General features: G+C 47.4%; 3 protein-coding genes across 6 annotated transcripts; 1 reads left to right on the top strand and 2 right to left on the bottom strand.

Moving 5' to 3' along the window:
- Window positions 1-19,537: 19,537 nt before the first annotated feature.
- ASXL2 (ASXL transcriptional regulator 2) lies at window positions 19,538-247,169 on the bottom strand. 4 transcript variants are annotated; one of them, XM_065401231.1, is made up of 13 exons: window positions 247,095-247,169; window positions 189,567-189,649; window positions 185,221-185,223; window positions 161,283-161,391; window positions 147,285-147,444; window positions 68,885-69,000; window positions 53,992-54,118; window positions 48,385-48,525; window positions 45,863-46,026; window positions 30,710-30,806; window positions 27,170-27,275; window positions 23,101-23,830; window positions 19,538-21,988 (listed from the first exon to the last, which is right to left on the bottom strand). In XM_065401231.1, exons 1-13 carry the CDS (start codon window positions 247,149-247,151, stop codon window positions 19,538-19,540), a joined length of 4,344 nt encoding a protein of 1,447 aa, XP_065257303.1. In that variant the 5' UTR covers window positions 247,152-247,169. The 4 variants fall into 4 exon arrangements, 2 of the variants coding, with proteins under 2 accessions (XP_065257303.1, XP_065257301.1); XM_065401229.1 differs by lacking the exon at window positions 185,221-185,223; XR_010561302.1 differs by lacking the exons at window positions 19,538-21,988; window positions 23,101-23,830; window positions 27,170-27,275; ... (7 more) ...; window positions 185,221-185,223; window positions 189,567-189,649 and adding exons at window positions 235,438-236,076; window positions 236,243-236,276; window positions 236,414-236,479; window positions 242,184-242,299 and having other exon boundaries at window positions 247,095-247,164.
- A 31,517-nt stretch (window positions 247,170-278,686) lies between these two features.
- Window positions 278,687-338,467, bottom strand: KIF3C (kinesin family member 3C). The gene is made up of 8 exons (XM_065401097.1): window positions 337,058-338,467; window positions 292,231-292,332; window positions 290,967-291,089; window positions 289,669-289,787; window positions 285,591-285,707; window positions 282,601-282,709; window positions 280,183-280,358; window positions 278,687-278,780 (listed from the first exon to the last, which is right to left on the bottom strand). Exons 1-8 carry the CDS (start codon window positions 338,465-338,467, stop codon window positions 278,687-278,689), a joined length of 2,250 nt encoding a protein of 749 aa, XP_065257169.1.
- Window positions 338,468-388,682: 50,215 nt separating this feature from the next.
- Window positions 388,683-444,151, top strand: RAB10 (RAB10, member RAS oncogene family). The gene is made up of 6 exons (XM_065401536.1): window positions 388,683-388,839; window positions 419,969-420,029; window positions 431,961-432,099; window positions 439,600-439,689; window positions 440,344-440,445; window positions 441,814-444,151. Exons 1-6 carry the CDS (start codon window positions 388,713-388,715, stop codon window positions 441,895-441,897), a joined length of 603 nt encoding a protein of 200 aa, XP_065257608.1. The 5' UTR covers window positions 388,683-388,712; the 3' UTR covers window positions 441,898-444,151.
- The last annotated feature ends 21,548 nt before the right edge of the window (window positions 444,152-465,699 follow it).

A 465,699-nucleotide genomic window follows, 5' to 3' on the forward strand; every position in this document is an offset into this window, starting at 1 on the left:
CCACCACCTCCCTAGGTAACCCATTCCAGTGCTTCACCGCCCTCCTAGTGAAAAAGTTTTTCCTAATATCCAACCTAAACCTCCCCCACTGCAACCTGAGACCATTGCTCCTTGTTCTGTCATCTGCTACCACTGCGAACAGACTAGATCCATCCTCTTTGGAACCCCCCTTCAGGTAGTTGAAAGCAGCTATCAAATCCCCCCTCATTCTTCTCTTCGGCAGACTAAATAACCCCAGTTCCCTCAGCCTCTCCTCATAAGTCATGTGCTCCAGCCCCTTAATCATTTTTGTTGCCCTCGGCTGGACTCTTTCTAATTTTTCCACATCCTTCCTGTAGTGTGGGGCCCAAAACTGGACACAGTACTCCAGATGAGCCCTCACTGATGTCAAATAGAGGGGAACGATCACATCCCTTGATCTGCTGGCAATGCCCCTACTTATACAGCCCCAAATGCCGTTAGCATTCTTGGCACACTGTTGACTCATATCCAGCTTCTCGTCCACTGTAATCCCCAGGTCCTTTTCTGCAGAACTGCTGCTTAGCCAGTCGGTCCCCAGCCTGTAGAGATGCCTGGAATCTTCCGTCCTAAGTGCAGGTCCTCTGCACTTGTCCTTGTTGAACCTCATCAGATTTCTTTTGGCCCAAACATCTAATTTGTCTAGGTCACTCTGTATCCTATTCCTACCCGCCAGCGTATCTACCACTCCTCCCAGTTTAGTGCCATCTACAAACTTGCTGAGGGTGCATTCCATGCCATCCTCCAGATCATTAATGAAGATATTGAACAAAACTGGCCCCAGGACCGACCCTTGGGGCACTCTGCTTGATACCGGCTGCCAACTAGACATGGAGCTATTGATCACTACCCATTGAGCCCGACGATCTAGCCAGCTTTCTATCCACCTTATAGTCCAGTCATCCAGCCCATACTTCTTTAGCTTGCTGGCAAGAATACTGTGGGAGACCATATCAAAAGCTTTGCTAAAGTCAGGATATATCACATCCACTGCTTTCCCCATATCCACAGAGCCAGTTATCTCATCATAGAAGGCAATCAGGTTGGTTGGGCATGACTTGCCCATGGTGAATCCATGCTGACTGTTCCTGATCACCTTCCTCTCCTCCAAGCACTTCAAAATGGATTCCTTGAGGACCTGCTCCATGATTTTGCCAGGGACTGAAGTGAGGCTGACTGGTCTGTAGTTCCCCGGATCTTCCTTCTTCCCTTTTTAAAAGATGGGCACTACATTAGCCTTTTTCCAGTCATCCGGGACCCCCCCGATCGCCATGAGTTTTCAAAGATAATGGCCAATGGCTCTGCAATCACATCCGCCAACTCCTTTAGCACCCTCGGATGCAGCGCATCCGGCCCCATGGACTTGTGCTCGTCCCGCTTTTCTAAATAGTCCCGAACCACTTCTTTCTCCACAGAGGGCAGGTCACCTCCTTCCCATACTGTGCTGCCCAGTGCAGCAGTCTGGAAGCTGACCTTGTTCGTGAAGACAGAGGCAAAAAAAGCATTGAGTACATTAGTTTTTTCCACATCCTCTGTCACTAGGTTGCCTCCCTCATTCAGTAAGGGGCCCACACTTTCCTTGACCACCTTCTTGTTGTTAACATACCTGAAAAAACCCTTCTTGTTACTCTTAATATCTCTTGCTAGCTGCAACTCCAAGTGCGATTTAGCCTTCCTGATTTCACTCCTGCAATATTTTTATACTCCTCCCTGGTCATTTGTCCAATCTTCCACTTCTTGTAAGCTTCTTTTTTGTGTTTAAGATCAGCAAGGATTTCACTGTTTAGCCAAGCTGGTCGCCTGCCATATTTACTGTTCTTTCTACACATCGGGATGGTTTGTTCCTGCAACCTCAATAAGGATTCTTTAAAATACAGCCAGCTCTCCTGAACTCCTTTCCCCCTCATATTAGCCTCCCAGGGGATCCTGCCCATCTGTTCCCTGAGGGAGTCAAAGTCTGCTTTTCTGAAGTCCAGGGTCCGTATTCTGCTGCTCTCCTTTCTTCCTTGTGTCCTTTATACTGATAAAATATAAGAATAAAATGGATTAATTTCAGAAAAAGAAACATATTAATTGATACTGCTGGCTGGATTAGTAGGATATAATAGCTAGCAAAATAATCCTAGGGGCTACATCTACCTGGAGACCTTGGTCCTATGGCTTAGACCAGGGGTCGGCAACCTTTCAGAAGTGGTGTCCCGAGTCTTCATTTATTCACTCTTTCAGGTTTCGCGTGCCAGTCATACATTTTAACGTTTTAAGAAGGTCTCTTTCTATAAGTCTATAATATATAACTATTGTTGTATGTAAAGTAAATAAGGTTTTTAAAATGTTTAAGAAGCTTCATTTAAAATTAAATTAAAATGCAGAGCCCCCCGGACCAGTGGCCAGGACCCAGCCAGTGTGAGTGCCACTGAAAATCAGCTCGCGTGCCGCCTTTGGCATGCGTGCCATAGGTTGCCTACCCTTGGCTTAGACCTTCCCTGTTAAAATTTAAGCAGACCTGAGATGAAAGGATCAGGCCCAAGGCTTCTCTTTTATAGCTCTTCTAGGAGGCTGAAAAGCCTCCTCACAGAAACTGTCACAGCAGGACTTTCCTCCACGGAAGAATAGGCCATGCAGATAGTTTATGGACCATTGCTTTGAAGTTAATCTCCTATTTCCTATGCATACACATGTAAACTAGTTATACTTACAGTAGAACCTCAGAGTTACAAACACCTTGAAATGTAATTTTATAAAAATGATTAAACTTGTATTTAAACAATAAAGCAAAAATAGCCTTGAAACATTAGGGAAAGTTACTGTTTGGTATTTGTGAGACGGTAAAATGCAAAGAAAATGTTTTCCTTAAGATTTAGTAGTTGACATTTAACACAGTACTGTACTGTATTTGCTTTTTTTTTTTTTGGTCTCTGCTGCTGCCTGATTGTGTACTTCCGGTTCCAAATGAGGTGTGTGGTTGACTGATCAATTTGTAACTCTGTTGTTCATAACTCTGAGGTTCTTCTGTATTTACATAAGGCAATTAACCAGTCCTCCATTATAACCAAGATAGTTAAACTGAAGACAGTATAGATAATACTATTAAGAAGAACAGGAGTACTTGTGGCACCTTAGAGACTAACAAATTTATTTGAGCATAAGCTTTCGTGGGCTACAGCTCACTTCATCAGATGCATAGACTGGAACATATAGTAAGAAGCTATATATACATACATAGAACATGAAAAAGTGGAAGTAGCCATACCAACTGTAAGAGGCTAATTAATTAAGATGAGCTATTATCATCAGGAGAAAAAAAAACTTTTGTAGAGATAATCAAGATAGCCCATTTTAGACAGTTGACAAGAAGGTGTGAGGATACTTAACAGGGGAAATAGATTCAATATGTGTAATGACCCAGCCACTCCCAGTCTCTATTCAAACCCAAGTTAATGGTATCTAGTTTGCATATTAATTCAAGCTCAGCAGTTTCTTGTTGGAGTCTGTTTTTGAAGCTTTTCTGTTGCAAAATTGTCACCTTTAAGTCTGTTACTGAGTGACCAGAGAGGTTGAAGTGTTCTCCTACTGGTTTTTGAATGTTATGATTCCTGATGTCAGATTTGTGTCCATTTATTCTTTTGCGTGGAGACTGACCGGTTTGGCCAATGTACATGGCAGAGGGGCATTGCTGGCACATTAGTTTCTACTATTAGTTTCTACTATTAGTTAATACTGTTAGTTTCCTGCAGTATCTTACATCTTTGATCTTAAGGTTAACTGAACATAGATGCATACATAACATAAGGCAGTTAAGACATGAAAGGCAATTAGCATCTACAAGCTAATCTGATTACATTGTTAAACTTCTAACAAGATATAGGTGAACACAGACAAATACACTTAGCATCTACCCTTGATTTCTGTCACTAAAAATTAACGGGTTAATGACTGCTAGTCTAATACATCTCTTTGAAATTCACATACAAGTAAATTGTCTTGATTACAATTGTATTAGCTCCTGTTAAGTTGTTATGGGTCATACACAGAGTGGCTGGTCTGCCAGTGTCACAAATGTTATGACCTGAACCTTTGCCCTGGCCTAGTCCCTTTCAAACCCTGATCTCCACCTGGAAGGCCCACCTTACCTTGGGATGGAAAAGGTAAGGGAGTGCGCAAACACCGAGATGGTATGGGTTCTGCATCCCAATAGATATTCGTATTGTTTTTGTAAACATTCTGTTAATGATTTTTAAAAATCAGTTCATCCCATTTCCCCCATCTTTCCTCAGTTATTTATCTAATACAGGCAACAAGTCACTCCATTTTGCTTCATTCGTTTCTTTTGGTTCTGTTCAGGTTACAGTAGAACCTCAGAGTTACAGACAGCTCGGGAATGAGGCTGTCCGTAACTCTGAAATGTTCGCAACTCTGAACAAAGCGCAGTTCGGGCTCCAGATCCAGCAGCTGACACTGCAGGCTAGGATTGCTCCCTACTCAGCCCCGGGGTGAGTTTGCAAGCTTGTCCCCCTCTGTAATACACCTCTACCCCAATATAACACTGTCCGCGGGAGCCAAAAATCTTACCGTGTTATAGGTGAAACTGCGTTCTATCGAACGTGCTTTCATCTGCCGGAGTGCGCAGCCCCCCCCCCCCCCCGGAGCACTGTTTTACCGCATTATATCCAAATTCGTGTTCTATCGGGGTAGGGGTGTAACTCCATTTAATAATTAATGGGAAAAACACGTCATAGATCTACAACTATTACAATTAAAAGCCATGCAAGCAAGACAGTTTTGTTAAAATAGGTGCAGAGAAGATATTGCAATCCCCAGTATAACAACATTTCACTAGTTTAGAAAGCATGCATGGATACGTACACACATGGCCCATGAACAAGGGCAATCAGCACAAGTGCCTACAAACAGAAGCACAGAATGTTAAACATACACATGCAGAGGAACGCAAAAAGGCACTTTTAGACACCCATATATACAGTTTACACATTCATATGTAGTTTAATAATAATTTCAGAGAAACCCATCTACAAGCCATGATAGTCCATTACTGTAAACATACATATAAAGCCTATATACAATTCTGTATGCACACAGTACATGCACAGACACACCCCAAAGGACATACTTGTTTTTCAGTATTATTTTATAGGGGAAAAAACAAAAACAAAAAACCCTTTATCCCCTACACACACATCCCATCTTAAAAGAAATCTGTCTGAGAAATATATAGAACTGCACTTTTACTTATTTTCTGCTAATTTACTATCAAAGCTACAAATTATCCAACTTTCAAGGAAAGTTATAAATTTGAGTAAATTATTAGACAAAATTCTAGCCCTAAACTATTTAAACTATTATTTGTAAAGAGATTATACCATTTTTGATTGTTCTTATCACAAATTTTCCCAATTTTGCTATGTTAAACCTTTATTGTGGTTTCAAATAGTGGAATGTAATTTTATAAAAATGATTAAACTTGTATTTAAACAATAAAACAAAAATGTCCTTGAAACATTAGGGAAAGTTACTGTTTGGTATTTGAGACGGTAAAATGCAAAGAAAATGTTTTCCTTAAGATTTAACATATCTTAAATATGTTAACAGGAAATATTTGAAGACATCTAACTTGTCTAAGTAAATTTTAACTTGTTCTTTCCCTATTATAGCCTCTGATCCTACCTCATTTTCACTGGCATTCACTATGTTAGACGTCTAATTGCTACTAACCTTTTTGGTGAAAATTGAAACAAAAAAGTCATTTAGCACTTCTGCCATTTCCACATTGTTTTTTTTCCCTCTCCTCATTGAGTAACGGGCCTACCCTGTTGTTAGTCTTCTTGTTGCTTCTAATTTATTTGTAGAATGTTTTGTTGTTATCCTTTATGTCTCTAACTAGTTTAATCTCATTTTGTACCTTGGCCTTTCTAATTTTGTCCCTACATACTTGCATTTGTTGATATTCATCCTTTGTAATTTGACCTAGTTTCCACTTTTTGTAGGACTCTTTTTTTGAGTTTCAGATCATTGAAGATCTCCTGGTTAAGCCATGGTGGTCTCTTCCCATACTTCCTATCTTTCCTATGCAGTGGGATAATTTACTTGTTTTTTCCCTTAGACTTGCTTCCCATGGGATCTTACCTATCAACTCCGAGTTTGCCAAAGTCTGCCTTCTTGAAATCCATTATCTTTATTGTGCTGTTTCCCCCCCTACCATTCCTGAGAGCATCAGTTCTCATAAGAACGGCCATACTGGGTCAGACCAAAGGTCCATCCAGCCCAGTATCCTGTCTACCGACAGTGGCCAATGCCAGGTGCCCCAGAGGGAGTGAACCTAATAGGTAATGATTAAGTGATCTCTCTCCTGCCATCCATCTCCACCCTCTGACAAACAGAGGCCAGGGACACCATTCCTTACCCATCCTGGCTAATAGTCATTAATGGACTTAAATTCATGGAGGTTATCTAGTTCTCTTTTAAACCCTGTTATAGTCCTAGCCTTCACAACCTCCTCAGGCAAGGAGTTCCACAGATTGACTGTGCGCTGTGTGAAGAACTTCCTTTTATTTGTTTTAAACCTTCAGGATGGTGCTCAGGCCCTATAATAGGACAAACCACCACATGGTGAGCTACTCTTCTTTAGCTTAGTGAGCGCTTTCCATCCTTTGACCCTTCAGTTCTATTGTTATTTATCATCAGTCTTGGGCATTGAGGAACCTGGACCATCAGACTCATTTGGCATACCAGAGACAGGGCTGGTCCTTTGTCTGTGACCACCAGGTCCTCAAGGAAGGGCATAAGTATGCAGATTTAAGAGCTTATTCATAAAATTCTACCACAGATAGCCCCATATCAGAGGGGAGCCGTGTTAGTCTGGATCTGTAAAAGCAGCAAAGAGTCCTGTGGCACCTTATAGACTAACAGACTGTTTCTCCTCCCTTGGTGTTCACACCTCAACTGCTAAATGAGGGCCTCATCCCCTCTGATTGAACTTACCTCGTTATCTGTAGCCTGACTCATTCTTGCTTGCATATTTATACCTGCCTCTGGAAATTTCCACTACATCATCCGAAGAAGTGGGTATTCACCCTCGAAAGCTCATGCTCCAATACATCTGTTAGTTTATAAGGTGCCACAGGACTCTTTGCTGCTTTTACAGATAGCCCCACTACTTTTCATGTGGCTTGGAGCTTTTCTGGCTTTGTTCATTACTTTAATAAAGATTAAGGCTTTGGCCTCAGTGTGAGTGTCCTTGCCAGACACCCTAAGGCTCCCTACAAGATATTGAACTCATTGGTTTTAATTCTGGGTAGCTTGATTCTGGGACAAAAACCTTATTACCTGCTGATCAATTGGCAATCAATACAAATATTATTAACCTTCAGAAAGAATCAGGCAACAGTGGTGAGCCAGCCAGGAGACTCGAGTAGCGTGTGGCAAGGTTATTCAGGTGTTTCAGGTGTCAGACACGCAGGAGACTTACCTGGAGTAAACCAGCATTAGAGAGCACAAGCTGTCCCTGACTCAGTTCAATAGGGTTCATTGTGCCCTATGTTTTCTCTCGGGCATGTCAGCACCTTTTTGGCTGTTTCTTGGCAACACATTATTGCTCCTGGTGTGGTTTTTGTGGTGTTTCTGCTTTTATTGCATCTTTCTCATCCCTCAGCGGTAGTGCTTGATTTTTTTTTATCTTGACTAGTCACATGTTGTGGGTTTTGTTGAATCGTGCAAGATGGGGTGTGTGTGTGTTTAAAGTTTATAGACATGTTAAGAGGGCTTTGTTGAATTTGCAATATTGAGGTGCCTGAAGTTGAAATTGCAGTCACATCGGAGCCCAATGACGCACACTGCGAGGTGGCAGGAGAGTTGATTTATGTTTTAGTTGTGCTTCCAGGAAGGCCACAGAAATTCAGAACCTGTGTAGGTCTGCGCTACTTTATGTTAGTCCCCCTGCTCTCCCGGGCTACCCACTGATCCGTCTACTGAGGACAGACTGTGCCAGCTTGCCACTGCACCCTGTGGGGCCCGACAGGGTAAACACCTCTTGATTGGTAACATGCTAACCATTAAGGGAAGAGAGGGAGTAAACCCCAAATCCTATGCTTTTTTCTGTGTGACTTGTTCAAGTTAATTGTTAAAGCCACTTCATAAGCAGTCATGGGATAAGAGGGAAGGTCCTCTCATGGATTGGTAACTGGTTAAAAGATAGGAAATAAAGGGTAGGAATAAATGGTCAGTTTTCAGACCCCCAGGGGTCTGTACTGGGACCAGTCCTATTCAACATATTCATAAAAGATCTGGAAAGGGGGTAAACAGTGAGGTGGCAAAATTTGCAGATGATACAAAACTACTCAAGATGGTTAAGTCCCAGGCAGACTGCAAAGAGTTACAAAAGGATCTCTCAAAACTGGGTGACTGGGCAACAAAATGGCAGATGAAATTCAATTTGGATAAATGCAAAGTAATGAAGATTGGAAAACAGAATCCCAACTATACATATAAAATGATGGGGTCTAAATTAGCTGTTACCACTCAAGAGAGAGATCTTGGAGTCACTGTGGATAGTTCTCTGAAATCATCCACTCAGTGTGCCACGGCAGTCAAAAAAGCGAACAGGATGTTGGGAATCATTAAGAAAAGGATAGATAATAAGACAGAAAATATCATAGTGCCTCAATATAAATCCCTGGTACACTCACATCTTGGAATACTGTGTGCAGATGTGGTCGCCCCATCCCCCAAAAGATATATTGGATTTGGAAAAGGTTCAGAAAAGGGCAACAAAAATGATTATGGGTATGGAACGGCTTCCATATGAAGAGCAATTAATAGGACTGGGACTTTTCACAGCTTAGAAAAGAGACAGCTAAAGGGGGATATGATAGAGGTCTATAAAATCATGACTGGTGTGGAGAAAGTAAATAAGGAAGTGTTATTTACTCCTTCTCATAACACAAGAACTAGGGAGTCACCAAATGAAATTAATAGGCAGCAGGTTTAAAACAAACAAAAGGAAGTATTCTTTCACACAATGCACAGTCAACCTGTGGATGTTGTGAAAGCCAAGACTATAACAGGGTTCAAAAAAGAACTAGATATGTTCATGGAGGATAGGTCCATCATCAATGGCTGTTAGCCACGATGGGCAGGAATGGTGTCCCTAGCCTCTGTTTGCCAGAAGCTGGGAATGAGTGACGGGATGGATCACTTGATGATTACCTGTTCTATTCATTCCCTTGGGGCACCTGGCATTGGTCACTGTCGGCAGACAGGATACTGGGCTAGATGGACCTTTGGTCTGATCCACTATGGCCATTCTTATGGGTTACCATTTAGGAGGGATGCCTCCACATTATAGTATTAAATGTTTATTGTGTCGTGTTAGAAATTATATATTAGGCTAGCCAGTAGAATGTAAGTGACTTTTAATTTAGGGTTAGAGTGAGTGAATGGAGTTAGCAGGGAGTTCTGGGGTTGCCCGGAGCATGGCTTTGGAAATCTTTGTAAGGAAATATATTAAGGAACATGGAGGAGGTGTGGTGCAGTTGAAGGACACTCAGTTCATCTCTGAGCATTCTAATCCATAGGACTTTGTGAGTCATGTGTTCGATATGGAAGTAGGGCACAAGAAAGGAAAGGCTAAGGAGGTGAACGGGATAGTGGAATTCAGAACATAAACGTTCAGCTGCGTGTTGCCTCAGCGGAGCGGTTAGCTCTTTCTCATAAGAGGCAGGAGTTAGAGAGAAAATTAGAACAGAGTCAGTATCAGGCACAGGAGGCTTGGGAAGAATCACATTGTTGGCAGACCAGGGCTGCTGCCAGCCTGAAATCGCGGAATGGCTCCATAACTCTACACTCTGTTATTATGCCAGCAGAACTGTGCACACTTTTGCTTCAGCTGGAAAAATCCTACTTGTCAATGGGGATGCACTTTAACAGACTGGACTGCAGGAGAAGACGGGAGAAAGCTGATGATTCTGTAGAGGAGAGAACACACTCTGACAGGTTGGAAGTTTGTATTGTGGTTAGAGCACAAGACTGGGAGACAGGACACCTGAATTCTATTCCTGACTGTTGACTCAATAAGTGACCTTGGGAAAGCCAATGTGTCCATGCCACAGTTTCCTCATATGCGAATGAGGATAATATTTACTCATATCTTACAGTGCACTAATGTAATTCTAAAGCAATTGGAGATATCCTCAGATGAAACACAAGAGAAACGCAAAATGATTAACAACAACTTGGTGTTCACAACAAATCTTCCCCCATGAAATCTAGGGAGATGATTTAGGAAAAAACATACTTGGCATTCCTGCAGTACCGGACCTGAAATTAAGTCATTCAGCATTGTGTAGCTTGCTGCTTCATGTTCTTGAAGGAGAAGAGAGCAGCATTTAAAAAGACATTAACAACAATGGTAACCATAAAATCATATGCTTTTATTTAACATAAAATGAAACATTAAGATAAAATACATATTTATCCATGTGCTGAAGAACTATTGTATTTTACATTCATTTATGAAGCAGGTAGTTTTACATGACAAAAATAAGGAGTGAGGGGAAGAGGAACTTAATCTGCAATAAGACATAAGCCACAAGGCAGGCTTTCGCTTTTCAAAGTGCTACCTCCTATGGACACACATATCTCAAAGTGACAAGATACAAATGCTGTTTTTAGCACTCCTCCGATCCTTCTTAATGCTGGTGAGAAGCTAAGGTGGAATCTTATACAGCAGACCCCGAAGCAGACTTTTAAAATTATTTTTATTTTTCATTTGGGGAGAGAATCAGTTTAGTAGAATGAACTGTGCCAATCTGCAAAATTATGGGCCACACATCTCTCTGCTGTGATTGCTGGTTTAATGGAATTGACCCATTAAGGTTTTTTAAATGCCTGGAAATTGGGTCATTTCCTTATTAAGGAGGAGAGTGAATTACAATAATCTTATTGTTCAGTACCAACTTATCACTGGATAACAACAGAAAATGACTATTTCTTATTTAAGTTGGATCGCTTGACTCTGCTAGTTTGCAAAGGGACTATTTTAGAATCCAATTGCCAACTGGCTGCATCAACTATCAGCTCACTTTCCCCAGTGTTGGGACTGGGATTCAGCTGTGACATCTTATTATAAAAGACCGAACCCAGGAATATTAAACTCTTGGCACAGCTCTTTGAACAGAAACACGATGCAGCCTCTGAGAAGTGCCACTGAAAGAAAACCGAGAGGGGAAAAGCTGGTTTCTAAGTTCTAAATGGGGCAGGAAGGGATGGGAGCTGCAGCAGTACCAGCGGGACTAGGAATGTTTAGACAAAGTGCAGCAGATCAAAACAACACATACTGTATATTTTTTCTAACCCATATATTTTAAATATTAAAACAAATGTAAAAGCTGTAACTCTACATCAGGCTTGTGGTAACTCAAACTTTGTTCTCAAAATTAATGTCACCAGAATCCTGAGATGGACTTACAGCCTTTTTAGGTACATTTATGTAAAATATAGTTGTATATATACACACACATATACACTCTAGTTATATATACATATACACACCCAAACAGTGTAACCTTCTTATAGTGCAACTGTTCAGAGTGAAAACCCCTTTGAATGTGCAGATTGCAATTCATAGAAAGATAAAATGACTTTACTAAAAAACGATCTCCCGATGTGTATGTAAATAGAGGCCTGGCATATTTTGGGGTGTTTGGAAAATAATCATAACAACAACAAAACTGTCTTTGAGTTTTCTTTAAAGTCAAACCCTTAACACAAATCAAATAGGTTTTTTTGCATTCAGTTTCCCTTCCCACGAAGCCCGATCACAGAGAGTTATTGTAAACACAATTCTTGTTTCTCGGAGATTCCAGCAGTTCCTGCAGGGCGGTTTGGGCTATGGTAAACACAGTGGCTCCAATTTGGGGACACACCTGAGCTGAGCACAGCACCACCCAAAAGGTGAAGGGGCAAATGTGTCTGTGTTTCACCTTTATGCATCCGATTCTTGAGCCTTCTGTCAGCCCAGAATAGCCAGAGTGCAGTAAGCTAGCCAGGCCTCCTCCCTTACTCAGTATTACCCCACACCAGGGACTGACAGAGTCAATTCTGTCTCTCTTATGCCACCAAGGGGAGACCTTTCCTGCTGGGGAGATTTGCTAGCTTTACAGCCCCTGTATGTGTGTAGAGTTGGAGTCCGGGGGACAGAGGAAGGCCCAGAATTGGAGCCACTGATCAAAAGGGCAGCAACTTAAATGTATTGTGTTCCTGAATGATTGGGTTAATATAACCCTGAACATTGTCATGAGAGCTTTACTGTTTATGTAATAAACCAGACAGATCTGTGATGGTAATTACTGGGTGTGGGGGAATGGATGTGCTATTACAGTACAAATCAGCTGTGACACATACACTATGGACTTTAGCCTAATCCTGTAAGGTGCACTGCAACCTCAGCTGCTACTAATTTCAGTGTTACTTGAAGATGCTGAGCACGTCACAGGTTTGGGCCCATTATTAGGTAAACTGCACTGGATGTGCTGTATATAATGCACATGAATCATAGCTGACTGTTACTGTAGTCTGCAGCCACCTATCATTTCCCTTCTAACTAGAATTTTGTCCTTTTTATATTCATATAATTTGTGATCTTGTACCTCTGGGAATCCTTGTATCCAAGTTACAGCATCTTGTAAACAGAATTCCTATGAGGAATGTTGCCAGCAGTCTCAGCAGATTTACTAGTGCTTCCCCGTAGGGAGTTTTCTAGGGGTCCTGCCCAAGTATAGGAGCAGAGAACCTATTCCATCTTCCAGTAGTGACTCAGGGCACACTTCACCCTCTACAGTGATATTGGACCCGAGAGCCTACAAAAGAAAACTCATTAGAGAGTGTTGCCTTGAAATCCCAAATATACTGAGGCTCTTGGCATGTTGTATTCATTCCCCATCTGCACTATCAGAGGATCACACAAGAATTAAACTATTAGCTACATTTATTAAAATTCTAATGGTTGCTTTTGATTTTAGTTGAGTAGCTTTGTACCAGTATGTCTCTTTGGCAGTGCTTGTATAAAGCTCCACCTCAACTCCTTGTCTTCTCACCATTGATTGTTCTGGGTGTTTATGAGGCAAAATAGGATAGAGCATAAACGGACACACAAACAGGACACAGGACTGAAAAAAATGTCTGGACTGTATTTCTAAACCAGCTAAACTATTCCAATTCATTCTTTGCTGAGCTCCAAGCTTTTTTGCTACCCTACAATCTGCTGCAGCAGCAACTGCTGCAACGGTAAGAGGCAGTGCTCGTCTCTCTCGTTTTTACATTAATACATAGGTAGGAACTCCAACCAGCTCAAATATTTTTAATACAATTAAATGTAAAATAAAAGAATATATGAAGTACATACAGTATATTTATATACATATTTTTTTCAAATACTTAAAATTCTTATGTAAAATATGATTCTTCTATATTATTTGTGAAAAAATATGACTTTTAAAATGGTGTCACCTTGATTTTTCTATACATACCCTCTATTCCAATTTAAGTCCCTTTTAAAAAGGCAAAAGACAGACAAAAGTTTATCATCTTCTAAATCAAGTTTACAAGCCTTGTGGCCAAACAAAATGAAAGAGCATCTGGTAAACACTATTGGATTTTTGTTTTAAGAATCCCGACTTTTATTGCATTAATGGAAAACCCAAGTGCTTTCAGTTCCCCTGCCAGGGAAATCGTCTCGGCCCTGCTGAGAAACTGCACACACACAATACCCTGTATATCTAGTTCACAAATCTTCCTTTGTCATTTTTTACACAAATATTAAAATATATATTACTTAAAATATATTACTGTAAGCTCTTAAAATTGATCTTCTTTTGTATCAAACGTATAGCATTAAAAAAAAGTAACAAAGAAAACTCATGGTCATCCTAGCAAATGTTTAAGCCATTCTCCCCCTGGTGGCAACAGGACTTGAAGTTTCTAAGAGACTCTCTCTCACCCATGCTGGTTTCATGCACTCTGGATTAATTGAGGATAGTTTCCAGAGCTGAGAGATATCATAGGCAGTAACTTCCTAACAATGGGCTCCTCCCCTCCGGTGATAAAAGCCATGCTAGCTGCAACAGGTGGCAACACCCAAACAGGAGGATGCCACCCCTTGTCCTCCCACCTCCACTGTAACAGTCACATTTTCAGAAGTGATCTTTAATTTTGAGTGCTCCACCTAACATCCTTAGGCCTGATTTTCAGAGGTGCTGAAAGCTGGAATTGTAGACACTCAGCAGAATCCAGTCCCCAGGATTGAGGCATCCTAAAACTGGTGGCTATTTCTGAAAAATTACTCTAAATGAAATGCGGAAAGCCTTCCTCATTGGACTAAAGCAAACACAGCCCAGTTCCAATTAGTGTGTCCAGCACTGCAGCCTTTGCTCACACATATATTCTTGTATTCCACGGGACCACTCGTGAGTGAGAAAGAATCGGGCCCATAATCATCTTAACAGCCTCTAGAACAATTTAAATTGACATAATTTAAGCAGTAATGACCAGCTGTGAGGACATCTGGAAGTTACTCATCTGTCCAATAATTAACTTCCAGGAAATGGCTTCCTTAACATTTTTACTGTTGCAAACTTAAGTACAACTCTGCCGATAAGGTCCATCGTTTACATAGTATCAATCTTTTCCTCACATTTAAAGAGACATTGTCAACCTAAAAACAAGTTTCCTTCCCTGTTACTAATGCTATCTCAGAAACTTGAAAATCATTTCTAAAATTCCATTTACTTCTCCATTCATGGAATGTGTATATAAAAGTATTTATTCTTTGCACTGAACTGTGAAACTAGACTGATCAGTTTCACTTTCTGGTTCTCATGCTGCAGGGTCTAGATTGCAATCCAATCAGGGGAAGATTTAAATCTAAATAACCTTTTCTTGTTGTAATGTTTTATGTCACAAACATTGCTTTGACATTAGGTGTTGTAAAATATTTTGAGTATTCTATTTTTACATTGGCATTTATTATAAAGTGCTATCACTGTAATATCTGGATGCCAAAGCCAAAAATGTTATGTCTAAACTACTCCACAATGTCCCTTGATTAACAGTAGCCAATAGGAAAGGTTTATTATTTTGCTGGAGGAAATATTTTAGGACAGACGATTAGAAAGAACTGGGGCTGAAGGGAAAAGTCTCAGCACTAAGACTGCTGACTAACAAAGGGAATACTCCTACTCTGGTTCAGGTTTTCCTATCTGAAACAACTGTTATTCAATACCCAGCACTGTGAAATGTGCAAAGCTTTCATGGTTTTGGGCAGGCCTATTCTTGTTGAAACGTTCAGTAATCCAAACCCCATCCTTTCTAATGGTTACCTAGCCGTGTAACACCCGCTGGTGAACCTAGGGATACTGTTCTGTCAAGTTCCAGATAAAGAGCTTGTTTAATTGTGGTAAGAGCAAAACCTTCCAGCCAAGAGGATTCATTGTATTGGGAAGGGGTATCAACTGTAAAACTATTGACCCAACCACATATAGCTAAGGCACTAAACTGAGCTGTAAACCTCTAGATCACCATCTAATAAGGTTATAGTGACCACTAAAAAGGACTGTGGAGTCCTACTGACATCTTACTGGTCATTACAAATCCAAATTGGACACTTACTAGATCTAGTTCCCTTCTTGCTGGGATAATGACTCTGTAAAGTAATTCAGTTCCTGCAGTAGTATTTCATGCAACAGCAGCTACTTATGACTCACAAGCAGCATCACACAGAGAAACAGGTGTACAGAACATGGGAAGCCAGACATGCAAACTCCAACTGAAGTGACACCACAATTTGTAAGGGACTTGAGGGCTAGAATCAAAATTAGAGGCTCTACTTCTATTTTAAAATATACTGCTGAAAATAAAACTTCAGCTCTTTTAAAGTGAAAGTTGCAACAGGCATAAAATCCCAACCAACACAAACGGGCCCACAGGCCACTTTGTGCTGTTCCCTCAACGTCTTCTACTCCCTTCTTATGAGGCTTGTCAACGTAGGAAAATTACACCTGTATAAACTAAGGTGTGGATTTAAAAACTGATATAATTATACCAATATAACTCCCCCTGGACATCACTATTATTCTGGTGTAAGGGCTTGTCTACATGACCCCCAGTTTGGAATGGGGGGTGAATTGCAGTGGGCACTAGCATGACAAGCTGTATCTCCCCTGCATAGGCCATGTGGGGGCGAGAACGAAAAGGTATCTAGTTTGTGTTTTAAACAGGGCTAAGTCAACAAGAACTAGGTACTCTTTAGTTCATGCCTGCAGCATCCACACAGGGGAGTTACAGCACATCATGCTAATGCTGCAATTCAGGTCCCATAATCTAAACTGTGGGACTGCATAGACCCAGCAAAGGAGTGCCTGTTTTGGTTTAGTTTATGTCAGTTGGGAAGGAGGAGTTATGTGTACCTATGACCAATGGGGAGACCAAAAACTCGGTACACAGACTGGATATCAACTGACCTTAGACCAATTGGCAGGACAGCCTGGCGTACAATCATGAAGCCTTTGGAAGAAGGCTATAAAAGTTGTTGACCCTGATTAGGGAAGTGGCAAGAAAGAAGAAGATAAATCATTATACTGGTATAACTGGTAAAACTTTCCTGTGTAGACAAGCCCTGAAATAGCAAGGAAACAGAAATGGATATGTAAAAGCAGCAAAGAGTCCTGTGGCACCTTATAGATGTCATGCATCCGAAGAAGTGGGCATTCACCCACGAAAGCTCATGCTCCGATACGTCTGTTAGTCTATAAGGTGCCACAGGACTCTCTGCTGCTTTTACAGATCCAGACTAACACGGCTACCCCTCTGATACTTGAGAAATGGATCTCTCTCTCTCTCAGTGCTTCAGAGAACAGGAGTCTTGTTCATTTTAGTTGCCAGTTAGCTGTGTGCAGATGGATACCATAATATCCATCTGACACTGTATCCCATAATTCAAAGGATGCTGCAGAACTGCTTCTTGCACTGGGGAAGAGGAAAATTGGAAGTATTGCATTACTACCCTAATGGGCACTTGCTCTAGAATGCATTAGGCCCGTAAAACAAAAGTACACTTCTATTACAGAATAAGTGTTTTTGCACGGCAGAAGCCAAAATGGTTCTTTTGCTTGGTTTGCTTTTTTGTATGCACACCAGCATCACTAGCTATAGCATCTGGTATGTGCCAAATCTGGGGATATTGTTTGCTTACTGGTGAAATGTTGCTGACAGTGCATATTTGGCTTGTCATAAAAAACAAGGTGCTACTTTTGTTGGTGTTAATTTTTCTGCCATGGAGCGATGGATTTAAAAATATTTACCTAGGTACAATTAGGGGACATACTCCCCCAACAAATTTAGGCTGAGCAAGACTGAAGATAGGAATATAATACAGTTTATGATATTTCACTGTTGTTGATCTCGGTTTGGAAGGTGGCACCCACAGACAGGCAGGGAGGGAGATATTTTTCAGTATCGAGGGGTTAGGCACTCAACTTTCTTATCAACAAATGAATTGCCAAATAAAATGCATTATGTACAGTCATCTACATTGCCTATATTTAACAACAGCACCCCAGATACTCTTTTCATGTGAGGGGAAGGAGGAGGAGTACATTCAAACTGGAAAAAAAGCCCAAAGCTCTGAGAGGACTAGCTAATGGGATATCTACTGATAACTTATCACACCTACTTTTTTAATATTGCTTCATTTTAAAAATGACTTTGGATTAAAAGTGATTTCTATGCCCTTTCATCAAAAAGATACATGAATTTCTATCTAATCAACGTATTTGTTTCTCAAACAGAGACAACATGGAACTGGATGGGATTCTTGAGCCGGAGGTTCTTTGCTGGGAAGAGGACTTTACCTATAGATAACCTAGTGCTTGGATACTGTGAAATGTGAGTTGGAGTTTGCTTAACTCTCACACTGTGGGAAGGGATGGGCATTTAAGTACTTTACTGGTCGGCCTGTTATACATTCTTGTTGCTGAGATGATGGTGCTGTAATACCTGTTCAATTCTGATTGATTAATTTGGGCGACACTGTGAAAATTAATGCTTTTGAGAGTGAAGGATTGATATCACTAGCTGCAACCTGGCATTAGATAGGCCAGCACTGGGTCATCTCCTCACACACAGCTTTGCCAGTAATCTCATTCATGACAGTAGCCCCCACTATGCCAGTCCTATGATCCCCCATACTTCTGCCAGTGCTCCCCATTCTTGACGTGTGACTTCTATTGCTAGAATCCTGGGTCTCTGAGTAAAAACTGGAGATCAGGCCAAAGGATTTGATGTTTTGAAACTTGAAGAACATCCTCAGGGGACAATGATGCAGCCAACCCAACCCTTGTGTTCCATGCCTTGCACTTAGCTAGATGTATGATCTTCTACATAAATTAGCTTATTGTGGAGGTCCTCATTAGCCATGGCAAGCTTCCTGGCAAACAATATGTCAGCAGGTGTCATTTAGTGCGTTTAACTTGTGTAATGTATTGTCATGTTTGATGGTTGGAAATTGGGGGGGGGGGGGGGGGGGGAAGACATCTCAGTACTAACACTGTAATGCCTAATAAAGCAAGTTTCTGACATGTAGTTCAATTCATATTAGAGATCTCTGCTTTAAATGGTCTCCTAGAATTGCTGATAGTCACTAGTTGCTTTTTATTACTTGAGTTCTTGAAGATGATGACTACTAGAGTTGCCTTTTCAATCTCCCAGAAAAAGTGGAGAACGAAGGTGTTGCCTTCCCATGGACAATGTTGTTATAACTGATGAGTTGGAAAGGGAATGATATGCAACCAAAAAACCCCAGCCACTATTGCACAACCCACTTTGGCTTCCAGAAACCTAGAGTCAGGGGGAAACTGATAGGCAACCATTTGAAAGGCTGTTATAACACTAATGCCTCCCACTTCCCAAACATCTGAATTAACAAAAGACTGAGCCAACCCTGAACTGATGCTCCAAACCTCAAAATTCTGTGCCAGATAGTATAAAGGCTTAAATCTTTTCGAGCTCCCAGTTCTTTTAAGTTTTCCTGTTCTTCTCTTTTGCCATGGAAAGACCAAGGGGCTAAAGTTTGGCTGGAAGTTCTCTCATTAATATAGAGCAGAGCTTAGGCTAACCTGGGATAGAGACTGAGAGGAGGTGTGGTTAATGAATCTGCAGTACAAGTCAAACATTGTCTCCTAAAAGATTGAAAAAATAATTTTTAAACAAAATAATGTGACATATTTACATGATTCCTTAAGTGCAAACTCTTGTCACAATTCACATAGTTGAGCTCGCTTAGACTCACTATACAACAAGGTGCTCTTTCTTCAATGAAAGAAGAACGCTACTCTGTATTCCTGATTCAGTAATGTGTCTCTTGTGCAAGGCAGTAAAACTCCTCTTTCTTCCTGCGAAGAATTTCAAAAGGAGGCACAAAACCAAGCCATCCTTCTCCTCATCTCATATGTCTCAGTTACCGTACTACAAGGCAGGAGACACAGAGCTTAGAGGGGCCGATGCAGTCATCATGGCAGAAGGCACCACAACCCTTGCACATGATCATGGCTTTCAACCTGCAGTAGCATTTAGAAGGCGAATCCTCCATGTTGTTGTCATCACCAAAGGCTTGAACTGGGATGGTCTGATTGTGGTTGCCAGGGTTCATAGCCTGGCTGGCGGGAATGGTGGTTACAGTCACAGAGAAAGACATGACGTTCCCCATGCTACTGGCCAACTGATTGCACTCGGATAGCCCAGTCATGAGAGACCCTTGGTTCACGTCGGGAGAGGTGGAGACATTTATAGTGCCACTATAACTAGGACCAATGAGCTGTGCTGCAGTGTTTCCATATAGCTTTGGAGGGTGCGAATGGGAAAGCAGTGGAGGTTGCTGCAACACAGAGTCTGCAGATGGTGCAGAAGCGCTGTAAGCCTCAGCTTTGCTGTGCATCATTTTTCCCCTCATAGCATGTGCCATTTGCTCCTGGGCTGCCTGAATTAAATCTCTTGCTAATGCAGTTCCATCAAACACCTGGCCTCCTGGGAACTGGTGAACACTCTCCTGGCTGGCTGCTGCTTGCTGAGATAAGACGGCCTCCTTCTTTACATTCTGTCTAACAGGCAAATTGCAATCTGAAGAAGCGTTTACACTGTGTGATCTCTGTTCTCTTTCATGCTGGCCAGAGACCTGGGAAACCAGGGATTCCTCTTTTACAATGATATGTTCATGTTCATCACCAGTACTCTCATCATCTGCATCTCCTTCATCACTGCTGCTACCACTGCCAGCTATTTCTTCACATTCCCCAAATTCTATTTTTGGATCATCAGAAGGATCATTCAGACACAAGCGGTTCTCAGGATTCATGGACAGACCTCTCCTGAAACTCTCCGACCCGCGACCATAGGTGGAAATATTCAGCAGGTAATGGCCAGACATGGCAGGCTTGGATGTCCTCCTGCCCATGAAACCCAGCATGAATCTCTGACTGGTGGAGCTGTTGTCTAACTGGAAACCTGAGTGAACGAGGTTGAGCTGTGAAGGCTGCAAGACTGAGAATAGATTCTGCCTCTGGACCCGCTTGATAAGAGTCTGAAGGATCTGCTCTTGAGTGGCTTTGTCGAGTGCCTCTTGGCACTGGTATTGGTCGATACTAGTGCTCCTCAGGTCCTTTCCGGAAAAGAGGGGAAAGGTCCTTGGAACATGGGGCAACTGCCTGCTTGGGAAAAATATCTTTCCAAGTTGCTGCATGGCTAAATTTGATTGTCTCTCACCACTTTCCCCTCCAGAGCCATTCCCAGCTGTGCTTGTGGCACTGGAAAATGCCGACCCTTTTGATTCATTTGGAGCTAGTGGGACAGTTTTCATTTCTACTTTGGTGAGAGGCTTAGGCATGATTAGTTCCATTGGGACATCTTTACCTTGGAGCAGCTGGGTGACCAAGGGATTGTTAGCAGGAATACTGGAGCTTGTCTTCAGGAGGGGCCCACTTGTGCTCAAGGGAGCTATATGTACTTTAAGGCTAGGGGCTACTGACAAAGTGCTATAGGATGGAGTAGAGATAGTAGATGCTACCATAACAGCAGCCTGAGTTTCTGAGGTTACCACTGCCTGCGAAGACATCCGAGGGGAAAGAGGTTTGCTCTTAGGAATACTTAAGCTGATCTCTTCGGTGGCAGTAAGTGCTGACTTAGTCACATTTTTGTCAGCACCTGCTCTGGATACATTGACATAGACTGCTTCATCCCTGACAGGTGGTGCCCCTGAGATCTGGCTTAGAGCTGCTGGAGCTGAAGGTGCTTTCTCTTGTCTGTCATTACTGAGAGTATATATGTGGCTTGAGACCACGGATGGTCTGGAAACCTGACTTACAGTCACATTTGGAGGGCTCACTTTTATTCTGTTCATTTTCTCTAATGCTGGTGGAGCTGGTGATGATGAATCTTTGCCTTTGTTGCTGGTTGCAGTTCTGGATTGCACTGTGGGCGTTTGCTGTAGTTGTGCTCTAGAGACACTGAGAGGTGATGTCCGCTCTGTGGCCTGGGTCTCCGCTTGGGAATGGGTCCCTGGACAATGGGGAAAAGGCCTTCTCGTACTTCCCCCGCTTCCAGTTCCTGCCAGTTCCAGTGCTCTGCCTTTACTTCCAGTTTCATTGGTTCCATTTGTTGCCGTACTACTCTTCTCCTCTCTTCCTCCCCCTCCTGGACCAGGCCCTGGGATGGCTCCCCCATTGGAGGCAGCAGCGGCGGCTGCTGCTGCTGCAGCAGCTGCCCTCTGGGCCTTGGCCAGCTGGGCTTTTGCTTTGATGTCTGCCAAAGTCCTGGCCCCTGTTCTTCCCGGACTGGTGACGGAGGTTGGAAAGTAAGCCCTGGGAGAGACCTGGCTAGCAAGAAATGGCATCGGGGAGATTCTGGAGACAGGAATCTGGAAAAAAGTAGAAAAGAGACAAATTTTAAATCTGTCGCATTCAGAAATGCTAAACTGTGGGTGCAAGTAACTGTGGGAACAATTTTACATCAATAATTATTTGTACCCATGCTTTTGCATCCACAAAAGTGGGGCCTATTTTTGAAAATATTACCATATGAGGTAGACATTTGAAGTTCTATCATTGTGTATAACACACTGCCAGTGAAGGAGCTGCAGCTATCTGTATACACACAGCCCTGTTGGCAGAGACAGTGTCACATGACCTTAAAAAGTATGTCCATTATTTGCCAATTGGATGGTTTCCAAATGGTCAGTAGTAGTAAAGATATTTGATAAATATATCACATTTAGGAACCTTCCCTTCACAGCCTCTCTTTTATTTTTCCCTTACACCAGTGGCTGATATATTGCTCCCTTTCCTACATCTAGATTGCAGCAGGAATCTAAGCTCTTGCTAAGCCTCAGCAGGTGGTGGGCTTTTAGAGCTGAGAGGCCACCCCAAAAAGTCTTTCCCATTTTCTGCTCGGATTGAGAGACAGCACATTGCATCCAGTCAGTCACACCAAGCCCCAAAGGAGTGATACATCGTCTTGAGGTCCTGGCGCTCTGTTGAGCCGAGGTGGATAGCTGTTTTTTGTTTGACATAATGTGGGAAGCTGCCAATATCCCTCAATCCTCATCCACTATTCAAGTCTTTGGGGATGTTCACACATCTATAGTGCACTGCACACTCCTCCCTGCTATTTTAGTCTTGGGGACTCCTCCACAGCTTTCCCAATGCTACTCCATATTGATCTATAGTGTCCCCTATTATTCCAGTTCTGGGCTTTTACAACTGTGCCACTCTATTGACCTGAAATACCCTTTGACAAGTGTGCATGTGTTAGAGAGCCTTATTTAACCTGATCAGCAGGCCAGAAGACTCCCGTGGCCAAATAGCAGGGCTTTGGGATTCCTGTATCAAATACTTTCATTACTATAACATGCACGTAGCGGGATTTACATGGACAGTTGAAATCAAAACAGCGGCAAAACATTTTTGTAAGAGTTACCAGTGGAAGTGGCCTGTATAACCCCATGATGGACTTGTCTCCAGTTTCCTTTACCTTGAGTGGGGGAACCTTTCGCCCCTGTGCCCCCTCCCCAGCCGCAGGAAAGGACTGTGGTTGGGTCCGAAATGACTGCTGGTGCTGGCAGCTGTCCATGATTCGTGGCTTTTTTTCAGGACTGATTGGTGCTTCTTCCTGACTCTCTGACTTCCTCTTGAGGCCCTCAGCACTGACATCCATTTGTTCAGTTGCAGGGGGTTCCTTTTTAGGTGTCTCCTGTGGAGTCACTTGACTCGCCATGCTTGCCACCGCTTCGCCTGCTTTGGGGCTCTTTGGTTTGTTTGGGGCCAAGGCTGAGGTGCTTGTGTCCTCCTTTACTGACAGATCCTTGGATGGAGTGTGCTGTCTTTCTTGTTCTGGCTTCTGACCAGAGGCAGCTTGTGGCTTCTCTTGCATGGATTCCTCAGTACCCTTCAGAGGCCTAGAGAGAGTTTGGTCATTAAGTTTCAGTGCATTGTTATCTGAGGAATTTACTGATGCTGCAGGTTTGCCTGATTGGGGATGCACATCTTCTCTTTTTTCCTCTCCTCCTTTTTTCACTGCTGGTGGTGGTACCTGCACTGCTTGTGCTTTAGACTCTGACAGAGGAGTTCTCTCTTCTTTACTGGGTGGTGCCTTGGAGACTGGCATGCATTTCATCTGTTCAGCTGGTGGATTCCTGGCCTGTGTTTCAGGAGTGCTGGTGTATGTTGTCAGTCTCTTGGATTCTTCAGGACTCATTCCAGAACTAACAAGAAAAAAGAAAAATTATGTTTTGTAAAACGTAAGTCTGAAAAAAGCATTCTTTTGCCATGAAAATGGGGGGCAGAGGGTTCTGTATCCATACTAGAACCTAAAGGAACACTTTGCACATACCATTTCCCCTGATTTCAAGCCCACCATTTTTTACGCTCTTCATTGTAGCTACCACTCTTCCAACCCACACAGAACTTAATGGTCCTGCAGCAGCGCTCTTTAAAAATCAACCAAAAGTAGGGTTACCATACGTCCGGATTTCCCCGGACATGTCCGGCTTTTTGGTGCTCAAATCCCCGTCCGGGGGGAATTTCCGAAGAGCCGGACATGTCCGGGGAAATAGGGAGGCATAAGCCAGGGTCTGCCCGGCCCCAGCACGATCCGCTGGGTCCGCAGCGCAGCCCAGCCGCCCCAGCTACAATGCTCAGGCGGGGAACGGGGGGGCTCGGGCTTCCCTCGCGGGCGGGGGCCCCCCAGCCACTGGGGGACCCTTCCTGTGGCCCCGTTGCCCTGCGCAGCTTGGAACCCGGCGCTGCGGGAGCTGTTTCCGGCGGGGACAGACAGGCCGGGGAACGCGCTCGGCGGCAGGAAGGAAGCTGCAGCCGGGGCTGCAGGGACCCGCGCTGCCGAGCGTCTGAAGCCCCCAGCAGGCAGAGGCTGCCGGGTGAGCGGGGGAGCAGGGCAGGCGGGGGCATAGAGGCTGCAGGGACAGGGGGGTGCAGGGGCTGCAGGGCGAGTCGGGAGCAGGGGTCACAGAGGCTGCAGGAGCGGGGGGGTGCAGGGGCTGCAGGGCAAGTGAGGAGCAGGGGTCACAGAGGCTGCAGGGGCGGGGGGGTGCAGGGCGAGTGAGGAGCAGGGGTCACAGAGGCTGCAGGGGCAGGGCAGGCGGGGGGCGCAGAGGCTGCAGGGGCAGGGGGGTGGAGGGGCTGCAGGGCGAGTGGGGAGCACGGGTCACAGAGGCTGCAGGGGCAGGGGGGTGCAGGGGCTGCAGGGCGAGTGGGGAGCAGGGGTCACAGAGGCTGCAGGGGCCGGGGGGTGCAGGGGCAGGGCAGGCGGGGGGTGCAGGGGCTGCAGGGTGAGTGGGGAGCAGGGGTCACAGAGGCTGCAGGGGCGGAGGGGCTGCAGGGTGAGTGGGAAGCACTTAGCAACCCCCAACCAAGATCAGAGCGGGAGGGAGGAGGGGGAATGCAGGGTGCTCAGAGGAGGGGGCAGAGTTGGGGCAGGGGCTTTGGGGAAGGGGCGGGGCTGGGGAAATGGTGGGGTTGGGGCGGGGCCAGGCCCCCGTGGAGTGTCCTCTTTTTTCAGTGTTGAAATATGGTAACCCTAACCAAAAGGGGCCCGGTTACATGGCCAATGGCTTTCCTTCTACACAGATGCTAATTATCCCAGGTCACAAACTGAAAAGGATTTGACCAATGGTTAAACTGTTCAACATACAAGAAGCTACTATGGCTGGTTATAAAAGTTCCCTTTAAGCAGCCATCCCTGGATATAGCAGTAGGATCTGGAAATGGATACAACCCCCCAAGAGAGTGCACCATTTTTTAAAGCATTTTGTGTAGTACTGAAGCACCCTCAGTCTAAAAAAGTTAAGGAATAAACTTCCTCCAGGAGAGCATTTCTGTTTGCAGATGAACAAAGATCTCCACACCTAATATCTTTCTCAACTCTGCACCCTCAGGAAGCTGGGAGCATCTCACTAGACTGCCCCTAATCCCCCACCAGCCTGGGTAACAAATGAACAAGCTGGAAATCTGAACTTGAATTCCCAGAAAAACAGCTGATGTAGCATTCGCCCCCAGTAGCTACTGATACAAACTTGGTCTGTGGCATGAATAAAAAGCCAGATGTCTACTGAAGCCAGAGAGCACCATGGGATTGATTCCTACCAGCCCAATGATAACGAACATGATTTTAAACCCTTTCTCACATGTTAGTTTCATAACCATTGTCTTTTTCAAGAAGATACTCTTGGCAGACAGAGATGTCATGTGGTACAACAGTATCCATTTCTGAGAAGTGCAGAAACCAGATCTGCAGCTCCCTACAATCCTGCCCTTGTACAGTACAAGGAATCTCCATTAGTGTGTTGTCCCTAGTGCAGAGGCATCATTTACTACAGGCCAAGAGGGGCAGTTGCCCTCCCCAGACCTTGGTCTGCTCCCCTCCCCCTGACTTTTCATAGGTCTATATGCTCCATGATGTCTTCCACTTTTGGTTCACCTCATACTTTTCAGGATATACTATAATCACATATAATGTTCTTTATGCTGACAGCTTCCCCTCCCACCCGCCATTCTTCCCCACACAAGCATTTTTCTGAAATAATGCCCCTGCTGCAAGAACCTGGAGACACTGCAGGAAAGGACACTTGACTTTTTAGTGACGTCTACTGTTGTCAAGTGTATTTTAAACAAGGGCTTCACCTTTGGGGCAGTTTACCAAACTAAGACCTCATCTCTATCGGCCAGTGCCCACATTCGTCTGTGTCACTAACCCACCAGAGCTTGGATACTCTCATGATCATGAGAATAAGGTTTGGAGCAGCCCAAGCTCCATGTGGGTTAAAGCAGCACAGATGAATGGGCAGAAGGCGAGGTGATGTCCCAGAGCTGAGCACAGCTCCTCATCACTGAAGTTCTGTAGAGAGACGAAAACTTTATTAATTATTTTTACAATATCAATCCTACCTCTGTTCTTTTCACTTTCTTATAGCATACAGCTACTGATCGAGGAACCTGAAATGTCCTGCAAACCCTCATCCCACAGTGGGGAGGCAGGGCTGCTTGTAGCTAGGAATAAGGCAGACAGAACAATCTGTGAAATCCACACCATACTTATTCTGAGAGTTCAGCTCAACAGCGTGTGAATCAAGACACACAGGGAATTCACAAGGTTCTGCATAGCTGCGGAACATGTGAAGGTCAAAAATCACAATCAAAGACAAAGTAAATGTCGAATAACTTAGTTGGCTGGAATATGCCAAGAGAAACTTAAGATATGGACCTTCCAAAACTGTGAGGATGGGGGTGGGGAAGAGAGGTGTGAAGCCTAGACTACATCCACCACTACAGCAGGCAAGGAACACTAAAGCTAGACTGGATAAAGCACTGGAAACCATGCTTTAGGGAGTAATCTAGCACAGACCAGGAATTAACTAGATGACCTAATAGGTCTTTTCTGTGATTCCATTACAGCCAGATGGAGTTAATCCTCGATCAACTTAGAAGCCCAGTGAAAAAGAGGGTCCCATGAAAGAAAATGAGCTCTGAATTCTGGGAACTGGTGCCTCAGGACATGCCATGAGAGAAAAGACAATCCAGTTTCTTACCTTTGACCATAGTAACTCTCAAAGAATCGTTCCTTCCATAGCTCCACCTTCTTCTCCTTTTCAATCTCCTGACGTATTCTCAGTTGCATTTCTGGGGTGAATTCACCTGCAATACACAAAGAGGGATATCAGCAAGAAGGCCAATCAACAAGAAGAATTAGGCCAATTGCAATCATTAGAGACAGCCAGACTTCAGATCCCTGTCATTTTTTAGATAAACCAGTGCATTGGGAACTAGTTCAGCAAGGTTTCTTTTACAGACTATGTATTATTACAGATGTAACACAATGGCCTTGACTTGCAACTATTAGTTTACTCGTACTGTCTTTCAAGAGGGGATGTAAAACCAAGGTCTTGTGGTCATTTAAGAATCCTATGGCAGTATTTGCAGTTAATAGGGATTAAGCCTCAATGTCCTAACAAATTCCAGCTTGGGTACTTGCATTCTGCCTCTTTAAATTCCCCTTTCAATTTCAGCTATAAATAAAATTATTTTTTATTTCTTGTTCTAAACTATTGGGCAGTGTTGCTGGGTGCCATTACACCACTTTTGTAGTCCAGAAATGCCCAGTGAAATGGTCAATAACGTTATTTCATTTTCCAACTGTGCCTGTCATAAAAGTTAAAAACAAGCTATCAAAACACGTCAAGTAAACCTAAAAACCTTCCCACACCAGAATATACCCCTCCCTGTTACTCCCCCTCTGCCAGTCAAATCTTCCTCCCCACCCCAAAAAAAGGCTGGGAAAACAGCTGAGATTTGCAGTATTGTATGAAGCCAGACTCTGGCAGATCATGGGAAGGGAAGGAAATTTCTAAGCCAAGAACTCATAGATGCCAGACCACTTCCATTTAAGCCACAAAACTGTTAACTAAGGCTCCACAGAGGATCCTAGCTGCCATACTATTGCACTGTGAGAGCCACAGTTCTCTCAAATAGCCAAGACCCAATTCATTTAAGACTGTATAAATCAAAACCAATACTTTAACCTTCTTCTAGAAATCAATTGGCAGCCAGTGCAGATCACAGAGTAATGCTGTAATGTGCTCTCTGTGTGGAAAATAAACAGTTGGTTACCCTACAGTAACTGTGGTTCTTTGATACGCTGTAGTCTGTGTGGATCCCACTGTAGGTGCACATGTGCCTCATGTGTGAGATAGGAAACTTTTCAAAGCCGCATGTGCACCTTGGGCCTCCTCATGCTCCTGTACTTGAGCATTAAAGGCAGAGCAACTGCCAGCCTTCCTCAGGCCCCTGGCAACTCAAAGCCTGGGATTTCTGAGTACTCCAAAAAGCAGGGAAGAAGGGTGGGTCATGGGATCCACCCCGACTACAGCATCTCCAAGTATCACAGTTACTGTCGAGCCACGGTTCTCAAACTGTGGGTCAGGACCCCAAAGTGGGTTGCGACCCCATTTTAATGGGGTTGCCAGGGGTGGCTTAGACTTGCTGAAGCTCGAGCCCCACCGCCTGGGGCCAAAGCCGAAGTCTGAGGGCTTCAGCCCTAGGCAGCAAGGCTTAGGTTACAGGCCCCCTGCCTGGGGCTGAAGCCCTTGGGCTTTGTGTTTGGCCTCCTCGCCCAGGGCAGTGGGGCTCGGGCTTTGGCTGCCCCACCTAGCACGGTGGGGCTTGGGCACGCTCAGGCTTTGGTCCCCGTTCCTGGGGTCGTGTAGTAATTTTTGTTGTCAGAAGGGGGTCGCGGTGCAATGAAGTTTGAGAGCCCCTGCTATAGAGTGAGTAAGGGTTCGTTTTTCTTCAAGTGTGTGTCAGCATGGATCCCACTGTAGGTGACTGGCAAGTAGTATTCTCTCGGGATGGTGGGAATGAGAAGTATTAGCTGCATCAGTCAAACAGATTGGAATATTGCTCTGCCAAACTTGGCATCTGACCTAGCAGCTAAATCCTCAGATTGGCTGTTCTCTAAACCAATCAGATGAAGCTATATGATGGTGGTACACAAAGCATGTTTCTGCCACACTGTCATCCAGACAATGATGCACTGACATTCATAATTTTAGTACATCTTTGAAATGAAGCAATTGAGATAGAATGGTGCCTCACTTGCTTTGATAAACAACATCTCTGTATGCATTTAGAAGCAGTGGTCAGCATGCAGCCCAGGGGACAAATGAAGCTCACATGGTTCTGCAACGTGGCACATGGCTGCCCTTTTCTTCTGTATAAAAGTGTGGCTCACAGAAACTGCCAGTTCCAACTACAGTGTGGCTTGGATGAAGATGGAATGTTTCACTCTGCTTACCTATAGCCTCTGCAGGTTTGCACCTGTGTATAAATGAGTGAGCCACGTTTGGTCACCCCAGTTTAGTCCCTCTTTTCTAATGAGAACAGTGCATCTCCACTACCATCCCAGCACTTTACTTTTCAAGTATCTCTGCCTCATCTCACTCATCACCTCATCTCACTCATTATGTGCTGCACGTCACATTTTTTCAAAGGACAAGTCTCCAATAAAACCTCCTCTCTGCTCTGCAGTCTGGATAACCACTAGCTGGCACTTTGTCCTCACTGACCATTTTGAGTGCAGCTGTTTTCACCTGTTAAATCACTATAGGACTGGAATTTCTCCCTGAAATCTCCATTATGCATTCACTAAACACCTTTTATTTAACGTTTATAGAGAGTCTTTGATGATATTAATTAAAGAAACAGAAGAAAATATTAAGATGACTGGAAAATGGGTGAATAACATTCACTGTGTAGATGACAAAGTGCCGTTGGCTGATTCAGAAGAATGTCTGATGAAGTTGGTGGAGATTATGTATGAATATGGCAGAGTATGGTCTAGAACTGAATGTGGATAAGACATGGTGATATGCAAGAATCCTGGGAAAACATGCAAGATTCCAATGAATGACACAACTGTACAGCAAGTGAGATTATTGCTTTAGGATGCATCATTATAGAAGATGGAAGATTAGAAACTGAAATCAGCACCAAAACAGCAAGGGTGAGAGACATTCTGGAAGAATAAACATCTGATGAGAAGAGACATAAATCTGAAGATTAAAGTCCAGCTCCAAAAAACGTACATTTGGCCTGTGTTAAATTACTGCTGTGAAACACGGACATGCAAACAATTGATAATAAAGAAATTACAGTTCTTTGAATTATGGTGTTATAGAAGAATTCTAAAAATATCATGGATAAGCTGTGTAACCAACAAAAAGATATTGGAGATGATTGGAACTCAGCAAACACTAGTCAGAGATCTTATGAAAAGAAAGATTTGATTTGCAGAGCACATTTTAAGGGGTTCAGCGGGCAATGCACGTTTATGGGCACTGGAAAGGAAAGATGATGGCAGAAGAACACAAGCAGAAAAAGAAGACCTTGGGGGCAGACCGTGTGGTATCCTGGGAGGATCAAGAGGATTATTTACCCACAAAAAGATTAGAAGAGGATCATAACAAATGGGCTATCATGGCTGCAAACCTCCAGTAATGGAGATGCCACATAAGAAGAAACTCCTCAGAAGTTCACAGTTTACAGCTCCTTGCTTCCCAGGGCAAGAGACTCACCTTCTGACAACCTCTCCTTCCAGCCTTGGGCAGCTGAAGTGAAGAACTCATTGTTGAGTGCTGAGCCACTCATCTTCATCAAACCGTCTGCCCCAACCTGAGAGAAACAATAAAGCAAGCAAATGTTAACTCATTGAATACAGATTTAAGTGCCACGTACTGCCACCCGGGGATCAGAGGAGCAGATTCTGGTCCAAAGCTCACTGCTTGGACTGACAATGCCTCATGGCACTCCAAAGCTGCTCTTCTGATTGATCCAGGAGTAAAATTATTGTCCCCAGAAGGCCCTCCTTCACCTAAGTCTGGGTCCCGTAGAATCCTGGTGGATTTCTCTTGCCCTTCCACCTTCACCCCAATCCTCTACCCTCCCACTGCCACGCACACATACACAATAAAAACCCTGGACAAATGAGAATCACAGGACCCTACAGGAGACAGGGAGAAGCACAAGCTGATGCTTTACAAGTTGCACTACTCATAACATAAAAGAAGCATTACAACTACCTCTCAAAAGGCTTCTGCAGGTACACGCTGCCCTCCCTTCTAAATGATCACAGAGTAAACTCTGACTGCTGTCAAAAGCAGCAATGCTGGCAATTTCCAGGGGAAAACAAAAAGGCACACAAAGAGGAAGTCAGGGACATCAAAAGAAGCATTTTAAAAGTCAGTCGCATTGTTTACTTGTACTTTCCCGTCTGTCAGTCTCCATATATTGTTTCTGGTCTTAGACTGTGAGCTCCCTGCAGCAAGGACCATCTTTATGCTGTGTTTCTAAAGCGCCTACCACAATGGGGGCCTGGGCCACTAGGGCTCCTAGGTGCTATGAAAATACATATAATAAATAATAATAAAAGTGTCAAATGCGCAGAATCACAGCCATGGATATTTCAGACAGACCTGTGCCCAATGTGGGATGGGACAGTAAAGCCTATGAAATAACCAAGTAGAACAGCTATGCTTCAGTGCGGTGTGCAAAAAGAGAAAGTGTACTCTTGGCCAGTAGCTGTACACTTGCCACTGAGGGGAATGATAACGGGGTAACAGGAGAAGGTCTGGGGTTCTTTCGGCTCAATGTATCATAGAATTACAAGTCTCAGATATCAGAAACAAGCAAAAACCACACAGTTCCATAAATCAGAGCAGCTCACCAGGGGTCAATGGATGGTGGCGTTTGTTTCTTATACAAGATATAAACCTTGCTACTAGGTTCCTGGCACTCTAAATCTGCCAAGGCTCAAACAAAAGAGAGATTTAGGGCAAAGGGAAGAAGAATTATGCAGCAAGCTTTCAACAATGCAAGATTTGTTTCTTTAAGAGAAGCATTGTTTTCACTTAATGTCAGCATTTGTGATGTAGATAATTTAGTTTAAAACAATGGCAGTGACTAACAGTGGGTTTGCGTGGGACAGACTTACACTGAGTTCTACAATGAGGGGTAGCTGAGCAGCTGTGTTGTAACGATTTGCGAAAGCAGAGATCTTTCTTCTGCTGCAAGTACACGCTGCTCAACTGTATGGAGCAGAATCCCTCACCCTGGCCATGGCTTAGTATAAGTGCACTGTTGGTGTGGCTGGGTGTGGGGACATGCTTCTCTCAGCATCAGGTACCGGCAATTGCTGGAGGCCAGTTGGAGGGCTGGGTAGACCTTGGGTCATGTCTGGTAAAGCACACTTTTGGTATGTGCCTTTCTGCTGTCTACGAGCCCATTAGATAGTATTTTGATTTTCTGCACCAACACCCACACCATCCACTGGATCTCAGCCAAACACATGGAAGACAAGTGTGTGACCATGCAGATTTGGCACATCTATGGCTTTACCTCTTCCCTTCTCCAGTTTTCTAGTTTAAGCAACTTTCCTTCTCCAGTTTATAGAGCCTGCAAATTCTCTGAGGAGCAAAATAGCACTGAGAGTGGTGGGTAGTTCTAAGAAAATTACCACAGTATTATCTGAAATCTAAAATCCACCACTGGGGTCAGACAACATTTATTCAACTACTCAGAACTCTTTCCCAATCAAAGTCTGATTCAGCCCAGTGACTTGGCACGTAGAGTGAACTAGGTTGCACAAGCTAGAGCGTTGGTAAAACAAGATCACATTGCAGGAAGAAAAGGAATGCGGGGGAAGGAATCTGTGACTTTCTAGTGGGGTTGCCAACAGGAAAATGTGCATTGTTTGCTAGGGCACAAATTCTCAAGAGCCTAAGTGGGCCCAGGTTTTTAATCTACAAAAAATCATCCCAGCAGCCTCCCTGCCTAATATTCTTTGCACACTGAACACTTCAAAGGTAGAATTTTTAGGTTAGTCTACAGTTTACAGTGCAGGGCCCCTATGACTTTCTATGCAAAGAGGTCTAAAGGGTATTCCCCAATGTAGTCCCAGTGTTGTGCTTTTGGAGCTGGAGAAAGAGGAAGAAAAGACCTGCTAATATGTTACTCTAGAAGTCAGAGGGATATTGATTGTAAGTACTGCTGGAGGAAGTTACAAAATAGCATTTCAGCAGAGGCACTTTCTGAGGTTATAGTGAAACTAGACAATCTTTCCAAGCTGTAACCAAAAGGGCTCACAGTTCCCATTTGAAGGAAGATAAAGCAAGTTTACTAACAAACGAAGTTGGGGCACTGTACCCTGGGCATTTTATTATACTAAACTAGTAGTCAAGATAGTCTTGACTGGAGTCTCGTGAGGCTTGGGATAGAACGTGGGAAGATGGATTGGTTGGTTCATATGAAAGGGTGATGTTACTTTCAGTAGAAATTTTGGGTGCGGACATAGTGTGACCTTGTCTTCGGAGAATATTTTGTAGGGAGGATCGGCCATGAGAGCCCCATCTCACTTGTCTGGCAGAAGTAATAGTGACCAGAAAGGCCACTTTCATGAATGAATATAGGAGGGAACAGGTGGCTAGGGGTTCAAATGGTGGTCTGGCAAGGCATTTCAATAGCAGATTGAGGTCCCAGGCCTGAGTAGGTTGGCGAACCTCTGGGTACATGTTGTGGAGACCCACAAGGAAGCGTTTAGTAATGGAGTGCGTGAAGATCGAGGTCCTGTCAATCTCAGGATGGAATGCTGTGATGGCTGCGAGATGGACTTTGATCGAGCTCGTTGGTAAACCCGAACGTTTCAGTTCCAGTGGGTATTCCAACACTAATGGTATCGGTGTTGTGGAGGCCGTCAATTTTTTTTCTTGACACCAGGAGGAAATCTCTTCCATTTTGGAAGGTAAGTATTACCTGTGGTCACTTTCCTGCTGTTTAGTAATACGTGCTGAACTTGTTCCAAGCAGGCTAGTTCTCCATGATGGAACCATACAGGAGCCACGCTTGAATGTGGGGTTTCTCCAGATTTGGGTGCAGAGTGCGACCGTTGTTCTGAGACGACAAATTCGGGTGGTGAGAGAGATCAAGTAAGGGTACTATGCTTGCCTGGGCCAAGTCAGGACTATGAGGATGACTTTCGCCTTGTCTAGTCGTATCTTGTGTATCATGTGTGATATCAGGGGAATTGGTGGGAACATGTACATGAGTTTACATCCCATGTGATGAGGAAGGCGTTCCCCAGTGATCCTGCTCCCATTCGTGCTCTCAAGCAGAACATTGCGCATTTGTGGTTCATTGGGGAAATGAACAAGTCAATGAGGGGAGTGCCCCACCGGCAGAATATGGATAGCAGGACTCCTTCGTTCATTTCCCACTCGTGGTCTCGAGAGAAGTACCTGTTTAGCGTGTCTGCTGTCGCGTTCTGACAGCCAGGAAAATAGGAGGCCGAAATGGTTATGTTGTGGTGTATGCACCAGTTCCACAGTTTCATGGCTTTAGTGCAGAGTGAGTGAGACTGAGCGCCCCCTTGGTGACTGATGTAAAACATACAGGCGATGTTGTCAGTCATTATGCGAATTGATTTGTTCTTTATGTGAGGTAGGCAGTGTCTGCAAGCATTGCGGTCCGCGCATAGCTCTAGTAGGTTGATGTGTAACGGAGTCTCCACAAGAGACCATTTGCCTTGGACCGTGTGCTGACACATGTGGGCACCCCAACCTATCAGTTGTGATTACTATTGGTGGGGGTTCCTGTTGGAATGGGATACCCATGCATACATTTTCTGGTCTTGTCCACCAGTGTAGAGTCCAGGGCATGGGGTGGTACTGCAAGTCATTTGTGAGGCTGTACTTGCTGGTTATATATGCCAAGCTCAACCAGCCCTGTAGGCAGCGCATATGTAGTCTTGTGTGTCGTACCATGAACGCTGTGGCTGCCATGTGTCCTAGCAGTTGCAGGACAGTCTGAGCTGGTATTTGGGGGCTGACTCTTACCTCTGAGGTAAGGTCTGTCAGAGTTGCGAATCTGTTCAAGGGCAGGGATGCCTTGGCTTCTATGGCATCAAGATGTGCCTGGATGAAGTCCAGATGTTGGATAGTGATTAGAGTGGATTTTCATTTGTTTATCTGTAGCCCTAGATCCCTGAATAGCGTGATTGTTGTCTGGACTGTGCCCGGTGCTTCTTGTTGAGTTGGGCAATTGTCCAGGTAAGGGAAGTTCATTAGTCCCTGTTTGCGTAGATGTGCGCTACTACCGCTAGAGTTTGGGAGAAAACTCTTGGTGCAGTGGATAGGCTGAATGGCAGTACACTGTACTGGAAGTGTGTGTGTCCTACTGTGAAATGCAGGAATTTCCGGTGAGTAGGGTGTATGGTAATATGAAAATAAGCATCTTCGTGGTCGAGGGCTGAAAACCAGTCCTCCTTTTGCAGTATCATACTCAGTGTGACCATCTTGAACTTTTGAGAGCGTGTGGATGTACTCACATGCAGTCCTGACATAGACAGTAAGTGTGAGGAGAAGTGACAGAAAAGTGTCACTACATTTAAACAAAAAACAAGGGTTGGGTCAGTGTTCTAATGGCAGCAGTGCAATATAGGATATATTTGTGTCTTGAGGTTCCCAGGCTAACAAACATCTCAGGTTTCTCCCCAAAGACTCCATTTAGCAGAAGCAAGATCCTGACAGAGCTGTGGCCAGCTCTCCCCATCTGAAAAGATGAGTTGGTCCGACACATAGCTTTGAAGGGCGGGAGAGATTAAACGGAAAACTAGGGTGAAGGATGTTCTCTCACAATCTGAAAGTAGCACCTGGTAAACACTATAGCAAGTAAAAGCTCCCTCACATTGCAGAATCCAGAAATTCCAGTCCAGTCTCAGTTAAAAGCATTTTATTTGCTGTGTCATATCATCAGTCCATAGAGGGCTAGTACTGCACAGCAAGAGTTACTCTGGTTTCATTACAAGAGGCAGATAATGGTTCCCAGCTATTGTGACATATCACTAGTACTGGTACTTTAGTTTTCTGTGACTGGTACTCTCTAGGCTCCACTCCCTGCCTTATTGATGAGCCTCTGTGTTGGACTGTTCTCTTCCCCCATGGAGCTTGAGCTCTTCCAAAGCCTACCTCTCACTCACAAGTCAACGTGGCAGGTTAGATCATGCACAACTGAGTGGGACACAGCAAGCACATATTAGTCAGGCTGTGGAAACATGGTACCATGTCCTTACTCAGCCCCTGTGACGTTCCCCTGGTGTTATCTGGACCGGTGATCTGCTAGGTCACTCCAAACCTTGACTCTAGGAGCCAGACTTACCCTGCTCTGCTGTGAGAACCCCCACTCCTGGGCTGTTCACGCACAGCCTCTGGCATGTAAGTTGCTCCTTGGATTGTGCAACCGAATGACAAGCCAATACCTCCGGTCCCAGACACAATCCTAGGAACCTCCATCTTGCAGTATCCAGTTATGCCCACTGGACGCTGCAAACTTATATGAGCTCATCAATTTAACAAAGAAATTGATATGCACCAGGCTTCTTATCCCAAGGGGAGTCTCTGACATGCTTCAAACCAAACGCATTGCTTCAGGGAGAATAAACAAACAGATTTCTCAACTATAAAGATAGATATTAAGTCAGAGTGGTTACCAAAATAAAATAAAATATAAGCACACAGTCTAAACTCTCAACCCTATTAGACTGGGCAACATCTAGATTAAGCAGTTTTTCTCACCCGACTGGATATTGCAGTGCTTAATATACAGGTTTGTTTCTTAAACCTGGGCCAATCTCCCCTGTTGGAGGCTTGTCTTCTTCTCAGTGTCTTAGTTGCTAGCAGCGAAGGTGGGAGCAGGAGAAGGAGGGCACTGTATGTGTCCATTCTGTCTCTTTTATACCCTCAGTCCATGTGCTTGGGGAGCACAAGTCCAGGCATGTCTGGGGGGCATTGCTGAGTTTCTCCAAGCAAGGCTGAGCAATTCCCCTGGGGTGGCCTCATGCAGGTGAATCATTGCATTCTAGCTCCCTTGCTGGACAATGATTGCTGATGGGTTGTTTGACATCCCACCCGGGCGTTGGTTACTTGCCTTGCTGTTGCCTTTGAGGAGCTAATATCTGGCTGATTCCCCAACTTACAGCATGTTTTAGTGACAACCATACAACACAATTCTCATAACTTCATATGCATTAATGAGACATATATATGGATAGAGAAATGGCTTTCAGCATGATACCTTACAATGCATGCTTTATATGTAAGATCACGATTATATGAAAATGAGGAATATGGGGTTACAGTATGCTCCCCCCAGGTATAGAATGTCACAGCCCCTTCCTTGGAATGTGGCTGAATGCTGTTCTGGGCCAGCAGGGAATGTCAAATTCAACATGGCAAAACCTGAACTCCTCCTTTTTCCTTCGCTATCACTATTAACCACAGCAAATCTAGTGTCACCTTTCAGCCCCCTGCTTCCTCTAGCGGCCAGACTTGAACTAGAACTGTGTGAATAGCTGATTTTTTTGTTTGCTGACAATTCTGAAAAATCTTAAAAAAAAAAAAAAGTGGTTTGGGGTCAAATGAAACATTTTGTTTCAATTTTGAGCATTATTACTAATTTAAAACAAAATTAAATTGAAGAAAAATACAATAATTGAAACATTTCATTTTGAAAATGTGAAAAGAAAATGTTTCAGGTTAAAAAAGCAAAACAAAACAAAAAAACAGTAACTGACCTTCTGTAACTACTGTTTTTCGAGATGTGTTGCTCATTCCACGCTAGGTGTGCACATACTGCATGCATCGTTGCTGGAGATTTTGCCCTCAGTGGTATCCGTCAGGTCGGCTTTAGCGTCCTTTGATGTCATGTGCTTACACGCCAGTATAAAGGGGCCACCGGCCTCACACCCTCTCATTTCCTTCTTGCCAGCTTTCTCCGACAGAGGGGTAGGTAGGTGGATCGTGGAATGGACATGAGCAACACATCTCGAAGAACAACAGTTATGGATTGTCAGTAACTGTTTTTCCCTCTTCGAGTGCTTGCTGATGTCCATTCCACATTAGGTGACTCACAAGCAGTACCCAAGGAGGTGGGCTCACAATTCATGGACATGCGGACTGCAACACTGGTTCTCCTGAATCTGGTGTTGTCTTAAGCCTGTTGGGTGATGGTGAAGTGGAGAAGGTATGCACTGATGACCAGGATGTGGCCCTGCAGATGACTTGGATCAGAACTTGTGCCAGAAATGCTGCTGAAGAGGCCTGAGCTCTCATGGTCAAGATGGCCAGAAGTGGGATGTTTGCCTGCTTATAGCATGCCCAAGTACAGGAGTTTATCCAGGATGAGATTCTCTGGGCTGAAACCAATAGGCCTTTCATCCTCTCCGCTATTGCCACAAAGAGTTGCATGGATCTGCGGAATGGTTTAGTCCTCTTGATGTAGAAGGTGAAGGCACACCTAACATCCAATGAGTGAAGTTGCCGCTCTTCTGAATTCTTGTGAGGCTTTGGGAAGAAGACTTACATGAAAATGGCCTGGTTGCTATCGAACTGCAAAACCACCTTTGGCGGGAAGGCCGGATGGGGATGCAGTTGGACCTTGTCCTTAAAGAACACCATGTACGGGGGTTCTGCCGTAAGGGCCCTGATTTCAGAGACTCTTCTGGCTGAAGTAATCGCTACCAGAAAGGTGATCTTCCAGGAGAGAAGCAGCAGAAGGCACGATGCTAGCGGCTCAAAGGGAAGGCCTGAGTTTTGATAGGACCAGGTTTAAGTCCTATTGGGGGACTGGATCGTGAACTTGAGGGTAAAGTGTCTCCAATCCCTTAAGAAAGCAAAGTGTCATCTCGTAAGAGAAAACTGATCTACTGCCCACTGGCAGGTGGAAGGCCGAAACTGCTACTAGATGCACCTTGATAGATGTGAGGGCCAGACCTTGTTGTTTCAGATGGAGCAAATAGTCCAGAATAGACTGAATGGAAGATCGAGTCAGAGAAAAGCCTGGTTGGGATGACCATATTGAGAAACACTTCCACTTAGCAAGATAGGTAGCCCTAGTGGACGCCTTCCTACTACCCAACAAGACCTGTCCAACTTGTGCTGAACAGGCTTGCACCTCTGGGTTCAGCCATGTAACTTCCATGAAGTCAGGTGAAGGGACCCAAGCTTTGGATGGAGTAAATGGCCATGGTCTTGCAAAATCAGGTCTGGGCAGAGTGGGAGTGGGACTGGTAGCGGTAGCAGGGTGCTACTGATAAGTCTAGCAGCGTGCCAATCCAGTGTTGGCACGGCCATGCTGGGGCTATATGAATAACTCTCACCTCGTCCCGCTTGATTTTCAGAAGGACCTTGTGAACCAGAGGAACTGGACGAAATGTATAGAATAGGAGCTCTGTCCATGGAAGCAGGAAGGTGTCAGAAAGGGAGCCAGGGCTGTGCCCACACAGTGAGCAAAATGGAAGGCATTTCCAGTTCTGGTTGGTCGTAAACAGTCTACATGGGGAGATCCCCTTCTTTAGAAGATGACCCTGGTGATCTCTGGGTAAAGGTACCACTCGTGGTGAGAGGAGAAAGATCTGCTGAGGTGATCTGCCAGGGTGTTCCGGGCTCCTGGAAGATGTGAAGCCGAGGAGGTGGACAAAGTGCTTCACACAGAAGTCCCTCCTGACACAGGGCGGAGGAGCGTGCTCCTCCCTGCTTGTTGATGTAGAACGTGGCTGTGGTGTTGTCCGCCAGCACTTGTATTACCTTGCCTGTGATCTGGGGAAGGAACAGTTGGCAACCCAAGTGGACCATTCTGAGCTCCCTGATGTTTATGTGCAGGGAGAGCTCTTTCTGGGATCACAAGGCCTGAGTCCTGAGGTGATCGAGGTGGGCTCTCCAACCTAGGTCTGAAGTGTCTGACACTAGTGACACTGATGGCTGGGGGATAACAAAGGGAATGCCCACCATTACTGACCGGGGGGGTCCTTCCACCAGTCAAGGGAGGCAAGGACTGGGGCCAGAACAGTAAGCACCAATTCCAAGTGATGTCTGTTCGGAAAGTACACTGAAGCTAACCATGTCTGCAGGGGCCTGAGGTGCTGCCTTGTGTGATGGACCACGTAAGTGCATGCAGCCACGTGTCCCAGTAATTTGAGGCAAACATGGGCTGTTGTGATTGGGTGAGCCATGACCTTGGCTATGAAGTCCAACGTAGCCTGGAATAACGCCTCTGGAAGGAAGGCTCTGGCCTGGGTTGAGTCGAGTACTGTCCTGATAAACTCTGTTCTCTGAACTAGAATGAGAGTCGACTTTTGTTCGTTTACCAACTGGCCCAGTGCTTGGAAGGTGACTTGGACCAGGCTGAAGCTGTTCTTTACTTGAGCCTCGGAACAACTCTTGATCAACTAGTCATTGAGGTACAGGTAGACTTGAACGCCTCACCTTCTGAGGAAGGCAGCTACCACGGCTATGCATTTTGTAAAAAACTGTGGGGCTGTAGACAGGCCAAAAGGGAGATCTGCGAATTGATAATGAGTCTGGTTTACAATAAACCTGAGAAATCTTCAGTGGCAGCAGGTTTAAAAGAAACAAAAGGAAGTATTTCTTCACACAACGCACAGTCAACCTGTGGAACTCTTTGCCAGAGGATGTTGTGAAGGCCAAGACTATAACAGGGTTCAAAAAAGAACTAGATAAATTCATGGAGGATAGGTCCATCAATGACTGTTAGCCAGGATGGGCAGGGATGGTGTCCCTAGCCTTTGTTTGCCAGAAACTGGGCATAGGCAACAGGGGATGGATCACTTGATGATTACCTGTTCTGTTCATTCCCTCTGGGGCACCTGGCATTGGCCACTGTCGGAAGACAGGATACTGGACTAGATGGACCTTTGGTCTGACCCAGTATGGCTGTTCTTATGTTCTTAAGACAGAAATGTGAAAGTAAGTGCCCTTCACGTCGACAGCAGCATATCAGTCCCCTGGATCCCAGGAGTGGATGATGGAGACCATGCAGAACTTCAGTTTCTTGAGATAAACTGTCAAGCCAACGCAGGTCCAGGATGGGGCAGGATCCCTTGGCCTTTGGGATTAGGAAACATCAGGAGTAAAAAAAAGCCTTCCCTCTCAAACTTTGAGGTACCTGTTCCACAGCCTCCACCCAAAGGAGGGTATGCACCTCCTGGGCTAGCAGTTGCTCGTGAGAAGGGTCCCTGAAGAGGGACAGGGATGGGGAGTGGGAGGCAGGGATGGAGAAAAACTGAAGGGTATAACTGTCCACCACTGTATTTAGCACCCAGCAGTCCAATGTGATGTGGGACCATGCTGAGTTGAAGTGGGAAAGTCGGTCCAAAAATAAAGGAGGTGCAGAATCCGAGATGGGAACTGCTACAGTGCACTCAGGCACACCTTCAAAATGCCTGCAGGGGCCATTGGAGTACCTATGTAACCCCGGCAGCAAGGTTGAGGTGGATGGGAGCAGTTGATGCTTGTAACCTCTGCCCTTTCACTTAAACAGGTCCCTGTGTCGGTGGTGGAGCCGAGAAGCAGGCCAGCCGTTGAGGCCTGAAGTGCTTCCTTGAAGTGGACGGCGCACAGAGGCCCAGGGACCTGAGAGTAGCTCTTGCGTCCTTCACGCTGTGGAGTCTTGTGTCTGCTTGCTACAAAAACAACGAGGAGCCTTTGAAAGGGAGGTCCTGGATTGACTTTGGATCTCCTGAGGTAGCCTGGAGGACTGTAGCCAAGAGCATTGCCTCATGGACACTGCTGAGGCCATTGTCCTGGCCACCGCATCAGCTGCATCCAGTGCTGCCTGGAGAGAGGCTCTGGCAACATATTTTTCCCTCCTTTAAGAAGGCAGAGAATTCCTGCCTTGAGTCCTGAGGCATGCAGTCTTTAAATTTGGACAAGGAGTCCCACAAGTTGTAATCATATCTCCCCAGCAGGGCTTGTTAGTTTGCGATACGTAGCTGAAGACCAGTTGTTGAATAAACTTTCCTCCCAAACAGATTACGGTTTTTTTGCATCTTTCTGTGTGGGGGTAGCACATGGTTGGCCTTGTCTATCCCTCTCATTGGCTGCTGATACAACTAGGGACCCAGGAGGGAGGTCAGAGTATAGGTACTCATACCTGTTGGCTGGCACATAATATTTCTTCTCTGCCCTCTTCGAAGTGGGGAGCCGAGAAGATGGGGTCTGCCAGAGGGCTTTGACTGGACCCATTACCGCTTTGTTAATAGGTAGGACCACCTTAGATGGTGCTGTTGCAGCCCTAGGTTAGTTGCTATCCACTTCAGACGCTCCTGATGGGCTCTCAAATCATCTTGCAGCAGTGAGCAGCTCGTTTCCAAGACAGCCTCATCTGGGGAAAAGGAAGAAAAGGCCTGCACTGGAGGGAGGCCTTTTTCCTCTTCTTCAGCCTCTATTACCTCCATGGGGCCCACATCCTGTATATCGGTATCGAGTTTGGTATCGGAGTTGGGGTCTGGTACCAAGCAGAGCAGAGCCCTTTTCTCAGAAGCAACTGAGTATGATGGGTGAGAAGATGGACCCGGTACCACGGGAAACCCCCATGGGTTCCAGAATGGCCAATGCATAGGTCACTGCCCACCTGGCCACATACCAGCAGAGGGAACCAAACTGAGGTCTGGCAGCATGTAGGATGGGTACCGGTGGTGGCTCTTGAGCTGGGTGTAGGGCTCCACGTCTGACTCAGATGATGAGTCCTCCCGAGGTGACCACGGACAGTGGTACCCCTCACTTCTGCTGTTGGTGCTGAAGGTTCAGGGACCAGTGGTGGACTGGGGATGACCACATAAAGGAAAGCAGGATCGGCTTGCCCTAGAAGGTATTGAAAGTCCCGGTGCTGGGAAGGAGCTCAGAGCACCATGCTCTCTCCTGCTCATGCTCGTCAGAGCCGGCGGTTGTTACATTGGAGTTGGTGGTACCGGGAGCGATAACAAGTACCTGGCCATTGCAAAGGCCTCCAGGATTGAAGGCACCGCAATCCCACTGGCACAGCGATCACTTCCCAGCTTTGCTGTGGGGATCCCACACCGGACTCAACGTTCTGGGTGGAGTCGATGGTGCCACCACGGGACAGGAGATGAGTAGTGGTCCAACACGCTTCACACTCCACTTCCTTCACCTTGCTTGCCTTTCTTAGGCACCGATGAGCACCCTCTATTGGTGCGCTGCTTTTTATGCTTCCTTGATACTGGAGATGGAGAACAGTGTGAGGATGCATGCTGTGCCAGAGGAGCGCTTCGCACCAGGGCCACAGTGCTTGGTGCCGAATCCGAACGGCTTGTATTAGGATAGCCTTCAGTCTGATCTCGCTGTCCTTTTTTGTATGAGGCTGACACTCTCGACAAATTTGACAGAGCTCTTTCATGTGACTTTCTTCCAGACACTTCAGAGAACTGGAGTGTGGGTCGCTCATGGGCATAGGCTTGCCAGAGGAGGCACAAGGTTTGAAGCCCGGGGACCAGAGCATGCGTGGCCCCAGTGGCGAAGGGAGCCCCTCAACAGTAAGGGAAGGGGTTATAACTATCTACAATAGTGCTATTTACAATATTTACACTACAGCTATACTAAGACTAATCAACTAAGATACAGAGAAGAAAACCACTGAAAACACCTTGCCGAAGTAAGAGGAATTGTTCCAGCAACCATCACGGGCAATCAGAAGGAAATGAGAGGGTGCAGGGTCGACGGTGCCTCTTGTACCGGTGCATAAGCGAACAGCACCCGAGGGTCCTAGAGCTGACCTGACGGATACCACTGAGGGAAAACTCTCCAGAAACTGTGCACTTGGCACGTGCACACCTAATGTGGAATGGATGTAAGCAAGCACTCAACCCCCACCCGCCCCATGTGAACAATTCAATGAAACAAACAAATTTGCAAAGGGTCATGGTGAAGTCTCCATCACTTACAATTTTTAAATCACAATTTGATGTTTTTCAAAAAGATCTGCTCTAGGAATTACCTGGTCTGTGCTAGACTAGATGATCACAATGGTCCTTTGTGGCCTTGAAATCTATGAAACATTTCAGTGTCACATCATCTGTAATTTTCACTGAAAAAAGTTTTGGCTGAAAAATTTCACCCTACCTGTAACCATATCATGGGTTCTCTCAATCTAGGGCTGTCAGGGTATTGAAACCACCCTGCCCTTCTCATATGGCTAGATAGAAGGAAGGATCCTGGAATGGGAATGGGGGCCTCAGTATGAAAAATGTTGAGAACTCATGCTCTACAGCTCTGAAATCCCTTCTTTCCTCTCCATTCTGCCACAAAACCTTTATCCATTCCTGGGTCAAAGCTCAGCTCACTTATTCCAACTTCTTCCTCTGTGGACTCTTCTTCTTATCTGAGCCCCCTTCAATCTTTACAGAACTCTGCTGCTAATGATCATGTTTTTGCTTCTCAGACCATGTCACTCCACTGTGCATCAGTTCAAGCTTTTTGTTATTTGTTTATAACATACCTAGAAAGATGGGGTTCAGGCCTCTACATGCTGCCATCATAAAAATATTAAATAATAGTATTCATCTTCACCATCAAGGTTCTGTGGAACTTTGCCCGTGTTTATATCGCTGCCTTCATTTCCACCTACTCCTCCAACTGCCTATGGACCTGCTAAACCACCTTCCATTATGCCTTCTTTGTATCCTTCTCCCACTTATCTTCATAATTTCTTAACCTGCTACTCCATATATATGGGCCTACCTCCCTCTTCTTATGCATTGAATTATCCTCTTCACTTTTTCAGATCCTTTCTTAAAACACAGAATTCTTTCATTGGTAATCCACAAAATGTACGAAATCTGCACCACATGTTCTGTAGCTCTAAATTGTGTGTTCTGTGTTCCAATTTAGAACAAAGACTGTGTAGTAGGGACAGCATCTTCCTCTGTGTTGACAAATAATTCATTAACACCTTCTCCCTTCTATGTAAAGCATTATGCATCTATTCAAGGCTAGAGCCCTATCCAGCCTCATGTCTCATTTCACCAAACCCAGCATATAACAGTGCTAACATGACAGCTATTGAGACATCCAGAAACCATAAGGGGACTGGGCTAAAGTATATCAATTGTTTTAGAGACCATCTAGTAAGGCATCTCTCCTAAACGGCTATGGGGATAAGACCGCATTGTAAAGATTTTGAAAAAAAGCTGGCATTCAACACTCCCTGCCCCTAGCATGTCCACTCCACTACAGCAGAATCCACTGATCTCACTACTATTAGGAATGTAGGATTCACTATATTGGATAAAACTATAGGCCCATCACCTCTGGAATCCATCAATACCTAATGCAGGGGTAGGCAACCTATGGCACAGGTGCCGAAAGTGGCACGCGAGCTGATTTTCAGTGGCACTCACACTTCCCGGGCCTGGCCACCGGTCCGGGGGGCTCTGCATTGTAATTTTAAATGAAGCTTCTTAAACATTTTAAAAACCTTATTTACTTTACATACAACAATAGTTTAGTTATATATTATAGACTTATAGAAAGAGACCTTCTGAAAAGGTTAAAATGTATTACTGGCACACGGAACCTTAAATTAGAGTGAATAAATGAAGACTCGGCACACCACTTCTGAAAGGTTGCCAACCCCTGACCTAATGCTTCCTTGAAAGCAACACTCCATGTATTTTTCCAAATAGTGTTGTATGTGGATGAAAAAATGCCATCCCAGTTTCCAGCAAGCATCATGTTCTGAAACTTGAGTTTTGACTGCCCTTATCTCAGTGAATTGGCAATTGCTGTGTATGAAGCAAACAATCCCTAGTTTCTGCATGTTGTTACCTGGAAACATAGCTCCTCTCTACAACAGAATATGTGGCGTACCTGCCTGTCCACCTCTGGGAGCAGCAGTAGCAGCCGTTGCTGACAGTCTGTGGGTAGGACAGAGAATGTGTGCTTGTTGATCAGCGCCCGCAGATTTGTGTTCACTAAGATGGAGTCAGGTGTTTCCACATCAATTTCAGCACATTTCGTCCTCTTCAGCTGCCCTGTAAAGAACCACAGAGGTCTGTGTAACCTGAGGCAAGAATAAGGGCTCCCCTACCTCTGAGCTGCTCTTCACTTAGCTCATGGTTACATGAAGTTATTAATAATGCTGTTTTGATGGCTCATTTTCAAACCCTGGAAGGGAGGGAGCTGTAAGCTCCCTGGCTAAGTCAGGAGCAGAGCAGATGAACATCCACCCTTCTGCCATAAGGATTAGCATTACGTGGAATCGTGGGAGTTAGAGTGTGATGGGATGATTAAAAACATAATGTGGGGATTCTTGGGGCTATGAAGGTCTCTCATCTCCCAAGGAAAATATTAACCCCTAATATTCTGCTTTGTCTGGGTTTGCCTAACTCTGCAAGGATTCCAGGCTGCCCATGGTAACGAGATAGCAGAACCTCCCCTGTGCTGGGGTAGGAGTCTCTCTCAGGAGGATTTTTTTAGCAAGTGTACTTTAATCTTCTATTTTAATCCTGTGGCCAGGGGCAGCTTCTTCCTTTGGATTTCTTGCTGGTTCGTTTGTATTTTGAACTCAGCAAAAGCAGAAGTGATTTAGAAAAATATCAGTATCACGTACACAGTTTTCAGCAGACAGCTCTGCTTGTGTTGAGACCACAATGCTAAACAAAGCAGTAAGAATGAAAAAATATTCTCTCTTCTTCCCTTTTCCCACATGGTAAAGGTCCTAACCACTAGTCCTGCAGTTCTAGCACCAATCCCCATGCTACAGAAAGTCTCACATGAGCACTGTAATTTCAGAAACAGCCTGACCGGAGAGAGCATCTGTACAGTGTATGCTCTTTCCTTTGGGCTTGTCTGTTACACATTGTTGGCAATATGCCATTATGTTCTGTGAACTTCAATTAAAAATGTATCATTAATAACAAGTCTAATGAAGACAGTCATACCATGTTCTGCCAGAGCGTGGGGATGATGATTTTAAGGTAATTGCTCCCCACAGCACAACTCCCATGGAAGCTTGTTTCATTTGAGAAAGGTGACACACACACTCAGAGGCCAATTAGAAAACTCCAGTGTCGATTTTGCAATCTGTTTGGTTTGCGCTATTTCCCTGACCTGCAGATGGAGTTGGGTCTGGAATACAGAGCAGCTCTCTCCAGCTAGCTGTGCTGCACACCTCTCACTGGCAAAGTGCTGGCAAGGAGCTTGGCCACAAACAATAAATGAACACTGCTCTGCCTTATTCTTTTTTCCTCAAATTTTAAATTAAGTGAATGTTTAGTGCTGGGATGGTGCAGTAGCTCTGGGTATCCTGGGTACTTATGCCCAGAACAGGTACAGCAAAAGCAAACTTCCCTCACATGGGCCCACCAACATATCTCAGCCCTGACCTGGAGTGCTTCAGTCTCCATGGCGTCCATGTCCGTCGTGGGCATCCAGGCTGAGGCAAAGAAAGGGGTCAGCTAGGGCCAACTGTGATGGTGATTTGTGTGATTGTGCACCTGTGTATTGGGAGCAGGGCTGCACCCTCCTGTGTGAGGGGGGTAATGTTCGAGTGACTGACAAAGCAGCAATGATGGGTAGAGCCTTGGCGAATACAAAATTTGTAGCCGCATATATGGTCCGTGGATATAAAGCAGATATCCAGAGATTTGCAGGGCTCTACTGATGGGCTCTTGACATTACTAAGTGTGGGTTGCCACAATGCAAGATCTTAAGGGGCCATGGAGAAATTGCAGAGGATCCCGAATGGGATATGGATGGAACCTTTCACCTCAAGGCCACTAATTCAGATCAATTCCAATAAAAACTGTTACCAATGGATGGACTTTTTGGCCCATGTGAAGTGAGGGGTGATGGGGCTGAACACATGGTTTCCCCCTACTCCCCTGGCCTACAGAGACAATAGTGAGATTTCATTTAAACTCCAAGCATCTGTAAAACAAACCACAAGCAACAAAGGGGAATTGAGAAACATGTAACTTAAAAAACCTGGCAAGAAACCAAGGAACACTCTTGGGCTTGAAGGATGGGGTTTATTTTTGTTTCTTTTTTAAGGTAACGGAAACACCTTAAGTGCTAGAAGGAAAAGGCTGCTAAATAATGCAAGTCCTTTTCTGCCTCTGTTGCACAGAGGATTGTGAACACAAGAGCCAGCAAAGCTTCCTGATGAGAAGAGCTGGGCATGGACATGTTTGTGTGTATAGCGTTTCTGAGTTGGGTGGTGGTTTTATTTTCCCTAATTCATGCTGAAGAGCAGGAGTGGCTTTCAGGATTGGCCAGAAACTGCTCCAACCCTGGAACTAGCTGCAGCTTTTACTTCATTTTCTGCTCTGCTTTTTACTCTGTCATCAGAGCAACAAAACCCTATTTGTGCAGAAAAATAAATCTCTTACTTGCATGGAGTCTGTCCGATCTCTGGAATGGTTTCTTCCCCAAGCCTGGCAGGGAGTTATCAGCCTTCACAGAGGGAGAGGAGCTGGAGGTGGAGTTCTGAGGGCTGCTTGATTGTCCATCTGACTGCCTTCCTTCCCAAGCTGTACAGGAAACAAACATTTTAACATTGGGGATCTACAAGTGTTACACAAAACATCGGTTTGCATGGATTTAATAGAGCGTTCTTTAATATGGGTACCCTAATTCACAGCAGTGCCAGGAGGAGAAGTTCTATAGGATGAACACTGAGCCCTGGTCTACACTACACATTTAAGTTGGTATAACTATGTCACTCAGGGATGTGGAAAATCCACACCCCTGAGCAACACAGGACCAACCTAAGTCCTGGTGTAGACAGTGTTATGTCAACGGGACAGATACCTACCCTGATGGGAGAAGCTTTGCCATCTGCATAGGTACCGTCTTCACTAAGCACTACACTTGCGCTGCTGCAGTGCTGTGTAAGAATAGACAAGCCCTTACATTTTTCTCCTCTCCTTGCACTGATTTTCCAGCCTTCTATAAGCAGCAGGGCCTTCTTATCTTATCTTATCTTATCAGGAGCTATCAAATCATCACAGAAGATAGAGATGGAAAACAGTCTCTCGGATCATCTAAATCTATTCCCCATCAATGCAGACAGTTTATTCTTCATGCATTTTCCAGTCCAGTGATGGGACTACGAGAACTTCCTTTCAGAGGCTGCTCTACTATCTGATGGAGCTCACTGCTAGGCAATATTTCACAATACTCAGCCTATATTGTCCCTTTCTTCATTTCAACCCATTACTCCTCATGGCGCTCCCTTAGGCCACCCCCAATAATTCTTTTCCCTCCTTAGTGGTTATGCCCTTCATGTACTTCAGATTATTATCATGTCCTTCCCCCTAAAGTCATTGCTTAGCCAAGTTAGTCAGATTTCACTCTTTTAAAATCTCCTCATAAATCAATCCCTCCCACTACCCGATCATTTGTGCTACTCTCAGTTTTTCAACATTCCTCTTTCTACAGCAGTAACATTTCTTTCTGCTCACAGAAAAAGATTCCCATCCCGTCAAAGTGCATTTTCTTTTCCCCTTCTCTTTCTCAATAAGCTGAATTAAGAACATTAGCAGTTGTTTTCCCACTGCCTTAGATGAATATGCAGTAACAGGCCTGCACTCCACATAGCCAAAGGTGCTCCCGTCCCTCGGCAATAGAAGAGGAACTCAGGAGTACACACGGATAAGTCACAGTAACACCCAAATGCTCCCAGCAGGATCATACTCCATTGTACTGGAGGTTTTATAAAACATCCAAGGCTCTGACCCAGAAATACTGAGAGTCTAGTAAGACCAAAGGGCGAGGGAGAGAGCTACTTCTAGGTCTCAAGTGAATTAGTTTGATGGCCTCAGTCACAACTTTTCTGGATTTTTTTGCCTCTTTTTCTCACTCACACCCTGCACAGGGCTGGTGAGTCAGAGGTAAGGAGCTGGTTTCAGGGGACCTCCCGATCATAATGTAGCAGCCAAAATGAAGGGAATTCAGAGACAAATAACAAAAATGATAAAGGGAGCTGCAGGGAAATGGCTCAGTATATCTGACTGGCTAAGAAATGACCAAAGGGGACATGGTAATTGTCTGCAATTATGAGGAGGGTGTAAACCGAAAGCACGGAGAGGAATTCTGTAGGCTATGCAATGCTTTGAAGATTGAAAGTGTTACGTAATATGGGTGTGGACCACTTCGCATATTAGACCAAAATTATGCTACAACACCGCAGAATTATGTGGCAAGGCCAGGCCCTCCCATCTCCCAGCCTGCTGCCAGAAACTGGTGTAAGAGTCGCTCCATCCCTGAGGACATGAAACGGGCCAGGATGGGGCCTTAAGACCAGGGCAGAGGGGAGCTCTGAGAAGAAAGCTCAAGCCGAAGAGCCAGAGAGCCATTCAGATTTAAACTGGTTAGCAAGGAAAACGTTGTGAAAAGTTTGAAATGGCACTGGGCTCCCACCAGCTTGCGTGGAAGGGTTTATGCACCTGCCACACCCTTTCCGACACTTAAACATAAAATACACAAGATTTTCCATGCCAACTATTTGTAGCTCCCTTCTCAGGCCTTCCCTCATCTATCTAGGAGTGGCTAGAGGCGCCCCCTTCCCCTGGCATTTCCTCCTGCAAGCCTCCCCTGTAGCTCCCATGTATGCACGGAGCAGTACATGCAAGAAGTGCTTTGGAAACAACCAAGAAGTGGTTGACTTCCCTTCCCTTATTCCTCTCAACAGGGTCTTAACGTCAAAGCTGGCTTGGGACCCCTTGAATGCCAACCCTGTCAACTACTTCATTATTAAGCACCACACAAAGTACATCTGGCAGATATGCTTGTTCCTTGCAGCTGGATATATGCAGCCTAGCCTCAACCTTGCAGTCATCTGAACAGATGTTACATAGGCCATTCCAGCAGCAATTAAACAGCTAGCCAAGACAGCCTCAGCTGGTTTTGGTTTTGATTCTCTTGGGGTCAATTGAAAAGAGGGAATAAACAAACAAGCACAGTTAAGTAGAAACAAGTCAAAAAGAGAGCCAAACATCAAAATTCTCCTTAATTCTACATGGCCAAGCCGAACTCCAACGTTCAGCATGGAACTCCCATGGAGTCCGATAACAGGCAGATCTGAGAGCAGAAAGTTATTCAGATTCCGTAAGTGCCCACTCTGATCTTCTTTCTGTAGTGAATGGTTCACCCTGTTACACTGGCTAGCAGGCTGCACCAGATCAGTCCCTTTTGCAAGGACTGAATTTAGCTTTTGATTTGGGAGCAAAAGCATCTGACGTTGCATTGACCTATTTTTTCTCTCTCCCCTTTTTGTGTATGTGAAGCTACTAGACAGACATTGTAATGACAGCTCCAGGTTTGGTGCTAACACAATGGAGTTGCTGCAATGTAACATGTCCTGGTATTTGTATGTGTGTGTATCAGGAGATGCACTGTACTCACAGGAATGGTCATAACCATGTATCTAGCCTGGTACCTGCCTACCGGTGTTCTTGAATGTGACATGTATTGATAACTTGTGATGGGTCACAAGATAAAGTTATAGTTAAGCTGGTCTCACAAACGTAACTTTGTCAAAATTAAAATATATTTTTTATTTTTGCTCTTAGCTAAAACAAACAAGAAAGGAGATTAATCCCTAAAGGGGCATGTTAAGCCCTTGCGCCTTTATGAAGGACCATTTTCCATTGTTGGTAGGATTATTTATTCACCCAAGGCTGATAAAAAATGTTACACCCTCTGTATGACATTAATAAATAATGATAGTAAATAATGAATAATAATGCTTAGCACTTTGACTTCAAAGCACTGTACAAACATTAATTAATCATTAAGCATTAATAAATAATATAGTCATTAATTAATGTTATGCTTGGAAATCAAGCATTTGGAACCCCGTTCAAAGGTGTGCAATACTGGGCTTCCCCCCACCATCTACATAGCTTTGTATCATGTGTGCTCCTTCCTTGCAAACTGCATAACCGCGGCCACTGGGAGCTGCGGGGGGCCGTGCCTGTGGGCGATCATTGTAAACTAACTGTCTGGCGGCCCACCAGCGGATTACCATCACAGGCCGTGTGCGGCCCGTGGGCTGCAGGTTGCCCACCACTGTTATAAATGGTTTACCAGCATAGCTACACCAGAATAGCGATGGCAGCAGAGTCCTCTAATGGAGACACAGCATAAGTCAACTGAAAGCGTTCTGCTGGCATAGGTACATCAACTCCTTGAATGGTGACAGCTATGCCAACAGACGCACTTTCTGTCGGCTTCGTTACATTTACACCAAGGTTTCTGCCCGCGTAGCTATGTTGGCTCGGGGGGGTGATTTGCTCACACTCGCAGCTGACATAGCTATCCCAGAAAAACTTTGTCATGTAGCTTAAGCCTCTCTCAACACAAAGCTTAGAGGAGTAGAAGTAAACATCTCAGTGGAAGGTCAGGGAAACACTAAAGAGAGATCGGAGGGACAGTAACAGCCCTATTCCTGGAGGAGGGGGGTAATAATTGCAGGTACTACGTTACACCTGCAAACATTACCCGCAGTGATTGTATGTCTTTTCCCAGATAATTGCTAAAGATATCACACAGCTTTGGGCTATGAACAGATCTCCATGGATCTGTTCCCCCACTAGAAATATGTTTTAATTAGCATGATGTTAAGCACAAGTTTACCTTTCTCTGCGCTAAGGGCACAATTGTGTTTAACATTGTGCTAATTAAAACATGTTAGTTAACATATTTTCCTTGGTTTATACATCAATTCTCCCTTCTCAAAGTGATTTCAGAGGGCCTGAATCAGGGAATCCATGTCAGGAACATCTTGTGGGGGATGGTGCATTTTGGAACCAAATTGGTTTTTTTAAATAAAAAAGGTAGGAGGGGTGGAGACAGCTTTGGTGTGAGAAGGACACAGCTTCTGTGGGTCACACAATCCTCAGAAGCCCCATTCCAGCAACCCCTTCAACAGCATCAAAGGAAGGTGTAACCAGATAATGTGACCCAACAATTGGTGGAGTGGTAAATAAAAAGAGTGATCTGGATCACTTGGTAAGCTGAATTTGTTTGAACAATGTGTATTTTCATACAGCCAAATGCAAGGACACACATCTCAGAACAAAATATATAGGCCCTAGTTACAGGTTGGAAAGCCAGTACACTGGAAAGCGGTAACTCTGAAAGGACTTAGGGGTCACAGTGGATAACTAAATGCACATGAACTCCCAGTGTGATGCTGTGGCTAAGACAGCTAATGTGATCCTTGCTGAATAAGGGGAGATATTGAGAAGCAGTAAGGATTAGTGAGATATCACTGAATACTGTGTCCAGTTCTAGTGTCCACACTTCAGAAAGTGTAGTGAAATTGTGAAGGGTTCAGCAAACAGCTAAATGATTGATTCAAGTTCTGGAAAACATGCTTTATAGTGAGAGACTTAAGAAGCTACATCTGTTTAGCCGATCCATCAGAAGATTACAAGGTGACTTGATCACAGTCTATACATGCCGACATGGGGAGAAGTTTTCTGATAGTAGAGGGCTCTTTAGTCTACAAGACAACAGCATAGTAAGATTGAATGGATGAAAGCTGAATCTAGACAAATTCAGTTTAGAAATAAGGTGCACATTTTTAACAGTGTGGGTGATTAACCATTGGAACACTTTACCAAGGGTTGTCGGATATTCTTCATTACTTGAAGTCTTTAAAGCAAAACTGGATTGTTTTCTACTCTAGCTCAACCAGAATGTACTGGCTTGATACAGGAATTATTAGGTGATGGCTGTACTGTGCAGGGCATAAGACAAATGATCATATGGTTCCCTCTGGCCTTAAAATCTATTATTTTTCCCTAACACAATGCATTTTCCTAGTATAGACAAAGCCAAGAAGACAGAAGCTGGAACAGTTTAGAAATACAAAGAATGCTCTGGAAAACAGGGGCTTCCTCTCCCTCCCTCTTCCCCTAAAGCCTAGGAAAGGCAAGTTAGAGAGACATGACAGTAAAAGAAAGCCTGGGAATCTCGCAGCCTCGTACCAGGTTTAGCAGGTGTGGAGTCACTGGCTGACTTCACAGTCTTCAGTAGAAGATGCTGGTTAGAAGACACAGGCATGCCTGCTCTGCATTGCTGCTGCTGCTGCTTCTGTTGCTGCTGCTTCAGGGCCTAGTGAGAGCGGAGAGAAGGACATGACTGATTAACAATTCAAACCAAGCTTGTAATAACCACCATACAGAAGAGTTTCCTTTACAAGAAGTCGTACTTTGGCCCTGAGAGCACTTTCAGCCAAGAATTTTAAAGAGCTTCAGAAATACAACCCCTGCTTCCAGTGCACTGTCCATTTTAAGGAGACACATTTTCTACCATTTGTCTGTATATGAACTGTTCAAATAACACAACAGGAAAAGATTTAAGTGGACCAGTTTCTCAGGATCTTAAATGACCATTTCTTGGAACAGCGAGTTCTAGAGAACATGAGAAATAACCACAGCAATAATTATATATAACTATAATAGAGCCACTCAATAATAGTGACTACCAGGGCTTAAATTCTCCCCGAGTATTTCCTGGGGCTTGGGGCTCCAGCCCTGCGGGGCAAACCGGGGCTCAGGGCTTCAGCCCTGCGGGGAATGCTGAGGCTGCTGCAGGTCTGAAAATATTTACTACAGCTCCTCTCTGGTCGGCTCTCGCTGAATTTAAGCTCTAGGGACTACAGTACAATTAATCTCAGCTTCCTCGGGAGGAATCTTACAAAAAACGTGTACAGTGGAATTTTTAAAAATGAGGAAGGTAGTCAAAGATTCTAAAATCGAAAGTGAAGAAAATTAAAATCCTTTGTGTCAGCATGGAGGCTATTAAAACAACTATAACCAAGTCCTAGAAGGCATGCATACCCTTAACCAGAAGAGGAAGCAGGAGCGCAAGACATGAAAGTTGTGTTAAATGCTAAAGTTCATAAGGTCATTCAAGCCAAAAAGTTAGCCTAAAAATGGAAATCTAGCCCTAATGAAGCCAACAGAGAGTAGCATGAACTATGGCAGGTACAATGTAGGATGGAAATTAGGCATGGGATAGAAAGAAACTCTGTCTCAAAAAGCGTATTTCAGATATAATAGGGGTTCAGAGACAGGCAACAAAAAAATTAGAGGCCTGGAGAGATTTCTGTATGAGGAACAATTGAAAAGATCGGGAATGTTTAGTTCAGAGGAGACACAAATAAGTGGGGATATGACAGAGGTATACAAAATAATGATTAGACTAGAGGAGGAGATTGGGTACTTCTATTCACCACTCATGATATAAGACAAGGGGAATGTTTTGTTCAAGAAACCGCAGTGCAACAAATTTAAAACTAGTAAATAAAGTATTTTCTACGATGCATAAATAATCTGTGGAATTTACTGCCACAATATATAATTGATGCCAAAAAATGAATGGGATTTAAAAAAAATATGACATTTATATTCATAGAATATCTGGGTTGGAAGGGGCCTCAGGAGATCATCTAATCCAACCCCCTGCTCAAAGCAGGACCAATCCCCAGACAGATTTTTGCCCAGATCCTTAAGTGGCCCCCTCAAGGATTGAACTCACAACCCTGGTTTAGCAGGCCAATGCTCAAACCACTGAGCTATCTCCCCCACATTGATAATGCAGACATCCATAGTTACATTGGATAGGACAAAACATCTTTTTAGGATGGCTATAAATCTTCCTGCTTCAGGGCACAAGCAAACCACTGATTGACAGGGGTCTGTAAGAAACTTCCTCTGTGAGCAAATTATACCATAATTGTCAACAGCAGGTTTTTCTGCATCTTCTTCTGCAGCATCTGGTACCAGCTACTGTCAAGAAGATCCTGGACCAGAGGGAGCACCAGTTTGTTCTTGTACATTGCTGGCGTGTATGTATCCGGTAGTCCTATGTTATTCATAGATTATTAAAAGTGAAAGGGTTCTTAAAAAATCCAGTTCAATTCTTGGCTTGATGCCATTTATTTGGTGATTTTTCTCAGCCAGGACAACGTAAACCAATGAATTCAATTTTGGTTTTGTTCTCAGTGCTAAAATGTTTGGGCTGCAAACACTTGCTGGGGGTGAGGATGCAGGGAAAGGAGGAATGTTTATTCATTTAGAAAGAGGTTTTTTTAAAATGCCATGTCAACACTGAGATTGGTGTTTGCTCTTGTAAAAGCTTGGTTTTTACACCATCTACATGTTGGGCCCAGTCAGAATTGACAGTGTCCCTTTAAAGCTACTTTCAAAAAATATACCACTCCGTTTAAAAAACAATTACCAAGGGAGTGAAAATGAGTTTTTCCCTAATACTGCTGCTGATCCAGGCAGCAGCAAACAGGTGTTTCAATGCAACAGTGGAAACACTCTGTAAATACCTCTAAAAATATCCAGGTGCATTTCCTCAAGGAGTTAAAAAAATTCCACCCTGGAGCTGACTGGTGCGTCTAGCATGTTGACTGTATTCCAAACAGCGGGTTGAAAACAGCTTGCCCCAGTTTTAAACTGTTTCCTAGAAGGATTATTTTCTTTTTATTTCCTTTTGTTTTGCCCTCTCTCTCTCTCTTTCCCTCTCCTGGTGAGCTTATCCTTAAATGTTACCAGTCTGGCTGCCTGGCAGTATGCTCCTGAGCGGCATGCACACCAGAGAGCAGATCTGAGAACACCACTGCTTTAAGTGGCTGCATACTATCACTTTCCTTTAGGGGGTGAGGAAGCGCTGTTGTGCTTCTCCCTCCAACTCCCCACAATTTCAGCATTTAATATCTCATCTTCTCCAAGCTGCTCTCCAAGGACCTGGAGGGGGAGAGTCCCATATTCCTAGCACTCAGTCAACATGTGAGTGCATGTGGCTTTTATTTATTATCTAAAACATTTTATTGTTCTCTTTATTTATACAGTTAAAAACAGACAATACTAGATAAGATTGTGCAAAGAAAAAGGTACATCAAGCATGCAGTTAGTACAGAGTGTGAATACTGATGTCAGCATCAGGGCTTGTGTAAATTGCACCTGAAGATAATGGCCCCTAGGGGCTAGTCTGGCAGACTGGCATCAGCTAGGAATTGCACCTTCCTCACCATACCCGCCCTTTCGCTGGCCACACGGCCCATCTGAAGGAGGAGTGGGAGAAGGTGGTGATATTCATTACATTGGCCTTTCACCACCTGAGGATTCCATGTCAGTGTAACCCTTAGGTAGCCAGTTAAGCTGCCTTTCTGGTGAACTGGTGGAAAGTGGCTGCATCAGGGCCAAGATCTAGCCCAAAGTGTCCTTGCTTTTCCTTTTTGGACCTGAGGGCAGTCTCTGAGACCAGTGATCATGGGGTGTTGGGGACACCCCCAAAGACATAAATTTGCACTTGCATAGCTCCATTCGTCACACAGGGAGAACCAAGAGGGCAGCATTAAGTGATTATACATCTGATTTGGGGTTCTTGTGTGGTATAGCACAGCAATCCATTCTCGCATCTCTCTTGTTCAGTGTACACACGAGGCTGAGAGAGGACAGAGTGAGCGGTTCAAGCTGAAGGGCCAACAACACGAGATTAGTGTTCTGCTTTTATCAGACCTGCATGGTACAATTTCTGAGCTTCCAAGAGTCATGGTGAGATCTGGACTATGATAAGAGTAGGGTAGCATCTGGTCTCTTTGTTCCTTCCAAATGTCCACATAGCCACTCTGGTCAAGGGGACTTGATTTTCTCCATCTATGTTTGGCAAGGAAGTTGTGATTTTTCCAGTAAGGTGCAGAACCTCATCCTGGTTAGTCATGCCTGCATATTGGATTGCTGTAATTCTCTACCTGAAGGTCAATTGGAAACTTCAGGTGGTACAACATGCAGCCATCTGCTTACTTAGCAGTACCATGTGTTGGTAGCATATTACACTGGTATTCCAGAAACTCTGCGGGATGCCAGTTTATTTGAGGGTGTAGGTCACAGAGTTAACTTTGATCTGTAATGGTCTTTATGGCTTTGGTTCTGCACATCTCAGATCAACTCTCTCTATTTCATGTGGCATCCCCACACTCGTGGTCAGCTGAGACACTCAAGCTTATGGTCTCTAGAATTATATATCAATAGGCTGGGACGGAGTGTCTTCAACTCTTGAATTTGCTTTCCCTCCCCTCCAGTACAGCGTCCTAATCTGTTGAGCACCATGCTGAAGAGTGGTGTCCAGTCAGTTATGTGCAATACATTTTCCAGACCATGCTAGGAGAACTGAAATCAAATCACAATACTGCTTTAAAAATAGGGAAGGGCCACTAGTGACACTAAGCCAAGAAGTGAAGTGATGGCTATGTTTCCTTGCATCATTGCACTCATAGCACTGGTCATATCTTTCCAAGCAGGAGCTAGGTGTGAAAAACTGAGCCCTTTGCTCCCCTAGTACCTCTAGACCATGCCTTTGGCCAACCTGCCAACTTGTTCTTGATTTAGTCCTAAGTGGAGCCCAGGATCTGGTCCTAGAGGTGAATATAGCTGAATCACTGGGTAAAAGCGACCATAATATCATTCAATTTAACATCCTTGTGGGGGAAAAAACAACAAAGAAGACCACTACAATAGCATTTAACTTCAAAAATGAGGAAGCTAGTTAAATGGAAATGAAAGAGGTACAATCACAAAAGTGAAATGACTGCAAGCTGCGTGGATAAAAACACAATAATAATGGCACAAATTAAATGTATACCCCACATTAAAAAACAAAAAAGCTCCACCGTGACTAAACAAAGTAAAAGAAGTGAGTAGATGTCCAATAGTTATTAAACTTTTTGGTGAAAACTGAAACAAAGAAGTCTGCCATTTCCACATTTCTGTTATTGTTTCCCTCCTGCCTCCCTCATTGAGGCCTAGCCGGTCCTTGGTCTTCCTCTTGCTTCTAATGTATTTGTACAATGTTTTCTTGTTACCCTTTATGTCTCTAGCTAGTTTAATCTCATTTTGTGCCTTGGCCTTTCTAATTGTATCTCTACATGCTTGTGCTGTTTGTTTATATTCATCCTTTGTAATTTGACCCAGTTCCCACTTTTTGTGGCTCTTTTTTGAGTTTCAGATAATTGAAGATCTCCTGGTTAAGTCTGGGTGGGTCTCTTGCCACACTTGCTATCTTTCTTACACAGTTGGATAAGGGCTCTTGTGCCCTTAATAACATCTGGAATGGGTTACCTAGGGAGGTGGTGGAATCTCCATCCTTAAAGGTTTTTAAGGCCCGGCTTGACAAAGCCCTGGCTGGGATGATTTAGTTGGGGATTGGTCCTGCTTTGAGCAGGGGGTTGGACTAGATGACCTCCTGAGGTCTCTTCCAACCCTAATCTTCTATGATTCTATGATCTTGTTGAAAAAACTGTCAACTCTCTTGAACTGTTTTCCCCCTTAGACTTGCTTCCTATGGGATCTTACCTACCAACTCCCTGAGTTTGCTAAAGTCTGCCTTCTTGAAATCCATTATCTTTACTGGGCTGGTTTCCCTCCTACCACTCCTTAGAATCATGAACTCCACCATTTCATGATCTATTTCACCTCAAGCTGCCTTCCGCTTTCAAATTCTCAACCAGTTCTTCCCTATTTGTCAAAATCAAATCTAGAACAACCTCTCCCCTAGTAGCTTTCTCCACCTTCTGAAATAAAAAATTGTCTCCAATACATTCCAAGAACTTGTTGGATAATCTGTGCCCAGCTGTGTTATTTTCCCAACAGATGTCTGGGTAGCTGATGTCCCCCATTACCACCACGTCCTGTGCTTTGGATGATTTTTTTAGTTGATTAAAAAATGCCTAATCCACCTCTTCTTCCTGGTTAGGTGGTCTGTATAGACCCCTACCATGACATCACCCCCCTTTTTTTTACCCCTTGAAGACTTACCCAGAGACTTTCAACAAGTCTGTCTCCTATTTCCATCTCAACCTCAGTCCAAGTGTATATATCTTTGACATATAAGGCAACACCTCCTCCCATTTTTCCCCTCCCTGTCCTTCCTGAGCAAGCTGTACCTTTCTATACCAATATTCCAGTCATGTGTATTATCCCACCAACTCTCTGCGATGCCAACTATGTCATCTCTGCTCAGCAGTCCTTCTTCCCAGAACACCATCCCATGGTCAAGGAAGCTGAAGCTCTCCTGGAGACACCATCCTTGCAGCCAGGCATTCACCTCCAGGATGCGTCTGTCTCTGCCTGGGCCCCTACCCTTGACCGGAAGGATTGAAGAGAACACCACCTGCGCTCCCAACTCCTTCCCCCTTACTCCCAGAGCCCTGTAGTCATGTCTGATCTGCTCAGGGTCAGACCTCGCAGTATCATTAGTGCCCACATGGATGAGCAGCATGGGGTAATAGTCAGAGGGCCGGATGATCCTCAACAATCCCTCTGTAACGTCTCGGACATGGGCCCCTGGCAGGCAGCATACCTCCTGGGATGCCATGGCAGGCCGGCAGATGGTTGCTTCCGTTCCTCCTTAGAAGAGACTCACCAACCACCACTACCCTACGTTTCCTCCTGGGAGCGGTGGCTGCAGCCCAGCTAGGGTAAGAGCTGTGCGGGCAGCTGTGGGGAGCCGTGAGGAACCTCCACCTGCCTTGAGCGGGGAGTCTGGGGGGCAGAGACACGGGCCGGGGGCTGCTTGGGCCACCCCGCACTGCAGGCAGGTGGAGGTGCTGCGCGGCTCCCCACAGCTGCCCGCACAGCTCTTATCATGGCCGGGCTGCAGCTCTGAGGCCCCGTCCCTTGGCCAGAGCCAGCTCGGGGTAAGAGCTGTGTGGAGTCGGCACGGACCCTCCACCTCCATCTGCCCTGGGTGAGGAGCCCGAGAGGCGGGGACATAGGGGGGGAAGAGGGGGAGGGCATAGGTGGGAAGAGGGACAGGTCTGCCATGGTGAAAAGTGGACAAGTTAAGAACATAAGAATGGCTGTACTGGGTCAGACCAAAGGTCCATCTAGCCCAGTATCCTGTCTACCGACAGTGGCCAATGCCAGGTGCCCCAGAGGGAGTGGACCTAACAGGCAATGATCAAGTGATCTCTCTCCTGCCGTCCATCTCCACCCTCTGACAAACGGAGGCTAGGGACACCATTCCTTACCCATCCTGGCTAATAGCCATTAATGGACTTAACCTCCATGAATTTATCCAGTTCTCTTTTAAACGCTGTTATAGTCCTAGCCTTCACAACCTCCTCAGGTAAGGAGTTCCACAAGTTGACTGTGCGCTGTGTGAAGGAGAACTTCCTTTTATTTGTTTTAAACCTGCTGCCTATTAATTTCATTTGGTGACCCCTAGTTCTTGTATTATGGGAATAAGTAAATAACTTTTCCTTATCTACTTTCTCCAGATCACTCATGATTTTATATACCTCTATCATATCCCCCTTAGTCTCCTCTTTTCCAAGCTGAAGAGTCCTAGCCTCTTTAATCTCTCCTCATATGGGACCCCGTTCCAAACCCCTAATCATTTTAGTTGCCCTTATCTGAACCTTTTCTAGTGCCAGTATATGTTGGAGGGAAAGCAGGTACCTATGGGGAGGGAGCATGGAGGGAGAGATTGTGTGTGGGGGGGGGGGGTGGAAGCAGAGACCTGGACAGTGGGGGAAGCAGCAAGGAGCCAAAGGGACGGGGCAGTTGTGGCGGGAAATTGGTGGTAGACAAATTCAGACTGAAAATAAGGCATAGATTTTTAACAGTGAAAGTAATTAACCATTAGAACAATTTACCAAGGGTCGTGGTGGATTCTCCAGCACTGGCCATTTTTAGAATCAAGACTGCTCTAGGAGTTATTGTGGGGCAGCTCTATGGCCTGTGCTATATAGGTCAGACTAGATGATCACAATGGTCCCTTCTGGCCTAGAAATCTATGATTTTTGGGGGGCTGGGGAGGCAGGGATTGCTTATAATGAAGCCTGGGTTTATCAACTCAACTTCAGCAGATATTTACTCTGGAAGGAAGGAAGGAAAAGTGTGTGTGTGTGTGTGTGTGTGTGTGTGTGCAGGGAAAGGGGGGTGTCTGTCACCCCCATCATCCCAATCTCTGTCCTCCCATTCTTCTCCCCACTCTCTACACATCCCCCCTCCCCACCACACTGCTGCAGACAGAAAAATCTCTCTGGCACCTGCTGCTGCTGCTTACAGATATCACAGGCAGCATCTTAACACAGCTCTCTCTCATGTGATGTACAGTTGGGCCTAAGAAGCAACAAGTGCACGACATGCATTCCACTTACAGGGGCAGTGCTGTACCTTATGACCGTAGCCCCTCCCTAGCTACCTTGACCCTCCTTCAGTTCCTTTGTACCAAACCCCCAGAAACGAGACTCCTATGCTGACGGGATGGAGGGTCGGTCATGGAATACACATCAGCATCACATCTCAAAGAACCACAGTTCCAGTAAGTAACTGTTGAGTAAATGCAGATGTGTATTCCACTTAGGTGACTCACAAGCAGTACTCTCCCCAGGAGGTGGGGCTTGGAGTCTACCTAAACAAGGACTGCAGGACCGCTCTACCAAAGCCAGCATCCACTCTGGAAGATGCGGTTATGGCATAATGGTTTGTGAACACATGTATCGACGGCCACATAGCAGCTTTACAAATGTCCAATATGGAAATGTCATTGAGGAACGCTATGGACGTTTCTTGCGCCCTCATAGAATAAGCTTGTACCCACAGAAGGTGTGTAGCCAAAGCTATTTCATATGCAGTTTTGATGCAAGATGATATCCATTTGGATACTGTCTGTGAAGAGACCGCTTGAACCTTCATGCGATCTGCATATGACAAATAAGGCGAAGCTCAAAATGGTTCAGTCCTGTCCAGATAAGATGCTAGACATCACCTGACATCTAAGGTACGGAGACACTGCTCCTCTGGAGAGGAATGTGGCTTAAGAAAGAACGCTGGCAAATATACTGCCTGGTTCAAATGAAACTGACAACCCACTTTAGACAAAAATTTTGGATGCGGTCATAAGATCACTTTGTCTTTGGAGAATTGTGTATAAGGAGGCTCTGCCGTAAGAGCCTGCAACTCACACACTCTCCTTGTGGATGTTATCGCTACCAGGAATGCAGTTTTCTGACACAAAAGCGGAAAGGGACAAGATGCAAGGGGCTCAACTGTAGGTCCCATTAAGGCCACTAGGACTGAGTTAAGGTCCCACAGAGGAACCGACCAGAGGATGTAGACTTGAATCTTGCTACTATGATATTGGAGAAGACTGATTTTCCCTGAACGGGGGAGGGAGGAGGTGAAATGCTGATATCACTGCCAGATGCAGTTTCAGTGAACTAAATGCAAGCCCCAATGAGTGAAGGTGCAGCAGGTAGTCCAAAATGTCCTGAATAGAAGCCAGCATTGATTGGATTCCACAGCTAATGATCACGCCAAAAATGGCTTCCATTTCACTCAATAGGCCATCCTGGTGGAGGGCTTTCTACTGTTAAGGAGGACTTATTGGACAAACACTGCTCTTCCTCATTCAGCCATGCAGCAGGAAAAGACACAGAGGAGAGCTGACTGCCAGCTGAGGTGGAAAGCCCTGGACAGGGAGCCTGGACTGACGCCGCCTTGAGAGCCATACAGACAAAATTTTCTGTTGTCCCTTGAAGAAAACAGGTTGATCATCGGGATGCCCCAAGCTATGAAGATGACCTGGGGGACACTTTGTCTTTAGAGACCACTTGCAACTCAGGAAAATACCGGCTGAGATGGTCTGCAAGAAGATTCTGAACCCTGAGTAAGCGAATGGCTACTGGAGTAATGTTCTCCTTGATGCAGAACTGCCACAGCTTGATCTCCTCTAGGCAGAGCAACCTGGAGCCTGTTCCCCCTTGTTTGTACACATACTACATCATGGTGATATTGTCAGTAGGTACGTGAACTACTGAGACTCTGATACTGTCCCAAAAAGCGTGACATGCATTAGAAATGGCCTGAAGTTCCAGCACATTTATATGGAGTGAGGCCTCCTGCTCTGATCACAGTCTCTGCGCTTTCAGTGACCCCAGGTGTGCCCTCCAAAACATCAAGGAGGCGTTGGTAACAATCAACTTGGTTGGTGAGGTCTGGACAAAGGGAACGCCTTGTCAAATGTTCTCTGGACGCATCCACCACTGCCAGGAGTCCAGAACCAGTGGAGGAAAAGGAACAAGTCTCTCTAGAGAGTGAAGAGTAGGATGGTAAACCATCCTGAGCCACATTTGAAGGGAGTAAGGCAAAATGTTGCAAACTGGACCACCTGCATGCAAGCAGACATGTGGCCAAAGAGCCTCAAACATGTCCAAACTGTCATGGGAGGCTGACACACTAGATAAAGGCAAAAGTGGCGAATTGTCTGGAAATGGCTGGTCAGCAGAAATACTTTGGACGTCATGGAATCTAACAGGGCCCCCAATGAACTTGATTTTTTGAGCGAGAGCCAAGGTTGACTTCCCGGTGTTTAGAATGAGACCCAGACAGTTGAGCAAGCGCACTGTGGTGCCGATGTGAGCAAGAACTTCCTCTCTGGATCTGCCCTTCAGTAACCAGTCATCCAGATATGGGAAGCTGTGAATTGCCTTCTTTGTGAGATATGCCATAACAATGACCACACATTTGTTAAAAACTGGGAGGGGGGGGGGAAACGGGGGCAGAAAAGAGGCCGAATGGAAGCACTGTGCACTGCAAGTGGCGTTCTGCCATGATGAACTGAAGGAACTTTCTGTGGCTTGGCAGAATCGCCATATGAAAGTAGGCATCCTGAAGGTCCAGAGCAGCAAACCAGTCATTCTGAGACAACGCAGGGAGAATAGTTGACAGTCACCATTTGGAACTTCATATACATGATATATTTGTTGAGGCCAAGAAGGTCAAGGATGGGTCATATGCCTTTCTTGGATTTGGGTACCAGAAAGTATCAGGAGTAGAAGCTGAGACCCTGCTGTTCCAGCAGAAACTCTTCCACCCCTCCCAAAGCCAGCAGAGAGCAGACCTGCTCAAGGAGCAGTATCTCGTGAGAGAGGTTCCTGAAGAGGGATGGGGAGGGAGGATGGGGAGGAGGTGGGGAGAGGAATTGGATGACATAATCCAATCTGATGATGTTTAGGACCCAGCTGTCAGTGGTGATCAATCCCCAAGCATTGTGAAAGCAGGCCAGCCTGTCCCCAAAGTGGGAGATGAGGACAGAGGAGCAACGACTGGAACAGTGCTCTGGACCGAGTGAAAATGGTTGCTTGGAGGACTCTGGGGGAGGGTGGCTGGACTGGCTGACCCCCAAGCCCGATTGTTTTCTTTGTGAGGGCTATCCCTTTTTCTAGGGTAGTTCTGTTGCCTCAGAGGAGAGAGAGGCGGGCCAAACATGCACTGCGGACGATACTGCTGCTGCTGAAGACTGCAGTGGCGCTTCTGCACCGTTGGTATGCACACCCCCAAGGACTGTAGGGTAGCACTGGAGTAATCGGGTTTGTTTGCTCCTCTACAGAGCCAAAATGCACAACTTATCACTTTAACTGGAGTTAACAATCACTTTGCTTCAAACAGCACAGTTTGGTTTAGATTAAAAGTAAAACAAGTTTATTAACAAAAGGAGATAGGATTGTAATAAACAAGTAGGAATAAAGTTAGAAGGGGTTACAAACAAACAAAAGTAAAAATATGTTTTCTAGTGACTAAGACTGAACAAAACTACAGTCTTGGTTCAAAGTAAGATTCTTACTACTTTCTTCCAGCAAGATGGCTGACCACCCCTTAGTCATGATCTCCCACAAAGTCCAAAGTACTTGGTTCCTTTGTTTTCTTAGGTGAAAGATAACTTGGGGGTCCTTGTCCTGTCTTTTATAGTCCAGTGAACCTTTGAAATGGATTCTTCTGAAGGTTATCCCGTGATGGGCTCCACTCACCACATGAGTGCCTCTTCCTGGCCAGGTGTTGCATTGCAGCTTCCTTCCCATATGGCGCACCCTGCCAATGGTCACTCCATCGCTACAGTGGTCTCTCTTCCTGTAATTCACAGCGCTCTCTCTTTGCAACTCACTCCTCCAGCTAGATCATTATATAGTCCTCCCTTCCAGGGTATCATTTGGACCACCTCTCCGGACAGCACCTCCAACAGTCCTTTGCTATTTGCCAGTGCTGCTACGGGAATCCAGGCCCTCTCTCTACACAGGGTTCCAACCCAGGGATCAGTAACCAGCCGCCAAGGTGTACTTATTGCTGTTTTCCTGGGATTCTTCCTATCCTGCCTTCACAGGGTTTCTTTCCCCAGAACTCCTCTGGGATTGACAATTCTTCCAGGGCGAGGACCCCAAGGCTCATTCTCCCCCAAGGTTTTCCCCTTCCTACCTCTGTGCCCAAAGAGTGGCTGTAGACAATCTCTCTGTAGCCCTCTGCTATTAAAAAGGTCCTCTCTTCATCTGCAACTAGTGTGTATAAATCCCTTGGCCTCCCTTCAGATGCAACTATAAAGGTTAATTGGCCCCTTCAGGGCTGGTGTGGGATGAACACACCTCGCAAAGTAAAGTTCATTCAAGCTGTGAGGAAGAAGACATGGAGTCTGGTGGTGAAGTTAAGTTCCATGCTGGTTGCTTCCCTTCTGGTGTTTGCTATAATGCAAATTTACTGTTCCTGCACCCTCCAATACAAATGAATGGACATGTGACATACGATTGCCAATCGACTCTGATGACACCTGGCTGGAGGCATCGGCTTGTCGTTTGTCTGGAAGAAACCTGCAACACCTTACGGGGCACAAGTGATAGACACTCTACATCAGCAATACTCAAACTTCATTGCACCACGACCCCCTTCTGATAACAAAAATTACGACATGACCCCAGGAGGGGGGAACCGAAGCCTGAGCCCGCCCGAGCCCCGCTGCCCCAGGTGGGAGTCCAAAGACAAAGCCCGAGCCCTGCCAAACCAGGCAGGAGGGCCAAAGCCCAGTGGAGCTCAGGCTTCGGCCCTGGACAGTGGGGCTTGGGCTTTGACTTCAGCCTTGGGTGGTGGGGCTCAGGCTTCGGCCCTGGGCCCCTGCAGGTCTAAAGCCAGCCCTGGAAACCCCATTAAAACGGGGTCCTCACCCACAGTTTAGGAACCGCTGCTCTACACGCACGACAGAGTCATTCCCAAGTAGTGGAAGTAACCTGTCCCCTCTCACACATAATGCCATAGCCAGGGCTGGCCTTAGGGAAAATGGTGCCCAGGCGAACTTTCTTTGGCACCCTTTAAGTACTGCTCCCCAAGCAGCTGCACAGTAGGCAGCGTGGCAGCTGGTGGAGCGACGGTGGCGCTGCAGGTATCGCTGCCAGCGGGAGGGCAGATAGGGGATGCGTGTGAGCAGCTAGCTCCCGCCCCGCCGCCCCCTTTATCGCCTCCTCGGAGGGCACAGTCCTTCTGCAGCCTCTTGACCACGATGCCCTGGGCAGTCGCCTATGTTGCCCACCCATAAGGTCAGCCCTGGCCACAGCAGGAGCCCAATGCCAACATATTGTGTCACACACACACACACACACAGAGAGGAACTATAACACAAGAACCGCCATACTGGGTCAGATCAAAGGTCCATCTAGCCCAGTATCTTGTCTTCTGACAGTGGCCAGTGCCAGGTGCCCCAGCGGGAATGAACAGAACAGGGAATCATCAAGTGATCCATCCCCTGTCGCCCATTCCCAGCTTCTGGCAAACAGAGGCTAGGCATACCATTCCCGCCCATCCTGGCTAATAGCCATGGATGGGCCTATCCTCCATGAACTTATCTAGTTCTTTTTTGAACCCTGTTATGGTCTTGGCCTTCACAACATCCTCTCGCAAGGAGTTCCATAGGTTGACTGTGCGTTGTGTGAAGAAATACTTCCTTTTGCTTGTTTTAAACCTGCTGACTATTAATTTCATTTGGTGACTCCTAGTTCTTGTGTTATAAGTAGTAAACAACACTTCCTTATCTACTTTCTCTACACCAGTCATGATTTTATAGACCTCGATCATATCTCCCCTTAGCTGTCTCTTTTCCAAGCTGAAAAGTCCCAGTCTTATTAATCTCTCCTCATATGGAAGCCGTTCCATACCCCTAATAATTTTTGTTGCCCTTTTCTGAACCTTTTCCAAGTCCAATATATCTTTTTTGAGATGGGGCGACCACATCTGCACATAGTATTCAAGATGTGGGCGTACCATGGATTTATATAGAGGCAACATGATATTTTCTGTTCTATTATTATCTATCCCTTTCTTAATTATTCCCAGCATTCTGTTTGCTTTTTTGACTGCCGCTGCACATTGAGTGGATGTTTTCAGAGAACTATCCACAATGACTCCAAGATCTCTTTCTTGAGTGGTAACAGCTAATTTAGACCCAATCATTTTATATGTATAGTTGGGATTATGCTTTCCAATGTGCATTACTTTGCATTTATCAACATTAAATTTCATCTGCCATTTTGTTGCGCAGTCACCCAGTTTTGAGAGATCCTTTTGTAGCTCTTCGCAGTCTGCCTATGGAACTATGGAATTCATTGTAGGTGAAAATAGGCACAGAATAAGCGGGGGGGGGGGGGAATTTGTGCATGCAACACAATTAGGATGTGAAGAATATCAAAATGAAACAAACCCCCAGAGCTGCCATTTATACAGAGCTTCTCTAAAAGGGATGTGGAGCAGACTGTGGAAAGCTGAGGGCAATCATGAAAACAGATTAAGTGTAAAGTAAATATGTCTCTGCCTCCCACAAATGAAAAATAATTTCAGCCAGCTATTTTGTAGTATGATAAAGACTGACAAAGGCACAGGATTTTGAAGAACCTCCAGCAGGAGCCACCCCCAGTGAAACTGCTCACTGTGAAATAGAAGGAAAGGTCCTGAATTGTGTCCCTGCAGACTGGAGTTTCACTTAGAAAGTTAGTAAAGTGACGTCACTATTAGACTCTCAGAACTAGATCACACCGACTATCCCACTTACCTGTTTGAGTGCCTTCTTGCTGTGCTTCTGGGATGGCGAGATGACTTTACCCCCTGGGATGGAAGGAGACGGGCAGCCTGACGGCGGGGAGCATGTCTGTGACAGTCTAGAGGGCACTAGGGAAATAAAAAGAGAAAAACAATTCAGAAATAATTATATAGCCTGTGGGGAAAACAATCCACCCCTTACATGCCCCCAGGGCAGCAGTCACTCTTTCCCATGCTCAGAGACCAACCCCAGCATCGTCCCCCCTGGGTCTGTGAGCCCTGCACAGCTAGGAGATGTTACCTTTCATCTGGGGGATTGTTTCCCGTTTATTTCTCCAGGAAAGTGCAGGGCAGCAATTGTCAAACTGGCAGTTGATTATCACTGAAGAGGTTTCTGTTTTACTCCATCTCCCCAGCCGGGGAAGCAAAGGCACTTGGAGGGTGAGTGACTAGGGTACCTACCAAGTCAGTGTCTGGCCGCAGCCTCCCTTCCTCCCAGAGTCTTGGCTCTGAACACTGGACTACACAGCCTCAGTTAATTGCCTCTTTTCACTCTTGACATTGTGGTTCCCACCCTAGTGCTACACATATCAGTCCTCACCCCTCAGGGTTTTGTGACTGATACTTCTGACTTCCCCTCACTACCTGCTGGCCCAGTTCTACTCTCGTTCTTTTTGCTGATATACACTAACACAGCTACCACTAAAGAAACTAAGTAGTCATGGATGAGAGGCAAAGTATTGTCATGGATCAAAAACTGGCTAGGAGACAGAAAGCAACAAGTAGGACGAAATGGTCCATCTTCATGATGGCAAAAGATTACAGTGGGGATTCTTCAAGGTTCCATACTAGGTCTGGTGTTGTTACTATATTTATTAATGATTTGGAAAGGAGGCGAGTAATGAGGTAGCAAAAGCTGTAGATGACACAAAGTTAGTCAGGACTAGAGAGGACTGTGAGGAACTTCAGACAGACCTAGCCAAGACAGGAGAATAGGCAACATGATGGCAAACGAAATTAAATCTTGTTAAATGCACAGTAATGCACTTGGGGGGGAGGGGGGAGAGAAGGGGATGCCGACATGGAGTTTATGGACGCTGTACTGCCATCTTGATATGAAAAGCCTGGTCACACTGGATGAGGGACCCAAAGTGTCCACAGACTTCACCTATTAAAGATGAGGACAGCTGTAAATTTGGTACATTCCTCAGTCTGCCAGCAAGTTGAAAGTATAGCCCTTGGTTAGGTAACCTCTGGGCCCCAGACCTGGTATAAAAGACTGGATTCTTGCTTACAACTCTTGTACATAAACACAGGTTCACACATAGACTCAGAAACAGAGTTGGCTGCTATTCGCTTTGAGACATTTGAATAGCAGGAACATAAACCACATCCTCTCTGAAACCAATCAAGACAGAAACTACTAGTTTTGTGTGCAGCAGAATAGCTAAAACCACTAGAGGCAACTGCTTTGCCTCACTTTAATTTCTCACAGTCCTATGAAGTACATTGTGAATTACTAACTACATGTCAAACTCTTTGTTCCTTTAAACTAGCAAAAGCCATACATGCCGGGAAGTGGATTTTCATCTCAGAGTCGAGTGACTACCTTTTGCATTGTTTTAATGCTGACATTCTCTGTGCAATGGGGACTGCTGTGCCTATACTAACAGCTGTAACCACAATGAATTCTGCAGAGTAAACAGAAGAGTTAAAAAAAAGTTGGCATGGTCACAGTTGTTTAATTTAGCTACTGGCTCCCCAAGTGATGGGTATCTAATTGTGAGGATAAATGGCTCTCTGAACACACAATTCAGACATGCATGGGAATAAGTCTTTAAACCACGATTTGAGGACTTCAGTGGCTCAGATATAGGTGAGGGGTTTGTTACAGGAGTGGGTGGGTGAGATTCTGTGGCCTGCGTTGTGCAGGAGGTCGGACTAGACGATCATAATGGTCCCTTCTGACCTTAAAGTCTATGATTCTATAATAAAAAGATACACGCACGCATACAGAAGTTTAAACCGACAAATGAGTTTAGAGGGCACGCATCTGCTGTGGGAGTTCTCATTCCTGTAAGTACAAGGTTTTAGAAGCTGAGCTTGTTTCCTTTAGATTTCCGTAGCTCAGCTAAAACTTGAGTGTATCTAAAGAGAATATAAACGCAGTGTGGTTTGTCTTCTTAAAAATGCTCTACTTTCACTGTGTAACTTGCAAGAGTTAGTTAGCATTAGTGTTACATTTTATACATTTTAAACATGATCCTATGTGGAGCAGGGAAATTGTGCTTCCTGATGCTACTAGATTCCTGGAGCACTTGGAGTTAGTGTTACAAAAACAATCACAAGCTCTGGAATTGTATTATAAAAGTGATGGATGTAACTGGAAAGTCCTCAGGTGGAGTTGCCATCTGATTTTAAAACGTTAATGACTTGGTTTGCACTACAGTAAAACCTCAGAGTTACGAACACCCGAGTTCTTCTTCGAGTGATTGCTCATGTGCATTCCAATAGGCGTGTGCGCGTGCCGTGTGCACGATCGTCGGAAGGTTTTCCCCTAGCGGTACCCGTCGGGTTGGCTGTGGAGACCCCTGGAGTGGCGCCTTCATGGTGGTGTATATAGGTCCTCACCGACCCCCCCGCCTGCTCAGTTCCTTCTTACCACCAGTGATGGTCATTGGAGCAGCTCAGTCTCTTGCATTCGCAAGTGCCTACCTAGTGGTTCCCTTTTCTTAGTTGTAAATAGTTATTAGTTTGTTATATAGTTTGTAGTTAGTTGGGCTGACTTTGGGGGGCTTCCCCCCGCCCTAGTTTCCCCAGGCACCGGGGCATGCCTCGGTCGCAGGGGTTTAAGGCGTGCGAGAGGTGTGCGAAACCTTTGCTCACAGGTAATCCACACGCTGCTTGTCTCAAGTGCTTAGGAGAAGGCCAGACAGACAAGTAACCAATTTACAGGAGCTTTAGACCCAGGACTAAGAGAGAGCGGGACTCCTCCTGATGGAGTCGGCCCTCCGCCCCCAGCACCAGAAATGGCACCAGCATCATCAGTGTGCAGCGCCCCGGCCTCGGGGTGGGATGTCCCGGCACCGAGAAAGGACTCCTCAAAGGAGCACCGGTGCCGCTCCCCGTCTCATAAGGCTAGTGTTACCAGGTGGCATCACTCCCAGTCCCCAGTGCCACATAAGAAGTCATGGGATGCTAAGAAGCTGGACCTTTTTGGCTGAAAGGTCTACTCAACCGTAGGGCTCCAGCTTCAAGTGGCCAACCAGCCAGCAGTACTCAGCTGCTATGCTTTCAATTCTTGGAGCTCGTTGGCAAAATTCCAGGAGTTGCTCCCGGCTGACTCGTGCAAGGAGTTTAGCGCACTCCTTGAGGAGGGCAGGGTGGTCTCGAGAACCTCTCTCCAGGCCGCGTTAGACGCGGCGGACTCGGACCATGGCCACCGCCATTACAATGAGGTGCAGTGCGTGGCTGCAGGTGTCGGGGATACCACCTGAGGTCCAGAACACGATTCAAGACCTCCCTTTTGACTGTGCAGGCCTGTTTGCCCAAAATATGGACTCTTGCCTGCACAGCCTTAAGGACTCACAGGCGACTTTGAAGTCTTTGGGGATCCACACCCCTGCACCCGAAAGAAAGCCTTTCAAGCTTCAGCCCCATCCCGTTTCTACTCTGGGCCTCCCAGGCGAGACTCGTCCAGGAGACGGGGCAGAAATAATAGGAGGCGCCCGCCACAGTCCTCCTCAGGCCAAGGCCGGGGTTCGGCCAAAGAGCCCCCGGGCCTGAAGCCAAACTTTTGAAGATGTGCCCGAGGACGGAGCATCAGTATCGAACTTGGATCCTTACCCCCGCTTTGTGAATCGACTCTCCTGCTTCTACCGTGCTTGGTCCCAGATCACGTCAGATCGCTGGGTCCTGAGCCCGGCAGGGATGGGATATTCTATCCAATTCTGTTCCCTACTGCCCTCCCACCCCCCTTCCCCCTTCAGGGACCCTTCTCACGAACAACTCCTTTTGCAGGAGGTGCAATCGCTCCTCATTCTAGGGGCAACAGAGGAGGTTCCTCACGAGTTCAGGGGCAAGGGGTTCTACACCTGCTATTTCCTCATCTCCATAAGAACGGCCATACTGGGTCAGACCAAATGTTCATCCAGCCCAGTATCCTGTCTACCGACAGTGGCCAATGCCAGGTGCCCCAGAGGGAGTGAACCTAACAGGTAATGATCAAGTGATCTCTCTCTGGCCAACCACCTCCACCTTCTGACAAACAGAGGCTAGGGACCCCATTCCAACAGAGGCTAGGGACACCATTCCAAGGGTGGGCTCCGGCCTATCCTGGATCTGCGAGACCTCAACACATTCATAAGGAAAGTGAAGTTTCGCATGATCTCTCTGGCCTTCATCATTCCTTCCCTGGATCCGGGGGACTGGTACGCTGCCCTCGACTTGAAAGATACGTACTTCCATATATCCATTATCCCAGCCCACAGACGTTTTCTTCGCTTTGTGGTCAGCAGCCAGCACTACCAGTTCAGGGTGCTCCCGTTTGGCCTCTCAGCGGCCCCACAGGTATTCACTAAGTGTACAGCGGTCGTGGCAGCCTTCCTCCGCAAACGTCAGGTGCAAGTGTTCCCGTAACCTGGACGACTGGCTCATCAAGGCTGAGTCGCAAGCACAGGCTGCAGAGCATGTGTCTGGCCCGGGCCACATTCCACAGGCTGGGCCTCATATTGAATGTGCCCAAATCCACACCGGCCCCAACGCAGAGAATAGACTTCATAGGAGCTCTCTTGGACTCCACACAGGCCAGGGCATTCCTGCTGGAGCTGCGCTTCCAAGCACTCAGGGACATTATTGAAAACCTTCGCCAATTCCCCACAACCACGGCCAGAAATTGCATGAAACTCTTGGGGCATATGGCGGCCTGCACATACGTGGTCCAGCACGCCAGGTTACGCCTTCGGCCCCTCCAGGGGCGTGGTTGGTGCGGGTGCACAGGCCAGGTAGGGACCCACTGGGCACGAGTTACCCTCGCATTCTCGCAGCCACAAGTGGTCTGTGCGGGAGTACCCTTTGCCAAACCCCAACCTACACTATCCCTAGTCACGGACACCTTGGTAATATCAGAATCCAAGGCCTATGGTCCCACACAGAACTATCACTGCACATCAATGTAAGGGAGCTGAGGGCGGTTCGTCTGGCATGCCGAGCGGTCCAGGCCCGCCTTCAGGGCGCATGTGTGTCGGTGCTGACGGACAACGCTGCAGCGATGTTCTATATAAACAAACAGGGTGGTGCTCACTCCTCTCCCCTGTGCGAGGAAGCCTTCGAGCTGTGGGACTTTTGCATCACCCACTTGATACACCTAGAGGCGTCGCACCTTCTGGGAGCGCAAAACGAGCTAGCCCACCACCTCGACTCGATTTTCCAGAGGTGGGGCTCTCCCCACATAGACCTGTTCGTGACACAGAGCAACAGGAAGTGCCAGCAGTTCTGCTCTTCCCTGAACCACAGTCCAGGCTCCATTGCAGACGCCTTTCACCTTTCATGGACGAGTCACATGCTTTACGCGTTCCCGCCATTCCCTCTTATACACAGAGTCCTCCTTAAGGTTCGCCGGGATGGGGCTTCCTTGAGCCTTATAGCGCCAGCGTGGCCTTGCCAGCACTGGTTCATCATGCTGTTGAACCTCTCAGTGGACAGACCAGTAGCCCTTCCTGTGTGCCCGACCCTAATCACACAGGACCACGGCCGTCTACAACACCCCAACCTGGAGACCCTCCACTTCATGGCATGGAAACTCCATGGCTGAACCCTCTTGAGCTTCAGTGTTCGGACCCAGTGAGGGAGGTCCTGCTGGGAAGTAGGAAACCCTCCACTCATGCCACATACTTGGCAAAGTGGAAGTGCTTCTCCATCTGGTCTCTGCAGAGGGGCACCAAACTGCAGCTAGCACCAATTCCCCTTGTTTTGGACTACCTGTTATACCTCCAGCAGCAGGGATTGGCAATCTCATCTCTCAGGGTACACCTGGCTGCCACTTCGGCCTTCCACCCGGGTGCAGCGGATAGGTCAGTCTTTGGCAATCCCATAGTGGGACAGTTTCTCAAGGGCTTGGACAGACTTTTTCCCCAGATGAGACAGCCCGTTTCCCAGTGGGACCTCAACCTGGTCCTGTCCATGCTCATGGGGCCCCCTTTTGAGCCCATGGAGACCTGCCCTCTGTCCTACATTTCCTGGAAGGTGGCCTTTCTGGTGGCCATAACCTCGGCCAGAAGGGTATCCAAGCTCAGAGCGCTGACTTCCGAGCCCCCCATACAATCATTTATAAAGACAAGGTGCAGCTATGCCCTCACCCCACGTTTCTACCAAAGGTAGTCTCCCAGTTTCATGTGAACCAGGACATATTTTTACCTGTGTTCTTCCCTAAGCCACATGCCAGTTACAGAGAGCGGATGTTCCATTCCCTGGATGTCAGGCGTGCCCTAGCATTCTACATTGAGCGCACAAAGCCATTTCGTAAGTCACCACAACTCTTTACTGCAATCGCAGAAAGGATAAAGGGGCTTCTGATCTCGTTCCAGTGCATTTCATCATGGATCACGTCCTGTATCAGGACGTGCTATGACCTGGCTAAAATTCCAGCCCCTCCGCTTACAGTGCACTCCACGAGAGCGCAGACGTCGTCCACAGCATTCCTGGCGCAAGTCCCTATCCAGGAAATATGCAAGGCAGCAACGTGGTCCTCTATCCACAGCTTCATGTCACACTACGCCATTACCCAGCAGGCGAGGGACGATGCACTCTTTGGCAGGGCAGTCCCGCACTCAGCAACCAGGTGAACTCTGGCCCCTCCCCCAGGGAAACTGCTTGGAAGTCACCTATTGGAATGCACAGGAGCAATCACTCGAAAAAGAAAAAATGGTTACCTACCTCTCGTAACTGTTGTTCTTTGAGATGTGTTGCTCATGTCCATTCCAAATCCCGCCTGCCTTCCCTCTGTTGGAGTATTCTGGCAAGAAGGAACTGAGCTGGCAGCAGGTTGGCAGGGACCTATATACACCACCATGAAGGCGTCACTCCAGGAGTCTCCACAGCTGACCCAACGGGTACCCGCTAGAGGAAAAACCTTCCGACAATCATGCATGCGGTGCGCGTACACACCTATTGGAATGGACATGAGTAACACATCTCGAAGAACAACAGTTACAAGAGGTAGGTAACTATTTTTTATGAAATGACCAGTTAAGCACACACCTCATTTGGAACTGGAAGTACACAATCAAGCAGCAGCAGGGGTGAGGAAGCAAATATGGCACAGTACTGTTTTAAACATAAACTACTAAAAAAAGGGAAAGTTTAAAACAAAAGATTTGACATGGTAACTGTTTCTGTGCTTGTTTCATTTAAATTAAGATGGTTAAAAGCAGCATTTTTCTTCTGCACAGTAAAGTTTTCCCTGACCTCCTGTTCAGCGTCTGGGCCTCTGTGGGGACCGTAGCCGAGGTGACAGTAACCTGGCCTTGCAATGCGTCGTGCCTCGGCAGTGACCTGGGCTGGCTGTGAGGCTTGCACCAAAGTTGCCTCGGAACCACGGGGCGTAGGCCGATCCTTGGCTGTCTGGGGTGGTCGGTGCTCCGAGCCCACCGAATGGGAGCCCTCTGTCGCTTGTCGGATATATGCCTGCTGAGACGGGAATAATACGAGTCACCGTCCGAGTCTGAAGACGCGGATCGCAATGAGACGACCACGGTGGTGCCGCGTGGTACTGCGCCGGGGACCTTTGCCGAGTTGATGATGCAGGGACAAGCGTTAAGTCTCTGGCGGCTTCAAAAGCGTCCGGGATGGAGGGTAACTCCAACTCCTCCACCTGGCACTGCCCATCCCGGGAGTCGCTGTGCGCCGGACTCGATGGTCCCCCCGTGGGAACCAAAGTTGATGGCGCCGACTCTTGCTGCCTGGAAGCCGAGGGTTCCTCCACGGGACGCCCCGGTACCGCGCCTGCAGGTCCTGTTGTTTTCTGCATCAGGGAGCGCCCCATCGGCTTTTCTATGCTGCTTGTATGGCACCGGTGAATGCGAGTGGTGCTGGGTTGTCTGTGCATCCTGTGGTGCTGGAGAGCACCGGTGCCGAGGGTGTCTTAGACTAGAGTCCTTCCTTGGCACCATGTTGCATACCAATGCCAGGGCACTCCGTACGGACGCGCTCGGTGTGGGGTCCTGGCAGGCCGCAGCCAGACGGGACGAAGGGCGGATTCCATGAGCAACTGCTTCAGCTGGAAATCTCACTCCTTTTTAGTTCGGGGGCGCAAAGCCCTGCAGATCTTGCACCTGTCTGGTGCACCTCCCCCAGACACGAGTCGTGGGTGTTGCTTGTTAGCATAGGCTTTCTGCAGGTTCCACAAGGTTTAAAGCCTTGGGCTCGCGGCATGTCCCAGAGCCCAGGAGGCGAGGGGGTTGTGCAGGGCCGGTGCTTCCACTAGGCGACCCTAGGCGGTCGCCTAGGGCGGCAGGATTTGGGGGGCGGCATTTTGCCGTCCTCGGCGGAAATTCGGTGGCGGGGGGTCCTTCCGCTCCGGGTCTTCGGCGGAAATTCGGCGGCAGGTCCTTCACTCGCTCCGGGACCCACCGCCGAAGTGCCCTGAAGACGCGGAGCGGAAGGACCTCCGCCGCCGAATGCTCAGAGGAGGAGCGCTGCCGCCTAGGGCAGCAAAAACCCTGGCGCCGCTCCTGGGGTTGTGACTGGGGAAACCCCACTCCCAAACCTCACTATATACAATATACACACTAACAACTAAGACTAACTACAACTAAACTAGGCTAAGCTAACTATATGAAAGAACGCTAAGGGAAGCACTTGCTAAGCAAGCGACCGCAGTTCCAACCACCGTTACTGGCGGTAAGGAGAAACTGAGGGTGGGGCTGGGTCAGCAGGGTCATATATTAAGCGCCGTGAAGGTGCTACGCCAGGGGGCTCTACAGCTGACCCGATGGGAGCTGCTAAGGGAAATCTTTCCGACGACCGTGCACGCGGCGCACACACCTGACTGGAACCGACATGAACAAGCACTCGAAGAAGAATTATTCTTTAGTACAGTTTTTCAACTAGTTCTGCACCTACCTTATAATAACTTAATCTTGACCCACATTACACTAGTTTGCCTAGGAGAATGTCATGTGGGACTGTGTCAAAAACCTTAATAAAATTGAGATATATCATGTCTACAATTTCCCCCCATCCATTAGACAAATAACCTTGTCAAAGAGGGAAATTAGGTCAGTTTGGCATGATTTGTTGTTGACAAATCCATGTTGGTGGTTACTTATTACCCTGTTATCCTCTGGGAGCTTACAAACTGATTGTTTAATAATTTAAGTATCTTTCCAGGTATTGAAATCAGGCTGACTGGCTATAATTCCACAAATCCTCTTTGTTCCCCTTTTTAAAAATAGGTACTATATTTGCCCTTCTCCAGTCATCTGGGACCTCACCCGTCCTCCATGAGTTTTCAAAGATATTTGCTAATGGTTCAGCCATTTCTTCATCTAGTTCCTTAAGTACCTAAGGTGAATTTCACCAGCTCCTGCTGACTTGAATATATCTAACTTACCTAAATATTCTTTAACCTGTTCTTAACTTATTTCAGCTTGTGTTCCTCCTTTCCCCTTGTCGTTAATATTAATCGTCTTAAGCATCTGGCCACCATTATCCTTTTTTAGTGAATACTGAAGCAAAATAGGCATTTAACATCTCAGCCTTCTTGGTGTTGTGCATTATTAGCTCTCCTTCACTACTAAGTAGAGGACCTACACTTTCCTTTGCCATTATCTTGCTCCTAATCTATTTATGAACCTCTTCTTATGCCTTTTACATCCCTGTCTAGGTGTAACTCATTTTGTGCCTTAGCCTTTCTGATTTTGTCCCTACATGCTTGTGCTATTCTTTGATATTCATCCTTAGCAATTTGTCCATGTTTCCACTTTTTGTAGGATTCCTTCTTGATTTTCAGGTCATTAAAAAGTTCCTGATGGAGCCATATCGGCCTCTTACTATTCTGTTTCCTTCACATCAACATAGTTAGAACATAAGAATGGCCACACTGGATCAGACCAAAGGTCCATCAAGCCCAGTATCCTGTCCTCTGACAGTGGCCAATGCCAGGTGCCCCAAAGGGAATGAACAGACAGGTTATCATCAAGTGATTCATGCCCTGTCACCCATTCCCAACTTCTGGCAAAGGGAGGCTAGGGACACCATTCCTGCCCATCCTGGCTAATAACCATTGATGGACCTATCTTCCATGAATCTATCTAGCTCCCTTTTGAATCCCGTTATAGTATTGGCCTTCACAACACCCTCTGGCAAGCAGTTCAGGAGGTTGACAGCGCGTAAATCATTTGCCATTGATAGTTTGCTGTTGTGCTTTTAATACTGTCTCTGAGAAAATGCCAGCTCTCCGGAACTCCGTTTTCTCTTTTGCTTTTCTTCCCATGGGATCTTTCCTACCAGATTTCTGAGTTGTTAAAGTCTGGGTTTTTTCGAAGTCTACTCATCCTTTTTCTGCTGCTCTCACTCGTTTCTCTCCTTAGAATCATGAAATCTGTCATTTCATGACCACTTTCACCCAAATTGCCTTCAACCTCCAGACTTGCAACCAATTCCTCCATGTTAGTCGGAATCAAGTCTAAAATCGCTGTCCCCCTGGTTACTCCCTCTACTTTCTGAAACAAAAAGCTGTCCCCAACACATTCCAAGAGCTTACTGGAAATTTTCTGTGTTGCTGTATTACTTTCTCAACAAATGTCTGAGTAGCTATAGTCCCACATTACCACCAGGTCTTGTTTTGGATATTTCTGTTATTTGTTCCAGAAATGCCTCATCCACCTCCTCCTCCTGATTTGCTGGCCTATAGTAGACCCATACCATGATGTCATCCCTATTGTTTTTCCCTTTTATCTTTACCCGAAAATGTCTGATCTGCCTCTCACCTCCTTCTGGACCTCAGGACAAGTGTATATGTTCTTAATGTATAATGCAATACCTCCTCCCCCTTTTCCCTGCCTGTGCTTCCTGAATAAGCTATACCAAGCTAGACCCTCTATACCAATATGTAAGTCCTGAGATTTATTCCATCAAATCTCTGTGATGCAAGTTAAATCATAATTTAGCTTATATACTAGTACTTCCAGCTCTTCCTGTTTAGTCCCCATACTCCTTGCAGAAGTTGTTATTATTACTACAAGTAGTATTATGATAGCATCTAGGAGCCCCAGTCATGGACCAGAATACTACTGTGCCAGGTGCTGCACAAACACAGAACAAAAAGAAAGCCCATAGCCCCATAGAGCTGACAATCTCAGTATAAGACAAGAGACAATGGAAGGACAACAGAATTCGGGAGTGAATGGGATAACAAACATTTTTCCAAGTAAGCAGAAAGATTCTAGTTTTGGGATGGACTGTTTATAGACAAGCAGGGCCTCACTAGGGCAGTGGGTCAGTCCATTAGCCTTTCATCTTTGAAAACCAGGCACTACTCTCAGTTTCATTATAGGGAACATGGCCGCGGTGAACTTCTCATCTTGCTCAATGGAGATTTGTTTATAGCAGAAATCTATCACACAATTTGACAACTGACAGACTGCTCAAGAGACTGAATAGCAGGTGGTGTAGTGGGTCAGGAAGGAGGAACTTGGGCAGGGAAGTGGGCCAGAAGTGAAATCCTGAACTGGAACAATAAGGTGCTGTTGCCAAGCAAACATGAAGTTTGGTGGTACAGCAAGAAAAGAGGGTCCAGGACTGGGAAGCAAGTGGTGCTACAAGTGAGGTACTGACAGAGCTAGAAAGGTGGGCAAGAGGGAGAAAGAAGGGAAAAGCTTTGAGTCATGAAGAACGTAAGGATTCCAGCCAACCCAGGAGAGGACCTGGAGGCGAACTCTCCCAGTACAGCCAGGAGCAATCCAGTGGGCAGGTGTAGAGGAGCCAAGGGAGAGCCCACAGCAAATCAGGGGGGCAGATAGAGGAGCTAATCTTTTGGCACCATGAGTAGGTATTTTTTGGATTATGAGCAGCGCTTTGGAAATACACCATTTTTCCTCCCCAAACCTGAGCCATGGCATGGTCAGGCTCCTGCTTGTACACTACCTGGCTCCTGTCAGCAGGAGCAGCCCGAGCCATTTTGCTGGCCAGGGCTGAAAACATCCGCCAGAATGACTGAGCCAAAAAAAGGCCGAACCGTCTTGACTAATAAGGCCATTACTGTGGCTGTAGGAGAGGCCCTGGACATCGCTGGAGAAGAAAGCACAAAAATGCTCTTGCATTTGTACAGCAGCTTTCTCTAAATGGATCCCAATGAGCGTCAGAAACTTGATGATCACATTGTATAAACCACACACGTCGGAATCCCTTTGCCAACCACTGGAGTGAAGCCATTTCTCGGGAAGACCATAGCAGCTGTTTAATAGTGCACAGCAAAACTACACAACCATCTGGGTCAGGAAGCAAAGTATCATCCCTAACTGCAGCGTTTAGGGAGGCAGAATATTCACAAACTGGAATAGGAAGAGGATTCATAGATTCTAGGACTGGAAGGGACCTCGAGAGGTCATCGAGTCCAGTCCCCTAGTGGTTTAGTCCCACTAAATCCTTGTGAAATTAAATTTATCTGGGGTTGTCCATGACATGGGGGGGGGGGGAGGGGGGACACACATCTAGCAACACAGTCTCCCCCTAGCTTGATGGTCCCGTGAATACAGCGCACAGAGGGACACAACACAACTTCATAGAGCACCCTGGGTTTTTCTTGGAGATCTCTGACCCAAGTACTGATTCAGCTCAACTCCCACATCCTTTTCACAAGATCAGACAAGATCACAGTTTGAAGTGTTAGAGGTAACAGGAGAAATAGTAACCTTAACCTGTAAGCAACTAGAAACACAATATTTTGAGCAATTAAATTATGTTTCTGATCAATTTAAAATATTACATTTTTATAATGCCACGGGGAATTACAAAGATTGTCTTTAGCTGGATAACTGCTTCAGTGAGCTCCAAAGACAGGGGGGAAATTAATTTGGTTACTGGTGCCCCATGACCACAGACATTACTGCCACCGAGGGAGTGGATAATACAGCACAGACAGTTCATTCTGTCCTCAGGAGTGCTCAAATAATCTCTGCTCCAGCTGCCATGGTAAATCTGATTTACTCTCTTCTTTGGTATGAAATTAATATTCGTTTTCACAACGTTCAGACATGATGGCACACGTTCGTTTGGTTTGTAAAATGTAACTGAGTACCCAAATGCAGCACAATCTAAATATAGTACAGCGTGCCCCAGAAACTGCTGATGAAACCAGCCCTTCACCTATCCAAGCATCCCTGCAATAGAAGCCAACATAAGCCATGTGGCCACACAGACCAGGGACTTACCTCTTCTTGTAGGAACTCTACTGGGATTTTGTCTCGGACTTTATTTTGCTTTGGGATATATGCAATATAAAAACAAATTAAAACAGTAGATCCAGAGTTCCTGTTCAAGGAGTTGCATGAATTGCCATGAGGTTCTCTGCCTTGAAAAGTACACATTCAGAAAGCAAAGGCAGCACTTTACTCATTTGGAAAGAAAGTACAGTGAAGCTGAACTAAAAATACAATACCCCCCCTTCAAGTATGTGCAGTCATAAGCTTAAAATAACCCAATTTTAACCAGCTAATGGGATCCAGATGTATGACAAAAAACCTACATTAAAGTCATCACAATATATTTTGAGAAGCACATAAATGTGTGTCTCAATAGCCCCAATGCTTAGCTTATTTTACAGGTATATGATTTATCATAACTAGAACTCCACAGTGAATTTATATTAAAACAAGATGAAGCTTACAATTGCCATCCACCATTTTAAAACAGATTTCTTCCACACAGCTGCTCTTCACTGAAATGAAGGAAGAACTAATGCCCCAAAATACTGTCCCAATTACAGCTTTCCAGAACTCCCACTCCTGCACTTTGCCCTGGGTGAAGTTGCAACTTTCACTGCTGTAACTAAGATTATACATTCCTAGTATCAGATTAGGTTTTTATGATACAGAAAGGGCCAACTGTTCGCTGCACGCACAGACACACACACAGACACACACAAAGAGAAACTCAAATATATTTGGCACGGGCAGCTCTGAGGAACTCAACTCTAGCACTAAACAAGTCCAAGGCATGTCTGCACACATTTCATGTGTCTCCACACTCCAATAATCTCATTTCAGGGCTCTACACTCTTTCCTCTCTCCATCTGGAAGCCCCCTGAAAATCCCCGTGTTCACACTCTCTCTTGCTCATAACACTGCTCTACAGCCAAAATGCTTCTGAAATAAATGTAGTCAAACTTTACTAATTCTGGGTCACTGAGAACGAAAATGATGCTTAAAATTGTTGATTGGCTCTAGTTTTCAAGATATGCTATTGGGTCACAGTATATACGACCCTTGACTTGGGAATGGCGGAGGATAAGTGAGTTATAAAGGGAAGGGATCTCAATTTAAACCAGAAATGACTAAAATACATCTTTGACTGGATCTATGAATAAATCTATGACTGGGTTTGGACAGTACTTGCTTTTTAGGCAAAACAATGAATGATGCAATCTGAAGCTGGCATTGCGTCATACATGATATGAATTGCATCATGTTATTCCTAGAAGTCATGGATGATGCAATCATAACGAAGCTTACATCACTCTGCTGAACAAATTGCCCTATATCAGCTCTAGAAATCATACAGTGTCGTGCTCTCTTATTTGTCAGTGTTTGATTTTGCAAAGGGACACATTTCTGTTTAGCCAAAGTGAGCAGAGATGCCTTGTACTTGTGTGAACAGTGCAGATAACTTCTGCTATGTTTGTGGCGAAGTGACTTTTGCATCACAAAAGCGCAGTATAACCACTATGGTTAAGAAAGCCTATCACCTTTATTTTGGCTGCAAAATTGGAGATCAGGACAAGAGGTGGGCCCCACACATATGCTGCAACACTTGTGCAACAAATCTTTGCCAGTGGTTGAACAGGAAAAGGAAATCTATGCCTTTTGCAGTGCCAATGATTTGGAGAGAGCCAACAGATCATACCAGCAATTGTTACTTCTGCATGGTGCCTCCAGTTGGGAAAGGTGTGTCAAAGAAGAAAAAGTGGACTGTGCATTATCCAAGCATTCCATCAGCTATATGCCCAGTACCCCACGGAGAAGGACTGCCGGTTCCTGATGCATCAGAATCATTCTCACTTGAGTCAGACGAGGAAGAGGAAGAGGATGAAACTTCTGGTCCTGAACCATCAATGTCACAGGACCCACATTTTCTCCCATCCTCTTCCTCTGAACCACACCTCATAACACAAGGTGAACTGAATGACCTTGTCAGGGATTTGGAACTACCCAAGAGTAAGGCAGAGCTGTTGGGCTCCAGACTACAGCAGTGGAATCTCCTGGCAGGTGATGTTAGGGTTTCCATGTTCCGTGACTGTCAAAAGGATCTTGTCCCATTCTTCTTCATGGAAGGTGATCTTGTAGCCTGCAACAACATCGATGGTGTGATGGCAGCCCTCAACATCGTTCGCGATCCAGATGAGTGGAGACTGTTCATTGATTCATCGAAGACGAGTCTTAAAGCTGTTTTACTGCATAATGGCAATGTTTGGCCTTCAATTCCAGTTGGTCATGCAGTCCATATGAAGGAAACCTATGACAACATGAAACAACTTTTGAGGTGCATAAACTATGACCAACATCAGTGGCAGCTTTGTGGCGATTTGAAGGTTGTTGCTCTCTTGCTTGGTCTGCAGACTGGATACACAAAGTACTGCTGTTTTCTCTGCGAATGGGATAGTCGTGCAAGAGATTCCCACTATATCAAGAAAGATTGGCCACTCCGACAGTCATTGGAGCCTGGGAGGAAAAGTGTTCAGCATCCACCACTTGTTGAATCAAGGAAGATTTTGTTACCACCCTTACACATCAAGCTGGGTCTGATGAAGAACTTTGTCAAGGCCATTGATAAAACACAAGCAGCTTTCAAGTACCTCCGTGGAAAATTTCCAAGGTTAAGTGAAGCTAAGATAAAGGAAGGTGTCTTTGTTGGTCCTCAGATTCGTGAACTTCTTCGAGATGATGCATTTGACCATGCACTGCGTGGCAAGGAAAAGACGGCATGGAAAGCCTTCCAGTTAGTGGCAATAAATTTTCTTGGAAACAACAAGGCAGACAACTACAGGTTGTTGGTGGAAAACCTCCTCAAGGCATACAAAAGCCTTGGTTGCAACATGTCACTAAAGATACATTTTTTGCACTCTCATCTAGATTTTTTTCCACCGAACTGCGGAGCAGTGAGCGACGAGCACGGTGAGCGATTTCACCAGGACATTGCAACAATGGAGAAACGCTATCAGGGCAAATGGAGCCCATCAATGCTTGCAGACTATTGCTGGACAGTGACGAGAGATGCTCCATTTAATGAATACAAGAGACAAGCCAAGAAGCGCCGAGTAGACACTGAATAGGACTAAACTATGTACAGAATAGTTTTTTGCCTTTTGTTTCATAATAAATTTTATTTATATAACCCTTTTGCTGATTTTTAAAGTGTTACATAAACAGGACAGGTGAAATATTATCATGTAAAGCAACCATAAACACATGAAAAGACCTAGGTTTACAATTTATGATTAAAACTCTACTATCTACACAATATACATAGACATAAAATGTAAAAACTTAAATATCTTAGAAACAGTAGCCAATCAGTTGTTTTAATTGTCATATTTGAATTCAGCACATCAAAATACATAATAAATAGCACATTTTATCTCTGAAGCAGACGACTTCTCAAAAATTGTAGACCAGTGTAATGGATGGCTCTTCTCCCCTCCAGTCAAGGGTAGAGAAACTTACCACTGACAGGCACCATGGAAAAGGGAGGAGCACAGAGAAGGGGGGAAGTGTGTTTAAACTGATCTTTGTCCTGGGTGAAGAAATACAGAATAAAGGCAGCTCCTAATGGGCCTCACTAGAGAGCTGGGAGCTAAGGAGAGGTATAGTGTTGGAACACTTTCAGAGAAATCAGACTGCCCAAGTATGTGTGCATCCTACTTCATATGTAGGAGTGCCTCCATCCCAAAAACATACCCCTTCAAATGTGCTCACCTAGTCTGTTAATCAGGGGACAAGGCCAATGTGGAAATCTTCAGGTTAACAAGCAAACCACAGCCCTGCAGACTGACAACTCTATTCTCAAACTGATACCATAGCCTCCAAAATCCAACATCATGACAAATGTTGATACCCAGGTAAACAATTCCTCTGACTATGGGATTCTCCAAGATGGCGCCACCCCAGGACTCATCCAAATAGGCGCACAATAGTTCTCATTTCAGCCTAAGTGTAGACATGGGGAGGGGTTGTGGGGGCAGTGATTACACTTGTATCCTGGTCAAACTGTCAACTATTCCAGGCTGAGAGCAGTACTTGAGCACACACTGAAGAGTAAGGCCAACCATGTCAATCCATCCCTGTAGGCTCATGGAGCCAGTAGTCTTTGAATACGCTAACGGAGAATGCCATCGTACCACGGGATCAGACAACCTGTGTCCTACATTCATATACCACAGCCAGGAGGGAGGACAGGAGATTCTCCTCCGCTTCTGAAGGGGCAAAATCATGATCACCAGAACTGTTCTTGACAGTGAGCCAATTTCTCAATCCAGATAGCATTTTGAGTCACTGTATACGGTGAGGAGAGAGAAACAATCAGAGATACACAGATATACATACACAAACACACCCCTCCTTTGGAAGTTTTAAAATTTTAACTAAAAGTACTAATTATTCCCAGATGTACCTCAAACTAGCCAGCATTAATTAGGTGATTTCATACAGCTGTCACTGTAGATGTGGGTCTTAGGGAGAAAGTTAAAGGATAGGTAGTGGCCTGGCTGATTAAGACAGGGAGAGCATTCTATGCAGCAGGAATAGCACAGGTCATTGGTAGAAGCACCTAGTCTTTCTGCTGACAAATAGTCAATCCAGCCTTAGAGTAGCTGGTCTGGAAGACACTTGACACAAACAACCTTGCCAGCTAATCTCTTATGAGGCAAGATAACTAAGAAGCAGGCGAAAAGCAATCTCCAGCAACATCTGATCTTGGCCAGTATCTTAGCATACGTCTAAACTGCAATTAGACACCCGTGGCTGGCCCATGCCAGCTGACTCGGGGTAAGGGGCTGTTTAATCACACTGTAGATGTTCAGGCTCTGACTGGAGCCCTGGCTGTAGGACCCCGCATGGTGGGAGGATGCAGCCTGACCAGAATGTCTACACCTCAATTAAACAGCCTCTTAGCCCAAGCCCCACAAACCCAATTCAGCTGGCGCTGGCCAAATGTAGGTTTTTAATTACAGTGTAGACAATACCCTTCGACCCCACTTGGACAAACTTCAAACCAGACTATGGCACAGTGACTGCAATGGTCACAAAGGTGGTCCGTTGCCTCTTAGCCAGGAACAAAAGACAAGCTTCCATGCCAATGCCATTAATACACTGCTCTTCTAGAACACCTTTCATCCAAGGATCTCAAAGCACTTCTGGGAACATCAGTTACGGCAGCCTGTAGCCTAATCATCCTTCCTCTTTCCTGGGCAATAAGGCAGGCACTGTGATGGTTTGCAATCCTGGGGAGCGTTGGCCAGTGGTCAGGCCCTTTGAACTGCAGGGAGGGGGGGTTGGTAGGTGAGCCCAAGCCCTCCCACTTCACTGGGATCTGGCCCAGGGCCCTGTGAGGGCTATCAAAGGTCTGACACCCAGAAGAGCCTTAAGGTGCCCTCCCTGGGCCACTTCCTACCACCCCACTGTTGTCCAAAGTTCACAGTCCATAGCAAGAAGGTGAGAAAGGGGTCAAGCTCTAGTGTGCACAGTTTCTATTTTCCCAGTGCCAAATGTGGTTTTGGGAAGAAGGCAGGTAGGTTGATTGGTTCAGATGAAATTCTGAGACCAATGTGGGGGTGTATTTTGCATGAAGTCTTAGCACCACCGTGTCCCTATGGAATGTTGCACAGGGAAGCTCAGCCATAAGTGTCTGAATCTCACTCATTCTTCTGGCCAAAGTGATAGTGACTAGCAAGATCTTTTTCTGAGCGAGTTCATGTGATGAACGTTCTGTGAGAGCCTCAAATGGAGGCTCTGTGAGTCTCAGGAGGACTATACTGAGGACCCAGGCAGGGGTGGGCTCTCTGGTGGGTAAATATGTAGCAGCCCTTTGAGGCAGTGGGGTGAGGGAAGACTGAGCACAACTGCACAGTTGGGTGACAAGCTGAAATCACCGCAATGTGGACTTAAATAAAGCCGAGTGAAAGACCGGCCTGACTGAGATTCATAAAATAGTCAAACATTTTTGGTATTGAGGCTTGGACCCAGTCCTGGTCTTTTTGGACACATAGAGAAATCACTTCTAATTGGAAGAATATGTTAGTCTGGTAGATATTTGCTTTATATCAGGATTTGCTGGACCTGTGAGGAGCAGTCTCTGTCCGTGGTGCTCAGCAACCCAACACCACACTGTCAGTTGCTGCAATGGAGTATTTAGTCATCTGTTGTGAGATTAGACCCAGGCAGTCTGGGAGCTGGACCAGAGGCTGAAAGGACATCTGTCATCAGAACTGCCTTGGCTAGTACGGAGCCATCAGAACGATCATGGCTTTGTGTCTTTTGATCTCGGAAATCACCCTGTGAATCAGGGGAACGGGTGGAAAGGCATACAGCAAGCCTTTGTCCCACTGTAGGAGGAAGACATCTGCTAACACCCCCTGGACTCAACCGTCCTCTGGATCGAAAGTTGACATTTTGCATTATCCCTAGTGGCAAATAAGTCAATCATCTCTTCTGATGGATTATCCCCTTCCACGATGGATATGTGTAAGGACCATTCATGGCTCATCACTGATTGCCTGCTCAGGAACTGCACACTGTTTGCACACTGCACACTTACACTTACCAGGTATATGATTTCCCCTCAGAACAGAACAGGCATTGGCTATGCCTGTCCATGAGGGGGATAAGTTCATCGCCAATCAGGTGGGGTTTAAACACTGATTGATAGTGCTAGGCACAAGGAAACTAGTCCCTCTGTAAAGAGGAGCATACTGGGGGAATCTTTTTTTCCTCTCCAGGGCCGGCTCTAGGCACCAGCCTAGCAAGCCTGTGCCTGGGGCGGCAAATAGGAAAGGGCGGCTTCCCGGGCGGTCTTAGGGTGGCACTGCGGTGGCTTTCGGCGGCATGCCGGCAGCAGCTCCTCCTCCGGTTCCCTCTTCAGCGACATGCTGGTGGCAGCTCCTCTGGCAGTTCCCTCGTCGGCGGTATGACGGTGGCAGCTCCTCCCCCGGTTCCCTCATCGGCAGTATGACGGTGGCAGCTCCTCCCCCGGTTCCCTCGTCGGCGGTATGACGGTGGCAGCTCCTCCTCCGGTTCCCTCTTCAGCGACATGCTAGTGGCAGCTCCTCTGGCGGTTCCCTCGTCGGCGGTATGACGGTGGCAGCTCCTCCCCCGGTTCCCTCGTAGGCGGTATGACGGTGGCAGCTCCTCCCCCGGTTCCCTCAGCAGCGGCATGACGACGGCAGCTTTTTTTTGCCTTCGCTGCTTGGGGCGGCGAAAAAGGTAGAGCCGGCCCTGTTCCTCTCATTTGTTTTTTGAAACAGCCAATTAAAAAAAAAACACCTAAGAATGACGAGGCTTATGGAGGTTTCTTCACCAAAATGTTAGAGGGAAAAATGAGTTTGAAGCTGTGTAAGAGCAGGTTGGACACTTGCTGTGTTCCATCTCGCTGCCATGGGCAGTAAGAGGGAACCTCAGCAGGGTTATAGCTGCTCTGCCCTTTACGCTGTCACATGGAAGCACAAGGGGGTACAGGGTGCATGCCTGGTCCCGACAGAACTGGCTATTCAAAATAATCCAATCTCGCATGCATGAGGCACATGAACAGTCACATGGGATCTAGGCTGACACATACTCCAAGAAGAACAGATAGATCCATTAGCAGAACACCAGGCCTGAGTTGGCAGCAGAGCCTTGGGAAACCAACAGCTAGAAGGAGGGGGTTATTGAGCAAAGCTGGCAGCATTAACTCAGCGCCTTCCCTCTCTCACAATCCCTTCCCTGAGGAACGTGCAACTAAGGAAACCTCCAACCACAGGTTCACTGTGGGGACGTACTGGGATATTAATGTTTTTTTCTAGCTGTAAAGTATTTGAGAAACAGGATCACACTCTGCTGTTTCATGTTATGAGCTAAACACCACCAATAACAAATCTAACCTCATGAGACTAGAGTCAAACCTTTATACCCCTTTCGTTATAATCCAACCTATACCACAGCACTTGCATCTAATAAACTTGACACAGGATTCCTAGGCTTTGGGCATATACGATGGAAAACATTAGCAGCAGCGAGAGGTGCCAAGTTAGTACTTGGTCAGTTAGTACTGTCTCCCCAAAGAGCCTGCTAGAATCCAAAGTTGTCTTGTTTCACAAGGTAGCCATAGGAAAGAACAATTTCAAAGCACTAGGAAAATTCAAATGGCTGGTGCCAATGGTTTTCCTCTGAAAAGGAGCATTGAATTAGAAAAATATAACAATAAATGATCCCTTAGTATTATACAGGGACTACCATCCCCAACAATCCCAAACACACACACCCCCTCCCCGTTGTATCCACCAACGAAATTGCAGCCACTTGCCTCTGGGGTGAAATCCAGCAGCTTCTAACTGCATTCAAGAACATACAGAACAGTTAGCACAGGCGGTAAAGCATCCTGCAGCATCATGTTTCTTTCCCTTGGAGGTCTCCTATCCAAGTACTAACCAGGCTCAACCCTTTGTGAGATGACAAGAGCATAGACAGAAGAAGTAAGGCTAATAGCATATGCCTTTTCCTTTAAAAATAATGCAGAGAATCCCAATCCCAAATGTAATTACAAACCAATGAGCTAATAAATGACTGCATGTTGTCAGGAGCACCCCTACGGTGCAGAACTTTTCTCTCATTCTCAGTATTGGTGCCAGAACTAGTAAACTCAAAATCACTCTCAGGGTGAATCATTCCTATCACAAGAACGATTCTCAGTCTGTAGTTTTTAGCCTCACCTCAATTCCCTCTTGCAAATGCAATGTGTTATAAAATGCACACATTTTTGAAGGAGAACGCTGTGCATGGCTAAGTGATTCTCTGTTCCCTACTAGGAATGGGCAACATTTTCATACATCAGCCCACCCGGCAGCATGGAACGATCCTAATCTTTTAGTTTGCAGTGATTTGCTACATTCTTCTTATATATTGGGGAAGTGAGGTGGAAAATGAATACTCCTCCTCTACTATGCTGGAATAGTCCACCAAGAGAAATTAAGTTCACTAGACAATTATTCTGTGAACAGAATGATTTTTCTTTTTAAAATTGGAGTTACTGGGCCAAATTCTATGACCTGCTAAGGCAGTAGAGAGTGGTCGTAAGCAGCAGGAGGTGGTTAGTGGAGAATTTCTCCTGTGACTCTTTGCCAGCAGACATACCTCCTGTGATTGCTCTCCTGCCGCCACTAGAATGGTGTGGGGGAGTGATGGAGCAGAGCTCCACTAGGCCCAATTCTCCGCAGGGACCACAGCTCAGTGGTATAAGTTACTGCTGCCTCCTGCAGCTTTAGTTTATACCAAGGCTAGTGGCAGAGGATCAGAGAGCTGCAACTGGCTCCCTGCAACCTCCCCCCACCACCTTCCAGCTCTGCTAGGGCAGGATGGAGACTCTTCCCTGCTGTACGTGACACCATCATTCCATAATGGTTCTGCAGGAAAGGAAGAGTGCTCTGGAACGTCAGCGAATTTGGAGTGAAGCGTGGCTTGCAAGAACTCCCACTTAAGGAAAAACAAAGGGGCAAATTCAGCTTTGGTGTTAGCGGCGGCTGCTGCCGCCATTTTATTGTGGTCACTTATTACTGATGCAGGCTGAAATGCATCATCCATTACATCTTCAATACAGCAGCTATTTGTGTTGCTTTGTTTAGAGATGTGGATGCTGCTTTACAGGCAAATACAAAGGTGAAGTCCCTGCCCCAAGATCCTCACACTTACAAATTCAACCAAGGGCTACAGACATGGTGAGTGCAAGGAGGATAAAAATAAACAAAAGGAGAAAATACAATCTGGGAGGTGGAGGCGGAATACAGTTTTCCAAAGGGAGCAACATGTAAAAGCTGGTGGGCATTGTAGATTTCTTGTCAGTTACTGTATTTTCCTTTTCTGTTGTGCTATTTATACAGTGTTTGTTGTGAGTGAAGTAAATTAGAAAAGTACAGCGTAACACCTTACTTTAGAAAGAGAGAGCAAGCCAAAGGACTAACCACAAGTGACTGGCTCCTCTCAAGGTATGTCTAGGTTGCAATCATTGCTCAGACAGACATATTTGAGTTAGCTTTAATCTAGTTAGTTCAGTTCCTGCATTAGTTCTGCCCTGGAAGCACGTGTTCCAGAGTGGGCTTTTCACTGCTGCAGCTTCGCTACTTTGACACTCCAGCTAGCTAGCTTAAACACCAGTGACCGCAGTCTAGACATACCCTCAGAGATCAAGTGCTCCTCTTCTGTCTTCCCTGTTTTAGGATACAACAGTCCCCTGAACAGCTCTGTCCATTCAAGTCAATCCCTGACCCCAACAAAGTTATGACAATGCACCTTCATTCTTGTTTTAAGAGTGACTACCAATCATATCATATAGTTGTAGATCTATAACGTGAATTATCTCCAAAGGTGGGCACTAATAGTCCCAAAAGACCATTACTCTTCACACTGCAGTCTCTGCATGTATACATTCATGACCTAAAGCTGTCTCTTGACTTGAGTAATCAAGGATAGATCCACTTTCTATGTGGCAAGAACCACCTTTTAGATTAAGAGTCCAAAATTATCTGAGAAGGATTTGTTATAAGTGAGTGAAATACATTTGAAGAGAAGAGCCAGTTTAGCCCCTTTTTTCGTTATCAGGTCTGTAAGGTGCCGCTAGACAGAGAACACCACCGAGGAACCACTCTTTCAAAATATCAAGAAGAGCTGAACCCTGAACTAACACTAACTGTGATAAGATAATCTCATGCCTTGGAACCACATCACTCCTCACAATGCTTTTTATTTTCCTCTCAATAGTGAAAATCTATTATTAAAGCAAGGTCTCAGCTTGTAGATCCTTGCCTGCATGACCTGCTGCACTGAAACAAGAACCAGGGCACAAACTCTATTTGGCACCTGCCTGAATGGATCTCACAGCTACAAGGAACCTTGGCAGTATGACAACGAAGAGCAGAAGAATAAATAAGTATAGAAAATAAACGGTACAGTGTTTGTTCCTGGTCAAGAGATCCATGCAGGGACAGTGGGGGTGGGAAGCTACTGCCCTCAACATCATGGAGAGAATTTCTCTTAAGATACTATTTTTACAGCTCCAACTGATTTATATTGCCCAGGATGAGTGCCTCATTTGAAGAGTCTAATCCCGACACTCCTGCAGTCGGCAGGAGATGAGCTACAGCGCCTGTGGTTTGTTACAGTTAAAACGTCTTTAAACTCTGGAAAACAACAATGGGTGCAACTAAAAAGCAACAAACACAAAGGCAAAGGAAATCAGCAGGGCTCAGCACCTAGGAAACTTTCTGCTCCTCGGTTCATGTGTCTTAGTTTTTCAGTCCAAACTATGCAGTCCCTATATCAAAGCTACTCTCGCTATTTCTAAGCAGCTTACTAGGGTGGTATCTAGGTGCAACCTAGCTTAGGTGAAATCCTGCCCCACTGAAGTCAATGGGGATAGGATTTCACCCTCTAGCTTTGTGCCAGGCATTTATATAGCTCTTCACCCTAATGTTTAAATGCTGACTAATGCCATGCCGGATTGAAAAGAAACAGGTTCCTGTCCAAGGGCAGCTAGCTGAGCTCCAGGATAACTATCTGCTCTGCCTTTGCTGACCTGGAACCAGGTGTGTAGAGTCCAGCAGATTTGCTGTCTATCACCATTATGCCTCCCAAGCAGCAAGAATTTCAGGAAAGGCCAACAGAATACCCTTTTCCCTGTTGAGAATGTGTTTCATAGACACTGCGTACCAAATGCTTCACAATGTTAAATAACGACAGAGGAAGAGACAAAATAAGAGGCAAATATAAGGGGAACTGGATGGCTCAAGTGCATTGCAGTCGGACACTAACTTATCTCAAGATTGCTGGTTCAAACCCAGAGCAGATCAGTAGACACCACACCTGAAATGAATAAGAAGCCACCGTAGGTGTTTGAGGAGGGAATGATTGCATTTCTTTGAACTTCTGTACCACACACATCACCATGGTCTGAGTGCATGAGAAAGGTGGCAAGTAGCATTCTGGAGCTCTTTATTATACCCAAAAGAGAGTAAGTTTGTAAGGCCTTCAGTCCCTCCTGTCATTTTTACTCCCTCTATTTCTTCCAGGATTTTTTTTTTTAATAAAGAAAATTAAAAGAAATAAGAGCACATGGACTCGAGAGCCCTGTATTTCACTGAGGAGAGTCCTAGCCCCAGCAGTAAGTTTTCTTAGCGGGGTAGGAGTGCTGTCATCTATAGCAGTTTGCTATGCAAGTACTCCAACCACCACTTTGTCTGTTCCTGGAACATGTATTGCTCACTAATCCACTTTATAGCAAGAGAGATCAGTTTGTTGCCATGATACACACACCTCAAAACAAGTCAACAAGGACAATGCAGGTGCCTGGGAGAGGATTATTTGATTACCTGGCTTTTCATGTGCACAGAAGAATGATAAGCACTACTGATTGTCTTATTGTGGTAGTGACACTAATGCTGTTATGGTTGACGAGGCACTGTCCTAATCCCCTATTATCAGATTAATAACTTCCTAGAAAAAAAGTGAGTGTTTCTAGAGAAGCAGGGTGAGAAGCAGATATACCTAACAAACATACTCTAAACTTAGGCCAATAACCCCACCCAAAAAAACAAAATAAAAAAAAACCAACCCTGCAAAAGTAAAAAGAATGCAGGGAGAAGTCCAGCAGCAGAGTGGGGATTATCCAGTTTATTGCACTGAAAGTAGCATGTGCGGTTATCTGATTGTGAGCAGCTGGCATTTGTGTGCATTCAGTGCAAGCAACTCATGACCCTCAGAAACCAAACACAGGGTCTTGAGACCACAGTGGCTGAACTGGATGAGCTAAGGCAGACAGAGAGAACATAGACGAGAATTTCATGGACACAGTAGAGTGCTCCAACCCCCGTCTGACAGCCTCTGTGCTGTTGAGGAGGTCGAAAATCTCAGGAAAGGATAACATCAAGCTGGAGTGGAGGGAAAGATCCCAGAGATGGGACCCTTCTTCCAGATGATGTTTCACTGAGAATACCCCTCCAAAGGAGGGAACCTCAGTTACTAGGAAGAGACAGGTAATAGTAATGGGGGGATTCAATTGTTAGAAATATAGATAGTTGGGTTTGTGATGACTGGGATATTGCATGCTGAATTGCTTGCCGTGTGTGACAGTGGTGCACCTTTCAAGACATCTAGATAGAAACTTACGTGTAGTGCTGGGGAGGAGCCAGTGGTAGTAGTACTTGTAGTCACTCTTGACATAGGGAAAGGTAGGACTGCGATCCAGGAGGCCAAATTTAGGCTGCTAGGTAAGAGATTAAAGTCCAGGGCCTCTCTGGTAGCATTCTCTGAAATGCTTCCAATTCCACACGCTGGGCCATCACAGTACATTTAACTTCAAAAAGGGCACTACACAAAAATGGAAATTAAAAAGAGCAGTCACAAGGGAGAAATGCCTGCAAGGTGCATGGAACTTATTTAAAGACACATTGGGGAGGCTCAAACTAAATGTATATAGCACATAAAAACAAACAGTAACAGGGCCAAATAAATGCCACCATGGCTAAACAACAGAGTAAAAGAGCAGTTAGAGACAAAAGAACATCCTTAAATTGGACATCAAATTCTGCTGAGGAAAACAGAAAGGCGCATAAACTCTGGCAAGTCAAGTGTAAAAATATATTTAGGCAAGCCAAAAGAAGAATTTGAAGAGAAACTAGCAAAAGAGACAAAAAACTAACATCAAAATATTTTGAAGTACATCAGAAGCAAGAAGCGTCCAAACACTTAGTGGGACCACTCAATGATCCAGGTGCTAAAAGAGCACTCAAGGAAGGCAAGGCCATTGCAAAGATGCTAAATGAATCCGTTGCATGAGCCTTCACTGCTGAGGATGTGAGGGAGAGTCCCATGCCTGAGTCATTCTTTTGGGAAACAGATTTGAAAACTGTCCCAGATTGAGGTGTCAACAGAGGCAGTTTTGGAACAAATTGACATATTACTGAGTAATAAGTCACCAGGCCAGATGGTATTCACCAAAGAGTTTGGAAAGAATTTGTGGTGGGGCGTTAAAGAGGGGTTAAAGCAGCCCCGGGGAGACTGTGCAGGAGACAGCAATTAGCAAAGGGCTTGTAGAGACAGCCAATCGGGAGAAGGTTTAGAGAGTCAGCCAATCAGGGCCAGGCTGGGCCATATAAGAAGGGCTGCTGAACAGAGCAGCTTCAGTCACTCCCTGGAGTTTGAGGAGGGAGGACTGGCTGCCCTGAAGGGGGAAGAAGAGACAGCACCATGGTCAGAGCAGTGCTGGACGGGTCAGGGGAGCATGAGTGAGCTCCCGGCTGACTGCTGCTAGACTGAGGCCATAATACAACAGTAGAGAAGGTGCTATAGAGGTTCTTATACTGCACTCAAACATAAAATCTGAGCACCTTCAAGCAGTGCATTGAGCAATGTGACTACACACAGGTCATGTGTTGTTTCTTCTATCACCCTCTGCCCAGAGGGAGAAGCATGTGCAATGGAGTGTCTTGTTTTGGTAGAGGGTGTGTGTGTGTGTGTGTGTGTGTGGGTGGGTGTTAAATCAATGTACCTGCCGCTATGTGTTTATGAAGAAGTCAAGGTCAAAGAAAACTGCCTTGCGCTTGGAGTGGAAAGCGGTGAGATCTGTGATGGTCCTGAGTTCTTGGGCAAGTTCATTCCAGAGTCTTGGACTGGCCCCAGAGAAATGTCTGTGTCCCATACAGATGAGCTTTACTGTTACTGTTGAGAATTCCATTTTGCCTGAGCAATGTAGTTGTTGAACATGGTCTTTGTCCTAGAGCTTTAGACAGTTTTTTTGGATACTCTGAATCCACGGCATGGAGCACCTTGATAATACAGACTGAGAACTTGATTCAAAATTCTGTGGGAAGCCAGTGTAGTGACCAAAGGACAGGTGTGATGTGCTCACAGTAACCTGTGTTGCTGAGGAGAAGCACTGCATCGCAGTGTACTACCTGGAGTTTTTTAAGTGCTGAAGGCTTCATGCCCAGGTATATGGAATTGGCGTTGTCCAACCAAGAGATAACAATGACATGAATAATTGAGTGCAGGTCTTTGTCCACTAGAATGAAACAAAGTCTCAAACTGGAGATGGTAGAAAGTGTTAGTCTTGAATCTCACTGTGTGAAAGCTCAGCATCAATAAGGAATGCAAGAGAACTCCTAAACTATGGACTGAATCGACCAAGTGTGGATATGTACCTTCAACTAAAGAAGACTGCATTGTGGCTTCAAACTCTCCAAAATACTTTCCTCTGATCACAAGCATCACCCTCTATCTTGCTCAGGTTTAGCTTAAGCCAGCTGTTCTTCATCCCTGAGCTGATCTCATCTAAGCTCTGGGTCATCTTGGTGGTAGTGGTGTGGTCGTATGTGGTGAAGGATAGGTAGAGCTGTCTATCACCTGCACATTGCTAGAACTTGAGTCCCTGTCATCTGACCAGTTCACCTAGTGGCTGAATGTAGATGTTGAAAAAAACTGGAGAGGGAACTGATTTTTGTGTAACTTGACAAGTCAGAGGCTAATAGTGGAGGTGCTCCAGGCTGCTCCAGCCAATCCTTGTCCCGGTCTCCCTGTGGCTTCCCTCAGTTCCACACCCCAGTCCTAGTCCCATTCTCCACCCCATCACCCCTTGGCTTCATGTCCCAGTCCCAGTCTTGCCAGTTCTTTGTCCCTGTCTTGGAACATGCCTAGTACAGATAAAATAACTTCATATTTGTCAAACTCTAACATTTGTCTACTGAGCATGTGCAAACTGAAATTTTCACAGGTTCATAACTTAGCCAAATTTGGGCAGTTTCTCATGGGAACAGCAGAACGTACATCCCTGATGCCAGAACTATCCCCTTCCTATATATCAAGTCCTTGTTCAAAGCATGAAGGTGGTAGAGCTTCCAAATGAAGCAGTTGTAAGAATTTTTTTTACCTGGACAAAACATATTTTTTCCCTAAACTCAGTCTGAAAAGTGGCTGAAAAGTTTTTCCAAAAAATTCAGCTGGAGACAGACACCCAGCAAAGAAAATCTGAGCCCCAAAGGATAAAGTTTGACAAAGTTATAAGCAACTGGAACCAGGGTTTTATAATAGAAAATGTTGAGCAACTTTAACTATTGGCATCGCGACCTTTGCCGCCTATAATAAAATGGCGCATTTTGCAGCTGCCCTCTCTTACCACTAAGTACTGCAACCTGCTTGAGCCAAACAATTAGGCAAAATTATATATTGGGATCTGAAGTCTGCAGGCTGCATCTACATAGGGAAAGCAGCCACATACTGAAATTAAAAACTCTGAAGACTTTGGATGGCCTTGATTTAATTACACAGTTGAACGGGATTATGTTAGAGGAACAATGGTCCAGTGATTAAGGTGCTAGTTTATGAACCAGGAGACACAGGTTCAAAGCCTGCTCTATTACAGTGAACTTGGGCAAGTGACCTAAGTGACTTTGGGCAAACCATGGCAGCAAGTCTCAGAGCCCAGGTCAACTGTCTCGGGCTTGCTCTAGGGGCTAAAACTAGCAGTGTGAAGATGTGCCTACTGGAGTTTGAGCTCTGAGACTCTCCCCCCTCACTGGATTTCAGAGCCTGAGCAGGAACACTTGCACTGCTAGTTTTAGCCCTGTAGTGCAAGCCTGAGTCAGTTGACCTGGGCTCTGAGATTCGCTGCTGCTGGGGTTTTTTATTTTGGGGTTGGGTGTTCCCTTCCCCCCCCCCCCCCAGTGTAGACATACCCTCTGTGACTCATTTTCCATCTGTATAAGGGGATAATAGCACTTCCCTACCTTGCACAGGTGTAGTAAGGCTAAATACACTAAATATCATGAGATACTCCGATTTAAAAAATTTATTAAAGCTAATGTTAAAATTATATAATACACAGGTTAGGGAAAGAGTGTCTGTACATCTGGGTATAGTGCTTAGATTATCCACAAATACAACATTTAGTTTAAAAGTCATAAAATACATATAGTACATAATGTGCAATAACCCAACTTTAGGTGAATAAATTGAACTATACAGTTTAGATATTACCATCCAAGTATTCGGGTACATCACTCATGAAAAGTTAAACAGAGTTATATCGATACAGAAAATATATCAATAAGTGAAGATTATCCCTCAGTAACTGAGATTTTAGGTTTCAGAGTAGCAGCCGTGTTAGTCTGTATCCGTAAAAAGAACAGGAGTACTTATGGCACCTTAGAGACTAACAAATTTATTAGAGCATAATTTGTTAGTCTCTAAGGTGCCACAAGTACTCCTGTTCTTTTTGAGATTTTAGGATAGGTTACCCGTTAGAAAATACAGTCCATCAGGGAAGTATTAATGGGATGGACATATAAGTACCTAAGATGGATAGAATCCATGCCTCTTACTTGTGTCAACTGGCCACCTTAAAGCTAGCTAACAGCTTGCTGTCTTTACATGATTAGCACAGCTATAATGTTAGAAAGGAACAAAATCCTGATCTCCCACAGCTAATAATTGAAACAAGAGCCATGTTTCAAGCATTTGGCTGAAGAAGCTCTGGTTCCAGGGGCAATGTTCTAGGCTTTCATCAGCACTGCTCATTCCCAGGGGAGAGGTCGAAGGGACCTGGGCAGGTCTGGCAGGAGTCAAAATGAGATGGAAAAAGCACACAACTTTCTGCTCCACGAAGTAACTGTTGAAGCTGTTTACTTTTAGTTAGTAAAATACTAAAATCCAACGAGGATTCCAGGTTTTAGGTGAAACTGCTTGAGTTCCCACTGTCCCAAGTGCCTTTCACGTGGCTAGGTTTGGAATAATTGTTTAACTGCTCACACAGCGGATATCTGCACCCAGTACTTCTGTCATGCTTGAGCTATTCTTTCAACGTTGAACAAAACAAGCAACAGTTGAGAACATATGTGGTGGTTAAAAGCAACAAGCTTTAGGCTGCACTTTTAAAAATTTTCTCCTTCATGCAAGTTATTAGATCAGCGGTGTGCAACACTGCCAGCATAACAGGTAGATATTGCATAATCACAACATAATATTCTCATGACATGATGTCAGGATAATGTCTTGGTTTCAAAAATATTTTGAGACACTTTGAATGTCCTGCAAACTGTGGGACAGCCTCATCAAAACTAGAACTGTACCAAGACAAATAGAAACAGTGTCATCAAGCATATATATCTTATTAATAATACTTTGGCACTCAGCTATAGGACCACTTGAGAGTGCTAAATGTGCTTTAAAACAACGCAGGCCAGCTCAGAACATTTCTGTGAGAAGTGCTTGTCTGTAAATTAATCCAATTTTAAGATGAGTAAACTGAGGCATTAAGAAACTAAAGCTAAAGTTTTCTAAAAGTAATCACTGATTTTTGGTCCACCATCTGAGACACATTTGGGGTGGTTTTCAGAAAAGCTGAAAACCCTCAGCTCCACTGACTTCAAATGGAGTTGTGTGAGCTCAGCACCTCTTCACATCATCCCCAAAAAGGTGAGACACCCAAAATCTGCAAACAAATGTGAAAATTTGGGCTTACGTGACTTACTCAAGGTCACAGGGCAAGTCAGTAGCAGAGCCAAGACTAGAATGCAAGAGCACCTGAGTTCTAGTCCCCTGTTCCAACTACTAATGCAATGCTACCCTACTGGTTTCACCGAATGGATTGTAAACATCTAAAGAAAGGGCCCATATATAGCCCTAGTACAGTGGTGACACAAGTTATCTTCAGCCACTCAATGGAGAAATGCTGCATGATATCTTGGGACCTGGGAAGATTACTCATGTCCTTATGTCTTAGCAGCTAATTGACACAGTGCCTGAAACGTGGAACCAAACTCATTAAGCGGGCTGACTTTGTAGCTGCCCTCTATAAATAGTTGCCAAAACAGGGAATTAATCTAAATTCATTGCAAATTCAACATGTACATGTCATAACATGGTAATGACCCATCAGACATGTTCTTCTTATGTTCTAAGGACATCACATACCATTTGTGTGGAGATATCAGTGCTATTAAAGCATAATAAAATAGTGACAGTTTGCTTTCCACTTAAGATAAATATAGTGTAACCCAGGGGTCCCCAATGCGGTGCCCGTGGGTGCCATGGCACCCGCCGGGGCGTCTAAGTGCGCCCGCGTACTGGCCGGCGGACGAGCATCCGCCAAAATGCCGCTGAGAAGCAGCGTCACTGCTGAAATGTCGCCGATTTTCGGCGGCATTTCGGTGGCGACGCCTCTGGATGACGTTGCTTCTCGGCGGCATTTCGGCGGCGACGCCTATTGACGTTGCTGCTTGTCGGCGGCATTTCGGCGGATGCTCGTCTGCCGCCATGGAAAAACAAATGCACCTGATTGTCCAAGACACAGGAGGTCTACACCATAATCAGAAATCTCTCCAGCTTGTACTGGGAAGGTTGGCAAGTACGTGGCTCTCAAAGAGTTAAACAGATGTTAACCCTAAAAACACAGGTTATAAACTTTCTATCCATTAGAGCTTTTTCTCTGTTTGACTTTCACACAAACACAAGTTCTATTGCATGAGAGTAAACAGTGCTGTGAAAGTGTGAACTGAACAGAATACTACCTTATCCTATTCCCCTGCCCACAAACATGTGGTTTAGTCTAGTTGGTCTCCAGCCCCACCGAATTATATGGCCCACACATCTCCATAATGTATTTTGTTTGGAATCATTTATCTTTTTCGTTTGAGCACATGGTCATTGCCTTTTTGTGCTAGTGACTGAAGGAAGCAGAGTCTGATAAAGTCAAGGTCAGTCTGAGTTCACTGGTGAGATGCCATCAATGGCTTGGTACTGCATGCCTTGACCTCTTCTCAAACGGAATGCTGCTCAGAGTCAGGTATTGTGCATGTACAATTCCAGTTCATCCAGCGGCAAAGAGGATCCCATGGTGGGATTCAAGTTTTGCAAGTACCACATGATATTGGGGCAACAAGGGGTCCTTTTATTCCACCTGCCCTGAACGCCACACACCCTTTTCTTCAAGCCCAGTGCAGCTGACAATATCCTTCCAAATGAGACCTGGATGGGATGCCCTTCAAAACCCATCAATATTCGTCTTGTATCAGCTGGAGAGGTGATTTCTGAGAGACACAGATAAACCCCTCCCCCCACATCTCTTTGCTCAAATAGCAGTGCAGTGCATGACCACCAGGCTGGGCAGGAAAATAATTTTGTATCACAAGAGATGGAATTAGGGTGTATTAGTGAAAAAGAACAACATACAAGCAACTGCTCAGTCCTGCTGGTAAGATAATGCACACGCAATGGGCATGCCTTAAATCTGCAGTGCAAAGGAACCCTGCAAAATGTGCGGCAGGAAGTTAGAATAAACAGGGGTCACCCAATGAAATTAATAGGCAGCAGGTTTAAAACAAACAAGAAATACTTCTTCACACAGCATACAGTGGAACTCATTGCTCGGGCCAAAAGCACAACTGGACATGTTATTAGATAAGTTCATGGAGGGTAGATCCATCAATGGCTACTAGCCAAGATAGTCAGGGACACAAAACCCCATGCTCCAGTTCTTCCTACGCCTCTGACTGCCAGAAGCTGGGACTGGACGACAGGATATGGATCACTCAGTAATTGCCCTGTCCCTCAAAAACATCTGCCATTGGCCACTGTCAGAAGACAGGACACTGGGCCAGATGGGCTGTTGGTCTGACCCAGTCTGGCCGTTCTTATGAGAATGATACTATAGAAAGGGTGATACAAAGCTATTCTTGCTGCTCCTCAGATTAGCCTAAACAGCTGCAATCATACACTGGAGGTTTCAATTCCTCTTTGGTTTCAAACGTCAGCTCTTTGGCTTGAGTTTCCTCAGTTTATTATGTCAGCAGTGCAGGTGGATAGTCCAGAACAGGAAGGCACAGGGCACAAAGCAGCAAACAGTTTCTCTAAGTACTAAGTGCTGCTCCTAGCCAGCTGCATGCAATTAGCAGAGTCCTCTGGGGAGACTGGGTAGGGAGCCCCATCACCACATGGCTTTTGGTATCTTCTGAAATGATGGTTTCTTTAGGTACATTACCAACGGTGTCTTCCTGGAGGTTTCATGGGGTCTGGGGAAAAGATTCTTTTTGAAAAATGTTCACTATGCTGGAGTTTGACAGTTCTGAGATCCCTTATGCGGCTTCCTGTCAGTTGGTTTAGGGGCATATCCCTTATGGTCTCCTTCCATTTGGTGGAAATGTTTATGAGGGGATCACAAATTGCCTTGGAATCCCTTGCTCACAGAAAGTTTTAGGGTCACCTAAGATAGCACTTCCCAACCCTAGGACACAGACACATCAGGAGTGATGCTTGAGGTTTTTGTTACTGATACTCTAGAATTCCCCACCTTCCTCAGTATGTTGCCTGTACTTGCCTCCCAGGCAAATGTATGAGATATAAGCAGCGATAGATCTTGGCTGCCTGTAAGGAGAGAAAAATGGGGTTTTGAGGTGTCCCAAGTACCATGGTTTTTGATATACAAGGGTTTTGATATGGAGCAGTTTTTATTTACTTGTCTTTCTACGCATGGCGTTTGAAATGACCGGAATGTTGAAGCCAGATACTTTAAAGAAAAAAGAGAGAGAGAAAAGAAACCAGGTACATTAAGATTTGCAAATCACACTTCCCGGAAATGGGCTTTTAATCAGCTACTCAGGGATCTGTAACAGATTAATGTGACATTAAACAGACCCCACAGATGGTTTAAATCATCCTGTCAATATTATGCATATTCAGAAATCCTTTAACTGCTACACAGCCAGTTAAGTCTCCTGAGCATATCTGACAAAAACCTCTTTATGCACTTACCTGCTGTCCCCATTGAGTGTTTCCAATCCAATGGACACAAGTTCCTTTAAAAACAAAATACCTTCCTAAACAGGGCCAGCTGGCCAGGCAATCCTGTGATAGATTCATAGATTCCAAGGCCAGAAGGGAACACTGATAATCTAATCGGACTGCCTATATAACACAGGTCACAAAGCTTTCCCAAAAGAATTCCTTTTGAACTACAGAATATCTTTAATTTTAAAAAAAGAAAAAAGAAAAAAAGAAGCATCCAATCTTGATTTAAAAATTGACAGTGATGGAGAATCCACCACAACCCTTGGTAAATCGTTCCAATGGTTAATTACCCACTCTTCAAATCTATGCCTTATTTCTAGTCTGAATTTATCTAGTTTCAACTTCCAGACACTGGATCTTGTTACCTTTCTCTGCTGAAGAGCCCATTATCAAACATTTGTTCCTCATGTAGGTACTTATAAACTACTCAAGTTACCCCTCAACCATCTCTTTGTTAAACTAAATAGATTGAGCTTCTTGAGTCTCTCATTATAAGGCATGTTTTCTAATCCTCTAATAATTCTGATAACTCTTCTTGGAACCCTGTCCAATTTATCAACATCCTTCTTGAATTGTGCTCACCAGAACTGGAGTCAGGATTCCAGCAGCAGTCACACCAATGCCAAATTGGTCCTGCTTTGAGCAGGGGGTTGGACTAGATACCTCCTGAGGTCCCTTCCAATCCTGATATTCTATGATTCTATGAAATACTGCATCCCAGGATCACATTAGCACTTCTGGTCACAGTGGCACACTGGGAGTTCATGTTCAGTTGATAATCCATCACGATCCCCAAATCTTTTTCAGTCACTGCCTCCCAGGATAGAGTCCCCATCTTGTAAGTATAGCCTTTATTTTTTATTCCTAGATGTATAAGTTTACATCTGGCTGTATTAAAATGCACATTGTTTGCTTGCACCCAGTTAATCAAGCGATCCAAATCACTCTGTATCAGTGACCTGTCCTCTTCATTATTTCCCACTCCCCCAACTTTTGTGTTGTCTGCAAACTTTATCAGTGATGATTTTATGTTTTCTTCCAGGTCACTCATAACTATTTTCAATAGCATCGGACCAAGAATCAATCTCTGCGGAATCACACCAGAAACATCACCTCCAATTACACTGACATTTTGAGACTTATCCAGTCTGCCTGTTTGTAATCCATTTCGTGTGTGACATTTTAACAAATACTGCCTGTGGACCGGAAGCCAAGTGGACAGATGATGGCTGTCATGATCCAGGGGCGTTGAACCCAGATCCACAGGGTTTACAGGATCAGCCACGTTTCAACCCTCCACTTCACAGCCTACTGACAACCACTGACTCAAGACCCAGTTTGAGCCTCCACCCCGACGTCCCACTCGCAGAGTCCCAGAGCAGCCGATTGGCCTGCTGGCCCTACTTAAGCAAGCAACAGGAACAGGAAGCTGTCTGAACAACTGGGATCCACCCTCCCCTAGACTGTGCTGCTGCGACTTCTCTCTCCCCCCGCCCCCGCTTGACTTATAGGGGTTCTGACCTGACTTGGCTCCCAACCTCTGACTTGTGATCACCAGTTTGTCTTCTGCTTCTGATCTTCTGGTATACTGACCCAGCCGACTCTCGACTCCTGACTGTGGATTCTGGCTCTGACAACTAGATCTGGCTGCCCATGACCTGGCCTTGACAGCTTGTTTGGACCACAATAACTCTAAAGGACTGAGCCCGATGTGAGAAGGATGGGCCCAGCTGCACTGCCACCTACACCGAAAGCACAGGGCTTTGCCCAACTGGGCCCTCTGCCTCTAGGTGGATAATCAAGCCCTGCCGGCCCAAGTTGCGCAGCTGACCGGGGAAAACCAGCAGCTACAAGAGCAAGTGAGGCAGCTGAGTGCCAAGAACACCATGCTACGAGCACCGCCTCCTGCGATACCCGTGAGGTTTGATGGGAACTACCGGTGGTTCCAGGGCTTTGTGAACCAATGCTGGTTTCTGTTCCTGATGCGCCCCAGAATCTATGCCTCTAACCAGTCCAAGGTGGCCTTGGTAATCAGCCTGCAGACAGGAGGTGGGTTAGACTGGACTTCCCCCTGCTGGAAGGTCACAGTCCAGTGCTGTCGAGCTGGGATGCCTTTCTCCAGTCTATAGCAGCCATCTTCAATGTCCCTCACTGAGCTCGAAAAGGCGAGATTGCCCTGAGGAGAATCCGGCAGGGGCCAGGCACAGTTGCCTCGTATGCGGCATGCTTCCGGTACCTCACAGCAGATACTGAGTGGAATGAAGCAGCGCAATTGTACCAGTTCTGGGTGGTGCTTGCAGGAAGAGGTCAAAGATGGAGTTGCCCACCCAGAGATGCTAATGGGCCTAACTGCCCTTGTCATCTGCATAGACCATCAGTTGCAAGAACAAAGAGGAGAAAAGAGGTCCCCTGCATTCCCTCTACCCACGTAGTGTGACCTCACCTTCTGTATTACCTACCGAACCCACCCAAGCCAATCTGACTCATCAGCGGCACATCCCTGAAGAAAAAGAACCTGTGCGTCTACTACGGTGAACCTGGCTATGCCATCTCGACCTGTCCAGTATGAACGCTGAGGAGCATGGGGAAACAAGCCAGTTCAATGATGGGGGGAACTGGCCTAGTTCTTGAGAGTCCCTGTACCCTAGTCCTCACTGAGATGCAGCTTGAGCCCCATCCAGGGGCTTCCCACTGGCAGGTGTCTATCCAGCTGTGCATCCTCTCTAACACGCCCTCCATCGATTTGGAAGCAGCAGATTTTATGGATACAGCTACAACTCAGGCCCTATAGACTCCCCTGTGACACAAGATCATACCAGACATGATTGAAACTATTGATGGCTTCCCACTATCTTCAAGTCTGGTTGTGGAGGAGACTGTCTCCGTGGAGACTGTTATTCAGGGACACAGTGAGAATTCCATTTTGTGCAATCCATCCCCCACATTTCCCCCTAATCCTTGGCATCTGTTGGCTAATCCTTCATGACCCCCTCATTCAGTGGCGAGAATGGAAAGTCACTTTCCTGTCAGAATTCTGTTGACAGCATGGCCAGAAATCAGTGAGTTTTGGACCCATGCCCCAAAAGGTCCAAGTAGGTTTAGTCGCCTGCATCGAAACCCCTACCGAGGGAACTATGGAACTCTCCCCCCACCCAAGTACTGCGATTTAAAAAAGAAGAATGCAGAAAGCCTCCCTCCCCCCACATCGGGACTATGAACTCCATAGAACTCCAGCCAGGGTGAAGATACATTTTGGGTGGATCTACACAATGTCAGCCTGAACTGGCAGCATTGCGAGAATATTTCCAAGAGAACTTGTTCATCCACAGGTCAACCTCACCAGATGGTGCCCCGGTCCTTTCTGTAAAAAAGAAAGATGGCAGCCTCTGTCTCTGCATCGATTACCAAGCCCTAAACTAGGTAACAACCCAATCCCTGAGTTGCTGGGGCCGCCTGCATATTCACAAAACTGGATGTCCGGGGAGTTTACAATCTCATCCATATCCAAGAGGGGGATGAGTGGAAGACTGCCTTTCAAACCCACTATGACCACTCTGAATATTTTGTCATACCATTTGGATTGACTAATGCCTCAGGAACATTCCAGCATTTCATTAACGATGTGCTACGAGAGCTACTGGACCAGTCTGTAGAGGTATACTTAAATGATATACTGATCTTCTCAGACAATCTGGACCAACACACCACTCACGTCTTCACAGTCCTGGAGAGACTACAGCAACACGGTCTCTATGCTAAATTCAAAAGCTGTGCTTTCAATCAGACCTCAACTGAGTTCCTGGGTTTTATCCTGTCCCTGGAAGGAATCAATATGGACCTACACAAGGTCCAGGCTGTCCGTGACTGGGCAGCCTCCCACAAAGTGCACAACCTCCAACGTTTTCTAGGCTTTGCAAATTTTTCCCGAAGGTTCATCTCAAATTCTTCAAAACAAACGGAGTCCTTCACTTGCCCATGTTGGATTCAGCAACAAATCAAACCAGTCACCTTTGAGCTCCAGCTCTCTCAATCCCTTAGAGTCCACCCTATATTCTATGTCTCACTCCTAAAACCCTACACTGAGAACACATATCCGAACAGAGCCCAATCACTGCCCCCACCAGTACAAGTCCTCAATTCCAAGATCAAGCACGGTAAACTGCGGTACCTGATTGACTGGGAAGGCTATGGCCCAGAGGAATGCACTTGGAAGCCAGTGGAGAATGTTCACGCCCCCATGTTGGTTCAGACCTTCCATAGGAGCTACCCCGAAAAACCTGGAACCATGTAACCCAAAGGGCGCCCGTAGGGGCAAGGATGATGTCATGACCCACACACCTCAAACCTGGTTCCACAGGAGCAGCCATGCTTCAACCCTCCACTCAGCAGCCAAATGGCCCCCTGGTCCTACTTCTGCCAGCAATAGGAACAGGAAGCTGTCCAAACAACTGGGATCCACCCTCCTCTGCGTACCTTGTTCTTCTGCCTCCTGCTCCCCCGGCTTGACTCCCTGGCATCCTGACCTCGCTTGGCTCCTGACCTCTGACACATGGTTCTGCTCTCTGGTTTGTCTCCTGCCTCTGACCCCCTGGCACCCTGATCCAGCTGACTCTTGACTCCTGACTGTGGACACTGGCTCTGACCACTAGGTCTGGCTGCCCATAATCCAGCCTTGACAGTGGCAGCCCTTCTTCCTTGAGGGAAGGAAATCACCCTCTCTCTGTTGGGCCTCTTTTACATGGAGACACAATAATGGGAAGTGGCTCCCATTGTTCTTCTGAGATCAAATTACATTTTGCTGCAAGTGCAACACCACAATTATATGCAGAGATTCAAGGGCCATTGGACAAGGAATTTGGGGCCCATAATTTACAAATCTTTAGATCTGAATTTCCCCTTGTTTTATACAGATAAGAGTATATGCCCTGTTCTTTTTATATTGTGGACCTATATTAAAAGCAGTGTTTAACTGCTGAGAACTGAGGAAATCTGTTTTAAAACTATGACACTCTGATGTCATCAGGAGGAAAACTTACGGAATCACTCTTGACCTAATTTTCAATTATTTTTTTTAAAACACTAATCCAAATCTTGCCCAATGTAATGCCCCATTGGTATCTTGACAGACTCAGAGGATTGCACTTAATTTGCAAGCAACAGACTTCTGTGCCACGATTTTTTAAAAGTGAGGCTCCTAAACCTTTATTTAGCCACCTAAATATCTAGCTGAATTTTCAAAAGTAAAAATCTTGGCCTAGCAATCTTTCATCTTTAATACAAAGGTGTGGTCCATAGAAACGACAGGTCCCAGTATGCAATGCTTCATATTGATCTAAATAGCATGCTGGGACATGTAGTCTTTACGGTCTGCGGGGGGAGGATTTGAAACCCCTGCTTTAAATTGTTACAGACATGGGAAAATACAGTCAGTGTCCTATACAAGAAGAATTCACACACTGCCACATAACTCAGAGGGAGAGAAACACAAAGGCCATGTGTAACAGGGTGCTGGCCAGGAGGTCCTGAGCCAGGCCCCTGTTAGCCTAGCTCCAATTAAGAAGTATTAATTGGGGCTGGCTGGGTATGCCACGCCTAATTGGTGGAACAGAAGCACCCACGGGCCTTATTAGCCAGGGGCTATATAAAGCTGGCAGGAAAGAAGTGGGGGGGAGCAAGGAAAGGGAGGAGCCACAGGCGGTGCATCCCTGCTGGCTGGAGAAGCTAGCTGTCCCCCAGGTTGCAGGTTTACAACTGTCTGTAAATAGAAGGTGGTGGGAGCTGACACTGTTAATAAAAAAGCACTGGTGATTGCAGTTAAAGGTGGTCTCTGGCTGATTTGTGCGAGGGTGAGCGAAGGGCCTTGTTACACCATGGTAGCATGATAAACTGCTATGAACTGTGAAGTTTTAGCCACAGCTATTTCCCCCCCAGCTAGGTACCAAGAGCTGCCAAAGAGAGAGAGACTCCATCCTTTCCCTTAGTAGTTTGTTCCAATAGTTAAATCAACCTTCATTGTTAAAAATTTGTGCCTTATTTCTAATCTGAATTTGTCTGGTTTTAACTTCCAGCCACTGGTTCTTGTTATGCCTTTCTCCACTAGATTATTTCTCCCCGTTATTTTCTCCCCGTGAAGGTATCATAATGAAGTCTCCTCTTGATGTTCTTTTTGATACACTAAACAAATTGAGCAACTTAAGTCTTTCACTGTAAGGCACTTTTCAAGCCGTCAAATTATTTTTGTGGTTCTTTTCTGCATCTTCTCCAATTTTTCAACATCCTCTTTCAAATGTGGACACCAGAAACTGATGTATTATTCCAGTACTGGTCTCACCAGTGCTGTATACAGAGGTAAAACCTCTCACTCCTACCCACTACTTCCTTACTCATACACGGATTGCATTAGCCCTTTTTGCCACAGCATCACCTTGGCAACTCATGTTCAGCTGCTTGTCTACTGTGACCCCTAAATCCTTTTCAGAATCATTACTTTTCAGGATACAGTCCCCCATTCTGTGCGCATGACCTGCATGCTTCGTTCCTAGGTGCATAACTTTGAATTTGGCTGTATTAAATGCATTTTGTTTGAATGGGCCCAGCTTACCAAGTGATCCAGATCACTCTGTATGACTGCCCTGTCCTGTTACTACTCCACAACTTTCTGTAATCTACAAATTTTTTTAACCATGATTTTATATTTATCCCAAATCATTAATAAAAATACTGAATAGCATTGGATCCCGTACTGATCCCTACAGAACCCCACTAGAAATAGTAAGTCAGATGCCTTACAAAAGTCTAAGTATATTATATCTGCAGTTATCTCTATCAACTAAATTTATAATCTCATCAAAATATGAAATCAGGCTTCCTAGGCAGGACCTACTTTCCATAAACCCATGTTGACTGACATTAATTATATTCCCACCCTTTTTTTTTTTTCTGTTGATTCTATTAATTTGCTTGGGACTGATGTCAGGTTACATGGGTCACCCCGTTTGCAAATACTGGCACAACACTCACTCTTCCAGTCTCCTGGAATCTTCTCAGGATTCAATTTTTATTAAAAATTAACGTCAGTGAGACAGAGATCTCCTCACCCACCAGTTTTTGAACCCTGGGTGCAAGTTATCTGGGCTTATCCCTAGTAGTGCTGACATTCTTCTGAGCTGTGAGTGGACTGAGAAGTATTTCATCATCCTCATGTGACAGGAATATCATATCCTGTGTCTTTCAAATACAGAACAGAAATATTTACTGAAAATCTCACCTCTGCCTTTTCTAGGTGAACAATTTGACCATCCCCATCTACTAACGAGCCTATACCAATTAGACTTTTGTTCCTAACATATATGAAAAACTCCTACTTGTGCTCCATGAACTCTTTTTAGACAACATTCAATTACTGTTTATATTTTTCCTCCTCATCAATTTCAATCATAATTTTCCTCAGCTTTGGGAAATATGCCAATATATTACTGGTTGTGATTCTCCTCTGTCCCTATGTAACCACCAATTTCCTGTCCAGTGATCAATTCATCTTTATCTAGCATGGAATATCTTTTGTGTTAGAAAAATATACTTTGTTAGACAAGCCAGCGATGTTTTACCAGTGGTTGAATGTGATCTCCAGTATACATCTCCCAGAGTATGCAATTCTTCTTGCCACACAATATGTGCTTAAGGAATATAATTTCCCCGCCTTCTTTCTGACCCCAAGTTCTTTACCAATATTCAATCAGTTGAACTTACTCTTCAGTTTGCTACACAGAGCTCGAAGGCCATCTGATCACGAGGAACTTCTTAAAGAAGTGCCAGTTTAGACAAAATGATAAGGACTCTCCCTATCTGCACACTGCTGATTAGGCAGGGTCAGCTAAGGACACCAGAAATCTCAGACAAACTACAAAATCAAACCACCTCCCATTGCACCAGCTGGTAAGAGACATTGTGAAATGTTGGTAGTCTCATACTGGAATCAATTATCCTTTATTTCCTTAACTCAGTTTGCAACAGTCATTTTTTTTCTTTCTATACTTTATGGGCTTGATTCTGATCCTATCAAGGCCAACTGAGTTTTGCCATTGACCTATATGGAAACAGAACTTGGTTCTGTGTGTTTTTCTTTTCAGGCAAGTTCAACGCAGCCTGTTTAAAAAAAAAAAAAAAAATGAAGTAAACAAGCCTATGCCAGTAATCCAGTGCTCACAAGTGACCCTGGAATGACAAACCAGGATGCAGACACAGCCTAGAAATACTGAGCAATCATGCACACTGCTCACAAGTAACCCTACAACAACAAAGCCGTATGTGAAATGGTGGAAAAGGCATTTGGCACTGAAACATTTCAATTTCAAGCTTCCAGGACAACGTGAAATAATATGTATAATCCGAAGTGATCTGGCAACGCCCTTTTACAAACACTGGGTTGTGTCCAGAAAAGCTGTATTTTTATTGTTAAACCAAAAAAGGAAAAAGTTTGGCAGTTGTTCCATTTCACGGCCAAAGAGAGAGGCATCTAGCTGGTCTTACCTCTTACCACAATAGCAGAAACTACAAGCAAGCCCTCCAAAAAAACAACCACCTAGCTCCTTACAAAGGAAAGTTTGTTAGCAGCTGCCTAATCAAGTAACTTCATCTTACCTTGGAGAGGAATTTCGTAAGGCTGCTCTCTCAACATTGTTTCTCGTTGTGAAGATTTGCAATCAATGTTCCAGGCTTCCGCCCACCCTCAGCTAAGATGCATGGATTCTAATTGCAATGTACAAGGTTTGTTTTTAAATTTTTTCCCCTATGCTCCTGATTGGCTCAGGGTAATGCCCATGTGGGTCTACAAATGCTGGGTTTCTATCCATTTTAAAATCAAAGTGTCAGTTTTGCTGCTGTCAGAGCTCTTTATTTTTGTACATATAAGGAAGTGGCTGTTGATGTTATCTGAATGTGTTTCCTGTTTTATATGTATATGAGCAAAAATGATGTCACATTAAACTACACTGCAAAGTTCCACAGAGCTCAACTCAAAGCCTCTAAGCAAGGGGAGGGGGAGAGAACACAGCTCATCTGTTCACCCTCTAACCCAGTTTGCAGTCACTTCACTGATCCCTGTTAGAGTTCTGTGTTCTCCCCTTGCAGCTTAGTTTTTGCATGCTGCACCAACATTGCTTGCTATCGCAATTCACAGCCCAGTTCAAATTACACAGGACTCCGTTTGTGTTCACATGAATAGAATATAAACCTCAAAGGTCTCTTCAATGAGATACAGATGTAAAAATGATCAGTGACTACCTGGATATTTTACAATTGTAGGTCCCTTCTCAGCTGTAGACTGCATTTTGACTACATCTGAATTACAATTGGAATTTTAAGAGGGAAAGTAGACCAAGTTACAGGCTCAATACAGGAAGTCAGACTATGATCATAATGGTCCATTTTGGCCTCGTAATCTATAGCAGGATGTGAGACTTAATTCATTTGTTTTTAAAGCACTGAGAGACCCTTAGAGAAAAGGTACTTAACGGACCAAATATGAATATTGTTATCTTGTGAGAGAAAAACAACCCGTTCTCTCGCGGAAGTCTAAAAGGAAAACAGTGCCATACTGTCCTGCTCACACGTAGACATGTGGCTTCTGGGGTGGCCTACAGATCTGACCAGAGAGAGATTTTTTTTGCTCTCCACTGCAGCCTGGGGCCATATAAAACTCAGGTCCCTCTCTCTCTCCTCTTGTTTTTTGGATGCCTACCTTTGCACTGAACGCCTTTTGCAAACCCTCTGCATAGGGTTGAATTCAGACTAAATAAATTTGCCCTTCATTGTGACTATTTCTCACATTGCTGTTTCAGTGATAAGCTGTAGGAAGTCAACAACCACACCAGGGGTTTTCCCTAGCTAGTTTTCGCTTTGCTAGTGATTTCTTTAGTTTTTGGTTTATAGTCTTGCACGTTTCCTCCCTTTATTATTCTCCCTTTATTGCTTCTCACATTGTTACCATCCACCCCTTATGGTGGCAACAGTAAAAGAACCACCATGTGGATGGAAAGAATAAAAGAATCACCACTGAACTTGGCTTGTCACTCTTCACCAGAAATGTCTCTATCTATACCAGCTCGTTGGGGACTCCACAGACACTGAAGGGGTCGCTCACATATAGATGGCACCTTTAGTTAAAAAAACAAAACAGCCCTGAAAGATTCCCTGCAATACTTCTCACCCTAGAATGCATTCTTTGGAGTCCAGTCAAATAACAGCTGTCTTCAGTGTAGTTAGGTGGTTTAGACTTGCTACATTGTGGGTGCCTGTTCAGATGGGTTACTCTCAAGCATGTCTGCTTACGGTTGCTTACATGTTTTCAGTAGCAGAGGGGCTCCAGGACACACCTGCAGTCTCTGAGAGGAGGGAACCGTCTCCTCTTTTTGTTACACTGACTTTGCATAGAAATCTAAAATCAAAGAGCTAAAGCCATTGTGATCTTGTGAAAGAACTGGGCATGTTCAGTGTATTTGATCAGATGAACTATGTCAATCTGCTGATGTTCATGCTGAATAGACAGTGTCATAGCAACTGGTATTTTGTGTTATAAGATTTCACAACAATTCTATGGCTATTCATTACGTCTGATTGGTGCTTTTAGAAATGCATGAGGAAGTTCATACATGTAAGTTACTGCTGGGCAAGGAAATTGTATATAGAAAAGGAAAAGATGTACTGGGCTCACCTCCCACAAACGACAAGTTTTGGTGGAATTTCAAATGCTAGAGACAGGATAAGACTAAGGAAATAGTACTAGGGAACAGAGGTATGCCATTCTGTCTCATGTGGCTAGCAAGGATAAATGGTCCAGGTTAGTGTGCATTGATGCAGAAGAACAGTTTAGTATCTCCCAAGGTTGCCACAGAAAACTAAGGAATTCAAAGTATGGTGGTTAAAGGTGTCATTTTTAAATAGTCACCTAGCTGTTTTCCTCCCCAAGAAATGTGTTTGATATTTGATGCAGCTATGAGCTATCTAGTGAACACAACAGAGGTTTGAGAGCTAGGACACCTGGCTTCTCTTCCTAGCTTGGTCTCTGGGTTGCTGTGAGACATTGGGTATGTCATTTAACCTTTTCTGCAGTGCCCTATTTTTATTCCTGGCAAAATTAAGATACTTTCCTCATCGAGCAGTTGGGAGGCTAAATTAACATTATTAAAGGGCTCAAAAATCTTTGGATGAAAAGTCTCCAATTCCTAGTGTAAGCAGGGTCTGAATGAGCTCTCCCCTGACATCTAGTGAGGAGCTGGGGAAGAGGACTTCAGGAGCCAACCTTGTTTGCGTGGACACACCCATTCTACCTAGGTGTGCAGCATGATGGAGCTGCTTTGCCCAAATGATCGCTTTTGGTGGGTGTTGGATTACAAGTCACTTTGATAATAACGGGTTGTTATCCTTGTTGTGCGAATCAGGGCAGTAGAACTGCGCTTGCTGAGCAGGGGGTAGGGGTGCCAAAGCCTAGTAGAGATAAGAGAGGGTGGGGACAGATGCTTATGCCTGGTCATGTGGACTCTCCCTAAGGATCCTAGAAATCATTTGACCCTTTCCCTCCCCACTGTGTAATAACAGAGCTGATTAAGTTTCCATTGAGACTCTTTTGTTGCAGACCAATAGTGCTGAAATCACCAATAACCAGGTCTAAGCATTAGAGCTGCTTTGGGACAATGTCTCCAATGAAAGAATCTGTCCAGCCTGCACTAGCCGTGAGGCTCCCCCACTAACAGCTGAAATCACTGAGAGCTGTGTTAAGTGGTGGGACCTCAAGACATCTCAGAGGGTGCGGAGTGGTGAGCGGCTGGCAGAGCAGCTGATGCCAGAGTGAGTGCCTGGACAGCCGAGCGAACAAGGTGCCTTCCTCTTACCCCAGGGTGGGAGGTGAACGTGCACAGATGCACATGAACTCTAGGTCTGCAACTATGAGTGGGGTGCACTGGAGGAAGACGGGAGAGGCATATTAAAGAAACTCTTGGTTGTTGGATTTAAGAACCTGAGGCAAAAGACACTGCCCAACGTACTCTGGGGTGGGTGTTTTACTCATGGTTTGATGCTTATGAATCCTGCTTGTGGAGTTTTCCCAAGTTAATGCCAGGATACTTTCCTCCTTTTTATTAAAAGTTTCTTTTCTACACTCAGACTCTGTCCTTGCGAGAGGGGAAGTATTGCCTCTTAGAGGCACCCAGAAGGTGTGTGTAATTTTCCCAGGTTACTGGGTAAGGACTCAAACCAGTTCTGAGTTGTATTTTTGAAAAAGAATACCTACATATTAAAGCCAGCCCTTGTCGTGGACGACTCCAGCTGGCAGAAGGATTACACTGGTATTTGGGAGCGATCTATGCAGGGTCACCTTCTCTAGTCTATCCTCCTTTTTATCACAGAAGCATCAATTTATTTAGTTTGAAACCATTCTTGTCTCATTTGTTAAACACTAGCAATGTGCTCTGCACAGTGTAGACAGATGCTGCCCCAAAAAGTTTGCAATCTAAGAAAGCCCACAGGGAGAAGGTTTTTCAGTAATTTTAATAGTTAGTTCACTTCTTGCCTGCATCCTTAAGGAGAGACATGGGGGCAGAGAGTGACAGCACTGGAAACTGGGATGACAACGAGCACTTCATGTGCAAGTGGAGCTGGGGGTAAAGGAACAGAGGGGGGAAATGGAAAAACGAGACAAATGGGGTCTTGAAATTGGTATCACTGGCAGAGCTACATAACAAAAAGCCAAGAGTGGAGATGCAGACCAAGTTCAAGTTGTGCAAAGCCTTGAAGGCAAGGGCAAAAAGTTTAAAACTAAGTGCAATGAAAAACAGGGACCCATGTGATCATATCAATGGCCAAGCTGATACGGCTGTCAAGTTTAGCCTTGAAGCACAACTTCCCTTGTTCTATCTTATCTTTCCTATTGCACTCTCCATTGGTCTCATGCCACTAACAGATGAAAATAAAAATGACATTTAATATCCAGGAAACTGGTGTGAAAAATATAATCCAGGTTGAAAGTGCAAGCAGCGTTTTTTCCCCTGACCAAATAGACCTTACTTCCTATTGAGCACTATAATGTCAACAGTCTGAAATTGGGAAAGCTGAAGGAAGGGAGTGAGTGGGGGGGAGGGATAGCTCAGTGGTTTGAGCATTGGCCTGCTAAACCCAGGGTTGTGAGTTCAATCCTTGAGGGGGCCACTTAGGGATCTGGGGCAAAATCAGTACTTGGTCCTGCTAGTGAAGGCAGGGGGCTGGACTTGATGACCTTTCGGGGTCCCTTCCAGTTCTAGGAGATAATAATAATATATGGAGATATCCTATCACCCATAATACCTCTCGCCAATAGAAATTATGGCATCTTTAGATCAGAAAATGTGGCAATCACCCTGCCAATGCCCTGTAGAGGTGGCATGAGAGAAACTCACTACAGATTACTGCTGTGCTCTGCTACAGCAACATAGAAAAGCACATTTTATTTTTAGCTTCGATGTTTGTTTGCTCTGCTTAAAAATAACTAGAAAAACATTAAACTGTAATAAATTCCTTCAGCATTTTAGCTACATGATATTAGCTCTGGAATTAATGACTCCTATAGACTCTGGCTTACGTACTCTAGTATTTAGTACAAAATTGTAAGTTGAAATAGAGCAGATCTTTAGGAAGAAACATCCAATCTTGATCAGTGCTCAAGATGGTCAAACGAAATTTCCAGATTTCAGAGTTTCTGATACAGCAATTCCAGCTCTGCCTAATAACTATGCGAGGCACACTGTCAGGAGTGCTCTAGCTTGAGGTGGCCAAAGTGTACAGATCACAGAGCACTACCGTGTAGATTATGGGCCCCTTCATCTTTACAAATGAGTTAATCTACAGCGATGAAAGGGCTCAGCATACATTATTCCAGCTTAGTCTGACTAACTACCTATTTGCTCAGTATTAGGCAAATGTAGGTACAGCTCTATATTTATAGACTCCAAGGCCAGAAGGGAGCATTGTGATCATCTAGTCTGATGTCCTGTATAACACAGGCCAGAGAATTTACTCCAAATAATTTTTAGAGGAGATCTTTTAGAAAAGCATCCAATCTTGATTTAGAAATGGTCAGTGATGGAGAATCCACCACAACCTTTGGTAAGTTGTTCCAATGGTTAATTACCCTCACTGTCAAAAATTCAACTTCCAGCCATTGGATAGTGTTAGACCTTTCTCTCCTAGACCAAAGAGCCAATTATCAAATATTTGTTCCCCATGTCCAGACTTTTAAACTGCGATCAAGTCACGCCTTTACTAGCTCTTTGATAATCTAAACAGACAGAGCTCCTTGAGTCTATCACTGGAAGGAAGGTTTTCTAAACCTTTAATCAGGCTCATGGCTCTTCTCTGACCCCTCTCCAATTTATCAACATCCTTCTGGAATTGTGGCCACCAGAACTGGACACAGGATTCCAGCAGCAGTCACACCAGTACTAAATATGGAGGTAAAATAATCTCTTTACTCCTACTCAAGATTTCCCTGTTTATGCATCCCAGGATCACATTAGTTCTTTTGGCCACAGAGTCATACAGGGAGTCATATTCAGCTGATTATCCATCACAACCCCCAAATCTTTTTCAGAGTCACTGCTTTCCAGGATAGAGGATGGGGGACTCTAAGTCTGGCCTACATTCTTTGTTTCTAGATGTACATATTTACCGCTTGCAACCAGTTTACCAAGTGATCCAGATCATTCTGTATCAGTGACCTGTCCTCTTAATCCAATTTTTGTATCATTTACAAACTTTATCAGTGATGATTTTATGTTTTCTTAACAAAATGTAAAATACTGTAGGGCCAAGAACTGACCCCTGTGGAACCCCACTGGAAACATACCTGCTTGACGACTGTAGTAAGATGAGGCCCTGAAACATAAACCCTTATATCAGAGGCACGGTATGAGGCCTAAGGCCTGAACTAAAGTAATGGTCAAGACTTTGATAACATAAAGCAAAGTTAAGCTGTGAGCCAGAGGCAGGCCCTGCTCACAGAAGCTGGCAAGGAAAGGGTTGATGCTGCAAAAAGATACAGACCTAAAAAAGGTACTGGACACTAGATATCAGAACACTCCAATACTTGCACATTCCACACACATAAGAATAAGCTGACCCATCCTAAAGACGGGGCAAAAGGGGAATATGATGGATAGACTTGTTTGTTCGAACCAACATGTACCAGGAGAGAGGCAGCACCACAACACGCAGAGGGATTGTACCTCAATACGTCAGGAGTGATGTGTAACTTGTTTGTACCTGTGTATAAGAATGCATCCCTGGGGCGGTGTCTTTGTCCGGCCTAGGGGGCAGTGGAGAGTCCCACCACTGACTGAGCTGTGTCCATTGCCAGGGGGCACATATTCGTAGTATGTCCTGTACAGCCTGTGGGGAACTATTACTGTGCTTCGTTTGACAATAAACCTGGCCGGGTGCCTTCGTACCTTATCGGAGTGTGTGGTCTGACGAAGTGGGTATTCACCCACGAAAGCTCATGCTCCAATACATCTGTTAGTGTATAAGGTGCCACAGGACTCTTTGTTGCCTTTTACAGATCCAGACTAACACGGCTACCCCTCTGATATTTGTGGTCATTGGGGGTTCGCTCGAGATCTGCTGTGCCAGCGATCTGCAGAGCCGGGGCAGCACACAGAGGGAACATGCATGCAGCAGACTGGTATCAACACTGAACGGAGCAGAGCACCATACCGGTGGCATCTGACAACAATGACAGTTCTCCGTTTACAATGCATTTTGAGACCTAGCCAGTTTTTAATCCATTTAATGTGTGCTCTGCTAATTTTCATAAATTCTAGTTTTTAATCTAAATGTTGTATAGTAATAAGTCAAACCAACATACTTCCAGAAATCAAACCAATATACTTCCAGAAGTGTAAGTAGATTATGTTAACACTATTACCTTTATCAACCAAACTCATCATCTTATCAAAAAACAGTATCAAATTAATCTGGCATGATCTATTTTCCATAAACCCATGTTGATTTGCATTAATTATATTACTCTTCTTTAAGGCCTTGACAAGTTGTCAATTCAACCATCAATTGAGCAACTCCCAATTTCTGGTGCATCTAACAGTCACTATCAACTTAGGCCTGGTCTACACTACGTGTTTAGGTCGACTTTAGCAGCGTTAATTCGAATTAAGCCTGGACACGTTCACACGACGAAGCCCTTTCTTTCGACTTAAAGGGCCCTTTAAACCGGTTTCTTTACTCCACCTCCGACGAGGGGATTAGCGATAAAATCGGCCTTAGGGGGTTGGAATTGGGGTAGTGTGGACGGAATTCGACGTTATTGGCCTCCGGGAGCTATCCCACAGTGCTTCATTGTGACCGCTCTGGACAGCACTCTCAACTCAGATGCACTGGCCAGGTAGACAGGAAAAGCCCCGCGAACGTTTGAATTTCATTTCCTGTTTGCTCAGCGTGGAGAGCACAGGTGACCACGCAGAGCTCATCAGCACACGTAACCGTGATGGAGTCCCAGGATCGCAAAAGAGCTCCATCATGGACAGAACGGGAGGTACGGGATCTGCTCGCCACATGGGGAGATGAATCAGTGCTAGCTGAACTCCGAAGCAGTAAACGAAATGGCAAAATATTAGAAAAGGTCTCCAAGGCCATGAAGGACAGAGGCCATAACGGGGACGCACAGCAGTGCCGCGTGAAAATTAAGGAGCTACGGCAAGCCTACCACAAAGCCAGAGAAGCAAACGGAAGGTCCGGGGCTGAGCCGCAAACACGCCGCTTCTACGCGGAGCTGCATGCCATTCTAGGGGGTGCAGCCACCACTACCCCAACCGTGTGCTATGACTCCCTCACTGGAGAAACACACAGGGAAGCGGGTTCGGGGTACGAGGAAGATGAGGATGGAGATAATGTAGATAGCTCACAGCAGCAAGGAAGCGGAAAAACCGGTTTCCCCAACAGCCAGGATATGTTTATCACCCTGGAGCTGGAACCAGTAACCCCCGAACTCACCCAAGGCGTGCTCCCATCCCCTGAGGGCACACAGGGGACCTCTGGTGAGTGTACCTTTGTAAATATTACACATGGTTTAAAAGCAAGCGTGTTTAATGATTAATCATTAATTTGCCCTGGCAATCGCGGCCAGTACAGCTACTGGAAAAGTCTGTTAACGTGTATGGGGATGGAGCGGAAATCCTCCAGGGACATCTCCAGAAAACTCTCCTGGATGTACTCCCAAAGCCTTTGCAAAAGGTTTCTGGGGAGGGCTGCCTTATCCCATCTGCCATGGTAGGACACTTTACCACGCCAGGCCAGTAGCACGTAGTCTGGAATCATTGCATAACAAAGCATGGCAGCGTATGGTCCCAGTGTTTGCTGGCATGCAGACAACATCCATTCCTTATCGCTCTTTGTTATCCTCAGGAGAGTGATATCATTCACGGTCACCTGATTGAAATGGGGCGATTTTATTAAGGGGATATTCAGAGGTGCCCGTTCCTGCTCTGCTGAACAGAAATATTCCCCGCTGTTAGCCACACGGTGGGGGGGAGGGGTGAAGTGATCATCCCAGAGAATTGGGTGTGGGGGGGAGGGGAGTTAGTTGGGTTTGTGCTGCATGTTAACCCTGAAACCGCAGCCCCTCCTTTTACATAGCAAACCCATTTCAAATGGCCAACCCAACGGGTGCTTGCTATGGGAAATGAGAGCGCTACTGTTTGAAACCATTCCCACATGTTAAGAAGGTTAAAAAAGCCAAAAGACTGTGGCTTACCATGGCTGCCTGCAAGCCGAAATCTGTGGCCTGGCACTGCGTGAGTGATCTCTCACACCAAACTGGCAGGCCCTCAATATAAAAGGAAAAATGCGACCTTGTAACGAAAGCACATGTGCTGTGTAATGTGAACAGCAAAATTTAACGTGAAAGAGTGTACCCATTGTTCTCTAAAATGTGTCTTTTTTAACCACCTCTCCCTTCTCCTCCACCAGCTGCAAATGTTTCTCCTTCACAGAGGCTAGTGAAGATTAGAAAGAGAAAAAGGAGGACGCGGGATGACATGTTCACAGAGCTCCAGCTGTCCTCCCACGCTGACAGAGCACAGCAGAATGCATGGAGGCAGTCAATGACTGATTACAGAAAAGCACAATATGAACGAGAAGAGAGGTGGCGGGCTGAATCGCGGGCTGAACAGAGCAAGTTGCGGGCTGAAGAGGATAGGTGGCGTCAGCTTGCAGACAGAAGGCAAGAGTCGATGCTCCGGCTGCTGGAGCATCAAACTGATATGCTCCAGCGTATGGTTGAGCTGCAGGAAAGGCAGCAGGAGCAGAGACCGCCGCTACAGCCCCTGTGTAACCAACAGCCCTCCTCCCCAAGTTCCATAGCCTCCTCACCCAGACGCCCAAGAACACGGTGGGGGGGCCTCCGGCCACCCAGTCACTCCACCCCAGATGATTGCCCTAGCATCAGAAGGCTGGCCTTCAATAAGAGTTAAAGTTTTAAACTGCAGTGTGTCCTTTTCCTTCCCTCCTCCCCCACCCATCCCGGGCTACCTTGGCAATTATCCCCCTAGTTGTGTGATGAATTAATAAAGAATGCATGAATGTGAAGTAACAATGACTTTATTGCCTCTGCAAGCGGTGCTCGAAGGGGGGAGGGGAGGGTGGGGTGGTTGGCTTACAGGGAAGTAGAGTGAACCGGGTGGGGGGGGGCGGAGGGTTCATCAAGGAGAAACAAACAGAAGTTTCACACCGTAGCCTGGCCAGTCACAAAACTCGTTTTCAAAGCTTCTCTGATGCGCACCGCGCCCTGCTGTGATCCTCTAACCGCCCTGGTGTCTGGCTGCGCGTAATCAGCGGCCAGGCGATTTGCCTCAACCTCCCACCCCGCCATAAATGTCTCCCCCTTACTCTCACAGATATTGTGGAGCGCACAGCAAGCAGCAATAACAATGGGGATATTCTTTTCGCTAAGGTCTGAGCGAGTCAGTAAGCTGCGCCAGCGCGCTTTTAAATGTCCAAATGCACATTCCACCACCATTCGGCACTTGCTCAGCCTGTAGTTGAACAGCTCCTGACTCCTGTCCAGGCTGCCTGTGTACGGCTTCATGAGCCATGGCATTAAGGGGTAGGCTGGGTCCCCAAGGATCACGATAGGCATTTCAACATCCCCAACGGTTATTTTCTGGTCCGGGAAGAAAGTCCCTTCCTCCAGCTTTCGAAACAGAGCAGAGTGCCTGAAGACGCGAGCATCATGTACCTTTCCCGGCCATCCCACGTTGATGTTGGTGAAACGTCCCTTGTGATCCACCAGGGTTTGCAGCAGCATTGAAAAGTACCCCTTGCGGTTTATGTACTCGGTGGCTTGGTGCTCCGGTGCCAAGATAGGGATATGGGTTCCGTCTATCGCCCCACCACAGTTTGGAAATCCCATTGCAGCAAAGCCATCCACTATGGCCTGCACGTTTCCCAGAGTCACTACCCTTGATATCACCAGGTCTTTCATTGCCCTGGCAACTTGGATCACAGCAGCCCCCACAGTAGATTTGCCCACTCCAAATTGGTTCCCGACTGACCGGTAGCTGTCTGGCGTTGCAAGCTTCCACAGGGCTATCGCCACTCGCTTCTCAACTGTGAGGGCTGCTCTCATCCTGGTATTCTGGCGCTTCAGGGCAGGGGAAAGCAAGTCACAAACTTCCATGAAAGTGCCCTTACGCATGCGAAAGTTTCGCAGCCACTGGGAATCGTCCCACACCTGCAGCACGATGCGGTCCCACCAGTCTGTGCTTGTTTCCCGGGCCCAGAATCGGCGTTCCACGGCATGAACCTGCCCCAGTAACACCATGATTTCCACATTGCTGGGGCCTGTGCCTTGTGAGAGGTCTATGTCCATGTCAATTTCCTCATCACTCTCGTCGCCGCGCTGCAATCGCCTCCTCGGCTGGTCCTGGTTTTGCTTTGGCATGTCCTGGCTCTGCATATACTCCAGGACAATGCATGTGGTGTTCATAGTGCTCATAATTGCCGCGGTGATCTGAGCGGGCTCCATGATCCCAGTGCTAGCTATGGCGCCTGGTCTGAAAAAAGGCGCGAAACGAGTATCTGACGGACCAGGGGAAGGAGGGAGGGAGGGGCGAGTGACGACATGGCGTACAGGTACAGGGAATTAAAATCAACAAAAGGTGGCTGTGCATCAGGGAGAAACACCAACAACTGTCACACAGAATGCCCCCCCCCAAAGATTGAACTCAAAACCCTGGGTTTAGCAGGCCGTTGATTTCACGGCGGGAGGGGGAAGCTAATGAATACAGAACAAATCTATTTTTTACATCTTAAGACAACGGTGCAGCATGACTGATAGCCCTCGGCATCTTCTGGGTGCTTGGCAGAAAATACTGGGCGCTTGGCAGTTAGTGTACTAAGACTGATAGCCACTGCAGTATGACGACGATGGATACCAGTCGTAATATACTACCTATTGCCAAAAGGCAAGGGGCTGCTGCTGTGTAGCAATGTAGCCCCACGTCTGCCAGCCCCACGTCTGCCAGCACCCAGATCGCCCTCGGCCTCTTCTGGGTGCTTAGCAGAAAATACTGGGCGCTTGGCAGAAAATAGCATACTACGACTGATAGCCATCATTGTCAAGACAGTTCGATAGGACTGAGCATGTCTGCCCAGGTGCCCATGATTGACAGCCACTGCAGTACGATGACGACTGTTACCAGTCGTAATAAACCATCTACTGCCAAAAGGCAAAAGGCAAGGGCTGGTGCAATGCAGCCCTACGGCTGCCAGCACCCAGATCGCCGATGAAGGTTACCAGTCATGCTGCACCGTCTACCGCCAAAAGGCAGTTAGCTGCTGCTGCTGTGTAGCAATGCAGTCCCACGTCTGCCGGCACCCAGATGACATATGGTGATGGTGAGCTGAGCTGAGCGGGCTCCATGCTTGCCGTGGTAGGTTGTCTGCACAGTTAACCCAGGTAAAAAGGCGCGAATCTATTGTCTGCCGTTGCTCTGACGGAGGGGGAGGGGCCTGACGACATGTACCCAGAACCCCCCGCGACACTGTTTTGCATCATTCAGGCATTGGGATCTCAACCCAGAATTCCAATGGGCGGCGGAGACTGCGGGAACTGTGGGATAGCTACCCATAGTGCAATGCTCCGGAAGTCGACGCTAGCCTCGGTACTGTGGACGCGGTCCGCCGACTAGAGCACTTAGAGCATTTTATGTGGGGACACACACAATCGGCTGTATACAACCGATTTCTATAAAACCGGCTTCTATAAATTCGACCTAATTTCGTAGTGTCGACATACCCGTAGTCTAATTAATCTGGTAACAGCCAGTGCAGATCAGCTGGAGTCACCAGCCTTGCTGCTCCTGCCTAGCATAGAGAAATTCAAACTGAAGACCTAAGAAACATCAAGCTGTTGGTCCTGTAGTGGATGCTTGGTTTGGTTTGACTCCCCTATGCCCACACACCCACACCCTAAAGCCAGACCAACACTGATATCAACTAAGCTCCTCAAGGCCATCATTTTAGCTCCAGTACCACAATGGGAATGAAATCTGATTGCTTGTTTTGGGTCACATTTTCACCCTTGACTAATTTGCTATTTTGGTTTGAACTATAGTAACTTGTTATTTACTGAGCTACTTAAACTGCACTCAGGTTCATTACTTGTGCATACGTTTTAGGGTTAGTTAACATAAGAACAGCCATATTGGGTCAGACCAAAGGTCCATTTAGCCCAGTATCCTGTCTTCCAATGCCAGGTGCCCCAAAGGGAATGAATAGAACAGGTAATCACCAAGTGATCCATCCCCTGTCGCCCATTCCCAGCTTCTGGCAAACAGAGGCTGGGGCACCATCCCTGTCCATCCTGGCTAACAGCCATTGATGGACCTATCCTCCAGGAACTTATCTAGTTCTTTTTTGAACCTTGTTATGGTCTTGGCCTTCACAACATCCTCTGGCAAGGAGTTCCACAGCCTGACTGTGCGTTGTGTGAAAAAATACTTTTTTGTTGGGCAGCCATTCCAGACCCCTCATCATTTTTGTTGCCCTTTTCTGAACCTTTTCCAAGTCCAATATATCTTTTTTTGAGATGGGGCAACCACATCTGCACACAGTATTCAAGATGTGGGCATACCATGGATTTTTATATATATATATGATAGGATATTTTCTGTCTTAGTTGCTGGGTATAATTCCTTTGTACTTAATGGAAATTACATCTGGGCAAGAAATAATGCATTCAGTATTAGGAAACTACATTTATTAAAAAGCAGAACTTCTATTAAAGGTGAATGCCAATATTTTTATTAAGACAACAGAAATTATTGACAGAGCAATCTTTTGGAAGTAAAGGACAAATATCAGTCACATCATTACAATAATAAGCTCTTTTTTGTTCAAAGAGCTTTATGAGCCAGGGCAAATTTGCACCCTCAGTTATGTCTGTGCAGCTCTTCTGCCCCTACTGGGGTTGAATGAATTTACCAACCAGAGTTTGACACATTATTTCATTAATATTCACACCTACCACACAGGACTGTTTGTTATTCTACTTACTTCAAATACAAGTATCTGAGGTACAGAGAGACTGATGCCAAAATTTACAAAAATATCCATAATGATAGGAAACCAACTTTTACACATTAGGGCTTGATGTTTAGTGGTGTCAAGCATGCACGACTGCAGTTGGCTTCAAAGGAAGCTGCAGGTGCTCAGTGCTTCTGAAAGCCAGGCCCTGTGTGTCTCTAGTTGGTCACTCAAACTGATGTACCCAAAAGTAGTGGTCACTTGAAACTTTCAGCCCAAGTGCCTTACTACCCAAGCGCACACTGCAAGTCAGTACCAGAGTGTGGGTTAGAACTCATGAGTTCTGATTCTCTAGGCTGTGCTCATACCATTACATTAGCATCTCACCTTACAGCTAGCTGTATTCTCCAGTAATTAGAGCAGGCAACTGCCAGGCAGGACTCCCACTTCCCAATCCTACCTTTGACAACAAATGGATCTTGGCAAGTCCCTTTGTCTGTGCTTCCAGAGAGCTGTACAATGGGAATAATTCAACTCACCCATCTCTGAGGGTGAATGTGAGCCTTAATTAATGTAAAATAGTAGATATTCTATAATATGTTGCACGTGTCCTGAGAAGTCTAAGACCCAAGGGTGAAATCCTGGCCCCAAAGTCATTGGAAAAATTCTCTTTGACTTCAATGGAGCCAGGATTTGATGCCAGGTATCTGAAAATCTCACCTGTTATCCTGTGCCCAACCACCCCTGTTATGATCAGCTGAGAAACATCTGCTGCTGGAAATTAATTGGAAACACCATAGGTCCGGTTGCAGCTCTTTGCTCAAAGAGGCACTTTCTTTCTCTTTTGCCTCTTTCAGGGCCAGTCACTGCCTGAATCTAGCCACCTTAAGGGTAAGAAGCAAGTCATATTTATTTTGTTTAGCTTCGGTCTGCTGTTTTTGCGAAAAGCACATCCAATCGATGTTTAAATCGGTGAAACTGAAGGGCAGGAACGCCACAGCATGAGGCACCTGAGAGATCAGATATAACACTAATGTAGGATTGGGGATTTTTTTAAATGTCTGAAAATCAGTTCCTCCTTTACATACCTGCCAAGCCCCAAGTTCAGGATTCCATGTTTCCTCTCCCTCAGTTGATGACATCAAATACCTAAAACAGAGAAGAGAGCAGTTTCCTCCAATGCTCCAGGCATTTGTGATCTCGTCAACTCTTGCATGGAAGACACTGAATCCTGGACTTGGGACTTGGCAGGTAAATAAAGGAAGAAGTGATTTTCAAACTTTTTGCTATAAAATGTAGCTATATTTATCATTTTTACATGTATAAATATGCAGTGCTAATGATTTGGGATCCTAAACTTTTTTCACAAGCTATGAAGTTGATTCAAGTGGTTTTGCAGACTGCTACTGGATAGAGGCTAAAAACAGGGCATAGAGGTCAGTCATGCTGTTGGATTGTTGCTGCTCTTTATACAGGATACGCCTCTTTTCCCAGTTATTTTGATCTGCAGCTGTCTCTCTGCTATGAAGAAATAAACTTAGCAATTGTGCTTCTATAAAGTCTGCTCACGCCTTTTTCCTTCAGTGCCAGCTGTAATCCAAGGAAAAATACTTTTCTTTTAGAAAGTGAATTTAGAGAAGAGCGATAGTAATTACAGCTGGAGGTATTTATTGCTGAGGAAAAAGTAAACTAATTAAATATGTATAGCTTGGCCCACGGTCCAAGAGGGGTACGATAACCATTTACATGTAAACAACAAAGGAGAGGAATTATGTGGAGTGACACAGAGAAATTGAAGTAGGACTACCGGGAAGAAATCAAAGGAAATTATAGGTTGTATATTAGGAAAAATTTCCCAAGAGTGAAATCTTTTAGCCTGTGGAATCCTCTCTCAAGAGAACAGATGGAGGCCCTATCATTGGGGTCATTTAAGACACGACTGGAGAAAGCCCTGGAGAGGACATTGTAGGGAACGATCATGCGGATGAATTCCATGACCTTATAAGTCTTTTCCCTAATTTCTAGGAGTTGAAGTTCCCTTTTTAAAGTGCACATAATGACTTTGTTAAATGTTTCTTTTAAATATACTAATCAAACTCACTGATAGCTATACATATTCCTTGTGTCTTTTTATAGTGTGCAAACATTTAGAAGCAAGAGACATTGTAAGAACGTGTTGGAACATGTCACAGGACATGGCCTCCAGTGTGTTGGCTAGGGATGAGGTAGGAGGTCACACACATTGCACCTTTCCCTAAAGGCGTTTAGCCCTTGAACCTAGGGCTGTGGCTGCACTGGCATCTTTCTTAAAATCATTCCCTGCTGCACTACCACCACAGTGGCTCCATTGATGGCATCAGTATCGGGAGTGCTTGCACAGAGAGGACAAAGCCAGTTGCTGACATTTTTACCAGAGCCATATAGTACTGCTCAGAGCTGGTCTAGAAGATACAGTGATATAAAATGCTTGCAGCTGGTCTACATTACCACCCGTTGAGCTCCATGGTTAGAAGCTTAGGGCCTCATCCTAAGAAGCTGAGGGCCCACAATTCCATTGACATGGTGGTAAATTTGTGCTAAGGACACTGTTCTTTTTACAACTCTGTTACAATATCCTTCCCTCGGCATGGGCATACCGACAGTCACATCACACTCAACCTTCAGGAGGGAGAGGAAATAAAGAGCAGCTATGCTTTTGAATGATAAGAAGTTTAATCCCAGAAATCACTGCACTTGATTTTAAAGTGACTTTCTCTCTGGACATCCAAATCCTCTGAACTTTTTGCTTAATAACTTTCTCTTTTCACATGCTTATTGGTGACTGGCCAAATAAGATTATTGTTAAACTAACTCATGTAAGAATGCTTACACCTCCCAGAGGTGTTGGGATGATTAAGCTAATGTTTGTACAGCACTTTCAGGTAAAAAAGATGATGATGAAAGGGGTTAAGTATTATTAGACATCACCTCACAGTCAGTACTTCTAGGGTAACTATAAATTCATCTGGTTATACAGTCATTTGGAAAAAATGACACATATGTGCCACTTTTTCATACAGGACTTTAAAACCTTCAATTACGTAGGCTATGTCTGCACTAGCACTTTTGTCAGTATAACTTGTGTTGATCAGGGGTGTGAAAGAAACACCCCCGGGCAACATATGTTACACCGTCAGAAGCGCTGATGTGGACACTCTCCTACTGACATCGCTACCGCTGCTCGTTGACGGTGGTTTAATTATGTTGACGGGAGAGCTCTCTCGCATCAGCATAGAGCCGCTACATGGGTAATTTCTCCAGCGTAGACATGGCCTTATAAACAAGTAGTCAGAACAATTCTACAAAGCAATTCTTGCAAAGAGCACTAAGTGTAAAATGAATAAATACTTAGTATTTCTATAGTGCATTTCATCTTCAAAGTGCTTTGCAAATATTAACTCCCATCCAGTCCTGGTAGGTCGGTAAATGTTACCCCCGTTTTACACAGAGAGAAACCAGGATACAGAGAGATGAAGTTGCTCAATAACATTCCTGGTGTTCGATTCCTAGCTCTCTGCCACACCATATGACAGGTTCCCAGTCCAAGATCTCAAGGTCAGACCTCTTGCAACAATAGTCCAGCAGTAATTTAAACAGGGACGGCTGTCTGCAATCTCCTCCCTCAGACCAAGATCCTTTGGGGCACTCAGAGTTCCTGCAACATCTTTGTGTTCTGTCCTGAAGGCAGACAGAAGTGGGAGAGACTGCAGTGTTAGCTATCATGAGTCACACACACACACACACACACACACAACAGGAGGCAGGGCCTTTCCCACTGTGGGTACATGAGGCTGAAATTCTCTGTCCTGTGACATTAAACAACAGCAGCAGTCTTGTAGACTTTTTGTGCAATACCAAACAAGGGGTATTCCCCATTCTCATTTATCAGATTTTCTGGGTGCCTACCGTAACCATTAATTTTGCAGCTTCATTTAGATTTATTATTCACAGAGGCCTTTGGGCAAGGGGGGAGGGATAGCTCAGTGGTTTGAGCATTGGCCTGCTAAACCCAGGGTTGTGAGTCAATCGTTGAGGGGGCCATTTAGGGAACTGGGGTAAAAATATGTCTGGGGATTGGTCCTGCTTTGAGCAGGGGGTTGGACTAGATGACCTTCCGAGATCCCTTCCAACCCTGATATTCTAGGATTCTATAGAGCACCAAACAGTTAGTTGTCAGTGTTTTCACTGACTGACCTTAAAATATTTATTACTATGTGTATGTTCATTGATCTAGGCTCCTATGCCCACCACACAGTAAGCACCTCACAAAAACACCTGGGAACTGGGAGTGGATGATGGGATGGATCACTTGATGAGTCCCTGCTCTGCTCATTCCCTCTGAAGCACCTGGCATTGGCCACTATCAGAAGACAGGACACTGGGCTAGATGCACCTTTGGGCTGGTCTACACTATGTTGTTAGATCGACATTCCCCGCCTTAAGTCCAATTTATAATGTGCTTGTCTACACTACAGAGCCCTTCCCGCCAACCTAAAGGGCTTTTAAAATCGACGCCTGTACTCCACTTCAAGGAGAGGAGTAGTGCTAGATTCAACCTTCCCAGGTCGAATTAGGGGTAGTGTAGACTCAGCACAGTATTTTGACTTGTTTGGCCTCCAGGAGGTGTCCCAAAGTGCTCCAATGTGTCCGCTTTGGACAGCACTTTCAGCGCCACTGCACTTCAGCCAGGTAAACAGGAAAAGCCCCAGGAACTTTTTAATTTAATTTCCTGTTTGATCAGCATGGAGAGCTCACCACCACAGCTGACCATGGCTGTACAGGTACGCAAACGTGCTCCAGCGTGGAGCATACAGGAGACACTGGATCTGATTGCTGTATGGGGAGAAGAGTCTGTGCAGGCAGAGCTCCGAACCAGCAGAAGAAATGCTGATCTCTATGCCAAAATGGCATAGGGCATGGGGGGGAGGGCGGGGCCTATACCAGGGACACACAGCAGTGCCATGTGAAAATAGAGGCGCTCAGGCAAGCGTACCAGAAGACAAGGGAGGCGAATAGTTGCTCTGGTGCTGAGCCACAGACATGCCGTTTCTATGAGCAGCTGCATACGATTCTAGGCGGGGACCCCACCAGTACCCCAACACTCTCCATGGCTACCTCCCAGGGGACCCAGGCAGCCACAGGCAACAACAAGGAGGACATTGTTGATGAGGAAGAGGAGGAGGAGAATGTGCAGCAGACAAGCAGAGGATCCATTCTCCCCAACAGCCAGGACCTTTTCCTAACGCTGGAGCCAATCCCCTCCCAGGAGGATTGGGACTGGTGTGGGACTGTGCTGGTGGAAAAGGCACCTCTGGTGAGTGCACACTTGTAATAACACTACAGGCGTTAAATGCAATTGTGGTTAATGTTTAATTTGAGGTAAACAATAGGGATACAGTGGCGGCCAGTGCAGCCACGCAAAAGGTGCTCCCCGGAAAACCTGTTTATGTGCCAAGAGTTTCCACACTAAAAAGTGTCCCCGGGTGTGCCCTGACATCTCCTACCCTTTTGTGTGTGCTTAGCATGCCTGCCTGCACACCGAAATCTGCTGCCCAGCGCTCTACCATGTGTTGTACCTTACTGGCAGGCTGAGTACCTCAGGGAATGTATTTACTGCTGTGAAGTGTTTCATTCATTGCAGGAGTTAACCTTTTGTTTTCAACAATGTATGTTTTCCTTGCAGCTGCAACATTTTCTCTGGGTGCTTCCTCCACTCCAGCACAAAGGCTGTCCCAGATTAGAAGGCGAAAAAAAGCGGACAAGGGAAGACATGTTCTGTGATTTGATACGTTCCTCTGAGGCTGACAGGGCCCAGCTGCATGCATGGAGGCTCACACTCTCAGAGAGCATGCACATCAACCAAGAGGGCAGGAAAGCAAGCAGGGAAGAAGAGCGTAACACGCAAGAGGAGATGTTGCAGCTTATGGGAGAGCAAACAGGTTGAGGTGCAGGAAAGGCAGCTAGACCTTAGAGTCCCGCTGCACCCAATGATGAACCAGCTGCCCTCCTCACCAAGTTCCATATCCTCCTCTCCAGGGGCGGCTCCAGGCACCAGCGCACCAAGCGCGTGCCTGGGGTGGCAAGCCGCGGGGGGCAGCCTGCCAGTCGCTGTGAGGGCGGCAGTCAGGCTGCCTTTGGCGGCATGCCTGCGGGAGGTCCGCCGGTCCCGCGGTTTCGGCGGCAATTCGGCGGCGGGTACGCCAAAGGCGTGGGACCGGTGGACCTCCCGCAGACATGCTGCCGAATCCGTGTTACCAGCGGACCTTCCGCAGGCACGCCGCCGAAGGCTGCCCGACTGCTGTGCTTGGGGCGGTAAAATACATAGAGCCGCCCCTGCCCCTCTCCCAGACGTCCTAGAATGTGCCGGCAGAGAGCTCCGTTGTCCCTTGAACTCAACTCCAGGGGATGGTTCATGGAGCAGAAAGCCCATTCCCACAGCTTTGATTGCTAGACAGTGCAATTGTAATAAGCTATGTGTCCTTGTCCCTCCCTCCCTGTGTTATCAGGCCCTTACCTGGTTATCATTGCTGTCTCTGTTCAGTGTTTGTTAGCATAATAAAAATGCATGAATTGAGGACAAGGGGCTCTTTATTCACTATGCACACAGTGGTTGGTGGGGGTTTAGGTTACAGGGCAGTACATGCGAAGAAGGGGGCAGGCTGGTAAGGAACAACACACAACTGTCACATCAGTGTTGGATCATTAATGAAACTGGTTTTCAAAGCCTCTCGGAGGCGCAGTGCGCCTTGATGGGCTCTTCTTATTGCCCTGGTGTCTGGCTGCTCATAATTGTCAGCCAGGCGATCAGCCTCAACCCCCCACCCCACCAGAAACTTCTCCCCCTTACTTTCACAGATATTATGTAGAACACAGCAAGCAGCAGCAACAATAGGAATATTGCTTTCGCTGAGGTCTAACCTAGTGAGTAAAATGTGTCAGTGCCCCTTTAGATGTCCAAAGGCACATTCTACCACCATTCTGCACTTGCTCAGCCTGTGGTTGAACTGCTCCTTACTGCTGTCCAGGCTGCCTGTGTACGGCTTCATGAGCCACAGGAACAAGGGGTAAGCTGGGTCTCCAAGAATAACTATTGGCATTTCAACATCACCAACGGTAATTTTCTGGTCTGGGAAGAAAGTTCTTTCTTGCAGCTTTCTGAAGAGTCCGGAGTTCCTAAAGATGTGCGCGTCATGTACCTTTCCTGACCATCCCACGTTGATGTCAGTGAAACGACCCCTGTGATCTACTAGCGCTTGCAACACCATTGAGAAGTACCCCTTCCGGTTTATGTACTCTTTGGCAAGGTGGTCTGGTGCCAAGATAGGAATGTGCATTCCATCTATCGCCCCACCACAGTTAGGGAACCCCATCGTGGCAAAGCCATCCACTATGTCCTGCACGTTTCCCAGAGTCACTACCCTTCTTGGCAGAAGTGAATTGATTGCCCTAGCTACTTGCATCACAGCAGCCCCCACGGTAGATTTACCCACTCCAAACTGATTCCCGACTGACCGGTAGCAATCTGGCGTTGCGAGCTATCGCCACTCTCTTCTCAACCGTCAGAGCAGGTTTCATTTTGGTATTTCTGTGCATCAGGGCTGAGGAAAGCAATTCGCAAAGTTCCATGAAATGGCCTTATGCATTCGAAAGTTATGCAGCCACTGCTCCTCATCCCATACCTACATCACGATGTGGTCCCACCAGTCTGTGCTTGTTTCCCTGGCCCAGAAGCGGCGTTCCACTGTGTCAACAAGCCCGGCTGCCACTGCCAGTAGGTGCGAATTGCTCCGTTCCACGGCTTCCAGCACTGCTATTTGCGTGGCATCACATTCTTCCACATGGTTGCTCCTGGCTAGGCTCTGCAAATACTGCAGGACAATGCACGAGGTGTTTGCGACGCTCACAACAACAGAGTACAGCTGAGCGGGGTCCATGCTTGCTGTGCTATGGTGTCCGCACGAGTAATCCAGGCCTAGGAGTGACAATGATTGTTTGCTGTTGCTTTCAGGGAAGGAGGGAGGAGCTAAGTGCATCATGGGAGGCTGACGATATGTACCCAAAACACCTCATGAAAATGTTTTTGTCCCATCAGGCATTGGGAGCCTAACCCAGAATTCCAATCGGCAGCAGGAACTGTGGGATACCTGCCCACAGTTCATCGCTCTGTGAGTCGATGCTACCCATGGTAGTGGGGATGCGCTCCACCGACGGAATGTGCATAGTGGGGACATACACCATCGACTTTGTAAATTTGGAGGCTACAGGTCGACTTTAATAAATTCAACCTAATTTCGTAGTGTAGACAAGCCCTTGGTCTGACCCAGCATGGCCATTCTTATGTTTGCTTTATAAATTTTCCCACCACTTTAGTCTGCAGAGGCTGGATTCTTTTGGAGGGGGAAGGAAGCGTCACAGTAGAAGAACAGGGTTTGTAGTCTGGTGAAGATGCTGCAGTATGTCATCATCCAATGTCTTTTTGTTAAGTCTTCTTACACTGAACTCCCAGCTGCACTGCTGTAATTGTATGCACTAACTGAAGAAAATCTCTCTATGGGAGGGCACACAAACTACAAAGGGGACTAGGCTAGATGTTGGTGTCCAGGCCCCCGTACGTCCACTTCTGAGCTGCAGAGAGATGGGGTGGAGGTAGGGGGCGGTGTAGGGAAATGTTAATAAGACTCTCTGGGATCAGGATCACTGTCTGACTTTCTTGCAACACCTGAGCTCGCCCCCCACCCCACCCCGCACAGGACTGAGCGTATCCTGGCTAAGCCCAGGAGGAGGAAGGGCCCCCAAAAGACAACAAGGCCCCAAACATTTCCACCACAGGGAACTGTTGTCCAACACAGCTCCCTTACACACCCAAGGGCCCACCCTGGGCACAGGGAGAGAGAGTCTCCAGTGCCTTTAGCCAACACCCTACCTGACCACCCCACACAGCCCACCTGCCTGGCTGAACTTAACCACCCCCTTACCCACCCAACGGTCCTCCTCCCTGGCTGACAGTGCCCAGCCAACATCCCCAGGCATCACCGTACCCAGCCACATCCCCTAGGGTCCGTTCCCCTGGCTGACACAACATACCCAGCTACCCCACCCCAGAGTCCGTTCCCTTGGCTGACACAACGTACCCAGCTACCCCACCCCACCCCAGGGTCCGTTCCCCTGGCTGACACAACGTACCCAGCTACCCCACCCCAGAGTCCGTTCCCTTGGCTGACACAACGTACCCAGCTACCCCACCCCACCCCAGGGTCCGTTCCCCTGGCTGACACAACGTACCCAGCTACCCCACACCACCCCAGGGTCCGTTCCCCTGGCTGACAGTACCCAGTCACCCTCCTGGGGCCCACTCTGCTGGCTGATACCATACCCAGCCCCACACACCCACAGGACTCACTCCCCTGGCTGACACCAAACCCTATCATGCCCACCAGGGCCTAATCCTCTGGCTGATACCATTCCAAGCCCCCTACCCCCGCCGACAGGACTTGCTCTTCTGCTGACACTGTACCCTGCCCCCCCCCCCCCGCCACACACACACGGTGCAGCCCATTCCCCCAGCTGGCACGGGCCCAGAACACAAGAGCAGCCACAGCAGAATAAAGAAGATCCAGTCCTCACCCAGCCCCACTGGCACTCAGGCTTCCACACGGGGAGGGAAGAGCCTGTTGGAGCAGGGGTGGGCCAGCCCAAGGGAACAAGAGGCATCCTGGAGGCAGGATCAACGCCACCACTTGGCGGGTCTCCCACACCCGTGCCAAGACAACATAGGGTTAGGCACAGGTCAGACAGACAATCAGGCTAGGTTCTAGCTGCCTCAGTACAGAGCAACAGGTTTCCACTCTCCCTGGAGTCTCTTTGCAGAGGTCAAAGCACTTCTGCAAGGGGCCATGGGAGGCAGTCGGGAAGCAGCACATTTTGTGACGTGTGGTATACAAAAGATTGCTGCACGGCCACATGCACGCACAGTTTACAGGGAACGCTGCTTGTTCCCTTTTTTGCTTCTTTATACGCATTAAGGCCTGAGAGGTTTCCTGCCTACACACTGCCAAAAATAAAGTGTGCTGTAGCGTAATGTACTTTAACGCCCTAGGGTTAGAAGGAGCCGCAAGGGTAATCTAGACTAACCCCCTGCCAAGATAGAGGATTTGTTGTGTCTAAACCATCCAAGACAGATGGCTCAACCTCTTTTTTTGAAAACCTCCAGTGAAGGAGATTCCACAACTTCTGTAGGCAGTTTATTCCATTGTCCTACTGTTCTTACAGTTGGGACTTTTTCCTGAGATTTAATCTAAATCTGCTATCTTGTAGTTTGAACCCATTACCTCTTGTTCTGCCCTATGTGGCAAAAGAGAACAACTTTTCTCCATCTTTTTATGTCCACCACATTCCCCGTGTACCAAACCAGTTACCCTGTCAAAGAAGGAAATCCAGCTGGTTTGGTATGATTTGGTTTGGTATGATGGTAAAGCCATGCTGGCTGCTAGTGATCACCCTCCATCCTCCCGGTATTTGCAGATGGAATGTTTTATACATGGCTCTAGTAGCTTCCCAGGTATCGAAGCCAGGCTGACTGGTCTGTAGTTCCCCAGCTCCTCCTTTCCCCCCTTGTTAAAGATGTGCCTTACGTCAGCCCTTCTTCAGTCTTCCAGGGCCTCGCCTGTTATCCATGAGTTTGCAAATATTATTGCCAGTAGTGCTGAGATTCCTTCAGCTAATTCCTTCAGCACCCCAGGCTAAATAGCATCAGGCCCTGCTGACTTGAATTCATTCAAATAAGCAGAAGATCTGACATGTTCTTTACTTAACCCAAACTGCATTTCTTTCCCTTTGTTGTCTATGGTAACTGCACTAGTTGTCTGGTCACTTTATTTTTTGTGTGAAGTCTGAAGCGAAGTAAGCATTGAGCAGTTCTGCCTTCTTGTCTCCCATTACCAGCTCACCTTCTCCATTGAGCAGCAAGCCCACACCATCCCTGATCTTTCTTTTTTGTCTGATGTATTTGGAGAACCCCTTCTTGTTGCCTCTAACACTTCTTGCCAGTTGTATTTCATTTCTTGCCTTAGCTTTCCTGACTTGGTCCCAACATGTTCATGTATTTCCCATGTATACATCCTTAGTGACGTGCCTCTCCTTCCATTTCCTCTATGTATCCCTTTTGGGTTTTAGATAGCTAAAAAGCTCCTTGTGCAGCCATATTGGTCTCTTGTGCTGCTTCTTATCTTTCCTCCACATCAGAATAACTTGATGTTGAGCCTCTAATATTAGAGCTTTTTGCCCCCTTTAACTCCTTTTCTTCCTAATTGGTCTTTCCACGGGATCTTGCCTACTATTTCTCCTTTCCATAGGATCTTGAATTCTGTCAGATCATGATCACTTCCTCCCAAGTTCCCAGAGGAAGTGATCATGATCTGATAGAACCCTGGATAACTAATGAAATAGGAACACCACAAGAGAGTGAAAGTTGAGCAGCCCTTACCTCTTATGCCTTAATTGAAGGGGTAACTATCAACAGCCTGCAAGACAGGTCTTCCAGAAACTCCAGGAAAGACCACAGTTGACCTTGCTGATGTCTCTAGTCTCACGTTCTCAGTCTGGAAGCTTTGACCACCCTGTCCTTTCTATATTGCTAAATAGAAAGAGAGACCCACAGCAGTCTGGCCATGTTAAAGGCTGTAATGGGATGTAAAAGTTTGAGAACCTTGCTCTAGGGGTTGACAACAAGCAGGAAAAAAGCTTTAAAGGAAACCCCAATCATACTTTTAGGCTTTCTTTATCCATCAGAAAGAAGCAAGAGAGGGCACAAGCCCAACTGAAGAAAAAAATACTTAGCAGGTCCCCTTTTACATTACCAACCTGTATGAATTCAACAAGTCAATGAGTCAGATGTCTGAAGCTCTATGGAGGTTGATAAAGCAAATTAACATATGGAAAGGTGAGATATGGAGTATAACAAAACTCATGCAGAAACAGAGTTTGCAATATAATCTCTCAAGAGTCAGTTTTACACCATGCCCTTCAGTGGGAATTGAGACACCCTTGAGAATCCTAGCATGAAGTCCTGGTCACCTCTTTACTTAGCCTGGCCTTTCTGTTTATTCAGTACTTACCTCAACTAGCTGATTATCATTTCCACATTTTATCTTCTAGCCAGGGTAGGGTTAACACAGGACTTCATGGATGACACCAAGGCTACCTTGATTGATCAGGAAAAGGGTGATGAAAGCTGCAGCTTTCTTCTAACCCCATCTGTGTTCACACATAGTAGGGGGACAGTCTAGATTGCCACATGTCTGGTCACCCTTGGTCTATGAAATTGAATCCTGAAGTTGCTCCTGAATTGCCATTCTGGCAGGACGAAGCAACACAACTGTGCACCGGAAGCAAGCCTACATCTCCAACACAGTTACTTTGATAATGGACCTAGCTTGCCACCTCTATTGCTAAGGCACAGATTTAGTCACCTCTCGGTCAGAGGTACCATGCTTTACGAAGGGAGGGCGAGCTTTTAACAACTGCTGGCTTGCTTTGCTACTCTTTATCAGGATTCCCATTCCTCTTTCTTCAAAAAACAACACACAGAAAACAAACAAACCAACCCAACAATCTTTCAAACACAGATACGCAGAACAATTTACATGAGAATTGGGTTAGAGAAGAATGCTATGGGTAAAGAGGAAAGGCAGATACCCCTTACACATACACACTCTCCATAGCCCTTTTTGGCTGTGATCTGGAGTTCAACTATCCAGGGGGCGGGGAGGAGAAAATGAAGGAAGGAAAATAAAATGCACCCTCAATTCCCTCAAAAAAACACTGTCCCTCAGACCCCAGAAATTCACCAACATGCAATGCCTGACAGTCACACTCTGCCTCCACCTGGAGGCTGCAGACCTCAGCTCTTCTTTGGATGCTAGTCTCCTTTGCTTTGTTCACACTAGTGGTAGCAATGGTAGGAACCCACCTGTAAACAGGTCTCCAGGAAGCTATTTAACCACTGCATTTCACAGAGCCACTCTGGAGAATGTTCGTTTACACGGTGCCTAAAATACCAGCATCTGCCTGGAGCCCTGTTTAGACTTGGGCTCCCACCCCAATGCTGCCATTGCTGGAGCTAAACTTGTGGTAGCAATTTATTGAAATTTTAGGAAAAGTTTCTTATGGAAGACACGGCACCTCTAGCTGGTAACTAAGTCTTCTGGAGTAGAATATCATAGAATATCAGGGTTGGAAGGGACCTCAGGAGGTATCTAGTCCAACCCCCTGCTCAAAGCAGGACCAATTCCCAACTAAATCATCCCAGCCAGGGCTTTGTCAAGCCTGACCTTAAAACCTCTAAGGAAGGAGATTCCACCACCTCCCTAGGTAACCCATTCCAGTGCTTCACCACCCTCCGAGTGAAACAGTGTTTCCTAATATCCAACCTAAACCTCCCCCACCTCAACTTGAGACCACTACTCCTTGTTCTGTCATCTGGTACCACTGAGAACAGTCTAGATCCATCCTCTTTAGAACCCCCTTTCAGGTAGTTGAAAGCAGCTATCAAATCCCCCCTCAATTCTTCTCTTCTGCAGACTAAACAATCCCAGTTTCCTCAGCCTCCCCTCATAAGTCATGTGCTCCAGCCCCCTCATCATTTTTGTTGCCCTCCACTGGACTCTTTCCAATTTTTCCACATCCTTCTTGTAGTGTGGGGCCCAAAACTGGACCCAGTACTCCAGATGAGGCCTCACCAATGTCGAATAGAGGGGAACGATCACATCCCTCGATCTGCTGGCAATGCCCCTACTTATACAGCCCAAAATGCCGTTGGCCTTCTTGGCAACAAGGGCACACTGTTGACTCAAATCCAGCTTCTCGTCCACTGTAACCCCTAGGTCCTTTTCTGCAGAACTGCTTCCTAGCCATTCGGTCCCCAGTCTAACAGTGCATGGGATTCTTCCGTCCTAAGTGCAGGACTCTGCACTTGTCCTTGTTGAACCTCATCAGGTTTCTTTTGACCCAATCCCCTAATTTGTCTAGGTCCCTCTGTATGCTATCCCTACCCTCCAGCGTATCTACCACTCCTCCCAGTTTAGTGTCATCTGCAAACTTGCTGAGAGTGCAGTCCACGCCATCCTCCAGGTCATTAATGAAGATATTGAACAAAACCGGCCCCAGGACCGACCCTTGGGGCACTCCGCTTGATACTGGCTGCCAACTAGACATGGAGCCATTGATCACTACCCATTGAGCCCGACGATCTAGCCAGCTCTCTATCCACCTGATAGTCCATTCATTCAGCCCATACTTCTTTAACTTGCTGGCAAGAATACTGTGGGAGACCGTATCAAAAGCTTTGCTAAAGTCAAGGAATAACACATCCACTGCTTTCCCCTCATCCACAGACCCAACTATCTCATCATAGAAGGCAATTAGGTTAGTCGGACATGACTTGTCCTTGGTGAATCCATGCTGACTGTTCCTGATCACTTTCCTCTCCACTAAGTGCTTCAGAATTGATTCCTTGAGTGACAGAACTGCAACATTATTGGAGAGATGTAAGAAGAGATTCGATGAGCTGTTAGTGGGAATGAAGAAGTAAGCAGGTCTGTGAAACACAGGAGTTGAAAATGCATGACAAACTGGTCTTTTCTGACCCAGTCATGGACCAGGAACCCATTGAGCAAGGAGCTCTATAAACACAGAACGAAAAGACGGTCCCTGCCCCAGAGCACTTACAATCTAAGTAAGAGACAAGAGGCAACAGATGGACATAGAAAGACAAGGGAGTAGAGATGAACAATCAGACAGCATCGGTCAATATGATGGGAAGTGGTCTCAGCACAGCAGCAGCCTAGCCATTGTCACTTTTTTTTTTTTTAAACCTGCATCACAGCAAAGGAGAGTTTTGAGGAAAGATCTGAAAGTGGATAAAGAGGTAACTTTGTGGATGTGTAAGGGGAGCATCTCCCCAAGCATGGTGGGGCAGCATGGGAGAAAGCATGAAGATGCTTGTTTGTAAAATTAACACATGGGCAATGGAGACTTGCATCATGAACTGATTTGAAGTGAGCCCATTGACAGCTCCATAGCGAACGAGAGATGACAGGTAGGCTGGGGATTGACGGTGAAGGTCCTTGAAAGTGAATACAAGCAGCTTTTTTTGATGCAATAGAGAAGGGGAAGCCAGTGGAGGGATTCAAAGAGAGGGGTGACATGGTCAAAGCAACATATTTATACAGTATAGGAACTAGCTCACTGATTTGACTCCTCTCCACCCCTCACCCCCCACATATAGCGAGCTACTTGGGCCCAATCTACAAGGAGTACCTAACACATGCAGTATACAAGCTATGCATGGATGAAGCTGAAGTTCTTAGGGTAGCATTATTTCAAACAAAATGCTGTAGCAGCTGCTATGTTTAAATGTGGAGATTTACCAAGAGTTGCATGAAGTTCAGACAGCTCTGGAACAAGAGGATTCGGAACAAAGTTGTTAAAATACATGAATAAAATTATATAAATAAATACTCTTTCAACATACTCACGGGTTTGGCTGTTAAAACCACAGCATGGCTAAAATGGGAGACTTTTGTACCAGACAGTACATGTCTACAGAACAGAGTAAACCATTTCATAACATTCTAGTTCTGCAAATTATATCAGGGACAGGGGGAAATATGAAGCTGCTTCATACTAAAACTGTAGAGATCACACTTCTGTTTTATTATGGAGTGTAAAATACCCATTGCCTTAGATACTCTCCATCTTCTTGACTGCTTTCTAGCCACATCCAGTGCCTAGAAGCATTTCAAAGTACAGCTATGATTTTGCGCTCATAGGCTGCAGCATAAATTATTCTTCATAGCTTGCTTCTAGCTCATGGTACTTTCCTTCAACTTAGATTTTGAGTTACAGCAGAAAGTCCTAGTGCAACCAGATCAAAAAGTTTAATTTGTGCTAACTGGAGTTTGGCTGCTGTTACCTTTCCTAAGACCATAACAGGCCAGATCCAGATAGGGAGAGGGATAGCTCAGTGGTTTGAGCATTGGCCTGCTAAACCCAGGGTTGTGAGTGTTCAATTCTTGAGGGGGCCATTTAGGGATCTGGGGCCAAAAAAAAAAAAAATTGTTGGGGATTGGTCCTGCTTTGAGCAGGGGGTTGGACTAGATGACCTCCTGAGGTCCCTTCCAACCCTGATATTCTATGAAAAGCTAGGAAGAATAATAGTTACCATAGAGCCGGTGGTAACATAAAGAGGATCTAAAGTTATTTGCACTTGGAAGATGTGAGACAGCGTAAGATGTAATCTTTGTCTACCACTAGAAACTGGTTCTATTCGTCCTGGAGTCCTCTCAAGATGGGCCTTGATGACTGGTGTTATGGGGTAAAGGAAAAATGAGCATGGAATTTAGCTTAGTCAAGGAAAGATGAGAAGTCACTTGCGTCTGTTTCGACGCCCTTGGGACAATGAATGTTGATGGCGGCCTTAGCATCTGAGTGAAAGCACAGTCTCTTTTTAGACTGGAAGTGGGGGAAGTTGAGGATCTGATTTTCAGAGATGATGGGAAAAGGTATCACCTCAGTCCCATTCATACCAGGAGCCAAATAAATCCTATATTCTCTACCTGTCAGTAGATTTAGCTGGGTTCCTCTGAGGGACATGAAGTAGCAGAAATGCTGAGTGCCCTGTTCTGGGTAAATTCTGAGGGAACAAGTCACTAGCTACTACATACTGGCCATTTCAAACAGTCCAGTAGGAGGTGCACTAACTAGAGCAGGCAACAGCTCAGGAACAGCCACACTGGATCAAACCAGCCAGTGGTCCATTCAGGCTGATATCCTGTCTGTGACAGTGGCAACACCCAGATGCTTCAGAGGAAGGTGCAAAATCCCTGTGTTGTACAACTATGGAAAAGTTTAATTTCCACTAGGAAAGTTTCTTGCCAAGCCCAAGCAATTAGATTTCATGCTTCAGGGTGGGAACTAAGTGTTGTCTTTTATCATTGGCCTCTCAGAGACACAGTATGCCCAGGCTGAAGAAACATTACATTAGGCGGCAAAATTGCTCCTCCCTTGAAGCAAGGATTAGATTCCTTAAAATAGAGGTTTTCTTTGAGTCTTGGTAACCTTATTCTGGGCACTAAACTTAGCTTCCTTGTTTAAGATCTGTGTATTTTTAAGGCCAGTAGAGACCATTCAATTATCTAGTCTGACCTCCTGTACAACACAGACCATTAAATTCCATCCACTTATCCCTGTATTAAGCCCAATAACAGGTGTCCCACTTCATCCCAGGAGGTGCATGGGATTCAGATGGAACCAGTAGAGGTGGCAATGTTATCTAGATCCCTCTCTCTGGCCCGGTCTGGTCAGGACATCCCTTAGGATTAGGATGAAGGAGGTCTGGGGTCGCAGGAAATGGTGGGTGTGGCAACTGGGATGGTGAAGTTCGCTCCAGTAGCCTCTGTCTATTCTTCCATATCCCCCCTGCCCACTGCCCTGAAATGTTTTTCTTTTAAGACCCAAAAAGGGAATGATGGGTGGAATAGCCCATCCTTGCATTATATTTTGTCCACCCATTAGGCCTAATATCCAACACATCAATTATGGTTCATTAATTTCTGGTTCCACAGCTTTTGTTTTTAACAAACATGATTGCAACATCGTCCTTGAGGTATATTAGCATGGCCTTTTTTGCTTCTCTGTATGGTTTTCTTGCACTTGTTTATAACATTTATTACTGAAAACTTTTTCCATCAACATTTGTTATAGGTTACTGTAATATCTTATGAACTTTTATATACTTTTTACAATTGAGCTCACAATTAGGGTAAATCTGTAGGCCCAATTATCACAACAAACACACACTCCTTAGCATAGCTATGTTGAAATGAAGTTATGCCCTCTATACCTCATTACAACCACTGGCCACAGAACTGTATTTTCTGGAATGAACCGAGTCCCATGGCCCTTAATATACCAAAATTAATATAGACATAATCCCTTTGCTGAAAATCCAGACTATACCTCTCAAAATGATTCAACCGCAGATAAAAAAAATAGCTGGCAAAAACAAAAACAAAAATCAGCCATTGCATTTACACTGAAACTAGTTACTGTAGTTCTTCCACAAACTGGTTTGTTTCGGTTCACTTTTGCTGACCCATTTCTTTCTAAGAATATGTAAGGCACATGTTTCAGCACATCAACGCTTGAGACAACACTGTACATGAAACAACAAGTCTGGGACTAAGGCTGGAAGAACTTTTATGAAAGGAACAGAATGCCGATATGGCACAGTGCATTCAGTGTCTAGAATGCAATCACACACGGTAGGATGAGAAAAGAATATTGTAAAATAAGGGTGCATAACATGGGAGTGAAGAAAGAAAAGGAAGGAGGGGGAAATGATGTGTTGGATATTAACAGCAAATGGAACCAAACACTCTATTTAAAAAGACAGATGAAAAGCGGTCTTCCAAAAGCAATCCTTACCTCTGTTATTAACACCTCCTTTCTTATTTAAAATTGCATTAAAACAAAAACCGTATTGGTTATCTTTCTGCATTTCACTTGGCTTGGTCAGAAAATGGAGAGGTGGCGTTATTTGGGGAAATAGCACAGCCTCAAGAGTAACACATGGCCCACACTACTAAGCAGGACCAGCTTCTCTGAACAGACTAGACTCATAGACTCAGACTTTAAGGTCAGAAGGGACCATTATGATCATCTAGTCTGACCTCCCGCATGATGCAGGCCACAAATTCTGACCCACCCACTCCTGGAATAATTCTCTCCCTTGACTCAGCTGTTGAAGTCCCCAAATCATGATTTAAAGACTTCAAGTCGCAGAGAATCCTCCAGCAAGCGACCCCTGCCCCATGCTGCGGAGGAAGGTGAAAAACCTCCAGGGCCTCTGCCAATCTACCCTGGAGGAAAATTCCTTCCCGACCCCAAATATGGCGATCAGCAGAACCCCAAGCATGCGGGCAAGATTCTCCAGCCAGACCCACATTGACCATTGATAGTAATTACCAGAGATGTCACGTTATTGACCTATTGACTAAAATCACGTTATCCCATCAAACCATCCCCTCCATAAACTTATCAAGCTTAATCTTAAAGCCAGAGAGGTCTTTCGCCCCCACTGTTTCCCTCGGAAGGCTGTTCCAGAACTTCACCCCTCTGACGGTTAGAAACCGTCGTCTAATTTCAAGCCTAAACTTCCCGACGGCCAGTTTATATCCAGGCAGGTGGGTAGCTGTGATCAGAACGCGGATTGCCTGAGAACTGCACACAAAGTTCGTCTGAGCTAAAAAATTCTAATTTTGTTACCCCGCCCTACCCTTCCGTCCCCCCACCTCACATTTTTAGACACAGACTCTTTGGGGCATCGAGTATCATTTACCAAATGCTTATACAGTGCTTAGCACACTGGAGCCTCAACCTGGATGAGAGCTCTAGACACTACCACAATATAAAGTCTCTGCTGCTTCTGATGCCATAACATGGCATATTTCAGTATACAGTAGGAGCTGCAATGGCTCCATGAAGTGGAGAAAATATCAGGTTTAGGAGAAAACAGATGGTGAAACATGATATTTCCTCCACTCACCTTCATTGAGCCATTGTAGCTGCTCTTAACAGTGGAAACAGGAATTGCTTGTGATATCACCAGCAACATTGGACTCCAATGATTTCTCAGACTTTGCTGGGAGAGAAAATGATAGTCAAGGGACATTTAAGTTTTCTTTAATTTGTGTGTAATTACTGATGAGGTACATAAAATCAATATTCAACAAAATATTACACACATCATAAATTAGGCAATGTCCAAGCTTTAAATATGGTCAGTATCATGGGACATGGAAAGACAGAAAAACACTGCACATAGGTGCTGGAACGAGGGGTGCGGGGGGTACTGCTGCACCCCTTGGCTTGAAGAGGATTCCATCGTAATACAGGGTTTATAGTTTGGTTCAATGGCTCTCAGCACCCCACCACTATAAAAATTGTTCCAGCGCCCCTAACACTGCACCAGGACCAGTCCAAATGCTTTTTGGACTGGTAAGCAGGACAATTTTCAGCCCCACCACTACTCACCAGCATTACCACCGCTCACCGGCAGCTGGAATTCCCCCGTCTCACCCAGTGAGGCCAGAATTTAAAGGCATTGTCTTCGTGCATGCAGGGGATAAGGGAGGAAGGTTGGTGTCTGCCTGCACTGGGGAGGATGTATATCTGCTATGGTCTGGGCTTGTAACGTAACATACTAGCCTGTGACTCAGACGGAGTTCCCAAACACAAACTGCTACATGCAGATGCCTTCCAGGAAATGCTATCTTGAGCATGGTGCAACATGAAGGAAACATTCCTTCATCTGGTGAGCTCAGACATGAACAAGATAGGGGAAAGCATGCTTTTCATGTAGTTTTTCTTTAGCAAGCAACAGGCGATCTGTAACAGTCTCAGTGCTTTTTGCAGACACTTTTAGGCCTAGCACATGGCAAAGTCACTTCTGAAGGGGCAAATTACCTTTCCTTTTCCATCTGCTTTTCTTCCTTTCTTTGTTACTGCCACCATCACTGCTACTACTGCTGCTGCTGCTGTTCTCTGAGCTTTGGGAGTCTGACTGCCCGTCACTGCTCTCTTCTGAGCCATCAGACAGCTCTTTTAATCCGTCTGGAACATCCTTCTGCAAATGAAAGAAAAACAGGCGGAGTCAATGTGACCTATTCCAATTCCATATAAAAGTCATGGGAAACCAAAAGAACCTCAAAGGAAAAGAGTTTCAGTATTATTTACTAAGCACTGACAATGGTTTCTTCTATGCAGCAGAGTGACGTCAGAGACCATCCGCTTCTCTGGCTTGTCACACACCCACATTGCCCTATAACAGCTCATATAAAATGCTGCCACTAAACTCCTCAGTCTTGCCTGTCATTTTCATCATGTCATCCCTTTATATTTTCCTGTCACCGTGTTCAATTGCTCTGCCCTTCCTTACATAGCTGTCCCGTCTGATTCCAACATCCCCACCTACCCTCTTTGCTCGCCAACAACATTACCCTTAACTATTTGTTAGCTTCCTGTATAACTCTCTGTACTTCCTCTCACACTGCCCTTTCTGAGCTCATGTGCACAGCACCTCCCTTCTCCAGATGTAAGCCCCTCTTGAACAAGTTATTTGTGTGTTGTACTCCTGCTCCCTGACCACTAGGTCTGGCCTTAGATTGTGAACTTCCCCGGGAAAGGGGCCATTCTTTGTTTGAAAGCACCTAGCACAGGTTAATAAACCTTCCTCCACCACCCAAGCACGACTGACTGAAACCATACAATATAATCATTTTGTTATTATTTATATAACATCAAAAGTGTGCAAAGCGCTTTATAAACAACTAGGAAGATGACATTATCCCTTCCCCTGATGAGCTTAGAATCCAAAGAGATTACTTATAAAAGAGGAGGATAGTGGATGAGCCATAAAAAGTAATTGATTAAGATGGGGGATTTAGCACAATTTTTTCAGGGGGCAAGGGGGCCATTTTGCATGGGACTATTTTTTAAAATCCATATTCCTATCTATCCAGATGTCAACTCCCACCTCCAATCAAACACTGATTCCAGCCTTCATTGCCCACTTCGATTTTTAAACAACCACCTTTCATGTAGTCTCCCAGGCTGCCTCTTACACTTGGCAGAAGCACCTCAAATATCCACAACGCCACCTCATTGTGCTCCTTTAAATCCCTCCTCCAAACTCTCGTTTGCAGTGATGCTTGTTAAAAAAACAACTTTACAATGGTTTGGGCAGCTGGTGTGCTAAGACCACTGCTTATCAGACTGCCCAGTATCGTCTCCTTGTTTCCATCGGTCTGCATCTATCTGTTGTCTCTTGCCTTATACTTAGATTGAAAGTTCTTAGGAGCCGGGACTGTCTTTCGTGTGTGTTTCGTTCAGCACCTAGCACAATGCGATCCTGGTCCATGATTGGAGCGCCGAGGGGCTAATGAAATACAGATACAAATAAAACAACAACGTTAAATGTTTGAAGAGCAAACTAGGGTTTCTAAGCTTCATGGCAGGAGTGTGTTTTAAGTTGAAAGCCTAACTGCCTGGGTAAGGGAGAAAGTTCCTTTATTGACGAGGACATAGGGCCTGATCCAAAGCCCACTGAAGTCAATGGAAAGAGTCCAACTGACTTCAGTGGGCTTTGGATCAAGTCCAGAATGACCAGTAATATATTGACATAGTTTGATGCAGAAGTGGAACTGGCAGCTCTCGAAGTCCCTTGTAAAAACAAATGTCAAATTCACTGAATTATCACAGTGCGTGCGTGGTGTGGGCGCATCTGTGTTTTCGTGCTGACGAGAGCTACCAGAATGACAGGACTTCGGTCTGCAAGGCTGTCTACCCACACAACTGTTACTGCACAGGCAGTAAAAGTTCCTCTCCACCACACACAGACTGCCCTCTAGTGATGACCATATATATATTTTTTTGGCCTGGATTACCACAAGGATGCTAGTTGGTTCCAACAGGTTTTGTGATTCTTCTGGTGTGGATTTTTATGATTGTTAACATCTTTTTGCAACATTTTCTCTGTAATTGTCAAATGATGAAAATTGCGTCAGTAGTGCTCCCCTGAGCACGAAAGCCGCACTGTGACTGACCGAATGTTGTTGATGACTCGGGTCAGGAGTCAGTTCAGGAGAATCCGTGCAAGAATCTTGCCAGCCATGGAGAGCAAAGAGATATCATGGTAATTATCACCGTCACTCTTTGAGCCTTTATGCTTATAGCTAGTGACTATGTTGGAATCTTTCAGTTCTTGCGATATGATTTCTTGAAGACAGACATGAAAGAAAAATTCAGAACGCTTATCAATGAGACGATTTCTTTCATGTTTGAAAACTGAAAAGGCATCGGGACCTGGAGTTTTGATACTTTTCATTATCTGAACAGCCTTTAACACCTCAGCTCATGTGGGTGGATTGGCAAGTGCAACAGATGTGGACAATATCTAGCAACTCATCAGAAACAGTAAATAAACGATTAAGTAGTTTTCTAAAATGTTCACACCACCACTGGTGGATGGCAGTGCAATATGTGATTAGCGATTCACCATCAGCACTCGTTAGTGCTGTCAAGGCAGATCAGGTAGGGCTCTACACAGCTTTGACTACATGACAGGAATCTTTGGGGCCATGTTTATCAGCAAGGATCTGTAGTTCATCTGCTTTACAGTCAAGCCACATATTTTGCATTTAGCAGACTTTGCACTGGAACATGCTGAAAGCTGCCCTATATCTGGCCTTTTTCGACTCAGAGCGGGTCAGCTAAGGGCTCGGCAGGCACTTGTCACCTGACATCAAGGATATTCACTATTTCAGGATCATTATCAAACCACTCTGCATAATGGTATTTCACACACCCAGTACAATCCACAATGGTGTTATAAATTGTGTCACGCACGGATACTTATTTGGCAGATGTCATCACAGATTGTTAGCAGAAATTAGCTGTGTTGAAAATTATTCTGAGAAATCTGACAGATTTCAGCTGAGCAATATTTACCTGTTTAAGTGACTGGTTTTTATATATATATTTTTTTAACATTTTCAGCTGAATAGAGAGAGAAAGCTTTGACTGAACAATACGGTGATCAGTCCAACAAGCAGCTCTACATAATACTTAAGTTATGCACACATCTCAGATCGCACTGTCGGACCAACACAAATGCCAATGATATGAGTGAGGGTGCATCCAGATTGTTTTGCATTTGTTGAGGAGTCGGAAGACAGTGTTTGTCCCTTGTGGTCCCTTCTAACCCTATGATTCTATAATATGGTGCTTGACCCATGTCATCAGCAGAAGTAGGCCACTGCTGTTCATGTTGCTAATGCCATGTTTTCCAAGTACGCCACGCCATGCAGAATCACCACAGCCAACACAAGCATTAAAGTCACCTAAAGTAATGAGGTAGTCTTCAAAGGGAGTCAATTGTATCAGATCATTTTGTTCAGAATAAAATTGTTCAGTACCCTCAGAGTTAGTCATTGTCAGTGCATAAGCACTGATCAGTGAAGCGTAACATCCACCTCTCAGGGGCAGTTGGAGCTTCACCCGTCTGTCGTTTACACGGATCGACAGGATTGCCAAACAAGACAAACAAAATTCTTTCTGATTGCAAAGTTGACTCCTGTGTCATGCGGCTGGTTTGGTGGGCATCCCTTTCAGCAGAGAACGTGTACCCAGCACTCTCCTCAGTCAGTTGACCCTCTTCAGCAAGTTGCATCGTGCTCAGTGCCACAATGCTGATACATCATCTTTCAAGCTCTTGAGCAACAGTCTGCCGGGCAGGATGATCAGTTTGGATGATCAAGGCATATACAAATATTCCATGTCGCAACAATGAGTCAAAAAAGGAAACTTTGAGGCTTGTTTGAATTCCAACCACCTGATGAAACAACCTCCAGCCGCAGTACGCTAGTCAGGTCTGTTCGGGATGAGCAATTTTTAGGGCACCTTTTCTAGCTCTCTCCTTGGATTGCGGTCAGCTGTGTTGTCCCTGAATAGAGCAACCAAGTCGATCAAGATGCTGTCAGACTACGGTGTCCCTCCATTAAAGCTTCATTATATCAGTAACGTTAAGATAGATAATTTACAGTCACCCAAGACAAGCCAAACTATTACAAATTACCTATTTTCAAAATCTCTCTCTTTTAAGTCTTCTGTTCTGGGAAAAAGAAACATTTGTGTTGGGCGCAAAATGACAACCACAGAATAATCTGGAACACGCTAAACAACTGGTGCAAAATCTGGATGCTCTTTGCTTCTTAAGACAGCAGTCCCCATGAGGCAGAAGAAGCCCACATGCAACTTGCTAGCAATGAGCATGTCCTTCCAACAGTGCCTCCTCTTGTTCCCTTTTGCTTTATTCTTGGTGAAAGTTCTTCACCACACTCTCCTGGTGGGCTGCCCAATCTGTGCTGTGGGCCCATCATATTCTAGAAACTCCCATGCACCAAGTCAGTTTATAATTTCCTGTAATATACACACAATGAGACTCTTTCAGCCATCTATTATATTTTCCTTCTCCAAAGCGCTCTCTTCAGGGCAGGCATGCACTCCAAACTACAGAACCACCTTCTTTTCCACATCACTTTAGTCCCCCATCACTTCAGCCTCACTTCAGTCCCCAGCAAAATCATGGAGCAGGTCCTCAAGAAATCCATTTTGAAGCAGTTGGAGGAGAGGAAGGTGATCAGGAACAGTCAACATGGATTCACCAAGGGCAAGTCGTGCCTGACCAACCTGATTGCCTTCTATGATGAGATAACTGGCTCTGTGGATATGGGGAATGCAGTGGATGCGATACATCTTGACTTTAGCAAGGGGGGGTTCCAAAGAGGATGGAGCTCGGCTGTTCTCAGTGGTGGCAGATGACAGAACAAGGAGCAATGGTCTCAAGTTGCAGTGGGGGAGGTCTAGGTTGGATATTAGGAAACACTATTTCACTAGGAGGGTGGTGAAGCACTGGAATGGGTTGCCTAGGTGGTGGAATCTCCATCCTTAGAGGTTTTTAAGGCCTGGCTTGACAAAGCCTTGGCTGGGATGATTTAGTTGGTGTTGGTCCTGCTTTGAGCAGGGGGTTGGACTAGATGACCTCCTGAGGTATCTTCCAACCCTAATATTCTATGATCACACACTTTTCTTCCTTATAACCAATTGAGCAAAGTGTTATTCTACTGTAAAAGGTAATTAAAAATGGCATCCCATATTTATTTTGTCTCAGTGACTCCAAATGAATTGCACTTAGTTTACAAGAAAAAGCTGGTTTGATAGCTACCAGTCCTCCAAACTTAGGCTGGGATCTCTACGTTTAAGAGCATTATTTTGCACATTTTGTGGTGACAAGACAATGAAATCAGACAGATGTCTCAGAATAAATAGGTCAACAAAGAAACATTTGTTTAGATAAGTGTCTGTAATATGGCCTGTGAAGTGGTAATAACGGATGTCAACTGTCTAAATACTGACTGGGAAAACTAAAGATGGATGCCTAAATGAAAGATTGCATCATCAGTCAGTAAGACTGGACACTACTCTGGACCGAATCATTGGCAATGAACTTTGGATAAATAGAAGTGGAGATGGAGACCACCTACAGATCTAGAGAGCTTTTAAAATCCTGTTGAGGGTCTATATAAAGAGCAGACAAAAATATTGGCCTTCAGAATACTCAATTTTGCAGGAACATAAGTGTGGTAGGTAATAGTATTAGCACTTTGTATACTGCAATGATACAGAAAAACCTAAGAGATAGGTATTAAATACAGAGGAATTAAATCTCTAATAGGGGAGAGGGGGCAAGTAGGAGTTGCATCTCTTGTGCCACACATCCAGGCTACGTACAGATCTTGATGCTTCTTCCTCCATAACATTTCTAAGATGGAGAGCGTATGCACCTTGTGCAGGAACTGGAGTTCTTTGAGATGTGTCCCCCTATGAGTGCTCCATTTCAGGTGTGCTTGAGCCTTATGCGCCTTTGATCAGAGATATTTGGCAGTTAGTACCCATTCAGCCAACACATGCACCAGGGCTACCCAAATGAATCGCCCTCAGTTCCCTCTTCACTGCCAAGTCCCACAGAAAAAATTCCAAAGCAGAGGGGAAGGACGGTGGATAGTGGAGCATCCATACACACATCTCAAAGAACTCCAGTTACTGTGCAAAATGAGTAAACTCTTCTTCTTTGAGTAGTGTCCCAAGGGGAGCTGTAGTGAGTCTGCAATACATTTCAATGAGTCCTGGAATTCAGGAAATCAGCCACAGAAAGTGGAGGAAGCATAACTGCCTGAACTGGAGAACAGTATGAAATATTCATTTGTGGAGTAGCCTCCTTATCTGCTCTGGCGTCCTGCTCTATATCTACACAGGCCGTGTACCAGAGCATTTTCTATACCCGGGAGATGAATCACCATGAGAAATACCTGGTGATGGCTGAACCAGTTCACAGTTTAACTGCTTCCTGACATAACAGGGATTCATAGATTCCATGGGCCAGAAGGGACCATTGTAATCAGCTAGTCCAGGGGTGGGCAAAATACGGCCCACGGGCCGGATCCAGTCCATCTAACATTTCTGTCCGGCCCACCAAGCTCTTTGGCTGCCCCCCTCGCAATCTCTGGGCTGCTAAAAGTCCCACAGCACAGCAAGGCACTGAGGCAGGCTGCCTGCCTGCCGTGGCCCCATGCCGCTTCCAGAAGCGGCCGGCTGCTGCTGGTATGTCTCTGTGCGCCCCTGGCGTTGGGGTGGGGGAGGGGGAGGGGGAGGGCTCCGCGTGCTGCCCCCAGCATCATCCTCACTGTGGGGGGCGGTGCTTGCGGGCATAGGCAGCACACAGAGACCTGCTGCCCTCCTCCCCCTCTGTGCCGCCAGCCGCCTGTGGTAAGCGCCTCCCGGGCAGAGCTTGCACCTCGCTCTCCTTCCTGCACCCCAATCCCCTGCCCCAGGTCAGAACCCCCTCCTGCACCCCAATCCCCTGCCTCAGCCCGAAGCCCCCTCCTGTACCAAACTCCCTCCCAGACCCCGCGCCCCCTCCATTAATAGAGTAGAAATGTGCGGCCCATGACGACTTACCAAAATATGTGGAGTGGCCCCCCTGTGAAAATTATTGCCCACCCCGATCTAGTCTGACCTTCTGTATTGCACAGGCCAGAGAACTTCCCCAAAATAATTTCTAGAGCAAATTCTAGAATGGGGTGGGCAAACTTTTTGGCCCGAGGGCCACATCTGGGTGGGGAAATTGCATGCAGGGCCATGAATGTAGGGCTGGAGCAGAGGCTTAGGGTGCAGGAGGGAGTGCGGGGTGTGGGAGGGTGTGCGGTGTGCAGGAAGGGGCTCAGGGCAAGGGGTTAGGGTGCAGGAGGGGTGCGGGGCGTACAAGGCGACTCAGGTTAGGGGGTTGGGGTGCAGGAGGGGTGCGGGGTGTACGAGGCGACTCAGGTTAGGGGGTTGGGGTGCAGGAGGGGTGCGGGGTGTACGAGGCGACAGGTTAGGGGGTTGGGGTGCAGGAGAGGGTGTGGAGTGCGGGAGGGGGCTCAGGGCAGGGGGTTGGGGTGCAGGAGGAGTGCGGTGTGCAGGAAGGGGCTCAGGGCATGGGGTTGGGATTCAGGAGGGACGCAGGGTGCAGCAGGGGGCTCAGGGCAGGGGGTTGGTGTGCAGGGTGCAGGAAGGGTTCAGGGTGCAGGCTCTGGCCCGGCGCCGCTTACCTTGAGCAGCTCCGGGGTGGCAGCGGCGCGCAGTGGGGCTAAGGCAGGCTCCCTGCCCGCCTGGCCTGCCCCTGCGCTGCTCCTGGAAGCGGCCGGCACCACGTCCCTGCGGCCCCTGGGGGAGGGGGTGGCAGAGGGCTCCATGCACTGCCCTCACTTGCGGGTACCTCCCTCAAAGCTCCCGTTGGCTGCAGTTCCCCGTGGGGGGTGGCAATCCCGTGGGCTGGATCCAAAGCCCTGATGGGCCGGATCCGGCCCGCGGGGCATAGTTTGCCTACTCCTGTTTTAGAAAAACATCCACTCTTGATTTAAAAGTTATCAGTGATGGAGAATCCACCACAACCCTTGGTAAACCGTTCCAATAATTACTCACCTTTAAAAATTTACACCTTATTTCCAGTCTGAATTTGTCAAGCTCCAACTTCCAGCCATTGGATCGTGTTAGACCTCTCTCTGCTACACTGAAGAGCCTATTATTAAATACTTGTTCCCCAATTAGCTACTGATAGAGTGTAATCAAATCACCCCTTAACCATCTCTTTAAGTGATAGATTGAAGGAGGTCAATCTCTCACTCCAAGGTATGTTTCTAATCCTTCAATCATTCTCATGGCTCTTCTCTGAACCCTCTCCAATTTATCAACATCCTTTTTGAATTGTGGGCATCAGACTGGACACAGTATTCCAGCAGCAATTGCACCAGTGCCAAATAGAGAGGTAATATAACCTCTCTATTCCTACTCAAGAGTCTCCTGTTTATGCACCCCAGGTTCGCATTAGCTCTTCTGTATGCTCTTTTGTACCTCTTAAGTATGGCCTACATTCTTTGTTCCCAGACATATACATTTAGCCATATTAAAATGCATATTGTTTGCTTGCACCCAGTATACCAAGCGATCCAGATCACTCTTAATCAGTGACCAACACTGCAAATAACTTTAGTAGCTTCTGTTTAACATCCTCCAGAGATACTAATAGAATGAAAAGAGTGTTATCAACATATGATGAGACTGCATCTTATGTTTTCCCCAAACGCAGAATATTTACTGAACACCTCTGCCTTTTATGCATTATGATTGATAATCCTACACCATTTCCATCTAGTAATGGACCAATACCCTTGTCAGGATTCTTTTTTTCCTAATACATTTTAAAAACTCTTTCCTATGATTGTGCTCCGCCCTACTTGCTCATACCCAATCCTTGAACAACCTGCCCTCAATGAATGGAAGGAACATAGCACAGCACAGTCTTTGTAAACCCGAGATAAAATAGATTTATGTGAAGTCTTCTCTTCTCAAGTTCATTGGGCTGTGCTTGGTGATGGTCCAAGTTTGCTCCCCATCCCAGAAGAGAGACATGCCTCACTATGGTCTTTGTTGAGAGGACTGGTGGGAAGAGTACACCCGTACAAAATTGTTTGGATCTTTCCACCAATCCAGTGACACCAGGACATCTTGTAGACCTAGAAAAGGCATGTCAAAACAATGTCTGCTTGGAACATATACTGATCTGAGCCAATCTTGCATGCAACTTAGGTATAATCAGGTATGCTGCATGAGGAACATACAGGAAACCACATTCTTGACAATAATTAAGGAAGTCTATACAGAAGTGTGAGATTTGATTGTATCTAAGTAATAAGGCTGACCATAGCGTCAAATCTGTACTGGTACAGATAGTCTCTGGTTGTTGTATAATCTGTTACTGCCCCTATGGACTCTACTTGTAGTGCCAGTATTTGTGAAGGGAATCCCTGGGGTACAACCTGGAACTGTGGGACCGCTGCGCCCCCTTAACTCTCCAGCCTCAGGTGTGTCTCACAAAGCTATGCCAGTGACAAGCAGCAAATCCCTCCAGGTGCTGTGATCACTCAGCCATCAGCATGTGGAGCCCCACACCCAGATAAATTGCATGACTGCTCCCAGAGCCATCCAGCTAGCTATCATACAGAGAGAGGCACCAGCCAATCATCCCAGAAATACACTGGCTTACACTGCTCCAGATTCCCTTGGATAGTGCAAGCTCATTAATTAGTTTGTGACTCTGACAAGGGGTGTAGTGCATGTACAACAGCCCTTGTTAACCTGAGCTGAGATTCCCCAAGCACTTCAACCAAAAGCACACTGTTTTAGGTAAAATATAAAACAGATTTACTAACTACAAAAAATAGATTTTAAGTGATTATAAGTAGCAAGCTTAGAGATCAAAATTGGCTACCTAAGAAATAAATATAGGAAAGCAGTCTAAATTCTAATTTTATCTGTCTCTGTGTCTAATAGATGTTACAGGCAGTTATAGTTCTCAATATTCAGACTGAACTCCCTTCCAGCCTGGGACCAATCTCCCTAGTTTCAAGTCTTTGTCTTCCAGGCGATCTTCCAGGTGTTGAAATGGGGGGGTGGGTAGAGAGGCCAAGGGATGATGACACTGTCCCTCTTTTATGCTTCCTTCCAACTGCTGGAAAGATCCTTGCTGTGCTGTGGGGATGAGGCTGCCCCACTGCATACGTGCCTTCTCTGAGAAGCCTTTGGGATAGTGGATTCTTCTTGATGGACCATTAACGCCTGTCTGGCCAGCAATAAATGCTCCTTTGTTGCTACTGAAAGGCCAGCTGTGGGCATCTCCCAACATATTTCAGTAACACACACAGCAATACCTCATAACTTCACATACAACAGTACATCCAATCCAACAGGATATTAAGGGAGATGGAGAACTGGGGAGTACACCAACCTAGTCACCCTTGCAGCTTGCGGAGATGAAGCCTTGCATGCCGAACCACATAAGTGCATGAGGCCATATGCCCCAGAAGCCTGAGGCAAGCTCACATTTTCATGGTAGGATAGGCTTTCAGGTCTAAAACAATGGTCAACATTGTCTGGAATCTTGTTTGTAGGTGGAAGGCCCTGACTTCTGAAGAGTCCAAGACTGGCCCCTATAAAATCTATCCTTTGAAGCAGCGACAGGATTGATTTCTCCCTGCGTGACCCAGTGTGCCTAGGGCAGCACTCACTGGAAATGCCAAGATCAGGGCAAGCTGCAAAAGGGAGAGCAGGTACTTCCAAGACTGGTGGGTATCACTGAAGTTAAACTACCCAACCAGTCACAAACTGTGCTTCTGATCCCCCACATTGGTTATCAAGAAGCAAAAAAGAAATCACACAGTCCCCTTTATTGCATGAGTAGATTATTGCCTTGGGAGTGCCTTGGGTGCACTCCATCTTTTTCAGCATGCTTGCCGGACTTAGGTGCCTAGGAACTTGATTGCCCAGATACTGAGTCCTTTGAAGCTATGTTCTGGTGTCTCTTCCTCATTCTCAGGGAGGGTGACTTGCATTGGGATTCCACCAAAACAAGAGGAACCTTCCTGCACCTGCTCCAAGCAGAAGAGCTCCGAGGGTGGGAGCAGGGAAGACCATCAGAAGAAATTTAAGTCTAGTCTCCTTTTTGATTCTTTGTTTAAAGACTCTGAAGATTTTGAAGCAGCAACTGGACTGAGGTTGCTCACTCATATCAGTTTCTTGCAGGACTCGCAGGTCTTGAACCTGGTGAATGAGGCATACCACAGCACCAAAACCAGAGCCAAAGGGAATCAAAGAGCATAGAAAAACCTCATTTTATTAAAGAAAACTTAATACTATTGCTTACTTAATACATACTATGACTGAACTCAAGCACCAACTATATACAGATAGACAGAGGGGAAACTTGCAGTAGTTAGATAACACACCCAAACAACTGTCACAATCGGTAAGAAGGAGTGGGGTCGGGGAGGCTCTTCCCTTTATACCATATGCAGTGGCATGAGACAGCAGAGGGCACATGTGCCATTCTGATGGGTACTGCTGAGGAAAAAAATCTCCAACAACAGTGCACTGCGTGTGCACACACTGAAATGGAATGGACATGTGTAATCACTTGAATAAGAACTACCCATTCCTAAACTAACATTAATATTCACAAAAAAATAGACCAGCTAAAAGAGATGCATCAAGATGCGGACACTGAGCAGCCCTGTCTCACAGTTCTGGATAACAGGAAGGCACTGAGTAGCAGTTGGGCTGCTCTGCCCTTTATGTCCTTGGTACAGGAGCACAAGGACATGTGTGGCTGCCAAAAGAGTCTGATCTTAAGTGCATGAGTGCCAAGAGTAATGTATATTATATAAATATCTAGATTTAGACAAGCACCAGAAGAACTTTTAGTTTACATTGATTGATATCTACTTCCCCCTTTTTCAACTGGTTATATATTGCTGTTTTATTTCTAATTGCTGCCTTCACTTTCCCTGCTAATATGATGGGCTCTTAGCTAAAGTTGTCCTTTTTCTTGAACGTGTAATTGTAACTTTCGGGCCATCTAATACACTTTTCTTTAATTCCTCCCAATTCTCAATTACATTTTTTTGTTTATGAACAAAATTGATCAGGAGGAAAAAGTTAATTTTCCTCAGCTGTAGGAAACTTGCCATTTTAAAGCACCAAGCATATATACACACACGTGTGCGCGCGCACACACACAGCTTTAAAATGGCAAGTAGACCGGCGGGTAGCAAATTTGCAACAGAAAAGCTTCAAAAACAGACTCCAACGAGAAACTGCTGAGCTGGAATTGATATGCAAATTAGATACAATCAACTTAGGTTTAAACAGAGACTGGGAATGGCTGAGCCATTACAAACATTGAATCTCCCCATGTAAGTATTCTCACACTTCTTATCAAACTGTCTGTACTGAGCTATCTTGATTATCACTTCAAAAGTTTTTTTCTCTTACTTAATTGGCCTCTCAGAGTTGGTAAGACAACTCCCACCTTTCAGGCTCTCTGTATGTGTGTGTGTATATATATATATTATATATATTCCATTCTATGCATCCGAAGAAGTGGGCTGTAGCCCACGAAAGCTTATGCTCTAATAAATTTGTTAGTCTCTAAGGTGCCACAAGTACTCCTGTTATTTTTGCGGATACAGACTAACACGGCTGCTACTCTGAAACCGGTCATTGAATAATGACAGGTTTCAGAGTAGCAGCCGTGTTAGTCTGTATCCGCAAAAAGAACAGGAGTACTTGTGGCACCTTAGAGACTAACAAATTTATTAGAGCATAAGCTTTCGTGGGCTACAGCCCACTTCTTCGGATGCATATAGAGTGAACCATATATTGAGGAGATATATATACACACACATACAGAGAGCATGAACAGGTGGGAGTTGTCTTACCAACTCTGAGAGGCCAATTAAGTAAGAGAAAAAAAACTTTTGAAGTGATAATCAAGATGGCTCAGTACAGACAGTTTGATAAGAAGCAAGTGTGAAAATACTTACAAGGGGAGATAGATTCAATGTTTGTAATGGCTCAGCCATTCCCAATCTTTATTTAATCCTGAGTTGATTGTGTCTAGTTTGCATATCAATTCCAGCTCAGCAGTCTCTCCTTGGAGTCTGTTTTTGAAGTTTTTCTGTTGAACACTTTAACCTGTCTGGCCATTCTTTGACAGACCTGCGGGTGGCTATCTTAAAACAGAAAAACTTCAAAAACAGACTCCAAGGAGAGACTGCTGAGCTGGAATTGATATGCAAACTAGACACAATCAACTCAGGGCTAAATAGGGATTGGGAATGGCTGAGCCATTACAAACATTGAATCTATCTCCCCTTGTAAGTATTTTCACACTTGCTTCTTATCAAACTGTCTGTACTGAGCCATCTTGATTATCACTTCAAAAGTTTTTTTTCTCTTACTTAATTGGCCTCTCAGAGTTGGTAAGACAACTCCCACCTGTTCATGCTCTCTGTATGTGTGTGTATATATATCTCCTCAATATATGGTTCACTCTATATGCATCCGAAGAAGTGGGTTGTAGCCCACGAAAGCTTATGCTCTAATAAATTTGTTAGTCTCTAAGGTGCCACAAGTACTCCTGTTATTATTCAATGAATGTGTCAGTCCTGTTCCTAGGGGACAGGAATAGATATCACCATTAGCAAGAGTTGGCACCCCATATTTGCAGTCTCAGCAGAGAGGCAAAGGACTGCTGAGGCATGAAGACTAAACATCCTTCTCATCTGGAGATGGTCCCTACACATCAGGTTTGAGGCACATTGGGGCTGCTTCTATTGCAATTGCTTATGCTGTTGAGGATCATTGGATGAGGAGCATTTCACTCTTCAGGGCTATCAATCCAACACTTATTAAAATGGCTAAAAGTTCACTTAAGTTTTTAAAGAAAGTTCCCCCAGCTGAAACACTTACCTTCAGCGTGTAAACTCCCATTCTCCCTGGGACCTTATAGAAAATGCCCTCTTCCCCTCGGGAGTTTGTATGCAGCATAGCATTCAGACATGCAAGAGGAGAAGTCCCACTGAAAACAAAAGCACAGGATTAGCCTCTAATGTTGAAGGAACACTACTAGAGATGATGTTTACTTGGTCAATATTAGTCCTATTAGTCATTAGCTGAGAAACAGGCGTGAGACACTAATGGCCTCTCATGGCCTTTAATACATAAAACATGCAGAGGTGGAGTGAATCCAGCCCCAGAGGGGAGAGGAGCTGAAGTTGCTACATTCAAGTAATGTTAGAACCGATTCAATAGGCACTTGTCCCTGTCCAGGGGGGGAAATTCCAGCCAAATTTAACACCTCAGACCCTCTCTTCAAATCCTGAGCTAACAAAGTAAACATACCCATGGACAGCTTTGTTTTTAAACACCCTAGTTTATTAAAATCCTTCATCTTCAAACAGTGAAATTAGACAATCTGTAGGAGAAAGTAGTACAAAGTCTAGTTAGATGCAGAGAACAAGAGAGAAAGAACTTAATCTGCTCCTGTTCAGTTTTCCTTGAGTTGCGCGCAGAGGAGAGACACTGGCTTGCTATATTGTAGTGGAGCCAAAATAGGAGACAAACAGCTACAATAACCTCAACTGGGGCTTTTGGGGGGGTAACGGGAGAGAAGGTGGGCAGAAGGCTGAAACTCGGGTGGGAGGCTAGCTTCAGAGCAGTCAAAACTTAGTTTCAAAAACAAATATTCAGATCACTATTAGGAATTTATTCTTGGATTTGCTGTGAGCTGTATGCTATGTGGAAAAATGCCAGGTGGAGAGATACCAAAAGCTGTGTGTGTGTAATTATGCACTGTAATGAAATAAGAGATGAGGGATAAGGAAGGGAGAGGAACTATGAAATGTTGCCCACTGAGAAAACTAGTATAAAGTGTTTGGATCCTTAATTCTGGGCCACTAGAACTGAAACAGGGAGACCCATATGATTTTTTTCCTGCTAATCCTGCTTTTCCCCTATGCAATTTACATTTCATACTGCTAAGTTTGCAGGCAGAAAAGTTGGGTGGATAGGGCATGAGACAAGGAGTCAAGTGACCTGGCTTCTATTCCCAAAGCTACCACAGATTAGGCCTGTGAGCTCAGGTAGGTCACTTATCTTTTCTTTAAAAAAAGAGATAATGATACTTACCCTTTATGGTAAGCAATTTTGAGATCTACACATGAAAAACACTATGCAAGAATTAAGTACTGGTAAGAAGCTTCTATCTTCCAGTCCCCCACCGCTCCTATACTGGAGCTACTTACTACTCAAAAACTGCAAACTGATTCAACATTCCAGATAAGATACATTTTTCATCTTTTAATTTGTAGTGAATAAATTTTACTATAAAAGTAACAAAATTAGCCTTGTAGAAGTAAAGTCACCTTGTACCTTCCCCTCCCTCCCGCCCCCAGCTCCATTTGGGATAGGGGTGAGAGGGGAAATCTGGGGCAGAAGACAGTACACCAGTGGTTCTGCCAGCACATGTGCACTCCAGAATTATACACGAACATGTTAAGTGCTATACCTTATAGAGATAAGACAGTTTAGTAGTTAATCATCATTGATGTCTATTACAGTAGCACACAGAGTCCCCAAACAGATCTGGGTTCCACTGTGCTGGGTGCTGTACAAACATACAGGAAGAGACAGACTCCCCAAAAACTTGCAGTATAGGTTAAGACAACACACAAATGGTATACAAAATGGAGAGTCAGTGAGGATTTATTATTATTGAACTTTTATACTGCTGTAGTGCCTACAGGCCCCAATTGAAACAGGGGCCCCATTCTGCTAGGTACTGTGCTAACACATAGTGAGAGACCATCCCTGCCCTAGAGAACTTACAGGCTGTATAGATAAGACAATGGCTGGGAGGGGAAACAGAGGCACAGATATATGAAGTGACTTGCCCCACTCACATAGCAGGCCAGTAATAGAGCCAGAAATTTAATCCAGGTCTCCCGACTCCAAGTCCAAAGCCCTATATTTTAAGGGCAGAAAGGATCACTAGATTATCTAGTCCTTTCTATATAACACAGGCCATAGAATTTCATCCAGTTACTCCTGCACTGAGCCCAATGATCTGAGTTCTGTCACAAATGTAGCCATGGATTCTGCAGTCTGCTAATTCGGCTTATGAAACTGGACAGGTTTTCTGGAGAGCTTTTGGAAACAGATTTGTTTGTAAAATGGCTATCACACCTTACATCTCTAACTACCCTTTTGGCTTTACTAATGCTGTGGGCATATGCAATAGTTCTCATAAGTTTCACTTCTCAAAGCTCAAAGGGGATGGTAACTGTGTTACCTGCTAAACTATTCGCAGCAAAGGACTACTCCAATCTTTCAATATATAATTCTTTACAGGATTAGTCAGCCTGATCCACATATCCAGTATGCTCAGGCATTGTGTCTAGATCCAGAAAGATCTTCAGTACAGAATAAAAAGCTTCACAAAATTTCTGTGTCTGTCATCTTAACTGTCTAAGGAAGTGTTAACCTAGATGAACTTTCCAGCTATCCCATTATTGTCCTTCATTGTAGCACCTGTAGGCTTCCTTGGTGAGACACTGCAGAGTGAGGCAAGCACACAGAGCCAACCCTGAACTACCTTTATTAACAAGCAGGAAGAGAAAAAGTATACAAGTACATCTGATTACTTGTCCAAAGTTTATAGGACACAATGACAATTGAAGTGCCTAATCAGCATCTATAAAGTATCATAACATCCTGAGGAAATTGAGACCAACACAGCACATCAACCCTTATCTAGCAACTGTACCAAGTGCAATGCCCAGCCTGAAAGAGTATGTGTGCACACAGAAGCAGCCACAATGTTGCCAACGTGCTATAGTTTTTCATTTCTAGAAGCCAGTGTTTTATCCATGGCAGTTTCCACATCATTTTAGAGAACACTGGGGCCTTGCTCACAGCTACTATGTTATTCGTTATTTCTGTATGCCTACACTCATTCTCGTGTGTTAACTATTCCCCAACATGCCATGTTTATCAATTCTTTGGACAGGTATCTTGTGTGTGTTTGTGAAGCTCCATGTATATTAGGCACTATGTTAAATAAATTTCTGCTTGCAGTCCTCTTCAGGATTATTGCTTTCAAAGTTTATCATACCCACTGAATAGCTGTATACTGAATGTATTCGCTTCCATTGACTCATTTGCTAATTTCCATTGGTACTTCTAACCCCTTTCCCCCAACATTCAGGCCTGAACTACCATAGTGTGTACTGGACTTATCTGCATCAGCTTGGAAGTTTATTTGGTAGCCTTCAAATATCCACATTTCCCTCACTTAATATCTTCTGAAAATTTAACATGTTCCTTATCCCCTCCTCCAATTCATGAATGAAAAGAATGATAAAAACAACAAGGAGTCTGGTGGCACCTTAAAGATTAACAGATTTATTTGGGCATAAGCTTTCATGGGTAAAAAAAAAAAAAAAAAAAAAAAAAATCACTTCTTCAGATGCCACTGGACTCCTTGTTGTTTTTGTGGATACAGACTAACACAGCTACCCCCTGATACTTAAGAATGATAATTCTTCATTCAAAGAAGAGAGAGTCAACATCCAATATAATAAGAAGATAACTTCTATATCTGAAAAATTTAAATAAGTATATTCACTTTTGGGGGGGGGGGGAGGTTGCTGTGAGGGTTAACTAAATAGCATTTATAATATGCTACAGGAGGACAAACTGCAAAGGATTGTTAAGGGCAGTCAGTAATAGAAATGAGAAAAAGAGTACTCAGGTGTTCTGGGCTCTCAGCCCTCTGCTCATTCCTCTAAACGACTTGACTGTTCAGGTGAGTTATTGCCATCCTGATATTTTGTAACAGTGACCAAATTTAAATCTTTGTTAGTTTAGATTAAGGTATACTAAACATTCTAAAAAATTTAGATCAAACAGAGACCTAACAAATCCCTGTTGTGCACACACGCCTCAATGATCTCAATGAGATTAAAGAAAACCAAGTTTCAACAAAAGTGGTTCATCAGAGTTATATGTGAACAAGGTTTCTGGTTGAAACATGCCCCAAAATGTTTTTTTGTTTCTAAACGTGTATATGTTTGCAACGCTAACATGGCTCCATGGAAAATTTCAACCCAGGGGGGGATTTGTTTATTGGAGTAATAGTCCACACTTTATATTTAGAAATGGTTTATAACAGACAATAGATGTTATAAACATCTTACAGACATGAGAAGTATATATTACAGATATGCAGAAAGTGTTGTAGATGGCTATAAGCAACCTATTCACCAGTTGGACTAAATTAACTATGACATCTATTAAACATTGACTATTTATAAATGGAACCTTAATATACAATGTCAGAGTAATGAATATGTATACATTCATTACGCATAATCACTGCAAATTGGGATTTTTTTTTCAGTTTATGCTTTTGAATACTGTTAGCTTTGTTTATTTTTTAAAATTAATTTCCCATCCTTTACTCTGCATTTGAGTTACGTAGATATGAAGAGTGTTTTCAGTTTCCCTCCATACAATTTTTTGCATTCACAACTGGAGCACACAGAAAACTTGAGGTGAACCATTTGATTAAAAATGCAGTTTAATTTGTCTATTTATTGGAATATCTGAGCATGGAGGCATCTTAAGAATTGATACTGTTTGTACTAACTTCCAAACTCTAGAATGTACAGTTACAATTCAGAAAAAGCTGTGAATGTTAAAAAAAATCAAAGTTATAAAGCATGCGTTAAACTTATTTCACTCAGAACAAGACAACCCTCCTTCAAAATCACCAAAACAAAGAAGTGCACATAAATACACTATCATGCAAATCAAGCTTTTGCTCACACATTTCAGGTTCACAAACAGTTCTAATGTTAATTTGTAAGACACTAAGCATTCCCATGCTGTTAACTTAATTGACATCCTCCACAAACTTCACAAGCAGATTACATTTCAAATTTGCATTGCACTCTAGTGCTAATGCAAACAGCATGCACAAAAAGGTAGATTCAACTAGTGAAAGCTTTAACGCTAATTATACAGCTACAACTCTGCTTATAGACCTGTGTGTGAAGCAAGCTGGTTGGTTTCTTAATTAAGGCTTAATTAAGCAGCTGTGAATTAAGTTCAATTAAGCTTACATACAATAGTAGCTTTAGAACATTAGCAGTGAGTCTTACCTTCTGGAGTTGGATTGCAACCCAAAAAAAGGAGAGAGAGACCCCTTTAAAAACGTAAGCAAAGCAATGATCTAATAATTAACATAAACCCTCATCCCCATCCATAAAAGACCTTCAGAGGAAGTGCATCACTGCACCAATACACATTTCTGAAACAGACTTCAGTAGTACCCAAGCTTGTGGAAACTGAATGTATAAAAGGAGCAGGTGTGGGGAGAGGGGGCACCTGTCCTCATATTATTTTCAGCTCATTTTCAGAGAAGCTCTGACACCGCTATCCACTCTGGACACAGCTACTTGGCTGCTCTTTGATTTAAATTCTAAAAGCTAAGTGAAACCATGCAGACTGCTAACAGACTAATGGGGCCAATGGTACTTTACCTCAGTCCCTGCTTATTTCTATGCAGAGGCGTTGTACTACCAGCTGAGTAACTCATATGGGAGCATACTGGCATAGCACAGAGTTCAACCATGGCTGAAGATGAAAGTGTAGTAACGAAGGAACTATGGACGTTTTTCCATAGAGTTGCCTCAAGGTAGCAATTTGTGTTCTAGCAAGCCTCCTGGTTGCACTGGCTGGACAGGCAAACCACAACATCTTAAGTTCAGGAGAAATGGGTGAAAGTAAATATACGTTTGTTAAATAGAAAATATGGGTCAGTCAACCTTGATAGTGTCTCCAGTAATGAGTTGCCATTTACATTTGGTAGCACCTTTCATCTAAAAGTATCCCAGAACACTTCATTGAGTGTTCATTGACTCCTCTCTCGGCCCAGAACCCTGCAAGAGAGGCACCATGCAAGAAGATGGCAAGCCTAGGGTACAGTATATCTAGCAAGGAGACCTAAGAAACTCACTAATCAAAGGACGGCTAACTGACTAAGAGGAGGGAGGCATGGTGAGCAAGTCTCCTCCACTTGCAAGGAGAGGAAGATCTAAGAAATGGATCAGATTGATTCAGAGGGGACTCATTTTGGCCTAGGAGAGAAGGAAGTATAGCTTCTGTTAGGGTGAAGTCTAGTTTATTTGCTTTCCATTTCATGGGAAACCAAAGATGACTACATTTCTCATTACGGCTTAAGTTAGGGACACACATAGAGTTCAAAAAGCACGTTCCACAAGTGTCCTTTTGCCTTTCTGCCCCAGACAACTTGCTGGCTCAAAATTAGACTCCAAGTTCTACAGGAAAGAGAATGATTGAGGAGTCATCTGATAGGTTCCTATAGTGCTCATCCTGACAGAATCTAAACGCTATTCGTAATGATGAACTATCCCAACTGCCTAAAGAAAACCTCAATACAATAGGTATAAAAGGAGCGGGTGTGGGGAGAGGGTGCACCTGTCCTCAGATATTATTTTCAGCTCATTTTCAGAGCACCTCTGACACCACTTACTTATTGGTGACGACCCCTCAGTTGCCAGCAAAAAGTTCCCATTATTCAGCAGTTGCTAATAAGCAGAAGGCAGGTTTGCATCACTGCAACCAGGGAAGGAAGTGCTGTGACATGCCTTCCCTGGGTGCAGTCCTGCAAATCTGCCTACTGGCCAGGCAGTACAGCAGCAGGGAGTGAGGGCTGCAACCCAGATACTGAGGCTTTCTATAGCAAGTGGGAGAATAGGGGCTTGTGGAGTTGCATCATACCTCGCTCGCCCTGTGCTCTCTGGGGGTCAGTGCTCAGATTGTCCCTGCACTTCCTTCCCTAGGTGCAGCTCCCTGGCATGGCACAGCCTGGAAAGCGCAAGGAAACGTACCATGTCCCTGTGTGCAGGCAGGTTTGCAACCAGGGAAGGCACATCCCGACATCATTCCCTGCCTGCAGCTGGGACGTTTCTTCCAAAACATGTTAATAAGCAGCACACCATTACCAATATCCAAATCCCATTAATGTTAAAGTCAGTGGGACAGGATTGGTTCCTGACAAAATGCTGCTACTGGCTGGAAATTGCCTATATCCGGATTGCTATTAAGCGGAATCTATTGTATTTAGGATTTCTCTTCCCACCAAGGAGACAGCATACTCTGTTTTGTACAATAAATGACCACTCCACATGGCTTTATCGTGAGCGGATAGCAAAAACTGTTATTACAGTTGTATGCAGTGTTGTAGCCGTGCTGGTCCCAGGATATTAGAGACACAAGGTGGATGAAGTAATGTTTTCTACTGGACCGACTTCTGTTTGGTGAGCAAGATTAGCTTCCAAATTTACACAGAGCCCTTCTTCAGGTCTGCCTGAACCTTAGAGTTCTCAGCTAAGACAACAGTGCTGGGAAAAGTTTCACAAATTACTGTGCCAAATACTTCTATGTATTTAGTTCACTCTGCACGGATTCCACGTCCCTCTGAATAGGGAAGTTTTCTCTGACCCAAGAAAGAATTTTGATATGGAAACGACCCAGTCACCTGGTCTACATTTCGCCTACAAACTTTGTGGGTAATAGTAAATGTTCATTACATTAGATACACCACCACAATCTTTATGATTCTATGAAAAGGACAAGTATATAGAAGATTAGGGTTGGAAGGGACCTCAGGAGGTATCTAGTCCAACCCTCTGCTCAAAGCAGGACCAATCACCAACTAAATCATCCCAGCCAAGGCTTTGTCAAGCCTGACCTTAAAAACCTCTAAGGAAGGAGATTCCACCACCTCCCTAGGTAACCCATTCCAGTGCTTCACGACCCTCCTAGTGAAATAGTTTTTCCTAATATCTAACCTAGACCTCCCCACTGAAACTTGAGACCTTTGCTTCTTATTCTATCATCTGCCACCACTGAGAACAGCCGAGCTCCATCCTCTTTGGAACCCCCCTTCAGGTAGTTGAAGGCTGCTATCAAATCCCCCCTCACTCTTCTCTTCTGCAGACTAAAAAAACCTGGTTCCCTCAGCCTCTCCTCGTAAGTCATGTGCTCCAGCCCCCTAATCATTTTCGTTGCCCTCCGCTGGACTCTCTCCAATTTGTCCACATCCTTCTTGTAGTGTGGGGCCCAAACTGGGCGCAGTACTCCAGATGTGGCCTCACCAGTGCTGAATCGAGGGGAATAATCACGTCCCTCGATCTGCTAGCAATGCTTCTACTAATGCAGCCCAATATGCCGTTAGCCTTCTTGGCAATAAGGGCACACTGTTGGCTCATATCCAAGCTTCTCATCCACTGTAATCATTCAGCAAGCATTGATTTTTCACCCCTCTGTACTTATGTGGCACTGATATAAATATTTTAAGTTTTAGATCTACATACGCATATACACCCACCTCCCAAATACTTTTGACTTTTTGGTAAATTCGTAGTAAAAGCTGCTAAATAAAACCAGCAGCTAACCCACAAGCTGCACCCAACTACACTTTTCTCCCCATAAACATAAGCCCTTGTGAAGCTTCTTCTTACCCAACAGCTTAGGTGAATAAATAGGCTTTGTGATTTGCCCTGAAGATCAACAAGCCTGAGCTATTGCAGACCAGCTGAGGGAGTGGGAGGAAGAGTAGCTTTCAAAGCCAAGTACCACTGCATCTTAAATTGCTGGACCCATCGTTCAAAGAAAGGGAATTTAATACTGTTTGCTTATTGAGGATCACCACAAAATAAAAATTGCATGTGGTAATTAAAGCCCTGCTGAGCCCAGACTTTGGAATTTCCACTGAATAAAGGGGGCGAAAAGCCAGGCATAGCTGCCAGGGGGTATAGTGAAAATTTGGTGATATGTCTCTCTTGTTCAATTAAGTTTTCACCTTATTATATGAGCCAGACTATTTTTATCCTGATTGGTATAAGTACTAAAAATGCTCAAGGAACAGAACATAATAGGTGATACTAGATCATACTTTGCTAGCACTGTTATGATGCGTTTGCCCTTTTACTAACAAAGGTACAAAAAAATTCCAGTTTATGGAACAGCTGTGAACAGTCCAAATAAAATTGAAGTGCCTTCCAAAAACCTAAGGTATGCCAGAGCTTTTCATTTTGTGATCTAGGAGATGAACAAAGCATAGAAATGGATCTCTTGCAGCAAGTAAAACTTGGATACTATTCCCAATTAAAAATAAATCTCATCAAAGAACCCAGGAAAACCTTTGTCCTTGTGAAAAAGCAGCAACAGGGAGCAAGAAAGAACAACTCCCACACTGCTATTGGTGCCAATTTCCACTAGAAAGATAACCTTAAAAGGCAGGTAACAGACAGAGCAGTGGATCAATCAATAGGACACATGCTCATTAGAAGATTCAAACTCCACAAAGGAGCTAACCTAAATTTAATGTTAGAGAGGCTGCCCAAAGGAAAGATTACAGGGAGGGGATAGGAACCCACCAGACATACTTCTATACCACCAACTCCTCTATAAGCAGATGAATGCACTTAGTGTACAAATAAGTCACATTTGAGGCCACTTTAAGTTGCAGGCATTAGTGCTGGGAAGAGAATGCCTTGTTCTGATGTATGTAAAAGCTGATACAAATCACTGTTCTATACCACTAGTGGGGTTAGAGTGACCAGTTTCTTCAATTTTCATAAACATTAGATAGCAGCAAGCCCTAGAAGGCAAAATTAAAAAAGCATGCGCTAGTGCACAACAGACAAAACCAAATATTTTAATAATCATATTGCTCCAAGGGTGTGCAGATAATCTTCAAAAACAGAGAACGTATTTTCTATCCTTATTTCTAGCAATCAGGCTCAATAGGGGAAACTCAACTAACATGAATGAACTGGACAACAAACAATTAAAAGAAAAGAACTGGACTCAGATGAGTGACAAGAAGAGGAAAAAATGTCATGGGAGCACATAAAGGAAGCATATGCTTCAGCTGAGGAACAGAAAAAAAAAATTCACCTTGTCTCATACTATAGGTCAAACAAAGAAAGAATCTTCAATTAGGCAGAATATGGCTTTGATCTGAAAGACTCAGGTTCAAAACTAGAGTCTGAATCCCAAAGCCCTGGGGTGGTGCAAAAAAATTCTGAAACATAAAATAAGGAGTAGGAATAGTGGCTACATTTCTTTTGGACAACTAAACCCTACATCCCCATGGGCTTAACCACAAGACAACTTTGTAAATGCAGCCAAAAGTCTCAACTCCATATACATGGGCATTTACCTTTTGGATGTCATCTGTATAGTTAGAATATGCTACAAGCTATCTGTCTTCAAGAGGTTCGTTTTAATAATGGATATTTTATACCAAAAGTCACAAGGGTTAGACATGCCTACATGTAAAGAAGTCAAAATGAACATCTTTCACTGAGCCCAATAGGAACATTACATATTACAACTCTTAGTTGCAATGTACATTGGGAAGGGACTCCAATTTCAACAGGAGCCGTTTAAGGAGATTTATCCACCTCAGGGATCATCTATCATGAAGACCAAAAGTCTACTGACTGTGATTAAGGGCTTGTCTACATTGCCACTTTTAGCACTGAAACTTTCCTCACTCAGGGGTGTAAAAAAACACACCCCTGAGCGATGCAAGTTTCAGCGCTGTAAAGTGGCAGTGTAGCTAGTGCTGGTAGCTATTCCCCTTGCGGAGGTGGTTTTTCACAGCACTGGAGACGCGACTACACAGCCACGTTAAAGTGCTGCCGCGGCAGCACTTTAACGTCGGCTGAGTAGACATATCGTATGAAAGCAAGTGGGATTACACTTGCACTTATTTAATTAGCCTCTACTTTTTCCGGTTTCTTCTCTCTGAATACCTACAAAAAATTACAGGTGATGGAAGATGTTCTAGATCCAGGTTTCTTCCTTCATCTTGGATGAAGGCATCCAGGTTTCTTCCTTCATCCATGAAAAGGTTGTCTTTACACTGCTTCCATCCTTCCTTTTCCCTGAAGGCATTACTGGCACTGATGGTTGCAGCCACTGACTAGTGAAACATCTGAACAAGATCTCAGTACTGCATCTATGGTTTGAAAATGCTTGTCCCTAGGAGCTATTAGAGGTGAACAGCAAATTCCCCTACGTTGTTGCAATAGTTTGTGACCAGGTATTTTATACTTTTGCTCTCCTAGCAGTCTCTGCAGAGGATGTACATAACCTGAAAAGGCAGAGAACGAGAAGTAAGCGGAGCATGGCTTGTCTTGCTTATGGAAGAGGTAGCGTTGGAAAGCCTCACCGTTGTCTGTATTACCAAACTGGTGTAAGAATGAAACCCCATTTCCTGTTTTGTTGTAACAGACACACACATTTCAATTTTAGAACTAACAAACGTTTATCAGAGGAGTGGAATATACGGCCCCTCGTTATTCTCAGCCTAGGGATGAATAAGCATGAAAACTACCAAAATACCATCTCACGCCTAACTTTGGCCTGCCAGCTTACAAATGAGGCACCAGTGGGAAAAACATTATACTGATGCCCGGCCTCTATCTGTGATGTGGTTAAGTACCAGGCATCAGTCACCACTGCTGTCAATTAAGCACCAAATTCAGTTTTGATACTCTGTTGGTAAGAAGTGTCAATTAAATATTTCTTTAATAATCCATTTTGTGTTTTCCTTGCAGCACTAATCATTTAACACTAACTCCACAATTCTGCCAATATCCTCACTAACACAAATAAATGTATGCAGGCTTTTTATATGACCTCTATTACAACAGTATGCGAGTACTTTACAAACATTAATTTATCTTCACTACACCCTGAGGAAGAATCATTCCATTTTATAAATGGATACCAGGTAGACCAAGGCCATTCAGGAAGTTTCTGTCAATGCTGGGAACTGAACTGAGTTCTTCTGAATCCCAAATCCAGTGCTTGAGCCAGAAGATTAATGTATAAATTATTTTCTTAAAAAATATGATTCTTTAGCTATTGGTTGCCTGCCCTCCTCTGAGTAATATATTTTAAGAGAATGTTGGCAATTCATGCCTTTCTCCAACTTTGATTCCTTCCAAGCCTGTACATTTAATTTGCAATTCTGCCAATTAAAAGGGAAAAGTCATACTGATTTTCTGGTAACATAAACAAAGGAGGAATATGAGCATTCCAGGATCATCTGCTTTATCTCCTTGAGCACGTCAGTATTTGATATTTCAAAACAGCCAAATTTCTTCACATACACACAAATGTTCCCTTTTCTTCTGTTTTGCTTTCACAAAAACCAAGAGTATGTGCTATTTTACATCAACTACTGGATGTTTAATATTATGTCAGACACTGAAGCAAGCCTGAAGCCAATAGTATTAATGGTTTTAACACAGGTCTTGGTGCAGTTGGATGACTCGGGGTCTAAAAAAGGAGGGGCTCCTGCACACTCCAAGCTATTTTTGCAGAAAACCACCACACATACACACACCGAAAATTCATTGTGTGTCTTATGAACTAGAAAAGCAAAATACATGCTTTCAAAACTGAGCAGCATTTTTTAAATGTAGTAGCATTTTGGCTGGTGTGTCAATCCATAATCCCAACTAGGGCTGTCAATTAATCTCAGTTAACTCACACAATTAACTCAAAAAAAAACTAATCGTGATTAAAAAATTAATTGCGATTAATCGCAGTTTTAATTGCACTGTTAAACAATAGAATACCAATTGAAATTTGTAAAATATTTTGGATTTTTTTCTACATTTTCATATAGTATTCTGTGTTGCAATTGAAATCAAAGTGTATATTATTTTTTATTACAAATATTTGCACTGTAAAAATGATAAAAGAAATAGCATTTTTCAATTCACCTCATACAAGTACTGTAGTGCAATCTCTTTGTTGTGACAGTGCAACTTACAAATGTTTATTTTTTTGTTACATAACTGCACTCAAAAACAAAACAACGTAAAACTTTAGCGCCTACAAGTCCACTCAGTCCTACTTCTTGTTCAGCCAATCGCTCAGACAAATAAGTTTGTTTACATTTATGGGAGATAATACTGCCCACTTCTCAGTTACAATTCACCAGAAAGTGAGAACAGGCATTTGCATGGCACTTTTGTAGCCGGCATTACAAGGTATTTGTGTGCCAGATACGCTAAACATTCATATGCCCCTTCATGCTTCGGCCACCATTCTAGAGGACTTGCTTCCATGCTGATGACGCTCGTTAAAAAAATAATGTGTTAGTTTAAGTTGTGACTGAACTCCTTGGGGGAGAATTGTATGTCCCCTGTTCTGTTTTACCCGCATTCTGCCATATATTTCAGGTTATAGCAGTCTCAGATGACCCAGCACGATAGTTTTAAGAACACTTTCACTGCAGATTTGACAAAGCGCAAAGAAGGTACCAAGGTGAGATTTCTAAAGATAGCTACAGCACTCGACCCAAGGTTTAAGAAGCTGAAGTGCCTTCCAAAATCTGAGAGGGATGAGGTGTGGAGCATGCTTTCAGAAGTCTTAAAAGAGCAACACTCCGACGCGGAAACTACAAAACCCAAACCACCAAAAAAGAAAAGCAACCTTCTGCTGGTAGCATCTGACTCAGATAATGAAAATGAATATGCGTAAAGCGATTGCACTATAGTACTTGTATTAGGTGAATTGAATTGAAAAATACTATTTCTTTTGTTTTTATACAGTGCAAATACTTGTAATCAAAAATAAATATAAAGTGAGCACTGTACACTTTGTATTCTGTGTTATAATAGAAATAAATATATTTGAAAATGTAGAAAACATCCTAAAATATTTAAATAAATGGTATTCTATTACTGTTCAACACTAAAAAAATTAAGCGTGATTATTCAATCTCTTGACAGCCCTAATCCCAACTATACATATAAAATGATGGGGTCTAAATTAACTGTTTCCACTCAAGAAAGATCTTGGAGTCATTGTGGATAGTTCTCTGAAAACATCCACTCAATGTGCAGCGGCAGTCAAAAAAGCAAACAGAACATTTAGAATCATTAAGGGATAAATAATAAAGAGAAAATATCATATTGCCTCTATATAAATCCATAGTATGCCCACATCTTGAATACTGCATGCAGATGTGATCACCCCATCTCAAAAAAGATATAATGGAATTGGAAAAGGTTCAGAAAAAGGCAAAAAAATTGATTAGGGGTATGGAACAGTAGCCATATGAGGACAGATTAATAAGACTGGGACTTTTCAGCTTGGAAAATAGATGACTAACGGGAGATATGATAGAGGTTTATACAATCATGACTGGTGTGGAGAAAGTAAATAAGGAAGTGTTATTTACTCCCTCTCATAACACAAGAACTAGGGGTCACCAAATGAAATTAATAGGCAGCAGGTTTAAAACAAATAAAAGGAAGTGTTTTTTCCCACACAACACAGTCAACCTGTGAAACTCCTTGCCAGAGGATGTTGTGAAGGCCAAGACTAGAATAGGGTTCAAAAAAGAACTAGATAAGTTCATGGAGGCTAGGTCCATCAATGGCTATTAGCCAGGATGGGCAGAGAGGCTAGGGACACCATCCGTTTGCCAGAAGCTGGGAATGGGTGACAGGGGATGGATCACTTGATTACCTGTTCTGGTCATTCCCTCGGGGCACATGGCATTGGCCACGGTCAGAAGACAGGATACTGGGTTAGGACCTTTGGTCCTGACCGAGTATGGCCATTCTTATGTTCATTCCAAGGTGAAATTAGCTAGTTTCTAAAAAATATTTAGCTGTTTGCTATATTTATCAAGGTAAATCAAGTCCTAGAATAAGGAGGACTTATGACAATTTTGTTTCCTAATGCACAGAACGAAATCCATGCTCTGTACTCCTCTTCCACCAGCCAGGGTCTTGAAATCCAGTCCTTCTCCCCAAATGTGCACCTTGCAAATTAATATGCTACCATATCATCAGATGTATTTCTATGGGGGGGGATGGGAATGACAGCTGTATTAAGACCAATGTTCCCTCTAATTTTTTCCATCCATGTGCGGAATAAATTTTGTTATGTGCACTGAGATAATGTGCAGATGTGCACCACCAGTAGAAACAAAAAAACCTAGATATAATATATATTTTAAAAGGTACCGCAGGGATAATTACTCCAGCCAGGACAGGTTAGGCATTAACTCACTACTCAAAGAATTAAATTTAAATGCAAGAGAAAAAAAATATGAAATGCATAGACCAGTCACAACACTAAAGTAACACTTTGAAAGAATAAAATTACAGAGAAGATATGGGCTTTGCAGGAAGTACCAAGAAGAAAGAACAAACAGTAACACAAGTATGTGTTCCTGAGCAAGGCTGTCCCGTCTCCCCTGGTGGAGTACAAGGGCGGGGGGAGGGGGACACCCTGACATCAGCACCCCCCTCCCGCCCTCGCTCTGCACAGCCAGCAGGAGGGTCCCAGGAGCAGCAGGGGCTCCAAGGCAGAGGCACCTGAATACACACTGCCGGCTGGATGTGTGAGCGGCTCTGCTAATCAACTGCGCGGCACTTCAGTCATTCCTGGGTGGCCGCCCCAGCACGCAGCTTACAGGGAACACAGATTAAGACCCCAAAATTCAGAATTTTACTACTTCAGTTTGCTATTTAAAGAATATATTAAGTCCAGTTAGCTGCGTCATGTTGCTAAGCAGTATCAGCAATTTTCTTGGAGCGAAGGATCTCATTGAGAGAAGACTAACCACTCACCCACCGAGACTATAGCAGGGTCACAAATTTAAATTCAACAGATTAAGCAAAACTGAAAGAATTGTCAAGTCAGGAGCCCTGGCACTACAAAATGGCCCTAATGCAGGGAATGAAAATCTGATAGGTATTCACAGGTGACGCTAAAAATGCAGACTCACTTTTAAAAAAAAGGAAGCAATCACAGCAGGTTGCAGGTAGTAAGTTGAAAAACAGCCCTGTCCATTGCTGCTCTGCCCTGGGTTTTGATATTTTTCATTATAAAAATTAGCTCTCTACACTTTTCCCCATCTGTTGGTTCCCTGTGGTTGCAAGGATTGCCCATTAACTAAGATAGTCTGCGATGTGATGAGACAGTACACACAGCTCAAGGAACGGGGAAGAAGCAACAGTTATGGCCTCTTGGGGAGCAGAAAACTAAATTGCCAGAGATGCAGTGTGCCCCATTTCAAGAGGGAAACCACTGTGACCACCCCATGAACGAATCCTTGTTGCCAGCTGTTCCACAATACAGTAGTCACTAGCTCCCTTTCTTCCTCTGCAGGATGGAAGCTATAATGGTGCTGGCAACACACGGTGTGGGCAGAAAGGAAGCAAGTAGGAGAAACTCTTTTCTATGGCAGTAAACAACCACCGGACTACCAAGGTCTACAGTTCAAACTTATTCCGAACCATCATTATAGACAGCCCTTAGCGGCAGAAAGTTCGGTCAGCAGAAACATATTTCACTTGAGCTATCCTGCCTTCCTCACTGCTTTTGTCCATGATGCAGAATTCTAACTTTATCTTCCAGAGTTGAAGACATTTATTTTGTCTTATTTGCAATGCAAAAAATAAAAACTGATTAAAAATCAGAACCATTTTATGGTGTTTTTAAAGGCAGGAAAAATCCTCTTAAGAACGAAATTCATACAGATTAGAAATGGAAAATATCTAGTCCATCACCCGGGCCAACACAGTCCCACATACATTCCAAAGCGCTCTGTCCAATCGTTAAGTAACTGGGCTCTCATTTCCCTCCCAAGACTATTCTAAAAATCAACACTTAAGCAGCAGTCAGTGGTAAGCATGCTCTTGCAACTGAAGCATTCTTCAAAGCACAGTATGTTCAGCAGCACTCATAACCAGTGTTTTGCTTCAAGTGGAAGAGAAATTCAGTTTAGATGAACATATAACAAACCTCTTTTGTTTGAATGGGAAGGGCAGAAGCTCATTGCCATCAATGGCTGAAAGCTAAAGCGATCAGGTGGCTGACTATGTTGAAAGGCAAAAATCCTTCCCCTTTGACTACAAATCAAATAAAAAGGTGAAAGCTTAGTATAGGACTTCTTGAGGTCCTTTCCAGTTGCTATGATTCTATGACTAACAGGAGTGGGCAAACTACGGCCTGTGGTCGGATCTGGCCTGCCAGGGCTTTGGATCTGGCCCGTGGGATTGCCACCCCCATGGTATTGCAGGCCCCACGCCGCTCCTGGAAGCGGCCAGCACCACGTCCCTGTGGCTCCTGGAAGGGGGGGGGAGGGGGAGGGGAAGAGACAGAGGGCTCGGCACGCTGCCCTCGCAGCTCCCATTGGCCGGGAACAGGGAACCGCGGCCAATAGGAGCTTTGGGGGAAGGTACCCACCACAGGCAGGGAGCCCTCTGGCCCCCTCCCCCAGGGGTCACAGAGACGTGGTGCTGGCCACTTCCGGGAGTGGCGCAGCGTGGGGCCAGGGCAGGGAGCCTGCCCCGGTCCCGGTGCGCGCTGCTGCCACCCCGGAGCCGCTCCAGGTAAGCGGTGCCGGGCCGGAGCCCACACCCCGAATTCCTCCTGCACCCTGCACCCCAACTCCCTGCCCTGAGCCCCGGCTGCACCCCACACCCCTCCTGTACCCCAATCCCCTTCCCTGGGCTCCCTTATACACCCTGCACCCCTCCTCTGCCCCAACCCCTTGCCCTGAGCCCCTTCCTGCACACTGCACCCCCTCCCACATCCCGCACCCCAACCCCCTGCCCCAGCCCTATGTTCATGGCCCTGCATGCAATTTCCCCACCCAGTTGTGGCCCTCGGGCCAAAAAGTTTGCCCACCCCTGCTCTATAAGCATGAAAGGCCTTCCAAAGCAGCCCTGCAAATCTCAAACTGAGGCAGCTTCTATCTTAGCTCAAGAATTGGAGATATTTTTTGGTAGAGAGCCCTAACAGAGATGGAGAGCACACACAACTTTACAGGAGTTCATAATTCCAAAATTTGTAATGACTCCTCTGGCTCTCAAACATATTGAAGAAACACTAGGAGACTCTTGAAAGAACGGTTGTGGGTTACGGGACACACAACTGGGCCCAGAGGTAAAGAAAAGGATAGGGCTTGTCAACACAAGATCAGCTAGCCAGAGTCTAGGGCTAGGTCTACACTACCCGCCTGAATCGGCGGGTAGAAATCGACCTCTCGGGGATTGAATTATCGCGTCTCATCGGGACGCGACAATCGATCCCCGAATCGACGCTCTTACTCCACCAGCGGAGGTGGGAGTAAGCGCCGTCGACGGGAAGCCGCGGAGGTCGATTTTGCCACCGTCCTCACAGCGGGGTAAGTCGGCTGCGATACGTCGAATTCAGCTACGCTATTCGCGTAGCTGAATTTGCGTATCTTAAATCGACCCCCCCTGTAGTGAAGACATAGCCTGAGTCTGCTGTTGGCACTTACAGCAATTCAGAGTCATAGATCCAAGACATGCTGCTACTATATGTCACAGTTTCAAGGCAACTGGACCTGTATTTCCCCTTGTGGTCCCTCTAGAATTCTGGCTACCAGCCATAACCTCTCTTGGGTGGAGACCCACACCACACTCCCTCCTGACAGGGGTATTTCCAGGCTGCACAGTGCCCTGCCTACACTGCAATATTCCAAGCAAGCCTAAACAAGCCTTGCTTTCTCTTCAAAGGTTATGAACAAAGAAAGTGCGATCAGGTCCAAGTTACCACACAGATCTTTCTAAGCAAGCACATTTATCTTTATAGGTTAACATGATTTGTTGGGGAAGAGCCAGCAGGGCTTTTGTAAAGGGAAATCATGCCTTGCCAAGCTATTAGAATTCTTTGAGAGAGTCAACAAGCATGTGGACAAGAGTGATCCAGTGGATACAGTGTACTTAGGTTTTCAGAAAGCCTTTGATAAGGTCCCTCACCAAAGGCTCTTAAGCAAAGTAAGCTGTCATGGGATAAGAGGGAAGTCCTTTCATGGATCAGTAACTAGTTAAAAAAAATAGGAAACAAAGGGTAAATAAATGTTCAGTTTTCAGAATGGAGAGAGGTAAATAGTGGTGTCCCCCAGGGATCTGTACTGGGCCCAGTCCTATTCAACATATTCATAAATGATCTGGAAAAAGGGATGAACAGTGAAGTGACAACATTTGCAGATGAAACAACATTATTCAAAACAGTTAAGTCCAAAGCAGACTGTGAAGAGCTACAAAAGGATCTCACAAAACTGGGTGACTGGGCAAGAAAATGGCAGATGAAATTCAGTGTTGATAAATGCAAAGGAATGCACATTGGAAAACAGAATCCCAACTGTACAGATAAAATGATGGGGTCTAAATTAGCTGTTACCACTAAAGAAAGATCTTGGAGTCATTGTGGATAAGTCTCTGGAAACATCCACTCAATGTGCAGCAGCAGTCAAAAAAGCAAACAGAATGTTGGGAATCATTAGGAAAGAAATACACCGTAAGACAGAAAATATCATCATGCCTCTGTATAAGAACATAAGAACATAAGAAAGGCCGTACTGGGTCAGACCAAAGGTCCATCTAGCCCAGTATCTGTCTACCGACAGTGGCCAATGCCAGGTGCCCCAGAGGGAGTGAACCTAACAGGCAATGATCAAGTGATCTCTCTCCTGCCATCCATCTCCATCCTCTGACGAACAGAGGCTAGGGACACCATTCTTACCCATCCTGGCTAATAGCCATTTATGGACTTAGCCACCATGAATTTATCCAGTCCCCTTTTAAACATTGTTATAGTCCTAGCCTTCACAACCTCCTCAGGTAAGGAGTTCCACAAGTTGACTGTGCGCTGCGTGAAGAAGAACTTCCTTTTATTTGTTTTAAACCTGCTGCCTATTAATTTCTTTTGGTGACCCCTAGTTCTTGTATTATGGGAATAAGTAAATAACTTTTCCTTATCCACTTTCTCAACATCACTCATGATTTTATATACCTCTATCATGTCCCCCCTTAGTCTTCTCTTTTCCAAACTGAAGAGTCCTAGCCTCTTTAATCTTTCCTCATATGGGACCCTCTCTAAACCCTTAATCATTTTAGTTGCTCTTTTCTGAACCTTTTCTAGTGCTAGAATATCTTTTTTGAGGTGAGGAGACCACATCTGTATAAATCCATGGTACACCCACAGCTTGAATACCGCGCGCAGACGTGGTTGCCCCATCTCAAAAAAGATCTATTGGACTTGGAAAAGGTTCAGAAAAGGGCAACAAAAATTATTAGGGATCTGGAACACCTTTCAGATGAGAAATTAATAAAACTGGAACTTTTCAGCTTGGAAAGGAGACCACTAAGGGGGTGTAGCGGGGCGATTACCCCGCTCCTGGGATAGAAGGAGAGAGAGAAGCTTAGGGAGGGAGACTAGGTAGCTGGCCGCAGCTGGCCCGGATAAGAGGGCTGTGAGTAAGGAGCCATGAGAGTCTCACTCCAACCTTGGAGAGAGAAAGACCTAGCTGCCTGGGAGAGACAGGGTACTTTCGGCAGAGCAGTGCTGGGGAGCTCAGGCCTGGCTAGCTCCCAGGCTGAGGCCTGGCAGGAAGGCCTAAGGAGGTACTGGGGCAGCAGGGAGACAGCTGGGCTAGAAAGGCAGCAGGTCCAATCCCCATGCCAATGATGAGTGGCCATTACAGACTGCAGTTTGCCCCAGAGAAAGGGGGCTAGATGACAACTGGCAGTAGCCACTGAGGCAAGGTGGGCATAGCAGGAGGGGGTTCCCCTGGGAGGGGAGACCCAGAGTGTGGGAGCACTGCCGTGGGGCAGCACCCCAAGATAAGGGGCACCAGAGTCCGGGAGGGACACAGGGCCAGCAGGAGACGCTCCGAGGCTAGATTGAGCTAATTCCTGGACTGACCAGCAGGAGGCACCACGGCAGTGAGTGCATGCCGTGTTACAGGGGCGATATGATAGAGGTCTATACAATCATGACTGGTGTGGAGAAAGTAAATAAGGAAGTGTTATTTACTCCTTCTCATAACACGAGAACAAGGGGGTCACTAAATGAAATTAATAGGCAGCGGGTTCAAAACAAACAAAAGGAAGTATATCTTCACACAACGCACAGTCAACCTGTGGAACTCTTTGCCAGAGGATGTTGTGAAGGCCAAGACTATAACAGGGTTCAAAAAAGAACTAGATAAATTAATGGAGAATAGGTCCATTGATGGCTATTAGCCAGGATGGTCAGGGATGCAACCCCATGCTCTGAAGTCTCCCTAGCCTCTGTTTGTCAGAAACTGGGAGTGGCCGACACAGGATGGATCACTTGATGTTTGTTCATTGTCTCTGAAGCACCTGGCACTGTCTGCTGTTGGAAGACAGGATACTGGGCTAGATGGACCAATGGTCTGACCCGGTATGGCTGTTCTTATGTTCTTAAGGTGAAAACATTAAAAACAATAAAAGAACCTACACGCATGCTGAAAAGCTTACTAGAGGTCACTGACTCCAACCTCCGGCTCTGGCAGGTGTCAGTCCTTCAAAACGCACAAATGGATTTTCACTATGGTTACAAATTCACAACGGCCTCTGATCCAGAACCAGAACCCTGGCTGGGCAGCTCAGCCTTTTCTTTATACAGCTTGGGCCTGTCGTCTCCAGGAACAGGTACTCAGCGGACAAAGGCACGGCTTTTGCATAACCAGATGTTGAAAATTAGCATTAACCTCCCCTTAGGCAGTCTCCAGGAAATCCACTTAACACTTATTGTCCCAAAAATCTATTGTTGTCCAGGACATTTTCAATATGATCCTTTGAACTCACAGGTCTGACATCACATCTCCCCCCGAGAGAAACTACATACAATCCCAGCTCACAATAATACATAAGCTTTGCATTTAATACAATAGACTCCAAAGATACTTAAGCTTAATTCTATAAGGTTTTTCAAGGAAATTGCTCTATCTGTCACAGAGTAGCAAGACCAATTTGGAATTATGAGAATCAGATCTGCTTTATCTTCTCTAATCTATGAAGAAATCTGGGGATTGAGGGTATGGTAAGAAAGATATAGAGAAGTCCAAAAGAGCAGAGGCTCAAGAGGATCACAGCTTCTGCTCCACTTTCTCTGACCATGCTGCAAACACAAAACAGCATTCTGCCAATGACAGCAAGTTTGAAATAATACTTTGTTGGATCCATTTGGCAATGTAGTGTGCTATCATGTTTAAGACACCTGCTAGGTTTATTGCTGAGAAGACTTTCATCCCACCTTAAACATTAAAGGCTCTAGAAGAAAATAACTCAGAAACCCAGAGATGCAAGTCCTGATCAAATCTGCTCTAGATTGAGGAATATGTCTAGAATCTATAACTAAAGAGCCAATCCTCTAAAAAGGTCTTAGTACAATTAGGATTCATGAGGACCTTGTACATCATCAGGTTCTGTACAAGTGTTCGTTTACATGACTTGCACTACTACTACTACCATCACCACCACGAGTTTGTTTTCAAGATCACAGACCTGCTTATGTTCCCTTTAAGATCAATGACAAAACTTGTTTTACTTCATTAGGAGAAAGCTCACTGTTGCTAAAAGACTAAGGAGGCATAATCTTGGTAGCACATTCCTGAGACCAGGAAGGACCATTAGAATATTAATATTAGGAAAAAGAAGGCTTAATTAATAGATCATTATTTGAAAAGATTCTTGTTTGAGGTATACTGATACTTGTGTCAAGATTAAAAAACTGAGTAACCCTGGTGTTGAACCATGCTCTCATAGGGCATAGACACTGGGATGCAACCCGTGATTAGGAGAAGTGATCACACCTTTGAGCCTGGATTAAAATAATTCCCTTTACCTAGCCACTTATCCAGAGAAGGTACCACGGGCACTGTTTTAGCATCAAGCTGCTGGAACCATGAATAGGCTTTCTGAAGCATCCCTGGAGGTGTTGAAGCTACACACTAAGGATTATAAAAATGAAACTGCCATGAGTTGATATCAAATCTAAAAGCTTCTAATGGCTTGAGAACCATGAAAGTTTGTGGGTATGCAACCTTTGAGATCAAAGCTAAGTAAGCAGCGTGGAGGAGTTATCTACACAAGCTTTTACCATGAATATTTTATATTCTGAAATAAGACCGTTTATGCCCAGAATTGAGCAACAACCTCCAGATTTCAAACAAACCAGAAAAAAAATCCAGGATGCTTTTGATGAGCAAGGAAACTATGCGCTCAAGAAATGAAGGCACAGTAAAGTCTCTGGAGACAGTACAGAGAGTTCATCGTAAGTACAGTATTCCATTCCTGTCATCTAGTAATAGAGGCTGTTACCTTCCACGAAGAAGCTCCTGAACAAAGAAGAATCAAATTGTCAAATTCTACTCAGCTTTTTCAGGATGCTAAAAGGTCCAACATGGCTCTCACGTTTTGTTCTTGACATCAAGACTTGTATCAGACTGGGAATTGCACACAAAGTATGGTTGCTAAATGAGAACTGCTTAAGATTCTCCATTCCACTGATGATTAAAAAAAAGGGAAGATTTTGGAGCTGAGAAGAATTTACAGCTTCAGCTAATCCCATTCCAGAAGGAAGGAAGGAAGAATAAATGCTTGTCTTTAAAAAAAGACAAGTTAACAACTATGTTTGAAATACACCCAGAAGATAGCCCATACTATCCTACTGTCTGCCAGGCATTGGATAATTAAATATGGCCAAAAAAAAAAAGCCTCTAAAATCCTGCAAAAATAACAGGAGTACTTGTGGCACCTTAGAGACTAACAAATTTATTAGAGCATAAGCTTTCATGGGTTGTAGCCCACGAAAGCTTATGCTCTAATAAATTTGTTAGTCTCTAAGGTGCCACAAGTACTCCTGTTATTTTTGCGGATACAGACTAACACGGCTGCTACTCTGAAATCTAAAATCCTGGGATCTTTGAAACCTTCTGGCCCCTTAAGCCAGTTTCTCAATAAAAATGTAAAAATGAAGGGATCCAATAACGAAATAAATATTTCACTATCATGCCCTAATTTTATCATTTACAAGACCAGAGCTCTGTCTGAGACAGCCTGTAATAGTAGCAGCCACTCCAGGAACTTCACCTTAATTTTTTTGGGAACTTAAAGTTTAGAGGCCATTGTGGAATCTAGTACTGACTCAATGAGCTCTATCATCTGGATAGGTATTAACAATGATTTCTCTTTGTTGACTGAGACTCAGGTAGGTGAAACGCTGGGCTTTCCAATAAATGCAGTCAGCCCCATGCTGCGATGATTTCCCTGGAATGAGCCAATCATTGGGGTATAGGTATACCTGGATTCCTTGCTGTCTCAGGTGAACCACCATCGCCACCAGGCATTTTGTAAAGCCTGTTGGCACTGTTGATAGTCCAAATTGCACAACTCTGTATTGGTAGTGGCAATTACCCACTTGGAACCTCAAGATTTTTTTCCTGTGAGCTGGATAGATTGTTACGTGAAACTAGGCATCTTGGAAGTTGAGAGCCATGAACAAGTCCTGTGCCTCTAAGAAGGAGATTATGGTGGCTAATGTTACCAACCTGAATTTGAATCAGCAGATGAAGGTATTTAGCTATATCAAGTCCAGAATTGGGCACCTGTCTCCCTTTTTCTTTGGTATTAGAAAATAATGGGGGTAAAGCCTTCCCTCTGTGTTCCAGAGGCACTTCTTCCACGGCTCCAAGACTTAGAATGGACTCCATCATCTCTTGATGTAACAATCTCTTATGAGAGGGATTCCTAAAAAGGGATGGGGCAGGGAGGTGCGGGAATAGGGAGGGTCTAGAATTGTATAGCTTACCCCTACCCTCGATGATCCCTTGGGACCCCACCATCTATTGTGATAAGATTCCAGGCTCCTTGAAAAGAAAATAGTATTTCCAGAAGCAGGGAGAGTGGAAAATGATCCCCCAGCACAGGATTCCCAACCAAGGAATCAAACTGGCTGCCTTGGTGAGATTGCTAGGTGAGCAACTGATGAGGAGGAGGCAGAAGGTTTCCTTTGGTACCTCTGTCTCTTCTTAGGAGGCTCAGATCGCCTTTCCTGGGTCTAGTAACTCTGTGGCCTTACCCGATTCCTCCTCGGTACAGGACAGGAGGCACCTAATGATCGTAATGTTACTCAAGAAGCCTAGGGAGAGGTGCATGCCACCATCTGACCCTCAGGAACTTAAATTCCTTCTTGCTGTCAAGGGGGAGTTTGTCCAAGAATTTAGAAGCACAGTGCCAATTTAAATAATCACATTTAGCCCAATAAACATGTCTAGTAATTGGCAATTCTCATTTGCAGCTGGCTGAAGAGTAATTTGTGTGTCCAAATAAATAATCTTTTCGTTTCTTTACTCAGGGCATGGACATTGGTGATCCCTGCTGTCTGGTTTATTCATGGACTACAGCCACAACTAAAGAGCCTGGAACAGGATGCATGCAGAATTGCTCAAATCCTGATAATGGCACTTGGTGTCGATCAGCTCTTTCGAATGGAGGCATTAGGGACGCTGGTGTCTGCCAGACCTGTATACCTGGTTCCAGCAGTCACTTGTTCATTGGCATTGCCAACTGTCCAGGTAGAGATCCATGAAAAGTGTCCAGGAGTTATGGGATTTCTCCTGGAGAACTTCCACTACTATTTCAGGGGTGTCTGCAATATGGCATAACTGCACATGAAAGGCCTTGTAATCATCAAGTTTTGCGTTTGATAAAGAAGGTGAATGCTCTTGTCCAGTGAAGAAGAAGAAATAGTTGCTCGTATAAGTTCTTCAGCATGCAGATCCTCTTCCTGAGCAATTACAGGAGTAAGGCTCTGAGGAACTGTTCTCTAAGGTCCTTGACGCATTCCCATGTGTTTTGTAAGAGGAGAAGACCTGAGGCTAGGGGGAGCCACAGAAGCTGGCTTCCTAGCAGGCTATAATTCCCAAGCTGCACAATATGCCCAAGACTGATAGTAGGGGTAAGGGGCCAGGAGAGCCAATACCATTCTTGTCTTTGGAACCCCTAGATGTAGGGAAATAATAAAGTGCTCTAGATTCCCTGTCAAAGCTATACAGATCAAATTACTGGGACCTTGAAGAGTGGGTGGAGTGATAGTCTCTGAGCATAGCAGGGAGAGGTGAGGCGAATGAGTATTCCTCCTCTAGAGGTAGAGCTACCTTAACCAGGGTCCCAAGCAAAACCACAGCATCCACTCTGGCTGGCACTGAAGAAGAACTTGATACCATAATGGTACAAATGGTTGGTAGCATGAATGGTATTTTCACCACAGAGGAGAGCAGTGGCGATTCAGGGTGAGCTGACACTGAGGTCAGTGGAAGCTTTTGCTACTGGGAAAGATGGTACCAAGGGCAAACAGATGAAAGCCATCAGTACCAAAGTCCCGGATACCGATGATGTCAGTACCAGGAGCTTCAGTGCCAAGGATTCTGCCAGGTGAGACATGCACAAGAGGCATGTACCAAAGCACAGTGACTGGTACCCGAGGGGATGCCAACAGGACTCATCTTCAGCCTGGAGCTGTTCTTTAAAAAGGCAGAATGAGGAGACCTCTGCTTTTTTCTTATGAGGACTGGGTGAGAGCGACCTAGATTTATGCTCCTTCCTCCCCTAACCACAGCCTTTTTACCAGTCTCAGGACATCATCTTAGACACAAGTCCTAGAGCGCTGAGGCTGAGCTCACAGGAGCACTTTGAGAAGAGGCTTGTTCTGGTCTAGGGGTCGGCAACCTACGGCACGCGAGCCGATTTTGAATGTCACGCGGCTGCCTGCCGCGGTTCCGACCCCCAGCCGCACTCAGCCCCCCCGCCCACCGCTCTCCCCTGCTGGGGCAGGAGGCAGAAGCTTCGTCCTGCAGCAGCCAAGCTCCTCCCCCCCCCCCCCCCCGCTTCTTCCCCCAGCCGTGGTGCAGCCTGCTTTCCTGCCCCTCCTCCTCTCCTTCCCTGCGCCGGCCCTTGCAAAGGGATGGGGGAGGAGTGGCAGCGTGCTCGCTGCTCCGCAAAAGCCCCGCGACCCCGCTCTCCCGGCCGGAGCTCCAGCCGGCGTGCGGCAGCCCCGCGGCCCCTTGCTAAAGCCGGCCCTGGGTAAAGGAGGCAGAGAAGAGGTAGGGACGGGGCCTTGAGGCAGGGGGTGGAACAGGACATATCCCTTCTAGCCCCCTGCCATGAGCCGCTCAGGCACCCCCAGCCTTCTGCCCTGCACCCCCACACCCCTCCAGCCCTCTGTCCTGACCTCTGAAGCCCCCCACACCCCCAGCCCTCTGCCCTGACCTCTGAAGCCCCCCACACCCCCAGCCTTCTGCCCTGCACCCCCATACCCCTCCAGCCCTCTGCCCTTACCCCTGAACCCCCCACACATCCAGCCTTCTGCCCTGCACCTCCACACACACCCCAGCCCTCTGCCCTGACCTCTGAAGCCCCCCACACCCTTCAGCCCGCTGCCGGCCTAGGTGAACAGAACTCCAGGCTGGCAGCAAGCTGAGCAGGCTGGTGGCGTAAGATCAGCATTTTAATTTAATTTTAAATGAAGCTTCTTAAATATTTTGAAAACCTTTTTTACTTTACATACAACAATAGTTTAGTTATATAATATATAGACTTATAGAGAGAGAGACCTGCTAAAAAACGTTAAAATGTATTACCGGCACGCGAAACCTTAAATTAAATTAAATAAATGAAGACTCGGCACACCGCTTCTGAAAGGTTGCCTACCCCTGTTCTGGTCGGTCATGCTCACTCATAAATCTGTTGTAAGGGCAGAACCCAGTACTAGCAAAGTCTCACAGCCAGCCACCAGGGGATTCTTTTAAGGGGGGGGGAAGTCAGTTCTGTGTTTGTTTTAGTTCATTTCTAGTTAATTTTTCTTTACAGTTCTGCACTGGTACAATGTGGCAATATCTGAGCTAAAAACACTCCAGAAAAATGTTGAATTCCAGATTTTGAAAAGTGAATACAAGTTAATAAAAGCTAGTATAGTAATTTTCAGTTTTGCATTAAAAAGATTATCCCAATAAGATCGGAGCCTAAAATACCAGAGCACGTCCCTTTTTATGAGCAATTAGAAGGGCTGCAGAACAAAGACAGATACAGCTTCCTTAGAAATGAATTATGAACTGCATGAATCACTTGGAGTAAAATTCACAACCCTAGGTCACTTGGGAATCATTTCATAAAATAGAATTTAAGGGCCTAAGTCCTCTATGCACTTGAAAAATTTACAATTTTATCTTTAGTAACCAAAAAAATGCACAAGATAGGACTGAATGGTAGAGCAACTCACCTGATTTCTTTCAGTCCTTCTTTCTGGATAACTTGAAGAATCTCTTTATGGCTCATAGGTGTATTGGGGTATTTCTCCAGTACCTGGCATGCATAAACAGATGAAGAGGGCAAAATTACTTATCTTCAATTTTTCAAAAAACAAAATCTCTTATCCTAAATAAATCCACACTTAACAGTTTTCATGTCTCCAGGGAGCACCCTAGGAGACAGGAATCTCTTCCCTACCGCTTTCACCTGAGACTATAATTGCAAGCCATGGTGATAGATTAAATACATAAATACTGCATCATATCTTCAAATTTATTTTTACCATTTAAAACTGAAAGTAATTGGGATTTTTAGTTCTCACTTAAGTGGATGGACAAATCTGATTGGTCTATATAGTCTACACCTTCAGAAAAACGTACAAGTGCAAAATAGTGCTGTATACTGAAAAACTGCAGGATGCCTGTTTTAGCACGTACATGAAAGTGAAGGGGGGGGCGGAGCTAGATGAACATCTTCTATTGGACACTCAGACTGCTGTGACGGAACTGACCACTGGATCCTGTGCTCTTTAAGCCTAGATAATACTTAGTCCTGCCATGAGTGCAGGGGACTGGACTAGATGACCTCTTGAGGTCCCTTCCAGTCCTATGATTCTATCTGAACAGAGTCCAGGCACAGTCCTGCCATGAGTGCAGGGGACTGGACTAGATGACCTCTTGAGGTCCCTTCCAGTCCTATGATTCTATCTGAACAGAGTCCAGGCACGATCCCTGTCTTGGAGACTTTAGGCACACTCTTAGGGTGCATATCCTCTAGCACCTCGGCCTGAGAGGTAAGACCTCACAGTCCAACTGCCTTGTCCCTAGAACCCTTCAGGCCTGCCGCCATAGCTTAAGACAGTGGTCCCCAAACTCTAGGGCGTGCCCCCCTAGTGGACATGGAAGAACGTTCAGGGAGGTGCACCAGGGCCTGGGCCAGCCCCCACGGGGGGACGGGGAGGGAGAGCCACCCAGCCCCGCTCTGCCCCCAGCTCCACTCCAGTCCTGCCGTCAACCACAGATCCGGCTATGGCCATGGCCCCTAGGCCCACAGCCTCTGCCCCAGCTGCAGTGCCGGCCTCGCTCCCGGCCCCAGCTCCTGACCATGGCTCCTGGGGAAATGCGGACCGGGTAAGGGGGATACGGACAAAAAAGTCTGGGGGCCATTGGCTTAAGCACACCTTCTCCCAGAACTCCACCCTAAGGTGTGAGCTTTCTGATTTACAGGTTTACCTCTTCAAGGGGCACTGTTGTAAAACCAGACCACAAACAAGACGTAAATTTGGTAAAACAATTTACCAAAGGTCATGGAGTATCCACCATCACTTACAATTTTTAAATCAAGATTTGATGTTTTTCTAAAAGATCTACTCTAGTAATTGAGGAAGTTGACAGGTTTTCATTAAGTTGGTTTTGCATAGTCACTCAATTCCCGTTTCAATGCTTTTTGTTGAGTTTTATTTCTTTTCCTTTTGTGTTTTAATCAATACATTTCTAACCTTTAACCTCTAACATGAATTTCCTAGCGTGTTTGCCATGGTATTAAGCAAGCTGATGCCTATGTATTTGAAATTTCATTTATAACTGTTTAATGTTGAATTGTGACAGAGTCATATTAACACCTTTGACTCTTTGGGCCCATATAGTCCATCAACATTAAAACAGCACATGATAGGTGCAACACATAAAACTCTTTGCGCAGGGTTCTCAAACATCACTGCTCTTTCTTTAGTAGCACAAGAAATACACACATCTATACAAAAATAATAAACCCTACACACTCCTTGTTTCACTTTCCTCAACCCTCTGGAGTATACTTTGGGCAGGGGTCCAGGTCCTCTGCGGGTGTCCAAGACTCTTCTGCAGCTCATGGCTTGACTTCTGAACCAGGTGGCTTTTCTTCCCCTCTAGCTCAGCTTGCGTTTTCTGACCTTGGTTGGTAACACAGTTAAACTGTGTATTTATACCTGCTACTGTATTTTCCACTCCGTGCATCTGATGAAGTGGATTTTAGCCCACGAAAGCGTATGCCCAAATAAATGTGTTTGTCTCAAAGGTGCCATAAGGACTCCTCGTTGTTTTTGCTGATACAGACTACACGGACAGCTGAACTGAGCCCTCTCTGCTCTGAAAGCATACCCCCAACTTCTTTTTCTGCCCAAAGCTTCTTGTGTCTGAGTCCCTCAAGTTTATATGTGGCAACACCAACATCTGGATCCTTTGTTCTGCTGCTAGAGATTTTCCATTGCTCTAAATGCCAGTCGCCTGTTGAGGGGTAGAAGAATACTGGCTCTCTGAGGCTTGGGCTAACCCCATTGTCCCAAGATGTTTCCATCTGAATAGCCAACCATTTAGATTTAATGACTGACTATTGTCCCTAGTCTAGCAGAGATCTGACACGGCTCTGTCAGCCTATGACAGAATCCACATACCTAATACTATGAAAATTGCTATAACAGCTTCATAATACCAACCAGAATTCATAAGATGTACAGATTACCCAAATCATCACAGAGGGGTTGGGAAGAGGAGAAAGGGTGAAAAAAGAAAAAATCTACAGTTCAGAAGATACTACAAATATTCTTCCTTCCTCCAGAATGGTAAATGTTCTATAGTGATACTTATTTCTAGATGGAATAAGATTGTGTCCCATCTCATCAGAAGTAGATCCAGATACAACAAGCCACATTCAATTACTGCAATAATTCTACAGAATGAAGTCACATATCCTGAAAAAGCTCCAACTGGTACAAAATGCAGCAGCCATTTTACTTACCAACACAGGTCAGTGTTAACATCATCCAAGTCAAGTCTCTCTTTGAAACCATGACATTATTCCAGTGGAATACAGTTAACTGCCTACCAAAAGAGGCTCATGAGCACTGGAAACAACTTTAGAAGGAGCAGGACATCAGCTGTGAAATTCGCTACTAGAAGAATTAAGAATAACTACTAAACTCATCCAATTCAGAACTAAATGCCAACCTTGTCCCTTCAACTTGGCTTTCCCACAATAATCTCTTTGACTAACTTTATAGGGACTTGTGTGTGTGAAATAGTTTTTCCTACTGAGTGGGAAGGAAGAAATACATTGATATTTGTATTTTTAAATGTGTGCTAGGTACTCGGAGAATAGAATGACAGAATCAATTAAGAGTACTTAGACAGCACTGACTGAAATGGATGTCCAATTCCTTCACTGCTTCCAGAAAATGAGTATTTTCCAAGTATTGCCAAAGTGAAGTGGTGGGTGGGTGGGTGGGTGTGTGCGTTCGTTCGTCCCTGCTTCAAAAGCAATCCTTATTAAAAGTCTTGGTTCAAGACAGACTCCTGGGTGCTATGATCATATGAATGAATAATGGACAGTGATGGCACAACACTTGGTAAGTTGTTCCAATGAAAACCAAAGAACTAGGGTTAAACCAATGAAATTAATAGGCAGAAGGTCTAAAAACAAACAAAAGGAAGTACTTTTTCACACAATGCACAGTCAACCTATGGAACACCACCTCGCCAGTGGATGTTGTGAAGGCCAAAACTATAACGGAATTCAAAAAAGAAGTAGATAAGTTCATGGAGAACAGGTCCATCAATGGCTATAGTCAAGATGGTCAGGGATGCAACTCCATGCTCTGGGTGCCCCTAGCCTCTGACTGCCAGAAGCTGGGAATGGACAACAGGGGACAGATCACTCAGTTATTGCCTATTCTGTTCATTCCCTCTGAAGCACCTGGCATTGGCCATTGTCAGAAGACAGGTGTGACACAGGGCCAAAAAAGGTTAAGCAGCTTGCAAGCTAAATGACCCAAAATTCTACCTTTAAAGACATATTAGGAAAGTATGTAAAGGGTAATTAGAGCTATTCCTTATAAATAGCTAGCAAAGCCATTGTTAAAGAATTGGAAGAAGATAGTGATTGTACTAGTTTATGTTTATCTATATCTTGTTAGAGGTTAAAAATATAGCCAAACGGTTACTGTCTGTCGTTGTATTCGGTTAGTTCAAAGATATCAATACCTGACATAACAATTGAGTTTTTCAGTGCCACCACCAATACAAACATGATAGCATGCAAGGAAGCACCAGCAAATGAGACCAAAAAGAAACGGGGGAAAAACAAGAGGAAATAAAGTACGACAACAGTAGCGAAAAGGGATAAGTCATCATTTACTGAACTTTAAACCCATGCCAACATGACCAACATTAGTATGCATTTAAATCCCACGTGGGGAGAGGATAGCTTCACCTAGATCTTAAGTTCATAGCTACCTTTAAGGAATACACTGTCCTCCTGCCACAGAAACCAGCTAAAGCACATCTGAATGTGAATAGTGAGCGACACCTTGTGGCCACAATTTATAGCCACACAGACAACACAATGTGCAGAATACTGTATTGGCTGATAGGACGGAATCAACTAGACTGGACTTGGTCCTTTCTGTTTCTAATTTCTGTGACTATATTTCCTAAAGCAGGGGTAAAAGCTCTGCCTACTCACTACCAACCTGAAACATAATACACAATACATGGTGCAGAACTTTTATTAAAGGATCATCCCTCTAGTTTGTGTTCTTTGATCAATGGTGAAATAGTTAATACTGATATTTAAAATTAGTACAATTACATTTTAAAATTAACAGTCTATCGAGATGAATAGAAGCAGTTCACACCTCTCAGAGCTACAGTACCAGCTCAGAGAGCTGCTGCGTGCTAGCTCGAAAGAATAGCTTTGGATCCGCAATCCTGTCTAGTCTCTTCGGCAAAGGCAGCTTTATCCAAAAGGCTTTTCTTCTTATGCCTCTCAGTGCTGTCGCAGTTTTAAAACTAAGCCGACCTTGTTTACCTCAGTGCACTGTTTAGAAAGCTCACACCAAATGAGCAGCACTCATCCATCTGCAAACTGTACCAGCTTTGGAAAGGGAGTTCTAGGCCACGTCTACACTATCCGCTGGATCGGAAGGTAGTAATCGATCCCCGATAGATCGATTTATCACGTCTCGTCTAGACGTGATAAATCGATCCCCGAATCAACACCCGTACTCCACCTCGGCAGGAGGAGTACGCGGAGTCGACGGGGGAGCCGCGGCGGTCGACTTGCCGCCGTGAGGACGGCCAGGTAAGTCGAACTAAGATACTTCAACTTCAGCTACGCAAATAGCGTAGCTGAAGTTGCATATCTTAGATCGATCCCCCCCCCTAGTGTAGACCAGCCCCTAGATTAAAACTGGCATTTCTTAGCCACCTGCCCGTAGCGATGTTCTGGCAATAAGACTGATAACAGCACTGGTCAGGGACATCACCATCAGACTAAACAATTTCTCTCCTGCTCCCAATGCTGGTTTAAAGAGAATGTTATTACTTGAATAAAGAGTATTTAATCATTTGAGGAGCTTCTACTGGTGGTTTAACCAGATATTGACGCTAAATGGAAGCAAGTATACAGTCCTCTACAGGATTCCCATCACATTGTTGGTATTGCAGGTTTTTCCATCTTTTAGTGTTACAGATAAGCCAACCAGAGGATCAGAAATAACAGCGTTTATCACCTTAAGAGAATTTTCAGTTTATATAATACATGCTAATAGGTGTTTGTCAGCTTTCAGAAAATGCGCTGAGCAAAGCACTCACGTTACTAGGTGGTAAAACATTTGCCTGTTCATAACAAGTACAGATACATGAAATTATCTTATCCAAGACAAAGTTGTCTGTGAGGAGATTGGGAGACCTTTCATTCGGTCCACTATAGCCAGGTACAGCTCAGTGAACCTCTGAAACAGTCTGGCCCTGTCTATGGAGAATGCTAGTGCTCATCTAATGTCCAATGTGTGTTGTCCTTCATTCCTATTTGCATGAGGTTTGGGGGAAAAACGCAGGTAAGTAAGTAGCTTGATTGCTATGAAAATCAAACTACTTTAGGGAGGAAACCCAGATGAGGCGTAAGTATACCTTATCTTTAAAGAACGTACATTGTGGGGCGAATATCAGGGAACGCAGTTCAGACACTCTTCTGGCAGAAGTGATGGCAATTAGGAAAACCACTTTCCAAGAGAGGTATAGTAAGGAGCACATTGCTAAAGGCTCAAATGGTGGTCCCATACATTTAGACAAGACCAGATTCAAGCCACAAGGGGGAAAGGACTCTCTTAATTGAGGGTACAACCTTTCCAGGCCTTTAAGGAATCTGACTGTCACGTCATTTGAAAAAAGCAGAATGGCTATCCATCCAAGGAGAGAAAGCAAATACTGCTGCCAGATGAACCTTGATAGAGGAAATTGCTAAACCTTGCTGTTTCAGGTGCAAAAAAAGTTGAGTATATGTTGGATGCAAGCCCAAATCAAGAACCACTTCCATTTTGATAGGTAGGCAGCCCTGGTGGAGGGCTTTCTACTAATTGGTAACACCTAGTGAACTTGCTCTGAGCAAACCTTTTCTCTGGGATTTAGCTATGGAGTTTCCAGGACGTTGAATGAAAGGAATGCAGATTTGGGTGGAGCAGCCAAACATGGTCCTGAGAGATCAAATCCAGGTGCAACAGGAGTAAGATTGGAGCCGCCACAGAGATCCAGTCGAGAGGAGAACCGGTGTTGGCGGCACCACACTGAGGCTTTTAGTCTTGATCCCTGCTTGATCTTTAGTAGCACTCTGTGTAGGAGTGTGATTGGGGAGAAAAGCTTACCAAGTGATCCACATCGCTCTGTAGCAGTGACCTGTCCTCTATTATTTACCACTCCCCAATTTTTGTGTCATCTGCCAACTTTATCAGTCATGACTATGTTTTCTTCCATGTGACTGATAAAATGTTAAACAACATAGGGCCATGGAGCTATGCGAGGAGCTTCTTCCAATCCTCCAGCAGCAGGACATGCAAACAAGGGAGGACATACCAGTACAGAAACAGGTTACTACAGTGACCAGGAAGACTGCTACCCCAGACTGCTATGGGTCCATGATTAACTCATTTAGTACTGGCAAGTCAAGTGTCACTCCTGTGGAAGTGGGAGTTTGTGAGGCAATTATACAGTGGTTTACCATGGATGGTAGACATAGCTAATGTGCATGAAATAACAGCTGGCTTTAGGAGAATAGGCTTCCCAAATTCTCCTAGGTACATCAATGGCACTCATGTGCCCAAAGTTTGCCTATCATTAGAAGCCCTTGAATATGTCACCAGCAAATAGCACTACATCATTCTGCAGGCGTTGGCTGACCATAAAGACAGGTTCATGATCATCAACATGGGATGTGCAAGAAAGGTGCATGCCAGATCTCATCAGCACACCAGTATCAGTTTGGACAAGTAGGGATCTTATTCATTCCAAACAAGAGTTATCAACATAGTGACTGTGCCTCCTGCTATTTTACACTCTACTGCCCTAGTTCATAAAATTGTACCCTGACCACAGAGCACCCAGCAGAAGGTTTAATTACACACTTAGCTGTTACAGATAATGCTAGAATACACATTTGGCATGTTGAAGCCAAGATGGTGCCTCCTAGAAAACCATTTGAATGCCAGTGTAGTACATGTCATCCATATTGTGCGCAGGGCACAGCACGTCACAATATCCGTGAGGGTAAAGGCAAGAATTTTCACCTGGAGCACTCTCAAGGACACTGCTGGTTTGTCAGCCTAGTACAGGCAACCAGAAAGTGCACCCGTCATCACTGGGGTCGAGTCCAGGCAAGCAAGGGAACTAAGATGCCTTGTGCACATATGCTCACTTCTTCATTCACTTCACCTTATGATGCATGAGGAGGAATGCAATGCTGTGTTCTGTAGTAGTCAAATAGCAAATCATTTGACATTTACTATTATTTGCAATTGATTTTGTGTATTTATAAAACAAGTGTGACTTTATTAAAAGCTTTGGATACAATTTCCCGACCATTCCTTTTTCCAAGAACTTACTTGCTAACATAGTGGTCAACCAAGACCAATGTGTTCACCAAAAATATATTAAAATAATCAGAAGTATTCTGAAAACCATTTCAAACATCACTGCTGCCTGTCCACAAATAACGATTTCAAAAGGTAAAAAAGTGCAAACATATGCAAAACTGCGCCATTATTTGCTATGCAAGCTGTACAGTCTAACTGGTAGTGGAACTGAAAGTCAGAAGTGTCTCCTTCCCCCTGCTTGAACAGGTTGTACGTGGTTGAAGGGGGTGGTGTGAACAGGGTACATTCGCTCATTCCAGTTCACGGAGCTGTTCATAGCCCATCCAAACCAAGAGTTCTCCAAGGCCTGCACTGGCTGCAAGGTGTGATCGCTCGGAGCAGAGTCTTCATACACTGGAGCTGGGGGCTGCAGCCTGGCAGCCATCAGTAGGGCCCTGCCAAATTCACGGCCATGTGAAACACGTCACAGACTGTGAAATCTGGTCTTTTGGATACTTTTACCCTATACGATACCGATTTCACGGGGGAAACCAGGGTTTCCCAAATTGGGGGTCCGAACCCAAAGGGGAGTTGCAGGGGGGTCACAAGGTTATTTTAGGGGGTTGCGATATTGCCACCCTTACTTCTGCGCTGCCTTCAGTGCTGAGCAGCCTGAGAGCGGCGGCCGTTGGCTGGGCCCCCAGCTCTGAAGGCAGTGCCCTACCAGCAGCAGCACAGAAGTAAGGGTAGCAATACCCACCACAATAAACTTACAACCGCCCCCACAGCTCCTTTTTGGGTCAGGGCCCTACAATTACAACACTGGGAAAGTTCAGATTTAAATCGCTGAAATCATGACATTGACGATTTTAAAAATCCTATGACCGTGAAAATGACCAAAATGGACCGTGAATTTGGTAGGGCCCTAGCCATCAGGGTGAGCAGCCGCTCAAACACCTCAACTGCTGTACTCAGTCCTGATCCCTCATCCTCCCGTCATGCTCAAGGAAACACAAGACGCATCTGTGATGGGGTCCCCAGGGTGCAACCTGGTCTGTGGGACCACTGAGCAGTCTATCCCACCAACCTGTGTTGCCTCGCACACTGTGATGCTGATGTTAAGCTACAAAGCTCTGGCAGGCACTGCACTTACACAGACGTCCACAGGCAGGGACACACCCAACTGAATTACATGAATGACCTCCCAGCCACTCATGGACCACAACCAGAGGCTCCAGCTCTTCAGCCCTGCATCCCAGAACTGTCCTGTCTTGTGCTGGTCAGAAGCCTGGCCAATGTAAGCTTATTACCTTGTTCGCCACTCTGACAAAAGGGTAGTGGATGTGCAACCGCCCTTGTTAATGGGAGCGGAGATTTCCCAAGCACTTCCACCAAAACACACCGCTTTAGGTAAAATATAAAACAGATTTATGGACTACAGAAAGATTGATTTGAAGTGATTATAAGTGGTAGGCATAGTTACCTTAAGTAAATCTGCTTTCTAGATCCTAAACTTTTAGTCAAAACAAGAGTTGAATCATACAGCTTTTCTCACCCTGACAGATGATACAAGCAGGTTACAGTTCCTCAGTACACAGGCCCAGACTACCTTCCACCCTTCCCCAGTTCAAAATCTTTGTCCTTCAGACGTTCTTCCAAGTGTGGAGATTGGAGGTGGGGGGAAGCCAAGTGATAATGTCACTGTCTTTTTTATACTTTCTTCCATTTTGCTGGAAAGATCTTTGCTGTGATGTGGGTTAGTCTGCCCCCATGCCATACGTGCCTTCTTTGAGAAGTCTCTAGGACAGTGGATTGTGTATTGATGAGCCATTAACACCATCTGGCTATTGATGGCTACTCCTTTGTTGTAATCGAAAGGCTGGTTGTGGGTGTTCCCAACCTCACAACATAGTTCAATAACACATAGTAATACTTCATAAATCACGTACGATAGTATATACATTCCAACAGGCTATTCTCGTTCAACAGATCAAGACTTACAAAATGATACCTCATAAGGCATATTTTGTCCATAACATATCATAATTTCACAGTGGTGAACATGGGGGTTCCAGGGTGCTACAGATGCTCCCCAGGTTACGCAAACCTGGACTTGCACAAATCCGCACTTACGGAAAAAGTTCCATAAATTCTGTAAGTGCTTTGGGGGGTGGGGGGGCGCGTAATTGTCAGGTATACGTTCCAGACTTACACAAAATTCGACTTATGCAAGCATTCTGTTGCAGAACGCCTTGTGTAAGTCGAGGAGCGTCTGTACTTTGAGGTAGTGTGTCACAACATCTCTCCTCTTGCTCTTGTCCCACTCCTCCTTCACACTTTGAGTACCAAAGTGTTCATCCAATAGGTGCACAAAACCATACAACAGGTTCTCTGTGAGCCTCTTCCTTTTTCCATTCTGGTTCAGGGGTCTCTCCCCAAGAGCTCTGGGTGGCTGCCTCAGCCCAGGTGAGATGGAAAACCCTGCCAAAGACACTATGGTAACGATTTCAAATTTAATTCATTTTAAAAAACATCTGGGCCCTGGTTTGGGGGCAGGAAGCAGGTGTTAGGGCAATCAGACCGAGGCCTTTACCAGTACTGGTTTTAACACTATTTCAGACTGGGAAAGCCTTACAGGATAGTCAACTACTGGAAGTCCCAGAATGGATGGAGCAACTTTTCCAGGCCAGTGGTGGAATTCCATCTATGAGAAGGAGATTTTTCATCACCAGCTGACTGAAAAGTGTATCAAGGAGAGGAAAGGACGAGTAAGCTACACAGGAAGCTGCTGGAAGTTTGCCCTTCAGTGAGATTTCTGAGATCATCTTGAATTTCTTCTGCTTAAGAACTTCTCATGATCACTTGCCAGGAGTGGGGAAAAATTCAGGGGAACATTAACAGGATCCTGAACTAGGATGCAGAGGCTTGTGAACAGCAGAACTGATCTCCCCCATCTCTCCTCAGCCCGGTCAGTGTACAGCAGATGGACAGGAGAAAACCACTGAACACAGTCATGTAGAGTTGTAATCCAGACTGTATGGGATGCTGCTGTCAGGCTAAATAATGATATAATTCTATATCAGTCTGCTGATATGACAGAGTTACAAAGAGAGGACTATATGCAGAAATACGCACTCATGCTTACTAAGCCTATAAACCTGAACTTTTAAAAACAAATTTACTAAAAGTTAATTGTTAACTTTTTCCCCCACCCTCTTGAACTCCATCTTGGATCACATGTTATAGAGGGAGGGTGAAGAGGAGCCAAGGAAGTGTCATGGCTTCCATTGAAACTTGAGCCACCTCATTGCATGTAATGTCCTCAACCATAAAAATGTTATTGGTCATAATAAACAAATCCTTCCCATTATGCTGCAATTTCCCACAGAATAATTAAGATGGCGCCTGCCACTTACCCAGTTGCGGCTCCACCTCCTGGTCCAGTGGCACTTCCTCTGCAGACTGTTCCCAGGCCCATCCCTGAACAGGTCCTCGGAAAATACACCCAGGATGCTATTAGCCCATCCAGCCACATGTCTGATCCTGGGCTGATTCATGCACCAGCCTCTTCCTGGGACTCTGTCTCGTTCAGTCCCATACCTGTCTCCTCTTCCTCGGATCTAAACGGCATACTGTGTCTGCTCTGAAGCCTGTCATGCAGCACTGTGCTTGTAGAGATGGTGAGCACCTGGTCCAACTCTTGTAGTAGGACAGGTAGATGGGGAGTTGCCAGACTTGCTGTTGCCACCCTTATCTTTGATGAAGAAGGTTTTTAGATGTTTGATGCACTCCTTGCATGGACACCAGTTCGCCTGGTCCCCACTTCTACAAGCCTTTTCGGTGGTCTCATACAAGTGCAGGTTTCAGATGCTTCTCCCAAAACCAGGCTTTCCTGCATGACTCACAACAGAGATTAAGCAGAACCTGGCCACATACCAGCATGCTGGATGGGCATTTTGTAAGAGGTTTGGTAGAGCGGGGCTGAACTGCTTTAAAAAATGAAGTAGGCTTCATGGAATGAAGGATTAAATGCTAGCCAGCAGGTAGTGTCCAGTGCATAAGAGGCTAGTGGGAAGTGAGTAAGTACAAGGGCCAGAACATACAGGAACCAGGATTCGTAGGATGGCATTGGAGGGCAACCTAACCAAGCTCAGCTACACATGCTTTAGGTGCATTCTCATTACAAAATGGGTAGGTAGGAGCATGCCTTAAAGCAAGACAAGTGCTTTAACCAATACTCCCAGCCACACAAGCGAGCTCAGGTTCAAAACATATGTAAGCATGTGCTTAACAGTTGTTTGCATGTGTATGGTAGGGGGCTTGGCGTACAACATGTCGTGGGATATGCACACCCCATCCCCCTTTCAGGACGGGGCAGGGTTGTGATACCACCGCTGTTTCAACCCCCTCCCCTCCCCCCCCCGACAACCTTTATGCGGAAAGGGGCCACAGTCACTTCCAGCAGCCCTTATATTCAGGGCAGCATGGCCTGGCGGCCAGAGTCAATTCCGGCGGCCCTTACATTCAGGGCAGCACGGTCTAGCAGCTAGAGTCAATATAACTGCTCTCAGGCGCAGAGCAATACGGCCTAGAGGCCAGGGTACATATAACAGCCCTCTGGTACAGGGTAATGCGGCCCAGTGGCTGAAGTCAACGTCGCAGCCCCTAGGCGCGGGGCAGTGAGGCACAATGGCCAATATCTGGGGAAGAGGAAGGGGCCGCCACCAAGGGGTGGAGGCCTGGGTAGGGAGGCCCGGCCCACCCGACTCCGCTGAGCTTCAACCCAGTTCCGTGACAGTGGCGGACTGGTCCACCACTGGGTCAGCGGGGACTCCCACCGAAACATGCTGACCTCACTCGGGTGGGAGGTACCACTCACTGGGTAACTTCCTACTGCGTTTCCAGGCATTATAGTCTGTTGAGCATCAGGGTTTCTGGGCTCCTCAGTGTGGGTGATTCCCTGCAGTTCTGTCGGCCGCAGCACTCCGGTCTGGCTCTCAGGGTCTCCGCAGACAAAGGCAGTGATGGCTCTTAGGCTGGAGCCTCCGCCCCAGGTCCTTCCCCTCTGGCTGTCCGCCTAGAATGAGCTGGGATGCTCCCTTTTATACTGAGGCAGTAGTTGGAGCATGCCCAGCATGGTCTGAGGGGCGGGACTTCCGCCGCCCATAGTGTGGGGTTAATCCCCTCTTGTCCAGCGTGGGGTATGCACACCCCCCCCCCTTAAGAGGGACCTCGACGAGTGGTCCATCTCCCTCTCCTCCCCTCCCAGCCTGGAGAAGAAGTCCACGTTGGCATGAGCCTGACCTGGCCGACGACAGACGCGGAAATCGTACGGTTGGAGGGAGAGGTACCAACGCATAATCCTGGGACTTCATGCTGTGCAGCCATCGGAGTGGTGCGTGATCAGTAACCAATATGAAAGAGTTGCCGAGCAGATAATAGCGTAGGGCGTCGATAGCCCACTTTACTGCCCAGGCCTCCTTTTCGATCATCGAAGAGTGCGGTTACCTAGGGAACAACTTACGGCTTCGATATAAAATGGAATGTTCTTCCCCATTGATTTCCTGGGATAGGACGACCCCTACTCCCACTGCCAAGGCATCCATTTGCAATAACAAGTCCTTTGAGAAGTCCAGATGTGCGAGGACTGGTTCCTGCACCAGCTGTTTCTTCAAGGTCTGGAATGCCTCCTCACACTTACTGGACCACTGCACCTGCTGGGGCTGGGAACTTTTGGTTAGGTCAGAGAGGGGGTCCGTTATTGTTGCAAAGCCTGGTAAAAACCGCCGATAATATCCAACCAATCCCAGGAATTGGCGCACTTGCTTCTTCATTGTCGGCGTATTGGCTAGAACAGGGGTTCCCAAACTTGGTTCGCGGCTTCTTCAGGGTAAGCCCCTGGTGGGCCACGAGACGCTTTGTTTACCAGAGCATCCACAGGTACAGCCACTCACAGCTCCCAGTGGCCATGGCTCGCTGTTCCCGGCCAGTGGGAGCTGCGGGAAGTGGTGGCCCGGCCCATGCTGGTTCCTGCAGCTCCCATTGGCCGGGAATGGCAAACCGCAGCCACTGGGAGCTGCAAGCGGCCATACCTGCGGATGCTCAGGTAAACAAAGCATCTCGCGGCCCACCAGGGGCTTACCCTGAACAAGCGGTAAACCACTTTTGGGAACCCCTGGGCTAGAGCTTGCACCTGATCAATCAGAGGCCGTATCTTGCCTCCTCCCACTATATAATCCAGGTACATCACCTCTTCCTGCTCAAGACAGTATTTTGCGGGGTTGGCTGTGAGGCCTGCCTCCTGAAGGGCCTTGAAAACACTGGTTAGGTGTCGAAGGTGGTCCTCCAAACTGCCACTATAAATCATGATGTCGTCTATATACGCTCCCACGTAGTGGTCGTGAGGCTGCAGTACTTTGTTCATCAACTGCTGGAAAGTGGTGGCTGCCCCATGTAGTCCAAAAGGCATAGTTGTAAACTGGAAGAGGCCGTATGGCATGGGGAAGGCAGTCATTGCCCTGGAGTTTGGCGTCAGGGGTATCTGCCAATACTCCTTTGTTAGATCTAGTGTCGACAAATATTTGGCTCCCCCTAGTCGCTCCAGGAGTTCTTCGATGTGAGGCATTGGATACGCGTCAAACTGGGAGATAGCGTTGACTTTTCAGAAATCAATGCAAAAGCGGATGGCGCCGTTGGGTTTCAGGACTAGAATGATCGGGCTTCACCATCCACTCCAAGATTCCTCCACGACTCCCATCTCAAGCATAGTTTCCAATTCCTGGTGGACCGCGTCCTACATCTTCCTAGGGAGGGGCCAATGGTTGTCCCTCACCCTCTGTCCCAGGGTTGTCGTGATATGGTGGCTTATGACATCGGTCCATCCTGGGCGCATTGACAGGATGTCCAGGAAGTCCTGTATGAGACATTGTAGCTGCGCTCATTGTGTGGGGCTGAGGTCCTCACCAATTATCACTGGCCCTGGGTCTAGGGGGTTCTCCTACTAATGGTCCCAGTTCCGGTTCAGGGAGTGAGGGTGCAATGAATAAGGCCTCTCTGTCCTTCCAGGCTTTCGACAAGTTCACGTGGTACATGCGTACTTCTTTCCATCGCACTGGTAGCCTGATTTCCTAATCTACTGGTCCTACCCAGCGAGACACTTCAAAGGGGCCTTGCCACTTGGCTAATAGCTTTGATTCGGTGGTGGGCAATAATAGTAGAACCCAGTCTCCAGGCTCAAAATGGCGTACCTTTGTCCCTTTGTAATATTGTTACTCCTGTGTTCAGTGAGCTCACAACAAGTTCTCTCAAGCGAAGGCGCCTAAGGCCTGCAGGCGCTCCCAGAGCCGTAACACATAGTGGGAGATTCCCAGAACCTGTGTTTCTTGTGCCTCCCAGTCCTCTTGGTCCAAGATGCCCCCAGGTTGTCTCCCATTGAGGAGCTTAAAGGGAGAGAATCCAGTTGAGGCTTGTGGGACCTCCCATATAGCGAACAGTAGAGCAGGCAATAAGGCATCCCAATCTCGGGGGTCGTCTTCTACAAACTTGCAGAGCATTGACTTGAGGATTCCATTAAAATGTTTGACTAACCCATCGGTTTGTGGATAGTACACCGAAGTCCTGAGCGTCCAAATGTTCATGAGGCAACAACTCCGCTATAAATTTGGAGGACACATTGGTGACCTGATCAGTTAGGATCTCCCTGGGTATCCCGACCCGAGCGAAAATCTCCACTAGCTCCGTTGTGATGTTGGGGCCGTAGCCGTGCGTAAGGGAATGGCCTCGAGACAGCGTGTTGCATAATTGACCAGTACAAGGATGAACCGGTTCCCTGTCTGATTCTTTTCTAGCAGTCCCATGAGATCCATGACAATTCGTTCAAACGATATGCCAACCACAGGGAGAGATACAATAGGGGCTCTGGATACCCCTTTTGGTCCGGCCCGCTGGCATTCAGGGCAGGAAGCACAATAATCCCTCACCTCCTGGTGTATGCCAGGCCAGAAAAACTGGTGAGCTAGCCTCTGGAGGGTCTTCTCTCTACCCAGATGTCCCGCCAAGGTTCTGCATGAGCCAACTGCAGAAGGCTCCGGCGCAGTCTCCAGGGCACCAAGAGCTGTCGGCTGACTTCCCATGTTTGGGGTTCCTGCACCACTTGGTAGAGGCGGTCCCCTCGAATCTCAAACCATGGTCCTTGTGGGTGGTGTGGCATATTGTCTCCCTCTTGGTCTGGGGTCGCTGCCTGCTCCCAGACTTGACTTAAAAGATGGATCTACCCTCTGCTCCTGTACAAAGTCCTCATCACGCTCCAATTCCCCCGGGGCATCTTCGATAGGCTGCTCTATACCTGGAGGGGACTCAGCAGGAGGCTCAGGGGGTTGCGATGGTCCTTCTCCAGGGGCGGGTTCCCTGGAGTGGCCGAAGAGGGCTGGCCCCATCAGGTAGGGCGCTAACAGGGTAGACCAGGGGCTGCTTAGTGGGAATATACTCAGTATGGCCTCATGTGGGTCAGCAAGCACCTGCTGAACCCAATTTATAGAAAAGGCAGTTAAACTGTTGTTTGTGTCATAATGAAAAAAAAGCAGAATCAGTAATGGGCACCACTAGAAGGCTAAATTTACTGACCAAGGCTGAAAAATGCAGTCATGTTATACTAGCTTACCAACTCTAATTTCTACTTGTTAGTGTCATTCTAACAAGCAAGACTACTATAGTGTCTCCAAAACAACAAATATTCTTACAGTTTATTGGGTCATTATAACCGGACACTTCTACCCCTCGCCATCAGGCCATTTTGATTTACCAACATAACTCCCTTCTTTTTAAAAGTTCCGCATTCTGCTAAACTCAGAGTTTAAGGCCAGAAGGGACCATCACATTTCCTGTGTATCACAGGCCATTAACTGTCACCCAGACACTCTCTAGTAAGCCCAAAGACTTTAGTTAGACCAAAACATTTCAGTCCAAATATTTTGAGCTAAATATGTATGAAGTAACCAGAAGTATGGCTAACACTAGCGTACACTTTGGTTCCTCTACCAGATACTTTTCTGCCACCCACTGACTATCTCCAAGACAGTAGCTGTATTTCCCCACTGCTAGTCTTCCACATTTCGTGGATCTCTCTTTTGTGTATGAAGTTAGTGAATGGTTTTCTCAGATCGACTTACCTTATGCCCACTGTTTTACTTGCAATAAACTTTCCAATGAACAAAAAAAAAAAAAAAAAAAAAAAATACCTACCAGAATGTTCTCTCAAGAGATACATTTCAATATTACCAAATTATCAGCATTTCCAACAGCTCACACAGAAAATTAGAATAATAATTCTATAGCTATCTAGGTCACTTGAATCCATATTGAAACTGTGCTACCTCCCTGATCCAGCGTTTGGGACCAATACCTCATTCTCAAATCATGAAAAAAGGTCTGGCATAGGTAGTGTTATTTTGCTTGATTACTCCCTACACACTCCCTTCCAAAGCGTCTGGAATGGCATTCAGCTAGGCCAGATGCATCAACCACCTTCATCTCCCAATAATCTGCTCTTTTTTAAAATCATGAAACCTTTAAATTATTATCAGTAGGACAATGTAACCTAGGGATCTGACCTTCAGCTGCCTGCATGAATACCCAGAACGAAAACGCAATTCCAGCACTGAGCCATCTCAGTCTCATCTGTCAATAAGTTTTCATTGCTGTCCTTTAATACCCTTCGCCTTGGCTGGCTGCTCACACTACTTGGACATTTGAAGAATGATTTTTACTACCCTTCTTTTCATCATTCTTCTGCATGGCTATAATTCCTCCAGAGGCCTTGCGACCCTCTCTATCATGTTTCTGCTTCCTGGGAGATATTGATGCAATTTTTAGAGAGTTATATTGCCAATATTAATTTCTTACACAATCTTTGAGTGTGCGCATCCATTTTTCACAGGATACACTTCGCTCTCATAGTTCCCCAGTCCATGCCTAACAAGGCAATCTTGTTTACTGCATTCTTGCCATCTTTCTAAAAAAGTTTCAGTCAGAAGTTAAAGGGAAGCTAAACGCAAAATTCAAGTTAGACTCCAATACAGAGTCTTAGCCTGGCAACTAACTAGTTGGAATAGTGCAAACATATAGACAGATGCTAGTGCTTGTTTTCTCCAGCAGTCTACAACAAGCTTAGATAGTGAGCTCCTTCTGGGTATCAGACTCCTCTAGAACCCTAATGATAGAATTCAAGAGCTGCAGAATAAAACTGCTCTCCAATCTGAACCAGAGATCATTAGGCTTGCATCATTCCCAGACATTGCATTCTGGCATTAGACAATGAATGAACTAACCCATTTAAATTCACTGGAGAACCTCTGCACATTAGCCTACTCACTTCAGTCTGGAGACAGCAGTCTCCCTACAAGGAAGTTAAAGTAGTATTTGAATGCCAGATATCTGAAGGCTACCGTCTAATGTGTGCCCCATTAAGAGGGGCACACCAAAGGAAAACAGTGATGATTTTTCCATGATTTCAGGAAGAGAAAGATGGAGAGAGTAGCTCCTTGCATATTTTGTACACTGTGGAAGGAGCAGGTCAGGATGACTGACAGGTTTGTCTACTGCTAGGTGACATACCATTATGGAAAAAGATTTTCTCCGGTGAGTTTATTGCTTGGAAGGAGGGAAGAAAGGAGTGACAACAGTTATGACTGTGTAGTTATAAATGACCGTGCTTGAGTACACAGAAGTGTAACATCCATGCAGAGTGCCTACCTACTCAGGAATCCTGCAAGTGCAAATGCAAATGTAAACAGGACTATATAGGCAGAGGATTTGAATGCTCTGGTAAATAACTGTTGATCCCAGGAGGTGTATCACCTTTACTCTTCTAAGGTAACTGAGGGATGGCTGGAACCCAATCCTGCATTCATTAGCCAGACAAAACTCCCACTGAAGTCATACATATATTATAAGAGTTCTCTCTTATTGCGTATATGATCAGAGTATTCTTTTGGCCACGTTCTGTTACACCATGGCAACTCCTCTAATATCATTGGGGATCACACAGCAATGCAGTGTTCAAGCCTGGAGGTTTGTTAGAATAAATATTGAGGAGTCTCCTGGCGAGAGTTGGATCAAAGATTTTGTTTACAGCAATCCAGTTTACCTGCTCTCTATGGATTTCCTTACGACTTGTTTTCTTTACCAATATCAGGAGGGAGACAGAACTTTGACCTGTTAGTGAATGTTCAGTGAGCCTTCTGAGTCTGGCATTGGTGTCAATGCATGGTTGAACTCTTGCTATTTATTAGCCTCCCATGTAAATGAGGGGTTACATTTACCAGTTCCAACTGACACTTCGTCAGCTGTTTGTCATCTTGCCACGTGCAGGAAGCCCTGGAATTGGCTTTATTTATTTCTAAACAAACCACGAGAGTCTGGAATCCATGACAGCTCTGACAAATGTTGAGCCTCACAGAGCACTGAAGAAAACATCTGTCATGTACGTCTATCTTTGTTTCGCCACCTTGTGCATTACTAGCCCTGTATTTTAACTTTGTGTCTCAGTATGGTTTGTTCTAAAAAGCAAACGGGGGATTTAGTCGTCCAGTGAGACAGGCCACTAAATCCCAGTCCTTCCTCTCTGCAGCCAAAATTCCACCTTCAACACCGAAAAGACGAGGTAATGGTGCTGGGTGTCATTTCCAGGGGCTCATTGTGTCCCTTTGAGGAGAGAGGGAACAGTAAACTGTCTCTGCACCACAAACAGTGAAAGAATGAGAAATAGGCAGTGATAACACCATGTGTCTCCTGTGAAATTCCTCTTCACTCATTCCCTCAACAAGACAGCTAGAGTTGGCATATTAAATACTGTAATTTTGTCCTGGCAATAATTAGAGAGGTGAGGGGGGAAGGAGGAGGGAGAACAGCTCTGAGAGGACTTGACCCAATTTCAAGTATCTTTTCTACTCATCCAATTAGCCAAGTGCTATTCAAGGTTTTTAATCAGAAATGAGGTCAAGAAGGAAGGGGCAGCACTGATGTAATTAGAGAGACAGAGAGCCATAAAAGATATCTACACATGTTGCGGTTTTCCCCAGTGTTTTAACTTCTAAAATTTACACCGTCTTAAAGCATGCGTCTTCTGGCTGGCTGTTCTAGTTGAGGGAGATAAAAGCAGTTCTGGGGGATCACACCCATATTTTAGCTCAAAAATTTAGCTGATCAATGAAGATGCTGCAGCTTCTCTCAAATCGAAAAGAAGGGCTTCCAAAAAAGGCAGCAAGTCACGTTAAAGCATCACTGCCAATGAGGCCCACATTTTCTTTTTAAAACTGTGGCAGATCAGTGTTAGGTATAAGGAAACAGGTACTAAGCTGAGATAGGAAACTAGCTCTCAAGATCTGTGTCATTGGGAGCAGCTGAAACAATCAAAACAAACTGAAAACAAACACTGCTTCAGAACATCTGCATTTCTGTTTCAGAAAAATGCTCTTCCCCCCCCCCCCCCAGGAAGAAGTGCACTGCCCCTTTCCCCCTTCCCTAGCCTCCACAGCATCAGAAGTGTGTTAAGCATTTGCCACAGACAAAAAGGCATCCTAAAGATCCAGAATACAGACCTCTGGATGCAGGCATCAGAAAGGCTGCATTTTGCAACATTTCTTTGAAAGGGCACCTGGAAGAAGTGTATTCTAAAGGAGAGACTTCAAAGAGTCTGGAGGCCTGGTGGACCATCAAGGGAGGGGTTCCAAGCATAGGAGTCTCACCTGGAATACACAGAGGCAAGGATAAAAGAAGAGTCTGAAGGGAAAGTTAGTTTTGAAGCTCGGACAAAGCCAATAGGGAAAGGAGTACAGGAGAAAGACAACTCTGCTCCCTCTTGGCAACACAGGAATAGTATTAATACTTCGCATTTAAACACAAGCAGTGAGAGGAACAACACAAAAGCCTTAGATAGAGCTTTTCACATTCAAACAAATGCACTGAATCTAAAACAGGGGTTCTCAACGTTCATTGCACCGCAACCCCTTTCTGACCCCACAAATTAATATACGACCCCAGGGGCCAAAGCCTGAGTCCCATCATCCAGGGCTGAAGCCCTTGGGCTTCGGCTTTGGCCCCGAGCGGTGGGGCCCAAGATTTGGTTTCTGCCCTGGGTGGTGGGGCTTGAGCTTCGGCCCTGGGCCCCAGCAAGTCTAACACCAGCCCTGGTGACCCCATTACAATGGGGTCCTGACCCACAGTTTGAGAACCACTGATCTAAAATATTGTGAACTCCCCAGCACAAGGACAGGACTGCCTAATCTAGACAACAGCAAGGGATGATTAAAAGGAAAAGATGGATGAGAAAGTCAGGTGTTAGAACTAGGGCTGTCGATTAATCGCAGTTAACTCACACGATTAACTCAAAAAAATTAATCATGATTAAAAAAATTAATCGCGATTAATCGCACTGTTAAACAATAGAATAACAATTGAAATTTATTAAATATTTTTGGATTTTTTTCTACGTTTTCAAATATATCAATGTCAATTACAACACAGAATACGAAGTGTACAGTGCTCACTTTATATTATTTTTTATTACAAATATTTGCACTGTAAAAATGATAAACAAAAGAAATAGTATTTTTCAATTCCTCTCATACAAGTACTGTAGTGCAATCTCTATCGTGAAAGTGAAACTTACAAATGTAGATTTTTTTTGTTACATAACTGCACTGAAAAACAAAACAATGTAAAACTTTAGAGCCTACAAATCCACTCAGTCCTACTTCTTGTTCAGCCAATTGCTAAAAGAAACAAGTTTGTTTACATTTATGGAAGATAATGCTGCCCATCTCTTAATTACAGTGTCACCTGAAAGTGAGAACAGGTGTTCACATAGCACTGTTGTAGCTGGCGTCACAAGATATTTACGTGCCAGATGCGCTAGATTCATAGGTCCCTTCGTGCTTCAGCCACCATTCCAGAGGACATGCTTCCATGCTGATGATGCTTGTTTAAAAAATAATGCATTAATTAAATTTGTGACTGAACTCCTTGGAGAAGAATTGTATGTCTCCTGCTCTGTTTTACCCGCATTCTGCTGTATATTTCATGTTATGGCAGTCTCTGATGACCAGCACATGTTGTTCGTTTTAAGAACAGTTTCACTGCAAATTTGACAAAATGCAAAGAAGATACCAATGTGAGATTTCTAAAGATAGTGTCAAAGTTAGACTCAGGACTCTCAGTTTGTCAGACCACTCTGTTTTATTAGCACAGCGCTCTGCTAATAACACCCAGATAATGTGAGCACCATCCAAGACCCACACTACCTTATTTTATACAGATAAAAAGGGCGCGAACTTAACAAGAGGACAAAGAAAGCAGAACTGACAAGCTTACCCAAGGCTAGACATACATATTCAATTTTTTTACTAACTTTTACAGATCTCCGGCTGATGTTCCACCATTAGCATAAGCGGACTCATTGTTTATGCCTTAATGTTACTTTTCCTGACACCTGTATTTCAGCATTCCTTATTTCTGCTTAAAAGGTACATACAGCATTTCTTTAATCCATTCTATTTTTACAATATAATTCATTTTACTTTCACAATAGCTACTATTTAAATAAATGGTATTCTGTTAGTGTTTAAAAAAATTAATTGTGATTAATTGCGCTGATAATCACTTGACAGCCCTAGTTTGAACCCGACAAGATCATGGGATATGATCTGTTAGTTCCTTTTAGTTGTGTATGAACAGGTTATAGATTTTAATTGTAAGTGAACAAACATACATTTTGGGCAATTCTACACTACAGCCTAAGTCGATATAACTTATGTTGCTCAGGCATGTGAAAAAGCACATGAAGACGCTCTCCTGCCGATATAGCTTCTGTTTCTCAACAAGGTGGAGTAATTATACCAACGGGAGAGCACTCTTCCATCCGCATAGCGCGTCTTCACCAGATGTGCTACAGCGGCTCAGCTGCATCGGTGCAGCTGTGCTGATGCTTGCCCTTTCAGTGACGAAAAATCTTACAGAAGTGGAGATTAGCAAAGTAAGACTAACTGGAAGAACCAAGACTTGAGGAGGCATTCGAAAGAAGACAGGCTGCATGAGAGACAGCAAGGAGATTTCTGGCATCTGAGGTGGTGAGAGAAAGCTGTTTCCGTAGACTTGGAACATATCTTATTCAGTACAATTTTATAACTTTACATACAATGTTGCCACACATTTGCCCAGGACAATAATGATCAGCAAATTGTGAGTTTTCAAATGGTACCTCACAAGGCATACTTTGTACAAAATTTATCATAGTCTTTAAAATGGTGGACATAGGGCTACAGACCGTCACACATGGGTTACCTAACATGTTTGCTAAATATACCTCATTTTCCCAGTGTAGACAAGGCCAAGAAAGCCAGTTATCACAGTCAGTAACATCCAATGAAGATTACATTTGATGTTAAAGGCCACTTTGGGGCTAGGAAGGCATCCCCCATCTTGCATGTCAGAGAGGTGTCTCTACTGCAGTTGCTCTTGGTTGGGGATTAAGGAGTGTTAGCATGTCCATTCTACTCCATGCCCCATCTAAATCTGCTGCAGCAGGCCTAAGCAGCTTTAATTTGTTCATCTCTAGGGTCAGTGCATTAGAAGAATGAAGTACAAAGTGGAACTAAAATTAAAACCTAGATCATTTTAGGCATATTATTAGTAACACCACAGATTATTAAATCTGAAAGCTGACCAAGTTATGTTTCATTCTTTAAGCTCTCCATTTTAAACTGTACTGAACTCTTTCCACTCCACTTATAATAAATAAATAATAAAATAATTTAAATTATTATTAGTAACACCACAGATTATTAAATCTGAAAGCTGACCAAGTTATGTTTCATTCTTTAAGCTCTCCATTTTAAACTGTACTGAACTCTTTCCACTCCACTTGTATCACAGAAGGCTGTTAAACAAAAGCTACTAAAAATTAGACATTTTTAAATCAGCAGGGCCAAATAACTTGCATACAAGAATGTTAAAAGAGCTAGCTGAGGAGCTCACTGCACCATTAATGATGAATTTCAATAAGTCTTTGAAAACTGGGGAAGAAGTTCCAGACGACTGGAAGAAAGCTAATGTTGTACCAATATTTAAAAAGGCTAAATGGGATACCCAGATAATTATAGACCTGTCGGTCTGACATAGATCCTGGGCAAGATAATGGAGCAGCTGAAACTGAACTCGATTAATACAGAAATGTAATATAATTAATTCCAATCAAAATGGGTTTATGGAAAAACTGGCCCTGTCAAACTAGCCTGATATCTTTTTCGATGAGATTACAAGTTTGGTTGATAATGGTAATTGTACTGATGTAATAGACTTCTATAAGACGTTTGACTTAGTACAGCATGACATTCTGATTAAAAAACTAGAATATAAAACTAAGCCATCTTTTAATCCATTTACTGTGTGCCAACTGATAGGTCTCAAAAAGTAACTGTAAGTGGGGAATTATCACTGAATAGGGGTGTTTCTAATGGGGTCCCACAGGGATTGATCCTTGGTCTGACATTATTTAACATTTTTATTAATAACTTGGAAGAAAACAAAATCACTGATAAAGTTTGCAGATGACAAAAATTGGGAGACTAGTAAATAGTGAACAGAACAGGTCAGTGACACAAAACAATTTGGATCGCTTGGTAAACTGGGCGCCAGCAAACAATATGCCTTTTAATACCATTAAATGCAAATGTATATAGCTAGGAACAAAGAATGTAGGTCATATTTACAGGACGGAGGTCTACCCCGGGAAACAGTGACTCTGAAAAAGCTTTGGAGGTCATGGTGGATAATCAGCTGAACATGAGCTCCTACTGTGATGCGGTGGTCGAAAAACCTAATGCGTTCCTAGGATGCACATACAGGGGAATCACAAGTAGGAGTAACAAGGTTATTATACCTCTGAGTTTGCACTGGCGGACTGCTGCAGGAATACTGTGCCCAGCTCTGGTGACCAGGATTCAATAAGGATGTTGATAAATTAGAGAGGTCTCAGAGAAGAGCCATGAGAATGATTAAGGGACTAGAAAATATGCTTTATAGTGATACACTCAAGGAGTTCAACCTATTTAGCTTAACAAGAGAAGTTTAAGGGGTGTCAATTTCTAGAAAGTACCTACATGGGGAATAAGTATTTGATAACAGACTTTTCAATCTAGCAGAGAAATGGCTGGAAGTTGAAACTAGACAAATTCAAACTGGAAATAAAAAAAATTTTTTAAAAATTAATACCGTAACAGTGGGGTATCTCACAACTGGAACCATTTACTACGGGTTGTGGTGGATTTTCCATCGCTGACCATTTTTAAATCAAAATTGGATAACAAAATTGGGTATTTTTTTAACCATCTGCTCTAGGAATTCTGTTGGGGAAGGTCTATGGCCTCAGTTACACAGTAGGTCAGACTAGATGATCACAATGAAATCTATGAAGCTAGGACAGTGAAAATAGACTCCATCTCATTGGATTATAGTTTGTTGCACTTCCTGCCTGTCCTACACTGCACAAGACTGAAGAGACCAGGATGTAAATACTGTAACAAGATGTTTAAATGTAAATAAAACATCCCAGGAAATTGAAAAAAAATTCATTAAATGTGTCTGTTAAGTATTTGTACATGTTTGTAAGTAGTACACAATCTGCAGTTTTAGCTTGAACTACCTTGTAGTGTCTGAACTGGTAAATGACAGGAGAATACTTTAGCTGCAGTCAGCAAGACGTTTTAGTTAGAGTTAGTGTTTAGGAACAAGGAAGTAAACCACATCAGAAAGTAAACAAAACTGCATTCAACACAGTCCTGGGATCCTGGGTGTGGAGCTTCGCCTTCAAGACATTCTCCCCACTTTTCTAACCCTCCTCCAAAGCATGTGAGCCAGGCAGGGAGCTGAACTGGAGCGAAACCCTTGATCAACAGATCACGCAGTACCCAGGCCTCTGTTACACAGAGTCTTTAGCATACAAATTACTGCATGCCAGTACCAACAGGCCAAACTATGCTGTGGATCAGTCTGACCAAACACCAAACTTCAACAAGCTCTTCTTTTGCAAAGGATTTTGCAAAGAGCTTGAAAGTTTCCTTTTAATAAAGTTTAAGTGTTTCCTATTTCTCTGCTCCCCAAAACAGACTAGAAAGGAGCACAAAAAGAAAGTTACATAGGTCTGAGATCCAGTTTTATGGTCTGCTATCTCAATCCATCCTGGAGAGAGCCCCCCCAACACTGCAGACAGCCCTGGAAAGCTGGGATTCCCTGTCTCTCTCACCAGGAACTGAAGCTATGTCTCTCTTCTAAAGAAGAGCTCGGGATAAGCTCGAAAGCTTGCCTCTCACCAAGAGAAGTTCGTCCAGTAAAAGATACTACCTCCCCCACCTTGTCTCTCTAATATCCTGGTACCAACAGTTACAATGCTGCATACTACTTGTGTCAATGCAATTTAAAAAAAAGTTAGTAAGTTTGAGTCAACCTCAAATGGAGTGACAGGGAGCAAAGAAAGCGGAGTGACCGGATGGATTATAACTTGTTTTCTTCTCCATGGCTTCACTCTATCGAAAGCATGAAGTTCCTGCTGTGTAATGATTTCAGAACAGAGGTCCTCAAAGTGTGGGGCACTCCCCCCCTAGGGGAGCGTGGAGGGGCCAGGCCAGCCAGCCCCTTCCTGCCCCCAGCTCTGCTCCGGTCCCACCGCCAACCGTGTCCCCAGCCATGCGCCTGGCCACATCCCCAGACTCAGCGCAGCTCTGCTCTCGGTCCCACACCAGCCCCCAGCCTTGTCTGCGGCTCCATTCCCCTAAACAGTAGAAATGCAAAACAAGATTAAAATCCATTCTTTTAAATTGAGGTTTCCTGCCTGTTGAATTCAAGTAATTCAAATCAGATCAGTGATGTGAATCAAAGCAGTTTAAATTAATCTGCCTTTTAAATAACTTTATGTCCCTGCCTTCACTAGGAAAAGAAATGGTTACTCACTCTGTGCACTAAACAGTGGTTCTTCAAGATGTGTCCCCCTAGGGATGCTCCACTCCAGGTGCACTTGTGTCCCCTGAACCTTTGATCTGAGATTTTTCACAGCTGTATCTGTTCAGCCCATGCAGTCTCGTGCTCAAGATGTCAGGCATCTTGAACACAGCAAGGTCTTAGGGTAAACAAACTCCCACAGAACTGATTGTGTTGTCAGTACCGTGTCCACGAATCATAGAAGATTATGGTTGGAAGAGACCTCAGGAGGTCATCTAATCCAACCCACTCCTCAAAGCAGGACCAACCCCAACTAAATCATCCCAGCCAGGGCTTTGGCAAGCAGGCCTTAAAAAACCTCTAAGGATGGATATTCCACCACCTCCCTAGGTAAACCATTCCAGTGCTTCACCACCCTCCTAGTGAAATAGTGTTTCCTAATATCCAACCTAGACCTCCCCCACCGCAACTTGAGACCATTACTCCTTGTTCTGTCATCTGCCACCACTGAGAACAGCCTAGCTCCATCCTTTTTGGAACCCCGCTTCAGGTAGTTGACGGCTGCTATCAAATCCTCCCCTCACTCTTCTCTTCTGCAGACCTAATAAGCCCAGTTCCCTCAGCCTCTCCTCATAAGTCATATGCCCCAGCGACTCTCTCAAATTTGTCCACATCCTTTCGGGGGGGGGGGGGCGCAAAACTGGACACAGTACTCCAGATGTGGCCTCACCAGTGCCAAATAGAGGGGAATAATCACTTCCCTCAATCTGCTGGCAATGCTCCTACTAATACAGCCCAATATGCCGTTAGCCTTCTTGGCAACAAGGGCACACTGCTGACTCATATCCAGCTTCTCGTCCACTGTAATCCCCAGGTCCTTTTCTGCAGAACTGCCGCTTATCCAGTCGGTCCCCAGCCTGTAGCAGTGCATGGGATTCTTCCATCTTAAGTGCAGGACTCTGAACTTGTCCTTGTTGAACCTCATCAGATTTCTTTTGGCCCAATCCTAGACCTAGTTTGTCTAGGTCACTCTGGACCCTATCCCTATCCTCTAGCGTACCTCTCCCCCGAGCTTAGTATCATCTACGAATTTGCTGAGGGTGCAATCCAGCCCATCATCCAGTTCATTAATAAAGATGTTGAACAAAACCAGCCCCAGGACGGACCCCTGGGGCACTCCACTTGATACCGGCTGCCAACTAGACATCGAGCCGTTGATCACTACCCACTGAGCCCGATGATCTAGCCAGCTTTCTATCCACCTTATAGCCCATTCATTCAATCCATATTTCTTTAACTTGCTGGCAAGAATACTGTGGGAAACCGTATCAAAAGCATTGCTAAAAGTCAAGATACTTTCCCCATATCCACAGAGCCAGTTCTCATCATAGAATGCAATCAGGTTGGTCAGGCATGACTTGCCCTTGGTGAATCCATGTTGACTGTTCCTGATCACCTTCCTCTCCTCCAAGTGCTTCAAAATGGATTCCTTGAGGACCTGCTCCATGATTTTTCCAGGGACTGAGGTGAGGCTGACAGGTCTGTATTTCCCTGGATTCTCCTTCTTCCCTTTTTAAAAGATGGGCACTATATTTGCCATTTTCCAATCATCTGGGACCTCCCCCATCACCACAAATTTTACAAGATAATGGCCATGGCCTGTGCCGAAATGATAGTGGCTGAGAGAGCTGACTGACAGTACCATGAATCTTGACTGCTCTGAAGAGAGTCCGGACTGAGCCCCAGTGAGCTTCTTCGGTACCAGGTGAGAAGCGATAGCGCTCTCCTTGATGCTTCACTCGGTTGACAGTACCAATGACCTCTCTGAGCCCTGGACTTTACAATCTTTAGGTTTGGCTGTGTCCTCAGTACCTGAGGAGCCAGCAGCCTTGTAAGCACCAGATTGGAGAGCAGTGGGTGCTGAAGTGGCTGCAGCCTTTAGATACTAACTTTTTTGAGGTAGATTCTCTGCCTGGAGAACTTGAGACTTTGGGAGTCTTCTAAGAGGGACTGAAGACACCTCTCATATGCCCTCCAGAAGTGCAGTCTGGAGACAGTGAACTTACTCAAAAAACGGCATATGGGGGCCTCAGGCCAGGGTCAAAGACCAGGCACAGAGAGCTCTCCATCATGAGCATGAGACCTTTAATCTCCCTGTTTTTTCCTGACTCTAGATTTTAATGCCAGACAGAAGCTGCACTACTGGGAAATATGAAATTCTCCAAGGCAACAGATGCACTGGGAGTATCTGGCACTGACCTCAATTATCTCCCAGCATGACAGGCAACTTTGAAACTAGGAAAACCAGGCATGCTCTCCCAGTAAAGTAAAAACTCCCAGAAGGGGAGAAACTGTCTAAAAGTGCACTCTCTCTCACTCTCTCCCCTCCCGCCCCCTCAAAAAAAAGTATTTCGAAAAGGGGTTTTTTTGTTGTTTTTTTAACTACTAAAGCTAAAACTCCTACTACCTACTAAAAGAACTAAAGGAACACAGTTGAGGTAAAACTCAATGTGGACAACTGCTAAAGCTCAATCTCAGGCCAAGGTGGTTGAGAAGGAACAGAGGGTGGCATTACTATATAACCACAGCATGGAACATGAGACCGAGTAACACATGCACGGGCCAAACCGACACTGCTATGAGAAATCTCCAATCAAAGGCACCGGGGGCACATGCGCACCTCAAGTGGAGCACCCATAGGGACACTACTCGAAGAAGATAGGTATGCTCTTACTGAGTGTTAGAAGGTCAAGGTGAAGACAATGGGGTGCCTAGGGTTTACCTTAACCTCTTAACTAATGAAGATTAACTGCTTTGCCTTCACCAAAGACAATGCTAGTAGCCAGTCCTATAGTAAACTTAGGATTTATTAACTAGGACCGAGAAATGAGAGTTATTTACAGGACAGAGCAGGTAACATATGTACCAGAGGTGGCCAAACTGTGGCTCGTGAGCTGCATGCGGCTCTTTTACCATTAGAGTGCAGCTCAGAGCCCCCCACACCGCGTTCATTCTCTGCCTACCAGACTGGGGGAGGAGCTCAGGGCTTCTGTCCTGCAGCAGGGTGATGGGGCTAGGGGCTTCTGCCAAAGACAACTGGTGCCTGCTGAGGGGGGGTGCATAATTTTAAAGGTTTGCCTCCTCCCCCCCCCCCCAACAGTGAGTCACACCCTCTCCTTACCCTCATTGGCCCCTCACTGCAGCTCCCAAGTGTTAGCACCACATGGAGAGGCAGCGGCCAACAGCTGGAAGCTGCAGGGAGGGTCCGCTGCTTTAGCACCCCGGGGAGAGGCAACAGCAGCTGCTCTCCCTGCAGCTCCCAGCTGTTTGCCGCTGTCTCTCCCTACAGTCGCAGCCTCAGCTTGCCGGCTCCAGCAGCTGCTGTGCAGGGAGTGGGCCCAGAGGCACCATGTGACTGAGCAGGACTAGCAAACCCTGGCAAACATCCGGGGGGCATGTGCCCCATGTGCCCCCCCCCACACGCATCGCCTCTGGCTTCTGCCCAGTGGGGATGGGGGTCTCAGGGATGGGGCTTGGGGCTTCAGCAGGAGCAGAATTCAAGCTAATGGGATGTGCTTTCTTGCATGTAGCTCCTTCATGGGTGTGAGAGGACCGTTAACCAAGTTTTTTATCGTGATGTTCCACAATGTCCCATTTAATTTTGATAGTCCTCGATGAGCGGTGGACCAGTCCTCCTGATTGGGTTCACAGGTTCAGAACAAGCATTTTTACAGATATAAAGCAAAACTTACATACCACTTTATAGCAACTGATAGAGACATTAGAAGTGAAATTAATGCCGGCAGCAACCTACAAGCATTCTATAGAGTCTAAACACGAAAACACATTCTTATAAGTCTAATACCCATCTCGAACAATATTAACATACAGGTGAGCTGGGCTGGTTTCCAGCTATGAGTTTGTCTGTGCTCAGCTGACGCCTACAGCCTTGGCAAGAGCTGGCACCTGGTCCACAGCGTCACAGCAGGATTGACCGCAAACAAAACCCCATAGAGGTAATCGTTAATCCCCTCCCAAGTATCAATGTTACTCTTTGATCATTCCTGCAGTTCTATGGCAAATTAATCAAGATGATGATCAACATATTTTTGTCCGCAAGTCTCAAAGAACAACAAGACGCACAAGAAAAAAACCCATAAATACCCGTAAGAAAGGGTAATCATCAAACTGTGAGGGGGAAGGAGATTCTAGCAAGACAGAACACACAGAATTAGAAAGTACGTAATTTTAACCTTCCTTTAAGATGCTCTCAGCTGTGAGAAGCCTGCACAGATGGAAGGAAGCCATCACAAAAAATGAAGACAAGCAAAACGAACAAGAGAGGACAAGTTGTGTTTTTCTAACTGAGTGCAGGGAAAGATGTGAACACACAAAAAAGGCAGCTATAAAAACCCAATAATCACCACTGATGTACAATTGGCCAGCTGAAAATAAGGAACATTCCAAAATAAACACTTTTCATACAAGAGACCAACTCTCCCTACATTGGTAATTATTTTAGTAAAGCTATTAATAGAGTCTAAATGACATTCTCAAGCAAACTAAGGAAATGCAGTCTAGATTAAATTACTATAAGGGGGGGTGCACAGCTGGTAAGAGTAGTTATCAATGGTTTGCTGTCAAGCTGGGAGGGTGCATCTGGAAGGGTCCTGCAGGGATCAGCCCTGAGTCCAGTACTATTCAACATTTTAATTAAGGACTTGAATAATGGAGTGGAGAGTATGCTTATAAAATGTGCAAATGACACCAAGCTGGGAGGCGCTGCAAGCACTTTGGAGGACAAATTAAAAATCAAAACGACCTTGACAAAATTGGAGAACTGGTCTGAATTCAACAAGGTGAAATTCAATAAAGACAAGTGCAAAGTACTTCACTTAGGAAGGAAAATATCAAATGCACAACTAGAAAATGGGGAAAACTGGCTAGACAGTAGTGCTGTTCAAAAGGATCTGGGGGTTATAGTGGATCACAAGCTGATGATGAGTCAACAATGTGATACAGTTGCAAAAAAGGCCCATATTCTGGGAGTGTATTAACAGAAGAATTGTACATAAGACAGGAAATAACTGTTCTGCTCTACTTGGCACTGGTCAGGCCTCTGTTGGAGGAAAGATGTGGGCCAATTAGAGAGTCCAGAGGAGAGCAACAAACATGATACAAGGTTTAGAAAACTTTATCTCTGAAGAAAGGTTACAAAAACTGGGCGTTTCGTCTTGAAAAACAACGACTGAGGGGGACATGTTAACTGTCTTCAAATATGTTAAGGGCTGTTATAAAGAGGATGGTGATCAATCGTTCTCTATGTTCACTGAAGATAGGGCAAGAAGAAATGGGTTTAATCTGCAGCAAGGGAGATTTGGGTTAGACATTAGGAAAAACTTTCTAACTAAAGGGTAGTTAAGATCTGGAATAGGCTTCCAAGGGAGGTTGTTGAATCCCCATCATTGGAGGTTTTCAAAAGATTAGACCAGCGGTCCCCAAACTTTTGAGAGTCACTCCCCCGCTTACTCCTGTCCACAGCCCCCAACCCCTCAGGAGCAAGGCTGTGGCTCGGGCAAACTGGGGGGGGGAGGGGGGAGGGAAAACAGACGCAGCCAGGATAAGGGGGCCATGACTGGGGCTGCAGCTGGGGATAGGGCCGAGATCGGGGCCACGGCCAGGGGCAGAGCCACAGCGGGGGCTGGCAGCCAGGCGCGGCTCCGCTCCTGACCTCGCCCCGAGCCTGACCTCAGGCTGGGAGCTGAACCATGGCCAGCAGCCAAGACTGGCGCAGGGCCAGGAGCAGAACTGCCACCGGGCCATGGTGGGGGCCGGCAGCCAGACCCCTGGCTGGGTGCGGAGCTGCGCCGAGGCTAAACACAGGAGCCAGGGATGTAGCTAGGGGCGGGACCGGAGCAGAGCTGGGGGCGGGGAGTGGCTGGTTGGCACTTCCTCCCACACCCCTTCGTAGGGGCTGGCCCATGCCCCGCCCCCCTGGACGTTCCTAAACACACCCCTAGGGGGGCACACGCCACAGTTTGGGGACCTCTGGATTAGACAAACACCTGTGAGCTATGGTCTAGGTCAGTGGTTTTCAAACTTTTTTCCTGGGGACCCAGTTGAAGAAAATTGTTGATGCCCGCAACCCAACAGAGCTGGGGATGAGGGGTTTGGGGGGGGGGGGCTCAGGGCTGGGACAGAGGGCTGGGGTCAGGAATTAGGGATTCAGGGCGTGGGAGAGGGCTCTGGGCTGGGGAAGGGGGTTGGGGTGCAGGAGGGGATCCAGGTTTTGGGGGGCTCCAGGTGCAGGAGGGGCTCCAGGTTTGGGGAAGCTCAAGGCTGGGGCAGGGGGTTGGGGCAATGGCTCCTCAGTCAGCGGCAGGCTTCCCGCCCGTCCTGGCAATGCAGACCACTCTGCGCCTGAAGCAGCCAGCAGCAAGTCCGGCTCCTAGGCCGGAATGGGTTACCAGGGAGGTGGTGGAATCTCCTTCCTTTGAGGTTTTTAAGGTCAGGCTTGACAAAGCCCTGGCTGGGATGATTTAGTTGGGGATTGGTCCTGCTTTGAGCAGGGGGTTGGACTAGATGACCTCCTGAGGTCCCTTCCAACCCTGAGATTCTATGATTCTCCGCACAGTTCTCGCCCGCAGGCACTGCCCCCCAGCTCCCACTGGCTGAGTGCAGAGCCAGTGCTTGGGGCGGGGGAGCACGTGGAGCCCCATGGCCCCCCTGCTGGCCACTTCCAGGGCGCAGCGCAGTGTCGGAGAAGATAGGCACTAGCCTGCCTTAGATGGACAGCACCATCAGCAGGCCTTTTAACGTCCCAGTCGGTGGTGCTGACCAGAGCGACCCAATGCCTTACGTGCCACAAGACCCGAACTTTGAAAGACACTGGTCTAGGTTTACTTGGTCCTGCCTCAGTGCAGGGGGCTGGATTTAAGGACTTTGAGTCTCTTTCCAGCCCTGCGTGTCACGGAATCCCCGGGATGCAGCCTGGGACTGTGGGACCGCTGTGCCCACTTAACCCTCCAGCCTGGGCTGTCTCTCACAATGCTTTGCTAGTGACAAGCAGCAAAGACCTCCAGGCGCTGCTAACACTCAGCACAACTGCATGTGGAGCCCCACACCCAGCTAGAGTGCATGACTGCTCCCAGAGCCACTCCTGCATCACACAGAGAAAGGCACTCGCCAAATCCCCACTAGCTCCCAGCCTTGTACCTCAGGAATATACCATCTTGCACTGCTCAAGACAAGCAGTGCAAGTTTATTAATTGGTTCACCACTTCATCAATGGAAATTGGATATACACCAGCCTTTGTAAACCTAAGCAGATTTACCAAACACTTTAAGCAAACTCACTGGTAAATATAAACAGTAAAACACGTTTATTGACTACAAAAAGATAGATTTTAAGTGATTATAAGTGATAAGCAAAAGGTCTGAGTTAGTTACCAAAAGAAAGTAAAATATTAACACAATCTAAACTCTCGACCCTATTAGACTGGGCAACATCAAGATTAGGCAGTTTTTTTCACCTCACTGGATATTGCAGTTCATAGTACACAGGTTTCATCCTTGAAACCTGAGCCAGTCTCCTCTGTTGGAGTCTTCAGTCTTCTGAGTGTCCTTGTTGCTTGCAGCATAGGTGGGGGAGGGATAAAAGGCCAGTGGGGGATGGAGAAGAGGCCAAGCATGGGGCCACTCTGTTCTGTTTTATACCCTCAGTCCATGTGCTTGGGGAGCACAAGTCCAGGCATGTCTGGGGGCATTGCTGAGTCCCCAGGCGAGGCTGAGCAATTCCCCTGGGGTGGCCTCATGCAGGTGAGTCATTGCATTGTAGCTCCCTTGCTGGACAATGGCTGTTGATGGTTGTTCGACGCCCGCCTGGGCGTTGGTTATCCCCCTGGTTCGTTCATTTGGGGAGCTAGTATCTAGGCGCTTTCCCAAACCCACAGCATATTTTAGCGACAATCATACAACACAATTCTCATAACTTCATATGCATTAATGATATACATATTTAGATGGAACAGTGGGTTTCAGCAGACCATAACCTTTCCCATGATGTCTTACAAGCTGTGTTCCCTCTAAGCTATGCGGTCGGGTGGCCGCCCAGGAGCAATTCAAGTGCCGCACACTTGATTAGCAGCAGCATATGTTTAGGTGCCCCTTGCCCTGCTGCTTTGTAGCCATGTTGCTCCTGCAGCTGCTCCCAGGACCCTCCTGCTGGCTGTGCAGAGTGGGGAGGGGAAGGGGAGTGCTGATGTTAGGATGTCTCCCTGCCCCCGCACACCATTCTCCACAGAGCAGGGGAGAGAGGACAGGGCTCAGGACTCTGAGCAGGAGAGAGCTGCTGCAATCTGAGGTCTGAAAGAGCCTTCCAGGCAGTGAGTGAGTGCCTTAAAGAGACAGCACATGGTCTCTCAGAGACTTCCCCAGCAGCCAGCTCACACAATCACACTCTCTCTCTCACACACACACACACACACACACACACACACAGTCTCTCCCCACCTTTCCCCTGCCCATGTACCCCATCTCTGCAGAGCAGGGGAGCGGGGACAGGGCTCAGGAGCAGAAGCGCTTTCAGTGAGTGCCTTAAAGAGACAGCACACAGCATCTATCAAATTTCCCCAGCAGCCAGCGCACACGCACACAGTCTTTCACACTCACCTCCCAACTTGTATTATTCTTGTTGTTACTTCTTGGTACTTCCTGCAATGCACATATATTCTCTGTGATTTTATTCTTTCAAAGTGTGTTATTTTAGTGTTTTGACTGGTTTATGCATTTCATAATTTTTATTTCACTCTTACACTTAAATTTAATTCTTTGCATAGTGAGTTCTAAAATGCCTAACCTGTCCTGGCTAGAGTAATTATCCCTATGGTAACTTTTTAAAAATATATATTATATCTAGGTTTCTACTGGTGACTAACATCTGGACATACCTCAGTGCACATAAAATTTATTCTGCACATGGATGGAAAAAAGTAGAGGGAACATTGCTTACAAGGCACGCGTTGTATGCAATATCATAATTATGTACAAATGATGAATATGGGGGTTCCAGGGCGCTCCCCTGGGGTGTAGAGTGTCACACTACATTTCTATGAATTCCAGAGTATGGAAAGTCCAGAACAGCGTTGCCTCTTGGCAGTAGAATCCAAACAATAATGCTTAGCAAGTGAGAGGTGGTGCCCATAAGGCTGCTTTGCTGCTGTCTATGGTGGAAACTTCTCTGAGGAACACAGAGGTGGCCTCATCAGTCTCTCTTCCAACTGAAGCATAGTCTGATTTTAGGGGCATGTCCAATTTAAGTAGGCAGAGCATGGATGAAGCTGCCACCACTGATTCAAGGGAAGATCCATGTGGCTCTGCTCCATGCTGGGGACCTGCAGTCTCCCCCCCCACGAGGAAGAAAACCGTAAAAACCCCTATCCCTCTCAATAGTCAAGGGAAAGAGTGGTAGAGTTGTATATTCTGCTGTACCCTCAACCTAAAGACTATAGCAACTCATTCTAATTTCTGCAGCAAACTGGAAGTTGTGACAGCTTGAAATTAATTCTAACAAGCCTTTTACTGAACTGTAATAAGAACTGCTCATTTTAACATCTGTTATAACATCAAATGTTAAAACAAATATTCAAAATGTACTTCACTAAAAAACCTTCTGCACTGAAATGTCCCTTCCATGCCACAAAATTTCCAGTTTGCTCCAGCATTCAGTACCAGGGTGCAACAAAGTATGTAAAGCCTTTATTATAGGTTCATAGACAAGTACTAGGTTGCTGGCTTTTTCATTTTTTAATTCATATAAGGAAAAGCCCCTTAAGATTTTGTTTTAGGACAACGACTCTTAAGAACTATATCAGTTTTACAGATAAAAACATGATTGCCTAAGTTATGATTTTTTTGTTCTGTACATTATTAGCAGCCTGAAAATCATATGACAATATGATGAACCAACCATCCAGGAAACAGAAAGACTACAGTACCTGGCAGAGTCCCTCATTTCCACGAAGGAATAAACCCCTCTATTTCGGAGAGGTCATTTCCCAAGCAGGTAAATTTACTTAGTGGATAGTCTTTGAAAAAAAGATAAGCACCTAAGATAAATAGCAAGAGATTGAATGCACAATCTGAAGAAAAATCCCTTTACCCAAATTACTAAATTTAGTTTCTGACATGAGCCAACTCCCTTTGAAATTCCCCCATGCATATTAGGAGGAATCTTTTAGGAGCTCAAAGAATGGACAGAGAGAGCCTCTCCTAAGACCTACAGCTCCCAGTCTAACCTTTAGAACTGAAGAAGAGCATACGCTCTTCACAGAAGGGACTGTTTTACTGTGTGTTTATACAAGGCCTAGCATAGGAGACTGATCTCTGTTGAGGTATGTGCACCATACCATATATAGCACAATAATAAAGGTCACAACCTATATTAGGAATGCTTTTTGTAGCCTGTGTCTACATGTTTCAAAGCTTTTCTATGCATCTATTTCTTAAATAAGATCTTTTTAAAATGTCATTGTAATTTGGGTACGACTTAATACCAGGGAACAAGTGGTGGCTTACTGACCATGCCAGTTCTAACTTCAGAAAAGCCAGAGAAACAAATTGAATTAACTCCAGCCAAGGGACTCAGGTCACAGCAAACCCTCAGGTCCTGTAGATTGTTGCAGAAATGCTACAGACAGCAAGGGGTTTTTTTGGGTGGGTGAGGGGGGTCATGCTAGCAGTAAGGGAGTCCTGACCTTTGGGATGCAAGTACATTTTATCTGGGAGACAGAATACATTTTGATTCACCCAATACAGACAGCATCTCTACAAGCTCACTTTTGCATATGCAGTTAGGGAAGAGGCACCAAGTACAAAGAAACGTTCATATTGACTCAGCTATTAACACTGTCACCACACTCTTCCACACCATGAAACCAAGACTAGTCAGCATTTCAAGCAGCACATTTAATCTTCAAACCAAAAATACATATTGTGAAGAAAGTGGGAGCTACATTATTTTTATGAATATTGTATGCGTGTCCAGGTGATTATCAGTGGGTGACTGCCACATGGAACACACTAAGTGTTAGCTGAGTCCCAGGGGGCTCGGTCACACTGCAGGAAGGCACACAATGTGTATTGTTAACCCCAATCACAAATCCCTGACACAATACAAGGATGCGGTGTTGTGGTATAACATGTTGGTCCCAGGATATTAGAGAGACAAGGTGGGGGAGGTAATATCTTTTATTGGACAAATTCTGTTGGCGAGAGAAGGGCCGGCTCTAGGCACCAGCAAAACAAGCTGGTGCTTGGGGCGGCACATTTTTAGGGGCGGCATGGCCGGCGCCAGAATGCCGCCCCTAAAAATGTGCCCCGGCCGCCCTAGCTCACCTCTGCTGCCGCTCGCGCGCCGCTACTCGCCCTCCCGCCCAGGCTCTCAAACCTGGGAGGGAGGGGGAGACTCCGAGTGGCCGCGGCGCGGGTGCCGTTTCTCCCCCTCCCTCCTAGGAAGGGGCGGAGTTGAGGCGGGGCCGGGGGTGGGGTAATTAAAAAACGGGGGGGCGGGGCGGCCAAAATTGTTTTTGCCTTGGGCGGCAAAAATCCTAGAGCCGGCCCTGGGCGAGAGAGACACACTTTTGAGCTTATACAGAGCTCTTTTGAAGCTCAAAAGCTTGTCTCTCACCACAAAAGAAGTTGGTCCAATAAAAGATATTACCTCACCTACCTTGTCTACATAATACAGATGTCAGTCCCTTAAAAACTGCGCATTAGAAGAGACAAGGAGACAGAGGGTCTGCAGGAAAGCAGGCTGCAACTTAGTCCCCAGGAGAATGGGATACCAAGGTTGAACTGGGCCTACCTACTTGGATAAGGCAAATGCTATGGTTAGCATTCCAAAGACAATGCATGTTTAGGTTTGTGTTATTTTTAACCCTTTGCTCTCTGGTGTTTCTATGGATAAATAAAACATTCTCTGGTTTTCATACTGGCCACCAGTTCCTGGAAAGAAGTTTGTAGCATTTCCAAACCCAGTCAAGCATCATGAGGTAATACAGCTGACGGGCAGCAGGTGATGTATCCTGGTGTTTCAGTCTACAGTGAGGTGAACTGCAGTATTTCACTCTGAGAAAAGTGCAGCTGTAGGCATTTCACATGGAAAGTGTACACATGGAGAAAGAAAGGCCAAAGACAGCTCACTCCTCAAACCGTAACACATACATGTACCTTTAAAGAATTGTGCCACTTGGCTTCAGTAACCTTGAGCCACCTTTCTGAAGCTCATCTCTACGAGCCTCCTTAAAGGGCAGCTTTCCTTAGAATGCCTCAAATTGACAAACACATGCATATTTAACTTTACAGGCTGACCAGTGCCACCCAACAGAAGTGTCTCCAAAACCGGACATGTGACGTGTCCATTCCCTGTGGCTACACTCAAGTCAACACTGTGAAATGGATTTAAAAATCCTTTCAAGTTTGGTTTGTATGACAGTTGCTCAGCTTGCATGAGCCATAACTGCCAAGAACACTAACCTACTGCAGTTTCCCAGCAGCCACAACACCCACAGACTGAAAGATTTTGGAAAATGTGCCAGAAGCCACGGAGAGCGCGGAGAGGGCCTGGAGAAGCTGAATCGCTCTTTCCTTGCTCTCAAGTGATGACAAATTAGGCGAGACATTGCAGATGCAGTTCAGCAAAATTGTGCTTTTGAACAATAATTGTATAATCCATAAGAGGTAATGTTTACTCCTGTCTTTAGGCAGAGGCTTAAGAGCCAGTTCAAATTTCCCCAGACAGGAAGAGGAAGTGGGAAAACCAAAGAAAGCACTCTGTTAGAACAACTGTTAAACATCTAGTTATAGTAAAAAATAAAATTAAAAACACATTAAGTGGCACTTTTCTAATCAAAGTATCTTATTTATTCAGTTCGATCAACACACATTAGCAACAAAAATAAGGAAGTTCACTCTTTTTTACAATCAGTAGCCCTACAGAACTAGTACAGCTACCAGGGAGCAGGATAGAATCTAGGGTGGCTAATGCATTAGTAATGCACCCTCAATTCCCAATGCAGGGAACAACTCTGCCCTTTGTTATACTTGTCTAACCTCACTGAAGACAATATAGCTATGAAAAGGGCAGAATTTGGACAATTTTTATTATTAGTGATTCTGCATTAGTTACAAAGAGCACAGGCAGATTTAAATCCCAGATTAAATTTGCAGGGCTAGAACTTAAATTTTCTCTAAAGTCCAAGTTTTATAGTGTCAGAGATACAAATATGCAACCCAACAATAAAAAAAAACTAATACTATTATTAAAGTGTCAATGTTCAGAGCAGATCACCACTTTAGGGTCCTCGCACTAGCAAAAGAAAATGAATTCTAAGCACAGACTCTAGAATGTCTTTTTCTACCTACGTATTGAAAGCACAATGGAGCAGTAACAGCATTTACTTTCAATTGGATGCTCTGCGCAGTCAAGTTAGACCTTAAATATTTAAGTTACAAAGTGTGTGTTTTTTGTTAAACGTTATGTTAACAATACTAGACACAAATATGGCATTAAGGATGTTCAATTTAATAAAAAAAAAAAATCAGATGGAGGCTTCAACTCTCACTTTAGAGAAAGTTTACCTGACAAACAATTCTCTAGTGAGACATTATATTGAACCCACAAGTTCATGAGGAAAGTCAGTAATGAAGAGCCTAGCTCTGCAGTTATTGAATTCTCTGGCAAGACTCATTGCCTTCAAAAGATCCAGGATTTCACCCCATATATTCTTAAGCCTGTCATTTTTTTCTCTCATTAAGAATGTAAGTGCCAGCAGGCCCACATGAGACTCCTCCAATAGTGGACAGAGAAAGATTAAGGACAAAAAAACAACAAACTAAGAAGCAAAACCTAGTCTGTTAAAGTTCTATTTGTATTTAAAAAGGAAGTCATGTCACTGAATGAAGAACTGCCAACAGGAAGTTTTAGCCTACAAAAAAGTTATCCTGAGCAATAGTCCCTCCCCCCCACCCCCAAAAAAAAGAAAAAAAGAAAGAAAAAGGAAGAAGTGCTGGCAGACAAAATATTTCACATTAAAATTGATTATGACAGAAAAGTAAGGTATTAGCATTTAGGAGATCTGTAACCCCTACCAGATAAGCTTTGCTTGTATGTATTAAAAAGCCAACACCACAACTAAGCCATACAAGAGATCATTGGACACCAAACTGCATTTCCCATAAGACTCAGGAAGGAGGACTGGTATTCTCATCTATTAAAAATAAATTGTTTAAGTATCTTTTATGTCTGTAGATCAGTACAGGAGAGTGAGCTAAGTGAGGGGAATGATGGTCCAGTGGTTTGGGCACTAACCTGGGACTCAAGGGGCCAGAGGTCAATTTCTTGCTCCACCACAGACTTCTTTTGGCAAGTCACTTTAGCCTCTGTACCTCAGCTCCTCATTTGCGAAATGGTGATAATAGTACTTCCCTACCTCACAAGGACGTCATGAGAAGAAATAAATTACAGACACTCAGATTCTACAGTAATGGGAGCCTGTAGCAGGGTGGACACCCGCTCCTGCCTGAAAGGGCCTGAAACAGCCCTGGGAGAAGGCTGGTGGCTGGGAGCTGCTAAGATGGGCTGATTGGGGAAGCAGCTGCAGCTGGGCCACGCCCCAATCAGGCCTCAGCTGGCCTTATATAATAGGCTGGGAGCCAGGCGCTCAAGAGTCTCTCTCTGCCTTCAGAGAGAGAAGGGTCTGGCTGCAGGGAGCTAGACAGGATACCTGAGTGGAGCAGGGCTGGGGAAAGGCTGAGGAGCTGGGGAGCTCCAGCCTGGATAGCCCCAGGCTGTGGCCTGGTAGGAGGCCAAGGGGTACTGGGGGTTGCAGAGGGAAGCCTAGGGCTAGGCCAAGGCAGCAGGTCCAAACCCTCCTTGCCAGTGATGAGTGGCCTATACTGCAGTCTGCCCCAGGAAGTGGGGGCTAGTTGGTGACTGGCAGTGGCCTAGTGCTGAGGCAAGGTGGGGATAATAGGCAGGGGTTCCCCTGGGAGGGGAGACCTAGCGTGTGTGGGTATTGCCAGGGGGCAGCACCCAGAGCAAGGGGCACCAGGGTCCTGGGAGGGACACAGGGGCCAGTGCAGAGGACAAGGCGGATCACCGGCCTGCAGAGAGCGCTCCAGATGCTGGATGAGCTAATTCCCTGGACGACCAGCAGGAGGTGCCGCAGGGGTGAGTCTGGACCTCTACAGAGCCATATAAGTACCTGAGCTAGATAGAAGCTACAACTCCATTAACTAATACTCATGATCAGACCCAACATCTAGAGCATTACTAACAAATTTTAAAATGCATTTTAAAATAAGGTATCAGTGAAATACACCATGGTCACAGGAAAGTAGACTCCTGCTGCTATACGAATGCCAAGGGCGTGAGGTAATATCTTTTATTGGACCAACTTCTGTTGGTGAAAGCGAAACTTTCAAGCTACACAGACCTAAAGAAGAGCTCTAAGTTTGTCTCTTTCACCAACAGAAGTTGGTCCAATAAAAGATATTACTTTACCCATCTTGTCTCTCTAATATCCTGGGACCTACGTGGCTACAACATCATATCAATGCCAACGTATTTATGAATAGCAAAACATTTATTTCCAAGGCAAGAAATACTGACCCTGGAGAATGTTCTATTACAATTACTATATTGCTGTTTGTATCCAAGGTCTGATGTAGAATTAGTTTTGTTTGGACATTTAGTGACTTGCTGCTCTCCGATTGGCTTAAAGGGCACACCTTCCGGTCAGTGAAACACCCAGTATGGTAAGTGCTATTTCATAAGGTAAGGTTTCTTTACTTGCCAATCATGAGAACTCATCCCAATATCAGAGTGTTCCTCTCCTCCTGTGGATCACCATCAGTAGGTAAGATTCCATAGGCCAAACTATGCATTCAGTAATACTTTTTTTGTATACACTATTGCTTGTGTGAAATGAAGTCAGCTTGCCAGCCAGCAGATCTCTGCTTTGGGATGTCAGTGTTTCAAAGAGTTTATAGTTTTGTTCTCTCAGACTATATTAACTATACAGAGAGGATTTTAGAATAAAAATGTGTTGGGATAAAATTTAAGTAAGTCCCATCTTTTAACCAATCCAACATTTCCCTCAGCAAAAGCAGAAGAATGCTGATTAATTGTTTTACTTGTAAACCAGAACAATGGGACAAGGAAATAGTGGCAGATGCGGGCATTCAAAACACTCTTGTAACAGGGTCACTTTTCAGTGTAGAAACACATTTCCCTACTGTAGTGATTTTTAAACAGTGCAGTTTTAACACCATTAATGGATTCTTTACGTTTTGTTTCCAGTACATTTTCCACTAAGAAAGAAACGTAAAGTTAGGCTTGCTGAAACTGTAAACTTTGAACCTGAGCTATGGGTTAGCAGCATTTGCAAGCTCCAACTTCACCAGCTGGACTTGTAAACTCCTTGAACAAACAGCTGCAGACACGCACAACACAGTTAATACATTCTCAAAACACAGATGTTCTGCAGTAATCTCCAGGTAATAAGGGCCCCATTGTACTAGGTGGTCTACACACATACGTGGAGACCGGACCCCACGAGGACACTGCAAACTAATTTGAAGAAGGGGGGGGGGGGAAGAAAGCAAGTAAAAAATAATAGGAGAGAAAAGATTGCATGTGTGTTTGGGGGTGAAAATAAGCGAACAGGTACGCAATCTAACAATGTTCAGAATTTGATGGTTCTGAAGTAAAAAAAAAAAACAACCACCTCTAAACACATGCTGTCACCAACCACCTAACCAAGGTTAGATGATTTCTCTTTAAAAAACCCTCAAAATCCATTTCTACTGTGAAGCCTACAAGGTTGTGGTAGACAGCCTTACAAATTAGTTCAAGGAGGACATTTCATGCAGTGGGGCAGTGCAAAAGAAAGCAGAGACATCTGTTGAAGTTCAAGGCTGAACTAAATAGAGTAACTGGAGTATTCCAAACTTAATGCTGAAGTATGGGCTTTGGTGGGATAAAGTTTGAGACTCAACCAATAATGGCTTGTTTGCTTCCTACTGTTGACTGTTAATCTGCATCTCTCCCTCTTTCTTTCCCTCTCACTTATGCAACTGATGCCCTGACTCAACAAACACACACACACACACACATGCATAAAGTTAAGCACAAGCATAAATATTTGTAGCATTAGGACTTTAGCCTATAACCTACTCAAACAAACTGCTATGCTGGATCAGACCAACAATCCATCTAGAATCATGTCACTTGATAGCCAGATACTTCAAAGAAAGGTACAAGAAATCCTGAAGTGGACAACTGTGGAATAATCTTACCATAAAAGAAGTTTCTTCCTAATCAACTCAGTCAGAAGCTGGTTTATGCTCCATATAGAAAAGTTTTTATCCCTTCCTAAATCCTCACTAATGTAATGATAAGACAGAGTTATCCATGTAAGTGACCATTTCTTTTTTGAAATCCTGCTAAACGCTTTGCCTACAATGGCAAAGCCACTGAACAAGCTATGTTTTCAATACACCAGCCACTCCCCCGAAAATACAGAGATCATGTGATTTTTTTCAAAAAAAAAATAAAAAACCTCATCTTGAAAAATGAATATACATGTTTAAGAAAGCAGACCAATCATTTAAGAAGTGAGCAGTAGTGGAAAAATACCAGAGACATAGGCCTAGTTCTTCCAAAAGGTGTGCCACGAAGGCATGCAAGGTAGTATGACCCTCATATCTCAAAGATGAGGTTATATACTTGAAGGAAAAGGATTAATTAGGTCCCAGTGTGTACTTTGTGGATAAACTGGGGCTAAGACCTTGAAGCCATAAAAACTGCAGAGACAAAAAACAAACAATGAAGATAAAACAGGCCATGAGCATTTCTAGAGCAATAGTTCTCAACCTGCAGCTCCCTTGCAGCTCAATCAGCACATGGGGTGACCACAGGCCACAGCGATCTCAAAAAAGAGAGATTGGAATTGGAAAAGGTTCAGAAAAGGGCAACAAAAATGAATGGGGTATGGAATGGCTTCCTATGAGGAGAGATTAATAAGACTGGGACTTTTCAGCTTGGAAAAGAAATGGCTTAGGAGAGATATGATTGAGGTCTATAAAATCATGACTGGTGTGGAGAAAGTAAAGTAGATAAGGAAGTGTTGTTTACTCCTTCTCATAACACAAGAACTAGGGGTCACCAAATTTAAATTAATAAGCAGCAGGTTTAAAAACAAACAAAAGGAAGCATTTCTTCACACAATGCACAGTCAACCTGTGGAACTCTTTGCCAGAAGCTGTTGTGAAGGTCAAGACCATAACAGGGTTCAAAAAAGAACTAGATAAATTCATGGAGGATAGGTCCATCAATGGCTACTAGCCGGGATGGGCGGGAATGGGCGACAGAGGATGGATCACTGGACGATTCCCTGTTCTGTTTATTCCCTCTGGGGCACCTGGCACTGGCCACTGTCTGAAGACAGGATACTGGGCTAGATGGACCTTTGGTCTGATCCAGTAGAGCCATTCTTATGTGACATCCTTAGGGCCATATATGTATTCTATGGATGTGGCCCACATAACACATAACACAGAGAGCTGCATATAGGGCCCATAATGGTAAATAGGTTGAGAACCACTGTTTTAGAATATTGATATCTCTTCCTCTAGATTTGTTTCTCCTTCAGGAAATGCAATGAAACTGCTCATTTGACATAACACAGAATAGGAAAATATAAAGAAACCTCAATTTGGACTTCACTAGAATTGGTATAAGGCCCTTCAGAGAAGAGTTGTTGGTACAGTACTGACATTTGTAAGGAAATACTGGGGAACCTTGCTGAAATTAAGTGGGACACATTCTACTTTCAAACATGGTGCTTGATCCCTCCACCAGGTTAATGGCATTACTTGCTCAAGTAAAGGGCCAGAAAACTGAGAATATGACAAGATAAAGAGTTAACTTTATTAACATTTAATATTAAGACAGCATGACCACAATACATGTAATATACTAGCAATACATGAATTTGCAGGATTAAGAAGGTTAGAAGTTACTATTTTAATATACAATTTCCCCAATATTTGCATACATAGGCAATAGCCTTCTGTAAACTGCAAAGCTGTATAGCGCCACTTCTACCAATTGTACGATGCAATGATCAAAATTATTTGAGAGAATGTTTTCACACTTTGTTCTGCTGTGCGTAAGTTACCTAACATTTTTGCTGCTGACAGTATGGAGTCAACAAAATATCAAATTTCCTACAGAAGTTACATCACACATTACTAACCTCACCAGATTTAAGAACATGTTGGTTTTCTTACAGGATTTATTTCTCTGGAAAGATATTGAGCGGCACTGTTGGCTGATGTGAGGACCAAAACTAGGACATTTAAAAAAACAAAATCATTTGCTGCAGACACTGAAAAATAATTTTAAAAGGAGGGAAACACACTGTGGGTTCTGTTCCAAAGTGTTCCTGTTAAGAAGCCCTTGTACTGAGAAAAGCATTCAAGAACTTGTATGTCCACACATCTCTTATAGCAGGATGGAGGAAAGGAGATCGTTTTGTGTCATTGATGAAGTCTGCAGATGAAACAAAAATTGGGGGAGTGGTAAAGAATGAAGAGGACAGGTCACTGATACAGGGCAATCTGGATCACTTGATAAACTGAGCACAAACAATATTCATTTTAATATGGCTAAATATAAATGTATATATTTAAGAACAAAGAACGTAGGCCATACTTACAGGAGGAGGGACTCTATCCTTGGAAGCAGTTAATCTGAAAGAGATTTGGGGTCGTGGTGGATAATCATCTGAACATGAGCTCCCAATGTGACACTGTGCCCAAAAGAGCTAATACAATCCTGGAATGGATAAATAGGGGATTTTCATGTAGGAGTAGGGAGGTTATTTTACCTATAATAATTGCTGGAATACTGTGTCCAGTTCTGGTGTCCACAATTCAAGGAAGATGTTGATAAACTGGAGAAGGTTCAGAGAAGAGCCACAAGAATGATTAAAGGATTAGAAAACATGGCTTATAGTAAGACTCAAGGAGCAAAATTTATTTAGCTTGACAAAAAGAAGGTTAAGCGGTGACTTGATTGCAGTCTAATATCTACAAGGGGAACAAATATTTAATAATGGCCTCTTCAATCTAGCAGAGAAAGGTATAGTATGATCCAGTGGCTGGAAGTTGAAGCTACACAAACTCAGACTGGAAAAAAAGCATAAATCTAACAGTGAGAGTAATTAACCACTGAACAGTTTGCAAAGGGTTGTGGTGGATTTTACATCACTGACAATTTTTAAATCAAGATTGGAAGTTTTTCTACAAGATCTGCACTAGACATTATTTTGGGGAAGCTCTCTGGCCTGTTATACAGGAGGTCAGACTAGGTGATCACAATGGTCCCTTCTGGCCTTGGAATCTATGAGATAACCTCGGCAGGAGAAAAGCTGTTTTAACTTGTATTCAGTTCAACCAAGGTAAATACAGAGAGTATCTTAAGATTCACTTTCCTTCTCTGCTTGCACAACTGGGTTGAAGGAGAGAGACCCTCTTCAGTACATAAACAAATAACGAGCTCTGCATATTAGAGGCAGTGACTACGTTGAGTTTCAGAGAGGTAGCTGTGTTAGTCTGTATCCACAAAAACAATGAGGAGTCCGGTGGCACCTTGTTAGTCTTTAAGGTGCCACTGGACTCCTCGTTGTTTTTATAAGGAGTTTGTTTCTCTCAGATCCTGATCATATTTTTAAGGGAAATAAATCTTAAATTCATTTCAAATGCAGTCACTCAAGTGTCTTTTACCCATAGCAGAAAGAATCGATATATAAATATCCTATGCATTTGAAAACTACATTTTTCTTCTGAGAATTAGGAAGTGAGGAGAGATTTAATCTCCAGCAGGACCCAGTCATATCCCAACACCTGAGGAGACCTCAATAACGAGCCTTTTGGGAACAGATGTTTCCAGTTCCAGGAAAAACTAATTTGCATTGAAACAAAACATCCCCAGTGACTCCGGAAGAAACACTGTGCACCTTCAGTTACCTTGATTTTGTTTTTAATCAACTTTCATTTGAGTCTTTATAAAAAGACACTTTGTAAAACTTTCTGCACAAAATTAAATCAGGGCCACAGTACATTCAGGCTCACTGCAAATTATCCTAAACAGGAGAATGGAGGAAGAACATGCCACTTAAATTTTCTATGCAAGCATAATACAGGGTAAACTCTGTTTTCAAACCCATTGCAGTCAGTCAATCTAGCTATATACCACATACTTAAAAAAAGCACACAGTTGCCACTGTAGTCCTGTTATGATAAATACAGTTAACACAAAAGACTGAAGTTTTGGTAAAAAGCAGGATTTTGCAAGTGACACTTAACATTTCGCTAACATCCCCATGTGTCATTCACAAAACTACAAGAATATGGTTAACTTTTTAAAGGGGTAGATTTTTGTCTGGGCACAAAGACCACCACCACCACATACAAACCACTGGTCACATTATATGCCTATAGTACACTGATGTCTATAAGAGATTTTAAAAAGTCCAAGTACTTTGCAATACATTAGATCAGTGTCTTCTTAATTAATATTGAAATACAGGAATAGAAGGGCTAGCCAAACGGCTACCTACAGTTCTACACATTTATGTGAATCATAGCAGCGCAGTCAGGGGACACTACAGAATCCTGCACACATTACTTCATCTTGATCAGAGAACGATGTTCCGAAAGAGAACCCATGTTGCATGCTGGAACTCAAATTTTTCCAGACAGTGGCTCCAACTGGTTCTATTCAATGAAATTTGTGCATCACTCTGACTCCTAAAAAGCAGTCAAAAGGAGTGTCTGTTGGGCAAAGTTTTGGCATCTCTGGAATATGAAGCCAAAAACAAGAGATATACTCATGGCACACATACTGCCAGAAAGAATTCAGCTCTACAGAAGAATTTGCAAGATATTTAATGTTCTTCTATGAAAAATGCCAATTTTGTTATGTTTAGGGTAAAAGTGAAACTCCTGCCAGACAGGGGAAAGTGTCTATGTCCTATTGTCAGAGTAGCATATGTGCTCAGTACATTTTCTGCACAAATACAATTGGACTTGTTAAGACATTCACCTGTAGACTCACTGCTATGTAAAGCCAGAACATCAAGATGGATAGGCACATCAGATATTTACTATGCAGCATTTCCCCAAAACATCATCCTAGCTGTTTGTTCAGTGCAAATGAGGCCTCTAAATACTGGGCAATCAACTGAATCCCTCTTAGAATCATAGAATATCAGGGTTGGAAGGGACCTCAGGAGGTCATCTAGTCCAACCCCCTGCTCAAAGCAGGACCAATTCCCAACTAAATCATCCCAGCCAGAGCTTTGTCAAGCCGGGCCTTAAAAACCTCCAAAGAAGGAGACTCCACCACCTCCCTAGGTAACGCATTCCAGTGCTTCACCACCCTCCTAGTGAAAAAGTTTTTCCTAATAGCCAACCTAGACCTCCCCCACTGCAACTTGAGACCATTGCTCCTTGTTCTGTCATCTGCCACCACTGAGAACAGCCGAGCTCCATCCTCTTTGGAACCCCCCCTCAGGTAGTTGAAAGCAGCTATCAAATCCCCCCTCATTCTTCTCTTGCCTCACAGATCCTGTACATTCCATATCTGTTCTGGAAGAACGTTTGGACATATTACCAATGGGTAAATCAGAGCTGCCTTGGTGCTGGGTAAAGGTAACACCACAATCATACGTGAAGGGATTCATTCTGAGGTAGCCAGCCACATTAAAAATCCTGGCTTCATTTTCTGCCATGCTCTTTCCATGGAATGTCATCCCTATTGTCTGAAGTGATAAAGTTATTTTTTCCCAAATGCACGCTATGCAGAGGATGAGCCCTTATTTAGCCATTAAGGACCTCAAAACAGAAAAATACATGTTCTCAGAACCACAGGGCTCAGTTACTGTAGTTCCTCTGAAAAGGCCTACATATCACTTGCAGATTCAGAATCCTGCAACATGCTGCTCAATGGTTTGAACTATGATCTTACGTTCTTTATGCTGCAGTCTAGAATGAAAGACTGGCTTTAAAACCCAACAATACCAATTTAAGGCCAGTTGACAGACAGACCTTGCCTACATTCCAGATCCTCCTCAGCCTTGTCCTGATTTATATCTTCATGCACCTCTCTCTCCGAGATCCCACCATTTCATTTTATCTCTCACCTGCGTTTTGCAGGCAAGAAGCTCAGCAACCAATACAGTTTGGGCTACTGGTCATGTTAAACTTCCATTGACAGCTCTACGACTTACATTGCAGCACAACTGAACTGCACTTGCAGGGTTTTTTTAAATGCAAACAGTATCTTCTCATGCCAAAAGCCAGCTCAGATTGTTCAGAAGAACACCGCAATGGATGGCTTACAATGCCCCTTGAACTTTCTGTACATGTCTTTACAATACTCTCTAACCACTAAAGACTTGCAGGTTTGTGTACAAAGTGGGTAAGTGGACTCTATGCTTCTGTGCACAGGTGGGCCATTTTTCCATTTTGTGTTCCTTCCCTCCCTGCTGTACAAACACTTGGGGAATGGGGAATGGTTATGATCATGCTTAGGGCCCTACCAAATTCACAGTCCATTTTGGTCAATTTCACGGTCATAGGATTTTTTAAATTGTAAATTTCACGATTTCAGCTATTTAAATCTGAAATTTAGCAGTGTTGTAATTGTAGGGGTCCTGACCCAAAAATAAGTTGTGCGGGAGGGTTGCAAGGTTATTGTAGGGAGGGTTGCAGTACTGCTACCCTTACTTCTACTGGTGGCAGCGCTGCCTTCAGAGCTGAGCAGCTGGAGAGCGGCGACTGCTGGCTGGGAGCCCAGCTCTGAAGGCAGAACCGCCACCAGTAGCAGCGCAGAAGTAAGGATGACATGGTATGGTACTGCCATCCTTACTTCTGTGCTGCTCCTTGCAAAGCAGGGCCCACCCTCAGTCAGCTGCCGCCACTGTCCGGCCACCCAGCTCTGAAGACAGCAGCGCAGAAGTAAAGGTAGCATGATATGGTATTGCCACCCTTACTTCTACACTGCTGCTGGTGGGGCACTGCCTTGAGAGCTGGGCACCCAGCCAACAGCTGTCAAGTATCAGAGGGGGAGCCGTGTTAGTCTGAATCTGTAAAAAGCAACAGAGGGTCCTGTGGCACCTTTAAGACCAACAGAAGTATTGGGAGCATAAGCTTTCGTGGGTAAGAACCTCACTTCTTCACAGCTGCCACTCTCCAGCCACCCAGCTCTGAAGTAAGGGTGACCCCCCCCTGCAACTCCCTTTTGGGCCATGACTCCCAATTTGAGAAACGCTGGTCTCCCCCATGAAATCTGCATAGTATAGAGTAAAAGCACACAAAAGACCAGATTTCACAGTCTGTGACATGTTTTTCATGGCCGTGAATTTGGTAGGGCCCTAATCATGCTGTGTAACAAAGGGGCCTGCATGTTTCCTTCCATCATCTCTAGGATGGATATCCGATCACACAAATTCCGTGGAATTATAACACCCCTGAAAAAACAGTATTATAATTTGATTTTATAGTGTACAGAGGAATGAGCCAAGGCAGATTCCTATAGCTGGGGGAAGCAGGCATCACTTCACAGGAGTTACCACAGCAGAGAGTGCAATCACACTGATCCAATGCATGGTGGCAAAACTCCTAGATGGTGGGTGCTCTGAAAGCGCAAATACCTATCAGAACAAAATTCTGTTCTGTTTAAATGCACAAGACCCTGGGCTCACTGAAAGCTTTAAACAACCAATTTAAAAGTCAGTCTGCTCCTTAATAGGCAGTCAGTATAGAGAACCATAATATAATGGCAACTGCTCAATCGTGTGATCAGATGGCGTACAGTGTGGCATTCTACATCCCACAGTAAAACAGAAGAGCCCTGCTGAAAGCGTTACAGGGAATTTATAATACTCAGGCCTTGCAATCATGAGTTGCTGTTAAACGAATGTCACAGCCTAAGGGCCCATGGTACTTTGGAACTGCTTATGGATTGAGTGCAAACTGTGCAGTTGACAAAAACCTTTTCTATCACATATGGGGACTGCTCATGGAAAATGCATGGTCAGATACATTACCAAGTTTCTTAACCCTGTCTCAACTCTAAATGCTCCCCCTACACAACTGGGAGTACAAAGACAGCTTATCAACAGTCCCTGCCCCCCAACAAGATTTCTATGTTGAATTTAAGAATGAGCCCACAACACACCTGGTAAGCACTTTCATGTACACCGCCTACAGAGATAGCAGGGGACACTGGCTAAAGGATGAATGAATGTATTGGTACACAGAGGTTCCTTCCGGGTTCAGAAGAGATCTTGCTAAAAAAACACTTGCATTGAGCAATAAACGAGATACAATTTCAAGGGACACATTTCAAAACCCTCAGTAATAACACAAATGTCCACCGTGCTCTCCAAATTCACCATTAGAACTTCATGCAGAACAAAGAAAGACAGGGGTACATACCTACTTAAAAGTACCTTATGGTTTAATCTTATTAATTCTCACCTTGAGTTATCAACTGCACCAAATAAGAGGTTAGATTTTTCTTTATATATACACTTCAGAAAACTATAACTAACCAGGGCCCTGTGCATACTGCAGCTCAGCAGAACATACCTCTGGCTGTATGTGGCATCTGGTTCACATTCATGAATTCCTCTATTCAACTAGCAGAGTTCCTCAGCCCTTGTCCTGAGAAGAGTCACTGTTAACCAGTCAGCAGCTACAGAGCCCTACTGAAGGAGAGTCAGGAAGAAGGAAAAAGAAGTTCACCAGCAGTAACTCTTATTATCTGAAGTTATTGCCTCCACAAAGGCTCTTCCTCCTTACAAAGTGGAAGTAATTCAGCTCCAAATAAGTATTGTGGATGTAGAGAGGAACTGAAGCTTAGTTAAAAGGAGGTGGGGTATTTCATACATAACATAAGGCTAGAAGGCACCATTGTGACCATCTAGTCTGATCTCCTGCATAATACAGGACTTCCCTGAATTTATTCCTGTTTGAATTACAGCTTATCTTTCACAAAAGCATCTAAACTTGGATTCTCTATCACTGGGAACTTTTAAATCACCACAAGCCTTGGTAAGTTGTTCAATGGTTAATTACCCTTAGTGTTAAAAACATATGCCTTATTTCCGGTCTCCTCTGCCCAAGTCATTTTCAGAGTCACTGCTTCGCAAGATATAGTCCTCCATCCTGTAAGTATGGCCTACATTCTTTGTTCGTAAATGTATACATTTATATTCAGCTGTACTAAAACACATTGTTTGCTCCTGCCCAGCTAGCCAAGTGATCCAGATCACTCTGTATCGGTGGCCTACCCTCTGCATTATTTACTACTTCTGCAATTTGTGTGGTCATTTGTAAGTTTTATCAGTGATTGTTTTCTGTCAGGTCATTAATAAAAATGTTAAATAGCAAAGGACCAAGAACTGATCCCAGGGGGACCCCACTAGAAACAGAGCCACTCAACAATGATTCCCCATTTGCAATTATTAGACCTGTGTTAGCAAGCTTTTAACCCATTTAATGTGTGCCATGTTGATTTTGTATCGTTCTAGCTTCTTTATCAAAATGTCATGCTGTAGTAAGTCAAATGCCTTACTGAAGTACATTACATCAACATTATTTATCTTCAACCCAAGTTGTATGCTCATCAAAAAAAGATATTTAACTGGATAAGATCTATTTTCCATAAACCCATGTTCATTGGCATTAATTACCCTCCTTTAATTGAGTCCCACATCAGCTGTTCCATTATTTTGCCCATGATGGATGTCATGCTAATAGGCATGAGTTTCCCAACTCATCCCTTTTACCCTTTTAAAATATTGGCACAAAATTAGCTTTCTCCCAGTCATCTGGAATTCCCCAATGCCTGAAGACTTATAGAACAATTTATATTAACAGTCTAGAATGCCACAACCAGCTTTTTTAGAAAATTCTTGGGTGCAACTTATCTGGACTTGCTGATTTTAAAATGTCTAGGTGTAGTTAAACAGCTACATCTTCCTGAGTTAATGTAAGAATGAAAGCTATCATCATGTAACACTAGATTTTTCTGCAGTAATTTAGAAAAGCAGGAACAGAAATATTTATTGAACACTTCTACCGTTTCTGATTATTATTGATAATTCTACTATATACATCTAATAGTGGACCAATACCATTGTTTGGATTCCTTTTATTCCCTCAGTCTACAGAATGAATGGATGCTTTTACCCTTAGATTTTTATATCAAGTGACACACATAGGGTCCTTGTATTGGTTAACAACAAATTCAAGTCCCAAAGACTCTCAGAATCCAATGGGAGGGTAACGTTTATAAGATCTTTAGAATTTTTTCACCAGCAAATGGACAGATCCAGGGGTCTCTTTCACATATATGTAGGAATTGATCTAAACCTTCACAGTTACCAGCATTAGTTTTGATAACACCAGAGTCTAGTATAACTGGAACTGGACAAGAAACAGAGTCAAAGCTCTGTCTTGAACAAACCTAATATGGCTCCATTTGACAATGTAACACTTCCCAGGAGCTTAAGTTTTATTTTAGTATTAAGAAATAAAGAACATAACAGATATGGGTCAGACCAATGGTCAATCTAGCTCAGTATCCTATCTTTGACCAGTGCCAGAGGCTTCAGAGGGAATGAACAGAACAAGGCAATTTCGAGTGATCTATCCCGTCATCCAGTCCCAGTTTCTGGCAGTTGGAGATTTAGGGGCACCCGGAGCATGGGGTTATGTCCTAACCATCTTGGCTAATAGCCAGTGATGTCCTATTCTCCATGAACTTATCTAGCACTTTTTTGAACACTGTTATAGTTTTGGTTTTCACCACATCCCCAGGCAATGAGTTCCACAGGATGACTGACTGCGCATTGTGTGAAGAAGTATTTCCTTATATTTGTTTAAGCCTGCTGCCTATTAGTTTAATTGGGTGACCCCTTTTTCTTGTGTTGTGAATAAGGAAGTCTTATTTACTCATTCTCATTTTCTCCACACCAGTCACGATTTTATAAACTTCTATCATATTCCCCATTTGTCATCTATTTTCTTAAATGAACAGTCCCAGTCTTTTTAACCTCTCCTCATACAGAAGCTGTTCCATACCCCTATCATTTTTGTTGCTCTTCTATGTATCTTTTCCACTTCTAATATCTTTTTTCTAAATGAGGCAACCAGAATTGCATGCATTATTCAAGGTGTGGAGATACCATAGATTTATATAGTGGCATTATGACATTTTATTTTATTATCTATCCCTTCCTTCCTAATGGCTCCTAAAATTGTTGGCTTTTTTGACTGCCGCTGCACATTGAGTGGATGTTTTCAGAGAACTAGCCACAATGATTCCAAGATCTCTTTCTTGAGTGGTAACAGCTAATTTAGACCCCACCATTTTGTATGTATAGTTGGGACTATTTTTCCAACATGCATTAATTTGCATTTATTGAATTTCATCTGCCACTTTGTTGCCCAGTCACTCAGCTTGGTGAGATCCCTTTGTAAGTCTTCCCAGTCAGCTTTAGACTTAACTGGAAGCGTTTAGTAGAGTCAATACTTGTGTCGACTACAATTTACACTTTGTTTGGTTTCGCCGTTATCTCACACTTGGACTACTGCAGAAATTGTTAAACTCCCCTTTTCCTCTATCCATCCTCTAAAATAAGGATGCCCCAAATGCAACCCACACAAAACTCCTTAAGGGAGATAACGTAACAGACCACTAGACTAGGAAATTGGGAAACCAAAATTCTATTCCCAGGTTTGCAACTGACTCACGGAATGACCTTAAACAAGTCACTTACCCTTTCAGTGACTCAGTCTCCCATTTATAAAAAGTGAATAGTGATGCTTTACTCATGGTGTGAACATTGAGAATTATGAGCGAATAGCACTGTGTAAGTTACTTATTTTCATTGCAGTAGTACCTAGACACCAGAGTCCTACTGTCCTGAGCTCTGTACAAACATATCATGAGGCAGTCCCTGCCCTAAAGAACTTACACGCTAAGTAAGACTAAGACAACAGGTGGAAATAAACACACAGGAGAAGTACAAGAAAACAAGGAGGAGGGAGAAAACTTGTTCACCTTAGCCTCTGAGGATAGAGCAAGAAGCAATGGGCTTAAACTGCAGCAAGGGAGGTCTAGGTTGGACATTAGGAAAAAGTTCCTAACTGTCAGGGTGGTTAAACACTGGAATAAATTGCCTAGGGAGGTTGTGGAATCTCCATCTCTGGAGATATTTAAGAGTAGGTTAGATAAATGTCTATCAGGGATGGTCTAGACAGTATTTGGTCCTGCCATGCGGGCAGGGGACTGGACTCGATGACCTCTCGAGGTCCCTTCCAGTCCTAGAATCTATGAATCTATGAAATGAGAACACACTGGTCATCATGAGAAGCTGCCTAACCAAGTGCTACCTCCGCCCGCATCTTTCACACAGTCCCTGGAGAGTACAGCTCCCAGCACACAAATCTCTATTTCCATCTGAATAGCCTCCTACCTCCAGAGACTGGTTATTAAGTATTCTCTAGCACCCATCAAGTTGTTGCTGTTTACTGAAATCCTTTTATTTACACATATACCTACTCTCTGGAGAAACCATTTCTTGAATTTAATCTGACACCAGCCAAATGTTTATAACTCTTCATTAGGTCGGAGTTTGGTTTAGTTTTGTGAAGCATTAAGATATTGATAAAGGACAATTACCTCACCCACCTTGTCACTATAACAAATTGTTTTCTCTATAACAGAACCAAATGGAGTTAGAGGAAGGCATCACCTCTTCAGAACCACTCCTCAGAATAAGAGTGTGTGTTTAAGTTACCATCAGTTAATGAGCAAGGATTGTCAGTACAAAGTAGGCAAGGCAGGTATCTTTCTAAAGAGAAATAGTCCTGAATCATCCCATAGCATCTTTAGTTTATCACACCCACGTTTAGCAAAAACTACAAGCCCAGACTGTAATTGCTCAAGACAAACTATTGCAACAGCTCAACTACTGTTTGGGGAGAGAGAGAGACGCTCTGCTCATCCCCAACACTGCCAGGGAAGCCTCTAGCTCTGGCAGGGTAGCAGAGCTGCCCGCCAGTCTACTTAAACCCAGCTCTCAGCACAGCAAGCCCATCCTGGCCAACAGCCCAAAGGGCATCGCATGCACCTCGCTGCCAGAGACCCCAGACCAGGTCGGGGCACTGCCGGCCGAATGACCCACCGCAAGCTGCTCTCCAGGGGGCAAACTCCCTCCAGCGCAGCCGGCTCGGGGACTCCAGTCCCGCGGCTGCAGCTTCAGCGCCCAACAGAAGTGGCCGCACTCCGGCGGAGGGAGCTCGCACGACCTGTGCCAGCCGGGGGAAGGCCTATGACCCGCCCTATCGGCCTCCGGCTCCTCAGGGCACCCCCTGCCCATCCTCCCGCCACCAGCCCAGCCCCTCACCCGTCCTGGCGCCTGCCTCCCCTTCCCCGCCCTTCATGCCCCTGCCCAGGGCTGGGGGCCTCTGCCCCCGGGCCCCACGTACCGTCCTGGCGGCCTCTGCCCAGGTCCTGCCCTTCTTCCTGCGGCCCTTCTCCCTCATGTCGCACGCGATGGGGGGCAGCTGGCTCGGAGGCGCCCGGCCGATCCTTCCGCCCAGGGCGCTGGGGCCGCAGCTGCTCCGGTCCCGAGGCGGAGAGCGGTGGGTGGCCCTAGGTCCGAGCGCTGCAGGCACCAGCTCCCCCTACGGCCGCTGCTGCCATATTGGGATCCTACTGTACAGGAGCTGCGGTCATGTGACCCCGCCCGCATGACTCCACCTACTGTATTGGCCACGGAGAGGGGCGGGGCCTTTGGTCCCCCGGCCCCGCCCCAGAGAGCGAGCGAGCGAGCGAGAGAGAGACCAACGCCCGCGCTCCGCCTGTACCGCCCCCACCTCCGCGCTCTGACGGGGTCCCGCCCCCAACTGCCACTCAAGGGCCTTTCCCGAACGTCAGCGGGCCCCCTTCTCCTCCCGGCTGCCACGCCCCATTGGGCTGCCACTCACCTATACCCCGCCCCTATGGCTCCATAGCCCACCTACTCCATCTCCAGCGCCCGGTTCCGCCTGCCGCTCCTGTGTCCGACAGCTGCTACCGCCTCCCACCCCCTCCTGCCTTACTCCTCGCTGCTGCTCCCCATGGGTCTTCCCGACCGCCACACGCTCCCCTCCCCCAACCGCCACCCCGTCTGCCACACACTCAATTCCCCCGACCGCCACACGCGCCCAACCGTCACCCCGACTGCCACACGCTCCCCTTCCCCAAACCGCCACCCCAACACCCGTATGCTCCCTTCCCCAACCGCCACCCCAACTGCCACACGCTCCCCTCCTCCAATCGCCACCCTGACTGCTACATGCTCCCCTCCCCCAAACCGCCACCCCAACTGCCACATGCAGCATTCCCCCAACTGTCACACGCTCCCCTTCCCCAAACCGCCACCCCAACACCCGTATGCTCCCTTCCCCAACCGCCACCCCAACTGCCACACGCTCCCCTCCTCCAATCGCCACCCTGACTGCTACATGCTCCCCTCCCCCAAACCGCCACCCCAACTGCCACATGCTGCATTCCCCCAACTGTCACACACTCCCCTTCCCCAACCGCCACCCCAACTGCCACACGCTCCCCTCCCCCAAACCGCCACCCCAACTGCCACATGCTGCATTCCCCCAACTGTCACACACTCCCCTCTGGCAAACTGCCACCCCCAACAGCCAGATGCTCCACTCCCCTCCCTCACACCCCCAACTGCCACACGCTCCATTCCCCCAAACCGCCACCCCAACAGCCACACACTCCCCTCCCCCAACCGCCACCCCGTCTGCCACACACTCAATTCCCCCGACCGCCACACGCGCCCAACCGCCACCCCGACTGCCACACGCTCCCCTTCCCCAAACCGCCACCCCAACACCCGTATGCTCCCTTCCCCAACCGCCACCCCAACTGCCACACGCTCCCCTCCTCCAATCGCCACCCTGACTGCTACATGCTCCCCTCCCCCAAACCGCCACCCCAACTGCCACATGCTGCATTCCCCCAACTGTCACACACTCCCCTTCCCCAACCGCCACCCCAACTGCCACACGCTCCCCTCCCCCAAACCGCCACCCCAACTGCCACATGCTGCATTCCCCCAACTGTCACACACTCCCCTCTGGCAAACTGCCACCCCCAACAGCCAGATGCTCCACTCCCCTCCCTCACACCCCCAACTGCCACACGCTCCCCTCCCCCAACCGCCACCCCGTCTGCCACACACTCAATTCCCCCGACCGCCACACGCGCCCAACCGCCACCCCGACTGCCACACGCTCCCCTTCCCCAAACCGCCACCCCAACTGCCACACGCTCCCCTCCCCCAAACCGCCACCCCAACACCCCTATGCTCCCTTCCCCAACCGCCACCCCGACTGCCACACGCTCCCCTTCCCCAAACCGCCACCCCAACACCCGTATGCTCCCTTCCCCAACCGCCACCCCAACTGCCACACGCTCCCCTCCTCCAATCGCCACCCTGACTGCTACATGCTGCATTCCCCCAACTGTCACACACTCCCCTTCCCCAACCGCCACCCCAACTGCCACACACTCCCCTCCCCCAAACCGCCACCCCAACTGCCACATGCTGCATTCCCCCAACTGTCACACACTCCCCTCTGGCAAACTGCCACCCCCAACAGCCAGATGCTCCACTCCCCTCCCTCACACCCCCAACTGCCACACGCTCCATTCCCCCAAACCGCCACCCCAACAGCCACACACTCCCCTCCCCCAACAGCCTCACGCTCCCCTCCCCCAGCTGCCACCCCAACAGCCACACACAATCCCCTCCCCAACTGCCACATGCCCCCTCCCCCAAACTGCCACCCCCAAATGCCACATGCTCACCTCCCCCAAATCACAACCCCCAACTGCCACACACTCCTTGCTCCAACAGCCTCACACTCTCCTCCCACAAACTGCTCCCCTCCCCAACTTTCACCCTCAACTGCCACACACTCCCTTTCTGCCACCCCCAACTGCCATCCCATGCCTCCCCAATCGCCAGTCCCTATTACCACATTTTTCCCTCCCCCAATCGCTGCTACCAGTGGCACCTCCCAAATGTCACCTACACCCATCCTGCAACTGCCAGTCCCAGCTGGTAGCCAGTCCCTCACCCAACTGCTGCTACTAGTGTTCCCTAACACCTGCCACCCATTGCCTCCCCCAACTGCTGCTCCCAACTGTTTCCCACACCTCTCCACAAGCTTCCTCATTCCCATCCCTTCTCCCACTTGTCACTACATATTCCCAACTGTTACCCTGTATACCACTCTTCACTGCCATACCTGATGCCCAAATGCCATCCCCTGATTCTGCTCCTGGTTTCCATCTGCAGCCCCCCATCTCTTCTCCCAGAATGGTCATCCTGGCCACCACCCTTCGTTCTCAACTGACATTAACCTTCTCCCACTTTCTGCAGCCACAACAACTAGCAATTGTCGTTCTCAACCCACATATAAACTTCTGATTCCAGCATTTGTCCCTTCTTTTCTATTAGAGGGGCCATCACACAAAACATCCTCCTCGCTGTCTGAATAGTAGCAGAGAGAAACTAATTACTGTATCACACAATTTGTACATTGGTCCCAGTTACAAACATGTATCATGCTTTCATAATTCTGTCCATGCAATATCTCACATGGCTGCTTCACAGGGAAAGGACACAGCTTCTCACACTGCACAGTACCATATGTCCCTGTTTTAATGGCAAGGGTAATGTGAAACCTTTACTGCTGTATATGTGTGGGAGCACAGACATTAGTGGGTGCTATGCCAGAAGGAAATGAGGAAACTAAGATTATGTCTACACTATTGTCACGGAGTATGGGGGGACACAAGGCCCGGCACCCCCGGCTTCCTGCGATTCACCATGACTCTCAGCCAGCCAGTAAAGCAGAAGGTTTATTTAGACGACAGGGACACAGTCCAAGACAGGTCTTGCAGGCACAGACAACAGGACCCCCTCAGTTAGGTCCATCTTGGGGTCCCAGGGCACCACAGCCCTCTTGGGAGGTCAGAGCCCCGTCTGCCTCCCAGCCATTCCACCAGCCCAGCTCTGAAACTCTCCCCCCACCCTTTGTTCAGTTTCCCGGGCAGAGGTGTCACCTGGCCTCTAACCCCTTCCTGGGTTCTCATGTTACATGCTCAGGTATCTTCCCTCGGCCAGTCTCCCATCCCCCCATGCAGACCATCCTAGCCACACTCCCCTGCCTTCCCAGCCAACACTCCCCACTCAGCATTCAAAGACCACATTAAGAACAGTCCCAGTTTGTCACAACTATGGACCTTATAGAGGCACAGCTGTACTGCTGTAGCTGTGCTGCTGTAAGGTCTCCTGTGTAGCCACTTTATGCCGGCAGGAGAAAACCATCTCACCCTCATAATCTTTTAATGGGTATATAGGTCTCTGGCCCCTGGTTAAGGCTTCATCCACTAAGAATATCTCATCGGTAAACATTTATTCATAACCTTTTTCAAAAGCTCCTTTGGTTTTAGATAGTCTCACGTGGTCACCTTGTCTAAAAGGGGGAACAACCAGTTTTATTTTAAACCCATCTCCGTAAACCGTTTTCCACACCTTCAGAGAATTTGAAGGGTTAACATCAGCGGGTCTGGTATGTATAGGTCTGTGAAAGCTCTGGTTGTAACTCTTTATAAAGTCAGGTAACACGTCGATGTAGCGAAAGGTGTTATGGGCTGTAAAATGTTTCCACATAGTCCGAAGTTCCCATAGGGGTGGTGAAGGAGTCCTTGTTTCCTCTCAGCATTTCCACGATTTGTAAAACACGCATTCTTGGAACTAAATGGTCTAATCTGCGCGGCAGTGGGACTTCTGGGGGCGGTGCTATACTCTGATTGGTAGAAGGCAGTAGGGGAAGCTCTTAGAGGGGTCACACGAACTCCCGCCATTTGGTCAAATTCGGTCTTGGGGCAGTCTTCTGGTGGAAGGAGTTCTTAGAGGGATCACACAACCCACTTCCAGACGGATCACACCGCCCCAGAATTCCCCCCCGATTGGTCAAATCTCCTCTCAGGGAGGTCCTGTAAAGGGATGAAACCCTTCCTGATTGGTAGAAGCAGTGGGAGGAGTTCTTAGAGGGATCACACTACACCCTTTGCTTCCGGTCATGTGTCCGTCTTGACCCCGGAAGTAATACCCCCAGGGGCAGGTCTAAGGGTGACAGGTGGATGGGACCTGAGGGGTCATGGGGAGGGGCCTACGTTTGTTTGATGGTAGGCCCCTTATACTACTTTAGGGGTATGGAACAGTTTCCATACGAGGAGAGATTAATAAGTCTGGGACTTTTCAGCTTGGAAAAGAGATGACTAAGGGAGGATATGATTGAGGTCTATAAAATCATGACTGTTGTGGAGAAAGTTAAGGAAATGTTATATACTCCTCATAACACAAGAACTAGGGATCACCAAATGAAATGAATAGGCAGCAGGATTAAAATAAACAAAAGGAAGTATTTCTTCACACAATGCACAGTCAACCTGCAGAACTCTTTGCCAGAGGATATTGTGAAGGCCAAGACTATAACAGGGTTAAAAAAAAACTAGATAAATTCATGGAGGACAGGTCAATCAATGGCTATTAGCAAGGATGGGCAGGGATGGTGTCCCTAGCCTCTGTTTGCCAGAAGCTGGGAATGAGCGACAGGGGATGGATCACTTGATGATTCCCTGTTCTGTTCATTCCCTCTGGGGCACCTGGCATTGGCCCCTGTCGGAAGACAGGATACTGGGCTAGATGGATCTTTGGTCTAACTCAGTAGGGTTGTGCTTATGTTCTTATATTCTCAGGTCCCAAGAGAAACTTTTGGCTCTGACAGACAGAAAAACCACCTTAGGGCTAGTAAATTGAGCCCTTTTGTGCTGGCACCACTGAGAAAACCATCAGGATGTTACTAAAAAGAGACAGTAAAGTTAAGATGGCGTGGGGGAGGGCTTGGAATTATAAAAGTCAAGCAAAACAATGCAATAACAATTTCCAGAGTTTAATATCTTATATTAAGTTTTAGAAGTAAATTAAAGTTGATCCTTTCTCCAAAGAGCTAAAGATAAGCTGACATATATCATCTGTTTCATCTTAAGAGTGTGATCCATCATGTTGTTGTATTCAAGAGCTACATTACATTTCAAACAGCAATTTTTACATGCAACTTTCAGGTCAAAACTTCAAGTAGGCAGCTGATGGTCTTTTAATTTCCACTCTAACTATCAGCCTGAGCCAGCATCAAAGATTCAATCCACTGGCTTTCTGATTCACTAGTGGCAAAACATCATCAATAAACAGCCCAACAAGATAATATATAACTACATGGGGAGATGGAGGATGTAAGTCATTTTCTAGGAAAGGTTAACACAAATTTTGAAAATTTTGCTAAGGGGGCAAACAGTGGGTGCTGTCACCATTCAGAGCAACTACACCTCTATTTCCCCTCAGTGAGTCGGCAAGGGCACTCACACAGGCTTCCGGCCCCTCTGGTCATCACCTCTCCTGAGTGGAGACCCTCATCTCCCTCCCCTCTTATCAGGGTATTCCCAGGTTGAACTGTTCCCTGCCTTCGCTGTGTTGTTACCAGCAGAGACAGGCTGCCCAAGCAGGCCTGCTTGCTTTCTCTTCAGAGACAGTTAACAGTGTGATGACTGCCCACAGTTATAATTCTGTTTTATTCTTAAGATAAAAGCACTACAGACAAAACATTAAAAACAAAAGAACCTACACACATGCTAATAAATGTACCAGAGATCACCCCAACCCTAACACAGGCTTTGGCAGAAGCAATCCTTCAATACCCCACCATGCGGTTGTGGTTTCAAGTTCATCACAGCTTCCGCTCAGAGCAAACACACAGTCTTATGAGGCTGGAGCAGGCCCAGTCCTTCCAACCCTCCCCTAAGGACTGGGTCCTTCCATGGACCAGAGGTCCTGTCTGTCTGCTGGATCAGGAAGAAGGCCCTGAACCTGTTTAAAACAAGGTTATTTATTCCACAAGCCTTTCTTGTGTGTTGATCCCTGGAGAATCCAGTTTGCACTCATAGATCAGCAGTTCTCAAACTGTGGTTTGGGACCCCAAAATGGGTCGCAACCACGGCCGGCTCCAGGCACCAGCTCAGCAAACAGGTGCTTGGGGCGGCCACGGGGAAGGGGCGGCACGTCGGGCTCTTCGGTGGCGGGTCCCTCGGTCCCTCTCGGAGGGAAGGACCAGCTGCTGAAGAAGAAAGCGGCGTGGTGGAGCTACCTCTGAATTGCCGCCGATCGCGATTGCGGCTTTTTTTTTTTTTTTTTTTTTGCTGCTCGGGGTGGCAAAAACCCTGGAGCTGGCCCTGGTCGCAACTCTGTTTTAATGGGGTCGCCAGGGCTGACGTTAGACTTGCTGGGGCCCGGGGCCAAAGCTGAAGCCCGAGACCCACCACCCAGGGCTGAAGCCGAAATCTGAGCCCCACCAGTGCCCCCCTGGGCGGTGGGGCTCGGGTTTTGGCACCCCCGTTGGAAGTGGCGGGGCTTGGGTGGGCTCAGGCTTCCCTCCCACCCCCCTAGGGTGGTGTAATAATTTTTGTTGTCAGAAGGGGGTCACGGTGCAATGAAGTTTGAGAACCGCTGGGCGCCGACTTCCCCTCTGCCTGGTGGGTGCTCAACCCCCCCGACTTTGGCCCCGCCCCTGCTCCATCTTTTCCCGCCTCTGCCCCGCCTCCTCCCCCGAGCGCACCTCGTCCCCGCTCCTCCCCCTCCCTCACGGAAAGTCCTAAGCGCTGCCAAACAGCTGTTAGGCAGCAGGCGGGAAGCGCTGGGAGGGAGGGGGAGGAGCAAGGATGCAGTGTGCATGGGGGAGGAGGAGGCAGCAAGGAGGGGGTGGGGTGAGTTTGGCTGCTGGTGGGCATGGAACAACTGCAAATTTTTCCCCATGGGTGCTCCAGCCCCGCAGCATCCACGGAGTCAGCGCCTATAGCTATAACAGATGCATATCTCTCCAAGAGACTGGTTCAAAGGGCTGATAATCTGAGGAATGACATTAGCATCCCCCTCCTCCACAATAACGCATACACAACTGCATTTTTAGTACCACAGACCCCAAAGATATTAACCCTAATTCAGTAAGGTTTATCTTAATTCCTTACAGTTTGTCCAGGATATTACAGGATATTATCAATCTATCATAGGGGCTTTTCCCCCAAAATGCAGTCCCTACTTATAAAGCTTTCTATAAGAGACTTTCATGGGGTTTATACAGCAATGACTATGGAAATACTGTTCCTACAGAGCAGGGATGAGGAACTGTCAGCAGGAACTAGAGGATACCTTTATTCAACTCTGTATATAAACTGGCATGAAACATTTGCAGGCTCTGTCCTCTTTTGCTTGGGATTGGCAGAAGCTTCCATCATTAGTCGGCATATTCTACAGGAAACCATGTGGTGATTACAGCATAAAAGTGAGATTCTGTCAAGGTACCAAAAAAACCCAACCAACCTCTAAAAAATAAAGAGCTAAGTGCCAAGTGCCCTTTTTGGGTTTGTCTAATTTAGACAAAGAAGTTGGGGTTAGCTAACATGTGTCAGCTAACCTCACCTAACCTCAACCCCTTTTCCTAACCTAGACAACCCCTTTAAGTGCAGACCATTATGATCTGACATTGTTAGCCCTCCTGCCTGTTGTCTCACAGATCCTCTAGAGACAGAACAGAGACAGAAACTAAGCTAAGAACAGCAACACATATCCAGGCAGATGTATAGAAACAAGTATTACTTTAACTGATTGGCAATTACAAACATTTACTCTTTATAAATAAATCAGAAAGACGAGGTAATTCACTTCCTCAGGTAAAGATTGTGCCCACAGTGCAATAATTCTTCAGATTTAATAGCCATATGTATTAACATAAACAAGCAGCTCATCAATTAAATTAGAAAGGAAAGAAAACAGCAACAGGTGCATGTTCTGAAAATCAAAAATCATAAGTAATAATAATTTAATATTTCTACATCTATCAGCTCAAAGGATCTCAACATATTGTACAGTCTAGACAGTGATCCCTTGAGCATTTGCTGAAATGTAGCTGCCTCTTAGCAGCTGCTTAACAGCATCGAGGAATAATATTCAGCAATCTGAGACAGGAAGTAAAGAATACTATATGCAACTGCAGGAGGAAATTATGGAGACAGAATGCAATTCTTCAAAAGGGAATTTTGCCAGGACATGGGGCTAAGATCCCAAGTCTTAATAAAAGTGCTGTAAGGTTTTAATTACTGTACCTAGTCAGGATCTCGATTTTCCATCTCATCCAAAAAACAGCACCTCCAACAGCAAAGTGTCCCTTGCAATTCACTGTGGCATTGAGTTCAATACTTTTTCAAAAGTTGAACACACAATTCTACCTAATTTTTAATCAATATACAGCATATAACACATCAACCAGTACATACTCCATGAAATCAGATTGAGTCCATACCTGAGCCTAGCCCTAGGCTCAATTCTCCCCTGCATCTGAACTCTGCTCCATGCCCATCCATGGCTTCATATCCCCTCCACAAAGGGAATGCTCCACTGGCTATTTATGATCAGAATCCAGCTCTACCAAGCTGCCTGAGCTGCACAAATGGGCTGACTGTCCCACAGAATCTGGCCATGTAAATTAATGTCTAAGCTCACTGTGACACTGCACCTCAAAATAGCACCCTGGAACCCCCATATTCACCACTGGAACCCCAAGAGGGGAGATGGATTTTTTGCATGTGTACAGTCCTGGGGTTGGGAGACAGCTCCACACAGGGCCAGTCAACATGCAGAATCCCCCTTATATCAGAATACTTCCCCAGACCCTGAGGTACCAAAATCTCAGAAATATGATAGACTAAGGACCCATGCAGAAGGGAACACTGAAGGGAAAGAAAAGCCGGTAACTGAACACATGCAAAAGTTCAGAAAGGAGTTGAAAGACACTAAAATGAATTTGAAGGACAGCTAGCCAAAGACTCAAAAAGTAATAGCAAAAAAAATGTTAAGTACATCAGAAGCAGGAAGCGTGCTACACAATCAGTGGGGCCACTGGACGATCGAGATGCTAAAGGAGCACTCAAGGACAATAAGGCCATTGCGGAGAAACTAAATGAATTCTTTGCATCGGTTTTCACGGTTGAGGATGTGAGGGAGATTCCCAAACCTGAGCCATTCTTTGAGGTATCATTAAAGGTGGTTTTGGAACAAATTGATAAACTAAACAGTAATAAGTCACCAGGACCAGATGGTATTCACCCAAGAGTTCTGAAGGAACTCAAATGTGAAATTGCAGAACTATTAACTGTAGTCTGTAACCTATCATTTAACCAGCTTCTGTACCAAATGACTGGAGGATAGCTAATGTGATGCCAATTTTTAAAAAGGGCTCCAAAGGTGACCCCGGTAATTACAGGCCAGAAAGCCTCACTTCAATACCAGGCACTTTCTCAACTGTCATGAGGAAAGCCTCTGGGTTGTCCGAGGGGCCCAATTTCACAAGACTCAACGGTGAGCCACCATTTCTGGGCTGGGCCTACAGCCCTGGAGGTGAAGCCCCAGGAAGTCTCTGAGGCTATATCAGTGCCACTGCCTGTTGGATCAACCACGGCTGCTGTTGCCCCAAAATCCCAGACTAGCTGTTGCTGCTGCACAAGATGCTGCTGCTGGGTCTTGGTCATCCACTTCAGAAGACATTCCAGATCCATGTTGTCGCTGTCTTAGCAACCCATGAGTTTAAGCCCACGGTGTTCAACAAGCCCAGGTCACCCAGGACTCCCTTTTCTCCAGGGGTGGGAAGATCATGCCCAAATTCTCCACCATGTTGTCACTGGGTTCCTTCCCCAGGGTGCCCCTTAGTCCCTGGGCGAGGCCCCTGCCCTCACCGGGGCCTCTGCTCTGGATGTCTGGCTGCTCCACCATGCCTGAGTCCAGTCGTAAGCGGCTCAGCCCTCCGACTGAGCCACAAACAGTCCACCCCTTTCAGGGGTGCCAGTGACCACAGGAAGAAATTAACACAAATGAATTGTCCCATAGGTGGGCTAAGGCTTTCTTCCTCAAAGGGCTTCTGTTAAGTTATGACCCTAGCTACGCTCATAGGCTAATATGGAGAAATGGTCCCATAAGAGGTGGTTCAGCATCAGGCTCTCCCTTCCTTCTTTCCTCTAGAGAGGGGCTGCGGGCAGGACTGGAGGTCTGCTCTCCTCTCTCTCGTCCGTCATCAGCTATGCTGGTTTCCCTTTTGAAGTTCCTCCCTCCAAGTCTGACATCTCTGATAATGTGTCAGGGTGGGGCCGACTGAGCCCACAACAGCCATTAGCTCTGCGCTGTCCAGTGTGGGGTTTGTATACACCATCGCCCTATTACTTCAGCTATTTCACTATTCACAATCCGCACTGGCTGATTGGTCACCTACGTTCAATGGTGTTGTTTCTGTTCTCTGGTGGATCACAACCTTTATAAACAAGAGGCGGAGGATTGAATAAGTAATTTGTGGTGTGAACATACATTTGCACAAGAATTCATGCCATTTCCAGCAGGAATACTTGTACACATGCACATTTACATGAGTAGTTGTGACACTTCTGCGTTCTGCAAAGGTTTTTGGGTACAGAAACATCAGTTGCACAAATGCTCACGGAAAAGGAATTAAAGAGGCTGTGCAGCGCCATGGAGGTGAATTGATGGGGCTGATTAATGGGTTGTATAATGCAGTATTTGTACAGCTCTCAATGTGACACATACAGTTGTCGGGGACTTTAACCCAGATGGCAAGGTTCGTTGTCTGACCGCAGAGTGAGAGACAGGCAACACCAGCAAGGTCCAATACAAGCTCTTTATTGAAGAGTGCACACAACAATAGAGAGCGGCCCGTCTCCAGAGAGAACCAGCCCCGATTACAATAACTAGTAAGGTTATATAGACAGTTCCGTCGCGTCATAGTTAAAACAACCCAACCCCTCTTTATTAGTTAGAAAGCTTCTAATATTCATGCATATCTATCTTCTTTGACACTACAAACAATTTGTGATGCCTCAGCAACTTCTTATGAGCTTTGTTGTCATGCACCAGAAACTAGGAGAAAGGAGGGAGTTAAGAACAGATGAAGAACAGAAACAGGGAGTGGAGACTGCAAGTTTCCATATGTCCAAACAAACTGTTCCTAGCACTTCTGGTACAAGAATGTGGCCCCCACCTCTTATCTCATTCTCTGCAGCTCAAGCAAGCATGCCCTCAGGTTTCACAGAGAGACAGGAATGGCCCAGCAACTACTGTTAGCCTAACTTTGGCTAAGCTGGCCAAACAATGTTCTATACTCCATATTTTTGGGCCTAACAATCCCCCCTTTGTCCCTGGAGTGCCTTGGAGGGACTCCTGGGACAACTAGCTGCTATGAGTGGTGAGCTTGGAGTTGATTACTTTTGGACGGAACACAGCTTGGTGCCCATCCAACATCCAACCTTTACCATAACATACAAAGCTAGCAGGCCACATATAATTACAACGGCGCTTCGGAGTACATTATGGAGCCAACCACCTATGTTTGGAATCCAATTGAACAGGTTACTTCACCAGGATTCAACCCGCTCCCCTCCATGGTCCTTTGCTACTTGTATGAGGTGGTTTGCTCTATCCCAGGTGGCATTATAAACATCAGGAACATATACGCAGCATTCTTGCCCAATTAGTGCACATGTTCCTCCCTGAGAGGCCAGTAAGATATCTAGAGCCAAGCGGTTCTGGAGAACCATCTGCCTTAGTTTTCACTGTTCAACTGCCAAATCCACCAAGGCTTTGGCGGTAGTCTAATTTCCCAGATGTCTCGGTGAATTACCCAATCCCACATGCATCCTCCCCATGGACCCGGCAGGATTCGGTATGTGGGAGCCCACACCCCCCCAACCGGTCCATATGCTTGGAAGGAGCATTGAGAACGTCCGCACTTCCACCCAGAAAGTCTCCAAGTATGTCTCCATGGCCACAGATCAGATGGTACTCCTGATGTGTCTGTAAGGGCAGTGGGCCAAGCCTGAGCATGCTAGATCCCACTGCAATGCCTTCCCAGCCTCAGTGATATTCAATACCATCTCTGTCAGCAACTTCTGGGTCATAGAACTAAGGGCGGAGATAACATGTAACTCACCAATTCCAACCTGTACCTGGGTTAGCTGTGCCCCAGAAATAAGGCTTGTGGCCTTCTTTAGTTGCCCCAATTTCTTATCAGGTTTTTGGTTCTTAAAAATATTTCAAACTGCTGCTGTACTATTGGCCCTATCCCATAGGGATCCGGTCAAGTCTCTCTTCTTTCTAGAGGAAATAACCCAAGCCCTCTGTTGTGCTAATCTAATAGCAGCCCCTTTTGAACAATTTGGGTATGTAGAGGTGATCTGGAAACTGGATAAGGGTAATGAAAATTTAACAGTCCCTAGTGTAGTGTTAATTACACAGTCCATTGATATCCTAATACATCTCTCTTTGGTGTAGTACTATACCACATCTGTTGGTTGAACACCTTTATGTATTTCCGGGAGGCATTGATATTAATGGCATAAGAAGGGGTGTATTGCAATAAGGTACAGGTAACATTATTAGTCACTGGAATGATTTCTATGCAGGTAAAATTTTCAGTGGCAGAACAAACTCTTTGGGTAGTCGTTTGATTATTTACTAATTGGGTGACCAAATACCAATAAGGGCCTCTTTCATTTAACACAGTGCAAATTCCAGGAACAGCCATCATATCTACTTCACTATAGAACCCATTAATTTCAATTACAAATTCTTGGGGTTCACTTGTAGTGATATCATGTATTTTTATCTCCACTGATCCATTCTTTTTCATTCAATTGTTCGCTTATATGGGATATCCTGAACCTTAAAAATATTTCTTTTTTCAAACAATTTTTAAATAAATCACTAAAGTGTGAAGGCCTTGGCCGTTGGTTTTATCAGATATATGGCATTGTCTGTATTTGGATGTGTTACAGGGGTAACAGTGTAATGGAGGAGATGGCAGGGGCAGTGGCAACAAGGTGCCTTTGGTACTTGTCATTTAAAATCCAATTAGGGAGGGCAATACATGCTGAAGGACTTATCCAAAACACAGGGCGCAGCCTGTAGAATAAACCCCAAAATCCAATCAAAACCACATTCCTAAGCATGGGTCCCACAAGTTTCTTCCTGCCAGTGTATAATTCTGTTTCTTCACCAGGGTCAGTTCTTAATGTTTTTTTTTATAGTCAGGAATCCCTGGACTTTGGTGGTTTCAATGGAGCGAGTGTTCCTTCTTCTCTTTTTCTGAAACAGTGTGGTTCAGCATCATACAGGGGAGAGGTTACTAGCACATCACCCTGTAATGGTTTTGCTTCTTTTAGAAAAATCCAAAGGCACAGTAGGTCTGTCAGTGGACAAGGGAGAGGTTACTAGCACTTCACCTTGTTTTTTTTTTTTTCTTTTTCCTGCTGTCCAGAAGGCACAGCAGAGTTAGAAGGAGGAATAGGCTGATCATCAGTCGGAGAGTCCTCCCGAGGTGGAGGGGTCTTTTTACAGTGAGAAGCATGGGTCCAGGTAGGCAGTCCTTGGCACTTCACAGCAGTGTTGGTGGTTAACAGGACTTGGAAAGGGCCTTTCCAGCATGGAGTCAAAGCAGTCTTTCGTTGATGGACTTTACGTAGACTCAGTCTCCTGGTTTCAATGAATGGCAGGGCTGCTACGGTCTTTGAGTAGTGCTTCTTTACCTGTGAGAAAAGAAACCTAACACATTTCATTAATGCCTGGCAGTGTTTTGCAGATCTCATAGTTGCTTGGGCACATTCAGGCCCCCCCTCTTCTTGGCTTCTTTTAACCTACAAAGGAAACTTCCATTCTTCACTCATACACCTTTTCTCAACAATGAACACATACACATTGCCATTATACAGTACATTAGTCTTATTATTCAATGTCTGCCATACACACCCTTCCAGTAAAATAACTTATATGCAGAGCTTTGGAGCAACAAACCAGGACAAGCACTCCCACTTTTGAGGAGTCCACTCGGTACAACCTCTGGTGTCCAATAGCTTTCCTCCCTCCCCAGCCCTCTGGCTAGAAATCTGAGGTAGCCAGAAGGATCCCATGTGCAATATGGGGAGTGGGTTAACCTTCCATGTCCTTGCTTCCAAAGACTGTTGATATGCAAATTTTAACAACATTTTTTTTCAATTAAAAGATCTGACCAATGAAGTTTCTTTTTTTTTTTTTACTTAAGCAAATGTATTAGACTTTAGTATATCACATTTTCCTGATTTATCCAAACACTTTGTATTCCAAGTTGAATAAAACAAGTATCTGCTTTTTTATTTAACCCTTTTATTTAATTTTGAACTAGACTGTCTTATGAAAATATTAAACCCAACAATTCTGGCCACAAGACAAACACCACAAGACAGGACATAGAACACAAAAATAATTCCTATTGTACCAGTAAATGCATGGTACGTTGAATGCTGTTCAGCTGGCATCCGTTTTCTCTGATGATCTGAAAGACATTATTTGCTTACACTATTTCCTTTATATACACATACTCTTGTTGATTTCAGGCAAAACAGAAGAATTACCCCATATTTCCTTGTATTTGTTTTATAGGCAGCCCAGGTTTCAGTGGCTTCTACCTTATTAGTTAGATAATTTGCATTAATACAGATGCTTTCTGGCTTGCTTCCAGATCCAAAGCTATCCACAGCTTAAAGATTCTTACTTTAAAAAAGGACACAATTAACTTTCCCAGACTTTTGATTGCCTTTTACTTCTAACTCCTACTTTCAAACGCACAGTGATCTGAAAAAGACAACACAACCTATATTGGTAGGTTTGCATTTCTTTTACCTTTGCTACAATATACACTGCACATGTTCTGGGGAAAATGCACATCCTCTCCACAATTCAATTTCCACAACACTAGCCACATCAATTTCTACACAAGGTGTAACTGTTTCTTTTATGCTTACAAAATCTCCATGCACCCACAGCAAAGTGACAGCTCGACCACACAGAGCCAGGGGCACTGTCCTTCTCTCTCTTTACCAGATCTTTTATCTGCTATTTTGTTACCCAAAAACAAATTTAAATCTTTTATTCTTCTGGCTTTGACTACCCTGCTGCAGCCACAACCTTTGGTCTTTATTTAAAACATTTTAAATCTTGTAGCATTAAGTCACCTTAAGGATTAAATGCTAAATACCTTAAACAACACTAGTTTCCTGTGCCTGGCAAAAGTATTCTCAGTTTTGCAACTTTAAACAATACCAATTCATCTTAAACTTATAAAATACAGATTGTACACAGCAGGAGTGTTCTTCAGCAAATTCGACTAAATTATTCATAGTCGAATAATTCCACTTAAATAACCTCTTGCCTGGATTACTTACAGAAATTCTTACCAAGTTTCACTGCTTAATTCCCTCTAGCAACTATAGAGTTAACTTCTCACTCTTTTTTTTTTTTTTAATCACTTGCTTGTCTCCCAAAATGACACCCAATCAACTCAGATTTTACCATTCCAATTATTGTCCTGGGGATTTGAAATCGCCATGCTTATAATTACTTACTCCTTTTCTTCCACTATGCCCTTAAAGTTTCCAACCTGTTTTCTAATCTATCTGTTGACTGCCCGCTTGGGCCCGATCCTGCTTTTCTTGCTGAACCGTCCCTTCCATGGGCACCGGCTTGTTCCACTATCAATTTAGCTAGGAGGGTGGGCTTCTCAACTAGCCCCCACCCTTCCTGGTCTCTTCCCTTAAACATTCTTACTCACAAGGCTACCCGAGTCCTCCCTCGTGAGGCTTGCCAACTGGGCAAAAACGCATGGCCCATTGGCATTTAACTATTCAATTTTTTTTTTGTGTGTGTGTGTGTGGCAAACACACTGCTGTTACAGCATATGCAAACACAAATAGTTAAATTCTGACAAGTCCCTGAAGGACCGGTACTTGCTTAGCCAGTGCTTCCTTTTCTGCCTGGAAGTCCTGTCTCAAGGCTTGCAACTTGCCCTGGGCGTAGGTTTGAGTTGCTGCCTGGTTCATGATCTATGCTCTTAATTGCTTAATTCTAGTTATCAAGTACACAACTCTTCCCTTTTCTCCAACTTCTGTATTGCCCAGTCCTCTACGACTGGGGTAGATCCACCTGACACCCTTCCCAGTCAACCGGGGTGGAGAAAGGAATGCTTAACCCCTCTCCGGTTCTCAGACTTACTGCGGCTGAGAGTGGGCACACTTTCATACTCACACACGTACGTCCAGACTGGCCACGTCTTTGTATAACGTCCAGAGAAGGGGGAGAGGTGGACGGGAGATTATCCTGTATACAGCTTGTCCAGAATCTCTGACTTGCTTCCACTCTTGGGAGGGCTGTTCTTTTACACCCTGGGGTCTCCTGCGGCATCTCTTTCAGAGATTCCAGTCCAGGCCGGCTGCCTGTGGCTTCTTCACAGCGTCCCCAAACCACGCCAGCTCCAGGGTCTCAAAGGCAGACTGTTGGATCTCACTGGACAGTTAAGCTTTGCAAATGTAATCTCAGCACTTGTAACTTGTATTGTCTTTGGTTTGCCTCTGTCTATATTTTTTCACAGCCAGCTGGGGCCGAAAGCAGTTTTTCTTTTGGTTTACAAATAAATAATCCATTTGTCCCGGTCTAAGATCAACCAGGATATCCCTGAGGGAATCCATCCTGTCAGCAGAAAAGGTTCTGCACCTTGGCCAGTCTTTAGTCGGGGACAAATGGGCAGTAAAGGAGGGCCATTGGACTTGGCATAAATTTCTCATCTGGGATTTAGTCAAACCGGTTGTGCCAGAGATTTCCTTCCAATCTCTAAGTACTAGGGACAACGGGGCGTCCCCCGGGCATTTACTGCCAAATTGTCCCATTTAGCCAGTAGGGTTTCTAACCCTCTCCCGGGGACTCTAACTCCTCTCTGGGGACTCTAACCCCTTCCCGGGGACTCTAACCCCTCTCTGGGGACTCTAACCCCTCTCCGGCGATCGCTTACCTTATCCAGGGACTCTAACCCCGAAGACCTGAATCCTACTCAACGGGTAGGCGGACGTTGCTGGGTTTCTACAGGCTTCAGCTGGTTCACAGGACTCGCCTTATCGCCGATGCAGGGATCAGGTTACCGGGCAAGGCTCCTCGAAGCCAGAGGATGTGCGCTGCGTTGCTTCAGAGTCTGATCCCGCACCGGAGAGTCAAACGAGTCCCGGCGGAGTCGCCAAATTTGTCGGGGACTTTAACCCAGACGGCAAGGTTCGTTGTCTGACCGCAGAGTGAGAGACAGGCAACACCAGCAAGGTCCAATACAAGCTCTTTATTGAAGAGTGCACACAACAATAGAGAGCGGCCCGTCTCCAGAGAGAACCAGCCCCGATTACAATAACTAGTAAGGTTATATAGACAGTTCCGTCGCGTCATAGTTAAAACAACCCAACCCCCCTTTATTAGTTAGAAAGCTTCTAATATTCATGCATATCTATCTTCTTTGACACTACAAACAATTCGTGATGCCTCAGCAACTTCTTATGAGCTTTGTTGTCATGCACCAGAAACTAGGAGAAAGGAGGGAGTTAAGAACAGATGAAGAACAGAAACAGGGAGTGGAGACTGCAAGTTTCCATATGTCCAAACAAACTGTTCCTAGCACTTCTGTTACAAGAATGTGGCCCCCACCTCTTATCTCATTCTCTGCAGCTCAAGCAAGCATGCCCTCAGGTTTCACAGAGAGACAGGAATGGCCCAGCAACTACTGTTAGCCTAACTTTGGCTAAGCTGGCCAAACAATGTTCTATACTCCATATTTTTGGGCCTAACACAGTGCTGTGGTTGGAATGGAAATGATGTTTGGAAACGGCTTCAGAATAAAGGGTTGGTTGGTTAGCCGACCTCAGAGGTCATTCTTCTCAGCTCTGACCCCCGGTAGCTGTGTAAGAGGAAGTGGTGCACAGTTCACCATAAGGGGATCAATTCATCAGTTTTGAGGCTGGCTGCAGAAAAAAGAGAGATTAACTTTATACAACAGCCCAGGACTAGCCTGCTTAGTAGAAGTCGGGAGCAAGACCATATCACGACTGATGCCTTTAGTCTACCAATAATTCATATCTGGTATAAAGAAGAATGAAAGTTAAGGCAGAATGATGAGGCTCCCTCTAGCCCTGACTCTTTAAACTCAGATGCAGGGCCGGCAGGGAGCTGGATTTAGGGTTGATCCCTCCAGCCAGGAAAATTAACATACCAACCTGGGGTCACAAAGCTAAAACAATGAGCAGATGGCCCTGTCGTGGGGGGAGAGGTTTATCTGGAATTAAGATGTGAAGGTGGCTGGGAGACAAACATTGTGTCATAACAGCTGCAAAAGAACTATTTTAAGTTGTGGAAGCAATACAGCCGTCAAAGCAAAACAGGAACCCAAACTGTTTTTGCAAAGCAGCGACTACAATCCTGAATGGAACTGGGAAACAAACAATTGACATTCCACTAGCATCTGGCATATTCTCCTAGGAGAGCACCTCAGGAAAAAAAAAACCTTGTGGGGGAGGACATGAGGGTGGATCAAAGTAACTTCGATTCCGTTCAGGTTCTTATACAGTGCTCATCACCGTAGTATTTGAGTGGTATATCTTGAAAGGTATAATTGAGGGGCCCCAAGGGAGACAAGGGGAGGAGAAGAATGACATGGTACACCTGATACCAGACAACAGATCTTCCACAGACAGGCTGTCACATACCAAAGGGTCAGGGAGAAAGGGACAGGCTGGAACAGAGAGTGTGAAATAGAAGGATTTGCTTTCTGTTCTACAACTCTCCCATGGGGTATTGTTTTAGGGCTGCTGTTCTCCAGCTGCACATGGAATGCTTAATGACCCGGACAAGAACCAGGTGTAAGGGATGCAAGCATGTTCAGTGAATAAATGATTGTTAGGATCTATTGGTCTCAGAGGGGAGTCTGAATTCATATTAAAAGCAGAACTATCAAGCCTAGCAGTATGGCTAATGACACAAGGTGTCTGCAATATTCCATCACGCTCCATCTTGCAAACAAATGAATTAGAAATGTAAAAGCCCACAAGGCCTGGGATGTATGGGACAGGAAGAGTAACCAGGCCAGGATGTAGTGTCTAACAAGCTATCCAGTGATGAGAGAGGCACTCAAGAGAACAGACTGGAACTGGGCCAGGGTTACTTGTCTCCTGGAGCTCTCAGGCTGGCTATGGGGCTGCTGAATCCAATCCAGGGTTAAACTTTAATTTAAGAGCAACAGATGTTAGAAAAACAATCCCCAAGAACAAAAGGTAGAAACAGATATTAATAAATGAGAAGGATCCCTAATTAACAGAGACAAAAGCGCAAGGTGAGAGCTGAGGACAGAGCGAGAGAAGAAGAGTAAGGGAGGAGAAGAAGAAAAGGAGCATGACAGAGAGAAAATAGAAAGTAGAGGGAGGAATTCTATGGGCCTTGCAGGGTAAAGTAATACGGGAGAAAGTCCACTGGGTGTCACCATAGCACCACGGCAAGGAAACAGAGTGTGACAATACCAAAAAAGTACCTGCCTTGCTGGATTGGAAGGTTTCTTGCACAGCTTCTTCCTCTGGAAATCATGTGTATGCATGTGCTGTCATTACAATAGGTGGGATCTCCGCTGCGCTGAGCTGCCTTTGCTTGCGATCAGTTATGACACTTGTAACCTGTAGTAGCCCGGTTGGTACGTGTCCCATCCCAGAGCATCCAGACAGAGGGCATTGCCTGGGTTGCTCATTCTTCCAGTATAACAGGAGAGCAAGAAGGAGGGGAGTGTGTGACTGCATAAACCTTCCCCAAACAGATCCCTCCATCTTAGGTATGACAAGGTTGAGACTGGGCATATCTCCCCACCTGTGACCTTCACAGCTGAGCTGGATTTATGATGGTCGACTCAGACACTGGGGCCTACATTCGCAGAAACGAAGTTGTGCAAGTGGTGAAATTGGCCCAAAGACTGCCGACAGTACAACGCTCAGCTCCTTATTTCAGGTCTCCAGTCACAGCGTACACTGAGCAGGGAAGTGGTTCCCAATGTGTGGGGCATGCCATCCAAGGGGGGCATGGAGAAACATTCAGGGGGGGGACACAGCGGGGCCGGGGCCAGTCTCCACTGGGGGTGGGGAGGGAGCACTGCCCAGCCCTGCTCTGCCCTCAGGCCCAGCTAGGGTGACCAGATGTCCCGATATTATAGGAACAATCCTGATATTCGCAGCTTTTTCTTATATAGGTGCCTATTACCCCCCACCCCCTGTCCCTATTTTTCACACTTTCTATCTGGTCACCTTGGCGCCGGCCCTGGCTGCCGGTCCCCACCACAACCTAGCCATGACTCTGCTCTTGACCCTGGCCCCACCCCCAGCCTTGGCCCCTGGCTGTGGCTCCATTCCTGGCCCCAGCCCCGCTCCCAACCCCAGCTCCCGGGGGCAGGGGGCAGACTGGGTAAGGGGTGGGCGTGACTGTGACAAGTTTGGGGACCACTGGTGTAGAGTGCCCGACTCCTGGCCAATTAAAGGCATACTACAGCACCGTGATTAGCTATGGTTGATTGCAGCAGTAGCCACTGGTGTCAATTGTTACTGCTCTCTGCCATGTGAAGAACGTATAAACCCTTGATAACTTGAGCGCAGGGCGTGACTGGGCTAGGTAGGACCTACAGATCAGACTTAGTGCATCTGTGTGTCACACCTTTCTTATACCAATGCACTACGGGGTGTACTTCTGTCACATGAGACATGCTGCTTCCTCTTCATGGTCTGAGCTGGCAAAATGCTTCACGCAGAGCTGGGTGCTCTTCTGGGAGCCCATAGTTACGCACGGTTGCTAAGGAATCCAGTCCCTGCCTTGGTAGCCATATGTGTTCTGCACATCAATCTCCTGCTGTGTCTGGCTCTTACAGAGAGAGAGACCCATGTCTGCCTGCCAACGATCTTTCTAAGCAATGTCTTGTAAGTGTCTCTCCCCATCCAAATAGTGTGGGCACTTGCCACCAGTGTTCAGGGAATGACAGGAGTGATTCCATTCAATAATATCTGCTCTGCTCCTGTGGGACTCAGCTCCTCCAACAACCAAGTGTCCCTCATTGCTGCCCTAACCTGGGCTGTTTTGGCATATCCCTCCGGAGGCTCCTCTAGTCTGTACATTGCTTGTAGCTGTTGGCTCAGCACCCCAAGCCTGCGTGTGTCTCTCTATGTATTGCTGTATTGGCTGCCTACAGCCAGGGGCGGCTCTATGTTTTTTGCCGCCCCAAGCACGGCAGTCAGGCAGCCTTCGGCGGCACGCCTGCGGGTGGTCCGCAGTCACGCGGATTCGGCGGCGTTTCTGCGGGTGATCTGCCGGTCCCGCGGCTTCGGTGTACCCATCGCCGAATTGCCGCCGAAACCGTGGGACCAGCAGACCTCCCGCAGGCATGCCGCCGAAGGCCGCCTGACTGCCACCCTCACAGCGACCGGCACACCGCCCCCCGCGGCTTGCCGCCCCAGGCATGCGCTTGCTGCGCTGGTGCCTGGAGCCGCCCCTGCCTACAGCATGTACTTCTCACATCCCCTTACACTCAGCTCCCTTGTCATGGACGGTTCACCACAGCTCTTTTTGCCTAAATGTCTATCTTGGCTCCCCTAGCATCAGTGGACACGTTTCTGCAAAGCTGAAGTTAACAGGCGTTGCGTGTAATCAACACCTCTGAAAATCAGGTCACTTATTTATGTGCCTAATTGTAAATTTAAGTCCCTAACTTAAGCACCTATGTTAAAAATCCTGGCCACAGTCTTGGATCCCTTATGGGAAAGTCCTATTGAATTTAATGAGGAAGCAACCAATAGGGGGTCTAATGAAATTCCTCTAAATTCTATACTCTCTGAGAGAGGATGATAACCTTGCTGTAGGTTTTTTTGAGCCATCCTATAGAAAGGATACAATGATACAAGATATAAAGTAGGAGTGCGCTAATTAAATTTGCTGATGATACGAAGTTGGACGGCTTTATCAAGCGCGAGGAGGAGCAGAACCTTACACAGGAAGACCTGGCAGATCTTGAGGACTGAAGTAATAGAAACTGGATGGAAGTTAACATTACAAATTCCAAGGTCACGCACTTAGGGACTAACAACAAGAATTTCTGCTATAAGCTGGCGGCTCATCGGTTGGAAATGACAAGAGGAGGAGAGAGACCTGGGTGTGTTTGTTGATCACAGGATGACCGTGAGCCATGTGACACTGCAGTTAAAAAGGCAAATGTGAGCGTAGTGTGCATCAGTGAAGGTATTTCCTGTAGCACAAGAGAAGCATTAATGCAGAGGTGGGCAAACTACGGCCTGCGGGCCATATCCGGCCCGCGGGACTGTCCTGCCCGGCCCTTGAGCTCCCGGCCAGGGAGGCTAGCCCCCGGCCCCTCCCCCACTGTCGCCCCTTCCCTGCAGCCACGCCACTGCGCGGGCAGCGCTCTGGGTGCCGGGGCTGCGAGCTCCTGCAGGGCAGTGCGTCTGGCTCCGGCTGGGCGGCGCGGCTGCCAGACATGCTGCTCTGAGCGGCATGGTAAGGGGGCGGGGAGCGGGGGGGGGGTTGGATTAAGGGGCAGGGGGTCCCGGGGGGCAGTCGGGACAGGGAGCAGGGGGCGGTTGGATGGGGTGGAGGTTTGGGGGGGGGCAGTCAGGGGATGGGGAAAGGATAAGTGTGGGAGTCCCGGGGGGGAGGGGCTGTCAGGGCGGGGGGGTGGATAGGGGGTGGGGTCCCGGGGGGTTGGATAAGGGGCTAGGGGTCCCAGGAGGGGATGGTCAGGGGACAAAGAGCAGGGGGGTTGGATGGAGCTTGATACATTTACGAATGGCATTATGTGATGAGGTTGCCAGGGACTGGATTTGATGACTCAGGAGGTCCCTTCCTGTCCCATGTTCTCTTGCAGGAAGGGTATTATTATTATTTGCATTTAATGCCATCGGACTTCCCCATAAAGATGGCAGTTCCAGAGAAGTGAAAATGCTGTGAATTTAAAAGAAATTTTCAAGTACTGTTAAATCCACTAGACCATGTCATTATGGAAATAGCCGTAGATTTGTGTTTAAAAAAGCAACCCACACCCAGAAAACATGGAAGTCCCTAGCTGGTTTATGCATTGCATGTATTTATGAAAAGGTATCCTTGTTATTCATAGAGTGCCGGAATTCAGGGACAGCCAGTTACTGCCTAGAAAGCATGAGCATTTTCTCAAGGTGACTGTGCCCTTGTACCTTCTGCGTGTGTGTGTGGGGAGTGAGGCAGAAGAGAGAGGGAAACAAACATTGAACAAATATGTCACCTCCATGAATCCAAGATGGCAACTGCTATTACTGCAGGAGCTCTGCCATTGGCATAGAGAAAGTCAAATGATCCGTAGAACTTCATATAATCAAATAGAGAGTAAACTTTGTAGGGAACCAGTATTGCTGGTGGCTGGGCTGTACTTCCCTGCTGGAAGTCACTTTCTCATCTTGTGCGGGATGTAACGTCACATCGCAAGGGTGGCTGTTCTGAATTCTCTAGGCAACTATGTTTGGCATGAAAGAATCCTTTGCCCTTCATGGCACCTTTCATGGGAAACACCCAGAGCACTTACAAGCCCTCATTAATTAAATCTTGCAATTGCCATGTTGTGCTGCTAACCCACCAATCTATTTCTCCTGCCCTGCCCTGCCCTCTCCCTCTCACCCGGTTCTCAGCCCTTCTTGTTGCCCCAAAATCTCCTTAGGGTGTCTCAACACTTAATTAAACTAAAAAATGGCAAAAAATGACCTTTAGTTTTTCCTTCCAAGCCTTGCTCCTCTCCCCTTTTCCCATCACTGCTGAGAACTCCACCATCCTCCCAATCGCTCAACCCGCAGCCTCGGAGTGGTCTGTGGATCCTTCCTAGTATTATTTGTATTGCAGACCATATTGTCCTGCTTCTATGCTCTTGTCCTCCCATCTGTTCCCTTCTTCACACATCATCCCTCCTTTCCCTAGCCCCACCCTTCGCCGGGCTTCACGTTCTGTCCAACTGAGACTGTAAAGCCTTTGGGGCAGGGACCGGGTCTCTGTAAATCACCCAGCAATGCTACTAAGGGGCGTTAGTAAAAATGCTGCAGCATGAATGTTGTTAGCAGTTACGGCTGCCCTGGTTCACACAGCGAATAAACGGCAGAGCCAGGTCTCCTAATTCCAACTCCCTCGCTCTCACCACTGCGGCCGAAGATTTAACCTCACCCTGAGCTGTCTAGCGGCTATGCTGCGGGCAACTGTTTATTTGAGTTCCCCTGCCACGATTCTGGTGGGTCCCTGTGACGTTATGGTTATAATCTGGGACCATAGAGATCATTATTGCAACCAAGGTCCTGTAGTGGCACCCAAATCTTGTATAAAGGGGGTCAAATGGGGTGTCTAAGACAAGGTTATGGTTTACTGGTTATGATTAGGCTGTCTATATGTGTGTATCAATTTTGTAGTTGAAGTTATGAATATTGGCTCTATACTGTCTGTATTTCAAACTTATGCTATGCTGCTGGGTGACATCCCAGACAAACTGGTGTTAGCTCTGCCTAGCCTGCTTGATGGCCCATTAAGGACCATCAGCTATACAATGGACCCATTGAGAGAAGGCAAATATGCCTTGAGACTCAGCAAAGTAGGCAGGAACTTGCCCATGTGACTCCAGACTCCATTTTGCTGTAATTTTCCACAGTAAGAACAAAGAGGTGTTCTTACACCTGGAAAAGACTATATAAGGCTGATGCCTCATCTCCATTAGGTCTTCAATCCTGCTTCATACCTCTGGAGGAACTTTGCTACAAGCTGAAGCTTTGAACAAAGGACTGAGGACCCATCCCAGCGGGGGATGTATTCCAGAGACTTAATTTGAACCTGCAGTTTATTCTATCGCTGCTGCAAGCCTGAACCAAGAACTTTGCCATTACTGGATGTCATTGATTCCATTTAACCAATTCTAGCTCTCATCTCTATCTTTTTCCTTTTATGAATAAACCTTTAGATTTTAGATTCTAAAGGATTGGCAACAGCGTGATTTGTGGGTAAGATCTGATTTGTATATTGACCTGGGTCTGGGGCTTGGTCCTTTGGGATCGAGAGAACCTTTTTTGTGTATATTGGGATATTGGTTTTCATAACCATTTGTCCCCATAACAAGTGGCACTGGTGGTGATACTGGGAAACTGGAGTGTCTAAGGGAATTGTTTGTATGACTTGTGGTTAGCCAGTGGGGTGAAACCAAAGTCCTCTTTGTCTGGCTGGTTTGGTTTGCCTTAGAGGTGGAGAAACCCCAGCCTTGGGCTGTAACTGCCCTGTTTGAGCAATTTGTCCTGAATTGGCACTCTCCGTTGGGTCTTGCCAGAACCGCATCGTCACAGTCCCTGTTTGGGAAAAAACTACGAATGAATGAGGCAGCAGCCATCTTTGCAATGATGCTCATTCCTTTATTGTTGTCCTTGTTGCCATTTTGAATGGTGCTGGCACTTTGTTCATTTCCAGCACCACGTCAAAGCTACCTTACAGAGTATTGAAGAAGTGTCCATCCAAAGCCAGAGGGGGTGTGAGGACAATGACCTTTCCCAGCACAGTATGTATAATATATATATATTTATATGTCCTGTATATTCATATGTATAGAGTGACAAGGACGGGCCACCATACAGGAAACTTTTGATTCCTAAATAAATCACCATAACAACAGGCACAAAAATTTGGTCCTAATCAAGGCCCTCACCTTGTCAGTCAATCAGCTGATCAATTAAAAAAAAATACCAACCTGCTACCCCTCTCTGGAATTTGCCCCCTGTCGTCGCTCACACTGATGGTAAATAGTCCCCTTGATGACTCACACGCACGCCCGCACACACCTACATACGTTCCTATGTAAATACTTACATACCAACATACAAAGAACAATAGAAATATACAGCTGAGGTTGTTGCAGCAACACAGTGAGGCTGTGGGAGTGATCCAGCCCCTCGTACCAAGGCAGAGGGCAGACACCACTGCTAGCTCTGTGGTTCTCATCTTAACTAATCAGTGTTTATTTACAGCCTTACTTGGTTTTTGTGCTAAGAAGATCGTGAGGTTCCTGGCAGCAGCAGATCGACAGTGCGCGAGATTTTCAGACGTTCACGCGCAATAGATGCGTCAAAGCGGCACTTAGGCATTGAGAGCTCAGCCCCACCCCCGGCACGCATGCGCACGCACACACGGAGCTGTCTGCACGCCATCGATTGGGGGCACTGCCTGGGGAGTTTTCTTAGGTCAAAATCAAAATTCAAAGCTGGCCAAGTGGTGAGATGTGACCCCAAAGTGTCTGTGTCAAATTTCCAACCCACAGGGGAGGTTTCTTAATGAGAGCAGGTGAGACGGCTGGAGAGTTTTCACATGGGCCCCATCACAGCTGTAATCCTGTCTGGGTCCTGTGCTTCATCACGGCACAGAAAATAACCTCCGGAGGGCAAACAGGCTGCACAAGACGCGGTGGGAGATGGTATTTAGCCCTTGACAGGCAGGCTAGTGACCCATGTCTGCACTTACCCACCCTATACGCCATTCGAAAGAAGAGAGCAGGGGTGTCTCTATGCTAAGGGTGGGTGGGCAGGCCCAGAGGTCAGCATGTCTAAAACTGGGTATCTACCACTACCAAACTGGCCTGTGCCGGAGTCCTAGAAATGGATGGACAGGAGCTAAAGGGCAACTGCATTTGTCTACAGGTGCCTTTGTGTGTCTAGCTCAGCCAATTTCCAGCACACTCACTGTATCTGGTGCTCGAATGAAAATCCAGCAGCTCTCTCTGGCTGTGTTTGAAGCTACATCCAGGGGCGCACGCAATCCTGCAAATCAGGCATCCCGAGTCTGTGCGTTCAAGGCAATGTGGGAATGGAAGGTGAGAGACGCTGTTCTTCAGCTGCCTCAGCTAGTTCAAGTTCCTCTTCAGTAAAGGGGGAGAAAAGGTTTTGTTCTTGGAGCTGGGAATGGAACACACCTGCCCTAGGTGCATATGGTGGGGAGCTGCTTTTGACCCACCCATGTCCCTGGAGGAGGGTTGGAGCCCAAGTCACTCCCCATGGATGGTGCTGGAGATACGCTCCTTCACCTGGCATGGTGCCTATGCAATCATTCCCAGCTGCTCACCCTCCACGTTAGCTTTCTCCTCTAGCCTGGAGAGAAGTTTACTGAGTTTGGGGCTCCTGAGGCAGGTGCCCTGATTCTGGGTGAGGTAAAGAAGCAAATCTCTCAGGTTAAACCAGCACAGACCCCCATGCTTTTTCACAACATTATGGGCCAAGCTCTAGGGTGAGGCAGCAGGAATGAGAAACCATCATAGAATCATAGAATATCAGGGTTGGAAGAGACCTCAGGAGGTCATCTAGTCCAACCCCCTGCTCAAAGCAGGACCAACCCCAACTAAATCATCTCAGCCAGGACTCTGACAAGCCAGGCCTTAAAAACCTCTAAGGATGGAGAGTCCACCAACCTTCCTAGGGAACCCATTCCAGTGCGTCACCACCCTCCTAGTGAAATAGTGTTTCCTGATATCCAACCTAGACCTCCCCCACTGCAACCTGAGACCATTACTCCTTGTTCTGTCATCTGCTACCACTGAGAACAGTCTAGATCCATCCATCAGCTGGAGACCTTTGTAGCAGATGAAGAGTGAACTGTCCACCCCCAAGGAGTCTGCCAGCAGCTCCCCATTTGTAGCCTCAGCCAATTCCATCCCACAAAATCTGATCACCTGCCTGCCCCCTATCCACATATAACTAGGCCAGGTCTCTGCTTCCCCAGCCCCACTACTTAGCATGGAGATGGGAGAATCGGGGAGCCACTAGCATATCTGAAGGGGGTACATGGAGCCCCCACTTTTCAGTCTATATCCTTCCTCCTGCAGCCCAGTGCTCCATTTGGTAAGTGTGGGGTAAGTCCAAGGGGGACTGAGCCTGTCTTTGATACCTTCAGTGTGGCGCTGGCATTGGAGAAGGGACATCTCCGTGGCCACAGAGAGTAGGAATGCGCCCCAGCTTTCACTCTCCCTTCCCCTTGCTCCTCTCACTGACACTCCCTGTGATTGGCACTGTTCTATGGCAGCACGTTCCCCAGTCCTATGGAGGATCTTCCATGAACGCGATCTCATGGATCCCTCACTTGAATGTGCTTTTTTGGGTTGCTCCGTTAGCTTTTCTACTCGCTGCAGATGGGCAGGGCTAGTTTCTAACCTCGGTCAGAGAGCTGCGGCTTCTCTCACCAGCTTTACACACCCACATCATCTGAAGTGATGCAAGGCACAACGAGTGCCATCCATCCTCTGTCAGAAGCTGGTGAAAGGCGCGAGCGCTAGAGAGAAGTCTTGGTAGTGATAATGCACAAGCATTGTTGACCCTGGTAATGCAGAAGCAGGGGGCCTACATGGGAAGCTCCATGCTGGCTGGTTGGGAGCCTGAACGCATCTTGGAGAAAGTAGCAGCTGGCTTGATCTTTAAACAGGCACATGTGGCCAGCTGAGACTCCAGGTCCCAGCAGGCAGTGGGGCAGGGCTGCTACACTCTGAAAGACAGCATTGAAGCCTGCAGCTTCCATGGGCTACACCATGATATGAAACAAGAGGGTGGTTGAAGGCCCTGTTGTTGAGTTCTGGGGACTTCATAGGCCATGCTTTACCCATCCGTGACCTGGGGACTAAATGGAAAGCTGACTCAGCAATGGTTTGTTCTTCTCTAATCTGTACAAACGAAGCCCTTAATCTGGGGAGACTAATTAGCTGATTTCCATGATGCAGGGATTTGCTACCAAGTGATCCCTGCAGTGACCCTCCCCCCACCCCTTTATGTAGTCCTCAAAGTCTTTGAAATAAGATGCTGTTGGTGTCTCCCCTCTGAAAGCTGAGTGAGGCTCCAGCCCTTCCCACTCCTCCGTTCCCGCCACAGTTCAATGGCCTGTGGGTTTCAACAGCTGCGCACTTGGGAGCAGAAAGTTTAGAGAGTGTGGTAGAGGCAAACAGCAGTGACACTGAGACAGGGAGAGAGGGAAGCAGTTGTAAGTGCAGAAAGCTACAAGACAGACCCTAATGAGAAACTCCCTTGGTCTCACAACAATACACTCTATGGGCCAGCCCTCATATCCTCCTAGGATTTCCTAGTTCAAGCCCAGTCATCTGGATTCCAGGACGCATCTCCTTCTTCTGCTCCAGCAGGGTGCTGGCCTCAGACCAGGAAATGTGGAAGGACAATTTCATAACCCAAGTCTTCTTGAGTGAACCAGATAAATCACTTTCTCATTGACTATGATCTTGCAAAGGTCTTTGATCTCTCTTCCCCCCACCCCCAATCCCCCATCACTACACATTTGCAAACTATCCAAGAGCCCATAACTGTCTATGCTCACCCAGCGGCCTGGCACATCCACCCAGAAGGTCTCAGGTGAAGACGCACCTGCCCTCAGCTGAACTGTTGAACATCGACACACTCAGGAGCACTGAACTTTGTTCTAACAGTAGACGCCCATGCTGTTGCTGGAGCCATGTTTTAATCCTCCTCCTCAGGACTGGACAAAAGTGCCTCGCCTCATAGAATATCAGGGTTGAAAGGGACCTCAGGAGGTCATCTAGTCCAACCCCCTGCTCAAAGCAGGACCAATCCCCAGACAGATTTTTACCCCAGTTCCCTAAATGGCCCCCTCAAGGATTGAACTCACAACCCTGGGTTTAGCAGGCCAATGCTCAAACCACTGAGCTATCCCTCGCCTCTTGTCCCTCCTTCTTTTACCAGCTTCCCTGCTCTCCTCCACAGCCCCTGCACCAGACCAAAGATGTTCTTGAGACTAACAGTTTAACACCTTCTTGTAACACCCAGTCCAGGTAGCCAGTGCAAGGGATAGGTGTGTTCAAGTTACCTCTCCTGGCACCGGCTCGTCTGCCCTTCACTGATTCTTTCCCTCTAGCTGCCAAGGACAGTAGAAACTTTCATTTCTGCTTTGACCTGCAAGGTCAGTTTCCGAGTAGATAATGTTGTTCTCCAGCCTCTGTGCACTTCTTTGGGGAGAATGGGAGATTCCCACTGGCTGCTCCACCCCAATGAGGGACTGTGAACCAAGGTGGACGTCAGATGACTTAATGGGGCAGGCCCAGCCATCGCCAAACGGTGCCGTTGGCGAGCAAAGTCCCAGGTTCACTGGAAAGCTTTAGCTCCCCCTGTTGGCTCGGTTTGGTTAATTCATACCCCCTTTGTTCATCATGGGGTGAGAGCTGAGCCCAGAACTCAAGGAGACGTCAATGCTGCTGCTGTCGATACGGCACAGGAAGTGGCTCTTCGTCCGTGGCCAGCAAACGCAAGGCCCAGCTGCCAGAAAATCCCCAAACACTTGTGGGAGCGGCCGTCAGCCTGTGCACGGGTCTCGTGGGGTATCCCAGGGAATCTGGCAAAGGAAACCTCCACCCCACATGCGGAGTCCATGGAGAGCTCTGAGTGGTCTCATCTCACAAGAAAGCCAACAGAGAGAGAGGGCTTAGCTCCTTTCCCGTCTTCGGCTTGTTTCCCCCTCTGAGGAGGTGACTGTGCATTAGGGGTGGGCAGTCTGCCAATGACACAAAGAAAAAGCAGCTGCCGCAGGCTGCGGCTGGCTCCTGCTTTAAACAAGATGCCGGGGTAGTAGAAGGGAGAAATCTGCATGGTGCCCCCCACCAGCCTGGGCTGCGCCTTATTCTGAACGCGTCTCCTAACTCTGCATTGCCAAACCGCTTCATAAATAAATACGATCAATAAATAAAGTAACAGATCCGGATGGGGGGAGGGAGGCAGCACCCGTGTCCCCGGGAACCGATGCCGAGTGTCTCACACAAACACACACACACAAGAAGTAGCTGAAGACAAAGACAAGATGGGACCGGGTGGGAGGCCACCAGCAAGGAATCCCCTTCCCGGGCCGAGCGCTTTCGGAAGCAGCCAGTGATGGGTGGTGTAGTCCTTGCTATAAGATGGAAGGGAAGGGAGGAGCTGCAGGGCGTCACTCATGAGCTGGCATCGTGGGGGGCCGCTGGGACACGGCCACCAGAGAACCGTGAGTTGTTGAGGGTGGCAGCGGCCGGGCCGTCTGGCACCTGAGAGTGGGACAAGAAAAAGAGAAAAACTGGTCTCTTGTCACATCACCCACCTCCTCCCACTTCTCTCCTGCCTCCCCGCCAGGGCCACTAACAGGAAGCGCCAGCCATTTTGTTCAGCGAAGTGCTATAAAGGAAACTCATGTGAAGCTAGAGAGGACGGAATAAATGCTGCAACATCAGGATGAAACTCCCTTTGAATCACAGGGTCAATTCACAGCAGGGTCAGGTCTGCCCTTCATAGCCAAGTGGGAGGTGCACTGAGTTCCATGAAGTTACCTGCCCGCTGTGTACCTAGCTGCTGCGCTCCAGGCCAGAGGAGGCTGCATTTTAGTGGCGCAGGTTGTGGGATGGGAGACCCTGTAATGTTTGGTATCACTGTCATCCTGCTTTTAACACTGGTTTAACGATTACAAAACTACAGTTAGTGTTTATCCACCGGGAACTGGGGAACTCAGTCAATCTAGGTGGCAAACTTTAGGCTCCCAAATTTGAAAATTTTGGTCCCAGGTTCTTGTTGGGATTGTTAAGCCCACACTAAAAGTTGGATGGAAAGCGGTTTCCTGCCCTGGCACCAATGCCGGCTCTTTATCAAGCTGGCAGCTCTGAACCACTGGCTTGTCAGGACTAATGGTTCAATCCGGCTGAGGCGTCTCAAGGCCGGGCAACGATGGGCAGCGTTTGCTGTGACCGATGAGACTCGGGTCCCTAGCGCAGGGAGTCTGGTAGGGCCTCACGGACAGAGACCTGCTCTAGACTCGTGCAGAGGCTCTGGACATGTAAAAAGCCCCCGTGTCCTTGAAGCCGCCTGGTTTGGGCAGGATGAGGTCCCACCAGTCCAATAACAAGCTTGTCATCTCTGTGGGGCCCTGGGCATCGGCAGAGTTTGCTGCTTCCATTTGCTAAGAAAACCTAGCACGGGCACACAGTGCTTTCCCTCTGGCCGGTGCTGTGTGGGCATCGAGTGACCCCTCCCCAGTCCCCAGGAGGTGGGCATGTAATAGAGGCAGAGGGGGGTGATGTGACAGCTGTACACATGAGCGCATCCCCCCCCCCAGACTTCACCAGGGAAAGGGCCTTAAAGCAGTGACCAGGGGATTGCTTTTCTCTCCTCCTACGTGCTTGGAGCTTCCTCGTTCTCTGATTCTCCAGCCTGAAGAACAGATGCCCCAGCAGCAACAAACGTGCCAGGCACGGAACAGATGGGTTGTTATTTCAATGCAACTGGTTATTAATTATTCCCTGGCAGACCAGTGGGGACCTCACAGTTGCTCATTTCCGCTCTGCCCCTCCCACCCCATTCGGAGGTCCCTGCCTCCCTTCAGCCCTCACATTCACCCCACTCAGCGCCAGCAGGCAGCAGAATCAGGCTGTTTTTCACTTCACCCCGGCGGACACTCACCAGGATCGGGACTTCCTCACCCTGGCAGCTGCCGGCCGCTCCAGGAGACTATCCAGGCGCATCAGCCTCTCAAGGTGCAGAGCTCGTGGGTCGTGCTCGCCCTGGTCCCCGGTCAGCTCAAATTCAAACACAGCTGGGGGGGAGAGGTCCAGCTCCAGGAACATGATGTTCTCAGCCTTCACCGAACAGGATGAAAACACCAACAAATGAGTCACTGACACGGGCACAGGCAGATCTGCCGATCACCTGCTGAAAGGCTGGGCTCAGCCCTGGGGGCAGGAGATTTTTTCTATCGGGACAGCTGTAGGTCAGTTTCCCCAGATACGCTGTCTCCCATTTACATACTCCGACCCACCCCGGCCTGCAAGGGAGCCGGCTAGTGCCACTTGTGGGGATGTCTCCACAAGGGACAGGACTGAGAGGCCCCAATTGCATTGCACACAGGCCAGCGAGCAGCTGTCTGAGTTAGAACATCAGAACGGCCAGACTGGGTCAGACCAATGGTCCATCTAGCCCAGGATCCTGTCTTCCCACAGTGGCCAATGCCAGGTGCCCCGGAGAGAATGAACAGAACAGGGCACTTATCGAGTGATCCATCCCATGTCGTCCATTCCCAGCTTCTGGCCATTGATGGACCTATCCCCCATTATAGTCTTGGCCTTCACAACATCCCCTGGCAACGAGTTCCACAGGTTGACTGTGCGTTGTGTGAAGAAATACTTCCTTGTGTTTGTTTTAAACCTGCTGCCTATTAATTTCACTGGGTAACCCCTGGTTCTTGTGTTATGTGAAGGAATAAATAACACTTCCTTAGTTACTTTCTCCACACCAGTCATGATTTTACAGACCTCAATCATATCGCCAATGGTCCATCTAGCCCAGGATCCTGTCTTCCCACAGTGGCCAATGCCAGGTGCCCCGGAGAGAATGAACAGAACAGGGCACTTATCGAGTGATCCATCCCGTGTCGTCCATTCCCAGCTTCTGGCCATTGATGGACCTATCCCCCATTATAGTCTTGGCCTTCACAACATCCCCTGGCAACGAGTTCCACAGGTTGACTGTGCGTTGTGTGAAGAAATACTTCCTTGTGTTTGTTTTAAACCTGCTGCCTATTAATTTCACTGGGTAACCCCTGGTTCTTGTGTTATGTGAAGGAATAAATAACACTTCCTTAGTTACTTTCTCCACACCAGTCATGATTTTACAGACCTCAATCATATCGCCCCTTAGTCGTCTCTTATCCAAGCTGAAAAGTCCTAGTCTTTTCAATCTCTCCTCATACGGAAGCTGTTCCATGCCCCGAATCATGTTTGTTGCTTTTTTCTGTACCTTTTCCAGTTCTAATACAGTAGATCTTTTTTGAGATGGGGTGACCAGAACTGCAAGCAGTATTCTAGGGGTGGGCGCACCATGGATTTATATAGAGGCATTATCCTTTTCCGAATGGTTCCTTACATTCTGTTAGCTTTTTGGACTGCAGCTGCAATCAATGTGCTGTCCACAATGACTGCAAGATCTCTCTCCTGAGTGGTAAGAGCTAATTTAGACCCCATCATTTTATAAGTATCCTTGGGATTATGTTTTCCAATGTGCATTACTTTGCACTTGTCAACCCTGAATTTCAGCTGCCATTTTGTTGTCCAGTCACCCAGTTCTGTGAAATCCCTTTGTATCTTCGCAGTCAGCTTTGAATTATCTGGAGTAGTTTTGTATCATCTTCCAATTTTGCCACCTCACTGTTTGTCCCTTTTTCCAGATAATTGATGATGCGTATGTTGAACAGCACTGGGGCTGGTACAGACCCCTGGGGGACCTGCTATTTACCTCTCTCCATTCTGAAAACTGACTGCTTATTCCTACCCTTTCTTTCCTGACTTGTAGCCAGTTACTGATCCATGAGAGGACTGGTGGGGGTGGGAGAAGATACCTCTGTTGGTGAATCTGCCTGGCAGGGTTGTGGGGGAGATGCTGTGGGTGTAAGCCTGCTCCGTGGCACCTTTCCCCTCACCTGGAGGCAGACAGTGCAAACTATGAAGAGCTTAGCATGGCTTGGAGGGGTAGCTGGCTTCCTTTGGCCTGTCAAACAGAGCTCTTCTTCCCAGGCCAATGAGCATAGTCGCCAGGTGGATGATAACCCCTCCCCACTCCCACAAGCTTAGAGATGCTCTTCAAAGCCAGACCTCGAACATGCTCCATCCAGCTGCTCTGCTTCACAAAGCTAAACTTCTCTTCCTGCTGATAGGACCCCTTATAGCCCAGAAAAAGGAGCCACCACATTTCCACTCTCAGAGGACCCATTACCTTGATTCCATCATTCCCTCCATCAATTCACCCAGCCGTACATCGGTTCCACTGGTTTCCCATCCGTCCACGCAATGACTTCACTCCACCCCTCCCTTCAGCTCCCGCACTCACCCGGTACCTAGGGTGGGATCCCATGGCCATGGCCACCCGCGCATACTGGCTGATGGGTCTCTTGTAGCCCACGGCAGAGGTTGGCCTCTTCTTCATTTGGTTGTTGCTGCTAAGGAGAGAGTTATAATAAACATTTTTACCATATAAAATGATCCACTAAAAATAAATCCAGACAAAGCGTGGAATTGGCTGCCTCGGTCTCTCTAAATGGATGTAAATTTCTGCAGCGTTGGTCTTCCCTTCCTTCCTGTTCTGTGCCCAAGGTGTGGTGGAGAGCTGAGGGTTTTACTTGCACATCCTTAACAAAGACCATCTACAGGGATGAAAGGTGTCAGCCTTTCGCAACCAGAGGAATTTGGGGGGAGGTCGAAGGGGCTACGGCTAACAGCGGCGGGACGGAAACTAGTACAGGACCCTTGCGGCTGAGTAACACAGCACTGGAATAGATTATCAGGCAGAGGAACAGGCTCACTCAGGAAGTTGTGACCTGTGAATCCCTGGATAGGAAGATCACCAAAGAGGGTGCTTGCTGGGTTGGGAAGTTGAAAGCCAAGGGGGCCAGAGGGGAGGCAAAGACGGGAGATTTGGAGAAGCTTGTGGGGCTCATCCAAGAACCTCCAAACCTCCTGAGGCTTGTCCATCACTAGGATCACAGGCAGAAGAGCCAGTGATGTTCTGGGTCAGCCAAGCTAGCCCCCTTGGCCTCCAATAAATATAGGCTGGGAAGGATTAGCCTTTTATCGACAGGTGCCAGTAAACGTCAATTTCACCGCAAACAGACACATCGATGAAAAATATTTCCACGGATGATAACTGAGGTTTGCAGATCAGCAAAGTCAGAAAGATGCTGCTTGAGAACTTACGAGTTTGACGTAAGGCTATTTACTCTGGCTATTTTGGCATGTGATGTTGACAAGTTGTGTTGTCATGGTTAGAAAGCTTTAACTGTTTGAATCTCAGTGTCAACTGTCATGAAGCCCTCACTGTCTGAGCCCCCACTGTCTGCTCCCCACATAATTTTCCACAACTGCGAAAATTTAAATCAAGAAATATCGTAAACACAAACCAGTATTATCCATCAACATGATAAAACAATTAACATTCTGCCAAGCCTAAATAAATAAAAACCTTAGTCAGAAACATCAAATCTGCCTATGCAGAGTGTGTCTGCTTTCCCTGAGTCATCAGCTTTGCATTAGCCTTAATCACTGGTTCTCACATTGTGCGGCCCATGGAGTATATCCGTGCGGACTGGAGCACTGGTTGATCATGAGGGCTGGCAGCATGGGGGCACATGCACTCCCCATTTGGGAAAGCTAGCCCCCTGCCCTGCCTCTTCTGCCCAAGGCCCCGCCCTGCTCCGCCCCTTCTGCCCAAGGCTCTGCCCCCAATCCCTTCCACTCCCCGCTCTGAGCGGCCAGGCTGCCGGTGCAGTTGCGAGCCCGGGCTGGCCTGCTGGTGACCAGAGCAGTCCAGAGCCCCAGCTGGCCCGCCGGCGCCTGGAGCAGCCCGGAGGAGCCCGAGCCCTGACCGGCCAGCCGGGGCCGAGCCTTAAGTCCGGGCCACCCATAGGACCTCTGAGCCCTGCCACGGCCCAGCCTCGAGGCTGCAGCGGGGAGCGTTAGCAGAGGTTTGGGGAGTCTTAGCCTCCCCCAGCCTCCATTACCCGCTGCCCATGGCTGGCAGGGAAGAGATGCTGGTCGATGCGGCAGCTCCTGTCAAAAGAAACCCCAGCAGCTGAGCACCCACTGGGAGAAGGAGCCGAGCAGATCAGGCCATTGAGTTTCAGTGTATGAGTGCAGGGAGGATGGGGGGAGGGTTATAAGACAGTGGGTCCCCCCCAGGGCTTGGCAAATGGGGTGGGAAGAAGAGGAAGGAGCCGAGATCATGAGGAGGGTGGGGGAGGTGTCCAGACAGGATCTCAAGCATAAGAAGTGAACAAAACACTGGAAAAGTCTGAAGCCCTGTCCTTGGCCTCGCAGCCTGTCTGGCGAGGGGGATGGAGCTGCAAGCCAGACGAAGGCTTTTCGCTCTCTCCAGACTGCTCCGTCACGTGGCCCTGGCACTCCCAGGTCCCATGGAGCGCTACGTAGCCAGCGCCGAGCAGGGCAGAGCAGCGGGAAAGCAGCAGCGTCTCCTCAGACAGAGAGGGGCCAGGCAGCTACCTCAGCCGCCCACCTTAACTCTCCTGCCCTAACCTCCCCATGCCCTGCAGTGCCGTGGCCACAAGCTAGAGGGTTCAGGCCTTTTATTACAAGAACAGGGCAACTGGCAGAGCTTTTCTCCTACTGGCAGTGAGGTCACCGCTCTGCTTCCTGACATGAGCACAACATGCTAGACACAAAGCTGGTTGGTACCATACAGAGGCGCCGACCCCGTGGGGCGCCAGGGCTGGAGCACCCATGGAAAAAAATTAGCGGGTGCTTAGCACCCACTGGCAACCCGCTCCCCCTTCTCCCCCAGTGCCTCCTGCCCACCGGCGGCCCCGCCGATCCACTCCTCTCTGTCCCTCCCAGCGCCTCACGCCTGCCGCGATCAGTTGTTCCGCGGCGTGCAGGAGGTGCTGGGGTGGGAGGGGGTGGAACTGGGTGGGAAGAGGCGGGGCGGGGGCAGAGCGGGGGCGGGAAGCGGAGGCTGTGTCCCCACACTGCAGCCAGAGGCTGTTCTTTTCTGGCAGGGCCCATTCTTCGGAGCACTCCCCTCTGAGACTCTGGGCCAAATTCACCCCTCAGGAGGTGTTTTGTGAGGCTGCAGCTGGACAGTGACAACGTGTTACGGAGTTAAGGAGGGTTCTCCGCTCTGCGAGACAGTAACTCAGTAACGGACAGGCTGTCCCTGCCCCGCTGGGCTTCCGCCCGCTCTTCCATTCCAACTGCTAATCCTCCCCATTCAGCATCCTCCCTCCTGCAGCCATGAGGGGGCACTACCAGTGCCTCAGAAAAACACCCCAGCGGTAGGCCAGGCCTCCTCTCCCAGAACTGCAGCCTTACCCCCCAGCAGGCACAAGCGGCTGGAACTTCCACTGGTCCTCCTCACAGTCGTAGTACAGGCGGTTCATGATCTTGTTCTTCTCTTCAGGAGGGATAAAGTTCTCAATGATCAAGTATCTGAGCAAGAGCCAGGGTAAGAGGGGGACGGAGTGAGCAAGTGGTGGTGGCAAGACAAAAGGGGCGAGGGAGTGAGAATAAAGAAAGGGGGAGATGAATGGGAGAAAAAGGTGGGAAGAGGCAAAGTGTTGGGAAAAGAAGAGAGAGAGATGGGGGGAGGATGGGCGGACACACAGAGAAATGGGAGAGGGAAACATGAGAGCAAAGGGGAAGAGGAACGGGTAAAAATAGGATAAAATGACAGAACCAAAGATCACACAGAGAGAAATACAGCCAGCCGGACAGAGATGGGGACAGAAAGAGACAGAGCATATCAATCAGAGAAAAGAGACATAGCATTTCCTGTAAGCTTTGTTTTTAGACAATAACTCTGCCAGTCCCCTGCTCACCTTATATTATTATTTTTTATTACAAATATTTGCACTGTAAAAATGATAACCAAAAGAAATAGTATTTTTCAATTCACCTCATACAAGTACTGTAGTGCAATCTCTTTATCATGAAAGTGAAACTTACAAATGTAGATTTTTTTTTTGTTACATAACTGCACTCAAAAACAAAATAATGCAAAACTTTAGTGCCTACAAGTCCACTCAGTCCTACTTCTTGTTCAGCCAGTCGCTAAGACAAACAAGTTTGTTTTACAGGAGATAATGCTGCCCACTTCTTATTTACAGTGTCACCAGAAAATGAGAACAGGCGTTCGCATGGGACTTTTGTAGTCGGCACTGCAAGGTATTTACATGCCAGATATGTGAAACGTTCGTATGCTCCATGCTTTGGCCACCATTCAAGAGGACATGCTTCCATGCTGATGACGCTCGTTAAAAAAATAATGCATTAATTAAATTTGTGACTGAACTCCTAGGGGGAGAATTGTTTGTCTCCAGCTCTACTTTACCCGCATTCTGCCATAGATTTAATCTTATAGCAGTCTTGGATGATGACCCAATACATGTTGTTCATTTTAAGAACACTTTCACTGCAGATTTCACAAAACACAAAGAAGGTACGAATGTGAGATTTCTAAAGATAGCTACAGCACTTGACCCAAGGTTTAAGAAGCTGAAGATTCTTTCAAAATCTGAGAGGGACAAGGTGTGGAGCATGCCTTCAGAAATCTTAAAAGAGCAACACTCCGATGCAGAAACTACAGACCCGGAACCACCAAAAAAGAAAATCAACCTTCTGCTGGTGGCATCTGACTCAGATAATGAAAATGAACACACGTGAGTCTGCACTGCTTTGGATTGTTATCGAGCAGAACCTGTCATCAGCATGGATGCATGTCCCCTGAAATGGTGGTTGAAGCATGAAGGGACATATGAATCTTTAGCGCATCTGGCATGTAAATATCTTGCGACACCAGCTACAACAGTGCCATGCGAACACCTGTTCTCACTTGCAGGTGTCATTGTGAACAAGAAGTGGGCAGCATTATCTCCTGCAAATTGTAACCAAACTTGTTTGTCTCAGCGATTGGTTGAACAAGAAATAGGACTGAGTGGACTTGTAGGCTCTAAAGTTTTACATTGTTTTATTTTTGAATGCAGTTTTTTTTTTGTACATAATTCTACATTTGTAAATTCAAATTTCATGATAAAGAGATGGCACTAGAGTACTTCTAATGGGGGAATTGAAAAATACTATTTGCAAATATTTGTCATCAAAAATAAATATAAAGTGAGCACTGTACACTTTGTATTGTGTGTTATAATTGAAATCAACATATTTGAAAATGTAGAAAACATCCCAAAATAGTTAAATGAATGGTATTCTATTACTGTTTAACAGTGTGATTAATCGTGATTAATTATTTTAATCACTTGACAGACCTACTTAGCACGTATTGTATAGCACTTTATACCAAAGCACTGTCTGAATGTTATTAACACGCTACAGGGAAAGCTCATTAACTCATACTTGGGTCTTTCCCCAACCCGTAGCATGGCGTTGACCGGGGATATGGATCTAGCGTCTTCCTCAGGGTACGCACACACGGGGTCTAGCACCAACGGTGCTTTTTATCGGCCCCACGTGAGCCAGATTTTGAAAGTCAGACCCACGTCCTCATGCACGTCCATTTACACTCACCTAATTTACATGCAAAAACCCCCAATGTCCATCCACAGATGAGACACGGATTCTTCCCTGCTCCAGGGTAATTAATTCGTCCCACTCTGTCCCCCAGCGTCAAGCCTGCCCATACAGCTACCCTCATCTTTTGATTTGCAAGGGCCTCCTCGTGAGTCATGTGGACTCTGGATTTTAAGGCCAGAGAAGAGCATTCGTATCCTCTAGTTGACCTCCTGCATAACACAGGAAAAGAGCCTCACCCAGTGATTCTTGCATCAAGAACCTCTATTTGAGCTAAAGCAGTTCTGAAAGAGATCCAGTCTTGATTTAAAGACTTCGAGTGATGGGGCATCCACCACATCCCGAGATATGTGGTTCCAATGGTTAATTATCCCCACTGTTAAAAATTTGCACCTTAATTCTCATCTGAGTTTGTCTGGCTTCAGCTTCCAACCCTTGGATCTCATTATGCCTTTTCTACTAGATTAAGGAGCTGCCTACTGATCAGAAATCTCTTCCTCGTGTAGGTACTTGTAAACTGATCAAGTCTCCTCTCAATCTGGATAAACTAGTTAGACTGAGCGTCTCAAATCTCTTGCTATAACGCAGGTTTTTCAGACGTTGAATGATTCTTGTAGGTCTTTTCTGAACCCTTTCCAATTTTTCGACATTCTTTTTGAAGCCTGGACAGAACTGGCCACAGTATCTAGTAACGGTCTCACTAATGCTATGCTTCTACTGGATACTCCCCTGCCTGTACACCCAAGGACTGCGCGACCAGCCAGCTCCAGCAGTGCGCTGGGAGCTCACGTTCAGCTGGTTCTCTGCCATGACACCTAAGCCTTTTTCAGCATCGCTGCATTCTAGGACACAAGCCTCCAGCTTGCAAGAGTGACCGACATTCTTTGGTCCTAGCTGTAGGACCTTGCATTTGGTGGTACTAAAACGTATGCTGTCCAAATGAGCCCATCTTACCAAGTGATCCAGGTTGGTTTTATACCTGAGCTGTCCTCACCACACCCATTTTTGTGTCCTCTAGAGATTTTGCCACTAATGATTTTATATTTTCCCCCACATGATTGATAAAGACATTGATTAACTTTGGGCCATGAACAGATCGCTGTGGGACCCCACAAGAAACATTCCCTGGGAGGAGGAGTCATCATTTAGTTACTTTTTGAAATCCTTCAGTTAATCAGTTTTTAATCCATTTTACTTGGCTACCCGGATTTTGAATAATGCTATATTTTAAAATCAGAAAATCGCGTGGGACTAAGTCAAACACCTTATAGAGGTTTAAGTTTATTCTATCAACACGGCTACCTTTATCAACCCAACTTGTGACCTCATCAAAAAACGATAGTGGGTTTGTCTGACAAGACCTACTTTCCCCTACGCTAAGACCACTACGCTAAGTGGCATTAATTATGCTCCCGGCCTTTCATTTTTTACTGAGTGAGACCCCATCAGCCTCTCCGTGAGTCTTCCCAGGGTTGACGTCAGGCCTACAGGTCGACGGTTACCACGGGTATCCCATTTACCCTTTTAAAAGATTAGCACAACATTCGCTTTCTTCCTTCCCCAGTGTTCCAAGCTTTGGAAAAATGAACATTCCTGGGTCAGGAAGCTCCTCGGCTAATTATTTGAACACTCTTGGGTGCAAGTGATCCAGTCCTGCAGATTTAAAAATGTTTGACTTGAATAGCTGCTGAGTAACATCCTCCTTCGTTACTGAAGGAAGAGGATGCTTATTTCATTATCACTGTAAACATCGGAACACCTCATCCTGCTTCTTTCTGAATAGTTCTGCCTTTTCTGTCAGAATGGTAGCGTGGTTGGCAGGGCTTGTATCCCGCATTTCCCATTAAGGTGAGGAGATACTTACTTGAGTTTAAGTTCCCGTGTCTGTTCATTTTGCGCTTCCTCCAGGTCCTGCCGCACTCTGATGTACTCATCATGCTGGTCCTGAATCTCTGCCTTCACCGCCTGCAGCTTGGCATACAGCTGGGACACCAAGAAAGAGCTTCTGTTAGTACCGGTCCAGGCAGCAGCTTCTAGGATGTGGCCTGAGGTCTCATCCCATGTGAAAAGCAAAGTCATTTACTCACGGTATCCCCAAAAGACCTGAAAAATGGGTCTCCCTAGGGTCTCCACACTGGTCGCCCAAAGTTCATCCAACATTAAGCCACACAGAACATTTGCAGGAGCCTGAATACTGCGCATGCGCCGGATGTGGTTAAATGAAGTGGGCTGCCCCTTTATTACAAAGGTGAGTCTTGCAAGGGCTTCGGGACAGATCCCCAGCTGGCGATGGTGATTGACAGCAGCTATGATTCCAGCACTCTATGTTCCACCTTGATCTGAGGGGCCTGTGGAGACGGCAGGTCCCAATGTGCAATACATTCCCCAGGTCTGAGCTGCCTGGCTCACCTGGGTGAGGACATGGCTCTAGGCATGCACTGAAAACGTCATGCCACGATGTCACAAAGGTGTCATGGACCTACTGCAGCCCAGATGCAATCAGGGACACTGCTCGGATTGCCACCTGTCTGGGTTTTACCTGGACAGGCTGGTTTTGGCTTCTGTGGCCAGGTGCCATTTAGGATCGCCAGGTGCCTGGTTTTCGACCAGAAAGTCTGGTTGAAAAGGCGACCTGGCACCCAAACCAAAAGTCCAGTTTCTGCAGGGTGAGGGACGGTGCTGGATCATTAACCCGCACCAGCCCCTGCTCAGCCAGGGTCGCCTCCTACCTGCAGGCAGTCTCCTTGAGATGATTCAGTGAACGAAGGGGGTGTGGGGAGAGGAGCAAGTGGGGGCTGGGCCTGGGGGAAGAGGTGGAGAAGGGGCTGGGGCCTGGGGGAAGAGGCGGAGAAGGGGCAGAGCCTCGAGGGAGAGGCGGAGAAGGGGCAGGGCCTCGAGGGAAGAGTCAGAGCAGGGGCAGGGCCTTGGGGGAAGAGCTGGGGTAGGGGCAGGCCTCGGGGGTCCAGTTACCAGCAATTACAGAAGTGGCAACCCTAGACACTACTTTTCCTGCAAGTGCTAGGTTCACAGGAAGCAAGACAAACCCACACCCCATCTCCCAGTTTCAGCACAACAGTAAATTCACCTTGTAGTGTCATTAAAAAGAAACCCAGCCTGAGACTGGCTCCCCACAGCTGTGTCCCAGCACAGGCAGCCTCTCACCTTCTTCAGCTTCTTGGTTTTGATCTCCACTTCCTGCTGCAGAGACGTGAAGGTCTCCCGCAGCTCCATGGTCTCCTCATCCCGCAGCAGCATCTCCTGCTGCATCTCCCGCTCCCGACGTTTCTGCATCCGGGAAAAACACCAAACCCAATTGAACAAGAAAGAGTCAGTAACAGGAACGACACCCCCCCCCATCAAAATCATCCTGCTGGCCTGCAGAGCATGATGGGTAGTTATATGCAAATTTTACAATGGCGGGGGACTGCATCTGGGCATGTGATTTGGAGCCTTTCATCTCAGGGTGTCCAGCTCAATGGCCGGCCGGGTTGTAGTGACTGAAAATCATTCGCATCTGATGGTGAGTTGATAGCCCCTTTCCGGCCCACAGCACGGCCAACACCGCCACAACTCACAGTCACATTCGCTGTCTTGGCCCAGAGACTAGGGATTGTCGAGATGAGCCACGCCAAAGCCTATGGACCTCCCCTTTCCCTACAACGGGATCTCCTCGAATCAAGCTAGACCGAGCCAGGGACAGAATGAAGCAGCTGTACTTGTGTATGGCTTCTGCTGTCCCACACTTGCCTTGGCACTGTGAATGGGACCAAACGGTGATACCACCTAAGTGGACTGAGTTTAAACACAGCTCCTTAATTTGGTTTGCAGTGCGTTCTGTCTGACCGGTGGTATTCTGCTGGGTGCCCATCACTGTCCACTGGGAACTGGACTGAGCCTGGCAACTCCTTTTATACATGTCACCTAACTATACGACTCAGTTACTCAGGGCCAGATGTGTTGTCAAGTTCACCAAGGACCCGTGACCTATCATATAAATATATGCAGTATATATAACTGATTCAGGCATCATCTATTGCCAGTATCTGACATCAAGGATGGTGCCAGCACAAGTCTTTAGGGACCTCTGGATGTTGCCAAAGGATGTTGTGAAGGCCAAGACTAGAACAGGGTTCAAACAAGAACTAGATAAGTTCATGGAGGATAGGCCCATCAATGGCTATTAGCCAGGCTGGGCAGGGATGGTATCCCTAGCCTCTGTTTGCCAGGAGCTGGGCATGGGCGACAGGGGATGGATCACTTGATGATTCCCTGGTCTGTTCATTCCCTCGGGGCACCTGGCATTGGCCACTGTCGGAAGACAGGCTACTGGGCTAGATGGACCTTTGGTCTGACCCAGTGTGGCTGTTCTTATGTTTACTATCCAGTGTCAGCCCTGCTCAGCCATCTCCCAAAGCAGAGTCTTTACCTGCTCAGCTATCTCCTGCCTCTTCAGCTCCAGCATCTTCTGCTGCTCATTTGTGTGGTCCATGATGTTCCTCCCTCCTATCAGCAGCTTGCTCTCCATCGCCTAGGGGCAGGAGAAGAAGGGAGATGGGGAGGAATTAGAACATTTCTCTCACATGCACACACAGGAAAGGAGCCACGGGCTAACCACGGGGGACGGCCACCTGACCTTGCAGCTCCTGCCTTGCTGTGGCAAGTGGAATATACCACCTTGGAGGGGGGAGCAGAGTAGGGACCGATCAGCTTTGTGGGTGGTAGGAAGACAGGAGGGATCGCAGCTACTTTGAAGGACAGAATGAATATCCCGCTCCGGCTTGCTGATGGGGAACAATGGGCTGAAACTGGTCAGAACGCTGAGCATTGCTACAGCACTTGCCATCTGCAAATCACATGCAAACATTACCTCATTAACCTCCCTCCACCCCTTGAGATAGGTCTTTACTACCCACATGTACAGATAGGGAAACTGAGGCACAGAGGTGACGGCCAAACAATGGGGTTTTCAAACGTGACCGAGAGATGTAGGAGCACAAGTCCCACTGAAAGTCATGTAGGTGCTTTTGAAAATACCACTCACAATGTTCAAAACTGGCCGTAGATTTTGAGTGCTTCCATTTTGGGGTCCCCGACTCTCCCTACCTAGAGATTCAGAAATGTGCTGCTGAGCATCTGCAGCTGCCATTGGCTTCAGCTGGGATCAGAGATGCTCATCTCCTCTCAAAAAGCAGGTCAGGCCCCCCAAATTAGTACTGGTTCCTTTTGAAAATGTTGGGCGAAGTGACTTGGCAATGGCAGAGTAGAGACTACAACTCAGGACTTTCTGGGCCTCCCAGTACTGATTTCAGTCCAGACACATGTAAAGTCCAATGTGACGTTGTCATGGAAAAGCAAATGCCCTATCGGGGTGCAGTAAGAGACCAGGGAACCCTGTTCAGGGGACATCTGCACTGGAAATGACAGCGTTTCAGCACATACTGGGTTCAGGGTTTGGATCACCAGGCCATGAAAAGCTGTTCTGAGCAGGGCTAGCTGACCTGGAGGCAAAGACCCCTGAGCCTGGCCCCTTGAGTGCTTGCTCCATGGCTACCATGTTGGAGACGAGGACAAGAACTTGCACCTGTTGCCATGCAATGGGGAGTAAGCGGAGGGATTTAAAGGGCAGCTGATGCTGCTGGAGTAATGGAACAAGAAGATGATCTGAGCAGCCGTGTTTTGAATGGAGTGGTGCAGGTTGGACGTCAGGGAGAGGGAAGTTACAGTTACCAAGATGGGAGATAAAGAGGGCCCGGCTGCGAGACCAGAGAGAAAAGGCTGGCTCTTCGAGGTGCTACGGAGGAGGAGGTCACACAGCCTGGCCTTGTGCCGAGCAGGAGAGAGGGAGGAATCAGCACAATCAGCCGAAAGAGTGAAACGGACGCTGGGCTTTTCAGATTCGGGGTGTCCCGGGTGACCTTGGTAAGGAAATGTCTTGTCCTTGTTTTTTAAAGTATGGTTTTCATTAATCTGCCCTAGCCCCTTTAAAGCACTTCAGTGCCTCATTCAGCCTGCTTCTGATCAGCCCACTTAGCCACTGTCAGCTGCTGATAAGGCCCTAGAAGTGACTTTCCGAGTCACTTGAATAGGGAGTTAGCAACTCAACAAGTGTTCAGGCCCTGTCTGTGGGGGAGACAGTAACCAGATCTCAGCCCAGGAGCCTGACTTCCTGTGACTCACAGAAATTGCTGGAAAAGGCTTAACATGCCTACAATTAAATGACAATAATGAATGACTGTGTTCACAGCTGCATTTTCTAAGGCACCGTGCAGAAGAGATGCCAGGTGACGATTCTGCTAGTCGGGCTGAGGCCGGGGTGACAAGTTGGAGACTGTAACCAGCAGGAAAACGCTAAGAGGGTCAGTGCAAAGGGACATGAGAATGGCAGGGCTCAGTCAGCTGTTCTCGTTCAGCGACAAGGAGGGCACAAGCAGTAATGGGCGTCAGCTGCAGCGGAGGAGTCGAAGGATAAACACTGGGGAAAGCCTGCTGAGGAGAGTGCAGGTGATGAGGGAGCTGCTACGGGAGCAGGGCCAGCACAACCCATTAAGCGACCTAGGCGGTCGCCTAGGGCACTAACGTTTGGGGGGCGGTGACCGCGGCGGCCGGATCTTCGGCTGCCCCAGTCGTCGGCGGTATTTCGGGGGCGCGACCTTCCGCCGCCTCTGTCGGGGGCGGTATTTCGGGGGCGCGACCTTCCGCCGCCTCTGTCGGGGGCGGTATTTTGGGGGCGGGATCTTCCACCGCCTAGGGCGGCAAAAAAGCTGGCGGCGCTCCTGTATGGGAGGGGCCAGCCCCCAGCTCCACTGACTGGATTTTAGCGAAGGAAATGACTGAGTGACCTACAACGCTGCAAGCTCCCGAAGGGCAGGGCGCCATCCGCTGGCAATGCCAGAGTCCTGCTTTGCCACTCACTAGGGACTTCCCTGCGAGAGCCTCAAAGCGCTTTACACACATTCAATAAGGAATTTGGGACTCAAACGATAACTTCTGCATGAAGGCTTTTGACACAGTCTCTGCTTCCCGTGGGGTTCAGAGAGGCACAGACAGTCACATGCCAATATCACCCGGCGAGGCGGCAGCAGTGCTGGGAATAGATTTAGAACTTCTCACCCAACGAGGCCCCACTGCGTTCCCAGCCCAGACGGGGCAAGTCACCATGCAATCACATGCCCATCTTGTGCCTAAGCCACACAGCATCCATAAACTTCAACAACACCACCGCGCTGGGACGGCAGAGGTCCGTAGCACGGAGTGTTCCAGGCATCTAAGAGTTCTACAGGGCTATGACTGATCTGTGGTTAATCCTGTGACCACCACCACTCCATGACCGGCCAGTGTCCTCTCCTGACCTCAAGTCAGATCTTCAGAGACTCTGTCTCCGAGCGGGGCAGCATGACCAATAAGGAGCAGCCGACGGTGGCCAAGGATGATCAAACCTCTCAAGACCAGTTCTCAATGACACATTCCTATTCCTGATAAAGTCAAACCATCTTATACTCAGTAGGTGCCGCTGGCAATGCGTGTGAAAGGCCTTCAGCCTCCTGCATGAACAGCATGTATGCGGAAATATCCACGCCACAGAAAACAACCCCATACGTGACGCTAACTGGTCGCCTTGTTTCTTTAGATTTACAGAGTACAGAACCTAGAAGAAGCCATTCCTAGCTCTGGGTGCCCCCTCCAAAATGTGGCCCGCACAGAGATGATAGAGTCCAGGATCTGCAGCCGGTGCTATATGAAAGCCTAGAAGGATCCCTAGACTGCAGGTCACTGGCCAGTTGGAATCACCGGCGGACTTTAAGGAGGCAGAATGTCATCAAACAAACACGCTGGAATTTGGCGAGGTCCTGGGGGGTAACATGTCACTCTTGAGAAAGATGCCATGGGATCCATAAAGGCCATGAGTGATCGGAACGTTGATTTTATGCCTCATTTAGAAGATGTCACCTACAGCAAAGCAGCCCCGATGCTACCATCCTTGTGAACTGGCTCTGTCCTGATGGAAGAGCATCACCTACAGAATTATCAACAACATCCTTCCTAGGAGTGCCATCCAAGTGTCACACCGATTAGCGCATGAGGTCTGCCAAGATCACAGCCCCAGTCTGTGTAGCTGCAGAACGAACCAGAATCCAAATGGAAATTGAACACTGTAAGACCCCCCTAGAAGACCACCTCAGATATCTCATCCCATTGTAACACTGGCCCATTCTGTTCATGGCCCCATCCACATGTCAGCATGGAAAGAAAGTGTGAAATGATCTTAAAAATAGCTTTGGCTAAAAGTACGGCCCATCTGCACTGCTGCCAAACTATAAGAGAACTGCACTTTTAAGATGCTTTTCCAAATCGCACAGTTTTGGGAAGTTACCAGGATGGAAAACACTAACGGCCCAGATCTCCGCTGTCTTGTATCTTGTGTAATTATTTACACTGGGGCAAAATAGGCTCTGATCTGGCAGCGTTTCGTACCCCTTTAGCAATGATTGTGGCAGGTGCGGGACAACAGAGAATGAGGCCCATGGAGCCTGGTTTGGATCCATTTTATACTAATGCGCCTTCATTCAGCTCAGTGGAGTTACTCCTGACTCACTGGTGCAGTTGAAAGCAGGATCAGAATCCCAAATCCTGCTTTTCTGGCGTTTATCTGTCAGAATAGTTGGCAATGGGTAGATTTAGCCACATGTGCAAAGCCAAGCTGGGTCATATTTCAGGTGTCCTTTTCCAGAGTGTCCAGTCTGATGGAGGCCGCTGGGGCAAGAATCCAGAGCAAACAGGATGTTATTTTGAGGGGATGGGAGGGGGGCTTCAGTCTACTTCATCATTCACTGCAAGGGCTGATTTGATTCAGCAGGTTTTCAGCAAGGGGCAGTGTGATGGAGTGTCTGCCCCACACTGGCCTGTAAGGGGTTAATAGAGCCCTAGGGAGGCTGTGCAAGAGGCAGCCAATTAGAGAGGGGCTGTGAGAAGCAGTCAATCAGGGCTGGGCAGGCCCATATAAGAGCTGCAGGGCAGAGAGGCTTCAGTTGCTCCCTGGAGCTTGAGGAGGGAGACCTGACTGCCTTGCAGGCTGAAGACAGCCAGCACCCTGGACAAAGCAGTGCTGCAGGCAGGGACCAGGGAAGCTAAAGAGAGCTCCTGGCAGGCTGCTAGGATCTGCAGGCTGAAGCCCTGAGGCAAAGGCGAAGAGAGTGCTGGGGCTGCAGGGAAGTGGCCCAAGGAAAGGAACTGAGGAGTTGGAGGGGACGCAGCAAGTGGCGGACATCTACAGGGTCCCTGGGCTGGGACCTGGAGTAGTGGGTGGGCCCTTTCCCTTCAACAAACACCTAGATGCGGTTCTGAGCCCCGTTACGGTTGCTGCCAGACGTGTCCTGTCACCAGGCCTTTCCGGCCAATAAAAGCCCGAGGCTGTGGCCTGTTCACCTAGCCTCAGAGCATATTTAGCCAAGGAGATTTGGAATAACAGCACTGCTCAGCCTGGCTCCTACTGGCCAGAGGCTGGGCACCACCCATAGGTGGGGGGCACCAGCGTTCTGCAGTTCAGCTGCAGCAGCCAGCACCCTTAATACCAAAGTGTGGCCCATGGGAACGATGGTGTCCAGGCCACTTGGCTAAAGCTAGAATATGGGGCTGGGATGAGCTGTTTTTCAATGACAGGTCTCAGAGTAGCAGCCGGGTTAGTCTGTATCCGCAAAAAGAACAGGAGGACTTGTGGCACCTTAGAGACTAACACATTTATTAGAGCATAAGCTTTCGTGGGCTACAACCCACTTCTTCGGATGCATATAGAGTGAACCATATATTGAGGAGATATATATACACACACATACAGAGAGCATGAACAGGTGGGAGTTGTCTTACCAACTCTGAGAGGCCAATTAAGTAAGAGAAAAAAAACTTTTGAAGTGATAATCAAGATAGCTCAGTACAGACAGTTTGATAAGAAGCAAGTGTGAGAATACTTACAAGGGGAGATAGATTCAATGTTTGTAATGGCTCAGCCATTCCCAATCTTTATTTAATCCTGAGTTGATTGTGTCTAGTTTGCATATCAATTCCAGCTCAGCAGTCTCTCGTTGGAGTCTGTTTTTGAAGTTTTTCTGTTTTAAGATAGCCACCCGCAGGTCTGTCAAAGAATGGCCAGACAGGTTAAAGTGTTCTCCCACTGGTTTTTGAGTATTATGATTCCTGATGTCAGATTTGTGTCCATTAATTCTTTTGCGTAGAGACTGTCCGGTTTGGCCAATGTACATGGCAGAGGGGCATTGCTGGCACATGATGGCATATATCACATGGGTAGATGTGCAGGTGAACGAGCCCCTGATGGTATGGCTGATGTGATTAGGCCCTATGATGATGTCACTTGAATAGATATGTGGACAGAGTTGGCATCGGGCTTTGTTACAAGGATAGGTTCCTGGGTCAGTGTTTTTGTTCAGTGATGTGTGGTTGCTGGTGAGTATTTGCTTTAGGTTGGGGGGTTGTCTGTAAGCGAGGACAGGTCTGTCTCCCAAGATCTGTGAGAGTAAAGGATCATCTTTCAGGATAGGTTGTAGATCTCTGATGATGCGCTGGAGAGGTTTTAGTTGGGGGCTGAAGGTGACAGCTAGTGGTGTTCTGTTATTTTCTTTGTTGGGCCTGTCTTGTAGGAGGTGACTTCTGGGTACTCATCTGGCTCTGTCAATCTGTTTTTTCACTTCAGCAGGTGGGTATTGTAGTTTTAAGAATGCTTGATAGAGATCTTGTAGGTGCTTGTCTCTATCTGAGGGATTGGAGCAAATGCGGTTATATCTTAGAGCTTGGCTGTAGACAATGGATCATGTGGTGTGTCCTGGATGGAAGCTGGAGGCATGTAGGTAAGTGTAGCGGTCAGTAGGTTTCCGGTATAGGGTGGTATTTATGTGACCATCGCTTATTAGCACAGTAGTGTCCAGGAAATGGACCGCTTGTGTGGATTGATCTAGGCTGAGGTTGATGGTGGGATGGAAATTATTGAAATCATGGTGGAATTCCTCAAGGGCTTCTTTTCCATGGGTCCAGATGATGAAGATGTCATCAATGTAGCGCAAGTAGAATAGGGGCGTTAGGGGACGAGAGCTAAGGAAGCGTTGTTCTAAGTCAGCCATAAAGATGTTGGCATACTGTGGGGCCATGCGGGTACCCATAGCAGTGCCGCTGACTTGAAGGTATATATTGTCCCCAAATGTGAAATAGTTGTGGGTGAGGACAAAGTCACAGAGTTCAGCCACCAGGTTAGCTGTGACATTATCGGGGATACTGTTCCTAATAGCTTGTAGTCCAAGACATCAGGATCAGTCCCTGGGCTCCCAGCGGGTTTACTTTTGTGTCTCTTCTGTCCTTCCACCCTTCTCACTAGGCACACGGACAGAGATTTCCATCACCGTTCTTTGTAAGCTGCCAAAGCAGCCCCCTCCTGCACAAAGCTTGTGCAGTGTCCAGGGTGGGGATGGCACGAGCGAGCAGCTCCTCCTGTCTCAGCCACTTGCATCGTCAAATAAAGTGCCTCCGTCGCGTTAGCAGCCTGCGCTGCCCAGCAGCAGCAGGAGAGCAGGGCTGGTGGGAGCTGTGATGCTGACTGGCACTGGGGTGAGGGCACAGAAAGCTCCTCAGGGAGTCCAAGCGCCATCACCGACATCCCCAGCTGCACTCTGGGTTCTGGAGGGTCACATGCTCCACAGTCATCTGGCAAAACTGTGTGAAGGGAATTCCAGGCTGCTTGGAGGATCAGGGACCGGGCAGGGCCTGATGGAGCTAGATGGGTCCTATTGCCTTTGTGCTCATGCTGGGGTGTTACAGACCATCCTCCTTAATATTACAATCCAGCCCCCTCGGCGCCGAATCCATCTCGGTAACTGTCCCACGGCTACAATTAACCTTCTCCAGGGCCCCGGGTGGCTGAAATGCCCTCTTGAGTTACATCACAGATGCAAAGGAGGGGGGAAAAACCAGGCCAGAGCAGCGCAGGCAGCCAGAGACTCTTGGGGGGTGGGGAGGGGGTGTCACAGCCTTGCAACTTGCATCCAGAACAGGATTGCATATGAAATGCAAACAGCCCCAAACCAGCAGAGCTGTGATGCTGACTGGAGCAGCCAAGATGATCCTTCCCCATGCCAGCTCTGAGCTCAGCTCCCTCCCCTTTGGCACCGCAAGCGAACGCTGGGACAGGACAGAGCTGTGATCAGCGCAGGCTCTGGGGGAGCCAAGGGGACAGACGACATCTTGCTGCAGGACGTGAGGAAGTGGTACACAAACAGCTGTATCCCCTGCCACACAGCTGGCAGCATTCAGACTGCCCTGGCTGGCTGCCTGCCCCCTGTGGGAGGCCATCCTACATGCACAGAGCTGCAGGGATGGACTGTTACCTGCACCCCCCCATTTTAACGGCTCTGCCCTCATCTCATAGCTGGTCTCTGATTCGTTTATACGCCGGTGATCTCCAGTATTCTGCACACACTTCTGGGCACAGAGTCCGGCCCCAGATCCGAGCTACGCCGCACACAGCTCACATCCTAGGCCTCTGGCAGCTTGGCCGACGCTCCTCTGTGCCAGCCAGCAGCACCCTCTGCCGCTCCAGTCTCAGCTCTGCCTCAATACCAACTCGCAGCCTTGTGCTCTGCCAGCCCTGGGTTCCTCCCTCTGCCCCTGCAGCTCGGGCAACGCTCCTCTCTCCTGCCCTGCCGCATCCTGCGGTCGCTCTGCTGTGAGCACAGCCCAGGATTTTGAACTCAGGTCTCCAGGGGCACGTGGGTTAATAGGAAGCCCACTCCAGCCTGGCTGGGGGATCTTTCCCAGCAAGCTGCTGCTGTCAGCACCTCACTGCTGGCCTCACGCACCCCTGGGACTCCACTGTGTCGTTACTGACGAGGCTCTCAGCTGTCACCAGCACGCACTCTTCATGCACCTTTTATAGCAGCCTAGCAGAGCCCCGTCCCTCGGCTGGCAGCTCCCTGGCAGCAGACGCTAGTGCCTGGGCCTCGAGGGAGCAGTTACCCTCATCAGCACGAGGGAGCCAAACTGCCTCCCACACGCTCGCTCGGCACAGCAGAGGTTTCACGTTAGGCTCTGGAGAAGAAAGCGGAGGATGGGAGCCAGGCTAGCTCCTTGCCAGGGACTGACAGCAGGGCTGGGACTGCCACAGCACCAGTCCAAGCCAGGGCAGCTGCGGCCACCACCCCTACGAAAATACCACCGGTGGCAACTGGCTTCTCCAATGTGGCTGGGGGAGCAGCTCCATTTTGGGAAATTCTCTGGCCTGGGCTATGCAGGTCTGGCCGGCTGCTTGTCATGGTCCCGTCCAGCCTCCGAAACTCTGCAACCGCCCGGGGACTAGATGCTGGGAAAGGGAGAAAAGGGAGTCGAGGGAAATGCAGGCTGGAGCTTTCCGATGCCGAGATCTATGGGTAGGTCTCCACTGCAGCGCGGAGCCTGCTCGGCCCGAGGAGACGGACGACGAGTGGCAGCGTGGCCAGTGCGCCAGCGGCTCATAGTCACCCGAGCTCAGACGCTGAGGGCTGGAGTGGGTGCCTAGGCCAAGCCCCCGCCCGTGTGGCAACATCCACACTGCTCTTTATAGAGGCCCAGCTCTGAGTCTCTCCATGGGCTGGGAAGCTCACCCCAGCCCCAGCGGACACGTACCCCTCGTGAGCAGCGAATCCACGTGAGCCAGTTGGTGTCGGGGCACGGGAACGACCCTGTGGCTGCACCAGCGTTACAGCCAGGGCCAGCTCCAGGCACCAGCACAGCAAGCTGGTGCTTGGGGCGGCCCATGGAAGGGGGCAGCACCTTCGGGTCTTTGGTGGCAATTCGGCGGCGGGTCCCTCAGTCCCTCTCGGAGGGAATTGCCGCCGAAGTGCCGCCGATCGCGGCTTTTCCCCCCCCCCCTTCGCCGCTTGGGGCAGCTCTCGGCCTGACCCCAAGCAGCGGCCGAGTGGATTTTATAGACGTCAGCAAGGCAAAAACTCAGACCCTACCGCTCCAAGACGACCGGCCCCTCCCCACAGTGCTCACAGCAATTCCCCATGGACTGTAGCAGCCCTTGGGCTCACACCAGTGTTTCCCAGCAGGGGGAGGCAGGCCCCTAAGCCAGCAAGAAAAAGAAGTATGGGCTGGATGAATGGACTGTAAGGTGGATAGAAAGTTGGCTAGATCGTCGGGCTCAACGGGTAGTGATCAATGGCTCCATGTCTAGTTGGCAGCCGGTTTCAAGCGGAGTGCCCCAAGGGTCGGTCCTGGGGCCGGTTTTGTTTAATATCTTTATTAATGATCTGGAGGATGGCATGGACTGCACTCTCAGCAAGTTTGCAGATGACACTAAACTGGGAGACGTGGTAGATACGCTGGAGGGTAGGGATCGGATACAGAGGGACCTAGACAAATTAGAGGATTGGGCCAAAAAAACCCTGATGAGGTTCAACAAGGACAAGTGCAGAGTCCTGCACTTAGGACGGAAGAATCCCATGCACTGCTACAGACTAGGGACCGAATGGCTAGGTAGCAGTTCTGCAGAAAAGGACCTAGGGGTCACAGTGGACAAGAAGCTGGATATGAGTGAACAGTGTGCTCTTGTTGGCGAGAAGGCTAATGGCATTTTGGGCTGTATAAGTAGGGGCATTGCCAGCAGATAGAGGAACGTGATCGTTCCCCTTTATTCGATATTGGTGAGGCCTCATCTCGAGTACTGTGTCCAGTTTTGGTCCCCACACTACAAGAAGGATGTGGAAAAATTGGAAAGAGTCCAGCGGAGGGCAACAAAAATGATTAGGGGTCTGGAGCACATGACTTATGAGGAGAGGCTGAGGGAACTGGGATTGTTTAGTCTCCAGAAGAGAAGAATGAGGGGGGATTTGATAGCTGCTTTCTACTACCTGAAGGGGGGTTCCAAAGAGGATGGAGCTCGGCTGTTCTCAGTGGTGGCAGATGACAGAACAAGGAGCAATGGTCTCAAGTTGCAGTGGGGAGGTCTAGGTTGGATATTAGGAAACACTATTTCACTAGGAGGGTGGTGAAGCACTGGAATGGGTTACCTAGGGAGGTGGTGGTAACTCCTTCCTTAGAGGTTTTTAAGGCCCGGCTTGACAAAGCCCTGGCTGGGATGATTTAGTTGGGGTTGGTCCTGCTTTGAGCAGGGGATTGGACTAGATACCTCCTGAGGTCCCTTCCAACCCTGAGATTCTATGATTCTATGATTCCAGCTGCAACAAGCTTGGGATCTGCCATAGATACGATATTGCATAAGTGGCCATGCGTGTGTGGCTGCTGTCGGAGCTGGGAGGTTGGATTAGAGGGACCCGTGGACGGATCCAGCAGTTTCTCTACCTAGCCTGGCCTCCCTGTGCTACCACCATCCACTGCTGCCTCCAATCTTCTCTCTGTCACCTGCTGCCCCTGCTCCGCAGGGCCACACAGTGCCCTCTATTGCCCTGGCACCCACTCCTTGGCTCCGGGCCATGGGAAAGGGGGAGGTGCAGTGTCCAGTAATGGGGCAGGAGGCTCTCTGCAGTAGCAATGCTGCCCCATTGCAGCGCTGTGCTCGCTTTAGGCTGAGATGCCTGGCTGGGGTCCCAACCATCTGTGGCCGTTCACGCTCCCCAATGGGCTTTACACAGTAAGTGTTTTAGTCCTGATGACCTGATCTTGTTCCAAGGGGGCAAGTCCATTCTGCCTCCCTAAACTTCCATGCAGATTTAATTTCAGATCTCAATTTCCTCTCCGAGATTGTTGTGTGGCTGTTGCGTGGCTCCCACGGTCCGCCCCAGAAGTGGCTGCATTTTAGTGACAGACAGCATGATGTAAAGCATCCCCTCTGCCTCGCAGCCTCCAGTGAGGCTTTTCCCTCTGGTATCAGAGCAGGGAACTAAACTCCAGGAGGATGAGATGAGAGATCCAGCTACCAAATCTTTCTGTACCCCACTCTCCGGGACCCTGTCCCTAACTCTGCCCCTGCCCCAGAGTGGGTGGGGTCCCCAGCAGGAGGGGCTGCGCACAGCTCAGAACATCCCCCGGCCCCACTGATATTCTGCCCTGAGGCTTCTGTAGTGAATTCAGTGCCAGAGACCAGGATGGGACAGCACGGGCTGTGGCCGGCAAGCTTCCCGCGCCCACGGCCTGGCCAGAGGGACCTCTCACAGGGCGAGACTCTCCACCGCCCCCTCAGGCCACGCTGCTGACAGCCACCCAGGGCCCCCGATGCGGTGGGGATTTTGTGATGTGGATTCCGGTCCCCTGGGGACTGGACATGCCCCCCGCCTCCCCCCTTCAGCTTGGTTCTCCCAGGACACCACATGGCGCAGACTGAAATTAGCTTTCAGTCACAGGGCTGGAGGAGAACGGGTGGAGGTGAAAGGCTCCAAGTCCCAGCTCCAGTCCCATAAGCCAGCCAGTTCCACCCCACAACCCAGTCTCCCATTCCCCACTCCCTCTGAGCCAGGCACCCTTTCGACCTGAGGCTGGACTGGACAAGGGACCTGTCTCTCTTTGCTCCACCCCCCGAGTGAGCTAGTCCCCCTGCCCAGGACCCAGAGGGGAAAGGCCCTGTATCCCATTTCCCACTCCCCTAAGCCTGTCAGTCCCCCCAGACATGGGGCTGGATCGGAACCAGTGGCCCTTAGAGGTGAAAGGCCCTGTAGCCCAATCCCTGACCCCACCCCACAGCTGCCAGTCCTCACGTTGCTAAGCACTTTGCACGGTGTCAGTGGCAGAAAGGGAGCTCCCCGGGCACAGGGCCCCTCTCCTGCCCGATTCCCGGGCCACAGGGGGTTCCCAGGACACAGCCAGGGCTGCTCCAGCAACAACGCTGCCCATCGCCAGCGACATTCTGGGCCACGCAGCCCAGGTGCTGGCAGAGCAGACACATACAAGGGGCCGCTCTCGTTCCCTCCCCCTTCTGTCCTCCCCTGCCTCCGCCCTATTTCCCACGGCAGGGAAACCTTCTCCCTGCCTGGCCTTATCTGGGTCTGCCTGGCTGTTTCCTCCTGTCCCCGGGAGGCCATGGACGGAGCTGGGCAGGGCTGGGCAGGCCATGGACAGGGCTGGGGAGGCCATGGACGGAGCTGGGCAGGGCTGGGCAGGCCATGGACAGGGCTGGGGAGGCCATGGACGGAGCTGGGCAGGGCTGGGCAGGCCATGGACAGGGCTGGGGAGGCCATGGACGGAGCTGGGCAGGGCTGGGCAGGCCATGGACAGGTCTGGGGAGGCCATGGACGGAGCTGGGCAGGGCTGGGCAGGCCATGGACAGGGCTGGGGAGGCCATGGACGGAGCTGGGCAGGGCTGGGCAGGCCATGGACAGGGCTGGGGAGGCCATGGACGGAGCTGGGCAGGGCTGGGCAGACATTGCAATGGAGTGTGGAAGGTCAGAGGGGAAGAACCGGGATGCCATTCAGATGGCAGGTGGGTCTGACGGGTCATTCACTGAGGGCCTGGGGTGCCAAGCAGGGGGCCCCGAGTCCCTTGGCTTTGTGACAGAAGAGGTAGGATGGTCTAGCGGTTAGAGCACCAGGCTAGGCAGGATGATGCCACTGACCTGTGTCTGTGTGTGTGTGTGTGGGGGGGGGGGCGCTCGCCCTCATGCACGGGGCTGCCTTGATCCCTGGAGCAGGTTTCACCCTTATCAGCAGTGACCTGCCTGGCCACTAGCTTGGCTTTTTAGCCACTGAGCCCAGAGTCCCGGGGAACATTCATTCTGCTCTGCGTGAGCACCAAGCGTGTTCCTGCTCCCTCCTCCGCTGCAGGGTCCTAACCTCCCCTGTCTGCTCTGCAGTGACATTCGGGAATGATCACACGCTCCATCTCTGCCCCTCTTCCCTGTCTCAGTCCCCCCTCCCATCCCCGCTCCTTGCCTTCCAGCTCGCGTTTGCTCGGCTCTCCAAGGCCTAGAGGGGGGGGTGGGGGATGCACTGAGGAAATAGGGCACCGTTGACATTGTAACCGATGGCAGCACCCGATCTGCTCCCACCTGCCCTCTACGCCAAGGGCTGCAGGGCCACCCAACGCCAGCCCAAGCCTGCTCCTGTTTGCGGCGATTCTCTCCCTGCCTCAGCAGGTCCTGGAGCCAGGCGCCGCTCATGGAACAATCCTCTGAGCTGAGCGCCAAGGGCAACCTCAGTCAGGTAGAAGCTGGGCCCCCCCAGGGATTGGTACCATGGGTGCACAAGTGGGTGGCCCCCCCTTGGTGTGCTGGCGGGGAGCACACTGCCTGCCTGGGGCCCCATCGCTGCCCAGGTGGCTGTGGGACAGAGAACCGCAGACAATGTCCCGTTGTGTGTCAGTCCCTGGGATTCGGTGATGACACAGCCCTGAGGTGCTGGCGCAGAGCCAGGGACATTTTCTAGCCCACTTCCTTCCGCCCAGCTGCTGAGCTCCATGAGTGCTACCGGATGCAGAGCAGCTGCCCCACAGGATGGAACGTGGCCCCCGAGCCGGCGTGTCCTGCTGGACGGGGGAACGGCAGCACTTTGCCCTTCTCCCGCTGAGGATCGCTGAGCACCCTGCAAACCCGAGGGAGTTAAACCCCTCAGCCCTGCACTGGGGAGGGGGGCAGGCCAACCTGCAGATGGGGAAACTGAGGCACAGAGCAGCGTGAGAGCTGCCCAGTGCCACACATAGAGCCCGTGGCAGAGACAAGAACAGAATCCGACTCCTTGTCCTGCAGTCTGACCACCTGGCCACATCCCCCTTCCCCTACTGGGGTGCAGATCACGGCACAACGCGCAAAAAGTTGCAACTTTCCACCTGGACCTGGGGAAAGATTTCCCAGGAGGGCTGGTGCCAGGAATTCCCTCCTGCTGCCACAGGCGTACCACTCCGGGGAAATCGGGAGAGCAGCCAGGGGAGGCAGGGAAAGAGGGCTGGGGTCCGAGGGGAGTGTAAGTGTCTGTTTCCATATTGGGAACCATCACATACAAATGATGCCCCCGTTGATCCCCACATGGACCCGCCCCTGGGATCTCCGCCCAGCCCCGTCCCGTCCCCTTCACGCTCCACCCCCGGGATCTCCACCCAGCCCCGCCCCTTCACGCTCCACCCCCGGGATCTCCGCCCAGCCCAGCCCCTTCACGCTCCACCCCCGGGATCTCCGCCCAGCCCAGCCCCTTCACGCTCCGCCCCCGGGATCTCCACCCAGCCCCGCCCCTTCACGCTCCACCCCTGGGATCTCCGCCCAGCCCAGCCCCTTCACACTCCGCCCCCAGGATCTCCGCCCAGCCCTTCCCCTTCACGCTCCACCCAGCTCCGCCCCCGGGATCTCCACCCAGCCCCGTCCCCTTCAGGCTCCGCCCCCGGGATCTCCGCCCAGCCCCATCCCCTTCACGCTCCGCCCCCGGGATCTCCGCCCAGCCCCATCCCCTTCAGGCTCCGCCCCCGGGATCTCCGCCCAGCCCCATCCCCTTCAGGCTCCGCCCCCGGGATCTCCGCCCAGCCCCATCCCCTTCACGCTCCGCTCCCGGGATCTCCGCCCAGCCCCATCCCCTTCACGCTCCACCCAGCCCTGTCCCCTTCACGCTCCGCTCCTGGGATCTCCGCCCAGCCCCGTCCCCTTCACGCTCCGCCCCCATGACCCTCCCCACCTCTGCAGCCCCACTGCCTACAGCGGGTTTACACAGGCTGCCCAGCTGCAGTTGAGTTTGCAGGTGTGTAGGTGGCATGCATGTGGGCACAGACGCCAGCTGCCTCTCCCGTCACTGTGTCAGCTCTGCAAGGCCAGCCGGAGGAAAGGGCATCACAGATGCAAGGCGGACACTACAGCCAGGACTCTGATACACACAGGGGGCCCGTTAACCCCTCGCGTTTCAGTGCAGAGTGGAACGGTACTTTAAACTGTCAAGACCCTCAGCGTGCTACAGCCCTATCCCATCTGGGCCCAGATCAGTGTGGCCGATTGCAGTTACCGGCTGCCCCCGTCTTCCAGGCCTTCTGCACTTCACCCTCCTAGATGAGCACTGAGCATCGGCTAACCCAGAGCTCCAGCTGCTGCCCGACGGGCTCAGTATAAACACCCAGAGAGAGGGACTTTGCCCACCCTGGTCCTCCAGCCTCCACGCCAGGATTTCCTGGAGCTCCAGGGAAGTGGAGTGGGAAAGTCACTGTGGCTAATTTCAGTGTGACAGGCCAGGGCTTTCCATGGCCTGGCCCCGGGGGAGCAGAGCGTGCTGCCCGTCTCTCATCCCGGCCCCTGTCTCTTCCCCTGGGGAGGCCCTGTCAGGTTCCACAGCATGTCCCACCCCGTCGCCCGGTGCACAGGCGGCTCCTGCTCGCCGGGCCGCTCCCTTTCTCTCTTGCCAAAGCGCAGCGGCTCTCCTGGCACCTCTCTCTGGCTCGCATGGGCAAGGCTAATGCAATTAGCGCTGTTAATTATCCTCTGCAGGAAATGGCCACAGCCTGAACCTGGTAACTTCAGTAGAGCCTTCGTCCTCTTGCACCCCACAGCTGGAGGGGGAGGGGCCTGTCTCTGCGGGGACCCCCCCCTTCCCCTGGGGACGGGATCCCTGCCAAGCCCTATTATCATATTCGGCAGTCTGGCCTGGGGCGGACACTGAGGACTCAGCGGGGGTAGGCGGCAGGTTCCCAAGATGGGATGGGCCACGTGGCACAAACATCAGAGGAGCGGAGATGGAGCCAGTCAGGCCCAAGGTGCTCCCACGCGACAGGGAGGTGAGAGCTTCCTACAGGGGGAACGTTCGTTTGTCCACACTAGGTAAACGGAGCCATTCCCACCCCACCTGCACAGGCAGCCCCCGGGGAGCAGGGTTTCATGGCACGCAGGGGGTCTGGATGCCAGAATCTGCCCTGCCCCCTGCTTCTGCTGTGTCTAGCGCCCTCTCTGGCCACAGAGCAGGGGCAGCATTTGGCCCCACCGCTGCCTGTGCCAGGGTGTTTCACCCACCTGGCTCGCAGGAGGACTTTGGACATCGGGGCGAGCGGAGAGGAGTCAGGCTCAGACTCCCCAGGCAGGAGTCTGGGTTCAGGCAGGGTGGGTTACGGCTCTGGGAGGTCAGGCCAGTTGGAGCCAGGCCCCCGGCTTTCTGTGGCAAGCAGGAAGGGGTGGCCACTCCCCACAGGCAGCTGGGGAGGGGCTGGAAGTACGGAGGCTGGCTGCTGTGGAGACTGGTATTCCTGTCTGGCTCCTGCGCCCTGGTTCTGGGCAAAGGGCCCTGGGTAGCAATATAGCGGCACGTTGCCCAGTGATCGGCTGTTACTCTCACCCGCTCCATCCCGCCCACAGACACACTCACAACCCTGCCCCGGCGGTCAGCAGAGCGGGGTTAGCCCCATTACACACCTCTGGGGAACAGCTACGAAGCAAGCGCCACCACTGGGTGTCGAATCCTACACTCCAGCCTCACGGCCAATCCACCAGCCCGCGCTGGCTCCCGCCACCCTCTGCTTTCTCCCACAGGTGGGGTGGGGACGCACACTCTGCCACACCCGTCGCCCGCACGGGGAGACGGAGGATCTTTCAGGGGGCTAGGTCAAACCAGGGCAGCCCTGGCTTCTCAACATCCAGGAACAGGTCCTCATTACAACCTAGTGCGTGCCGTGCCAGCGGGTGTGGAGAAGGGAGCTGGACCTAGGCCCTTACCCTGGAGAACCTCACGCTCCAGCTGTACCCAGGCGCTGGGGTGACAGCACCCCTTCTCCCTGGCGGTGGGGCTGAGCGGGAGGAGCCGGCGGGAGTGCGGCTGGTGCTGCTCTCCCTGCGGGGGGGGGACTTTCCCACCGGGAATCCACACTCCGTTTTTTCTTGTGCTGAGAGAAGCCTCCTCCCGTCTGTGTCTGTGACCAGGGCGGGGTCTCCATTCAGCATGGGAGCCTCCAATCCTGGGGACCCGTCAGCTATTCAGGGAGAGGGGGGATGTGTATTTAAGCCCAGACACCCTTGGGGGTGGGGGGGGGAGGCTGCTGTGCTGCCTCTGCACTGGCTGTTACCCCCTCAAGAGGGGACTAGAGAAGCTGATGGGGGGGGAGCCCCCCAGAGCCCTGCTCCCTGCGGTCGAAATCTCTCCCCTCCCCAGCCTCATGCAAAGATGCAGTGTCCCTTTGCCACTCGCGCTGGCCTGGGCACACCGCCCTGCATCCCATGCAATCAGCGGAGGTCAAGCCGGGCAAAGGGAAGCCTCGGAGCAGGTCACCCTCCGGCACACACGCTTGCTGAGCGGCCAACTGGCTTGGTGTTGCAGGGCTCGGCTGATTGAGGTGGCCCAGCACAGTGAAAGCTTGGGCTGCTCCTGCTGCATCTCCCCGAGCCGTTGGTGAGGGGAGCTAGATCCGGGGTACTTCCAAAGCCCCTTCCTCGGTGTAAAGAGGGACAGTAACTCATGTGTCTTGCCTACAGAGCAGTGTGTGTGTGTGTGCGCGCGTGCGCACCAGTGTGGCTGGGTGTGTGTCACTCCTCTGCCTGTGTGTCAGTGAGCGTGTGTCTGCCCCGGTCGAGGTATGTCAGTGTGTCATGGAAGCAGCCTGTGGGCTGGCCCGGACACAGTCCCCATGCGAGATCGTCCCCTCCCCGCCGAGTAAATATCAGCAGAGGCCTGGGCAGCCCCAGGGTGCAGCAAACTGCGGGGAGATCAGAGCCCAGCAACTGAAAGACCCAGGGGGCTGGAGGGCCCCTTCAGGGAAGAGCTGACATGGTGTCTTGGCAAAGAGCTGGGGGGGGTGAACCCCAGGGCGGGGGGAGGGATGATGCAGTGTAGGAGGAAGGGGAGGAAACGGAGCTGCCCCTCGCTCGGGAATCCTTTCCTGTTGACATATCAGCCTGCACAAACCGGAGGGGCTGGGAGCCCAGGCACTACAACGCGGGCAGCAGTGGGAAATCCGCAGAGGGTTGGATTAGACGAAGGGGCAGCAGTGGGGCGCCTCGGCCACCTTCCCCCATGGACCCTGCATTGGCTAAAGGATTATGGATTCCTTTAAAGGGCAGGGTTGCCGGGCTGAGCCCTCGGCTGGCATGAGAGCCGCCTGCCTTGTCCGCTCGCCAAGCCAAGGGGTGAAAGGGTACAAAGGACAGTTGGCTTTAGGCCTGGGATCACTCCTCCTGCTCAGGAGAGACTCTGCCGTTCCCAGCTTCCTGTTCCGGAGGGATAAGCCTCGAATGCTATTAGCAGGGGGTTAAACACTGCCCCCCACCCCCAAACCGAAAATCCAGCGCTTTGGACACTGGGCAGCAAGGAGGAGGTTGCACCGCTAATTAACTGCTCTCCAAAAAGCTGCTGGGCTGGGCTGGGGATTATAGATGCAGAGCACGGAAGGAGCCAGACAGCCCCTCTCGAAGATGCTACCAAACACAGCTTTAAAAATTAATCTTCCAGACAGCAGGCGAGCAGCGGCAAGGTCTCTCCGAAGCTGCCACTAGCAGCCATTAACCCCTGGAGTCCGGGAAGCAGCAGAAGCCAGAAGCAAACATTCAAACTGGAAGAGCTCAGGGTTGGGGGGATGACGAGCTGGTGGAGTTTGAGCCCAGTTCGTAAGCACTCCGACGAGGCTTACGAGGCTGGTTGTCTTGGGACTGGTGATGGAGAACAGGTCCATCGGTGGCTATTAGCCAGGATCGTCAGAGACTGGCTAATAGCACCAGGTGTCCCCAATGCTCCGCCTGCCAGAAGCCGGGACTGGACAACAGGGGAGGGATCACTCCCTGACAGCTTTGTTCTGGTCGTTCCCTCTGAAGCACCTGGCCCTGGCCACTGTCAGAAGACAGGACCCTCGATGGGCCATTGGTCTGACCCAGCATGGCCACTTATGACAGAGCCTTTCACCTCGAAGCTAGGCATTCAACCCCCGCCCCCCGTGACGGTGAAGGAGTGGGGCATTGTGCCTCCCAGCATCACAAAACCTAGCTCTTAGGCCCCTGAGGAAAATTCCCGCCTCGTTCACAAAGCCCGAGTTAGGAGCTGAAAGGTCCTGTCTAGCGACTGGGAGAGAGAGGGGGTCTCAGGCTGCGAGTCACATGAGCCAGCCCAGGGGATTTGCTGCTCACAGGGGTGCGTGCTCAGCCCTGCTGTTCTCACCCAGAGAGGCACCTACAGCCGGGGTGCAGGGAGGTGCCTGTTTCTGCTTGTGAGTCACAGCTGGGAACCCTCCGGAGTCAGGCACCTTACGCTGCAGTGGCTGGGCAGAGGAGGGCTTCCCTCATAACTCCGTGCCCAATGGCTAGGGTGGGATGTGGGAGACCCCCAGCGCAAGTCCCTCCCCTCTGCCTGAGGGGAGAAGGGCTCTGAAGAGGGCTCTGCCCCCCCTCAGGTGAGTGCTCTACCCATGGGGCTCCGGGATATGCTGCTGAGGGGAGGATGGCCTGGTGCCCTGTTTTCGATAGGAAAGTCCGGTTGAAAAGGGGACCTGACAGTGTCTGGTCAGATCTGCTGACCGAACACCCAAAGTCCGGTTACTGCGGGCGCCGGGTCATCACCCGCGCCAGCCCCTACTCAGCCGGGGCTGCCTCCTATCTGTGTCGGGGGGCTCTGCAGCGAGTCCCCTGGGTTGGGGGGTGGGAGGGGAAAAGCAGAGAGTGGTGGAGGGGAGGAGGGAAAAGGAGTGGACGGGGGCAGGATCTCACGGGGAAGGGCTGGGGCCTCGTGGGAAGAGGCGGGGCAGGGGAGGTTCCAGCTGTCTTGCTGGAGTGTCCAGTTTTTAAATATAACCAAGTTGGCATCCCTAGGTGGGGCTCCCCCAGTCCCTCCTATCGAAGTTCTGCTCTGGATAAATACAGAGTCGCTGGACAAGGGGGCCTGGACCATGGGGCTCCCAGCTCCTGGGCTAGTGCGCCAGGCTAGAGTCATTCTCACCCCCATGACTCAGAGAGAGATAAAGAGAGCACAAGGATGGAGCACCTGCATGGTTTGGGGGCGTGGGGTGGATCGTGGTGCGGCCAAAGCCAGCACGTAGGGGCTACCTCCTTGTGTGCATGTAGGCCCAGGTCTTTCCCCTCGGGCGGGCTGCACACAATGCGATGGGGAGTCTGGGTCTAGCTCCCAGCAGGGCAGGCATGCTGCACGCCCAGTGCCACATGAGCTACCAGCCATGCTGTCCCCCACCCCCCACCTGGCAGTTTCAGCATGAAACTCCAGAGCTCCCAAGGGCTGAGCCTGGCTGGCTAGGGGGTGCTGGCCACTGAGTTTTGAGCAAGTGGATCATACAACTGGACTAGAGCCTTAACAAACCCTCAAACGCAACTGGAACATCGACGGACCCGGATTGCCGGGATCGAACCGGGGACCTCTGAAGCGTAGTGTACGAGCCGCTACTGCATATGCTAAAAGCCACAGGGCCCTGAGCTAAGCCTGTAGCAGGCTCCTCAACCTCCCGGTGTCACTGAGGGGACCACACCAAGCGGCCATGGATTACACAACGGCTCAACAAAACTCGTTTTACTCCTGCTTCCTTCCCATGCCAGCCTCATTGAATGCACAGGCAGCACAACATGGCTGTGACGGGGAAGGAGAAGCTTGAATTTGATGTGGAGGGAAATGGAGGGGGAGGTCCCGGGGGTGAGGGAAGAGTCATGTGATCAGAGTAACAGGCAGCTGATCTCACCCATTGTGTTCTGTACGGACCGGCCAGAAGGGACCACTCTGACCTGCCCCACAATAATCCCTAGAGCAGAGCTGTTAGAAACCAGCCAGTCTGGCTTTAGACATTGCCAGTGAGAACGAATCCAGCACGACCCTGGGGGAATTGTTCCCGTGGTTAACGCCCCTCCACCTTAGTTCCAGGCTGCATTGATCTAGCGTCAACGTCCACTGGCTCCAAGTTGAAGCTAGACGAATTCTAGCTTCTCAGCAGGAAGACTGGAGAGGAGGAGGAGGTGGTGGGGGTGGGGTTGGGGGGGCTAATCAAGGCCGCAGGACGAGCATTCTAGCTGGGCAGAACAACAAGGACTGATCTGAGAAATGTCCTGGAGGAGGAAGTAGCGGGGGTTGACATGGCCCCGTTAGAAGACGGCTCCTGGGTCACCAGCGAGGGTGGTGTTAGCAGTGGGTAGGCAGAGGAGGAAGGCTAAGTAAGGTCTGCCAGGGCTGTGAGGTCAGCGGGCGAATGAGATCTCAGCCCCCGCACTGCCCTGAACAAGCCCCGGGGCCTTTCAGCATTACTGGACAGGAGCAGCGGTGAAGAGGGCAGGGCGGGTGGATATGGACGGAGATGGAGAGGAGCAGAACTCAAGAGGCCGAGCATGGCTGGCGAGGGCGGAAGGGCAGCCAGCCGAGAATGACTGATGGGAATAGATCTGGACCGCGCAGTGCCCCTGCCAGGAGGAGAGCTCCCAGGAATCTCACTGCTGCCCTGCCTGCGCCCCCATCGAGCTGAGGAAACGTAGAGCACGCAGGATCCCAGCAGAAAGCGAAGCACCCGAGCCCCTCTCCTTACATCCCTGTCTCCTATTTCGGTGTCAGGCAAGGCCGCAGGAAGCCATTTCCCACCACAAGGCTATATAGGTCACGCTGCACAGCCAAAGTATTTCAGCTGGCCTGGGTTTGGCTCTACACAGTCCTCTCTCCTTGTTTGTGCATCTGCTACCCCTGCCGCTTTCCCTGTCCCTCGAACCAGCTGGAAATCGATCGGTTCGCGGGGGGGGGGGGGGGGAGGGGGAGCGAGAGCTTTCACTGCTCTGCTTGTGGCTTTTACTGGTCTCAATATTAATGTCTTACATTTTTAGTCTGCAGCTCTTAGATGCCTCACGGCAGGAGCCCAGTCAGTGGATTATATACAAAAATATGTACACCCCCAGACTGCTAAGCCAACCTACAGACCCCTCTCAGTCCCGTATATCTATATCCTCCTATACACACACATCTATACAAACACATCCCTCTGTACGCCACCCGCACTGCACCCTCGCTCGACTACAAAACATCAACCCCTCGGGAAACTGTTCGGATTGCAAAGGGAAGCATTCAACAGTCAGGAACGGTCAGAATTGAGGGGTCCAGTACGACCACAATTCAGTCCCCTGGTGCACCTCTGTTAGAATGCTCTTCCCCAGCATCACCGAGGCAGCCTCGAGCAGCGGCAGGGACAGAACTCAGCTGTCCCGAGTTCCAGCCCAGTGTCTTAAATGCAAGAGAACAGCCGGTCTCTTCTTGCAACCCGCCGCGCAGTCAGTGTCCACCCGCTGCAGTGAGCGAGAACACAGGATGCATTTAAATATTGTGCATATGCACAAAGTGGGTCAATGAGGGTTGCATTGGCAACCTGAAATTTTGTCACTTCCTCACTTTTAAGTCCTTGAGTTTGAAATCATGATATTCTTTTCGCATGGCTTATGGATCTCATTTCCATGGTTTCTTAAAAAAAGAAACTGAAAAACAGGTATTTCATCATCATGTGGCACCATCCAGACCCCTTCCATAGGTTATCAGCATGGCTGGAGCTCAGGCCCTTTAGGTCTACAGCACAGACTTGAGCCAAAGGAGCAACTGGTAGCAGTAGTTTGTTGTTATCCTCCATGTGAACCAGCCATAAGAGAGAGGACATGACAGCTCCTCGGTCAGTGGTATACAAACTATTTGTTGGACAGCAGAGAAATGCTGAAAATCAGAATCCTGGATTCTAGCCGTGTCTCTGAAGGCGAACGCGGTGGAAGAGTGACAGGCTGTCCAGCCAAGCTCATCGCTGGCACAGTCACTGTGAAGTAGAGTGTCAGTGAATGTGACTCGCCACATTCGAGACCTGAGTTCTAGTCCCAGCTCTGACTGAACGGACCTTGTGCACTGCCTCAGTACTGACACCCCTAAAATAGGGGGAAGAAGAGCAGCGATAACTGGGACACACCAAGACTGGAGGGAAGGTCCCAGTTGCTGTGACTGGAGCCCTGATCTGAGAGTAAAGATAAAACTTGTTCTCTTTAAAAATTCAAATTAAAAAAAAATGTTGATTAAAAAAAAAAAAAAAAAAAGACCAAAGTTTTTCATTACAAATGTTCCCACTTTTTGACCAGCTCTAGGTGAAGGTGACCGAAGAATGCAAAATCTTGGTGGAAGGGTGAAGCGGCGTGAGGAGCCCTGAGAGAAGGAAAGAGAGGTTCACCTTCGGTTTGCAACCAAGGACACCTTCAAGCTGTGTTTAACGTTAGCAAAGTGTTTGGCCGCTCATTGAATTGGGCCCCAAAAGAGGGGGACACCGAAGCACAGCTATACCAGATGTTGGGACGGGGGGATGAACCAACCCTATTTCAGGACCCTTAAACATCCGAAAAAGAGCATGACCGTTAAAAACCCATCGACACATATCCCCACCGAGTCTTCTACGTGTGTAGTATTTTACCATTGTCACCAGCATATTTACCATTACAGCAACCTCCTTCCCCCCTCCCCCTGGCATAAACATTAAGACACAACAGTCTTCTCACACCAATCTCACTGAATACAATACTAATAATGTGAAAACCCCTCTATGGATATTACACCAACGCCCCAGATAACAACAGTCTTACATTGAATGTGGCACCAAGAACCCAGCTGTAATAATGTTCTGTACTAAATAGCTCAGATATCACTCAGTCGGTACAAGGAATAAATGACTGTTAGATCACAACCTATTATGCCAGTGCCTCTGAATACCATGCTAATAATGTTCTAGAATATCTCTGTCATCTCCAGTCTTTAAAATGGCATTTCCTGCTTTCAGCCATAGATGACTCAATTTAACTAGTCATTAGCTCTATCAATGGGGGGGGGAGGGTCAGAAGCTTGTCGCATGTGGTCAGAGCTGAGGCTGCCTGACATCTTAATGCACGGTCCGAATCACCCTAGGTTGTGGAGGCCAAGAAACTACTACCAGGGTCCATGATACTAGCAGTATCACGAAGAGCGCAGGCTGGCTTGGGGAGCAGAGATGAGGAAACTATGAGGTCATCAAGCTTAATCCTCCAGGCCAGGGCACGATCGTCCCCTCCAGTGTCATTTGTAGAGTCCCCAACAGCACGCTAGGAAACTCACAGCCAGATTCAGAGAGATCTACCCAGGTATTCGTACGGCCCATATCACCCTCGTATGTGAGCATGTCACGGCCCCGTGTGAGTGGTCATATAGCCAGACTAGACCAGTTAGCTCTTGTTGATCTTTACTCATCAGAAAGTCCCTCCACCCCCCTTTCAAGAAGCCATGCTCCTTCCTGCTCTCTTGTCACGGTGTTCCTACTTGTCTGCCTTTGTCCTATGGCTCACTATCCACCGGCGGCTGGAACGGAGGCTGCTGAACTTGTTCTAGCAATGAGTGTTTTATGCACTGTTGAACTGCTCACCCGTCCCCTGAGCATTGCGACAGCTACAGACTTGCTAACAAGATACTCTGACGGCAACAGCGAAAACCAAACCAATACCCTCACAAAAGAACGAGGGTACATGGCAGTGTACTGGGCTGTGCGACTGGCTGTCTTCTCTTCTAGCCCCTCTGTTCCTTTGAGTAACTCTCCCTGGATTTCTCTTCAGCATCCTTTGTCATCTTCCACCCCTGGACAGCCCAGGGTCTAGATTGTTTTACCTGCAGCCACACTCCCTCCTAAAAGCTACTGACTTCGAGGGCTGAGTGGGGCCTGCAGTCTGTGATCCTGATGTCGTGAACTAGTGGCACGCCCCCGCCGTAAGAGCCAGAGATGGGGGTCTCCTGGGCCAGGTGCAGAGGGAGCAGGTCCTTCTGTCGGAGTCCTGCGCGTTCCCTCGTTCCACCTGCCACTCCTACAGGCACTTTGATAGCCTCAGAAGTGTGAGAGCGCTGTTTGGAGAGCCAGGGAAAGGGCAGGTAGGCCTCGGTACACTGAAATACACCTGCTCCCTACCTGGGTTAAAGTGGTCACCATTGGTAATGCCTGGCCATGGCTGTGCTGGAAACCGTGCCCTGTGCTTTCTCTTGCTTTCCTAGGCGGCAGAGGGGAGAAGCCCCCTGCATCTTAACATTGCACTGGCAGAGCGAGACCAGAGCAGAACAGCCCCGTAACAGCTCTCAGGCCTGTGTGATCCAAGGGAAGGCACCAGGCACAGCTGGAAGTGCGAGGATCTGCTGGAGGGAGGAGGCCTGGGTCAAGGGGCCATGCCCGGAGTTATGCTTGGTTGGCAAAGGGTGGAGAGCCGCATTGTGGGACTGAGCTCATCAGCACCACCTGTGATTCCCCTGCCTGGGTGGCGTTGCCCCAGCACAGAACATCCCGTGTGGGCAGAAGTCATAAAAAGACTTGCCTGGGAACCAGGGCCGACTCCAGGCACCAGCCGAGCAAGCTGGTGCTTGGGGCGGCAGATTCTATGGGGCGGCATTCCGCCCAATCCTAGGGCGGCACGGCCACTTTTATTTATTTTTTTTTGTTTGCTGATCCGGCTGCCCTGTAGGGGGCGGCGGCGCGGAGGAGGGGAGCGCCCTGCTGGGAGCGGGCTGCGCGCTCCATCTGCCCCAGCCGGTGCCAGGTCTGTAGCAAGCCCGGCAGGGCAGCCCGCGTCCTTCCCTCCCCGCCGACCGGAGTGGTGCAGAGCCCTCCTGGCAGGGGGCACGGCAGGAGGGGCCGCGTGGCAGCGCCCCGCTGAAGCACTGGCTGCCCCCCTTCTCTCTCCCCCCGCTCCCTCCCCCCCGCTACCTGGGGCACGTCTGCAGCGGAGGGAGTCCCCGTGCAACCTGGCTCCAGCCGCGCCGCAGGCTTTTCCCCCCCGCCCCCTGCTTTGCCGCTCCGGCCGCGCCACAGGTTATTATTTTATTTTTTTTGCTTTGCCGTCTTGGCCGCCCCGATTTTTTTTTTTTTTTTGCTTGGGGCGGCAAAAAAGCCAGAGCCGGCCCTGATGGAAACACTGCTTACACGGTCAGTCTCTCCCCTCACCAATAACTGGGGGATCCACCAAGGTACCTTGGCTCTACCACACATCCCCATACCTCCAGCCCTTTGCCTCTCCTGGCTGGTGATTCCTTCCCTTCCCTTAGTGTCTCTTTACACAGCAGCTAGAATGAGGCACAAAGGGTCCTGATCGGGGGGGGAGAGGAACCTAGAGGGAAAGAAGATAGCCATGTTCTATGCAGGTCCAAGCAGTGCCAGAGTTCATAAGCCCAGATGGGTCTGTCATTCAGAATTAATGGGCAGTTCTCCCCCGTCCCGTTCTCTCCTAGGGGGACCAGATGTCCCGATTTTATAAGGACAGTCCTGATCTTCGGGGCTTTTTCTTATATAGGTGCCTATTACCCCCCACACTCTGTCCCTATTTTTCATACCTGCTATCTGGGCACCCTATTCTCTCCCCCTCGAATGCTTAATGTTTGCTGGGGTGCTGTATCCGGCTCTTAGTGGCACGGTGTTGATGGAGTCACTCTGGATTTACAAACAGTGGCTCAGAGCAGAATTTGGACCTTAGTCTCTTTGTGCCACGTTTGCTCACTGTTTGCAGCCACGAGTGTGCATTCATGCACACACGTGTGTGGGGAAGGACGCAGGGAGAGCCCAGTCGCCTTGGCATGCTTGTCGTGAGCAAGTCTGCTCTCTCTTCGGCTCCCTTCACTCTGGTGGGGAAGGAGAGAACCTGCTAAGAGCGGAGCAGGGAATGGATTTCTCCAAAAGGCCCTGCCCATCAGCTCTTGCTCCACCACTTCCTCCTTTGCCTGGGGGTGTCTATCCCTGTCTTCTGGGAGTTGTAGTTCTCAGATTTCATCTAGGCAAGGAAAAATGGAAGACCACCCACATGCCTGGGTAAATTCTGATTTGAGTAACTTGAATTTCAGACAGAAATTCCCCACTACAAGACAAGGAACTGCCCAAACGATGAAGCTGTGTGAGAGCCAGAGCCGTCCTCCCCAGACCCTGGGGAGAACAAGAGACGTTTCCCCCACCAGAGCAGGAAGGAAAGGGGCAGCAGGGGTGTCACACTACCGGAAACCCTGAGCCACTGACCCTGGCCACCAGAACAGACTGCAACACCTTTATCCTGCCACACGTGTCTCTAGGCAGAGGTGATGGGCGGATTAAACGCGTCCTCATGCCATAAAAGCTACTGAAATGACTTTTTTTTTTTATTAAACATGGAGTGGTGGCTGGGGGAGGGGAATTCTGTCTAGTTAAAGCATTGTAGTTACTGTAGAGCCTAGAGGCCCCAATCACAGACCAGCACACACTGTACTGGGGGCCGTGTACACACAGAACAGAGTCCCTGCCCGAGGAGCTTCCCAATTCCCTCTGGGTACGCCAGGTACCTCGTCAGTAGACCCTGCCAGGACGCTGAGTCCAGCGTTACACACACCTTGTGCCAATTCGAGGCTGCGTTAGCCAGTCTGGGAGCTAGAGAGAACCCTGGGCTCTGCCTTTGTCCAGCAGCCTGAGGAAAGACTCCCTTCCAGATCCATTGCAGCTACCTCCAGTTTCTTCTACTCCAGTGGCTCTCAACCTTTCCAGCCGACTGTGCCCCTTTCAGGGGTCTTTGTCTTGCATACCCCAAGTTTCGCCTCACTTAAAACCTACTTGCTTACACAATCAGACATCCAAATACAAAAGTGTCACCGCACACTAGTGCGGAAATATTGCTGACTTGCTCATTTTTACCATATAGTTATAAACTAAATCCATTGGAATAGAACGATTGTACTTACATGTCAGTGTAGCCTCTAGCGCAGTAGAAACACTACGGAAATGGTAGTTTGTACGGACGTCGCTAGTGCTTTTTATGGAGCCTGTTGTAAAACTAGGCAAATACCCCCGGGAAGACCTCTGTGTACCTCCAGGGGTTGAGAACCACTGTTCTACAGCACCAAAGTCCCTCCGTCCCTGGAATAAATGTCCAGGTTCCAAAAGCCATCAGGTAAACGACCTGAAACCCCCACCAATGAGAAGATTATCCTGCCTCTTCTTTAGACATCTGCCAGTAGCTATGACCTCTGAACCTCAGGGGCTTTTGAAACCTATTTGCTGCTCCTGTCACAGTCAGTGACTGGGTGACTTTGGCGTTCTGCTTCCTGCATATTTTATACCCTGACCCCTTACCTTCGAAGCAGCACTCACGCCTGGCCAGAACTGAGCTCTGTTCTTACCATTCTGAATCCGCAGAGAGGAATGGTAGATTGTGCTCTATTTCGGACCTCATGTTGGGTACGATGAGACAATGTCCTCTGTACAGAATTCCATCTCTCTCCAGTACCACTACATTTGGATGCTTTGAGATGCCTGGGTGCTTCCTGCTGGCCCTCCATCTAGAGTTACTCTTGTAAAGTTGGACCATTTTGAGTTTCTCTTTTGAGCTGGTCATATTTTGTTTCAGAAATGGGCAGCACTCGACTCAGACTTGCTTCAAACTCCTTTTCCTGCAGCTTCTTCTTTTCCCTATTTATAGGTCAAAGCATGCCTACTTTAAGAGACTCCCTATTGGGCCAGCACTTCATAATTAATGAGCGCTTGTGCTAATTTGTGCAACTGCGTGATCATTTTCTGAGGCCTAGGTGCAGCTTTGTACAACAGTTAACATAAGTATGGCGACACTGGGTTAGACCAAAGGTCCATTTAACCCAGTATCCTGTCTTCCGACAGTGGCCAATGCCAGGTGCCCCAGAGGGAATGAACAGAAAAGGGAATCATCAAGTGATCCATCCCCTGTCGCCCATTCCCAGCTTCTGACAAACAGAGGCTAGGGACACCACCCCTGCTCATCCTGGCTAATAGCCATAGATGGACCTATTCTCCATGAATTTATCTTGTTCTTTTTTGAACCCTGTTATAGTCGTGGCTTTCACAACATCCTCTGGCAAGGAGTTCCACAGGTTGACTGTGCATTGTGTGAAGAAATACTTCCTTTTATTTGTTTTAAATCTGCTGCCTATTAATTTCATTTGGTTGCCCCTAGTTCTTGTGTTATGAGGAGTAAATAACACTTCCCTATTCACTTTCTCCACACCAGACATGATTTTATAGACCTCTATCATATTCTTCCTTAGTTGTCTCTTTTCCAAGCTGAAAAGTCCCAGTCTTATTAATCTCTCCTCACATGGCAGCTGTTCCATAACTAATCATTTTTGTTGCCCTTTTCTGGCCCTTTTCCAAGTCCAAAATATCTTTTTTGAGATGGGGCGACCACATCTGCACACAGTATTCAAGATGTGGGCGTCCCATGGATTTATATAGAGGCAACATGATATTTACTGTCTTATTATCTATCCCTTAATGATTCCCAACATTCTGTTCGCTTTTTTGACTGCTGCTGCACATTGAGTGGATGTTTTCAGAGAACTATCCAGTGACTCCAAGATCTCTTTCTTGAGTGGTAACAGCTAATTTAGAGCCCATCATTTTATATGTATAGTTGGGATTATGCTTTCCAATGTGCATTACTTTGCATTTATCAACATTGAATTTCATCTGCCATTTTCTTGCCCAGTCACCCAGTTTTGAGAGATCCTTTTGTAGCTCTTCGCAGTCTGCCTGGGACTTAACTATCTTGAGTAGTTTTGTATCATCTGCAAATTTTGCCACCTCACTGTTTACCCCTTTTTCCAGATCATTTATGAATATGTTGAATAGGACTGGTCCCAGTACAAACCCCTGGGGGACACCATTTACCTCGCTCCATTCTGAAAACTGACTATTTATTCCTACCCTTTGTTTCCTATCTTTTAACCAGTTACCAATCCATGAGAGAACCTTCTCTCTCATCCCATGACAGCTTACTTTGCTTAAGAGCCTTTGGTGAGGGAACTTGTCAAAGGCTTTCTAAAAATCTAAGTACACTATATCCACTGGATCCCCCTTGTCCACATGCTTGTTACCCCCCTCAAAGAATTCTAGTAGATTGGTGAGGCATGATTTCCCTTTACAAAAACCATGTTGACTCTTCCCCAACAAATTATGTACATCTCTGTGTCTGACAATTTTGTTCTTTACTATAGTTTCAACCAGTTTGCCTGGTACTGAAGTCAGGCTTACTGGCCTGTAATTACTGGGGTCACCTTTGGAGCCCTTTTAAAAAATTGGCATCACATTAGCTATCCTCCAGTCATTTGGTACAGAAGCTGATTTAAATGAGAGGTTACAGACGACAGTTAGTAGTCCTGCAATTTCACATTTGAGTTCCTTCAGAACTCCTGGGTGAATACCATCTGATCCTGGTGACTTATTACTGTTTAGTTGCTGTCCTGTGGCTTCCAACAATTTCGACCTTGACCGGTTTCTGTCTATAAACATAGGGAAGAAAATGCTCACAGCCGGAAACAAACCTGACAGCATTTCCTTCTGCTATCTGAACACCGTTCTGTGGTCCTGCAGGGAGTGGTTTGGAAGCAAATGCCACTGCAGTCATTTTGCAGGATTGCAGGCTAAAGTGGAATGGAAACAACCAGCTGAGATCTTAGGCTCTTTGTTAGTCTCAATACATTCCAGTACTGGTGCTTTGGTGCGTTTCTTGTTTTAAATAATCCTGCTTTTCTCAGTCACTCCAGCAGCATCCTAGGGCAGCCGTGGGAGTGGGGCACTAATTGTAACAGATTAGGGATGAATGTGATGGGCTGCCAATCTTTTCACAGGCCCATGAATCTGTGTAAACCCTAGGCGTTCTGGGCTCCCTCCATTTATACAGTAACTGCCTCCACCCTTCTTGGGCCCACTCAATGTGTGCATTTCTGACAGACCAGGAGCTGGCATTTCTTCCTGTTCAGTTTAAGGCTTTTCCTTTAGCTCACTGCAGAACATCCCAGTGTCTCATTCTGTTGATTCCTCCCCACCCCCCCAGATCATCACTGATTACATCCATCCCATCCAGACCCTCAAAATCCAGAACATGATACTCTGGACATCTCAGGGGCTGAGGCAATCCCAAGCGAGATCGTTGAAAGATCTAGCGTCACAGAGTCCTAGAGTTTAATGCCAGACGGGACTTCTGTATCATCAAGTCTGACCTCCGCACAGGCCATTAAATTTCACCATTACCCCTGTACTGAGCCCAGTAAATGCTGTTGTAGCCAAACACAATAATCCAGAAAGGCATCTAGTCTTGATCTGAGGACACCAAGGGATGGAGAATCACTTGGTAGTTTGTGCCAATGGTTAATCACCCTCTGTGACATTATGGTAACACTCTCACTATTAAAAATTTGTGCTTTATTTCTAATTTGAATTTGTCTGGTTTCAGCTTCCAGCCGTTGGTTCTTGTTCTTGTTTAAAACAAACAAAAGGAAGTATGTCTTCACACAACGCAGTGTCAACCTGTGGAACTCTTTGCCAGAGGATATTGTGAAGGCCAAGACTATAACAGGGTTCAAAAAAGAACTAGATAAGTTCATGGAAGATAAGTCCATGAATGGCTAGTAGCCAGGATGGGCAGGGATGATGTGCCTATCCTCTGTTTGCCAGGAGCTGGGAATGGGTGAGAGGGGATGGATCACTGGATGATTAACATAAGAACGGCCATACTGGGTCAGACCAAAGGTCCATCTAGCCCAGTATCCTGTCTACCGACAGTGGCCAATACCAGGTGCCCCAGAGGGAGTGAACCTAACAGGCAGTGATCAAGTGATCTCTCTCCTGCCATCCATCTCCACCCTCTGACAAACAGGCTAGGGACACCATTCCTTACCCATCCTGGCTAATAGCCATTAATGGACTTAACCTCCGTGAATTTATCCAGTTCTCTTTTAAACGCTGTTATAGTCCTAGCCTTCACAACCTCCTCAGGCAAGGAGTTCCACAAGTTGACTGTGCGCTGTGTGAAGAAGAACTTCCTTTTATTTGTTTTAAACCTGCTGCCTATTAATTTCATTTGGTGGCCCCTAGTTCTTGTATTATGGGAATAAGTAAATAACTTTTCCTTATCTATTTTCTCTACATCACTCATGATTTTATATACCTCTATCATATCCCCCCTTAGTCTCCTCTTTTCCCTGTTCTGTTCATTCCCTCTGGGGCACCTGGCATTGGCCACTGTCGGAAGACAAGACACTGGGCTAAATGGACCTTTGGTCTGACCCAGCGTGGCCGCTCTTATGTTCTGCCTGTCTCCACTAAATTAAAGAGCACTTTAGTAGCTGTTATTTCCTCCCCAGGAAAGTACTCATACACTCTAATCAAGTCACCCTCCCCATCTTCTTTTTGATAAGCTAAACAGACCGAGCCCTTTCACGGGAAGGCATTTTCTCCAGCTTTTCAGCATCCTTTTGGAGATGTGGACACCAGAACTGGAGGCAGCATTCCAATGTCACATACAGAATTTAAAAAATCACCACCCTCTTCCTAGTCACTGCTCCCGTTGACACATCTCCCCTTTGCCGTTTTTGCCACGGCATGGTACTGGGAGCTCATGTTCAGTAGACTGTCCCCTGCAATCCCAAAACCTTGTTCCGAGTCCCTGCTCCCCAGCTACCCCGGAAGGGGAGCTGAAGGGGCAGAGCTGCGTGCTTTCTCCATCTCTGACTTGCACCCAAAAGTGAAGTCCCTCTTTATTGTGAAGTCCAAACGTGACCTCCTCAATGGTTCTCACGGGGTGCCCCTTACATCTAGTGGCCTGGAGCGCCCCCTCACTGCTGGGCATTACACAGCAGGCTCTCCTCTGCTAGCACCGCCTGCCAACGCTCCTCCAGTCCTGTGGCGATCGGCCTCAGGTCACACTTTGGTCCCACCCCTTCCAGGGCAACAGGAAGTCCAGCAAAAACAAAATTATGGTCTGCTCCATTCTAGGTCCAGTGGTTCAAACACCCTTTTCTCAGCTTCCTGTAGTCTATAGCCCCTGCTGAGGGACTTCATGCCACCTTACCAGTGGCTGGTAGGGGAACCCCAGCCCACCCTCTATACTGGGTTCCAGTCCGGGGACCCTCAGACAGGCAGTCAACATTCACTCCACCATACTCCTGGCTGCCTCCTCCCTGGACTTCTTCCTACCAAGCCCTTCCCTGGCTTTCTCCTCACCCTACCAGAGCCTTCCAGGTCTCCACAGGTCTCTCCACTCCCTACTACCAGGAGAGGGACTGAAGAATACCTCCCTCTCTCCCTGAGCCCCCGACTGCTCCAAACTTCCTGTTTAGAGCACCACCTTCACATTGGGGTGTCATTAGTTAGAGGCCAACTCCCTCAGAAGGTTGCCCCCTGTGTGTGGGGTAGCTGGCCTCTGAGGCCCACATTAGCCTTTTCACACCTGAGTGGGGTAGGTACCCCATCACATGGGCTTATTCTTTTGGAGCTATACAAACCCGTCACTGGTTTGAGTTGATTACCGCGATCATACCATTGACCCTGGGATTTGGCATTTGTGTTCACTCAACACTATCTAGTTTTACCGTCCAGTCAGAGCTCTTCCTTTATTGCTCAGTTCTCACGACGCTTTAGAACGATCATTGGGAACGGGTGGATTCTCCATCACTGGCCATTTTTAAATTGCGCTTGGATGTTTCTCTAAAAGATCGGCTCTAGGAATTGTTTTGGCGGAAGTCCTATGGCCTGGGCTACACAAGAGGCCGGACTTGGCGATCAGTCGACGCTTCTGGCTTTGGAATCTATGAATTCCCACAGCACCCGTATTTTGGCAGCATTCTAGGGTCTCTATCACGGTGATGGACTAGGGTGCACAGAGGATAGAATATGTTAAACACTACACCAAATTCTTTAAGAATCTCTTTTGCAGCTGGACCCACAAACAAGTTATAGACCCATGTGATCATCTGCATATTCAGAATGCTCATCAACTCCAGCTCATAGGGGACTTCACATTCTACTCTTTCAATCTCGGAGTGGTAACTTTCCCTAAATGTACAGCCTATGCTGCCTTCACACACAAACCTGTGAAACACACTTACTATTCACGGGTCACATCAGGCAACCGCTAATCAGACTGCCTGTGATTACGTTGCACTCAGCTCCCGGATCTGCTTTGAAATTCACTTTTTGTTCATTTCCACTGTCACACACTAATCTCTTGCAGAGCCTTGTTTTGTCAATTTATCAAGAGGCTCAACAAAAAAATTCCCTGCATCATCAGAGCTTAGCGCTGCATCAGGAGGTTTCGAGGTACTGTCGCGATTTATTTATTTGCTGTTTGAACTCAGAGCAAAACACACTTTTACAAAGTGGTTGCTTTCATTGCATGCTTGATACTGCTTCTCTTCTGGGGTGAGGGCCTGTGTACTTACAACATACAGAACTGGGCTGGGCTGTTTGCTCGCCGTCTAGTCAATCTTTGTACGTTTCTATGCAGCTGTAACTAGAAGCACGTCTGTTCTTTTGCTGCTTTCCAACAATTTCATTTGGGGAGCACACGGCTCACAAGCTCCGCAAACATCCGCTCTTCTGTGCAGAGTTAAGTCCATTTCTCACAATGAATTGGCTTTGACTGAGTTATCAGTCATACCGGTACCTGGTCACATCTACATCACTTCGCCTTAGGTATGGACATACTGCTCAATGCCTCCCCTGGCTTCTTGTAAAGCAGTGATTCTCCACCAGGGGTCTGGGGCCCCGTGAGCAGGTTTCAGGGGGTCCGTCAAGTAGGGCCAACATCAGACTCACTGGGGCCCAGGGCAGAAAGCCAAAGCCCCACTGCATGGGGCTGAAACCCAAGGCCCTGAGCCCCACCACCTGAGGCTGAAGCCAAAGCCTGAGCAGCGTAGCTTCATGGGGCTCCCTGGGGCATGGGGCTCCAGGCACTTTCCCTGTTTGCTATCCCCTAACGCCGGTCCTGGCTTTTATATGCAGAAAACCAGTTATTGTGACACAGGTGGGTTGTGGAGGTTTTACAGCACGTTGAGGGGGGGCCTTAGAAAGAAAAAGGTTGAGAACCCCTGGTATAAAGAACTTGTGTGCAGAGGGGTGTCACTCATTAGCCTGCAGGGTCTCTTGTGGCCCCTCTGAGCCTGCGGTGGTTTTCCCCGTCTCACAACTCAGCCCTCTGGCCAGTCCCATCCCCTTCAAGGGTAATAACGGGTCCAACCAAACAGAAGTCTAATGATCTAGGAGCAGTTCTCTGGCCTGTGCTATACAGGTCAGACCAGACAATTGCAATGACCCCTTCTGGCCTTTGCATCTATTAATAAACCTTATCCCAGGCCTTCAGCCCCATCCTGAGCTCCACAGTCCTTGTTGCCCCATTCCTCGGTGGCTGGCAGGGGAACCCAGGTCCCCCTACTTGGGTTTCTGGGGCCCTGTGTTAAGCAGCTAAGGGCTCCTTCCCCGGGGCCACTTCCTACCTTTCGCTGCCTCCAGGTCCCTTTCACAGAGCGACTCCTCCCAGTGTTTGCTCCCTGGAAGCTCTGGCTGTGTGTGCTGCTTCCCGCCAGGCTGTGGCTGAGGCGGAGTCCCCTCAAGCCCCGTGGCAGCAGGTGGCTCCAGGCAGGGCTCCCTCCAAGTTCCTTTCCCTGGGTTTACCTCTCCTTAGGAGCCTCCTTTCTCCACCTGCCTTCTGGTAGCCTTTTATCAAGTCCAGGTGCCATTAACTAGCCACCGAGGCAGTTGATCACTTCCAGGTGGGCCGGGCGGGGCTCGTTCTCAATAAAGAAGGCCCTCCTAGGCGAACGAGGCCTGAATCCCTTCCAGGGACCAGCCAGCCTGTGGCAATGAGCTGTTCCCAAGTGACATCCTGGCGTGGACTACAGTAGTTTTGACATCTCAGAACCACAGGGCCGAACAATGTTCAGTCCCCTTTTGTGCTCCCGTTGGAATCACTCGTGGTCTCCAGTGCCTCTGGACCAGCCCAATAGGTCACTGGGAAGGACTTCGCCCTCTCAGACTTCTTTGCTGTACCAAGCAAACGGGGGAGCACTGGAGCCAAGCCCTGTTCTCTGCCTGGTTCCCACCCACACGGAGGTATCCATGTGTCTATATTTGCTCCATTTTTGCAGAAAGGTTCCGTTTCCTTGCAACCCGGTGTAACAAAGGGGCGAAGCACAGGAGCGCTAGGGAGGGATGGTTTTTCTTGACCTCGGACATTGGACGCGAGGCTTTCAGCAAGTTACACTCCCGTGATCCATGGACTCCAGAGGCTGCAGCCAGTGCTCGCTGCTCCTCCCCCCCTGCCCAGAGCAGATCTGGGTCAGACACGGAGCCCTGGGTCCAGGGGAGTGCAGCTACCCAGAGCCATAACTGGGGTCCAAGAGGGTCTTTCAACATGTCCCCCCAGACAATGGGATAGTCCTGGGAGTCAAACCCCCTCGTTTCCCAGCAAGCCCTGAGCTTTGAAAAGCGCCAGACTGGTCTGGCCTGGTCGGAGATCTTCCCCCGCCCCGCACGTGACCCAGTAGGTGGCACTCTCTCCACTAACGCCCCAGCACAGTGCTAGGGGACGCAGCGCTGCTGGAGGTGGTGCCTGTGAAGGTCCTGACCACTTGTGGCCATTAAAGGCCACAGGCTGAATTCCCCTTTCCACGTCCCATGGGCTGTACCAGCTTCTGCCCAAGGAGCAGAGCCCTTGTATGCACCCCAAAATCAAACTCAGGCTATGCCAAGGGGCTGCCAGCCAGGGGGGCCCCTGAGACATCACAAGGGTGTCCTCCTGAAAGCAGGAAGAGATGAGGGATGGTCATTGCCTTCTCTTCCGGCAGGCGTGGCACTATGCCCGGGGGCGTGGCACTGCTGACTGGAAAAGGAGCGTCTTAGGGAGGGCTACATGTGTTGGAGTGGCTGAGGGTGGGGATGGGCTAATGCTTGGGGACCGGCATCGCTTTGGGCGTGAATGTGGCCTTCGCTTCTGCTCGCCCAGTGTGGGGAAATACGCGTGAGCAACCTGACCAGAGGGAGAGAGTCGGGGAGGGTGTGTGTGTGTGTGGGTGTGACAGAGAGAGCATCCCTGTGTGTCTGTCTGTGTTCACGCCTGCGCATGCGTGCAGCTCTCTGGCGAGCACAACAGCCCCCTTTATGCCTGGAGCACGTCGTCCCCATTGGCTGCGTGCGGTGAAACGCTCGCTAATGGGCATTATGCTTGTTAAATGAGTGAGCGACTGTGCCAGACACAGGGCTCCATTCACGGCAACGCCACATTCCATGACCCCCGCCTCACCCCTCCTCCCACGGCCCCCCACGGCATCTGTGTGCACCCTCTGCCCTGCTGCCGGCCAGAGGGAGCCACAGCCGGGCTCCAGAGGCCACTGTAACAAGTGCTGGGGGCAGCCCGATGGATCCTAAAATCTCATCTCGCCTGCCTGCATGAGGCCAAGGAGGGTCAAATAAACGCTCCCCAGGTAATAGAGGAGTTGGGGAGCTGGCATGGTCGGAGGCCACGCTGTCCCTTTAAGACAGTGGTGCCCAAACTTTTTAACTTGCGTCCCCCTTGCCCCTGTCTATGCCCCCCCCCCCCGAGCCAGGGCCAGGAATAAGGCCATGGCTCTGTGAGGGGGGACACGGAGAGGGGTAAGCGGGCCAACGCAGGGGCCCTAGCTGGAGGCGGGGGTGGGAACGGAGCCTCCACCAGGCGCAGAGCCAGCAGCCATGGCCGGAGCTCCAGGGGTGGGGTCAGCAGCCGGATCCCCAGGCATGGGGCCGGCAGCCGTGGCCAGAAGTGGAGCCCCAGGAGTGGGGCCAGCAGCTGGATCCCTGGGCGCGGGGCTGGCAGCCAGGACCCTGGGCACAAGGCCGGGGCCAGGAGCAGAGCTGGGTGGCAATCCCTCTTCGCCCTCCATAGGGGCTGGCCTGGGCCCCAGCCACGTCCCCCCCAAACATTCCTCTTTGCCCTGCTAGAGTGGCGCACCCCACAGATTGGGGACCTCCGCTTTAAGGCCTGTCAGTTATTGACAAAACTAGTCACCTGGCCTGCTCCACACCAGAGTGACCTGTGGAGCCGGGAGGTGGCTGCCTGGAGTTATGGCCGGGAGAGGATGCCCCTGTGACTGAGAACTCAGAGGAGACGGGGGATGCATAGATCCCTAGGCCAGGAGGGACCACTGGGACGGGGATGGGAGGACCCTTAGCACCTGGTCTCTGAGCAGTTTTATTTGCAAGCACCACTTCTGTAGTCGCCTCCACGCCAGCAGCTCACAGATGTACCCCACCAGCCCGGACCCATCTCTCTGTCCAAACTGAAATCTCGGCCTGTCTCTCCAACATCTCCTTGTGGATGTCCAGCCAGTAACTCACGCTCAACACGACTAAAACAAAGTTCCTAATCTTTGCCCCCAAGCCCTCACCCATCCCTGGTTTATCCATCACTGTGGGCAACACCACCATGCTTCCTGTCACGCTGGCCCATAACCTGGGCATCACCTTTGAACTGGACCTCTCTCCAGGTCTTCACATCCAGGTTGTGTCTCAGGGCACGTCCACACTTGAAACGCCGCATCGGTGCAGCTTCTGTGGCGCTTTTATGAAGACGCTTTAAGCCGACAGGAATCCCCGTCTCCATTACACCAAACACAAGCTACTTCACTTCCAAGGACCTTCACAGCCTAGTCCCACCCCACCCCACCCACCATCTCTGCTCGGCCCATGGCACCCGCCACCAGCACCCATTCATTACATTTCCCAACATGCCCCTTCATGCTTTCTCCCAGGCTGTCCCTCACACGGGAGGCCCTTCCTGTAAAGTTCCACAAAACTACTTCATTATCCTTCAAAACCCTCCACAGAACTCGTCTCTGCTACAACACCCACAAAACTTGACCACGGTTTGGCAGCTGGTGTGCTGAGACCACAGCCTACCATGCTGTTCAGAATCATAGAATCACAGGACTGGAAGGGACCTCGAGAGGTCATCAAGTCCCGTCCCCTGCACTCATGGCAGGACTAAGTATTATCTAGACCATCCCTGACAGGTGTTTGTCCAACCTGCTCTTAAAAATCTCCAAGGATGGAGATTCCACAACCTCCCTTGGCAATTTATTCCAGTGCTTAACCACCCTGACAGGTAGGAAGTTTTTCCTAATGTCCAACCTAAACTGCCCTTGCTGCAATTTAAGCCCATTGCTTCTTGTCCTATCCTCTGTCTTCTCGTTTCCTTGTGCTCTCCCAGCAGTCTGTCTGAATCCAGCTGGCGTCTCGTCTTTCCTGGAAGATCTTTGGGCAGGGACTGTTCTGGGGGGCCCTGGGCTAGGATTTGGGCCCCTGGATGCTATCACAGTACAAATCATGAGATATAATAGAGGTGCAAACAAGAGGTGGTGCCCTGCTGGCCCACGTCCTGCAGCAGGAGAGGAAGTTGGTACGAAGGGGAGGGAGATGCAGATCCAGCCAGCCTCTGTCCCTGCCTCTCTCATTTCTCAGCAGTGAGAGGACATGGTGGCCCTGGGCCAGACACATTGTGTCTCCTGGTGGGGGCGGGGGGAGAGGATTCTATGGAACCAGCTGCTAGAATGAACCCACCTTTGATCACATCAGCGGCATGCCCGGAGACCCCGCAGTCTGGAGGGAAACCATCTCTCTAGTTTAAATATCAACCCCTGCATCCTCAAACTCACTGTTCTGACTCCCCGCGGGCATTATTACTGCAGTTCCTGCAAGAACGCCCCAGCAGTTACCCTACCCAAGAGCCTTGTTCAGAGAGGTGCTGACATCCCCAGAGGAAGTAAAGGCAGCCAAGGGCACAGTAGCCAACAAGGTGGAGTGGAAGGGGAACCTGAGACTATGGCTAGGCAGGAAGGAGCTTCCACCCCCCCAAAGCTCCCGATTTCCCCCCCCCCCCCAAAGCACTGGGCCACCCTCTTCTCTTAATGCCCCCACGACCTCAGCTGCACCGGCCAGCGCCCGCTGCCTCCTCTTCGCTGGTGCTGCAAACCTGCCACAGAGCCTGCTCCAGCCCCTCGGCTCCAGCGTAAACCGCTCCGGGCCTGGGACCACTCTCCCCGCCACGGGGCTGGGAGCAGCCGGTGCTGCATGGCGGGTCACAGCGGGATGCATGGGAGGCTGGTGGTGCCCTGCACGGAGGCGCAGCATTGCAGTCCAAGGGGGGAGACTGGAGTGTCCCTGAACCACCAGCTGGCGCTCACGGGGGAGGGCAGGAGCCGCTGATCTGCAGAGCACATTTTGGAGAGCCCAGCAGGTGAGATTGGCAGTTCCACCTCCGTGAGTCCCACAGCACATGGCACAGCTCATGTCCCAGCCAAAAGGGGTGGCCTCACAGGGCACCTCGCTAGCCAGAGAACACTGTGGGAACATGAGCTGCTGGGCCCCTGTGTGGGCACGGGGGGGGGGGGCAGCCCTATGGAATGGGGGGAGCACTCAGGGCTGTTCTGCAAACACTGGGACAGGTGGCAGGCCTTCTCCATAGACTCCTAGTGCCCTGCCCGGCGCTCCAGCCCAATGCACATAAGGCTCCTGGCAGTGCCAGCCTCGCCCATCCAGGAGGCTGGAGCCCCCTCCCCTGCACGCCTCACCCCGGCCACCTGTGCAAGCTGCGTCCAACCCCCTGATTCATGGCTGGCTTCCGAGCTGGAAGCGGAAAATCCTGTTGCGTGGGCAGCGTGTGTAAACCAAACTGCCCCTGTCTGCCTCCTAGAGATGAGGAGCAGCAGCACCCCCAGAGTGAGAGCAGGTGGGAAGTGGGCGCGTAGCTGGAGAGGCCAGGCCAAGGGCACCACACAGCAGCGCTGCGGCCTCCAGCCCAAAGCAGGATGACACCCAGTACACACAGTGACTGAGACAGCAACGGCTGGGCAAGATGGTGGAGAACCCCCCCCAGCCCCATCCGGGGCTGCGTCCTGCCATCGGCCTCCCTCCCACTGAGAGAACTGGAACATTAACGGAGCGAGGCCTACGGGACGGGGCCCAGACCGTGCACAGCTGACAAGGCGATGGCGGGAGAGGGAAAATGTGATTGTGGGGGGCAGGGGGCAGGGAGCTAGTTAACAAACAGCCATCAGCATACACCGGAGATCCCAGTGTGGAAATGGGTCTGATGCCAAAATGGGGCCCACTGCGAGAGAGAGACACGGCCAGCGGCCCGGTGCAGCAAGGAGGGTCTGCACTGCTCCTCTCCAAAAACCCAAGGGTGTTAACAGCCATTATCAGGAGAACAAAGGGCCTGGGGCTGAGCAAGGAAAAGCAGAGCAAAACCAAAGCTCCCCGTAGCACGGAAGAGGCTGGCAGGGTCATGGCACGCAAGAACGGGGATGCAGAGAGGCTGCCACCCTCTGGCACACAACGGCAGGCCCAAGGGTCGAGAGGGAGGGACGTTTCCAGGAGGATTTGCAGAGGCAAAGGATGGCCAGTGCCCCGTTCACACAGCCTGAACCAGCCTGCGGGGAACCCCTACCCCTCTGTGCAGTCTGAGGGGCACTGCAGAATATTGCAAGGGGGGGGGGGGAGGGAGAAGCTCGCATGCCTCTGCTCACTCCTGGATGGAATCAGTTCTGGTCAGGTTTAGCTCACAGCCCGGTGCTGCTAAAGGGAGATCCTTCGGCTGAAGGACTCATGCTTCTGAAATGAGAGCATCTGAATTCTGTCCCTCTAAACCTCTGAGCCAATTCCTGCTTGGACGGCTCCGGCCCAAGGCTTGGTGCATCTTTCCCATTAATACACAGCCCTTGGCCACCCGCCCACTCGGTCCGCCCAGTATCTGGAAGGTGAGCGGCCCAGCCCCGTGACTTGGGATTTTGTGTTCACGTCCAGTGAGTTCCCTCAATCTGCCGCTTTGCCTCCCTGTGAGGAAGCGCTCAAGGTGCAGACACATTAGTGAGCAGATCAAAGGTCACACAACTTGGGCGCCTAAGAACCAACAGAGCTTGACCCAGGCAAAGTGCAGACCGGGTCCTCAGCAGATCTGGAAGTGCCCCTCTTTCCTGAGCACCTCCTGCTATTCCAGCCCCGTGCCACGCCGCCGCCTCCAATCTGCTGATGCATCTCACAGCCAGCCCATAGCTACCCCTGCTCCTCCAGTCTGGGGCTCTCTACCTGCAGCCCTTCCCACTGTTCCCGGCCTGGGATCCTCCCCCCTCAACCCACAGCTGCTCTGCCAATGCCCCTCAGCCCTGAGCAGCGGCCCCTCCTCACATACTGGATTACGGGGGAAATGCCGGACCAGTGGTCTTCTCAGTCTAGTCTCTTGCCTCCGGCAGCAGCTGCAACATGATGCTTTAGAGCAACCCCTCAATGTCCCGTGCTAACTGGGCAAGTCTTGTCCGCTGTGGTGATCACCTGACACCCTTACTGTTGATCAGACCCGGACCCGGCACCCAGGAAGCCGGCACTGCTCGGTGAGATGGTCCTTGCCTTGGGCTGCTCCTGCCCAGATAGAGAATAAGGACCCAGAGCAGGCAGAGGTTCCGGTGGGAGGGTGGCAGAGAGCTGCCTTTCTAAGTGGGCGCCTGGGTGCAGCATTAATCCAGTGCTCCATACACAGCACTGACTCTTTGCCCCAGCTGGGTTCTGGAGACCACTGACCCATCACTGTACCTGGGCCCCTTGGTGCCGTACTGACCTGCTGCCACACCCGGACCCTCAGCAGGAGCCCTGACCAGAGCTCCCAATGCCCACGGGCCACAGCACCGCTCTGTAAACCCATCAGGCCCTGCAGGATGCTGGGACTGGCCCAAAGAGGAACGTTTCTCTGCATCAAGGATTTTTGCTGATTTCAGCCCAAGCTTCCCACGCGGGGGCTTGGTGGCTGTGGCCTTCAGGAATCCTGCCCAAATACACCCCGGTCCCCACAGCTACCCCCCGAGGGAAAGCAGCAGCTCCTCCAAAGAGATCACACCTAACATTCACGTCTGCTACACGGGGCTGCCAGGAGTTAACGAACCACACCAGCGTCCTCCGGTGCACAGGGCGTTAACCCACCAGGAGACACCCTGATCCTCAACCCCACTCCAGCCCCCAAACGCACCCCGCCGTCTCCTCCACGCCCTGGAGAGGCAACAACAGAAACACAAAGCCAAGGGTCCGGAGAAACCAGCGACAAGAACGTCCTCCATTCCCCAGAGGCAGCAAGGGGAGGAGGCAGCTGCAGGGGTCCGTGGTCCAGGGCTTGCAGGGGTCTCCATCCCAGACATTTAGGGTGGGGGGTTTGGGTGGCAAAGCCCTTGCCGGGCGGGGGTGCTCGGCACTCATACAGGCGCACTGGCGCGTCGCTCTCCAAAAGGCTGGGCTAGGTGCCCGGGCAGAGGTAACGCTTGTACCAGAACCACGGCCACCAGTAGCCAGTTCTGGGGAGGGTGCGGCATGGGAGGGCCGGGCTCCAATTCCCCACTAGGGTAAGCAGGGGTGGCTGCATGGCAGTTAATGGAGGGGCACTGGGCCAGGCCTCTGGCCTGGGGATTCTCTCCAAACATGAATCAGAGGAAGTCGTGGGAGGGCAGCTGTGATTTAATGGACCAAGCATGGGGCTGAGAGTCAGGACTCCTGGGTTCTTTCCCCAGCTCTAGAGCAGACTTGCTCTGTGACCTTGGGGAAGTACATGCCTCAGTTTCCCCAGCTGGAGGCGATGGTATGAAGCCCCCTTGGCAATGATGTGAGCGCTCTGGCTGGAATGTGCTAGCTGTACTAAGCTAAGAAAGCACAAACCTGGGGTAGGCCCCTCCAAGGTGCTCTCTCCAAAGCGCTGCATGCACTGGGGGTGAGCACTGTATGTCAGACCATGAGCCACGCCCCAGATACACTGTCCCAGCGCCTGAGCCACAGCTGGCCCAGCCTCGGGCTCCCACGCAGGGACAGTAGCTCTTGCTTTCAAACAGAGCATCACAGTCTCAGCTCAGCAGCAGCAATGGAGCCAAACTGAAACCCCCTCCCACTTCCTGGCTGCTCCGTTCGGTGGGCGAGGGGAGGTCAAGCAGAGGGTGAGGGGGGGATATAATGTGTGGAGAACCACCGGGGTTCCCAGGCTCCAGCAGGGGTGGGACACTGGTGCCCTGAAGAGGCGTGATGCTGCGATTGGTCTGCCTCTCCTTGCTCGCAGACCAGTTACGGACCTGCTGAAAGCAAGGACGGAAGACAATAGGGAGGCATTTGGAACCGTGGGCAGCAATTGGTTGTCATTGTCCCCCAGGTTCTGCTGGCCAGGGCGTATCTGGGAGGTCACCTCCATGGTCCTGGGTATGAATTCGCAGTATCACTGAAGCACACAACCACTGCAAACAGCTTGGTCATGTGGCGGGGACCTAGCCGAGGATGCCGAACTCATCCCAGGGATGAGCAGTCACTGCCAGACTGCTCTCCCCTCCCCCCGGCCCCTCCCAGCCAGAGGCAAGCGAGGAAGGCAGGGCCTGGCAGCCAGTGGCCAGGATACTCTAAAGGAATCTGTGGCAGGACAGCACATAAACAGACAAGCTCCCGCAGTGCAATGCTGCAGGTGCACTACCCAGCGTGGGCTGTAGGATGTAGTGCACCAGGAAGGCTAGTGAAACAGCCTGGGACCCTCTCCCAGCCTGACCATGCAAACCCTTGGTGATGCAGTGAGCACAGAGACACTTACCTTGTACTTAATGGCCAGTAACTCGGTGGCTTCTTGCTCCTTCCTCAGATCCTCTATCATCTTCTCCTTCTCCTCCAGCAGCTTCTGCTTCTCCTCACTCACCAGGCTGTGGTCATCTTGAATGGCCGCCTTCTCCTCTTCCAGCCTCTCCTTCTGCTCCTTCAAGTAACTCTCCATGTTCTTCTCCAGGCCGTCGTCATTGTCCTCCTCCCCTTCGGCCTCTGTATTGCCCTCTCCATCCACCACCTTCTTCCTTCGGCTGTTTCTCCTCCTCTTCTTGCTCAGCATCCCTCGCTTCTCCAGCTGGGCTTTCAGCCGGATGATCTCCTCCTGGAACTCCCGCAGCAGGGTGTCCTTCGGGTCCTCGTTGACCCTCGGCTTATTCTTGATGTTCTTCGCTCTGTTGGCAAACCTGAGGGTGGACAAGCTCTCCTCGTAGCTGTGAGAGGCTGGGCCTAGGGTGGCCACCATGATGGTCTTGGCATTGCCACCCAAGGAGTCCTGCAGGAGGCGAGTCAGCTTGGAGTCTCTGTAGGGGATGTGAGTGCTTTTGCCATCGACCAAGGCAGAGATGACGTTGCCCAGAGCAGAGAGGGAGAGGTTAATCTTGGAAGCCTCCTTAGGCCTCTCCCCTGGCCCCCCCATTTTGCTCTGGCGCTCGCTGCCTGCCAAGTCCACCAGGTTGAGCTTGCCCACCCGGATGTGGTCCTCTCCATCCAGGCCGGTCTCGCTGCACTCCACTGTGATCACAAAGATGGCGTGGGAGCGGGAGCTGTATTCATTCATGTTGGTGCTGCCCACCGATCGGGTCTGGTTGCCCAGGTTCATGACATGCTCGATCTCCTTGACGTTCTTGGTCACGAACGAGGAGAGGTCTTTGATGTAAACGCCCGTCTCGGGGTTCTCCTTCAGCTCCAGTTTCTTGCTCTGGTCCTTCGCCAGGAGGTCTCGGATCTCCTCTTGGTAGATCTCCAGGTAGGAGGCTCTCACTAGGTACTGCTGGTTCTGGGACCGGGAGATGTGGGTGAAGATGTGCTCAAAGGAATTGGGGACGATCCCTCTCTTCTCTGAGTCCGTCCAGGCCCCTTGCATAGTGTAGGTCTTCCCGGTGCCCGTCTGGCCGTAGGCGAAGATGGTCCCGTTGAATCCTTGCAGGACAGAGTCTATCAGGGGCCTGACCGTCTCGTCGTACAGGTCCGCCTGCTTGGAACTGGCGTCGTACACGGCGTCGAACGTGAAGGTCTTCGCCAGCTCCCCGGGGGCGGCCTTGGGGTTCCGGAGGGTCACTTGCCCCAGTTTCACGTCCATCTCCAAGATCCTCTCGTACCCGGCCCCTTCCTCCTTCCTGTTCATGGGGCGGCAGCGGGCCACCACCTTCAAGGCCTCGCTGGTCTTGGGTCTGTTGGCCATGGTGAGCCCCCGGCTCGCCGCGATCAGAGCCGGCCCCTCGCCGCTCTCGGGGCAGTGGGCTGGGGCGGGCTTTGTGTGTCCCCCCCGGGTGGGGAAGGCGGCTGCGGCGGTGGATGCTGCAGTCCCTTGCCCCGGCGTCTCCTCGGAGCGGGGGTGTCACTGGGCGCAGGCCCCCGGCAGCATCCCCGGCCGCGCCGCAGCCCCCCCGTGGCGGGGCATCCCGGAGCCGCCCGCGGGCCGGGGCGCGGGGAGGGGACCCGGGCGGAGATCCGGGGCTGGGGGGCGAGTCGAGACGCCTCGCTCGCTGGTGGCCCCGGGCCGAGGCGCCCCGCGGGGCCGGGCAGCGGGCGGTCAGCGGCTCGGGGGGCTCCGGGGCCGGAATCGCCTCGCCCGCCCCTGCGCCGGCGGCTCATTCATTGCGGCGCAGCCGCTGCGTGTGCGCGGCGCGGGGAGGAAAACAGAGGCGGGGGCCGGGGGAGGGGGGGGGCGAGCAGCTGATTTGCTGGCGGGAGAGAGAAAAGCAGCGACGCCCGCCCAGCCCCGGCCCGGCCTGCTGGGAGGTGTAGTCCTGCTCGGCGCCTGGCCGCGGGCCCGCCCTGATCGCCCTGGTGCGAGCGCTGCTGGGGGGCGGCTCACACCCGGGGGTCGTTCCCTTGGAAGCGGGCCAGTGGCTACCCTCGCCCGGCCCAGCCAGGCCAGCCAGACCGTGTCCTGGGCCCAGGGGAGCAATCACCTGGGGCTGGCATCTCTCCGCTCTGCCTATTGCTGCCTGCCCTGCCCTTTGCACCATGCTCCAGCCCCCAGGCCCTGGGCCTGGCACGCTAGAGGGTGGGGAGCCCACTGCTAGCCCCCGCTGGAGAACAGGGACATCCTGTGAGCGACGCCTCACTCAGCCCGGGCGGTGCCAGGACCAGCGGGGTCGGCAGCAGAGCGGGGGGAACACTGGCGAGGGCCCCCCTGCCCAGCACCAACCCAGCTGAAATCTCCACGGCCGGGTTAGGTGGTGTGGAGCTGTTCCCTGATCACTCAGTGCAAGAGCTCAGCTTTATTCTGTGCCCAGTTCCCTGCCGATTGGTTGTGCATAACCATAGGTGCCCCCCCGCCCGCCCCCAGACTGTCTGTCTGGGAAGCTCAGTCCTTAACGGCCCAGTTCCTAATACCACACGTAGTGGCTGCAAAGGGGCCCAGCCGAGTGCACGCCCAAGCTCTGGGACCATGCCACCACTGACACTGACCCCTGAGCGCTGTGGGGTGTAGTGGAGGGCAAAGGGAGGGGTTGACGGGCCCCCGGCTGATCAGATGTTCACCCTGGCAGGGTAGGAACTGAATTAAGACTCCAGCCAAAGATACCACGGGGGGACGGGGTGTTGTACTGATTTCTTTATATAGATGGTTGCTGGGATTTCCCAAGCTAATGCTGGGCTCCCTTGTCCCCTAATAGTTTCCCCTGGTTTTATACCCACAGTCGGGGCATGGGGACGGGGAAGCATAGCCTGCCTCATGAGCACCTCCCTGTGGCCAGTGTTAATTAAGCACGAGGTTCAGACTTGGCTCTGATCAGAGAGAAGGGCATTATGATGACGGGTAACAGAGTGAGCTGGGAGTGAACACAAATGGAGATGCCCATGAACGTACCTCTACGTATGGAGGAGAATACTCCTGGTCTTATGCTGCTGGAAGAAGAAATTCAGAATTTAGAGCAGATAATAATGAGACATAACATCGAAACGCCTAAATGAATTGTGGGGTAGTTTCTGTGGGTGCCCCCCAGAGCCCCCTTCTGGACAGATTCAGAACTGCTCAACTGTGTGTCACAGGCTCTATATGGTGCACAGTTAAGGGAGATTTCCTTTCTTCCAAAGTGCTGGAGGCTTATGCTTTTGGAAGGACTGCACTCTGTCGCCCTGTCTCGGTGAAGTGCCAGGGGGCGATGGTGAGCAGCAGAACAGAATTCATTTGTTACTCTGCACTTTTATTTCTAAGGGGCCCACGCATAAAGGTATGAACCTGCCTCACAAAATGCTAAACAAAGGCAGTAATTTCAAACAGGCAGCTAGACGAGCTGAACTCGCCCGGCGAGGTCCCCTGGCAGCCCTGCACCGCAGCAACAATCACCTTCATACCCCGGCTTCGCTTACATGTACACAGCCCTTTCCACTCACGGCCTTGACAGGAGAGCTGGAAAAGACCTGGGAATGTCCCGACAGGTGTGCAGGGCCGTGTCTCCCTCCCTCCTGGGGCTGAGTCACAAAGCAGCTATAAACCCCAGCACTGGAGCAGATGATACCAGTCAGCTCTGTGTCTTGGGGAACCAGGGCGCAGTATCCAGCCTGACTCATGAAAGACACCCCCCCACACACACACACACCAGCCTCTGCTTGAACCAAAACCGCTCAGAGAAAAGACTTGCAGAGTGAAGGGCATTGGGAGACACACCTAGACCCCTCCTGACAAGGGTGACAAGATTAAGGCATCTCCATTAGCATACAGAATGGAGAGCAGAGACAACTCCCCTCGCCTCACCTGCATGGAAGATGGAACATGGAGACATGAGCTAATGAGCATACAGAATGGAGAACAGAGAACTGCACTAAACGCTGGGACCAGAAAAGCAGGGAAGCACTGCATCATGGGGGATCTCTGCTCCAGGTGTTAATGAACCCGCCTGCACACACCCAGCACAGCTAGGGTGACCAGATCGCAAGAGTGAAATATCAGGACACATTGGTCGAGCGGGGGGGAGACAGACAGACACAGGTGCACAGCCCCGACCGGAGCCAGAAGGAAGCACACTGGTCCGCCTGGTCCTGTGCTACCAGCGTGCCCCTTCCTGTTGGGGCTGGGCCCATACTGTGCCACACAGCTCCCCTGCCCAGCGCCCCCTGGATCCACTATGCCCAGAGCCCCCCTACAACCCTTCCACCACAAATGCACAGTGCTGTGCACACACACCCCGCCTAGCGCCCCCCTGCCAGTGCCACAGCCCCTCCACAGCTGCCCAACACCCCACACAGAACCCCCCACTTGCTAGTTTCCCAATACACACAGATTTCCCCTCCCTCCCAGTGCCCTTCCCCACAGCCCCACCACCACAACTACACAATGCCCCACACAGACCCGCACTGCCCAGTGCCATGACACACACAGATCTCCCCCACTGCCCAGCACCCTCCACAGGCCCCCACTGTCTAGCACCCCAAAACACACAAACCTCCCCCACTGCCCAGCGCTCTCCACACCCTCACAGCCCCGCACCCCACACACACCTCCCAGACACTCACTCCATCACACCCTGCCCCCTTCCCTGTCCGCACTCACCAGCTCTGCTGGGCGGTCTCTGGCTCCTAGGGTGAGAGCGGTGAGGGGGGGTCTCCAGAGTCTCCATGTGCTGCTCCCGCCACAAGCGCGAGATCCTTGGCTCCCATTGGCCGGGAAAAGCACCAATGGGAGCTGCTGGAGCCATGGAGTGGGGCTTGCAGGCACCGGCAGCACACAGAGCCCCCCCCATCCTAGAGCCAGAAGGACCTGCCAGGAAGCGGTGAGCAGCGGCGCTGCATTTGCGGCTGCGGTCCGGACGGTCCCCGATATCGGGACAAAGGAGATTCTGCTTTCACACCCGCATCCTTGTAGGAATAACGTCGGTTGCTTTGTGGGGCACACGGTGAATGGCTCGGGAAGTGGTTTCAACGGCCTGTGGTTAATCAAGTCTCAGCAGCCGCCCACTCCCAAGAATTAGAGATTATCCCTTAATTAATTAATTAGCATCGTTAGTTGGCATACATGCCGGCTTGCTCGTTTAATCCCAGCCATAAGCCTCCCTGAGAATTCTGCCTGGAGCAGCCCCCTCGCTGGGGTCGGGGCTAGAATCTTGGCTGCCGCGTGGGGTCCTTCCGCCTGACCGGTCCGGGCCCCTGGGAACCGGCTGGATTCTCTGGGGCAGAAGGCACTCGGCCTGCGCCGGCATGTCCTTTGTGTGCTACAGCTGGGCAGGGGGGCAGCGGCGGGCAGAGACTGCCCCCAGGATCCGGCAGCGAGGGAAAGGATTCGGGCGCTGAATAACGGAGAGGCGACGCAGGCTGGGCGGAGGGGACGGGCTGGAGAGGAGGGAGCCCCGGCACCGGGAGAAAGGGCTCGTGGGACGGTGGCAGAGAAAGGGCCTGCAAAGGGGCCGGGGGGGAGGACCAGCTCCAGCAATGCTGCCCTCCAGTCCCAGGCACCGCTCTCACCCTCCCCCCCAGGTCACTTGACCCCGCTCATGCAATCAAACCACGGCTGGCTTGGCACAGCCCAGCCCCAAGCCGCCCCAGGGGATGGACAGGATCACCAGCCCCCGTTTTGCACGGGGATGACTAAAGCACAGAGAGGGGGAAGCAGTTTGTTCCTCAAGGTCACAAGGGGAATAAGGGGAAGAGCCATGATTAGACGTCGGGAGTTTTGGCTAGGCTGGGCTCCCCGCGGTGCCACGGCTGGAGCAGCTGGCTGGCTTGCTTGTGTCAGGATGAGGACTTGCAGCCGCGCCTGCCCAGTCTCTGCACACAGCCGAGCCGTCGCAGGGCCGTCCCATTGACCCCTCCGCCTGGCAGACCCAGGAAGCCAGCCAGCCCGCTCCTAAGGCCAACAGCTGAACTCTGCCTGCTCAACACCCATGCCTGCAGCTCAGTGATGTAACCAGCCTTGCTCCAGGCCTGATCCTGCCTGGTCCCCACCCTTCCTCCTGCCCTGCTCAGTCTGCTCTAGCCCTGCTTCTCTACTGGCTTCCTGACCCCCGGCCCCAGCCACTAGGCCTGGCCGCCCTCATCCCGGGGTGTGCCAGGGTGGCTGGACTGAACATGGGACTGGGGGACCAGGAACCTCTGAGTTCAGGCCTTGGGCCTGCTCCTTGGGGGGCCTTGGGCAGGTCACTCACCTCCCTGGGTCCCAGTTTCCCCAGCTGGAAAATGGGGACACCCTGGCCCCATTCTCAGCAGGGGGGATGTTTGTGCTAATTAGCTAACGATGGGCACATGCTTGTGGCCTGCAGAAGCACCAGGGGCCTCCATTGCTGAAGCCAGCCGAGGGGCTGAGCTCGGCCAATGGGTGCTGGTCCCTCGGTGAGGATTGTCGCTGCCTACGGGGGCTCCCTGCCCTTCCCAGGGGACCTCCCGGGGCGGGTGGGGCATGTTGGCAGTGAGAAATGGGGGAGGGGATTCGTTTTCCCAGGGGCTGCCTTTGCTGCACCTGTTCTGCGGGCAAGCAGGGGCCTTCGCTCTCCAGGTGTGAGCACAGCATCTCCCGCCATAGCACTGGAGGGAAGGCCCAGCAGATACAGCCTGGGCCATGAGCACCGACTCCGTGGGTGTCCTGGGGCTCAAGCACCCAGGGGACAAAAAATAGGGGGTGCTCAGCGCCCACGGACCAGGGCGCTGCTCTGAGGCCCCGTCCCCACTCCGCCTCTTCCCCCGCCATTCGCTCCTCTCTGCCCCCTCCTCCCCTCCCTCGCCCCTAAGGCAGGAGGGGGCAGAAGGGAGTGAGTGGCAGGCTGCAGGCCCTCGGGAAGGGGGCGGAGAGGAGCGAGTGGCGGGCGGGCGCGGGGGATCTCAGGGGAGGGGGCACAGCTGGGGTGGGAAGAGGCCAAAGCAGGAGCGGGGCCTTGGGGCGGAGCAGGGTGTTGGGAACGTGAAATCTGACGGTGCAGCGCAGAGTTGGGGTCTCGAGACAGAGCGAGAGGCAGGGAATATTGTGCCAGACGTGTGGCCAGCTGGGAACACGAACGGTGTGGCTGTGCTGCCACTCGCGTGCAGGTGCCAGGATGGACTGTGCCCGCTCCTGCTCTAAAGTGAGTACTTGCCTTAGCTATTAGCCACGGGGGACAGGGGAGTAGTTCTGGTCGCGCTCAGTAGCAGGCAGTGTTACTGGGATGAAGTGGAAATTTTTTGTAATACTTTTATGAATCCTATGCGTGCCTCAGTTTCCCCCATAATCGTATTGCTACCTAATGTGAGCAAAAGGTTTAACACAGCTCCTGGGACAGCACAGGAGACATGTGTGTGTGTGTGTGTGTGTGTGTGTGTGTGTGTGTGTGTGTGTGTGTGTGTGAGAGAGAGAGAGAGAGAGAGAGAGAGATGAGATCTCCCTGGCTGGGTGGTCATTATGAATAGTCATTAAGGAAGGGGCTGAAAGCGACCCAGATCAAGGGTCCAGAGCGACAAATCAAGGCCAATGAGAGTCACACTGGGCAGAGGGGGTGGTGAACTCAGCATGGCCCTGCCTGAGAACAAAGGCCAGCCATGCGGAGCAGAGATTACGGGCAGGCTCTGGGAAGCCTGGAGCGCTCTCTGCTGGGGCTGGCTAAGGAGGTCAGAGAGAGACAGAGCCTGAAAATGAAGGTCACTAAAAGCCTGGCTGATGAAGTGCTCTGGGCTGCCCAGAATGGACGATGCTTTAACCTTTATTTCTCTGTGCTAACCTAAGGACTTCCAATGCCGTGTGCCGACAAACGACCAGATCCCACTGTGCTTTGAAAGCCCGGCTGGGTGTCCCAGACCCTGCCAGTACTGGCTGGGGAGCGGTAGTCCCTGAGGCCAGGAGTCTGGATGAGCAGAGCTCGGAGCGTGAACCTGCAGGGCTGGAACCCAGGGGCTCAGGCGAGGAGGCGCAGAGGCAGCGGGGCTGACCCTGAAGGAAGAGGGAGACCCTTTGGGGGTCTGACACACTGGCAGGGCTGCGGTGTAGCACCGAGTCTGGGGAGCCAGGAACGTTACACACATGCTGGCTGGCCCAGTCTTCCATCGACATCCTGGTCCTTCCGGAACTTGGAGCCACGCAGCACCAGAGCATTCACTAAGTCCCACTCGGTTAAAGCAACCAATCAGAAAGGCCAGCAAGAGATGAGCGCCCTGCCTCCGTCCACAGAGCAAGGAGGGCATAGCCCACAATGCAATGGGCTCCACTGCAAGGGACAGTGTGCAGTTTGCATCCCTCATGCCAGCAGCGTTGGCTATCGGCCCAGCACCTTTGCACGGGCTGTCGAGACGTAGGTCCAGAAGCCTGGATCTGCAGCACAGAGCAGGACTGTAGTTGCCGGGAGCGCCGAGCTCATCTCATCAATGCCCAGGCTCGTTCCCTGCTGTGTGACTCCTGCGCCAGGTGCTGCACACTTATCCCTTCCGCCTACAGGGCGGAGTATGCTGGGAAACGGGCTAGCAAGCCTGAACCTGGCTGTTCAGAGGGCACCGGAGCGGTGCCCTGCGGCATTTCTGGCTCCCCTCCTGGTGCTTAGAACAGCAACGGCACTGCTTGGAATCCTCTTTCTGTGCCCATTTCTCTGGCTGGCACAAGTTGTTATTGTAGGGTTGCTGATAAATGCCTGATTGCACACACTGGGGCCTGTGCTGAGCTGGGGGCTGCGCACAGGGGCCCCAGTGAGCCTTGTTTATAAACATTCCTGCGGGAATCTAGTGCAGGGCAGGACAGGGCGGCAAAGACCAGGTGGTCGTATGAAGTCCTGAAGTGCCAGGTTATGGCCCAGACGTGGTGGCTGACTGGCCGTGAGGTACATACAGCCTCAACGCTGGCGGAGATGCTGCCAGGCATTGGGCAGCCAGAGACGGTGACATGGGCACTTGGTATATGGAGCTGCCAGCCGGTGGAGCAGAGCGGCTGGCTCAGCAACGGGAATTAAACCAGGCCAGAGAGCGTCCTCCTTCCCTTGGAGCAGAACCGTCACAGCAAGGGAACCAGAACCAAACCAGGACCTCCCAGCCTGGGGCCCAGCCCAGCCCCGTGACAAATGGCCTGCGAGTCCGGCCTGTCTAGACATAGGTGTCGTATTCCTTCCAGCCCTGCCCTCCCTTGTCACTCCACCACCGGAGTGTGGCCATACCAGGCAGCCAACTCCCAGCCCCTGTGCAGTCTTGGGGTCATTCTCCCTTGTGCCCTTCTTCAGCGGGCTTCCCCTGGGAGCCGGGGCATCCCTGCCACCAGGATACATTAGTGGTAGCTGCCAGGAGAGGAGAAGCTTTCCCCATAGCCTGGCATTTTGGTGGAATCAGGCCAACCCCAGGATTGGAACCAAGATGCTTTTAACAGATACCTTTGCTGCCTCGCTCAGTTGTCACGTCACGTGCACGCTAACTTAGCTGAGTCGCCCATCCCGCCTTGCCTCCCTAGGAACAGAGGGCAGGTCCCAGTGCTGCAGGCCGGCACGACCGAGCACCTTGGATGGGCCCTGGCGCAGCAGGCAGGAGCACAGGCTGGCACCAAGTGCTTTGGATGGGCCAGCTGGCACGGTGCTGTAGTGGAGAGACAATCCGAGCTGATAACCCTGCTCTGTGCCAGTGTCTCAGACATAGTCATTCTGCTGGGTGCCAGGCCCCTCCTACCCAATGGATTCTCTCATCCACAATGAAGGATACAATACACAGACAAACCCCTGAAAAGGCGTCTACAAAGTTCACAGATTGACACAGCCTGATCCGCAGTCTGTCACCCCCAGCTCACGCTCCGACTCGGGTTTCTTCCGACTCTGTTTCTCTGTAAAGTGGGGCTAATTCCACTGAGGGGTTGTGAGGGTTGATTCATGGTGGTAAAGCAAGGCAAGCAGCATCAGCTCCTGTCTGGCCACCTATTATGTGCGGCATCCCGGCCCCCCGGGCTGCAGGTGACTCCTGCGCTAGAGACCTCAAAGGAACCAGGGACCACGGAAGTGACCTGGGTGTCAGTGTAGTGACGGCATCTCACCAGCAGGTGTCAGCGCAGCACAAGACGAGGGCTGGCGGGCCTGGGGAGTCAGGTGCTCCCCTAGGGATGGGCCTGTCGAAGGAGTCCCCAGCCCTGGCCATCAGCCTCCGGTTATAAGTCACACAGGCCCCCGCACACCCCACACTTGCAGCACAAGAACAAGGAGCCCAGAAGCTAAAGGATGCTTGCAGGCCATGCATGGGGGAGCGAAAGCTACGTGAAATGAGCTGGGTTGGGGGCCTCAGGCCAGAGCTTAGCGTACGGGCATCCACATGCCAACAGGCACCTCGATGCCAAAGGGCTGGAGGCTGGCGGTGCCGCTGAGCCGAGCCGCGGCCTGCAACAGACACTGTTGAGAAGAAGAGCAAACTCCAGCCGTGACCCGAGCAGAGTGGGAAGGTCTGAATGACACTTGCATGGGGCAGAGGTGCTCTGTGAATTAGACTCATCTGCCCTCCCTTTTCTCTCTCCTTCACATCACTGCACTTTACCCCTAGCTAGGGTTGCCAGGCATCCAGTCGAAAAAGGACCCTGGCCGCTCTAGTCAGCACCATGGGTACCACAGCCAATGGGAGCTGCGGAGATGGTGCCTACGGACAGGTGTAACGCGTGGAGCTGTCTGGCTGCGCCTCCGCATAGGAGCCGGAGAGGAACGAGCCAGCCGTTTCCGGGAGCCACCCGAGGTAAGCTCTGCCCGGAGTCCGCACCTCAAACCCCCTCCTGCACCCCAACACCCTGTCCCAGCCTGGAGCTCCCTCCCACACCCCAAACCCCTCATCACTGGCCCCACCCCAGAGCCCCCACCCCCAGCCTCCGGGGAAGAGGAGGGGCGGGGCCAGGGCCCCTGGGGAAAGAGGAGGGGCCTCAGGGGGAGGGGCATGGTGGGGGTGGTGGGCTTGGGGGGAAGAGGAGGGGCATCAGAGGAAGGGGTGGAGCCTTGAGGGGAAGAGGAGGGGCCTTGGGGGAAGGGGCAGGGTGGGGGTACGGCCTTGGGGGGGAAGAGGAGGGGCATCATGGATGAGGCGGGGCTCCCCACTTTGGGGAAGGCTTGGCCGCCTCTAATTCCTACCTTTTGTTTCCTATCTTTTAAGCAGTTGCTGATCCATGAGAGGACCTTCCCTCTTAGCCCATGACCGCTTCCTTTGGTGAGAGACCTTGTCAACGTCTTTCTGAAAGTCCAAGTTCCCTCTATCCATTGGATCGCCCTTGTCCACATGCTTGTGCAAACAGTGGTGCTGCTCTAGCACCTCGCTCCTCCGGGGGCCCCACTGATGGAGTGTTTCTGATGTACTTAAAAAAATTGTTGCTGTTCGTTTTTGTGTCCTTTGCTAGTTGCTCCTCACATTCTTTTTTGGCCATGGTCCTTTCTCTTTTCCTCCCTAGAATTTGAAGACTAATTGTTAAAGGACGTCCTTCTTAGAGGATGCAGTTAGATGGTCACGGCTCGAGAACTTCCCTCTGGGTCTCCCCCATCCTCCCAAAGAAGAAATTTGGTCTCAGCACTGAGTCATGACCACACTTGCCTAAGCTCACCCAGCAAGTCAGTGCAGAGTCAGGAATAGAACCCAGGAGTCCTGATTATCAGCTCTCCCCACCCCCACTGTAACCACGACAACCCTTCAAGTGACAGGTGGCTTGCAGAGCAGGTTCCTCCGTACACTGGCTTCTGACCTCCATTCTTATTATTTAGCTGCGATGGAAGATGATGTGTTCTGGGGCTCGAAGAGTTAAGTGACTTGCTGGAGGACAAGTTCCTAATGCTGGGCTATGCCCCATTTAACACTGATGGAGGAGGGTGTGAATGGGCAGGAGCCACGGACAATGGAGTATGTGTCTGGGGACAAGCAGAGAGAGGAGAGGCCAGCGCTGGAGGAGAGCCAGGGTAGGACTGTGCAGGGCTGGCGGGGCTGTAGACCACTGGGGAGGCAGCAGGGGCAGGTTTAAATTGGGATCCTAGAACATATACAGAACCGGCTCCCCTTGAGGCTCCCATGTGTGCGCATTGGGGTGTGTCAGCCTGTCTGAGGGGGTGTCGGGCATGAACGTGATTGGTGGGAGATATTATTTATTTGAATTGCACTAGTGGCCCCAGTCAGGGGGTTGGGGCCCCGTCGTGCAAGGCGCTGTACACATGTCATAAGGACAGTCCCTGTCCCAGGAGCTCACCATCTCAATGGTAGGACAAGACACAACAGGCAGATAAAACAGACGGGAGGAGGGGGACGTGGAAGGTTTGGCTGGAGATGTCCCATTCGTGCAGTGAGCAGCAGTTGTGTGTCTGTGCCAGTGCTGAGCAAACCGGTCGTTCCCCTTCCGCCTCCCTCCAAACTGCAGCCAGCCCCATGGCGGTTCGGAGGGCGGTTTTGATGGGCTTCCAGCTCTGGGCAGATCCGGACGAGCCCGGAGTTCTCTGGAGGGAGCTAGTCCCTGCAGGATCCGGGGCCCAAATTGCTTGGAGAAGCCTCAGGGCTTGGTTGGGTTTGGCCTGTGGGTGACACTGAAGCACAAAGTGATTGAGATGGCGAAAGGGTCCAGGAAGGATCCTCCCCTTGCAGGCTCCAGGGTCACCCAGAGCCATGCTGGGCCTCTGGGGGTCTGTGCTGGGAGTCCCTGCCAGCCAGAGCCAGGGCTACACATCAAATGTAGACTGACCAAGCTACATCGCTTAGGGGTATGGAAAATGCACCCCCCGAGTGCTGTGGTTAGGCCGACCTAACCCCTGCCTGGGGAGGCGGAGGTCCTTCGGCAGCGGAAAACCTCCTTCCGTCAATATAGGAAGCGTCTATACCATGGGCCCCGCGGCTGTGCCATGGTAGGGCCCGTAGTGTAGACAGGCTTAGTCCGAGGTGGGAACAGCCCTACAGGGCAGGACCTGACGGCTGGGATCCTGTTAGCATTGGCTGGATGCAGCAGCAAGTGGTATAAGGCGACTGTCTCGGCTGCTGCTTCTCCTGGAGTGACAGCCAGGGCTAACGCTCAGGTGGTCGATTATTGCTTTCTCTTGCATAGTGCTTACGTGGTGCCAGGGCCGAGTCCCAGCGCCTCCGGGCCTGGCAGTTCAGAGCCTGGCACCTCTGGGCCTGGCAGTTCACAGCCCAGCACCTCCGGGCCTGGTAGTTCAGAGCCTGGTACCTCTGGGCCTGGTAGTTCAGAGCCCCAGCACCTCCGGGCCTGGCAGTTCCTAGCCCCAGCACCTCCGGGCCTGGCAGTTCAGAGCCCAGCACCTCTGGGCCTGGCAGTTCAGAGCCCCAGCACCTCCGGGCCTGGCAGTTCAGAGCCCCAGCGCCTCCGGGCCTGGCAGTTCAGAGTCCGGCACCTCTGGGCCTGGCAGTTCAGAGCCCCAGCACCTCCGGGCCTGGCAGTTCAGAGCCCAGCACCTCCGGGCCTGGCAGTTCCTAGCCCCAGCGCCTCCAGGCCTGGCAGTTCAGAGCCCCAGCACCTCCGGGCCTGGCAGTTCAGAGCCTGGCACCTCCGGGCCTGGCAGTTCAGAGCCTGGCACCTCTGGGCCTGGCAGTTCAGAGCCCCAGCACCTCCGGGCCTGGCAGTTCAGAGCCTGGCACCTCCGGGCCTGGCAGTTCAGAGCCTGGCACCTCTGGGCCTGGCAGTTCAGAGCCCCAGCGCCTCCGGGCCTGGCAGTTCAGAGTCCGGCACCTCTGGGCCTGGCAGTTCAGAGCCCCAGCGCCTCCGGGCCTGGCAGTTCAGAGTCCGGCACCTCTGGGCCTGGCAGTTCAGAGCCCCAGCACCTCCGGGCCTGGCAGTTCAGAGCCCAGCACCTCCGGGCCTGGCAGTTCCTAGCCCCAGCGCCTCCAGGCCTGGCAGTTCAGAGCCCGGCACCTCCGGGCCTGGCAGTTCAGAGCCTGGCACCTCTGGGCCTGGCAGTTCAGAGCCCGACATCTCCGGTCCTGGCAGTTCAGAGCCCAGCACCTCCGGGCCTGGCAGTTCAGAGCCTGGCACCTCTGGGCCTGGCAGTTCAGAGCCCCGGCACCTCCGGGCCTGGCGGTTCAGAGCCCCAGCACCTCTGGGCCTGGCAGTTCATAGCCCCGGCACCTCTGGGCTTGGCAGTTTGTAGCCCCGGCATCTCCGGGTCTGGCAGTTCAGAGCCCGGCACCTCCGGGCCTGTCAGTTCGTAGCCCCAGCACCTCTGGGCTTGGCGGTTCAGAGCCCGGCACCTCTGGGCCTGGCAGTTCAGAGCCCCAGCACCTCTGGGTCTGGCAGTTCGTAGCCCCGGCACCTCTGGGCCTGGCAGTTCAGAGCCCCGGAACCTCCGGTCCTGGCAGTTCAGAGCCCAGCACCTCCGGGCCTGGCAGTTCAGAGCCCCGGCACCTCCGGGCCTGGCGGTTCAGAGCCCGGCACCTCCGGGCCTGGCAGTTCGTAGCCCCGGCACCTCTGGGCCTGGCAGTTCGTAGCCCCGGCACCTCTTTCATTACAAATTAAGCCCTGACTTTGTGGCTCCTGCAGTATGGCTGCCGGGGCAGATGGAGCGTGAGGGGCGCACACTTGGCTGGTTCCGTGCCTGTCTGGATACAGCAGAGACTCTCTGTCCGCCTCTCTCTCCTCAGGGCGTTCGTCAATTCAGCCCATCAGACACCAGGCACTGGGGATGGTTCCCTGGAGGACGGGGCTGAGGTCGCCCACAGGAGGAAGGCCCCAGTACGAACTCCGCCAAGGTCTGTGGGACCAGGGGAAAATACCATCATGGCAAGAGTAACGGGCCTGTTGTGAGGCAGGAGCTGGTGCCACACACAGCAATGGGGTGGGGATGGGGAGACCCTGGGGACCAATCCGGGGTGTCCCTAGTCTGTCCAATGACACCAGTCAGCAGGGCAAGAGGCCGGACCAGGTACCTCCCTACATGTCCCTTCGAATGGACAGGTGACTGGCTCCCCATCTTCCTCAGAGCCACATGGGTTTTGCCACATCCGATCAGGCCGCTGCTCCATCCAGGCTGGTGTCCTGCCTTGGCAGCCCTGCTGCATCAGGGAAACACGGCTCAACCCTGCAGCAAGGCTGGGCGAGCTCATCCGCCCCGAAAGCCAGCGGCTCTCCCCTGACCGACGAGACCAGCTTGGCCCTGCAACTGCTGAGTGACCTGAAACCTGCTGCCTGCTTCACGACACCAGGTAGACGCTGCGCAGGGAACAGGGCTGCCTCCACCCCACTGCCCGGTCGCAGCCGGCTGGCAGAGCACGGCCACTTACACGTCACCTCCACCTGTGGTCAGAGCGGCACTGGGTGTGGGGACCCACAGTGTCTGCACGGAGGAAGAGGAGCCGCAGTAGCACCAGGGGCGCCAGAACCGTGTGTGTGTGTGTGTGTGTCTTTGCCCTCCCACTTTTTACTTGCCTGGAGGGTGAGCAAGGGGGTGGAGAGGAGTGACGGGGCGGGAGAGCAGAGGCGGAGCGAGGGCCGGGGTTCAGGAGGAAGGGGCGGAGTGGGGGTGGGGCCTCAGGGGAAAGAGGGGAGCTTTTAGGGAGCTTCCGGTGCTCCTGCCTAGTGCCCATGTTGGGGGCTCCCTGCTTCAGCTCTTTCCCTGCGGAGTCCAGCACAGAGACCTTTGCTACGGCGTTAATTCCATATCAAGGCTCCCGTCTGTGCCGAGCTCAGACCAGATGAGCACAACGGGTCCTTCTGGCCTTGAACTCTAGGAGCTCGCAGTGTGGCAGAGGTTTTCACACAGCTGAAAGCAGCGCATGGCGTGCGGGTGTCACCCCATGGCTCAGCGTGTCCCCTCAGTGCTCGAGCCACAGGCCACACGCGTCTGTTACAGCCCCAGCTCCAGCTGCTCGTGCTTTTTGTTCTGGGGGTCCCGGTGCAGCCCGTGGCGTGGGCCGTCCTACCAGCTTCCCCGTCTTGGTCCTCTGCAGCCCTCCCCCTCCCTGCTTAGCTGCTCTAGTCTCTTACTGCGGCCCCCTCCCCCCGCCTGCTTACATGCTGCTTTGCAGGTCATAGCCCCTGTCCCCAGGGTCTGGAGGCAGGCCCGGGTGGTGCTGTCTAACTGGCAGAGCTGAGATCTGACTGCATCTGCCTCCCGCTGAACATTGCCTCAGCGGAGCTCTGAGCCGACCCGAGCAGCCCTGGGATGCGGCTGCAGGCCTAGGCTGGCACAGGGAGGAACCAGCAGCAATCTGTGCCCCACCGAACAAGCTCCCTTCTGAGGAGGGTGGCTGAAGCAATGCTAAGCACGCCCCTCCCCACGCCCTGCACTGCCCCGGATACAAGCTGTCTGAGTCCATGTTCTGTGACTATCAAGACAGGCCTCCGCAAAGTCATCCAGGCTTTTGTCTTCTCTGGGCCAGGTCCCTGCAGGGCTCAGGCCTAAAGCCGGGCGCTTCGGCAGATGCAGAAGGCAGCTCACAGCCTCCTGGGCATGGCAGGCCAGGGGCCTGTTACATTCCTGCTCTGCCCTGGTGCCAGGTGACTGCTGGATGGGATCCAGGGTGCTGCAGCGGGCACTCCTCTGCAATGGTTACACTGGCCACCCCAAAAGGGAGGCCGGGGGAGTTGGGCGTCCTTGGCAGCCTCTCCTGAGCTAGGCCATATCCCGCCACTTTGAGTACGTCTCTGCCCAAAACACTAGGGACATACCCAGGCGCTAGCTCCTCCCCTCCCGTGTGGCTGCACTGCTGGGTGTAGCGTGCAAGATCCAGCAGCACTAGCCCGGCTGGGTGTGCCTTCCTGAGCTGGACATGACACCGTCCAGCTCTGGTGTAGACACACCTAAGTACATTCCAGCCACGCTCTTACCGTCAGCAACCCAGCGCTCAGATTCCCAGGCTCCCAGGCCAGAAGGGACCACTGTGATCATCTAGAGCAGTGGCTCCCAAACGTTAACAACCTGTGAACCCCTTTCACTAAAATGTCAAGTCTCACGAACCCCCTCCTAAAAATGAATATTTCCAGGGATTTTCTCCTTAACCTGAGTATAAATTATAAAAGCAGTGATCTTGGAAATATACATTTTGTTTTTATGACATGTTTATTACACACTTCAGTATTTATTATTAATTATTATCATTACAGTATTTTTATTACATTATGAAAATGGCAACACTCTGCCAAGATCTCACTTTCGTAGCTTGTATCACTTTGAATAAGCCTGTTATATGACAAGGCTCCTATGTTTCGTCAAGGAGTATCAGGTGTGAAACAGCAGGAAGGGATTTAAGAAGCCAACTCAAAGAGTTCCTCCTACACAAGCATTCAGTCTTGAGCAGTCCAGGCAAACAACACACGTTACAACAAAGCTGCATAGCACAGGCAAGAGACCTGCCCCACAATAATCCCCAGAGCAGAGTTTTTAGAAGAACATCTGTGTGGTGGGGTATACAAACTCCACACTGGGCCGGAAGGGGTTAAAGGACAGCACTGGGCCCAGCTAGCCCTGCCTCTCCAACCCCGCAGAGCCTGGTCCAGCTGGAGACAGGATAGAACAGGGAGCAGCCCAGCCCAGAAGGCTGGAGAGCACCAGTGCAAGTAGGGTGGTCCGGTCCGGTCTGGTACACCCCACCCCACCCCTCCATACCAGCAAGATATTTATAGCTGGTGCGGCGTACTGGAAAGAGGAGCAGCGGAACGTGGGGCCACTGGGCAGCCCCACGCCGACAGCTCCTCTGGCGTGGCTGTACCACCCCCAACCCTTCCACGCAGGATCTCCTCCGTCTCTACAGCAGCCAGCCCCGCCGGTTCCAGGGGGCTCTCCCGGGAACCACAGCGGGGAAAGAAACGGAACGTGGGGGCACCGGGCGGCCCCATGCCGGCAGCTCCTCTGGCGCGGCTGCTGTACCACCCCCAGCCCTGCCCCCAACCTGCCTGTCCTCCGGCGGGGCTGCTGCTGTACAGACGGAGGAGACCCTGCGTGGAAGGGCAGGGGCGGTACAGCCGCACCGGAGGAGCTGCGGGTGTGGGGCCGCCCGGTGGCCCCACGTTCTGCTCCTTTCCCTGCTGCGGTTCCGAAAGCGCAGCAGGAGGAGGACAGAGCCCCTCCCCCTCCCCAGGTAAGGGGGGGTGGATCATGGGGAGGGGATGGGGAGAGTGTGGAGGCCCTGGGCTGGGGGTGGGGTGGGCAGGAGTCATACGGAGGGTCTGGTCAGGCCTCCCCCGTACTGGTAAGAAATGGATTCCACTTGCACCACTGCTGGAGAGGAGACCAGACCGACCCTGCAGGCTCCTGCCAAAAGAGGGGAGAGACGCCTCCCTGAAGTACCAGGACTGCGTGCTGAGCCCGGCTGGGGCTGACCATTTGGTTTCCTTCTCTGGGGCCAGAAGCCGAGGGAAGCAGCGGTAGGAAGTGACCCAGGGAGGGTAACTCAGAGGGTCCTTCCCCCAGAGGTCTAATGCTGCCGACCCTCCTAGGGCCCCAGGTCGGAGCCTGGTGGAGCTGGGTCCCCTTTCCACTGCCCCATGACTGAGTGGACACTAACCACTAGTCCATCCAGCCCACTGAGGTCCCTGTTACATTCCAATTTTTATTTAAGCATTGTCAGTGATGGCGAATAGCAAAAAAAGGCATCAAGTTCACTTGACAAGATCTGGTTTCCAGCAACCCACGTTGATTGGCTGAGACGAGGTTTTTCTTTCCCACGGATAGCTTCTGATGATTCCTTTGTGTGGCATTCGGTGACTCTGCGCGCTGCCCGTGCACTGAGTGTCTGGAACAGCGGAATACTCTATTGCAATAAGCCCCAGGGATCGCCAATGCTCCCACCTCCACAAGGGGGCATCGTTACCCAAAGAAGGAGCATTGCCTGTCTCCCAAAGTGGCTGTGTTTTGCTGCTGGCTTGCAGCCTCGCATTTCTGAGCGGGTGAGATTGGGCATCCTTGCTGCGTATTGATGTCAGGCTAAACGCCACCGCAGCAGCTGCTGCTGCTCCCTGGGCCCTCCAGCCGTAGCTGCTGGGTTCTGCTCTCCGGACTGTGTCAGACTATGGCTCTGTCCTGGGAACGCGGAGGGCTCTGTCCCTGCTCCTCACCTCTCCACCATCTCTGCCTCCAAAAGGCGGCTCCCTCCCAGCTGTCCTGTCCTGCTTGAAGCTCCTCCCGACTCATTTTCTCCTGCAGTCCTTGTCAGGCCTCCTGGATGCCAGCAGCCCCATTGGCCATATGCCCCCAACCAACCTGCCTGGCAATTCCTGGCCAGAGCGCCACAGGGTTTGCTCCATGCAGGACCTCTGTCCCATCCTGCGTCACAGAACCTTAACGCACCCTTCTCTCCTCCACTCACTCCCCAGCCTTACGGCCTTCCCGCTGCCTAGTGGGTCACCCATCCACAAAGCAGTCAGGCCTAAATTCCTCGCCAAGGGCCCGCTCCAAAGCTCCCTGAAGTCAATGGGGCCCTTTCCTTGACCTGAATGGGGTTTGGCTCAGGCACCTGGGGAGCAAGGAGTGGCCTGAGCACAGGAGTGGGAGCCAGGAACTCTAGACTTCTAACCCACCTCTGGTTGTAACTTTGGGTGAGTCAGTTTGCCGCTCTGTGCCTCAGTTTCCCCACCTGTCAGCAGGCGATGCTATTGACCTCTTCATCCCAAGGAGGTGCGAACAGAATAATTTATTTGCTGGATTTCACCTCTCTTTTGCTTGCGAATCACTCTCCAGCAGATCACAGCTTTCTCCTCTTCAGTCACTCGTCGACCTTATTCAGGATTAAGCTTGGTTTCTCCGGATGAGCTACCTGGGACCTCGCAATTGTTCTAAGGGAACAGTTCTGCCCCTGGTTCCCTTGGTGTAATTTTTATTGACTCAGCTCTAAGAATTTAGCCCTGGGGAACTCCTGGACTCACTCCACAGCTTCAGCGGTTGTTGGAAGGATATCGTCACCCCCAGCCGGGGTCCAAGCTCAGGGCCTCGCCCCGTTCTGTAACTGTTCATTAAGTCATACAGCTCGGGCGCTTGCTGCTGCTGAGTGGGGCATGGCAGGGCCTCGCTCACACCATTGCCAAAGCAGGCTCTGCTGCAGGGAAATGTGCTGGGGCTGCAGAATCGGATGCGTTCAGTCGCTGCAGGTTGCTGGATTATATAGCCCTGAGTCACAGGGCGGGGTGGGGTCCTGACTCACAAAGAGGCTTGGTACTGGGAGGGAGCCAACATGATTGTTTGTGAAACACAAGCCTGGTGGGAAGCGCCACGTCTGATTTCACTGCTGCATGGGCCAGTGGGGGGCTTCTGTCCGCCTGCTCTCAGCCCAAAGCGGGCAGGGCTGGCGTGTGTGCCTTGCAGGGGGGCATGAGGCTCAGTAATGGGGCAGGAGCACTCGGGGGGTGCTAGGCATGGGCAAAGCAGGGTTGTTAAATCTCCGTCGACTCCCTGCTCAGGAGTCCACGTCACACAAACACCAGGACGGCTGGGGCCGTTGGCAGAGTCAGCAGAGATGCCCGGGGCCGACAGAGCTAGAGACTGTGTCCTGGGGAGAGCTAGCACCCGCTGCAGGGGGAGGGGAGCTTGCCTGAACATGCTGTTCCCAGCCCGAGAGCCTTCCAGCTCCCTCTGAGCCACTCCTCGCTCTAGCCGAACCGGTCTGGCCAGCCCTAGCCCTTTAACTCGGCATAGGGCGGCTGTGCCGCGCAGCGCAGGGCTCTGAGATGCCACCACGTGGGCCACTGGACTGGTCCCGTCTAGGGTTGAACCTGGCCTGAGTGCTAGAGACGGGGAGCCAAAGGGCCATTGACCTCCCCCTTTTTAAAGAGGGGGCCAGGCCCCTCCACTCTGGGGAACCTGAACTTGGCAGGGGGGCATGAGGCTCAGTAATGGGGCAGGAGCACTCGGGGGGTGCTAGGCATGGGCAAAGCAGGGTTGTTAAATCTCCGTCGACTCCCTGCTCAGGAGTCCATGTCCCTTGACCTCTGACTGGAGCCGGGGGGTGTGATGGCCCTTCTCTGCCAGCGTGACGGAGGGGCGAGCGCCCTGATGAGCTGGAGCAGGGGGGTGTGATGGCCCTTCTCTGCCAGCGTGACGGAGGGGCGAGCGCCCTGGTGAGCTGGAGCAGGGGGGTGCAGCGCTACTCAAACATGGGCCGTTTGGGTTGCTCCCCCTCCCCCGCCCCACTTTTGCAGTCCTTCCGGCACCACTGATGGGTCCAGATCTTCAGTCCGACCCCCTCAGCCGGGTGGGTGGTTTCAGCTGCAGCTGGTGCTGGGGTTCCACCCGCGGTTTGTTCGTAATGGATGTGAGGCCCTGAAGGTTCCTAGATTCCTAGATCCCAAAGCCAGAAGGGGGCCACATGGATCATCTAGTCCCCCTCCTCCCCATCACACAGGCCAGAGAGCTGCCCCACGGTCATTTCCAGAGCCGAGCTGTCGGAGAACCATTCCGGCTGGCTGGCCGTTCGCTCCTGGGGGCACTGACTCTCTCCTGTCTTGGTCATGTTGAAGAAGCAGTGCAGGCCAGGCCCTGGCTGTCATCGCCCCCGCACCCCATGCCGGCTGCTGCCCACTCAGCTGTGCAGCTCTAACCCGGGTGAGTCACAACCAAGGCAGGGATGGGAGCCGTTCCCCCTGGCAGGGAGGGGGTGCAGAGGGCCTGGCCCAAAGACAGGCCTGCGGTGCCAGCATAGGGTTGTGTGACAGGCAGAGCAGAGCTCCGGAGGCCCATTACCCTTCCCACCAGAGGATGGGGCCGGGCAGGGAACGGATCTGTTCCTTGGAGGGGAGACTAAAGACGAGCACATACCCTGGCCATGAAAAACGTACATCTTAAAGGTCCAGTCCTGTGGGCCAAAGGGCCACATGTCTGTGGGACCGGCTGTGCACGCCCCAGTCAGTGCAGGAGCCAGGGCGTGCCTCAGGGTTAACTGGGGTGCACTGGGGAAGGGAAACGTGCCAGCCCAAAGCCCTGATCTAGGCCTGTCCCTTGGGCTGTGGAACAGGCTCTCCAGGGAAGAGGTGAGAGCCTCCAGCGTGGACCATCAAACCTCGCCTGGCTGAAGGCCTGGGAGGATAATACGGCAGGGGCGATCCTGCCCCACTGAGGACGGACCGGGCGAGACCCACTCCTAGTGTCTAGGTTTAGAGGGTCTTGTGCACCGAAAATCCCCTGTAATAGCTGAGCTGGAGAGTCTTGTGGCCATGGCAGGAGCTTGGGAGCCAGAATCTGCTGGGATCTGACCCCTGCGGCTTCGGGCAAACTGCTTTGCCTCTCTGTGCCCGAAATGGGCATTGTTTGTGCTGCCGCATTGCCAAGGGACTGGACAGAGAGTGCGAGCCAGTCCCCCACCCCAAGGAGCTTCCAGGCTGGTCGGCAAGGCAGAGCAAGGCAGGGTCGTTACCCATGTTACAGCTGGGAGGCTGAGCTGCCGAGACAGAAAGCGACTCACCCAAGGTCCCACAGGGAGTCTGTGGCACAGCTGGGAATTGGACCCGGGTCTCGGTTCTATGCCCTAACCACAAGGCCGGCCTGCCTTTCTGCAGAAGCCCCGATCTGTCTCCTGTGGCTGCAGGGGAGGGAGGAGGCTCAGTGAAGGCTTGTTAAGTGCTGAGGAATCTGGGCTGTTATAGTCAGCCCGGGGTAGAAACCTGGCGCACTCACTGGCGTAGGACCTGGTTAGCTTCCCTGCCAGAGACCTGGGACCAGGCCAGGTTAGGGCACAAGCCCCGGCCTTGTAGGGGGCTTGTTCCCGTCCCACGCACAGGCACTGCTGACACTCCCTAGGCAAGGGAGATCCAGCCTGGCTGAGCAGAGGGTGTTGCCAGGCCTGCGGTCTGGAAAGCTCTCCACGCCCTGCCAGCGTTATCAGCCCTTCCCTGCCACTGGCACTAAGGTCACCCTGGAATAACAGCAAGAAAAGCAAGCAAGCCACGCTCCCGGGGAGCCACGAAGCCTCCGGCCGGCCCACAGCGCTGGAGGGCTGGACGGGGGAGAGTAGGCACACCGCACGTGGCCGGTGCCGGCGGGCGGGAGGCTGGGAAAGGCTCTAGGCAGGAGCTCTGCAGAGAAATGGAGCAGGGTCAGGGCTCATCCTGCGTTCCTTATTCAAACAAAGCTCCTTGTTCAGTGCTGGCAGAAAGTGGCTGCCCCCTAGGGCCCGAGCAGGAGGCTTTGCTTCTAAAACCATCCGGTCCCCATAGCTCCACGTGAATCGTGGGGGTCCCTGGAGGCCCAGGCTGCCCACCCAGCAGCTCCGTGCCTGTGGACGGGCTCTCAGCCCCCTGCGTGCCCCCACCCATGGCAACGTGGCTCCAAGCGAGCTCAGGCAGCATTGGCTGAGGTGGGGATTTCCTATGGGAGTAAAGGGGGAATGATGCATGAACAGGGCCCACCTTCCTCCCATGCCACACACTGGTGCATCCCTGCCCCTCTCTTCCCCCTCTTTGCTGAGCCCTGGGAGGGGCCATTGCACTGCCATGGGCAGGGGGAGAGACAGTTCTCCTGAGCTCGCTTCCTCTGTAACACCAACAGACCCTGGTTGTCGCTGGGCAGGATCGAACCTGGGACCTCTGGAGCTAAATGCATGAGCTTCTACTGCATGAGCTAAAAGCCACATACTCCTTAGCTAACGCTGTAGAGCAGGCTCATTAATCTCGGTGCCACTCCGTGGGACAGAGCACCACAACCAGGAGGTGTGTGGGTTACACCTCCACGGCCCCCAGTAAGGATCTGTAGGCGAAAGGGACAATCTGGTCCAGATATCCCGGTCATAGGAGCTCGGTATCCATTCACTCAGCCAATGGCAGCCCCAGGGCTCAGGTGCTGGAGGGGGCTGCCTGGGGTGACACATTAAAGGGGCGGTGCCAAGAGTGAGACTGGCCCCCATCGCACCCTGGTCCTTTTACCTGGAAAGAGCAGGGCTGGGGTCAGTGTCCCACGAGCCCCTTTGGTGGCAAAAACTCATACCAAGGAGTGATCTAACTTCTCGGCAGTGTCCTTCTCCACCGCCATCGCTCCCTGGGCCGAGCAGATCCAGCCCACCCCGCTGCTCTCTCAGCCTGCCCGCTCCTGAGATGCTTGTTTGGTTTTTAAACCTCTGACTTTTTTGCTCTTCCAAGTCCCTTGAAACTCCTGCTCCACCTGCAGTTGTTACACTCCTCTCCACTGGCCTCACTCTGACCGGATCTCCGTTTTCTACTGGAGGCCTCTCGGGCTCAGCCACATGACACTTGGCACTTAATTTCTCCCCTCCTGCTTCCTTTTCCGTTCCGGGGTGAGCCTGCTGTCTGAAACACAGGGTCACTTACACAGCCTCCATGCTGAGTCCAAGGATATTAGTTTCCTCTCTTTCATTGACTTTAGCATGTATCTGACTAGCTTCCTCTTTTTTTAGGGCCCCCCCCTTTGAGTGTCACTGCTAGTTTTTGGTACAATTCCTCCCTAGAGAATGATGAAATGAATACATTGTGGTCACTGTGAGTGGCTCAACTGCAGTTTTTACTTGACCCAGTTCCTTTGTGTTGCACAGGACTACGCTGAGAACAGCTCTCCTCTTGCATAGCCTAGAACTAGCTGTTCCAAGCAGAAATCATTTCAGATGTCAGGAAATTGCTTCACTAACCCTTGTCCTGAGGTGACGTTTGACTGGTTTCTATGTGGGTAGAAGTCTTCAATGATTGCTTTGTTCAACTTAGTTTCCTCTTTGATCTCCTTCAATGTTGTTCATTCAAGAGCCGTTTCATGACCTCGAGGCTATTAATATAACCCTACTAGTATCACTGGGATTTGTATCCATCTAGGTTCTACGGTATGGTCCTCTCTGGTCAGAAAGTGGATCCTATGGAAGCTTTCAGAAGTGGTGCTGCTCACCCCCACGTCTATGACCCAATCTGTCCTTCCTGCGCAGCTTGTAACCAGGTACCGCAGTATCCCATTGATTTATTTTAGACCATCCACCACGGTTCAGTGTTGCCTCGTGTGCTGAACCTTTCCCTTGTCAGGCATTGCCATACAGCTCTTTCTGCTTGGAAGTTTCCTACCTTGGTATACAGACTAGTGTAGCTTCTCTTTAACTCCCCAGAGCGATACCTTGTTCCTCTTTTGGAATCCACCTCTGTGATCTCAGTCTGTCCTTCTTCCAGTCCAGCTGGAATCGCTCTCCTGTCGTCCCTCCTGGAGGCCGCTGTATTGTCCCATCCCTGCCTGACGGCTTTGTCTCATCAGAATGCTGTTCCCCCAGTTCCTCATTTAAATAACTCCCCCTTCGGCCCCCCCAAGCCTTGTTAACATTCTGTGCCAGGATCTGGTTTCCGTCTGTATAGGCTCCCCCTGCCCTCAAATGACCCCAGTTTTAATCAATGCAACCTCTTTCTCTATGTACCATCTTCTTATCCACATAGTGAGACCCGGAAGTCCCTCCTCTCTGGCTGGCCCTGTGCATGGAACTGGAAGGACAAAGCTCCCGTGCAGGCCCTTAAACCGCTTTCCTAATTATTGAATCATAGAATCATAGAATATCAGGGTTGGAAGAGACCTCAGGATGTCATCTAGTCCAACCACCCGCTCAAAGCAGGACCAATCCCAACTAAATCATCCCAGCCAGGGCTTTGTCAAGCCTGACCTTAAAAACCTCTAAGGAAGGAGATTCCACCACCTCCCTAGGTAACCCGTTCCAGTGCTTCACCACCCTCCTAGTGAAATAGTTTTTCCTAATATCTAACCTAGACCTCCCCACTGAAACTTGAGACCATTGCTTCTTATTCTATCATCTGCCACCACTAAGAACAGCCGAGCTCCATCCTCTTTGGAACCCCCCTTCAGGTAGTTGAAGGCTGCTATCAAATCCCCCCTCACTCTTCTCTTCTGCAGACTAAACAATCTCAGTTCCCTCAGCCTCTCCTCATAACTCATGTGCTCCAGCCCCCTAATCATTTCTGTTGCCCTCCGCTGGACTCTTTACAATTTTTCCACATCCTTCTTGTAGTGTGGGGCCCAGAACTGGACACAGTACTCCAGATGAGGCCTCACCAATGCCGAATAGAGGGGAATGATCACGTCCCTTGATCTGCTGGCAATGCTCCTACTTATACAGCCCAAAATGCCGTTAGCCTTCTTGGCAACAAGGGCACACTGTTGACTCATATCCAGCTTCTCGTCCACTGTGACCCCTAGGTCCTTTTCTGCAGAACTGCTGCCTAGCCATTCGGTCCCTAGTCTGTAGCTGTGCATGGGATTCTTCCGTCCTAAGTGCAGGACTCTGCACTTGTCCTTGTTGAACCTCATCAGATTTTGTAAGTGTATCTTCAGGACCTCTGTCTGACCCCTCCCTATGTCATTGGAACTGATGTGTCATAATCACAGGCTGCTTCCTTCCTAGGACTCGCTGGACGTGTCTCCGGATGACTCATGAGACCCCAGCAGGCAAGTCACCAACTGGCTCTCACAGTCCCCCTGTACCCAGCTATGGATACTTCTAATAATGGACTCCCCATCAGCACAGCCTGCCTGCGACTCACACCTGCAGCCCTGTTCCCTGGAGCGACCGACCTCCTCGGGCCATGAGGAATGAAGGGTCTTCTGCTGGTATAGGGAGGTGGGTCCCACCCAGGGCCCCTCCTACCTACATGGCAAGCATCCCTGGCCATATCCCCCACTGACAGGTACCATGCACCAATGGGTGCCTGTCTCAGGGCTCCCTGTGTGCCTCCAGCATGAGGGAATCTTGCTGGGTGGCCCCAAAACCAGCCTTTCAGCCCCTCAGTCACTCTCCTCTGGGCTAGTCCAGCCCTGTCTTCGCCTTGCAAGTTAACAGTAGGTGCCCCCCTATTCCCAGTCCCTTCAAATTGGTCCCATGACATCCAGCCCCTGACCACTGGCTACTTGCAGAAATCCCAGATCCTGGGCCCGTCAAGGAGCAGTGTGCCCCCGTTTACCAGTTTTACCTTAAATCACTGCTCCTGTAAACCACCCAGCACTTGTGAGCACTAACAGTAAACCAAAAAAAGGTTCATTTCAGAAAAGCTAGAGATTCTACTAGCAACAAGAGAGTGATGGAAACATGGTTACAATACAAAATAATAAAATGCAAACCTGGGTCTATGCTTATGAGCTGTTCCCTCTCCTAGCTACTAAAGGAGGTTTTCTCCCCAGAGTTCAGTCTGTTGCAGTGCTGGCTGGCTTCACAGGAAGCAGGATCCAATGTTTCATGAGAACACCTCACTCCTCAAGGTGTCTCCTCAGTGTACGGATTCAGCGTGCTTCTCCCTCCTCTGTATTCTCCCGAAACAGGCTCTTGTCCTTATCCAGAGACAGGGCGATCCCCTGTCTGTTCTAATGTTCCTTTTCTACCGCCAAGTGGTTTCAATTGTTTGCTGTTGCCTCTGATATTTTCCCACTGAAAGTCTCAGGATTGAGCAAGGCTAAACAGTTAAGCCTTCCATCGCAGTGCCTGCTAAACAGGTCGGGTTGACAACTCCCTCCTGTCTGAATGGGTGATCCCTGGGACACATTATCCCCTGGCGACTCATTTTTAGTCCAAGTCCATTTAGCGTACTTTCAATATAAATACATTATTCTTTAAATAGAACCCATATGTCCATCTCGCAATGATTATGAATCTTGAAAAGTTATGAGCTTTCTATAGATGCCACACATGTCATGCTTTATGGGTAAATACCCTGCCAGACATGTGTTTGGTGGAGTGAGCTTGTCAGGTCTGAAGTGAGAGTTGTTTGCAAAGAACATGGTGTCAGACTGTCCTGCAGACGCTCAAGAGCATGAGTATCAACCTCAGGACAGACTGGTAAGAAGCAGAGCACAAACCCCAAATTGGCTGTGAGTTCTACGCTTACATTTCACCAACCAAGTATCCAGTGTAAACTCCTCAGGCCCTATAACAGCCTAACCATAGAGTCATAGACAGTCCCCTTGGGTACACCGACCTATCTTGTCAACTAAGCAAGCTTGCCTTTGTGATAGATGGTCCCTTACACCAAAAATCACAGCAATATTCAGGTTACTCCCAGTCCCAAAGGACCTTAGATAATGTGTGTAGCCAATCCTATAAACTATCTAAAGATTTTATTAACTAGGAAAAGGAAATAAAAGAGTTATTTACAGGCTGAAGAACATACACACGTAAATGAGTTACAGACTTAAGTTTCAGAAAGTAATGGAAGCTTCTATAATAAGCAAGCGCTGTATGTCCTTTAGGCCAAGCACTGGGGATCTTTTGCTTATGCTTAGTAACCCTAGCTCCTCAGAGTCCAAGCAGCATAAAAGATACAGTTCCTCCTTGTCAGGGATTCTTCTTCCTCTGCCCATTCTGCTTCAAGTTGCAAAATCAGCTGTTGGGAGAGGTTCATGGTGGGGAGGGCGCAATCAGCAAAATCTTTTGTCCTCTGGCGTTCCACATTGGTTTGTCTGGTGTTGATGGGCCTTCTTGGTTGAGCAGGCGATAACATCTCCTGTTGATGACTACTATTTCACACTAGTTAATGCTTCTCTCCTGTCTCTCTTCTCTCCTGTATCCCATGTGATATTATATTCCCTTATCACATGGGACACGGATATTATAAATGAGATTAACACATGCAGTAATGTATGAGCATTTCACAAAGCCTAAACATTAAACCCATGTTTATAATGCTAACACCTCCTTTGACAGCACTAACACACAGGTGAGCCAGACTGGGGCCAGCTAGGGATTTGTCAGTGTTCAGTTGAGACCAAGGGGCCTTGGCACAAGTTGGCACCTGATCTGCCAGCGTCACACACGGAACCTTTCACTAACGAGCCTCCAGGTCATGCTCCCCCTTCCCCCAGCTGGTGCCGTTGGCTGTGGGTGGGGCACGGGAGCTGGCAAAGCTGCACTCAGAGGTTTTAAACTTCAGCCCAGCAGCCATTCATTCCAAAGACAGTGGTCCTGTCCATGGGAGGACCGGGGGGGCCCAGCTCGCTCCCTTCCCAGCATGTTTCCCCAAGAGGAGGATGGCGGCAGCTGGTTCTGAGACAGGCCTGCTCAGGACTATCCGTTTGAATCAGCCTCCCTCTCTGCTCCTGCAGTTTGGGAGTCTGATGCCAAGATGCTCCGAGGCCCACAGGCGGCTGGCCCAGGTGGGCACGTACGCCCCTTGGCCACAAGGGAAAGAGCTGGCTGTTTTGTGCACTAACGGAGCAGCGTCCTCCCCTCGGAGCCAGTCCCAGCTCCCCGTGCCCTTTGCCCCGCTCAGGTCCACAAATGCCCAGTACTGAACCCAAACATGCAGGGAAATGAGCCTTGCTGTGGGTGCGGAAACCTGCTTTTCCCCAAGCACCGTGACTGCTGCAGAAGGAAAAACCTTCCGGATGATCCTGCCTCAGCCTACTCTGCACACCGCGGTTGTACTGGTTGAACTAGTTCAGTTAGGGGAGTGATTTCTTTTTGTAACCAATGTTGTTATACTGGTACAAACCCTACTGCGGACACATCTATACTGGTATAAAGGTGTCTCGAACTGGTATAGCTTCCTCCCCTTGCTCGATGGGCATAGCACCTGTCTACCAACATCACTGCTTCCACACAGGGCTAGGGGGCTCATACAACTTAGAGTGTATAGTCCACGGCCTTGGACATTGCCTGTGTTACTCATGCGGGCTCCAGGAAGTGACCCCGAGGTTGCAGCCGGGACTAGCCAGACACATCCAGCCCCAGTTCCTCTTGGGCGGCCCCTTGGAGGGACGACTGCAGACCAGGGGAGCATCGGTCACACAGTAACATTGGACGTAGTGGTGACCCTCAAGCTGGGAGCGTCCAACTGCAAGGGAGAGGCCTGCTGCAGAGGCTGCCACATCGCCTTCCTCCATTCCCCTTCTGGCCGGCTTGTGTGTGTTAGAGACGAGCCTGGCCCACAGAACATGGGTGCTGGAGTTCAGAAGCATTACGTCGCGACGCGAGGGTTTGTCTCAGCTCATGGGACACTCAACGTTTTTTTCAATGACCTGGAAAAAAGTATAAAATCATCACTGATAAAGTCTGCAGCTGGCCCGAAGTTTGGTAGCAAACAACACAGAGGACAGGCCACTGATGCGGCGCGATCTGGATCACTTGGCAAGCTGGGCATAAGCAAACAATATGTGTTTCAAGAGGCCCATAGATCTAGGTACAAAGAATTCAGGTGCAAGGGGGCTGCTGGCCCCTCACTGAAACTTAGTGGGGTTTTTGGTTGGTCCTTTCCCAATACCAGGAGAAAGGGGAGGGGCCAAAAAGAAATCAGGATCCTGAGACTGACAGTCCCCAGGGCTAATGGGGAGAGGCCAACACTCCAAGTCAGCCAGATTGACAGGGCAGGCAGACCAATGATGGAGCCAGGTGCCTGGTGGCCCAACCTCCATGTGAGCTGGAGCTGCCTGAGGCAGGAGAAGGGCAGAGCTAAGGGGAGAGCAGCAGCCCAAGCAGGGCTGGAGGTAGAGCAGCGGGAGCCAGAACCAAAGGGGCCCGAGGAGCAGCCCAGAAGGCAGATGTGGGCTGGAGGCAGAGCTGCAGCGCTGAGCCGGAGGCCCCGGAGCACCCACGGAGTCAGCGCCTATGGCCAGAGGAACCAGAGCTGGGCTGGAGCCAGAGGAGGGGGAGCTGGAGCAGCCCGGAGCCGGAGCAGTGCAGACGGGCTGCACCGATGAGGAGCCAGGGCTGAGCTACCGTGGGGAGCCGCAGGGCCAAAGCCAGGATAGCAGACGCCAGCTGTGCCACGAGTAACACCTGAGCCGAGTGTGCTGAGCGGCTGAGGAGAGTGAGGGGGGCCCAGCGCACGGAGACATCACCAGACAAGTGGCCTTGCAGGTGGGGCTCAGGGTGGGGACACGACCCCCATGGTGGGGGAGCAATTCTGGGGAGAAGGGTCCTGCTGCCTACAGCCTGAGGGTGATTGTCTACCACCAGAGCAGTGTCTGACCTGCGGGGTCACCACAGCTCAGCCAGGGACTGGGAGGGAGGCCTGGGACATGTGAGGAACAGGCTGAGAACTTTCCTAATGTCCCAGAGATGGCTGTTTGTGGTGTTACCTGCACCCATGGGACAGGTCCCTTGGTCCTTTAACCTTTTCCATTTTCCCTTATTTTTCTTACACTTGCTGTTTAATAAATTGTGTTTGGTTGGAACGTAACATAGTGATCAGTAGGTCAGGGAAGCAGCTGGTGCGGAGAGAGCACCCTGGAGTGGGGCCACCCTAGCTCCTGGCCTACGTGACCATGACAAGGATGGGGGTTAAGCCGCCTAGGAATTCTGGGCCCAGCCTTGTTGGGGTTATGAGAACTCTGCTGCATGGGAGAGCAGAAGGGGAGTCCTCAAGGTCAGGACGGCCTCCAGGTAAAGAGAGCTGGAGCGAGGACTCAGATCCTCTCGCTACCAGATTTCAACAGGGTTATACAGACGCCAGGAAAGTTTCCCACAACAGCGGGACCATTCCCCCGCTTACACAGGCCATATTTACAGGCTGGGGAACTCTATCCTAGGCTGGGGGAGGAGCATTGGCCTGCTAAACCCAGGGTTGTGAGTTCAATCCTTGAGGGGACCACTTAGGGATCTGGGGCAAAATCAGTACTTGGTCCTGCTAGTGAAGGCAGGGGGCTGGACTCGATGACCTCTTGGGGTCCTTTCCAGTTCTAGGAGATAGGTATATCTCCATATATTAGAAGCAATGACCCTGAAAAAAATTTGGGAGGTCATGATGGATAATCAGTTGTGTGAGGCTGGGGGACCGGGTCATACTAGAGTGTATTCAGGTCAATTCACTTGTGTATTAGCATAGATCAAAATGAGTGTAAATGTAAGAGTGTATTCAGGTGTTTAAACTTCATGAAAACTGTGGAATGTTATTTGTATTGTTTTCACTTATCTGTTCCTATAGTAATGTAATAGCAAACATTGACGTGTATATCTTGTGAAATGCTCATGAAGGACTTTAACAGAACATGTTAATTTCAAAGCAAGTGGCCATTATGTATGATGGTTGGAGGTCAAAAGACAAAATGCATTCTTCACTCATTGTCGTCAAAGGAAAAGCCCACATGGGTACTTGGGTAGAGACGCTGTCAGGTTGTTTTCTGTGTGAAGAAACTATAAATATGGATTCAAAGATAGTGTATCTCTGAACTGTTCAGACTCTCACAGGGAAATGTACCAGATGCAAAGCGGAGATCCCCAGAGACAATCTGGGTACTCTGAAAAGACTTTTGGGAAACTGGCAGTTTATTACATCACAGCCACCATTTGGTGTTACAAACTGTGACTCACCTGTGCATATATTTTGTCTGCTTTAACCTCACAATTCATTTTTCTTAGCTAATAAACCTTTAGTTAGTTTACTATAGAATTGGCTACCAGCGTTGTCTTTGGTGTAAGGTCTGGAGTACCAGTTGATCTGGGGTGACTGGTCTCTTGGGACTGGGAGAAACCGGATGTGATGTGATTTTTGGTTTAAGTGACCATTATCACAAAGTCCAGTTCATCTGGGTAGTAAATAAAGAGGGGCCGGAGAGTCTAAGAGGACTGTCTGTGACTCCCTGGTAAGCCTGCTCTAGTGATCCAGAAGTTCACGTGTTACTGACTTGGTGAATTCTAGACCACACCACCCGCTTGGGGTATCTGCCCTGTTTCTGACAGTCTGCCCTGAGGTCGGCACTCACAGTTGTGAGTCACTCCAAACAGCATGACAATCTGAACATGAACTCCCAGTGCGACGTTGTGGCCAAAAGGGCAAAGGCAGGAATACAGGCAGGAGTAGAGAGGTTATATTACTTCTGTATTTGGCACTGGTGCGACCACTGCTGGAATCCTGTGTCCAGTTCTGGTGGCCACAATTCAAGAAGGATGTTGATAAATTGGAGAGGGGTCAGAGAAGAAGCACGAGACTGATTAAAGGATTAGAACCCTGCCTTATAGTGAGAGACTCACTCATGGACTTCAGTCAGTTTAGCTTAACAAAGAGAAGGTTAAGGGGTGACTTGATCACAGTCTATAAGTACCTACGTGGGGAGCACAAATCAGATTATAGAAGACCACAGTACAGCATGATCCAATGGCTGGAAGTTGAAGCTAGACAAATGCAGAATGGAAACAAGGTGCACATTTTTGACAGTGAGACTAATTAATCATTGGAATGACTTATCGAGGGCTGTGGTGGATTCTCCCTCACTGGCAATTTTAAAAGCAAGACTAGTTCAGTCGTAGCTACTGGACTTGAAGCAGGAATTAATTCAGAGAAGTTCCCTGGCCTGTGTCATCAAACTAGACAAGCATGATGGTCCCTTCTGGCCTCAAAAATCTCCGAATGTCTGAATAAAAGCAGCAGAGCGGAGAGCTGCTCAGTGTTGCAAGCACATACAGGCAATTGCTGTTCCCTGGCACTGTCATATTTCCTGATGCTCCGTTCAAAAAAAGGGACATCTTGAAAACTGCTCCCAGGACACAGGGGAAAGCTGGGGAGTGTCTGGCTAGGGGAGGAGAACGAGGAAGGAAGAGGGGAGGGAATGAGCCCCAGAGCTCGGCAGCCCCCTCTGGCAGCGCAGAGTCAGAGGGCAGCCAGGGCACCATGCGGAAGCACAAGCTGGTCTGGATCAAAGAACCCAGGATGCAGGAGGAACAGAAACCATGTGAAAGTAGGAGAGTTCTGCTCCCGCTGGGGGGCCAGCGCCTCCCCCTTCTCCGAACCTGCCTAACTCCTACTGATTCAAACACCAGCTCTTGATCTGAATTTAGTGCCCTGAACTCACATCTCTGGGGGGTTTGGCACCTACTCCAAATGGTACAGGAATAACCCCCTTTACCCAAAGGCAAGAAATCAGCTGTGCTGAGGCTCTGTTCACAGCCCTATTATTTCTGTCCAGCCAGCTGATATTTTATCCTGTTAGATGGGAGAATACAATGGAAATGTCTCCACTTTCCTTTGAACAAAGGCTGTTTTTCAGGGTGTCTGTCATTTTGCTGCCTGGGAGAAGAAAGGGAAAAAAACCAACCCAAACCACCAACAGCCCAGCTCCTGGTCAGGGAATGAAAAAGTGGCTACATTTCCTATTCAAATACGTAGCTAATCCAGTGCAAAGTGGTGTGTGTGTGGCTGGGGGAGCCACAGCTTGGAGGGTGCCAACGTGACAATGCCCTGAGTTCTCACTGGCACTCTATGGGGTTTGATTGTGAGGAATGGGTTAGAAGCAGATTGCTGAATCGATGGGGGTGGGGAGGGGGTTAGCCGGGTGGCTATGGAGACTGAAACATGGAGCCCTTGGCCTCTAGGTCAGCAGTTTGAATTTGCAGGGAACTCTGTGACTCAGAGCTCCAGTCGCTTACTTGTTTCCTACAATGCTAAACGTCATGGGTCCTGGCCCTGTGAAATTAGCTCGAATCGTGGAGGTGCCCAGCTAGCCCAGTGAATGGTAAGACTCTGGGCAGACAGTGCTGGTAGTCACTGAAAGTCGGTCCTGTCTGAAGGGCTGTGGAGGAGCCTATTGGCAATGAGTTGACGGTCTCCGTCTGCTTTCTAGTGGACAGACGTCCGTCACAGAACCACCATGGCTGGCAGGGAGGCCATGGAGACTGCGCTGTCAGAGTGTTGGAAGCTGACCCAGCTGCTCCTGTTGTACCTCTCCTGGGGATCCGTACAAGAAGTCTGTGTCCTGGACTGTCAAATGGTGCATGCCCACCAGCACTACGCCAGGTTCCAGCCCCTCTCCTGCTTCCTCTCGAACCGCTTGTTGGGGTTCTGGTTGCATTTCTTCCTGCACCTTTTCACTTATGCGCTCCCTGCCTGTGGCCCTGCAAAATCCCAGGATCTCCCGGTCAGACTCCTCTCCTGGCACTGGCTGAGATGGCCATCACTCAGCCCAGGAGGAGGCTGCTAGATGGGGGCAGTTTCTGTGACTTTGGGGCATATTTCCCATCACTTATTTGTTCATTTCTCCTTAGAGCTCCTCTGTCCAGCATCCACCGACTCCTTGGATTCCTTCTTGGAGCAGTGGGTATTGTCTGGAGTTCTCTGCTTGGCCTCCCGCTCAGGATCCCTTGTACTGACCTTGTGCTCTCACTCCTGTCTGTTTTTTTCATTTAGCAGCTCCTTATGTTTTTGGGGACCACCTCCCCTTGATGTTCCTTTTGGGGTCTCCAACCAACCTCACAGGATCAAACCAGCTGGCACCTTTCATAAGGTGCAAATTCACTAAAAAGCAACGACACAGCTGAGTGTAATGGGATGCAGAGAGTGAGTGGCCTCCAGCTGGGAGTGAACATCAAAAGGAGAGTACCCCTAGGAGCCAGTCATGCAGCAGGACCCCATTGTGCCAGGCGCTGGACAATCACAGAACACAAAGACACTCCCTGCGCCAAAGAGCTGACAATGGAAATATAGGACAAAAGACACCAGGTGGAGACAGACAACTGGGGGGAGCACAAGAAAAGAATGAGATCATATTGTCTAACTAGACTAGCTAGCCCCAGGGGGAGGGAAGGAGAGTAACACACAAGCAGAGTGAACAATGTGGCGTCAGCATCAAAGAACAGGCGGGAGAGATCAGCGGTCCTGAGATATGTTCCTAGGTTTTTGTGGGGCGTTGGGCAAGTCCCTTAACTTCTCTGTGCCTCATTTTTCCCATCTGTAAAATGGGTCTGATGATACCCACCCCAAGCAGGGGTAGTGAGGCCTCTCCTCCAGGCTACAACTTTTTGGAAGCTCTAGAGGCCGAGTATTATTATCCAGCGTGCAGTGTGCTCCTCCAGGACAGGGTACACTGAAGTGGGAACAGTGTCTAACAGCAATAGGCGTTTTATTTTTCAATGGTTTGTGAGGGGCATTTCCTCTTCCTCTTCTTTCCTTCCCCATGTTACAGTCACAGCCTGTTCTGCAGCCCCCAGACAGACACTTCAGCTCCACCTCAGGTCTCTCTTCTTCCCTTGCCAGCTTGCAGCTGTGTCTGCACCGAAAGCCGATTGCCGCAAACTTCCACTCGGGCACCCCCAAGGAGTTTCCCGATTCACTGGCCTTTGCATCCTGTCTCCAGCATCCCCTGCAGTCTCCAAGCACAGCAGCCCCCTCCCTCCAGCTAGAGGAGCAGAGCAGCCCCTGGGGGTGACTAATGGCTGGCTCCACCCTGCCGTGGGGACTGGGTTTCAGCCCCCCAAGGGTGACATGCTATCCACTCCATTCCAGCGTGTAGTGTAGAGAGCAAGAAACCCAACGGCTCATCGCTAGGAAAAGAATGAGGTCATCCTTACGGCTTGGAGCACAGAGCTGCACAGACGGTTTGTGATGACACGGGAAAGGCAGGCTGGATTGGGTGTCCCAGCTGCTCAGTTATTAAACAGCCTTTTTATTTCCCTCTTACTTCTTCCTGTCCTCCGCACCCCACTGCCTTGTGTCCTTCAGCATCCAGATTTACCAGCCTCTGCGTTCCACCATTGACCTTGGTTTGGCCTTCCTACATCCAGGCTCCTTGACTCCTACGTCAGAACCACGCACCTGGCATTGCTGGGAAGACAAGGGCTGCTTTCAAGATTCACCCTGCTTGGCAGTTTGCGATTCTTCAAGCAGCTATTTTATTCCTACATCTCATACTCCTTTGTAAAACCCCACGGGGGGAGGGGAAATGGACCTGATCAAATAAAGACCCATTGCTAAACCCCCATTCATTTCTCTCTCTCCCCTCCCTTTAATTCACAGAATCATAGAAGGTAAAAGGGCTTTCGCAGCGCTAGGTCCTATCCACACATTCCCCCCAATCCCTCCAGTGGAAGGCAGTGCAGGATAGTTCCCTACAATCTTCTGCTTCTGTACAGTCCGTTCTATTTTTGTTCGGGGGAGACTTAAATGACCCAAGCCCTGTGGCCTCCACCAGGTCCCGTGAGAGAAGGATTCCACAGCTTAGACTGAGTGTCAGGACCTGTAGTTTATTATTCCGTTTACATTTTCCCTTTGCTCACATTCCTCCCAATTCTCCCCCAGTGCACCGCCGGCATGACTTTTCTCCTTCCTCGGGGGTTACGCCCTGCAGATAGTTAGCCTGGGCACTGTTACCACACTTGCCAAGGCATCTGAAAGAAAGTGGCCTGGTTCTCAAAGGCGCTCTTAGCAGGATCCAAACATGGATTGTTCACTTGTCTGAGTAACAAGAGTACCCAGAGATATCAGAGTAAATATTAACTAAATAAACCAGAGCTTTCAAGCAGCATAAACCTTCATGCTTCAGGGCATAAAGCAACTAGGATATCCCATGGCTTCCTGCTGCAGCAGGAGACTGGACTAGATTGACCAATTGTCTGGTCCAGTCTGGCAATTCCTGTGTTCCCGGGCAAAGGACAGGCATCTCCCATAGACTATGGGCTTCAATGGTTAGAACCCTAACTGTAGTACCCCTGGGCTGAAACATTGGCCTTTGTCTCTGCTTACCTGTCTCTTAGTCAAACTATAGAGGTCAAGCTCTTTTCCTCTCTCCTTGTAGGCCAGTCCCCACCCTACGCCCAACGTGCCAGTATCTTTATGGTAACATGGTGCCCAGCACTTCTCCTCACCTGAACTTTCGGTGGAAGCAGAAGTCCTGGAATAGTGGGAAAGGCCCCTCGAGTAGCATTTCCAGCCCAACCAGCAGCAGGAAGTCCTGGACATCTCACAAGAGAACCTCTTCCAGCAGGTATTTTACAAATCCAAGAGGCTGAGAGAATTTGGATCAAGTCCAGAGAGTCATTTGGCCCAAAGCTCTCATTCTTTAGATGTTCACTTATTGCTATCCTCATGGCCTCCATATCCATGGTGATACACTGCAGAGCTGTGCTTCCTCAGATACTAGAGTGGGCATGTTTGGTTAGTCCTACTTCCTGGCAGCTGCACGCACCACAGATGTGGGGGCACAGCTGGGGGAGGAGGGACGACAGAGGGGCCAGAATTGACAGGGGGTCAGGGGGACATGCAAATGTGATGTTGCTTTCATTTCTGCAGAAAATAATAGACCCCCCCCCCATCCTTTAACACTGCCTGGGACTGACGTTCCCAACGTGGGGTGTGGTTAGATGTCAAGCCGGTTTTGGATGATCTTTCCATCTACGTCTGTCCAGAAGGGTTGTGTAGTTTCCTCTTAGATAGGAACCCTGCCCCCAAGGGGCTCAAAGAGTGCATATTATGCATTTATTGACAGCTGGCAGAGATCACCCCTCCACTCCCTGTGGAAGAGAAAAGGTTTGTGAGTCTAAGCTGTCTGCCTGGGAGGGGGAAGGGCAGGACGTGCAGCTACATGTCATCAGTGATTGACTCTGTACCGCAGCTCACGTGCTTTCTCCTTTCACATCATCGTTGTAAACTAGCTTGTATGGGAGGTGGGATTCCTCCTCTGAAGCTATGAAGGTGCAGACAGTGTCATATAAACAGTGTCAGATCCCAGATCCAGGCTGTTTGCAGGATCCTCCCTGCGGGGACATCAGCAGATCAGTTTTGAGATGTTTCCCTCTGAGGGGAAATAGCCCTCATGCCCTTCTCCTCACTTTTGTCCAGCTACTCTATCTGTCTGCAACTATCTTCCTGAACTTCTCCTCCTCCTCCTGACGCCCTCTCCTCAGACTGGACACCGAAACCTACTTCCTCCTTGAAACAACCCTCCTTGGGTTTTGCAAAAAAGCACTTAATAAAAATCTACATTTGGGGTCTGACCCAAATTGCCAGTCTCAATATATGCAATCCTCTCCCAAGGATGTCTCACTTTCTTAAAAGGATGACATCAGCCATCTGTGAACGGAAAGAATGCAATTCGGGGAACAAAGGAGGAGGAGATTAATCACACAGGCTGGAAAAGATGACGTTATCTCAGGGCTGGGAACAGGCTGGTAGGTATCATCGTGTGACTTGGGCATTTTTCAGACAAGATTTGATTAACGGATAGGATTCCTTACTAGAGTACTACTGGCTGGCATGCTCCTTGACAAAGGCAACCCCATTGGCCTGCACTCAGAAGGGAGAATAAGTCGCTGGGTGAGTGCATAGCAGCAGATCCAATATAACCACCATGCTGGGTTAACTCGGTGCAGCCTCAATCTGTACAGAGGTGCAGGGCCGCCCAGAGGATTCAGGGGGCCTGGGGCAAAGCAATTTCTGGGGCTCCTTCCATAAAAAAAGTTGCAATACTATAGAATACTATATTATCGTGGGGGCCCCTGTGGGGCCCGGGGCAAATTGCCCCACTTGCCCCCCCCACCTCTGGGCGGCCCTGCAGAGGTGGGCTGCCAGCTTACTCAGCTCCTCTGAAATCAGGCCGCACATGGAGAGGAGAGGCCAGCATTCGGTCAGTGTCTGGGCTCGGATTTCAGCCTGAGCAGATGAGAGAAATGTGGGTAAAACAGGCACCTTTAAGGGCACTGTTCCTCTTGGCTCTCCAGTCCGATATCCTCTCACTGCGTGGCTGGAATTTCCATAGAACTCTGCACCTTGGGCACAGCACTGGGCCACTCATTCAAACTGATCTGCAACATGCTTGAATAATTTAGCATTTATCTATGGATTTATCTTGACTCGGATTTAAAGGTGCCTTGTTAGCAGGTGTTAACTAGCATGTTCTAACTAACGTTCTAAAACTCTAATTTAGGCTTTAACATGCTAAGAGTGGTTGAGCTGAAGACATGTTAAAAACTACACTCGAGTTTTAGAATGTTAGTTAGAACATACTAGCTAGCGCCTTCTAACACCACACGCCTCTAAAACCCGCTCAAGATAAACCCTGACTGTTTATTACAAAGCATTTTGGGACCTGCTTGCAGAAAAGTCTAAGAAAAGCTTATTCGACTTTTCACTGTTTATGAGACAGCAAGACTCTCCTGTGTTATGAGAGAGTGACTTGAAACCCTTGGAGGATTTACGATTTCCTTTGAAGATGGGACTCATGTTCTTCACAAATCCTCAGAGACACATTGAGACCACAGAGGGGCAGATAGCTACTAATTCAATTTGCCTTTAAATGTTTCCCCCTTTGATTTCTCCTGTGATGGGGGTTTGTGCTGAAACAATGGCCTTTGTTTACATTGAGCTCTTTCTTAATATTTCCTATCAACAGTGAAGCACTAGTATAGACAGGACACTGGTATATATCAGCGAATTTACCGCTGTGTTGTCTGGAAGTCCTGCTATATCAAACAGCTGCCATGAGCATGGATGGTAACATTAACAAACACTGTTAATAATATGTCAAAGCCTCACTTCGCTAGGTGCTGTACAAACATATAGTAAATGACAGTTCCTGCTCCAAAGAACGTACATTCTAAAAGACAAGACATAACAGGTGGATGAGACAAACAAGCAGGCTGAGGTGAGGGAGACATGTGTGTCCAGGTCTTAGCCATTCTGAAGCCCCATCTGGCTACTTAGATCCCTGCTGGAATCTGTAGGCCCTGAAAGTCACACCTTCAAGTTAAAGAGCAGGACAGCCGCAATCAGTACCATTACCTGCAAATTTGTTATGGCCCTGAAGTTTCTGACAAGTTGCCAATACAATACCCCCAAGCTGGACAAAGTTTGGTTGGTTCTGCTCTAGGTGGTCTCTTTCGGGAGCTCCTTTTGTTGTGATGTTCTCAGCATTTATAGATTCAGAACTGCCCAGTGTATGCTCACTCATGCAAGTCTGACTTCTCCTAGCTAAACATCAAGGCTAGGGAGGGAGAATGTTGTGGTCCTAGAACACAACGTTCGATGGTGCCCAGAGGAATTTTCTTATCACAGAAACAAAGTTACCCCTACTCAGGATGGAGAGATATCAGAGAGGCAAACTCAGCCCTATTTAATAATAATGCAGATTAAACTAGAACCTGGATTTATGATGGATCCATTTGCAGGCAGTAGATTTCCTATAATTAGATGATGTCTTTCAGTAGGAAGCCAACTCTGTTGGAGCACAGAGCTTCAACTTCTTAACCACCCACAGATATGTAATTAGAGGAAACCACCCACTGTCAAAATGATCTTCAAGGCTTAAAATGGCATGATGAATGACACTGTTTGTGGTGCCTCTTTTTATTGTCAATCCTGTAGACTTTGTGCATTATATAGTTTTACCTATTGTGACAAAGTTCCTCCTCTATCTTGGTGGGTCCTGCGCTTATTGGCGGATTTTCTTGCCTCAGAGATTCACCATGTGGGTTGGGGAACAGCCCAGAGACCTTCCCCTCTGGAAGAACCCACAGTCCAGGTCAATTGGGAGGTTTGGGGGGAACCCGGGCCCGCCCTCTACTCTGGGTTCCAGCCCAGGGCCCTGTGGACTGCAGCTGTCTATAGTGCCTCCTGTAACAGCTGCATGACAGCTACAACTCCCTGGGCTACTTCCCCATGGCCTCCTCCAAACACCTTCCTTATTCTCACCACAGGACCTTCCTCCTGGTGTCTGATAACGCTTGTGCTCCTCAGTTCTCCAGCAACGCTCAGCTCCTTGCGCCTCTTGCTCCCCACTCCTCACACTCCCACCACAACTGAAGTGAGCTCCTTTTTAAAACCCAGGTGCCCTGATTAGCCTGCCTTAATTGATTCTAGAAGCTTCTTAATTGGCTCCAGGTGTCCTAATTAGCCTGCCTGCCTTAACTGGTACTAGCAGGTTCCTGATTACTCTAGTGCAGCCCCTTCTCTGGTCACTCAGGGAACAGAAAACTACTCATCCAGTGACCAGTATATTTGCCCTCTACCAGACTCCTGTACCCCACTGGTCTGGGTCTGTCACACTATATATCATATCGCAGGAGTGGGCAAACTATGGCCCGGGGGCCATATCCGGCCCTCCAAACATTTTAATCTAGCCTTCAAGCTCCCGCCAGGAAGTGGGGTCCAGGGCTTGTCCCGCTCCAGCCAGGGAGCAGGGTCGGGGTCTTGACCCACTCCGCACGGCTCCCAGAAGCAGGGGCATGTCCCCCCCTCCGGCTCCTACACATAGGGGCAGCCAGGGGGCTCCACACGCTGCCCCTGCCCCAAGCGCTACACCCGCAGTTCCCACTGGCTGGGAAGCACAGCCAATGGGAGCTGCAGGACTGGAGTCTGCGGACAAGGCAGCACGCAGAGCTGTCTGGCTGCACCTCCGCGTAGGAGCTGGAGAGGGGACATGCCGCTGTTTCTGGGAGCTGCTTGAGGTAAGCACTGCCCAGAGCCTGCACCCTCACCCTCTCCTGTGCCCCAGCCCTGATCCCCCTCCCGCCCTCTGATCCCTCGGTCCCACCCCGGAGCACCCTCCTGCACTCCCAACCCTTCATCCCCAGCCCCACCCCAGAGCCCGCATCCCCAGCTGGAGCCCTCCTGCACCCCAACCCCCAATTTCGTGAGCATTCATGGCCCGCCATACAATTTCCATACTCAGATGGGGCCCTCAGGCCAAAAAGTTTGCCCACCCCTGCCCTATAGTGTTTCCTATTCTATAGGTGTCTCGAACAGTTCTTTCACAGGAAGATGGAAACTAAAAAAAATTGATCAGTCTAATCAGTTTCAATTAAAAAACTTCTGGGCCAAATTCACTGGGGAGATAAACGATGGTGTAAATTGTATGGGTCTGTCAATTGTATGTGGGTTTAATTGGCTTAGCAGCGTAACTTGCATTGATTTGGTATTCACTGGGCATGCAAAATGAGTGTGACAAAGTGATGTCATGGTATGTCAATTTGGGCATAAAATGGGTACAACTCCCACTGAAATCAATGGAAGCTACTTCTGCTTCTGGCAGGGCTGAATTCGGCACTCTTGGGATGTGTGTGACACACATTATATATAGAGAGAGAGAGAGTCAGCAACTGAGGTTTCTACTTCTGGCTCTATCACGGTCTTCCTTTGTGACCGTGGGTAAATTACAATCCCTCTGTGCATCCTTACATGGCTACTTTCCTACCTGTGAGATGTAACCACTGAGGTTTCAGAATATAAAAGCAATCTAATGGTTCTTTTCTACACTCCATGAACACCAATCCATCACTGGGAGAAAATGGGTCAGTAGTCAACCTTCCTGCTAATAACCCTCCAGATTGTTCTATATTCCACAGTCCAGTTAGTCTTGCCAGTGTAACTCTTGGCAAGAGACAATGTGAAGCAACTGCAGCTGGAAGGCACTCTATTGTTTCTCTCCTCACCCTGCTTCTCTCATAGTTGGGGGATAAAACACAAGGCAGACTATGTAAAAGCAGATGGGAAGCTCCTGGCTTTCATTTTGGATCTGGGTTTCAATGCAGATGTGAGCAATGTCTGCAAGGAAACTAGATCAGCATCGCTTTTAAAAGAGATTACGGGATTTAATTTACTCTACCAGCAAGATGCAATTTAAAGAGGCAGAACCCAAATTTTAAAAGCATTACATAAACAGGGAGCTTAAAATGAATCCCCTCCCCACCCCATTTTCTCCCCTTCCCCAAGTTGCTTTCATTATTGAACGAAGTTTAGGTCACTGCCAGGACTTGATTCTTTTTGCTATCAGCATCTCCAGCACCTACCATCCCTTCAATGCTAGTTATTCCACGCACCCTAAGACAATCTTTAGTTTTACTACATCGTTCTGGGGTTACATTTTAGCACCCTATTTTCAGGTAACTATTAACAGTTAATGATAATTAATATGCACTTATACTGATCCTTTCATCTCAGGACTTCAAAGTGCTTTACAACCAATGACTAATTAAGCCTCACACTATCTCTGTGAGGTAGGTAAGCACCCATTTTATCCAGCCCCAGAGAGGCTGTGCTGTAACTTGCCCGGAGGTCAGAGGCAGGGCTAGAAGTGGTGTTTCTCAGTCTCTTGCTCTAATCACTAGTTCACTCTCCCTCCATGGTGAAAACATTAGAAAACAAGGCAGTGACTGGCTCTGCAAAGCACTAATGATAACAATGCTAAGCTTCTTCCTCCACTTGCAGGCAGCTTGTGGTAACATGACCTGATATTATCATAAACAATGCTGCAACTGGGGCAGAGATTTTCATCTGCAGATAAAGCATTTGAATGTCTTGAATAGGGGTGACCATACAGATATATCTAGTCATCAGATACATGGGAACATGAAGTCCCTGAAGTCTCCAATCCATGGGAAGAATCTGTGTTATTCTTCCAGGCTGCTCTTGTCATCCAACCTAGAGATTTCTGAGTTGGCAGACGTGGAGCACAGAAAACTCCTAAAACATGTTCCAACAAGATGCTTGTCACCAGGGAGAGCTTTGCTGAACCATCTGCCTCAGGAACTTCCTCTTCAGAAATCATAGTTAGATGACTGTGCAGAAATATGGGCCTAGGAAACTGAGGCCCTTTGTCAAACTCCAGTTGGACACCGTATGACCTTTGGTGGGCCCTTCCTGCCTCTATTTGACTGACAAATCTTCTTTTACTTCAATTTAAACTATTTAATCAGCACTTAGCACCTATCACATAAGAACATTACTATGGTATCTACATAGCAAACTAAATTAGATAGTATCTCTCTATTTCCAAGGAATACAGGCTTTATTGTGTTTTTTGCAAATACAGGGTCAACATTCAAATACATCAAATGGCCCTTTATTCCCTGTGACTTTCCACCATTCCTGTCTGAAGCTGATGGCAAACCGTGGTAAGGCTGCTGCAGAAAGTGTTTTCCAAATAAAAAGAATAAGGCGAAAATCATATTGGACTTTGCAATGGGTGTTCTTGCATCATCCAAGTGCTGGCTTATTTTGTTATTGATAAAATGCCCCTCTAGTAAAACGCTGGTAGCATTTGGCAACTTTTAGAATAACTTGATTTTTAAGTTCCAAGCAGAAAAAACTGGAGTACTGCATCTGAGTCTATAGCCAAGACAAGGGTGCTCTACGAATATTGCAGCATGCAGTGCTTACATGTCCCCTTTGCTGGGCCAGTTAAGTGGAAATGTAATGAGGATGCATATGCAGTGGCATTAATTTCCTTTTCTCTGCTACTCAGACAACATGCAGAGTGTTTTGGTGATTTCTCATTAACCGGGGATGGACTTGGAAGTTGCAGTTGGAAAGTTCCAAAAGCTTCTGGAGCATGTGGGAGCAGGGAGCTGCAGGTGATGTTAGGAGGAATTGGACAGAAGGTTCTAGAAGGTTCTGTGGCAGCTCAAAGTGACAGCTGGGGATGAGAGTTGAGTGACAGTGTGAAATTTCCCCCCCCCCCCCCGCCCCCATGGCTAGGCTCTCGGCATTAGGCACATAGGTACGGTGGGCAGTGGAGATTTGGCCATCGGGTGTGCCATTAGGAATTGGGCATTTGGGTGAAGCAGTTTGAATTGAGCTCCTTGGTAAGGCAATGGGGATGGAGCACACAGATGATGAAGTGGGCATAACAAACGTGACAACTGATCTGACTCCAGATACATGAAAAGGGTCCAAGTTCCAAAAGGTTATAATTCTGTCATGGGACAGGAATCTGTATGTACTGACTCCAGTAGCTACGGTTATACCTTCCCTTAAAAAAATACCAAATGCAAATGAAACATAACATCAGCTGAGGACAACCACAAATCAATATAGCAAATTAATAAAACACATAGAGACATTCAGTACGTAGGTCTGAGTAGCTACCTGAACCATCTTGCCAGATGAGAGAATTACTCTGTTTCTTACTGGACATCTGTCAATATCTACTATCACTGAACTAACTCCAGGGTTTTCTGATCACACATCCACTTCCTGATTACAAAGCAGTTCCTTCTGCAGTGGCCTGTTCGCTTCATGAGGTGGATCTGCCACCTGCAGCCTATGTTTGCTGATCCCGGTGTTTTTTCATTGCAGTGACTGGGTAGGCAAATGTTGCTTCTGTTAGCCCAGGAACACTGTCAGTAGCATTTTAGAAACAGCTAGTGATGTCCTTGGTTTTGATCAGATGTCTGTTTCTCCTGTAGGACTGGCCCACTCGTGGATAGTTATAACTTATAACCTTGGGGCAGATGACATCTTCTGTTTGAAATCTAACATTCTCTCCCCCTTGCAATGGGGTGTTTGGCATTCTCTTCATAGCATTTCTTCCATTCCAGTATCCTGGCAGATAAATCTTTAACTACTTTAAGGTTAACGGTCTTTGGCTTAAGAAGCTTGTTGGATGTTGGCACCAAGGTTTTAATCGTCTGCCCATAAATCTCTGAACAGCTGATCCTAATAAAGCATTGTGAGGACTATTGTGATGTACTAACAATGCGACACATGGATCCCTGGCATCTACCATTTTTTTCTATTAAGTTCTTTGTTATTTGTGCTGACCTTTCTGCTAACCCATTTGACTGTGCATAAGGACTTGGCATGTGGTGCTTGAGCTGATATATCACAGAGAACTGCTAAAACAAACTGTATGTGAGGCTGCCAATTCTCACAATATTTGGTGTTTAGCTTAAAGCTCCCAGAAACAAGTGATTTTGTGAAAATCTCAGCTTTTTAAAGTAAGTTTCTAGTCCTTTTGGTTGTGGAGAAAAGCTTGAAAATGTGACCTAGAGTGCACCCTCAAAGCTCAGCAATCAGAATGCAAATAAAATAACCAAACATGCTTAGTCTACTAAGGACTGTTGCGCCAGCCAGAGTGACCACACTTGATGGCGTTGCACCAGGCACTGTGTAGTAAGTTCCCAAATCTGGCTCAGTCCTGTGAATCCACAAATCTCTGGGGTGGCCTCGTGGCAGTGCCAAGTCGGGTCAGGGCGTGCACCCCTTTGAATGTCAATGGAAAGCTTGAGAGCATAGTGTGCTGGGGTGTTTTTGTCCATTCTGGCAACATGGCTGAAGAGCATGCAACACTGCTTTTGAATATAATGAGCGACTGAAGGAAGGCCAGAAATTTGCAAGATCGTGACATTTCGCACAAAGTCAAACCACTTTATGCTCAGGATTTGGTCCTGACCGCACATATGGAATGCCTCTAACCACTCCAAGTCTGCCTGTAAGAGGATCCAGGTTTCTGACCCGTATAGCAATACACGTAGTACATAAGTTTGATAAATTCTGAACTTTGTCTTAGTGCAAAGACATTTTTGCATCCATAAGCAAGACATGCACTTCATTCAGGAGGTGGCCAGATGTATTCATCAATGAATGTCCAATTTGCCACAATTGTTCCAACTCTCCTTGCAGCCTAGGTAGATGAACTCATCAGGGCTCTCCACGGTATTCAACACACCTGCACCGGGTGCTCTGGTCATCCAGCTCTGAAGTTCTGGGCCTTGGTCTTCTGGCAGGAGATGTTCAACTCCATAGCATGGGCAGCATCTGGGAGACTTTGGATGGTGGGACTGAAATTCTCTGACTTCTCCACAAGAAGGCAGCATCATTGGTGTGATCTTGGTTGTAGCCACTTCTTGACCAACCTTGATTCCAACACATGGAACAAGAAGTCCTAATATTCATGAACAGCTCAACAGAATAATGTGGAGGTGCAAGAATGCATCCCTGCCACACACTTCACATTGTGTAGAAATGTGGTGAAAGCCATGAACCAACATGCACTCTTGCACCTATACTCATGCATCAGACACAGCAGAAATCTGGAACACCAACTCCTTTCAGTGCGAGCCAAAGTGCTGACCTGTTGACTGAATCAAAAGACGCACTGATGTTGATACGTGCCACATGAACTGGGCAGTTAAATTCTTGGTGCAACTCAGCCAGAAGACAAAGGGTGTGGACAGTGTCCATTGTTTACTGCTCTATAGTGAATCCTGATTGCTGTAGACAATGATGTCTGTTAAAGAGCTGCTGCATCCTACCAAGCAGAATGTGACCAAAGACCTTTTCAGGGATCAACAATGAGACTGACCTGTGGTTGGCACACTCACTGTGAGATCCTCTGCCATTGTGCGGGGACATTATGATGCCATCTTTCCATTCTGCTGGCACTTCGATGCCCACACTTTTAAGAACAGTTGATGCAGGCTGATGCTGACTGGTTCCACAGCATCTTTGAGCAGCTCAGGTGGAATACCATCAGGTCCAGCAGCACATCCATTACATTACTTTTAGATGGTCTTTCGTACTTCCTCAAGTGACAAAGGATCAGTATTCATCCCTGGATCTGCAGCTATGTGGTTTGCCAGGTCACATAGCTCTAGACCAGGGATAGGCAACCGAGCTGATTTTCAGTGGCACTCACACTGCCCAGGTCCTGCCCACCACTCCGGGGGGCTCTACATTTTAATTTAATTTTAAATGAAGCTTCTTAAATATTTTGAAACCTTATTTACTTTACATATAACAATAGTTTAGTTATATATTATAGGCTTATATAAAGAGACCTTCTAAAAAGGTTAAAATGTATTACTGGCACACAAAACCTTAAATTAGAGTGAATAAATGAAGACTCGGCACACTACTTCTGAAAGATTGCTGACCCCTGCTCTAGACAGTTGTCAGCAGGTCTGTTGTTCAGCATGCTATCTGTAATCAGACGGCTCTCCCTGGAGGTCCTGGAGAGACGGAAAACCCATTTTAAAAGAATAGAATCATAGAATATCAGGGCTGGAAGGGACCTCAGGAGGTCATCTAGTCCAACCCCCTGCTCAAAGCAGGACCAATCCCCAACTAAATCATCCCAGCTAGGGCTTTGTCAAGCCTGACCTTAAAAAACCTCTAAGGAAAGAGATTCCACCACCTCCCCAGGTAACCCATTCCAGTGCTTCACCACTCTCCTAGTGAAAAAGTTTTTCCTAATATCAAACCTTAACCTCCCCCACTGCAACTTGAGACCATTACTCCTTGTTTTGTCATCTTATGTTCTTGGACATCTCCCAAAAGGAACCCCAAATTTATTATTTTTCAAATATCACAATTTTAAGCCAATCTGATGATTCCAGCCACGGATGATCAGGTTCTGTTTTCTGTATTTATTGTAGATTTCACACTTCAATGGCCAGAATAAGACATCTTGAACTCTGTTTATACTTTGCAGAACCCAGATGAGCATTGTGGATTCTTAGCAATTCTGCCCTTGTAATGGGTATTATTATGAGACAAAGTCCTTTGTACATAATCTCATCGTATGCAGCAGTTTATAACCATAGTCATAGTATGTTTTTATGCTGGAGGAATGCGGGCTTTTTCGGTTGGCCATCCATCAAGCTGTTGTGAGGTTGTGTCATTTGTGTTTCTTCTCAGAGCTTGTCAAATTTTGTTTCAGAAATCGGCAGTGCCTGAGTCAGATTTCCTTCAAACTCCTATTCCTACAGTGTTGACTTTCACTATTTATAGAAACTCTTAAAAACATGTCTGTTGTAATAAGAAGCTCCCTCTCTGAACTATGTTTCTCATTTAAAAAGTACAACAGAACTTCAGAATTACGAACACTTCAGGAATGGAGGCTGTTTGTAACTGAAATTTTAGTAACTCCGAACAAAACATGATGGTTGTTCTTTCAAAAGTTTACAACTGAACACTGACTTAATACAGCTTTCAAACTTTACTATGCAGAAGAAAAATGCTATTTTTAACCATCTTAATTTATATGAAACATGCTCAGAAACAGTTTCCTTACCTTGTCAATTTTTTTAAACTTTCTCTTTTGTTTTAGTAGTTTACATTTAACCCAGTATTGTACTGTATTTGCCTTTTTTTTTTGGTCTCTGCTGCTGATTGCATACTTCTGGTTCCAAATAAGATGTGTGGTTGACCAGTCAGTTTGTAATTCTGGTGTTCATAACTCTGAGGTGCTACTGTATTTGTGCAATTTCACTATCAGTCCTTGAAGTCTATGGGGTGCTTTACACAATGGTTTTCTGGAAATAAGACCTACATTTTTAACAGTGAGGGTAATTAACCACTGGAACAATTTACCAAGGGTTGTGATGGATTCTCCATCACTGACAATGTTAAATAAAGGTTGGATGTTTTTCGAAAAGATCTGGCCTAGGAACTATTTTGGATAAATTCTATTGAGCCAATCACAATTGGCTCTTCTATGAAACTATGAACAGAGGCTTCCAATCTGTTTCTACCATGACTGATGTCTGCTTGTAAATTTATTTATGAAACTGTTCACAATCAGAAACAATCACCAGCATTTCTCTTTCAATCTGAGCCCAGTTCAGTAGTTTTCACCAGTGCTTTGGAAGCACAGGCCACTGGGCAATCATTTTGCAGACGGGCAGCTCCCCTAACCTATACGACCTTGCACTGATGAGTGTTGATTAGGCTCTCGGTTAATCTCAAAATGTTCCAGTTCTGGGACTGTGGTGGTAACTTCATTTCAAATTCGTAACAAGCTTTTCTCCTGCCAATCACCCCAGTTCCTGCCACATGCCGAAGGGTTTCTCGCCGTTCTCTGCAATGCCATTTGCTTTGCAGACTCATTCCCCCTCATGCGTCTGACGAAGTGGGCATTCACCCACGAAAGCTTATGCTCCAATACGTCTGTTGGTCTAGAAGGTGCCACAGGACTCTCTGTTGCTTTTTACAGATCCAGACTAACACGGCTCCCCTCTGATGCTATTCCCCCTCAGGTCCCCTTCTAGATGGCGGGATTCAGGTGCTGTAATTCTGCCCCACGTTTGCCCCCTCTGGCTGCCCCAGGACACAGGTCATGGGGCCGAGAGCAGGCGTAGGGGTCGGGGGGAGACTTTATGGCCCAGCCACGGTGCCAGGGCAGGGATCAGTTCAAAGACCTCATCCCCCGCCCCGTGCCACGGGCCACACACCCGGCTTCGTCCCGTCCCCTGGCAGGGCCCATTCCAGGCCCCACCGCCCCAGGCCAGGCGGGCTACGAGCCACCAGCCCCAGGCAGGGCTCGGGGACGGGAGACAGCGCCCAGGAGGGCGGGGCGGTGCCCGATGGGCGGTAGGGGAAAGGGCGGGCGGGCCGCAGCGAGGCCCGCGCCTCCCTCACTCAAACGCGGCCCCTCAGGCTGAGGGGAGACGACGGACGCTCTTAGGTCTCCCTGCGCCTGCGCCACGCTGACATCATCCTTCCCCCGGGCTCGCGCAACCCGCCTCTACGATGGATTACCGATGCGTACCAATCAGCTCTGACTTCTTTTGCTGTAAACGCCAATCAGAGGCCGGGGGCGGGACTTCCTCGCGCCACGCCCGCTGTGCGGCGGCGGCGGCGGAGGAGGGGCATGGTGAGGGAAGAAGGGGTAGGGCGGCCTCGCCCAAGGCTCCGCCCCGTCCGTCCGCGAACGCGCGCGGCCCCGCTTCCCACGCCGACAAAGAGCGTGCTTGCGTCACCTCGTCCTATCTGTCCGGCGGCGGCGCGCGCCGCTTTCTTTCCCGGCTCTGGCGAGCACGAGCATAGGGCCCCGCCCCTTCGCGGCCTTGCCTTTGCGTCGGCCCCGCATACGTCAGCGGCGCGCACGTCGCACTGCCCTTCGCCTCGCGGCCTGTGCGTTTAACGAGCGGCGCGCGCAGCCAGAGGAGACTGAGGGGAGCCGCCACCGCCTTCCTGGGAGTGGGAGTCAGCGGGCGCCGGAGCCGGGCGCGGAGGGAATGAGGCCAGGGGCTGTCGTCGGAGCCGCGTCCCCGTGAGCAGCGCGGCCCCCGTCGCTGCCTGAGAGCGAAAGGCGCGCCCGGCCCCCGCCGCGCAGGGCAGGGGCAGCCCCGCCAGGGAAGCCATTTTGTGCCGCCCCCTCCCCCACCAGCCGCCGGGCCGCCGCCCTGCCGGGTAGCCCCGGCTCCCTGCTGCACAGGCCCGCGGGGCCCCTGAGCGAGAGCGGCCCGGGCAGGGACGGGGGAGCCCGCAGCGGGCGGCGGCCGCGCTCCCCATGGCGAAGAAAACGTACGACCTGCTCTTCAAGCTGCTGCTGATCGGGGACTCCGGGGTCGGCAAGACCTGCGTGCTCTTCCGCTTCTCCGACGATGCCTTCAACACCACCTTCATCTCCACCATCGGTGAGTGACCGCCCCCCCCCCCGTCCCCACCATCGGTGAGTGCCGGGGACCGCCCCCCCCCCCCGTCCCCGCCATCGGTGAGTGACCGGGGCCTGCCCCTCCCCCGTCTCCACCCTGGGTGAGTGACCGGGGGCCCGCCCCTGTTCCCCCCATCGGTGAGTGACTGGGGCCCGCCCCTCCCCCCATTTCCACCCTGCGTGAGTGCCGGGGACCTCCCCCGTTCCCTCCATCGGTGAGCGACCAGGGCCCTGCCTGCTGGGCCTGATCCTCTCCCTAATCCTCAACCCTGGGAGCCTGATTCTCCCCATGGGGGGGAGGTGACCTCCTCCTCCCTCACAGACTCTCCACCCTTGGTGTGTGAGTGGGGCCTGCCTGAGCCCCGCTGCACCGACCCCCACCCTATCTCGACTGTTGGGGAGTGACTGGGACACCGACCCCCACATTCATCTCCGCCATCAGTGAGTGACCAGGGGAGCCTTCTATCGCCAAGGCACCCTGCCCCGTTGACCTGATCATGTCTCCCCGCCACCCCAACCACACACATCTTATGCCACTATCCATTGAATTGCCCCTTATATCTTCTGCCATCACTCTTCGGGTGAGATCTTTAGTTAATCTCCACCACTGGAGTGTGATTCCAGAGAGACTTGGACCTATACTTCCTCATGTGCATCCCAATGCCAGCTTCATCTCCAGCATCTGTGAAAGACCTTTGGGAATCTCCCTACCCCCGGGAACCTGACTCTCTCTTTCTCACCCCCAACATCATCTCCACTAGTGGCTGGTAAGACCAGGTGAATTATGGGGGGACCCACTGTTTCTCTACGATGCCACCCTCACTCTGTTGTTAGTGGGTGAGCCCCCTCGAAGTCCTATCAGCACATTACTTCTGGGAGAATTCTGCGCCACTGCGCAATGTAGAATTTGCACAGAATTAATGTTTTTTTTTTCCTGCAGAATTCTGTTTTTTGTTTCCTGATAAATTTGTGATTTCCACCAAAATGCTCCTTTGGTGGAAATGATGAATTTCAGCCCTAGCCACGGCGGGGCGACATTTCCTCAATCTATTGTTGTTTGTATTGTTACAGACTGCATTTCTGACAGGTATTTTGAAATAAATTACCAAAATAATTGAAACTGATGTGGTTTTATTGTGCTGCTTTGACAAAATTTGCAGAATTTTTAATTGGTACGGAATTCCCTCAGGAGTAACCCTATAGCCTATATTTGAGAGTGCAAACCCTCTTTCAAAATGGCTTTCATGTCCATTGTTAAGGAAAAAGGGTGTGTGTTCTGAGATCTTCCCTCCCCATCTCCCTGTGCTCTTGACCTCAAGACCCTTTCCCATTAAGCAGGTTGTTTCTCTAGATCTTTTTTATTTTTATTTTTTCCTGATTATCATTTGCATGTACTGTCTTGGGCTGAATGCCTGACCCTCCACTGTAGGGATTTCTAACCTCTTTGGTCAACTGTACCAACTTAACAGGACCGCCACTGTATCTGCCAGTGCTTACTTGCAGGCAGGGTGTACAGATGTATACCACATGCAGCAGAAGTTAATTGATTCAGAAGTTCAGTCTTGGAAATGAGACTGGTGTTTGGATTGGATTAAGCTCTGTGGGGCTTCGTGTGCAGACTTGAATGACTGGCAGCACTGCTGCTCTTCTAGTGCAGGAGGGATAGCTTAGTGGTTTGAGCATTGGCCTGCTAAACCCAGGGTTGTGAGTTCAATCCTTGAGGGGGCCATTTGGGGATTTAGTTGGGGATTGGTCCTGCTTTGAGCAGGGGGTTGGACTAGATGACCTCCTGAGGTCCCTTCCAACCCTGATATTCTATGACTTCTCTATATAGTACTAGTCCTACAAACATGAAGTATCAATAGTGGTAGATATAAGTGTAGTTGGGAACCACTGTTCTATGTTGTGTTGTTCAGTCTGCTATAGCTCTAATCAAAGCTCAAATGTGGCCCTAAAAGTCCTACAAGAAATGGTGCTTTCTTAATCACTGAAGTTTGTGTAATTTAGGAAGGTATATTTGGTATTTAAGACTCCTAAGTAGCTAGGGATCATTGAGACGTACATGGTGATTAGGCAGCAACTCAATTGTCTTGGACTGGAGCTCTTAGCTGCTTTATTTTTATAGCCCATGTTCCCACTCTAACCTTCATAACACCTCATCCAAGGAAAGTAGAATTGTTCAACGCTGTGTTTTATTTCATTACAAGGGCCATAATTTAATTACTTAACCCATATTTGTCACTTGATGTGCATTTGTCTGAGTTTACATTAGACTAAGCATTGATCGCTTTCCCTGGTGGTGGGAAGTGGAGTTTTGTTTAGTCTGTGTTTCAAGTTCAAGCCCTTTAACGTTCAATTTAAGGAATTGGTGATATGTAGTGGTGTTACTGCCCTAGCCATGCCACAGAGAATATGCATTAATAACACAATGTTCAGACATCTATAAATGAGATTGTAAACTGGTTGGAGCCTTATGAGTAGCTTGAATATAGGCAAAAGTTTATCCTTAGAAGCAAATTGTCTGTCAGTCAGTTTTGAGGTGCTAGAGATTATTAGTGTTGTGTGCTCTTGTGCTTCTCTGTCTACACCAGGGGTGGGCAAACTACTGCCCGGGGGCCACATCCAGCCCTCCAGACGTTTTAATCTGGCCCTCAAGCTCCCGCCAGGAAGTGGGGTCCGGGGGCTTGTCCCGCTCCAGCTGGGGAGCAGGGTCAGGGTCTTGCTCCACTCCGCACGGCTCCCAGAAGCAGGGGCATGTCTTCTCCCCGCCCCCCCCCCCCAGCTCCTACACATAGGGGCAGCCAGGGGGCTCCGCACGCTGCCCCAGGCGCTACCCCGTACCTCCCACTGGCTGGGAACCGCAGCCAATGGTAGTTGCAGGGGTGGCGCCTGCAGACAAGGTAGTACACAGAGCTGCCTGGCCGCACCTCCGCGTAGGAGCCAGAGAGGGGACATGCCACTGTTTCTGGGAGCTGCTTGAGGTAAGCACTGCCCAGAGCCTGCACCCTGACCCTATCCTGTGCCCCAGCCCTGATCCCCCTCCTGCCCTCTGAACCCCTCGGTTCCAGCCCAGAGCACCCTCCTGCACTCCCAACCCTTCATCCCCAGCCCCACCCCAGAGCCCGTATCCCCAGCTGGAGCCCTCCTGCACCCCAACCCCCAATTTCGTGAGCATTCATGGCCCATGATACAATTTCCATACCCAGATGTGGCCTTCAGGCCAAAAAGTTTGCCCACCCTGGTCTACACCATAGCTATGTTCTAGAGTCCACAGATGGGATTTTTAAGCATGCCTGGAGTGACTTGGGCACAGCTTGAAAATCCTGTCCATAGACACTAGAACATTGCGATTGTGTAGACTGAGAAGCACAAATCCCATTGGAAGTTAATGGGACCTGTGTGCCTATCACTTGGGTGCTTCTGAAAATCCTACACTATGTATCTACTTTGTGCTCCTGGAATGCATAAAACGGTGATTTTTAGAACAAAATCCAGCTCCAATTAATTGGTGTGTGGTCTCGAAGCTAATATGAACTAATAATCCAGGTTTTATGTGGCATTCAGAACTTCCTTTATGACTACGTGAGATTCTCAAATTGGTCTGTAGAATAGTTGCTAATGGATTGTGAAAACCTGTCTGGTTACATAGTGCTGGCTTCTGACTGCTAAATTGTGTAAAGATGGCTGAAAATGCGTTTTCATCTAAGAAACTGTTTTATTTACTGCTTGGCTGCTTTGAAATCATGAAAGGGATGCATTCTGAATGAATGCAAATAGAGTAGGAGTGGACCATGCGACTCCTTAAGATGTGACCCACCCATATTATGGAAAACCTAAGATGCATTAAAACACTGGTCCTCTTGCACTTGCTCAAGCATTACTCTGAAGGGTGAATTGTGTTAACATGTAAAATGGCTGAGTAATCAATCTGAAAATGGATTATCACACACTAACACTTTCAGTTGTAGCACGTAGGCCTTGCCTGCACTAAAGACTCTCTGAAAATCACCTCCATTGGTATAATACTGGTGCAGCCCCACTGGTGTAGAGCCCACAAGTTTTTGACAGATCTGTATGACACGGTGGTTATGATGCTGTCGGCCTCTATGTGAGAACTTCTGCTGGTAGCAGGAGAGGTGCTGTACCAGTTCTGCAGCAATGGTGGGAGACTTTCAGCAAAGCTATGTGCAGATGCAGCCTTTGACATGGTGCAATAAGGAAGTAACAAGTGCATTCCCAGTTTGTATTGATTTAGTAAGGTGAACTATAGCTTATTTACCTACTTCTATTTAAATTATATCAGAGTCTTATCATATTTAAGAGTGGAGGAAACATGGTTGCTACTAGCTAACTGACTATAATTTGGTATACTTTGAGTGCTTTGTAGTCATTGCTAAAAGCAACAATCTAGTTCATTCTCGAAATGACTTCATTACCATGGCTAGAGGTGCTATAAATAAGCTCTCCTGCAGAATCCCTAAGTCATCATAACCTCCCTGAATAGAGCAGGGAATCTGTCTTCAAAAGCTTTGGGACTTATTTAAAGTAGGCTGTGAATATCTGTCCTAAAGGACACTTGTTTTTTTTAAACAGTCCTGTATTCTTTAGTGCAGAGATCACTATTTTGACTTTAACTATAAGTCTCCTGGTAACTTTGGTTTTGTCTAATTGTTTCCCCAAATTCCCCACTATTGCTACTATTGGATCAGCTCTGTTAGTAATACCCATGATTGGTGTACATGAAGTGGAGGTGATCTCTGGTGTGGTAAGCCATCATATAGTGTAGACGTATTCAGAGCAAGATTAAAAAGATGTTTAAAATTTAAACCGCTTTCTAGAGCCTTTCTGTTAGCACTTCCATCATTGCTACTACCGGTGGTGCTGAACTAATGGCAGCAATAGTTTAGTTTTATTTTCCGACCAAAAAAATAGCCCAGTGCAGACACGTCTGTTCAGTCAGTGAAAGCAGTGTTCCAAAACAACCTTGGAAAATTCTGCTTGCACTTGGTGAAAAACTGCTTGGGTTCAGGGAGTAAAACATTGTATTTATATCATGAGCATGGGCAAGTAGATCTTGTGTCTGGGTGGGTATGCTTTCATGCCAATTTTGGAAGGATGTCAGTGTTTCACAAAACTTAACACAAACAATTTATGCTTACATGTCTACTGAACTGAAACAGTTATTCTGGTGCATGAGAACCTGTTAATGAAACTGACCAGGTTTATTTATTTATTTTATTTATTTTGCATTAGCAAACTGCACATAAGCAATAAAAAATAAACTAGATCTGGGGAAAACCCTTAATTTTAATTATTTGGTGCTAATGCAAGCAAACATAAATATTCCCTTCTGAGTGCCTCTCAATTTTATCCAGACTAACAAATATTTTTATCATGGATCTTAATGCACAGAGGAAGAAGAGAACATTAAAGGAAGCATTTTCATTATTTGTAGTGAGGGGAGTTTCCTAAACTGAGCCTTTTATCTTAAGAAACTATATCTCCAGTTTAAGTGAAGATAGAGGTAAACATGTATTAGACTACACCATGAAAACTAAATCCTAGTACTGATTGTTCCAAAGCTAAAGCATTAGGCAGTGTACAAAATTGTACTCCACATAACACCATTCTTTAATCTGCACTCTTGAAGTAATTGTATTTTATGAATATGGAGTACTTGTCTTTTCATAGACGATACTGAGTGAAAACTAAAGAAGTAGCTTGCTTTAAGGTCCATTCCAGAATTGTCAAGCATCTTCTTTGGTGTCAAGCTAAACTTTGGTCAGAATTCGTATCTAGACAAAATGAGTCCTGGGTATCAAAACCAAACTAGCATAATGATTTTTTTCTCTCTCTTAGGTTTCTTATGCCCATCATTGTGGTTTCTAAGCACTTGTGAGGGAAGAGCCCCGGGAAGAACTGGGGTGAGGGAAGGAACCAGTGGTGACTTCGTTTTGATTGTAGTTGAGCAGTTTCATATGGAGATTGCTATGAATTTTGGGAAACAATAATTGTTCCCAGGCTATGGAAATTTAAGTACCATTGGAACACATGTCCCCAGTTTGAGGCTTACTGACCTTGTATCTGCCCTTTTATACTAATGTGCTCGTTCAGCCTCCACCTCTTAGTTTCAGTCAAACAAATCCACATTTGCTAACCATACTCAAATGACACTGAGCTGCATGGGAAGGAGTGGCTCTTAATGTTGGTCCATAAGGAAACTTTACCAATATGACTGCTAGTAAGTATATCACTTTGTAGCTATACCAACATAACTCCCAGAGTAAAGACTCTTGTTATAAAATAACTCCACATGTTATGATGCCATAGTTCCGTGTGTAGTAGACAAACCCTTAAAAGCCTGCCACTCTGAATTCTGTTGATTCTAGACAATCTCATCTCTCCAATTGCTAATGACTCCATTAATTCCTCATGCTCTTTAGGTCAGGGGTATCAAATTCATCCAGAGGAGAGGGATATATTCGGTTTTGTTATGGTCCATGGCCCAAGATACAAATTCAAGACTTGCATACTCTCCAGAAGGCACAGTGGAATGCCCACTGATTTCTGTAGGAGGCTTTCAGAGAGATTGATGGTAGAGAATATGGCCTTTATTTAGTAACTGTCTGATTTGTTCGGTGCCTTTTGTTATGAGGATAACATGCTTCTCTTTAGGCCCACTGCTATTTCCTTTTTCATCCTTTTATCCCCCTTTTTGATATCGTTGAGTATCTCCTGTTCTCTTGTTTCCCTCCCTGCAGCGGTTCCAACCTGCCCGATCTCCATTCCCTCCATTTAAATTAAATAGTAAACGTCATTCAGCAGGGCAGGGAGCTCACAGCTCTGAGGTGGTGTTTCAGGCTCTCTGCAGACCTTGTCAGATATCACTGTTATACTCAGTTCACCTCTTGAAGGCTCTAAGCAGCCATGAGGGTTAGGATTCTATTTAAAAAACAAAAACCTCAGATTCTGGATATTTCAAATGTCATGTAGGCTGTAAGTTTGACACCCCTGCTCTAGGCTTGAAAGCAATTTTAGGGTTGTTTTGTAATAGGCATAATGATAAGCTTGGCTCATCACCTCAGTGGTTTTTAGAGTAGCTGTTACTTGAAATTAGAGGCTAATATTTATGAATGATCAAGGTTTCAATAAACTTAAGTGGCAAGCTAAAGGAGAATCTAGTAAACCCTATTAAAAACCCACTGGATGGCTTTTGTTCAGGGTGGGGGAAAGAAGAGCCTGGTGCTGCAAGAACCCTTCTCTTATGCGGAGAAACTTGGAGTAGAGGTTGCCATTAGGGATGTAAAATAGTAAACAGTTAACTGGTACGCATTAGTCTTACCGGTTAACCCCCCACCCTAACCATTAACTTCAGCTGCGTCAGCCAGAGCGGCCCCCAGTCCCTGGTGCGCCCCTTGGCCAGAGTGGCCCTGGCCCCAGTGGTTAACCGGTTAAACGATATAATTTTAATCATTTAAATGGTTAACTTTTAAAAACAATATTTCTGTCCCTAGTTGCCATGGATCTGTAGTTTCGTGTTACATGTTTCCTTTGTGCATTTAGCCACAGATGTAGGGAGATTTTCTTTTCATGCCTGAAGAGCTTACTTGTGTTTCTCCCCGACTATCCTCCCCTGCCCACTTAGTAGTGGGTGACTTAGATAACAGAAATAATTTAACCTACTGTGTAGTTAAACTAGCTTGATCTTTGTTGGCACTGGGAGTACTAAGGCTGACCTAGATTTGAAAGACCTGGTCTAAGCAGTGTTTTGAGCCCCTCTACTTGGAGCTGTCTAACTTGCTTCAGGGGGGCTTGCTGCCCTGACTGGGGCTTAGGTCTGAGCACCAATACCTTGGGATCCATACCATTAGGACATGCTTGTGATGGAGGCCTTACAGTCCAGGACCCTTGATCTGCCTTCGGATTAACAGCCAGTTCTGAAGATACCAAAGTAAGTGAACCCAGCACTGGTAGCACCAAAACATGTACCAGCCTTTCTGTAGCCCATTCCAGTTCTACCTCAAGAAAGAGGACCTGGGAAAGGGGTGCAGGTTCTGGAACCTCCATATGCCAAAGCATTGGTTAGCATGGGGGGAAAAAATGCTGCTAGGTTGTATTTGATTTTTGTGGTGTACCCATCTGGCACAAGGAGTTTCTTCAATATTAAAATCTGCCTTTTCCTAAGAGTAGGTGGGAAATGTGTGACTTGGCATCTAGGACACTCTGGGCCCAAGACTTGAGCTTTAGAAACCTTCTAAAAAAGCTGTGCCTATTGGGACCACACACATGCATCCATTGTGACAGGGTTCACAGCTGAAGTTAAGGGCTGTGTGGTCCAATAACTTCAGTTCCTATTCTATAAAATTATGCATGTGGAGGAGGCAGAGACCTTTTGTATTAGGAATGTTGCCGATATGAGTGAGGGTTGTCTCTGGAATAGAGCTTGGTGCATATTTAAGTTCAAATAGCATGTTGACAACCATGTCAGAACTCTACAACGATTACACCTGAATTGCTGATCTTTTTCTCTGAGTAAAAGGCAAACATCCTTTGTCATGCTTTCACTTTTTTCTTAAATGAATGCAGCAATTTCTATTTTCTTCTCAGATAGATAGCAGTAGGTAGGAATGCATCTTTCTTAGTGTGCATGCTTGTATCTTTTTATCAAGATTTTGCTAGTGGATGTATGGCCAACGAACCTACACTGCTGCCAGTGGTTCTTCTTGTTTCTTCTCTAGCAGCATCTTGCAGTGGACCTGTTTAGATCTGTCTGAAGGGGTGTAACCAGAGTGAAGTAGTATTTCTTTCAACTGCTCAGTTTGTGCTACACTGAAATTGATAGTATAAAATTTTTTAACCTATGAAGTTCAAATCTTACACCTTTCTTTTTAGTGGCAAATTATCAATTGATCTCTGATATGTCTTTGCATGTCAGATGATCAGAGTAGCAAGAATGCCATTCAGAAGCAAAGTTTCTGGAAGGTCTGGAACAGCAATTTAAATTATCATTTTTAGTGGTGTTTTGGTGATTGTCATCAGATGTCTTCGATTCTAACTATTCTGCTTTCCTGCTGCAGTAAACCAACTTTCAATAGTACATATAATAATGAATCTGAAGAAAACTGTTTTTCTTCACTTGGTCAGATGAACACTGGTCACCTGTCCACAGTATTGATCAGCAACTTTCACACTTACTATAGTTAGTATGAGAAACAGTGATGGCCAAACAATGAGATGAACTAGCCAGTCTTGCATGTTGTCAGATGCCCACTTGGCAGAAGATCCTAGATTGTAGCAAAGCAAACCCTCATAATAGGAGTAGGAGGAATCATGAACTATCAAAACATCACTGTAGTTGACTTCAACCTTTCTGCAATCACTAATTGCTCCTTCAGTTCCTCTTCTCCCCATCCCACCAGGTTTTTAGACAAATACATTGTTTGTGCAGATTCCCTACGGAAACACACTGAAAATCCACTTTCATTTTTTCCTGAAATAAATGTTTCACAGCCTTTTTAATGGAATGGAAACGTACTGTGTATTCCTACTAAATAACCTTTAGCAGTCATTACATGATTTCAGCCCATGCCATCAGAGAACTAATCAAATCATTCCCAAACGGTGGAGGGTAAGATATGCGGAATGCACCAAGGCTCTTGAAGCAACATGTCAAGTCAAAGGCCTGCCAAATTATGTTATGGAGCAGAAGTTGGGGTTTCTGGAAAGGAGGGTGCAAGCCATCAGAAGAAGACCGGTATTGAAATGAAAGATAATGTAGTGCTTCTTTGCCAAGGTTGAGTGGTGCCTGTTGGCCTTATGGTGGACCTGATGTTTGTCCTTTTCTTTAGGGATGTATTCACTTTTATGCTAAAGATCCTCCACTTCACATGAGACCATCATCTATGCTTTCTGGCTCATTCAAGAGGCCAGAAGACTTCAATTATAAGAAACAATGAAGAATGATGTTTCAGACACATCTAGGCTGCAGCTGTCGGACATCATTCCAGGGGGAGGGATAGCTCAGGGGTTTGAGCATTGGCCTGCTAAACCCAGGGTTGTGAGTTCAATCCTTGAGGGGGCCATTTAGGGATCTGGGGCAAAAATCTGTCTGGGGATTGGTCCTACTTTGAGCAGGGGGTTGGACTAGATGACCTCCTGAGGTCCCTCCCAACCCTGATATTCTATGATTCTATATCCTTATCCTTCTTAAATTCTTCCTTTGAAATCCAATATGGTGAAGTGTGTATGGGAATAGGGAATAATTTCGTAATTGGGCATTACTTCATGAGACGCTCAAATAACCTTGGTGCTAATATAAAAATGTATATTAAAATTTTTCCTTGTAACTTTTAGTTTCTTGGTTTGCATTGCTTAGCAACTCCTGTTTTACACTTCTTTATTTTGAGCATCAGTAATCTCTTGAATAAAGGTATGGCCTTTATTTTTTTCCCCAACTGTATGTTTCAAGTTTTTACTGCCTTGAGTAGAAATGAGGCAACATGTACTAACTAATACCATAACAGTAATGCATAGATGCTCCTTTTCTTGAGTGCAACAGTGTGTTCACTTTCTAACAATTCATGTTTTAAATAGAAGTCTCTTAATAGTTGCCCTCAGTGAGTAACTGGTCTGTCTTTAAAGCTGATGTTTTTACTTGAAGGATTCCTTGACTTTTATGAATATCCATGGCTCCTGATATTTTGAGACAGATCAAAGATTCTAGTTAATTGTGCTGGATCATCTGTTCCAGTTGTGACTAAGCAGATGAGATGGAACTTGTGTAGCTTAAACTGGGCACAATTTCAATAAGCAGATCTCCTAAGTTAGTACTAGACCGGGTGGTGCCCTCCTCAGGGAGCCCAAAACCATAAGTCACTGTTGCTAAGGCAGAGAGGCAAGAGTGAACTCTGCAGGAGCTTGAACTGTGTGACAGGTCCATGCCATACCAGTCTGTCTGCTTCACCAGCAGACTCCTCCAGATGCGCTTGCCTTGCAGGCAACATTCAGTGTTCAAGTTCCCCAGAGGTGTCCTTCTGTAGTGTCTAGTCCCCCTCATTGGACACTCACAGGCATTAACCAGATCTGCTCTTTCTAAAGAAACTGCAGCCTATTGCCTCAACTGAGGATACACACCTTACTTTAATAGAACAGCACTGACATGGCTTATTACTATAACTAAGATTCAAGTGATATTAAGCAAGAGGAAAAGAATAGGTATGCTTACCACTAAAACAAAAATAACATGCTTTTTAGTGACTAAGGCCTGGTCTACACTACAAAATTAGGTCAGTATAACTGCTGCCCGGGTATGAAAAAATCCATCCTCCCCCACCCCCCTTCCTGGGATGCAGTTAAACTGACCTAACCCCAGTGTAGGTAGCTCTAGGTCGACAGGAGAATTATCACCCTTCAGGGTGGTAGAGTACCTGTGCCAATGGGAGAACCCTTCCCATCAGCATAGGTAGCAAATTTGAGTCCCTCTGACTAGAAATTACATTGGGTTTTCTGCACTGTTAAGTTAATGGTTTTTGACGTGGAATGAAATAGCAATGCTGTAATTTAGCCTACTGGAAAAACAGATGCATTGCTTTAAAGCAATACTTTGCTTCTGTAACTGTATCCAACTCTCTGGTATTTACCTACTTAATCTAATGTTTCAGCTATCCACATTTTCCAGAAATCAGCAGAGAATAGTGGACTGACTGTCACTTTAGCTTCTTGCCCTGATTGGCTTGTTGAATTGAGGGATGTCAACTCGTGATGCTGAAAAACTATCTCTGCCTTACAAAAGCTTGAGGCTACTCTGTACCATAGCTAATTGTTTCTTCAAGAAGACCAATTGAATATTCAACATGCTTTTGAGACTGTGTTCAGACCCTCTGTATTGGATGCCAGTATAACTGCTATATTAAGGATATACTTCCACATGCATTCAACTGTAACAGGTTCTGTAAACTCTCTATGGTTTTTCTAGTCAGTGTGGCACATACATGTGCACGTTCCTGTGCTTTAAAGGTCAATGCTATGACTGTTAAAGGTGTTGGGATTCATATCCATTTATTTCTGGTCAAAGTGAAATATGCTGCCTTTAACACCTAGACACTCTTCCCTACAGTGATTTTTAGGAATGGTTCCAATCTGTCCTCTCCTTGTCAGGAGCCCTCTGTCGCGACATGGCTGCCTCACGTGACACCAACTTCAAAACATACATTGATAAGAGATTTACTGCCCTGCACTTATTTCCAATGTAGGGAAGTAGAAATGTCAATTTTAGAAAATGGAAGTCAATTTGGGGAGGGGGACAGAAGAAACAGCAGTCAAGGAATTAGAGTTAATGAGCTCATGTAGGGAAAAATTACATGCTGTTTTAGCAATTTCAACAGGCGTTTTTCTTGTTAGGGGCTCTTTCTTTAGTTTTCCCACCTTACTGGACAATGAAGATTTTTGTCTTTCTCCACTATAAATAAAACACTATTGAAAGCAGTTACGACAGAAAATATTTGCTTTATTCCATTATCTGTCTTGTTTGTGGGAGCTTTAATACATGGCTTAATCTCTTGAATACCAAAATGGCTAGGATTTTATTCCCCTGAATGAATTCGCTTCTTCACTGTTGAAACTATGCTGCTTTTATTTTCATATATATATATATATATATATATATATATCTATATATATATATATATCTATAGATATATATCTATAGATATATATCTATATATATAAAAAAATTATAGAGAGAGAGAGAGCGCTCGCTCTCTCTCTCTCTCTCTGTGACTGGGTTGTGTAGGTGATATCAGCAGGAAACGTACGATGCATGCCTGTTAAGTCCGCTTACTAAGTAGCGTTTTAACTGTAGTTTCACATAACTTAGTTTAAATAAAGTCTTCCACCAGGAAAAGCTTCAAGAAATTCTAGGAATTTCGGTCAAATGGGGCAGATACCCTGCGGGACTTCAATATAGCAAACATCTCTCTATTCCCATCCCTCTAACAGTGGTTCTCAGACCTTTTTATCCCCAATACAGGTTGGGTAAAACTTGTCTAGTGACTCAATACATCAGCCCTGTTCCACCTAACGTTTGCTGATGGAGCAGTGCTGCTACAAGAGGCAGTGAAGCTGGCTTCCCTGCCACAGAATTGAGGGGTAAAACAGCAGGCATGTATGGGGGGTGATAGCGAGGTAACATAGGGCCTGATTCAAAATGGATGGTTCTATTCAAAAGACATACTCATGGGTCCATTCAGTAGTTAGGAAATGTCAAAACTTAAGTTGCCGGTGCAACCTTAATTTGGACCCTTTGTGCATATGTTATGGTAGTCTTAATTACATGATCATACTAGTCCCCACCCGCCAGGATCCCAGCCTCATTCAGTGCACAGGATGGACCTGTTCTGGGGATGAATCAGGGTTATATAGCGAAACTTTCCATAGGACCCCTGCTTCATTTGTCATGGAAGCTGGAAAGGTATGCAAGACAAATCAGACTCCTGAAAGGGTGGTACAGTCATCTGGAAAGGTTGAGAGCCATGGACTTAAATCAAACTTTCTAAATTAGTTATGAACTGCGTTCCTTGCTTTCTAGAGCCTGACTTGGGACTCTGGGGTCTGATTTGCAGAATTGTTGACCACTTCCACTGTCAACTGAAGTCAATGGGAACTGTGCTCCGAACATACAAAAGTGCTATATAATAAGTATTTTGAAATGTCAGGTCCTTTGGCATCTCAAATTGGTCATCCCAAGTTAGTGAATACTCTTCTAATCTGTGCTTCAGTTCCCAATCTGTATGAGTCTAATACCCACTCATCTCACAGGGTGGTTGTGAAAATTTTATTTAATGGTTGTGTGTGAAGCACTCAGATTGTACAATGACAACTTCATTTGCTTTTCCTTGTCAACCTCTGAGCTCCTTAAATTCCTACTTAGTGAATTTAAAACTGGGCGGCACTTTAAGTATGCATGGGCTAGAATTGACAGTGCAAAAGTTCACATCTTCAGTCTCAAATCTAATATAGAAATTTTATAGGAAGATTGTCAGGAGTAATAGTTCTTAATCAAAGGGTGGTTCTGGCCTGAAAGCTTAATTAGTATCAGGTAGTACAGTATCTGGGATGAAAACTGAATAGATTTTGGAATAAACTAGAGCATTCTTGTACTGTAAACATTAAAACACTGGGTTAGATGAAATATTTCTCCAATGCAGAGGAGAAATAACTATTCAGATGGCTTCCATCCAGATGAAACTATCATCATTGCATGGAACACTTGCTTGTAATGGTCTGTACTTGCAAGTGTTGCATGCTGTTAATTGGTGTCTGCAATGACAGTTAATGTTACTTTAGAAAATTACTTTGCAGCAATCCCGTTATGGCTGTGATGCAATTAAAACAGATTAAAACTTGTCTTTGTTTGGAAATGCGTGGTGGGAAATGTACATTGTTAATGCCTTTGAGGATTTACTTTTCAAATTTAAACACTGCATCAGTATATCAAGGAATACTTTTAAAACCTAGCCAGAATAGCTCTTGGTCATGACTCATCTTAACTAGAAGAAACTGAATACTTTCAGCTGTCTGCTTGTGCTTTTGCTGGCGGCTCACTTAGAAATATCCTCTGAAGGTAAATGTCCTTTTATATGACTTGCTGAGGAAGCACTAAAGTGTCTGCATAGGGCATTCCTCTAATGAAATGGGTTTAAAGCCATGAAGGGCAGGTTTAGTTCCTCTTGTGGAAAGTGTTCCATACTTCACATAAGAAGCAAACCTCTAACTTTATTTATTTACTCTTTTGTTTCACAAGCTTGAACCAATTTATATTTTAAAATGACTGTTTTAATCATGTACCCTCAGAATTAAAGCCAGATTGGTCATGTATTAAAATAACTGTGTAGTAATTCCTCAGAAATGATCCGTTCCAGCAGTGTAGTGATCTTGTGAGTAGTTAGCCGTGTTTGAGCCCATGACCTTTATCTAAAGTAACTCCATTAGCTGGTGTGAGCACTAGGCTAGTTTCTAGGTGGTGATGGGGGGCCTTCAACCACGCAGATATCTATTGGGAAAATAAAACAGCAGGGCACAGATTATCCAATAAGTTATTGGAATGTACTGGAGACAATTGTTTTTTATTTCAGAAGGTGGAGAAAGCTACTGGGGAGAGGGTGTTCTAGATTTGATTTTTGACAAATAGGGAAGAACGGGTTGAGATTTTGAAAGTGGAAGGCAGCTTGGGTGACAGTGATCATGAAAGAGTTCATGGTTCTAAGGAATGGTAGGAGGGAAAACAGCACAGTAAAGAATGGATTTCAAGAAGGCAGATTTTAGCAAACTCAGGGAATTGGTAGGTAAGATCCCATGGGAAGCAAGTCAAGGGGGAAAGCGTTGGCAGATTTTCAATGAGACATTATTAAGGGCACAAGAGAGAACTATTCCGCTGTCTAAGAAAGATGGGAAGTATGGCAAGAGACCACCCTGGCTTAACCAGGAGATCTTCAATGATCTGAAATGCAAAAAAGAGTCCTACAGAGAGTGGAAATTAGGTCAAATTACAAAGGATGAATTTAAACATACTACAAGTATGTGGGGACAAAATTAGAAAGACCAAGGCACAAAACGAGATTACACAAACTAGAGACATAAAGGGTAACAGGAAACAAATTATATTAGAAGCAAGAGGAAAACCAAGGACATGGTAGGCCCGTTAGTCAATGGGGGAAGAGGTAACAATAATAGAAAATGTGGAAATGGCAGAAGTGTTAAATGACTGGTTTTGTTTGTTTTTTACCAAAAAGTGTAGTAGCTGGCATAGAGTACACTTTTATAAAGCTTGCGGACAATACCAAGCTGGGAGGGTTTGCAAGTGCTTTGGAGGATAGAATTAAAATTCAAAATCATCTGGACAAACTGGAGAAATGGTCTGAAGAAAATAGGATGAAATTCAATAAGGACAAATGCGAAGTACTCCACCTAGGAAGGAACAATCAGTTGCACACATGAAAAATGGGAAATGACTGTCTAGGAAGGAGTACTACGGAAAGGGATCTGGGGGTCATAGTGGATCACAAGCTAAATATGAGTCAAGAGTGTAATATTGTTGCAAAAAAAGCAAATGTCATTCTGCGATGTATTAGCAGGAGTATTGTAAGCAAGACGTGAGAAGTAATTCTTCCGCTCTACTCCGCACTGATTAGGCTTCAATTGGAGTATTGTGTCCAGTTCTGGATGCCACATTTCAGGAAAGATATGGACAAATTGGAGAAAGTTCAGAGAAGGGCAACAAAAATGATTAAAGGTCTAGAAAACATGACCTATGAGGGAAGATTGTGTGTGTGGGGGGGGGGGGGGGGAATTGGGTTTGTTTAGTCTGAAGAAGAGAAGACTGAGAAGGAACATAAGTTTTCAAGTACGTAAAAGGTTGTTATAAGGAAAAATTGTTTCCTTAACCTCTGAGGATAGGACAGGAAGCAATGGGCTTAAATTGCTGCAAGGGCGGTTTAGGTTGGACATTAGGAAAAACTTCCTACCTGTCAGGATAGTTAAGCACTGGAATAAATTGCTCAGGGAGGTTGTGGAATCTCTGTCATTATCTAACTTGCTGTGGTCTAGAACAATGGTCCCCCAAACTTTTTTTTTATGTACCCATAATGTAATCTGTCCGGGATCAGGGCCTTGGCTGGGGGAAGGGCTGGGGCTGAGGCAGAGCTGGGCTGGGTGGTGCTCCCTCCCACCCCCATGGGGGCTGGCTCGGACCCCACCACGCCCCCCGACCATTCTTCTGTGCCCCCGCTGCACCCCCCTCCCCCAAACATTCATCCGTGTGCCTACCCCCTCCCTGCATGAGAAGACATTGCATCAAGTTTCTTAAAGTTTTGTTTTAATAATTTTAGCATGGAGGTGGGGTATAACCGGAGTGAAGTATTATTTCTTTCAACTACTTTATGCTACACTGCAAAATTTTATATTATCAATTTCAACTTGTAAAGTTCAAATCTTATACTTTTTTGTTTAATGGCAAATTACCAATTGATTTCTGCTATGTTTTTGCATTTCAGATGTGTGAGGTGCTCAATACTACTGTAATGGGGGGCATATAAATACCAGAGATATGGGGAAGGTGCTTTCCTGGAGAATGGGATTTTTCTCTGCCACCCAGTTCCTGTGTCATGTTAAGCAAGTTGCTTAAACTTAAGCTTTTTTTTTTTTTTTTTTTAAACGGGTGGCAGCTAATTGTGTGCCTCATTTCCAGGGTGTCTCAAAATGGTTAAAGTCTGGCAAAGTTCTCTTTCTTTTAATAAGCAACTGCAAACAAGCTTTTTATTGAGAAGTATTAAGAACTCTCAGGGCATGTCTTCACTGGCAATGTTAAAGCGCTGCCGCGGCAGTGCTTTAATGTGGCTTGTGGAGGTGCCGTGACTACACAAGGGGAATAGCTCCCAGCGCTAGTACACTGTCTACACTGGCACTTTACAGCGCTGAAACTTGCAGTGCTCAGGGGGGTGTTTTTTCACACCCCGAGCGAGAAAGTTGCGGTGCTGTAAAGTGCCAGTGTAGACAAGCCCTTAATTTGTAGGGTCCACTGACAGCTCTGCTTAGAATATCAGCACAGTATCTCTGGGAAGAAACACAGGCCCCATGGAATAAATACATGACTTAAATTGCTACACTACTGGAAATGATACAAATAGTGGAAAGTAAGCAAAATTATTCCAGTATTTCTGAAACGTGTAGAAAAAGGCTTTCTTGGTAATTCTTTCAAATCTAGGATTCAATCCTGGAGGATATCAGAATGATCTGAAGTATGCAAATGAGTCTGCAAGAACTTAAAATCTTAACTTCCTGTGGGGACAAAAGGCAATCCCCCTGTGATGATGCTGCCCGTGGGAGCCTGCTGAGGTCACTCAATCAGGGTGAACTGCAAACAGAACAGGGCAAACAAACCCCAAATGCTGGTGGATATTCCAGTACTTCGATTTACCAACCAGCACAGAACAGCTTCTATAGGACCTCACTGGTTACTCAGAAGTTTAAGGGAACTGCGTTGTTTGAAGTACCCAGCCTCAGGCCTCCATCCAGACACACATGTCAAACATAAGATTTTCAGTAATCCTCATCGTATCTCATTGTGACGTTGTGCAGTCTATATGGTTTTATAAAAACTTGATAATAAGTCAATATAATGAAACTGGGATAGTTTTAGTTTTATTGTAATTAGCTTTACATAATTACAATAGGCCCTCAGAGTTACATTTTATATTTCTAGTTTTAGATACAAGAGTGGTACATTTATACAAATCAGATGATCATACTCAGTAGATTATAAGCTTTGTAATGATACCTTACAAGAGACCTTTTGCATGAAGCATATCCCAGTTACGTTACATTCACTTATTACCGTATTTTCTCTAAAACTATCCCAGTTTCATTATATTGACTTATTATCAAGTTTTTATAAAACCATATAGACTGCACAACGTCACACCCTCCTCCTGAACTTACTGCCAGAGACTTGGACACTGACCATGGCGGAGGCAGTATACCTAAAATTCGCTTTTGGGCTCCCCTGTGGGGCAGACACTCCTGTGTCCCCCAAAAGGGAAAGAGACCCTGATCCAGCTGTGGGCTCACAGCTCCAAGCTATGAGAGACCTTTCGCTGGCCAGCCAAATCCCCCCCCTTTCACTCCGGTTGGGTTTGCTTCCAGCTAGAGTCCTTGGGGTTTGTTCCCACCGCAGCAGTCACCAGGACCCCAACTTCCAGCTCCAGGATATATGTCTCTGTGCACCTCTTCCACTCCATTACAGCCAGGTCATGCTTCTGGGTCTTAATTACTTTGTCTCTTAAGTGCAGGCTGGTGGGCAGCCTTTTCTTTTTCCAGGTCAGCCTTTTCCCAGGCAAATTGTACATCAGTTTCCATTTGTCTTCCCTTGAGACCACCACTCGATGAGCTGGGATACCACAGAGAACCCCCTCCTGCCAGAACAGGCACCCCTCCCCTCCTGTCTTGCTAGGTTAGACACTTCAGTCAGCTTCAGCACAGACAGAGGTTGGGCCACACCCATCTGCAGTTCACTGAAACTGAGATGCACTCAGCTCAGGGGCTTCTTAGTTAACAGAGACATTCCCAGCACCCATTGTTCAGTCTTTCTGGGCAATTTGAAACTTGTGTAGTTTTAGCTTCTTTTCATCTTCAGTCTTACTTATTTTGCTTCCTTTTCTGTCCCTACTTCCCTTTCCCGAAATAAGCAAACAGAAAATAACAAACCAGTAACCACTTTGTCTGTTCTCCAGCCACCACACTTAAAATTCACTTAAAATCACTACCAGTATCTCAAAGCAATCAGCTGTGCACAGATCCTGCCGACTACGCCACTGTGACGGGTTGGATCACAGAAACCCCCTTGGGAGCTGCCACCTGATGTGCAAAGACTACCTCTGCTCCTGTTTTCCCTGCCAGCTCAGGACTCCAGCACCCTGTCTTGCTGAATTAGACACTCCAGTCCACTTCAACACAGACCCAGGGTCTGAATCACTTGTCCCAAAGCTGCAAGTTTACCTAAAAACAGCTCACAGGAGTGTGCTTGTCTTTAGCACTCAGATGCCCAACTCCCAATGGGGTCTAAACCCAGATAAATCCGTTTTACCCTGCATAAAGCTTATGCAGGGCAAACTCATAAATTGTTCGCCCTCTATAACACTGATAGAGAGATATGCACAGTTGTTTGCTCCCCCAGGTATTATTAATACATACTCTGAGTAAATTATTAAATACAGACGGTAGGATTTAAGTGGTTCCAAGTAGTAACAGACAGAACAAAGTAAGTTACCAAGCAAAATAAAATAAAATGCGCAAATCTATGTCTAATCAAGCTAAATACAGATAATCTCACCCTCAGAGATGCTTCAGTAAGCTTTTTCTCAGACTGGACACCTTCCAGGCCTGGGCACAATTCTTTCCCCTGGTACAGCTCTTGTTGCAGCTCACGTGATAGCTAGGGGATTCTCCATGATGGCTCCTCTCCCTCTCTCTTCTGTTCCACCTCTTTATATATCTTTTGCATAAGGCGGGAACCCTTTGTCCCTCTGGGTTTCCACCCCCCCTCACTGGAAAAGCACCAGGTTAAAGATGGATTCCAGTTCAGGTGACATGATCACATGTCACTGCAAGACTTCATTACTCACTTGCCAGCACACACACATACAGGGAGACTCACAGGTAAACAGCCATCTGCAGACAATGGGAGCCATCAAGATTCCAAACCATCATTAATGGCCCACACTTTACATAATTACAATAGGCCCTCAGAGTTACATTTTATATTTCTAGTTTTAGATACAAGAGTGGTACATTTATACAAATCAGATGATCATACTCAGTAGATTATAAGCTTTGTAATGATACCTTACAAGAGACCTTTTGCATGAAGCATATCCCAGTTACGTTACATTCACTTATTACCGTATTTTCTCTAAAACTATCCCAGTTACATTATATTGACTTATCAAGTTTTTATAAAACCATATAGACTGCACAACATGTCACTCATCATGTAAAAGAAAAGGTTCTTCCAACCCCAAAGGATCAACCACATTCCCAGGTCCAATTATAACTTAGATCTTACCCAAAATACACGCTATAGTCAATTCTTGTTAATGAAACTAAAATTTATTTAAAAAGAAAAGATTGATCTTTTAACCAACACTCTATGAACATACAGACTTGAATTCAATTCTTGAGGTTCAGGTACATAGCAGAGATGAGTTTGTAGTTGCCAAAAGTCCTTTTAGAAATAGTTCATAGGTTATAGTCCAATGTCCATATTCAGGGTGACTTCAGTCAGTGACTGGGGATCTCAATCCTTGTGGCTTAAGGTTCCCCCTCTTGAAACCCAAAGCAGATCTGAGATGCAGCAGGATCGTGTCCCAGGGTTCTTATACATTTCCAGCAGCCTTTTGGCCTGAGAAAACAATAGGCTTAACTCTCCTTCTCCCAAACATCATGGCCATTAGCACAGGATAATTTATCCATTAAACAGTTCAGATACAGGTTACCACAACCTTCAAAGAGACATATAGACAATAATACTATTTCCCCCAAGTGTCTTCCTAAATACTAATACTCCTTTTTTGATCTTTGAATCAAAGCTATAGCAATAGACAAGACTTGTTTGCTTACATCACAAGACCTGAGCAAACAGCTCCCCTTCTAGCTCTAACAATGCAGACTTGCATTTCAAAGCTCTATTCATTTACACATCTTCCTAACCAGTCTCTAAAGTTCGGCCATGGGTCAGGTCAGTCTGTGAGTTGATTAACTCTTTCTGGCCTTGTCACCTTTCAGTGAGATATTATATTATACTCAGGATGTCACCCCCCACCCCCCGTAAACTGGCAATCCCTGATAAGCAAGGGGCATTTCCCAAAAGAAAAGCTCTGTTTTCAGGAAGCTTACACCCTATGGAGGTTTTTTCTCAAATTATTTTCCTTGGTGGATTCCTAGATATTCAGAAAACAACACTACAAGACTTTCCTTCCCCTTTTCATTGACTAAAATTAGTAGCCCACTAAAGACTCTAGATTACTGAGACATTTTGATCATGGTGTGGCATTCCTATGTGCCCTGTGGTGTGTAGGTGGTTTGGAAGGGAGGTAATGCATAAGACTTCTCCAGCAGGTTATCTATGCTATGAAAACATTTGGGAAGCCTTGCCTTAAAATGTGAGGAAATGTCAACAAACTAGCATGCTAGCCCTTAGGGTGCTAACCCACAGGTTGGCCTTCAACCACTAGTCATTTGTAAATGAAAGACCTGGATGAATCCCTTGGATCCCTCTTTTCTCCCTAATTTCACATTTTGGGACAGGTTAAAGATGTTAACAAAACAGGTGACATCTGGTTGCTGGCATTTTTCCCCCCTACTCTTTGAAGGGTTCTCAGCACAGATCAATCATTTAAACAAATCAATTTGGAGTGCTGACAATGGAAATGCTGCCAGTTCTCGTGGTTTAAGGCTGGACAGTTTACCTACCATGCTTCTCTAATGTTTGAGAGGAATCTCCAAGGTGTTGCAGGAAGTAGTTTGATTTGGTAGGTGACACTGTGCCTCTTAGACCCAGTGCTTCAGAATAAGGGCACTGACTTATTGGAGAGGCCATTGTTTGGATGAGATGTCAAAGAAGGTGCTGATAACATTTTGCTACTTATCCAATAAGACTGTCAGGAAGACCCAGCTAGTCCACTATCTTTATACATTTTTAATTGCAGTGCTGTCTGTTCAAATTCACCTGTTGGCTTCAATTGCTTATACCTTGATTAGCACACTTTCATCTATTGAGCTAAATACTTTAGGAAGATCTAGTAGCATTGGCCTCTGTTCCCACAAGTGAAACTGAAGCTCAGAGGCTTAAGAATATGCCTGAGTTAAGAGCTAGTCAGGTGAAGAGCTGAGAATAACCAAGACCATAGGACTCCCAGTCCAAGCCTATTCGCTAAGGTTACTGCACACTGATTTTCCTGTGTCGACAAGGAGTGAATTTAAAATGCACTAGCTACTGTGCACTAACTCCCTGTGTGGCCAGTGTTAGTGTCCTAAGAGTGCCCTCAGGCAGTTAAGCTTAGTACACTTACAAAGTGCATAATGCTAATGCACACCAGGCACTCTTAGTGCATAGTAAGTGTGTGTCCACATGGGGAGTTGATTCAGAGTAAGTAGTGTGCACCAGCTACTACAGGCTTTTCCACCCATGTAGACAAGGCTTACCATGGAATGTTGTGCTGTACACTCCAAAAGTAGCTGATTAATGTTCACAACGCTCTTTAGGATTAATTGTACAGTACCAACAGCATACATGATGCTTTACAGACAAGATGGCTAGGTTCCTGCCTCAAAGAACTTGTAGTCTACAAAATCTCTACCTGCATTTGCTGGAATAAGACACCAGGGTGGATTTGATTTAAATCACTAGTCAGGAAGACTTGATTTAATCATGAATTTCTACATAATAGTGCATTCTTGTTGATACACTTCACAACTCAGAGATGTAGGTTTCATTTTTAGAAGGTACACTAAACATTTTTTTTAAGTGATTTATTTTGAAAACTTTTCAGATTAGTTTTACCGCTATATCAGAAAATGAATGATTGGTTATTTCACTTACTGGTAATTGAAGCAGGTATTTATGAAGTCATTGGGAGGTGAACTATCTCCAATTCAACAGGTTAATCATTAATGTTTTGAGGATTTTCTTGCCATACTGTATTATCAAATATTAGGGTTGGAAGAGACCTCAGGAGGTCATCTAATCTAATCCCCTGCTCAAAGCAGGACCAACCCCAACTAAATCATCCCAGCCAGGGCTTTGTCAAGCCGGGCCTTAAAAACCTCTAGGAGGAGAACATCACCAGACAGACATTTAAATTGTTTTATTTAATTAAAACAACGTTATGTATTCTGGATTTTTTTTCTTCAACAGCAAACGTAATATTTCAACAAAACAAGCATATGAATTTTTGAATTTAGTTAAACATTCAAGTTTTTTAAAATCAGGTTTGATTTTGTTAAAATTGTTTAACTAAAATAGTTAAATGAAATATATTTAAAAAAAACCCAAAATTAAATCAACTATGGCTAGGTCTACACTACCCGCCTGAATCGGCGGGTAGAAATCGATCTCTCGGGGATCGAATTATCGCGTCTTGTTGGGACGCGACAATCGATCCCCGAATCGACACTCTTACTCCACCAGCGGAGGTGGGAGTAAGCGCCATCGACGGGGAGCCGCGGAGGTCGATTTTGCCACCGTCCTCACAGCGGGGTAAGTCGGCTCTGATACGTCGAATTCAGCTACGCTATTCGCGTAGCTGAATTTGCGTATCTTAAATCAACCCCCCCGTAGTGAAGACCTGCCCTTAGTCAGCCAGGTCAACATGAGAAACTTAAAATATTGGCTTCTGCAGCTAACTCAGTCGTCTTCACCTTCATTTTCCTGTTTGTTCATAATCTGGAAAAGAAAAAAGCTTTCCTGCTTTTTAAGGTCCCAAACGATTTCTCAATTTAGAATGAATTAGTCCAAATGAAGAAAACATTCTTTCTACATTGGCAGAAGAAGCTACTGCTGTAAGTGAGATTATCACTTCGACATCTCTGAATCCAAGTGCTTAAGTGACTTCCAGTTCACTGGTGTGACTTTCTTTAAAACATCAGCAAACATATATTTCTTGAATGGTTCAACCTTAGCTCTGAAGTTTATTATAGTTGACATTATGGAGGGATGATTGCTGGATGTCCATGTCATAGCCAACCCCTCTTCTTCAGCAGTTTGACCCTGGTACCGAGTGTTGAGAATATTTCCAAGAAAATGAGCTGGAGATAGTGCTTGTCCCATTTGTTTTTTTTAATGCTTGTAATTTAACTGTCACTGCATATTTCTCTTTTTAAGATCTCACTCAGTTCCTTCCAAATTTCAACAGCGTCAGCAATAAAACAGCTGTTTCCCTGCATTTTATTCAAGCCTACAGAAATAGGCTTCAGGGTACTCAGCATGTATTCAACGTTTCTCTTAAGCCCAATGTTGAGAACTTTGGCTATGACAGTGCCATCTATTTTTTCACAATTTTGTTCACAAACTGTCATCAGATTAGGCCAGTTCTTGATATAGTACTCAAAACAGTCCACTACTGAGTTCCATCGCACGTCTTGTGGGAGAGTTAGCTTGGTTCCTCCCACTTTTTTCAGAGTAGCTGCTACAAAGTGGTTGTTACGGAAGTATTTTGCAATTTCAACAACATTAGCCTTTATTTCTGGAACACTGAAGTCTTTGGCTAGGAGGTGCATCAAATGAGCACTGCAACCGTATGTTGTTAGCTTGGGACTCTCTCTTCTAAATTTCTTCTCATCTTGGATACATTTGCAGCATTGTCTGTGACCAAGCTGCGTACTAGACATTTGAATTTTTTTTCAGTTTGTTATAGCTTTTACTGCTACTTCTTGTAAGTATTCTGTGTGTGCATTTCCTGATGTATCAATTGTTTCTGTAAGGAAGACCTTCCCTCCTTCTGTTGTCACACAAGCACATACAACAGGACCATTGTGGACATTGCTCCACCCATCAAGACTCAGGTTAACAATTTTGACCTCTAGATCTTTTGCACACTGCTCAATTTCTCTTTCATACACTTTATCCAGCAATTTGCCTGCGAACATTTGCTCTGTTGGGTGGACTGTATCCTGGTCTTAATGACTGAACCATGTTAATGAAGTGTGGGTTCTCGATCATACGGAAAGGGGAGTTTGTTGCATAAACAAACTGGGCAATTTTTTCATCAATTACCTCTTTTTGTAATCTGCTGGTTCTTCTCACAAACGTATCTATGGTGGTTTCTGGATGATGGAGATTTTATTTTTATTTTTTTTGCTACAGGTGATATACTGTGGCTATGTGACAAACACTATCATTGGCAGATAACTCTGAAACTATAGAAAATGATAGTGATCTTGAAGGTGGATAGTCTTCAGAATCCTGTATGTTGAGGATGGATTCTTCTAAATAAAATAAGTCAATGCAGTTATTTAATTATTATTACCATACTGCTCATTTAGTATTACTCATTGCATTCACTGACACTGAGTACTACTTTAAAGGTGAAATTGTAAAAGGAAGATCTGCTTATTTCAGCTATTTATTTTTTATCACAACTGCATCTAAAATGATAGTTCCATAGAGTAAAAACTTATATTTTTTTTTGCTCAAACATGATAATTCAAGAATAGTTCAGAAGGAAGACACAGACCTTAAAGAAGTATGAAATAAAAAAGTTTGCCAACCTGAAGATCCTGCATCTTCAGACATGTTCCTTTCATCATCTTCAATGCAGCTTCCTCCTGAGAAGGAACGCTTCTCATGATGTTTCATTTGGGCAACCAGGTCTTGCATTTCTTTGTTGCACCGTTTGCATTTTACACACATGCCTGTCTTACCCACAGGTGGAGGAACTTCATTAAAATATTCCCAAACTAGGTCTCTTATGGCCTGCTGCCATGATAGTTTTTCCCTTCTAGTGAGAGAATGGTATGGTAGATCTCAAATCAGTGAAGGATGCACTCAAAGACCTCAAGACTTCTGGAATATGCTGCTCAAGCAGTTTCACTTTTGTTTTTACTGCCTGTCCCTCCCTTCTCACATTTATCTCCAGACTTCTTCTCGTTGTCCAGATCTAATCCGCCCCCAACAATCTTCTAGTCTTTGCACTTTTAGAGAGAGGTAAGGGATTGACTCTCTGTACACAAATTTGCAGAGGGAAAATAGGGTTGAGGTCTGTTATTTCTCACCTCTATCTATTTATTTATTTATTTTATTAATTTTATTTATTTATTTAATTTAATTTATTTAAAAACATTTTTGCTGTTAACAAGCATGTTATCTCTGGAGAGACAAATCCACAGTTTGAGAACTGCAAAACCAAGCATCTTTGGTATCTTCTAGACTGTGCACTGAGTCCCATTGGATAGATAGAAAGATTAACCTAAGTAATCTGTACAGAAGTCCCTGGAACCCCATAAGATTGGGTCCCTAATCCATGAACTATTGGAACTGCATTTACCAAACTTTTCTTAAACATTACATGAATATATTGTATCATACTATAGAATTAGAATTTATAATTCCTATTCCATGATGAGATATCTTTGAGTTATAATGCATTTTAATTAAACCTATCTTTAGATAGGTTTTTTCCTCAAAAAGCATTTTATCAAAAAAATCCGATTTAAATAAAAAAACCCATTTTTTTTTAAATCATTGATTTTTATCCACGCTGTAAGACACTGTAGACTCTTATGCCAACAAGGTTTCCTTTGGCTGTCAAGATTATAACCACATTTGAGGATTCTCATTTTTAGATCATAAATATATCATCCTTTGTGTTTGGGGGAGAGAATTGGGGAGAGACTCTGTTATAAGCTACACTTGTTTTTTTTTTTTTTTAATGGGAATTATCTTTCCCAATATGGAGATAGCTGAGTGTTCTCAATCAGTTTCCCAGGAGATCTGATATTAGGGTGACCAGACGTCCCGATTTTTAGGCGTTTGTCCCGTGTCCCAACCGATGTTTGGTCGGGACGCAATTTGTCCCGATATTTCACTCTTGTTTTTTGTTGGTGGGACTCCACTCTCTTCCCCCCCCCCCCCCCCGCCCGCCAGCGGGACTCCGGTTTTTTTCCTCTCTCTCTGCCGGCAGGACTCCGCTTTTTTTTTTTTTTTTTTTCCCCTTTGCTCCGCTGGCAGGGGGACTCTCCCCCTCCCCCCATGTGTCCGATATTTTCTTCATCCCATCTGGTCACCCTATCTGATATGTGGCTGAAGATTTTTGGCTCCCTCCTAATTATTCACCCAGCACTCCCTAGCCTGTGGAGTACAGTTGTCAGACATCATCCAGTAGCTTCTAGCTCTAAGAGATGGGTGAAACTAGCACTTCTCATCTCCTTCATTCTGGGATTGACTGCACCTTATTCTGCTTACGAGGAATTGAGTTGCTGAGGTGATTTTCACTTTAGGTTCTCATGGACCTTTGCAGCATATGGGAATAGCGGAATTCCACATAACATCCAGGATTCTTGCCTCCTTTTGGGGAGACACCCACTGTCTAGGATATCTGTAGTAGAACTTCAGTGGTTTAGAAGCTGTTCAGTCCTTATGCTTCCGGAAGTCAATTGTCAGTGTAGAATTCCATACAAAAAACTACATGAAAATAATGAAGGTTTCAAAGCGAACCACTTTAACTTAGGAAAATAGCTAAATTAAGGTTCCATGGGCAGCTTATTTCTGCCTCTTGTGCAGTCAGCTTTAGATCTTGCAGAAAAGATCACATGTTGGGTGGTGAAGGAGTTATGGGGCCACCACACATTACAGTGAGGGTAACAAATATTGATTATCCAACCTGAATGAATGAATTGGGGGTTCTGTGGGATAACAGCATGTGATAGACTACATGTGATCAGTCAGACTGTAGGACAGAATTAAGATAGCATCCTCTGCTTAAATATTGTCACTTCATTTTTAAATTGCTAAACTTTTAACCTTAATGCTTCGTCTTGTATGATATGTGCTTATAGTGGGTAAACACTGATATGATGTTTTTTTAAAATGTAGCTGAATTCAAACAATATATGAAGATGTCCTAGCCTGGTTTAGTTGCTTTCAGTACTATACCTGCAGATACTTGTAGAATTTAAATAACAAACGTATTGCCTAGAGTTCTGTCTAGCAGCTCTGTCAGAAAATCAGTCAGAATTCTGTCAGGAAAAAAACTGATTTAGGTTGTAATTCTGTTTCTTAGTCATTTGCTCTTCTTCCAAGGTGAAATAAAGCAAAGTTAATGCCCTTTTTAACTACCTTTGTACAGCTTGATGAAGCTGCAATTCAGAATCCTGGACTACCATTTTTAGATTGGGTTTTTTAGTTAAAGGTAAATGTTTAAAATATTCTACATAAAATAAGGCACAAGATGTTCTTGGAAAAGGCATTCCCGAGTATGTAACAACTTGGTGACTAGCAGTGGAGTGCTTTTTGAGTGAGCTTGCCCATGAGACCTTCCTGAAGCAGAATTCCTCTATCAGATGCAGCCTTTTCCAAAGGTAGCAGAATTTTCAAGGGGAAGCTGTTGGCATGCTGTTCTCCAACCCCAGGCCAGTTTCAGTGACTTCAGTTTACAACCAAAGGCCAATATATTCAGGTGAATTAAATCTCAAATAGGCCTTGTGACAGCATCCTGAGGCCCATGTAGCTCTACCTAAACTGTGGCGTTGGTTCCCTTTAATCTGTGGCATCCTGATGCAGCACAGTGAGATATAGTGGCAACTTCATCTAGATTTTTCTAGAAATGTCTGAATTATGAAATTAACTATAAACATGGTGGTTGATTTGTCTGATATGGTCTCGACTTCCAATTTTATATGCCACAGAGATTGTATTGACAGTGCATAACTGCATCAGAAATCATTGGATGGAAGGAAAAGCTGGGAGTTTTGGCAAATGGGTAGGAGACATTTGGTTTCTAGCATGGAGACACATGGAGGAAGTGTGGAATTTTGGGAGCACTAGTTAGCTGTTTCTGCTAACTGATACACAGTAGAACTTTGAAACCTAAACCTAAATTAAATATCAGTTAAATAGATCCCACTGCCTCTCTGGTATGTCCATAGCTGTCAGGACTAAAACACTAATTGTTTTTTCTACGGTTAGTGTAGATAGCTATGAAACGGACTTAAATTCAGCACATCCGTCCCAGTTTTCTGCATGCAACTTGCCCTGTGTTGCTTTTTAAAACTGATTTTCACCCCAATTATGACTCTGCAGAAATCTGGAACCTAAAACCTGTGGCAACTTTCATGAAACAGTCTGCCTCAGTCACTTATCCAGCTAATTGTTTGAAATTGCTAAAACTTGGGGAGAAGCTGGGTTTTTTGGGGGGGGGGTTGGTTATTTTTTAAAAGAAATCTGTACATTACACTTCAGATAAGCCAGTATGCTTTCTATAAAGAGTCTAAAGCAAATGTAGTGACTATATTCCATTTTTAACTCCCGCACAACAGGCCCATAGAGGCATGTGTATACACTTTAGCCTTGTACTCTCTCTTAACATACTAAGACCTTCCAAAAAATATATGGGTAGCTGAAATCTGCCTTTTTTTTTTTTAGCAACCTTGAAACTATGCATTTTTTTCAGTACTCCAATTCAGTGTTTATGCTGAATAACTTTATTGATCAGTATTGGCTTGGTCTGAATGCTTTCCTCTAGTGGTGGAATATGAACATAATCACCAAGCAAGATTGAAGCCTTCAGTGTGACTAGGTTTCTCTGCCAAACATGTCAGTTTTGACAACCAAGTGTAATTCTAAGTACTCATGCCTTTGCCATAACTTAATCTCTGTTAATCAGTTTTCAGTTCTAGTTGCTATTTTAACAAAAACAAAACAACCCCCCCCAAAACTCTTCCCACTTTACTGCTGAAGATGACCTGCTGTTCCTAATAGAAGTGTTTTACCCAAGGCTCCATTAAATCAGTGTCCGGTTTCCAAAGTCATTCCAGAGGAGATCACTTGTATTGGATTGTGACTAGCTTTAAGTCAGAAGTATATGCATGTCATAAAATGAATAACTGCAGTGGAATGTGTACAAAAGGATTTTGTGATGAACCTTGGGTTTTGCAATGACATAAATATCCAGTGCTACATAATAACTTGTATCAACAGTTTCAAAAGTTAAATCATCCATATTTCTAATACTAGTCAGTGCCCAGAGACTACAGTGGAGAATTCTGTAAGTTAAAGAAACAATGAAAGCAGTAGTCTAGACAAGACAAATGTGAAGGCCTTATAATTGTAAAAAGAAGTAGGTTACTTTGAACATGACCAGTAAAGAAAAATAAGCTTGTCCTTATTCTGTAGCTTTGATATTTTATGTAATATCTCTTGGTTTTAAAGTTTCTGATCTGTTTTACTTTAGAAACTCAGGTTCTGACTAGATTAGATATTAAGCTGCAGAACTAGTGAAATGGTGATTTCACAAGAGTGAAAGTGTGCAATTGACTAAAATTCCCTTCATTGTTTAAAAGCTGTTTAACACCTGCATGACTTGAATTATTAGCCTTCTGAATAAAGGAAGCCTTTGTTTAATGCAATACTTCTTGGTTATTTCAGTTAAGGTGTTAAAACTCCAACATCCCAAGACCTCCCAGAAGTTCTCCAGCAAAATCAGAACAATATTTCTAATATGAAAACTTGGTCTGCCTTCATAAATCATAAGCACAAGCCAAATCTTTTAAAATCATTTGCTGATCACCTTCAAAATATGTTATGCCACCTTCAAGCAGCTTTTTAAAATGGATATAGCTAGACCACTCTCTGGGGTCTTGTGTATACTAAGAGAGCTCCCACCAGTGCAGCTACTAGTCAAGCTGTACTGGTGGATCTCAAGTGTAGAAAAGGCTCCACTGTCCTCTCGTCTTCCCCGCTGTGTTAGTTAAACCTGCTCCCTCTGCCTAGAACAATTCTGACAACTCTGTCCAAATGTGGAACTGGTTTTTTAGAAGTATTGCTAAAGCTTTTTTCCTTTGTTTTGTAGGGATAGACTTCAAGATCAAAACAGTTGAATTACAAGGAAAGAAGATAAAGCTTCAGATATGGTAAGTGACATCCTAGAACTTGTACTGCCAACATAATTACGATATGGTTCCTCAGATAGTTTAGCTCAGCTAAACTACATAATGGTTTCCAGTCCTATCAAGATGAATTGCCTTATGTGAATATCCATATGCATTGTTGCTTAAACTTCTTTTTCAGAAAGTAGGAGGAGAACATTAAAATCATAGAGATTCCCGTCTAGGTACTTTGCCTATCTTGAGTATAATGTCATGAATGCATTGCGTATTTCTGATCGTGATGGAGGTTCATCAGTAGGTTTATGGAATTTTCTTAAAGGATATGACAGCAGAATTAGAAACAGAAAAATTAAGTGATTAAAACTTTGCATGGGTTAGAACAGTTGCACAGTACTAATTCATATTACTTTTCTGAAATATTGAAGGAAAATATACCTTAATTTTGTTAAAAGCTTAATGCATTTCAATAGGGACAGTAATTGCATTTCATTTGCAGGTTATTGGCAACTCTTCTCTGAATGTTTGAAAACTGGGACTGCTGATAGTCCATGGTTTTGTGGGAAGTGTTTAAAACTGATGCTTCAACAATGGACTGTATTAGTTTATAGTATGCTGACTTGGCTTGTATTTTGTAACTTAAATTTGTGTAGATCAAATAAGGCCATGACTGGAGACACTATAAATCAGTAATTCTGGTAATACCTGCAGACTTCTGCATCACCAAGAATTTGTAAGATGTCTGTATAATTTTTCTGTTTGGCCTCCTACACAATATCTTACCATAATAAGACATGTAAAGCATAAATACTTAATTGGCTGGTGAGCTTACTTTTTAATACAAACTTCCATGTAAAGCGAACTATATTTAAAAACAAAAAAACCCATTTCCTCAGGAAGCAGCTTTCCCCTGTCCACTATGATGACCCTAACTGATGGTTCTTTCATATGTAGCAGCTGTCCTAAAAAATAGGCTGGGATAAAGATGATATGGTTTGTGGGTATTGACAATCTAGGGGCAGCCTTCTCTGGTCAGTTTGCTTGGACTCCTTTTTCTCAGCCAGGTGCACTCTGCTCCTTTGGTTGTCTAACTTCTGATTAATCTGTCCACTTCCCTGCTCTGCAGTACAGGCTAAAGAATTTGGTGATTCTGCAGAGCTGCGTAATGGCCTTTTACTTCCATATTCCTGTTTAATGTTCCCATCCATGCCTGTATTGCTCCTACGGCAAAGGACTTTCTCAGCAAGAGCATAAACATATGAAACTGATGCAGCCCTAACCAACTCCAGGCTGGGTCAAAAGGGGTGCACCATGTAGGATTAATGCATGTAAGATGGGTGAGGAGAGGGAGGGAGCCTAAGACTTCACTTCCACTTGTTGCTTTAGCAGAGGCATTTTAATTCGTTCCTGAATTTTTGTCTGTGTACCATTGTTTTAGAGTAATCTTTTTATTTTCGCAGCTGCTGTCTTCTACTTCTGTGTAAGCTGTAACAGACTTTGCACCGGAGTATGGAGTGTACATTTTTCTTTGCATTTCCTGAGACAAAGTGAAAGCAGTTATTTACCTTATAGGGTTGCTATAAAGATAATCATTTTGATGACTGAAGTTGGCACATACAGCACTTTTCAGGTTCAAGGTATTACCATGCTGCTTGTGTTCTAGCCAGAGGGAAGTGTCTATGTTGGGAAGAACTTATAGAAATTCAGTCAATTTAATATTTATTGCACCATGTGTAAACCCAATAAACCGATGACCCTGCTAATTAACATGCTTTGTATCCTGAACATTACCACCTCCTTGTACACACCATGTCTTCTCCAGCATTTTGCCTAAAAAATGTCCTTATCTTCTAGGAATACCTCTGAACATATCCAGGATAACGGGGTCAGTGGCAATAAGCAACAGTTATTATAAAGAACAGATTATACCAGGCAAAGTTGATTGCCTTTTTAGATAGAAATACAAAGCTAGCGGATGAAGAAACACTAATCTCTGTTGAAATCATTTGAGCATCTCTGTAGTCAAAAGCAAATCTAAATGAATAGTTTCAGTGAGGGCATTATCACTTGGATTGGAAAGAATTGGAAAACAAGCTAACAAAAGGAATATTGTGGAGGGGAAGGTGTCTAACAAGGTTCAGTTTGTAAAGCTGCTCACTAGAGCAGAATCTAATGAACGCAAAGGGTATAAACAGGACTTTAAGTTTGCAGATAATAAAATGGGGAAGAGTTGTGAACTGAAGTATCAAGGTGACTTAGGGAGATTAAAAACTATGGACAGAAAATGGAATGCAACTTGGAAGAATGCCAGATAATACATCATGGGGAAATTCAAGACACTCACTGAGGAGAGAGAAGACTATGAAACAGTAATGCTGAAAGAGACATAGGAATGTTGGCCTGCAAACTAGACATGGGTTTTCAATATTGTAATGCAATAAAGGCAAACATTTTTAGGTTGTGTGCATTCGCACGTCAACAGGGAGCAATGAGGAGTGGTTCCTCTATGCTAACTGAGACTTCATTCATCTTTGGACACCTGACAGTAGATAGGCTGGAGGGAGTTTAGAGTGGAGCAACAAAAAATAAGGTTCTAGAGGATATTGACTTAAGGAGAAGAATTGTGGATGCTGGCTGTGATTACAGCCTGGGGATCTTTGGATCTAAAATCATGAGCCTTTGTTACCTCAGCTAAAGAAGTAGGTTCTAAAAGCTGTTGTAGACTCAACCCTCTTGACAATGAAGAGCCTCTAGAAAGGGACAGCTACACTTTTAAAATAGAATGAGGGGCTATAACAAAGTAATGGGATGACTGTTCTTAAAGATTCAGGATGTCTTTGGAAAAAAAACTTTTAGCAGATAAGAGGTGAGAGAATGTGGAGTAGTAATTGCAGAGGTGGAAAGCCAAGTTCTAGAGAAATCTAAAACAAGACAGGACAAAACTCCAAGCAGTCTGATTTTAGTGGATTAGATCGCTGTACTGGGATTTGGAAGAGCTGGATTCTATTTCCAGCTCTGGCCCTGACTGGTGTGTAACTTTGAGCATGTCACTTGAACTCTACCCATTTCCCCTACTGCTCATTTTGTCTTGTCTACTTAGTCCCTGCCTTGAGGAATTTAGCCTCAGTATTTTTACAGCACCTAGTTCAATGAGGCTTCAGTTTCTAGATCTAACGATACAAATATACAAAATAGTTCTTCTCTGGCAGGCTTATGGACTAGATCGGGGCAGGCAACCTATGGCACGCGTGCCAAAGGCGGCACGCAAGCTGATTTTCAGTGGCACTCACACTGCCTGGGTCCTGGCCACCAGTCCGGGGGGGCTCTGCATTTTAATTTAATTTTAAATGAAGCTTCTTAAAGCTTCTTAAACATTTTAAAAACCTTATTTACTTCACATACAACAATAGTTTAGTTATATTATAGACTTATAGAAAGAGACCTTCTAAAAACATTAAAATGTATTACTGGCACGCGAAACCTTAAATTAGAGTGAATAAATGAAGACTCGGCACACCACTTCTGAAAGGTTGCCGACCCCTGGACTAGATAATATCTTGGTAGCTGAAGGTAGTTAGGGGAATGGGGAGAACCTGTCTGGGTTGGGGAGGACTTTTATCTGTAGTAGGTGGGAGGCTGTTAACTTCTCGCTTGGTCTCTTCCAGGTTGGCAACAATGTTACCTGGTACAACTTTCTATAATGGCCTCCCAAAAACCCCAGACATTGGCCAGCCCTGATGGGTATAACTAATACTATTATAGAATTGTGTGGATTTGATCCCTGTAATACAAATTGCTGATTTTTCTCAGTGCAAGCTGAGTACATTGAAACTGTCTTGCAATAGATTTATGTTCAGTAGAGTTCCAGGAGCACTTAATTTACCATGTACCATTTTTCACTGAAAACAAGGGGTCCTTTCAGCAGATATTACTACTTAGTAAGGATAAATTATAGTTGCTATAGCACCTAAAGGTCCCAATCAGGACTGGACCCTCTGAATTATACATTTGTGAAGGGTTCAGTCACAGAAACCCCCTTGGGACTGTTACCTGATGTGCTGAGACTACCTCTGAGCCCGTTTTCTCTGCCAGTTTGGGCCTTCAGAACCCTGTCTTGTTGAGCCAGATACGCTAATCTGCTGCAACATGCCCCCAAAGCTGCAGACTTAATTGAAAATGGCTTAGCAAGTGCTCCTGTCTCGAGCACCCAGCTCCCAATGGGATCCAAACCCCAAATAAATCCATTATACTCTGTATAAAGCTTATACAGGGTGAACTCATAAATTGTCCGCACTCTATAACACTGATAGACAGATATGTACAGCTGTTTGCTCCCCCAGGTGTTAATCAGTTACCCTGGGTTAATTAATAAACAAAAGTGAGTTTATTAAGTATAAAAAGTAGGAATTAAGTGGTTCCAAGTAACAGAACAAAGTAAGTTACCAAGCAAAGTAAAACAAAAACATGCAAGTCTAAGCCTAATACAGTAGGAAACTGAATACAGAAAAATCTCACCCCAGAGATGTCTCAATAAGCTTCTTTCACAGACTAGACTCCTTCCTAGTCTGAGCCCAATCCTTTTCAGACCAATGTTGTGGTTTATGGCCTGGGTCCAACAATCACTCACACCCCCGTAGTTACAGTCCTTTGTTCCAGTTTCTTTCAGGCATCTCTTTGGGGTTGAGGGGCCATCTCTTGAGCCAGCTGAAGACAAAATGGAGAGGTTTCCAGGGTCTCTTCTATTCTCTTTTGTGGGCAGAAACCCCTTTGTTCTTCTGTGCAAAATCACTGCAACAAGCCTGAGTTTGTAGCCACCTGGGCAAGTCAAATGTCCATGAATGATTCCGCTTTTTGCAGGCCGACGCCATTGTTTACATGTTAGTTTGACGTTCCCAGGAAAGCTCAGATGTGGATTGGTGTCTCCCAAAGTCCATTGTCAGTTAAGTGTTTCTTGATAGGACTATTCTCAGTAAGTGGCCATTCTCAAGAAGCTGACCAAATGCTTTACTGAGGCTACTTAGAATCAAACACATTGAGATACAAGTACATAGCCAATATTCATAACTTCAAATACAAAAACGATACACACATACAGACAGCCTAATCATAACCAGAAAATTACAGCCTTTCTATAGACACCTTACTTGACCTCCTTTGTACAAGATTTGGTGCAGCTATAGGACCTTGGTTGCAGCAATGATCTGCACGGTCACAGTTTGTGTCAATAATGTCACAACATTGTACAAACACAGAGTCCCTGCCTCAAAAGGTTTATGATCCACTTTGAAAAGACAAAACAGGAAAGGATCAAAATCAAAGGATAAGCTATTTTTTGAATGGATTGGGTTCCCATGATATTCTCTGCTTTATTTAGGACTTTGTTTTGATGCTGTCTGTAAAAGTAAGTTTCTTTCCAGGTTAATACATCTCCTACCAGTGGTGGCTGCTGTTGTAATATGTTTGGTTGAGAGAAATCACTTTGTATAACACAACTATATTTAATTGCCACATCCTGTATTTAAACGCCTAGGTGTACTTAGTTACGTTATTTATTTACAGACTTATGTCCCACTCCCTTCACAACAGCTGCTAAGCAGGGCATGTATTCACTGGAATGTGACTTGTCTAAACACAAGTTGTACTGTTTTAACTATACCACTGCAGTCCCTTAATGTGGGTACAGTTATGCCAGTTTGACACTGTTTTATGCCAATAGAGGTTGCACCAGTATAACTACAGCGGTAAAATCACACCCCTAACCAAAATAATTGCATCAGTACAAAAACTAGAGACCAGGCCTTAGGTGTTCCATTGGAGAAGGGAAGCTGAGGGTCAGAAGAGAGGCTGACTGGAAGGCAAAGGGGGATCAGTTACACACATGAGCATCATTTTAGTAGGGGGAGAGAAGACATTTAGCATTTGTGTACCTTCCACTCCTACTAGGTTGAAAATTTGTTTACATTAAGTGCAATCTATGAAATAATGCTGTATTAAGTGTTGGAATAAGGTATGACCACTAGCTATAGGTCTAGGCTTTCATGTCTTCCACTAACCATGACAACCCCTTTGTGATAAGAAAGATGGCTCATCAGGCAGGAAGCAGTTTTTTAAAGAGTGCTACTTAGTGACTCAATTGGCCAGAGCACTTGCTAGTGGCAGCACTAACTCCCAAGTAGAAGCAGGTATTCAACTTTCTTATAGAACATCACTTATTTTTTTAAGAATGAGTTTGTCAAAATAAGTTTGGGGAAATATAGGCTTGTGCCTTCAACCAATGGAATGAAATTCCTCAAATAGCCTGAAAATTGCACATTGCTGTATATTCTGATGGAGAGGAAAAGGGGAAGATGGAATCTTAATTAAAAAGAAGGCAGGAAGGAAAACTACCTGGTTTATTAAAGATAACTACACAACCCCTTTGGTTGTACTTTCAATATTTTACATTTTTGTAAAATAGATGGAAACAACAAAGGGGTCTTGATCCAAGTAATCATCTGGAGCTGGATTTTCTCCTATCTTGAAAATCCATGTTTTTTTCTGAAAAATCCAGATGAAGAAAAACCAGATTTTATGAAACAGAACTAAGCGCCCTATGTAAATTTGTAATAAAAAATAATATAAAGTGAACACTCTACGCTTTGTATTCTGTGTTGTAATTGAAATCAATACATTTGAAAATGTAGAAAAACTTCCACAAATATTTATAACTTTAAATTGGTATTCTATTATTGTTTAACAGTGCGATTAAAACTGCAATTAATATTGACTTTTTTAAATCTCACGATTAATTACAATTTTTTTAATCGTTTGACAGCCCTAAATTAAAGACTAAATCAGGATGGATAAAAACCATTTATAAAAATCAGTTGATACTCATTCTTTAATTTAAACCAGTTTTATATACATGTTGCTAGTTCTTTAATTTGGCCCTGTTTTATAGTTTTTTACACACTCCAGATCAGGCTACAAGCTTCAACTTCCAGGCATTAGATTGTGTTTTACCGTTGTCTCCTAAATTGAAGAGTCAATTATCAAATATTTGTTATCTGTATAAATACTTATAGACTGGTCAAATACTTTGTTCAGCTAAATAGATTGAGCTCCTTGAGTCTCTTGCTATATAAGGCATGTTTTCTAATCTTTTAATCATTCTCATGGCTCCTTGAACCCTCTTGAATTATCAGAAGCCTTCTTGAATTGTGATCACCAGAAATGGACACTGAATTCCATTAGAGGTCACACCAGTACTAAATACAGAGGTAATATAACCTCCTTATTCCTATGCACTACTCCCATTTATGCATTCAAGGAACACGTTAGCCCTTTTTGGCCACTATATAGCACTGGCAGCTCATGTTCAGCTGATTATCTACCACTATCCCCCCAAATCTTTCAGAGTCACTGCTTCCTAGGATGGAGTTCCTCATCATTGTGTAAATATGGTCTACATTCTTTGTTCCTAGATTTGTACATTTAGCTTTATTAAAATGCATATTGTTTGGTTGTGTCCCATTTATCAAGCAATCCAGATTGCTCTGTATCTGTGATCTGTCCTCCATTATTTAATAATCCCCCAACTTTTGTATCTACAAACTTGATCAGTGATTTGGTTTTCTTCCAGATCATTGATAAAAACGTTAAATAGTTTAGGGCCAAGAACTGATCCCTGCAGAATCGTACTGGAAACATCCCCAATCAATGATTCCTTTAGCCGGCTTTTAATCTGTGTCATGTATGCTATGCTAATTTTATATCATTCTGATTTTTAATCAAAATCTGCAATGCCAAGTCAAACGCCTTACAGAAGTCTGTTACATCACATCAGGGCTATTACCTTTATCATCTGAACTTGTAATCTCATAAAAAAAAAAAAAAAATCAGGTTAGTGTTATAGGGTCAATTTTCCATCAACCCATCTTGACTGGCATTAATTAGATTACTCTCCTTTAATTCTCCATTAATCAAGTCTCGTATGAGCCACTCCATTATCTTGCTTGGGACCATTGTCAAATTGACAGGCTTATAATTACCCAGGTCAGCTTGTTTACCCTTTTTAAATATTGGCACAGCTTAGCTTTCTTCCACTCTTCAGGAACTTCCCTGGTATTCCAACACTTATTGAAAATCATCATTAATGGTCCAGCAAGCCTCTCAGCCATCTTTTTCAGAACTCGTGAATGCAGTTTTCTGTTGCTAAAGTGGTTGTTTTTCTGCTTGTTTCTATAGCTTCCAGTTAGAATTTTCAGATTTTACTTAAACTTTTTTCTACGAAGCTTCACATTTAAAATGTTTGTCTGTGCTGAAAGAAAAGTCTAGGTCCTCCATTGTGTTCTCATTGCAAATAGCTCATGCTTTATTTGCAGGCAGTGGCACCTACAGCTATATTGAACTTCCTCCAGGACAGGAAAGCTGAAATGTCTGAGTGGCCAGCACCAAATGCTTCATAAGAAGCTGTAAGAACCCTGTAGTAGGAAGATGTGGGGTAATGTGGAGGGCAGATTAGATGGCCTCTGAGGATGTCTTTACTGGATAGTTAACCCTAGAATTTGATACCCACATTAGCCTCGTCTGGGTGCAAGCATCTCCACAACAAAGCCCTAGCGATGTTACTGATTCTGCATTCTCACTTGTCTGTCTGGGGGTATATCCCATGTTTTTTTGTATTGAGACACTGGGATTCTTTCCCAACCAGTTGTCTGCCCTCCAGATGGAATTGTGGGAAGCACTTTGGAGGAACATCAGCACCCAGGCAACTTTTTACTTGTATCCTGATTGCAAAGTGGGCAGGTTCTAACCTAAGTTAAACCCAAGCCTGAGTTCTAACCTATACCTCCAGTCACATAAGCTAGCCTGAACTTAAAGCGCCTCCAAATCTAGGTCAAAAGTCTATTTGGATGGTAGGGGGAGTTGGGCTGAACCCTGGATAAGAGCCCAGATAACTGCTGAGAAGACATACCTTAAGAGAGGCTAATGCCTTGAAGCATGAGGCTTAATTATAGAAATTTATGAAGGGATATTAACTATAACTAAATAGTTTTATCCAAAAGTCAATGGGGCTTGTGCTTCAGTCACTTAAGTGCCCTTGAAAAATCCCACCTCTTAAGTGCTTAAGTAAGAGTTTAAGAGCATAACTTTAAGCTTCTGTTTGAAAAATTTGAACACATGTGTAAGAGTTTGCACTAATAATGTACTGAAAGTCTAAACTTTCCATTAACACTGCAGCATTAGGGGCTAAAACTATATGCACTAAAACTTGGTGTCAGTTTTTGTTGCTTCAAAACAAAAATGGCTCAAACGTGATTTTAACTTTAGATGCATGAGAAGAAGTCCCATTAAAGTCAATAAGACTATTCATTTAAGTTTACAAGATCAGGGCCTTAATTGTCAGTATTTTACCTATAACATTTTGGAGAAGTCAAATAAGACCCTTTTAGTAGTGATGTTGAAACAAACTAGCCCTCTAGTGTTTATAATTTAGTTCATTAGAAATCAAAAGCACAAAATTTCTAATTGACTTTTACAGAACCTCAACCTGACTTGAATACCACTTAAAAAAAAAAAAAAAAAGACTTAAATTTAACCAATTGACTCAGCATGTTGAACTATTACCTGCATGATCATTACCTTGTAACTGCTCGGGGGGGGAAAGGAGGGTCTTTTCATTGCAGCTTGATTGACTGGTTAGTCATTGTCATCAATTGACAATTATTCTGTCTATGCTGAATGGATCATTTCATCCACAGGTGATGACTCTGTTTCTTGAAGAACTAGATTGTCTTGTCAGACTGACTAGATCAGTGTTTTTCAACCTTTTTTTGGGCAAAGGCACACTTGTTTCATGAAAAAAATCACGAGGCACACCACCATTAGAAAATGTTAAAAAATTTAACTCTGAGCCTATATTGACTATATATAAAGTAATTCTCTTGAATAGGAATCAAATAAACACAAAGAAAGTATTTTATAATTACTTTATTATGAAATAGTAAGTAAACAGAAATATGAAAAATTATAAAATACTTTATTCAGTGCGCAACCTGGGTTTAATATTTTTTTCCCACGGCACACCAGGCAACATCTCGCGGCACACTAGTGTGCCGCGGAACAGTGGTTGAAAAACACTGGACTAGATACTAAGGTTTCCTCAGTATTCAAGTTCTTATCAAGATTTGGAAATCTTTAAGGAACGTTGTTTTTTCCAGTTCGCACATTCTATATTTGGATTTGTGATACTTCCCAGGGGTACCCACGGTTGTGCGGCACCTCGCTACCACCTGCCCTTAGCGTGAGCAAGTCTTGTCTGCGCCTGCCAGGTGTCAGCTCCCTTATTCTCCCAGCCACAGACAACACAAGCACTCCCCTCTCAGCCCACCCCGGCTCCACTGTCCCTCATGCAGGTTAGCAATAGGCACTCTCCAACTCTACATCCTTCGCCCCCTGTGGTGTCCAGCCTCTTTTCCACTGGGCACTCACAGAATTACCAGACCCACTGTTCCCCAAGGAACAGTACACCACAGCTTACTAGTTAAATCTCAGAACATAGTCTTAAATGTATTTATAGAGAAAGCAATTATGTCTATTTTACAGAGTAGTGATTCATATGATAGAAAACAGAAATATTGGAAATAAATGGTTAAGCTCTATGAGTGTTATGATTTTATATGTAAACTCAAGTAACAAGATGCCGTCTTGTCGAGTAAGGTACAGCTGACCCCAAAGTCTCTTGGTTTTTCAACCAGAATGGCTGAGACCCTTCTTTCATGAACCCCAGCCAGCTGGCAGCTTCCTCTTCTCTCCCTTCCCCCCCCCCCCCCAAATGAAGAGTGCCAGGATGTCTTTCTGCAGTCCTAGATGTACCAGACCAATCCTTTGGTTCTTCACCTCTAAAATAGGGTCCGTTCCCCACTCCCCCCATACCTCCTTCCTGTTAATTTTCCACCAACTGAAGTCTCCACAATCTCTTCATTAGTGTTTGACTCAGTATGCAAATAAACTCCCTGGCTGATCATTTTGTCTCTTACAATGGGAGATAAATGTCTCCCATTTCCTGTCTAGTGGAATCTGAGTTAAGGCATCATGCTACCTCTGAGTGATCTGCCATTAGCTACAAGGCCTTAGAAACAATTTTGTGTGTGTACACACCTTCTTACATATTAACTGTACTTACATTTTTGCAGAGATTACGATCAGTGTGACGTAGGCTTCCAGTAGAAACCGTACATGTCCCTCATTGGCAAACTAGAATGAAAATACCAGGCCCAGGGGATCCCTGTAGCTCTTATGCATTTTATTGTATTGTTTTTTTAACTTAAATTACTCAACACAGCTTACAAGAATCTCTATTGCTGCTAGTGCCTCACTTTATATAATTCAGATCTAACTTTTATGTTGATCAATTGTTGTGAAAGCCAACAAGAAATGTTATGTTAGCAATGTTTTTTGTGTGATTTGGAAAGAGATTTGATTATGGTCTGAAATAATAAGCTACAAAAACTGGTGTAACTTACTATTCTGGTCATTAGTAACTTCAGCTACTGCCTTTTAGGTTCTTGAGCTGTTTAACTGTACCTGCATGTCTCTTGTCTTTGGTTCTTTTGATGAACTTTGTGGCTAGCTTAATGGCCTGGGAAAAATGCGTTTTTTAAATCCAGTCTTGCTGTACCCTTGTGAGCTTCAAGGCATTTCTTCTGTCTTCGTGCCACACTCACTTCTGGCTGCCTCTGCGGGAGGGAGAAGAGGAGAGTCTTAGAATCTACCTAAATGGGTGCTTAAACAGTACCAACCAATGAATGTCCCTGACAGTACTGCAGGTTTCCATGCTGTTTCAGATATGGCAATAAATGTGCATTAGATCTTACCTCTGTCTAACATAGACGTCCCCACTCTTATCTAGAATGTGCCTCCAATGTATACACATTTTGGGTTTTAAATACTGACTATATTGCTTGCTATTCACAGGGACACAGCAGGACAGGAGCGATTTCACACCATCACCACCTCTTACTACAGAGGCGCCATGGGAATTATGCTAGTGTATGACATCACTAATGGCAAAAGCTTTGAAAACATCAGCAAATGGCTCAGAAACATAGATGAGGTGAGCAGTGCCAATGAGATCCTGTCCTCTGCTCTAACTGCATCTGCTGTATTACAGGTCCAACATGCTGCTGAAAGTAGACCCTGCAGAACTGAGTCTGTTGAGACTAGCTGTTTTCCCTTGCAAATATGCTACCATAGTAGCCTTTATTATTAAGGAGACAGATGAGGGTAGTGATGATGGAGCTGTCAGGCTGGTTTGTGTATGCCATACCTCTGCCTCATGAGGTAGAGAATTTGTTGATGGTCAGAACTTTGACTAGCAATGTTGCTCCCTGAAACACATCTTAAGAGTTAAAATTCTAACGCTAACAAACTTCTAAAGTTTATTAAAAATAATAATAAAAAGTTTTAGGGTTCTTTTCTGCATTCGAGAGATCGGGTGAGGGTGCGTGCCTTTCTCCAATAAACCGGCTCTACTGTTAAGAGCGGTTACCAACACACATGTGGTCTGCCATGGTAGCAGCTATTGTTGCAGTAAGAACCATGATTCAAGAATAATAGTAATTTCTATACTTTAACATTACTTGGTGAAATGTACCAGTCCTAGTAGGGATTACATATTTATGGGTTTCTCCATCATGGAAGCTAAATGTGTTTTGCAAAGAAGGAAAGATCTCTTAAATGTCAAGTTCAGTTTTGTGGGAACCAAGCACATTCTTGACAGTGTTTCATACTACTTCTGGATGGCAAATTCCCTACAGGGCTTACTGACGCCAGTTATGTAACGCCACTCTGCCCTCATTGCAAGAACGTCAACCAGTAGAAGTTGGTAGAACTACACAGGTGATCTGATTAAGTGGAACAAACTGATCAATATGGAAATCTATAAAATGGCTTAATTCCTAGTGAGTCAAGTCTTTATTTGGAGGGGAGAATTAAGTATTTCCTCAATGAGAAATCTGAGATGTCAGACCAACTCAGCCATGAAGTTCTCCTTTCTCTGATAGTCCTCCTTTGATATGTTGGTCACTATTGCTCCACATGTTAAATGGAGCAGGTGTTTGCCTTTTCCTGCTCCTCAAGGAAAAGGAGAAGCTGCTTTATCTGATGCAACCCCTTCTTCCCCCCAAAAACCTAAAGCAACAGAAAATCATGACTTTAGTACTGAGTATACTTGGAGATGAGTACTGTTACACTTTGGTGAGATAAAGGTCCTAGGAATAAGCAAGTGAAGATGAGGCAGTCCCAGAAATGAAATAATTAAGTGACAAGCTTTGTTGGGGAAGAAATTGGCAAAGAGACCCACGTAGCTGGTGGGGAAGGGAGAGGAAGAGTTGGGTGGGCACAGAGGCAAGAGGAAATGGGCACTAAAGACAGTATAGGAGAATATGCAACATGATCCATTATAGGTAAGCCCTGTATACTTTGCAGCCAGCTGAACCTAAAATTTGAAGCAAGGGCCATTTAATCAGCTGTGGAATTGTATGTGTGAGTGACTGCTGCTTCATGGACGTTGCCAGGAGGCGTTAGCAGCTGAGATGGGAATTTTTGGCACAGCTGGGTTTTGGCACCTAGGAAGCAGAAGGACTTGTGAAAGAAGTATGTTAGCTGAGTTTCTGCTGAAATGATCAGTCTTTAAGGCCTGGTCTACACTACAAAGTTAGGTCAAAGTAAGCTGCCTTGCGTCGACCTAGTTGTGCGCACGGCTACGCTTAAATTGGTCTCCCACTCATCTAAGTACCCTGTTATGTCAACATAGTAACACCAGCTCCCTGAGTGGGTTTGAGCCACGGTTGACATACACGAGTCAGTGCTGCGTGAGTGTAGATGCATTGTTTTTTGTCAACCCTAACAGTCATCCAGCAGCTGTCCCGCAACACTTGACAGACCTGGTCACTGTTGTGAACTCCACTGCCCAGGAGTCATGTGGACCAGAAGCCTCCCCCCTTAAAATCCCTTCATATATTTGAAATGGCTTTCCTTGGTTGTCCATCTTGCTCAGCCCCCCTCTATCTGCTCTCCATTGTTCTGTGTAACTGTCTAGCTGATCCAGCTGCATGCTCCAGACCTGCTCTGGCTTGGAATAGACCGAAATTGGTTCTCCTGGGCCTGTGGGGAAAATAGGCTGTGCAGGGGCAGCGCCAAACCAGTTGTAGAAACATCAACATCTGTGAGCAGATTGCTCAGAGGATGCAGGAGAAGGAGTATGACAGAGATCAGCAGCAGTGCTGTGTGAAAGCCTAGGAGCTGCGGCAGATGTACCAGAAGTCCTGGTAGGCCAGCAGTTGATCTGGTGCCAAGGTGCAGATCTGCCACTTGGTGGAGATCCCACCACCACCCTGGGTGCCTCTGAGGAACCAGGGTCACAGGCCCCTACCATGAACAGCAAGGAGGAGGACTCTGTGGGACAGGTGACTGGGGGCGGGGGGATCCACCTGTGCCAAGAGCTGGAACCTATTTTTGATTCTACTGCAGTCCAGTCAGTCCCCGCAATTAAGCAGAGGCAAGCCTGAGATGGGAAAGAACCTTGGATAAGTGTGTAAGTAAATTTCCCATTACAGTGATGACACCCCCAACTTAGCAGGACACAGCTACTGACTTTTCATTAATTTATTCAGAGGTACAACAAAGAGAGGTAGAGTCAGGCAGAGGAGGCTGTGCAGAGCAGTTTACGTACACAGGGATGTCCATTGAATCCTCCTGAGAGATCTTGATGACAGTTCCATGGAGGTACCCTGAAATCCTCGCCCAAAGGGGTCTAGGGATGGGAGCTTTATTTCTTCCTCCATGATAGGACACTTTCCCGTGTCATTCGGCAATAACTTTGGCAGGTACCATTGCCATAAACAGGCTAGCAGCATATGGGCCTGAGTTGCTTTGGGATGCCAGCAGCAGCTGTGCTCTATCAGCTAAAGCCACCGCAACCTGTGGAAAATGATGCCCGTATGAAGTGTCAGTACCCCATACTTAGTTTCATGCAACTGAGCAATTCCCGCCTTGTTTGCCTCACCCCTGGTGGGCCATGCTCACCATGGTTGGTGCGGAGTGTAGGGTGACCAGATGGCCCGTTTGTATAGGGACAGTCCTGCTTTATGGGACTTTTTCTTATATAGGCACCTATTACTCCCCCTGTCCTGTTTTTTCACAGCTGCTATCTGGTCACCCTGGCTAAGTGGCACTGTGAACAAGCATTCCAGAGCAGAAGCGCCAATAAGCATGTCTTGTTTGACACTTTCAGGAAGCAAGGGAGTGGGGAGTTCTGAATCTTAAGTTTCACTTTTTGTTCCTTCTGTGTGGACCGTGGTATCTCAGTTTTGTCTGTAGGTGTGGCCATTATGGCCTCCACACCAGTAGAACGACTAACCCAGTATGGAGGAGGAGAAAAGAGGATGTGGGAGGACGTGATCTGCAAGATCCTGCAAGCCAGTGCTGCATCAGTTGTTGAACAGCGGCCCTAGAGGGTGAATATTGCAGACTGTATGGAGAAGGAAAGGGCAGACGGGAGAGAGGCACAGGAAAAGGGGGGGGGGGGGGGGAAGAGAGAGAGAGGCACCAGGACATAATGGAGCTTCTCTGTCAGCAAGCGCAGAAGCTGCAGACTCTTGTGGACCTCCAGGTTCAACAATCCCAGGCTCGACTGCCATTGCAGTCAGTGTAGAACTGCAGCAGAGCACTTCCCTTCTCCTTCTCCTTCCCTGAGCTTGGAGTTGAATCTTTCCTTAGTGCTGTTGAGGTGGCTGGTGTACAGTTTTGTGAGCCAGAGGAGTTATGGGGTAGGCTGGATCCCCCAGGATCGCTCTTGGTAATCCACTACTGGGGAAAGAAAGCCTCTGCTTGTAGTGTTCTGAACAGGTCCTGTGTTCTTAAAGATGTCATGCACTTTCCCTGACCAGCCAGCATTGATGTGAGTGAAGCATTCACAGTGATCCACCAGCACTTGCGTAACCGTGGAGAAGTACTCCTTTCTGTTGATGTGCTCTGGGGGCCAAAATAGGCATATGTGTGCCGTTTGTTGCTCCACCATGGTTTGGAAACACCATAGCTGCAAAGCCATCCGCTATGACCTGCACATTGCAGAGTGTCACAGTCCTGCATAGCAAGAGATGGTGGTGACCCCCACAATGGATTTTTCCGCTCTAAAATGACTTCCCATTGACCAGTATCAGTCCAGCATTGCAGGTTTCCAGTGTGATCACCACTCGCTTCTCCACTGTCAGTGCAGCTCTGTTTGGTGCCCCAGAGGTTGAATGGCTGGGGCGAGCTCAGCACACAGAGGCACAAGGCCCTGTTCATGGATATGGAAATTCTGCAGCAACTGCTTGTCATCCTAAACGTGCGTTATGATGCAATCTCACCAGTCAGTGCTCATTTCTCAGGCCCAGAAGCAGCATTCTGCTGTTGGCAGCTGTTCCATGAATGCCACCAAGAACCTTGAATTGATTCTCGTTCTGTCCCACAGAAAACTGACCTGGAAATAGTCAAATTCTCTGCAGTGGTTCTTGTGGCTCTGCAAACACCAGAGGACCATGCGTCCAGTGCTTGCAATGCTCATGACAATAGTGCCGAGCTGAACAGGCTGTTTGTCAGAGATGGCAGACAATGACGAGTCCCGCTTGGGTTCATGGGGAATTGAAAATAGACACACACATCATGGGATGGAGATATGGGAAGTTGCTCCCAGTCACCACTGCGTGACTCCAATCTGCTGCACCATGCATTGCCAAAACTACCCAAAAGACTGCACCCTGAATGGTGGCAGGTTGTACACATGGATACCTACCCATGGTGCATTGCACTGCATCAACACACTCACTTCTGGTGAGTACATGCAGCACCGCTGCAAGGAGCCAAGTATGCATGCCCACAAGCAATGAACTACCTGTAGCGGCTGTGTGCCAGTGTAACTTGCGGTGGCAAAACGTTGTCGTGTAGACTTGGCCTTTATATGGTTTAACTACTTCACTCCTGTCTTTAGTTTCATAGTTAATATCCAGATGAAACAAATGAGGCAGTTGACACTTCATAGCTATTGCTTCAGATGGTCTGCCGACCTTGGTTTAAACAGTTAATGCTTTCAAGGTTTTCCTCTCAATGACCACTAGAAATGTAAATTTTTAAACCAGAGCTTACATTCTGTAACACAGTTTTGTGGCAAGAGTGCACTTCCGTAGCAAATTTCATAGTCATGGAATTGTGGGATACGTAAGCCCCGATTGTAAAAGAGAGTGAGTGATGGAGAAACTAGGAAATGAAAGTGTAAGAAAAAAGTGAGATGGAATCAATTAACTTAAATTACTAAATAAGAAGTTAGCACTTCAAGTACATGACAGACTAACTTGTGCCTTCCAAAAAGCAAGGTGGCACGGTGCATGTTTTTCACTTTGGCTAGTAGAAGTTAATCTAAGTCTCTGGTATTGTACGGTGGAGTCTGGTTGTACTTCAAAGATGTCTGTTGTTGTTGTGTAAGCACTGTGTGACAAATAGCACTGTGTCTCAACTGTCAATATTTTCAGTGCATGTTTCTTTGATCTTTCCTCCTTGCCATCTAAGTAGTCTCCCAAAAACTACAAAACTGAGTTGATCCCGGTCAGGCAGGCCTCCTTCTGAAACAACTTGTTTGGGCCACTGCTGTAGGCAGGAAAACCAGATTATATAGACCTTTGGTTTGTTAGATATTTATTAACATAAATAACTACTAATGGAGTATTCCTTAAGATTGTTGAAACAGAAGTAAATTCAGATTACAAACCCTTCCAAAAAGTTTCTGCTGGCATGTCACCAAAAATACTTGAATTCTCCACTAACTGGTGCTTTGTTCTATTGGTCCATGAGGACTTCCAGAGCTATGAGTTTGTCACAATTATTGGTTACTATAGTGTAAGTAGGGAGGGCTTCCCTGTAACCAGATATTAATGAACAAATGTTTAAGGCTCTGTTCTGTTCCAGATGAACAGGTAATTGTCTTGTCAGACTGTCCAGAAAAGTTCTCTCAGTATTTGATATTGTAGGCTTTGAGATTGCTCCCTTAGACATCCAAGAAAGCAGTCAGTTTCATTAAAATGTTGTACATTATAAAATTCCTTCTCTGCACATCAGTTTCTATATTTTTATTTGCAGTTTGAGCAATGGTGTAACACTCCATTTTTCTTTTCGTGGTACCCTTTGTGCCGCATTACAGGGGTGTAGTGAAGCCAGCACCCGCCCTATGAAGCAGGATTCAGATGAGCAGCTTGTGTGCATATGTCAGCACGTGCAGACCAGGATGAGATACAAAGCTGACACTTAGAATAAGATTAACATATTCATTGTACTCTTCAGATTCAGTGATGCTAGAGATTCTCATGTCCTTTTCTCAAACAATGCTAAAGAACCAGATCCATCCACTGTACTCAATCTCCAGGGCCAGATTTCCCATTTTAGTGTGCATTTTGTTGAAGTATTCCAAGATCACCATGTAAATGGGTTTCTAGCTGCTGAATGGAAACAAAATGCTTTTGTACAGATTGGGTTTGGATAATTGAACTGCTCACTCAGCCCTACATCTATACGGTCACCCTACCAAATAACTCAAGAAGAGCTGTTAGATCTTAGCTGGAGGCATTTCCTGCTAACCAGTCAGCTATTTAGCTTTGCAGTGGTTGACCTTTTTAAACACCGTGCTTAAACAAGCTACTGTCTGCACCGTAACACTGTGCAAAGGAGTCTAGAAACACTTGGGCCTGATCTACACTTGTTGGCATAGCTGTGTCAGTCAGGGGTGTGGGGGGGAAACCATGCCCCTGACCAGTACAGCTATGCCAACAGAAGAGGGCTAACTTCATTCAGGGAGATGGTATTTCTACAGTGACAGAAAAACCCCTTCTGTCAGTGTAGGCTGCATCTATACCATGGCGCTAGGCAGGCATAGCTATGCTGTTATTTTCTCCATCGTGCAGGCATATCCTGAGAAAGTTACATCAAAATCAGTGATTCCAGTGCATGAAAGCTTGGTTATCTGTGTTGGCAACCCTAGACTCTTTTATCTGTCCTTAGTGTTTTGGGCTGTATGAAAACAGGACTAAATGTTCTAAAGGCAGTAAGCCAGCTGACATTAAATCTTCTTAGTGGGGCAGGAAGTTGATTCTTTCTGTGGGTAACTGAGCTTAATTTAAGCAGCATTCAGTAGGTTAATGTCTTTAGAAGAATGCAGACTGCCAAACACCATTTGGTCCTTTTTATGAAAGGAGGCTTTTCTAATCACAGACTACGGGAATAGAAAGACAAGGGGAAATTTGGCTTCTACTGGAGGTGGCAGGGTTGCCTTAAAGTTGTAGGCTTTTTCTGCCATATCCCACTTTCAGGGTATGAGTTCTTTTGTGCAGAGCTGCCCCTTAGGGAACATGCTACTTAGCACAGTCCTGCCAAGCTCCACCAAAGAGGGTGGGCCACCCACCTCTCTCTAAATTGAATCAAAATGCCAAAAAGATGAGTTCATACAAAGGTGAACAAGGTATGTGCATGTTATCTTTGAGCAGATGTGAAAACCTATATAACGAGCTATTGCTTGTTCCTGTTTTAGCATGCCAATGAAGATGTGGAGAGGATGCTGTTAGGAAACAAGTGTGACATGGAAGATAAGAGAGTTGTACTTAAAACAAAAGGAGAACAGGTGAGTGTCAAGCAAGAACTGGTTTGCAAAAAAGTGTCACTGAGACCTTCCCCAATTTGCAGAGATGAAAAGTATGGAATCATCCAAACAGCCATTATAAAACTGAAGCTGTTTCAGGGGTTGTATTACTAGAGAATTTAAACTCCATTGTAAGACCTGCCAAAGAATAATATGAGTAATATTGGACTTGCTAATGACTTGTAAACCCAGGAGAATCTTTTCTGGAGTTGTATTTGAACATCTACATTTAGGCTAGTCTGCTGGTAATGCGAACTCAGCTGATCGCTCTGTTTCCTCTGTTTAGTTTCTAACATTCTCCAGCAAATCCTTTTGCTTCAATCATTTATACCATATGACATAGATTGGTGGCATGTATTAGATTTTGTAACTGTTTATAATTCATCATGTCTGAATACCTACTTCTGTGTACCTCAGTAAAACTGTTTTGTCCTCACGGAGCATTAGACTATTTTACCCATATCTTCCCAGTTCAATTAACTAGTAATCATTTGCACTCCTGTCTGCTGTACTGAAAACAAATATTACACCTGCTACAGCAAGCTGGTTACTAACCATAGTTCTCATTGAGCACCAATGTATAGCATTAGAAACCCTTACATGCACAGTTTAATCTTCTTGCCTCTCTTGGTTTAGATTGCGAGGGAGCATGGTATTAGGTTTTTCGAAACTAGTGCAAAAGCAAATATAAACATTGAGAAGGCATTCCTCACATTAGCAGAAGACATTCTTCGAAAGGTAAGTGCCCACGGAATTTGTTTTCTCTAGACTGCTTATTGAAAACCAAAATCGCTTAAAATATCTCCTACACATCAAAACTAGCAAGACCTGAGAATTTAGCTGAAGTGGTGTAGATTCCAATTGTAAAACGAAAATCTACAAGTTTTGCAGACGTGCTATACAACCAGGGGAAACTTTGGATCCTTCATTTTGTCTTAGATTGCACCTTTATTGCAATAAATCGGGCATTGCTGGGAAATAGGAACGGTTACATGTTAACACTGGTTTTGGGAAGACACTTAGCGACTCTAGACTTCTGTGTGTCAGTCTGAAAAGGAATACTTTTGTAGCTCTGCGGGGTATTGTGGTAAAGGAGAAATAGAAACATAGCTGCTATCCTGCAATACAGCAACATGCTAATGGATCACTTAGATCAGGTTCTAAGCAGCTGAAAATAGAGGTTAGCATCTGAGCAAAACCACTGGAGCTTAAGGTTTCAGTGAGGTCTAACCAAGTTTGCATCCCATGATGCAAGCAAACATGGGTGTCTTAGTGTCTCAGAATTTGGCTTACAAAGCAACTAAAAAGCGAACTCCTGACTAGACATGCAAGTACTTCACAGAAAATATGTTCCAATCACCAGACTTGATACTGAAAACTGGAAAGCAAGCCAAATGTGTAAGACAGTGGTTTTTTAAAAAAGCGTGCGTGATGGGGTGGGGAGAGAGAACCCCTGTGGTAGATAATTGCCCAAGAAGGAATTGAAAATATAGAGCAGATATATTGCTACTGTAAGTGGTTTTGTGTGATCTGAGTAAACTGCTTATGCTAAAAATATTAAGTCTTAGCTGCTGGGGAGAATGACTTGTCTGAACGTTAGCCAAACAAGAGGCAACTTGTCTAAGCTGCCTACTAAAACACACTAAAAGAGCGCTTCTCTGTACGTAGATTATTCTGACCCCAAATAATTTTTAGAACAGCCCACATAAGTGATACTCGAACCCCCAGCTAAATCTGTTCTAAGCTATTGCCTGAATGTGTCTCCTTAGTGTACTCTGTGACTTGATGGTAGGATAAACAAAGCCCCAGTATAAGTCCCAAAAGCAAGGGCTAGAAGCAAAGTTAGGTTTATTTTAGTCATGGGCCCAAACCGCAAAGTTTGTTCCAAATTCCGGAAATGATGAGTTTGATATGGTAGGACTGGTTCAGCTGAGCTACAAAGTTTGACTCCAGATCTCCACAAATTTTTGTGCGGGTTTAGGACCACATCTAATTTATGGGCATGTTATCACCAATATAAACATCATCCTTTTGCATGCTTATTTCTCTTCAGTGCTGAATGTTTGCATCTCTTCAGAATGTAATTAGCATCTCTTTTCATTGCAGACCCCTGTAAAAGAGCCCAACAGTGAAAATGTAGATATCAGCAGTGGAGGAGGGGTGACAGGCTGGAAGAACAAGTGTTGCTGAACGTTCTCCTAGATCACCAATCGCCATCTACCACCCCACCCCCTTTTCTTCTCGCTGCAAAATAAACCACTCTGCCCACTTCTAACTTTAAATGAATGTTTCGTTCCTCATCTTAACAAAGCTCCAGCCTCCCTTTGTTCTTCCATTTAGGACAGCTTGCTGACTATAATTTTCTCAACAAAATGTATAGAAAAATCATGTCTGTGACTTCTTCTTCTTTTTTTTTTAATGTATCTGCTCAACTCACCACTACATTTTGGTTGTATTATAGTCCCGTTCTTGACATTAAAACTTATAGCAATCATTTCACCTCTATTCTGCAAAATTGTATAAGAATAAAAGTTAGAATTAACACTTTATTTTGTACAACAGTGGAATTTTCTGTTATGGATAATGTGCTTGAGTCACCATATTCTATAGACATGCATCAGCGAAAAAAAGCCAGGAAAAAAACTCATTTTCGCCTTGAGTATGTAAATGGGGTTTATTTTGTCCTGTGCCTTATGTGGAAAGGAACTTTTTTTTTCCTTTTTTGTTTTGGTGGAAGCATGTGCAGGAGACGTACCATCCACACGTGACCATTTTAAAATATTAAACTCTTTTGTGGTTGCTTTACTGTGATTGTTGGTGTAGTGAATAGAGGACAAAGGGTGGTGCAAAGATCTTAAATTTATCTGCTAAGTCTCCTTTTTGGTGACCTAGCCATTCAGAACTGTTCCTGCTGCCATTTTTTCTCACTGGCAACTTTTCCTTTTGCCTGCATGCTGCTTTTATTTGCTTTTCTTCATGGTGTGATGTGTTAATTAAAAGATGGCAACCTGGTATGTTTGCCAAAGTTAATACAAAGCACTGATTTAGCTTTCAAGGTAAAATGTTATGCCTACTAATTTCTCTCTAGCCAATGTCAGTTCACTAGTATCTTCCCCCTCTCTCCTCCTGCATAGCCTATGGGGTTTATGATATGGATGAGGTATTTGCATGCACTAGTTTTTGATGGAGGGTGATGTGGTTGTCTACTTTCTGTGTGTGAGAATATAACGTGCAGTTCCCAAACTGACAACAGTTAATATGAACTTAAAGTCTCTATTAGCTGCTCGAACAGGGCATTTGGTAGCCTAGCAAAAGGTTAAGTAAACTAGTCATTTAAAAACAAAAAAGAAGTTGGCAGTTGTGTTGAATTATTGCCGCCCCTACAACTTCCACTTTTTCCGGTGTTCAGTTCTTTATGATAAAATTTAATTTGTTCTTCATGGTCGTTCTTGAGCTCATCATTTAATCCTGTTGGAAGACAGCAGGTGACTCATGCAGGGAGGTAGAATTGGTATCCCTGTGTTTTTGTGCCCCCGTGGGTGTTTAACTTTTCTGCTTTGCTTTCATGCTTCAGCTGTAGATAAGGGTATGCTAGCTTTGCTATTTTCCCCAAAAGACACCTGTGCTGAAATCATTGAATGGCTTCATCCATTTCTAGTGGAGAAGAGAGTTGAAGGACCCCAGGCTACTTTAGACTGCTCATGTTCAATTGGGTGCCTTGTTAAGGAGAGCATTTTAACATCCAGCTGGCTTGCATATAAACAGTGAAGGAGGATTCTCCAGCAAAGAACACACATGAAAGTTTCTAGCAGAACCCCAAAAATCTGCTTTTCTGAATCTGACTGGCTTGGCCTGACCTTTGTGCACTTGGTTGCTTGATCTTCCTCGACTAAATAGTGAAATCAGCAAATGACCCTGACTTGACTTTAATGAAATGACAGTCTTTTAACGTTAGATTCTTGTTTTGACCTGCTGTCAGTTTAGTAACTTTACTGATGTCTCCCTGGTCCTCTCTGTTTTGGCAGTTTCTCTCCTCTGTACTCATTCACCCTGCCCAGTTGAGTGGCTGCTGGGGGGAAAAAGCAAGAAACTGGAGCTCTAGGTGATAAATTTACACTATTTTGTTTCTCACGTATTAAGCATATTGATCAGCATTGTAAATAGACAGAATATGGCTACCTTTTTGTTAAATCTGCACTTTCTAACGTTATCAAAAAAGGGAAAATGGAGTATACATCAATTTTTGTATGGTCTGTTTAAAACATGGGGTCTTTATTTGCTTAATGGGGCTTAGCCCACCTCTGTAAGTCTGTTGGGATCCTTTGTAGAAGCCGTGTTCATTAAACACCGAGCAGTTAGAGAACAGTCGTCCACTCTCTGATACAACTAGCTACAAATTCAGTTTCATATTCTACTTAACAAGTTAAATAAACTGAAATATTTCTAGATGGTCTACTTCTGTTCATATAAAAACATGATTTCTAACTGTGCGACTTGGTTTTCATTTACTTGTGGAGTACGACACTCCGTGTTGGTTTGAAAAGAGGGGAAAGCATCCACTGTAACTGCATAGGCTAAAGAAACCATTCCACTGAAGTATTAGCAGTAATGTTATAGTTCTGCTTTCTAGCAAATCTTGTCTTTGTACTTAGAAGAAGCATCCTTCCCCATGTGTGTGGAATGTCTCCTAAGGCTTGTGTAGAAAACCATCTAAAAGGAGCTTCCAGGTGCTTTTTTCATACAGTGATGGATCTGGCTGTGGCCTGACCTAGCAATGTCCATGCTAAGATTTAATTAACCTGATGCATATTTAAGTCAGCTGCATGCTATGAACTAATGCCAGTGAAGGTGTCTTTAATGTAATCAGCTGTCAGAGCAATATTGACTGCTACCTTTTTGCCAGGGCAAAAATGGCAAGAGTTGTAATTTTCAGTTTCCATTACCAATTTAACTTGTATCTATTTTACAATTGTTTTTAAAAACATAATGTTTAAAAAAAAAAAAAAAAAAAAACCTCTACTCTTCTCCATCGGCTCTAGTGAGCCAAATCACCTGAAACCACGCTGTGCTGAGTAGCAGGCTGGCCAATGCACCAAAGACCGATAATACTAAACGCCAAGCTTCTTGCTCGGGAAGTCATGGCTGTGAAGAAACATCTAGCCTTGATTATAAAGCTAGACTATCTAAAAGATTAAGTAAAAATAAATGGTAGGCATAGGAATAAATACACTGCTACTCTACACTCATTGGCTTTTTATTTAAAACACATTCCTTTATACCATGTACTACATCAAATTGTATACAATAAACCATCATTCTGTCCCATTCTTGCTTTTACCAAGAGCAAATAAAATCAGCCTTTCTAAACTTGTATTTGTTATGTGGTAGGTCTTAGTAAAGATTTCTTGGACCTTGTTTTGCCTACTTGCTGGGTCAGTGGGCTGTGATGAAGACAGTGGGGTGCATACTGACGGCACACTAGTCTCTTGTTGCAGGAAGAGGTAACATTACCCAATTCTATATTGACACAGGAAGGGATGCACATAGCTATCTGTAGCAGCAAAAGCACCACTACTGCCATTTTATCCTACTCGGTGTCCTTTAGTAATGAGCTGACAGGCACTGGTTATTGAGTGGCACACTTCATCTGGTCAAGAAGAGATTTGTGCATCTGAAGAAATGCAATCACCATCCTCAAATTCACTGCTGCTGTCTTATTGCTGCTATTATAAATAGATTTGGTACATAAGTGACCACTTGATATTCTGTGCCTGAACAGCACAAGCTGTTGAGTGCTCACAGCTATCAGATCTAGAAATGTAAGAAATAGTTGAGTTTACAATGGCACAACTATTAATTGATGCTTTTACCTTTTAGTACAGGAAAGGTGATGGAGGTAAAAGTTGAGACCAATTGCTTTTTTTGAGCATAAAATCAGGATTCCCCCTAAACACTTGATCTCACATTTTACAAGCCTCAAGCTTGTGAGTGCCCGTGTGTGGTAAGCACCAGAAGGGACAGTGGATAAGGACAGCAAAGGTTCACATCATTCACCGCTCCTTGTAGTGCATGATTAGAAATGCTATTCAAATCCTAATACCACAAAGTTAACCGCAAGAAAATCAGCTATCTCTGAATCGGGCTGACATTGGTTAGTGAGACACTAGCAGGAAGTCTTGTTTGCTGCCAGGGTTATGCAAAGGAAGCATTGCACGCATGGAATGTGAGCCGACAGTGTGAGACAGTTGCAGAAAAGGCTAATATTCTGGGGTACATTAATGGGAATGTTGCATAATCCATGGTTGGTAATTGTTCGGCTCTAGTCAGCACTGGTGAGGCCTCAGCTGGGGTATTCTGTCCAGTGGTAGGCACCACCTTTTAAGAGTCCAGAAGAGCAGGAAAAATGATAGGTTTAGAAAACCAGACCTATGAAGAAAAGTTCAAAACAAAAAACCCTGGGTGTGGAAGTGGTTATGGGCTATTCTAAGGAAGACAGTGTTCAGTTGTTCTTAGTAGGATAAGAAGTAATTTGCAGCAAGAGATTTAGGTTAGGTACAAGGAAACACTTTGTCTTTAAGGCTAGTTAAGTACTGGAACAGGTCACCAATGGAAGTTGTGGGATCCCCATCATTGGAAGTTTTTAAGAACCAGTTAGACAAGCATGTGTCAGGGATAGTGTAGGTACACTTTGTCCTACCTCAGCATAGGGGGCGGGAGAAGACTAGATGACCTCTTGAGGACCCTTCCAGGCCTACATTTCTGTGATTGTGTTCCCAGTTCTGTTAAAAGCACTTATCTGCTGCACACATTTTTAGTAAAGTATTCTACTAATACAAGGTTTCTAATAATAGTTTCTTTCTGTTCTACCTTCAGCTATTGAAGAACACATGCAGATTGCAAAGGGTGATTATTTGCCCTTCGATGAGTTGACATTTTTAAGTGACAGCTCAGCTCTGGGACAGTATCTGGTTTTGGGTTCCCATATATGAAATATCTGTGGCACAGTATGTGCTTATTGGAAGGATGATAAAATATGGTGTGGAACATCATGAGAACGGGGGACGGAAATCCCTATGCTTACCACAAAGTTCATGAACCAGTCCTGTAGGAGGTTTTACAGGTAGAATAGTCCTGATCCAAACTTAGCAATAATAAAAGACAAACAGGGATGTCCTTGGCTCCTTTTGGTGTGTGCTGCTTACAGTGCTCTGAGAAGAGACCTGCCTTCAGTCATAATGAAGGGCCACATATTACATGTGAAGGGTTCAGAGGGCACCAATAGTCAGCGATGCTATGCCTGGAGTTAAGTCAAACTGAAGGTGACAACTGCTGCTTATTGATCACCACCACCACCACTGTGACCAACGACGTTTTCTTCTCTGGTGTGGACAGGCAGGACCAGGGTAAGCTGACCATGATAACAGCCAGGCTTATTTGTGGAAAATGTCTGAAATGCTTCTCCAAAAAGGAAACTGACACAGGCTTGCAGATCACTTCTTCTGCACTAAGAGTTCTTCAGCTCCACTTCTGATCTATGGCTATAGCTTTGTGGCTATAGCACACTCTTACTGTGGTGCTTGGAGTCTTCCTCTTGAGCTGTTAAAGCCTTATGCTGTCTTGCCAGATCTAGAGAGTCAGAGAAATGTCAGGCTGGAAGAGATCTTGATAGGTCACCTAGTCCAGTCTCCTGCACTGAAGACCGTGGGCTATATCTACCTTTAAAATGCTGCAGCGGGACTGTTGTACTGCTACAGTGTAGACAATGCCTGAGGGGAAGGGTTCTGCTGTCCATCTCCCCGAGAAGGTTGACGGGAAAATATTCTATTAACCTAGCTACTGGTTCTTGGGAAGGTGGATTACGTACAGTGATGGGCAAACCTCTCCCCTCGCCGTAGTGTCTACAGCTGAGGGGAGAGCTGAGCTGCTGTCGCCTTTTAAGTGTAGACATAGCCTTAGTGCTGTGATGCCAGGGTGGTGAACCCAAGCCATGCCTGGAAGAAAGGAAGCTAGTGGAAGCAAGCCCAAGGTGCATTCAGCACAGCAGACCTTTTTGTGGCACGTTCAGAATACAGGGCACCCTGAATCCCAACCATGCTCATTCACTTGGACTCAGGATGTCCAACTTAGTTGGTGGAGAGGGCTGAGTTCCATTTTGAATTGTGGCAATAGGGCTTCGGGCTTCATGCTCCCTGAGTTCACAGGACTTGGAGTCAGAGGCAATGCAGCCCAGGAGGACACATCAACCAGGCTGGAGTTTGCTCTAGCCCATGCTGCTGCCATGAGGAGCGATGGTTCCCCAGATTAACAGTATTGCACCTCATTTTATTTAGCATCCATTAATTATTCCTTTCTCATCTGGAAGCTGGGGGCCAAACTGCATTTTGAAACGTGTAATACTGGAGTGGGAAGGTCAGGCTTGACAAAGCCCAGGCTGGGATGATTTAGTTGGGTATTGGTCCTGCTTTGAGCAGGGGGTTGGACTAGATACCTCCTGAGGTCCCTTCCAACCCTGATATTCTATGATTCTATGAAGTACCGTGAATGCCAGGAAGGCCTTAGGAATAAGGGGCAGGCTGTAATTTGAAAACCAGATAGAATACAATTACATTAACCAGGGTTTTCAAACTTCATTTCACAGCGACCTCCTTCTGACAAAAAAAATTACTACATGACCCCAGGAAGGGGGACCGAGGGTTGAGCCCCTCCACCTCAGGTGGGGGGGCCCGAGGCCTGCCCCCCGGGGGGGGAGCAAAGATAAAGCTTGAGGACTTCAGCCCTGGGCAGTGGGGCTCAGACTTTTGGCTTCAGCCCCAGGCCCCAGCAAGTCTAACGCCAGCCCTGGCGACCCCATTAAAACAGGGTCGTGACCCACTTTGGGCTCCTGGCCTGCAGTTTGAAAACAGCTGGATTAAGCTTAGATCAGTGGGATCTAATACTCTGAGGAAAAATGACGACACTGCTATTCAACAGGTGTGAGAGCCAGGCAAGCCAGACTGCATTAGATAAATGGACTGGTGGGAGCAAAGAGTAGCTTAGGCGTAGGACAGTACGACAGCAGTACAGGCCAATGCATTTGCTTGGCATAGGCTTGTGTTGCTCAGCTAAGTGACGACTGAAGGGCAGAGATACAAAATAGTTTGCAAACCTGTGGCAGGTGTAAATGTAACGCACCATTTAACAAGCCAGCAAGTTTTACACTGACCAGCCTCTGGAATCTGCAGGACAGTGAGCTAGTTCAATCCTGATTTGACAACAGGCTGCTTGTGGTACTGAGGCATTAATACAACGCAACATAAAGCCCTTCCGGTAATAGGTGGGTAGCAAGTGCTGCTTCTTCGAATGATGTCTCTATGGGTGCTCCACTGTAGGTGCGGCAGCGCCCCCTGTGTCTGGGATCGGAGATCTACATCAGCAGTGCCTGTCGGACCGCACATGTGCACCTCCCCTCTCTCGCACTGTGAGTGGGGACGTATATATAGTGCTGTGCGGTCCAAGCGCCCCACAGTTCCATCTCTACCGCCTTTGGTCTGCGACAAAATCCACAGCAGAGCCCACTTCTCCTTTTCCCTCAGTAGATAGTGCCTTACCTGTCAGTTTTAGTGTAGTTGGGACTTCTTTCCTCTGTCAAAAAAAAAAAATTATTTTTGTTTTCGCTCTGTTTTTACCGTTATTTCATAGCCTAGGTTTCTGTTTCCTCGCTTCCCACCCTTCCCAAACAGGAAGCTTTTCCCCTCACCCGTATGCCTGGATCTCTGGGATTCAAGAGGTGCATCTCCTGGACGGCCACCTGCAGTGTACTTGCTGTCTGGGAGAGGGACATGTCCCACAAAAGTGTTCCCACTGCCACGACTAGACTGCCAGGGCCAGAAAAGACCAGGACATTCGGTTAAGACTTCTCCTCATGTGTCCAGCATCAGACCTGGGCCTGGACTCTCCCCCATGCGGTCTTCACGCTCTGCCAGGCGGTCCACCGATTCTCATTGCCCGCGTCCCTCTAAGAGAAAGTCGTCTCTCACGCTGATGAGAAGAAACAGGCTTCCTCCAGTCCTCACACTCCAAGGCACAGCCTGCCAAACACCATCCCCTGTGAGGTCAGTCACCTCAACATCCTCCGACAGGGTACATGACTCCACAGCCCGCCCAAATACCTCTGGCACCGACACAAAACCAGGGTCCAAAGACTAACCAGGCAGACCTACAGCTCTCGGCACTGTCTCTCAGTTCTGGAGACCGAGACAGACTGACTTTGGGAGCTATGGCACGCACAAAAACACTGGCATTAGCGTCCTTTTTGGCACCACCGAAGCCGTCAACACCGATCAAGTCCTCGGCACCGATCAAGTCCTCCACACTGGGCAAATCCTCGGTGCTACCCAAGTTTTCAGCTCCACCTGTTGGCTGCTCAGGTGAATGCATCTCTCTTTCGACCGAGTCGTGCACTGGTACCGATCATGCTCCTTCGTCCTCCACAGGAATTCAGATACCCTAAAAACTGCTGGTATATGACATGCCTGAGTCACCTCTCCTCAGACATGACCTCCCCCCCACTTCCACCCTCCTCTCTGGATTCACGACGACATTCCTCCCTTTCTCCTCCGAGGAAATCATGCCTCACCAATCTATTAGAATTATTTGAGGGAGTCAACAAGCATGTGGACAAGAGTGATCCAGTGGATCTAGTGTGCCTGGACTTTTAGAAAGCCTTTGACAAGGTCTCTCACGAAAGGCTCTTAAGCAAATAAGCAGCAACGGGATAAGAGGGAAGGTTCTCTCATGGATCAGTAACTGGTTAAAAGACAGGAAACAAAGGGTAGAAATAAACATTTAGTTTTCACAGTGGAGATGTGTAAGTTGTGGGGTCCTCTGAGGATCTGTACTGGGCCCAGTGCTGTTCAACATATTCATAAATAATCTGGAAAAAGGGACAAACAATGAGGTGGCAAAATTTGCAGATGATACAAAATTACTGAAGGTAGTTAAGTCCAAAGCTGACTGCGAAGGTACAAAGGGATCTCACAGAACTGGGTGACTTGGCAACAAAATGGCAGCTGAAATTCAGGGTTGACAAGTGCAAAGTAATGCACATTGGAAAACATAATCCCAAGGATACCTACAAAATGATGGGGTCTAAATTAGCTGTTACCACTCAGGAGAGAGATCTTGCAGTCACTGTGGACAGCACATTGATTGCAGCCACGGTCAAAAAAGCTAACGGAATGTAAGGAACCATTCGGAAAAGGATAATGCCTCTATATAATTCTATGGTGCGTCCACCCTAGAATACTTCTTGCAGTTCTGGTCACCTCATCTCAAAAAAGATCTACTGGAATTGGAAAAGGTTCATAAAGGGCAACAAAAATTATTAGGGGTATGGAACAGCTGCCATGTGACGAGAGATTAATAAGACTGGAACTTTTCAGTTTGGAAAGAGATGACTAAGGGGGGATATGATCGAGGTCTATAAAATCATGACTGGTGTAGAGAAAGTAAATAAGGAAGTGTTATTTACTCCTTCTCATAACACAAGAACTAGGGGTCACCAAATGAAATTAATAGGCAGCAGGTTTAAAACAAACAAAAGGAAGTATTTCTTCACACAATGCACAGTCAACCTGTGGAACTCCTTGCCACAGGATGTTGTGAAGGCCAAGACTCTAACAGGATTCAAAAGTGAACTAGATAAATTCATGGAGGATAGGTCCATCAATGGCTATTAGCCAGAATGGGCAGGGATGGTGTCCCCAGCCTCTGTTTGCCAGAAGCTGGGAATGGGTAACTGGGGTTGGATCACTTGCTGATTACCCGTTCCGTTCATTCCCTCTGGGGCACCTGGCATTGGCCACTGTTGGAAGACCGGATACTGGGCTAGATGGACCTTTGGTCTGACCCGTTCTGGCCATTTTTATGTCCTCTGATTTTTCCCTTGATCGCACCAGGTGCTAATGTAATCCCCAGTGGAGATATAGCTGGTACAGAGGCCATTTGCTGAATGAAGCTACTGACACATGCCGCTCAACAAATTCTTTGGAAAACCCATGCAGTCTTTCTTAGCACATTTTGCTCACCTGCCCTGCAGCATTTGGTATAATCGCTCTGGTTGGAACGCGCAGACCTACCAGGTCGTTCTCATTCGCACTCATCTGTAGGGAGAGTCCCCCATTGTGCTTTCATTTTAAGGCCATTTTAAAGGCTTCAGTGCAAGGCTTCTAAAATCTCCCTCATTCTTCAGTCCTGCAGGTGTTTAGACTCGGGGTTGTCGCTTTGAAACATGTCGGCGCCCTCTCGTGGTACACGTTAGTATCGCACCAAGTTAAAACTACATGTAGGCATGACGATTCAATTTTATTTTTTTAATATAGTTTTTTATAATTTCGAGGGATAATGTCGATGTTTTAAGCATTTTCCCCAATTTTTATTGATTCACATTTTCACAGTAGTGCAAAATTATGGATTTGAAGTATTTTCTAACATGAGCAAGTTACATTTTCACAGTTATAGGAATTTTTTGAGCTGGTCACACAATAATTATTTAATGACAAAGGCTGAGATTCAAACAGTTAACACTTTCTAACTGTTAAAACACAAGCTGTCTACATCACATGTCAAAATATGCAAAGAAAATATCCTTAAATCAAACTCGAAGAAGTTTGCAAGCTTAGTGAAAAGCTTCGCTTTTTCTGACGTTGCCTATCTGTAAATTTCAATTATTATCAATGGAGAATATTTTTTCATCGGTCTCTGTGTGTGACTGTTGGTAAACGTTGATCTCACGCTACACAGATAAAAATCCAAAGCTTCCGAGCCCAGCTGTGGGGTGCTGATGTGTTGCGTGAGTGTATTGGGTGCATTAGTTACTGTCTAGTGTTGGGCTAGAGTTATACCGTAGGCACAAAACCTCTGTGCAGGCTGTGACTCATTGAAGGCCTGCTCTACACCCCCCCGTCTGAGCCAAGAGCTTTACTATTCTGAGTGTGCAAACTCTGGCTGGGCCTTGTTGAGAACGCCGAGGATTGGCTGCTCCCTCAGCCACGTTCTGAGTTCTACCTTTTAATCCTTCACATTTTCCTCAAGTGTTTTTCATTTCGAGGGGCCCTGTCCTAAAAATCCACACACTTCAAATTAGAACTCCCCACTTTGTGACAGCCCCCAGGGACTTTTAGGCTCTGATCCCGCAGTCGGATCCTCATGGGTGGATCCTGGAGTCTTCATGAAGCCCAGTGATGCTAGATGGGTGCCAGGCTCTGCCCATGCAGATGCAACTGCAGGATCGGGGCCTTTTGTTGTACTGTGTACCCATGCTGGGCTCCCCCCCAGACTGCATCTCCCAGGATGCTTCACAGCCAGGGACTCACCCTGAGGGGAAGTGGTGCTGCATCATGGGAGATGTAGTCTAACCAGGGTGCCCCACTTAGAGAGAAGAACGGGAGCATGAGTCATCACAGCAGCATTTCTGAACGGAAACATTTTGGTTTTAAAGGTTTTGCCAAAAAGTCCCGTCCCCAAAAGGAGCCATTTTCCAACCAGCTTCGGTAGCAGGTTATTCAAAAATCAACCATTAATCCATATCTGGGAGGAGCTGCCCCACTGCCTTCGGAGAGAGGGTCTCCAGGTTCCCTCTGCTAACCCCTGGGGTCGGGGAGCTGTCCTTCGCTCCGATCCCCTTCCCAAGCCAGCCAAGCCTGGTTTCCTGGATCCACTAATGTCTACAGTTGTGGCCAACTCCCAGTGTTCAAAAATCACAAGACAGGCTTGAAAATCATGAGAATTTGGTTCTTTTTCTTTGCCCTCTGGATTCTGAGCCTTTCGGGTCACATGGGGTCACGTTTCCGGCTTAGTGGGTCACATGGGGTCACATTTCTGTCCTTTTGGGTTACTTAGGGTCACGTTTTCACCTTTTAGGCTCAGATTTCCAGCCTTTCAGGTAACACAGACATCACAGTCTCACTTTTTAGGGTCATGCTCCCAGTCTTTTGGGTCACATGTGGGGGGAGTCACGTTTTCACCTTTTTTGGGTCACACGGGTGTCATGTTTCTGGCCTTTGAGGTCACACGGGGGGGTCATGTTTTCACCTTTAGGGTCACATGAGGGGTTACATTTCCAGGCTTTCGGGGTACACGGGTTATGTTTTCAGACTTTTCTCTACAACCCTCAGGGATAGAAACAACTCTGTACTGAGAGCCGCGAGTCTCAGATAACAACCTGATTCCAGGCTCTGGGGCTTTAAGAAAAACACCAAATATCCTGAGAATGGCAATAAAACGGGAACACTGACTTCTCCCACCACTCCCCATGTCCTCACAGCTTTCTACCCCTCACATGCTCCCTCTGCGCTCCTAGCTCCCTGCTCCCCTTGTCTCTGCCCCCAGGCTCCCACGGTCCCTTGGGCCCCCTCAGCCTTCCCGCTCCCTATATTTTCAAGCAGTCCCATCCTTCTCCCCCACCCTCGTCAGACCCCATTCCCCATCCTAGTTTCTTATCTGCTTTCCTAACCACAGAGCCCCCATTCCTTGAGGGAAGGCTGGCGGGAGATGGCAGCCATCTTTATCAGGGCCAGCCTCCCTTCTGCATGATGCAAGGCCTGTGGGAAAGGGCATCCATCTTCACTGAGGGCAGCCTGTGGCTTCAGTTCCCTTGAAAGTCATGGGCAACAGTGGCCATCTTCAATGAGGGCAAACATTTGCACGCTAGCTGCAGGAGAGCGCGTGCAGCTAAAAAATGCCGCAGAGAGCGTGCGAGTCGGCAGCTGCTGTTTGCTGAGCTGGAGCCGAGCCTGTGTAGGCGGGACGGCGTCATGGCTCTCCTCAGACCGCCCACTCCTGCTGGCTAGTCCTGGCCACACCAGGGCTACGGGTGACCCACCCAGGACGATGGGTGTTAGGACAAGGGGCTTCGCCGCAGTGACCGTTGGACTCTGCTCGTTCCCTGGTGGGTAGTCTCCCAATTGAGCAGCAGGGGGCGCTGCCAGGGACCGCAGGGAAAGCTGTAACGCCCACGGTTGGGACAAGCCCAAAGGCCCCTGTCCCACCAGCTCTCAACACAGCTGCAGGAGCAGCTAACCAAGCCAAGGCTGAGGGGAGGGACGACTGCTCTCTATGAATCCATCAGAGGGAGACATACCCGGGAGGGGGAGGAGTTAAGTTAAGCGCCAATGTGGACACAAGAACACGTGGCTAGAAACCGGCCATCAGCAGTTTAGGCTCGAAATTAGACCAAGGTTTCTCACCACCAGAGAAGTGAAGTTCTGGAGCAGCCGCCCAAGGGGAGCAGCGGGGGCAAAACACTGAACTGGCTTCCGGACGGAGCGTGATCAGTTTATGGAGGGGGTGGTGTGATGGGACGGCCTACAATGACATCTAGCTGATCTGCGACTGCTACCAGCAAATATCCCCAATGGCCAGTGATGGGGAGGGCTCTGAGTTACCACAATGCATTTCTTCCTAGGTGTCTGGCTGGTGGGGCTTGCCCACATGCTCAGGGTCTAACTGATCACCAGATTTGGGATTCTCCCCCAGGTCAGATTGGCAGAGAGCCTGGGGTGGGGGAGAGATAGCTCAGTGGTTTGAGCATTGGCCTGCTAAACCCAGGGTTGTGAGCTCAATCCTTGAGAGGGCCATTTAGGGATCGGGGGGGAATCTGTCAGGGACAGTACTTGGTCCTGCTAGTGAAGGCAGGGGGAGGCTGTGCCTCCCAAAACAGCCTAGTGTGGCCCCACCCGCACTCCACCCCCAGGCCAGGTCCCCTCTGTGGTTCCCAGCACTCTGCCCTGGCTGGCTGGGGCTGGCTGGCCTGCCTCCCGCCGGGACTCAGGGCGGCTGGTGCTGGGGCCGTGCTGCCTGGCACACGGGCTGGGGGTGCTGCAGTTGCACTGCCTGGAGCACCAGGGCTGGGGCCTCGCCCCCTGGCTGCCTGGCGCTGGGGCCGGGGGCCACGGTGGGGGTGCTCTGGGTTCCTGCAGGGGAGGGGGGGCAGAAGGGGAGGGGTGGGGCCTTTGGCACAAGGGGAGGGGCCAGGGCCTAGCCTCCCACAACGGCTGTGTCACCAGCCAGCCATGCTCTGCGGCACGGGGCACTGGCAGGTTTAAACTAGTGTGAATGGTGGATTCTCTGTCACATGACGTCTTTAAGCCATTATCTGAGGACGTCAGTGACTCAGCCAGAGGTCAGGGGTCTATCCCAGGGGTGGGTGGGCGAGGTTCTGCGGCCTACGAAGTGCAGGAGGTCAGGCTACATGATCATGAGGGTCCCTTCTGGCCTTAAACTTTCTGAGTCTAGCTCAGGGGTAGACATACCAGCCCGCCATTCCCATCTCACACCCCCTAGTGGTGGGCAGGGGGAGCACACCCAGCACCAGGCACAGCCTCACCCCAGTCCCCCCGCTACAGCCTGCCCCGCTCTGAACCCAGGAGCAGCAAAGTCCGCGGGGAGCTCTGGGGCGAGGGGGCAGGGTAGAGAGGAGTGTGGGGAGCCCCTGGAGGGGAGGCAGAGGGGACCCTGGGGTGAGACCCGGTGTGTGGAGGGGTGGGAGGGTGTGGGGCCCAGGACAGGATGCTTGGGGAAGGAGAGCAGGGGAACTGAAGGAAAGCAAGATGACGTGACTGAGGGATGGGGAAGAGAGTTGAGGGATTGGGGGGAGGGGGGGAAGAGCCCGAAAAAGGGAGAGGACACTAGAAACGCGAAAAAATCAGGGTGAAAGAGGGAGCAGCGCTCAGCTCCAAGAGGCATGTCTGTCACCACGCTGCCCTCCCAGCTCCCCCGGGGGCATTTCCCTAGCGGCAAAGGAGGTGCACACGCAGGGGGAGGGTGTCATTGGGGAGCTGCACCCCCCCCCCCCCCCCGCATTCCCCGCCATCTGCATTCTCGCCCGAGCATCAGCTGGCAGTGTCTGGGGTCGCCTGGACTCGGGCACAGCGCTGCGGGGTGCGGCGCAGACCCACAGAGCCATGAGGCACAAGGCGCCCAGCCCTGCCCCCCAGCCCCATCCGCTGGCCAGACTCCGTTCCTCGGCCCCTGTCCTTGTCCCCTCTACGCCCCGGATCCAGCCGTCCCGCTGGCTTGCCCACGGGCTTCCAGCTCCTGAGCCCGCCCAAGAATTTCTCACGCGGCCTCCTTGTTTCTTTAGCTCTTTGTTCTCCCTGTTCCTTGTCTCCTGCTCACCCCACCAGTCTGGGCTGAGGCTGTTCCTCGCGAGTCAGGGACGGGCCTGACACCCGTCCACCACCAGAGGGCTCTGCACGCCAATGTATGGCCAACTAAGCACTAGGCCGGGACCCGCAAGGGCCTGCTCCGCTTGTGGGCCGTTCCGCCCTTGTCACACGTGGCCGCTGCTTTGCCTGGCGTCCCTACGGATTTTCCATTCGCGGCCTCCGTGTGGCCTGCCCGGCCCGCACGCCCCGTGCTGCCTCGTGCCGGACACCGAGGGTACCTAGAGCTGTGCGGGCGAAGCGCCCTCCGTTCCTTCTCCACCGCCTCAGCCTGCGAGGGCGCCCTAGCGCGGCCGCCTCGCGGGTGCCTCAGGGGTCCTGCAGCTGGTCTGAGTCAGGGGCAGCGTGTCTAGTTGTGGTTAGGGTAGAATTTGTTAGATGGCCGTGAGAGGTTTGGGTTCCCCCCCCCCCCCCGCCCTTTTCCAGGGAGCTTCTCTGGCCTGGCTGGGCAAGACCGGGTCTCGCATGCTGTCTCTCCTATTGGGTGGCTATCCCGGCCAGCGACAGCCACTCAAAGCGTATCCGTCCCCTGGGAGAGGCCCATATCTCCCAGGAGTGTGACTTTTGCCTAGCTCTGCAATCTAGAGCTTGGAAGAATCGGGAAACCAAACCGAGGCTTCTGATGAAGCTGTGCTCCCTTCGACCTGCTTCCGAGTCAGGCCCGGAGACCCCTTCCCGTACAGCTGACAGATCCCGCGCCCCTTCGCCCTCGGACAAGGTTCCGCCTAAAAGGGAGCAGACTCTGGAGGACTCGGGGAAAGCGACAAAGAAGAGGAGCTCAGGCTCCCACAAGGCACTGGCTCCCAAAATGCCTCAGTTTCCCACTTAGTCTATGGTGTTGGAGGCCTTGAGCTCCTGGCTCAGTACCATGGATGTGAGGACTTTTCCTCTGGTACCAACAGGGCCAGAGATCCGAGCGCACTTTGGAGAAGCACGGCTCCAGCAGGCCACCAGTACCATCTGTGAAGGCCAGGGTGGCTCAGGACATGGACTCCGCTAGACTAGCACCATCTACATCAGATTGACCATCGGTGCCGTCTCACTTGGCACCATCGGTACCAACAAATCGGAGCACCAGACACCTTCAGCCCTGGCGCCTTCGCACTCCAGATCAGTGGTATCGTTCCCCTCAATGGCTGCGACGGCACCGACCCACTCAGTACCGCAGGAATTTTGCTGCTCCGGGGACTTGTCAGTGTTAATCAAACCAGAGTCCCTGCGGCTTACAGGAACCAAACGACGCTCTGGGCTGAGACCCCGGTCTCCGGATTACCATGGTTTCCCAGTCCTGCAGGATTATCTGCCTCTTTCTACTGCCTCCTGCCCCCCTTTGGAGGACATCGAGGTGGATGAAGGAGACATTCAATCAGTCTCTTTATCAGTGTGGAGTTCCCCTCCACACCCGTACAGGAATCTGTACTCGACAAGGATCCTCGCCCACGACAGGGGTGGTGGATCAGTCCTGGATGCCACCCCCTCTCCCATATGGGTCCCCCCCGGCCATACAGGGATCCTTGAGCAGCATATCGGCAGCAATTTGACAGACCTTTGGTTCCATTGCACCGAAAGGCTTGGGTTACACAGCTCCTTCATCAAGCCCCCAACATGGAGAGACCTTTGAAGAACAGGAGACTAGGGCAGAGGAGGAGGCCACCCCTCAAACTCCTATTTGATCCTGGTCTCTGGACGAAGCAGAAAAATCAACTCAATGTCTGCGTGGGCCTCCCTTTCATCTGCCCAGATCCCACAGTATCTGTGACAACAGACACATCACTGTTCGGGGGGGAGCACACCTCGGTACCCTCACAACTCAGGGCAGATGGTCACCGCAGGAAACCGGTCTCCATAACAACCTGTTAGTACTCAGGGCAGCCAGGAACGCCTGCCTTCCGTTCCTCTCGCTCACCACCGGCAAATCCATCAGGATGATAACAGACAACGTGGCTTGCCTGGGGGCCCCTCCCCGGGCACCAACACTGTAAAGTTATGGAACTGGTGTATAGCCCATCAGATTCAGATCTCAGCCGTTTACCCTTCTCGAGTCCAGAATGTCCCAGCTGATCTGCCTCACAGGAGCATGAATGGGAATGGGACTCTGAATGTCTTGATGGGATAGTCCAAAGGTGGCGACTTCCACAAGTGGATCTATTTGCCACATTCAGCAACAAGAAGCTCCCCTTATCTTGCGCAAGAGGAGGCCTCGGTCACCACTTTTTGGGGGGTGCTTTTCTCCTTCCCTGGACGAGGGGCCTGTTCTATGCATGCCCTCCAACACTGCTAATACTAAGAGTGACGAACAAGCTCTGACAGGACAAGGCCAGGGTTGTCCGTGTAGTACTGGCCTGTCCAGGACAGGCTTGGTACCCTTAGCTGCTTCACCTGTGTGTCCAACCAGTGTTCAAGCTTCCAACCACCCCTCCTCTCCTCTCCCAGGACTCAGTTCGCTTGCTTCACCCCAACCTAGGGGTCCTCCACCTCCAAGCCTGGCTTCTAGGGTTAGAATCCACCTGCCCAACAGGAGTACAACAGGTATAGAAGGGAGTCAACTCGAATTACTTACCTTAAGACATGGAAACGGTTCAACCACTGGTGTCACCGTATTGTGCCTGACTCCTCTTCACTCTCAACCTTCTTGGATTACCTGCTGGACTCAAAGAAATCAGGGTTATTAATTAGCTCTGTTCAGGTTAATTGGGCTGCGATATCTGCATTTCATCCCCCACTAGAAGGGATTTCCATATTTGCTTAACCTATGCCCTCAAGATTTTTTATGAGTTTAGGGAACTTCTACCCCAGGTTAAGGATCCTACTTCTTCTTGGGATCTGAACCTGGTATTTAGCTACCTCATGGGACCCCTGTTTGAACCTATCACAACCTGCTGCTTTCTTCACTTATCTGTGAAGACGGTCTTTCTAGTAGCTATCATGTCAGCCCGGAGGGCTGGGGAGACTGGGCCTTGATGGCCGACCAGCCCCACATTTGAGGTATTTTTCAAGGATAAAGTCTCGTTATGGCTGCACCCTAAATTCTTACCTCAAGAAATTCTTACCTGTCAGATTTTCCTCTTAACCACCTATTCATCGACCAGTGTTTTCCTCTACACCAGATACATCTCAGCTTGAGACCTCCTTCCCTACGTTAGCTGTGAGACGGGCAGTGGCTTCTTATCGAGCTAAACCCACCAAGCAAGTTCGGAAATCACCTAGACTGTCTCCTTCGCAGAGAGATCCAACGGGGCCACACCGAGACTTTCCGGGTGGCTCTCCGGGTGTCTCGTTGCTTGCTACGACACAGGTGCTGGTGCTGGTGCTGTACCTCCCCCAGGAGAATAGCGCACTCTGCCAGATCACAGGCAACGGCCACAGATTTCCTCAGGTACGTTGCAGTGTCTGAGAGGTGCGGAGCCGCTCCGTGGGCCGCAGTGCATGCTCGTTCTAAACACTATGCCTTGGTCTGCGCTGCTTGGTGCTGCTGTACTCTCTTCAAAGCTACCTCTTCCCTGGAGGGGGGGAGACTGTCTGGGGCTGGAGCACCCCCAGGGGCGCTACTCAGAGAAAACGAGTTACTCACCTTGTGCATAACTGGGGTTCTTCAAGACGTGTCCACCTATGGTTGCTCCATGACCCGTCTCCTCCCCCTGCTTTGCACTGTTCTTTGCTGGCCGTTTGGATGGCGAAGGAACTGAGGGTGGCTGGCCGGTGTGGGTCTGTCTCCCCTTGGTGTGCAGACACTGAAAACCTCCGATCGAGGGCTCGAGAGGCGCCTGCACCCCAGCAGTGGAGCACCCGCAGGGACGTGCATCTCGAAGAACCGCCGTCACTGCACCCGGTGAGAAACCTCTCGGGCAGGTCAACCTCCTAGCTCTGCGTCTAGGTGCCTCGGTCACACTGGCCGACCTTTCGGGCAGGCTGAGAACCTGTTGCTCCCGCTGACTTCAGGGGCAGCCATGATTGCTCAGGGCCTCTGAAAACCAGGACCCGCGTTTAAAGGTCTAAATCTGGAATGTGGCAGCGTTCGGCCCCAGGTTTGACAACGCTGCCTTCACTGTTCTCCTCCCTCTCCAGTCGGCATGTGGTTGTGCCCGTAGCCCAGATCTGAACCCTCCCCACCTTCACGGGAGGGGCTGCAGAACCTGGATTTAAATGCTATGTCTTGAATTCCATGAGAGCACCTTTGGAAGTCGGCCAGTGGTGACCTCGTGCGGCTCCACAGCTACCCCGTCTGCTACGTTGGCCGCGGCCGTATCGAGCACTTTCCGCTCCTGAGTCAAAACACGAGGTGTCTAACTGCCACCCGCAGCACTGCAAACCTCACCGTGTGTCTGGACATTGAGCTGGGCTCTGCACTTGGATGGCTTCACCCACAAGAGAGCTCAGAGCAGCTGCATTTCACTGTCAAGCCTGCTGGAAACAAGCAAAGCAGGAAAGAAAATAGCTGGTCCATGCACAGGTCTATGGGCCTGCTGTTATCCCACCTTGGGCCGTGAACTTCTCAGCGCTCCTAGAGTTGGGTCTGGACAATGTTTGGAGACCTTCCAGGAAAACCTGGGTGCTGCCAGGACGTGATGATGGAACTTTTCCTTCCAAGTCAGTATTGAACCAATACCCAGGGCAGTCCTAGGGGGCGCTGGAGGTGCCTTTTTTGCATGAGATGTCAAACCAAGATTCTTCCATTCATCCGCCTCTGGTCACTGAAGAGCCATTACAATTGCATCCTGCCTTCCTGATTCTTCTCACTGTCTAGACATGGCACCTAGAGCTGCTGCGTGCCACTGCACAACCTGGCCGGTGTTCTGAGGAGCTGCTGGCTGGAAGACACCGAGCAGGGCCAAGCTTTTGTCCATCTGTGTTTGCTCTCAGCGGCTTGGACGTGGTGCACAACCCAGGAGTAACGGTAGTGTCCCAGAGCCCGTTACCTGTGGCTGCCAGGGCCTGCCTCAGCATTTCCCTAGCTTGGAAGGATGAGTCACAGACCGGTGCCAAGATGCCATCCTCCCCTGAGCTTCTGGGCAGCACCAGGCCTCCGTCTGTCGCACAGAATGTGTCGTTCTCTGGGGACAAGCTAATCGCTTCCTCGGCCTTAGAAGCCGTGAGCGGGGGAAGTGTCCATTATGGTCTGGAAATCCAATCTGGCATTAATGGAGGGGGAGGGGGATGCCACAGACGGCTGAGCTCCTCTGGGCTGCCAGCCAAGGGGAAATACACCCAGGGGAACCAGGGTTTCAGGATGGCAGAGAGCAGCTCAGCCAGCTGCCTTGCAGGACAGCAGTGAGAGCCAAGGCTCTGCCTTTCTCCTTATCTCTGTGCCCGCTCCGGGGCAGGATCAGAGAATCACAGAGCAGGAAGGGACTGCGAGAGGTCAGCGAGTCCCGTCCCCTGCATCCTGGGAGAGGGGCGAGCGACTCATTGATCAATTACTTTTGATTTCTTAAAATCGGTCCAATCAAACCAGTCACAAATCTCCCCATGGAATCACACACCAACGAGCCCCCCCATTGCCAGCCCACTCCCTTCCCCAGCAGCCTGGGCAAGCAGAGCGTCCAGGCCCTGGAGGGAGGCAGACTCATGCACTGGGCGGCTGGTTGGGCCCAGACGTCTGGTGACGTGGGACCAAACCTCGTCTCTGCTCGGTTACCATTGTGAATCCAGCCCAGGTTGACAGGAACCCAAAGTTATTCCCACTGCTGGCTTCACAGGGGCCTGTGTGAAGTGCTTGGATGGTCTCCGCTCAGTGCCCAGGGGCAGGTGTACGCACCACAAAACCACCATCCCGCTGGGCACTAACTGTGCCCTGTCGTGGGCTGCCTCAGCAGAGGGTCAGTCAGATCCTGCGGCAGGGAATGACTCCCAGCGACTACTGGCCTGGGCTAGATTTGAAGAGACCAGCAGGAGGGAAAAGACTCCAACACCCTGTAGCATTCAGGCGTTGGCGGGTGGGATTTCCAGGACTCAGACATCTGTCCATCTGCAAACTCCCCTCAGCTTGGCCATCCCATAGAGTGGCTGAAACAGCCCCGTCTGTTTCTTCCAACAGGCATTCAAGGAAAGCGTTTCATGTGCATATGACAGCTGGGGATTGAACCAGGGACCTCTGGAGCTGGAAGCATAAGCTGCTGCAACTTGGGCTCCGGAGGAGAGGCTCCTTGGCTGCTCGCTGTAGCAATTCCAAACCGCTGTGGATGGGCCCAGAAAGAGACCTGTCACATGCACTCACCGGCGGGGGGAGGGCTACAGGTGCAGCGTCAGAGCCCCTGCATGCAGCGGGTTCTCGGCGGCTGATGTTGCCAATAATTGCTCCCCTCCATGCCGCGGTACAGAGGGCATCAACCTCTGCCCTATTTACTGCAGGGAAATCCACTGATGTTTGTGTCACATTAGCCAGAGCAAAGCTTGTCCCAGTCATACAGCTATGAAGCCTCCCAAGAGCCCAGGGAGGCTTCTCCACAGCTGACCCTGCAGACAAGCAATGTAACTTGCCCAGGGCCCCAGCACGAGCCAGACTGGGGTGGAATTGGTGGTCCGGAGTTCTTGCCTCACTCGGCCACTTGTAACCCTGCTGCCAGGGGCTGGGTTCGACCTCTAGGAGTTCCTTTAACATTACAGTATGGAACGGGCTCGAGCCCCCTCCAATAATCCACTGCCCCGGGCCCCTCTGAGGGGCAATACTCCCCCCTCTCCAGCACTGCCTCTGGGACTACCAATAGAAAAGGGTTAATAACAGGGAAAGGGGACCCAGGCTTGATTTGGGTAAACACCACAGCAATGATTCCAAAGCACGTAACCATAAACAAACTCCCGCCCCACGGATGGGTGGGCAGTGTCCTTTGACTCAATTTCCCACCTTGTGTGAAATTCGGACAGAGGAATGTCATTTTAACACGCCACTCCCCTTTCCTTCTGCTGCAACCCACTCACAGCTGGCTGTGTGAAATCAGCAAAGGCCCAGAATCCAGGGGTGCATTCATGTGGGGTCACCTCCCCCCTGGGGGTGGGGGTAGAGCAAGGCTCCTGCTGCTACCCGCTGTCTCTGCGGCCGTTGCTGTCACGGATGCAATGCAGGGTTCTGAGCTTCTGCCACTTAGCCCAGTTCTTTGTGAGTTCAGCACTTGGTAATTTCACCGAGAAGTGGGGAACCTCACTGCTACCGAAGCCTGGGCGTTGTCTTTCATTGCAACGCTGTCCCCACAGATAAATGTTGATAAATGCAAAGTAATGCACATTGGAAAACATAATCCCAACTAGCCATATACAATGATGGGGTCTAAATTAACTTTCCATTCAAGAAAGATCTTGGAGTCATTGTGGATAGTTCTCTGAAAACACCCACTCAATGTGCATCAGCAGTCAAAAAAGCGAACAGAATATTGGGAACCATTAAGAATTGGAAAAGGTGCAGAGAAGGGGATGAAAATGATTAGGGGTATGGAGCAGCTTCCGTATGAGGAGAGATTAATAAAGCTGGGGCTTTTCACCTTGGAAAAGAGACGACTAAGGGGGGATATGATAGGGGTCTATAAAATCATGACTGGTGTGGAGAAAGTGAATAAGGAAGTGTTATTTACTCCTTCTCATAACACAAGAACCAGGGGTCATGCAATTAAATTAATAGGCATCAGGTCTGAAACAAACAGAAGGATTTCTTCACACAACGCACAGTCAACCTGTGGAACTCCTTGCCAGGGGATGTTGTGAAGGCCAAAAGTATACCGGGGTTCAAAAAACAAACAGAGAAGTTCATGGAGGACAGGTCCAATGATTGGTTTTAGCCAGGCTGGTCAGGGATGCAACCTCCTGCTCTGGGTGTCCCGAGCCTCTGAGTGCCAGAAGCTGGGACTGGATTGCAGGGAGTGAGCTCCCGAAGGGGCCCGGGCCCACCCTGACACTGCGGGGATGGGGATAGAGAGACACCAGAGGGCTGAGGGTCTCGGGGTCTGCGTCCCTGGTTGCCAGTGGCAGAGGCTGCTCCAGATCCTGCACCAAGCTAGGGGGTGTGCCTTGGGTTGGCGGGAGCCCCCTGACCCCTTCTTTCCCCTCGGCTAGGGCTCAGTCCCGCGGGTCCCCCAGGTTGTGAGGCAGGAGGGGAATGGGGATCCCCCAGCCAGCAGGGTCCGGGGTGGGTGTCCCGGTTTGGGTCCCCGACTGGGCTGGCCCAGAGGGCAGAGCACGAAGGAAGGCGCTGGAGCAGGGCAGAGCTGAGCCGGGAGAAGAAGATTGGAGAGTCCCCGGGCGGGGGGGGGGGGGGGGGAGCAGGGATGGGTTGGGAAGAGGGGGGAGGTACTCTCCAGGTGGGGGGGGGGAGGAGAGGGACAGGGGCTGGGTTGGGGGCAGAATCCCCAGACGGGGGGGGGGGCAGGGATGGGTTGGGAAGAGGGGGGAGGTACTCTCCAGGTGGGGAGGGAGGAGAGGGACAGGGGCTGGGTTGGGGGCAGAATCCCCAGACCGGGGGGGGGGGGCAGGGATGGGTTGGGAAGAGGGGGGAGGTTCTCTCCAGGTGGGTGGGGAGGAGAGGGACAGGGGCTGGGTTGGGGGCAGAATCCCCAGACGGGGCGGGGGGGCAGGGATGGGTTGGGAAGAGGGGGGAGGTACTCTCCAGGTTGGGGGGGGGGAGGAGAGGGACAGGGGCTGGGTTGGGGGCAGAATCCCCAGACGGGGGGGGCAGGGATGGGTTGGGAAGAGGGGGGAGGTACTCTCTAGGTGGGGGGAGGGAGGAGAGGGACAGGGGCTGGGTTGGGGGCAGAATCCCCAGACGGGGGGGGGGGTGGCAGGGATGGGTTGGGAAGAGGGGGGAGGT

The sequence above is a fragment of the Emys orbicularis genome, chromosome 3, assembly GCF_028017835.1.
Source record: "Emys orbicularis isolate rEmyOrb1 chromosome 3, rEmyOrb1.hap1, whole genome shotgun sequence".
Lineage (NCBI taxonomy): Eukaryota > Metazoa > Chordata > Testudines > Emydidae > Emys > Emys orbicularis.

What these genes read in the sequence shown, in the direction of transcription:
- ASXL2 (XM_065401231.1), bottom strand. Translation starts at nt 247,151, where the DNA reads ATGAGGGAGAAGGGCCGCAGGAAGAAGGGCAGGACCTGGGCAGAGGCC. An exon ending in AAGCAGATGGAAAAGGAAAG is followed by an intron (nt 69,001 to 147,284) that starts GTAATTTGCCCC and finishes TTATTTCCCTAG; the next exon opens with TGCCCTCTAGACTGTCACAG. An exon ending in GCAAGAAGGCACTCAAACAG is followed by an intron (nt 54,119 to 68,884) that starts GTAAGTGGGATA and finishes CGCTCTCACTAG; the next exon opens with GCCCTGAAGCAGCAGCAACA.
- KIF3C (XM_065401097.1), bottom strand. Translation starts at nt 338,467, where the DNA reads ATGGCCAACAGACCCAAGACCAGCGAGGCCTTGAAGGTGGTGGCCCGC. An exon ending in GATCCCACCCTAGGTACCGG is followed by an intron (nt 280,359 to 282,600) that starts GTGAGTGCGGGA and finishes TGTTCGGTGAAG; the next exon opens with GCTGAGAACATCATGTTCCT. An exon ending in GTGAGGAAGTCCCGATCCTG is followed by an intron (nt 278,781 to 280,182) that starts GTGAGTGTCCGC and finishes TCCCACTCTCAG; the next exon opens with GTGCCAGACGGCCCGGCCGC.
- RAB10 (XM_065401536.1), top strand. Translation starts at nt 388,713, where the DNA reads ATGGCGAAGAAAACGTACGACCTGCTCTTCAAGCTGCTGCTGATCGGG. An exon ending in TTAAAACAAAAGGAGAACAG is followed by an intron (nt 439,690 to 440,343) that starts GTGAGTGTCAAG and finishes CTCTTGGTTTAG; the next exon opens with ATTGCGAGGGAGCATGGTAT. An exon ending in CAGAAGACATTCTTCGAAAG is followed by an intron (nt 440,446 to 441,813) that starts GTAAGTGCCCAC and finishes TTTTCATTGCAG; the next exon opens with ACCCCTGTAAAAGAGCCCAA.